At 42.6% G+C, this 548695-nt stretch overlaps 48 protein-coding genes across 76 annotated transcripts; 16 read left to right on the forward strand and 32 right to left on the reverse strand.

Moving 5' to 3' along the window:
• Window positions 1–13076: 13076 nt before the first annotated feature.
• LOC142937561 (uncharacterized) lies at window positions 13077–20728 on the reverse strand. The gene is made up of 17 exons (XM_076080547.1): window positions 20404–20728; window positions 19949–19992; window positions 19492–19556; window positions 19253–19398; window positions 18911–18968; window positions 18598–18802; window positions 18351–18440; window positions 18052–18114; window positions 17405–17572; window positions 16536–17278; window positions 15502–16005; window positions 14700–15315; window positions 14543–14613; window positions 14057–14197; window positions 13772–13932; window positions 13599–13689; window positions 13077–13494 (listed from the first exon to the last, which is right to left on the reverse strand). Exons 1-17 carry the CDS (start codon window positions 20425–20427, stop codon window positions 13412–13414), a joined length of 3273 nt encoding a protein of 1090 aa, XP_075936662.1. The 5' UTR covers window positions 20428–20728; the 3' UTR covers window positions 13077–13411.
• Window positions 20729–21739: 1011 nt separating this feature from the next.
• Window positions 21740–24867, reverse strand: LOC142937793 (uncharacterized). The gene is made up of 8 exons (XM_076080881.1): window positions 24788–24867; window positions 23358–23476; window positions 23066–23210; window positions 22743–22856; window positions 22487–22631; window positions 22216–22364; window positions 21977–22116; window positions 21740–21891 (listed from the first exon to the last, which is right to left on the reverse strand). Exons 1-8 carry the CDS (start codon window positions 24865–24867, stop codon window positions 21740–21742), a joined length of 1044 nt encoding a protein of 347 aa, XP_075936996.1.
• Window positions 24868–25077: 210 nt separating this feature from the next.
• LOC142937794 (uncharacterized) lies at window positions 25078–26849 on the reverse strand. The gene is made up of 6 exons (XM_076080882.1): window positions 26750–26849; window positions 26431–26575; window positions 26218–26331; window positions 25609–25753; window positions 25321–25469; window positions 25078–25225 (listed from the first exon to the last, which is right to left on the reverse strand). Exons 1-6 carry the CDS (start codon window positions 26847–26849, stop codon window positions 25078–25080), a joined length of 801 nt encoding a protein of 266 aa, XP_075936997.1.
• Window positions 26850–28023: 1174 nt separating this feature from the next.
• Window positions 28024–29020, reverse strand: nanos2 (nanos homolog 2). Its single transcript, XM_076080823.1, has one exon. The coding sequence runs from the start codon at window positions 28789–28791 to the stop codon at window positions 28285–28287; it is 507 nt and encodes a 168-aa protein (XP_075936938.1). The 5' UTR covers window positions 28792–29020; the 3' UTR covers window positions 28024–28284.
• Window positions 29021–30504: 1484 nt separating this feature from the next.
• On the forward strand, window positions 30505–38196 carry kpna1 (karyopherin alpha 1 (importin alpha 5)). The gene is made up of 14 exons (XM_076080166.1): window positions 30505–30605; window positions 31349–31482; window positions 31673–31786; window positions 31896–31995; window positions 32281–32375; window positions 32641–32772; window positions 32932–33020; window positions 33133–33232; window positions 33394–33557; window positions 33913–33991; window positions 34105–34230; window positions 34441–34568; window positions 35082–35257; window positions 35462–38196. Exons 2-14 carry the CDS (start codon window positions 31357–31359, stop codon window positions 35647–35649), a joined length of 1617 nt encoding a protein of 538 aa, XP_075936281.1. The 5' UTR covers window positions 30505–30605; window positions 31349–31356; the 3' UTR covers window positions 35650–38196.
• On the reverse strand, window positions 37790–41199 carry fam162a (family with sequence similarity 162 member A). The gene is made up of 5 exons (XM_076080167.1): window positions 41036–41199; window positions 40069–40170; window positions 39486–39597; window positions 38846–38954; window positions 37790–38628 (listed from the first exon to the last, which is right to left on the reverse strand). The coding sequence occupies exons 1-5, from the start codon at window positions 41076–41078 to the stop codon at window positions 38512–38514; spliced, it is 483 nt and encodes a 160-aa protein (XP_075936282.1). The 5' UTR covers window positions 41079–41199; the 3' UTR covers window positions 37790–38511.
• An 81-nt stretch (window positions 41200–41280) lies between these two features.
• Window positions 41281–44489, forward strand: mix23 (mitochondrial matrix import factor 23). 2 transcript variants are annotated; one of them, XM_076080699.1, is made up of 5 exons: window positions 41281–41734; window positions 42583–42708; window positions 42815–42961; window positions 44013–44072; window positions 44166–44489. In XM_076080699.1, the coding sequence occupies exons 1-5, from the start codon at window positions 41684–41686 to the stop codon at window positions 44214–44216; spliced, it is 435 nt and encodes a 144-aa protein (XP_075936814.1). In that variant the 5' UTR covers window positions 41281–41683; the 3' UTR covers window positions 44217–44489. The 2 variants fall into 2 exon arrangements, with proteins under 2 accessions (XP_075936814.1, XP_075936815.1); XM_076080700.1 differs by lacking the exon at window positions 41281–41734 and adding an exon at window positions 41784–42146.
• Window positions 44490–45915: 1426 nt separating this feature from the next.
• On the reverse strand, window positions 45916–46593 carry LOC142937795 (cystatin-B-like). The gene is made up of 3 exons (XM_076080883.1): window positions 46522–46593; window positions 46300–46401; window positions 45916–46047 (listed from the first exon to the last, which is right to left on the reverse strand). The coding sequence occupies exons 1-3, from the start codon at window positions 46591–46593 to the stop codon at window positions 45916–45918; spliced, it is 306 nt and encodes a 101-aa protein (XP_075936998.1).
• A 4347-nt stretch (window positions 46594–50940) lies between these two features.
• LOC142937716 (stefin-3-like) lies at window positions 50941–51932 on the reverse strand. The gene is made up of 3 exons (XM_076080771.1): window positions 51675–51932; window positions 51450–51554; window positions 50941–51202 (listed from the first exon to the last, which is right to left on the reverse strand). Exons 1-3 carry the CDS (start codon window positions 51741–51743, stop codon window positions 51077–51079), a joined length of 300 nt encoding a protein of 99 aa, XP_075936886.1. The 5' UTR covers window positions 51744–51932; the 3' UTR covers window positions 50941–51076.
• A 6597-nt stretch (window positions 51933–58529) lies between these two features.
• Window positions 58530–59329, reverse strand: LOC142937796 (cystatin-B-like). Its single transcript, XM_076080885.1, has 3 exons — window positions 59136–59329; window positions 58914–59015; window positions 58530–58661 (listed from the first exon to the last, which is right to left on the reverse strand). Exons 1-3 carry the CDS (start codon window positions 59202–59204, stop codon window positions 58530–58532), a joined length of 303 nt encoding a protein of 100 aa, XP_075937000.1. The 5' UTR covers window positions 59205–59329.
• A 5658-nt stretch (window positions 59330–64987) lies between these two features.
• On the reverse strand, window positions 64988–66175 carry LOC142937614 (cystatin-B-like). Its single transcript, XM_076080640.1, has 3 exons — window positions 66005–66175; window positions 65796–65897; window positions 64988–65326 (listed from the first exon to the last, which is right to left on the reverse strand). The coding sequence occupies exons 1-3, from the start codon at window positions 66068–66070 to the stop codon at window positions 65198–65200; spliced, it is 297 nt and encodes a 98-aa protein (XP_075936755.1). The 5' UTR covers window positions 66071–66175; the 3' UTR covers window positions 64988–65197.
• A 3158-nt stretch (window positions 66176–69333) lies between these two features.
• On the reverse strand, window positions 69334–70476 carry LOC142937593 (cystatin-B-like). The gene is made up of 3 exons (XM_076080589.1): window positions 70351–70476; window positions 70142–70243; window positions 69334–69672 (listed from the first exon to the last, which is right to left on the reverse strand). Exons 1-3 carry the CDS (start codon window positions 70414–70416, stop codon window positions 69544–69546), a joined length of 297 nt encoding a protein of 98 aa, XP_075936704.1. The 5' UTR covers window positions 70417–70476; the 3' UTR covers window positions 69334–69543.
• Window positions 70477–78695: 8219 nt separating this feature from the next.
• LOC142937645 (thiosulfate:glutathione sulfurtransferase) lies at window positions 78696–80430 on the forward strand. The gene is made up of 4 exons (XM_076080680.1): window positions 78696–78870; window positions 79371–79502; window positions 79603–79765; window positions 80093–80430. The coding sequence occupies exons 1-4, from the start codon at window positions 78735–78737 to the stop codon at window positions 80145–80147; spliced, it is 486 nt and encodes a 161-aa protein (XP_075936795.1). The 5' UTR covers window positions 78696–78734; the 3' UTR covers window positions 80148–80430.
• A 4497-nt stretch (window positions 80431–84927) lies between these two features.
• Window positions 84928–98493, forward strand: drd3 (dopamine receptor D3). The gene is made up of 7 exons (XM_076080420.1): window positions 84928–85215; window positions 89198–89310; window positions 91548–91684; window positions 93811–94004; window positions 95389–95454; window positions 96830–97202; window positions 98206–98493. The coding sequence occupies exons 1-7, from the start codon at window positions 84928–84930 to the stop codon at window positions 98400–98402; spliced, it is 1368 nt and encodes a 455-aa protein (XP_075936535.1). The 3' UTR covers window positions 98403–98493.
• Window positions 98494–111877: 13384 nt separating this feature from the next.
• Window positions 111878–127917, reverse strand: qtrt2 (queuine tRNA-ribosyltransferase accessory subunit 2). Of its 3 annotated transcripts, none has more exons than XM_076080918.1 (10): window positions 127347–127917; window positions 123749–123976; window positions 123025–123080; window positions 121554–121630; window positions 121078–121287; window positions 119900–120099; window positions 118581–118750; window positions 115847–115961; window positions 115519–115729; window positions 111878–115427 (listed from the first exon to the last, which is right to left on the reverse strand). In XM_076080918.1, the coding sequence occupies exons 1-10, from the start codon at window positions 127514–127516 to the stop codon at window positions 115314–115316; spliced, it is 1551 nt and encodes a 516-aa protein (XP_075937033.1). In that variant the 5' UTR covers window positions 127517–127917; the 3' UTR covers window positions 111878–115313. The 3 variants fall into 3 exon arrangements, with proteins under 3 accessions (XP_075937033.1, XP_075937034.1, XP_075937035.1); XM_076080919.1 differs by lacking the exon at window positions 127347–127917 and adding an exon at window positions 124240–124518; XM_076080920.1 differs by lacking the exon at window positions 127347–127917 and adding an exon at window positions 124073–124233.
• A 6440-nt stretch (window positions 127918–134357) lies between these two features.
• zdhhc23b (zDHHC palmitoyltransferase 23b) lies at window positions 134358–139547 on the reverse strand. 7 transcript variants are annotated; one of them, XM_076080923.1, is made up of 7 exons: window positions 139308–139547; window positions 138712–138777; window positions 138270–138424; window positions 136857–137546; window positions 136273–136440; window positions 135304–135573; window positions 134358–134925 (listed from the first exon to the last, which is right to left on the reverse strand). In XM_076080923.1, exons 3-7 carry the CDS (start codon window positions 138404–138406, stop codon window positions 134880–134882), a joined length of 1311 nt encoding a protein of 436 aa, XP_075937038.1. In that variant the 5' UTR covers window positions 138407–138424; window positions 138712–138777; window positions 139308–139547; the 3' UTR covers window positions 134358–134879. The 7 variants fall into 7 exon arrangements, with proteins under 7 accessions (XP_075937038.1, XP_075937039.1, XP_075937037.1 ...); XM_076080924.1 differs by having other exon boundaries at window positions 138706–138777; XM_076080922.1 differs by having other exon boundaries at window positions 138690–138777.
• A 1301-nt stretch (window positions 139548–140848) lies between these two features.
• Window positions 140849–151216, reverse strand: gramd1c (GRAM domain containing 1c). 2 transcript variants are annotated; one of them, XM_076080308.1, is made up of 17 exons: window positions 150309–151216; window positions 149877–150000; window positions 149041–149141; window positions 148211–148306; window positions 148045–148125; window positions 145848–145966; window positions 145620–145767; window positions 145371–145536; window positions 145145–145288; window positions 144808–144926; window positions 144584–144726; window positions 144397–144500; window positions 143717–143887; window positions 143074–143140; window positions 142746–142865; window positions 142213–142318; window positions 140849–141932 (listed from the first exon to the last, which is right to left on the reverse strand). In XM_076080308.1, the coding sequence occupies exons 1-17, from the start codon at window positions 150444–150446 to the stop codon at window positions 141861–141863; spliced, it is 2019 nt and encodes a 672-aa protein (XP_075936423.1). In that variant the 5' UTR covers window positions 150447–151216; the 3' UTR covers window positions 140849–141860. The 2 variants fall into 2 exon arrangements, 1 of the variants encoding a protein (XP_075936423.1); XR_012949401.1 differs by lacking the exons at window positions 140849–141932; window positions 143074–143140 and having other exon boundaries at window positions 142294–142318.
• Window positions 151217–151357: 141 nt separating this feature from the next.
• atp6v1ab (ATPase H+ transporting V1 subunit Ab) lies at window positions 151358–159341 on the reverse strand. The gene is made up of 15 exons (XM_076080310.1): window positions 159201–159341; window positions 156439–156542; window positions 156117–156245; window positions 155678–155892; window positions 155449–155586; window positions 155204–155355; window positions 154938–155100; window positions 154751–154859; window positions 154526–154648; window positions 153964–154078; window positions 153814–153877; window positions 153523–153726; window positions 153254–153348; window positions 152920–153091; window positions 151358–152343 (listed from the first exon to the last, which is right to left on the reverse strand). The coding sequence occupies exons 2-15, from the start codon at window positions 156518–156520 to the stop codon at window positions 152251–152253; spliced, it is 1854 nt and encodes a 617-aa protein (XP_075936425.1). The 5' UTR covers window positions 156521–156542; window positions 159201–159341; the 3' UTR covers window positions 151358–152250.
• Window positions 159342–160233: 892 nt separating this feature from the next.
• On the forward strand, window positions 160234–163850 carry naa50 (N-alpha-acetyltransferase 50, NatE catalytic subunit). 2 transcript variants are annotated; one of them, XM_076080161.1, is made up of 5 exons: window positions 160234–160442; window positions 161562–161695; window positions 161898–162017; window positions 162114–162180; window positions 162410–163850. In XM_076080161.1, the coding sequence occupies exons 1-5, from the start codon at window positions 160435–160437 to the stop codon at window positions 162585–162587; spliced, it is 507 nt and encodes a 168-aa protein (XP_075936276.1). In that variant the 5' UTR covers window positions 160234–160434; the 3' UTR covers window positions 162588–163850. The 2 variants fall into 2 exon arrangements, with proteins under 2 accessions (XP_075936276.1, XP_075936275.1); XM_076080160.1 differs by having other exon boundaries at window positions 160235–160442; window positions 161559–161695.
• A 192-nt stretch (window positions 163851–164042) lies between these two features.
• Window positions 164043–173272, forward strand: usf3 (upstream transcription factor family member 3). Its single transcript, XM_076080158.1, has 7 exons — window positions 164043–164172; window positions 164658–164775; window positions 164882–164913; window positions 165033–165115; window positions 165214–165310; window positions 165425–170364; window positions 170950–173272. The coding sequence occupies exons 2-7, from the start codon at window positions 164732–164734 to the stop codon at window positions 172741–172743; spliced, it is 6990 nt and encodes a 2329-aa protein (XP_075936273.1). The 5' UTR covers window positions 164043–164172; window positions 164658–164731; the 3' UTR covers window positions 172744–173272.
• A 329-nt stretch (window positions 173273–173601) lies between these two features.
• boc (BOC cell adhesion associated, oncogene regulated) lies at window positions 173602–186398 on the reverse strand. Its single transcript, XM_076080159.1, has 17 exons — window positions 186201–186398; window positions 185407–185679; window positions 181974–182120; window positions 180871–181014; window positions 180151–180444; window positions 178965–179237; window positions 178603–178871; window positions 178333–178498; window positions 178111–178176; window positions 177586–177795; window positions 177104–177279; window positions 176771–176993; window positions 176295–176480; window positions 176002–176213; window positions 175574–175662; window positions 174878–175029; window positions 173602–174673 (listed from the first exon to the last, which is right to left on the reverse strand). Exons 1-17 carry the CDS (start codon window positions 186310–186312, stop codon window positions 174504–174506), a joined length of 3162 nt encoding a protein of 1053 aa, XP_075936274.1. The 5' UTR covers window positions 186313–186398; the 3' UTR covers window positions 173602–174503.
• Window positions 186399–219716: 33318 nt separating this feature from the next.
• Window positions 219717–224517, reverse strand: spice1 (spindle and centriole associated protein 1). 2 transcript variants are annotated; one of them, XM_076080644.1, is made up of 18 exons: window positions 224364–224517; window positions 224183–224281; window positions 223901–223948; window positions 223589–223729; window positions 223384–223486; window positions 223031–223149; window positions 222785–222873; window positions 222469–222605; window positions 222254–222379; window positions 221862–222130; window positions 221641–221772; window positions 221436–221562; window positions 221244–221351; window positions 220717–221135; window positions 220316–220502; window positions 220150–220225; window positions 219944–220007; window positions 219717–219854 (listed from the first exon to the last, which is right to left on the reverse strand). In XM_076080644.1, the coding sequence occupies exons 2-18, from the start codon at window positions 224279–224281 to the stop codon at window positions 219804–219806; spliced, it is 2295 nt and encodes a 764-aa protein (XP_075936759.1). In that variant the 5' UTR covers window positions 224364–224517; the 3' UTR covers window positions 219717–219803. The 2 variants fall into 2 exon arrangements, with proteins under 2 accessions (XP_075936759.1, XP_075936758.1); XM_076080643.1 differs by having other exon boundaries at window positions 220150–220228.
• Window positions 224518–226097: 1580 nt separating this feature from the next.
• shisa2b (shisa family member 2b) lies at window positions 226098–233117 on the forward strand. Its single transcript, XM_076080322.1, has 2 exons — window positions 226098–226998; window positions 231083–233117. Exons 1-2 carry the CDS (start codon window positions 226695–226697, stop codon window positions 231625–231627), a joined length of 849 nt encoding a protein of 282 aa, XP_075936437.1. The 5' UTR covers window positions 226098–226694; the 3' UTR covers window positions 231628–233117.
• A 1054-nt stretch (window positions 233118–234171) lies between these two features.
• On the reverse strand, window positions 234172–277326 carry atp8a2 (ATPase phospholipid transporting 8A2). 6 transcript variants are annotated; one of them, XR_012949403.1, is made up of 39 exons: window positions 277195–277318; window positions 276062–276330; window positions 273617–273724; window positions 268426–268603; window positions 265675–265774; window positions 265089–265187; window positions 264924–264969; window positions 264655–264695; window positions 263220–263293; window positions 262840–262909; window positions 262446–262573; window positions 262105–262216; window positions 261695–261863; window positions 261429–261556; window positions 261219–261296; window positions 260995–261083; window positions 260684–260728; window positions 260386–260458; window positions 260100–260288; window positions 259974–260023; window positions 259804–259873; window positions 259632–259716; window positions 259280–259419; window positions 258261–258399; window positions 257540–257604; window positions 250552–250724; window positions 246682–246865; window positions 245743–245853; window positions 244303–244377; window positions 243766–243888; window positions 243267–243345; window positions 242986–243047; window positions 242440–242496; window positions 241088–241195; window positions 239188–239276; window positions 238884–238988; window positions 238213–238267; window positions 235867–235958; window positions 235341–235374 (listed from the first exon to the last, which is right to left on the reverse strand). XR_012949403.1 is itself a non-coding variant. In XM_076080314.1 (38 exons), the coding sequence occupies exons 2-38, from the start codon at window positions 276102–276104 to the stop codon at window positions 235280–235282; spliced, it is 3672 nt and encodes a 1223-aa protein (XP_075936429.1). In that variant the 5' UTR covers window positions 276105–276330; window positions 277195–277313; the 3' UTR covers window positions 234172–235279. The 6 variants fall into 6 exon arrangements, 5 of the variants coding, with proteins under 5 accessions (XP_075936429.1, XP_075936431.1, XP_075936430.1 ...); XM_076080314.1 differs by lacking the exon at window positions 238213–238267 and having other exon boundaries at window positions 234172–235374; window positions 277195–277313; XM_076080316.1 differs by lacking the exons at window positions 238213–238267; window positions 273617–273724 and having other exon boundaries at window positions 234172–235374; window positions 268426–268570; window positions 277195–277313.
• A 932-nt stretch (window positions 277327–278258) lies between these two features.
• On the reverse strand, window positions 278259–283019 carry rnf6 (ring finger protein (C3H2C3 type) 6). The gene is made up of 4 exons (XM_076080319.1): window positions 282933–283019; window positions 281690–281845; window positions 281345–281509; window positions 278259–281083 (listed from the first exon to the last, which is right to left on the reverse strand). The coding sequence occupies exons 2-4, from the start codon at window positions 281829–281831 to the stop codon at window positions 279240–279242; spliced, it is 2151 nt and encodes a 716-aa protein (XP_075936434.1). The 5' UTR covers window positions 281832–281845; window positions 282933–283019; the 3' UTR covers window positions 278259–279239.
• A 1212-nt stretch (window positions 283020–284231) lies between these two features.
• On the forward strand, window positions 284232–292022 carry cdk8 (cyclin dependent kinase 8). The gene is made up of 13 exons (XM_076080321.1): window positions 284232–284698; window positions 286041–286116; window positions 286470–286580; window positions 286926–287066; window positions 287876–287933; window positions 288028–288159; window positions 288254–288397; window positions 289205–289274; window positions 289477–289549; window positions 289736–289833; window positions 290015–290093; window positions 290199–290357; window positions 290548–292022. Exons 1-13 carry the CDS (start codon window positions 284571–284573, stop codon window positions 290671–290673), a joined length of 1395 nt encoding a protein of 464 aa, XP_075936436.1. The 5' UTR covers window positions 284232–284570; the 3' UTR covers window positions 290674–292022.
• Window positions 292023–297546: 5524 nt separating this feature from the next.
• Window positions 297547–303648, forward strand: wasf3b (WASP family member 3b). The gene is made up of 8 exons (XM_076080507.1): window positions 297547–297697; window positions 299391–299525; window positions 299661–299814; window positions 300474–300591; window positions 300865–301046; window positions 301148–301426; window positions 301643–301953; window positions 302819–303648. The coding sequence occupies exons 1-8, from the start codon at window positions 297565–297567 to the stop codon at window positions 302974–302976; spliced, it is 1470 nt and encodes a 489-aa protein (XP_075936622.1). The 5' UTR covers window positions 297547–297564; the 3' UTR covers window positions 302977–303648.
• A 4038-nt stretch (window positions 303649–307686) lies between these two features.
• gpr12 (G protein-coupled receptor 12) lies at window positions 307687–308712 on the reverse strand. Its single transcript, XM_076080726.1, has one exon. The coding sequence runs from the start codon at window positions 308710–308712 to the stop codon at window positions 307687–307689; it is 1026 nt and encodes a 341-aa protein (XP_075936841.1).
• Window positions 308713–310381: 1669 nt separating this feature from the next.
• On the reverse strand, window positions 310382–315672 carry usp12a (ubiquitin specific peptidase 12a). The gene is made up of 9 exons (XM_076080191.1): window positions 315280–315672; window positions 314259–314339; window positions 313949–314162; window positions 313600–313835; window positions 313168–313244; window positions 312531–312614; window positions 312217–312414; window positions 311336–311414; window positions 310382–311238 (listed from the first exon to the last, which is right to left on the reverse strand). Exons 1-9 carry the CDS (start codon window positions 315325–315327, stop codon window positions 311137–311139), a joined length of 1119 nt encoding a protein of 372 aa, XP_075936306.1. The 5' UTR covers window positions 315328–315672; the 3' UTR covers window positions 310382–311136.
• A 287-nt stretch (window positions 315673–315959) lies between these two features.
• On the forward strand, window positions 315960–319013 carry rpl21 (ribosomal protein L21). The gene is made up of 6 exons (XM_076080194.1): window positions 315960–316037; window positions 316606–316684; window positions 316835–316896; window positions 317168–317280; window positions 318396–318546; window positions 318890–319013. Exons 2-6 carry the CDS (start codon window positions 316618–316620, stop codon window positions 318977–318979), a joined length of 483 nt encoding a protein of 160 aa, XP_075936309.1. The 5' UTR covers window positions 315960–316037; window positions 316606–316617; the 3' UTR covers window positions 318980–319013.
• Window positions 319014–319129: 116 nt separating this feature from the next.
• On the forward strand, window positions 319130–326864 carry gtf3ab (general transcription factor IIIA, b). Of its 2 annotated transcripts, XM_076080193.1 has the most exons (9): window positions 319130–324734; window positions 324871–324965; window positions 325048–325144; window positions 325241–325329; window positions 325421–325494; window positions 325568–325648; window positions 325739–325971; window positions 326454–326507; window positions 326618–326864. In XM_076080193.1, the coding sequence occupies exons 1-9, from the start codon at window positions 324621–324623 to the stop codon at window positions 326750–326752; spliced, it is 972 nt and encodes a 323-aa protein (XP_075936308.1). In that variant the 5' UTR covers window positions 319130–324620; the 3' UTR covers window positions 326753–326864. The 2 variants fall into 2 exon arrangements, with proteins under 2 accessions (XP_075936308.1, XP_075936307.1); XM_076080192.1 differs by lacking the exon at window positions 319130–324734 and having other exon boundaries at window positions 324766–325144.
• Window positions 326865–326942: 78 nt separating this feature from the next.
• On the reverse strand, window positions 326943–339541 carry lnx2a (ligand of numb-protein X 2a). Of its 4 annotated transcripts, none has more exons than XM_076080187.1 (11): window positions 339402–339541; window positions 336474–337033; window positions 332848–333083; window positions 332584–332721; window positions 332187–332386; window positions 331074–331487; window positions 330775–330948; window positions 330094–330271; window positions 329774–329999; window positions 329324–329482; window positions 326943–327736 (listed from the first exon to the last, which is right to left on the reverse strand). In XM_076080187.1, the coding sequence occupies exons 2-11, from the start codon at window positions 336875–336877 to the stop codon at window positions 327601–327603; spliced, it is 2265 nt and encodes a 754-aa protein (XP_075936302.1). In that variant the 5' UTR covers window positions 336878–337033; window positions 339402–339541; the 3' UTR covers window positions 326943–327600. The 4 variants fall into 4 exon arrangements, with proteins under 4 accessions (XP_075936302.1, XP_075936303.1, XP_075936304.1 ...); XM_076080188.1 differs by lacking the exon at window positions 339402–339541 and adding an exon at window positions 337944–338501; XM_076080189.1 differs by lacking the exon at window positions 339402–339541 and adding an exon at window positions 337940–338501.
• Window positions 339542–340163: 622 nt separating this feature from the next.
• Window positions 340164–343181, forward strand: LOC142937577 (uncharacterized). 2 transcript variants are annotated; one of them, XM_076080567.1, is made up of 3 exons: window positions 340164–340303; window positions 340773–340847; window positions 341963–343181. In XM_076080567.1, the coding sequence occupies exons 1-3, from the start codon at window positions 340278–340280 to the stop codon at window positions 342309–342311; spliced, it is 450 nt and encodes a 149-aa protein (XP_075936682.1). In that variant the 5' UTR covers window positions 340164–340277; the 3' UTR covers window positions 342312–343181. The 2 variants fall into 2 exon arrangements, with proteins under 2 accessions (XP_075936682.1, XP_075936683.1); XM_076080568.1 differs by lacking the exon at window positions 340164–340303 and adding an exon at window positions 340340–340534.
• A 142-nt stretch (window positions 343182–343323) lies between these two features.
• Window positions 343324–348142, forward strand: pdx1 (pancreatic and duodenal homeobox 1). Its single transcript, XM_076080565.1, has 2 exons — window positions 343324–344924; window positions 347145–348142. The coding sequence occupies exons 1-2, from the start codon at window positions 344534–344536 to the stop codon at window positions 347528–347530; spliced, it is 777 nt and encodes a 258-aa protein (XP_075936680.1). The 5' UTR covers window positions 343324–344533; the 3' UTR covers window positions 347531–348142.
• On the reverse strand, window positions 347995–348917 carry LOC142937576 (2-oxo-4-hydroxy-4-carboxy-5-ureidoimidazoline decarboxylase-like). Its single transcript, XM_076080566.1, has 2 exons — window positions 348706–348917; window positions 347995–348576 (listed from the first exon to the last, which is right to left on the reverse strand). The coding sequence occupies exons 1-2, from the start codon at window positions 348884–348886 to the stop codon at window positions 348227–348229; spliced, it is 531 nt and encodes a 176-aa protein (XP_075936681.1). The 5' UTR covers window positions 348887–348917; the 3' UTR covers window positions 347995–348226.
• Window positions 348918–352488: 3571 nt separating this feature from the next.
• On the reverse strand, window positions 352489–353809 carry LOC142937705 (2-oxo-4-hydroxy-4-carboxy-5-ureidoimidazoline decarboxylase-like). The gene is made up of 3 exons (XM_076080759.1): window positions 353770–353809; window positions 353122–353351; window positions 352489–352992 (listed from the first exon to the last, which is right to left on the reverse strand). The coding sequence occupies exons 2-3, from the start codon at window positions 353300–353302 to the stop codon at window positions 352643–352645; spliced, it is 531 nt and encodes a 176-aa protein (XP_075936874.1). The 5' UTR covers window positions 353303–353351; window positions 353770–353809; the 3' UTR covers window positions 352489–352642.
• Window positions 353810–355501: 1692 nt separating this feature from the next.
• Window positions 355502–363041, reverse strand: LOC142937703 (receptor-type tyrosine-protein kinase FLT3-like). Its single transcript, XM_076080758.1, has 22 exons — window positions 362941–363041; window positions 362721–362845; window positions 362435–362546; window positions 362164–362300; window positions 361774–361937; window positions 361519–361657; window positions 361200–361377; window positions 360917–361017; window positions 360686–360797; window positions 360381–360589; window positions 360177–360289; window positions 359959–360091; window positions 359017–359121; window positions 358812–358922; window positions 358567–358723; window positions 358283–358395; window positions 358028–358149; window positions 357367–357489; window positions 357158–357269; window positions 356962–357061; window positions 356499–356604; window positions 355502–356360 (listed from the first exon to the last, which is right to left on the reverse strand). Exons 2-22 carry the CDS (start codon window positions 362827–362829, stop codon window positions 356145–356147), a joined length of 2772 nt encoding a protein of 923 aa, XP_075936873.1. The 5' UTR covers window positions 362830–362845; window positions 362941–363041; the 3' UTR covers window positions 355502–356144.
• A 2511-nt stretch (window positions 363042–365552) lies between these two features.
• On the forward strand, window positions 365553–380071 carry pan3 (poly(A) specific ribonuclease subunit PAN3). 4 transcript variants are annotated; one of them, XM_076080180.1, is made up of 20 exons: window positions 365553–365712; window positions 365852–366210; window positions 367156–367277; window positions 367563–367632; window positions 367724–367794; window positions 367966–368110; window positions 368311–368528; window positions 368713–368775; window positions 369035–369139; window positions 369240–369297; window positions 369765–369926; window positions 370377–370493; window positions 370967–371068; window positions 372363–372528; window positions 372948–373035; window positions 373181–373320; window positions 373694–373823; window positions 376390–376454; window positions 376545–376683; window positions 377543–380071. In XM_076080180.1, the coding sequence occupies exons 1-20, from the start codon at window positions 365627–365629 to the stop codon at window positions 377681–377683; spliced, it is 2547 nt and encodes an 848-aa protein (XP_075936295.1). In that variant the 5' UTR covers window positions 365553–365626; the 3' UTR covers window positions 377684–380071. The 4 variants fall into 4 exon arrangements, with proteins under 4 accessions (XP_075936295.1, XP_075936296.1, XP_075936297.1 ...); XM_076080181.1 differs by having other exon boundaries at window positions 365554–365712; window positions 365855–366210; XM_076080182.1 differs by lacking the exon at window positions 368713–368775 and having other exon boundaries at window positions 365554–365712.
• Window positions 380072–380249: 178 nt separating this feature from the next.
• On the reverse strand, window positions 380250–399136 carry LOC142937797 (vascular endothelial growth factor receptor 1-like). Its single transcript, XM_076080886.1, has 23 exons — window positions 399082–399136; window positions 398178–398452; window positions 397930–398069; window positions 395040–395163; window positions 394290–394398; window positions 392387–392782; window positions 390247–390393; window positions 390042–390173; window positions 388826–388932; window positions 388187–388322; window positions 387584–387688; window positions 387372–387485; window positions 387040–387128; window positions 386506–386590; window positions 386324–386421; window positions 386107–386229; window positions 385339–385450; window positions 385027–385126; window positions 384715–384820; window positions 384508–384605; window positions 384166–384235; window positions 383894–383985; window positions 380250–381732 (listed from the first exon to the last, which is right to left on the reverse strand). The coding sequence occupies exons 1-23, from the start codon at window positions 399134–399136 to the stop codon at window positions 381564–381566; spliced, it is 2982 nt and encodes a 993-aa protein (XP_075937001.1). The 3' UTR covers window positions 380250–381563.
• A 1283-nt stretch (window positions 399137–400419) lies between these two features.
• Window positions 400420–412671, reverse strand: LOC142937334 (vascular endothelial growth factor receptor 1-like). The gene is made up of 10 exons (XM_076080184.1): window positions 412405–412671; window positions 409789–409885; window positions 408796–409001; window positions 406369–406493; window positions 402542–402707; window positions 402301–402437; window positions 401484–401655; window positions 401141–401258; window positions 400672–400841; window positions 400420–400571 (listed from the first exon to the last, which is right to left on the reverse strand). The coding sequence occupies exons 1-10, from the start codon at window positions 412460–412462 to the stop codon at window positions 400420–400422; spliced, it is 1401 nt and encodes a 466-aa protein (XP_075936299.1). The 5' UTR covers window positions 412463–412671.
• Window positions 412672–414477: 1806 nt separating this feature from the next.
• Window positions 414478–421632, reverse strand: LOC142937586 (suppressor of tumorigenicity 14 protein homolog). The gene is made up of 19 exons (XM_076080580.1): window positions 421496–421632; window positions 420709–420895; window positions 420475–420599; window positions 419281–419348; window positions 418946–419139; window positions 418491–418586; window positions 418042–418261; window positions 417794–417936; window positions 417553–417650; window positions 417279–417388; window positions 416951–417084; window positions 416690–416794; window positions 416415–416519; window positions 416220–416333; window positions 415946–416065; window positions 415666–415849; window positions 415315–415586; window positions 415037–415173; window positions 414478–414645 (listed from the first exon to the last, which is right to left on the reverse strand). The coding sequence occupies exons 1-19, from the start codon at window positions 421574–421576 to the stop codon at window positions 414478–414480; spliced, it is 2661 nt and encodes an 886-aa protein (XP_075936695.1). The 5' UTR covers window positions 421577–421632.
• An 821-nt stretch (window positions 421633–422453) lies between these two features.
• tmprss7 (transmembrane serine protease 7) lies at window positions 422454–429319 on the reverse strand. Its single transcript, XM_076080582.1, has 18 exons — window positions 429248–429319; window positions 428125–428329; window positions 427874–428004; window positions 427714–427781; window positions 427349–427542; window positions 427238–427273; window positions 426929–427157; window positions 426693–426817; window positions 426296–426408; window positions 426083–426189; window positions 425722–425858; window positions 425310–425417; window positions 425057–425164; window positions 424857–424973; window positions 423686–423881; window positions 423069–423337; window positions 422748–422884; window positions 422454–422615 (listed from the first exon to the last, which is right to left on the reverse strand). The coding sequence occupies exons 1-18, from the start codon at window positions 429317–429319 to the stop codon at window positions 422454–422456; spliced, it is 2514 nt and encodes an 837-aa protein (XP_075936697.1).
• A 394-nt stretch (window positions 429320–429713) lies between these two features.
• spata13 (spermatogenesis associated 13) lies at window positions 429714–443649 on the reverse strand. Of its 3 annotated transcripts, none has more exons than XM_076080578.1 (13): window positions 443118–443649; window positions 436917–438479; window positions 434831–435277; window positions 433971–434115; window positions 433651–433778; window positions 433213–433392; window positions 432486–432665; window positions 432076–432255; window positions 431744–431976; window positions 431247–431376; window positions 430721–431096; window positions 430507–430581; window positions 429714–430392 (listed from the first exon to the last, which is right to left on the reverse strand). In XM_076080578.1, the coding sequence occupies exons 1-13, from the start codon at window positions 443124–443126 to the stop codon at window positions 430211–430213; spliced, it is 3828 nt and encodes a 1275-aa protein (XP_075936693.1). In that variant the 5' UTR covers window positions 443127–443649; the 3' UTR covers window positions 429714–430210. The 3 variants fall into 3 exon arrangements, with proteins under 3 accessions (XP_075936693.1, XP_075936692.1, XP_075936694.1); XM_076080577.1 differs by having other exon boundaries at window positions 433971–434118; window positions 443118–443648; XM_076080579.1 differs by lacking the exons at window positions 436917–438479; window positions 443118–443649 and adding an exon at window positions 435750–436906 and having other exon boundaries at window positions 433971–434118.
• Window positions 443650–444626: 977 nt separating this feature from the next.
• On the reverse strand, window positions 444627–445967 carry c1qtnf9 (C1q and TNF related 9). Its single transcript, XM_076080645.1, has 3 exons — window positions 445781–445967; window positions 445620–445682; window positions 444627–445396 (listed from the first exon to the last, which is right to left on the reverse strand). Exons 1-3 carry the CDS (start codon window positions 445965–445967, stop codon window positions 444627–444629), a joined length of 1020 nt encoding a protein of 339 aa, XP_075936760.1.
• Window positions 445968–447291: 1324 nt separating this feature from the next.
• Window positions 447292–452002, reverse strand: tagln3b (transgelin 3b). Its single transcript, XM_076080202.1, has 5 exons — window positions 450683–452002; window positions 449580–449796; window positions 448641–448815; window positions 448406–448508; window positions 447292–448310 (listed from the first exon to the last, which is right to left on the reverse strand). The coding sequence occupies exons 2-5, from the start codon at window positions 449757–449759 to the stop codon at window positions 448169–448171; spliced, it is 600 nt and encodes a 199-aa protein (XP_075936317.1). The 5' UTR covers window positions 449760–449796; window positions 450683–452002; the 3' UTR covers window positions 447292–448168.
• A 132-nt stretch (window positions 452003–452134) lies between these two features.
• abhd10b (abhydrolase domain containing 10, depalmitoylase b) lies at window positions 452135–456269 on the reverse strand. The gene is made up of 5 exons (XM_076080201.1): window positions 456132–456269; window positions 455478–455664; window positions 454324–454435; window positions 452971–453108; window positions 452135–452880 (listed from the first exon to the last, which is right to left on the reverse strand). The coding sequence occupies exons 1-5, from the start codon at window positions 456223–456225 to the stop codon at window positions 452539–452541; spliced, it is 873 nt and encodes a 290-aa protein (XP_075936316.1). The 5' UTR covers window positions 456226–456269; the 3' UTR covers window positions 452135–452538.
• A 1082-nt stretch (window positions 456270–457351) lies between these two features.
• On the forward strand, window positions 457352–465546 carry ythdf3 (YTH N6-methyladenosine RNA binding protein F3). 2 transcript variants are annotated; one of them, XM_076080199.1, is made up of 6 exons: window positions 457352–457472; window positions 457576–457823; window positions 458236–458260; window positions 458574–458653; window positions 458904–460649; window positions 463302–465546. In XM_076080199.1, exons 2-6 carry the CDS (start codon window positions 457800–457802, stop codon window positions 463323–463325), a joined length of 1899 nt encoding a protein of 632 aa, XP_075936314.1. In that variant the 5' UTR covers window positions 457352–457472; window positions 457576–457799; the 3' UTR covers window positions 463326–465546. The 2 variants fall into 2 exon arrangements, with proteins under 2 accessions (XP_075936314.1, XP_075936315.1); XM_076080200.1 differs by having other exon boundaries at window positions 457401–457487.
• Window positions 465547–528236: 62690 nt separating this feature from the next.
• bhlhe22 (basic helix-loop-helix family, member e22) lies at window positions 528237–529037 on the forward strand. The gene has a single exon (XM_076080830.1). The coding sequence runs from the start codon at window positions 528237–528239 to the stop codon at window positions 529035–529037; it is 801 nt and encodes a 266-aa protein (XP_075936945.1).
• Window positions 529038–548695: the final 19658 nt, after the last annotated feature.

A 548695-nucleotide genomic window follows, 5' to 3' on the forward strand; every position in this document is an offset into this window, starting at 1 on the left:
ACATACATTTTTCATGAGAAACACATGCACACATTTTACATCTTTTTGTGTTTATACATCATCATACATCATTTTGCAATCCTGTATTGTAGAACGACCACAAAGATAAACCTTGAACCTTGAACCTTTGTTATCTGTGGGCAATGGGAAATAATTAATATTAGGTTTGAATGAAAAACTCTCCAACCAGAGTTTTTCATTAGTTGTTCAGCTTCACAGCAGAGACACAAAAGAGGACAGCAATAGAAACACAGCTTGAGGTGAGATTGGAATGAAGTTGCAAGCCAGGATTGAAAGTCCTGCTGTTTCGGATGCTTGATGCTTCTTCGTGTTGCGACAAATTGTAAATATTGTTTAAAACAATTGCTGTCAATCACATCTCAGGAGGAAGAAGAAGGATCATGTGGGAGCTCTTTTTTGTTTAGCAATCTAAAGATCAAAGAGATACTTGAAGTTTTTATTAAATTGTGGAATCAATACAGTTTTATCTGGAGCTGCTAGAATCAGTGGGCAAACGGAAGAGCACTTCCTGCCCCCTTATGCAAATAAAACAATTGCTCCAGGCTGCCCCCCCCCTCGGTGATGTTCACAGCCAAAAGATCAGCCTGGCGATGCACAACCTAACAAATATATACGCTACCATTTGAGGAAGAGAAATACATTGCATAAAAGCCTTTTCTCCCTGCTGTATATGGACTTCATATCTCCGCTTTTGTGTGGTTTACAAAAGAGATACACTTCCATACACACGGCTCAAGGCAGTTGGCTCTGCGGGAAGTTTTTGCATGTCGGTAATGGAGGCACGCGTTTATGTCTGAGTGCCAAACCTCAATATCCAGCGTTCAGAATGGTCTGGAGGCTCAGGATAAGCTCTCTTTGCTTGAAGGCTCCTCGTGTCGTTTGCACTTTGACTTCTGTGCTGTTTGCAGTGGAGATGTACCAAATCCTAATGTAATAAAGGTACAGTGGCAGCAACCACTTGATTTCCTCTGTGGTGAGGTACGGAGGAGCAGCCTGCCAGCTGTGGTACGGCCACTCTGCTGTCATTTTCTTATATTCCAGCAATACATTCTCATTTATGTTTGTCTCTGCATACACCAAACACAAAGCCAAAGCCAGCGGTGACAGTTTGATCTACGTGACTATTGTGGACAAAAGATATTCATGATAATGTTGTTGCAATATCAATTGAAAAAAAGACACAATTGTGCTTTAACAGCGGCTGGCGAATAGTTCCTTTTCTTTCATACTTTAACGTTACTGACAATACTTACGAAATACTTACACACATGGTACATGTGAGTACATCTATCCATTGGTACTCCCATGTTTATCCGGGTCCAGGTGATGTTAGCTGCAGGCAAAGCAATGTCTCAATGTGATCTCACAGAAATACGTGAAATGACCACAACCACTTAACAGCGTTTTACATGGTGAAGGTGGCACTAAATGTATTAAAATTACTTGTCAAACAATTGAGGTTCAGGCAAAGAACCTCAATCATGTTACCCTTTTCTTTGATTAACTAAATCTTCTATTATTCAGGTACAGTTCACTATGTGTTTGTGCTCTACAAGTACACCTGAAGAGCTGCCTTGGCAATCAAAATGAAATTGGCCCATTTCTAAACCTCGGCGCAGCTGAATAAGCGCTGTTGTGCTGAAAGTTTTTGTTCAACATGGCTTCCATTTTTCAGAGTTATGCTAGTTAAAGTGATAACATTGTAGTTCAGGGACGAGTAATATCACATCTGTGTGAGCAGCTTTTCACTCCCCCAATCACCTGCCAAATACAAAAACTTAACAAAACTCATAATCCTTTAGTACATCATGAAATACTGGCAGGACAACAGTGCAGTACATGTCTGTGTCCAGGTTTCAAGGTCAGAAACTTTCCAACCCGTTGCTGAATTCGATCAAGTGAACACTGGGCAGTACATTCTCTCAAAGTTTATATGAAATGTGACACTTGTTTGCTGTGTCAGCTCCACTGGTGGGTAACATTTTATCTGAGACAAGAGGAAAAATGACTTCAGAAAGCCTTCATAAAATAAAACGTTTTTTTTGGACTCAAATAATAAATCTGGATCTGGCCTGAACGTTTGACACCTGAAGTTGAGCCGCCGAGACATAAATATTGATATTTTGAGACCATCTCAATCAATCAGAGTTGGTCTGTTTTAGTTCACCTAAAATCATCGTTTTTTTGTTTCACTTTGATTGTTTTAGACTGAAAACCAGCTGAACTGAAGAAATCAATGCAGTAAAACTAATACAAATAATGTATTTATGCCTGTTGATGGCAGCTAACCAAGGTGAAGCTACATTTATATTATAGCGTATGAACAAGCTGAACAAAGATGGTGAACATGGTAAACATTACACCTGCTAAACATCAGCATGGTATGTCATCGTGGGTATGTTAGCATGCTATAGTTAGCATTTAGCTGAAAGCACATGCTGCACCAAGTGCAGCGTCACAGAGCTGCTAAACATGGCTGTAGACAGTTATTTCTTCTTCTGTGGAAATCCTAAAACAAATGAGGCGCCCATCTGAGTCAACCTGCAGCTATTAACATAATCCTGCTCATCATAACATTTAGTTGAGGTCATATCATTTCCCCTCAGGACATGTTGGAAAGAGATAAAATGGTCTGATGTACTCTTTTCCTCTGTCTCTCAGAACCCCAATCCTCAGTCATGCACAGCCTCCAGAAGCAACTCATCCACATGAACTGAGGGCTCATGGAGCGATGGCGTCCAGTCTCTAACAGAAAGCATGACGGTTCAGAAGGAGAAGTAGTGGAAGCATTGTTCTGCAGCTTCAAATCTGAGCAGAGGACTTGTCACAGTTGATGAGCATGACTGGCCTGATATGTTTTGTCGTACAAGATGGTATTCCATCATTGCAAAGTCAAGTTTTTCCCCCCGTTCTGAGCAGGGATGACACATATGCTTACATGGGATTGTCTGGTATAATTACATCAGTGCTGGGAGTAGCGGGTCATAACAGGGAAACAAACAAAAAATAGAAAAATAAAACAAATAGTCACAATTTCAACTGCAGGCATGTTGAGCCCCGGCCGCGGACAGCTGGTGCGAGCTTGAGGCTCAGCGAATCCTAAGAGAAGCATTTATACTTGCTGAACTGAAAATGAACCTTTCCTGTCTTTGCCTGTAGCTTCAGAGCTGTCATTCATAGTTTTGATCCTGAGAATTGATGCTATCCTCACAGTAGTTCATTGATTTAAAAAGGATCTATTTACAATCAATCACTATGCAGAATAAAACTAGACCAGCTACATGTCCAGGGTGTTTCCCCTGCCTGGTGCATGCTGGGAGAGGCTTCACAATAACAACGCATTATGTTTAAAGTGTTTCGTCACACTTTATTTTCAACGTGTTATGCAGCTTCCGATCATGAAATTATAATAAGTTGCTGAAAGTCTACAGAGTTTAACGATAAGGCATATACAAGTATAAATGTATTCTTCTTGCAAAAGACAAATGAACATTACGTCATTTGCCCGTACGGAAAATGGACAGTGTCAATACATTTTCTGTAAATCAACAATTACACATAAAGCATTCATTTGTTGTTTGAAACAAAAATGACCAAAAACACCACAATTTTCCACATAAATTTGGGTCGTATTTAGAAGATTATATTAGAGCGCTAATTTAAATATATTTGCTGCATCTAAGAGCAAAAGTTAACTAATTACATGAGTGAATACATTTTCATATTGCCAAGGTTTTCCCCGTATCAGTCAAGTGTATTGAATTAGTGTCTGCAAAGTGGCTGCCTGAGACTTCGACTGGAGACTGGATTAAAGGATTCATCTGATCCAGTGAATAAACTCTCCTCTAAATTATTCCAACGCCGTCTGAGAGCAGCACACCTCACCTCATGTGTCTAACTCCAGCAGAGGAAATGTGTTTCTCGATTAGGGCACTTGCCAATCATGTTGTTGACATGTTTATGCTTTAATCCGCAGTTCAGAGTATAGGTTTGTAACGCAAACTAAGATAAAGACAAGTAAAGTCAAATATATATAAGTTTTATTGGTAAATGTCAAGCTGTCAGTGTCTTTCTGACACCAGTATGTTCACTCATGCAGAAGCATTGTTTGGTACGGTGCATCCCCTGCGATCACACGTGCTGGTCTCTCATCTTCACACACTTGAATTAGACTGATTGTGATTACATCATAGATCAATATGGTTTAGGTCCCAGAGAATGGACTGAACGTAGCAGATTGCTTTTTAAAAACATCCTTCTGGGCCACGTCCAGATAATCACTCTGCTATGTTCTGGTCTTTTCCTCTCCACATCCGCTTCACCCTTTATTCATTATCTTCAATTTGCCTTTTTTTAAAATTATTTTACTGATTGTGAAACTCGATTAAAATGTCTTCTACTTGCTTTCAATCCAACAGACCTTTCTCTTTTCAAAAAACATCAGCAAGCTAGATTAATGTAATTAAAAGTCTGTCTGTCAGTCTCTGCATTCTTTTCAAAAGGCATCGCCGCAGCAGCAGCATCTGGAGACATTGCTTTACCACGACCGACCTACAGCCAAACACACAGATTATCGATGCAAATGATGCCATGTGAATAAATTCATTGTTTTGTGAACATACATATATATTTTTTTTTCTTATTTTACGATATATACTATATTTTCTCCTGCATCCTTCATTTAGTTTATGCTGTCACCTCACAGTACATGGCCGAGCATACAAAGTGGGACAGAGTATTAACTTGCACAGCCTTTGATGCCAGCTCTGAATAAAACTGCCATTTATCAACACTATAAAACTGTGAAGACTGTGAAATATTTTCACAACCTCCTGCTTACTCAACGGGTTTCCAGCAGGATCCAGTTTACCAGAGGACATGGAGATACTTGCATTCATGACATTTACCACTGAGCAGACAGTCGTGGACCAGGATGCTGAATTAGCACACGGCAACCACTCTTCACCCATCATCACCATCAGTTACCGGCCCCCCAAGCTTAACCCGAGGGGCTGGAAGATCGCTTGAGCTACCTGTCACTTCAATTGTGGTCAGACAAGAAGATGTGCATTTACTGAATTTACAGCTTTATTGCAACAAAATATTTCCGGCTATCTAAAATATCAACAGTTAACGTCAGGCACTGCTGTCAGTCCCTCAGAATCAAAAGGCACAGTAACATTAATATCTTCTGTGGCGGTAGCATCAGCAGACCATGATGCAACACAGCCAGGAGAAGTGATGCCCTCACAAGATAAGAGCTGAAACTCTGAAGTGTAAAAACAGAACCTGTAACACACTGAAGGCGACGACTCCGTGCACGTCCTTCATTGGAGGTTGTCACTAAAGGAGCTCCCTACAGGGAGGCCTGGCTGAGAGAAAACGAAACACTAAATCACAAAATAACTGAATGCACTCACATAGATTGATGGTAGAGAACAGTATGTGCAAATACAAAAGTGTGTTTGAATGTATATTTATTGTGTCTCCTTCATAAAACATTATAATCAGTAAGGGGATAGTCCTCTTGCTCTTTAACAACACAAATCTTTGTCAAATGTATTATCCCAGGCTCTTGAAAGACCTGAGAGGGCTGACTCAGCATCTGCAGAAGATTAATTTACTCTTTCAGACGCTGCTGGCTGCTTTTCAACACCATTATCCAGCTTTAAAAGTTACATTCTCAAGGTGAAAGAGGGAAGATCCAAAAGGCTTTTACACTAATTGGTGGCGCTGTAAGTGAAGTGAGTGGGCAGTCCTCTTTTAACAGCCTCAGACGAGCCTCCTGACACAACTTCCCTCCACAGGGCGCCAGCTGCCCGACTTTGATTGCAGCCAGAAATAAACCAGACCGTGACTGTCATGTCCTCCGTGAACATCTTGTCTAGAAACACAGGTGGGAGGTAAGAGGCTAGAAAAATAAGCATTCAAAAAGTCACAAAACAAATGTAACACAAATACTTTGATTATTTCGTTAAACTCGTTAATTTTCTAAAATAGCGGGGCACTGTGGTTTTTAGCAAAGTTACTCAAACAGGAGTAAACAGTGCATTTGTAAGGGACTATTTTCAACTGCGGATTTACACGCGTTTGGTGTTCTAGTGTGTGTGACCCGGCACCCTATCACCAGACAAAAACGCCAATATTGGACCCAGATGACTTTCAGTGACAGAATTTTGTTATTGTTTGTTTGTTTTATGTCCAATGAATATATTTATTTTATTCTTGCTTTCTACAATATCAGTGCATGTTAACTATATGGTTAAAATAGAGAAATATTGCGGTTATGGCAAATAAATAAGGTATTAAGGTTGGGCAACTAAAATCTGAAGGATCGAGAAAGGTAATGATTAGTGCCTGTATGGTAATGAAATAATGTGTTATCAGGTGTATCGGTGCAGCTCATTGATGAGTTTTTAAGAGCTCTCAGGCAACAATGGCACAGAAGAAATAACTGCATCAGGCTTTGACTACACACAGTACTTGTTAGTACCATCAGTTAATTTGAGAGGAAGTTGACTCCAACTAAGTGGTGAGGGGTAAGGGGCCTTCAGAGTCTGTGAACTTTTATTGAGACTTAATACAACTGAATAATGTCTAACCTTGCTGTGGCATGAGAGTGAAGAGCACTGATAATTGAAAGCAATGGAAATTTTCATCTTGCATAAATAGGAAGTGAAATTCAAAGGCTTTTCATTCTGTGGATGAGCTCAGAAACAATACATCTGACCTTCATTTGATTTATCTTCAAGATTATTAGTACAAGTGTCATCTTCCACAGAAGTACTTCTCGAAGAAAAAAGCCATTGGCAGCTTATACTGGACTCAGAGTTTGAAAGTGTAGAGCTCTATAGCATGACAGATTGTATATCTGGATTTACAGCTGAACGTGTCCGAGCCAGGACCTCATCCTGCCCGGATCTACTTTGTGATGCTCCACACCCCCTCTGTGGACTTACTGATGATATTTTTCAGGCCTGTCTCAGTGAAAGATGAATAGTAGGATGCAGGAGGATGGGCCCTGCTTCACACGGTAGATCATGCACACTGCTAACTTGATTATTCACTCAATCATGGTGGAATGACTTCGTCAGTTCTCAAATCTACATGCATGAAAAGAAGGATCTCAGCAACAGGATGATATGGACCGGTGGAGTTAGAAAATAAACTGAAGGAAGGTTTCAGATCTGAGTCTGAGAAAACAAAAGAACAGACAGACAGACAGACAGACAGACAGACAACAGTAACATTTCAACAACAGCATTTTACCATTGTATGAAAAACAGCAACTGGATAATTGTTGCCAGTAAATTACTGTTATTTGACGATACACATCTTAATCTATAGATAGGAGAAACATGTTTAAGTGTAAAGCCCTTTTTCATTTAGATCTATGATGAAAGACAAAGACGGAAACAACATGAGCTGCAGTGAAAACAACAGCATCAGCTACTGATACACACCTCCCTGTGATTCGATTTTTTTATATTCAGGCTGTAGGACCAGTGGTGATTCAACTCTGCGGTAATCATTCTTGAAGCTATAGTTTGTGGTCTCAAACCCGATTAAATTACAATAAAAAAGACATCAAAGCATTTTCAGTGATATATTGGTGACAGTTTTTGGAAACACTGACTGTTAAATATCAATGTTGAAACAATTCCTCTTCGCAGGTCTAACTGAATGGAGTGAATTGTGTTAATGAATGCATAACAGAAACAAAAAAGAACAAGGAGAAACTTGTAACTTTTTTAAAAGGTGACTTTGGGCTATTTCTGCTCTGCTGGATCGTGATAGCAAAGAGGAACAGGAGCATTGAAAGTGAGTAAGATGACACACAGTAATGCTCTGAGGCTAAAGTGAACCTTGGATGTCTCGGCTACATGCCACTTTGATTAGTTTAAATGTAAGAAATAGACACTCCAGACTGAGACTTCTTTAAAAGCTCACATGGCTGAGAACTGCTGTAGCAAAAAAAAACACTAATTAATCTGTTTCTCGTTCTCTTTTCTTCCATCTCAAAAGCTCTAAATCTCTCTCTCAAATCCAGCTTTAGATACTTTTATGAGAGACTTCCTCCTCATGGCACCCACAAAAAGTACAGACAGAGAGAAATAAAGTTTGTTTAGCTATTTTACCAATAGCTATCTCTTTTAAACATTTATCACTTTGAGCAAACTGTTTCAGTGTTTCTTGACTCAAAAATGTATTTTATCTCTTGGGTCAGTTATCATTAATGTAATTTGACCTCGGCATAATTTCTAAAATCTTGCACATGACCCTGTTTTTTTAATATTTAGTCTCTATGATATGCAAGAAAACTGCAACCTGCTACTAAAGAGTAATAGACAAATTAACTTCCAATATAATGCACAGGGCACATATTAGTATTTATGTGTCCTCCTCCTCTAGCCTCTTGTAGTTTTGTATCTCAGAGCCCAGGAAGCCCACGGGCAGTTCATTGATTTTCATTTCAAGCGATGATTCTTAACAAACTTATTAAGTTGGCAAAGGTTCATGCTGGGTTGAAGCAGCTGTCAAAAGATAATTGGAATTTCAGATTCAAAGGCTGTTTTAACTCCCAGAAGCCTCATTAGGACCGTAACCCTGAGCATTTGCTCTGCAGTACCTTGTGTAATTCATTTGCCTTCATTCTCAAGAGAGACCCAGGTCCAACATAAATCAGCCCTTTGTGTTTTTCCTTTGAAAGTTCCTCTGTGTAATCATAAGTGCAACCGAGGATCAGAGGACCAACAGGACTCCATTCGTGTTGGAGATTGTGGGTGAATGTGAGGAGATTGGATGCTGAGATGTAAGTCAGGTAAAGCCATCGAGGTGAAATATCAACATGGATTCAAGTTAGGGAGAGATTATTGTATCCCAATGATCTTTCCATATAGAGAGCAATGGGTCGATGCTGAAAGACGTGACAATTAAATGGTCAACGTATACTCAAGTTGAATTCTCATTAAGTGGAGCTCATTTTTCATTGGGCATCAAAATCAGCTTTTATAATGTTACAGTCAAAATTGCAGGTATAGTGTATCAAGTCATTTGTTCTTTTCCTTTTCAATTCAATTCAATGGTTATTGTTTTAGAAAAGTGAACATTTTTAAGTGTTGCTGCATGCTAACACAAGTCAAGATGGATGAAAAGAAATTGTAAATTAAAAGAAGTCAAAGCATCCATTTCTGCACACGTATCTCTATCGCAAACACCCAGTTCATTGTCTATATTGTGTTTGGAGAAGTCAAATAAAAGCACAGTGCCTGGACTCAACTGGAGGTAATCGTGACTTTTTATTTGCCAGGGAAAATATGCAGTTTTAGTCTGAACAATTTTCTTTTTGTACACCAGAATTTAGGTTCATGGTCCATAATCATTATAAATGTGCTCAAAATTCATTTGTCTTTATTGCAAATGTAGTCTCTCTGTCCTCCAGAACAGGTGAACTATACCTACAAATATAGTCGTCCTATATTCGAACAACCTTTGCCAAAATTCCTCATCAGACCACATATCCCTCCTTTACCAACTCTCATAAAGGACCATGCTGATGTTTTACAGAATAATATGCTACCACTGTGAGTTAGTTTATGATGGATGACACAAATATTTGTTTAAGAATAATGAAGAAATAAATAAGAACAAATCATATCATTTGAAATGCTAAAGTTAAAACAGTCACCCAACCTGTGCTGTGCAACCTTTCAGGGTGATTGAGCATCGAGGTTATCAAGTGGGCACCATGCTTTGTCCTTTCTTGTGGAGAAAGACTCAACAGCTTTCTCCAAACACAACCATATGTTCTCAGTCTCAACAGATGCAACACATAACCAAAAGGACCTCATGTGCAGATTTCCCCGGGCCAATGCTAAACAAGCTTATATAAACAATATTACATGCACTCTGTGTATTTCCATATTGCACAATGGATGTGTATATCCTGTATAGTCTAAATGACTTGAGCCTTGAGCCTTGAGCCAAGAATGAACTCTGCAATGCATATTTGTGTAAAAGTTGCACAAATGCCTTAAATGTTCCTGTTATATCAACTGTGTCTCTGTGGAAAAAAGTTGAAATAAATTCAAAAGAATAATTTCCTGTTATTTGTCTCAACGTGAAAGAATTCCTAGATTGTTAGAGGATGATTCATGGAGCAACACTTTCACCGGAAAGAGATTATTTACTCCATCACACCCAAAGCAAATGTTCAGAGCCAACATGAACAAAGGAAGGAAATCATATTCAACGCTTGAAGTGTGTTCCTTGAACTGAGACTCAAGACTAATCACGGAAAACTTGTAAAGCTTTTGTGGGAATAAATGAATCCGTGGCATGCAAAGCTGAGTAAAGGTAAGTAATAAATAAACTCCGACCATGAATGTGTTCACCGGCTGCCAGGTTTTCGTGTGACATTGTTTCTTCCTGCTTCTTCATGCTTACAATGCAGTGAGTCAGATCTGTTGTTCAGAAATGTAAATATTTGCTGAGTTAAAGAGGCTTATATGAGCTTTCGCTGCCTCGAATAGTCTAATTGAATTATATCAAAAATATACACACTCCAGTTCCATCTAATGACAGAGCACTTTACGCACTGCTCTGCATTCTTATTTCAAGATTTCTGGAGATTCAAATGAAAACTTTCCTGTCACAAATTGCCATCTATAGCAAAAGCTTTTAAGTGTGGCAGCGCTGGTGGTTAAATGAGTCCTTGCTGTGTCAAATTCACTTAAATCGGATGCATTAAGGGAACGCCATGAGAGTAAGAAAGTGCATTTTGTTGGTGAGGCCTGAGATCAAGCTCTGTGAAGCAGATTCTCTAGAATGCATTATTCAGAGGCTGTCTCACCACTTAAACTTATACAAGGATGGGATTCATTTGACCTCAAGTTAAGGTAGCAAACACAAACACACAGCCCATTCCTTTCTTTTTTATTTTGCTGATTATGTTTTATCCACGCCATGGCGAGCAACGGTCGGTCCGTCGCTCGGTCCGCAAGTCCTGACTGAAATATCTAGACAACTACTGGATGGTTTGCTATGAAATGTGGTGATGATGTCCATGCTATATATGAAAACTAATGGCATTCACATCATCTTTGCGTTTATGGTTTAGGGACTATTAGAAAATGTTAGCATGTAAATCTAAGGTGGTGAACATGGTTAACATTATTTATTTCAAATTGATGTATTTATTTATAGTCCTTCTGCCCTTACTTACTTACTTAATTTCTTAGAAACTGTCTAACCCTCTACGACTTCATTAACATTGGTAAATCATTCAAACTAGCATGGAAATTAACATTTAGGTGATTGAAATTAGCATTATAGACAACAAAATTAGAACTACAGTCATTTGAATTTGCTCTATCAATAAAGTAACTAAAATGATGCTTTTCTAATTATCAACAAGTATTAAATAGGGAAAACCAGCAACGTGTCTTTTGTCAAAGTGAGCATTTTAGCATGGTGACGTTGGCATTTAACTCAAAACCACTAATTGTGCCTAATTAGACCTTTGCAGAGCCAATCCCTGTGACTGTAGTTGGTCCTTTATTAAGTGTAATTATTGCTTCATTCATTGTCTTCCCGTTTCCTTTTGTCTCACCTGAACCGAGGGCGTCCTCGATCAGGATGCAACCTTTACAGTCCTGCTGCAGTAAAAGGACACATTACTCTGCAGGTGGCCTTTCTCTAGTATATCACGAAAACAAACCAAATAATCCAACACCTTTATCTGACAATGTTCAGTCTGAACACGAAATCCCACAAAAACATTCACGTGCTCGTCTTTCAGATGAGTAAAAGATGCATCCCAGACATTTCAATGCACCGATGTGTTACAGGCAGCATATTTAGTCACAGAAAATGGTTTCTAAATAAAGACCGGGGAAGCCGTCCCAGTTTAGACTCTGTTGGTGGAAGCAGCCTCCACTTCTCTGCAGGCACAGCTTTGTATACAAGCCTGGAATTCTGATTAGTTGTATTTTTGTCCATTTTATAGTCTGCAGAAATAGATTAAACAGTTTTAATAGAGGGACCATCATTACACAATTATCACACAGCCTATAACAGCTAAACTACTTAGTCAAATATCCCAATGTTTCAGAAGCATGCTGGTATCAGTGTGTCATGAAGTATTCAGTGGTATTAGGGGTGGATAAAATAACATAATCCAGCCTTTATGAAGTAGGTCAGTAAATGTTTCATGACATAACAGATGGTATGACTTTGTGACCATCAGAAATCGTGTGCCGTGTTAGTTTGGGAATATCAGTGTTTCTGAGCCGTGGCCTTGGTTCTAAAATATTACAAACAAACCGCTGTTAACCACAGATTAACATCATGTCCATTATGTGCTAACTGAATGCTACGGCCAAGCACGTGTACTGTACCTTGACCACAAGCGTCTGCAAGCCCCAGTTTGTGCCTCTCACGTAAAAAGCTGAAGTCACATTTATTTTTTTTAATTGGGTAGACGGCACAGTGTGATTCCATGTGAATAAAGCATTAGAGGTATAAGAACACATTCGGGTCACAGAGCAGAGGTAACAATCGAACCCAGGAGTTCTTTGACAACACAATCCTCAAAGATTCTTCTGGTTTAAAGAAATATTCCAGCCGCTGCGTGATAAAACTCGTTGGTGGGCTGCAGTCTGTGTTTTGATCCAGAAACGGAAGTCTTAAAAGAGTTTCTAGAAATGTCTTCTGAATAATGCAAAGTGTGTCTAAACGATCCAGTTTCTCAAGCATGTTACCCTGGTAGCAGCTAATAGAGCCACGAGTTGATAGCCTCGAGTAATCCAGATGTTTATGTTCAACCTTGTACTACAGTAGTACTTCTATTCCTCTACAGTTCAAAGAGAATTATTGTACTATTTTACTCCACTACATGTATTTGAGTTATTAGTGACTTTACAGAAGAAAAGTCCCATAAACATGATCCTGTTGTATGGTTATAAATTAAACTACCCAACAGGATATATAGTAGTTAAATAAACTTTACCTCAACCCTCTACACCATTGCAATGCTTGGAATATAGAGATCTGACTGTAGATTTCATTGTTTTTATTTCGTTTTTTACAGTTGTGGTATTTGACTACAGCTGTACACTGCCCCTCAGAGGCTGGAAACGATACATGAAAAATCATAGGAAATGGCAACAACAAGCACAAAACCTTATTTACAAATCATTTTTAACAGAATTGCATCATTACAAGCAAAGCTAAGGATCAAATACGTTCATTAAAAACTACCAAAGTTCTTCTATTTACATGTGAAATTTCAATACAGAAAGTAAATCAATTTAAATAATGGCGCACACATCCCCAGTCCTTTTTTCTATTTTACATATTCAGGGTGTTTGGTCATTTCTCAGAAACATCTTCAATCTGAGCTTTCTGCTAATATCCTGGTGAAGTACAGAACGGCAGGCTGTGCCATGACGTTTTGGATGTTGTAAGCGTGTCCTGTGTGGGCAGAACAGTTACATCAGTAAAACAGAGAAGAAGCAAGTCACCATAATATAATTAAACATATTAATCCCGTCCTAATATTGATATAATATTCTTACCACATGGCACCATGAAGGATTGTCCGGGATTAAAGCAGGATTCCTTGCCGTCGATGCTTACGCTCACAGAGCTCGTTAATAAGTTAAAAACCTTTAAATACACAATGAAAGATTATTACAGTGATAAAACACTTATGGGAGCAGAACATAAATCCTATGAGAAATGTACTGACTGTTGTGGCGCTGTGATCCACCCACAGAGGCTTCTTCATGTAGGAGCCCAGCAGGATCTTTCCGTTACAGAAGGAGGCACAGTTCAGATCCACCAGGATGCCGATAGCTCTGCCTTGATAGAAGTACCAATCAAACTGGTCTGGAGTGACCTCAGCCCCTTCTGCAATGATAGTAAACAGTAAAGAAACATATTCAATGACAGGTCTGGACAATAATTACTTATGTTGTACATCTTTAAGTTATCGACAACAGCAGCTTTTTATAAAGACATTATATTTTCTTACTGTCGACAGGAACAGACCAGAGACTCTTAAACCACTCGGTCAGGTTGGCTTTATCCTTCGGCTGTAAGACCAGCGGTTTGAGAGGCGGAGCACACAGATCTGATGCGGAGAGAGCAGCGGGGAAGCTGGGTGGCACCAGAACTGGAACAAAGTAAAGAGAAAAGTAGAAGTTAATCAATAAAAAAAAGGGATGGCAAACAATGAAAAAGGCAAACAATGAAACCACCAGATGGAGCTGTTTAACTGCAGACATGAGCTACATATCTCCCACCACAGAGGGCTCTGTGTAAATAGTGCAGTCTGGCTGCCCACAATTTCAGAACAACTTTTAAATGTGACATTTTCATTTTATTTATTCAAGACTGAGCATCTCTCTCTCTGTGTCGAAAATGAACATTATATTCAGGGTTCTGCTGTTCCCACTGCTGAGTTGCAACCCTGTTTTTGAGTTGGGTTAGGTGACGTTAGGTAATGTTAAAAACATACTCAAGTTCTCATCCTCCTCGTACTCTTTCAGCTCAATTATGGAGGACGGCCCACTTCTGAGGATCTTTAACCTGCCAAAGAAAATGCATAAATAAAACACAACAGTGACAGACAATAACAAGGAGTTCTTTAGAGGATCAGCATGACTTTTTCTTACCTGTTCTCTGACTGACAGGTGCTGTCCTGTGGCGTCTCATTGTTGGGGGGGCTGTTCTGTGGGCTCCCGGGTTCCACCCTGAGAATATCTCCATCAGTGTTTTCACTGAATATCGTACAGACGGTAGCGGTGACTTCCTCAGCAGGACGAGCAGCGACTTTACGTCTGTGCTTCTGGCCTCTTTCTCTCCTGTTGACCGGGGTCTCTGAGACTGAAGTGAATATGTCCTTAAATGTCGCCAGAGAGCGTTTCACGGTCTTTGGAGCCGACGTTGGCTTCACTTCCAGAAGAGACACGGGAGCTCTCCTTCGTGGTTTTGATGAGACCGCCATGTTGTCGTTTGTGGGAGTCCGAAGTCGAGGAATTCTGCTCTGCTTAGACACTTCTTTTCTTTCCGTACGAGGTCTGGGCCCCGGCTGCTGCGAGGAGATGCTCTCCACGTCCTCACACAAGTCATCAACCTTCCACCAGTTGCCGGGCGCTTTCCTCCTCCTCCGTTTCTCTGATTCTGCCGCCCTGAGCTGCCCGCTCCACCCTCTGGGAGAGCCGGGCACTGGTGTGATGGACAGTGTTTCATTGGAGACACAGTGGTATACTCTTTGAAATACTCGACCCCCTGAAAAACATCACATCTTAGTAAGTTACAGCGTTTACTGGTTCGTCTTTTTGTTAACAAAACTGAAAGCAGATTTAAAGTACATTGATGATAATACTTTTACTTAAGTAGCATTAAACAGCAGTTTTACTAGTAGTGGAGTATTTTATTGGAGGATCTGAGTACTTCCTTCCCCGTTGACCTTACCTGAGTTAAGGCTGTGGTCTTTGCGTGAGAGGACCAGAGGGCTAGACTGTCCATCCAGGTCCTGGTCCTGGTCCTCCTGCTGCTGCTGCTGCTCTTCATACTGCTCGGCCTCAATCGCTTGAAATGCTTCATCAGGTCGACTGTCTTTTGTTGTATTTTTGTTCTGTTTAGTTTTCTTTCCTTTAGCTTTATTTGTGTTCTGAGTGGACGGCGGTGCCGGCTGCATCTGCTTTCTTTTCTTTAACACTCGGTCCTTCTTGGTCTCTACAGGTGACGGTGCTGCTGCGCTGGGCTCTTGGTTGTGCTGCTTGGACTTCTTGGGAGTGGGCTGGTCGTCCGTGGCCTTCGGTTCCTCTATAATCTGTTGGCCAGACCACCACTGTCCAGGCGGTCTCTTTTTCCTTTTCCCAAGAATCTGATGGTCTTCAGATGAAGTCCCGTCAGACACAGCTGGTGTTTTGCTGCGTTTGTCTGTTTGTGCTTCAGAATTCAGGATTTCTTTGTCTGTGGGGGGAAACATATATATAAAATACTGTGCAGATGTTCAATGAGATACTTGAAATGATTTTTACATTTCTCATTGCATCTCCAATAATTTGAATTTGAATTAATTTGTAAATATTTCTCTACTATTTATTATTGTATTATATTATATTCTATATGTAAAATGTTTTTTATTGTTGTTGTTTGGTGTGTAACTCAAACTAGCACCTTTTAGATAAAAAGAAAAATCCCCCAAAAAAGTAAAGCCAACCCATGAAAAACTGCTGGTAATTAATCAAAGAGAATTTTGGTGATAATTTAGATTTTGGATTTGTGTCACAGCTGTTAAGAGTTAAAATGTAAAAACCAAATATTCAGAATATACAAATTCAGTTACTCCCTAAAATATAAGTAAATATTGATCTCTGTCAACATTTGGGGGCTATAAGAGCAGCATAAACCTCTAGAAACATTTACATTAACCGATGATACCGAGCAGAAAGATTAAATGTCAACATAAAGAAAGATTTCAACAGTCGGGGGGGTCTTACCTGGAAGAGAACCGAGGTCTTCGGCGTCTGAATGCTCCTCGCTGCTCCGGCTTCGTTCCCTCTCCGCCTCGTCGCTCATCGTCTGCTTTGCGGCATCAGATCCTTGCGTCCCTTTTCTGCCCCCCTTCAACGACTTCGCCCTGCTCGTCTTTGCCTTTTCATTCCCATCTTTTAAAGACTTCGGCCTCTTCGTGTCAGAAGACTTCGGCCTCTTCGTGTCAGAAGACTTCGGCACTTTCTTTTCTGTTGCGTGAGCGGGTTTTTCTTCATGCGTTTCCCCGCTGGCTCCGTCTTTCGGTGGCTCTTCTTCCTTGTCACTGTCTAAAGATGTTACCTTCCTTCGTCGTCGTTGGTTTTTTTTGTTTGGTTTCTCTTCTACCATTAAGTCGCCTGCAGGAAGATCCTCAGGACTGGACAATTCCTCCTCATCACTTCCAGGCTCAGCCACCTTATTCTTCTTCTCTCCCCCTTTCGTCTTCCTTGTTTTCTGATTGACAGTCTGACTTCCCAGTTTGTCCTTTGCCTGTTCAGATTCCTGCTGTTTTTGTGCAGTCTCCTTGTCTGTTGAGCTGTCTTTGTCAGTGCTGGAGGTTCTGCCCTGTCTCGGTTTTTTACTGGTGGCAGTTCTACTTGGGATAGAAAACCAAAGAGGTCTGTCATCCTCCAGAATGAGGAAATCCTCCTCTGGCTCAGGAGGTTCAGGAGGAGCGGCTACTTTCACCGGTGTCAGAGACTTCCTGGAACTAATGGAAGTATAATTAAGAATGAGTTTTTACGTTGACACACAAGAGACATTACTTTGTAAACATATTTTGGTGGTTTCCATTTTTCAATAGGAAAGCACCGTAGCGACTCCTATCTCTACTCACCATGCGGGTTTGGGCTGTCCGGCATCTCTAAGCTTCTGGAGAAAGGAAGCGATGTCCTTTGCCACACCGGTCGACTCCCCCGATGGCTGGCTGTGGACATTTTCTGATTTCTTCTTAGGAGCTGTGAGTTCAGGCTCCTGTCTCACTGCTGACTCTGCGTTTTCTTGCCTGGAAAAAAATAAGAAAAATGACTGAATTGAGTTTTTCTGTTAAATAAAATTTGCTGTGCTGCTGCAGTAAAACATTGTCAGAGTTTTTGCTGTTATACATTTTTATTATCAGCTACTTGGGCTGCACCTGCATATCTGACACTTTTTTATGACTTGATTAATCACTTTTTGTTGTCATTTCAATTTATAGCTATTAATATTAATGTTATTTCTAGTTTAGTTATGTTATACTATACATCATATCATATGTAGTGTATTGTACAAATTGTAAATATTGTGCCACAGTTAATATCTTTGTAACAACTCTTTGAAACTTGAATAACAATCAGCACATTGTACACAAATGCTACATTTTGATAGCAATTAATAAATGATGATATCCATATTGGCTTCAAACATCCACTATTGTTCGGTCATTAGATCGAGTGAAAGCCCAAACATGACTATAACTACACACATAACCATATCTCTTCTTACCGTGGTGTTTGTATTTTGACCTCCAACTCAGGTGTTTGGGGTTTCTTGGGCGTTTTTTCTTTGCTGCAGGAAAGAAATTATATTCACATCACATAAGTGCAAAATCCCGAAAGGCAAACATCCAAATAATGCACGCAGATACCAGACAATTAAAGACCCATCATCATCACAACACAAAATGGAGCCTTTATAATGCAATGGTCACGTGTGAATTGTATACTGCAATCCATCAAGTACTGATGGAGCGTTTGAGTGCTTGCAGCAAACTGATCATCATGAGACTTAAAAAAGGCCCTTACCAGGATGCCTCCACCTTCTTTTGGTGACTGGACATCTTGGGTTTGCTGAAAACGACCTTGCTTGGAGGAGACTCCCACTCAGAGTCATTTCTAGAGGAAAAGACAGTTGATGAAAGAAATGTTCTGTAAATTAACGAGTGAAAACACACTGGATCTGGGTGTTCGTAAATATTAATGTTGACACTAGAATCCTACACTCCGTACAAACAACTTATTTTCTACATGAAATGCATTAATAACCGCTTACTCCTCTGTGCCGTGCCCATTGCGCTGTGGATCCTGGATGAGCAGAGGCTCCGTCTTTGCCTCTTCTTTTCCTTCATCTTCACAGGCGAAGAGAATTGGGGAAACAACTTGGTCCTTCTTATTGTCCAGCTCTTCAACAACCACATTCACTTCAATAGGGCTGGACATCTTCACTGGCATATGTGCTTTGAATGGGATGTCCAAATCTGCAACAGAAAAAGTATCATCCTTTAACAAGATGAACATTTCTACAAAAGTCTAAACATTTAATACGTGTGATTTTGGAAAACCAAATCTGGGTTTAAATCTCTTACCAATGTCTAGTTTAGGACTGGGTGACAATGCAGGATGCAGTGCGTCTACTTTAGGATTCTAAAGAATTACAAAACAAACATTTAAACACTGAGCACACCTAAGGGCATCAAATCTTGTCTAATTCAAGAAAGGTATACAAAGCCCATGAACAGATATACAAGAGCGGCTGAGTCTATAAACAGGCACATAATCAGAAAGTGGAAGAGCTCTGTTTTACTAACGAAGCTGCAGCATTGCGGGGGAAAAAAAGTGGTTTAATTACTGGCTCATCAGCCTTTTCCTGTGTGATGACATAACAGCAGCTGCTTATCAGTGACTGTAGATTGCTGACTGTTCATTACCATTTGGCCTCTTGGAAGTTGTTCTGTTAGAAGTCCTTCCTGTGGGACTGGTGAAGCCTCTCTCTCACACTGGTTTGACTCAATGTCAAAGGTCTGGAGCAGAGCAGATGGGGTTAACGGGTCATCAGTAACATGTGAGGGTGGATCTGAAAATAACAGATAGGTATAGGTTGACATAAATGAAAATGCAAAAAAAACTGCAAAATATTCAAAATTAAACAAATACACATTCAACTCACCCAAGTCATCAAACATCTTATCGATGTCTCCCAATGTCAGTGTTCCTGTCCATTGTTTCGATGGACTGAAAACAAAAAGGTTAAATTAATATGATAGCTGAAAGAGCAACATTCCCATACAACTGCTAAATCACTCAATACCATTCAATCGACAATACACCAAAAAAGGCAGATGTAAGAGAAAGACATACGACATGAACATATACATTATTTGTGATAAATGGTGATTTGTGAGATTACACCCAGGAAAAGTAATGAATGTTTAAATACACTCGATATATAAATATATATATGAAACTATAATCTCCTATTTATAATTATTCCATTAAAGATGCATAACATAAAATACAACCAATGCATAAAGTTTCAGCTCTCTTGTTTCAGGCTTATAAAAAAATAAAAAGCTCACTCACAGAATAATATAAACACAGAGCTCATAAATACTTTTCAAACATACCTTTCCTTGTTTGTGAGATAGCAGAGTTTCCTCTTTGGTCTCCTCTGTGAACAGAAAAGATATAGAGAAGGTTACCAGCAACTATTGTAATAAATTTACTTTGTAAATTAGAAGGAAAAAGATTATGTTACCAGCTAACAACATACCTTAATATCACCTAATATCAACAGCCATTGTGCTTATAACTACGCTACATAGAGTGGACACAATATTAGAAAACACACTCATTAACCATCAACTATAAGATTCATGAAGTTCAGAATTACGTTAACTAACGTAACTTAAAATTCATGGCTGTTGCATTGACTTTAACTAACGTTAGCTAACGGTTACCATAACGTTGTTTGTACTGAGTGTAACGTTACAGTTCGTCCCTTAGTTGTCATTAAAGTTACATGTTTGTTCAGCCTTCCTTCCTCAACAGAATATAGAAACACAAAAAGACCTGGACTTACCAAGGTAGGGTACTTTGTCTCCATTTAAGTTAAGTAACGCTAGCTAAGTCTATCTTTTAATGACTGTTTGCGACAGTAAAACCTAAGTTATGCTAACGGTTAGGTTAGCTTAGCTTAGCTAGCTATCATTATGTTTTCAATAACTGCTTCAACTCGATTAGCGTTAAGGTTAGGTCCCGGGGTGTTTGTTTGAATCCACTCTCTAAAAATCAAGCTACGACTGAAAATATATCATCATGCAAACGCTGGAGAGCCCGCTATGTCGCCCATTTGATAACCAACGTTAGTGTTAGCAAAACAATGGCGCTGTTGACAATTTGTAATTAACCCGCGCACTCTGAAAATGTGTAATTAATGCCCTGAGTCAGGCCTCTCAGGCAGCACTTTGCGATTTATGTTACTGTTAAATTCCAATCTGCTGTCTGTGCTTTGGAGCTATAAAAGGAACTTGACTATCGTAAAAGTCTAAAATAATGTGAACTATCTGTCAGTGAATAGAGTTTGTTGCTGGTGGATTAATACTTGCTGCCTTAAAAACAATACCCAGGGCTTAACGAACCCATCACAGGATGTCCTTCTTCTTCTACATTGTATTTTCCGGCAGACTGAACCTACAGCTGGTGCTTTACGTTGCTGCCCCCTACAGGTTGGTCATTGTTAAATCTAGTCAAAGATTGATTTCATGTCATGTCAACGGCTAATCCCTTGAGGAGATGTCCAACAATGATATGACAAAATGTATGACTCTGTAATTTATATTTTGAAAAATGATTTAACCCTAAAGATAATAGAGGATAACGGTAACTTCTAATTATATTTGATAATGTCTGTGATGTTAAGCTCTTGTGATATTCTTGTTCATCTTCCACATTATGATAAAAGAACCCACACTGCTGAATTATTAAAACTGTTGATATTACACATGATACATCACATACTTTATTCCAGGTAAATATGTCAAAATGAGAAAACTATAATTAGCATTGGCATATTAATTGGCATAAATAGGCTATTGAAAAATGATGTGAAATTTATATAACAAGGGTCTATACTGTAAGGTGGATGATTGCAGTTTTGTGCCGTTTGTGTAGTGTTATAATAGTTTCCTTATCAGAGCCTAATGAGTTAGCAATCAATATGTTAGAAAAGAGCCATAAAAGGTTCAAAGATCAGTCAGCCAAAGTCGAAAAGTGTATTTTATATTATACTGTATGCAATCAGAATTTTACAACATTTATCAACATTTTTTAAATACAACATTTGTTCTCATAATTATCAACAATGTAATTCCAAACTTTGGCACAACTCTTATCTACCTGACATAAACTGACAATGTTTAGCGAAATATCTTTTTCTGCTTTTCAGCAATCTCCGTTGGTTCCATGGCTCCGGGTCTGACGTCTATGTAGAGCGGCTGTCTGATGTGTCTCCAAACCACCAAAACAATCCGAATGACAAACAGCACAGAGGCTACAGCCAGCAGCACAACTAAGAGAAGACAATCCAGTTAGTACAACTTTTCAACAGATGTTTGTCACATATTATTAAGGTGGAGTTCTCTCCAGTGTCTAACCAATGAAGATGCCATTACGGCTGGGCGATTTAGCATCATAGTTCTTGTCCAGGTTTCCGCACAGCGCCCAGATCACAACCGGGTAGATGATGAGGATGTACCGCACGTGTTTGTCAAGGACGAAGTTTTCCAAAACAAACCTGTGACACACGCAGCACAAACACGCTTGCTTCAGAATCTCACTGATGATTTTGCGCAGTGCTTCTCTCATAAGTATTTTCCAAGCAAAGAGCAATCACCACACGAGCAGCACGACAGCCAAAACAGAGTACGAGATGGTTGCAGCATCCGCTGGGGACATCTTTACATCATAAGTCAGTACAATGCTCAGGTTGATTAGTGTAGCAATGGTTGTCCATGTTGTGTATATCATCACACCATTCTGCACCTGCAAATTAAGTATTATAGAGTTTTTTTTTAGTTACGCTTAACTGTGCTCACACATCATACACTTAAACCACAATATTTTAACTACATGAGATCCAAATGCTGCATATTTGTCATACTAACCAGCACACGGAGGAGCCACAGGTCTGCCTTGTGGTATTTCTTCAGCCAGGCTCCATAAAGATGAAGTCCATGGCAGGTGAAGCATATCATGGAGTAGTTTGTGCAGATGACCAGGAAGAGAAAAACCAGTGCAGCGATCATCACTCTTAAGTGAGACAGCAGAAAAACACATTTAATTATGAAATGAAATAACACAGTTTAAATTAGGTTGCTAAATTTACAAACAATAATCAAAGGAGCCTTTGGAGACTCTTACCCTTGGTCCCAAACAATCAGCCAGGCAACATTGAAACACAGATTGAGGCACCAGCTAACGAAGAATCCATAAGGCAACACTGCGGGGCTGCAGTAAACATAGCCATAACCATTCCTACAAGGAAAAACAACCACAGTTGATGTTTCAGTCTGTAAGTTGGCGAAAATGTCCACAGAACAGTGGTTGTCAATTTTGGCAACTATTCTTTCCTGATACTTCCTAAATGTGTCACATATCTGGTATCCTAATAAACAAAGAGATATACAAAGATATGTGAAGATTTGCACATCCTAAACAAGAGAATTAAAAAAGTTGGCCCGAACTTTCTGCAAAGTCCTGCGACGATGTAGATAATCATGGCTGTCAGCCAGACGTAGATAACGCTCCAGATGTTAAAAGTCCAACCTGAAGGTGTGATCTGGGTGTTAAACACTGCAGACACATTGGCTGTGGTGGTACCATAAGGACCTTTAGGGAGGAAAAGCAAATAACAAGTGAGAAAGGAGAGGAGTGTAACATGTTAAACTGATATTTGTGATTTCTCTAAAACCTTTACAAGGCCCATTCACAATCTGAAAGTTAAATTAAAACGATGTTAACAAAGCTTTGACTTACCAATTCCAACTACAGACAGCCCATTGAACACCAAACTTATTGCATAGCCGACAACAGACACCACTATTGCGGCAAGACGTCCAGGATTTATGTTTTCCCATTGTGGTCTACTGTGATAACTGAAAATGATTCAAAAGTAGAAACAAATGAAGAATGAAAGAATACCAATGGATGTATAGAGAGGGTTTCATTTACAGATTAAATCTTTGGTACATTTAGTACATTGAATTATTTTATACTGAATGAGGAAATAGTGTTTGCTCAAAGAAATCTGTCTTTGAAGAAGATCTGTAATCCCTTCTGAGTTCATCCATGATAACCTGCATTTGAACCTGACCTCTGACCTTGCAAATGATACTAATCACTCACCTTATTCAGAGGTCATTCAAACAATTACGTCAAGTTTTATCGTTCTCATAAATCACCAGTTTTTGAAGGTTGCCACCATAAAAAAACGAGTCTGTCAAGAAAACAGTTTTTGAAAAAAAAATCAAATTTCAAGGAGTGTAATAGACTGAAAATCAAGTAATAAAATGTTGTCAGCAAAACAAAAAGAGTGCCCACATGATAAAGACTCAATAACGTCAAACAAAACATCCCTTTCTTTGGCCCTCTCGTCAAGAACCAGAGTAAGTGTGCAGAGTGTGAAGAGAGTAACAGGGACTGCCTCTTTTATAGAATAGCTCGTTGTGTAAGTAAGAGGTTTACAACCATCACGTGCATCTCTTATCTTATATACATTTCTGTCACAGGGATATGAAAGTCTAAAGATCAAGCTTTGTTTTTAGATGAGATTGAATATATCTGGCAGAGCTTGAAATTAGACAAAGAGCAGTAGTAGAATAAGCATCATAAACTTAACGACTCAATATATACTGATAACGACCCCTGGAATCCAGCCAGAAGGCCAATTGTTGGGTGTTCTTGTTCTGTTGTTTTGTCACAGAAAACCAGCAGTTTGCACACTTTATATGCAGTGGCATTTGAGCTTGGCTTTGTGTTTTTAGCATTTATATTTATGTTGTTTTCAATCATATTTCCATATTAATAAACTTACTTCCTATATGTTCTGATTCACGTGTTTTCAGTCTGATCTACTTCAACAGAAAGCCATTCAGTATATAGCTACACTTATATGAGAACATGCTCGTGTTTTAGAGGAGTTCAATGAAGACTTTGATTATTTAGTCTGGCAAGTAAAATTGAATGAGGAGACAAATGTAATGATTCAAATGAGCAAAACAGAGAGGAAGAAGTAGGATGTGTAGAACGTAAAAACTTTACTTCTTATCCAGGTATGCACAGTACAATTACATAGAAAGATAAAACAGTTACACATGCAGCGGTTATAAACTATCATGAATGATCCTTTCTTACTTAGGTTTTCTTCATGTTGGCCTTGTTCATCTTCAGCGATCTCCATCGGAGACATGCTGTCTGTGCTGAGATCTTCGTAAAATGGCTTTTTGATGTGCCTCCAGGTGACCAACACTGCCCGTGCAGCACACATGGTACAGGCTGCGGCCAAGAGTACAGCTGTAGTGGAAAGAAAATATCAGAGGGAAGCATTAGTGTGCATACTGTCTGTCCCCTGCAGTCGGGTTTGATTCCTTTATGTATGTTAAAAAAAAAATCAATAACAGGTTATGCAATGTTGAATGTTTAAATACATAAAACATACAGGGGATGTAATTGAGATTGATTAAGATGTTTGTAAAAGTTACTCACTAGTGAAGATGTTATTGCGACTAGGATTTGCAGCATCATTGTTTTTCGTGAACACCCCCGTCACCGCCCAGATCACAAAGGGGTAAAAGGTCACAATGTACCGCACGTGTTGGTCGAGGACAAAGTTTTCTAGGTAAAACCTGCGTGAAATACAACACATTTGCTCCAGACATGCAGTTGTTTTTCTTTTATGAACTTATGAAAAATAATGCTAAGTTTTCTACTTTGCACGTACCACACAACCAGCACTACAGTCAAAACCGAGAGTGAGACGGTGGCGGCGTCCGTCGGGGACATGTTTGCATCATAAGTCAGCACGATGGCCAGGTTGACGAGGGTTGCAATGGTTGTCCATGTCGCATATATGGCAATACCATTCTGAACCTGTAGTAGAGACAATATAAAAAGACTTAGCTGCAGAGACACGTGCAGAGTTGACACAGAAGATGCTGCCGCAGGTAAACAGGTAAACAGGTAAACAGGTAAACATAAGCTTGCAATTGAGCCGCCATGCAGTACTGACCAACACACGCTGAAGCCACAGGTCTACTTTGTGGTACTTGCTGAGCCAGGCTCCATAGTTGTGGAGTCCATAGCAGGAGAAGAATATCATGGTGTAGTTAGTCAAGGAAATCATGATGAGGAAAGCCAGCGCAGCAGCCATCGACCTTTAGGGATTAAAAAAAATACAATCGATTTATTTTATCGCAGTGATTATGTCTGCACACATCACAAATTTGTCTCTTAGGGCCTCATAATCTTTAGGGCATAAAAAAAAAAAAAAACTGGGATGTTTATGTTTTGTTTTATTTAAGAAGGGACAATGGGGAGTTCCTCGTGTTAACGTGCCAGATTTAGCCACACAGGCTAATGCTTGATGGCAGCTTGATGACAAACATACAAAGGAATGCATGAGCACAGACCCAAGCCCATTAGCACAGACAAAAGCTCATAAGCACATCGGCACTTTAAAACTGATATTTCCACTTCTCCAGATTATGACAGCATAAGGCTCGAACATGCCTTTGAGCGTGAACAGCAATTAACATTTTTCAGTAAAGAATGTGCTTCAAATTATTTTTATTTCTCAAGACTATGAATTGAATTAAATAAAGAAAAGGTCCCATCTTACTTTCTGTCCCACAGGAACAACCATGCAGTATTGAGGGCAAGATTCAAGCACCAGACCACAAAAAATCCATGTGGCAAGACAGCCGGGCTGCAGTAGACGTAACCGTATGCATTCCTAAAGAAAGACAAAGTACAGAGTGGTAAATGTTTACGTCACACCACATAGGACACAAAGATAACCGGGGGGAAAAAATACATTTAGGCTAATTCTTACTTTCTACAGATGCCGGAGAGGACGTACACCAACACTAAAGCCAGAAAGATGTAAATGATGGACCAGATGGCAAAGGTCCATCCTGCTGGTGTGATCTCGGTTACAAACTCATTTGAAATGTTAGCGGTGCTCGACAAAAATGGATCTGTGGGACACAAATTAAAAAAGATACATTATATAACAGATACAAGGCTATTATAAAAGTTATTTTGACACGCTTGAAATGTCAAAGGATGCATCATTACTTCTTCAATTTTATATTAAATGACTAAATATCAAATCACAAAACAATGCATATAAGTAGAGCATTAAAACTTACATGTTCCCGCCGCTGCCAGAGCACTGAACACCATAGTGATGATGAAGAAGATCAATGCCAGCACTATGGCAATCAGCCGGCTAATGTTGTGTTTTGACATCGTGGGAAAGTGATCTAAAAACACCAGTATCATGAATTAAAACACAGCATAAAGTAAAAGACAACAAGTTTGTTCAGCAGCTTTGAACAATGTGTTGATAATTCATTCTTAAAATCAGCTGGATGAAGAAGCTTTTGACTTACCGTCTAATGTGCTTTCTCGGGGGAAACCAGGTGGAACACAAAGACTGCTGTCAAAGAGTGGCTTTTGTTAGCGTGAAAAGGAGCTGGTTGTACAACAGCCAGGGTTTTATAACCTGTGTGCACATGTACCTGTTTGACACTTATGTAGTCAGTGTTAGCAGACTTTCTCCTTGTGTCCTTTGTTTTCAAATGATGAATCAAAGAGATGATAAAAAAAAAATCGGGCCTATGATATGATTCTGTTTCATAACTGAACTTTGTGCCAAGAGTCATGTTTGGTAACAGGTCTATTTCACCCAGGTGCTCTTTTATGAAGAGACTGTATCATGGAAGGGACCTCTTATAATGAAATACTTTTTGTATATTTTCAATAGGGGAAAGTATTAATTATCCTCAAGTGTGTATTTAAGTGACATTATGAAGTACTTGTACTTTACCTTAGTATTTCTCAGAGGGAAATAATGTATTTTTACTTGTTTACAAACAAAAACCCACGACGACCTCATTCAGTAGAATATTCTACATTGTTATTGTTGAACTAAACCAACAGTAAATATAAAAGGTGAAATAACCTATACTCTTTACTCAGCCACAACATTTAAATTCATCTTAAAGTACCAGATATAATAATCAAAGAATATAAGATCTATGATTTAACTCTCTCTCCAAGGGGTCATCGTTCACCTGTTTAGTAACAGCGATTTATCGCCTCGTCAAAGCAGCAGGTGGGACCAGAGTTTGTTCTTTTATGATTATGAGTGAGCGAGTTATGAAATGATGACTTGATTTTGCTATTAGAAAAGTTATCTAACTGAATTACATCTTACCTGAATTACTTAAATTGACTTCACTAATTTAATTTAGTATTTGCACATTTAGATTTGAAAATATATAGTTTCTCTCTCATCCATATATTTCAACAACCTGTCAAGCTGAAGAACCAGTTTCCTGTGTTGACCCTTCAAAGCAAACAACAAGAGAGCACTAACTTTTCCCATTTTTATTCTTGATAATGTACACAACATGTCGGTTATTGTCACTTGAGTTTTTCACTGTTTGATAACATTTTAACATTGGAAAAGTTTGGTGTTGACTAACTAGGCTCCCCACAGCAGAGCAGACTGTCTGCAGCAGAATGATGCATATCAATGCAAAAAAAAACACACAACGTCAAACATGAAACATTTCACTTCAAACTACTTTGGGAACCCACAACAGTCTATACACACATGAACGCATGGCCAAAACATGTTTTGGTAATTATTTACAGTCTTTTCAGTTCCATCAGTGCCCTAGAACCTGGACCCCGGCAGCGTCCTCGGAGCCTCTTCCCGCCGTGCCTGCGGACAGTACCGGCGTGTGTGAGCGTGGTCCCCGGTGGCTTCACAGATGGGACAGGTGTAGTTCCAGAGGATGGGGCAGAGGACTTTCCCGTCGTCCGATTTCAGCCTGTGAGACCGGTACACCCTCGCAGACTCCCCGTTCTGCTTGCAGAAGCGACAGTAGCCCGAGGAAGTCCCGTTGCAGCTGGTGTCCGAGAGACCGGAGAGGCTGCTGACCGAACTAGTCTCTATTGAGTTTCTGCAGCTCTCCTGCCGAGAGGTTTGGATGTGGCTCCAAGCTGCCGGTTCTTCAGCTTCTTTCTTTGGGTCCTCGGGGTCTCCGTGGCCCCCCTTGCGATTGTCGCACAGCCTCTCCAGCAGTCTGCCCAGATTCATGTAGTCATGCCACATGTCGAAGCAGTCCCCAGCAGAGAGGAGCGAGCTCTGGACCACGACCTGTCTTTGCATTGTTGTCATTTTTTGAAGAAAAAAAAAAATATTTGCAGTTGTTTGTGCGTCTGTTGGAGAGTCTCCTATTTGTAGACGTGAGGGGCTTTAAAGTGCAACAATGTTTGGATTCAATAGTCTGTAGACAGATTGATGACAGGTGTCTGGAGGAGAAGAAAAACAACAACTGTTGTGCAGTTTCGAGGGTTTTCTTTCATCTCAGAAACATGTACACTTAGGTTGTATGCTTGTCATGACGCCTTATTACGACCCAGATAGAAAGTTATCAGAAAAAAGAACCGAAGCAGATTTAATTGTTTTATTTAAACAGACAGACAAACACGAACACACAGAGGAGTGACAACAACACAATATTGCATTGCATTGAGATTTGAGTATGAATGTATACATATGGTTCATATCAGGTCTCAAGTCTCTTATGACATAGGTGACATCGTGGTTTTATGATGGGGGGGGGGGGGGGGGGGGGGGGGTGGGGGGTAACGGTCAAACGGCTTTCCAAATTGTGTAGATAGTGCACCTGTTGTGCTGAAGTGCTAAAGGGTCAGACAGAGTTAATGGATTATTTGACCCTGATTGTCAGGGTCAAATAGTCACCTGCAAAAATCTGATCTTATCCTCCACACACACACACACACGCACATCGTCAAATATAAATATATTGTACGTGAATTCAAGTGTATAGGCCTAACTTAAAGTATGCAGAAATACAACTGATAATAATAACAATAACAACAATAATATTACTAATAATAATAATGAACAAGATGAACATGTTAAATACAAGAAAGAAACTGTAGCTTTTATGTAGGACATTTCAATGGAAATGAATTGCCTATTTATCTGATGATTTTGTGTGCTTATATTCCTTTGTGTTTTTGCTTTGCTCTTTTATCATCTCCTCATAACCTATATCTCTTCACCGGGAACAAGTGGGGAAGATGATATGATAATTATCATTAATAATATTGTTGTTACATTACTTTTCTTCCTGTTCTACCTATGGGTTTTACGTTATTCTTAACATATATCTATAGTGTGTCGTAGTGAATATGTTTGTACATTTATTTTAAGATTAGCATGCAATGATGGTAATGAAAAAAGTGGGGATTAATGATTATTATGATGCTTGTTGTGTGTGTTTATCACCGCTGCTGGTTGTGTGCGTGTGTGCATCTCTCCTATAGTGTGTGTTGCTGCTGGTTGTGTTCATGTCAGCGTCTGCCACATGATGTGTGTTGTTATTGTCTCGAGTAGAGACACAGCCACGCCTCCACCTGATGAGCGCTGGCGCCGGCGCGTGTCTGGCGCACTTCAAAACTGTATCATTCTTAAAGGTTCATGCAACTTTCACAACACCTGCACTGCACTTAGCCTGCTTGTTCGTACAACTGAGGGGCCGACGGATGCATCTGTACTCCTTGAAGTTGTCCTTTTTGAATGCTTGTCTTCAGCTTCGTTTAATCCCTGCACAGGTCGTTTATGTTGCTGCGTGCTGTGCGAATAGGCCTGTTTCCACTGCGGTTGTTCATTGAAATAAAGTCTGAACCCAGCGCAGTGTTGCTTTACAGTCAAATATGCATTGTGTCTGTTATGTGTATTACACGTTTAAAACAACACTACATCATTTTTAAAGGAAGAAGCTGGTTTTCTAGTCTTTTACAAAGCAGAAGCGTCGCGTGGGTGGGGCGGAGTGTAAATAAGTGCGGGGGAATTGTTAGGGGGGGCGTTTGATATCACGCATGCGCACTATCATACCGGCGACGGCTGTACGAACGGTGGCCTAGCGAACAACAAGGGGATTACAGAGCCCATTTTGACAGGTCATTTCAAAATACTTATATTTATTAGTATATGTGTGATAACGCTTTGTAATGATAAGCGAATTTGATTCTTAATGTCGGCAACATTTGAAAAACATAGGGCTGTCGCATGAGCTAACGTTACATTTCAAAGCTAACGCTGGCTAACTCAGCTAGCCACTGTCAGCCAGCTAGCGTTAGCTTTCGATAGTCGATTGTGCTAACAACGGCTATGACATTAGCTAACGCTAGCTGACAAAGTGTAGCCCTCCCGTGTACCTATTCTTCGTTAATTTAATATTGTTTTGTGTTTAGGTGATTTGTGGATCGATAAGGGGAATCATCACATCAGAGCATTAGATAATGATATGTTTGGTTATTTATTAATCACGCCGTGTCAAGTCACATAAAGCTAACAGCTAGCTAGCTAGCTAGTATCCTTAGATGCCCCAATGTGTTGAACTGTGTGCTGAGGGGCTGTTGCCCTATTTAGCCATGTAAACTACAGTTGCCGTTTACATATGGCAGTTTTATTTGAGTTAGTCATTGTTTTGGTAATCCTTAATTGCCCTACTTACAGCTAACTCTAATATACTTTGACTAAAGAAATATACAGACATACATGCATTGTTATATAATTGTTGGTGTGCAATAGGATTTTGTCATCTGTCGATATTCAGTTCCAGATTGGGAAGTTAAAAGGTTTTCTCCAAACCTTATTATATGAGTCTGTCTATATAACATTTATTTCTGTATCTCTCTAGGCTTCACAATGAGTCAGGGTAAGGACAATGCACGACTTAAAAGCTACAAGAACAAGTCCCTTAACACAGATGAAATGAGAAGAAGGAGGGAGGAGGAAGGCCTACAGCTTCGCAAACAGAAGAAGGATGAACAGGTGAGCAAAGTGTGGCGGAAGTCATTTAGACCTCCTCAGCAGAGGATGAGTTTTAATATGTATTATTGCCAGTATTGCTAATGTCAGGGAGGAAACTTGAATCCACGCTGTCTTCCTCACAATATAACGATGAAGAGGAAATATGCTTAAAAATACCAAAATAAGTTATTTAAATATTATTCTATTGTAGCTCTTTAAGAGGAGGAATGTTGCCACAGTGGAGGATGATGGCCTCCCAGAGGACGATGGGATGGCTGATAGCGGCTACCTGGAGTCCCAGGCTAACAACATGGACCCACTCACGGTAAGACGAGAATCGAATCTACATGAGGTGCCATCATGCACAGCACGTATGAAGTCATATGACAGCATTTCTTCTGTGTTGATCAAATTTCCATCTCTCTGCTGTACAGGGTGGAGTGATCTCTGAAGACATGACTCAAATGATCTTCTCCAGTACTCCTGAGCAGCAGCTAATAGGCACCCAGCGCTTTAGGAAGCTCCTTTCTAAAGGTAAACTGATTTCCTCATGGATACTTGATTGTTACGAGAGCCGGATGACAATTGAAAACATGGCGATGTTTTATGCATACATTGTATAAGGTAGGAAATCGGTTACGCATAATTTTATTCAGCAAAATGAACAAATTGAAGTTGACTATAAAAGGAACATTTAATCATGTAATCTGGAATACTTGAGTACATTTTTTAATCTATTGAAAGACAGATAATGTTATGAAAATAATTGCTATATTAACGTTTGTCATATTGTCCACATCTACTCTATGTCTCACTTAGAACCCAACCCACCCATTGATGAAGTCATTGCTACTCCAGGGGTGGTGGAGCGCTTTGTTGAGTTCCTGAAAAGGAGAGAAAACTGCACATTGCAGGTACATTTCACTTAGTAAAGATACTATTTTTCCCCATTTACGCTCACATTCACACCTGCGGGCAATTCAGAGTCATCAATTAACCTAAGCTGCATTTCTTTTGACTGTGTGAGGAAGCCGAAGAACCCGGAGGGAACCCACGCTGACACGAGGAAAACATGTAAACGCCACACAAGAAGGGCCTCTCTTGCTGTGAGGCGACAGTGCAGCCCGCTGAGTGATCAATGTGTAATAAACATTATATATTTTGATTTTGTTGTTTCAGTTTGAAGCTGCATGGGTGTTGACCAACATTGCATCAGGTACCTCCCATCAGACCCGGGTGGTAATCCAGGCAGGAGCTGTGCCCATTTTCATAGAGATGCTCACTTCGGATTTCGAAGACGTACAGGAACAGGTATGGAGAATTTAGACGTACCGGTGTTTTTCATTTTGTCTTACTGATGTTTATAACAACATATATTAATTTAACCGGATAAAACATAATCCCGCCATTGAATACTGTACATTTTAATTTTGTTTATTGACTGACCTGAATAATTGCTTTGCCCCTCAGGCAGTGTGGGCCTTGGGAAACATAGCAGGAGACAGCACAGAATGCAGAGACTTTGTCATAGACTGCAACATTCTGCCTTCCCTGGTGCAGTAAGTAACAACTCAATGTCACGTTGTCTTCCTCCTAAATCTTGTTATTACTCCAGAAGATACAGAGTAACTTTGATCCCGTATCCTCAATAAAACACGCTCCTTTTGGCAGATTATTGGCCAAACAGAATCGTCTAACCATGATGAGGAACGCAGTGTGGGCGCTCTCAAACCTGTGCAGAGGAAAGAACCCACCTCCGGACTTTACTAAGGTAATTTGCCAAGATAAATATGTTGCTATGGCAACAGCACACCTCTCACATCATATCTCACTTTTCAAGGTCACAAGCTGTACGGAGTTGCTTATGTCTATCTGTGAAACAGTCATTCGTATTAAACTTAATACCAGCATGTTCTCTCTTTTCCCCCCCAGGTGTCCCCGTGTCTCAGTGTGCTGTCCTGGCTGCTGTTCGTCAATGACACAGACATCCTGGCTGATGCATGCTGGGCACTCTCCTACCTGTCTGATGGCCCCAATGACAAAATCCAGGCTGTTATTGACTCAGGAGTCTGTCGCAGGCTGGTGGAGTTACTGATGTAAGGCTTTAAGCACATACTGTATACTTACGATTATAAAAGATTACACAACTCAGATATGAATTGTTGGAGAGGAGCAATGTTTGCAATTTTAGACAGTCACCTAAACATACGGTGTGACGGTGACAATCCAGATGTGGGTGTGTTGTGAATGTGGCCAGACAGTATTTGAGTCTGACTAATGCGTTACCAGAGTCAGACGAGGCTGCAGTATATAGTATTTCCAATAGAAAAAGAAGCATAAAGCCACTGTAAAGTCGCTACAGCAGAAAGGGAGGTCGAACATTAGTTGCTACCGATCTAACACATGGGGGGAACACATCTGATCATACTTCACAATTGTGCTTTGTTCCAGGCACTCAGATTATAAGGTTGTATCTCCTGCACTGCGAGCTGTTGGGAACATAGTCACTGGAGATGATCTGCAGACACAGGTAACAGCACCGTGTACACACACACAAAGTTATGCTATGTTTGGAGAAGGTAACTGGATACTTTATCGATAAATATTTATTATTTATTGTGTGTAATTTGTGTGGATGCCTAGGTGATTTTGAACTGTTCAGTGCTGCAGTCCCTACTTCACCTCCTGAGTAGCCCCAAGGAGTCCATCAAGAAGGAAGCCTGCTGGACGATCTCCAACATCACCGCAGGGAACCGAGCACAAATACAGGTGTGTGTGTGTGTGTGTGTGTGTGTGTGTGTGTGTGTGTGTGTGTGTGTGTGTGTGTGTGTGTGTGTGTGTGTGTGTGTGTGTGTGTGTGTGTGTGTGTGTGTGTGTGTGTGTGTGTGTGTGTGTGTGTGTGAATAACTTGGAAAGTTAAGGTTGAAAAGTTGACATGAGCATTTCCTCTTCTAATGAAGTCTTTCCCCCTCTTATTAGATGGTGATAGACGCGGGCCTGTTGCCTCCTCTCATCACTATCCTGCAGGTAGCAGAGTTTCGCACAAGGAAGGAGGCGGCCTGGGCAATTACCAATGCCACCTCGGGGGGCTCTGCAGAGCAAATAAGGTAAGACCACTGATGCAGTTTAACATGCAGTATACAGCTGTGGCTTATTCCTTTCAAATGGATGATGGTTTAAGAGCTAGTGACTAACTGACACTGTCAGAAATAGTTAGCATTTGGCTCTTCCAATCAGAGTTAATGCTCATAAAAGTAAGTAGTATTCTGTTTCTTCTTATTCATGGTGACTTTAAAGTTCTAAGGTTTGTATTTTACAACTGAAAATAAATGAAAAAAAATAGAGAAAATCCAAAAATGAAATACAGTACAGAATGTTTTGCAAAATGTCGTGAGAAAATATGATGTAAACAAACGGAATACTTTCAAATACAGAAGTAATCATCATCTAAAGCAGTAGGGAGACTGGTGAACCTTCATCTTTTGATAGTGTGTGTGTGCTTTACTGATCAGGCATTGTGTCCATTGTTGAGCCAAAGACAGTTATTTGCTTTAAATGAGTAACACATGTTCGACTCTGTATCTGTGTTTGTACCCCTCCCCTCCCCTCTCCCCTTGCAGGCACCTTGTGGAGCTCGGCTGTATAAAACCTCTGTGTGACCTGCTCACACTTATGGACTCCAAAATCGTTCAGGTGGCTCTAAATGGCCTTGAGAACATCCTGCGACTGGGAGAACTGGAGGCCAAGAGGGGAGGAGGCATCAACCCTTACTGTGCACTAATTGAAGAGGCCTATGGTTAGTGTACACTGACACACACACACACACACACGATTAAAATGATTGCATTCATGCTGGTTTAAACCAGAGAAAACCAGTATATCCTCACATTTGATGCACTGGAAGCAGCTGCTGGACAGTTAAACCTGATCAATGAACTGTGAATAAATTATTTAAATTTCTGGCTGTTAATTAATCGAGCACCGCCTCCCTTCTTCCCAGGTCTGGACAAGTTGGAGTTCCTGCAGGGACACGAGAACCAGGAAATCTACCAGAAAGCCTTCGACCTGATCGAGCGCTACTTCAACACCGAAGACGAGGACCCGTCTCTGGCTCCAGCCGTCGATCTGCAGCAGCAGCAGTTCCTCTTCCAGCAGTGCGAGGCCCCGATGGAAGGCTTCCAGCTATAATGCTAAATCCCCCCCCCCCATGTGCTCCACCTTCATCCTCACCTCTGCTCATTTCTCTCACTCTCTGCCCACTGCCACGATCAAGGGTTACGACAACCCACGGCTCCCCCCCCCCTCCTCATCGTCAGAGAGATTGATTTAATCATTATCATGATTATGAAAAATGTAACATTACAGGAGCACATGTGTGTGTGCGCGTAGCGTCAAACGTGGGTCACGTTCTGCAGTCTTGTCGGCCAGTTTGTGACGGTTTCACTCATCGTTCTGTCTTGCGCTGAGCTCACCTCTGCGTCTGAACCCCCAGCTAGCCGCTCAGGCCCCCGGGGTCTCCTACTTGCAGGTTGTCCCTGTAACACCACTCCGTCTTGCTTTTTTGGATTTCCTCAGCTCATCCCAAATGAAAAGCACTTCTCGGTGTTCCCGTAGGATTGGCCAACCCTATCTCTGATCAAGTGGGAGTTTGTAGGACTGCACTGCTTGTCTGATGGAAGCATTTAGGACTCACAAGACAGACGAACATGGACGTGATTTTTACCCCCCTTTCCCACATACATACATACATACATACATACATACATACATACACACACACACACACACACACACACACACACACACACACCCAGAAGAATGATCTAACCTAAACACTGGACTGACCATGAGACGCTGATCACATGTTTGTGGTCTTTGGACTGAACTGCCCACACTGGGGCCACGTGGCCACAGTCCCAACCCAAGGACTCAACTGACCTCTACTAAAGGCACTTAAATGACTCAAAAATGGGAGGTTGAATTCCCTCATCTCCTCTCTCCGGCCATTGGAAAAGTTACCACAGATGGACAAATTAGGAACTTGACTGTCGCTGAGGGGTGGAGCTTGTCCACAAGGCTGCTTGCGTTCCCTCCTGGATCTCATATCATGCATTCCTTTATCTAGTAATGGGACTTTCCACCTGCACAGGCTTCATCCTGAGGAGTTTAGACTGCCTCTGGTGTGATGTGAAATACCCCATGGAGCCATGGGAATTGGAGTCTTCCCTCGCACTGAGACGATTAGACAGACTTGGACGAGACAAAGCAGACTATTTAACCCTGGAATCTGGCCAGCAGCAGACCAGCGGGAATTTGTATTATCTTTTCTTAATTTCATTTTATTTACAGCACTTTAGTTCAGGACCGATACCTGCTCCTCAAGAATATACCATAGTTTTTGCATTAACTATTGAATTGGTTGATGACGCGGCTTCTCCCTCCTCAGGAAGCGAGGCGTAAAGAGGTGCGGTCTGAATCCTCGACCCCCTTCTGGTATGATAAGGATTACAATGTACTTCACTGTTTACCCTTCCCACAGATTGTGGACTGTTAGCACACTAATTACAATCAGTAGATCATGCTGCCTCAGCAAAGCTAGAAAAACTGTATTGTAACAAAGGAAGTCAGACTCTTGGAAAATTGGCTGTTAGAACATGAGCAGTCTAAATGTCTTTCCAACACATTCAGGTAGCATTTTCCAATTTGATCTGCTGAAACATCAACACATATATCAGCTATTGGGTCTGAAGCTGGTCTTTATTAAAAAAAAAAAAAAAGCTTTTTTTTTTTGTATTTGGGGTTAGCATCTGCCATGTTGCTGATGGTGCCATACACTTTATTTAACAGGAATCCTTCCAGATAATTTCAACAAATCCAGATAAAAACTTGAAAATACTGGTGATCACCTTAGTTAGCAGAACTGAATGTTTGTTTACCAAGTCCTCTTAACATTGCTTACTTTTATTGAATCTCTGCAAGAGATTACCAGCTCTACATGTTAATTACCGTTTGTTGTATTGAGTTTGTGCAACTGTCCCTGTTATGCCATTTGCATAAAAGCTGGTTCATGAACCACAGTGTAAGTGAATCAGTTTCATTGTAATTTGTGTACAGGGTTAATCATTATGGGAAGGATTTCCTTTACTGCCACACAGCAGAAGAAATGTGGTTCCTCTGTGAAAGGTTTATTTTCAATTAATCTGAAGATTATTTTCTCAATTCATTGTTTTATCTATAAATAGTGAGAAGTAACCAACTGAGATCTTTAGCTTAAAGTTTGCAGTTTATATAAACTTAAATCATGATGTCATTAAATCAGACGAGAATATTCAAGAAGCAATACTTTATTTGATTTTTTATTTTGGTGTTGACTATATACAAACATAGATGTCACATCAGTCATAAACAAACCAGCCTACTTACATCGTACCAGGACACGACAGACCATAACGCAGGTGGATCATGACCACTTAACATTCTCTTAGAACTGAAGACCATTGAAACCCTTCAGGGCTGAACGGTCCTCACGTCATTTTTAAATAGGAATACCTAACATGTTAATGGTGGATAGCTTTTGAAGTACTCGGAAGTTTACTAGAAGCATCGATAGATAGAAAACTTTATTGGTGCGTCTGTTCGATTGATTTCTTGTCTGAAAATTATTATTTTGCTGTTTAGTAAATGACAACATTTCATTATAACTCATAAAACCTCTACTATAAAAGATTAAGCTCATGTTTCACCTGTCCTGTTAGTGCCGGTTCCTCAAAAAACAGGTGCCAGTTTATAACCTCAATGTATTCACTGAAAAGGTAAAACCTGATGTTTGGCTTTCCAAAATGCATAATCCATAGTTGTGTGTTAGTCAATATCCAAAACTATTAAGTATCAACTGCTCTGATATTTTTTTGTTGCTCTTTAGGATTGTAGTGGAGAGCTCTGAAACTGTGATGCATACAGCAAGAAGGGAGGGAGGGGGGGGGGGGGGGGGGGACACCATTGGCCCAGTATTAGGGGGTAAAGGAGTATACAGGGACTAGTCGTCTTCCATCACTGAGCCTTCTCAGACAGGACAAGGGCGGCTTCCTTCTCTCTTTGTAGTTCCTCCTTCCATCTCGCTTTTTTCTCCATGTTTTGAGCCGTCAGGGACTCGTGCCGGCCTACAGACTGCGACAAGATTTGAAAAATTGTCTGTTCTGCATCATTTGTATTTGCTCTAAAATACACAACAGTGGTAAAATTTACATGTCATGTGTAGAACAGAAGGGTTCATTCGTGAGCACCAAATGCAGAGAGAAAACAGCCCTTTCACGTTGTTGTAAACGATGTAACTGGAGAGAAAACCAATGCATGCAAACACAATCTGTTATCTATTGCCACTCACCCGTTTGCCCAGAAACACCATCATCAGACAGGCCCCTATTGTGGTCGCCATCATCACGTAGCAGGCTTTCACTCTCACTTTGTTTCTGGCACCATCAATCATCTCAAACCTGTGATACGGACAGGTGCACAAACAAATGTCAGTGTAGCCAGATACTTGAATACATTAAGAAAACAATATCCTAATCAAATACAGTGCGCTGTTGTAAGCTCGGCACACTATTAAAAGTGTTGTGCGTGTTCCTTTATACAAGGGCAATATGTCAACAATCACCATCAGCTATTAATGCTTCTCTCATTCGCTTAAATCAATATATTACAGCATCATTTTAACATTTTTATACTGCGTTTTGGTTCGCTGTGAGTGAAGGAAGCGGGAAGGTCTGCAGTTTGTCTGCGTGACAGTCGGGTCTTTTATCATTGCAGCAGACCAGATATGATCTCCACCCTGATTTCAGGAACAACAGTAATTACCTCCTGCCTTGTTTGAACTGCACTCATCTTGGAATATCGGCGACCTACAGCAGCACCACCGCCGAGTTAGCTCTGTTCGTGTGAATTATCTTAACTACATCACGCAAAGAGCCAATCGGATGCGAGTGTACTGGGAGGTCTGGTGTAAACAGGAAAAGGCTACTTACGACACAAGCTCTGGTATCTGGTCTGCTGTCTTGAAGCGTCCCGACCAGACCAGCATCTTCTTGTCCAGATTTGAGGGTCTGTAGCCCGGGAGTCTGAACCCGGCACGAGGCTCTGTGTGAAAGAAAGCACACGTTAGAACGAACAGAGTTTATGTCCACAAATCCACATCTTGAAGGAAAAAAAAACACAGAGAAGTTTAGTTTCACAAGCCCCAGTCGTTAGCTCCATCACCCCCGATTGTAACCCCACTTCCTGTGTCCCTCCTCCCGCTGGGACTAAAGAAAACTTTCACACACTTGCTATGGCAACAAGTGACCTGTGATGTACGAAAATTCTGAGACACACAACTTTCTTTTTTATATTTTGAAGATCATTTTTTTGCCTTCATTGGACAGATGAAGAGTGTAGTGGCAGACTGGAAACAGGGTGAAAGGTGTGACATGCAACAAAGGTCCCATGTTTAGAGCATTGGCGATCTCTGTGCGAGTTCGTAGGACTGCAACACTTGACTGATTGAAGCATTAATGACTCACAAGACAACATGGACAGTAATCTGTGTGCCCACATGATCCACAACTCTACCTTGTGCTGGAACTGCAGGCAGAGGCTCTGCTTTGACCTCCTGTGGTTTATTGCACATCCCTCTGAGGCTCCATGTTTCAGCGACCTGTCGGCACCTCTGACCTGATGAGATGTTAAAAAAAGACCGTGAGTGTATTGGATCTAGGGAGGAATCATAACTAGGGCTAAATCAAACTAATAATTTAGAATTTGGGAGAGATGCTGAATATTTTCTTGATTAATAAACTTGTCTATAAAATGTGAGGAAATTGGGGGAATGCCAATCTCAATTTCCTGATGTGACTTCCTGAAGTTGTTTTGATTTCTCAAACAAACAAACAATGATTCTGTTAACTATCACGTGAGACAAAGAAAAGCAGCAAATCATCCCAACAACTGAGAGGCTGGAACTTCGAAATATTTTGTCTTTTTTGCTTGTAAAATGATTACAGATTAAAGATTACCAAACAGTTGCTGATTATGTTTCTATTCTCATTCTTTCAGCTCTAATCATAATGTCAAAATATCTCATTTTACATGAATATAAAAGTACTCACAAGATGCATCACAACATTTAAAAGGAGCAATCATAAGGGCACAGCCAGTGTGCCGGAGGTGTGTCAGGGTAACAAAGCCAAAACAAAAGGGTTTGCTAGGTCGAAGTATTAAGTGAGGCTTTAATTTGGATTAAACCTGAACACGAACTACAAATGTCCCAAATACAGGTACAGCTATCAACACCTTTCATGGCCGCGTCATGATCATTTACTCTTATTATGATATGACATTCAAAGAACAAGAGGTACAAATAATATAAAATGTATTAAACTATCACTAGCTAGTCGTATGTAAGATTAATACAACTGTAGCTGCAAGCTAGCGTTAATATTTAGCGTTAAGTTACAAATACACGGATACCGAGTATGAGAGGCTTCTACGCAGTTATTAATAAAAACAAATAACACAAATTAAAGTTGACAATACGAACCTAAAAAGTTGCCAATGGAAAGGCGAGACCTGACGAAATTCATATTTTTTAATATGTTAAAGTTAAAAAAAGAAACACCGTGTCTATCAAGCCACTAAACTGCGTCGTAACACTTCCGTCAGCTGTTGGTTGGTTGAAAGTCAACCAGCGTTTTCAACAACAGCCCAACAGGACCCCCTGTCGAAGCATAGGCGCATGTGCTGTTTGCCTGATCAGAAATGATGCAGATCTTTCGTTGAAGTCTGTTTCCTCCACGAATATTGTCTACCGTACATAGCTGGAGTTATATCTTAAGTGGGGTTATTGTTTAATTATGCTTAGGCATCACAAAGATGACTGGTTTTGCTTCAGTTTAGGTTAAAGTAAGGGGTAAGGGGCATTATAAATCGATGGGGAACAGACTTTGACGCAACAACGGAGGATTCCATCACAAGTTATGTAACTGTTCTTTGTCAATTTTTTCGATGGTACTTGTATTTTGATAGAGATATTGCCCTTTGACTTATAACGCGATAGAGCTTTCAATATTAGGTATGAACGTGGGAATTATAATACAATGTGGTAATATATTTAGCTTGACCGAGGGGTTTTTTTGTTCAGGCATTGTCTTTAACAGCCTTCTGTGTAGAAAGGACCAAGCATTCCACCATGGCTGCGTCCGGTGGAACTTTAGATTGTGAGGACTTTTCAATGTTTCAGGTAATTTCAACGAATAATTCAACGATCTGTACTAACTTGTCATTGATTTGCTGCGATCTGAACCAGAACCTCTTGAAAGTTCACACGCTGTGTGGTTTGTTTTCTGTGTAACGTCAAGCCAGTGAATGGGTGACCCTCCTGATCACTAGTGTTGACACAGACTGGATCAGCAGGGCTGAAACAGTCAGCACATGGTTTAAAAATCACTGTCACGGGTCTTCAGATGAACCCGGTCAGCCGGTATGTGATATACCTAACCTGTTGAAGTTGATAAAGTATCTCCAGTCACATTACATTACAACTAAACTGGCCTACTTTTCAAGATAACGTTACAAAAACACAAAACAAGAATGGCGTCTACAATTGTGAAGACCCAGGGATCAGCATGCCACCACCTCACAAGGTGTCACAAGTAGGCAATCACTTGTTGCAGGAAAGTTAATGTGCTTTATTTTTTGCCCAATTGTGCCACAGAAAGCCTTTGACACAGGCTGAGCGCCAGCATGAAACATGTTGCATTTATACGCAGTTGTCCAAGCTGTTATCTACTATATTTGTTAATTTAAGATATACTATAACTTCTCTGCAGTGCTCACAGAGAGCCGAATAGTCCACTGTTTCTGTATTGATTCTCTGCAACATTCCTTGTGTTGTTGATTGACAAAAAGTAATCAAGTGTACTGTTCTCAGATATGTGGAGACATGCTTGGTTTGATATCATTCTCTGCTTTGATAACCAGAGATCAATTAAAAAATGTAATGTGTTGCAACATAACAGAAAATAGTTGAGGTTCATATCATTGCTTTGGTTTTAGTTGACGTGAAGTTGCTGACTGTCTCTTTCTCAGGAGATGCTGAAGGTGATGCGCAACATAGATGACCGCATCGTCTATGCGCTGAACACCACGGTGCCCACAGTCTCCTTCACAGGCAAAGTGGATGCCACGCACACGTGCAAACAACTCTATGAATCTGTGAGTGACAGTCGTGACTAAAATAATGCGCCTGTGTCAAAGTTGCCTCCTGGCTTTTTCATATCGTACTGAACCAGTTCCAGTAATAATCTCATGCGTTCCACAGATGATGGACGCCCATCTGACCAGAGACAGAGCTATCAAGTCCTGTATAGCTCAGACTTCAGAGGAGATGGGACAACTGCGTGAACAAAGAGCAAAAGACAGCGACAACCTGGCACTCATCAAACTGCTCAGAAAGGAGCAGACCAAGGTAGGTCCTGTTTCTAACACTAGAGGGCTTTAAACACCACCGAGCTGTGACATGAGAGCCGTCTGGAGCTGGAAGACTCACTGAAATGCAATCTTTATTTGGAGAGAATTGGGCACATTTTCTCACTTTTTATTTTTTTTCGGGACTATTTCTTCAGTAGAAAGTAGTTGTTCACGGCCAAAGTAAGCTCTGTGATATCCAGAGGAACCAGGACATTGTTGCCTGAAATGGCACTCCTCCAATTCCAAAAGCCAATGGGATTTTGGACTACTGCAGAAAATATGCTCTGTGGCAATGACCAATTTACTAGCAGGTTTTGTTCAGCAAGATAATCTTCATTAAAAATCTATCTTTAGGCTATAAACGAACTACATCATGGCCACATGAGCGTGAATATACACTGTAAGTCTGTGGAGGCGGACTAGTCGGCGTGATGTTTTGTAGTTCCATATAGCCACTTGTTGGCAACAGACTTTTTTTATAACATTTGAAAGCTTCAAAAGTCACGATAGGAGTATTTATATATTCTATATCTAACAAAAGTTAAAATCTCTTAAGCTTGTGTCAACATATACCTTATTTCAGACATCTAACCAAAAAGCCACGTTGAGAAGAGGGAAGTCCAAAAATGGCAACTAATTTCTAGGTTTTAGGACTCATTCCTGCACCACTCTATAGAGAATAACAAGTTTATAAAAGGCATATCTATGGTGTGTTTTAAAAGAAGTGGGCATTTAGGAGGCAGAGGGGATCTAATGAAGTATTTGACCCATAGAAAACTAAAAGTTGAATATTTTGGCTTCTGCTGCTTTTATTTGTGGTGACATAAATCTCAGACGTGCATCTCAAAACTATGACACATAATCTGTCTTGTCTCATCTATATAACTGTCTTCATGGCTAAATAGTTGTCAAAGAGAGAATATGTTTTTGTTTCTCCAGTTTAGCTGAACTGACCCTTTACGTAGCGTTATATTAACAATCTTTCACAAACTATCATAAATGTTTGAAAATATGAACCAAGTAACGCATTTTTCCTTCCTTGTTTCCAGTTAAAGCTGATGCAATCAGAGCTGAATGTTGAAGAAGTTGTCAATGATAGAAGTCTGAAGGTAGGCTCACTGTTAATAGTAATGTCCTGTAATCACACCTAAATGCTCTGTCACTGTTCTATAAGTTACTTATCCCTGATTTGCCGTGTTTAGGTTTTCAGTGAAAGGTGCAGAATCCACTACACGCCTCCGAAGGTGAAGTGAAGCTCCGTCTGATGAGAGGAGCTGCTTCACTCGAGGTTCGAATCCCGACTGGAGCTGAAACTACGACCTGCTGCTGAGTCCTGACTGCAGGCTGCAGACCATCCAGACCGCCCTGACCTCTTCTCCAACACACTTGTATTCCATTGTGTCTGTTGCATTGCATTACCACAGCTGTGCAGCAGTCTTTAGTGTGCTTCTTTAATGAGAAACATTGTACAAAAAGAGTGTTTTTTTGTTTGTTTTTTAAAAAGACAATAAAATGTTTTAAAGCGATTTAAATCATTTGTGAATCTTTTGAGGAAGTGTTCTACTTGCAATGAGGTGGTGCAGTTTAATCCACTCCGTCTTAAGTTCTTGAAATATTTTAAATGTCTAAACTTTCAGCTGAATTGGCAGTTAATTGTGTACAGACATTCATGGTTCTCAGAGGATGAATCCTAACGAATGTGAGCGTGTTAGCATTGAGCTCAAAGCATCACTGTGCCTCAGTAGACGCGTAATGGTTTTCTTTATTGTTTGATGCAGGAAAGTTGGTAGAAAGGTCATTAGTGTCAGTGTATGTCCTTGTTTAGTTATATTCTATCTATTTTTTTTTTAATCTCAGAAGAATGTTCTTCAGGACACCTGTCTTCTATCACACGCTAGGACAGTGTTGCCTGGTTTGTGTGATCACAACACACAATATGAGAAAGCTCAAAATCGATCCGTTTGTGCTGCTGCACACCGTTCAGAAAATGTATTAGGCGTAGCATGTCTCTGTAAAGCAGAGCTGAGTGAGAGACAGTCAGATGAATAGTCTTTCCTCCAACATGAACCTGCAGGAAAAAGGGAGAAAGATTGGACATCTAAATAAATGTATCTGGATCTTTTGTTGCCAATCAGCAAATGTTTAACTGTTTACTGTCCTGCCTCGACATGACATTAAATGCAACTGGATGTCACAAATAATTCAACCTGTATATTATGCAAAGACACACATCCGAGGCTTTCATTTATGTTTTCAAATATCACAATATTATATACCTTGACGAGGACGTTTTCGCCAACTTCCAAAAGCTGATTCCATTATTTAACTGCTTTGAATTCCTGATAGTTCATAGTTCAGATGCTTTAGATTTCTAGTTTAGACTTTAGAGGCTGTCGACTCTTCATAATGTTGGTCTTCTTTGTTTTTGCTTTATTAAGGAAAGACAGACAGGACTTATTGTCAGTTTATTTCCTCATTTGGTTCGTTTCTGTACGCTCCCTTTTATGATTTCAGAAGAATGTATGAAATGTTTTTGTCCTCCTCCAGGACACCTGTCAAGTAACTAAAGAATAAAGTGTTTCCTGGTTTGTGTAATCAGAACTCACAACATGAGGAGATTAAAGATATTTTTCCATGTTAAGGTCTGGGTCTGGATTTATTTACCTTTTTTAATCTATTTGTCACCATCTGTTCACGCCAATAAAACATATATTTTAGATATCAGACAAATGCTGCATATAAGAACCACAAGACATATATAGAGACTTTTAAGGCTTTCTTTATTATTTCAATAGAAGGTTGTGCATTCAACTTGCTGCTTCCCAACAACAAATATTTTCATTGTGTTAATAAATTCAAAATCAATGTCAAATCATTTCAGGATAAAGAAGCAGAGCACTTTAATATGAGAATGCAGCCTATTTTAACTGTTGGGACATGTTGTTTGATCAGTTAGGGAAAAGGTATGAGGGGGACTTCTTTGGTTTTGTTCAGCTGCACACCACGAACCACAACCTTTCCTCCGTTACACGGAAGTTCTTGGAAGAGACTCAGATGAATGTAGTCCTCTCCTCCAACTTGAACCTACAGGAAAAAAGAGAGGAACATTGGACATCTGAAAGAATATATTTGATCTTGTGTTGCTGAACCCTGAGGACCTTCTACCATCAGAGGTGTGTTTATGGTTTAACTGGTGTTTACTGTCCTGCCATGAACTTGACATGATATCAGATTCAACTGGATGTCACAAATAATGTTAATTCAACCTGTATGTCATACAAAGACACACATCTGAGGCTTTCAGTTTTGGTTTTCAAATATCACAATATTATTTACCTTGATGACGTAGTTTGATCCTGCCACAACCTGAAACCTGTATTTAACTGCTTTGAACTCCAGATAGATCTTCCCTGTCTCTTTCTCCACTTCAGGTTTCACCTGCGTATGAATGAATTAAAATGTGATGTAAATCCAGACTGAAATATAAACCAGGGTTGAGAGACACTCAGAGAGTTGAGTGTGGTTTGTGGTGAAGAATGAAGGTAGATTGAATCTCACCTGATCACAAATAATCTGAGTTTCCTTATCGGCAGCCTTTGTCTCACCATATCCTCCAAGTAGGCCAGCCATTGTCAGAAGGTCCGTTGAAGTTAACAGAGAAGTCAACTGTCTGCTTTTCCGTGTCTCGTGTGTTCATGTTCAGCTGGTTATCAGATGTATTTATACTGTGTAACCACCCTGGAGACAGACTGGAAGGTGGCTCTCATGAAGTTCTGGGTGGAGCTACAGTGAAGCTGTGACCTCACATGACTGTGATGAAGAAACACAATGTATTGCTTGAGCCATTTAAATAAGTATACTACATGTAGATTTTTTGAAATAACAATACCACCTTAAAATGTAACAAAGAATCTTCACCAATAGAGTACTTGACTTAATTCCTGTTCACATGCAGTCATAATAGCCTCTATATTGTGTAATAATTCTGAGATGAAGGAGCAGAGTATTCTTATGAGGCTGCAGATATTCAACCAACAGAACCTGTTTATGTTAAATATGGAAACATGACTTCAGTCAGTGTATTTCCCCGTTTGGTTAGATGTATACACCCAATCAGTGCAATCACAATGATGAATATCTAAATTGCTGTCATCAAATCCTATATTCAAGATAATACTTCTTATATGTCTTTGGGGATATGAATGCAGATATCTCAGACACAAGCTCATTATTTGCCAATCGCGTAGTTCAGTTCTGTAAAGATAATTTCATATTGTCAAGTGAAGCGCCTTTGCCTACAGACAGACAGACATACATTATGGCTGGACCTCATGCTTCATGTATGGGCATTCTTTATCTGGAAATAGAGAGGAACATTGGACATCTGAGAAACTATTAATCTGGATCTTGTTTTTCTGAACAGTGAGGATCTTCTACTATCAGAGATGTGATTAACTGGTGTTTACTGTCTTGCCATGAATTTGAAAGGACATTACATTCAACTGGATGTCACAAAAAATATAATTCAACCTGTATATTATACACACATCTGAGGCTTTCACTTTTTTGTTTTCAAATATCACAATAGTATTTGCCTTGATGAGGAAGTTTTCTCCTTCCACAACCTGACTCCTCTAATTCCTGATAGTTCTTGACTGTCTTTTTCTCCTTTTGACGCTTCACCTGCGTCTGAATGAATTAAACGTGATGCAAATCCAGACTGAAATGCAGACCAGAGGGTTGAGTGTGAGGAATGAAGGTATGTTGATGCACCTGATCACAAATGGTCTGAGTTTCCACAGTGGCATCTCTTGTCTCAGTGAATCAAGGTTTACCATTAATTAAACACTGCGAATTCATCAAGTCATCGTGCAATCGGTACCGGAGCCATATTCCACAGAATTTTTATTTTCTAAATACTGTGTCAACATATAAAACACACCTTGGTTCCCTTTAATTTCATTCTCACACTCAACCTCTGAATTTCTGCCACGACAAGACTTAAAGCCATCTCGGTCCACGGCCAGTGATGTTTGGATCTCACTCCTTGTGTTTGTCTGCATTCATATCCCCACATATTGATATTCACATCTTTATCTTGAATAAAGGATTTGATGAAGGCAAGCCTATTTAGATATTCATCATTGTGATTGCACTCATAGGGTGTATAGACATTTAGGATAATTAATTCCTTATCATGAGTAAACAATAAACCAGCCTGACTACATGTATCAAAGAGTCAAGTTTATTATTCCAGAGAATAGCCACGTCCCCTGGTATCTTCCTTCTGACTATTCCCATGCCAAGGTCAGTTGTAGACTCATCAGACCCATGAAAGTTATGATCAAAAGAGTTTAGCTTTTCAAAGTCTTGCTTTGCTAAGAATGTCTCTTGTGTACATAGTATGTCACAATTCTCCAAAAGGTTGCCAACAACCACGTGGCACGCTGTATTCAAACTTTTATTGGAATAATAAAGAAAGCATTACAAAAATCGTATTCTATGTATTGTGGTTCTTATATGCAGCATTTGTCTGATATCTAAAATATATGTTTTCTTGGCGGGACAAAATGGTGACACATTAAAAAGGTAAATAAATCCAGACCCAGACCTTAACATGGAAAACGATATTTAACCTTCTCATGTTGTGAGTTCTCTCTCTGACCCTTGACTGATCAAAGTGATCAAACAACCTTTTTCAACAGTGAAATACTTACAGGAAGCGATCTCATCTTACAACGCTCTGCTTCTTCATCCTGAAAGGATTTGACATGATTTTGAATGTATTAACATCTAGAAATAAAGGTATTTGGTGTTGGGAAGCAGCACGTTGAATGCACAACCTTCTATATATTTATTGTGGCTCTTATGTGCATCATTTGCTTTTCTTTTATTAAGTCTGATTTCAAACCTTAACACAGACTGAGATGTTTAACTTCACTCTGATAAAATAATAAAAGAAACATTCTCATATTGTGAGTTCTAATTACACAGACCAGGAAACACTTTCTTAGTCTCAGTTACTTGACAGGTGTCCTGGAGGAGAAAACAGATATTGAAGACATTCTTGTGAGAATATGAAGAGGAGTAGTGAGCGTATCAAATCTAACCAAACGGAGAAATACACTGACTGAAGTCATGTTTCCATATTTAACATAAACAGGTTCTGTTAGTTGAATATCTAAAAGATTTGCTTAATATTTGACTACTTTGAAGTTATCTTATCTGTTGGCATCATCCTTTCAGCAGGTTAGTCATTGTACAATTATTACCTAGAAGTCATATTCCAAAGAAATTCTCTTTGTCTAAGTACTGTGTAGATAAAACACACCTTGGTTCCCTTTAATTTCATTCTCACACTCAACCTCTGAATTTCTGCCACAGCAATCATGGTCCAGGGCCAGTGATGTTTGGATCTCACTCCTTGTGTTTGTTTCCTTCCTCCTATCTGTGTGGATGGTGGGCTTGAGTTTTGCCTCTTGTGTGTTTCTGTAGTCTTTGTTCTTCCAGAGGAGTGAACTACGAAGTGAGATCGATGGCGTAGTGAGCTATGTTGAGGCTAAAGCCAGAGTTTTCAATGTCTTAAATATTGATCCTGAACATGTGAATGCTGGATTCACCCCACGTCTGCCATGTTGTTTATTCTTTAAACAAAAGGAAGAAAAGTTATGTTTTAGTCTCTTATTCTGCAAAAACGATCTTAAAAAAAACAACAACACAAGTTATATCTGTGTGAAGTCACCAATATCAGTAGAAGTTTAACAACAATCTAATGTAGGTACAATAAATAATAGAGATGAAACTAGAACATTTACACGTAGGGAACTCGCCTGCTTAGGAGACAAGAAGTGAATTTAAAACCACTGGCAGAGTTTGCAATGCTTCATCTTTGTAATAGAGTATCTCTGTCGGTCCTGACGGCTCTTTTAAAGGCCCAGTTAATTAAACACTGTGAATTTAAGTGAATTTAAATAAATGTACTACTTGTAGATTTTTTTAAGGAAAAACTAAAGGTAAAACTAATATGGTGGAAAAATCTCACAAGGAGTGGATCTCACAAGGAGTGAGATCCAAACATCACTGGCCCTGGACCATGATTGCTCTGGCAGAAATTCAGAGGTTGAGTGTGAGAATGAAATTAAAAGGAACCAAGGTGTGTTTTATCTACACAGTACTTAGACAAAGAGAATTTCTTTGGAATATGACTTCTAGGTAATGATTGTACAATGACTGACCTGCTGAAAGGATGATGCCAACAGATACGATTACTTCAAAGTAGTCAAAGATTAAGCAAATCTTTTAGATATTCAACTAACAGAACCTGTTAATGTTAAATATGGAAACATGACTTCAGTCAGTGTATTTCTCCATTTGGTTAGATTTGATACGCTCACTACTTCTCTTCATATTCTCACAAGAATGTCTTAAATATTTGTTTTCTCCTCCAGGACACCTGTCAAGTAACTGAGACTAAGAAAGTGTTTCCTGGTCTGTGTAATTAGAACTCACAATATGAGAATGTTTCTTTTATTATTTGATCAGAGTGAAGTTAAAAATCTAAGTCCGTGATAAGGTTTGTGTAAACTAAAGAGATCTATTTACCTTTTTTAATTAATTTGTTAACATTTCTTCAAGATTTTGTCGGATCTTTGATATTAGACTTGATAAAAGAAAAGCAAATGTTGCACATAAGAGCCACAATAAATATATAGAAGGTTGTGCATTCAACTTGCTGCTTCCCAACACCAAATACCTTTATTTCTAGATGTTAATACATTCAAAATCATGTCAAATCCTTTGAGGATGAAGAAGCAGAGCGTTGTAAGATGAGATCGCTTCCTGTAAGTATTTCACTGTTGAAAAAGGTTGTTTGATCACTTTGATCAGTCACCGTTTCTTCCCGCTAAGAAAACATGTATTTTACATATCAGACAAATGCTGCATATAAGAACCAAAATAAATATACAGAGATTTTTGTTTAATGCTTTCTTTATTATTTCAATAGAAGGTTGTGCATTCAACTTGTTGCTTCCCAACACCAAATATTTTCATTGTGCAGAGCACTTTAACATGAGAATGCAGCCTATTTTAACTGTTGAAACAGGTTGTTTGATCAGATGGGAAAAGGTGTGAGTTCGTCTTCTTTGGTTCTCTTCTCCTTCACACCACGAATCTGAATCTTTCCATCACCTGGTTGGTAGAGACTCAGATGAATGTAGTCCTCTCCTCCAACATCAACCTACAGGAAAAAAGAGAGGAACATTGGACATCTGAAAGAATATATTTGATCTTGTGTTGCTGAACCCTGAGGACCTTCTACCATCAGAGGTGTGTTTATGGTTTAACTGGTGTTTACTGTCCTGCCATGAATTTGACATTTCAGATTAACTGGATATCACAAATAATGTTAATTCAACCTGTATATATACAAAGACACACATCTGAGGCTTTCATTTTTGGTTTTCAAATATCACAATAGTATTTACCTTGATGAGTAAGTTTTGTCCTCCTCTCACAGGCTTATTCCTGTATTTAACTGCTTTGAAATCCACATAGTTCGCCCCTGTCATTGTCTCCACTTGAGGTTTCTCCTGCGTATGAATGAATTAAAATGTGATGTAAATCCAGACTGAAATATAAACCAGGATTGAGAAACACTCAGAGAGTTGAATGTGGTTTGTGGTGAAGAATGAAGGTAGATTGAATCTTACCAGAGAAGAAATCTTCTTAATTTGGTCATTGGCATCCATTGTGTCACTCCATCCTTCAGATCCAGCCATTGTCAGAAGGTCCGTTGAAGTTAACAGAGAAGTCAACTGTCTGCTTTTCCGTGTCTCGTGTGTTCATGTTCAGCTGGTTATCAGATGTATTTATACTGTGTAACCACCCTGGAGACAGACTGGAAGGTGGCTCTAATGAAGTTCTGGGTGGAGCTACAGTGAAGATGTGACCTCACATGACTGTGGTGAAGAAACACAGTGTATTGCTTGAGGCTTTTAAATAAGTATACATGTAGATATTTTTAGGTAAAAATATCACCTTAAAAAATGTGACAAAGAATCTTCACCAATAGAGTACTTGACTTAATTCCTGTTCACATGCAGTCAAAATAGCCTCTTTATTGTGTAATAACTCTGATATGAAGGAGCAGAGTATTCATATGAGACTGCAGATATATAACTAATAGAACCTGTTTATGTTAAATAAGGAAACACAACTTCAGTCAGTGTATTTCCCCGTTTGGTTAGGTTTGATACGCTCACTACTCCTCTTTATATTCTTACAAGAATGTATGAAATATTTGTTTTCTCCTCCAGGACTCCAAAAATATTAATTCAACCTGTATATCATTCAAAGACACACATCTGATGTTTTAAATTTTTTTGTTTTCAAATGTCACAATATTTTTGGCCTTGATGATGAAGTTTTCTCCTTCCACAACCTGACTCCTCTAATTCCTGATAGTTCTTGACTGTCTTTTTCTCCTTTTGACGCTTCACCTGCGTCTGAATGAATTAAACGTGATGTAAATCCAGACTGAAATGCAGACCAGAGTGTTGAGTGTGAGGAATGAAGCTATATTGATGCACCTGATCACAAATGGTCTGAGTTTCCACAGTGGCATCTCTTGTCTCAGTGAATCAAGGTTTTCCATTAATTAAACACTTTGAATTTAACCTTTCTGCAGGTCAGTCATCGTGCAATCGGTACCGGAGCCATATTCCGAAGAATTTTTATTTTCTAAATACTGTGTCAACATAAAACACACCTTGGTTCCCTTTAATTTCATTCTCACACTCAACCTCTGAATTTCTGCCACGACAAGACTTAAAGCTATCTCGGTCCACGGCCAGTGATGTTTGGATCTCACTCCTTGTGTTTGTCTGCATTCATATCCCCACATATCGATATTCACATCTTTATCTTGAATAAAGGATTTGATGAAGGCAAGCCTATTTAGATATTCATCATTGTGATTGCACTCATAGGGTGTATAGACATTTAGGATAATTAATTCCTTATCATGAGTAAACAATAAACCAGCCTGACTACATGTATCAAAGAGTCAAGTTTATTATTCCAGAGAATAGCCACGTCCCCTGGTATCTTCCTTCTGACTATTCCCATGCTAAGGTCAGTTGTAGACTCATCAGACCCATGAAAGTTATGATCAAAAGAGTTTAGCTTTTCAAAGTCTTGCTTTGCTAAGAATGTCTCTTGTGTACATAGTATGTCACAATTCTCCAAAAGGTTGCCAACAACCACGTGGCACGCTGTATTCAAACTTTTATTGAAATAATAAAGAAAGCATTACAAAAATCGTATTCTATGTATTGCGGTTCTTACATGCAGCATTTGTCTGATATCTAAAATATATGTTTTCTTGGCGTGAACAAATGGTGACACATTAAAAAGGTAAATAAATCCAGACCCAGACCTTAACATGGAAAACGATATTTAACCTTCTCATGTTGTGAGTTCTCTCTCTGACCCTTGACTGATCAAAGTGATCAAACAAACTTTTCCAACAGTGAAATACTTACAGGAAGCGATCTCATCTTACAACGTTCTGCTTCTTCATCCTGAAAGGATTTGACATGATTTTGAATGTATTAACATCTAGAAATAAAGGTATTTGGTGTTGGGAAGCAGCACGTTGAATGCACAACCTTCTATATATTTATTGTGGCTCTTATGTGCAACATTTGCTTTTCTTTTATTAAGTCTGATGTCAAAGATCCGACAAAATCTTGAAGAAATGGTAACAAATGAATTAAAAAGGTAAATAGATCTCTTTAGTTTACACAAACCTTATCACAGACTTAGATGTTTAACTTCACTCTGATGGAATAATAAAAGAAACATTCTCATATTGTGAGTTCTGATTACACAGACCAGGAAACACTTTCTTAGTCTCAGTTACTTGACAGGTGTCCTGGAGGAGAAAACAGATATTTAAGACATTGTTGTGAGAATATGAAGAGTAGTAGTGAGCGTATCAAATCTAACCAAACGGAGAAATACACTGACTGAAGTCATGTTTCCATATTTAACATTAACAGGTTCTGTTAGTTGAATATCTAAAAGATTTGCTTAATCTTTGACTACTTTGAAGTAATTGTATCTGTTGGCATCATCCTTTCAGCAGGTCAGTCATTGTACAATCATTACCTAGAAGTCATATTCCAAAGAAATTCTCTTTGTCTAAGTACTGTGTATAAAACACACCTTTGTTCCTTTTAATTTCATTCTCACATTCAACCTCTGCATTTCTGCCACAGCAATCATGGTCCAGGGCCAGTGATGTTTGGATCTCACTCCTTGTGTTTGTTTCCTTCCTCCTATCTGTGTGGATGGTGGGCTTGAGTTTTGCCTCTTGTGTGTTTCTGTAGTCTTTGTTCTTCCAGAGGAGTGAACTACGAAGTGAGATTGATGGCGTAGTGAGCTATGTTGAGGCTAAAGCCAGAGTTTTCAATGTCTTAAATATTGATCCTGAACATGTGAATGCTGGATTCACCCCACGTCTGCCATGTTGTTTATTCTTTAAACAAAAGGAAGAAAAGTTACGGCTCTTTTAAAGGCCCAGTTAATTAAACACTGTGAATTTAAGTGAATTGATGAAGTGAATTTGATGTAAATCCAGACTGAAATGCAGACTAGAGGGTTGAGTGTGAGGAACGAAGGTATATTGATGCTCACCTGATCACAAATGGTCTGAGTTTCCACAGTGGCATCTCTTGTCTCAGTGAATCAAGGTTTTCCATTAATTAAACACTGTGAATTTAAGTGAATTTAAATAAATGTAGGCTACTACTTGTAGATTTTTTTAAGGAAAAACTAAAGGTAAAACTAATATGGTGGAAAAATGTGAGAAAGAATCTGCTCCGACCATGAAGTATTTGTCACTTATTTCATGTTGACATTCAATAAAAACAAGGCGACAATAAAATAAATGCTGTTACAAAAGGACAAACAGGCAATTGTAAGAGCAACTGATGATGTGAGTCGGTTTGTTTAATGGTTTTAATCATCAACAGCTGCAATATTTAAACGTTTTTGACTTTCAGGAATTTATTTGAGACATTGAAAGTTGGTCCCATGTTGTAGAAAGTGAGATTTCCATGTTTCCATTTTTTTTATTATAAAGCAGTGACCTAAACGTATAGAAGTGGGCTTTGATTGTCTTCAATACGTGAACCAGCCTTCTCTTTATGCATCCATGGTACCAGCAGGATGAATGCCCTGCCCCTCCCTCATTACCACCACTGAGAGGCCCTTGAGCAAGGCCTTTAATGCATTAGAGATCAGATCACACTGTGGTTGATGGTGAATTTAGGGTGAATTTGATTTTTAACCTCTCGAAGTTCAAAGTAGTTTTCCCTTAAATGTGTCGTTAAAGTCACCTTTATGTTTTAAAAGTAATTTAATATCACACTGTGATTTTCAGTCAGGTTTTCCAGAATAAAACAGGAGGATCATCAGCTAAAAGTGGACATTAACTTGGATTAATTTGTTGTTGATTTTACAGAGTAATTATGAAGGACAAAATCCGCGAGCACAAATAAGATCCACGCGCGCGTGTAGAGGTCCCACACGTGCAACTCAAAAAGCCACGTCACTCTGCACAGAATACCTCTGCTGCACCAGCAAAATTGAAGCACGCGAGAACAAAACCATGCTTTGAGGAGAGAGGAGCGTCCCCTGGTGCGCGACTTCTATCACTGCTCTTCTGCTCACAAAGCTGCTTTTTCTTTTTGACACTAAGTGGGCGGACCAAGTCACCATCGTGTCATTAAATTGAATTGGTTACAATCCTCGTCAATAGATTAGACAGATATCTATCCCGAGGTAAATAATGTACTAACGGCTCCCACACCTCTGAGATAGTGTAGTAAAAAGTACAATATGTACCTGTGACACACAGTAAAAAGTACATTATTTACCTCTGAGGTGTAGTGTAGTAAAAAGTAGCCTACATTGGCAGAAGTAAAAATCTATCTTTAGGCTATAAACGAACTACATCATGGCCACATGAGCGTGAATATACACTGTAAGAATGTGGAGGCGGACTAGTCGGCGTGATGTTTTTTAGTTCCATATAGCCACTTGTTAGCAACAGACTTTTTTTTAATAACATTTGAAAGCTTCAAAAGTCACGGTAGGAGTATTTATATATTCTATATCTAACAAAAGTTCAAATCTCTTAAGCTTGTGTCCACATATACCTTATTTCAGACAAAAGGTCCAACTCATTTCTGGGTTTTAGGACTCATTCCTGCACCACTCTATAGAGAATAACACATGTTTATAAAAGGCATATCTCTGGTGTGTTTTAATAGAGGCAGAGGGGATCTAATGAAATATATCAAATATCTATCTGGGAAATATTTGAACCATAGAAAACTAAAAGTTGAATATTTTGGCTTCTGCTGCTTTTATTTGTGGTGACATAAATCTCAGACGTGCATCTCAAAACTATGACACATAATCTGTCCTGTCTCATCTATACAACTGTCTTCATGGCTAAATAGTTGTCAAAGAGAGAATATGTTTTTGTTTCTCCAGTTTAGCTGAACTGACCCTTTACGTAGCGTTATATTAACAATCTTTCACAAACTATCATATGTTTGAAAATATATATTAAGTAACGCACTTTAGGTTTCCAGTTAAAGCTGATGCAATCAGAGCTGAATGTTGAAGAAGTTGTCAATGATAGAAGTCTGAAGGTAGGCTCACTGTTAATAGTAATGTCCTGTAATCACACCTAAATGCTCTGTCACTGGTCTATAAGTTACTTATCCCTGATTTGCCGTGTTTAGGTTTTCAGTGAAAGGTGCAGAATCCACTACACGCCTCCGAAGGTGAAGTGAAGCTCCGTCTGATGAGAGGAGCTGCTTCACTCGAGGTTCAAATCCCGACTGGAGCTGAAACTACGACCTGCTGCTGAGTCCTGACTGCAGGCTGCAGACCATCCAGACCGCCCTGACCTCTTCTCCAACACACTTGTATTCCATTGTGTCTGTTGCATTGCATTACCACAGCTGTGCAGCAGTCTTTAGTGTGCTTCTTTAATGAGAAACATTGTACAAAAAGAGTGTTTGGTTGTTGTTTTTTAAATAACAATAAAATATTTTAAAGCGATTTAAATAATTTGTGAATCTTTTGAGGAAGTGTTCTACTTGCAATGAGGTGGTGCAGTTTAATCCACTCCGTCTTAAGTTCTTGAAATATTTTAAATGTCTAAACTTTCAGCTGAATTGGCAGTTAATTGTGTACAGACATTCATGGTTCTCAGAGGATGAATCCTAACGAATGTGAGCGTGTTAGCATTGAGCTCAAAGCATCACTGTGCCTCAGTAGACGCGTAATGGTTTTCTTTATTGATTGATTCAGGAAAGTTGGTAGAAAGGTCATTAGTGTCAGTGTATGTCCTTGTTTAGTTAGATTCTATCTATTTTTTTTTTATCTCAGAAGAATGTTCTTCAGGACACCTGTCATCTATCACACGCTAGGACAGTGTTTCCTGGTTTGTGTGATCAGAACACACAATATGAGAAAGCTCAAAATCTATCCGTTTGTGCTGCTGCACACCGTTCAGAAAATGTATTAGGCGTAGCATGTCTCTGTAAAGCAGAACTGAGTGAGAGACAGTCAGATGAATAGTCTTTCCTCCAACATGAACCTGCAGAAAAAAGGGAGAAAGATTGGACATCTAAATAAATGTATCTGGATCTTTTGTTGCCAAACAGCAAATGTTTAACTGTTGTTTACTGTCCTGCCTCGACATGACATTAAATGCAACTGGATGTCACAAATAATTCAACCTGTATATTATGCAAAGACACACATCCGAGGCTTTCATTTTTGTTTTCAAATATCACAATATTATATACCTTGACGAGGACATTTTCGCCAACTTCCAAAAGCTGATTCCATTATTTTATTGCTTTGAATTCCTGATAGTTCATAGTTCAGATGCTCTAGATTTCTAGTTTAGACTTTAGAGGCTGTCGACTCTTCATACTGTTGGTCTTCTTTGTTTTTGCTTTATTAAGGAAAGACAGACAGGACTTATTGTCAGTGTATTTTCCTCATTTGGTTAGTTTCTGTACGCTCCCTTTTATGATTTCAGAAGAATGTATGAAATGTTTTTGTCCTCCAGGACACCTGTCAAGTAACTAAAGAATAAAGTGTTTCCTGGTTTGTGTAATCAGAACTCACAACATGAGGAGATTAAAGATATTTTTCCGGGTTACGGTCTGGGTCTGGATTTATTTACCTTTTTTAATCTATTTGTCACCATCTGTTCACGCCAATAAAACATATATTTTAGATATCAGACAAATGCTGCATATAAGAACCACAAGACATAGAGAGACTTTTAAGGCTTTCTTTATTATTTCAATAGAAGGTTGTGCATTCAACTTGCTGCTTCCCAACACCAAATATTTTCACTGTGTTAATAAATTCAAAATCAATGTCAAATCATTTCAGGTTAAAGAAGCAGAGCACTTTAACATGAGAATGCAGCCTATTTTAACTGTTGGGACAGGTTGTTTGATCACTTAGGGAAAAGGTATGAGGGGGTCTTCTTTGGTTTTGTTCAGCTGCACACCACGAACCACAACCTTTCCTCCGTTACACGGAAGTTCTTGGAAGAGACTCAGATGAATGTGGTCCTCTCCTCCAACATTAACCTGCAGGAAAAAAGAGAGGAACATTGAACATCTGAAAGAATATATTCGATCTTGTGTTGCTGAACCCTGAGGACCTTCTACCATCAGAGGTGTGTTTATGGTTTAACTGGTGTTTACTGTCCTGCCATGAACTTGACATGATATCAGATTCAACTGGATGTCACAAATAATGTTAATTCAACCTGTATATCATACAAAGACACACATCTGAGGCTTTCATTTTTGGTTTTCAAATATCACAATATTATTTACCTTGATGACGTAGTTTGATCCTGCCACAACCTGAAACCTGTATTTAACTGCTTTGAACTCCCGATAGTTCTTCCCTGTCTCTTTTTCCACTTCAGGTTTCATCTGTGTATGAATGAATTAAAATGTGATGTAAATCCAGACTGAAATATAAACCAGGGTTGAGAAACACTCAGAGAGTTGAGTGTGGTTTGTGGTGAAGAATGAAGGTAGATTGAATCTCACCTGATCACAAATCTTCTGAATTTCCTGAGTGGCATCCATTGTGTCACTCCATGCTCCAGATCCAGCCATTGTCAGAAGGTCCGTTGAAGTTAACAGAGAAGTCAACTGTCTGCTTTTCCGTGTCTCGTGTGTTCATGTTCAGCTGGTTATCAGATGTATTTATACTGTGTAACCACCCTGGAGACAGACTGGAAGGTGGCTCTCATGAAGTTCTGGGTGGAGCTACAGTGAAGCTGTGACCTCACATGACTGTGATGAAGAAACACAATGTATTGCTTGAGCCATTTAAATAAGTATACTACGTGTAGATTTTTTGAAATAACAATACCACCTTAAAATGTAACAAAGAATCTTCACCAATAGAGTACTTGACTTAATTCCTGTTCACATGCAGTCATAATAGCCTCTTTATTGTGTAATAATTCTGAGATGAAGGAGCAGAGTATTCTTATGAGGCTGCAGATATTCAACCAACAGAACCTGTTTATGTTAAATATGGAAACATGACTTCAGTCAGTGTATTTCCCCGTTTGGTTAGATGTATACACCCTATGAGTGCAATCACAATGATGAATATCTAAATTGCTGTCATCAAATCCTATATTCAAGATAATACTTCTTGTATGTCTTTGGGGATATGAATGCAGATATCTCAGACACAAGCTCATTATTTGCCAATCGCATAGTTCAGTTCTGTAAAGATAATAATTTCATATTGTCAAGTGAAGCGCCTTTGCCTACAGACAGACAGACATACATTATGGCTGGACCTCATGCTTCATGTATGAGCATTCTTTATCTGGAAATAGAGAGGAACATTGGACATCTGAGAAACTATTAATCTGGATCTTGTTTTTCTGAACAGTGAGGATCTTCTACTATCAGGGATGTGATTAACTGGTGTTTACTGTCTTACTATGAATTTGAAAGGACATTACATTCAACTGGATGTCACAAAAAATATAATTCAACCTGTATATCATTCACACATCTGAGGCTTTCAATTTTTTGTTTTCAAATATCACAATATTATTTGCCTTGATGAGGAAGTTTTCTCCTTCCACAACCTGACTCGTGATGTAAATCCAGACTGAGATGTAGACCAGAGGGTTGAGTGTGAGGAACGAAGGTATATTGATGCACCTGATCACAAATGGTCTGAGTTTCCACAGTGGCATCTCTTGTCTCAGTGAATCAAGGTTTTCCATTAATTAAACACTGTGAATCCAAGGTGTGTTTTATCTGTGTTGACACAGTACTTAGACAAAGATAATTTCTTTGGAATATGACTTCTAGGTAATGATTGTACAATGACTGACCTGCTGAAAGGATGATGGCAACAGATACGATTACTTCAAAGTCAAAGATTAAGCAAATCTTTAGATATTCAACAGAACCTGTTAATGTTAAATATGGAAACATGACTTCAGTCAGTGTATTTCTCCGTTTGGTTAGATTTGATACGCTCACTACTACTCTTCATATTCTCACAACAATGTATGAAATATCTGTTTTCTCCTCCAGGACACCTGTCAAGTAACTGAGACTAAGAAAGTGTTTCCTGGTCTGTGTAATCAGAACTCACAATATGAGAATGTTTCTTTTATTATTCCATCAGAGTGAAGTTAAAAATCTAAGTCTGTGATAAGGTTTGTGTAAACTAAAGAGATCTATTTACCTTTTTTAATTAATTTGTTACCATTTCTTCAAGATTTTGTCGGATCTTTGATATTAGACTTAATAAAAGAAAAGCAAATGTTGCACATAAGAGCCACAATAAATATATAGAAGGTTGTGCATTCAACTTGCTGCTTCCCAACACCAAATACCTTTATTTCTAGATGTTAATACATTCAAAATCATGTCAAATCCTTTCAGGATGAAGAAGCAGAGCGTTGTAAGATGAGATCGCTTCCTGTAAGTATTTCACTGTTGGAAAAGGTTGTTTGATCACTTTGATCAGTCAAGGGTCAGAGAGAGAACTCACAACATGAGAAGGTTAAAAATCGTTTTCCATGTTAAGGTCTGGGTCTGGATTTATTTACCTTTTTAATGTGTCACCATTTTGTCCCGCCAAGAAAACATATATTTTAGATATCAGACAAATGCTGCATATAAGAACCACAATACATAGAATACGATTTTTGTAATGCTTTCTTTATTATTTCAATAAAAGTTTGAATACAGCGTGCCACGTGGTTGTTGGCAACCTTTTGGAGAATTGTGACATACTATGTACACAAGAGACATTCTTAGCAAAGCAAGACTTTGAAAAGCTAAACTCTTTTGATCATAACTTTCATGGGTCTGATGAGTCTACAACTGACCTTGGCATGGGAATAGTCAGAAGGAAGATACCAGGGGACGTGACTATTCTCTGGAATAATAAACTTGACTCTTTGATACATGTAGTCAGGCTGGTTTATTGTTTACTCATGATAAGGAATTAATTATCCTAAATGTCTATACACCCTATGAGTGCAATCACAATGATGAATATCTAAATAGGTTTGCCTTCATCAAATCCTTTATTCAAGATAAAGATGTGAATATCGATATGTGGGGATATGAATGCAGACAAACACAAGGAGTGAGATCCAAACATCACTGGCCGTGGACCGAGATGGCTTTAAGTCTTGTCGTGGCAGAAATTCAGAGGTTGAGTGTGAGAATGAAATTAAAGGGAACCAAGGTGTGTTTTATGTTGACACAGTATTTACACAGTGCTCTTTACACAGTAAACTTATGTTAACTTGATAACACATGTGCAATTTGACATTTTTGCAAACAGTAGATGTACAATTCAGGTAAACCTTCTTTATAATGTACAGAATTTCAGGGGAAAGTTCACACCCCAAATTAGAAGCTGTGCCTCAATTTGGGTGATGTATTTTTGTTTTTAAGTTGCAGGCATGTGACCTTTACGTCTACAATATTGTACACATTAGCAGAGAAATCTGTAAGTTAGACATCTTCTTGAGTCCCTGTTCTCTGTACAGAAAGAAGACCAGCAGTCACAATGTGGTGGAAAAGGGACCGAGATGAACAAAGGGTGACTCGGAATAAAAGAAGAAAAAATGGCATCATCTGCTGGTAAATGTCCTGTTTTATAAATTTATGTCAATCTTTATAATATTACTGGGTTAAAATATCATTTGGCTGTGCTGTAAATTGTACCATTTTTAACTATTATACATTATTTTATGTTTTCAGCCAGGAACAGACGTTAAGTCAAAATATGACTTGGAAAAAAATATTTATCGTCTCATGGCCATAGCCAGCAGGTCACCGAGGTCCTGACCAACGTAATTATTTCCTTTAAAAAGAAAAAACACTGTCTCCCTCTGAATGACACAACCTTCTAGAATCAGATTTTACTTATTCCACCTTTTCCTGTTTTGGACGTTGGATGAATTCAACAATTTCCACAAGGAAAATAATCAAATGAGCCAACTTTAATCAAACTGTATGTTCAAAATATTTATTTCCGTCCACAGTGTTTTTTTATACTTCATTAACATCTTGTGAGGAACTTTGGAGCATCCCAACTTTGCGTGTCTGTTTATTTTTCCCTTTTATAGTTTCAGTACACGCCCCAGAAATGAGACAGAAATCATTATTTCCTTCTAAGTCATTTGTCAGGATCCTAAAGGGTAAAAACAGATCATGTGAACACTTCATAGAACAGGAAGAACAAGAAAATGTGTCACTTTTGACCTTCACCAGCAACTTTATAATGAGTTTTTAGATTAAAATCATAAACGCTACGACAAAGGACTGCAGGACCAATTGTCAAATATCTTATCTCTTTATTTAATTTGTTAATGGGAACAGAAATCATGCAGCATGTGATTGACAAAGAGGAACAGTAGTCACAAGACGATAACAGGGACGTGACCATGCGAAGTCCAGGGATTAACAAATACCGCTGACACACAACCTAATGTGGTTTAGAACAGCTGCAGTGGGATTTGAAGTGTGGTTTGTTGACAAAGAGTTTCAACATTTCTCTCCGGTCCCTATCAGGATTTGGTCTGACTTGGTCTCACTCCACGTCTCCACCTTCTACTTACAGGGAAGTGTGTTCCACTCCCTGTTTAAGGCCGATATCACGGCCCCACACCTAAAAAATGTTGTTTTATCATCCATTTTTTAGAAAGGAGTGGAATTCAAGAATATCAGAGTATCAGTTTTAACCTCTTGAAATCCATTTTTCTTCTTAAATGTATCCGTACAGGGGTAATGTAACCTTTAGAGGTATGGTCGATTGTATTTTAGAAAAAAGAAATTGTTGGATTTGTTCAAATTCTCTTGACATCCCGACAGCAATTAAATCAAATGACAAAACTAGAAATAAAATAATTTTATTATAAATCCGTCCAATCATTTCACAGTACAGTTATATGTAATACTTAACATGAAACTAGTGTTCAGATAGTTTGTGCTCAGTTAGTTAGTGTTCAGTGGCTTGTGCATAATTGTATTTTCCCAAATCCACCCGACACATTTGGAAATCTCATTTGATCAAAGTTGCAGATTATGTGAGAGCGCGTGAGTGCACTATAATAATGTGACTGTATGTTTACATGCGTGTTGAGAGTATGTAGTCTGTGCTGCTTAGTAATCACACACGTGAACAGTGGTTAAAGAGGTTAGTAGATTTAACTTTAAAACACATTTAGAAATAGATAGCTTCAAATTATGCAACTGAAAATAGTAAGTCATTGAAAAAAGTAATTTGTTAGTGTATCAATAATTGCTGTGTGAATTGAAACTTCATGACATATTTTAAGAAAGATGATCAAATTCAAGAGTTTGTATGTCATTTTGTAATGTTGGTACCATTAAAAATCAAGCCATCAAGTTCCTGGTTCACCTCCAGCGCGGTGGTAGTGATTCATGATTGTGTACTTAAGTTTACACAATGTGTTTTTGTTCAAACAAGATGAGGGAATCTATATACTGCACGTGACTCATTCAAATGTGTTTGAGGCTGGGTGAGCTTCACGGCGCAGTGTCTGTGCGAAAGTCATTTTTTGTCTTTTTTTCACCACGTTTGAAGCCTTAAAACAGTTTATGCAACCAAAAAAATGTACTTTTGAACGTTACTTTTGGTGTAAAGAATGAAATTCATTATTTAAAAAAAATACACATACTGAATACATTTTATTTTAAGCTGTTGACCATGTATTGGGAATGAAAAAGCAATACAAATCTAAATGTATGTCACTTTTCATATGGTGTATTTTTTACTACTGAAGGTTTTTGTGCTATAAACCTACAGCACTCCACCTTCTATTCTAAGTCACAAATATGTTACACTTCCGGTTTTAAGGCAGATATCGAGACCCCACACCCCGAAAAATATTGTCTCACACTTCATTGACATTTTGAAGAGCTTGAATTAATGTTTTAATCTCGTAAAGTCCATTTTTCTCCTTAAATGTATCCTATAGTGACATTTAGGTTGTTATGCTGTATGACAGCATCACACATATATTGTGGATCAGCTTGTTCCAGATCTTCACTGAAGTTTACGTCCAGTCAAATATAAATGACTAAACTGCATCATATGCTCAATGTCCCGACAGATATAGTACAGCAACAATTAATGTAATTTAAATGCAGACTGCTTTGTTATATTTCATATAACAGACTGCCGCTTCAGGAGGGACTTTGTCCTTGATCCATATGCATTCGACACTAAACCCAGTTGTGATTTGACTTATTTGTCTTTATTGCTTCTTGTCCAACCGGTTTTCTTCACTCGTCTGCCAGCTGAAGACGCATACGCCCTGTCCTGCAGCTGTTTCACAAATCAAATACCACAGAAAGAGAAGCAACACCTCACAACAAATCCAATTCATTTATTCTTTAATGTTGTACAAAAGTTACATTTTTACATGCTCTTTACATCATGATCTACAGTATGACAGCATGTTGTAACATATTAGGAGTGGAAACTGCATAAGCATTGTTTTATACACTGAGCCAGGATAATTTGATCATAACCGATTATAATGAGACGGCAACCTGCAAGCTGTGTTTGGTTTAGGATCCTATTAGAAGTGTTCAACAGGGTCCTCCTGGGTCTTGGAGTGCTGCATATCAGATAACTCTAACCCTCCTCCAGCATGTGGGAGCTGTTTATAAACACAGAGGTGAACATGGTCTTCTCCTCCCACATGGACCTGCAAGGAAGTAAAAGTAAAGTTTCAGGAGATCTTGGTTACTTAATTATACATCTAGCCGACATGGAGCAACGTAAGCATTTAATGCACGTCTTGTTTATGTCCACCTGAAGAATGCAGAAAGCAAGAACCAAACTCCTTTGCAATGTAGATCATAAGTTATATTGAATGAACCCTTCTTTCATTATCTGTGTAATTAGATAAGGTTGTTAGTTATCGCTCCCAGAACATACGAGTTCAGTAGTGACTGAATAATTGATCGTATCTCAGTCAACTTGTTAGAATATAGTCTACTTCCCAGCATGCATTACATTAAAGGTTAAAGTTCTCCAGCAGTCCCTCTTTTTTCTGCATCTTGTAACTTTATTCGTATTGACTGTAACCGCTTCAAATGTCACGTGATCTTGTTACTACAAAATAAAAGTCGTTGATAGTCACCGTTTTGTTTTGTCTCGTATTTTATAATTACCTTGATGAAGTAGTTGGTCCCGGCCACTACCTGAGACTTGTAGCTCTTGGCTGTGAACACGTCATAGGTTTTCCCTGCTTTTTCCTCTGCAGCGCCCTTTACCTGAATAACAATGAGATTACAGCAACATTAAAAATGACACGCAGGCCCTGTTTACTGTGGATAGTTCAGAGGGAAGAAAGTCGATAATACTTTTAGCTTCTACTTACGCTGTCACAGATCTTCTGAATTTCGTCGGTAGCAGCAGCTACCGAGCCAGTCCCTCCGCACATCATGGTGACAGTTTTAGTGGCGAGAATTAGCGAAAAGACGACAGAAAACGTTACTTCCCTTCTATATATCCATGGGTTTGTGTCCGCGAGGCGTTCAGGATGACTCACTGTGTCATATGACTCTGTATCATGGGTCATACCATCAGCGTAGGGGGGGATTGCTTTCTAAACTATGTTACAACCCGACTAAAATCACCAATAACGTCTCTATATTGGTTGAAAATGTTAAATTGAATCTAAGATGTTTTTATATTAATCGTTTAAAGTACCAGAAAGGAGTGTTCTAAAAATATATTTTTATATATCTCTTCATCTTCCGTCTTTGTAGAGAATGTGGTTTAGTCTGAGGTGCGGCTGTGTTTGGATGCTTTCAGATCACTGTTTGGTTCAAACCATTAGTGACAAGAAAAACAAAGATGAGTCTTTTACTAACTAAGCATTTCCATGAACGTTTCTCTCTTTTTTTGTATTTCCTCTTTTATCAGTCAGCTGTGCAGCAGATACAAAGCTTCCCAAAACAAAGAGTAGACTAAACTGCATCAGCATTATAACCCTCTCTGTAGTCAAGTTATGATTTAAGAAAACTTTCCACACCTTCACTGAACAGGTTTTGTGACAGCAGATGATTAATATTTCTAAAGTGTCCACGAAAGAGTTGCAGTTCTTCTTTTGAGGCCAGAGGTGATGATTCATCCTCTATTTATTTTTCTATTCACTTCATTTTCCTCCAGGCTATTTTGCAGTTTTGGAAAGTAACCAAGTAACTCGAAATTGTATTTAATTAAAAGTAGAAATGTATTAGCATCAAAATATACACGGTATATTCCACATTAATTTACTGTGTGTGTGAGCAGAAACGTACTGTATACTATTTCCCAGTAAAATACTGTGTATTCAACCAAAGATTACAGTAGTCAAAGCTTTAAAATCACAGTAATAAATCGTTTACTGTATACTTAAAGTAATGATATCGAAGATTTTCATCTAATGTCTATTAAGTCCACTGATGAAAGTATTGCAATATTTATTTATTTGCAGTATTACAGACTGCTGTATGCTTTAATGCTTTATTAGTTTTTCTCCATTCACGCACAAAACGGAACTAAGCACACAACTCTGAAAACTTGAAGCTGATGTATCAACAAAAAGACTCAATAATTATAAACTATAATGCAAGTACCAAAAGTAAAAGTATTATTATTATTATTTCATTATAATGTATATAGTATTGGATTATAAGTATTGATTCATAGGGGATCATTTAAATGACACAAGTATACTGCTTGTGAATTCCCCCCAGGGATCAATTTAGTCTTATCTGAACTTGTAATAATACATCATAAGGTGTTGATTATATTTTTGTATTATTAATCAGAATTTGCAACGTAAAAAGTAACAAAAAATACAAATTCCCCAAAGTTGTACTGCTTTATTGCATAACTTCACTAATGATTCTTTGGCTGAAGGGCAGCAAGTAAAGTGAAAGTTCATTCCAGAAGTATTCAGCATTTACAGCATCTTGAGTTGGGTAATATCGCTGATCTTTTCTTTTAAATCAAGCTTTTCATTCTTCATATGAAATAGAATTTTACAGGAATTGATTAAATCTTATTGTCAACTGTGCATAAAATCACACAATCCAGTCAGCCTCAAGCACACAGGTAAATAAATAAAGGGAGGCTGACCCAAAAACAAGCGAATGTAAAACCCGACGAGGACATCTGCTGGACAAAAGTGACAGACATCTGAATCTTTATTTTCATCTAGGATTAGTGGATCCACCTGTGTAAAATAGAATAAAATGGACCCAATAACAGTACAGTTATATTTAATACTTAACATGAAACTAGTGTTCAGATAGTTTATGATTTGGTATGAATTAATTTAATTATATACTGATTACAGATTATATCATTAAGTGACTGAACGGCTGCACCATTCCAACGAATGTAAATAATTAAAATGGCTTGTGCATAATTGTATTTTCCCAAATCCACCCGACACATTCTGAAATCTCATTTGATCAAAGTTGCAGATTATGTGAGAGCGCCTGAGTGCACTATAATAATGTGACTGTATGTTTACCTGTGTTGAGAGTATGTAGTCTGTGCTGCTTAGTAATCACACACGTGAACAGTGGTTAAAGAGGTTAGTAGATTTTACTTTAAAACACATTTAGAAATAGCTTCAAATTATGCAACTGAAAATAGTAAATCATTGAAAAAAGTAATTACATTGTTAGTGTATCAGTAATTGCTGTGTGAATTGAAACTTCATGACATATTTTAAGAAATATGATCAAATTCAAGAGTTTGTATGTCATTTTGTAATGTTGGTACCATTAAAAAATCAAGCCATCAAGTTCCTGGTTCACCTCCAGCGCGGTGGTAGTGATTCATGATTGTGTACTTAAGTTTACACAATGTGTTTTTGTTCAAACAAGATGAGGGAATCTATATACTGCACGTGACTCATTCAAATGTGTTTGAGGCTGGGTGAGCTTCACGGCGCAGTGTCTGTGCGAAAGTCATTTTTAGTCTTTTTTTCACCACGTTTGAAGCCTTAAAACAGTTTATGCAACCAAAAAAATGTACTTTTGAACGTTACTTTTGGTGTAAAGAATGAAATTCATTATTTTAAAATATACACCTACTGAATACTTTTATTTTAAGCTGTTGACCATGTATTGGGAATGAAAAAGCATTTTTCTTAAATGTATCCTATAGTGACCTTTAGGTTGCAATGCTGTATGACAGCATCACATATTGTGGATCAGCTTGTTCCAGATCTTCACTGAAGTAGTTTGTTTACTTCCAGTAAAATATAAGTTACTAAACTGCATCACATATGCTCAATGTCCCGACAGATATTACAGTAACATTATACAATACTTAACATGATAAACATTGAACCAGTGTTCAGATTGTTTATGATTCAGTATGAATATACTGTTTCTACAGTGACTGAATTGCTGCACCATTGCAGCAAATGAACAATTTTAATGTATTGTGCATTGTAATATACACATTTTCCCAAATGCAGACTGCTTTGTTATATTTCATATAACAGACTGCCGCTTCAGGAGGGACTTTGTCCTTGATCCATATGCATTCGACACTAAACCCAGTTGTGATTTGACTTATTTGTCTTTATTGCTTCTTGTCCAACCGGTTTTCTTCACTCGTCTGCCAGCTGAAGACGCATACGCCCTGTCCTGCAGCTGTTTCACAAATCAAATACCACAGAAAGAGAAGCAACACCTCACAACAAATCCGATTCATTTATTCTTTAATGTTGTACAAAAGTTACATTTTTACATGCTCTTTACATCATGATCTACAGTATGACAGCATGTTGTAACATATTAGGAGTGGAAACTGCATAAGCATTGTTTTATATACTGAGCCATGATAATTTGATCATAACCGATTATAATGAGACGGCAACCTGCAAGCTGTGTTTGGTTTAGGATCCTATTAGAAGTGTTCAACAGGGTCCTCCTGGGTCTTGGAGTGCTGCATATTAGACAACTCTAACCCTCCTCCAGCATGTGGGAGCTGTTTGAAAACACGGAGGTGAACATGCTCTTCTCCTCCCACATGGACCTGCAAGGAAGTAAAAGTAAAGTTTCAGGAGATCTTGGTTACTCAATTATACATCTAGCCGACATGGAGCAACGTAAGCATTTAATGCACGTCTTGTTTATGTCCACCTGAAGAATGCAGAAAGCAAGAACCAAACTCCTTTGCAATGTAGATCATAAGTTATATTGAATGAACCCTTCTTTCATTATCTGTGTAATTAGATAAGGTTGTTAGTTATCGCTCCCAGAACATACGAGTTCAGTAGTGACTGAATAATTGATCGTATCTCAGTCAACTTGTTAGAATATAGTCTACTTCCCAGCATGCATTACATTAAAGGTTAAAGTTCTCCAGCAGTCCCTCTTTTTTCTGCATCTTGTAACTTTATTCGTATTGACTGTAACCGCTTCAAATGTCACGTGATCTTGTTACTACAAAATAAAAGTCGTTGATAGTCACCGTTTTGTTTTGTCTCGTATTTTATAATTACCTTGATGAAGTAGTTGGTCCCGGCCACTACCTGAGACTTGTAGCTCTTGGCTGTGAACACTTCATAGGTTTTCCCTGCTTTTTCCTCTGCAGCTGCCTTTACCTGAATAACAATGAGATTACAGCAACATTAAATATGACACGCAGGCCCTGTTTACTGTGGATAGTTTAGAGGGAAGAAAGTCAATAATACTTTTAGCTTCTACTTACGCTGTCACAGATCTTCTGAATTTCTTCGGTAGCAGCAGCTACCGAGCCAGTCCCTCCGCACATCATGGTGACAGTTTTAGTGGCGAGAATTAGCGAAAAGACGACAGAAAACGTTACTTCCCTTCTATACAGGTGCTGGTCATATAATTAGAATATCATCAAAAAGTTGATTTATTTCACTAATTCCATTCAAAAAGTGAAACTTGTCTATTATATTCATTCATTACACACAGACTGATATATTTCAAATGTTTATTTCTTTTAATTTTGATGATTATAACTGACAACTAAGGAAAATCCCAAATTCAGTATCTCAGAAAATTAGAATATTACTGAAGACCAATACAAAGAAAGGATTTTTAGAAATCTTGGCCAACTGAAAAGTATGAACATGAAAAGTATGAGCATGTACAGCACTCAATACTTAGTTGGGGCTCCTTTTGCCTGAATTACTGCAGCAATGCGGCGTGGCATGGAGTCGATCAGTCTGTGGCACTGCTCAGGTGTTATGAGAGCCCAGGTTGCTCTGATAGTGGCCTTCAGCTCTTCTGCATTGTTGGGTCTGGCATTTCGCATCATCCTCTTCACAATACCCCATAGATTTTCTATGGGGTTAAGGTCAGGCGAGTTTGCTGGCCAATTAAGAACAGGGATACCATGGTCCTTAAACCAGGTACTGGTTGCTTTGGCACTGTGTGCAGGTGCCAAGTCCTGTTGGAAAATGAAATCTGCATCTCCATAAAGTTGGTCAGCAGCAGGAAGCATGAAGTGCTCTAAAACTTCCTGGTATACGGCTGCATTGACCTTGGACCTCAGAAAACACAGTGGACCAACACCAGCAGATGACATGGCACCCCAAACCATCACTGACTGTGGAAGCTTTACACTGAACCTCAAGCAACGTGGATTGTGTGTCTCTCCTCTCTTCCTCCAGACTCTGGGACCCTGATTTCCAAAGGAAATGCAAAATTTACTTTCATCAGAGAACATAACTTTGGACCACTCAGCAGCAGTCCAGTCCTTTGTGTCTTTAGCCCAGGCAAGACGCTTCTGACGCTGTCTGTTGTTCAAGAGTAGCTTGACACAAGGAATGCGACAGCTGAAACCCATGTCTTGCATACGTCTGTGCGTAGTGGTTCTTGAAGCACTGACTCCAGCTGCAGTCCACTCTTTCTGAATCTCCCCCACATTTTTTAATCGGTTTTGTTTCACATTCCTCTCCAGGGTGCGGTTATCCCTATTGCTTGTACACTTTTTTCTACCACATCTTTTCCTTCCATTCGCCTCTCTATTAATGTGCTTGGACACAGAGCTCTGTGAACAGCCAGCCTCTTTTGCAATGACCTTTTGTGTCTTGCCCTCCTTGTGCAAGGTGTCAATGGTCGTCTTTTGGACAACTGTCAAGTCAGCAGTCTTCCCCATGATTGTGTAGCCTACAGAACTAGACAGAGACCATTTAAAGGCCTTTGCAGGTGTTTTGAGTTAATTAGCTGATTAGAGTGTGGCACCGGGTGTCTTCAATATTGAACCTTTTCACAATATTCAAATTTTCTGAGATACTGAATTTGGGATTTTCTTTAGTTGTCAGTTATAATCATCAAAATTAAAAGAAATAAACATTTGAAATATATCAGTCTGTGTGTAATGAATGAATATAATAGACAAGTTTCACTTTTTGAATGGAATTTGTGAAATAAATCAACTTTTTGATGATATTCTAATTATATGACCAGCACCTGTATATCCATGGGTTTGTGTCCGCGAGGCGTTCAGGATGACTCACTGTGTCATATGACTCTGTATCATGGGTCATACCATCAGCGTAGGGGGGGATTGCTTTCTAAACTATGTTACAACCCGACTAAAATCACCAATAACGTCTCTATATTGGTTGAAAATGTTAAATTGAATCTAAGATGTTTTTATATTAATCGTTTAAAGTACCAGAAAGGAGTGTTCTAAAAATATATTTTTATATATCTCTTCATCTTCCGTCTTTGTAGAGAATGTGGTTTAGTCTGAGGTGCGGCTGTGTTTGGATGCTTTCAGATCACTGTTTGGTTCAAACCATTAGTGACAAGAAAAACAAAGATGAGTCTTTTACTAACTAAGCATTTCCATGAACGTTTCTCTCTTTTTTTGTATTTCCTCTTTTATCAGTCAGCTGTGCAGCAGATACAAAGCTCCCCAAAACAAAGAGTAGACTAAACTGCATCAGCATTATAACCCTCTCTGTAGTCAAGTTATGATTTAAGAAAACTTTCCACACCTTCACTGAACAGGTTTTGTGACAGCAGATGATTAATATTTCTAAAGTGTCCACGAAAGAGTTGCAGTTCTTCTTTTGAGGCCAGAGGTGATGATTCATCCTCTATTTATTTTTCTATTCACTTCATTTTCCTCCAGGCTATTTTGCAGTTTTGGAAAGTAACCAAGTAACTCGAAATTGTATTTAATTAAAAGTAGAAATGTATTAGCATCAAAATATACACGGTATATTCCACATTAATTTACTGTGTGTGTGAGCAGAAACGTACTGTATACTATTTCCCAGTAAAATACTGTGTATTCAACCAAAGATTACAGTAGTCAAAGCTTTAAAATCACAGTAATAAATCGTTTACTGTATACTTAAAGTAATGATATCGAAGATTTTCATCTAATGTCTATTAAGTCCACTGATGAAAGTATTGCAATATTTATTTATTTGCAGTATTACAGACTGCTGTATGCTTTAATGCTTTATTAGTTTTTCTCCATTCACGCACAAAACGGAACTAAGCACACAACTCTGAAAACTTGAAGCTTATGTATCAACAAAAAGACTCAAGAATTCTAAACTTGAATGCAAGTACCAAAAGTAAAAGTACTATTATTATTATTATTATTTCATTATAATGTATATAATAGTATTGGATTATAAGTATTGATTTATCAAAGGTGGGGATCATTTAAATGACACAAGTATACTGCTTGTGAATTACCCCCAGGGATCAATTTAGTCTTATCTAAACTTATAATAATACATCATAAGGTATTGATTATCATAAGGTATTGATTATATTTTGTATTATTAATCAGAATTTGCAATTTAAAAAGGAACAAAAAAAAACCAAATACCCCAAAGTTGTACTGCTTTATTGCATAACTTCACTAATGATTCTTTGGCTGAAGGGCAGCAAGTAAAGTGAAAGTTCATTCCAGAAGTATTCAGCATTTACAGCATCTTGAGTTGGGTAATATCGCTGATCTTTTCTTTTAAATCAAGCTTTTCATTCTTCATATGAAATAGAATTTTACAGGAATTGATTAAATCTTATTGTCAACTGTGCATAAAATCACACAATCCAGTCAGCCTCAAGCACACAGGTAAATAAATAAAGGGAGGCTGACCCAAAAACAAGCGAATGTAAAACCCGACGAGGACATCTGCTGGACAAAAGTGACAGACATCTGAATCTTTATTTTCATCTAGGATTAGTGGATCCACCTGTGTAAAATAGAATAAAATGGACCCAATAACAGTACAGTTATATTTAATACTTAACATAAAACTAGTGTTCAGATAGTTTATGATTTGGTATGAATTAATTTAATTATATACTGATTACAGATTATATCATTAAGTGACTGAACGGCTGCACCATTCCAACGAATGTAAATAATTAAAATGGCTTGTGCATAATTGTATTTTCCCAAATCCACCCGACACATTCTGAAATCTCATTTGATCAAAGTTGCAGATTATGTGAGAGCGCCTGAGTGCACTATAATAATGTGACTGTATGTTTACCTGTGTTGAGAGTATGTAGTCTGTGCTGCTTAGTAATCACACACGTGAACAGTGGTTAAAGAGGTTAGTAGATTTTACTTTAAAACACATTTAGAAATAGCTTCAAATTATGCAACTGAAAATAGTAAATCATTGAAAAAAGTAATTACATTGTTAGTGTATCAGTAATTGCTGTGTGAATTGAAACTTCATGACATATTTTAAGAAATATGATCAAATTCAAGAGTTTGTATGTCATTTTGTAATGTTGGTACCATTAAAAAATGAAGCCATCAAGTTCCTGGTTCACCTCCAGCGCAGTGGTAGTGATTCATGATTGTGTACTTAAGTTTACACAATGTGTTTTTGTTCAAACAAGATGAGGGAATCTATATACTGCACGTGACTCATTCAAATGTGTTTGAGGCTGGGTGAGCTTCACGGCGCAGTGTCTGTGCGAAAGTCATTTTTTGTCTTTTTTTCACCACGTTTGAAGCCTTAAAACAGTTTATGCAACCATAAAAATGTACTTTTGAACGTTACTTTTGGTGTAAAGAATGAAATTCATTATTTTAAAATATACACCTACTGAATACTTTTTATTTTAAGCTGTTGACCATGTATTGGGAATGAAAAAGCATTTTTCTTAAATGTATCCTATAGTGACCTTTAGGTTGCAATGCTGTATGACAGCATCACATATTGTGGATCAGCTTGTTCCAGATCTTCACTGAAGTAGTTTGTTTACTTCCAGTAAAATATAAGTTACTAAACTGCATCACATATGCTCAATGTCCCGACAGATATTACAATAACATTATACAATACTTAACATGATAAACATTGAACCAGTGTTCAGATTGTTTATGATTCAGTATGAATATACTGTTTCTACAGTGACTGAATTGCTGCACCATTGCAGCAAATGAACAATTTTAATGTATTGTGCATTGTAATATACACATTTTCCCAAATGCAGACTGCTTTGTTATATTTCATATAACAGACTGCCGCTTCAGGAGGGACTTTGTCCTTGATCCATATGCATTGGACACTAAACCCAGTTGTGAATTGACTTCTTTGTCTTTATTGCTTCTTGTCCAACCCCTTTTCTTCACTTGTCTGCCAGCTGAAGACGCATACGCCCTGTCCTGCAGCTGTTTCACAAATCAAATACCACAGAAAGAGAAGCAACACCTCACAACAAATCCGATTCATTTATTCTTTAATGTTGTACAAAAGTTACATTTTTACATGCTCTTTACATCATGATCTACAGTATGACAGCATGTTGTAACATATTAGGAGTGGAAACTGCATAAGCATTGTTTTATATACTGAGCCATGATAATTTGATCATAACCGATTATAATGAGACGGCAACCTGCAAGCTGTGTTTGGTTTAGGATCCTATTAGAAGTGTTCAACAGGGTCCTCCTGGGTCTTGGAGTGCTGCATATTAGACAACTCTAACCCTCCTCCAGCATGTGGGAGCTGTTTGAAAACACGGAGGTGAACATGTTCTTCTCCTCCCACATGGACCTGCAAGGAAGTAAAAGTAAAGTTTCAGGAGATCTTGGTTACTCAATTATACATCTAGCCGACATGGAGCAACGTAAGCATTTAATGCACGTCTTGTTTATGTCCACCTGAAGAATGCAGAAAGCAAGAACCAAACTCCTTTGCAATGTAGATCATAAGTTATATTGAATGAACCCTTCTTTCATTATCTGTGTAATTAGATAAGGTTGTTAGTTATCGCTCCCAGAACATACGAGTTCAGTAGTGACTGAATAATTGATCGTATCTCAGTCAACTTGTTAGAATATAGTCTACTTCCCAGCATGCATTACATTAAAGGTTAAAGTTCTCCAGCAGTCCCTCTTTTTTCTGCATCTTGTAACTTTATTCGTATTGACTGTAACCGCTTCAAATGTCACGTGATCTTGTTACTACAAAATAAAAGTCGTTGATAGTCACTGTTTTGTTTTGTCTCGTATTTTATAATTACCTTGATGAAGTAGTTGGTCCCGGCCACTACCTGAGACTTGTAGCTCTTGGCTGTGAACACTTCATAGGTTTTCCCTGCTTTTTCCTCTGCAGCTGCCTTTACCTGAATAACAATGAGATTACAGCAACATTAAATGTGACACGCAGGCCCTGTTTACTGTGGATAGTTCAGAGGGAACTAAACTATGTTACAACCCGACTAAAATCACCAATAACGTCTCTATATTGGTTGAAAATGTTAAATTGAATCTAAGATGTTTTTATATTAATCGTTTAAAGTACCAGAAAGGAGTGTTCTAAAAATATATTTTTATATATCTCTTCATCTTCCGTCTTTGTAGAGAATGTGGTTTAGTCTGAGGTGCGGCTGTGTTTGGATGCTTTCAGATCACTGTTTGGTTCAAACCATTAGTGACAAGAAAAACAAAGATGAGTCTTTTACTAACTAAGCATTTCCATGAACGTTTCTCTCTTTTTTTGTATTTCCTCTTTTATCAGTCAGCTGTGCAGCAGATACAAAGCTTCCCAAAACAAAGAGTAGACTAAACTGCATCAGCAGTATAACCCTCTCTGTAGTCAAGTTATGATTTAAGAAAACTTTCCACACCTCCACTGAACAGGTTTTGTGTTTTTGTGATGTTTCATGTTTCTAAAATGTCCATGAAAGAGTTACAGTTCTTCTTTTGAGGCCAGAGGTGATGATTCATCCTCTATTTATTTTTCTATTCACTTCATTTTCCTCCAGGCTGTTTGCAGTTTTGGAAAGTAACTAAAAATCGTGCTTAATTAAAAGTACAAATGTATTAGCATCTTAAAGCTTTTTATGCTTAAAGTAATAATATCAAAGATTTTCATAATGTCTATTAAGTCACTGATGGTGATTGACCTTTGGTCCACTGATCAAAGTATTGCAATATTTATTTATTTGCAGTATTACAGACTGGGTGTCTGTTGTGACACCCAGTCTGTAATACTGCTGTATGCTTTAATGCTTTATTACAGTTTTTCTCCATTCACGCACAAAACGGAACTAAGCACACAACTCTGAAAACTTGAAGCTCATGTATCAACAAAAAGACTCAAGAATTCTAAACTTGAATGCAAGTACCAAAAGTAAAAGTACTATTATTATTATTTCATTATAATGTATATAATAGTATTGGATTATAAGTATTGATTTATCAAAGGTGGGGATCATTTAAATGACACAAGTATACTGCTTGTGAATTCCCCCCAGGGATCAATTCAGTCTTATCTAAACTTATAATAATACATCATAAGGTATTGATTATATTTTGTATTATTAATCAGAATTTGCAATTTAAAAAGTAACAAAAATACAAATACCCCAAAGTTGTACTGCTTTATTGCATAACTTCACTAATGATTCTTTGGCTGAAGGGCAGCAAGTAAAGTGAAAGTTCATTCCAGAAGTATTCAGCATTTACAGCATCTTGAGTTGGGTAATATCTCTGATCTTTTCTTTTAAATCAAGCTTTTCATTCTTCATATGAAATGGAATTTTACAGGAATTGATTAAATCTTATTGTCAACTGTGCATAAAATCACACAATCCAGTCAGCCTCAAGCACACAGGTAAATAAATAAAGGGAGGCTGACCCAAAAACAAGCAAATGTAAAACCCGACGAGGACATCTGCTGGACAAAAGTGACAGACATCTGAATCTTTATTTTCATCTAGGATTAGTGGATCCACCTGTGTAAAATAGAATAAAATGGGCCTGCAGTTCTATTTTCAGCCGTCTGACCCAGTTTTGTATCATTGTCTTTAGGCTTTGGTGCTGAATCGGTTCCTGCTGACGCCAATAAAGAATCCCAAAACAATGGATTCTCTGGATTCAGAACATCAACCAGTTTTGACCCAATTTTAACATGCTAGCACATTAAACTAAGATGGTGTACACACTACACCTAAATGTAATTATGAGCATGGAAAGCTGTGGACTCTTGGTCTTATCAGTCACTCAGGAAAGTTGGGTGTCTCAAAGTATAATGGAAGTATGTTTGTTGTGCAGGCTGGAGTCTCTTAGAGTCTTTCACAAGCAAACAAAAGCAAAGATCTGAGAAATGCAGAATAATACACATGATTTGTGCAGCAGAAATATCTCCAGGGTGGGAGAGCTGTCCACTGACCAACTGGGAGGACTGGGAAGACAGTTTGGGAAGATGACAAAACTGTAAAACTGAAGCGCTCTGAGTGTTTTGTGAAGTTTGGAAAAGGACAATATGCGCAAAACCCGCAAAAGTGAGACTTCAGTGACACAGGGAGACAACTGTACTGTATTCAAAAACATTTAACTGTGTATCAATGGGAAACATAATATCACATTGGGTAATCTGTTGGGAAAGGCATCTAGGAAAGTACACAATATCCTATTAACTATAGTTAATTACCTAAGCGCAACAGGAATAATAGAGAGAATGAAAAAACAACCTGTCGATCTACGGGTCCACAGTCCAGTCCAGTAGGTAGCGGTAATGCACCAACTCATTGTTTGCCAACCGCCAATAAACCTAAAAAAAGAAGTAGAAGGAGATGGTTTCACTTCGCAGCAGTCTGCACGTCGCGCTGGTCCTCACTATGTGGTCTTATGTTCTGTCTCGAGGTTTCTGCCAGACTGTGGCGGAAGTGAGAGGCAGGTCCTACCCGACCTTTGGCTCAGTTTTACGGGCTTTTACAACCTCAAGTCCCAAATACGGAGAGACATCCGAAAGCGGTAAAATTAATTTCCTGGTACACCTTGGCTGTGTCCTACAGAGGTCACCTTAATATCCCTGCAATGTCACGGTTGGCTCGCGTGCCAGTGTGTCTTAATCTCCTGGGTTGGATATCAAAATGTTACAATTGTAGTGGTGAAATGGCGCTTTTTAAACTGCTATCTGAGTGCTACTGTGCTATACTAACAGCATTGTCCCACTGAATGGACTGCAGTGTGTATATAGTGTTTTTCATGTGATTGTGTGAGACAGAGAGTTTGGTTGACTGGCATTTTTATTTCAAATGGACAACAATGGTCTGTCAGTAGGGAAAATCACTAGTTTATCCTCTCAGCATTGACCAGACAGCACCACAGCTAAATTACAAGTCAGGCTACTGTTTAAACAATGGATGGTAAGTTTAAAGGTTTTTAGTTAATAGTTACAGGCCTCAGTTAAAAGGAGTCAATTGGCAAAAGGTGGATTTTAGCCTCATACTAAAGTGTAATCTTTTATGTAGCCCCCTCAGCTTCAGTGGTGATGTACTCACAGCTGAAGACCATGTTGTCCAACCGAGACATTCAGCTGTTTGATGTGAGAAATCCTGATGAATACCTGGCTGGACGCATTCCAGACGCCGTTAACATCCCACGTAAGTGTTAGTACTGTACAAAATGGGGAGGGGGGGGGGGGGGAAGAGTGGTTTTCTATGTGTTCATACTCTCATATTGTTTGCGTGTTTTGAATATCAGTGGGGAACCTGGAGGAGTCTCTGAAGCTGTCCCCTGAACACTTTCAGCAGCTATTTGAAGTGAAGGCTCCTGGGAAGGATGACGGCAACATCGTGTTTCATTGCAAAAGTGGCAACAGGAGCTCCAAAGCGCTGGATATCGCCCGTCGGCTGGGATTTAGCAGGTAAATAACAGCGGATGCATCTGTATACACGTGTAAAACATGCAGTAGTCCAAGTACTACATGACCCATTAAAGGTCAAAGGTGACAGATAAAGTCTCAGATTTCAGTCCTGTTCGAGGATGTGGACCCTGCTAAACCACCGTGCTGTAGCAGCACTACTGTATAAATGGCAACTTTAATCTATTATTTAATTATTAATCCGTCCTGGTGGCGCGACTAGACTACAATGTCCTAAGGCACTGCTTTGGCTTGTTGAACGCTGGATGAATTTTAGTAGAAGACTACAGTGATGAGACAAAGCTCTTCTCTTTATGCTTCTTTTCTTAGGGCGAGACATTACAAAGGAGGGTACAGTGAGTGGGCAGAGCAAGAAGGAAAATGAACCTGCGCCGAACTCTGTGCTTCACTTCCTGAATACAGCTAATATAAAACTACAGAGTATGAACGAGAGATGCCAGTTACTCTTGAAATTACGTATTTTATTCATATTAACAGTTAATTTATAGGTAAATACTACTTTAAAGATTTAACTTCTTTACCTTGTTACATTTCTTTAGCTGCTTATTTGACACTTTCTTTAAGGTTTTGCATTATGCTTTTTAACCTTTTTATTCTGTGATTCATGCCAAGTGCTTGATGTTGATTAAATCATTTACAAATTTCAACATGTCTTTTTCATATATTTGTGTATATTGTAGACCTGCAGTTTGCCCCAAGTCTGCACTACACACCATTTTTTTAATTTTTGCAGTACTTGTCATAGTTTACTGTTTTTGTAGTGAGCATCTTAAAAATAAGGGATGCACAGATCTGAGTTTTTCGGTCTTGATGAGTGGGCTTTGTGTATCAGCTGATATCAAGTACTGATCTTATACCAGCATTAATTAATAAGCTGTATGCTTCACTGTGTGGAAGAGACGGGGCTCATTCTTATCAGGCTAATTTAAACTTTGCTTACCTATCTTTATAAAAAAAATGTAACAAATGAATACATAGATATTTATTATTAAAATACTAAATCGAACTACCGCAAGTTGGTAAAAAAAATTACAATTTAAATTGCTAACCTTTTTAAATGCATCAACAAATTGGTCAAAACTGGAACATAAATTAAAATTCCAGTATAAAACAATAGAATGCATGAAATGAGAACAAAATTCAAACAGTTTTTGTAAGTAGCTGTAGAACCTGTTGGCGTAGCAAACGTAAAACACCTCCAAACAGCTGACATGTTTGTTGTTGGCTCCCTCAGCTATGTGCATGATGAACTTAACCAGATCCTCCATTTCATTTGTGCACTGCATTTTGGGAGAATGGTGTCCGTCAACAACATACAAAAAAATTCTAGTTTTCTTTCGTTTTTATATGCATACAGATTGTTTTGACTTTACTTTCTTTTGTCACTTTTCCAGACTGAACATACTCATACATACATACATACTCGAACCCTGTTTTTAGTATTGTACTGTAGTTTGGATTTGGGAGTTTGAATGTGGGATAAAAGCACTTCCATCTCTTGACCAATAGATGGCAGCAACATTTCAGCCAACTCAGAAACTGTTTATTTCCATTATTCCCACCGCTGTCCTTAATGATTATTGTAGCTATGCCCCCGTGAGACTGACCTTCACAAAGGTATTGGTCCAGACAGATATGGATCCTGTGAGCGACAGCTCTGTGAGCAGCTGTCAGGGGCCCCATTTGCACAAGGTCCATTTTAGATCCTTAATTCAGAGGGAAAACAGATCCCACTTCACCCTCCATCCTATCCTCTCTCATCCAGGCTATTTGCAACACATCAACAGTAATGTTTGTGTGTGTGTATGGGGGACCATGAAAAGGGAGCTTGAACGTGACTCCATTCAAAAACACTTCATACTTTATACTGCCATTCATGTGGGAGAGACTGAGATTGATTTTCTTAATGTTGCAAAGAAAATGTGGATTTAGTGGACATGTTTTCGTACGAGTGGATAAACCGCTGTGCACTCATCAACAATCAAAATTCAGCATGTGTTATGGATGTCACACACCATAAATTTTGTCAACTTTCGGATGGACTCATGCCAGCCACAGAGTGTATTAGGATTCTCTTCAGCTCTGCAGTGCACAGGAGATATTTACCAGCGTGCTGCCCTAGAAGAAGGATGGCTCCAATTTCCAAGGACATTTGGACACTTTCCCATTAGTTAAAACACAAACTGACTCTATAGGTTGGTGGTGAAAAATGAACAGTTCGGGCTGTTTGTCAGCTGCCGGCGGTTTCATCAGATCACATCATCAACCTCCTGCTGCTCACTGCTTTTTAAAAACGGTCCTTTATAGGAGGCTTTGTAATGACATCTAGTGAGTGCTGTCATTTGTTACCTATAGAAATATATGGAAACGTGAGATGTGCAGTTTGTATTTGCCTCCCAATTGATAGATTAATGTATTGATGACAAATTAAAATACAACCACAGTGCCACAGAAAAGTCTATTGAATTTGTTTGGGGTTTTCCAATGAAATTGGATTCATTGCAGGTGGAACTGGTTCATAGACCTTCTCTTGATACACTTCACGTTGGTTTGATTTAGTTCTCATTTGCTTGCAGTGCACTCCTGCAGGGCTTAGTCTTATCTTAAAATGCCATGTAAAAAAGTAAAAGCACATTGGCTGGGATTGTGAGATATAATTCACAAGCTGTGGGTGCTTTTTCTTCACCACAGTGTTTTTTTTTCTCCTCCTTAGGGGGTTGGAGAGTGACCTATATGATGCCAGAGCAACAATAGTGTGTCCGTTTATACATTTATGCACAGCCTGGCCCAATTTTCGCTCTGGTTTTATGAGACCAATATTAGGCTATTTTTGTGCGAATGTCACTTCCAGCCAAGCATGACCCAGACGGGCTCAGGGTCATTTTGAGGAGTAAAGCCATGCACACGACAGGACTAAAGCAAAATTCAAGCTTATATATGATAATTTGTACCTTTTATTTAAATTAAACATCGAAGAGAAAACAATTTATTCTGACATTTAAACATATTTGGAGGGGATTTAATAACTGGCCACCTTCATTTGCCACTGCATCACTGCGCGCACAAAGGGAGACACCTGACGTCTCCAATACGTAGACGCTCGTACTCCCTTGTGGCTGCAAAATCAATGCAATCCCAACGCGTGTTGCCGCCAGTCACACAGCCACAGAGGGTCAGTGGAAATGTAGTAAGCGAGTGCTTCTTCTGTGAGCTCCCCACATTCACGTTCTCCTGTGCGCAATGACACCGCGCGCTCCTCCTGCTCCCCCCCCCTGCTCGCGTCGCAGTGCTGGGCGCGATGACCGGATAACTTTTAAACCTGCACGAATGACGCTTTTCCTCGATGGCATCTGATGAATTCTTCACTGGGAAACAGTGACAGGTATGTAAGTCTGTTTACTTATTCTGCCTTGTTCAAAAAAAAAAAAATCATTCAACACCCTTTTTAAGTTTTTTTTTTTTTGTTTCTGCTCCAATGTTAGTGCCTTAGATTGAATTCTATATCTGCTGCATTTGTTTGCTAATTGTTTCATTTTGCGTGCGCTCTGATAGCTGATCATTTTGGGAAATCGTTTTTGCGCAACTATTCATATGTTGCTGGACTGTATTTGACCCCAATCTTTCTCGAGGCGGGATGAGGAGCCCGATAAGATGCTCTATCACTTCATTTAATTGAATGTTTCGATTAAGATTTGACTTGCGCAAATCAAGCTTCCATGGCAGCTTCAATACATTTGGAAGAAAAGATTGTCTTTGGCTTGCATAACCTCCAGCTAATTGATCCGAAATGAATGTGCTATTAATATTGCTCTAATGTAACGAAGTTTTCTTTAGGTGCAGTTAAATACAATAACACCCTCCTGCTTCCATTACACCCTTTGGCTTCAGAGCAGACAACACTGTATATGTGAGCATGTGCATTTCAGGGTTCAATGGTGGCCACATCTCTCTCACACACACTCACACACACAAGGTCAGAGTTCTGCACATTGATTAATATGAGAGACAAAACAATGAAGAGGGAAATCAGTTTCAATTATTACTTGATCTACAAAATACAACCAACCCATTCACAGGAGCACTATGCAGCCTTCTATCATATAACCAGATTTTGTGATAAACTCACTGCCATTAAGAGACTTCAAGGTGATATGTATCTGTGGCTGTTATATTTGTGTGCTTCTAGATTCTCTTGTGGACAATCATACGATACTGGAGCCATTGAGGCACTGAGTGGAATTATAGGCTGGGAAAAATCTTTAAAAGCCTCCTGGGTTTGAGCCATGGTCTAAAAATGATTTTAGTTTCTCGGTGTCTTTCTCCCTATTTCTGTCACAGAAAGAGAGAGGAGGGGGGAGCTGGATAAGATGGATCAGTTTGTTGAACATGTAGACACAGGTGACAGAACTACCACAGCGCTGTTATCTGGATTCAGCCTATAGATGGGGAGGATTGGGGATGAATGAGAGGAAGGGTGGAGTGTGAGGAGCAGAGCCCGGGACCAGAGCCAAACCTCTCAGGGTGGCAGCATGGACTTATTACCCCTCCCTGATGAGCTAACCTCACTGACGGTGCTCAAAGGCACACTGCCAGCCCCTTATTAAAGTTACCAGCTCGGCTTTGGACTCGCTGTGTTAAAGTACAGGGAGGAAGGGGATAAAGGCTGACTGGAATCATCATAAATGCATTGTCGATTGAAGTTCGCTGTTGAGAGCATGCATTTCTGCTGAGTCTTAATGGAGTTGATTGTCTGAGCCATGAAGTTGAGGAGGCATCAATATGTGCCTCCATTTTTCATTCAGGGAAAATTGCTGCAGGGATGTTTTTCAACTTTTTTATTTATCAGTTCATCTGACTGTAACTAGGAGCCAAGAGATGTTTCCCAGCAGGCCTCTGGCCTAAAATGATGCAGCCCCCATCATGTGATGCCTAATATGCTACGCTTTAATAGTGAGATGTGAGAAATGTTAAGTCTGTGTGTGTGTGTGTGTGTGTGTGTGTGTGTGTGTGTGTGTGTGTGTGTGTGTATATGAGACTCCAAAACACAGAAAATTATTTGAATGAATGGGTAAACACCAAACTCTGCTCTTTTCCTTCGGCAGGTCTGTCAAACATCTCACCCCCCATGTCACCGGGACGTCTTCATGGCGATGTTTAGCAGCGCAGAGCGGACCTGGAACGAATCAGACCGCCTGGGATGGGACTCGGAGAGGAATGAGAGCTCGGAGGCATCGGGGGAGGATGATCGTAACTACTACGCCATGCTGTACTCGCTGCTCATCCTGGCCATCGTGTTTGGAAACGTGCTGGTGTGTCTGGCTGTGCTGAGGGAGCGCTCCCTCCAGACGACCACCAACTACCTGGTGGTCAGCCTGGCCGTGGCCGACCTGCTGGTGGCCTCGCTGGTCATGCCCTGGGCTGTGTACCTGGAGGTGAGGAGGTCATGGTGTCTGTTGTTCTCAACCCTTTTTTCGTCTGACGTACATCACATATCCTTTCAAGTCATTTCAGTTTATTTCAAAATTTCAGAAGGACTGCTGGTAAATCACTGAGCTAGAGCTGAAGGGAAAGAAGGGGAAAGTGGAGAGGAAGTAAAGAGGATGTGGAAGAGATTGAAATACAGATGCTTGGCAGTGAGTGTTATGCTGACTCTGGAGAGGATAAAAGAGGAGGAAGTACATAGGAGAAAAAAATGGACTTTTGCCGGAACAAAAAGTGAGAGAGAGGATCATTTGGAGTCTATTACGTATAATGACATGTGTGGGCGATAGGAAGACGGTAATGATGATAAAAGGTGGTTTGGATAGTGCTTCACCATCCATGTCGATTACACAAAATTGCTGAGGGACATTTTGAATATTAAGAAATGATGACTTCATCTGCCTTTGGTAATTGTCTGTGCTTCAAATTACATCGAAGCAAATGCAAGCCTGTGAATTTCATTTTTTAAAACCTTTTTTTATTGGGTTTTGCAGGATATTACAACATTTGTGTCAAACACAATTGCCTTTTAGAATGTGCCATTAGTAACAAACACATGTATTATTTATAAAGGAGTAGGCAAGGACCCTGCTAGGCCCGCAACAGTAACGTATGCACATACCAGCAAGGAAACAAACAAACAGGAAAGCAAAACAAAACAATATGAGAATATGTATATGAATATATATATATATATATATATATATATATATTCATATTCATATTGTTTTGTTTTGCTTTGAAGAGTGGAGGTACAACATTAATGTGCTGTTGAACATCCTCATGAGTAAGTGTTCTTAAATATATAATATATACTATATTTATATTTGAATATATAAATAATAAATGAATAAGGAAAACCTCACATTACCCCGATTTACCCCTCAACAATTAATTCATTAGGCTGGAATATCCCAAAACTTTGTATTCTTAATGTTCTGGTAAAAGGTGCCCCACAAATGCATTGAAACTTCAACCTGTGAATTTCATTTTCATCAAAGCCTCTAAGTCAAATTGATATTTATGTTTGCTGTTATTTTTATTTGCCCTTCACAGATGACCTACTAGTGTCGCATAGTTTATCAGCTAATTGTTAATTGTTAATTTTCATAGCCTCCGTCTTTGTGGTGCTGTTCAGTAACTCCATGAACTGTACATGACTCTCAGACGTCCACATTTCATCAAACCTATACTTTAAACACTGAAAATCTTCATATGTGTGTCCTGTTTGTGTACAGACGTGTGTGTGTGTGTGTGGGTGGGTGTGTGTGTGTGCGTGCGTGTGTGTTAAGCTTGGGGGTATCGAGTGTCTGGCTCAACATGAGGTCTAAAAATCATCTGCTTAAAGTTTGCTCACTGTCAGCAGAAAGCACCATTTCTCACAGTGTGCAGAAGATTCAACAGAAGGTCAAAAAAATAAATACATATTAACACACTCAGTGAGGAGAAGCTGACAAATTAAACATGATTATATCCTATGAAAGGTAATCTTAGGTCGCCAGGAGCCTTGCCTGGATTCAGTCATGAGTTGAACTTCCACGCAGGCAGTCAAGCTGTTAGAGCATGTGCTACATTTTTCACTTCAAATTCAAAGGGAAGACAATCCCTTAAGGAATGAGTCATTACAAGATAGTATAACTCAAAGGAACAATATTCATTCATTTAGCAGGAATGTAAAGGTCAGCGATATCTTGGAGAAAAAAAATCATTAGTCCAGAGTTATAGGCAAAGTCTTTCAACTCCCAAGACTCGCACTGCGAGCTCTCATCACAAGGATGAAGGATTAGCTTGTTGTGACCAGAGGGTTGCTGGTTTGCTTCTGCAGGTGTGTCTTGGCAGGAAAAATAACTGAGTAGCTCTCTCCCCACCCCTCAGCAGGTACCAATCATGTGCCCTTGAGCAAGCCATCTTATCCCTGGATGGCGCAGTTGATGTATGACTTGTACTCGAAGGAAGTGGTTGTATTGGCAGCGATGACTGAGCGCTCACTTTCCACAGTTCATCTTAAAGGATGCCGCTCGGCCTCAGCAAATGTACAGCCTGACTACGGAAGCAGCTCCATTTGTAGTGCGGAGTTTACCCCCTTCTGTCAGGGCAAGATTTTATCAGTGGGGTTTTACGGAGTACAGGGAGATCTGACAGAAAACACACGATTGAGCGATACAAAGGCGCTCCTGCATACCCTGCTGATGTTTTCTTCGGTCAACTTCAAAAGAATAGTTTATTGTAACTTACTATTTTTACTTGAAACACAACAGATCCCTCTGACAGATACTCCATCTCCTGTCCCAGCGTCTTAATACTTGCTGCTCCTGCTTGGTATTTTTACTGAGACATTTAGCAGACTTGACGGCTGTGAAAGTCTAGATCACATACAGTATGTTCAAACACATTCGATGTCTGCGAGCACTGAGTCACCATAATTTTCCTACTCGCACACACTGTTCAATATGCGCCCACATGTGTACCTCAGTCTTTTTGTATGAGGGGGTGTCTGAGTACAAATTAGTACTGTGTACATGCTGTGTATAGATTGTGTGTATTGGTCTTATTTCTATAGCTAAGAAAACCAAATAACTCTGCAAAGATTAAATGGATTACAGTGCAAAGCCAAATAGAAGACATGTTTCCTGTGCCATGTTCCAGTTCTATACAAACTAATTGTATACTGTATATATTACAGTAATTGTCATGGAATAAAATCGAAAGAAAATCGAAAAAACTGCACACTTCTACCATTCTAGTTTTCTAAGATCTTTGTCTCACTAGCGTAATTTATTTGAATTTTTGCAGCTGTGAGCAGCTCCTTTATTTCCTTTCTGCAATGCATTGTGGGTGTGCATCACTATGATTTCATTGAGTATACATGTTTTCGTCACTTCTCCCAAAAAATAATGGTTCCCACACTTCCCATCATGCAATTCAATTGCATATTTGATGACACCCTCCCTGCCTGCTAAACATCCACATATTTTAAACTCAATGTCCCCAGCTTGTGGAGGACATTGTGCAACTGTTTTCACAGACTGAGTGATACTAACCATGTCAAGTAAACAGATTTTTTATGTGTAAAACTGGTGCAGTGCTCTTTTTAAGATGGAATGAGAATTACCATAAATGGGTTTGTGTTTAGGTTTAATTTGAGAGTTGTGTTAACGTTGAGCATGTTAAGTTTGAGAATGAACGATAGCAGTGACTGTTTCTACACTAGTATGTTTGTCTCTGTGCATGTGTGACAACTGTGGTCTCTGTGAGAGAAAAGCTGCTGTCTATTTACATCTTCTTGAATGCGTGTGTGTGTGTGTGTGTGTTCCTGTACATATCCCCATGCGTGCCTGCTGCCTCTCTTTGTAGGTAGGCGTATATTCCCATCTTGGGCTCAGTCGATGGAGCTTGGATCCCATTTATCTTTGTCAGACAGTTATTACCAGGCATCATGGAGCCTAAGTGAAGCCTGTCAATCTGAGCATTACTCTGCTGGGGGGGGAGGAGGTGCGGGTGGTGGTGGTTTGGGGTCTTACCGGTTCAGAAGTGGGGTCAATGTCCTTTGGAAATTGAAAATTTCCTTGAGTATCCTTGAACGTTATCCATCATGGCACATAATCATAGAACATTGACACATTTGCATCTTGTGTTGTCTAAGAACAAGTGACATAAACACAACTGATCCATAAATTAGCCTAATTAATATCTACATTAGCATAAATGCTTCAGTTGAATATATCAAGGTGAGGGCGGTGGTATACTTTTCTTTTTTTTTTTAATCCTTCCTTTTAACCCAGTCAAAACTATCTTCATATGTACATTTCCCCCTCTTCCTTGCCCTTCTGTCACATGCGCAGGTGTGTGCGCTCAGTAGGTGCGTCACACTTCACGGTGAAGAATGGAAAGAGAAACGCGTGCGTTGATAATCTGCCTGTCTGTCCTGTGCAGGTGGTCGGCGGCGCCTGGCTTTTCAGCCGGCTCTACTGTAACGTCTTTGTCACGCTAGACGTGATGATGTGCACCGCCAGTATCCTCAACCTGTGTGCTATCAGCATTGACAGGTGAGTGCAGTGTGTGCGTGTTTACCTACTACAGACATTTGCTGTGACACAGTATAAATGTCATATTTACATATTTCAAGGTCTTGTTCTCTTCTTAACCTCACCTGACAGATACTTCAAAACTTCCCTGGAGAGAGAATATATTTCCCATCTTGCTCATATCCCCTTGATAAATGTGTGTGAGTGTGTATTTGTGCGTGTGCGTGACAGAATAAGAGACAGAAATGAGGCAATTATGTTTTTTTAATTGATGTTCTAGGTTCAGTTTTTGGTCTAATTTCTGTGCATTTGTTTGCATTAATGGCGGAGGGACTGTGCCATGCATCCGTTTGAACCTTTACAGTAAAAATACATCTTGTATTTCAATTATTTATTTGCTTAGTTTTCCTCTTGTGTCACAGTTAATATTTAATCGCTCTCTACGGTCTTTGAACTTGCAACCTGAAATAAATAAATAATTGCACTTTATATTGTATCACACGGTGCTTATATAAGAATGATTTATCCAACGACAAAGTGAAAACTTGTAGTGGTTAGAGGAGTATCACACATCAGTCTGCAGCTTCCCTTGGCTTTACGGAGCTTTAAAGTGATTGTCCGCTCATTTAAACTTCACTGTTTCTTTTCACTCTCATCGTTCTCATTAGTGTTGTTTTCAGCAGCAGCTGTTTTCAGTGAAATAGCCCTAAAATCCCACTGTAAAGTACCTGCTCAGCACCAAATGGCAAAGAGACAAATTTAGAGTCTAACTGATGAACAAGCAGAGCATTTGGCAGCTAAAGATACAGGTATTTCTCTCAGGATTTGGTAGAGACCAAAAAAGAGCTAAAAGAGAGAAAATATTGGACTTTATTTTGTCAGAAACACGACTCCATGGTGATGATTGTTGTTCTGTAACAGCTGGATGTGTAAACAGGCAACTGTTTGCTTACCAGTTAACCTTTCCAACTTACTTTAAAAAGTAATGGTAAGTCAGCGTTGTTACAACTTGTTTCTGCTGCTTTCAGATGGCCAAAGGTTTAGATGACCACAAAATAGTTTAGACACACACACACAAAACTCTGCCGCCAGGACTAAGTCCTAATGGAAACTTAGAGGCAACATGGCATGCACAAAGCAGATGGTTAATCAGACCATGGTCCTGTACAATAAAAGGTACCAAACCCCCTTTTTTTAAATTGCACATGGTTACATGCCTGCGTGTTTCTGAAGGATGACGTTCTTTGGAGCCCTGTGGCTCTCTGTGATTGATTATAAGACGAGATAACAACACCGCTACAGCATCGCACACTTTGTGAGGTGCTGAATTAAAGCGAGGCACCAGGGGCATAATGTGTCATTGACAGTGTTCAACACGCCTGCATTACACTTTGCGACTGCATTGTTTATTAACGAGTTTAAAGCAATCGTTTTTGTGATAGTTGGGAAGATTTGTCGCCTGTTAAAAGGAAGCGTCAAACCAGGCTATTCAGAGGCAACATAAATACACCAGGAAGGAAGTTCTTGCATCAAACTTCAAGCTGAAGTGTTTTTAAAAGTACTTACAACGTAGGTCATGCTTTGAGTGGCGTCTCAGAACAGAAGAGCCTTGTTTTCATCCTCAACTAAAAGTGTAACTTAAAGCAGCACTTGATCAATAAATCATGAACATTATTTTTTTACCGACTGCACTTTTTGATCTTCGCTCTTATTCAACCAGACAGCAGCATGGCACGAGGGGAGAATATTTTTAGTGAAGTCTGTGCTCCGGGTTTAGCCCTGCATTCTGCCCAGAGAAGTACCGGTGTAATTAGTCTGATGAGGATAAACAATCGTGGCAGTTATCTGGCTCTAAACAACATAACATCACATCCATTTTGGGTCGGGGTCCAGCGTAATTGCTGCCTCTTCCGAGCCTAGTTTTCCTGGGCTCATTATATACTCTTGGCGTACAGTGTGCTGATTAACTCTTAAATCAAAGCTCCACTTGGTTTACTGCTGAATACCCAAATTGTTTTGAAATAGAAATGCCTGTTTTGCGTCTCCATTGTTGGTCTTTATATTACCCGCTTTCTGTCAGCAGTGCATTTCTTGGCATCGCTAAAGTCTCTTCAAGGGCGCACTTTTTTTTCTCACTCTAATTATTCCCTTTTACTGTACTATATCAGCAATTTTCTCTTCCTTCAAATGTCACCAACTATTCTCTGTACGCACACATTTTCAAAGCTGGACCGACAATAATATGTGTGTCTCTGCAGGTACACAGCGGTGGTGATGCCCCTCTTTTACACCACCACCCATCGCTCCAGGAAGAGAGTTTTTATGATGATTTCCACCGTGTGGGTCCTGGCCTTCACGGTCTCCTGTCCACTGCTGTTTGGTTTCAACACCACAGGTCAGATCAACAACATTATGACTCCATCGTGCTTTAGATGCATCGTAGCAAACAATCAATTTTATGCAGGATGCAAAAATAGAATTCAAGGCACTGTGTTAAAATGAAAATCAGGGTCAAAATTCAGTCTACTTGCTTTTTAGGGTCAACGGTGGAACATGTAATGCAATCCAAAATGGGATTTTGAGGCGCACTCCCTCAATTTATCATGTCAGAGTCAATTTACTGGTCATGGGCTGTAATACTCAGCCTGTGAAAATATTATATAATGTTTTCTGTGGCTATGTTTTGAGCTTTGTCAAGCCTGAGAAAAAAAAACCACTGATGATGAGACTTGAGACTTTTATGTGTTGCAACTTGGAGCATTTTGAGTTTCAAAAACTTGGCCGTTCATGGCATATGTGCAGGCCGTAATCAGGAGCAGCTGAGGGGGAGAGTTGTAATTCAAAGTCAGTTATTCTGAACATCTTGCTACTTAACAAAACAAACCTGTGGCAAAACGGCTGCAAAGTGTCTCATAAAGCGAATAAAATTAAAATTAAAAATAAAATTAACCTTTAAACTATCACAAAATCTAGCTTAAAAAAAGTCTAATTTGTCTGTTCAGACAATTTTTCAAGACTGTGGATCACATTTTAATTGACTTCTCACTTGTTTTATCATCTCAGTATAGTGTACAATGCACAACCTGCTAATGATAAACGTTGTCGTTAATAACACAAACTACCTGCCAAGCAAAAGCAAAAAAGAGATTTCTTATCTTAGACTATTAAGGTAACGGTTATTACCTGGTCAAATGAATTAAGGTTTTAAAAAGTCCACCGCAGTTGGAATATAAAATATTGATACGCTGTCATCAGCAGCTGAGAGGGAGGGAGGGAGGGAGGGAGGGAGGGGGAGATACGTAAGACAACTCTGCCTCTGCAGCGTGGATTTTTACAATTTCTTTCCTAAACTTTATCAGGCTGCAATATTTTTGGAGGGCCCTTGATAATAACACAATGCACCCTTACAGTGTTACAGTAAATGATTTATATGTGACAAAGTAATGTATTTTGGTATCTTAATCTTTGGTATCTTAATCTTTCAAATATTGCAATGGATTCTGGTTGAATGAGGTTACTGTATGAGGAGAAATGGTGAGAAGTGTGTCTTTGATAATTCTGACGGATGTTTTTTGGGGATTATTCATGTTCTACATAAATGAACAATAACTTACTTGCTGTGCCAATGAAATCGCGTCTTCTGCATTTGTGTGACGAAGAAAGGATCACCAAACAATAACAGGGACAGAGAACTGCGAGAGACATTTTAAATTCGATTGCCAGCAGCAGCGATACTTGACTGCACATACACAATCAAGAGCATTAGTCAGACACAATGTGAAGCTACGAACAGAGATACGGGCTTTTGATTTAGCCCACTTACAATCGATGCAAAATAATGGCTGCTAATTGCAGGAATCCAAATTTTGTCAGTATGCAGCCACGCATCAGCATTGAAAGAGGGACCAGTGGGTTCACATGAGGTTTAGGGTCCTTCCCTGCACTTCAAAAGAAAAGCATTGAAAAAGAACAGCTTAGCTAGACAAAAACTGCCCCACAAAATAATATGAATCTAGAAAATGAAGGCGGTTTGGAATGTGGCTAGAAATAGATTTTATCTGTGCTCGTTTCCATCTCTCTGTGTATTGAGGTATATGGTATTGATGCAGGGGAACGTCCAGGGAGAGACGAATCACTTCAGTTTCTTCTTGCCACTGACATGCAATATGTATTTCACAGCTGTGCCCAGAGTCTTTTTTTTTTTTTTCATTTACAGCACTATTAGCCCACTTGATGGATATTTAACTCTGGAATTTTGATTGAAAAATTGATCTATACCCTATTATTATTTCAATTAGGCTCTTGTTCTGAATTAATGGCGCAATTATTGTCAAATCAATCATACTTCCACCTCACAGTCATCGCTGTTTGATTTAGTATGTATGCAGAATATGAAAAGGGAAAAGTCATGAAGGTTGTTTTCACGACGGAGAACATCATCACCGGGGTCAGAGGTTGCCTATAAATCCCGCCTGTGAGTTTTAGGCTGTTTTGCATAATGACATTTTGTTTTGGACTCAGATGACCCCACGGTGTGCTCCATCTCCAACCCCAACTTTGTGATCTACTCCTCTGTGGTGTCCTTCTACCTGCCGTTTATTGTCACTCTGCTGGTCTACATCCGCATCTACGTGTTCCTTAGGATGAGGCGGAAGAGGATCATCTTCGGCCAGGCCAGCGGAAAGGTGCAGCCAGGCTCAGCTCCGCCATCTATGGTGAGACCATTATCTTATTTCCTTTGTGTTTTCACTTTTACTGAATTATGGTACTCCAGCTGCAGACATAATAGTTTATTGCTGATTATGCAAAGTCAACAATGCATGGTGTTAATGCTCAGAATAATACTGCTATTTGTTTAAGCTCCTAATAAGCTGATTCTTTGTAGATGCACTATTTTTTCTCCAACCAAAGCCTTATATTTCTGATGTAGAGTCTATCTCCCTCATTCACATTCACTTTATTTATACTCATAATGACTTGCAAATTACAATTCACCTTTATCTTTGACCTTTTCCGTCTGACCTCACTAGTAAAACGTCCCCCAAAGCGTCATTAGAGTAAAAGAAAATGCTTCAAAGTTCAAAACACTTACCAAAGTAATTTGCAGGTTCAAATGTTCAGAGTAAATGTAAATGTAGGCTGAGTGCCATTGGCCTCTCAAGGGACCCCAGGTCAAAGATGAAATGTATAGTTAGGTTTATGAGCAGCTCACACGGCTGTCACCATAAAACTGAAGTTGTTCTTAATGAAATTGACTTGTCAAGTTAAAAATTGTCAGTTTAATTAGGAAGAGGAATGTTCACTGTGCTGGCCTCTGTCTTTGAGGTCAATTACACAACACTATATCAATTATTGAGGAACAATTAAGGAAGGAAAAAAGAAATACAAACAACTTCAGTTTAGCCAAGAGGAACAAAGAAACAGTCAGTTTTATGGATCTATCATACAAATGATGTCTTTTTCTCTTAATCTCATGTTCTCTGCATCTTTATCTATTCTTTTTTTTAAAGCTGGTGTATAAAATAACAGTAATTATATCCTGTAACACGACCAGCATTTGCATATCCAGGAGATTGCTGTGTAACGTGGTTCTACTCCATTTTTCCCTCCATTGCACACTAATTCACAGTCAAGTCCTCTATCATAACACCAGTTTACAGATAATTGGTTGTGCCTCAGTTTGGGATCTCATCCATGGGTAAGATCCAAGTCCTGGAGGAGATCAGACTGAGAGAGTTATAATGGAAGTGTGTTTTGAAATAACACAATGGGACTCTGACTCAGTCGACTGAGGGATAGTGATACGAAGGAGTGACTTATCTTTGTTTCTGCTGTGAGCTTTAATTGAGTCACGCAGCGTTTGGAAGCGACCAAAAAATAACAGACATGAATCCTAATTTGTGGCTGTGTCTGAGACGCTCACCAAGATGTCTCGGAGCTTTGATAAAAAAGTCCTCTGAGATGCAAATAGATGAATCAATAACTTTGCAAGTGAATGGCAAAATCCTTCTGCAGATTGATGGGGTAGAGGTGTTTGGATAAGATAAGGGGGATTAAGTATTTCCCTGAAAAATATGCTCTATCCCTCTCTTCCCCTAGGAGACTTGTCTGCAAGAAGAGACTCCCAAGGCAAAGCAAGACTTGTCACCTATAAAGATTAAAGTGGTAGGTGCTATTTTAAACTAGAGACTCAACACAAACGTGAGATTCTTGAATTGATTTCTTTTTCACTGCTCTAGTTTTGCAGAGTGTAGCGCAGCCTAACGCCTGACTAACTCTCTTGTTGACTGTGTAGGCTTATTGTGAAATGGTGGCACACAAGATGGTTCTGTTTTTAGCTTTTCACGTGAGTCTGTCCGCGTGCATATTCACTTTTGAGTTCTGCTGTGTGGCCGCAGCTCCGGGTCTGAGAAGGAGCTGAAAAAATGTTGATTCTAAAGCGTGGCTTGTTGGCTTTCGTCACCTGGTCATTTGTCAGCTGAGCAAAATCTGTGGGTGACGCACTGCAGCACCTGCATATCCCACAGACTTCTTAAAGGCGGCAAGAATAATGTAATTTTCCCCTGAGGAAAATGTGCGATGAAATGAGTATGAGAAGACTGAAAGTTATGTTTCGGGCTGTACTGGAAATAGACATTACACAATATTTAAAACTTTAACATCGCTTCTTATCACTCCAAGGGGAAAAGGCTGATTGGAGCTGTAGTTGCTGAATTTGCTGAGTTTTTGAAAGTGGGAATAATTGCTGGTACAAGATTGTAACATTTGAATACTGTTTTTACAGGAAATATTGCAGTTGCACTGATGTATACTGAACATTAACTGTGCATTTGTGATTTAAAAACTCGGAGTGGAGGTGCCACTGTGTTGATTCACTCACCTTCTAATATTTTCCACATAAGGTCAAGGCAGGACAAGATGAACATAATAACTTCAATGTGTTCAGCCTTCAAGGAGAATAAACTTAAAATTCAAATGTTAAAGCTGCATTTTGTTTTTGGCAACTTAAGACATCAGAACAAGCTGAAAACACAACATTGACGCATTATCACCTCATTAAGCTGTTAGCAAACAGTCATATGTACATATTGACCAGAGACATTTAGGCTTGTGTTTCTTGACACCTGTCAAATGTCCAATATTCAGTCTTTACAGCCATGGTTTGGTCTTCATTAACTCTCGAGGAATGTATGTTCACCAGATAGCCGCTAACTTTGTGTGGCATCTGTTGCTTGGCAGGTAGCATACAGTACTGTCGGACTATCACAGCTTTTTTTGATGAAATGTGCTGCCTGTTGTTGAGACTGAACCAAAAAAAACCTAAAACGATGCGCTGAGGGGATCTGTAGAGTTGGGTGATAATTCTGAAGCTGGTTCGTCTCTAGAACCAGCACCTTCTATATTACACATGATGTATTGTTCATAGCCCTTTTCATAAAAATAATTAGTACAGCTTTAATGACTTAACATACGACGACTACGTGAATAAATATGTGTGATATAATGGCATCTCTTCATCGTTTATCATTTGTCCCGACAGCAGAGTGTAGAGCCTTCATGTCCCTCTAAGCCCAACCTTTTGTCAGGATGCTTGTGGCGCAAACGGCCAAAGACGGGACCGGTGAAGAACTCTATGCTGCCCCCAGTGGACACGCACAACTGCTGCAGCATAAGCCACGCCTCCTGCGGTCGCACCGAGCTGGATCTGGAGCAGCAGCGAGGGGAAGAGGAGGCAGAGGAGAACAACCAGAACGAGCGGCCTTCTGTGAGGATGAACTGCGAGGTGAAGGGTCTGTCTAACGGACGAACACACACGTCACTGCAGTCCATGGCTCATTCCATCAATAATTCACGATTCAGGAGCATGCACGCACGGGAGAAAAAAGCCACTCAGATGCTGGCCATTGTGCTGGGTGAGTGGAAATTGTCTTAACTGGGATGAGCTGAATGCAAATGTGAATGTCATGGAAACACTTAACGCAGGCAATTTTCGATAGTTGCTAATTCCGCTTGAACTCCTTTTAACATTTCCGTGATGGTCTTTTCTGCCTAATGTACCCGTGTTCTGCCTCTCACCTGGTGGTGATGGCACCAGCGTATTTTCTTACTGTGTGCATCGGCTGCATATTTTTGCAGAGCCACAATAAATCAAGTTCAAATGTCTGGCTGGTTCCGCGATCACAGTGTGTGTCCACACATGCTGCAGCACCTGACACAGCTTCCACACGCTTCAATTATCAGCCAGGTTGCTGCAAGCCTGGTCAAGGTAGCTCTGGCTTGGCATAGATCTTGCTGACAAACATGTAATCAGAGGTGTCTTATTACATTACACTGGTGTCAGTGAAAGTGATGTTGTGACCCCAATTATAGCGCTTGAATATTATGTTTCAAGTGTGCAGCAGCATTAGTTGTTTATACATAATAAATGCCCTGTTGGCTGCTGCTCGGCATACTAAGTGACTTACCTATATTTACCACATAAAGTAAAGGCTAATTGGGAACCAAAAGTGTTACAATTGACACCTTGCTAAGCTTGTCAAGCTTTTAATTTCAGCATGAATTTGCTTATCTACTACTCGAAAATCAACAGTCATTTTTTGAGCAATGGGTCTTTCATTTTCTATTAAACTGTGACAACTGTAGGGGCCAACCACAGAACTTGTTGGCGGAAATAAAGAGAAGATTTTTACCAGCTGTGGCGTCACCCAACTAATAGTTAGCCAATGACTATATTTATTGTTATACATTATTAGCTAATTCTGAAATAAGTCTTGGTGAGGCTACTAAGCTAGTTAGTCGAGCATGCTGACATTTGCAGCTTACCAGCAGATAAATATACTGTTTCTTACAATTTTGCTCTTGTGTTTTTGCTTTTGTCCTCTCTCTCTATACCTCTCTGCTCTCTGGCTGCTCCAGGGGTGTTTCTCATCTGCTGGCTGCCTTTCTTTGTGACTCACATTCTGAACACCAACTGCCGGACATGCTACGTGCCTCCTGGGCTTTACAGTGCGTTCACCTGGCTGGGTTATGTCAACAGTGCCCTCAACCCTGTTATCTACACCACCTTCAACATTGAGTTCAGACGGGCCTTCATCAAGATCCTCAGCTGCTGAGGAAGACAGCGCGTCAGGACAATTCAAATGGAAATTAGGCTTTGCACTTGTGCTACAACTCCAGCATGGTGCATATTGTAAACAGTGACCACATATTTACGCTGGTCATGGTCCAGATAAGCAAACCTGTCCCAGGAGTTACACAGTACCAGCATGACAAACAACACGCTGTGGTATGCAATAAATACAAAAAAAAGAGGCTATTACTTCAAAACGGACTTTTTTTCAACAGGGCTGGGACTCCATTTGAACAGTATTACTCCTCAAATAAGACGTACATTTTTACAGGCGTACAGTCTTGTTGATAGCACAATATGTTCGACTTTATTGTGACATATTTTGTACAGTATGTGTGCTGCTCTTTGGCACAGGACTTTCAAATCAATGTAAGCTCGGAAGCTCTTTGGACCCAAAATGAAGCTCTGAGGCTGATTAATTGATCGTAGAGCTGTGGGCCATTTTGTCCTGAGGCCCGCTGCACTGTGTGGATTAACTGATGATTCTCACCTCCCCCTTTCACCCCGTATTCACCATCATCACCATCAGTTACTCTCCAGTGCATGCACACATACAATGTCAAAGGTGTTCACTTGAATTGTGCTGGAAGGATTGCTTTGGTCCCTGCCAAGACACATCATTTTGAAGATTGTCATATATATTGATGTGGAAGCATTGTGCTCGATGTGGATTCATTACAATTAAAAATGTGAGATTTTGGTGTAATGTACAATGAAAACAGTTTCAGTGTTTTCTTAAAGGGACAGTCTGTTTACTGGCAAAGCTTCCTTAAATGTAGAGTTTCCTGCTGGCTGTTCTGATGCGCTAAATCGAGCAGGATTGTAAATCGTGATGTGTGCAGGAATGTCATGGACAGAGCATTCACTGCAGCGTGCTGTAAATAAAAGAACTGATTAAATGTTTCCAGGCTATTTATACACATTAGGTATAATAAAGCTTGTGTATGCATTTGGATGTCTTAATGTTGCTGATGATGGGAGACACCGTCAGATGTTGGTGAATAAAAGTGTAGGTGTGCTTTCTGGGAGGAACACAAGAGAAACCCAGCGGAGTGAACAGGATATTGGGGGATTTAGAGACAGAAAGAAAGTAGCAACAGTGACACAGTAGGAGAATGAAAAACACAATACGAGATTGGGGATGATGGGAGAGCGGAGTGGGAAGGAGTAAAGCCGAAAAGAAAAGAAATTAAATGAAAGAACAAGAATCAAGAGGGAAAAAAAGGTTCAGGATAGCTGCAGAAGAAGAAAAGTGGGGGCAGCCTTTCTCAGCCTGTATCTCAAGCGCTCTTATTTCTCTAAGAGTCATAAACACCTGCTCCTCTGACACTGTGTGCCACTGTGTCGACTCAGCCTCGTTCCACTGAGACTACTTATGGTGATGAAGCACCAGGTGTGTGGGGGGGTGTGTGGTGTGTGTGTGTCCACTCTATATATGGATGTATGCTGTGATAGTCATGATGCCAATAACCGATATTGTTACTATATCCTTCTGTAAAAAATCCTTACAACCAGAATCAATATTTAAAACGTATTTATATTCGATAGATACGTCTCTAATCTTTAAAGACGTAATGGTGTAATCAGGACATAAACAAACTGTGCTTGAGATTCATAGTTTGCGCTCTTCTGTTCTGTAAATTAATTTGAGTGTGAATTAATTCAATTAAGTCTGCCTTTTAGGGTGTAAACACTTCACAGCTGTGCACACGTGCCTCTAGATTACATGCAGTCATTCAGAGACAATAATAAAAACCTCTTACTGTAAATTAACTGCAAATGAGCCCAAAATGCCAAAGGCGGTTAGCCGCTCTAGTCCCCAGAGGCTGAAATTTCAAAGTTCGCTTTGACTTTTTTCATGACTTTTTTGTGAAGTTTTTTGGCAGACTATACCCGAATTTGTATGACTTTTTTCGACATGCTTTACTAAGATTTTTAATGACTTTTTTGACATTGTGTAGACACACTAAATTATGACTATTTTCAACATACAATACTATGATTTCTTAGTTTTTTCGACATAATATACTATGACTTTTTTCGACTTGCTATACTATGACTATTTTCAACATACAATACTATGACTTTTTAGACGAGCTATAATATCAATTTTATGACTTTTTTCAACATGCTATACTATGATGTTTTTTAAACTTATTTAGACATGCTATACTATGACTTTTTCGACATGTCATATTTTATAAAAAGTCATATTAAAGTATGCTATAAAAAATGTCGTGACATTTTCTTTGGCATGGTGCGCTCAAAGCTGTTCGAACCCCAGATGTTTTTTATCAACACCATGCAAACCGATTTGAACAGGTTTACATGCAATGTCATTGCGTATGCTGCAGCTATATGCATATATGCACGAATGGATACATACACAGGCATTGGGGTTTTTTATTATTTGCTGCATGACATGCATTAGTCTGATGTGTACATGTCTGTGAAAACACAAACAGGTGCTTGCCTTTCTTCATGTCTGTATACATTTGTGAGGAGTGCATGATGGAACATGTGTAAATAGGTCTAAGTGAGCGGGGAGGATCAACGTGAATGAGCCCATCCATGGGTGAAAGGCAGAGGGAGGGTTTCACTGTATTTATAGTTGAGGACACGTGGAAAAGATGAATGCGATGCAGAGTCTGCATGTTTCTTAAAAAGGAAGAGGATGCTTGCATGTGCGAGTGATGGCTGCTCATTGTTTAATTAATCAAATGTGATCAGACTCCCGTGTGCTTTTTACACTTTCCAAAATCCCTGCTGCTTTGCATGTTTGTGACTGAGGAGGCAAAACACAAAGACTTAACGATTTAAAGTGCCACCACTCCAGTTCCTGCAAAAATCTCTTTCTGCTTCTTTTCTTTGTCTTCGTGGATATGAGCGGCTTGGTGCATTTCTGTGGGTGCACGGACATTGGTAATTGGCATTTGCAGTCCTTAGCAATGGATAAAGATGTTGATTACAGACAGGGGTGGATACACGCCTTGACTGACATTAAGTCTGTTCCTCTCTTTTTCCACAAATGCATCCCACTTTTTTCCACCCACCAGTGTGTCAAAGCAGCACAATAATCATCCTCCCCCTCCCTGTCGCTCCATGACGTTCATACACATGATGCCGTTACTGTTCATTTTATGCCATTGTAAGGTTAAAGGGTTAAGTGCAAGGAGGGAACCAATCCTGTGGTGTTACACAATGTAACACACATAAACAGTGATGTCTCTCTCTCTATCATTCTCTGAAAAAAATAGTTGCTAACAAGTGGCTAAATGAGACGACTAAACATTATCAAGCCGAACGCTAGTCCGCCTTTAGCCTCGTGGTGGTGACCGTGAAGTCATTGGACCGTGGTGTAGTAAGCTTTTTACTTCCAGCGATTGAATTCACCCTTCAAAAATCATAAAAGTGGCGTTCATTTGTGAAGAGTATCTTGCTGAACAAAATGTTTTAGTATCTAAATCTTGTTTTTGCCACAGATCTTTTGTTCTGCAATAATCCAAAATCCAATGGAAACATATCATTGGCTTTTTGTCAAGGGAACCAGTGCAATGCCAACATCCAGTTTGGCCCACAAAAATACATCATTCCTGCAGCACTTCATACTAATTCACCTTGTGCCTTGCGTGAGGGTGCTTCCGCATTACGTTAGTTTGTAATCTTGTAATCTTTTTAAGCTATTGAATGTGTAGAGACATCCGATCTCTGAAGTGTAGCTGCTTCAAGTTCTCATATACCATTCATTGTTTACAACGCTACTAGCACTATAGCAGAAGATCTAACACCATAGTGTTTAATCCAGAAGTGAAAAGAATGGCAAGGCAGCATAGTGTGAATATATACTTATGTCTGCATAATGTGGCCAGAGGGGAAGTTAAAGCTCTTTCAATTTGTCAACCAATTACAGAAGATCAAAGCAGGTGATGGAGCGTATCCCACTCATCCACACATGAAGTGACAAGTGTAAAATCGCAGCTAAGCTGATGGGTCCAAAGCATTGGATGGGTTATTTCAGACATAGTCAGTTTCTTTAGTAAGTGTTGTGTTTGCTTAGACTTTAAAACAAGCTACCGCAAGCTATTAATGTTACAAACAATCGTGGACTGGACTTCTTCTCTGGAGTTCTTTTTTGATCTTCAGCAGCTGTCTGGGCACTCTGATAGCATGCAAATCCTCACATGCTCCTGCACATGCGATGCCCGAATGCTCTTTTGCAAATGGCCCCTTGAACGGTGCAGCTTTCTCACATCTCCTTCGTGTGTTCCCAGCTGTTTTAATCTCACTTCTGTGAGAAGGAGTTAACAAGAGGAGGATGTTCTTCACGAGTTACGTGACTTCCATTCATAAGTAGCACTGAGTATTTGAGTTAACTATTTAGCGTGATTGGATATAATTAGTTCTGCATGGTTGGCGATGCAGAGGGTTTGTAAATCAGAGGGGAGAAGGGGACGTTTCAAAGTGAAACGCTTCAGTAAGACATCTTTAAAATCAAGATGCAGAGAATGAGCCTTTTCTTTCTCGATCAAAGACATGGACACGAAACAAGAACAGAGAAAACCTGGAACAAATGTCATTGCTAAAAAAGACGGTCAAGTTGCAGCATGAAGACTCCAACTACAGTTCATTGTATATGCTGCATGAATCAAGGGATCAGCTAATGAGACCCTTCAAACACAGTATGCACTCCTGATCGAATGCTTGCACACAAACCTAGTGCACACACACACACACACACAGACTCAAAGGTTTGCATATATATATATCCAATGCGCTACACCTCCTCAGGGTGAGTGCTTCAATGTTTCTTTAGATCGTCTCCTGTGGAATAGATGAAAGAGCAAACGTTACTGCCCGGAGAATTACCATCACAATGCAGCTGCGTGATCATTATCAGCAAGCCATGGGTCTCGACCAGACTTTTGGAGTTAATGAGGCGGGAGAAAAAAGACAGAGGCAGAAGGTCCTACCCGAGAGTTTACAACAGTTTAATTATGGTGGAAATTATGCAAATTAAATTATTATTTTACCCAATTACGGCTCTACTGCATCTTTGTATCTTGAAAATTGTACATAGTTGCAGAAAAGCTGTGCTCCTTTAATAAATAGAGACACACATTAAATAATGTATTGGCATACATAAGTAATGCATTACGCACGGTCACACCTTTCTAACTCTGGAACCTCGGCACCTGGGCTTCCCTTCTGTCAATCTGTTGAGCAATTACAGCTAAGACCTCCCTACCACCTTGACATTACATTACATTACAGTCATTTAGCAGACGCTTTTATCCAAAGCGACTTGCAATTCAGATTCTATTCATACACCGTAGGCACAGCTACGGGAGCAATTTTGGGGTTAAGTGTCTTGCTCAAGGACACATCGACATGCGAGTAGCGGAGCCGGAGCCGGGGATCGAACCGCCGATCCTCTGATTGAAGGACCCCTGCTCTCCACTTAGCCACAGTCGCCTCGTGGAGCGACTTGCTGTGTGAGTGGTTTATAAGAAAAATGTGCATTCACTTGCTTGAGGGTGTACTTGCATGTGATGCAGAGAAGGAAATACAGAGGAAGATGGTCACGTAAATGCTTGGTCATCATATTTCCTTTCTATAGTGGTCAAAATATATGCAGCATCAAATTACACCAGATTTAGACCTAAACTACTACAATGACAACTAATTACACACTTTGTACTCGTGCTTGTTGTTCATTTTACAAAGGCTGCTGATGCTTTGACATAGAATATTCCACCAGAGCCTGGAAGGGTATCAAAAATCATTCTTCTTTCCTCGTTCGTGTTTATTCAGAAAGCTTACTGCACCTCAAGTTTGTGTGTTTTTGCAAAGCTTTTTTATCAGACCCTCACAAGCACCTGGATGCAACCAGTTACCTTAATCAGCACATAGACACACACACACATCTCCGTTTCCTAGTAGACCTCTGTGCTGTATACTCTGCTCGCTCTCAGTTTCAGTTTCCCCCTGCTCCCTGTTTCCTCTCTCTGCTGTGTGAGATACTCTGCACATGTGACTCCGAAGCAAAGCTACAGAGTCGGTGGGCCATACTAAACTGTTTCCACGCACAAATCTCTCCCTGATCTCTTTCCTTCTCTAGTGTCCATGTTTATAAATTGTTCCATCTCCAGTTCACTCTGCTTTTTAATCACATGTGTGCTTTGTTTCAGACTCTCATGTATTGATTTATCAGTGATGATGCACAGGTGGTTGTTACTGCATAAACGTACTGTATATAATAGCTGCACGCTTCTCATGTGGTCTACGTGTGGTTGGAAAGACTGGAGTTAAAGAAATAGTTCCCCATCTTGGGAAACCATGCTTAACTTGCTTTTTTGCCAAGAGTTAGATGAGAGGATCGATACCACAATCCGTATATATCTGTACACTAAACAGGAAGCTATAGCCAGCAGCGGGTAAGCTTAGCTCAGCATAAAGACTGGAAATGGAAATAAGCTATCTGTCCACTAGGCGTAATTATGAATCCCACTGCTAATGTTGGCAAGACCTGCCCTGCGTAGCCGGTTGAGGCAGAGATGATTGGTTAGACGTGGAATCGCTGATGAAATAAGCTTCTGGGCTTCATTGTGTTTTCATCCTCTGGGATTTTTAACCCATATAATGAGCATTTTTATCAAAATGTTGAACTATTCCTTAGTAAACGATATGCCAATGAATTTGAAACACAATTGTTTGTGCACATTATGTTACCCACTTTAATTCAATTCAATTTATTTTTGTATAGCCCAAAATCACAAATTACATATTTGCCTCAGAGGGCTTTACAATCTGTACACCTGCGACATCCTCTTGTCCCGGAACCCTCACATCGGAACAGGAGAAACTCCCCCAAAGAAACCCTTTAACAGGGAGAAAAGAGGGAGAGACCTGTGGGAGAGCAACAGAAGAGGGATCCCTCTCCCAGGATGGACAGAAGTGCAATAGATGTCATGTGTACAGAATGAACAGCATAACAGAGTTACAACACATTCAATGCATATGACAGAACCACGGCAGGAGGCAAGACCAGGGTCCAGGTATAACGAGGATCCACGGGAACCTAATGTATCAACTTATTTAATTATCTCTAACGCATCCTTTCTTCTGTGTTATCCAAGGCCCCGTCTCATAAAATTGCCTTTTTATCTCTCACACCTTCCCTTTCTTTTATGTTCTGCTTTTCCTCACCACATAATCCTCTCCCGCTCTCCCAGCTGCAAGCCCCTGCTGCCTGTTAGTCGTGTGGAACTTGTTAATTAAATCTTCAGATTGAAAGACCCCCGGGAAACAATGTTTAATCGATAAGCACAAATAGATGACTTTCATTCCACACAATTCTTCCCCTGATGTTATCCCAATCCTCAGCCTGATTGAGAGGAGTGAGTGTGTGCACTCGTACAATAACAAAGAGCCCGTCTCAACAGTGCAAGAGCAATCTCAATCAATCACTAAATGCTAACAAGCTTCCTCTCCCTCAGTCACAGCAAGAAAAGTGTTTCTCTACTGCAGAACACCACTCTTTTTTATCATGTCTGTGCTTCAAATGTCCACATTTTAAAACTTTTGCCTTTACCCCATTTCCCCTGCGGTTCTCCTCTCTTTTTTTGCCGATGATATGTCAGCTAAATCAAGAAAGATGGTGCTTCTACTGAAGACTTAATGAGTACCTGACGTGTAGTGGAGGAGATTTCCTCTAACCAGCAGCTGTCATCTCATTCCCAAAGCCAGATCAACGTCACTGTTGATTCACAAAGAACAGAACAGAGGTTACATGCAAATTAGGTTAAAACTGTGCCTAACCATGCAACCTACAAATGAAGACAAATATCCATGCACAAAGCGTGGCACGATCACATGTGTACTCACACACATATTCATTGTACTTGGTAGTCAGAGAGAGGGGTGCCTGGCCTGTCTTCAGCTGCAGGCAGTATCGCAGTTCACCCAGCTGTTCTTTTGCCCCTGCAGCTAACTCTGTGTCTGACCTCCCCATCTCTAGCAACAACAACCCGACCCAGCTGGCTCAAACATCAGCAGCACCCACAACAACAGCGAAATGTAAAGTCACAGAGAAGTGACTCATCACAGACACAACAATCTCTCTCAAAATAGCCGAAATGGTCCCAAATTGCCCGAAAAAGACGTCATCAGCGACCCACCACAATATTTTCACGTTCATAGGTGAACTTCAGCGGCTGTTTCATAAAAACATGTTATGGCCAGTCAACGTTTAAGCTGTCAAAAATAAATACTTACTTATTTTAAGCCTAAGATTTTCGCCAGCCGGATGGCTATAGCTGTGTTTCCATGGTAGCAATCAATGACACCTGCTAAGAAAAAGTGGGAAAATATGGCTTAATTTGTGGTCTTCGAAAAGTGACATACTGTGGTAAATGAGGAGGGAGAGAATTGTTATAAGCTAGACCCCAGGAAGCCCTTTATATAGACTTATATATAGACTTTACATGACTTTCTGTTGTGCTGGTATATGATCTTTTCGAGGGCCAAAGTGTTCCACTTATGCTTCAAATGGAGGCAGCTGAGAACAATGACACTGTTCAAAAAAAAAGTAGCCCTATCAAAGGTGAGAACTATTTGTACAACTGATGAAATGATTCAATACATTTGTATTTCGATAGTTGTACAAAACAAATATTCTATCGATTTTTAAATTTTGACGCAACATTTACAGTTTATTTTTATTTTTTTAAGGGCTTGTTGTTTATTAATGTGTCTGCTTGTGCTGATGATAGCGCTGCACGATATGGCCGACTGAACAACAATCAGACAGACTAGAGCCACATCGCTCTCATGACTAATAAATATATTATAATGCAAACACACAGTCCAATTTACAAAAGACACGGTGAAGTGCGCACCTGTATAATGTTGTGCATTATATCAGAACACCACACCTGCTATGATAAGACCTTTAAGGTTGCCTCATCCTGTGTCTTATTTGGTGGTTTTGATTGAAAATTTAGCAATGCAGATTGCAGATAAAAAAATGCAAATTCCGGCTCTCTCGTGGATTTGTGCTGAAGAGATGTAAGATGCTGCGACAGCAGCGAAGGCTAAGGCCACCAGTATCCAGGAGGCATGTAGCTTTAGGGACCAACAGGCTGAAATAATAATATTCTGCTCTTATTTTAACTCCTCCTACTTTCAACTGTTATTATCACCATTTCCTGATTCTTTTTCTGTGTGGTTTCTTTGTGCTTTTAATCTGTAAGTGGATTAATGTATATGAAACTAAACCATTACAACTATTAATAGGCCCTCTGTGTGTAATGCCTCTGTAAAGCATTTTGGGTACTACAGTATAAAAATGTTGGTCATGCAAACTTTCAACAAACTACATTTTATTCTGCAAACTCAAATAACCCAATATCAAATAAATTTGACCAAGTGTGATGGAAATGTTTCTTGAATCACCACCGCACACATGAATACTTACATAAAGTAAATTATACAGTGTCACAAACATCACCTCAGCGGTGTAATGATACTTGAGGAAGGTGGAATACTGCTGATTGGACGTGGGTATACTGCCATCCCATCTTAAGCATTGCGAATGACGTTGGTTGTATGGATGGACGTACTTGAAAAACAGATGTAGAATATCCCAGTTTACATCTGTACACGCTCATCTGCTCTACTGATCACAGTATGTCCCAGGTTTGGGTGAGTAACTGAGGCGTGCTCAATACTTGTGGTGTGCAGAGGTGGACAACAGGAGAGATTTGTGTCTACGCCTGGCTGCCTGACAGCCTTTACATCATTGCCATCGAAACACTGGACTGCTGCCAGAGTCTTGATGAGAGTTTGGGCTCCATCATTCCCAGAAACACACACTCCCTTCAGCCTGGAGCAATGAGGTGGAGGATTCTACTCAGATATTGCTCAGAGCAAAAGCAGTAAGGAAGATTTAGGGCAAATCAATGAATGTCAGTGTATTTATCACAGTGGCAGCACCAATCACACTCTTGGTTTCCAAGTCCGAAACCCCAAACATCTTAAAAAATATCCCAAAACCCCTCCATTAAAAAATGTGTTTTTGCCAGTGCTGCTTCTTTTGGATATTCGATTGTATACAGACGAATATTTATGCCAAATTTGGCATCACAAAGTTGTTTCACTCTATTGAAAGACTAAAAGTTTGTCTTTAGTGTGGTGAAATGTCAGATGTCCATGATTTGTTACATCACATGTAATGGCACTAATTCATGGTCCAAAAACTGATTTCTCAGAGGCCCTGTTCACACCTGGCAATAGCATACATGTACGTCTTTGGTGATCTGATTACACGCTGACAGCTTTAGGTCTGTCAGTTCTCACCTGGCATTAGCATGCGTCTCCACATGCGTCTCGTGTGACCATACGTGATTGAATCTCATCCTGCTCTATATGCAAATAAACACATACATTTCTGTTAAATGTAAAGACCAAATGCCTTGTTGTTTTTAACTGGTGGGCGGCAGCAATGCACTTCCTGAGCCTAAATTGACAGAAAATAAAAGAAGAAATCTAAATGATACAGACTGTGTCACATGGGGGCGAAAAGACAACAGGGGATGGACCACAATGCAGATAGACACGGGGGAACAGAGTGATGATTCACGGTGATTTTAACAAGCAAAAAATGTCCAAAACTAAACTTACAAGGGGGAGTCCAAAAGTGAGTATTACAAATCCAAAAACCAGAAACAGGCAAAATGACATGTGAAACAGGGTCAGGTGAACACAGCAGGGAGCACAGCAGACAAACCAACACAGAGACTGGGAACACAGGGTTTAAATACACTGGGGAAGTGTGGGTGATCAGACACAGGAGGATTCAATCAGGGGCGGGGCAGACAATTACAAAGGCGGGAAAACATACAAATGCAGGAAGTGAAGTGAACACAAGAGGCAGGGAATTTTAAAATACCACAGGAAACAAACTAAATGAAACCAAGATCGTGACAGACTGGGTCTATTCCTCGGAATTATTGAAGATGTTTGATGCACTCATAATAATAATATAATAATCTCTATGGGCTTTTCGAAATGTCCCACAACGTGGCCAGCTTATGTGATTTGAGAACCAACTGTTGTCGCACTTTAATACGACGACTGTCCTTGAATGTGGCCCAGATAATATACACAACGTTTAAAGAATGTGGCAAAATGAGGCTCAAACCACCTCTAGATGTGGTCGGAGCGATCGGATATCAATGCACCCTCAATGAGTCAAGACAAAACTATTTATCCACCGTCAACAACTTAAGCAAACCCTCAGAAGACATTTCTTTCTCCATGAAACATATTTCCTAGGTGACTTTGATATTGTGAATTCACGGCTGGCAACTGCTGTTAGCTAGCAGATTGAATCAGATAGTGTGTGTTAACAGGGTTCATGTATGAGCAAGGTGGCCAGATGCTGGTGTCACAACTGATATGTGATGCAATTCAAAGCTCAACAAGCGTATCTGCTTTTGATGTTTCTTCAAATCCAGATGAATTTATAAATCTCTGCTATCAACTGTCTCTACTCATACAGGCCACAAGAAAGACAACTCAAAGTAGCTGTTGCAACATTTGTTTGTGCCTTGCTGAGAGGCAAAGAAGACAAACCTCTGCTTATGTCTCACTACTAGAATCAACCAAACCCTTCAGACAAGGCGATCACGATGTAATCAGGGCTCTGCGTGTAAGTCAATCAAGATGTTGGGTCGCATTCTTGAGAAAACCTCCAAGCTGTCTTTACAATTAAATTCTATTGAATTATGCCTGATTGTCGGCACAGTCAGTGTTGATTTGAGTTGGTTTAGGTCCTTCCACCTATGTGTGCACGAATAAAAAGGTAAAAGGCCCAATCATGTGGGCATTTTTCTACACTTTTACGCTAACATAAGGCACACAATGACATGCTGTACATGAAGGCAGTGTGTTTTGTGATTCAGGTCTGATAAAAAGTGTAGACAGATGGGTTTCTATTGGTGAGGCACACCTTAAATTGCTGATAATGGCTCATGTCTTGCAGCCTTATCCCATTATTCTTCATCCAAACAGTTTTAAATGTGGAAAAGAAAATTAGACTATATTATTTTCTTATTTAGAAATAATGGTTTTAGAATTAACAATAAACCATCCTGAATTATACTTGACATGCGTATGAATAGATGATTTGCAGAGGAAATCCATGAGAGCGGCTTGATTAATGGCACGGGGATCACATAAATTCAGCATCATTAAGTATTCCGTCACCACACGTCTTTTCTCTCTTTCAAACAAGCTCCACGTGGGCTATAAACAACCGTGGCAATCAAATGTAACTGGTTTGAAGATGCATTACAAATCCCCCCCCCCCCCCCCCGGGATCCTTAAGGAAATATCATAAACAAGTCTCTTGGGGTTATATTCCACGTGTCGCAACATTAGGGGAAGATGAATCCCTAAATCATCACTCATTGTGTAAGAGGGATCTCAAACTATTGCCTCTCCAGAAATAGTGGAGGGAGGCATCCTTGAAGATACCTTTCGCAGTAAACACTTCAAGTGCAGTAAATCAGTTCAGGCAATTTCCCTGTATTGAAAAAACTGATACTAATGCAGCTGCTGAGAACCCTTTAAGTGTTAATGTTTTACCGAACACGCTTCCCTTCCCTACATCTCTCCCTCCTCCCATTTCAGCAAACAGCCCAGACCCGAAGAGATGCTGAGGCGTTCATTCCCCATTTACCTGCACTAACGGATGATCCTCACCAGTAAAGGTCAAATTCTTGGCCTTTTCGTCCGTCCGTTGTCCCAACACAGCTGACCTTTCGCTCAACTTCCCGTGACCTCTAAGGCAGCAGAGCAACAATAATGAAAAGCCTGCTTCGGTAGAGAATCACAGAAACTACAGAAGCAAGAGCTCACCCGACCTTCTGTAACATTTAGTGTCCTTTGAATAAACTCTTAACTATCTCCGTTTTCCAAATTTATTTTCTCCAGAAAAAGAGAAAAATACCTTCTCTCAGGATTTTAGCGCCTTGAATAGTAACACAACAATCCTGCATTTAAGAACTGAATCCCTGTAGACGGAGCATCACTCCCACAATTTAACGGTGCCAAAGATGAAAAATGCTTGTTACGCTCGTGTCCCTGGGACTATTGTTCAGCTATCGATCTGTATGACAAATATACTGTTTGTCGTCAGAAAAAGCATTTTTTTAATGTTTTCTACAAACTCCAACCATTTTTTCTTACCGTGAAGAGAGCCTTTTTGCTGACTCAGGGGCAAACACAAATAACACACTTCTTCCAAATAATATATGATTTTAGGCCACCACAGCCAACCTCTCCACTAAACTAAAGCCTGCAGGTCTTTTTCTTTAGAATGGCTGTTTATTTCATCAAATTGGTGTGTGCACAGGCAAAGAGAGGATTTGTAAGTCAAAAAGAAGACTCAGTGTAATCAGTCTCTGTTTTTACTAAAAAAAGAAAAATATGGTTCACAATAATAAAGCACGATTTACAGAAAAGGCCTGTACACTGTGTTGCAATGCCTTCTAAACATAATGATACTGTGTGGGTGTAATTACAAGCTGTACATAAACCAGTTATAGATGTGCACAGATGCAGAGCACAGATTTTTTTATTCCATGCACATTCACAAAAAGAGACTTATTCTGCTTTTACTGGTTTCCTATCACATCCCATTACATTTACACACGACACCGGGGCAAAAGGTCATGAGGGATGTTAACGAAAAAGTCTTGAGCGTTAATGTATTATGACCTTCTCTATCTCTATATTTGAGAGTACTTTAACCTCCGCCTATACATTGTGACATGCAGAATCATAGCCCTTATGAAATATTCACTCAGGGCGTCCGACCGACCGAGTAGGTCCCCGCTGATTTAGAACATTGTCAGCTGATGATTTATGTGAATAAATGTATCCTGAATTACGTCCGAGAGGTAATAAGACATTTGGACTCCTGTTTAGTGAGCGATCCTTCACAGCCAGTGTGGCAAACAGTGTGGCTGCTCCTCGCTGGTGGTCAAGGATTACCACGGGGAGAGGGGTGAAGATCAAGAGCTCCAGAGGGAGACATCGCATGGTTTGTGGTATCCTGATTGTTTATGACTGGGTGAAATGAAGTTTGGTGTTATATTGCGTGACTGTAGTTAAGAACAAGCAGTCGCTTTGGACGAATTATGAGACAACAGGCCCCTGGGCACATGTAGAGGGTCTATGGAGTCATAGGAGTGCCATAATAAAGAATAAAAATGTGACGTACTTTCAACCAGGAAACTGCTGTTCGTGGCCCCAGTGAAACTAAAAGTAAACATTGGCATATTTTGTCTTTTCGTGAGTCACATGATTTGTTAGTATCGTCACATAAATCGTTAGTCAAGTAACACGTTAGTGAGTCACGTGATTCACTAGTATCGTGAGTCATTCGTCACTCGGTGGTCACTTGAGTCTTTAGTCATTGAAGATAATGTCATACAAAAAATAATTTGTGGTCATTTATATGCAAAAAATAAATAAAGATGTATCTTTTTAAAAAGTACATAAAGAAATCCAGAAAGAAATAAATGTCCATATTTCCCATATCTATTTAAACAGATTTATTCTTTACAAAGGCACTCCTATGACTCCATAGTACACATGTCCTGCACAGGAGCAAAACACCCAGACTGAAAGAGACACAATGTCCCCCTTTGTGATCGTTTTGTGGCTGTTTGAGGTCATATTGCATCTATTTATAATTTTTTTGTCTCTTTGTAGTTTTTATTTTGCGTTTGTCTCTTTGTATCTCTTGTTATGTAAACAGTCATTTTAAATATTTTTTTCAGTTTTCCGTCTCTTTGTAGTTCTGTGTCTCATCTGTCTCTTTGTGTTAATTATCAATTTCCTTGTGGTTATTTCGTGTCTCTTTTCAGTCGTTTTGTGTCTCTTTGTGGGACCGAAATGTTCAAACAGAAGTTCTCCAGTGGGTCACGTGACCCCAGGGCCCGTCTGTGCCCAGTAGACCTGTTGAGTAATGCATTTACAGCTATGGCATCTTGTCAAATGAATAACTTAAGGTACCAATGCATCACAACGCAACACTTGCCCCTCAAAGTGACAAATGCTGGCACTTTCTCCCTCCTGTTGAGACTCTGGATGCTCTGCTCTGACAGCACAATTTCACTGATAAAACCCTACTCTGGCCATCATTTCCTCCATGAGAACACCTTCTGCACTTCACACCAAATAGCTTTATGAGAATCTGTTGTCTTGGGAGAACAGCTGATCTCATCCTTTTTCCAGGTCGTGCTGCCACAACAGCAGATAACAATCCGGCTGGCGTGTGAATTGTGGGATAACCGTGAGGCTCGGCTCACACTGCAAACTTGTTCAGGAGAGTGGAGAGACAGAAAAGAAACTCGTAGTGATCAAGCCTGAATGGCACTCTCCATCTGTATAATTGGTTAAAATGAGCTATGGAGGACCACCTGCTGACTGCGTCATTCAGAGCTCTTTTACATGGAAATTGTGCCCAATGTCGCTCATTCTGGCAGAGGAGGCGGCACACAAAGAATGAGCATAATCATCAGCTCTCAAGAATGCTCCTAGATGGAAATAAGTGGTCATTTTCAGCTTTGCTTTCAGTTTATCCACTGATACAAACACTTTGTGGAACTAATCCCCACAATAACGATTTAGACTGGACATAACTGAGATAATAGCTATGTATTATAGTATTGCAAACTTGAAAACTAATAAAACTGTTCCTCAGTCTCAGTCTGCCAGTTTAAAGCTGCGCTAATAAATGTTTATTTTATGAGAAATGTGAAAGGGATGGTCACTCATGGTGACAAATCCACAGAGACTAATTTATGGGGCATTTTAGTGTCGTTTTTGCTCTTTTCCTTTTACGGCCCACAAGTAAAATTTTCAGCTGCAGCGGGCAAACTTTTTCAATGAAAAAGTTCTGATTACTGTTGACGTATACCTGCTAAGGAGTTAGAGACTAGCTGGTGAACATAGTGCGACATCTTCACCTCCTCTGAGAGTTTACCGACTAAAATATCAATAGCAGTTATCCAGGAAAGGAAGGAATTATCCATTCACTGCTTCTATTTTGACGGGATAATCTGGGAGATAGTCTTCACAACATTCTCCACACTAGCTTGTGTCTACTGCCTTAAACCTTAAAATAAAGTCGAGAGGTTACCGCTTGTTTTAGCTTTTTACTTATGTTCCCCACAGCCATAGACTACTATCTTTCCAAACCTATTTCATGCCTATATTACTTAAATATTTATCCACTTCGCCCACTTATTGATGACAGCAAATCCTCCAAACGGCTTCTTTATAATGCTCAATGCAGTAAACGTAACCCACAAGTCCGACAAAAATCCTCATTGCTGTTCCATAAATCTGTCACACTCCCCTCTCTCTGTCTGTCCCCCACAGACATCTGCAAGGTAGTCAATTATATCTCCTCACCTTCAAAAAGCCTCCCTCCATCGCTGCACGGGAGGCAGCAGAGACCCGTATCTAGCTATCCCTGATCTTTATCCTTCCTCAGCAGCAGGAACGGTGGAGCTGTCGGCTCAAACCTTCAGTTAACCTCCCCGAAACCCAGGAGAGACAACAACCACCACATCCGCATGTTGTGTGTTTAATGCGAAACAATCTCATCATACGTGCTGGTTATTCAGTAGGCAAACATATCCATGGAGCACAAGAGCTCCTTTCACAGCCGCTTCGCCCCGACTTCTCTTGGCTATCTGCTTTGATCAATACACAAGCTTCAGGAAGTCCCTCCTGTTGTGACACAAGGAAACAAACCCAAGGGACACGCATCAAATGGTCGTCTTCACATGCTGTGTTGTCTTTTCATCCTCCTCTGCTAAAGGTGCTTCTGAGACATGACTTCAGAGACATATGGAGGGACTTGGTCTCGAGGTCTCTGCAGTAGTACGGCAGAGCTTTGATTGAGTATGGCCATGGCAGTCCAGTGATCCTTGAGAGGAAAAGCAGGATCAATCCCTCTCCTATCATTCTGATTTATCAGTCTTATTTATTTCTGTCTGCCCGCCTCTCTCCCCGAGTACCCGTCTCTTCAGGACTTCCAGTTTATCATTAGCCAGAGCTTCTCTGAGGGCGCCGAAGAAGGCATGATAGTGGGCTGTGTTGTGGATCATGAGCAATACTCCAGCCAGCAGCTCATTGGTCACCAGCAGGTGGTGCAGGTACACCCTATGGTGGTTCTTACAGCAGTAGCAGCCACACCCCTCAACCAGGGGCCTGAAGTCATCTTTGTATCTGGGTAGAAGTTCAAAGAAAGTTTAAGAAAGTACAATTCATGAACAGGCACCCGAAATATAAATCAAGTGTTCTTGATTCTGCAAGCGTTGAGGTTTCATGATAGCTGCCACAAACCTCTTGTCTTTGAGATTGATCTCAAAGGATGTCATCCGCGATTGATCGTCAGGATTTAAATCTCCATTCTGTTGCGTCTCTCCCGACGTGTCCCTCTCTCCATCCAGCTCCAGCACTAGCAAAGCATACATGCGTCGCATTAAATCACAGCTCAACACAAACTATTCGCACCATCATCTCATCCGTCGCTACATAGACAACCACGGTGCTCCATCTGGCGGCGACAATAAAACGGGAACACATACTGTAGCTTGAGCCCTTTTAAACACTGCTGTGTCCTATACCCCCCCATAATATAATTATGTTCTGACAACCGGGGCCTGTCCTACACAGAGGGATGTTCACTGCAAGGTCACTTCACTTAATTTAATGAGCATAGAAAAGTAACCAGAGGTGATAAAGACTGTGTGTTATCCAGAGGGCTGTTGTGCAAAGGAGGTTCTACCACAGTTAAAGACACCGGGGATACAAGGAAGATGAAAACTACAGGGAGGAGGGAAAGAGAAAAGGGATGAAAATGGTCCATAACGACGCATATGATTAAAGATAGGTTCAGCGCAAACTGTAGCAGGTGAAGCGGAGAGCAACAAAGTGTATAAACAGAGCATAAAATGGAATTTAGCTTAAGGAGGGGATGATAAGAGAATACCAGGAACAAAATGAGGCTCGACCAAAGCTAATAAGATGTAGAGAAGAGCAATTCTGTCTTACAAAAGCATAGAGCGGAACAGAACTGTGAGGCAGAGAGTTGGAAACCTGAATTTTTTTTGCATGCATTACACTCAATGCTTTGACGTCTAAAAGGCTGCAAAGATAATTTGTTCAATTCAATTCAATTTATTTTTGTATAGCCCAAAATCACAAATTAGCCTCAGAGGGCTTTACAATATGTACACATTTGACATCCTCTTGTCCCAGGACCCTCACATTGTTCTTCATCGTCATACTTCCTTTCCGTTTTGACAATTCAGGTAGTTTAATTAATTAGTCTTCAATTAAATACATTTAAATATGTAATTCCAAAGGTAGCTCAACCCATTGACTGTAGGACGTAGTCACCGTGAGATTGGTTTGTGGACTACCGTTTTGAAGCCTTGAATTTGGCATTTTAGCGGTCGCCATCTTGGTTTTTTTGCAACCAGAAATGACAACCGAACGCTGAACAAGATATATATAAACAAACTAAACTTTATAATCAACTTTCATAAACTGAAAACACACTGTGAAAGGGTTAAAGTCAATCTGTCAATCAAAAGGTAGCAAGTTTAAGGCACTTCAGCATTGGCTTCACCTTTCAGAACCGGAGGATGCCGCCTGACTCAACATCAAATCGTATGAATTTTACTGGAGTCTGAGGCTACAGAGATGGTAGTTACTGCCTCTCCGATAAGCTAGGCTAGTTGTGTTAGCAGGACTAGTTTATCTGGTGTTACCTTTTGCTCTTCATTATGATTACATTAGGCTACTGCCTCAGCTAAAGCTATTTCACCTGCTAACTTGCTGTAGAGCTGCAGCTTGGTTGCCAGCACCGTTTTCTAGTTCTTACAAATGCTGTTTGTTCCCCTGAAATTACACGTTTCTAATATGGATTAATACATTTTCATTTTATGGTTAAACAGATTCTGGTCTTAAGTCAATCTCGAATTTGTGCTGTAGCGTTTTGACTTTTTGGGGAAGAACAGGTTGAGGAAGCGTAGTTAGGGGATAAAAGTAAGATCCGATGATAAAAACGTAAATGTGTAACGATGAAGCGTAAAACTTCCGGCGGGTAAAAGGGAAGGAAGCGGATGAAATACCATATGGTCTGCAGTGTCAAAGAGGGTCTTAAATAAAATGTATTATTATTATTATTAACTGGAAAGTTCCCACCACGGGATTTTTGTAATTGGCTGAGAGGGGAATTAGAATTTCTCTTCAGGTTTGACACCATCACTGCTCTCACCTCCACTGAACTCCATTACGCTCCCTGTGCAGAATCGATTAATGCCGTCTGACACTTGATGCTGCCGGATGCCGAACTTCACTCCAGCTGTCAGATGAGTTTATCGCTACTTTTTAATGAAGCACAAAGTCTTCAGCAGGCCATTTCCCACAGCTCTTGTCATAACACGTCTTTAGCTTTTCACTTGGGACAACAATCTGAATGATGGGCCCAGACCTATACTAGACTAGACTTGTATGTAATGCACCATTTATTTAATTCCCCCAGCTGAATTTCTTTCTACCTCAATTACCTCAACTGACCTGGGGCTAATCACCTCTGTCCAAGGGCTGGACGACATGGGGAAACATTACTGGGATCATTTTAGACCAATATTGCCATTGTTTTTTAAAGTTCCTTATCTTCTGTATTGTTCACTGAACAACAGGCCTGATGTGAACAGAAATATATCAAAAATAAAATGTGATATTTACAAGTTTCTTTTCTACTCTCACTCCCATATGTCGCATGGAGCGTAGGGCAGCATTCCAACCCTCTGCAAAAGTGTATTTAACCAACTTTTAAATAAAACAAATGCTTTCTATTACATTGCGATGTCAATTTAGATTTGATTCATTGTTCCACTCTACTCTGTACCATTAATAACATCAAAGCGGTGCCCCTTCTGACACCTAAACGTCTCTGTTAATATAAATAAATATTTACTCATTGCTTTGCCCACTTCTCCTTTATGCACAGAAATACGAGTATCACGATTACTCAACATTTAACCACGACGGCAATTCACCACACCTGCAGGGGCCGCTCTACCCGCCAGCTCCGGGTCCGGGGAGGTGTCGAAGCTGAAGCAAAGAGCACAGCCTCGCTCGGTCACCTGGAAGGGGAAGAAACTCTCGAACAGGTCCACACCGGCCTCCACACATGCCAGCACCTCATCCGGTCGTCCTACACCCTGCAGCAGTCTGAGAGTCACGCACAAACAGCAGAAGACATCATAGACATTAACCCTCGGAGAACTGTGGGACATCTAGTTTGACATTTAACAAGTAGTGTACTCTGAAAGTGTAGTCAGTCAGGTGGGAGATATTGGGTTTTATAAGACTATATCATGGTCTTTTTGCTGTCAGTTATGTGACATTATCACATGGAGAAAGATAATGTCCCGACCACAATATGATCCTTTAAACGTGCTGCTTTACTGTCACACATTTTTTAAATCTGTGGCTTTTTTGTTTAAGCTGTTTGTTAGCCAGAACAGTTGGAAGTTTCAACGAGAGCATTGTACATTTTAGATTTAAAAAATGAATGTCAGACAATTAATATTTCTTAGTAAACTAAAGGTGGACAGCAGTGAAGTAGATAAAGACTAAATGGCACTGGCACTATACTATTGAGCTGAGATAATGACTGCACACGACAGAGCTGCTGTGTTTTCACTTGTAATCAATCAAGCAGTTCATTTACTGATTGAGCAGGAAACACCAACTGAGCCCACTCAGTCATTGAATCACACTGCTGCACTGAGAAGAGTCATCATTCATCAAAATTGTATAAAATATACAGAGTTGGTTGATTTTTTTCCAGTTTATGTTACTAATTGAATTAGATCTCAAACAATGAATCAATAAATTTCAGTTACTCCAATATGAGGATTTGCTGCTATGTCGGTTCATCATAATTGTAAATTGAATATGATGAGGTTTTGGACAAAACATGTCAGTTGAAGATGTTACTTTGGACATTTTCACTATCTACTAATGTGTTCGACCGTGTGATCAATCAAGAAAAGAATCGTTAGAGGCAACTTCAAATTGAATACTTGACTAACTATTCTATTTTAAAACATCACTTTAAAATGGTAAGTGAAATTTTAAGCCCTTTGAAGAGTAATTAATTGATTCTGTCCGGATTTAGAGCATCTACAGGCTGTTTCTAAACTGGTGATTAAATACAAGGCATGCCTCTGTCTTACTGATGTCAAGATAATAAACAACAGGGTACCATTTGTTCGCCCAGCTTCTATGCCTCCTTTTGTTTGTCTTCTGGGACTATTTTCCAGTTAAACACTGTTGTATAATTAGTGTGGGGCTTTTCCACAGTCACAAGCTGACCTGGGTTTGTCCTCGGGCAGCTCCTTGGTCACAGCAGTGATGAGCTGGGTCCTCAGGGCCTGGTCCATGGAGCCCGTCTGTAGGCCGTCCAGGCAGAATCCAGCCACAGGCCTCTTGGCGGTCTCCCTGCCTGAGCGCACCCTCTCTTCCAGGATGTCTCCTCCCTCCACCACCCCGAACACCTCCACTCCCTCCAACTCCTGGCAATGACAGGCAGTTAGGTGATTAAACAGCTGACAGAAAGAAACTGACAGATAGTAAGAAGAGCAAGAAAAATAAGGAGAGAGAGGGAAAATGTATAATGAAACATAAATGTCCTTTTTTCTAACCACACGTTGTGCCGGGACATAGTGAAATTTACCTCGAGTGCACAAACATATATATTGTATTCTTGTCAGAGCCCATCTGGGTTTTGATGACTCAACATGAAGTTGAGTGCACATCACGAGGAGGAAAGATGCTGTGGGGGGTGGGGAGCGGAGCTCAGTAGCAATCAAGCAGCTCACTCAGTACACTGTCGACGTCAAGAATCACCTGCGGTTCGCCGTCAGTCGTTTGGCTCTGAGCTCAATAGCATTCTACACTTGCACATATTTTGTGCCACGGGAAATTTGGCTCCCATCCAGGCAATAAAATACACAGAAGAGCACATCTTAAAGAAACACGGGCAATGAAATCTACACTCAATATAAAACCGTGTATAAAAAACACACTTTCACATTACTGCAAGCATAAAAGAAAAATACAACAAACTATTTCCTATAAATCAAGCTGCATATCTTCTAGGACCAAAGCAATACAGTTAAAATATATATATAATCTCCTCTGAAGCATAGCTGAGTTAAGGTGTCATACACCATCTCCTGTGGATCAGCTTTGTTCTCTCCATCATGAAATCATGCAGCGTTTCACTGCTTTTAAAAGAAAGAGGAAAAGTTGATTCCATTATTCATGCTTGATGCTCAGCCTGTACACACACCTACTGATAATATATGAACCCGTTAATGTATTCCTGCTAATCTCACGGTGTTTCCAGCCGCAGCACAGCGGCACCTGCGACAACCAAAACACCAAACAATCAATCCGTACCTTGTGCGCTCGTGCCGTGCATGACTGATTCACAAATGTAATAGAATGCGTGTGTTTAGACGGCTGCTTGTGTGTGTGTGTGCGCCTACCTGTGAGTTCTGGTGAACCAACAGACACTCATCCAGGTGGGCAAGAGTTCGATCCACTGACTTTCGCACCCTCTTGCGGGAGGTGTTTTTCTGCCAGGTCTCTCCATCGGCCATGCTCTGGTACCAGTCTGGCTGCACGGTCTTCTGGAGAGCCATGAACTTGGCCACCGTCAGTTCTATCCTCCCACCGCTGCCCCACACGGACACCGTCTAATGACAACCCCCAGAAATGTAAAAAACAAAAAAGGACGCTTGAGATGAAACAACAATTGGATTTTGTTACCTTTGGACAGAGCAATGCCAGCTGTTTCTTTATGCTAAGCTAACAGGCTGATGGCTACAGCTCCATGTGTAACACACAGATGAGTCGTGTTGATCTTCTCATCGTCTTCTCCTCAACTCTAGGCATTCAAAAAAGGAATGAGCGCATTTCCCAACATGTGGAACTATTCCTTTAAGCAGAAGCTTCTTCTCACCTTGTTGGTGGTGTAACCCGTTGGGCAGGGAGTCGCAGGGTCGTGAAGCGAGCAGTAAAACACAGCATCATGAAGACCTGCACGAAACGAAAAAAATCAATGCAAATTTCAAGTTAGACAAAAGGGGTTCGAGTCTGCAAAGACAGAGCACGAAGCGAGGTGACAGAGTGGAAAGCTTCATTACTGCACGTTAATGTGACGAGGAGTCGGGAGAGAGGAATGAGGAGCGGCCTTATCAGCAGACACAGCTGCAGCAGGAGATCAAAAGGTGAGAAAACAAATGGCTTTATAGCAGCAAATGTTATTATTTCTAATTATTCAATCACTGCTCTTCCCTTCTGAGGCTTCAGAGACAGCACAGTACTAATCCCCCGACTGTAAAACAAGTGATTACATTTATAATGTGTTTGCTTGAGTAACAGGGCTACTGTTGTACAGCAAAGCTGAATGAGGTTGCTGTTCTGGGGCATTTATTAATATTACTCAGAACGGTCAGGCTCATGGAGCTAATCAGCTCATACTATATATTTAGAAGCAATTCTTTCCAGTCTTTCCAATCTATCCAGTGGGAATGATGTACACCCCAAGCTCTTCGGATTAAATTTGTGCACGGTGCATGCTTGACATTTACATCGCAGTAGCAGTACAGGATTTTGAGCCTGGCGGAGGTTCTTCTGATGTGGTTGCTATTTAAAATGCGACTAATGCAGAGGGTTAAAAGGTAAACTGAAAACAGTTCAACTAACAGTCGCTTTCATCCTCTACAGCCTCCTAAATCGTTGACATGGAGATGATTTTACTTGTTGTTTTGACAGTGTGAGAGACAGACGTGTTTTTAATGATTACCAAAGCTACTTCGGTCAAGGGACGGAAACATAGCACAGGTGAAATGCCATGCTTTTCAGCAGAGACACACCGAACGGTCCATTAGAGGGGAGGAAAAAAAAAAAAAAAAAAAAGGACATTTACACTCAAAGCCTCTTTTAAAAGATACAGATCCCAATCCAATGATATCCTTTCTCCCTTTAACACACAAAAAGAAGTTGACAAAAACTCTCCACAAAGTCAAACCCAGTAGCTTGTATCACACACGCTTTATGGATTTCTCATCCATGTTGGCTTTAAACTAAAGTTGAGACTGAAGGAATAGAACAGCTTCTGGGTGAAACACGTTGTTGTTTTCAAGGCCGAGAAGGAACTTCAAATCGCAACATCAAATGTTGTTAATAAACTTCTTTTATGAACATACGATAAGCTGCTACTATATTGCTGAACATATGTATTTGGATGACTGTTCAATTTGGTGTCTTTATTAGGTGTCTGTAGATAAAGCTCTACTACATCAATATGTCTAATCAATGCTGTGTGGTCTGCTAGAATGTCCCAACTTATCCTCTTCGCTCTTCTGATTACTCTAAGTGGTACTGAGGAAGATTAGAGGAAGAACAAAAATGGGAAGGATCAAAAGTACCTGCAAATTTCCTGAATCCATCCTTGAACTCCTCCAATACTTCCTGATGCTCTGCTCTTGAAGGGGGGGGGGGGGGGGGGGAAAGAGTTAGATTTCAGAGAGAGTTGTGTGTGTGTGTGTTTATATTATGCTTATTGCATTTAACAAGCGACAATGCACATTATTTAACATGAGTCGCCATGTAAATGTGCCAGATTTAGCCATACGAGCTCATTTTCATCTGAAATCTCTGGCAGGCTGATGATATTAAAAGAAAACGCGTAAGAGCACATAAGCACAGACCCACATGCATGCAAGCATAATTAAAAGCACATATTAAGCACTGACAGTTAGTAAAACATTGACATAACCACTATATCAGATTATGACAGCATATTTGATTGTCGAGATAGATGTTATGCTCCTTAGTTAATTGGGTATAGTGTTTCGGGTGTGTGGTATTTTACAATCTCCTATGGTAGTGGCTCTGGTTGATGAGTTTTAAAAAATGTATTTATGAATTCATTGAGCAGACTTGGGGGCAGAACATTAAAAAGTAGAATAACAGCAAATTTGGTCACCTTTTCCCAGTCATTGCCATATTTCGTTAATATATATTTAGTTAGTACATATTTTAGCCTACTTATACATTGTTTCTACTGGTTTTAATGGGGTTCTACCAGTCTGCGTCCAACTGATAAGACAGTAGTTCATGTGTATGGTGTGTGATGAGTTACGAGCTTACATGTTGGACAGGGTGAGCTGAGTGACCGAGGGGAGGTTGCTCAGGGTGTGCAGTGTTTCCTGGGTGAGGTGGGGCACCGTGCCCAGGTGTGTGTGCAGCAGACATCCAGGGACCTCCAGAGAGTGCTGCCCCGTCTTGCCAAGCTCCTTCAGGACACCCAGCCGACCTCTTCCCTGAACTGCACGGGACAGCTCCAGCTTCATCCTGCTGCCAGCCATGCGAGTAGCGCTAGAAATGTTGACAGAACTACACTTACGACCAATAGCTAAACCACAACGAGTTTGAACGACAGTGATCCCAGTTAGCAAAACACACGTGACGTACCTTAGCCACTTAGCTAGCCAACCATTCACGTGTTATTAAAGCTTTCGCCGAGTTGAGATGTTTAACGTTAATGCTCTTCACTGACGTTAAGAAAACGCACGCATTTGCAGTTATGCTGGTTTTAAATAAATACTTGTTTAATGAAGAGCATCTTGTCATTCACTCACCTACAAACTTCACTGTCCGACATGAAGCACGGAAGAAGCTGCGCTCATACGAATCCTACGGAGGCATGACCCGCCCTCCTGGGTCTCTGATTGGCTAGTACTCGTTGCCTCCGTTGGTTGGGTTGGTTAGAATATCACAGTAAACCAATCAGAGGCAGGATAGGGCGGATCAGCGGCAGGAAAAAAATACATGAACTACAAGTCGCCTAAATATGTCGTCATCACCGAGCGGCCGCGGCAGAACTTGGAAAACTACAGAATACGCGATTCCACCCTTTTTGATCAAAACACTAATTTGTTGTGTTGTTGTGAAACAGTTTAAAGACGTTATGTTAGTGGATTTTTTTTAATTCATTCTACTTTTAAGTTGTATTAAATTTAAGCTCAAATTTGGCTCACACCGTTTTCACGGTTACCAAGAACAACAAAGAAAGTAGTAGTGGTCCACGTAGTCCTGAAATGCATCGTTTAGGCTAGAAAAATGGTTAATATACTACATTACCCAGAATCCTGTGTGATTAAACTCGATGCCCGTTTTGTTTACAGTGTACTTCTGTTGAGCGAGGGCTCTTTGTGACGACTTCTGAACACTTTTTGTTGATATAATAGTGGTGAAATAGTTGGCTTGTGTGGCTGTTGGCAGAAGAGGACATTATAGTGACGGTTGGGATTACATTAAACAGATGATGACGTTCCCAGGTCACAATCCTCACCTTCTCAGGTGGCGAGGGCTCGGCAAGAGTAAAACATCTGCGGACAAGGTACCTGTAGTCTTTGGATTTATGTTAAATTGAGAGGAATGGGGCTTCTAATTCTAATTGTAAAAAGGTAATGAAACCGTGTCTCTAGATAATAGCCTACATCTGAGCTCACCTCAACGTTTACTCTTTCATAAATTATTTATTTCAATCTATTTCGATTTTTTAGACCCCTCATATTTCCCAGGATTATCAAATCCCCTCGAGAGATCGAACATAATTGTAAAAAGGGCCCTATTTAATTTATGAATGAAGGAAAAGCACATCAGTGTTATTACTATGTATGAACCTCATGTCGAGTTTAGAATTGTCAAAGGCCTACATACAGATGGGCTTTGCCTGCAGCATCATATGTCTGCTGTACCTGAGACATAGATTGCTAAATCGCTGCTAAAGCACCGACTTTTGGACGTCTGGGAAATGATTTTTAAAGTAATCTGCTGATTTAAGGCAATGGCTAAGCTTTCCTGTGAAATGATCCGCATCATTCATTGGCTCAGCCATCCTTTTGCAGACTGTGCTCAAGGTGCCAGTGAGCTTGGCTGGGCATTTTCAGGCAGGCAAAGGTGACCGTGAGGCCAGCATTTTCATGGGCCCTGTGGGTCTCTCTTGCAAACAGTATCAGCTTACAGCTTTTCTTTTCTTAACAGATGCATGTGAAGAATGGTGATATCGATCGGTGGAGAAAGGTTAGAATTTATGTGCTGCTGCTGTGAATGTCTGTATTTTCATGATGCATGTTTTTGTATCGTTGCAAACTAAAATTCCTTTGGATTTTGACTGTTTGGACTGTTTGGATTGGACAAATCGCAATTTAAAGATGTCACCTTTGACTGATGGATATTAACCAAGTAACTGAATAATCCATAGATTAATTGATGGCGAAAATATTCATTAGTTAGTCTATTTTCTTGTCCTTAGCGCGTGGAGGTGGCCTCCGAGTTTGCTGTATCTGAAGTCTTCTCCCACAAGAAACCTCGTTCAGGAACCAACAGCCTAGGTGTACCATTGCAAAGCTCTGACCAGTTAAGAGATCACGATGACGCTTACAGTGAAGGTAGGTCAGCCCATAGAGCGTCTCTAGAGAGGTGTTACCTATATACAGTATAATAGAGTTGAGCCTGTGCTGCAGCTGCAGGCTGAACAATGATATTTGTGCTTGCTTGCAGCTCAGGCTCTTCTTGGTGATTGGCTGAGCAGTAAGCTGCGGCTGGAGCTGGAGGTGGATGAGGAAGATGACCTGATGTGCTGCGATGAGAGGAGAAGCCCCGCTGCACTGGCTAGTGCTCAGCCTGCTGCCCTTAACTACAGCAACTTTGATGGTACATAGCGCGGACAAAACCTTTATGTAACTAACTTGAGCTTCCTTAATTAAAATCATCATGAGCGGTTCAAATTTCCTAGATATATGGGAATGTTGGGGTTTACATTTGACATTACAAATCAAAAAAATAATGGGACTAATGAATTAAAGCTATTTGTGGTTGAATACTTCAAAGGTTAGTGCTGATCACATTTAAAGGAGTAGTACAAAGGAAGATTTAGTCATCATGTAGCCCTGACTCCGTACTGCACGACTACCAGCAGAAAGGAAATTAGACCCAATAGGTCAGTCTCATCCTTCTTCCAACTCATCATATTGAGGAGACAATCTTTTAATCACAATTTCTGTGGTGAACTATATGCTCAAGATTAAATGAACATTTAATGCACAGTCTGTTGTTTTTACGTTTCTGAATATATATATATATATTTATATAATCTACTTGCAAAGATGCTAAACTTGCTTGAGATTAGAAATGAGTATTTTATGAACTTACTTTTTGTTAAAGTTAAGTTATTATAGTGTAGTTGTGTCTTCTTTTGTTTTTTGGTGCATTCACAGTCTAAAATTCAACACTTTAGATTTGAATGCTAGACTGCAATATTTTGAAACCAAGAGGCTATCAAATTTCTTTGAAAGTCTTTTGGTATGTTGGGTTTCATATTCCTACAACATAACCAGGAATGCAATGGTTTTAAACAAGTGACTTCAAAATAATTCATATTTTTAACCGCACTACAATAGAGTTGAACATTAACAAAAACGTAATATATAATATCCATGGTTAACTAAATGCTTTCTGTAATAGATTCTCAAGCAAATGTTAAATCTCAGCACATTGATTTTCATGTCATGGTGAAACCAGTAGCTGATGAAGGGCAGCAAATCAATTAAAAAACATATTGTATGCTTTGTAAAACGGTCAGCAGTAATTAATAGCACTAATGTTAATGCATAAACATGACTAGTGATTTTCCTTTTAGAAACTCCTCAGTTGTGATATAATATTTATTTTTCAAACTCACTGGTGCAAAGATCTGTACAACTGCCTGGCCGAGGAGGAAGAGCAAAGTGCTGTTAACAGCTTCCTACAAAACCTGATGGAGCAAGAGGTGTTGGACTCTGGGGTGATGGAGGAACTGGCTCTGGATGTTGGACAAACAAGGAAGAAGTTCAGAAATCCAATTGTCACCATGGAAGCACGACACCTGCAGGTATGTCAACAAAGTGAAACTCAATTTCCTAAAGATAAAGAGATGTGAATGCTGCGGGGTGGGAAATTGTCGCCGTGAAAGTTGAATCAGCCGGAATGACGGACAACCCAAGTTGCGTTCTCACTTACACTAATTGCTACCGTTTGCCACTGAAGGTGCGAGAGAACAGAGCCCGGCGGGAGGCTGAGAGGCAGAGGCAACAGGGAGAGAGGGAGGCTCGGTGGGAAGCCAGAGAGGAGGCAAAGAGGAGGGAGCGAGACGAGGACACGAGAAAGAGGCAGCAGGCACGTAGACAGGATGAGATGATGCAGCAGGAGATGGTGACACTGCGACGCCAGATGGAGGAGAGGAGAGGCCTGGAACAGCTGGTTCGACAGAGGTATGGTGTTCACAGCAACCACTGGCCTGTGCTGATGGCTTATCACCTATAAGTAGGGCTGGGGGTGGGGGGGTCTCAAGCCCTTGGATCAAGAGAAGTAAGCCTCTGACCCAAACCAGTATTGTGGAAGTTTCCCTGTGGAGGGTAAGCTCTTGGCCAGCACAATGAGACTGCTGCGCAATCGCTCACAAAGTGTGAACCAGCCAAGGTTTTCTTTATCACAACTGTATCTAGGTCCTCGGGTAGCTTTCATCATGAACATCCTTTGTTAAAAGCAATCAATGGCTGGCACCATGCTGGCACCATGCTGGAATGAAAAATGGATTTATACTGTAAAATCAACTTTAGAGGGCATGAAAACTGAACCTAGAGAAAAAACAATTAGGTAAATTCCAGTTGGAAAAACTTGTGATTGGTTTATAGCATGTGTTTTTATACAAACTAAAATATTTGTAACTTGTAAATTGGTCTCGTGGTTACCTTTTTCTTATCTTGGAACTTTTTTGGTTGACTGGTAGACTAACGAGTATACCTTTGGTTATTCCACAGGGAAAGAGAGAGAGTGGAAGGGCAAAGGGCAGCCAGAAGCCTCCAGTCAGCTCCTCTGCCTCTCACAAACCAGCAGCCGAAGGATAGAGAGCGACTTTATAAAGAACAGAAACTTCAAACCATGGTTGACATGGTAAATCTCAAGGTCGGTTGTCCTGTGAGTGTACTTGCGGGTTGGTACAGCAAATTAATCAATGTCAATTTATCTAACTCGTGGATGTGCATGTTTGCATGCATTTATTCACATGTTTTAGTGTCTGCAGAGGCATTTCTCTGGATGGTATTCAGTTGTGTTGGACCGAAGGCTACGTTTAGGGAAGGCCATGGCCCTCTGTGACTGGAAGCGGCAGCTGAGAGCCTGGCGTGCGTGGCGGGCAGTGGTGTGGGCAGAACAGCAGCAGCGAGAGGTGGTGAGAACGGAAGAGGATCTACGAGCTGAACACAGGCAAGAAACTCTGTGGTAATTAATAACGTTAGTTACAACCTATATAAAAAAATGAGACTGTTAATTATGACAGTATACCTAGAAGACAGTCTCTTGACTAAGCAATAATTGACGGTTAAAAATAAAACATTTGTTCCCTCCTCCAGACACTGCCAGCTGGCTGTGGAGAGTGACCGAAGGCGGTTATTACGGCGATGTCTGAATGAGTGGCAGCTATGGTGTCGCTTAGAGAAGGAACAACGAGAGCTTTTGGCCAAGCAGCAGGAGACCCGTCGCAAGATGGCTGCCTTAATCAACGCCGCATCAACAGGCAAACTCATGTCCACAGAAACACCAAATTTTCAGGCAATTATGGCCCCACCTGAGGCTTCTAACCCACCAGAGACCCCAGAGAAGGTGAGAAGTGCACTCCCAAATCCTCATTTCAAAAATAATAATATTAATAATAAAAAATAGTATCTTCTCTTTGCATGGCCTGAACCTTTCTTAGTCAACTAGGGAGAAAAGCTTAGTATGAAATATTCACAACTCTGGAGAGAGCGAGAGCAGGAAAGAAGGTGGGTGTGAAGCTGTGAATATAGAGGATGGGAAGGCATAGAGCAGACGGAAAGAATACTATAGGGAAGTAAAAGGTGTAGGATAGTAGAACAGAGCTCGAGGGACAAAGACAGAGAACAGGAGATGAAGTTCATGGTGGATGGGTCAATAAAGAGGTCATCCTCACCATCAAGCCTTTGCTGCTTATATATCAGGATTCCTGGAGCTCAGTCAAGATTACATTGCACCGGGACACTGTATCTATGTTATCCCCCTTCAGTTTTTAGATGGTTTTCTTGTCATATATGATATCATCTTTGCGTCTGCTCTATTTCCTTCTCTGTAGGAGGATCACCAGAGGTCAGGCACTTTAGCCCCCAAAGCCTCTGCAGCACCTCAGAAAAAGCCCCCTGTGGGTGCTGTGGCCCGGCCCACTCAGCCATGGCAGGTGACCAGACGCCATGCAGCACCGACTGCTGCTGAGCTCCATGGGGCACGGCAGAGAGGTGAGGGCGGCGGCGGCTCTACCGGTTCAAAAAGCGCAGTGTCGCCGGGCAGCAGGTTTGAGAACAGACACGCCGTCCAGCAGCAGATCATCACACAGCAGAAGGAGCTGTTGAAGGAGCAGCAAGAGCAGATTGCACAGCTGAAGAAGGAGCAGAGTGTGATGGGTTTGGAGCTGGAAATTGAAAAAACCACACAGCTCACCCAGCTATCAATGCTAAGAGGACCAAGACCAAAGAGCCACAACTTTGACCCCACAGAGCAGAGGTAGGCTCACTGCAAAATGTCTAGATGGCACAAAAACTCTAGATGTGTGTGCATCATTATATAATGATGCATAAATACCCGTAACCTAATATCCGAAATGGCTAGAATAGTGAAGACACTCACTGTTTTCAGGAGCTACACCGAGGTGAATTGGGGTAGAAGTTATTATCCTTTAATAGCTTTTCTTATTAAATACAAGTCTCATAGGGGTAGATTCAAAGAAACAGCTGCAGAGGGATTTTAAAGCTTAAAGAGAACAGAGGAGCGGGGGTTGTGCCAAAGTCAGTAGTTGTGGAAAAGTTAATATTTTGTACATTAACGGTTCTTTTATTTCAGTAGTATTTCATTGCAGACACTTTCCAAGAAGTCTATGAAACCTTGAACATAGTTTTCAAGGATAAAAGCAAAAAGGTCTGCCCTTCACCTCGGACTTACATTCATTTAAAGATGTATGGACAGTCCGGCGCATGTCGGTTGAGTTTGCCTCAAGTCTATACCCGTCTGAATTTAATTTGCCCGGCAAGGATCAGTAAGATGTGAATGTGGCGATAGAGATATGGGCCTTTGTTTCGGCGCTCATGGCCGTGTTTGGTACTGTTGCAGGGCATCAGGAGTTCATGGGGAACCTGACAGTCTCTGTGCACCGCCAAGCAAAGCTGTCACACGGCAGACACTCCCCCATCCAATCATCACGGGTCAGTCTGCAAGGTCCTTCGCTCAGCAGAGGATGACATGCACAAACTCACACATACATATACATACATACATAGCACATATGTTCCTCCAAACATAGAATGCTGCAGCTCTTTTGTCAAGAACATTGCATGACCCTGATTCACGCCTATGGAGACATAACATTTGCTCGTATAAAAGTCTATAGTCCCACAACAACACCACTCATGTTTTCCTACCAGTTACGTGTTCAGAATATGAAGGTTGAATCATACATAATCATCCACATATCCACTCCTGAGTCTCGGTGTCGTACCACAGAGGAATACCTTGTGCTCAACTCAGCCCTCTTCATCTCTTTGAAGCCATGGAGGTCCGTGCACGTCAACGCGCTGAACGAAGGAAGGAAATCGAGGAACTCAAGAGAAAGAAAGACGAGGAAAAACTGGTGAGAGATTGACGAGTTGTTTTTGTAGGATGAGTTACGAGTTTTAATTGTCTGAAACAAAATTAAAAAAACACAAATTGAATTGGAACTTTTCAGGCTGAGATGAAAGCTGCGGAGGAGCAGAGGCAGAGGGAGGAGGAGGAGGAGAAACACAAAGCAGCGGAAAAGAAGAGGGAGGAGAAAAGGCAGGAAAGAGAGGTGAGATTCATATTTCCTGGCTGTTCTCAATAACATTAATTAAAAATACAGGAAGCAGTACCGCTGACCGACATGTAGCAGGACTGTACCCCAGTGACCACTATAACATATTCAAATAATGTCACTTCTTTCTGTCTGCGCAGAACGAAGAGGAGAAGCAGAGGCAAATGAAAAGGCAACAGGAGCTCCTGAAGGTGGCCCGTCAGCACTACCACAGAAACCTGCTGCTACGGCGAGGCCTGGCTCCATGGAAACGTCTCATTCAGATCAGACAAGTCAACTTACAGGTGAATCACTCGTCTTGTCCTTTCAGCTTTCAGCTACAGCAACATACAGAGTATTGTCAGTCAAATTCAGCCTGCCCTCAGTCCTCCAACTCAACAATTTGAGAAAGAAACTTTTGATTCTGGCCTTAATTTTTTTACCAGGAAGCTGTGCAAGGAGTGCTTTAGGCTTTTCATGACCACACATGCTCCTTCAAACAAATTACAATAAGCATGAGGACATTTAGACTTACAAGGGTAAATCCAAGTCCAGGTACACACTGTGGATCTGAATAATAAAAAAACGACCTGGTTATAGACTGGCTTGCATACAATACTGCATACGTCAGCTATATTTTTCGTTGAAAGGAAATGTGTGTCCTTGAAATGAGTTTTTATAATTTAAGTCTCTACTTGTGGCTCACGGACCATTGGTGGACACAATACTTCCCAATTGTCTCACATTAAAAAGCTTTACTTTTTTTTCCATATGACACAGATTATATGGACTAATCTCATTCAAAGAGGATCATACGTGCTTTTTATGTCCCGTCAGTCGCCTCAACTGAAGCTCACAGCTTTTCCTTAACCAATGGTATAAAAACCTTCTAAAGAAATGCCCTAATGAGTAGAATGTCTGGCTCTCATCTTTTTCTTGACTGATTCATGCATTCATTTATTTTTTATTCTGCATTTATTATTCCTGTTGCTGGGATGTTTTTTTTTGTTCCATTTGCCTGCCTGATTACAAATTACTATATAAAAGTTAGTCATTATTATTATGATTTTATAAAAGTACCACCAACCACATGCTGCGCATCCACAGGCAATGCACTTTAACACATTAAATAGACTAAGCAATATGAAACCTACTGTGATGAAAGGGTTCACTCCGCAGCTAAAACGAACACCCAAAGGCAACGCTCCACGTAAACCCACCACCCAGGAACACACTTACACTCCTCTGGACCTGCACACGTACAGAACAGACGTGCACACTCATGTGCTAAAGCATGTAATTATTTCATCTTCAAAATGTTCCTCTCCACTGAACGCAGAAAAAACTAACTCGTGTGCATACATGTATCGGAGGCAGGCCCTTTATCATTTGATAACGCTCCACTGTTTCAACCTGGCACGTATGATTGAGTTTGGATGCACTCATCAGCGTGCATCAACACTTTTCTTTTCAATCCCCGCCAGCTGGCCGAGAGTCATCACAATCTCTTCCTCCTGAGGCGGTGCACACTAGGCTGGCGGCAATCAGCACGAGAGTCCCAGGCTGAGAAAGAAGCTTCTGTTGACCAACTGTACCGGCATTTTTTGCTTCGGAGGAGCTTAAGCCGCTGGAAAAGAGTGTGTATACACACTCACACACAAGTTCAATATGTTTTCAATCATGTTTTCAAAAAGACTATTTTCCTCTTTTTGTGATTAACCCAGTGCTGTCCTCATCACTCAAACCAACCTGCAGTTGTTCCGTTGTGGACTTCACTGCTATAAATGCAGTAGAATCCACCCGTCTCTGAGGATGTGTTGTATGTTTCAGCTTAATGACTGGCGGATGATTCAGGAGGAGAGAGCCGAGCGTTTCTATCGCACTCGCACTCTGAGGAGGTTTCTGCTGGCACTGCTGGACCATGTGACCCAGGAGAGGCTTGTGGAGCGGGACCGTCAGAAGCTGGCTCAGGAGCACAATAACAGGTCTGCTGCCCACGACCATCCCATATGTTCACTGTGTGGATGCAGCGTGCCAGTACGGTGTCAAATTAAATTTAACAGCTTGCTTAATTACAAGTTGAAATGTAATATCAGCGCAGTTTGGTCACAGTACGAAAGAAAAACAAAATGCCTTGAATTTGTATCAAACTAAACATCATTTTGAACTGTTTAGACATTTTAAGGCTTATTCTATTTTGGAAGTTCACTGAATGAGTGGAAACTTTAATTTACATTTAAATGCTTTTGCTTCACACTATACATTTAAATCAGCAAAAACATTTGGGTTTTGATTAAGCTCTTAGTAACAGCATTATTATTCTGTTTTCCATTGTGGACATAATGAATGCTTTCTGTAGCACTGCTCTAACTCAATGATTTCACCGTCATTGACGCAGAATGCGAGTGGTTTTAAACTTCTCAGGTGAGGTCAGCTACATGATCACAGCCTGCAGGTGAATTCCCACCGGCTGCCCAGCTGCCACTGTCAATAAGCCCCCAGTGACTTTATGTGAAAACTCATTAGGATTTGTCAACCCAGAGGTCCTTATAATTCAGTTTCTTATTGCTCACTTGCTCTGTTCCCGTCTGTCCCTCCATCTGCCTGCACTTCAGACGGGTGCTGCGGCGATGTTTGCTGGCCTGGAGGCAGCTTCCCTGTCTGCTGCGCAAGGAACGAGTGAGGGAGGAGCGGCGGGAGAAGCTGGGAAGGAGAGTGGCCGAGGTTCTGCCAGATTTCTGCTCTCATCCACTGTAAAGCCTCTGGGAGAAACTCCACACTCATACAAACATCTCAAACACTCTCGGGGACACGCATACAAACACAATGAATACACATGCGCATACCTCATTAATTTATTAAAAATAAATTACAATTTTATTCAAACACAACTGGACCGATACAACTTTCAATCCCTTTGAAATCGCTTTAATAAAAGCAGCGATAGTGGAAAACACTGGAAAACTTCTCAAGGTGACATTAATGTGTACTGGTTTATTTGCTTTTAATTAATTCAGCAATCCGTTTGAACCAGCGAAAAGACGATAAAAGTAACTACTAATATATTCATGGCTATCCGATCATTACGCGAAATGCAACCACAAACTGCAGAAATTTAATTGCCCGATTATGTGGCTTGTGCTGAGATGTTTCATTCATAGGTGATACATAATCCATGACGCTCACAAAGTCAAGTTAGGTGCCCTCCTTTGTGAACACTGCAGGTAAGTGTTTGTGGAGGACAAAGTGTGCTGAGAGACCCACTTTGAAAAGGTGTTCAGCCCATGTTTTGTGCGTCATTGAGGAGTCATGTTGTCGCTGGCGCCGTGCTCAGAGAAAATATCCTCACGAGGACCAGAGCAATTATTCACTCTCACATTTTTCTTGTTTGCCGACTCCCAGCAAGGCACTAGAATGTAGAGGAGACATAAAGACAATGTTCAAATCCAGAGAAGGCAGTCAGTGTGAAGGATACGGTGATATTTGTTTGGCAGAGACACTAGTGACACGTGGAAAGAGATTCACGGTCAGTGTGAGTGGGTACAGCTGCATAGAGGAGATGTCGTGGGTGACATTATTGGAAGTGAATGTGTCTTATTGTAGTTTTTATTGCTATGTGTCCAAAAATCAATAACTGTAACCCAGCGATAAAAGTAATTTGCGGCAAGCAGAGGAGGCAATTGGAGTGAAAAGAGCCATGCTGCCATCCAGAGGACATGAACAAGTACAGCAACCATTAGCTCCAAACTCGTGTTTTAAAATCAGGGTTGGGGAATCGGTCTCTTACACGAGGTCTGCTGGGACGGGAGAGGGCGGATTCAGTTTTCCTCCCATGGTCATGAACTCTGCCCAGTTGCAACGGAAACCTCGAGAGTAGACGCCAGTGTCCACGACGAGCCCCCAGTAGGAGCTGCGAGCGGTTTTGTCTCTCAGGGCCATGCGTGCCTCGCGCTCGGTTACGTTGTAGCTGACGTTGATGACCTGCACCATCAGCAGGTGGAGCAGCCCACAGGTCACAATACTGCTGTACCAGGCACAGGTGAAGCAAAGTGCAGCGCTGAAACACAGACAGTGAGAAAAGTTCGTAAATGGAAAATACTCTTGTCAGCAGTCTAATAGTTTGAGTATTACAAACGTACTGTAATTTGTTGATTAACTTTTACTGGTATCGATGACCCTACAGAGAAATACATTTTTCTTCTTTAACTTTCGCTTGATCTGGTTTGTATGTCATGGTTGACTGTTTAGCTGATTTAGACAATTTGGATGCAACTCAAGATTTCAGAATGAGACAAAGCAAGACCCACAATAACAGATCAAGTGAAGGGTAAAGTTTTACTTCTCTGTAGGGTCCTTTTCATAATGTTGACAGACACTTATAATAACGATCTGAGCCTGTCAGTTGCAAAAACAAGCATTTCTTGTAGGCTGCAATGCCTCAAGCGTTTACATTGCAGCCTGCAGCGTTTTCCCTCAATACTGGACCGATTTAAAAAAAATGTGTCCCCATTGTCGTTCATATCATCATCATTTAGACACAAAAGCATTGGACAATCAAAAACTTTTAATAATATTTTAATTTTATTCTCTTTAAATTTGAAAGCATCTTATTTTCTGAGAACAATAACAATGAATGGGGTCAAAGAAACACATTGACACACCAATTTGTCTATTTTTAAAAGGTAAGGTTAAGGTACTATAATGTTAAAGTTATCCAGCCCAGAGTGTACCAATTGTGTGTCTAGGCGCTCAGTACCTGTACTGGTCGTAGACCCCCGGGCAGTAGAGCAGGGCGGTGAAGAGGAGTTGGTCAGGACACACACTCTGCAGCACCAGGCTGATCCCGTACAGAGACGTCAACAGGAAGAAGACGAGCGTAAGCAGGAAGCTGCGGTGATTGGTCTGCCCCACACAGCTGTTTATCCTACCCGAGCACCGACGGAGGGGGACGCACAGACACACACAAAACATCGTACTGAGACCCCAGGGTTACACGACACTACACACATGCAGGACCACACAAACTGTTCACTTGCAGCTGTGAATAATAGGAGTGCGTGATGCTGGCTCGACACAACATACAAATACGGTTAAAAAAGACACAGCAGGTGTAAACGGGACAAACACCGAGTCTGAGCTGATTACCTAACCTGGGAAAGAAAGACAGTCACTTAAGGTCATTGTTTTGACAATTAAAAAGGACTTTTTTTTTTGATTTATTGAATAGTTTGTGTCGAAAACACGAGAAGATGACGAACAACTTCGGTGTTAGAGATGTGAGACAAAGTGGAAGGAACAGTGATGACAGGCCGAGTGAGAGGCATTTTTATTGGCACCCACCAGACGCAGTGGTGGTCGAGACGCAGCACGCAGACGCCACAGATCCGACAATGTCCCGCCCTCGGGGGCCGCACCACCCTGCACACCGGACACCAGTTCCTTCGGCCGCCTTCCTGCAGCTCCGCCCCCGCATGCTCCGACGATCCCGCCCGGTTGGCCACGGTCATGGTCACATCCTGCCTCCCCCCGTTGACGGCAGGGTCTCTGTCTGCCAGAGGGCTGTAATACGTCACCGTGCTGTGGACGGACTCTTGGTTTGGCCGCACAACGCCAGGTTCTCTCTTGCTGTGGACAAGGGCCACCAGGGTGAGTGTGACCCCGACAGTTACCACCGCCAGCTGGACCAGACCAATATCCCCTTTGGGAAGCACCTCAGTGATGAACAAGTAGTACATGTACGCCAGGGAGAAGAGGGCCAGGCTGAGGAAGAACAGTGTCTGTCCCTTCTTGCGGTGGGTGAAATAGTAGTACCACAGCACCAGGCCGGGCAGAGCTGTCAGAACCACCATGCCGAGCAGGAAGTGGAGAGCAGCGACGTGCAGAAGGACCGGCAGCAGAATGAGAGGAGGGATGATGGACAGTTCCACTTTTCGGGCTCCACCCCACAGCCAGGGCACACGGATCCGGTCTGTGAAAACTGCAGTCACATGTGACAGGGATTCCGGTTTCTGAGGCTCCCTCTTCATAAACCTGAAAGAGTAACAGATCAGAAGTGTTTTAAGTTAGTTTGGGTTTTCCACCTCCAATGAAAAGCAGAGCACTCCTCAAGAGAGTCTGTCAGACGGTCTGTAGGGAATACTACCAAATCAGAAGAGTGCAGAGCATAACCCACAGCAGACAGGCAGATATTTTCTTAAAACATCATGACTTTATTCTGAACTATTCAATGAACACAGATATGTGGAATATCTGTGATTTGAATGTGCAGAACGTTTTACAAATCAGCAGAAATTGTTATTAAATAAAAACATTCAAAAAAAGTTTTGTGTACTCTTGTGTACTGTGAATAAATACTTCACTAATAATAATAATAATAATAATAATAATACTAATTCATGAGTTAATCAAGGTAATTCATCAAACAAGAAGCTATGCCAGGGGCTTAACATCAGCATACTAACATACACACAATGACAACACAGCTAACCATGTTAACCATCCTATTTTGGCATGTTTGCCTGCTAATGTTAAGTTGATCCCCAGAGTTATTATAATTCATCCTGCGGGAACATCAATGTCTGCACATAAAACTTTGATCGGTTGTTGGTGCTGGAGGAAAAGTCTGAGAATCCCCACAGCAGGTTGAATTCATCCTCTGGGGACCATGAATGCACACAATTCATTTAGCTGGACACCAAAACAACTTTAAGGTGATTTTTCTCAGTCCTACACTGACTTGAGTTTACCGCTCACCTGTCACAGGCGTCATCCAGGTCCTCACAGTCACAGCAGCAGGCTCCCACATGGCTGCGCTCTCCGAGTCTGTTCATGTACTCGCAGCAGCACAACCTCTCCTCCTCCTCCAGCACCTTGTTGGCTCGCTTCTTCATGATGGACAGCCTTACAGCCTATTCGATTATATATATAAAAAAAAAAGTGCATTAGAACCATTAACATTTATGTTACGGATAAAACGATATTCAGAAAAGTGGCAGATGAGAGGCAGGAAGGGAAAGACAAGAACTGTAAATACAGTAAAATCCCATTTTGCTGGAATGCCCTCTGCACACAGCAGCTTAACAGCTATTTGTATGCGTTTTAGATGTTGGAGTGGTTCCAAACAGATTTCGACCACGCCACACTGCAAAGCAGACCCTGCTCATTTGACCCTACCCGGTCCACCTCCTACCCTCACATCTGTCCCACATCTGTCGGGCTTTAATGACTTGCAGGAACTGAACGGTCCCACCACTGCAGCAGCCTGCTGATTTATAGAGACACAGCACAGATGGATTTGGGCTGAGGTGAGGCAGTGGAAGCATTTATAACAATCACAAGGTCTTCAGTGCCCCCTCCATCACAGAGGGCAAGACTAGTGAACCAGTAAATGGGATTAAGTTTCTTCTATCAACATGACTGCTCTAATTACAGCCTCTGCAACTTGTGTCTTGATTAAAAGTGACATTCATTTACAAACACTAAAAAACGTTCTTGAACATCTTGAAGGGGTCGAGCTGACGGATGCATGTTAGTCATTGTATGTGCAGATTACAGTTCACCCATGTACTTCGTTTTTCTTACACTAAACATTTTCTGGAGTTTAACGCTTATTCAACGTCTCATGACAGCTCGGTTAATCGACCACCACCGGTCACAGTTGACCCAGATGTCCTCTCGTCATACACGTCCACCAGCACCGTATAAAGACAGATCCAAACCGCGGTCTCATTCGAGGTTTAAATGTGGAGCCAAAGACGCACAACAAACGCTAGAAACGCAGCCGTAACGTACCTGAACACAGAGCTGCTACATGCCGAAGCTTTCGAGTCGCGTTAAATATCGACTCAGGCTGTTTCCTCCTGGCACCGGATGACGTAACCGGTGTTTCTCGGAGCTACATGAAGCCCGGTGTGCTGCGGAAGTCTGCAGAATAACAGCAGATGAACCAGTCCGGGTTCAAGTGTCCGGGGTCGACAGGGATCTTGTCCGGGTTAGGGATCGCTGCTGTTGAGAGACGTCCTGTGGCTCTGCCCCCAAAACAGTTTCCCTCCTGACGTCACACGAGCACTAAGGTCCCCGCCCATGGCCCGGTTATACTCCCGGTTATAGTCCCGGTTATAGTCCCACACCTACAGCCACCATCGTCTGAGATCATTTTAACCAACTACAGTTCAGAGTCTAACCGTGCAAAAAAACGAAATGTCATAAAGTTAAGTTAATTCTGGGAATAGGTGGGTCCTAGTATTTTCTTAACACAAAAAATGTGCAGTAAGAGCATCTTATATATATATTTAAAACTATATCGTTGTAATTGATGCACATATTCTTACTGCACTCTATGTCCCTCATGTGTTGAGATAAGGGATTACGACTCAATTATAGACTAAAATGACTTGATAAGACCGAGATTTATGCAGGAAACAAATGCATCACAATTTAAAAGGTGCTGTGTTTTGTATGAATAAGCTAAATGTATAAAGTAATTAGCTGTAAACATAGTGGAGTAAAGAATACAATATTCTCCTCTGAAATATAGAGAATAGGCTATACAATATAATCGCCTTGAGTAAATGTAGTTACTTTGCACCATTAGCTATTGCATTAACTTTTATTAAAGTCCATACATACAGTATACAACAGTACATTTTCAATATAAACTAATTGCCACCATCAGATATAAGGACAGCCTACAGAGGCAATATGTAATTTCCTCTAGGAGTGCACAAGGACATGCTAGTGGTCAATAATTAAAGACCGTCTCAATAGTCTTGTATTACACCTGTGACAAAAGGGACAAAGACACATTTGGCTTTACTCCAATTTAGTTTTCCGCTTCTGTTCCCAGCATCATACAACTAAACAAAAACAAAAAAAGTCATTTTGGCTTAAAACAATAAATTCTAGTACTTGGTCTCGTCAGACTCGTGGTTATTTCCCTTTGTTCTGAGGCAGTTCAGCTTCTAAGAATAATTAACAGATAATTCCCAGACTATTTAATAGGCAATATATAATCATGAGCTTGTTTTTAGCCTGCAAGCTTCTCTCTGTGGTCTGATAATTGATTCATAATTTCAGTAACTTCTAAAGTGAAATGATTAAAATGATCAGCTTCTAAAATATTTATATTTGCTGTTTTTTTTAGTCTCTTATGATAGTAAACTACATCTTTGTTGGTTGGTCGAACAAAACAAGGCGCTAAAGATGTTTAGCTGCTCAGATGGACATTGTATAGAAGACGAATATAATATTAAGATATTTTTATATCAAGAAAATATGCAAAATATTTGCAGCTCTAATATGTTGTACCTTCAAAATGTTGGAACTACTCATGATTCTGGCAATAGTTTGTTTATTAATTGCAATATGGCTGAAAATGTACAAAAAAAGCAACCAATTTTAAACAAGTGGTTGCTCGCAGTCTGTTTTAAGTAAAAACATGAAAAAAGAAAAGGGTGACATCACTGTAAATATCAAACAAGGCAATTGTAGGGGCATGTCACCAACAATTGATTTAAAAACAATACAACAGTGTTCATGTCAATTTGGAAATCACAGAGCAAACTTGCATCTAGTGTTGACAGTGTAAGAGCGAAGTGATGAGGTAACCTGAGATAATCCCACTGCCCACACACCTGGTTTAATCTAAAATTAAACCAATATATTATACTTGGTTCACAGTGTAGAACAAGAAAGGGAAAAAATAAAGTTCCTAAAAACTGGAAAATCAAATATGTATATGTGGTGCGAAACAAAAACAAAAAAAACCCACCGTCAGCAGTACCTTCTGTTCACCAGATTTGGCTCACATACAGTATTATAAAAACACATCTACGAGGTACTTGTGCAAAAATTAAAATGTGCAAAAAAGTACATAAAGAAAATAGTTTAAAATAATATTGATTCACATCTCCAGAATAAAACAAAAATAAAAGCTTTTTCTAATAGTTCATTTGGTGTGGCACGATCATCAGCACATAGCAAGGCGTTTTGCCATGCCACTATTTAAGGAAAGAGTAAAAAAGACGCCAGCCGAGGGAGCTGAAAATAGCACCCTACAGAAACCCTAACCCTACTGCTCCATGTACCACTGATGCAACGCTGTCCTCGCAGCAGTCAGTCCACAGCTTTAAAAACATCCTGGCACCCGACGCCGCGCCACAGGCTTTGGGACCGGTAACCTCTGGCAACAAAAGACACGTCAGTGGTCTGGGGATGCCTACATGGCAACGTCACTGGATACCAGAGACTTCCTCAGAGGCAGTTCACTACTGCAGTCCTTTTTATTTATTTTTCCCCCTCCACAGGGTCGTGGACAAGCATTCTGCAGTCTCCAGGTGAAGAGCATCACTGTGGTGCCGCTGCTGTGCGATTGGCCAAAGCAAAGGTTTGCTGGAGCATCACCAGAGAGCTGCGGAGCTGTGAGGAGAAGAGGAACAACTGACTCAGCAGCTTTAGGTTTTTTTTTTTTTTTAAAGGCGTTAAAAGACAGCTATGAATTTATGAGATGGACTCCTGCTGGTTGTAAAATAGAAAATGACAGCTGCATGCCTCTGCTTTCTGTCTATGAGATAAAAGAGTCAAAAGACCATAATGAACTGCCCTATTTTGCACAAAGCAGAGCAGAATATCCATAATCATGTCCACATCGGAGCGACAGTTGCTTTTACTTATGCATTACATTCCCAGCTTGTCCTACCTGTTGTAAAAGGTTGATGGAGTCCTGCAGTACATTTTTTAGCAGCTGCGCATCCTCTCTGGTCCGATACTCTGGTCCCTGTTTGGGCCCATATTCAGCGGCCAAGCTGCCAAACAACAGAAAGTAAAAGTGATTATTCTTATGTGCAAAATAGGATATTCCCATTTGCTAGATAAAAGGCAGCAGAAGATAAAAACAGAGGCAGTAACAACGTGATGGACATGCAAGAAGAGGGCAAAGAGTGGAGGAGCACAGAGGCGAGACAGTGTCATTTACATAACCACAGTTACTGAGGCTGATAAACAGACAGTTTCAACATTGTGACTCATTAAAGCAAGAGCTCTCTTGTATGCGGGCTGCTTAAAAAAACAAAAAAAAGTGGCAGGAGACTAACCCCTTCTCCCCCTCCACCCACACCAAGACTTCTGCTTTCTGAGTGAGCATGGCAACTACTGATATACAGTAGTTACTGTCTAATGCGGGGCAACCCAAAGAAAAATGCATTTTGCAAAAGGAACAGAAAGTTATCTGACCTGGCCTCACTCCTGTCCCTCAGCCGATGCTTTGTGCTCAGGTACATGCGTTGGGCTATGTCCTCCATCGCCCACAACTTAAAAAACAGACCCAGATTCATCACCACCAGAATCAGCAAGCTGAAAGAGACAGAAAGCATTAAAAGAGTTTAATCTGACCACTTAGACTAGAGAGACAAATGTTTGAAGGAAGCATGCAAACACCAGAAATGACCGCACACAACCTTTAGAATATTGACCATCTTTACAAACCAGGACAGTCCGTCTCTTTGGACAGCACAGAATACACAATACAACCCTCATTGTTGTTTCCAGGTTGTTAACTTACATCAAACTCATGCCAGCCACTATGGTCGTAGTGTTCCATTTGTGCAGGTTGTTCATTTCTATGGGGCCTGAAATGCATATTTTACTTCAGTCAGATGAAGAAAATTTGCTCCGAGTTTTACAATGTATATTCAAACACTTTTGGCATCACTAACTACTAAAAACGATTTGAACAATTAAGTAAATGGTTGGAATCTCAACCAAGCAGCCTTGTAGGTATAGTTCAACATTTTAGTTAAAAATGTGCGTAGAAAACATTGATGAGATGATCGATACACTCTTATCTTTTCATTAAAAATGAAGCTGGAACAAAGAGTTCAGGAGCTTATCATAAAGACTTGAAGCAGTCTATTCAAAATCCAAAGGATTAAAAACAACACATCAATTTATGTCCTTATTTTGCTGAACTATTTCTTGGCGGGACACAGACTTCCTGCCAGCCTCATGGAGACTCCAGAAAGTCAGTATTTTGTGCACATAAACCCCCTGTGAAGCCACAACCTGTCTTTATACAAACAATATATCATTAGCGTTAGTGAGCTCCTGGCTCAAAATTAAAGAGGACAAATATAGGAGTGGTATCGGTCTTCTCAGCAAAACCTATTCCTTTAAAAGGCATTAAATACAGTATGCGTGTCATTTACCCATGTTGCGCTCTCTGTGCTGTTCAGGGTCTTGTCTGTACTGCTTGTTGGGCTTCATGTGCTCGGGCAGAGTCCGGCTATAAGTGCGCCTCCTCCTCCGAAGCCCACCCGTCTTAACAGAGTCGCCACCTCCTTGATTTATCTCTGCTTCCTCCTCCTGCAGTTCTGCCTCTGTACAGGGTCAAATATAGGGCAGAAGTTAGCGGGGTTAAAGTGGGTGGGTAATGTATTACAGAAACATATTTTTAAATATTTGTTGTAATTCTCTTTACATCCCGACAGCAATCAATAAATCAAATGCTTTGACAAATTAAAAAAAAAAAAAAAATAAATAAATAAATAAAAATTAAATTAAAAATAAAAAACGGTATCTGTGGCTGTTGCAGGACTGAAATAATCTGGAAACATACTAATAAGCAAGTAAAAAACAAAAAAATGTAGATAGTTCATGAAGGTTTCCTGCTCAAGCTCAGTGCACTTAAAATGGCAGATGCAGGTCAGATCGACCATTATATTCCTTTACTCCTTACATGCAAATGCAGCTGTAAAATAATTCACTGCTGACGTGCGTTGGTGGAAACATTCATATCAGATAAGAGATAAAATAAAACACGAGCTAAGGAAAGTAGACAGGGAAGCTCACTCTTCCGCCTGCTGGCCGGACACGGCTTTCTACTTACCCAGCTGTCGGAAATTTTCTTCAATGCCGCTCCAGGAGTTTTTGGTGATGAAAGACTTGACCAGGCCCCACGGCTGCTTCTTGTATTTCACGTCGGTATAAACCCTGGCAGCACAACAGACAAAATAAATGGCAGTCACTTAAGAAACAAAAAAGTCCAAAGTTATGAGATAATCATAAAACCTTACCTTAGTCGACACTTCCGCTTTGAGTTACTTATGATGTCGTACCGATTTTGAATGTAGAAGTAATCGTGATAGGGAACGTCATGAGTGTACACCTCGGAGTCCACCAGGTAATACTGACCATCCCTGTATTCTTTGTACAGCGTCTGAGAGATAATTGGAGTACAAATACATGATCATTCATCCATTCAGGCGCGCACGGACCACTGACACGGATGGAAACACACCTGGTTCTCCGTAGCGGTGGAGAACTTGCCAATCAGAGGGTTGCTGATGGTTACTGTGTAGTTCAGATTCCTCTTCATGTTTCCTGAGGCGTCTTTTTGCCAAGCAGTAAAGCTGTAGTCTGGTAACACGAAAGGACAATTTGAATATGACGCGGGAAACTTTTCTAAGCCAGAACTGGTTTCAGGAATGGCTTAAAATAATAGTATTAATCTATTTAGCAGGGATCATACAGATAAACATTGTAACCAACAGATAAGCAATGCAGCAGTGAATAAAGGGCACCCCCCCTCCCCGGTTATGGCTTTAAATTTAGATTAAAAACAGTTCAACACTTACTGGTCGTCTTCCTGATGTTCAAGAACCTGCGGGTGAAGCTGGAGTCGCTGAAGAGCAAGTCAAACATCTTGTTGGCGCTGATGTGGAACACCTTGTTCAGATAGAGTCGACCCTGCACCTGGGACAAACCCACTCGCTCCTCCACTGATGAAGCAAAACGTTAAAATATTAAAACCACAAAAAGTACAACACGTGAGCTCAGGCATCCTCCAGGGCCTCTCCTTACCGTCCTCGATGCTTTCTGAACCGCTCTGCTCGGACACGTCGTCGTTCTCGTTGGCGTTGAGGTCGAGAGAGAGCGAGGATGGTTTGGAAGCCCGCTCTGGGGCGAAGCGGTCCAGCGAGGGCGCAGGGCTGCGCCGCTGAGACGGGCTGCCGCGAGGGTCATCCTTCTGGAGGGTGATGCAAACCAGTGAGGTGGGAAAAGATTTTAAAGACATGCACAGACCACGCAATGAAGGACAAAAATGAATACCGTGTTGGGAGAGTTCTGCGAGTAAGGCAAGTCCTCCCCCTGAAGAGTGGAGGTGTCTGAAGGCCCATGCTCCATCCCAGCGAGGCGGAGGGAAGAAGGGCGTTCAAGCCTCCCCGGACCATCGTCACCACTAGGCCTCACCATCAGGCTGTAGACAGACGGGTGGAGTCAAATCACAGCACATTTAGATTGTGTGCGAGGATGGGCGTGCAGGTGGGAGTGCGTTACCTGGTCTGCATGCTCGATTCTGCTGATAACTGTAAGCTCTCCATCTCCTCATGGCTCAGGCCGAGGTCATTCCCATAATGCTGTTTGACCATCTGCCACAACTCCAAACTGGTCAGAGGCTAAAGGTCAGGGGAAAGGGAGGACACAAAGTCATGGAAACATAAACCAAATAGTCTTGTTTGGAGACCAGCTCCATATATCTTCCTCTTGCACAATAAGGACTCTGCTTTGGCAGGAATCCATAATATGCGCAACAAACTTAGCCGAAAGTCGACTCAGAGTTTGTTAAAGGTAACCTGGAAACGTTTAGTCTCCACACAGTATCATTTACAGTCCAACTCCATGGGTGACAAGCAAACTATAGCTACACACCTTATTGTCTCTTCTGGCCGTCGGGATATTAATCTTACATGTTTGTGTTGACAACTAAGAAGCTCAATCTCACAAAAACAAGAGGAGCTGTATAGCGACAGCGTGATAAAAAAAAAGCAGTCCGTATTGTTGTAGACCCGTTTAACCCTAAAGGAAATAAACACGGTTGTTTTGTTTGCCATATGGGACCACAAACGGTGTTCCAGCGCATCTAAACGGAGATGAAGTTAAATATTCACCAACACGGACTTTACTTACTTGTCAGACGACATGATCCCCGCAGCAGTGAGTTTCAACTGTCAGTCAGGCAGCGATCTATAACCTGAGCGCACATTCAGGAAGTCCTGAGTTCAGAGGCGTAAAGACGCGCCGCCCAGATTTACACTGCGATAGTAAAAAAGGTAAATAAAAGCTTGCGCTACCGGTCGAAAGTCCGGTTTATCGACGGTTCAGACAAACTCTTTTGTTTTTATGTGATTCTGATAATGGTTTCAGCTCCGACACGAGCGTAGTGTGCGGTTAAAGGCAGCATGTAAATCAGCCCCCGTCGCTACACCTGAGAGGTCAATGAACTCTTGACGGAGATGTTTTCATACAGGTGTTTGTTCTCCAGATCCCAGCAGACTCGCACCCCCTTGGGTAGGCTGCCATAGCGCCTGTCATTGCTACATAGTGTATCCTCTTAAAAACAAGTTATTGTAATGCATGCATCATTTTAAATATCATCTGTAATCTTTATGTTTACCTTTGTTTTTCCAGGATAGTCCTATTGAGATTTAATATCTCCTAATTCTCCAAATAAGGATGGCTGAGCTGGTCGTTTCATTTTTGACTACATCTGTGACAAACTGGAGGTAAATAGTTCCAGTATAAGAGCATAATATATAACATCAATGCCGCTTTGACTGATTCCACACATCAAATGACACTCAACTCATTTTAAAGTTTTAATCTTTAAGATTTCTATGAAATCAAACCCTGTTGATACTTTTTTTGGTTGCAATGACAATTGCCGTGCAATGCATTCGTATCAGTTTCTCTCTAAATCATTAGTTTTCATTGTTAGTGGCAGAGTCTGCCATTTCCAGACTGTAATGCAATTCAACTGCCTGTGGTGCTTAAAATTGCCATTGTATTGTCCTAAGTTTACAGCAATCACTTCAACAGAGGCCTCAAACATATTTAAGTGTTTCAAATTCAACTCACGAGCAAACAACAACTTTTAAAGACATTTTAAACTGTTTACAGTGTTTGCGCCTGCAGTTGTCAAACTAGAAAAAAATATGTTATTATATTTCTTTTACTGGACAAAGAGTTAGGTGGACTCAAATAAGGTGACTGAGCTGTAGTGGGTTTATATTTACTAGATTCTTGACATACATGTAGGTAAATTATTCCAAACACAGCACCTCAGTATGTGGAACAATTAAGCGTGTGTCTGTTGGACTCCAGCGCAAACCCTGCTGTGCTGCAGATCTTTACCCTACATGCAATAGCAGAGTGGCAGTGATAACCTCAAAGGAAGACAGGGCAGTATGATACGCACTCTGGACTGATTAGATAAGTGCTGCAAAATGGGGTAAAGTCACAGAGCTGCTGGTGATCGGAGAGGCATTTAGCCACAGCAGTCCAGTTACTGTACAACAGCAAAGTCTGTGTGTCGACATTGTTTGTTATACATGTGACTGAGGTATGAAAGAGGGACTATTGTTGAGCCTGCATGAACAGGGGTTACTCCCACATGGAGAATGATCATTAGACTGATGAGTGTCTGCAGTTAGGAGACTGTATGAGGTAACAGCAGGTAAGTGGGGGAAGAGCATACCTTGTCCAACAGCATGTTTTGCCACATGCGGAAAACACCCTGGTAACTTTTCTCTCTTGCCGTGAAGGATGTGAAGAAGAACTGCAGGTGAAGATATAAAGAGATATAAAGTAATTGATTATGTGTTAATCAAATGTGACATAAACTCTGCTATCTTCAAACACACCTTCTCTGTGCTTGTGCAGATCTGGATGGCATTGGGAATCAGACGAGCCGTTTTCTCTCTGGTCATAGTCACGATGTCTTTAAGAGTCAGTATAATCTGTAGGAAAAAGGTGAGTAGTTAGTACGCACATTGCTTATCAAAAAATTATATAATGAAAAAATTCAACCCTTGGATACCAATGTTGTGATCTGCATCCTCCTTCACTCAGGAGTCAAATTGTGATGACATCTGAGAATGACTTTTAGCAACTCCCAAGGAGAGGCTTGAACTTACTGCTCACAGCAGAAATGTTGCATTATCATATGATCGACTCCCGCAAGTGTTGCAATTAATGTATCTTACTTGCTGTTGTAGCTTGGTTTTTCATCTGTTGCACGTGATTGCAAACTAGAATTTCTTGCCATTTGTATTTGAGGAACTGAAAACTAAATTCTGATATGCATGGTGTGTACTTTGTATTGCTGAAAACATTAAAAATGTACATTTCTCTATATTTTTTGCATCATCTCTTGGGAATAACAAAAATATAAAAAATACAACAAAAAAAAATAAATACTATAACCGTTTTAATCAAGTGTTTTCGGGTGGAGTTTTTAAAATCCTGCACACTGTATTTAAAAAAAAAGGCAGTGAGCAGTTTGAAAATAGTTAATCATTGTTAAAATGTACATTAAAGAAGAATGCAAATAGTTAGCTATATGATAATATAATCCTCCACATATTCGGTTTCTTTGTCCACACATTTGCGGTTCCATTGATGTGAGCACAATGTGCTTCCAGACTGTACAACCTCCCCCCTTTCCCTCGGTCCTCATCCACTCTCCAATTACCTTCGTACCCCGAAACACATTGCTGTAGAAACAGATCCAGTTCTCTGCGAGGTAGAGGCGTCCCTGAAGGAGGATGTCCCGCTGGAGGGCACACGGGTAGTCTGGGGAAAAGTATATATAGGGCTGCTGAAGTCATCCATACAAATGACTGCCTGAGGTGACACACTACATCTATAAAACAGACCACTGTAATAAGATGGTGTGGGATTTACCTTCTTACACTTTAGATAATAACATGTAACCATTTATATTTCAGTTAAGATCAATTTAAATTCAAAGTCTAGTCACCATAGCCTTGTGGTTTCCAGATGCTCCTGTGTCATGCTCGAGTTAGAGGGTCACATGTCTATTCTATTACATCATTTTCCATTTAATGCAACAGTGTGGCAATAAACAAGGAACCTTATCTTCAATGAAAAAAGAAAACGCAGGTACGGAGTATGTGGTTTTATCACAGTGTGGCACAATGTTTAAAGCTGTCTTTAGATATATTTAAGTGGGGATTTAAGATAAATATAGGGTACCTGGTTAAAATATTGGCCAGTGACATTGTGATAATGTGACTGTAGGTTCTTCTTGAACCAGAAACCACAAATGCTCACATTGTAAGGATTCGTCTAAATACTTTTTCCAGAGCCATTTCCACTTTAGAAAACAAAACAAGGACTATTTTGGCTTTTTATGACCTTAAAATCTTTGCGCAAATTTATAAAATATGGAAAATTGAAACTATGGCTCTCGGTAAAGACTATCATCAAAAATAAATGAAAGAATAAATATCTGTATCATGGACCAACACTTCTACTCCTATGAGAAGAAGTCTTCATACAACTCACCCACTAGGAGTCTCTCTGACTCCGGCAGTTCTTTGAACAACTTCTTAAATTCATCCAACCTCTGTTTGTATGTCGGCAGAGGAGTTTGAGGTACTGCGAGACACTGTCCCTGAGGGTCGGAGCTCTGGTGGAGGAGATATGAACATTAGTTCTTTCTTTGTACACACAAAAACAAGAACAAGTGATAAGTTATAATTCTGGCCAGAGGTTAAAGGAGGAAGACAGACAGACATCATCTCCTGTGAGTTTGAGCAGATGATAAACAGCATTGTGAGCCTTTTGGGCTTTGCGTCCAAGAGACAACAGCAATCCCACTTGTGTGAGGTGAAACATGGTGTCATGACTCTGAGCCACAAGAGAGCAGTTAAATGTTTCCATGCCATAGTTTGCAGTAGCTTTGTGTTAACTGGGACAGTGTTGTGGTTTTTTTACCTGTTCTTCATCAGAGCTCCACTTGACATCCACCATGGATGTCGACTCATCTGTAATATCATCACTGACCACTCCTGGCGGGTTGGATACCTGGTCCATCTCTGCTGCGTTGCTTAAATAAATAAATTTAAAAAACATGTGCTCTGTGAAACTTCTTCAGCCCTGCTACTAGATTGATGACAACACATTTCAATCCCTCCAGCAGTGCCATAAGGAGAGAGAAAAAGATAACGTATGGGTCTGTGAGAGTTTAACTCAAACATGATCTGAGCCTCGGCGGTAAATGTTATGGAACAAGGATACCCAGCACCACAGTGGAAGTCATAATCACTGCAACAGAACTGGTTTGACTAGGAGGGTTAAATGGAGGCAGAAGTGAAATCCTGCCAAAGAACAGAAACCTTTATGCACTTATAACTCATGTGATATATGGAAAAAATATCTTTAAGAGAACGGATATATGTCACAAAGTTAAAAACATTTATACAAATTTAAAGAAACTTTCCAACATCTTAAAACACTCCCAAACTCTTTGTGTGTGCTGTCAGATTGTGCCGGCTGATTGGAGCTATCATAACTATCTACGAGAAGTCTTATCTAACAAAACACACATGATAAAAGCGTACCTACTACTTTTACGCACAGCGCCATGAGCACCCGGGCGAGCTGAACCTCCAACATGTCTCTGCACGCGGGTTACCGACCTCAGACTAAACTGTTGTTGTTGTCACTTACCCGGCACGGAGTGGACCCTGGATTTCTGTTCTCTCCGAGTGCGACCGAGTTAAAAAATAATTAATTAAAAAGTCAAGGATAAGCCAGTTTGTCTCCCACACAGTTTTGGAGCACTTCTGATGCGCTGTGCTCGTGCGCCTTGTTGCATGTGCACCTCATCTGCTCAGAGGAACATACTTAATGGGAGTTGTCATCTCATCCGTGACGCTCATTGGTCTTTACTTAACTAGTTAATGACTCCAAAATGGCATCTCTGCCTTAATTTATTCAGGTGTGGAAGACATGAAAAGCAAAGTACATTTGCATTCTAAGTATTCAGGTGAAAAAGCTACTGCAGTAAGTTTATTCAATTTAAATGTGTTTGACTTTCACACAATGTTTCATTTTTTTAAATCAGAACACTTCATGAGGACTTCTGTTAATTCGATTCACCAAATAAAGCTCAGAGCTTTTCAAAAACAGTAATTAAAAGTATATCAAATGAATTCTGTGAACAAAGGATATAAAGGGCAGGGTGCCGGAGAATGAGTGATATGCAGAGAGACCAGTTCAGCAACTCAGACAGCATCATCAGGAACAATCAGATCACGCAGGCAAACACACAACATTTTTCTTTTTCTCCCCCCCCCCTCATGTTTTAATTCTTCTGCAGTAACATGAAAGTGTTGGACAGCAGAGCGTCGACTCTTACACATTCACACAGCAAAGTACACAACACTGCACAGCGTGAAACACAACCGTAAAAAGGAAAAGAACGGCAAAGCCTTCACGTCAAAATGCCGGCAATAAATAGGCTGATCTTATTAAATTTATATTCAATACTCTTCTGTACAGATAGTCTATGGATTATAATACATCAACCAAACAATCCTCTTCAGGAAGAGCAACATGGATACACCAAAAAAAATCATGTAAACAGAGAAAGGAAGAGAGGGTGGAAGAGATCCTTCTTTCGTACACACATTAAATCCACACATACGACCAACGACCATGCAGAGGATCCAGAGTGCGCCTGTATGAGGCAACAAAAAATAATGAATACAGTACATCTTTCTCTTTTCCCTCCATATGGAATTGCACTCGCTCACACAATCACTCAGAAAAGGAGCACAGAGCACGCAGGTTTTGGGGATACGAGGAGGTGGAATGTGATTCTGCAGTGGAGGGTCCAGAGATGAATACTGCAAAGGCTGCGAGAGGTGGCGGCCTATTCTTCCAACGTGCGGAAGGCGTTCTGCATGTCCTCCACCAGCTGAGCGTACTCTGCCTTGATCTTGGCCTCGCCCTCCTTCACCGGGTCCTGTCCCAACAAAGAAACACAGTCTCACAACGCGAACAAAAAACAGGAAGAGTAGGCAGATTCTGTGCAGGAGCTGTGGTGCCTGAGCTATGGCCGTCATCCTCACAGTGTCCTACAGATGACATATCAATAATACGCTTTTAAATAGGCTGCCCCATTGGAACATTATACAGATAGAAACGGTGAAATCTTTTAGTGAATTAAATGTATTGTTTAGGCATCTTAACTGGATATTATCGACACGGTTGTGTCAGCCTGTTTGCATTTATTGTCGTAAGAATGTTTTCATGCTACACCCTTGGCCAGGTCTCTCTTTAATAATGACATAGGAAAACGTGATGGGTAGAGGTCATAGCAACAGGTATTTTTAAAGCAATTAAACTGTCCACTTTCTGATTGTGATCGTCACAACTCTTAAACGCACTCAGTGTATTGGAGCAAACAATACGTCTACAAGCTCGAAATAATCCTTTTAAGAATCGGCACAAAGCGACTGATGTAAAGGCAGACTAACCGCACATTACAAACAAAGAATACTGTATGTTGACGAGGCAAAAGTCTTACACACAAACACACCTTAAATTTCATTGAGCTGATCCTGTAGAGGATTTCTCCCATGTGCTCCTTGATGATGGCCCAGGTGATCTTGTTGTCGCTCTGAGCTGTGGTCTCCACTGCGTGCCGTGCCATGTCGTAGAAAGAGATCATGTTGGAGAGGATGCCCACCGTCTTATAGAAGGGACAGAACCTGAGGACAATGGACACAAATCAGTCAGCCATTTTGGATCAAATACCCCAAAAGTGGAGTTTCACTTTCTCTCCAGAGTGTCCAATATCTATTAGAACTCAGGTCAGTGCCTGAGTGGGACTAAAGGTGAGTGAGTAGATGCTACGTTGGGTGTGATGCTACCTGTCATAAGGTGTGTAACCGTTCTGCTGCAGGAAGTCGTCTTTGATCAGTTTGGCCACCTCCAGGGTGATTTTATCCGTTTCTGCCAGTGATGCCTGTTTAAAAAAAATATATATATTTAAATGAAAGAAATGTTTTGTAGAAAGCAGATATGGAATAAATGTGATCTTTTTTTTCTGCTACGTGTGTTTATCTTTGAAGTTACATACTGGGAAAGGAAAAAAAATCAAGTAAAAGTTCATCCAAAGGTCAACTTAACGCTGAATTACCTTTCCGACGAGCTGCACAATCTCAGCCAGGTCCTCCTCCTCCTGCAGGATCTCCTTGGCCTTGGTACGCAGGGGCACAAACTCGGGGAAGTGCTTGTCGTAATACTCGTCCAGAGCTCGGGTGTATTTGCTGTAGCTGATCAGCCAGTTCACTGAGGGAAAGTGCTTCCTCTGAGCCAGCTTCTTATCCAGACCCCAGAACACCTGAGAGAGGAAATTACATAGTTGAGGAAAGGAACTGAGCACCTTCAATCAGAAAAGCTTGATTAGAATATGAATTTGACCATTTACCTGCACAATACCAAGGGTGGCTGAAGTGACAGGGTCAGAGAAGTCACCACCAGGAGGCGATACACTGAGAAAGGAACAAACAGTTTCGTTACAGTACATACAAGACGTGCAGAGTAATGTCTCCCTCTAGTGGCATAAAGCTGTACTCACGCTCCTACAATACTGACGCTGCCCTCCCTCTCGGGGTTGCCCAGACACTTCACCCTGCCAGCACGCTCATAGAAGGAGGCGAGGCGGGCGCCCAGGTAGGCTGGATAACCACTGTCTGTGTGCAGATACAGAAAATAAGAACAGTGAAAAACAGGTGCTAAAGTGGTGCTTTCAGCCAAAGATTATCTCTTCATTTGTACACCGATTTACATACTTTTACAATTTAAAAGAAAGCAACAGCACCAATGAACATAACTCATATACAGAGCATTGATATTCTTATTTTCTTTGAAGCACATTCTAAAATAATGATGTGTGATTTCTGCAGGGATCTGGGATCTTCTCTCAGGGAAAAATGGTATTTTGACATATTACCTTCAACAAATATTGCACCTCCTGCAGTTTAAAAATTATTTGTCTGAGCCAACAGTCCAAAACTCCCCAAAATAATCAGTTCACCATCAAAGAAGACTGAGCAAATCTTGGGGTATTTGTGCTTCATTTCATTTTAAATTTACATATGTCAATCAACTAAACGATCTCCAGGAGACTCCAAACTTACCAGCAGGCATCTCAGCCAGACGGCCAGAAATCTCCCTGAGAGCCTCGGCCCAACGGGAGGTGGAGTCGGCCATCATGCTCACGTTGTATCCCATGTCTCTGAAGTACTCAGACAGCGTGATTCCTGCCAGAACAAACAGAGTTAGTGTGCACTACTCGCGTGTGTTAATCTCCAGTGAATGAGACTCTTTATTCCAACACATCTAAGTGGTCAACGAGTATTCACCTGTGTAGATGGAGGCCTCTCTGGCCGCTACAGGCATGTTGGAGGTGTTGGCCACCAGTGCTGTTCTCTTCATGATGCTCTCCGTCTTCCCGTCCACCTCCATGGTCAGCTGTGGGTCAGACGACACCGTCAGTCACTCTGAACATTAATCAAGTTGGAACACAACGCCGCCGCTATCGCTACCCACCTCAGGGAAGTCTCGCAGTACTTCTGACATCTCGTTACCGCGCTCCCCGCAGCCTACGTAGACGATGACGTCGCTGTTGGAGTACTTGGACAGGGACTGAGAGATGACAGTCTTTCCACAGCCGAAGGCTCCTGGGATGGCTGTGGTACCTCCCTGCACACATCTTCACACAGAGAGGAGAGAGGTGGGTACAGGATGGGGGGGGGACGGGGACATTTTCAACATGTCTTGAGTTAAATGGTTAAAGAGGAGGATGAGAGACTCACGGGAAAAGGGCATCCAGCACTCTCTGTCCGGTCAGCAGCGGGTGATTGGCGGGCAGCTTCTCTGTGACGGGTCGCACTTGTCTGACGGGCCACACCTGCAACATGGTGAACTTCTCCTTCACCCCCTCAAACTCCAGCTCCATCACCACGTCCTGACACAGAGACGCACACACCATCAACACCAAGGCAACACCTAACAGGCAAACAAATAAGAAAGCTGGTAGCTGAAGGTGTGGCGAACTCACGGAGACGTCGTAGTTTCCAGTTGGCGCCACGTAGGTCACGGTGCCTCTGTTTCTGGGAGGCAGCATGATCTTGTGCTTGATGAGGGAGTTCTCGTACACCATACCATAGATGTCGCCTCCTGTGATGTGACTGCCAACCTAACGGTGATTTAAAAAAAGGAAAGCTGACATAAATCGGATCATTTAAACACACCACGCTGAAGGTTTGAAGCTGCACAGACACACACACCCGCAGGCTTTTGACAGGAGAAAACTCCCACTTGAGGTCTCGGTTCAAGGCTCCGATGTTTACACCTCTGGGGATGTAGATGCTTTGTGTGAGGTCATTGATGTCCTTTAGTGGTCGCTGGATACCATCAAAGATGGAGCCCATGATTCCTGGACCCAGCTCCACAGAAAGGGGTTTCCCCGTCCGCAGCACAGGATCTCCAACAGACACCCCGGCTGGATTCAAGCTCAGGGAAAAATGTTTGGACGGGAATGTTGGAATCCTATCTTCTCATTCTTACAGAGCTGTTAATAAATATTAGATGTCAAAATACAACATTGTTATCACTTCTTTTTTTCTCTTGTGCCATTTTTGGCCCGATGGCTAAAAGCAGCCATACACTGGATCAATATGAAAGCTGTGACATCGAGTAAAGACAGGCACGTGGTGGAAAGGATACAGGTCTCCTCGTAGACCTGGATAGTGGCCATGTCTCCCTCCAGCCTGATGATCTCTCCCACCAGCTCACTGTGGCCGACACGGACCAGCTCGTACATAGCTGCTCCTGCCATGGCGGTAGCTGTCACCACTAAGAAAACAAAACAAGTGTAAACAATCCAGCTGCATAGAAGTTAAACAATCAAAGAGCAGCAGCTGAACAAGTCTGTGCACTTCTATTTACTGTTTCAGCTAAAGTATTGTTTTAAAGGCTTCTGTAGTCATTCTGTTACGAGTGCTCAGTTAAGAGAGAGTTTGGTATTGATTATAGTGTTTGTGCCCACCGGGTCCGGAGACTCCATGAACGAATCCAAACTCGCTCTCCCTCTCCTCGTCCCTGATCTTGGGCAGCTTGGACATGTCCATCTTCACTGCTTTATTAAGATAACTGGAAGCAGAGCAGAGCAGAGCAGAGAGGACGACATCAGGCAACAGAGAATGAAAATTAAACAGAAGTCTGCAGGAGAGGCCATCCTCTCCTCAGCAATGGTTCCTTACAACAACAACAACAACAACACTGTGTCTACATCTTCACTGTTGATACGTTTTATTAGCAGCCATAAAGCAGCTGTGGGTAAGAGCTCTTTAATTAATGCTTTTACAGTGAATTTCATATGAGACCACACTGTGTTTTAGTACCAGTCTGTTTAAGAATGGAGCGAACTGGTTAATATGAAGAGAAGGAAATCTATATATGGTCATACAAGATAATGACTGTGTGCAGCAGATTGCATCGCTTTGTACGACTTTAAATGCTGATGCTAACTCAAACATAAAACACTTTGTTCGTATATTATTCTCTGTAAAAGTAAAGTTCTCGTGCATCCTTTTCAGTGTTTAAAACAAAATGGCTTTTCACAACAGATTCAGACTTTTCTCAAAATAAAAAAAGGTAGAAAATGTGTTCGAAATAAAATGAATCCCAAAATTCAGAGATAAATACTGTCATGGCACCGCGCTTCCTCCTCCTCCTCCTCCTCCTCCTCCTCCTCCTCCTCCTCCTCCTCCTCCTCCTCCTCCTCCTCCTCCTCCTCCTCCTCCTCCTCCTCCTCCTCCTCCTCCTCCTCCTCCTCCTCCTCCTCCTCCTCCTCCTCCTCCTCCTCCTCCTCCTCCTCCTCCTCCTCCTCCTCCTCCTCCTCCTCCTCCTCCTCCTCCTCCTCCTCCTCCTCCTCCTCCTCCTCCTCCTCCTCACGCTTCAGGAGCAGTAGTACAGTCAGTGTGACGCGTGAGGATAACATTAGAGGGGAATCCCACAATGCAGCATGTTCCTCGGTCTCATCTTCACATGTGTACAGACGGTAGATGTACAGTATGTATTGTGAACATGCTCCGTTTTCATAAAGTGTGACAAATGCATCTTTGTAGAAAACTCTTCCGTCTCCTTTTTTTCCTATTTTTGGTCCTTTTTCACGTCACATATCTGCTGCATACTCTCCTGACTAACTGCAGCGACATGCAGGAGCTGCACAAACACAAGCCGTCATCAGTCGTGACACAGACCCAACCCCACAGAGAGCCGACTGCAGATGCTCTGATCTGCAATACACTGAGTGCATAATAAAACACAGCAGATCCAGTCTCATACTTTCCTACATGTTGTATTTTTCCTTCTCTATCCGACAGTCATATCACACATACAGTGCTCTACATCCATAACCTTTTCTTGTCCTTCCCACTGATGCACAGATCTTCCTGTTGACGCCCGGCTGCTCAACCCATCTGTGCAGGAATTTAGCAGCTCCACCAACGGGTCGATTGTAGGAATTACAAGAATGAGACCGAAAGAAGGCTTCACTTCGTTCTTTTAGCACACCATTTTTAAAAGGAAAGAAAATGGACAAACAAAACATACAAAATGATCTATCTTACAATTGTTAATTCTGTGAGGTTATTGTGAGAGCCTCCAATGAGTAGAATACAGTGGGAAGAGAATGTCTATTGTTCTTATGATTCAATCACAGACAACTATCTACCTGCTTGATTAGTTTCAATTCTACAAATCAAACTAGATTTACAAGTTGTTATAATAATAACATTATTTGTTACAAGCAGTTAAAGTCACATCCTCTTGTAATAATCCTTACAACAACAGACATCACACTTGATCATATGATCCCGGCACATGACTAGCTGGTCTGGTCTGTATAAGTCTCTTTAAGGAAGTGGAAAACTAGCATGGTGCAAAACTGGGAAGTACAAATTATATACTGGAGACATTTCCCCTTCTGACTACAATCCTCCACGGAAACATTGGCATATTAAAGACAATTCACACTTAATTATTTTTACTGCTGATCTTAGATGTTATGTTGGCTAACTTGTGCTGGATAGTAAAGAGAGGTAGGAATGGTCAACAAACAGTTTCTAATCTAGACAGAGACAAGTTTACTGTACATTTTTTGACTGTAATATATGACTTTTATTTATTCATTATTTGATATTTGAGCTACAAAAAAAGCAGGTTGACAACACTGAGAAAAGGCATGTCTATGTAGGTATTGCTGTCTGTGCAAAATAGGGTCAGAAATGTAACATCTATGTGAGATGACCACGCACAACATCCTGACACACTGGTGTTCATTTAAAAAAACATTGAATGCAGGTAGCTTATCGCATGGAACTCAGATAAAATAGATTGTTTAATCTACTAATAATGATACAGATTTGATTGCATACCAATGACCTAGAGGCCTGTATATGGTATACCGTTACAGTATGCTTTGTATATTCAGCTTGACAGCTTTCCTCGAAACTGTAGCCTGACACAGCAAGGACAGTCTAAAATCAGGCGGTTACATTAAGAATAAATATATATCCGTCATTTAAAATCAATCCCACTTTGTCTTCACACTGCAAGCAACGTCAGACAGCTCCAGATGTTATGAAAACGACAGCAATACTGGTCTCTCGGCCTGGATGAAAAATGCTGGCTCTTCCGTTTTGTCGCAACAGTGTAGCTAAATCATGTCATTATGCACACACAACAAAGCCCAATGTAAGTTTATAATTTAGAGAACGTGGCTGAAGAATAAAATGTAATAGTTACCGTCTGGTTGTGAAGTGGTGGTTCACTGTCTTGCCTCGAGAGAGAAACGACGGGTGCTGCGGTGCGTGACAGCGGACTGAGATCAGCTGACTTCATTCACTCGCTGCTCGGTTTTACTGCTGAGCCACTGCAACTGCCGCCATTTTGGATCCGCCCCGTGAGCTGCCGTAAAGCGTTTACAATTGGTGGACGTTGGTGATCGATCAAAGCATGAGCTACAATACTGTTGACCTTTTTTTTGCCCGGATAAATTATGTAAAAATACTCTGTTTATGAGACCATCCGTAGTTTAGTGTACAACCTGGCTCCAATCCGGGAAAATGACAACCTTTCCAAAATATATAAAGCATATATTATTATTTGAGCCAAAATGGAGGCTCCGTCACAAATTACTGTATTATTCGTATTATTATTATTATCGTATTATTTACGATATTTACTCCAAATCTAAGTCACTCTCATTGACTGTATATAATAATATGTCTCTATCTTACAACACAAACTAAATTGTGGCGATGTTAAAGGAAATCAATGTTCTATATTTAAGAATTATATTTATTGATATCTCTCTAAAGTGGTGTGGTATGTGTGGCAAAGTAGGAGGCAAGGTTTATGTCTTTAATTTTGTTTTTGTGACAGTGTATTCATAAGCATTTACTTTTTTAAATAAATGAAGTACAAATAGCTCCAAAATGAAAGTTGTATGCATATAATGTACATAAATTGCCCTGAGGTTAGCCTTAGAGGCTGTGATTCCGCTCAGGTTTACGACAAATCCACCAATCCCACTTTGTTTGAGATTATATTCTTTAAACATAATCCCAACCATGACCCCTCGCTGACCTTCTCTTCTCAAATTTAACGACAAGAATATTATTATTGTACAAGACAAATGAAGCATTATCCAAAGTATTCTACATGGCTGTTTTAATATACTGTCAACCTCTTGCTTGACGGGCAAAAGACATCCTGAGAGACCAAACTCAGGAATATAAAACACCCGCTTCAATATGCAGCCGTGCTTGTGCGCATGCGGGGGTCAGGGTTGACAGTCTCCACACAGTCGTGGAAGGAGTGCGGCGGCTAAGCTAACAGCAACCACCGCAACTAGCTACATGTGGAGGGTAAAACGGGAGCCATCCCCGACCCTAACTCAGTCAAAATTCCTCCTTTTTTACCCAAAACTACTCTAAAGTTCAGCCTCATCGAAAATAAGGGATATAATCTCTTTACAATGAAAGGGTGAGTGTAAGCTTTTGAGTCACGGATAAGTAGCTTAGCACGAGTAAAGTTTTTCATGTCTGTTTTTTTCTACAAGGGGAGGCGGGGAGGAGAGGCTAGCTAGCTTGCTAAGCTACTTTTATTTAAACTACAAACGACAGCACTGTTACCGAAACCGTTCAGTCACTGATGTGCTCGTTAACGTCAGCCGTTTGTCGGTTATTTTAGCTAGTGGTCACTCATAACTAACTTGGTAGCTAACGTTAGCTGCTACTGGGAAGCTGAGTCAGGAAACCTCACTTTGCTAAGTTGAAGCTAAACAGACCCTGGATCTGAGATAGTTCACTTCTCAGTCGGCTCAACTGAACTTCAGTTGTGGTATCGAAGCCAAGTCAGTTGACAAAGTTTCTGGCACAGTAACCTAATGCCGGTCAACCCTGTGTCAGTTACCGCGATAACGTTACACTCAACTTCAGAGTGTGTTTCCACATCTTGGTGAACAGGACACGTGACCAACAGCTGTTTTTTGGATGTGTTGTCTCCTATAAATACTACAGTGAACCCATCAATCGTACAAACTGTGGAGAGAGTTGTTTGTGTCACTCATTATGACACTAAAACACATCCTCAGGTTATCTGGTCTCTTGATTTTAGCAGGTGCCTTATTCATTTCTCAGTAAATATGAAGCATGGATATCACAATCATTCTCTTCAGGTATTTGTGTTTATGTGAAAGAGTGATTTAGGTGGATTGTGTCTGTCACCTGGAGTAATCTGTGACAAGTATATCAGTGGAACAGCTTCCACTACATATGGTTTGGTCATTTGATTTTACTTTGGGGGATTCATTTCTTCCAGGGGCTTCAGCTTTATGATTAGCCCGATAATGTTCAGCAGTTTGTTTGAATAATGATCTAAATGACCAAATTTTCTGTTGATTGAGTAAAGTAATCGATTAATTGTTTCTGATTTAGCATTAATTTTGTTTTGTCAATAAAGCAACTGCATTTAAGTAATTGGTTTCGACAAATTTCAAGCACTAAACAGTATTAAGCTAGATCTCAAAGCTACTAGTTGCATTTGAGTCACTAAAGTGTACTTGTTGCCAGCCAGTTGACCGTTTTGCTCTTGTTCCAGTAGCCGGATCGAGCTGGGGGATGTTACGCCTCACAACATAAAGCAACTGAAACGTCTGAACCAGGTCATCTTCCCTGTCAGCTACAACGATAAGTTTTACAAAGATGTACTGGAAGTTGGAGAGCTTGCAAAGCTAGGTAAGAAACATAGCTCATGTAGCTTACCCTCAAATACCATCAAAACATTTTCTTTTAAAGCATGACGCTAATACATTTTTGGTAACAGTGAGATACTAGAAGGGGAAGTAACTGCTTGGGTCCGTAGACAAAAGTTCTTCAGTTAGAAGGAACTACGGATCCCCTGTCTGTCGGTGACGTTTTAGTCCTCTTTCTCTTGCAGCATACTTCAATGACATTGCAGTGGGAGCTGTGTGCTGCAGAGTGGACCACTCTCAGAACCAGAAGAGACTGTACATCATGACGCTGGGCTGTCTAGCACCCTACCGTAGACTTGGAATAGGTAAGGAGCTCTGCATTTCTAAAAGACGCTGCAGTGCACCGTGTGATCTTGTGTTTTGTTTCTCCAACTGTGCCTTTGTCGCTTTTGTCTCTGCAGGTACAAAGATGCTGAATCATGTGCTAAACATCTGCGAGAAGGATGGCACTTTTGACAACATTTACCTGTGAGTGTCTTAATTGCAGAAGGTGTATGAGGAGATGCCATTGTAGCTTTAGTGGATTTAATTAGCGCATCATTTCAGCGTACATTTGATCTTTTTTTACGGAAACTGATTGAATTGACTGATTCTTTCAGCTGTAGCAAAAACGAATAGTTTCATTCCATTGTTACTTGTTGAGCAATTCATCAAACTGTTCTACCACTAACTACATTTCTCCTTTCCCTCTCCACAGTCATGTGCAGATCAGCAATGAGTCAGCCATTCACTTTTACCAGAAGTTTGGCTTTGAGATCATCGAAACAAAAAAGAATTACTACAAGAGGATAGAGCCCGCAGACGCCCATGTGTTGCAGAAGAGTCTGCGCAGCCCATGTGCACCGCCCACCGGAGAGCTTCAGAAGGCAGAGTAGGGGCACAGCGTTTGGAAAGAGCACAGTTGTGCTCCACAGAAACAGAACTGTGACAAATGCCCCAGGGTCGACACAATTCAACACTTTCTTCAAAGGACGCTAAAAGAGAAAACAAATTTAAATTACAAAAAAATGCTGCATTTATTTTGCAAAGGGGTCCCCTCTGATTTTTGCATATTTTATTGCTCCGTCTCCAAATACAGATAATTGACAACGACAAAAAGCTCAGTATTCAAAAGTGCTTCGATTGACAAAGATGCCAACAATTTTAGACTTGGTTATGGTGGAGGGTGTGGTGTTTGCAAATCATACTGTTTGTGTTCGAGTTGTTTTTATGCGGTTATAAAGCTAATGGGGACAAATCTTTACTGTTGAGCAAAAGAAAACAGTTGGTTAGAAGCTGTAAAAGTGTTTGAAAGACCATCACTGACACTCAAGTACCAGCTGGTCAGCTTGGAGTGACGCTTTGAGCTGTTACGTGGAACCGTCACAACTCTATTCCATCACCACCTGAACCTTGGGAATTATGGGAAATGAGTCTGACCAGCTTGTTGATATGTCATGACCAGAGGGGGAAAGCAGAAATGTGTCCCCTCGGTTCGGGTGTAAAGAAGGCTGACCGGTTTTGAGGTGGTGGGAAGACGTTGTCACCGCTCATAATTTCTGCATAACTTTATTTTCCAGCCTGTTAATTTAATTCCCCTTCAAACTGTAATTTTTATTTTTTACATTTAAAATTGCAAATGGTTCAGAGGTTCTCCTGGGTTTACTACTAAGAGTGAAAATATTAAAGTAAGAGAAACAAACTAAGTATTGTATTGAATGTGTTTCTGAGAAGTGCACTCCACATAGTCTTGATGTTTGAATTAGAATGTTTGAGATTGGATTTGGGCATTATTTTCAGTAGTATAATGACGTGTGAGGATATGTCTCTAAACACATGGACGTGTTTTGAGACATCTTTGGCACCTTTTTGTAGCCACCTTTCAGAATTGGTCTATAACTACCTGCCTCAGTCAGCTTCTGTTAGACACACCATTGTGTTTTGAAGCTCGTCAGATAGTTTGCCAGTTTTTGGTATGGTCTCTTGAACAGTGTTTTACCCAGAGGAATCTCTGTTCCCTCTGCATGCAAGGAGAGTTGTGTCATCTCCACTGTAGTATAAGCATGTTTTCCCTTTCTTTGAAGAATTTTATCTTTTCTGGAGCTCTATATTGTAAGACTTTTTAACGTCGAAATAAAGGAATTACTATTTGCAGTAAATGTTTTACTAATTGTCTTATTCTATATTCTGTTGAATTATTAGCTAAATGCACATAATTACGGTTGAAAATTAATTTAAAAACATACTGCCTAGTACAACAAATATATCTTTGGGTGCCCGTCATGATTGGCTGAAAACTCCCACATCTGGAATGCCATTGGCTGTCAGCTCCTCGAGGACCCGCCCCTTTCTGCACCAGGCTAGGTGTAGCTAGATTGTTTTGAGAAATTAGTTGAGTTTAATGCTTAGCTAGCCAACAGTTAGCCTTCAATCTCAAAGTACTCTCAGCGACAGACAGTCTCAAAAATGCTGAGACTTGAGGTTAGTGGAAACTACCAGCCATTAGCAGCCTTTTATCAACAGGGAAATACGCCAGTAGTTTGCTTAATGATTACGTCGGTAACGGTATAGTAAGCTAGCTATTAGCCAGTTAGCTAACAGAAAGATAGCTTAATAGGTAATTGCTCATGTTGCTCGTCTCTTGCTGGTTAAGTGACGGGATAGTAATCAGAGTTTCGCTTGCTGTCAACAACATAAACCAGGACTCACAACTGTGTGCAATTAAACATGCTGTAATAATGCTGTAATAGCAGGTAAATTAGTTTAGGTTAGCTGTAGAGCTAGGTTAATCAACACCAGCTTGTTAGCATCTAGTAGTAGTAACGTGAGAAGCTCAATGTGGTTTAACAGTGTCTTATATCTATGACGACATTACTGCTGGATACATGCATCTGGATGATTTTCTTTGGTGTTAGACAGTCTGGTGTCATCATACTTATTCAAAATGCATCCTCTGTTCATTGCAGGACGGTCACGGGAGGGATTTAAGGTCCAACTGTTAAATGCGTTGACTGGTACCTCATCAGACTGTTCGGACAGAATGCCAGAGATGACTGAAACTCAGACACCTGGTCGTAAACCCAAGTAAGGATGTTTGAGATAACTGCTGTCTGTTGTTATTGTAACCAAAATATCAGTTGAGGCACTTGGATACATATTTACATAATTGGAATAATGTTTTGTTTTGCAGAAAGAAGAAAAACAAAGAATCTCACAATGCAGGTGAAATCATTTCTCCTGTTATGCTTCTGTTCCTTGCTGCTTAGTGAATGGTTTCTTTAACTGGTGGTGGTCACTATAAGTGTAACTGGACATTAAAGTGTTGTCTCTTCTCTATATAGTTGAGAGACACAGAAAAGAGAAGATTAATGCCGGGATCAACCGCATTGGTAATCTTCTCCCCTGTTCCAACGCCCTAAAACAGGTAAGAGACAGTCTGGCATCACTGTTTTGCAGTACAATGTTATGGTGTCTGCACAGGCCAGCTAACTGTGTTATATTTTAATATCCCCTCATCTATAGAGTAAGAACATGATCTTGGATCAGGCCTTTCGTTACATCACTGAACTGAAGAAACAAAATGACACATTGCTTCTGGAAGGAGGAGATCAAGTCCAAGGTGAAGTTTAATAATTGTACACCTCGTTTTTACAATAGTCATGAAAGTGGGACCATACAGTATATGCATTTAGAATTATTAACATATGAGTATGTGTGCTTGGTCTGTGTGCAGCTGAGGAGATCCGTCGGCTGCGGCGTCAGACGGAGGAGCTGAGGAGGGAGAGTGCTCAGTACATCGAGCTCCTTAAAGCTCATGATATTAACATCCTAGAAGACCCCACAATTCACTGGAAGGGCCCCCAGCGTTGCACCAAGGTGGCAAAGGTGACCCCCACTCACCAACTCCCAAAAGAGATTGTCGTCAACTCCAATGGCATTGTAAAGTGCCCAGCAGGGAAGGAGACTAGCCCAGCAAAACCGCCTTCTGAAACATTAATTCTTCAGCCAACTTCTGAGATCAATGCCAGGTTGAGAGTTAATGGAGCCCTGTTGCAAGTTAACACCTCTTCTTCCACCCCTACACTTCTCCCTGGGTCGACTGCCACACCTAACCAATCTATAACGGGCCTGAGAATGATAGAGCAGTGTGTGGTCGAGACACCGGCTGCAGCCCCCACTCTGCCACCCTCTGTGTCGTACATCACCCTCCAGATCCCAGCAGCCACCACAGTCCTTCCCCAACAACCACAGTCCACCGCCCCAGTCCCGACCTTCACCATAGCAGCCACTTCAGCGCCACAGCTCCATACTGAAAGCCCTGCGCAGCCGGTGTCCAATCTGACCACACTCGCCCAGGCTATAGCCACATCCAGAGCAGCAACCTCAGAGGTTTGCTCTTGGGCCACACAGGACACTGCCATGAGGACTGTAAGTTACACTGCTATCCCCAACAGCCATGCCCTTCTTAGGGCTGGGGCGGCGGGCAGCACACAGACGACCTGGACAACGCTGCAGATGGCGGGAAACACAGTGCAGCCAGTCTGCCACAGTCTCCCCGCCTCAGAGGTCATCAACGCCACCCAGACTGTCCAGCAGGTGACCGTGTGTCCAATGGGCAACAAAGCCTCTGTTCACCCCATTCAAATACAGATGCAACCACATGTGCCTGTACAGCAAGCCCCCATTACAGCACACATTCAAGCACAGCCCTTTCAGAGATCACCCCAGCTACGGCCAGCAATCCTGAACCAGGCAAAGCCCCAGCCTGTTCTAGCCCCCCAACCACAGTGTGCTGTTCTCTCCCAGTCAGCCATAGTACCCCAGCCAGGTGTGGTGGCCCACTCTGCCGCCCTGCCATCACAGCCCCAGTCTGCTGTACTTAAAGCAGCGTCATTGGTTCCCCATCATCCGACCGCCCTCATCCCTCAGCCACAGGCCACTGTGCTGCCCCTCCTTCAGACCATGCAGGTGCTGCAGGTCAACTCAACTGGAGGGACAGCCTCGGGTGTAACAGCCCAACAGAACACTAACAACCCAAGTGTGGTCATCCTGCAGCAGGCCAGTTCTTGCCCAAACCAGTCAATTGTAAGGGAGGAAATAACAAATCAGCCACCATGTCAGCATATCGTAATCATCCAGGCACCCAATCAGGTTGCACCTGCCCCTCAGAATCCTCAGGTTGGCATGGTGCCTGCTGCTGTGCCCACTGCAGTACCGGTTGTGTCCACTCAGATATCCACAAGCAGTAGTTCAACATCTGCCACTTCCTTACAGAGTGTTGGGGGAAAGCAGCTGGTGCACATTCTCCCACGCCCTGTTCAGCCCCATGTGAACCATCCCCTTCAGGTCACACAGGCCTCCTCTTCCCCACCGGTTCCTCCAACCCCACAGACTATCACTGTGAATGGCCAGGTGTTTGCTTTGCAGCCCATAAAGACCTCTGACAAATCCAGCTCCCATGCAGGCCAGAGTACACTCCAGCTGGTCCAGCCCACCACCACTGAGGAACCAACTACCAATGTGGCCCTCAACAGTTTAGGTGCACTCAGCAGCCTCAATCAGAGCATCTCTCAGGGCCTTCCACTTACCATTTCTAGCCAGAACAACGGTCAGCTTCCAGCTGCTCCATTATCAGTAGTCCAGCAGAAGCAGCCTCCTGCTCCGGCACCCGTCCCTGGAACCGCACTTGCTCCACCTGCCCGGCAGCTACAGGTGTCTTCTTTCGGCCCAGTCAAATCCGGGCAGGTGGGTAATGCCTCTAAGAGTCGAGGAAAGAGGCTTCGCACAACTTTGAATACAAAGAGGGCGACAGCTAAAAGGACTAAACCAGCCAAAAGAAAAGAGCTCCGTGAGGCACCACCTGTCGCTGCTGTTCCAGCCAAGCCAGTGGTTGCTGCAGGAGAAAGTAAAGTTTCAGTATCTGAAGTTTTACAGCCCTCGACTGTAAAAGTCATAGACATTCCCCCTACTTGCACCACAGCTGTCACAACGACAGATGGTACTGAAGCTGTGGGGAATATCACCTCTACACAAAACACTCAGATAATGATTGTGTGTAGTTCATCTAGCGAGTCATCTGTATTTAGGCAATCCCATCCACAGAGCTCTGTCAGTGCAACTCAGACTGATGCTGTACTCGGCAACACTAGTGGTGTGGCGACTGCAGTTACAACTGTCAATGCCACATCGGTCAAGCCAACAGTTAGTGCAGCTGTGGCCATTGAGAGTAAACCATCCATAGTTTCTGGCAACAACTCGGCTTTAACCAAACTCTTAGTTCCAGAGGTTAAACAGCAAACCACCAGTTCAGCAACTAGCACAACACAAAGTAAGTCAGCTGCCACCGCTTCTATTTCTAAACAGAGCAAATCTGTGGTGACTTCTGAAGGTTCCACTGAGACGCTGTACACTCCCACCACTGTTTCTACCGCATGTCTGACTCCAGTCTGCACCGGAGCTATCCCAGCAACTGCACCAGTATCTTTAAATCAGGCTACCCAACCAACTTCAATATGTCGTCCCCACCAGGCATCTAATACCCAAGATCCTCTGCCACAGTCACAGCCCACCACTTTACCCTTGGTGTCCACAACTGTGGCGCTCCCATCGCCTGCAGCAACTTTTTCTGCGGCCCACAGCTCTGTTACGGCCCCTACAACAAGCTCAGAGTTTAGGAAAAGGGTCACTACCAGTAGAGCTCCAACACAACAGATGGACGTGAATATTCCCCACCAATTACCCTGTCATCCTGCTGAAATCAAGCCACCCCAGCCTCCTCGAAGAGATAGGGAGGCTCAGGTAGAGAGACACTCCACAGCAGCAGCAGAGAAAGACAGCTTGGTGGCAGCAACCTCTGGCACTCCCTCTAGAAAGGATTTTGCCCTATCTCAACAGGTGTACACTAACCTTGACGATCAAACTATCGAGCACCCTATGACATCTAGCAGACAGACAGACTCTCCCATGTCTTCAGGGGCTGGGGGAGGCAGAGGGTTCTCTGTGGCCTCCATGCTTCCCCAGGGCCACACTATAAGTGCGTCATCTGGCTCCTTTGGAACATTTACGTTCACATCTGAGCAGGCAGAAATGCTGGCCTTGGCCATGCTAGAACAGGACAGTCCAGGAAGGCGGAGTGGAAGCTGCTCTGGGAACACTGCTTCAACAAACCCCGCTGCAGCCACATGGGAGCCCCCAAAAACCCCAATAGTGTCCAACAGTAAAGAAAGGGGCTCAACTGGACAGCAGGCAAAAGTGACTAAACCCATGGACACAGTAATGGTTAAACCCACTCTGCAGGTATCTGTCAGAGGACAGGCTGGGGAGGGGCCCACTGGAAGCAGACATCCACAAAACATCTCATACTCCCAGTCTCTCCCCCAGGTCCAGTCTCAGGGCTCATCCCAGAGCGGCACCGTGGCCAGCCTCAGCGTCAACAACCTGATCAGGCCCAGCTCCAGTCAGCAACCCTACCCGGGCTCTCCCAGTCTCTCTGTCCAACAGGGCTCAGTTCCCTCACCTGTAGGGAGCTCAGCCCACATATCCCAACCCCCAAACAACACCCTCTCGCCCTGCTCAGGTGCAGCCCAACTGAACGAGTACACCCCCTTGAAGACTGCGTTAATGAGGGCTCAGGCTGGAGTCGGTGTGGGGGAGCGACAAGTGAAGATCATCTCCAAACGGCAGGCCCAGGAAGAGGTGATGCTGAACACAGGAAAACGGCCCAAGCCCTGTCCTCCATCAGCTACCACTGTCAGCCACATGGACCTGAAAGCACCAGACCACAGCCAGATGATGGTGGGACAGCTGCCCCCCACGTCCGCCGCTGTCATGACAAGGATTAATTCAGAAAGCGGAGGCTCCCTCTTCTCCACAAACTCTTTCATGAGCCCGGTAGTTCGGCCAACAGATGGCCACTGCCCTCCTCAAGGACCCCTCGAGCAGAACCAGCCAGGTGTGCTTCATCTGCCCCAGGGTCATCCACAGCACGCTGCAACCCAGCCTGGCCAGCACCTGGGAGGAAACCTGTACATGAAACAGCAGCAGCAAGACCAACAGAGACACCACCTGTATCATTTGCAACACCACCTGACACAGCCCGACCCCGCACAGCGCCACTCACTACACCAGAGGGCGCTTCAGCAGCAGCAGCAGGAGCAGCAGCAGCATGTGCAGAAGAAGCGAGGGCTTGTCAGAGGCAGTCAGACTGGTTCACCTGCTGGCCTGCAACAGAAGCAGCACCACCTGGAGAAGTCTGGAGTTCAGCAGCAGCAGCAGCAGCAGCACTCACATCAACAACAACAACAGACGCAGCATCAACCCCACACACAGCAGCATCAACAACAACAACAGTCTCACCAACAATCACAACAGCATCAACAGCCAACACAACACCAACAGGCTCATCCCCAACAGCACCAACAGCAAACACATCAACAGCAGCCACAGACACAGCATCAACAACACCAACAACAGCAGCAGCAGCAGTTACAGCAGCAGCAGCAGAGCTCCCACTCCAGACACCAGCAGCATCTACAGCAGCAGATCCAGCAGCAGCAGCAACAGCAACAGCAACAGCAGCAGCACTTTAGACACCAGGAGAAGAGTTGTGAAGCCCAGGCAGCGGGACCCAGGGCCCACCACAGCAGCCACCTGGCCCAGCAGGACCACCTCAAGGTTGGTGTCACATAGAATGGATAGATGACAATGTATGAAACTGGAAAGTTAAGTACAGTGGCACCTTCTGGTTCTTGTCTCTGTATCTTTTTATTTAACTGGCATCGTCAGTGCTAAATTATTTGTTGATAAACAAGTAATTGTGGTACCAACCAATCAACACAGAGTTTTAAATAGATTTTATTTACCCTTTAAAACCACATCAGACATCGGCTGTTCACAACTTAATTGTGAGGGCCATTTGTAATTACTTTAGGTATTTAGTTATAATTACATGATTTATAATCACTACCTCCGGTGGGACATTTCTGTCAGTGCAGTCAGATGGGTTAGAAAACTGGTATGGTGGTATTTGTTGCGACTGGTTGGCGAAAAAGAATCCTAAAAACAAAATGCTTTCCGAGGACCTTTTGTCTCTCCTGGGCCTTGCAGTGAAAAAGCATCAGAGATATTTCTAGTGAAACACAATTATTTATATCTTGCCAGTCAGAATAAGATATTAGATGTTTTATATATAAATGTCTTTGAGCTGACAAGAACACACGTTGATTGAATGATTAATAAGACTTTCTTCGTCTCCCTCAGCCTGGTCAAGACCATAACGCTATGCAGAGGATGATGAGCACCAGGACTCTGGAGCAGCAGCTCATCCCTCCTCCCAGCAATCCTGTGTCCCGGTCGTCTGACCTGGCCTGCGCCCCGTCGCGGCAGGAACGTCACCGCGTTTCCAGCTACTCTGCGGAGGCGCTCATCGGTAAAAGTTCCACCAGCGGTGAACAGCAGCAGCGCATGGGTCTCCACCTTCAGCCGGGCCGCGGTGCCACACAGGAGCAGCCGGACCTCCGCGGTTACCTGGACACGTCACGAGTGAAGGCCAGCATTGCACACAACCCACAGAACCGCTTGCCCTCCGACCATCCAGGATCTGCAGATGTTCAGCGGGTCTCGGAGTGTCCGCCGTTCAAGACCATGGGAGGAGGAGTGCATCAACTCGGGGGCTTTGAGGCTCAGGTGTCTCGTGGGAGTGACATGGCCCCCAAGTCGGTGCCGTCCTCCCAGAGGGGCCCTCAGGGGCAGCAGCAAGGCGGGTTCAGGATGGGTGTCGGCCCTCCACCCGATGGCCGTAACCGCTACAGTGCAGCTCATCCCGGCTCACAGGGAGTACAAGTCGGCCTCCCCCGGGAGCAGGAAAGTTGCCACCAGAGTTTCATGCAAAGCCTTCTTTCACCCCACCTGCCCGAGCAGAGCAACCACCAGCGAGCAGTGCAGTGCTGTCCCCCGGTCAGCATGGAGTACAGCTGTGTGCCTGGAAGCTCTCCAGGAGACCTACAGGCCAAGGCCTCCAGCCCCAGTGTGGGCCAGACACAGAAGGCCCCGGCTATGCGGCTTGGAGAGGGCAACAAGGGCCATATTTCTCAGGTCAGCAGTAATATGCATGGGGGTGTACGCACAGGTCTCCCCCACCCTCTAACCCCACACAGCAGCTCTGAGCCGGGCCGCTCCTCGGCCCCCTCCAGACCACCCACAGCTGTTAGCCAGCACTCGCGCCACATCGCCCGAGATACTCAACCCACCAAGCTGAGGCCCGGTGACCGGCCTCGATCGGGTACTCTGAGACAGAGCAACCCCTTTGAGCCCGAGGGCCACCTGCCTCTGCCGCCAGGAGGAGGGGTGCTGCTGGGCAGATCACAGTCTGGAGGAGAGGCGCGACGCAGCACCATCGTCCGCTTCATGGCAGATACTGCTCAGGTTCCTGGCGACAACAACCTGCTTGCTGACCAGCACCTAACACAAAACTTTGGTTTCCCCTTCATTCCAGAGGGAGGGATGAACCCTCCACCTCCCATCAACGCTAACTCCACATTCATCCCTCCTGTCAGCCAGCCCAACGCCTCCCGTACGCCGTCCCTTCTGCCCGTGGAGCCCCAAAACACTTTACCCTCCTTCTACCCTTCTTATTCTCCGGCTGCTCACCCCAGCCTGCCCAGCGATGTCACCCTCCAGTACTTTCCCAACCAAATGTTTACCAGCCCGAGTGCCGACAAGGGCAGCGCTCCTCCACTCAATAACCGCTTCGGCTCCATCCTTTCCCCGCCTCGCCCTGTGGGCTTTGGCCAGGCCAGCTTCCCCTTGCTCCCAGATATGCCCCCTATGCCCATCGCCAACTCATCCGGAATCACCCCCCACATATCCAACTTCAGCCTCACCTCCCTGTTCCCCGAGATCGCCACAGGCATGCCCACCGACGGTTCGGCCATGCCAATGTCTCCCCTGCTGTCTCTCTCCAACACCTCGGCCGCCGACTCCGGCAAGCAGCCCAACCGTCCTGCCCACAACATCAGCCACATTCTGGGCCATGACGGCAGCTCGGCCGTGTGAGGAGAGGTCCCGCTGCATTGTGATGAACTGGTGTTCTGAATTGAAGAGTCTCATTTTGAGATATATTGTTCTTTTAAATGTTCAAGTGCAGAAAGTGGTGGTGACGCACCCGATGACGGTTTCTGGTTTAAAATGACGCCATGTCTGTCCGATTGTTTACATGTTCACACAGTTTCAATTTGTTCCTTCTGGCATTCGTGTGATGTCAACGTTATAATTAAATATTTCCAAAATCTTTTGAATTTAAGGCGACATGAAATGATAATCCTTTAAAGCTCTTTGTTGGTTAAACCGACTGTTTGGTAGTAAAACTAAATTTATGTTTAGAGCTTGAATTTAATGTTTTGTGGGTCATTAAGAAACCTACCAATGTAATTTAACTAACTTATATCAGGTTGTACTGTACAGAATCTGATTTTTTTCCAAGAGCTATTTTGTAAATACCAATGTTTCATATCAGAATTGTTAGATTATGTATGTATTTGTAAATACAAAATTGATTAATAAAGTTTATAAGGAGACATTTGCATTTGCTGCCAAGAATTGTGTTTCTTGCTCCACTAGATGGCACATTAACTCAGTCACAAACTTGTTTTTTGTAGCTCCGGGTTGTTTTATTTTGTAAAATCCACCAGCGGGAGAAACGATTAAGATTAGTGGTGACTTTATTCCAACAAGAGTGGATTTAAAACTTAAATTGCCACATCTGTAAAATTAAATTACACAGCAAATGATGTTTTTACTGTATTTTTTTTAAACTGCATTCTAATCATAGTACTCAGAATGTGGTTACCACATAAACGTCCAAAGATGAAAAAGATGCACCAAACACTTTTTTTCAATTTCATAAGCTTTTATTTACATGCAATAGTGCTCCAGCATGTGCAACCACAGAACGGCTACACTGATAAGGGGGGGGGGGGGGGGGGGTGTAGATTCAGGATCTCCTTCACTTTCATTGCAGATGTCTCTGGCAAAGACTAATACTTAATGCACCAACCTGTGAGGGAGGAGTAATACTGACACAGCTGTCACAGCGCCCTCACCTGGCAGTCGTTTGGTAACCAGCACATGAGTAAACACAGAAGTGGTTGCAGTATAAAGTTCAGCTTATCAATGACTGAGTTTAAGATAGTTTTTTTCCAGAATCTCTCCCATTCAGTGACTTAAAAAAATAACATAAAATTAAAAATAATAAATAACTATACAATATATAATCTCTTGTACACTACAGAAACAGAATGACTTATGCTGCATACACTTGTTAATATTTTGTTAATGAACAATGCATAATACATTTGTGTTATCGCTGTACAAAATGACAGACGGTTGTATTTTTGAAAACGTGATAAAGCAACAGAACTAAACAGCGGCGAAGCACCTCATAAACTACTGCATCAGACTGGTTTGAGTGGTCCCTTTTGTTTGTTGTACATAAAGCTAAGGTCCAAACATTTAGGATGGAGGATATCTGTGAGGAATGATGCGAGGAGTGAGGAAGGTCTAGACATGAAGTGCTGAACTGAGAGGAATCCCCTGCAGGCTTTAAGGTCCCCGGACTCATCTTCTTCACACAAGGAATAACGTCTCCGATTTATTTTCCTCCCCGGGAAATGCAGACAGTCCAGCGAGAATCCTTTTCAATGTGAAAATAACCTAATATACAGTATAATCAGTATGTACAAAAGCATAAATATATAAATATCTGTGATACAAAAATAAATATTTTCTCTTGTTTCTCTTCCGTTTGTGGAAGAGTCTCATGCATCCGTTGTGTTGGCTGTGCCTCCGTCCTCGGGGGACGCCTCATTTGGGAGGATGTTGACTTCCTGTATCGTTATGTCTGGGGATTGTGGTGTTGTGGCCGCTGAAGATGATGTGGTGAAAATCCCTTCGTCTTCGAGAGAGAGAAGAGGAAAGGACGCTGGCTCTGCTGAGAGGAGGAGGGAAAGCGAGCCGGTAAGAAAAATGCAGAGCTGAACAACAGAGATTGAAAATGTCAAATGTTTCGCATTAACATCAACATATTTGGACGCACTGCAGGATTATCACATTTAAGAAAAGCTACGTTCCAAATGGACCATTAATCAACGAAAGAGTACTTCAGTTAACAGAGGAAAGAAGCCACACATACTGTAAGTGAAGCCATCCTCTGCTTTATCGCCAACACAGAAGTTGCCATCACCTCCCAGTTCCTGTGAACCGAGGTGCTGATGGGAGGAGTCGAGGAGCTGAAGAGTGGAGTCATCAGGTGGACAGCAACTCTGTTCATGATGATCTGGACCACTAAGGACGACAAGTTTCTATTAGGGCTGTAACTTATGAACAACGGTGACATGTTTTACAGCGGAGGGTTTAGAGTATTTTTAGGCTTCAAGTCTATTTCTTCTGTTTTACATGCAAAACCACAGTGAGTGAGTTTTGGGCTACGAGCGCTGGCAAAACCCGGGTGACCTACACTCAATACTGTGCCTGAACGCATCACGTATTTTATTTACAATGATACATTTAAAAACATAGGATATGATAAATATATTTCAAAAGCAGGAACAGCACGTTTTGCCTTTTTGCCTAATTAATTACAACGATAACAAAAATAAATCCATTTTCTGCTGGCTAAGTGATTTTTGACAGATGATACAGTCAGGATACATTTTAATGAAATTAATCATTTGAATGCAGACCAACAAAGTCTTTAAATACGAATATTTAGTCACTATTTTTTATGATTCACTGTTACCTAGAGCATTTTTACAAATGATGTACTCGTGTCCCTCCAGTCCATTACAGTACATATGGTATATGTGAGTGGTATAATATGTAAACATACCTGGTGGAGTAGTGGTAAACGGGTAGATGTCCATTTAACATCGTCTGGGGCAACAACGTGTCACACTCCATATCACAGTCCACCTCCTCCTGCAAAACACAACATCATATAGATCATATGTTCAAAGCATTACATGGACAGCTTATTACAGTTGACCCATACATCACACAGTTAGCCAAATGGATAACGTTCCTTTTACTATAAACCACTCGACTTTTTTTGTTGAGTGTCAAATGTGAGCGTTTCTGGCAACATACCATCTAAAAGTCAACTTTACATTACAGAATGTACAATAGAAAAAAATAGTACGTGACAGAATTCCTGCAGTAAAAACTGCCAGTACCAACTGCTGCCAGTGATCAACAGAAACCCAACATACATGTACATGTATGGCCTTTGGTTATATATTGAACTGTTTTAGTTTTTACCTGTTGCCGCCCTGGCAGGCAGTGTGTGGGGTGGTGAGGTTTGCTGTTCGGAGTGTATTCTCCATTAGCAGGGTAGACGCCATGTGGCGCCGTCATGTGGCCGTCCAGCGGGCAGTGGCCGACCAGAGCGAGTCCCTGGAGGGGAACCATGGTGTACTGGCATGAGGAACCGGGGGCGGCCACGACAGGAAAGCACAAGTCGGCCATTTGCTCTGAAAGCACAAAGAGAACATTACACAGATGTAGAGGCAAAGACTTTAACGACTGCAAGAGGAACTGTGAGGAGCACTCACTCTGTTTGGCCCAAGCCCTCCAAAGGCAGAAGGGTATGAAGGCGACGATGATGAAGACGAAGGCTCCCAGGACAATACCGACTATGAGGTAGGGGAGGTCGCCCGGCCGCGGCACGAGTCCGCTGGGGTGTTGCCTCTCGTGGTCTGGGGTCTCTGATGGAGCAGGCCGGTGGTGATTAGGACGAGCTGAGGAGACAAAAAGTTGAAAATCTGTTTAAAGAAAAAAAAAAAGAAGAAGACAGCTCAGACATGATGCAACCAGTCAATTTGCAGTTTATATCCACGTCTGTCCAAAATGTCATCACTTCATCATTTTATCCTATTAGACGTTTGTTTGAAATTGTCATAATCAGCATAGAAATTCTTGAGTTATGGCCAAAAATTTGTTTTTTGAGGTCACAGTGACCTTTGTTTGTGGCAAATATTAAGAACTTCCATCCAAGAGTGCAGGAAAATAAAATAAAATATGACCTCACCTTTCGTTTCAAGGATCACCACGTTGCCAAATTCACTCTCGCCCTTCTCGTTGAAGCTCTGCATCTTGATGTCGTAGGCGGTCTCAGGCTGGAGATCAGTGATTGAATGCCAGTATCTGTCTCCCTCCACCACGTCCTTCTTATAGTCACTGTCATTATCGCTGTCGGTTGGCCGGTAGTAGATGTAGAAACCGTAGATGGGGGTGTTGTTTACGGCAGTGTACTGTTGAGAGGGAGAAGTCATGTTACCATCACAATGAACTGGAAAAACATAGCACTGCAACCCCAATTAATAAAAACACATTTTTTTGTGTTTTTCTTCCAGTCACTCACCGTCCATTTGAGAATGACGGTCGTCTCATTGATGGCTTCATTGTAGGTGATGTAGGGTCCATCAACAGGGCGTTCATGGGTTCTCCCACCCACCACCGTGTAGGCCTTCGAAGGGGCACTGGGAGGACTGGAACCGATTACGTTCACCGCCACAACACGGAACTTGTAGGACGTACCTACAGGGAGAGGGACCACCGTTACTAATCTGTCCCTGGGGGCAACAAGTTGCCTTCAATGAAGCTCAATATTGTGTTGACTAATGATGTTTGTCTTCACATCGCTCCATGTTTTCGGTTGTGGTTTTGATTGATGGCAGCAATTACCGAAATGACTGGAACAACACTCATTATGCTGATGAATTTACAGGCCGTGGGAATGTAATTATGCAGGACATCATCATTGTAATTATACGGTCTGACATGCCAAGTCAGAATTAACTGCTGTGAATAATAACAACTCTGTATATGAAGAAGGTGGCCGACCTTTCTCCAGGCCCGTGATCTCCACGGAGAGCCGCGATGGGGGGATGTTTTCCACCGCCGTCACCCAGTCCTCTCCGGCCTTCTTCACCTTCTTGTACTCCACCCGAAATGACTGGATGGGGAAGCCGCGGTTACCGCGAGGAATCCAAGTCACGTATGCCGAAGTTTCTGTTGCAGTGGAGACTGTGGGTTTGTCGGGGGCTTCGGGAGCTGAGGAGGAGGAGGAGGAGGAGGAGGAGGAGGAGCGGTGTCAGACAGAGGACATAAACGTCGAGACAACGTTCTGTAATTATGACAGTGAAGGAAAAACACATTACATTCAGCACTTACTGAGAGCTCATCCTCCGAACAGAAAGGAGAAAAAAGAGATTGAGAAGTTTCCATGTTAGTCAGAAGAAGAATGGTTAGTTCAGGGTCATCGTGTTACAGTTAATTTAGTAGAAGGGATTTCTATAGTTAGTATAGTTAACAGGAAGTAGTGTTTGCAAAGGGCATAGAGCGGTACAGGATTGGAGGGTTACTCACGAGAGAGGCTTGGTGAAGGAACAGCAGGAGTTTTCGGTGGGTCAACTTGCCCTAAACCTCTGCGACCTGAAGACAGGAAAACACCCGTTAGAACTGAGTTTTAATGAAGGAGCTACTGTTTGAGCCATGTAACACATTTTAATTAAATTTGTCCTCTAAGGCAGAAATAATCATTCAAGTCCAGAGCCATGCTAGCAGCTCTGTGAGGCTGTACTGCATTACCTTTGCCAGTTCTGAAGGTCATCATAGCAGGTTGTCCCAAACCGGCACAGTTCTTGGCAGCCATCTCCACCTCATACAGGCTGTCTGGCTGCAGCTTAGCCAGAGTCAGCTTGTGGAGGGCGCCTGAGATACTGCTGGAGGTCCAGTCTGCTAGAGCATCTCCCACCTAAGAGAGAGAGAGAGAGAGGCACGAGTTAGACAAAGAACGTAAACGAAAATACAATATTTATTCATGTATAAACAGAGAATGCAGTGAACTGATTGCAACACCTTTCTGTATTTGACCATATACTCCAGCACGGGGACTCCTCGTTCATGCCGCGGCCTCCAGGTGAGCTCATAGTAGTCAGCCTTGCCCGTGCGCGGCAGGCTTAGGATGATGGGGGCCTCTGCAGGTAGGATCTGTCCTAGCAGCTCGGAGCAGTCAAGAGGCAACATGGCCCCCGAGGCCCCGGGCCTCACAGGCGGCTGCTCTCTCAGCACCTTGTCTGGGCTGAGCGGCCGATAGATTGAGGGCAGCTTTCCTCTGGATGAAATCCCTAGAAAGAGAAGACATACGTCATGAAATTTTAAAGGCTGTGACATAAAATAACTACACTTCGAGCAAATGATCTATACATTTTCTGACTTACCGGTTGATACTGTGATTAGGAGAGCAGAGGCCTGTGAGCTGCCCACCCCGTTCTCAGCCATGCACTGGTACAGTCCGTCATCCTGAGGGCCCACGTTTAAGACACGCAGCCCCCGGGTGGACAGGCGGTGGCGAGGGGACAGTGCGAGGGGACGGGCGTTGTGAAGCCACGTCACTGAGGGAGTGGGTTTACCGCGGGCCTGGCATGTGAAGCGCACCGTCTCCCCGTAAGCGACCTCCTGCTGCTGCAGCTCCACAGTCACCTGAGGAGGCTCTGCAGGAGAGAAAAACAAAGTTAAGAGGCTGGTTCAAAACCTAGAAGGTAGCCCGCATGTTAATGTGTTTGAGAGTGACTGTGTGAGAGTGTCCAGGTCTGCTACTGGAGATTATTTTCCTGAGAGTTGAGATGATGAATCGTTAAATGGAAAATGACTACTATTCTATAAATTACAAAAAAATATTTACTTTTTAAAGTTTCAGCTCCAACAAAGTCACGTGTATGAACACATGTTTGTGAGTAAAATCACAACCATGCACGTGTGTGTGTGTGTGTGTGTGTAAAGGTTGTACGACAGGGGGTGTATAGAGCCAGGCAGGCGGGGCCAGGCCAGCGAGTTGATGGTTGGCTGCTTGTGAATCAGGAAAAGACGGAGCTCATTACAGCTACAGCAGCTCTCTGGCTTTAATTAGAGCCAGCTGCAGAGAGACAAGCCCACAACACACACACACGCACACGCACACACGCACACAAATGCATGCACATGCACACACACAGAGAGAAAATCACTGTAAAAACAGTCATCCATAACCTAGACACACTCAATCAAGTCCTGCTCGAGAACAGAGAGCTCTGTCTCCACAAACGTATTCTTACACAACACCGCCCTGGCGTACATGCCTCTCACACACATGACTGCGTGCACACATACAGACCGCTGTCCTCTCTGTCCACCAAACAGGAGTCAGCCTAATTATTAAATCCATGACACAGACACAAAACTCTACTCATAAAAAAAATCATTGCAGAGTCAAATGAACAAACCCCATTCACTATGAAAAGCCTTTTACGGGAATCTGCATTTACCCAAGATATTTATAAGAGACTATCAAAACGAATCCTGTAAAAGCACAAAGCAGCAAACGCACAACTTGCTCAAACAACTTTCCGTTACTTCAAGATTACTCACCAAACACTTGTACGTCGTAGAGCACCATTGCAGAGCTGGCCGAGCTGATGCCGTTGTCCGCTCGACAAATATAAGTGCCCGAGTCGGCCTCGCCCACCGTGTCGATCAGCAGGTTGCTGAGCAGGAAGCGCGTGTTGTTGTGGGAACGCAGGTCCTGCCCATCTTTTGCCCATATGACCTGAGGAGTGGGGATGCCACTGGCCACACATTCCAAGACCAGCCGCTGGCCTTTGGTCACCATGATGGAACGAGACGCCGGCGGGTAAATGATGCGCGCTGCTTCTGAGGTGGAGCCTGGAAAAGATGAGGACAGTCAGGGTATGAACACTTTATCAATACGATGAGAAAAAGGCCTGTGCATATCTCTCCACCCTTCTCAACTTCTTTAAATTGCATGTTGCAGCTGAAAGTGCATCCTGAATATGAAGGATTTCAATCGCAATGTGAAGTCTAAGAACTTTCATCTCTGCCTTTGAAGATGCAAAAGCACGAGTTGTGCACATCGTCACCAATGACTAAAAGTGTCCTGGCAAGATCGGATGATAAAAGTCCCACATGTGCACCACATGTGTCTCCAGTAACAAGCTCTCAAATATCTGATTTTATTACTTATTGACTGACCCGTTAATATTTCAGAATGATCTTGCACATCTTTGAATTGTGTTTTCATTAAAAACAGCAACGCTAATAAAACCCGTTGCGTTGGCGGTGATGACTCACGGCGTATGCGCAGGCGGTCAGTGGAGGTGGACGTTTTGATCTCCTGAGTGACGGGGTTGTAAGCTGCACACTTGTACGGCCCCTCATCGTCCTGCGTGGCGTTGGCTATCTGTAGGTTCCCTGACGGCATGATGAGGTAGTTCCCTGCAGAAAAAAAAAAAAAAACAGATGTCAGAGCAAACCCATGAATTACTCAGAGTGTACATTTATGGTCAGCTGCTGTAAAGGCAGTTACTGCTTTTGATTCAAAGGTTTTATTTGTCTCTTGCTCATTCAATATGTGCAGAGAAATGCAGGATGGCCTCTTGAAGCTGTGCTAAAAAAAGGATAATGTGTGCAATAAACAATACTAATTACAATAAGAGTAAAAATAAGGATTAAAGCAGGAAATTCAAAGTTTAAAAAGTATGATTATATATGTATTAAAATGATAAAGTGTATCTTGGCCTTAAAGAAAACTATGCAATAAAATTCTCTACACTGCAAATCTGCAGGGCGATGAAAAGGATTCACAGAGGACATTGTGCTGGACAAGCGATACTGTAACAGCAATAACATGAGATCAGATTTAACATAAATGTTTTCAAACTTAAAAGCATACGTGGGTGGAAATATACAAGAAAATACACGAATATGGCTGAGACAGCGCTGGAACCGCAGGAAAATCAGAGTCCATATTGCGAAACACTGTAATACGAGTACTATGTGCCATTCCAGCGCACGTTTGCAAGTCAGCAGAGACCACAAGGTGGCGCCCCAGAGTCTGACCGAGGGAGTGAATGCTCGTCAATGTGGTCTTCATTTCCTCACAGATAAGCTGCAGATATCAGTACCTACAGCTCCCAGGCATCATCAGCATACCAGCCACAAACCACTCGAGCTTTTCTTCTCCTCCAAGCAACTTAGGAGTAAATAGTTTGAAAAATAAACAACTGCATTCCCATGTTTCAACATTCTCCAGATAACACCCTTATCACCGGTTTCATAATGGGCCAGATAGCTGGATTATAGCATTCCGGTAAATTATGAAGACAGTATGAGAATTAGGCGGGAAGTAGGGAGAGATTTTGGGAAGATCTTAATGAAGTGAAGCAGCTCCGTACCTTTGGATGTTTCCAGCCACTCCTGTTTGACACTGTAGCGGACCTGAGCCTTGGGCTGGCTTTCGGGGAGGTGACATTCAATAACGGCCGTGTTGCCTTCATCGACCTCGATCTCCTGCTGATCATCGGGCTCGAAATCCCGCAGCTCTGAAAAACACACAGGCAAGGGGAAAAGTCAGCGCTGTGACATCACTGCAACACAAGTCACCCCTCTTTCATCGTCTTAACACACGGTGTAAATCACATCTAACGGCACATGTATACAAGGCAGTCCTCGGCTTTAGACCACAATGATCTGAGCAATAATAAACTATGATATCTGCGCTGTTTCCATATTTCCATTGTATCGTAACCACATTCCCACAACTTCTCCAATGTGCCTCCTCTTTGAAAGAAAACCTCCATTTAGTCATTTCTTTCTCTCCGCTTGTTTTACATCGTCTGCTTTAAGTCACAGGGATTTTAGAGTTCTAGTTCATTCTTCTGTTTTACTCAATAATGTCCCTTTGGATAAGTCCAAAGCCTAAGAGCGGTGTCTGTAACATTCGAGTAGGTGTCATTAATCCTGTCAAACATCATACTGGGACTGGAGCCGGTTCAGATTCTGTGGGAAATGGGTGGAGTGGGATTACTGAGGCCATGTGCTGCGACTGTGTCCCACAGACACACAGTCTACACAGCACAGACACTCATGGGACCTCTGACCTCCTAAACCCCCCCCCCCCCCCCCCTCCCCCCTCCTGAGTGGCCCAGAGGCCTGGCCATGGGGTCAAAGGTGAGAGGTGTCCATCCTATAGAGTTTCAAAGATATCCAGTTTGGGAGGAAGCAGCAAAACTCTGCTCTTAAGAAGCCGGAAAGAAAAAGAAAAACACACAACCCCGCTGCCATTTTATAGATTTGAAGTAGAGTGAAACTAAAGTGAGACTCCAAAAAGAAAAACAGAGAAGGCAACAGCACAGGAGGGGAAAAACAAAGCAACAACTGGAGAAAGGAGTCGAGCAGGGAAATGAAAGATAAATAAAACTTCTCCAGGAACGTAATTAAACGTCTACCAGCCCGTGTTGATTTATTCTTAACAAACATGGCCTCCCTCCATTCTTTCCAGAGGTGCTATAACTGGCGTGTTTTTCTTGGACCAGCCGCTCTCTCTGGCAAGACGACCAAGCTGCTGGTATATACAGTCAGCTGATGAGACTTTGTATACAGCTCTAATTCAATAAGTTAAGTTTAGTTAAGGCCAGAGTGTCTACTGATAGGGACAACAAAGTGATGTACTCAAAGCACTGAGCAAACACCGTCCCTGCAGGCAGCTGATTTATTCACAGTGCACGTTGGATCTGCCCTCTCGCTCTGTGGGGGAGCTTTAATGGGACAAACACACACACACACACACACACACACACACACACAAAAACACTCCGTCTCAGCTCTTATTCTGAAAGATGAGAATCCCAGCCAGGACATGTCAAGCTGTGTGTGTGTGTGTGTGTGTGTGTGTGTGTGTGTGTGTGTGTGTGTGTGTGTGTGTGTGTGTGTGTGTGTGTGTGTGTGTTGGGGGGAAAAAGCCTTCAAGAGGGACCGTGTGGTGCTCCATTTGCTAAATCAATCAGGTGTTGTTTTTACAGCCCCCCCCCCCCTCCCCTCGCCCTCATATCTACCCAGCCCACCTTCCTCCTCCTGCCTGCTTCTTCCAAATTCCTCCAGTTACACCTTTTAACCCCCCCACAACTCTTAACGCCCGACATTCTTCACAACAAGAACCCCGCATGGGTGCCTCTCAGGTGTGAGTGCGTGCATGCATATGTATATTCCTGTGTGTGTGTGTGTGTGTGTGTGTGTGTGTGTGTGTGTGTGTATCCTGCAGGGATGGAGGATTGATGGTATTCATAAAGTGAAGCAGACCTCCCGCACCAGGGCTACTTGGCAAGGCAGACTTAAATATTTCCACAGAGACAGTGCATTCATCATCTTTATGTGTAGCAGTAGGAGGCCTGTGTGTGTGTGTGTGTGTGTGTGTGACTGTATTATAACATGTTTGTGCAACGTGTTGTACGTTCACGTTGTGCAGATACATGTCTCTGTTTTCTGCAGCAAGAAGGGGAGGGTGATTGTCTGCACAAGAATTCAAAGCGAGGAGCTTTTAACCTATGCCAAAAAAGCCCAGATTCATCAGAGGCGGATAGCGAGGAGGGTCTGGAACCAACCTATCCCGGTCACAAAAAACATGTGCGTACAACTAAGACAGCTCGCATGGAAAGACGGGCACGTACACACTCCCCATGGAGCAATTCCTTAGGCGGTTTGGGGGTGGCCGAGTTATTAAATTAGAGAGGTTCTTGGGGGGAGGAGGGGCGAACAGTCTGGCTCCACATGTGGTAATCTCAACACGATTTATCTACTATTGAAACTATCAATAACTTTTACTGCCTTTGTGCAAGAAAAGAAAACGGAAAAAACACAAAAAAAACATGAGCTGAAGATGACAAAAGAGGGGAAAGTGAAAGATAATGAAAGGAGGCAAGAGGAGAGAGAGTGACAGGGTGAAGAGTGAAAAATGTGCAAAGGAAGAGAAATGTGTGCGTGTCTGTGTGTAAGGTTATGGAGGCCTTAAAGGAGACAGAGAATGTGACATCACGTCTCATCTTGTGTGAGGATCTTGTCTCGACTGGCCTAAAACACCTCCAGTTTCTCCATCTATAAGCCCCGTACATCACATCACTACGTGTAAAACAATACAGTTAACAGTGTTTTTTTTTACCTAATGGTGTGTTCTAGTGAGGCATCTCTGTCCACCCCCTCACACACACACACACACACACACAACTCCCTTATCTCCTCCACCCAATTACGGGGCCATAATTTTTGGCGAGCCCTGCTGTCGGGCCCTGTGGAGAGGAATGTGGTGTTGTGTGGAGCAGAGGGGCCGATAGAAGCAGGGGGCCCCCAGGCTGGAGTCCTGGTCCCTTCTTGCCCGCTCTGACCGGCCCCCGGGTCCCCTCCATTCCTCCGGCTCAAGTTACACAGCTTCAGGCCCCCATCTCAGTCCCATGATGCATATCAAATATAACACCACACACTCAGACCAGCGCACTAAAAAACACCAGCGGTGAGAATAATTCACTTTAGCTCCATTAGATCAATACGACACTCTATAGAAGCAGCTGTTGTATTTAACGACACACACTAAATTCTGCCCGACTATGTGGAGGTATTAACAGTGATCAATGATGTGCAACAGCTTCTCACCATGGCCAGAGTTGTAGTTGAGGATTAATCTCACAGCAGTGGAAAAAGAACACGGTTTACTGCGTTGTTTGTGTTTTATTCCCAAACAATTAAGTCAAATGCGTTCTTTGGATACTCTGACAAACCAAAAAAGGGTTCTGTGTGTTTGTGTATATTTGTCTGAACTGTGCGTGTGTGTCTACTCACTAGCAGCGGTGACGTTAGCGGGCACACTAGCCAAGGCTCCTGTGCTGGTGCTGGCCACACACTGGTATCGGCCCACGGTCAGGTTGGACAGCGTGGGGATTAAGAGGCTGTTGGGCCCCAGCACCACACCCAAATGCCCGTCCGTCAGCTCCTGGCCGTTCAGGCGCCAGCTGATGTTGGCGGAGGCGGGTTGGGCGCCGCAGTGCAGATTCACGCTGCCTCCCAGCTTTTGCACCACGGACATGGGCTCTTCACTGAACAGTGGCACCTCGTCTGAGGACAAAGATTATACACAGAACTCAGATATGATGAAAAGAAGAAAATTCTCACAATTTAGAACTTGGAACCATCAAATGTTTGGACAACCTTTTAACTAATCGATTATCAAAACAGCTGTCAATTCATTTTCTTTGGATCTACTAATGGATTAATGGGTTCATCAATGCAGCTCTGAATACAGTACTTCTTTTCTTTTTCAATTTGTCCATGGTGGCTAGTAGGGCTCATGCAAATTACCCACTTCTTCACCGCATCTCAAATAAACTGCTGTTGCTGCTGCCAGGATACGTAAAAAAAAAAAAACCTCGCTCCCTGTGACTGAGCCAGAATATTTAGTCTCTGGCAAGACTTTCCCTGCACCAGGTGTTTGGACAAACTAAGGTAAAGGCATTCATGAAGTGGGCAAAGATTAAGTAAGTAATGTGCATTTTTAAACGGCGGCAGAACACACAAAAATGGAACTTTTATTTCTGCAGACTGATCCAGTTTTCCACCATCTCAGTTGGTCTACTCACCGGGGAGAGAGGCACCGCTCTGCAGGCAGCACAGTAGTACTGCACCCAGAGCGCACAACACTGGAGCCCTTCTCTTTTTCATCCACGGAGTCCAGTCTCGCTTTCCAGACATCTTCCATACACTGCCCCCTGAAACACACAACACACACACACAAAGAGGAAGGTCAGAGGGTCATTTACAGACTTGGTACACTCAAAACAAACAGCACAAACCACTTTATTCTGATGGAAGCTAACACACACACAGACGGAACTGCACAGCAAACAAAGCTACCAAAACTTGGAAACATACATCAGCCATCTAAACAGTCGATCTAGATTCATACATAAGCTGCTCTCTATCTTACTTGTATACACACACACGTACACAAACAGGCGGCCATTAACGAAACACAACCCAGGCGAGGCAGTGCACTCGGCGGTACCCTCAGCAGCCAAACTCCAGACACAAATAAAGCCTCTCTTTTCTGTCAGCCCCCATCTCACCGCTGACCCCATCTCCTCCGCCTGCACCCGCACCCATCCAGCCTGCACTCATCAAAGGGGCGCCCTCATTATGCGGGGCCGTAACCCGACCCCTCCACCTTCCCGCTCAGGTGTAACCGATACAGGTAGAGGGTCCAGGAGGAGGAAGGGGGAGGGAGAGGAGAGGTGAGGGGGGGGGGGGGGGGGGGGGAAACACACAGGCTGCATTCAGGAGTGGGGACAAAGAACAACTAATGAGAGGCAGGCCGGGGGGGGGGGGGGGGGGGGGGGGTATATATATCACAGCAGCGTGTGCGAGATGGAGTAGAGGAGGCTCGTATTATGGTTGCAGTATGTATCGGGAGGAAAATGGAGAAGGCGATGTTAATAGTCAGTCTATTAACAGTTAACGTAGAGAGGGGAGCTTTCCCCTCTCCTTTGTCGCTTACTGCCAAGTTTCCCAAATTCTTTCCTGTCAGGTTAAACTAACAACTTCCCATCAGGATGAAGAGGGTGGTCCTGCAAGACTGAATCTCTCTCTCTCTCTCTCATATACATGCACGTATTTGAACATGCACACACTCAGGGCATGAAGTGTCCTGCGACAATGTAGTAAAAATGGAAACACAACTTTCTCACACATATTTATCCTGATCTTATTATGGCAAGGAGATGATTAATGAAGCTCAGCGAGACTAGGGACTACACCCACACACACACACAAGGGGCCATAGCAGGACAGTAAGAGAATGGAAACTCTTACAGAGCACCTTCATCATCTAATGGCAGCAGTGAAAGTGTTTAGCTGCCTGGCACATTTATTGAAAATGAGCAAAGCAGCAGGCTGATGGAAAAACTGCTGTTAACTACGCCAACTGCCACACTGAGCCACACATTACTCCGCTACATCATCTTTGCATAGTATGAATGTGTGTAAACATTTTCAAGATTGCTAATTCTCACGACATGAGCAGCGTAGGAGAACTCCAGTCCAACTTGCACAATGTAGAACTGTACTGATCAACCGGGTTTATTCATTTATTAATCCTGCAATAACACATGTTTTGGCCACTTTGGGCAGAAAACAACCTGTACACACAACATACTGACTCCACCTATTGAGGTTATATGTCAAACTTGTTCGCTAACAGTTGCTTATTTACACATACAGTATATATATATATATATGAAGCAACATTAGCATTCATTTCAACTTGTGTTTCTGACAACCTGATGAGTCCAATTTTCCCTCTTTTAGCTCAGTTTTTGGTCTCCACCAACTCTTGAGGTAAATATCCGGCTCTTCAGTGGCTAAATTCTTCAACAGCAAGTCACTAACTGTGTGTGTCTGCTGAGCAGATAGCTGCAGTTGGTTTTAAAAGCTATTTTGCTGCAAAAAGCTGTAGCCGAACAAAGCTGATGAGTCAATCAAAATTGTTCGCGGCCTAACGGCCAAAACAGTGAGCTTAAAGACAATCAAGAGTTCTCTGTATGTATAAAATAATTGATTATAACGTGTTTATGCAAAGATGACAAACATTGGCTCTAGCTTCTTAAATGTGCTGCTTTTCACTCATTCACGTTAATGCAAGTCAAATATGTTTGTTTTAGGACCGTCAGTCAGACAAAACAAGCAATTTGAGGTTCGAGGACCGGGAAACCTTGAAAGGCATATTCAGTATTCTCAATATTGAAAATAACCCGCAGTTGCAGACCCACATACATGTACACTTTAATTCACTCAGTCGTCCACTCAGTCTGGCCCATCAGTAGTGGGCTCACTCGGTAAACAAACAGCGAGCTGCTGTGGATCCAGGAAGCAAAGCTGGAAGGTCTGCGGCTTCAGCGGCCGGTCGCTCTATGGACACAACCCGGGACAGCTGCCCATAAAAAACACACATCTGTATGGAGCACCTGTCCCAACCGTGAGAGTCGCTAACCGTAAACCACACCAGTCAACCTGCCATCCAGACACGCAGCAGGACACGCTACTTTCGCCAATGAGACCTCGTACCTGACTAATAAAAGTAGCGTCAGTGAGACAGCAGGAGGAGATAGAAACGGGGAGAGAGCTTTGTTCTAACGGCGGCATGAGGAGGCCCCTCGTACATCATCACTCCCTAAAAACAGCCATACTCCTCTGAGCCCATCTGTCCGACTGATTCATTTGTCATCTGGATCTTGTGTTTGCTTAGCGGATACCCTGCTTTAAGATGAAAAGTTGGCCTGACATCTTATGTCCAACTTTTCCAACCATCCTTCCAAGAGAAGTCACAGACAGACAGAGAGACAGACAGAGAGACAGAGAGAGAGAGAGAGAGAGCGAGAAAGAGAAGAAGCCTCCTACGCATCAGCGAGACTGATAGAAACCAGAGCAGACGCACAGACAGCTCTCCTAAATTAAGAACCGCGGGAATGTGCGAGTGTTAATGTTTCCCTATGACTGTTTTATAACAGCCTTACGAAAAACGCTGCGTTGTAGAATTAAAACATACTTCAGTGACAGCGCAGTGAGGAGAACTGTGTGAACCGCTCAAATCTGCCAGTTCTGGTGCAGAAGTATGATTACAGGGGAGTCAAGCTATTTGTGTCATCGTGTTGAGGAACTGACACTTGACTACTGTGAGACCTGACTTGAGACTTTGCAGCAGAAAAGGTCTGGTTCAATTCTTGTGTTTACATGAATTTCATATATCAGTTTCTTATACAGCTGCTTTTGGAATTTAACATTTGAAAAGTTTTTTGAAAAGTCCGTTGGCTGTAAGCTCCTGAGGTGTTGTTCCCTCTGGAGTAACCTGGTTGACGCGCTCGTTGTAGGCTATGCTAAACTATCTGTGAGGTGTGGTGCATTCGATACATCACAGAGACGTTTGTTTAAATATATATATCCCATTTATTCTCCTGGTTGTGGAACAACGTATAAAAAAAACCATTATTTCCACCAACAGTAAATGCACCACATTAGCGTATCGCGGTCAAAACCTTTTGCCCTTCCGGGGTCAAACACCTGACAAACACAGCGATTTCAGGACCTATATACCTGAGCCCAGGACAGGAATACAGCGCCACCCAATGTACACACAAAGAAATACAGTTGTATTTATAATACCATTTTTGGCTCTAACAACTGCATTGCACTAGTGTTTAAAAAATCCAAACACCACCACCCAGCCCCTGCAGCAGGTGGGCCTTGCATGGTCCCACATGTTATGTATTCATTTTATTTTAAACATGCATTTTAAGAAAAAAGTGAAAAGAAAACTCTTTTACTTAGGGGCATCAGGGAAAAAGTTGGATTGGTGCATCTCTGCAATTAACACACAAAATATTTAAAAGGCTGTCGTTTGAATGGTAAACATTCAGAAACCTGAAAGGAACTTGACTTTTTGTACTTTGAAGACTTATGACTTTGACCCAAATCAAAAGACTATCAAAAGTGTAAATATCATAGAGAGGAGGAGAGGACTAGTTCCAGGTCATGGCGATGGTGTGCAGGCATGCATCGTGAGCGTAGGTATGCGAGTGCCTTATATGTCATTGTGGGAGAGAGTCACTTGACACAAGTTCATTGTGAGCGTGCTAAGTAAAGACACCGGGGCCCCTGTTCTCCCGGGCCACTGCCAGTCCCATTGTCCCCCTGCCTCCGTGGATAAATTCATTTTGACAACCCTGCTAATTGGATAAAACCAGACTGGAGCCACCTCCCCGAGCTCTCACATTCCATCTGCTTTCTGGCATGGAGAGGACACACAGGAGAGGCGGTGGTGGTGGAGGGCTAGCAGGCTAGTAACTCCTTCTGAGGAGCTGAGCTGTTGAATATTTATCACCTCTTGCCCCCCCTCCTCCCCCAGTTTTACGTCTTTTTACACCCTGTTCTCTACGTCGAGGTTCTCCAAACACCACAAAGCCCCCCACCCCCCCTTTAGATAAACACATGCGGTGTCAAGTGTGAGGAGTGCCGGGGGGTTCAACCGCTCCGCTCGGGCCCGCGGCCCACAATGCCGTGCCGCATAGCTGCCATGCGGGAGGCCAGTTGCCCCTGGCGACGCTAACAGGCAGAACGCACCTTAATAGAGTGGAGAGTCATTGTAAAGCAGTGAGCCGGTGCACGGACAAAGACCCCGCAGACCCCTGGAGAAAGGGGAGACGCTACTCTGAAGGGCCCGGGGAAGAGCTGATGGGCCCTGCTCAATGACCAAAGAGAAGGAGGGGGGGGGGGGGGGGGGGGCGCTCAATGACCAAGAGGTTTGAGAGTAGTGTGTGGAGAGTTTGGGGAGGCAGGGAGGAGAGGGGGGGGTCAATGCCTTTATGGATTGATGTGAGATGGGTGAAGGGGGTTTATGGAGGCATTGGGGTGTGGGGGGGGGGGGAGTTGACTGAGAAAGCAGAACGGCGACTCAAATTAATAGAGAGGATGTCAACTGGCGGGCGAGCAGGAGGAGAGAGCAAGGCCTCGTCAATGAGAGGGTGTGTTTGTGGGAGCGTCGCTGAATGTCCCAACATATTTTCCCCTCACTCTGTCAATGTGTTTGCTGGTCCCTCGGTTTGGCCCGCGTTTGTGCCGAGTGGAGGAGGAGGATGAGGAGGGTCCGGGGATCACTTAACAAACCAACAACCCCTCACGCAGGCAAAAGAGCAACAAGACAGCAACAAGGAGAAAGAAGACTTTTAGGAAGTCATAGATGGGGATGATACTCTGGATTTGTTTTCATGATTGATGAATCCGTCTTTTATTTTGCTGATTGAGTGTTTAGCCTAGAGAAAATTGGGAATAATGTCCATGCTTTTAATCAGTTTTAATACCAATGTATGCAATTTATAGTCAATTGCTAGAGTTATTTATACGTCATTGCTTGTTATTGACTTTTACAGGATGAATAGAGGATAACAAGTTCAATACATTGGAAGGAACTGCTCTGTCAGGTATCATTGTGTCAAAAATACACAGAAATCAAAGATCATATTGCTGGATGCGGCAGCCTACATGAAAGTATCGCAGATAACGATAACTGAAGTAGAGAATCTCCGTGCTTCTCTGTTGTACAAAAACTTGGCAGAGAACAAACCTTAAATATATTCCCATCTATCGCTGACACAAGGGAACCTTCTGGAGTCTTATCTTGGCATGGAAACTCTGGCCAACAGGTGGGGGGGGGTCCAAATCCTCCACTCGTTCTCATGCTATAAAATTACACATCAAAAGCATCCCTAACGAGGTTGAGAATTCACCCCGTCCTCCATCATAATACTCACACACACACACACACACACACATATGCACACGCTTCACAAAGTATTAACGAGCTATATGCCCGTCCAACCCCTCCTTCTTCCCCCCCGAACCGACACTAACGAGCTACAGAGCGTCTCGAGGATTAACGAGGGAGATCTGGACAGGCCCGCGATGTAGAAGAGGGGGGCGTTCTAATCAATTAGGCAATGCGGCATTTGCATAATTTAGATAACGAAGCTGAATTAACCACGGAGAGCTAATTACTGTGCCACAGCGAACAAACCCACCCACATTCCTCTGCCCGGTGTGGGATGCCAGCGTGCCCACCGGGGCCATGGGAACAAGATGGGATCATCACCACTTGCCGGGGGAGTGTGAGCCAGCTAGATGGACCAAACAGTGATGTAGGTAGCATCAGCCAATCAAATCAGAGGGAGGGAGGAAAGGATGGATGGATGAACGCAGGAAAGACACCAGGATGGACAGATGAGTGGAAAGATGGAAGGAAAGGAGAAATGGATTAAAGAATAATGAGTGATAGGAGGAAGGAAGGAAAGGAAAGTATGAACGATGGATAGAAGAAGAGAAAGGATGGACAGATAATAGAAAGAAAGTAGAAAATTAGGAAAAAAACAGGACATGATAGATAGTCTGAAGGAATAATGGAAATGAAGGATAGAAAAGAAAAAAAAAAATACAAAAAAAATCCAGGACTAAACTAAAAACTTTGACCACTCTAACTCTAAAACTGTAGAAAAGACACACTGTATACATTGTTTTATCATCAAACATGTTGATGAACCTGAAAAAAGTACAAAACATTCTCTGATTACAGCTCAAATAAGACTGAATACTTTAAACGGCTACAAAAACATCACTGTGCATAAAAATATACAGTACATTTGTGTGTGTGTGTGTGTGTGTGCGCATATCTTCTTTAGTGACACACTTCTTTCTGAGAAGCTTTGAGCGATCACCAAGAGTCTCAGTACACACACACACACACACATAATCATTCCCATACAGTACTGGGAAAACTAACTAATACTCAGGATTTCACAGTACTCATGCTGTTGCATATTTCATGTACCCACAACCATTCTTTCCCTGCACACACACACACACACACACACACTTGATGACACATAAGCAAGCAATCACACAAACTCCTATTACATGGTAAAAGTATACTCACAGAGGCACATAAATATGCAGACCTCAGGAAGTTTTTCCAACACCAAATGTCAACACGCAAAAAAACAGACTACCACTTCTCCCCGGCCCGAGAGATAAACTACATACACCACGGCATTCATGCATGCTAATATAGACGTTCATAGCTGTACATATCTGCAGCCTGCTCCTTGTGTGTTCCTGCATCGTAGGGAGGGAGGGAGGGAGGGAGGAGGGATGTGGGGGGGGGGAAGGGGCCCCAAACTCCTTTGGCAGCTCATGCATCAGAGTGAATGGAACCAATTATAAATCAAGAGCAATTTCTCCCCATTATTCAGCAGGAACCGGGGGGGGGGGGGCTGGCCCTACAACTCTCAGTGGGAGACGGAGGAAGGAAGAGAAAGGCAGAGAGAGTGAAATATTATATGAAAAACAGATACGGGGAGGCATTAGGAAATTGAGATAAGGCAGGAGAGACGGAAAGAGGGATGAGGGAATGGAGAAAAGCCGTAAAGTTATATGAAACGACTGAGGGAGAACGTTATAGGAAAAACAGACTTGAGGAGGAATTAGAAAACGGAGAGGAGGCAGGAAATTAAACAGACAGCGAGGGGTTTGTGGGGCGTCAACTGGGTTCGAGATGGTGCAAGCGGCTTTGACTGCTCGCTCCACGGTTATAAAGTGAAAGCTGCTGGTCTGAAAGAGTTTCTCAAGGAGGAGAAACAGCTGGAGGAGGCGCTTTTTCAAAAGAGAGCCCTCGGTGTCAGAAGCTGGATTTGTGTGGTATAGCAGAGCTACCATTTGTCCCGTCACTCAGAGTCACGGATGTGCATTATCCTGAAGGGGGAACGCTGTACGTACACGTGTACACACACACACACACACGTGTACACACACACACACACACGTGTACACACACACACACACACACACACACACACACACACACACACACACACACACACACACACACACACACACACACACACACACACACACACACACACACACACACGATTTAAACAGCAGAGAGGGAAGCACTGTCGATGGAAAATTCCAGTTGTGATAACCTCAGGGGCCCGATAACTAACTAATCTGGTGCCCAGTGATTTATTCTGTTGAATCATGTCTTCTCCTGCCAGTTTGACATTCTTCAATGATGAGTTTTTTCTCTCCGGGGCAACACTTTAAATCTGATTATTGGTTAAAGCCCTGGAACACAACCCAGATTCCTCGACGTTTTTTAGGTGCTTTTATTGTTTCGTTCACACAAGCTCGAGACAGGAATACACCGCGCAGTTAATATTACAGCATATAAAAGGAGTTACAGTGCACGAGAGCCGACTAGCAGACCTTGAGCAAGGCCTAATAAAGCTAACCAAAGTGACGCAAATTTTCAAAAATGTGTGCAGTTGAGACAAAAAGAGAAAAGGAGCGAGGCTTTAAACTAAACAGCTCCAGTCAGAGTGCAGTCTTGTGCCCGTGTGTGGATGATCTATTAGAGCGTCTGGGTTGCTTTTGGCTCGTAATAACACCCACTAATCTTTGTCCAAATATCTGCGTCGCACACACAGGGCTATTTGTCTACACACACACACTGCTTTCTTACCCGAGTCTGGAGTTGATCAATGATCTAACAGCACTCACTCCAGGCTCCCGATGTGTGTGTGCTTGTGTGTGTAGGAGAGAGAGAGAGTGAGAGTATGGCTTAGGTAACTTCATTATCCAATCAAGAGCTTCTTAACTTTTACTTTAAGTAGTGGAACAAATCAACTGGGCTTGTTTAAAGGCTTTGGATAATCCCTATTAGGCTGTTAAGACAACGAATGAGAGCGCGATTGTGTTCATTATACAGATAGAAACTGGACGGGCATCAACATATTGTTTCCAAATATTATTTGAAACCTTTAACTTCACTCTTGCCTCAATAATCTCACTCCGTTTGATCGTGGACTGTTTAATTCGCCTCTCCAACTCTCTGTCAGGACTTTCTCCTTCTCTTTTCGCCTCACATTCCTCCCTCTGTCTGTCTGTGACTGGCTGACAGGGAGGATCAGGAGGAGAGGAGGAGAGAGGTATGCAACCCCCCCGGGGAGGGGCCTGGACCCCGGCCACCTGCCGGTCCAGGTGTCCCTCTCTGGTTATCCGATGTCTGACTGGACATAGAACCCCTCCCGGGGGCACGAGGCCTGAGCCGGAGCCTCCAATCTGTCAGCGCTGGAGGACTAATGCACCGTATGTCGACGGGCCAACAATGTCTGGCTCTGGGAAATGCGGCGGCCTCATTTGGCGATGAGTGTGTTCCTTGCTAGTTTATGAAAATGACATTAACCCAGAAAAATCTCTCTCTCTCACACACACACTTTTCTTCTAAAGCAGTAATCTCAAAACGACCATGCAGGTGAGGACCACAATGAGAAGCAATACATTCCAGTGCAAAGAGATAACCCTGATTGGACAGGAACACACACACACACACACACACACACACACACACACACACACACACACACACACACACACACACACACACACACACACACACACACACACACGAGTCTCTGCCTGCAGGCTGTTATGAGTGTACCTGCTGTCATAGAGATGAAAGCATGCCCTCGGGAAGGACTTTTTTTTTTTTTTCTTCTTCTTCTCCTTTGTCAATTAACCCCAATGTTACACCCTCTTCAATAACAATGCTGCTTTCCAGTCAAACCTCAGGAGCTTTGGCTCACAGACACCGAGATCGGAGCAGCAACAGCAGTCATGATGGAACCGCTGGCTTGTTTCTAATCTCAAAAATGCATCTTGAAATCCATCTAAATACTTTGATTTACATCCAGACGTTAAAACACACCAGGCGAGAGTCAAACAAGTCAAATCCTGTTCTTTCCACTCATATCTCAGATCACGGTTCAATATGGCAGAGTCAATTTTCAAACCAAACTAAGATATGAGTGAGAGACTGTATGGCTATTGGCTTCATACCTAAATCCACACGGTGACTTTTCTTTACAAGCTCCAACACATGAAAACTCGGCTCCAACACACTCTATGAAAATGATCCACCAGCTTCTGGACAAATAGTAGAAAACTGGCAGCGTTTGCCTCGGCTTCATGTCTGTTTGGCAGGCGACCAAGATCAATCACACATAACTTACATAAGTTTCATTGTAACGGTCCAGCTGGTAACAGTAAGACAAAGAAAAAGCTCCAACATTCTGACGCATATCAGGCTCTGTAACCAAAAGATAATAAAGTTTGTTTCCTGTCCTGACTTCTCTTTCGCCTAAAGGTATGCACATTTTCAGTCCCAAAACAAATCAACAATGTGCAGGATTTTAGCAGACTGTTGTACAACTTTAAGGGCAGCTTTTCTTCTACTTCCTGCCTGGAAGTAGAAGAAAAGCTGCCCTTAAAGTTAAATAGCTGTTGTTTTGGCCTGGAACTTCAGCCTGAGAGCATTTCTTAGAAAACACATGGTATTATAATACTCCTATAGGGACTTGAAGTGAGCCTGTGGTCTTCAATAATGGATAGAGTCCACTTCACTGTAGTCTAGGGCTGCAACGAGCAGTTTCATTGTCGATAAGTCTGGTGATATCTCAGCTCCTGAGAGACAAAGGAGACAACTTTAAATCCAAGTTGCAAAAATCCAGATGTTCATGTTACAATCAAAAAAGACAGAAAATCCTCACATTGGCCACGGACTGCACCCTGAAAGCCTTTCATCAAGTATGATACTCCTATAGGGATTCAAAGTTTGCCTGAGGTATTCAGGAACAACTTGGGTCTATTTTATAGTCGTGGTTGTTCCATCCCCTCGTATGACTCTACGGTTTAATACATCATAGTTACAAATTACAGTAGCTGCATGGCGCTGAAATATTCTGCAATATTTACGTAATAGCTGACAAGATTGATGATGAACTCCTCTAATTGTGTTTTTCCAGGTTCCACACTAGTGATCAAAAGGGGGCCAAACTGTGTGAGAAACGGGCAGATAATCAGACTGGAATCAATTAGTCCAACTTTGATCCACCGGACTGCCAACGATGATCAACAACAACAACGAACCCTGCATCCAAACAACAAGAGGCTCCTTTTTGCTGGGACCAATTAATTCCCTTATAAACTGTGCGCCTAATTGGAGGAGGCCATGGCCATTCGCTTCGACTTTTAATCCAAGTGACATTGATTCAGCGGGAACAATCGGGCCCCCTTGTCTGATGCCATGTCTGTCACTGGAGGTTCCTCCATGCGAGGCAGCGGAGGCTAAATGTAATCCAAATAACAAAACGACACCTGGGGCTGGAAACTTGAGCCCCTGCGGCTGTTCCCGCAGGCCTCCATGTCCGTGTACCACCCCCCCTCCTACCTCCTCTGCCTCTCTACCCGGCCCCCTCGGTGAGTGACACCCCGGGCCAAACACTCATTAGCAGCTCCGGGGATTAAGACAAACATTTTCTCATTAAACCAAACCTGAATGAGAGGATGATATCGGGGGAGAGTCTCCTCGCGGAGAGGCAGGATGCTGCATTCCTGGCCGCGCTGAGCAGCTGTCAGTTCCTGGGAGCCTTTAATTAGGTTATTGTGACACCAGACTTTGGTTTGGAGGAGAGAGCCACTGTAGACATGAACTCAGGTAGCATTGTTGTGGTTTTCTCCATGCCAACTATAAAAATCTGCGCGAGCCATTTGGTGCATTAACGGAACGGAATCTTCAGAAATAAAGATCTATTTTTAGGGTGATTCATATTTACGGCTTAAATTCATTAGGAGCATCATTAAGAAACATGCTGGTTTAACTTCATTCATTTTTTTTGCAGCTCTGCTCCCGATGGTCTCGGGTCTATTCCTACATTGCTGCACTCCCCGATGATGATGATGATATGGGGGTAAAATCTGGCAGAGCTCCCCGTGTCTGTTTTCTGTTACCCTATAGGAGCGACTATAGGCTGCGGCCTGCAAAACGCAGACGCACTTTCCCTAAAGAACAACACGCGTGCGTCTTAAAACAGTTATGAATGTCTGCAACGTGTCACACAAAGCTGATTCCTCTCTTCAGACACGTATCGGGCCGTAAAAGCCGGCGAATACATCCAGAAAAATTAAGGAAAACTTTGGAAAATATGAACGCAGCGCTCAACCACTCAACACCGGGCTAAGTCCGAAAGCAAAGGAAACGGTTTTATTAAAATTAAGTCCAACACTGAGAGCCAAAACGCACACTTCCACTCAACCAAAGTAGATATGTGATGGAGAAAGCTGGAGGCAAAGTTTATGTGCATCGATAAGCTGCAAAAACAAAACAAATGTGGCTTCCAAAGTAGTCAACAGCGTGAAGAAGTAGCCTCATCTAACACTCCTAAATCACAATTTTCTCTATAGATAAAGTAACACGTGAGTTGGTAAAAACTTGCCCCAGGCTGCAAACAAGCACCAAAAACTGCTACTTTTCTCGATAACATTGTAAAATATGTTGATACAAAGCGCAACACCGTAAAAACATGGACCGCATGAAGGGACAAAACTTACCAAAACTCTTCTATCTGGTGCTCACACCTCGTTTTAACCGACCGATCTTCTCTTCGTCTCTCTTCTGCGGTGAGCTTTAGTCCCAAAAGAAAAACCCAACAGTTTTCACTTCTCTTTTCCCTCTAAAGCCTCGCTGCTTTGGTAATTTACTGCGATGCAACCGACATTTTCTTCGGCTCCCCAAGTTCTCACATTGAAAGGCCGTTTTTGGATGACTGAGCTCTCAAACAATTCTCCCTTTTGCGACGCCTTTACGGGTCCTCCCACTTCCCAAGCAGGAGGAGGGATCTGAACAATAGGGACTGGCTCCCAAAATCCCAGAGCTGGGTACTGCACCGCCGTTTCTCCAGACTGCAGATTCCTACTCTCTACACATCAAGACTTCCCAGAGGTTTTTGGTGCAAAACTAAAGCTTGGATTCCTAGTCTTCAAGTAAAAAACTTTTGTTTTTAAGAATAAAAACTCCTAGAAACTGAATTTCTTAAGAACTACGGTGTCGGAGAAAAGTGCGCCCCCTCCCCCTCCTCCTGCTCTGTTCCCCCTGATTTGGTATGCGTTTGTCCCCACAGAGTTTGTATTGACCCCCGTCCATTGAAGCCTGCAGGCCCTCCAGTGCAGCTGTGCAGTGCTGTGTTGTGTTGTGAACTGGACGGGCCCAGTCAGGACCATGCTGCACACACACACACACACTCTCATACCACAGTGATCACAGCTCGAAGCCCCCCCCCTGTGCACGCTCTGGAATTCTCTTCTCCACTTCAATCAGCACACTTTGAAATGAGGGGAGCCGTTCCTGTCCAGTTCATTAATAACTGACTATTCCCAGATCACAGGGTTTGATAGGGGGGTCTGATGGTGGGAAGTGGGCTTCGCCTCTGTGAATGCAGGAACTCCCACCATGATGTACCTGAGGGGTTATTGCAACCCAGCGGGGCTCCATTCGCCGCCAAGCTGTGGCATTTTATGACACCTGTTGCTCTTGTTCAGGGAGAAAGTGTGTGTTTGTGTGTGTGGACATTTGGCAAATATTTCCGCTTTTTCAATTAATCAAAACCTGACTCTGCATTAGAATATCCACTTCCCTTTGACTCTGCACGTCACACCCAGCAGGAAGTTGCAGCCTCAAGATGTTTTCAAGGAGTCATTAATCGTGGGTGTTTTCCAGTGTTGTGCTGCACTTTGCCAGCACTTTGCAAGCTCTGCCAATGTTTTGGTGTTGTTGCTACCGAGCGGGGCTCTGTTTGTATGTGGCTCCCTCACACTAGCGCCACCCTGCACTGCAGAGTAGAGAGAAGGAGAGAGGAGAAAAAAAATGGGGACTCCCGACCCCAATAAAACCCTCCATGATGCCCCTCCCCCCTCCATCTCTCCATGCAGGGCTGGATGAATTAGCTCGGGACAAAAGGCTTTGTGGGGCGGCCATGAAAGGCCTATTAACCATACTGCATCCCCCAGAGGCCCTGCCCGCAGGACACCGCCTCCCAGAATGCCCCTCTCTCAGCAGGCCGCAATCCCAGCATGCACCGCTTCCCTTCAGCGCTAACCCTCGTCACCCCCCCGAGCCTCACTATGGAGCCCCATACAGATTGTCATGTAGATGATTATAAATGTTGTTATGAAATCAATGGAGAGTGAGAAGGAGAGACGCGGGTGTCAGCGCTGTGTGTTGGTGTGGTGTGATTTGTGCGTTTTACCAACAAAGAAGAGTTAGATGGAGTGAGAGCGCTGAGAGTTTTGGGTGTTGGCTGTCAGGTGTGAACTCGTCCAGTGTGTCTCATCATTGAACGGTGTATTGTTCATCACTGAGTGTGTGTGTGTGTGTAGAGTATGAGGTGATTTTTCCTCAAGGGTCTCCACCGTGTGATGCTGCCTCCTCTACGACCTCCTCACTCCATTGTTTAGCTGGGCACCATGACAACGACCCGCTTTCTCCGTCCCTCTCTGTATCCCGCTGACCTTAGCAGCTGTGTCACTTCCTCAGTGTGACAAAACCAGATTGAATCACGCGCACACTTCTACTTTGTGGCGCATAGAAGTTCTAAATCAGCACAGTTTCTTACTCTCACCTTCATAAAAGCAAGACTGAAGAGGACTCTTGTGTGTGTCTCTCTCTCTCTCTCTTTTCCACTGGTATACGGTTTAATCATCTAAAGTTACCAAGAGGAAATGTTAAAGGTTAGGTTCAGTTTTTATATGTACAATGAAAGTGTTATTGATCACTGTCATCATTCCTTCACGCCAATGCAAGTGGGTATCCACTTCAATACGAATGTCCATCGCGAAAGGTGTTTTCCCGCCACTTAATTTGAATATTTCAGACTGCTGACGTCTCATATTAGCTTCAACATATTGACACCTTAAGTCGGCCGGACCAACACGTGCGATATGCTGCTGCCGACGTGATGCTGTAAGCACCACTGTGAACGCCATTTTAAATTAAGTTAAAAACAACAGAACCAGTGCTATTCTCTCTTGGAACTCTCTTTGGCTCTTGGCCAAAGCTTGTTTTTTGTTTTGCTGCATTTCAGAACATGACAGCGGAGCAGACGGACGATGCGGGTTGATGACACGTCTCTACTTGCACTTTTTTTTTTTTGCATCATAGTTCTATGTTTCACCGGGCCTTCAGTTCATTCTCCTTCCTCAAAAAACAGATACCGTACAGTCTGACACAGATTGCGAATCACATTTTATTGGACCCACCTCACACAGTGAGACATAAACCTGCAGGATTGCTGCTATTTTGCAGTTTATAGGGGCCTTATAGGGGCCTTTAGGGTGAAGCTTTGCACAAAACAAAGACTGTGAATGTTGTCCCGTTCTGTACAGTGAACACTGTGGGGTCCTCACTTCACAGCCAGCAAAGACTATAATGTATTGAGATAACCCTGAAAACAATCCAAAGCTATTCTTTAAGGTAACACACAGAGTTTTTCATTAAAAACAACAACAACAACCCAAAGCTCTGTGTGAGTTTCAGGGTTCATCTGCACTGACTTGAGCAACATGCTGCTGGTTGCTACATAAACACCCTCAGTCATGGTTCAAATCAGTACAATAACCCCACATTCAAACAACAGGTGCTTCTATACCGATCCAGTGAAGGCCTTCCTATTCATGACACATAATACCATTACAGTATCTGAATAAAGGATTAAATGAAGCATGATGGGAACCGCACAGTGCCCGGACATCTACTTCCTGACGTTTTCTTAGCATATATACTTAAAAATAAACTCATGCCAGCTGACGAACTGCAGAGCACACGGCAGAGCTGTCCAATGAGGGATACAGCTTCTTCTTTCTCTAACTTTCTCTCTGGTACTCCTAAATTTAAAAAAGGGACCTCACAGATGGAGCTCATGGGAAAATGTCTTCATGGAGAACTGAATGATGGAGTTTTATGACCTCTGATCTGCAGCTTCATGCACATGATTTATCTAAAGTCCAGAGAAGGAGAAAGTACACACATCCTGTATTTGAGTAAGAGTAACAACATCAGTCCTACAATTTCAAATGCTGCTAACTCTTTCTCTTGAATTGAAAAACTACCCTTAGTCATGAAATTAAGGAATTTACAGTATTTTTATAGATGCATTGAACATCTTAGGCTACCCTGTTTGATTTCGCCAAAGATGCTCAATACATAAAAAGTGATATTTGTCTCAAAGTAAAGTGAAGTAAATTGTTTTCTGTTTGTTTTGCATAAATCTTGATTGTGGAGAGTATACATTTTAGTAAAAACAGCCATCAGATAAATGTAATGAAGTACAATAAAGTATATAATGAAGTACCTGTACACTACTGTAATAAATGTTTTATAGATACACACTGATAACTGTGCCTCGGGCTTCCCATCAAGACACACAACCAAAACTCTCAGTAAGAGTCAAGGAGAAGAGATTTATGGCGTCTTTTTTATTTCAGATGTGCAAAAACACACACGCACGCACGCACGCACACACACACACACACACACACACACACTTAAAGAGAGAAGATCTTATACTTTAACTGTGCATCGTTGCCTCAGGAGTTTTTCATATCCGGAGATTTTATTGTTCTTTTGCATTCTTACTGATGCAAACCTTACTTTCCGTGTGTGTGTGTGTGTGTGTGTGTGTTGGAGGGATATGGAGGGTAATTGTCTGTTATTGGTTCTCATTCCAGTGTGATTGTGCTGTTGAGACAGAGATCCAGGCTCAGGTGGGGTCGGACCTCAGGCTGAGTTACTGTGTGTGTGTCATGAAGTGGAATGTGCCGTTAGATGTTGTTTTTCCGCAGAGAGGCTGCCTCATATCTCCACTGAGACTCCGGGATGCAATTGTCTGCAACTGTTTTTTATTGTACCAGAGTTCTTGCAGCAGTGCTGGCATCTGTTTGTTGAGATTCATTTGATTTATTTGATTTACTGTGTTTACTCACTTGTTCCAGAGATTTTGCAACGTGATGTCTATCCAGTACGTCAACGTGGGTCATCATCGCAGCTCGAAGCTGGAATCTGTAACTTTCCATATCTGTCGTTGTTTCCACAGTGCAAAGGCTTCAACATTCATTCCCGTTTTTGGGCAAATTTCTATTTGTCTTCTTCGCTACCTCGCTTTTGAAATCTGGTGCAAAAGGCCGTGACGGATCCTGACATTGATTTAAACCATCATGATTATTTTATAAGCAAAAGTTTGAAAACGTGAATTAAAGGTTAACATTTCGCTCATGCACACTTTACAAATTGGTTAGCAGTCAATCAGGATGAAGGTGGTATGAAGCAGAAGGTGCTTGTTATGAACTTATCGGCTCGTTGGGTCCGGACAAAAAGCTGCTGCTGCTACAGCCTCAATAAGGGCCGGTATGACCTGTAGCTTGTGGTGGCTAATGTTAATGCTAACTAAAGGAAGGTATTGCTAGTTCATGTATAATTGTAACTTGTCGCCTCTGTTAATATATAAGTTTGGCTCACTTTAAAGGAATATTTTCGCCATTTTGTAAAGTACACTTACTGGCATTCTTGAATTAGAGTTGAATTTGAAGATTGATGCCACTGCCATGTGTGTATGTTAAATATGAAGCGTGAAGCTACCGACAGAAGCAGGTTAGCTTCGCATAAAGAAAGGAAACTGCTAGCCTCCAAGGGTAATAAAACATATTTGTTTGTTTCAATTCGGAGCTTTTATTGGCTGCCTAGGAACCACTGAATTGCTATTTTTCCATTTCAACGACAAAACAATATGCTAGAAATTCTAATTCCTGGCTTCGCATAAAAAACTAAATATATACGTAAAAATGTTTGTTCTTGTTTGAATCCAACCTTCAATGTGTTTTCATCCACGGATACGAGAACATATCTCTGTTCCTTGGCCCGAGTCTGTACACTTAATAGATACTTGAAGACAAAACACAGAACATTGTTAGTGTAGAGATTTTGATCTTGCAGTCTTTCCAGTTATTGTTTGCCCTCAGCAAAAGCCTCAAACATAACTATTATGTTGCAACATGGGGGGAAAAAATCCTCTTATTGACACAGTCTGACAGCAGCACGCCAGCCTCACTCCATCTCACGCTGCCTTCTTCCTCTTTCAGGTTTTATCTGTGTAGCCGTGTTTTGACTGCTGCCGAGCTGTAAATATTCTCTGCTCTTTGTAGAGTAAAAGTTGTGACTTTATGCCCCTATTGGAGCGAAGTGTGAGTTTTGACTTCAACTCTAACTGTGTCCAGATGTGGCAGACTGTCCTAATTGGACCTGGAGCCAGTTAAATCCAGGACCCGCTCCGCTCAGCTCAGCCCACATAGCTGCTTGGCCTGAACTGTCCTTACAGCACTTCACTTTTTAAACAACAAACATTAATATCTGTGCATACAGTCTGCTGTGTTCCCACATCTACCTCTTCTTGTTTTTGCTCTCTGGAGTCAGATGAGGAATGACCACTCAGAGGAGTCGAACAGTACCAAAAGCTTGATAGTAAAGTTAAGTTATAGGCACACGATGGTGTTGCTGAAAGGGTCAAAAGGTTGAACTGAAGCCGAGGTCGGGGAGTGAAAGTTGTATATCAGAAGTCAGGGAGTGAACACCAGAAGACGGAGCGACGGAGGGAAGAGAAAACATCCAAAAACCTGATGTGGCTTTTTTGAAAAAGTTGACATTCCACCTTTTATCAAGCACCTGGTTTTATCATCCAAACCCTCCCTGCATGTTTTTTTTGGGATCTGCTCTCTGTCACTCCCCCCAGCCTTTCTTGAACTCCCCTCTCATGGTTTTCCCTCTTTCCTCCCATCATCCATCTCAGCCTTTCACTTCTCCTCCCTTATTTTTACTTGCTTTCTAACCCCCCACCCTCTCCCTCCTATCATCTATCTACCATCCCTCCCTCTTTCCATCTCTCCCTCTCCGACTTCCTGCTTTCCAGCCTGCCAGACGGTCATAATTAACGGGGAAAACGATAGTCCCCCCCCTGGCCCTCGGGAGCCCTCTACACTCACTGCCCTGAGAGAAATAGAAAGAGTGTGAGTGTGTGTGTGTGTGTGTGTGTGTGTGTGTGTGTGTGTGTGTGTGTGTGTGTGTGTGTGTGTGTGTGTGTGCATACACAGTCCCTGTTTCCCCCATACCTCCAGACTTGGCCTATGGTCCGCACTCCACTCAATGACTCTTTATGTTCAGCGTCAGCAGCGAAGCATGATCTCACCCCCTCCAAAAAACACACCAAATGACTTACAGAGACTCCCAAACACAGGCCGCAAACACAGAACAGCCTACTATCCAAGAGCAACACACACACACACACACACACACACACACACACACACACACACGCCATACACTGGCAGTAACTCTCATTATGACTAATCCTGAGGGTAAAGTAGGAGAAAGTAAAGGAGAAAGACTCCATATATTACAGCCGCCTGGTTTCAGTTAAACGGACACTAGACTGTGTTTTCTCAGTATATATAAATTTATTGTGTCATGTAAGACGTAAGTCATAATACAAAACAGAGCATGGTTTCCTTAACACAACTCTACCATGTATGTGCATAACTGTTTGTGTGTCTTGTGTGCCCTCTTGCCTTGGCATGTCCCCCTTGATCACCCGCCTCATCCCCACCCTTCCTCCTCCTCCTCCTCCTCCTCGGCTGCAGAGCTGGGAGGCAGATCTCAGATCAGAGGGCAGGGAGCTGATAAGGAGCTGAACTGATGCTATCTGTCAGTCACAGCCAGAGGGCGGGGCTCAGAGCCAGGAGGTCAAGACTCTCACGGTCCCTCGGCTCTCCCCTCCTTCCTTATCCAAACAAACAAGATGCTCTCACATACAGGCAGAAAACGAGCACAGCGGGGTGGACACAATAACATGACACAACACCTTAAGGTAAAGAGTACAACGATACCTCCAATTATGGACTCAAAAATGCCAGAGAATCAACACGCGTGCCCAAGGTTCAGCTATTAATAGTTTTCCATTAATTGCGTAATAGTGGAATAGTGGAAATTTCCTATCACAAGTTCACAGAGCAGAGGTCTTCAAATTACTTGTTTTGTCAGGCTGAGTCTTCTGAAGTTCACATTTGCTCTAATCTTTGCTCTTTTGTAATGCAGAAGAGAATTAAGCACAAATGGTTTGGCTGAACTTTTGTCAAACCAACAGTCCAAAACCCCAAATTTTCAGTTTATGGTAGAAAACAAAACAAAAGCCGCAATCTCACATTTGAGATGCTATTACAAGCAAATGTTTGGTCATCTTTGCTGGCTGAAATCTGAAAAAAAGCTGTGCTTAACTGCCATCTCTTGCTGAAGGGTTTAAATGTGTTGTTTGTTTGTTGTTAACAGTGATGTCACAGTGCACTGACACACCTTAGGGTACCAATCTACATCACTACAGCCAGGTGAGACGTTAAATCACCAAAAAGCAAAACTAGGTTTCTAGCTGCTGTTGTTTTTTAAGGGTGACAAAATGTGAGAAGATTCTTTTAGCTTTAGTTCCGTATATTCTAATTCCCTGAAAACCAGTTTGGAAACCGTGATCTAAACTGTCCATTAGGACTTTAATAACTGCACAGTTGTGTTTATGATAAGTAGCCTATAAGTGACTTACTTTATTTTTTCACTTGTACTTTTCAATAACTGAATGAACATGAATAATGTAATAGTACCTGCACTTGAATATGACACTTTAGTATCTTTACTGCACTATAGGCCCACACATGCATACTCAATTGCATGTATGCATCCTCATAATCTCTGTTGTTTGTTCAGTTAAATCAGGCCTTTCAAATACTGTTTTCACCCCAGCAGCTGTTTCCCCTCTGTGTTTGTGTGCATGTACACGTCTCAGTGTCTGTTCGCCCCTACATATGTTCAGGTATATGTGCTGGCGGGCGCGAGTGTGTCTGAGTGGTTGTGCGTCGGTCCAGTCCAGCAGTGTAAATATTGTGTTGTGCTCTAGTAACAGCTCTTCCTCTGGCTCTGCAGTAGCAGCACGCTCGGCTGTTTATTTTCCTTCCTGACGGACGACTTCTTATCAAATAAGCAGACACTGCCTCAGAGCCCGCCGTCCAACCACGCGCTCCCAGAGGATATCCCGCCCACTTTCCTCAGGGGTTGTGGAGCCTCTGCTTGTTCATGATGATTGACAGCTAAATGAACCACTCACACTACCGACTGTGACTGCAATAATCTCCAATATCGTCATCTCCTTTAATGTGTCAGTGTGGATGGGCCTGATTTACAGTCTTCAGAGATGAGCTCACATAGAAAGCAGATGTGACACAGTGTTTCCTCTCTGCTGCCATGGCAGCCCCCTCAGTTATGACAGAGAGATAAGGACTGGTGGTGGATCCCACAATGGAGGCTTTATGAGTCAACGTTCACTCCATGGGTGCATTTCTTGTAGTTTAACTCCCTCTTGATTTGTTCTCTTGAACACTACTTTTCTCAATATTCTTGTTAAGCAGCTTTAGAATCAGTAAATTATTTTTCCCTCGGAATGAAATGAGTGAAGTTCAAGGGTCCTTCTTGACCTTGGAAACAGCAGTTGACAAAATCATCTCACCACAAGGCACAAAAACACATTTTGTGGCAGAAAACATTCAGAAAACTTCTCATTGATGGACCAGCAGATAAAAAAGTGGTGACAAATAATTTCCCCACCGTAGCGGCTCAGGAGCTTTCAATCCCACAACACGATCTTATCGGGATTTTGGCATGCTGTCATGGAAAGACGAAAAGTCTCAAAAAGTGCTCAGGAAAAATGAAAACAAATAACCCTAATGATGTCATAGTGATGTCACCAGGGTTATCTCAGTTTAAGCTTGAGGACCATACAGATTTTTAACAGAAAGCCTGCGTCACAAATGAGGGCTGTGGAGTTTGAAATACATCGAGGATCTGATAAACGACACCAGGTTGCATCATGGGAATTGTAGGATTCAGTGTTTTTGGAGCTTGTCCCACACTAGAGACCAAAGCTGGTCTTCACTGCATGGTACGGCTCTGCTCAACACGACACACTTTTTAGTATCAGGTCCTTTACTTCGTCCTCTATTTGGTTTTCCACTGCGGACAGTAGCCCCTCAGTCGTAGCGACGCTGCATGAAACTGCCGTGACATCATCTTTATGGGACACTTGCTGAATCCTTTCATCTGCAAACAAACAGAGGAACATCTGCACGTTGTCATTTGTTTGGTATTGTGTACAGCGTAGTTTTGCCGAGGTTGGCTATTCAAAAATGACTGGTTGTTGCACAAGCGATAAGTCTCTTTGACCAATCAGGGGCCTGCAGTGTTTTATCTCCACCTCTTAGTATCGGCTTAGCTCGCATGGAAACTCGACTGAGGTTTTGGAAGCGAAATACTGGAGTAACCCTTTAAAAGCTTAAAAGAAACTTCTCTCAAATGCACTTCTGTACCACAAAGACATTTTGTCTGAATTTCTACTCCAAGCGTTGCTGTGTAACCCTTTTTTCAGTTTTATGTCACTTTACTGTAACACATGAGAACCACCCAAGTTGAATTTTTTGGAAAAGGACTTGGCCAAGAAATCAAATTCATTCCGTCTTTTTTCTTTTATTTCAAATGGTCTCAGGTGGAATACATCCTAACAAGAACCACCTGGCCATTATGAGCCCCCTCTTCTCCAACACTCCTCTCTTCTATGCATGTGTGTGTGTGTGTGTGTGTGTGTGTTTGCGTGTTTGTGCATGTGTGTGTCTGGGAGGACAGGAGAGAGAAACTGGACCATGCATGGTTGTGATTACATGTTTATGTCCATATTAGTAAGTCTGCTGGAAGGCGTCTGTGTGTATGTGTTTGTCTGCAGTGCCGACGACAGAGTGAGTGTATGTGTGCATGTGTGTGTGTGTGTGTGTGTGTGTGTGTGAGAGAGTGAAAGTGTGTACACTGTGAGTTGTGAGAGTAAATAAACGCTGTGCAGCGCGGACTCACGTGGCGTTATTATCGGAGCTCAGAGAAAAGACAAACTGTTTTTTCACTCCGGTTTGATTCATCCCACCCTCTGCTGCCTCCTGCCTTTCTGTACGACCCACCGCAGCACGCGCACACACACACACACACACACACACACACACACACACACACACACACACACACACACACACACACACACACACACACACACACACACACACACACACACACACACACACACACACACACACACACACACACACACACACACACACAACCTCAGCCCCATCTCCCCAAATTCAACACATGGCTCCAATCAGGGGATTATTTTTAGCACTTTGTGTTTTCATGAAGGAATTCTAATCAGTTGTATTGTGATTGTTTCACACACTCTCAGTGTGTGAATGAAGTTTTCATGCTCAGCTCCACAAACTGAACCCCTCACGGTGCAACAAAGGACAATTTTGAGAGCATTTTTTGGCTTTTTGTTTTTTTGCAGATGCCTGCCGCTTGATTGCAAACGTATCCCGGCATCCTCGTGATTGGGGAATTCTTTTTAAAAAACGACCCAGATGCAACGTGAAAGCCAGCCTTCTGTGGAATCACTTACTTTGATGATCTCTGAAAAACAGGAATCCACAGAATAAAGTTTGGTTTGGAAACCGCAGATCAAACACACACACAGAAAGCACACAAGGGCTCGTACAGTATGCAAACTCACACACTCACAATTTGTGGTACACTGAGGCATTCTTTCTCCCTCCTTCTCTCACACACACATACACACACACTAAGTTACACTCATTAATCTGGGCAGACTCAGGAAACCGCTCCAGTGAGCTGGCTAGAGGCCCTGGGAGGGGTGGAGGGGGCAAGAAGAGGGGGGGATCAAAGCGAGGACGAGAGCAGCAGACTCGCTGAAAAGAAACAGCAGAAGAGGAAAGAAAGGAGAAAAGAAAGTTTTGAGAGGGAAGAAAAGAGAAAGGAAAATTTCCTTTGCTCTTGAGTTCTGAGAATACAGGAAGAAGAGACGATCTGAAACCCCTTGATTTAATGAACTGGGAGTGTGTGTGTGCGTGACAGTCTGTGTGTGTGTGTGTCCATCCATACCTTTCAGGACGGGACACGGGTCACGAATAAGTTGAGAGGAGAGAAAATCAAAGTCAGTTTCTGCAAAGTTTCTGCACAAAAGGAAAAAACCGCAGAATGAAAACACAAACGCACACACACACACAAACGCACACACACACACACACACACACACACACACACACACACACACACACACACACACACACACACACACACACACACACACACACACACACACACACACACACACACACACACACACACACACACACACACACACACACACACACTCACATACTGTCCACACATGCACAGACAGAAACACACACAGACGCGCATACACTCTCTTTCTCACACACACACACATGCATTTCTCCCCCAAAAAGCTGCTCTGCAGGGAGGGTCGACAGTCCTTAAGAAAATATTCCCCAAAGCACTAATTAGAAAAACGATGGTGCTCGTTAATAGCCTGCCCCCCCCCCCCCCCACACACACATTCCCCCTCCACCTAAACTTCACTTCACCCCACCTCACCCCCCAAAGTCTAGCAGAAAAAGAAGAAGAAGAAAAAGAAGAAGAAAAAAAAACACAAAAACAAAACAAAAAACATTCTGGCAGAGGGAGAAAAGAGCGTTCCACGAGCAGGCCTGGGTCAGCGCCCTATTTACCTACCGCAGCACTGCTCTCTTTCCCTTACAGCACCGAGCACCTCCCCTCAGCGCCGAAACCTGACCCTCCGTCTCTCCGTAACACACACACCATGAACATGCATACATACACACAAACCAGCCAAGAAGTGGCACATGGTCTTGGTTAAAAGGTTCTTAGCTCCAAATAAAACCCAATCTCTCGTGGAGTTATTCCTCTCATTTCTAAAACTTTCATTTCAGAAAATGCAAGAGATTTTCCCCTTCGTCCCCCCCCCCCCCCCCCCCTTTATTATCCATCGCTGGAGCCAGTTCAGGAAAAATGAGACAGAGGGTGAGGAACAATAGCTCAGACTTTCTCACACAGATAGTGAAGTGGTTCAAAAGCCTGGAAACACACACACACACACACACACACACACACACACACACACACACACACACTGACTGTGCATGAAAACACTGCAGCAAAGTTTCTTCACACAAGTCTCAATCAGAGTAGATGAGGTGACAATTTTCAGAGAATCAATTTGTTTTCGCTCCGCTCTCTTAGCTCTCTATCTGTTGCTGACATTTCCTCCCTGTACCATAGCCGAGCCCAACCGCCCATTACTACACCACACAGGCCCTTATTAAATGTATATATAGTCACGCTTCAGACCAGGAGACACTTTCTCACACAAAAGCCGAAAAGAGCGAACACGGGGTCGTACAACAAACTCCTCTTATGAAAGAACACAGGGAGGGAAGCTGAAGATGGACCAAGATCCAAAATGGCCTCAGCCTGTGTGGGTGGATGAATACAGTCAAATCCAACATGCCTGCGTCTTGTTTCACAGTGTCCTTCCTCCTCCCCTCCTCACCCAAAATGTGTGCCTCTCTGTCACGCTCCTCTCCAGCCCTCATTAGAAACATCTCACTTAGGGTAACAGTGTTATTTCAGTGTTTGTAGCTCGTTATGGGAGTGTTTTTCCTGCGGCGTGGCCCTTGCAGTGAGTGTTTGTGTGTGTGTGTGTGTGTGTGTGTGAGGGAAAGGGATGGGGGAGGAGGATGAAGGGGGAGGTAAGAGAGGGTGGGCTTCTTAAACATGGGGTGAGAGCGTAGAACGTAAAGTGCGATTCCAGATGTTTTTTACTGCTCTGGCAAGGATGACAGGGCTGTAAAGAACCTCTCTTGAGTAGCCTGGAGGGGGAGAGAGAAAAGGGGGAGTGGGAGGGAGATAAATGCTCGGCGGCTTAAGGCCCTCGGGATGAAGCAAGAGAGGAGTTGAGGAACAGAAGGGTTGGGGGGCAATGGTGGATATGCTTGTGTTCAGGGGTTTGGGAGAAGTTAAGTACGGGACCGTTTTTAGGGCCTCAGGGACTGAAATGGAGGCAGTTTAGGGGGGAGAGGGGGGGGAGACAGAATGAAATAGCTTTTCCTGGCAAAAACGTTCCCCTTTATTGGCTCAGGTGTGTCGGGTGGAGAGTCTGAGACTGTGAAATGGTGAATAGTGTGTGTCATAGCAAAGAGTGTGTGTGTGTGTGTGTGTGCGTATGTATCCCCGAGGACGAGTGAAGAAAATGGAGACGGACCAAGAACAAGAGAGAAAAGGGAAACAGAGCGAATGAAGGAAACAAGTAGTGAGCTCTAAACCTGAGTCAGATTTATAGAAATGGTTTGGCAGATATCTGAGAAGATTCTCATAGTTAAATGTAAAGCTATATACAGTCGGTAGCCAGTTACCTTAGCATAAGTACTTGCACCAGTGTAAATAAGCTAACCTGGCACTGTCCAAAGGTAACAACATCCACCACCCAGCATCTCACTCAATATATAAGATGTTAATCCGGTCGGTGCATCTTGTCACATTTGGACGCAGTCAGGCTAGCTGTTTCCCTCTGTTTCCATTCTTTATGCTAAGCTAAGCTAAATGGTTGTTGGCTGTAGCCTCATATTTACTGTACTGACATTAGAGCGGTATCAGTATTCATCAGTATATCATCAGTATTATTGGTATCACAACAGACTTCCCGGTTGAACTTTGACCTAATGTACTTGCTGTAGTTTTACTGTAAGATGAGGACCATCACGTTCCATTTTACCTCCAGACTAACTGTCTAAACGTTTGATTTGTTTACAATCTGTCTGATATTCTGACCTCTCGTGTTTTTGCAGACTTTGTTGTTGACTCAGTGTTCTCAGCAATTACTCTGGTGAGTGGCCTACAATCTTATCACAACCGATAACAACTGGCAAAAACTAGGCTACTAAAAAAAGACCCAAGTTGAAGTGAACTGGAATTATCCTTTGACACAACATTGAAAAAAATAAACAGCTCTGGAGTGTATTATGCATGAAACGTGTGGATAATGGAGAAAAGCTGCGACTCAGAGACCAAAAAAAAGTCATCGAGGGAGAGAAAAGAAACTATATCATGCAGGAGACGTGTGTGTGTGTGTGTGTGTGTGTGTGTGTGTGTGTGTGTGTAATGCACAGTGTGATCCAGCTCCTGCAGCTTGTTAGTCATGCTCGTTAATATGCGCCTGTTTTACGGGCTCTGTTCAAAGACTGACGTGGTGTTTCATCTCAACCTTACCTTCTCCACACAGTCAGAGGAGAGGAGGCAGAGGAAGAAGAGGAGGAAGAAGAAGGGGGAGTGGGGTTTATGAACAGGGTTGTGAGATATTTTCAAATGGTCATAGCTGAACAAGATATTTTGGAAAACACTGCGCCACATAGTTTACTAGCAAACGGCCCTTTTCAAACATAAAGAACACAACAAGAAACTGAAGTCTTGAAAGGTATAGACAAAACAAAAGCACTGGAAAGAGAGCATGAGGTATGATGGTGCTGTCATGAGAGGAGGAAGAAGAAGAAGAAGCGGCTCATCAAATTATATTACAGTCTGAAGATCTTTTTGATGAGAAGATTGGCATGTAGCTGGATTCAGCAGCCGGTTAGCTTAGCTTTGCATAAATACTGGAAGCAGGTGGAAACAGCTAGCCTGGTTCTGCCAAAAGGTGACAAAATCCACCTACCAGCAGCTTCAAAGCTCAGTTATTCACTCATAATAGTTGCTTTGTTGAAACTGCACAACAAAATGAAGTTTAAAAATCACTTTTAAAAAGTCGAATGATGCTAAAAAAGTTTTGTTGTCACCATGAGGTTGCCAGATGACCAGCAGGGGCTTCAGGAAGGTACTCGTTATATAATAGTTGTGGGCATAACCTCCAAATATTTTATATTTACACTTTTGTATAAGGTTTAAACAATTTGTGAGTTTTAGAGGTGCTTGTAGGCAGAATTTCTTAACTTTGGACAGAGCCAGGCTAGCCGATTTCCTGCTTCCAGTCGTTATGCTAAGCTAAGTTAAGCTAACTGGCTTCTGGCTGTGGCCCATTCAAGACCATTTGTGTCCTATATTTGACGACGACTTGAACTTGCTTACATTCTAAAACTTTAAGTGTAAAAGAGGCAGAAGTGGAAGGAAGTGGAGGAGGAGGTGGCGGTAAAAACAGGCCACATCGCACCACATCATACCCGACACACACTGTGATGGTGTGACCGCTCGCTCGCCCTCTCCTCCCCTCCCTCTCGCCTCCCCTCCCTCTCGCCCTCTCCTCCCCTCCCTCTCCTTCGCAGTCCTCCACAGGCACGCCAGCACCTCCAGGTCCGGAGAGCAATGCTTTCTGGGGGATCAGAAACAGATGTGCCTCTTGCCCCTCTCCTCTTAACTCGTACAAAAACACACACGCCGTCTTGTACACACACACACACACACACACACGTACACACACGCTGGCGGCTATCAGAACCGGCACCAGGACCCAGCCGGAGTGACGAGGCAGCGTGACCCTGAGCTTGACCCTGGCCAGCAGCACCTCAGACAGGAAAGGGCCGCAATTGGCTTCAGCTGTGACCCCTCCGCCCCCTCTCTCCTGCCTGCCCCCCCCCACCCCCCACACCGACTCATTAAGACAAACTGTTTTTTAAGGCAAAGCAGCTTTCACTACCACTAAAGCCAACACCCTGGAGCACGGAGAGAGGCGGCGGAGTGAGGGGGGTGACGGGGGACGGAGGGAAGGTAAAAGAACGAGAAACAAATAGAGCCGGAGCAACGGGGGTACAAAGAAGGTAGTAAAAATAAAAAAAGAACAAAAGATCAAGGTGAAGGAAAAAGTTCGAGAGAAAAAGGGCAGAGAGTAAGTAAAGCTAGACTGAGGGGGAAAGTCAGGCATATCACTTGCAGCTGTTGCAGGCTCATGTTCCCAGAATCCATTGCAACTTGGCACGTTTTTTCTTCCTAATGAGAAAGGCCGGTGTCATGGTTACATTAATATCAAAACATTGAAAACAACAGCTTTGAATTGGAGAAAGAGGTGCACAGAGAGAGAGGAAGAAAGATGAAGTCACTTAATAGTAATGACAATGAAATCGGTTTAATTATGAACAGCAGTAAGACACATTCGTCTTGGAGACAGACTGCCGAGTGTACAAACAACATGTTTGTTTAGGGATGTACAGCAAAGACATGTGGAAAGAATTTAACTTCTTCCGCTGCCATTAAAAAAAAGACTTTTTATTTTTGCTTGCCTCTGCTTTTGTCGTAGCCTCGAATCCATCAACCCCTCCAACCCCCCGAAACACCCACATTTCTCTTCCAATTTCTTCATAAGAGCGAGCGTTGTCCAGACTCAGTGGAAACTGTGTGTATGTGTCTGTCAAATTGCCTGTTCCAGGTCGTAGTGTCGGCAAAACTGCTGAAAACATTTGCATATTTCATGTTTGGCAACCTGCAACGGCCAAAAACCTAAAGTAAAGAAAACAAACTATACAGATCCGTGTGTGTGTGTGTGTGTGTGTGTGTGTGTGTGTGTAAGTGAGAGTGGCAGGGCATGCTGAGGTAGATTAATACCGCTGCTCAGAGGGGGGTTCCTCCATTCAGGGCTGACTGATGTGCGTCCCAAATTGATTTATGAAAACGGTCCTTAATCAATTATGTGTGGAGAAAGAGGGGGAGAGGGGAAAGGAGAGAAGAAGAAAGGGAGGATCTGAGGGGGGGAGTGGGAAAGAAAGAGGATCGGGAGGATGAAGCTGCGGAGGGAAACTGTGTGAATGATGCTGCTCTGCTGAGGAATGTGTCTAATGGATGTCAGTTTATGCCACAGGTGTCCAACATGGTGGATGTGATGGTTCGTCAAAGACACACAATGCACTGTGGCTGATCCTGATGTATGCAGCCAATTCTGCAGGCGACACACTGAGCCCGCTGCATCCATAACATTCATCAAAGGACTTGTGACATAGTGTTGCTGATAGATAGCTTGGTTTTTACTTGTGCGGACAGAGAAAGGGTTAGGAAAACGCACACATGCTCCCAGTAATAGCTGCTAGTGGAAGCAGTGAGGATGAATCGGTGCAGCAGTGTAATGTGGTTTTTGTAGTAATAATGGCCCAGTTTTATTTGGGGGGGGGGGGGGGGGGGGCAGCGGAGTAGAGTGAAGCTGCAGTTGTTTAAAAAGCCCTTCCCCTGCCTTGCCCATTGTGCCTGAGACAGGGGTGTGTGTGTGGGGGGAAGTGGGGGGTCACGCTGAGAGCTCGTTTCTCCTGCCTGTCAGGACTCTATCTGGGATCCAGCCGGAACTAATCAACTCCAATAGGCCTCCCCATTACCCAGGGTGCAATGGGCCACGGGCCGGGGGCTGGCCGGTGGGAAACAGAGAGGAGGAGAAGAGAGAGACCCCCCCACCCTTACCCCTCCTCACACACCACCAGTACCACCACTACCCCTCCACAGACACTCTGTACTCCACCAGCCCGTGCAGCACACACAACACTCCCACTGTTTCACACTGAAGCAATAATAAACACTTGCAATAATATTTTCACAGCAAGCAATAGCCTGCTTCAGATCAGAACCTCGCACAGCTGTGGAGCACACTCCTACGCACATGGGCACCCACTCACATGGATACACACACACACACACACAGTTTACTCGTCACGCACGTGTCACATCATGCTGGTTCTAATACTTGAGACATTTTAAAGGCAGTTTTGGTGAGAAAGCAGCAGAATGAATTCACAAAATGGCTTCTACACGTAAACTGTATCAAAACAAAATCACTTACAGTATAAAAACTAAGATCTACTGTATGTTTATAATGTCCCAGTGGCTCATGTGGTAATTAAACCACTAAGATATCACAATAGCTGCGATCATTCAATAAAACCTGGTTTATTTTAATGCATCTTTTTGTTTTCCATTTCTATTTAAAAAGTTGGGGGAATAGAGTCCATCGCACGATGCCACCATCGTTTTGTTTACATTTAGTTTATTTAGTTGTTAGTGTTATGAGCAGTGTGGTTTTCTCAAATTAATAAAATATTATGAAAAAGAGTCGGCAAATAGTTCTACATAAACTCGTCAAGACCCAAAATTAAGCCGTGCAGTACATTAATATTGCCCTCTAGTGGCAAAATAACCACACTGCATCATTTAAGGAAAAGTGAAATAAAGAATAAAGATGACTTCTCTGAAGTATAAATGTAAAAAAAAAAAAACTACAGAGGGTGTGCTATTTGGATATGTTGTTTGGATTAAATGTGTTTTGCATAGTAATTATTAAAAATAAGCACAATATATATATATATATACACATATATATGTGTATATATATATACACCCTAAATTAGGGAAAATGTTGGTTCAAATGCTAAAAAACAGAAAAGAAAGTATGAATTCTGAAAGCATTACAAATAAACGTGTTCCTCCTCAGGTCGCTCAGGAGTCTAGATTATCTGAAACCTCTCTGGACACTATCAAAGGCGATCGTATGAGCCAGTGTGTGAGTGTGTGCACAAGCTTTTTAGTGTGTGTGTTTTTCTGAGTGACTTCAGGCTCCTTCACTGAGGTGAAGTGGGGGCAGATTTAAATGAGTAAAGAAAACGACCCCCCCCCTCCATGCCCCCAATACACCCCCACGTCATTGTGTGTGTGTGACTTTACTCCAATCTCATTGGGTGCACAATTTGTTTTCTTTATAAAATTTAAAAAATAATTAATATCAATTGTGGTCTTTCCCTTGTCTTTAAGTCACATGATGAATGTGTGAATATGAGTGTATGAGGAGTAGTGGAGGTGTGTTGAGGCTGCAGAGAGGCCCAGATAGAGATGATGGTGTTGGGGGGGGGGGGGGGGGGGGGAGTCACATGGGAACCATCCCCATGCCCTGTGGTGGTGGTGGGGGGTCATTGAGAGGCACTGGGGTGGGGTTAATCCTCATTCACCCCGTCCTTCACTCAGCCGGGCCGGGCTGGGCACAATAAGCCCCGCCCGCCTCCCCCTGAGTCTCCACGGTGACCTCTGACCCCACGTTTACCGCCGCTGTCCCTGGCCCCTTTATGCCTCCATCCTGTTATTATCTGCAATATTTACTCCTTTTGATTTCCCTACTGGCCATTGTTGTTGCTCACACAGCACTCCTGACTCACTGGAAAACTCAAGTGCTCTCCTTCCTACTCCAGTGTCACCCCCGAAACCTTAAAACCCTCAGCAAACACTACCTGAAGTGGAAATGAGTCCGCTTACGACCACTTATTTATGGCTTTTTGATTCAGGCCACAAGGAGGAGCCCAGAAGAGCAGCAGTCAATGAATGGGCGAAGTCACAGAAGTCCTGTTCCAAGAGGCATCACATGTAACCACAACATCCCTGGTTCAATTCCAGCTGTTCCAGCACACATTTAAACAACGAGGGGCCCGGGGGCTATGGTGGGTCTTAAACCTGGATCTCTATGTACCTGCTGGTAGTTAAGCCGGACATGTTGCTTGTTGCTCTCTGCTTCCTCCTTTTAAAATTCAGGATTTCTAAACTGTATCAGAAAAGAAAGAGAAAAAGTTGGACACCACTTGACATTCGTTTAAGTATTCAAAGTAGTTTCTTGATCGTGGCTGTTTGACCTGCTGCAGTCTGAAAGGCACCAGAGATGTCCAGCTCTCTCTCTACTGAATGACTCCAGATTGCCATCTGCTGACTTTGCACTGCAGTGCACTATTTCCTCCTGCAAACACAACCCAGGGCGTATAAGATGAATGAAAAGAGGAATGCATCCGTCAAGACATAAATGAGAGAGTCTCAACATCAACTGGTGGTTGGGAATCCTGCAGATCTGTCATGATGCTGCCAGGCTACAGCAAACTAGATTAGAAAGCATAGAAATGTACTTGGAGACTAAGCATAAGTAAGTAAGTGGGAAAGCAAGACATGAGTCATAGTCTTGGATTGAGGATGGAGGGAGAAAGAGAAAAGGCACCGATTGCTCCAGTTGTTTCATATATTTACATGATCCAGTAAATCACAGTTAAACTAAACTGTCTGTATAAATTTATGAGAAAAAAAAAAAAGAGATGATCATAAGGACCACAGAAGTCGAGGTAAACAAAAGACTTCAGAGAAAAGAAGAAGAAAAGCAAATATTTGGGTGTGTGTGCACGTACCGTAAATAGCTACGAGAGGCCATACTTTAGCTGAAGCCACAGCAGAGAACACTGAGTGGGTTGGAGCAACTCTTTCCCCCTCCTCTCTCACTCTTGCTCCTATTTCTTTGTGACTTATTGCAATTCCCTTCTCCCTTTGAAAAGCACAGGTTCATCACAAACACACTAAGTGATATCTAAACATGCCTCAAAGACATGAAAGCAGACCGTAACTAAACCAAAACACAAAGACAGACAGACGGACGGCGCGTAGCTTGGACCTTCGTGCAGGATTAGATGCAGCCAGTGCAACACATGGCCTCATTAACTAACACTTGCATTGGTGAAGAATTACTAAGTAAACAAATAGGATACATAAAGGTGCACTTTAAAGAAGGTAAAAAAAAAAAGGAACATATGATTTAAACAAGCATCGATGACACAGATTTATATATTTCTGTACAACAACGTGTGCTACAAAACAGTGAGGACAAAAACACAAGTTAATTTTAAAACACGTTTATTGAGTCATTTAAAATGTATGTGTAGATAAAATAATAGCAGCTTGGGTTGAATAATTACTCCTCTTGTCATCTCACATGAGCAGACAAGGCAAACCATCCCTCTCTCTGTTTCTCCATCTGTTGTGGAAAAGAAAAGATGTTACAGACCCAAGCGGCAACAGTCCTTCCATGTAATCTGTAGTGTGTGTGTGTGTGTGTGTGTGTACCTGTGTTTTTCCATCCCTCATTTCTCCGCCAAGACTGTGAGAAGACACTTCAGAACCAGCAGATCTGCAGCACAGAAATATAATAAGAATGTGTCAAGAACAAAGTCTAGAAATCCAGTTAACTAGCAAGAACCACAAAGCATGTGGATGACTAACTCCCATCCGTCATGAGGAAACATCCCCATCCTCTAAAAAGAGCAACTCACCGTCTCTCAACACCACCAGTCTGTGACGGGAGCTCCTGTTCAGGCAGCAGCATCGACCACTCAGGACTTCCTCCTCCTGCTGACAATATGATATGATATAAGTATATTTTTCAGAGACAGGCCTTTACACACATGGACAGAGACGCGTCATGTTGAGCCATCGTACCTGCTGAATGTGGGCTGAAGGCCGAGGGAGGGATGGGGGAATTAGAGGGAGAAGCTTTGGCTGTAACACTTTGCTTCTGTTGCTCGATAAGCTCCAGCAGGCGACCCCTCGCCGCTGCACTTTGTCTGTTTAGCTCCAGGAGGCGCTGTTCCACACTGCTCACATGGAGGGTGTTCAGTGATGTTGCCTGAGCAAGAAGACAGGAGAAAGAAATCATCATCACCCCTGAAAAACAGGACAAATGTGTCCTTCTTGAGTTTCAAACTACCCAACATAGAACGGCTAACAGACACAAAGGTTTGCTGATCTATCTAGGGGAGAACATGTCTGTGGATTTGGGAGAACACACGTTCAATTTACATTTCGAGGACATTTGAGGACACCTTAAGACTTGATCTCACCTGATTCGTCAGCTGCTCTCCTTCTGCAGCCTGGACATGCCGACTCCTTCTCCCCGTGCTGCTGGATGCTGACATCCTCCTCTCTCCAACACTTTGGGGCGTGACTCTCCCCGTGCTGCTGCTCCTTGTCTGCTCGTTCGATGATTCTCCGACCCCTGACCCGAGGCGCCTAGCCTGGCTAAACTGGGCCCTGATCAGCTCGTTCTGTCTGTTCAGCTGAGCGATCTCTGCCAGCATGACCTCCGGGGAGAGCTGTGAGCCGAGAGGGTCAGAGGTCAGCGATAACGAGGAAGAAGAGGGGAGGCTGGTGAGATGGAGGCTGGTGAGGCTGGAGGCTGAGCTGTGGGAGCGGACGTCCTCACAGGAACGCAGGACATCTTCAGGAAGAAGTTCCTGGTGCAGCGGTACAGGGTGAGTCACTGAAGAAGAGGTGTGTGGGGGGGGGGGCAAAATGAGGCGTCTTACAGCTGATTGAGTAAGATGGCACACAGGTGAAGTGAGATTATTAAAAAGAAACAGGCTGTTACCAGGAGTTGGCTGCCAGTTGTCTCTCTGTCGAGGAGGGGAGAGCAAGACAGCGGGAGAGACTTGTAGTTGTTCAGGATCTCGCTCCGCAACTGGAGCAGACTGACAAACTGTTTACAACATGAAAAAAAACACAATTATGTACAATTTACTGCACAAATATCCACGCACAGACAAACACACGCAGTATGAACCTGCAGCTTTGGCATCAGACTCCTGAGGGGGGTCAATGTGGACCTCCAGCAGTCCAAGTCCCCCCATCAACAACACCACCGAGTCCAACTTCTGCTCCAGCTCTGCCGTCCGCTGCTGCGACCCAGCCTGAAGGAAAACAGGCGAGCACAGTTGGAATCTGGACAACAAAGTGGCGTCGGGCTGCGCAGGTGAGCTCCGTCTCACCTGCAGGGCGGCGGCCTCTTCTCTCAGAGTCATCGTCTCAGCAGTGAGCGCATCGATCAGCCCGCGCTGCTCTCTCAACACCTCCTCCAGTCTGCTCCTCTCTCCAGCCTCTTCCTGAGCTTCCTCTTCCCTCTGGAGACAGTTATTCATTTACTTGAAACTAAAGCCAGTAACGACCATGTTAGTGTTTAATGAATACCTCATTGGATCAGTTACAATACCTGTTTGAGGAGGTGCACTAAACGCCCCAGAGTGGAGACCAAGGCCACAGAGAAGCCAGTGAGGCCTTGGGTTTTCTTCTCACTCTGTGCTGAAGCTGGTACAGTGGCAGGAATCAGAGTATCCAAGTCAGCCTCCACCTGACCCAGCATGGTCTGCAACAGGCCCAGACTGGACTGGTCCCCGCTAAGAGAGGCCACCGAGGAGCCGTCCAGCGCTGAACTCTGAGGAACACACTTCCTGTTCCTGCCGGTTCGATGACTCGTTCTGCCTGATAAACGCATACAGAGGAACACTCATTTCCTCTGTTTACTGCAGCATCTAGCAGTTCATAGGATGGACCACTGTCGCAGAGTGACACATTATGAAGACACAGATACCTCTCTTACATTACCTGACTGGTTGAGAGGCGTCTCAGGATTCAGGACCTGAGAAACCAGGACTGACGGTTCCTCCAGACCTTCCTCTGACCGGCTTTGTCTGGACCGAACACGCTGGACAGCCATTGTGGCATTGAGAGCTGAAACCAGGTGAGACGAGTTTGTATGCAAAGAAATCGTGATGACTTCGTGAAAGACAATTTAAATGTTGTCTTCCTTTTCATCCTACCTGTCTGGGCTGGTGCTCTGCCTGATGTGCAGGGCGTTACAGGAACATTATCCCCGTCTGCCTGCTCAGAGTGAGGACGACGGACTTTCCGTTGCTGTATCACCCTCCCCCGAGACTTCATTTTTCGTACATTGGCCCTGCAAAGAAAAGTATCACAAGCAACGTAATGGCGTCAGCGGGATCAGAAACACGAGTAGTAAAAAGCAACAGCTGCATGTATTATATTTCCACCATAACAAGGAACGCCAGTCAGTTTCTTATCTCAGATTGGGGTGAATGGTACTGGTTTGCAGGTACAATATTTCGCAGGCATTACCTATGGATTACATGATAGTCTGAACTGCCAGCAGGACAGCTATCTTCATCACTGTAGTCTTCCTCTGAAGCTTCAAGTTCATTAAGAGCCTGAAAGGAAACATTTTACTCATTAATACGGAACAAAATCTGCAAGAAGGTAAATTGTGATTCGAGAAGAAAATAGACATATGGATGAAAGCTGATGGAAACATGAAGTAACAAACCACACATGTATGGCTTTATCTTGGCACACACACACACACACCTGTGGGTCCATCAGAGACTGGCTGAGCAGTGACAGCTGAGTGGGAGGATCTGGTCTTTGAAGCACAGGCAGTTCTGAGTCAGAGTCACAGTTTGGAGCCATCGTCACACTGGGGTGCCCTGCAGAAATACATAAACACTCTGTATACAACGCAAAAATCCTTAAAATCTCAGGAAGAAATAAAGAGAAATACTAGTTTAGTAATAAACATCTCGTCTTCTTGGAAAACTAAATATCGTAAATGTGAAGCTTCTGCTTGTACGTCTAGAAGCAGGGAACGCGTGTTGTATTCACTTAGCACTGCCTCTATGTATCTATAGATACAACAACAGAGCGAATGAGAAGATCTATACCAGTCTGCCTGCGTGGAGCGTCTCCAAACAAGTCTTTGACGACAGCCATGGCTCTGTCAGAGCGAGCCAGCACATCCTGAAGCAGCAGCTTGTCAGAGAACACCTGCAGCAGTAAAACACAAATCTACAGTTCCTCGAAAACAAACAAACACTGAGAAAAGCAAAGAAACCACGAGGAGTAACGGGAACTCATCGTCACACGTACCTCCCTGATGATGCTGAGGCTGGCGTGGTCTAGAGCTGCAGGGCTCCCAGTGGGTCTGAACCGGCGCTGTAGGGCTTTTTCTCTCTGCTCCCACTGAGCCGCTGCCTTGTTGTGGGACTTGTGAATCTCATGCCGATGGCTCTGAGGCAGAAGCGATTGATAAGACAACTAAATATGGGCCGGAAATACCTTGATTTGTTGTTTTCAGTACCATCAGCTCACTAAAATGATGTCCACGTGCTGTTATAAGACATAGTATGACAGTATGAGTTGCTTCTCAGTTGTACACGGTCACACAGTCAAACACCTTACCAGCTCTGCAGGCGACAGCTTGTGCACAGACAGGTCATTGACGGTGCTCTGAAACCACCAGGAGAGGGACGACATCACTTCATTTGCTTTCAAAACTTAGAAATGATATTTTATGCATTTAAAGATAAGGATTAAGAGAAGATTACTTCATGAGGGAAAATGTTCACAGCTAAAATAAGGGGAATATGTGGAATTGTGCAGCATAACTCCAGGCTACTTCATTAAAAAAAACACTATTACTGCCTTTATAATGTATTTTAGCGCTTGACAGACAGTACTCACCACCCAGTCTTTTTTGGGAGCTGCTGCTGCTTTCCTGGGTCGAACAGGCCTTTTACCTTTGGTGTGTTGTTGTGGACGCCCACCTCTCACAAACGACATCTGTTCAGACAACTTGCTTAACGTTAACCGAGCTAAAATGTGATTTAATGCTAAGCTAGCTAAATGTAGAAATAGCACTTACGTTACACGTTACGAAGCCACTGTTAGCTGTATAAGAAAAGCTCGTCGGGTTGTCTATAACTTTGCCACAACAGCTCAAAAGTTGACAAAGTTGAACAGCATCAACATCTCCTCCTCAGTTTGTTGTGGGACAGTTTTTCAACAGTTGCGCGCCACTTCCTGTGCTGTTGCTAACGCGTCACAGTGGAGCATCATGGGAAATGAAGTATTGGCGAGCAAGGATCGTTCAGCGGTGGAAGAGGAATTCTTATCAAAAATAAAAGTATACAATATACAGCAAGATATACCACGTGAATGTTAAGCCATCAAGATGATACCATTTAATCATTATTACTGATGTAACGCTACATAGTTTGAAGCTGTATTTAATGTTGTAGCTAGCTTATTGAGTGGGAGCTAACTGCTTTAAGGCTATAAGCTGCTGGGTAGTGTAGTTCATAGTGGTGGAAGAAGTGGTCAGATAGTTAGCTGTAAGCAGCAGTAGGCCTACCACAGTGTAAAAATAGCCTATTACAAGCAAAAGTCCTGCATTCAGACGTTTTATGAGCAAGATATAGACTACTATATGTTTATATTTTTTTAGAGATGAATTGCCATTTAACTGTAAAGCATCTTATTACAGTTGCAGCTCTCTGGGGTAGAGGTCATTTTAAGAACCTGTGCTTATGCACATACTGTTGTAGGCTTTCCTAACCCTCATAATGTAAATAATACATTTAAGTACAGGAACTTAAAAATCTGTGAGTAAATATAGGCTAAATATTTCTTTTCCACCACCGGTCATAAAGCATCATGTTCAAATAAGTCGTATACATTTAATTAATGTAGTAAAAAATCGATCTGCCTCCAAAATGTGGTGCAGTAGAATTATTAAGTAGAACTGATGGGAATACTCAAGTAAGTGGCCTTAACTAGCCTTAACGTGTATCTAGTGATGTTGCCAGTTGTTTGCAAAGAAGCAAAGATCTGGCAACGCCACTAGATGGCATTGGCACCATGTGCGTAAATGCTGGTGAACGCTGCCCCTGTTGGTGATGGCAGAGGAGGGATGCTTGCAGGCGCAGACTCAAACTGCTAAACTCTCAGATGCTTTTCACCAGGCGACAACCAAGCTCAGCCCGGAAAAGTTTAACTGAACTTCGGTGCAATTGCTCCAAGCAAATATCTGATGTGTAATGGTGTGAGAAGCTGCGTCGAGCCAGCAGCAATATCCAACCAGAAATAACGTAGCTTGCTTTCAAAATAAAAGCATGTTTTAGTAAAAAAAAAAAAAAAGCAATGAGGAGGGCTTGCATTGACAGTGACAAATGAAAGTGTTTGACAGCAAATGTATTCATAATTGATAGATAATGTAGCCAATCAAATGTCTCTGAAGTAGATCTGGAAGAACAAAAGATAGACCTGAAAATTCATAAAGCTGGCAAAACAATTGAGGTCTGTAAGATACTAGAAAAATATCAAATTTTCTATGTAATGAATAATTTAAATTGTTTCTTTTATTAATCTTCTAATTTCACTTTATTGGACCACCTTATGTCAAAGTACTCCATACAGTTTGAACTTGCACATTTCATTCTAGTTAGACTTTTATTTTAACATTTACAATCGGAAGTTGTGTTTTACTTTTTGCTTCTTGACCAACTTGGTTTTTATTGCTCGATTAAGAGGTTTTGTATTTGCATCTGACTTTTTGCACGCCCCTCTTACTCTGACGCAAAGTTGGATAGACTCTGCGCGCTTTAGTTCAATCGTGTTACACGGACCCAGACTTGGCTGACTGAGTTCTGACGCCCAACAATGCAGACCAAGCTACAAAAGTTTGAAATCTTATCTTTGCGCACAGGGCTGGCTGTGAGGGGTCTTATGAGTGACAGCAGCATGGATCAGGCTCCACGATTTGGTTTCTCTGCATCCCTGTGTAAAGTCATTTGAAGAGTCCGGAGACATGAACAACCTCGCTGTGGTGCCAGAGGAGACAATTTACTCTTTCCATACTGGATTTTAGCAAGAGCTCTGAAGGTTTACAAATGGAGAATTATTGTTAGGAATTTAATTTCAATAGCAGACCTCTTTGTGTTGTCTTCTACAACTCTTGGATAATCACCCACACTGTGGAGTCACTTTTGGAGACGTTGGATCTGAATTACGCACGGGATTCCTCTAACAAATGACAGCTTCTAAGTTGTTTATTGCTCCCCCACTTCATCCCCTCAGCTCCCCGCATCGTACCGATCCACCGTATCACTCTCCTCACCAGGTTGGACGCGGGGAGTGAAAGCCTCTCTGTCTCCTTCAGTGCGCCAGCGTGCTGCCGCGGGCCACCTGGCCGAGGATGTGGGGGGGAGGTTTCCCGATGTCCGTCACCGCGATTGTGACTCTACTCATGGTTATTATCGACGTGAAAGCCAGTGGGGAGTATTGCCACGGCTGGCACGACTCACAGGGCGCGTGGAAGGAAGGCTTCCAGTGTCCGGAGAAGATCGACGCAGACGACGCGATCATCTGCTGCGGGAAATGCGAGCTGCGCTACTGCTGCTCCAGCACGGAGGCCCGGCTGGATCAAGGGAGTTGCGATAACGACCGGCAGGCCAAGGAGCCCGGGACAGAGAGCAAGGACAACAAGGACTCCGGTGCAGGTATTAACTTCTACTGTTTCAGCAACTTCCTCCACAAATGTGTTGATAATCAGTTATCACCAGTATACTAAAACTTGTGAATAACAGTTAAAACAACAATACAACACTGCTGAATCTTTGTTTTTGGTTTATTCCAATTAATGTAATTGAAAGTGACTCATAAATTAATACAAATATGTTGATCCCCGTGCCCCAAAGGGTGCATGCACAGCATGTCTTAAATTTGATATTGTAAATTGCAGACCTATTACTGCAGTTTGCTTTCCCCTCATAAACCCAACAGTCCCACAGTATCTCCCTGTTAAAAGGCTCATCTGCTGCCTATCCCAGTTGGCAACGACAGCTGCACAAGAGACAGCAGCAGACTCCTCCAAAAAAAAACAGTTAACTGCACTCACAAATGGCAAACTGTGCCATGCTGCACTTATAAATAGCTGTGTTTGTTCTGGCCAGTGCGAGAGGGACCGCGGGCTCACATCACGCTGTCCCCACGGGGATCAAGTTTGGATTTGACCGGATCTTGGACAGTGGCTCACCAAAGGCGATGACAGCTCTGCTCATAAAAAATAAAAAACACACACACACACACATCGCGTTATGTATCATTTCCTGCCAGGCTCGTGTCCCTCTCCTCCTGTAATCCCCCACTGTAGCCTCTCTGGTGTCTGCGCTCTTTCAGGGGATTCTCACTTAGAGCTGCTTAAAAGGAGACACTCACACACACACACACACACACACACACACACACACACACACACATTTATAAACTGTATTTAAGAGAGGCATCATTACCAAACTAAGGGCAAATTATAACCCATAATGTCAAATGTACATAGTGGATTAGGTAACAATACATCTTCTTTCTCCATAATGGCTCCCCATTCATCATTGCTTACATTCCCATAGATTAATTTACCATAAAGCCTCTTGAAGCTGCTTCATATCTTTAATAAAAGATCAACAAGTAGATAACAGCACTCAGGAAAGCAGAGCAAACATTGGACATCAGAGAGAAAGGCAACACAGGCTTACTTCATGTTTCCTTGGAGGATATTATGCCCTCTTTTGGACCTCTAGCTATAATCTGTCATTTGCTAAAACAATCATGCCTTATCACTGCAGGAATAAGTATACATTTCATCCAGTGGCCTGCAGCCAAAATAACTTAAAGAATAAAAGCAGCTTTTTCCTCACAAGAGGAAGGCCTAGTTCACTTTGTGTATTTCATTCATTTTTCATATGTTTGCAGCCTATTAATCATCCAGGAAAGAAACACACTGTGCTGTCAATGGATAACAGACAGGAAATTATTAATGTGCTCAACATGAAGGAACATATGGTATTTAGGAACAGGAGAAATCCCGTGAGAGAGACGAGGGAGAGTCCAGCCAGCACAGCCACAAAGATTGTGCCCAAAACAAGAGCTTAAGAGAGAGGGGGGCTGAGCTAACTGCAGCAACAGGTGTGGAGGAGTGACAGGGAACAATAAGGGGTTCAACCACCATGTGCACAAAATGAGAACATCACACCTTAGCAAGTGGTAAAGAAATAAAGTCCTCTGTAAAAAAAATAGCAGACAGTTAAAACATAAATTTCACAAAGTGAGAACAGTTCTCCAGATGCAGTATGTGCAAGCTCAGCAGTGGAAACAACTAAGTACATTTACTCAAGGGCTCTACTTGAGTACAATTTTGAGGTACTTGTACTTTCTATTTTATGCTATACTTTTGACTTTTACTTGACTACAACTCAGAGGGAAATGTACTTTTTACTCCACTACATTTACTTGACAGCTGTAGTTATTAGTTATGCCTTAAGATTTTAACATAAACAACATGTATTAGCTTATAAAGTACAATACATTTAAATATTAAACCAGTGGGTCCAGTGGCTACTCTGAGCACTTTTGTCACATTTCAGATGTCTATGAGCTGTTAGCAGTTCCTCAAAGAGAGCTAATTACATTTAAATAACCGCTTAAAGCTCAATAGAGGAAAGGTTTTCCAACATTTCATAAAAAAACATAGATTAAAAGTAAAAATAAATTGTACAAATGTGTCCAGCCAGCAAAGTTGATTTTTTAACCAGATTCTATTGATAGCATTGTTGGTCGGTCGGACCAGATTGAAATGTGATTTCCATTAAGTTCAACATTAACATTATACCTGCTAAACATCCGCCACTTAGCATTGCTATTATGAGCACGTTAGCATTTAGCTCAAAGCAACATTGTACCTATAAGTATACAGCCCCAGGGCTGCTAACATGCAACATCCCTATGACAACATCCAAGACAACATCCATAATGAGTTTGTTTGTTTTTGATACTTCTAGAAAATTTAACTTTTACTTGTAATGAAGTATTTTTTACTTGCGCACAGATCTGAGTACTTCTTCACTGCGGCCTGTTTGCTGAACTTTAATTGGTGTTTCCCCCCAAAATCACTGATTTACAGTTTTGGAAAGGAGCTCTGCAGTTGAAAGTAGAAGTGAAGTAAAACAAGACGAGCAATTCTGCAATTACTAATCCTCATCAGTACAGAAAAAGGGAGTGAAAGCAGAGATGTAGAGGTGGAGGCCTTATAAGTGCAGGACATTTCTGTGCTCGTAACGTATATATGTGTTGCCATAACAGAGTTCCTGTTAAAACCTGTTTACTGGAAGGTGTGTAGCTGTGAGGTACATTAGCCTCTGAAGTCGACGCCACTTCTTGTCGAAGGGAGATGGGTCAAGGTCCTCGTTTGTTTCATAGCCTCTTTCGCTGCTGGCCTGTGTCTTTTGTCACCCGGTCTTACCGCCTCAGTTGATGAATGTCCCCTAGCTTAACATGTTTCATGCAGTAATCCTTTTTAATACCCTGCTACTTTTGATGAGCATTATGAAAAAAGTTTCTCAAGGCCGTATGGATGTATTTCAAAGAGACAAAAGGAAACTGAAGCTGGGTTTCCACCTCTCTCTCTTTGGCATACAGTTACACCTCATAACGCATGGGCACATTCAGAGGAGGAAATAACTACACCCTGTGGGAACAATAAAACACAACCGATCACTTATAATGTAACATGGTCTTTATTGTGTTTGTAAGGTGTTTGTGCGAGTGGGCATGGGAAATGAACAAGAAAGAAAAAAACACCTCAGAAGTGACCTCATCTCACCGGTCACCCCGTTTCTGCCAAAAACATTCACTCCGTGCCTTCGCTTTTCGGCCAAAAGGTGAAATTGGAGAACAAAGAACGCTGTTATTTCTCCTTAAGTTATTGTTGATCATGTTTCAAAGTTGCTGTTGGAGCTTCTCCTGCTTACTTAGCACATTTACAGAAACTGGAACTGAGATCTTAACAGATAAAAATGTCAAGATCGTTTTTAATAATGCCTTTACTATTTGACCCAACAAATCAGAATGACTGGTGGAATTGTGAGAGTTACACAAGTACTTTCTTGCGAGTCTGATTTGCTGTTTTCATCAAAAAGAGAAAGAACAGGTCAGTGAGAAGAAATTGGCTTACTCATTTGATTTAATGGGCTGAATGAGCTCCGATTCAGCCCATTAAATCAGTCGACTTTAATACCCTTCTGAGGCCAAGTACTGCAGTTCAACTCGAGTAACTTATTTTCAAAGGGTTGGTCATAAATAGCCGAAGAAAAAGAAGGGTCACAAATATCTGCTGGCAGCCGAGCTTAAGAATGTCACCGCTACACACACACACACACACACACACACACACACACACACACACACACACACACAGGGTCGAGGAGGCTGGGGACACAGTAGGGTGCTGAGGATTAAAACAGATCAAAACAAAGTTAATAACTGCTAATGAGAGCCCGGGGCTCCCTGGGGACTCTCAGTCCCAGTGCACCTCTCATTCTTCTACCCAAGTCCAAACACTCCTCTCCGCTCAACCTTTTGTTTCACTGCCTTACCCAATCTCCACTCACCTGTGGGAGTTTTTGCTGTGAAGGGAAGCAAGACACTTGTGTGTGAGACAGTACTGCTTTGAAGTTTAATGTTCAACCAAGTCAATGTTTTGCCACAAAAGCAGATGTGATAGCTGTTTTTTTTCCTTCTCTCTCTCTGTAGTTCCCATCTATGTGCCGTTCCTGATCGTGGGCTCTGTGTTTGTAGCCTTCATCCTGGTGGGCTCTGTGGTCGCCGTGTGCTGCTGCCGCTGCCTCCGCCCCAAACAGGAACTGTCCTCAGGAGGTGCGACAGGAGGAGGGCCGGGCAGTGGCCGCCTCTTGGAGACCATCCCCATGATGGCCAGCGTGGGGACCTCCAGGGGTTCATCGTCACGCCAGTCCAGTACAGCCACCTCGTCCAGCTCCTCTGCCCCGCCCGCTGCACCCCGCCCCGCTCCCCCTGCCCTCATGCGGGCCCAGGCCTCCTGCTGCCTGCCCCCCGATGCCAGCGTCTTCGTCAACATGCCCACTAACTTCTCCGTGCTCAACTGCCAGCAGGCCACGCAAATCATGCCTCACCAGGGACAGTTTCTTCACCCGCAGTACATCGGCTACGCCCACCCTGCCGCAGCCTTCATGGACCCCACTCAGGGAGGATACAGACCCCTCCAGTCCCCCTGCCCTCCTCCCACCGGTGACCAGAAATACCCCGCCGTGACTGTATGATGAGGAGCCAACCTGCAGACCACTCTGCTACTTTTGTGAAGTTTAGACCGTGAGGGCTGCGCCAGAGACCTTTAGGGGACGCTGCCAGAGTGGAAAAATAAAAGGCAGGGAGTCAGACTCACATGAAGGACTCGTAAACCTGCTGCTGGCTGCAGGCCCTGCCTTGCTATTGTGTGTGCTGCGTGTCTGTTTAGTGTGTCATATGATCTCTTGGCGAGTTGGAATGAGCGAAGCTCAACCTCTGATGGACGCATAAACATTTTTCTGTCTTGATGCAAAGACAAAACTGCATATAGGAGGGTTATACAGCCCAGATGGGTGATCATGCACAGCTCCCTGCAGCTCAAACAAAGACTGTGCAGGCGTTTGTCTTTGCATGTATGTGTATGCGAGAGTGAGAAAAAGATTTGTTGGCTTATTTGTGCTGGGATGAGTGATGACTGGATGATTTATAGCAGTGAACTGTATGAAAAGTAGATATTCAAGCAAAAAAAATAATAAAAAATGATGACCACATGCTGTTTATGCCATGTGCACATCTGCACTTGTGAATGGTTGTGAGTGGTTTATACAATACAGTATATGTTTGTTTGTGTTGGAAGTGTGAGGAAAGAAAGCATGTGAGAATGTGTTTGTACTGTATGTGTGTGTGTGTGTGTGTGTGGAGGGATGTGGTTGTATGAGTAACTGTGAGTGAACTGTGTAATGTGAAAGGCAGTCGCAATCTCCCTGTAGACCATTTCAACTCTAATGAAGTGAACACAGGACATGGGCTGTGACACTCCACCCTACCATACAACCCCCCCCCCCCCCCCTCCCCCCTCCTGCCACCCAAAAAGAAAAAATAATCCCCAACTGCCCTGAGCGGAAACACACACACACACACAAACCCCCAAAAATGTTAAATATTCATGCAAGGCTGGCAGTTAATGTACCTGAGAAGTGTGTGTGTGAGACAGGGAAGGAGTGAGACGCAGTTCTTTGAAGATTACCGAGTTAATTATACAGCGAAAACTGCCCCCTTCACTTCTCCCCTGTGAGAGGGTGTGTGTGTGTGTGTGTGTGTATTTAACACTACCACAGTTCAGTGCGTTAGAGGAGCTCACGGGCAGCTCCAGGGCAGCTTTGACCCATTATTTCCCACTTAAGAACAGAACAGAAATGGGGGTTGCTTGTTAATCTAAGAAACAAGAGAGTCAAAAGTGTTTCCCTGTGTACTGTTGTGCAGCTGGGTCCCTGGTATCTCTGTAACATGCAACTTGAGGAATGTGCTGCTCCACTGAGCGCGCAGCCTGAGATGTCCCAAAGTACTGAAACGGGCATGTTTGTGTGTACCTCGCCTGTACGCCGACGTCTGTAAAATACAATAGGCAGCCTGCGTGTGACAAGATAATCTGTAAAATGATGTATGAAATTGGTCCAATTTGATGCAGAAGTGACATTTTTCCCATGAATTAAAAAAAAATAATAAAACAATTTTTACACAGAAATGATTGTGTAGAGAGCTTATGTGTTCTGGTGTTTCATCACCTACTGTCATAAACGAGCAATGCTTTGTTGCCATTGACGCGCGCGCACACACACACACACGCACACACGCACTAGGTGAATGAGTTTGTCTCACATTGTTAAGTCCCTTGAAACACAAACACACCGATAGTTAAGCTATTAGAAACACTAATTACACACATTCACAGACAGCTTTACCACCCACAGTGGACAGAACAAATGACTGTCACCTCACCCGACTCACAGGGGGGGGGGGGGAGAGAGAAACAATAAACCACAACAATGGTCAGTTTAAAACTATAACGATGTGGAGGTGTCGTTTTGGCCGGCTCCTCCAGGAACTACAGTAATGTGGAAAGCGGAGCGAGCTGCTGGGGAGTTGAGAAGCATAAATGGCTTTTTGGCTCCGGCCCCGCTCGATGGATTCTCCATACTGGAGCAGCTGTAGTCGGTTTGGGCTGGGCCACATCCAGGAAGGTGGGCGGGAACGGGACCTCCAGTTGAGACCCCAGAGTCCAGGGGCTGGGAGGAGGGGTAGTAATCCTCTAATGGTCTGTCTACACCGACTCTCCTGAGCTTTAAGAGGGAGCGTGGGACGAGTTTGATTCTGGTAATGTATGACATCATATGCATGTACAAATTATTACCTTTTTGATCCATTTTAAGCAGACTGTAGCCACAGTTTGACAAACAAAGAAAAGCACTTACAGTCAAGAGACAGAGACACTTAGTCAGGCAATGGATTGATTAGATTTAATGATTAGGACTCGGATGGACAACCCCCCCCCCCCCCCCTCTCCCACCCCTTCAGTCTTGCATTCCTGACCCTGTCTTTAACACAGTCACACACACACTGGACTCTACATTCAGACAAACCCCAGAGTCAGAGAAACACATGATCCAGGCGAGTGTCTCAATCAGATCCCTTCTGTTTGGATGCCTATTAGCACTAGTTCAAGTAAAATATTCCCTCCGAGACATGTCTCCACATACGGGTACAAAAACAGGCATTAATGAAAAGAGGAACAAAATATATAAACACATACACGTTAACTTTAATAATAATAAAAAAAGAAAGAAACAGTCCAAGAAAACTGACGGAGGAAGCTCTAATGCCAGGCTCGCTGCTTCTGTGTCAGCTGACGATGCTCGACAGCCGGCATCAGGAATCACAGGAGCGGTCACAAGCAACAGGAAACAGAGTGGATTATTAAAAACTGGCCAAGACAAGGAGATGCGCTATAGAGGAGGAGAGACGTGGAGGCTGCAGAGCGGCTAGGAGACAGGAAGGAAGAAATGAAGGTACAAGGAGAGACAAGCAAGAGGACGTCCCCCAGTGTGGTAGGAGGGGATGCAGCAGGGCGGTGGTCCAGTTTGGCATGAGCGTTCTGCCTCAAGGGCATCTCTGTGGTGTTTGGCAGTGAGGCTCGGTGCTGCGATGGGACGGGGGGTGGGGGGCTGTAGCTGGGGTTCAGAGCTCCGGCGGTCCTCGGTCTTTGCTTCTCTCTCTCTCCTTCCCTTTTTAAGGAATTCATCAGTGCGTGTGTGTGTGTGTTTATTTTGACGTCCCCTCCCGTCCCGCGTCGGCATGTGATGACAGACAAGCTAAACCCACCTCACGAAGGGAGATGAGAGAGAACCGTGGAAGCAAACACACACACGCGCGGGCCGACACACACATGCACACAAACACAGGAGCGCCAATGCGTGCAGACGTACATGCACAGGCAGATACAGACGCACGGGAATGCACACACACACAGATAAATACACAGTGGCATGAAGCAAACCCAGTCTGTGGGGTATACAGATAAGAGCAGCCAGTCTCTGAGTTTGACTTGTCATGTCTGTGCGTGGATATGATTGCTCATGCCTGTGCAGCTTATGCGAGTTTGAAGAATGTTTTTATTTTTTCCCCATAAAGTCGGCCTGGTCCCTTCTCTCAAGTGAATCCTCAATGCGCCAGCGACGGCCTCCACGCCTGACCTTGACACCCTCCTCCGGCGAGGGGTCAGGTCACAGTTCCATTAAGGCCACAGCAGGGGGTCGGATCACCCGGTGTGAGGGTGTCACATAAGTCTGTCTCCGCTGTCACCTTGATGACCGCTGCTACGGTGAGCCAAAGCCTTGGTCAGGGGTGGCGCTAGATGCTGGGGCGTTGGCGGGTGGTGTCGTAAGAGCGCACTACCTGGGATTGAGACACGACACCGTGCTCCTCTTGAGAGAAGGCATAGCCATCTGCAGGGAGGAGGGAGGAACATGTATACATGAATGTTGGACTCCTGGATGATGTATTGCAGTGCAGTACAACACTTTACTTCAGTTTTTGATAAGTACTTTATGTGTTTGTGTGCAGACAAACCACTGCCTCAAAAATTACTAGACAGTTGAATAGGATTTCACAAATATGGTTTTCATTACAGGACTGTTATATTGGAATGCTTAACTTTGTGTGTGTGTGTGTGTGTGTGTGTGTGTGTGTGTGTGTGTGTGTGTTTTCCCGGTCAAATATTGTTCGACCGGGGATCAATTTGTTGTTTCTGGGCTAAAAAAAGAGAGAAATATGGAATAGTATTGCTTTCTTGCAATAGGCATTGTGAAGCTAAATATGTGTTTTTAAGACTATTCCGTGTGATGACTGAATCCCAATGCTCTCTTTTAAGGCCTGTATTAAAGCAGGACTTTGATAACGTTACAGGATGTGTAGAGTTGAGTAGAGGTGGAACTCACGTGACACAGTCTGCTGCACCGAGTTCGAGCGTCCCACGCCTGAAGGCGTTTTCTTAAAGACTCTTGTCAGCAGATGGGCCCGTTCGTTTAGACTGCAGAGAAAGGAAAGAAGGATGAGTTTCTCCACAGTGACGGCTCATAACCTCTTGATAATAATAGTATATAGAATTATTAAAGTGACTCTCCACTACGTACACTACCATTACTAGCTACTGGGATTGTATTTTTTTTATTAGTGTCCATATTTCACCAATTTGCTTTCAGTTATGAGCAGTGGCAGGTTTAGCTGCTTTATGAGACTACCCACAGATTTAATTAAGCAGGATGATGAAAGTCATTTTTAAACCTTCAACTGTCGGAAGGATAGAAGACTAAAGTACATTTCTCCTTCATAGATGAACATAGAAACTCACAGATCGACGAACAAACTCAATTTAAGTGGATTAAAAACCAGAAAGTCGGTCTGAAGTGGATGGATTCTGACGTGCAGTTTTAACCGACAGAAAGTCATACCCTGGCTGCAGGGTAACAGGACATCCACAGTAAACTATTCCTCAGCCCCCCCCCCCCCCCCCCCCCACCCCCCACACCACTCCACTCCACTCCTTCGCCCCCTTTCCAAGAAGAAGACTGGCTCCTCTGTTCGGAGACCACACGCCGTCACGGCTCCTCTCCTCCTGTGACCAAAAATAACTAAGCCCTTTCCAGATATTGCACACAAATGCAGGCATGCATACAAATGCATGCGCAAACACTTATTTAGTCGATACCTCTCTCGACGCCGATCAACGTCCTTACAGCCATTAAAAGGCGTTGGAAGTAAAAGCAACGGCACCAGCATCACCGATTGCCCCGTCAATAAGTCACTTTTTGCCAATTTTATTTGAAAGAATTCTCTGGTTTCTCTGGCACTTTGGATGATCAACGGAGTAGTTATGGACAAGAGCCAGCCCTCCCAAGGTTAAGATCTGGATCAGGCAGTTAGGGAACTCTTAATACTGAATGGGACTGTTGGGAACCTTCACTACAGCATTTGTCAAAAAGAAGAAGAAATAAAACTGAGGGGCTCTGAAATTTGCTCAATAGGTTTTTGGCCCATATAATGCTCTCTGTTAGATAGATGACGGATGCTGAGTGAATGATAAAAGACAATGGTAGCTGGAGAAATACATGAAAGGCTCAAGCATAGAGTTGTCTTTCTGTAATGTTTCTTTTTGGTTATCCTCCGATTCATAAAGATGTGCCTCGTTTGAACTCTTCCCTCCAGACGCTGCTGTACTCTACCCCAGGACCTACAAACACAGATGTGCTCTTTTCCACTTTGCTCCATTGCCTCCCTGTGCACCGTTACTTTGACTTTACTTTTCTTATTCTAGATGGAGAGGGGCCCAAGGGCCCAGGCCTGCTTTCCTGGGTTTAAAGCAGGGCCAGTCCAGGACGGGGTTTACGCGTAGGGGTTAGGAGGTGCAGTCGAAAACTCCCCAGACAGGAACAAACCGCTCTGTCCTGGTGACTCACATCTGACTCTTTACTACAGTTCATTATATTAGCAGAATATCAAACGACTCTTTGCAATCCTTACTCGCAAACAATGGTGGAAGAAGTACTCAGATCTTTTATTATTAGAACTGTGCAAAAATACTCTGTTACAAGTTAGTGTTGCATTCAAAAATGTACTTAACCTTTCAGACTGTAAAATGATTATATATATTGAATTATTTGATAGTAATTACTGATATATACATATGCACTGCATTTTAATGTTGTAACCCATTGAGGTGGGGTTAAATTAAACTACTTAATATATGCTGTTGGGTAGTTGTTTAGTTTATTTATTGTATTTTAGACTATTATATCTGAAATCTGAACCTGCAAGTTTACTGCAGCTGTCAAATACCAATATTTCCCAATATTAGTAGAAGTAAAGCAGCATAAAATGTAAATATAGTACAAATACCTCAAGATTGTACTTGTAACAGTGTAGCTATAATTTAGACAAACCATTTCTACCACAGCTCTAGTGACACCACACCACTAAATCACAGAGAGAACTACAGATAGAATCAGAAAACACACCAGGTCTGTACAGCAATTCATATTGATCCACCTGTGAAGCAATCCACAGAGGGAGGAATGGAAACAAAAATGGACACAGGGAGAGAAATCAAATGTAAAAATGGTTCAGAGGACAAAGGGGAAGTAGTGATTTAAAGCTAAACAGAGAGAGAGGTGTGAAGTCAGTGAATGGAAAACAAGCGAAGGTCACTCCAAAGCAGCGTGCAGTGGGGCACACAGGTCAGTGAGGTCACAGTTGACACAGTTTGACAGTGCAAACCCAGAAACTACCTCTGTGAGTGTGTGACAGCTCTGGCTCTACGGGACCTCAGCCGGGGCTTCGGCCCTGTGGGCGGGGCCACCGGGGGGTAAGAAAGGCCATTTATTTTCACACAGACAGAAACATTCACTCCATAGCCACTTTATTACAGACACCTACACAATCTAATGCAACCCAATATAACACACTCTCCCTTTACGAAGATCAGAATGACATTCGGAGATTTAATTCAACTATATGTTTATTATTGAGGTCGTAATTCGTGGTGATGTACTGGACTGTTATATAGTTTGTGGGTTGGGCAAAACATTAAAAAACACCTCTGAATAAAATGCCGTCCAGCTCAACACGTCTGCAAATAATAACCTCAATAACAAACATTTAAATGAAAACCTCTCTGACAGTGTCAATCAAAAAGATTAAATTGCATTAAATTGTACAGGTGTACCCAATAAGGTGGCCTCTGAGTATATTACAGCTGAATACTGAATCTGCACATGTACATAGAGTGCTAGAATATATAATAACGGATTATTCTTGGGTAAAATCATAAAAAAACAAAAGAAAAGTAACAAAAAAAATCGACAAAAATCAATAGAAATAACTGATCGATGACACAAATAAAACTGGGTATAAATGTAGGTGAGAACCCATGATGCTTTGCAGCATACTGCATATATACCTGCGGCCGCTGGCATCCCGCAGTACAGCTGCCCCCGGGTCTACCGCCCGAGCCTCCAGCTCCTGCACCTCCTCCAGCAGAGACTTCCTCACAGTGCGCCGTGTGCTGCACAGCAGAAATAAGCTCATCAGACCCAGGAAGGAAAGTTTGAGTGTTTTACTTTGCAGACACATGTGATTCATAATATATAAGTGTGCGTAAGTGTTGACATAGACTCCATGTGGGTTATGTAAACGCCTCGGTTAAGTTAAATAGCCTCTGTATGGATTTCCCCATGTATTTATGTTAAATGTGTTCTACTTACGTGGCCCAGGCGAAGTCTTTGACTAAACACGCGGTAGGCACCAGGACCAGGCCCAGCCAGAAGTACCAGCACTGCATCACCTTGCCAGCCTGCAATGACACCACACAGGCTCCATTTATTTCCCTCATAAATTAATTCAAATGGAGTATTAAGTCATTTTTCTCGGCAACGAGCGCCGAGAAACCCGTGTGGGGGGAAAAGGCAAAGAGAACTGTGAGACAAAAGCACATTGAGAGCCATTCAAAGCAGAGTTAGCGAGAGCTTTCCAAACAGTATCGACACCACAAACTGGATTCATCACAAGATTCCCACAGCCGAAACACAATGCTTCCATGGTAACAGGTAGAAATGATAGTGAGTAACCACAGACTACCCCTACTTACCCTGCAGTCCAGCTGCAAACAGCCTTATTGACCTTTGACCCTCATCTTCAGCCTGTCTCCAGGGATCAATCATGCATCTAACCGCTGTCTCAGTTTGTCCGTCTGTCTGCAGGCCTGACTCCTACACATCTCTTCCTCATGTGGCTTCCTCTAATCTTGCTCTTTCACAACTTCATTCATTATTAGCGACTGTATCTTCTGTTGCTTGTCCTCGCCTGTTACTGCAAATCCCTCAATTTCACCCTTTATTTCCCAATATCTCCCCCTTCAGTTATCTGCTTGAGCTCTGTGCAGTTTCACAAGCTCAAATCTTTTGTCTCTAGGCGTCGACGTTTAAGTCAACAGTCACAAACATTTCATGCGCCATAACGTACTTAACTTCAACTACTTTATTGCCCGTATCGCGTGTTTCCTGTGTCCTGTGTTTTGATCCAGAAATATAGAGACAGTTTGGTTCCCGGAGGAAAAAAGGAACCGGGGAAAATTAATCGGACAACCGTGAGGAAATATCCTCTGCAGCAGCTGGAATCACATCTAAGTCACAGACAATCCAACTGGACTCAAACATACTCTATGTCTTTCTGTGTGAGACAAACACAATTCATTTCAACAGCCCTGGACACGCATTATATCACATGGTCTTTATACACTCTAAGGATAAAATAATGCTTTATGATTTTCTCTGCTTTTTTCATATCCATAGAAACAGACTGCTGGTCTCAACCACCGCTTTACAATCAACACAAATCAACACACAGAGCTGGACCCACATAGGGCATTAATTCCCACATGAAGAAACATACACACAGTTACTCTGAGCAGAAATATACAGCTCTTTTCCATCCCCTGTCCCCCATGGACAGATGGAAATACAGATAGCAGGAGCAGGGGAAATAAGAGAGGTAATAGGGTAGTTAGGGGGGGGACAATGGAGGGTTGGGGGGTGAGTGTCTCCGACCATTCCCCAGTTAGACCGAGCAGCTGCAGAGATATTTGACCGCATTCCTGATTTCTGACACAAATTGAATTAATGAGCTGTGGGGAGTTTAGACGGCCCCATTCTCTTCCCCTCCCGAAGACTCTCTACCCACTCAGTGGGGCACCTCAACTCAACCCCCCCCCGCCCCCGCCTGCCAAATCCCCAAACTCTATGAGTCTCTCAATCAAGGGGTCCCCGTGTACACTCTCTCCCCCCTGGATCTTTATCACCACCAGCAGCCCACCCTCTTGAGTCAACACCTCCACAGAAGGCAGTAAAAAACGGGGGCTCGAGTGACACGCAGCAGGTGCAGGAAGCCTGGCGAGTGGGGCTGGCAAGGCATAAATCTCCCCAAGGGCTCCAGCAGTGCCCATGTGGAACACCCAAGAGGTGAGTCTCACAGGCGCCATGTATCGGCAACCGAGAACAAGGGCGGGGCAGGTGATGGAGGTCGCAGACAAGAGATGTAGGAGGAGGGGCTATTTTGACCCCTCTGTTACTGAAATGAGTGACACGTGCTTCTGGAGAAGGGACTTGCCTGGCCCAGCATGTCGGGGGCGATGGGGATGGAGGGCCAGATTGCAGAGTAGACGGCGAAGAAGACCATCCAGAGCGCCATGCTTCCCCATACCGCCAGGTGGGAAAACTACAAGAGAGAGCGAGAGAATAAGAAGGAAGGCAAATAAAAAGGGGAGCCGATGGAGATTAAGAGATGGAGCAGAACGACAGCGTAAGGTCAAATAGTTTACATACAGCTCTTCCGAATATACACAACCTGTCCCTCACTCCTTCCCATAGCTTCGTCCTGCTCTCTGTGATCCGCTGAAAGGGGACACTGTGTGAATTCCAGTGGGACCCTGCTTCATTACTGCCAGGCTGTTGTGTGGACAGCTGAACGGACAAAAGTGTCAGCGCCCTCCTGTTCATCCTGCCAATCTCTCTCTCTCTCTCTCTCTCTCTATCCAACAGCAGGAAGGAGCCAAATCTTGTTGCCGTCACGGCCCTGAGCTGTCGTTCTCCTCGTCTACATCCAGCTCTGCTAACTTTGTGTAGTCCAGAGTTTGGATATCCCTGCTTGAAGTTAGCTAGCTAGAGCCGTTAGCGTGTGGCGTGTAGTAACTGCGTTTTGGAAACATGAGGACGAGGGCCACGTAGCTATTTACCTTTAAATTACTATTTTAAATTACTAGCTGCAATGTCAATACATAAGCTACCATGACATTGTGGTTGTCGCATTGCTGATGGGACGGCAGTATGCCCTGAAATTGAATTCAAAAGTCTATACAGCTCAACATTTGACAATATATAGATGAGTGTAAAATATATATTTCTCAAGACTTGAATAGGAAATTGTTTGGGAGGAATGGGGCCATCTGGGCTCTCAGTTAACTATGTTAAATTGAATCTGTTTCGCTCTTGTGTTTCTGTATTTACTCTTATAACAGATGGTAATCGCACTGTTTTCTGGTCTGTTTTTCTCCTTCGCTGCAGTAACAGCGTCCATTCCATCCTTGAATATCTCTTCAGGCATATTTAAAAGCTCTTGCAGCTGCTTCCCAGTAAATGCCTTTGATTGACTTGAATGGTTTCTTGAGTCTTAATGCATTAACATTTGGACAATTTGTTTTGGACAGTGAGTTTATTGTAAGTGGATAAGTTTAAAATATTGAACAGGAGCCACGAGTGAGAGGGTTGTTTGGTGTAAGCAACTGGTTTAAAAAAAAAAAAAAACTCAAACCTCCACCACGACATCAAGGTACACCACATATGAAGCCTTTAGACCGGGATGTATGAAAATCTCACACTGGAACCCTCACAGAGTGCCCCCCCCCTTATTTATTTATCAACGGTTGAGTAAAATACAGTATTAGAGAGTATTAATGTTCTTACCTTGGTCCAAGCGGTGGTCTCCATTCCAGCTTTCAGACATACTGTAACTACCACATACTACACACACAGACACACAAGGCAGAGGGAGAGCAAATAAAACAACAGAGAAACAGGATTAATTCACTGGCGACTGTGGAGATAATAAACATTAATGTTATACAGTAAACTAAGAAATGTCCGTTTAAATACTCAGGACCCCCACAGGCCTGTGTAGTCTACACACACACACACACACACACACACATAACACAACAAATAGAAACCACGGACTTTCACAAAAGACTGTGGGGAGTAAACTGATATCGAGAGTGTGAGATGGAGAAGTGAATAGGGAGAGGAGATGGATGAGTGTGGAGAGGAGACAGACTGGCTAGACGAGACTAGATTTAGTGGAGACTCGTAACGGCTCGGGGGAAGCAGCACAGCGCTGGTGTGTACACAAATACTGTGCATATGTAATGAATCTGCACGCCAAAAGACAGATATTAAAAACTGAATACAAACAAAAAGACACATAAACACTGAAAATACATGTAAGATGCTTACCGTGTAGACCATGTTCCCAACAAACAAGTAGTCGTTTCCCTGACCGTCACTGAACGGAGAGTCTGTGGGGAACACACACACACACACACACACACACACACACACACACACACACACACACACACACACACACACACACACACACACACACACACACACACACACACACACACACACACACACACACACACACACACACACACACACACACACACACACCTCATGACAAAGTCTTAACAGCCAGATTTCTGAATATAAAGTTACTCGGGCATGTCACTTACCATGCTCTAACATTTTGAGTGGAAACCAAAAGAGAATAACTGAATGAATCAGTGCATTGATACAGGTACCCCAAAACACCTGGAAAACAGAGAGAGAGAGAGAGAGAGAACACCAGAGAAAGAGAGAGAGGAGAAAAGAGTGGAAAACGAGTGAGTGAAGACTAATGCCAAAGCACATACTGTATATGCCCCCACACACATACAAAAACAGCAATTCCTCACAGTAACACACAACTTCCACTGTGTTCCTGCCATCAGAAGTGCCCTCCTACTGTACCCTCTAAAATGAAAGACTTCCTTATTCTGGCCCTATGAATCTCATTAGAGGTTGCCCTGGAAACATCCCGGCCTCCATGCCACTCTTATTTACTCGCTGGAGTCCCAAACAAGCAGCAGGCACCACTTGTCAACCCCACAGCGAGCCACCAGGCATGACGAGTCAGATGCAGAGCGGGTACCTTAGCAGCGAGTGTGTGTGTGTGTGTTTGAGTGTCTGTACCTTGGTGTTGAAGCCCTCGGCATTCTGGGTGATTCGGTATAGCTGTGGGAAGCGGAGCATGTTCTGCTGGCTGCACGGACGGTCACATATCCCCAGAGTGAACGGGGGCAGCGCGGTAAATATCTGCACCACACACACAAGACACGGCCATTTAAACACATAATGACAGAGCAGCATGTGTGTACATGTAAACATACTGCGACTAGCTCAGCAATCAGTGTTCATATCAGCAGTGGCATTTATGGAATCCCACAATGTTTTAAAAGTACACAAAGCAGTCCTCAAAACACAGAAAAAAAACTCTCACACGCACGCACGCACGCATGCAAACGTTTGTGGCATTCGGAAAGAGCAGAGATGAGAAGACAAAGTGGAATGAGATTAATTGAGAGATAAGAAGACAACGAGAGACGGCACTTGACGTGAACTTAATAACAAGAAAAACAGGCGGGGGGGGGGGGGGGGTGAGACTGAGAGAGAGAGAGAGTGGAGAAATGGAAAATAGTGAGACAGTTTGAGAGGCAGTGAGGTACTCACCACGTTGTAGAGGCCGATACACCAGCGCTCAAAGAGGATCTGTCCAGAGAACCCGTTCACAAAGGCGAACCAGAGCTGGGACACAAAGAGAAGGATGAGAGGAACAATAGCAGACATCTGACATCGGGAGGTACTGATAGTAAAATGACTTCAGGAGAACATTTTGTACTTTACACCGTCACTCTTACTCCCTTTTGTTTCAGTTGAAAGACCTTCATCAGGTAAGATTCCGGTATGAGAATGAAGGTCTATCATAGTTTACAAGACATATAACTTTATGATGGGCCAGAACAACAACAACAAAAACACCTTTATAGTACAAAATCGTTTCCTTTTTAAACTTCCTCATGTGTGATTTCTATTGCTGAATTCAAGTCAAGAATCTGGAAAATAGTACTCTCTGTAGATGTAGATTATAAATACTATTGTATTGATTTACCAATTTAGAAAGTTGTGGAAACTCTCACTTGGTTTGTCTACAATCGTTTGTACTGTGTGAACAATGTTTGAGTGATTGTACCTGGAACACCTGAATGATGACAGACAGCAGTGGGATCGATGGGAATTATGGTCATTTTTAGAAATACAAGAGCTAACAATAATACTAGCCCAGGGGAAACCTTCCTTAACGCCTTCACACACACACACACACACACACACACACACACACACACACACACACACACACACACACACACACACACACACACACACACACACACACACACACACACACACACACACACACACACACACACACACACACACACACACACACACACACAGATCTGAGGGCAGATAGAGAAAATGTTTGGGGCCGGTGGTGGGAGTTGTGGCATTCCTGGGACATATAGTGGAGCATAAAGCCTAGGGGTGAGGTCAGATATGTAAAAACACACACATCCGTCCCCCTTATTCTGCCTTCACTAAGTGGACAGAGACAGTCTCTGACCTTTGGCCTAGAGCGCCCTGCAGGGGAGCCAATCATGTGAGATAATTATGGAAACACACACATATACACACACACGCACACAGGCACAGAGTGGTGGTGTGAGCGGGACAGTAGGCTCCCATGAGGACCTGCACCTGCTGGCATCCTTAATGTGAGACAGAGGGGTGGAGCACAGCTGACAAATACCCCTCATAACAGGCAGGCCAGGGCGGCGGTGTGCCCCTTCATCTCACACACAACACACACACACACACACACACACACAAAGCTGTCGACCCTTGGAGCCAAGGTCTCGTCACTGCTGATCTAAACACAAGTTTTTTTCTTAGCATATGTGTGTGTGTGTGTGTGTGTGCAAAAGAGACAGAAAGCAGACACCAGAAGGGCACCTCGTCCATCACTGTCAGCCATGTCGACAAACAGCTGCAGAACGTCTCTGTTAATGTAACTGTGTGTGTGTGTGAGAAACAGGGAGGGTGTGCTCTTACCTCTATAATGTAGAGGACCACATTCTTATAGAAACAGTAGAGGATGCACTTGGTGACACGGTTGTAGCTCCACGCCCCGTGGACCAATAGCAGCTTCTCTAGGTAGGAGAACTACCAATCATGGAAAAGAAAGAGAGGAGAAGGAGGGAGAGACTTATTACTATAATTAGAAGACAGAATAAACATTTGAGATGGAAAGGGAACATAGAGATGATTAAGAATGGGGCTGGGAGACATGAAAGTTGAAGCAAGAGGAGATCCCACTAATACAGATAAATTGTGCAAGATGAGAGGCTAAAAGATAAACAACCATTTCCTGCTACTTATAAGGACATAATCAATCTGCTTTTTTGTCTGACCAACAGCGCAACATCTTAAGATATTAAATTCACAAGAGAAGGTTTGACTGAAATGATAAAAACAACAATCAATAATTTCCTGTCAATCAAGAAATCGAATAATCGAGCAATCTTCTCAGCACTAATGGAGCTGGATTTGAGAAATTAAAGGAAAAAAATGCCTCCAGCTGACTAAAATGAATTCAAGTATTACTCTTTCCAAGAAATTGTTTAAATTTTAGCATTAAAAAAATGAAAATAAACTATTTCTGACACCACTAAGAGGATACAAACGTTTTGATTTTCGTGTAAACTTTCTGGACTTTTTTATTTTATTGTAAGAACATAAACTATTAAGAGCCGTTGGTTTGTATTGACAACATGATACTTGAGTGACCCCTGAAAGTAAAGTCTTCCTCCAGGGAGGTCAGAGATCAGCATCAGCTGTAGAGTGAGCAGGTAAGGATTCAGTGTCTTGCCTTAAGACACTTGAGCAGGGTGGACAACCAGGCATGAATCCATTATCTACGTCCATAAAAAGGTTGTAACATATCTGCATGACGCTGACCAAGCATGTCTCCATGCTGTGTCTGCATCCCACCTGTGCTATGGAGTAGTCGGAAGAGTTGGTGGCCTGCATGCCCTCGTTGCCGCTGATCCCCACTCCGACGTGAGCCGTCTGAATCATGCCCACGTCGTTTGCACCGTCGCCGATCGCCAGCGTGATGGCCTTCACGTGTTTCTTCACCATGTCCACAATCTCAGACTTCTGCAGTGGAGACACTCTACAGAAGCAATAAGGAGAGAAACATGGACGTGGTTGGTTGATATTATAAGTGTATACAGCTTTACTAGAGGTGGGAAGATTAAAAAGAAAAAAAGGAATTGATTTAGAGAAAGAAGCCTGAGAAACTAAGAGCGGGAAACAGTTGAAAGGGAAAAAGAAAGATGGATGAGAGGCTGGCGCGCGCACGCACGCGCACACGCACACGCACACGCACACGCACACGCACACACACACACGGGCTCTGTTAACTGCTCTTCACCAGGAATTAGGAAACAATGATTCACTGTTCCTCTAATAAGACTCTAGGTAGCTCATATTTGACATGTTTATATGTGTGTGTGTGCTTACAGCGGTGTGTGTGTTTATGCATGTCTGAATAGACCCGAGTGTGCCTCAAAGTGTGTGTGTGTGTGTGTGTGTGTGTATATATTCAGGGAGCTTCCAGTGGTACTCCACCCTCTTGACCTGTATCACTGATACTCCCGTCCATAACCGGTTCTGTCTCTTCACTGACAATGAAGGACCGAGGGAGGCTCGATTACAGATGTTTCCCTCGGGGCCACTGAGAGACGATAGTGAGGCGTTAAGGTGCATTTGCTGAACTACTGTGGATAGTTGTTTTTTTCATTTCATGGTGCCATGTGCTCCAACCGATTCCCTCTGTTGTTTTGGTTTTCCGGTTGGCTTTACTAAAGAGGTTTTGGAAATTCTTCCACCGTCTGCCATGGAAATAATTGTTAGAATTGGAGCCGTTGATCACATCACGTGGTACATTAAGATATTTGTGCTTTGTATAGAATGTGGCATTCATCCGGCATTAACTCATTTAGACATTATCGTGGAGGTTCAGTAGGAGATTTCCTATAGGCTGCATTACTAGAGATTAACCCAAATCCAGATTTTAAATATTTACATTAAATTTCCCTGATGATAGTAATTACCTGAGCCTCAGTGATGTATTAGGTGATAGTAATTTGAGTTTCAACACTGGGCTTCTGTGTGGACAATACTTCAAACTGTTACTAGAAAGAGGCGGAGTCACATATAAATTGACTGTGTGTGTGTGTGTGTCTCTCAAGTACAGCTCTAACTCTAAGGTCTTCAAATCCCCACCATGTTCGTCAGTGCTCAGATAATGATATTACAAAATCAAATTATGTGCAGCTGCATGAGCCATCACATGCAATCACAATGCAGCATGATGCTTTGATAAAGAAGACTAAATGAAATTATGAGCAGATGTATGACCCTTTACACACACACACACACACACACGCACACACCGTCTGGAGGCCACGGGTCCCAAAGACGGTCTATCTTCTATGAATATGTAAGACGGATCATGTCCCGGTCAAACTGAAATCACAGAGCTGGGTGGTCTGCTTAGTATTCATACACGGGCGTGTGCAAAAACACACTAATCTACACACATGCACGAACACAAACACCCCCCCCCCCCCCCCCCACACGCACACACACACACCACAGGGGAAACCCTGAGAGTGTCTTGGCCTCTGTAGTCGATGCAGAAGGATGGGATCAACTTCTGCTCTTTGTGTGCGTCTCTCGGCCTCTAACCACAAATCTCTCGGTATCTCTCTCGCCGTCTCACTCCACCTCGACTCTGAACACTGCTAACAGTGTCTGGGATTGTATAAAGTGGCATTGGAGAGATGAAAGGCTCCCGGTGCTCTTCACGGTGGAACTGAGCAGAAAATAAGCAGCCCCTAAGTCCTCCTATAAACAAACGCACAGTGAAGTCAGGAAGCCATGCGTTCGAGTGCACGAAAAACACACGCACGCACACATTCCCTAACTGTGAAACATCACACACGTACAGTTGGTGAGATACTTGAAAGTCTTAAAAGTCAAAGCTACAGCTCGTTGTGTTACGAGCACCTTATGAAAAGTATTTTTTGCCACACTCGCAACAGGAATCACCTACAGCAGTGGTTCCCAATATGCGGGTCGGGACCTCCCAAGGCATCGTCAGATGTAACTATTCTGTTATCTTTGTTTTTTTTTTGCTGTGGATAGTTTATATGTAATAATTATTCAGATGAAAGAATCTGAGCAACAAAACGGTTGGGAAGCATTGACCTACAGCACAAAATACAAATATCTACTAGAGTCAATATTTTATCCTTATTTCTTACTTTTACGAATATAAACGGGTTTTTTCTACGACAAAAAAAACATATTGGAGCCATATTTCTCAAATGTTAAATATTGTGTAGATACCCAGCCCTAAAGAGGGCAGCGAGACAGACACTCAGGGGAGGAAGAAGAGATGTACACATAGAGAGAGAGGGGGATGAAGTGAAGGATAGAGGAAAGGAAGCTGGAGGCTGTTTGCAAGGCCTGTGAGACCCGAGTCCGGATATGGCCTGGATATGCAAGGGAGAGTCAATTACCCACCCCGGCGGCACACACACATAAACACACACGATCACACACACACACACACACACACACACAAGACGAGTGGAAACTCTTTTGTTAAACATCACAGCTGGTGCTGAGGCGAACATGACCAAAAAAGGGAAACATGCAGTAAACATTCTACGAACAGAGTGCACTTTGTATGAATGTAAATGTATTATGGCGATGTGTGTGTGTGTTGGTGCCCATTTCTGGGGGTCCCACCAGTAAATGAGTCATGGCTGTGATATTTCCATGCAGCGTGGTATATTACATTACTCCTGCTGTGCAGAGGGACGGACTGTTATCATTATCGCTCATGTGCAACCGACAACCTTCACAAACGCGTACAAAAGGTATATCGGCCTGCACACACACTCTCTCTATCGCGCACATAGCAGAGTATATGGTGAGATTCAATGGATATGTTTGTGTTCATTGTTTTTTTTTCGAGGTCGCCGCAGTTGCTTATTGCCTTATATTATTAAAAAGGAGCAGTTTGAGGATTTGAACCACAATGACACCCACTCTCACTCACCTTCTCCTGCAAACACTCAATCAAGCTTTAGTCATCAGGATTCATTTCATAGATGATGTTTTAGAAATATTGGTAACAATACAAAACCTGGTAACAATATAACAGTGTGTTTGTCTTTCATTTTAAGCAAAAAGGTGGATATTCAAATTCAGTCGGGTGCAGCACCAAACGTTTGCCTAAAGAAGACCCGTAAAGCTGAAATGTTGCATAAAAAAAATACTTTTTGGGAACGTGAAAATTTGAATGTGTGGACAACCTCTCCGTTTTTCTTTGTGCATCGGGGTTTTCCCACAACAGCACAATGATGCTGTGTATCTTTACATGTTTTTCAAAATAAAGGATGCTGAGACTTCTACACTTTGTCTAGTCAAAAGATGGAAGCTTTGTCCGGACTGGACTTTTGCTTTTCTTGCTCCTTTTAAATTTGAAAAAGTTGGTACATTTTTTAATGCTGTAATTCAAAATAATTAAAATCCATCATAAACAACAAGACAAACAACAGCACCAATGACTAAGTTTGATTCAAATGTTGCAACCATTTTTTAAGAAGATTTAAGCAGCAACAAGAAAAAGCACTGGAATTTCACTGGAATCTTTTTCTCCAAACTTCTCCGGACTTTCTAGACCTGTGCAGATCTGTGTAATAAACCAAACTCTGCCTATGCATGCATGTGTGTGTGTGTGTGTGTGTGTGTGTGTGTGTGCGATGAATGAGTCTTCCCTACCGGCAGCAGATGACAGCCTTGCAGGACAACGCCAAGTCAAGGAAGGCCTGGCGGAGCTCGAAGGACAGCGCATATTTCAGCGTCTGACCATCAATGACCAGCGCCAGCTCATTTTCCTTCCTCAGGGAGTCGCCCAGCGATGAACAGTGAGCGGTCAGAGTGGCACGTGTAGCCTGCAAAGACACAACGAGGAGAGTTTAAGCTTTAATCTTTAAAAGGAAGATCTCCATTTCCCCCAAAACTAAGCTTCAGAGACCAGTTAGACTGTTTCACACATCATCAACCTGCTTTTACTGACGAGCCTTTATCTCCAACATCTCTACAGTTGGTTCAAGTTTGCAACACACACACACACACACACACACACACACACACACACACACACACCAACACACACCAGTGCTCAAAGGGAAACCCTAACCTCTAACCCTGAACCTCACTACTAATTGTCAACAATCTTAAACCTTAATCTTCCCCCTAACCAAACATAACTAACTCCCACCCTGAAAATGACTCTTCAAGTGAGCGCATTTTCAGGTTTTAGGATTTTGGGGGACATGTTGTGGCCTTTTAAATTTGAAATCAAAACACACAGACAATTTGTTGAAAGGTCAAAACCACTGGCAGTAAACGGAAGACATGTGCTCCTGGTTTCATGGGCAGCTCTCATCTGGGGAAAGAATGTGCTTGTGTGTACACTAAACAATTAAGAATGGCAATGTAAAGTTCACAGTTCATTATGATGAACACGCTGATGCTACAATAATTCACAAAGCAGCGAAACACCACAGTGGGAGAAAATATGCAAGAGACACACTCTTGCATATCTAATAGGAAAGAGTAAGTGTGTGTGTGTGTTTGTATAAATGCCAGCTTGCCTGCAGGCCAGTAGTTTGGGGGCAATTTGGATGGAGCTCTTGATAATAGAGGAACAGGGATTAATAGAGAAAATAAACATCCCATGGAGTTGTAATGAATTCCATGTGGAGGAGCAGGCACGCTACAAGCCACCAGTCAGGCCCATACACACATACACACACACACACACACACCCACACACCCGAGTTCTACTATTTCCACTGACTGAAATTATGACTTCCATGGGATCCCAATGTTACAGAGCATTAAAATGGTTCCATGTGTATCATATGTGCCTTGTGTGGTCGATCTGTACAGAAGTTCTTTTGATAATTCAAAAAGAGTTACAAATAAAAAGGAACAAATTTAACTTTCAATTATTAATTAAACCATTAAAACCTACTCTTAGAAATAAGGCTAACAGGACTCAACAGTTCCAGCTCTGACGTGATGCTTCTCAGAGCTCTTTACATGACGGAGATCACCAGGTGAGTTCAGCATAAGGCCGATTAAAACCACTCTGACATTAAGCAAATGTTTTATCCATTAAGCGCTGTCCACCGCTGTAGCATCAGCTCACTAACCGGCTATCCACTTTTGCTAGTTGAACATGTGGAATTCAGCTTATATAAACAATAAACAAGAGAGGACGCAGGATGAAACGCCCCATGACAGGAACCGTTTGTGGAAACACATGGCAATCAGACCCAAAATACCAAACTCTAGACACAATAGTGCACGAACACTTTTAAATGTTGGCGGCGTTTAGAATGAACACATTCTCTCACAGCGGGCTACTGGCGGCCGTCAGACCTGAGAGAGTCCAGTGACCCGCGGAGAGATGACCCCTCCGTCTACCAGTCAGCATGTGCAAGAGACAACACACACACACACACACACGCACACGCACACACACACAACACAATCATAAGAACAATGCGGTCTCTCTTCTCCTTGCCAAAAAGCGATACACACAAGTGTCTCTCCTCTTCCCCCAAAAAAAAAAATTCCCTGCTCTTGTTTTCTCAGCCTGAGGCTGTGTGTTGTTCCTTGTGTGCCAGAATTCCTGTTTGCATTCACCTTTTTCCCCAAACTGGGGGAAAGGAAAACAAAAACATAATGAAAGGATTAACGGAGATTACAGGTTGTCAGAGTCCTGAAGCTCAAAATGTCCGTGTGTGTGTGTGTGTGTGTGTGTGTGTGTGTGTGTGTGTGTGTGTGTGTGTGTGTGATGTGCGTGTGTTTTTACAGAGGAGCAAAACACGTGTATGCATGCATGAGTGTTGTCTGTAATTGCTCAGGGGTTGTGTGTATGTGTACATGTCATGCATGTGTGAGAGATGAGAATCTGACAAAAACCTCTTTTTCGCTGCTTGTCCTCACCTCATCACAGAGGAATGGACGCAAAAAACAATGCACATGACACATATTTGGGGCGGTGGGTGTTGATGCTTTAAGTCTTGCCCATAATCTGCACGGGGCTTGATTCTGTGCATCTCTTATTTCGAGGAAAACGATAATAATAGTGGCTTAGTTTCTAGTGGCGCCTGGATTTTCACATCTTAAAAGGCAGTAAAAGAGAGGATCACACACATGGTATAATCCTCAAGTGAATGAGACGGTTCACCAGCCTGGCAGTGAGGTGCTAATACAACACGGTGACTTGTCACAGCAAGTCTAGTCAAAGCTTTAGCGGTGGCGAAGACAACCCGGAATAATAACCAGGCTAAGTCTGCAGGGAGCTGTAGAGGATTAACAAGGTAACTAAGGTACAAACGCTAGTTAGCTTTTAAAGATAACAGGCGGGCATTTAGCAAAGTACAGTAAGTCCAGACCTAACTGTATCCTGATGAGAAAGAACGGCGTCTTAACATGAAAAGAAACCGGCTCACAAAAGACAACAAACATGAGACCAAAGAAACATCCATTATTGTGTAACTTTCATCATTCTCACGCTAAATTACCCGCTGCTTGATTGCACCAATTGCAATACGACAGATTTCATTAGCAAGCAGTTTTATGTTCCAGACTAAATGTTTATTTTTCATACGCATCTGAGCTCGAAGAGGCCGGAAACGCGCACACACACACACACACACACACACACACACACACACACACACACACACACTGAAACCATGTTCACAGGCCCTTCTGCATGGAATTTTATCAGGTTTATATTTGGACCACAAAATGGGAAGGGCATGGAGGCAGTTTGAGATATCACAGGTCACCTTCTCTCATTGCATGCTTTACCATGAAACACTCAAGCACACACACACACATATATATAAGATATAAATAAATGCACGCAGTGAGCAAGGGGAAAGCCAAATGGTGATCCGTTCCAGGCCACCCTCTCCATTCGAAGAGAGCTCCAATCGCTCGTTCCATCATGATGAATGTACAGCGGCAGAGTATAAAATATACAAAAAAAGCACTAAGCAAGATAAATAGGAAAAGGTACAAAGGAAAGGAGAATGATGAAGGACAAGAAGTGGGAACTAGACTCGGGGAAAAGGGAGGGGGAGAAAGAGAGAGAGAGCTGTGGAGTGAAAAGAAGGCGGAGAAAGACGTGCTCATATCTAAAGTGCAGATTCTGTCACCACCACTGAGATTTAATATACCGATTAATTATCTGACTGTGCATCTGTGCAAACACCCACAGCCTCTGCTGCCTGAGACACACACACACACACACACTGTAACAGTGGGAGGCCAGATGTAAGAAAAAGCTATTACAAATTGAAAAATGAACAATAGAGCATGTAAGTTGAGGCACAAAATGTGAGTGCGTGTTCGTGCATGAAGATGATTAATGAGCAGAAGAGAGATGTTGTTTGTTTTAGACTCGTACTGCGGGCGGCGTGACGGGGGATTGTGGGAAAGTTAGACCTAATGTATATTCAGAACTATCAAGCTGATCAGGGGGATTTTGTGCCACTACATCTAAACTAAACTGAGAGGGAACGCGACAGATTTAAAGACCGATACGAGAGGGAATAAAGAAGACTTCACATTCTCACGTGTGTCCATCAGTATTGACTCAACAGAACGAGACAAGGCAAAGATTTGTGTCAGTCTGCGTGTGTGGCATGTGATCTGAAGGTGACAGATGGCGCTCGTCACAGCTTCAGTGGTCGCAAACCGTTTACCCAGGAGGCATCGCTCACAGGGTTTGTTTTGACGGGGAGGAGCACCAAAAGGAGATCGCATTACAGCTCACTCGGTACCATTCGTCTCCCCCCACGCTCCTTTCTCTATCCAGATTGTCCATCTCATACATGAAGTACAATAAACACTCCCCTGCTTTATTGCACAAACACACTCCTGCGCTTCCACGAAGATAAACACGCATATTTTGCTGCTTGTTCATGCTCTTCCTCCGACTCTCCCTCTAAACACACACACTCATTTTTCCTATGTTGTCGCTTCCGATGCGTAGAGAGGGTGCTGACAGATGTGGAGGTAGTAGTGTGAAGGAGACATGGAGCGTGGGTAGGGGGGGGGGGGCATCTGCTGTTCAGACTGGCAAACGCAAGATCCACCGCACAGATCAGCCTTCACGCTGATAAAAGGGTGCGATAGAGAGTGAAGAGATTTGGGACAGATTCTTTTAAACGGGGCGAGGAGGTCAACCTCGGGGGTGAGAATTTGATAAGCGGCTTCTGTTTTCGCTCACGTGCGGAATGTCACAATTACAAAAAGAGGCCGACAAGCACAAAGAAGCTTGAGCCGACGCGAGCTATTTTAAGTGTGAGATAAGTGATGCACTGAAGACAGCGGTGCTTTTCACCGGTCACAGCCAGAGCTCTCTGAAGTTTGTCCTGATTGACGGGCATGACTGTGACACAAGTATGCTACATCCATACGTGAGAGAATGTCCCTTCTCTTACATCCTTATCTCCTGTGACGCCATTAGTGCATTTTGTGTCTAAGGGGGATGTGAATGTAATTGAGTTTTGTTGCAGCAGTTCGTCGTGTGGTTTGTTCCGTCTCATGCTTGCTGTGTTGCAGCCACTTGAAAGTGTGCTACAAAATGCAGCAGGCTGTGACGCATACTGTGTGGATCATGAACTTGTCACATGAAGAATTCCACTCATGACCCATGGTTTATGTTTCATGTCGACCAGCTGTCTCTCTGTGCCGTATAGAAATGTGTCTGTCCAACTATTTTACAAAAGAACCCCTCGTAGTGAAAAGCCTGAGGTTCGGGTTAGGAATAGTTCTCGTCATAGTAAGCGTTAAGTCAAGTCAGTCACTTCATTATCAGAGAAACAGCTTTTATAGGACTTTTTCCTGAGTAATTTCTCGAAATTTTAACTTGATCAGGTCAGCCACTTCACTCATCATTCCCACCAGTGTTTTTTGTTTATACTGGAAGTCTAATCTTTAGGCAGCAGCACTTCTCTCAGTAAAAGCCTAAATCCTTCTTTGCTACAGGACATCCTGCCTCATTACAAGTCATTCAGCTGTAGAAGAATTTATTTTTGGGGGCTTGAAAATATTTCTAATGAAAGGGTTTAGAAAGTTCTCTTTTCTAACGTCTTGGTGCTCAGACTTTATGTCATGAAACAAAAACCTCTTGTCTAATGTGCCATTGGATCTAACTAAGTCTATGTGCAATCTCTGGAGAAGAATTCCCCAAAGAAGATCGGCAATTAAAGCTTATACACAAGAATTTCAAATATGTATAAGCAATAACGGCAGGGCAAGAAAATGAAAGAAACAACTTGTTTAATGTGATCACCTGTTAGAACCAAATGTTTCATCCTCCAACCCAGACTATGTTGACCCGACAGCAATCAGACGTGGAACTGTTTACTGGAACAGTACAGTATGCGATACAGGGTTTTAGCCAAAACAATGTGCATTCCGATCATTTTTATAATGTCATAACCTTTCCAGGAATTGTATGACCCTGGGAACCCCGGTGATGAAACACGGAGGACAGAGCAGCAACAAAACCTTCCAAACCGTGTTAAGAATGATCCACTTATACTCTATTAGCTTTCACCCTCTTGTGCTAATCGCATATAATTCTCAGGGTGAAGTACCTGAATTAACCTGACATGAAATGTTCACCCCGTCCAGCTCAGCTTACTCAGCGTCTTACGCAGCCGTGCACGCCGTCTGGCTTCTGACCAGCCGGACGCCACTTTGATGCATGTTTATGTAACATCACAACTATTTCCTTCACTAGAAGTTGGCATAATACAGGAAGGAAAAGTATTATAGGTGTGAAATTGTGCAATTGCATTTTAAATGATGACCAACATTAAAATCTTCCACACAGGATTCCTATTGGATGCAATGTTAACCCCATAGAGGTCTCTAATGCTGTGTTGATCATGCTATAGACCAATAAAATCCCTCTTTGGGCCAACAGGCCCTCACACAGAAACACACACAGGCGCACACACACACAGTTCCGGCGCTTAACTTTATGGAGGCATAATCTCCCCCCGTCTCACATATAAACAAACTCTATAAAAGTGAACACACGGGGAGTGTGTGTGTGTGTGTGTAAGCACACATGGAGTCCGAAAGTGTGTGAAAGAGAGACAGACACAAAGACACATGACAGTAATCAAGCCACTTAGGTTAAGCAGACACACATGAAACCCGAACGCAAAGAACACATAACGAGGGTAGAAATCGAATTTAGAGATCTCAGAGCTCACTCTAAATAGCCACAGGAACATAACACACGTACAGTCTGGCTTTTAGCTAGAAATAGGTCAGATAAAGAGACACAAATAGAGTGAGAAAACCGCGTGATCGTTAAAAAAAGCCTGTATGTGAATGATGTGCAAGAGACAGAAGGAGAGGGGCATAAAGAGAGAGGGAAAGAAGTGATAGTTCACGACGCGTCTCTTTTCATCCCTTTCTCCAAAGGGACACCAGAGACTTTAATTACCTGCACCTGTGAATACACACAAAGAGCCCCACCCACCAATCTGGCTGTGGACCACACCCTAGTTCCCACAGTAACCTGCTTAAGACCCCACTACTTAACCCCCTCCTTCCTTTACACACACACACACACACACACAGTCCCAAGACTGTACATAGTGTACACAGACGTGAATCAACGAGATCGGCAGGAGGAAGAGGAGGGTCTACTCACATCCAGAGAGTCCTCGTTGACAATGACGAGGGACATGCCGTGTGTCACCAGACGACAGGAGTAACCTGAGAGACAGATAGTGGAAGGCAGAGAATGGGGGATGGGGGAGAGATTAGATTTACTCAAACCCAAAACACAAGTGAAAAACTTGATTTGCGAAATCCTGCTCCATTCTCTCACACAGCTATTCTCCTCCATCAGCCTCTGGCCATCATCGTATCTCTATTGTAGTCTGTTATGCATAGTTCAATTACATCATGCACCAATTAAAACACAGCAAAACAATTATTCTGAATACTGCTACTGGCATATAGAGCTGGTCAATCATATAAAGGTGTGTGAAAAAGAAATACAATTGGCACAGTACAGTCTCAGAGAGTGTCCAAACTTTTAAACTAAAGTTATTTGTAAGTGTTGTTTTTGTGGACATCTGCCACAAACTTCCTGTGCAACTTTAAGTCCCTTCTGCCCTGCGTACCACTGGCACATTTCGCTTAATTGTCTGGCATTTCATGGCACACATAATGCCAAATATTCTTCAAACAGTTATTCAATAAGCTGCAGAGACAAGGGGACTTCCACACCGTCGCTGGATTCGCCTCCATTACTGGCACGTACTCCACTGAAAGCCCTCCCACAGCCGCTTGGGGGACAGAACTCTCCCTCCTGTGACTTTAACCCACATTTTGTCCAGTGTGTAGTTTAAAGGCTTCCCTCTCACCTATGTTGATGGCAGTCTCCTGCTTGTCTCCGGTCAGGACCCAGATCTTGATGTCGGCCTTCATCAGAGTGGCGATGGTCTCTGGCACGCCGGCCTGCAGGCGGTCCTCTATGGCCGTGGCGCCCAACAGAAGTAAGTTCTGTTGGCGGAACACAAGATTATGAGAATATGAGAACAAAATATGGCGAAAGAGGAAAGTAGGTTAAAATAAATGATATGTAGGCAACATCCCCAGACTGTATGTGAGGGCTCTTTCTCTCATCATCCATATCTAGCTAGAGGATGACAACGATGCCAGCAAGTTCAGCAGCTCATTTTAGACCTCTATATACCAACTCTGTGTCTTCGTGCCAAAAAGTAACCCATTACCTCCCCCCCTCTGGCTTTAATTTGTTCAGCATTTAAATGCATGTGTACCCTCATTAGACGCACTCAGACGCACACACAAACACACAAGTTAACACTACTGTGTTGTGGACTCCAGTTTATGGGGCTTTTGGCACACTGGTGAAGGTAATTACCCATGTGGTCTCCCAGTCTGAGCTCCCCTCCTCCTGCAACTGCTTCCTCTTCACTTACTTCCCACCTTGACTCTCCACTCTAAATCCTTGGTTTGCCCACATATTAGTTCAACTCTCGTGTGAATATGCTCTCATCCGAAGTTACTTTGTTATTCTCCAATCAGTGACATCTTTGATGACCAACACAAGACGTCCACAACGCCCATCCCTTTAGGAAGGAGCAGTATCTGTCTTTACATTCTGCTAAAAAGACTCGTGTATCGCAATTTACAAACATGATGAGTAATGAAGGACGTTGTGTTTACTGCAGTGTGGGAATCAATGGAGCCACTCTGCCACCTGCTGGCCAACATGCAGCGTGTGTTTGTAGGAGTATGAGTCAGGAAGAATTTCACGACATGAAGAATGTTCAGCTCTCTGCTTTGATTTCAAGACATCTCACAGAAGGTTGGACACCATCTCATTTTCTGTAGTGATGTCTACTGTTGGTGTGTTTACCTTTTCCAGTAGTTCATAACACTCCTCTAGTTTCTGAGCGCGGTCTTTGAGCACAGTGCTGACGCGATTGTATTCCTTTAGCCACTCCTGGTAGGCGTCCTCCTCCAGGTCCACATAGGCAAAACACAGAGTCCTCAGTCCTGGACGGATGGGAGGAGGATAAGACGATCAATCAGTGAGATCACGGGGAACAGATTATGTTTCTAACTGGGAGCGAGTGGATGGAGGAAACGTAGGAAAGATGGCTCTGAGGTGGGATCAAGCAATGTCACCAGTGAAACAAACAAGCACCTTTCAAACAGAGAGAAACTCAACTCTGGCTTCCCCTCCCTCCCTCTTCTTTCTCTCTTACCTTCAGTAGCAAACTGTTCCAGATGAGCAATAGTTAATTCTTTGTACTGGGACGCCTCAGTCAGACGCTCAAAGATTACATTATCCTGCAAAACAACAAAATAAGCATTATTGAAAACATGTTAAAAGGACATTAGCAGAGCTGAATCACAGTCATAATGAGATACACATACAGCTCCTTTGCAGTACAGCCGTAGCTTCCCGATGGGGGTTCTGACCACCACAGACATGCGTTTGCGGTTACTGTGAAGGAAACAGTGTCTCAGTTTCAAAAACACACTAGTTTTGTATTACACAGTTATTTACTGCCTGAGAAGAACATTTATGGGGAGTATTAGCCTACCTGGAAAACTCCAGCACATTTAGTATCTCATAGCTCATCTCTTTTCCTCTCTGAAACAAAGAACAAAACGTTCACTTTGCTTTAAAGCAGCGATTCCTGCAGTAAAACAGGCAGATACACACTTACAGCTTCAAGTATGACTGAATGTGGGGTTCTTGCAGTGAAGACAAAACCGAGCCCTTTGGCCCCTTTGACCAGCGCGCCCTCATCTGGAGAAGAGGCCTGGTAAATGATCTGGTTGTCCTCTCGCTCTGGGACCACCGTGTGGCACACGGCCATCATTGTCAGGAACTCACAGATCTGAGGTGACGTAGGCTGAACACATACATACAAACGGAGTGGACGTCATTTTTGGGGCTGAATAGGTTTGCTTCAGATAAAGAAAGATGAGAATCGCTTCAGAGACACCTACATGGGTCTCGATGTTTTGGACGAGAGTTGGGTCGTCAAACTCTGTAGAGTTGTTGCCGCTGGACGGCAGATTGCTGTGAAGACAAGAAATACAGATTTATGGCACGAGTTCATCTAATATTGTGTAGAAAAAACACCATTCATATAGCATAACAGGCTGAAATCAGTGAATTATTGTCAACTTTTTGTGTATTATTCTGATCAAAGCATACACAGTACATTCATTTCTTTAAACGTGCACATCCTAAAATGGAGAAAAGCATATCAGAGAGGGGAAGATGGATGAGACGGTCACTGACCTGAAGTCATCCATTGAACGATCACACTCGAGATCAGGGAAGTGGCTGCAGTGATGAATGAGGAACCAATCAGTTGATGAGTTGGTTAGTTCATTTGTTCAAGCATGTAAGAGTTCAGTCAGTTGAAATAATAACAGAAGAGTATTACAAGAAAGTCTAAGGCATGAATTAGTTTCATATTTAGTGATTAAAAGGTTACTACTAAAGCGCATTTAGTGGCAGAGTTCATTATATTTTAGAAGATGGCTCCTTTGACAGGCAGAGCTAAGAGGAAAGAATTAATCTATAAAAAAAGAAGAGAGATGACTGACCCATATGTAATTCCCGCAATAGTACACTTCTTGAAGGTCATGATGTTACAGGTTAGGGTTCCGGTCTTGTCTGAAAAGAGATACTTCACCTGGAGAAGAGGAAATAATGTAAGCAAACGCAGCACATTTAACAGGTGTGTATTGATTGAGTGTGTATGTCATGGTAACCCAGGGCCTACTTCCCATCCTAAAGCCACTGATTAAGAGGAGGGGGAGGAACTGACCTGACCCAGCTCCTCATTAAGATTGGACGTTCGAGCCATGGCCGGCGTGTCTGTCTCTGCGTAGTACATCTCCATGTCCTGAAGGGGAAAAAAACACAGCAAAAGCAAAAGGGATCAGAAATATTTGACTACTTAGAGTAAGTTAATTGGAAAACATGTGTTACAACACACACACACACACACACACACGCACACACACACGGGCCGTACCCAGTTGATGAAGAGGGCCTGTGTGAACTTGACCACCTCCAGAGTGACCAGCAGGCTGATGGGGATCAGGTTGTTGTACAGGATGATGAACGTCAGCAGGTTATACGCAAAGTTAGTGGAGATGTCACCTACACAAACGCACAATCATCACTTATTCACGGACCCTTAAAATGCGTGTTAATGCCAACTCATTGCCGTTAGGAGACTTAAGTTACTGGTTGTGAAATGCAGTATGTGTGTGTGTGTGTGTGTGTGTGTGTTCTCACCAGCCCTGGACAGGTACCAGCAGGAATCTTCAGTGTGTTTGTCGTTCCAGATGGCGGCGCCCACAGAGCTGATCAGGGCCATGACCAGCAGGATGCCAAACAAGACCAGGATCTGCATGTTGGTCACCCGCTCCACATTAGAGCGCTTCAGCGGTGCTTTGGTGGAGTTCTGGCGGGTGGATGGGTCAATGAATACAACACAGAGACACTCGCATCAAGACCATGCTGGACGATGGCACAGTTTCATTGAGTTGCAATAGTTTCACTGGGAAGAAGTCCGCTTGCAGCAGCTAAAGCTCTGAATTATTCCTGTTAAGTTCACTAAGAGGGAAGATAATTATTAAAAATATTAAATTCATTTTGTTTTGAAGCCAGGATTTTATTGTATTCAAACAAGACGCTGGGTTTACCTGCATCAGTTTGGAGTCATGGCCAGTGTAGACAACAATTCCCACAACCCACTGCGTGTTTCTGAGCTGGGCGCCGCGCAGCAACACCTGGTCTGGACCCAGAGGAGCTGGACTGAGAAGAGCAAGGAACAAACACAACATGAGAGATTAATACAACTTTTGGTTCAACCTGCATTTTTGTTTGATGCATTCAGAAGGAAATTGCTGTCAACAGGATGGGTGTTGTATCCTGTTGTCTTATTTTATACAAAGATACTATTTGAATACTACTAACTTTAACAACAAAATGTAGCATTTAACACTGACAATACACTTGTTGTCTATGTGTGTGTGTGTCTCACTTCTGGTTCTCCAGCCGCAGAGTGCCAGTGAAGTCATACAGGTGTCTGTTGGGTTCTTCACACTCCAAACGACCAGACAGCGCAATGAAATCCTCCAGAGTCTGAAAAGCAGCTGTGAGCGTGAGACCCTGGAGAAAATGAAATATGACAAGTCAGGATTATCACAAAGTACATTTCTCATTACTGAAAAGCAAAGTTCATGAGACAAAACAGGTCTAACACTAATAAAAAACAGGAGAACTTCATCAAGCCGCGAAAGCCAATGGCAACATTTTTCAACATCTTTTATTAATTTGCATCCTAACTGTAACAAATATATAAAAAACACATACTTTCTATTAAAACCTAAATCGGGGGAGAAATTCCTCACTGACCAAGTGCTTCCGTGTCTCACCTGTCTGATCTTCAGGTTGGTTTCTCCATCCAGGTTGGAGGTCTCAGTGTAACACATGGCCTGCGGCTCGCTGTAGAGAAGAGGCGTCGACAAAAATGGTAGTGCTTAAAATGATTAATCCATCAATCAACGGGAAATCAGTCAATGAGCATTTTGTCAAATAATCAATTCAATCATTGGAATTAATCAGTACATTTTACACACTAAACGATTTATCAAACAAATTGATTGATGATGAAAATGCATCATAAGTTGCCGCCCTAAAGAGTAGTTTAACACGCAACAAACAATTAGAACAAATAGATTAACAGATAAATACACACAAAGGCATATGTGTGCTCACACACAGACACGCACACTCATACACACTGAGGTCTGACCTGGAGGACACAATAACCATGTCAGCTGGAAGGTGCTGGCCATTGGTCACCTTCACTATGTCGCCTACTGCCACCTGGTGGCCGGGACACAGTAGTGCAACAGCAGGAGAGAGAGAAAAGGTGGGGAGAAAGAGAAAGAGGGGTGTTACGGCAGAAGAGGGTGAGGGGCAATGGGAGGGCATAAAGGAGGGAGACAAACAGAGGAAACAAGAGGCAGGTTAATAAGTGACCAATCCAGAGGCGGCAAATAGAAAGAGAGGAAGACTTGAGATAAAGAGACAGTGAGCACAGCAGTGCAGAGCTTTTGAACTTTTGGGATTAGGCTGCAACAGAGGCAGACCAGACTAAGACTCAAAGACTGCAAGAATGTAGAGACAAATAAAAGGAGAAGAGAAAAAAGAAGCCATTCAATATTAGCCTGACAAAAGTGTTTTTGAAAAAAAAATCAATTTTCAAAAACTGGGAAATATTCCTGCGGCACTTATAACCGAGTTCTCCTCTCAACAAAAGGGAGCGTTCTGGGAAACTACTTGTAACCACCTTTGTTTAATGGAGACGTTATTGAATCAGCGGGGCAGCTGGAACAAATTCCTTCCCCTTTTCTGACCTTAAATAACAAGGGGGCTGCATTCCTTCTCAACAAAGACTCAAGTTTGATTTGATTTGACCCACTGGAGCACGGCTGTACACAGCTGGACTCAGCTAATGAGTACATTCAAGAAGAAGAACACAGTTCCAGTCAATAGTTATGCAAGAACATAAGAACATACAGTGAAAATGTGTTGTACTGTGAAAAAACCAAGAGTTAATTTTGCTCGGGTAACTTTAACTTGGCAGAGAAAAAGAAAAAGCTTTATGTGGAAATGACATGAGACTAACTGGTCCTGATGAACTGCTTTATTATTAAACTAACAAGACCTTCCTATGTGGAGTATATTGTGTATTTACTGTCAGGGATTCACAGCACAGACAGATCCTCAACAAACAGACTGAGTGAGTAAACAAGAAGTGCAACACAACAAATCCTGCATGGAAACCAAAAGAGGAGAAATTATACAGGTGAGACAGACAGAAGTGTAGCTCCTGAGACAAATGGAACCATTTAATAATAAAATAAGCAAAGAAATTGAAAATGTTAATCCCCGACAAAACGAGACCGTTATTTTGCAGCATTTCATGCCTACGTTATTTGAATGCTTTTGCTTTAACTGATTTAGTTTAATTTGCTAAATTACGTACTGTTTTTTTCTCCATTTTGAAAAGAAATGTATCTTTTAAGCTGGCACTTCTTCTTACAGCATTATTTGATGTCATTCATGGCAATGAAGTACGTTCAAACTGAACTGTAAAAAGTGAGGCGGTAGAGAGGAAGGCTAAAGCGCGGGAGTGATGAATGAGAGGGCAACAAAGATGACGTGTGTGATGATCCCGGTACCTGTTTCCATATGATCGTCTGCCAGGCTCCGCTCCGCAGCACTGAGAGACAAGGACAACACGGCCATCAGTCAACCTATAGAGCGACACTCATACAGTATTCATGGGGACTAAACTTTTTGTCTGGGGCCTGCACTATAGTGAGTGACAGACAGACAACAGCCATTCACTCAGCCATGAAAGGAAAACAAAACCCACACAAATAGACGCAGGCACACTCGTGGAAAAGTGCACAGACAGTCGATGCACATTAACAAGCACAGACGATACCTGTTGTCTTCTTGTTGTTTACGGTGTTGTCTGCTTTGTGTCTTTTCTGTCAAGACGGATAAAGAAGTGTTAGCTTTTAAGATAGGAATATAATGTCCTTCTCTCCTGCAATTTAAGATAAGTAGTAACTTCTACTAAGATAGCAAGTGGTGCTGTGGTACTCACATAGTCCTCTATGATCTCTTTGATACCGGCCACCGTGAGGATGAAGATGAGTGGGACCAGAGTGGTGTAGCGACCGGTCGGTGATACATCAGGGATTTGCTGGTCAGAGAGTCAAGAGAGGCAGATATCAGAAATCATTGCTCATAGTGAGTAGCTCAAAGCCCCCATAATGCACCACTACATTGATGGCACAGAAACACATTAGACAAGGCCGTGGAGTACAGTGAGTGTATCACTCTAAACCGATCATGTCGTGACGACAGAGCGGGATAAGTGATTATCTTCTATGATCTAATTTGTTCTTTCAGTTTAGAAACTGTCTAAAAGTTGTGATAGAAACAATCATTATACTCATTTATCTGTTATTCTGCTCCTTCTGGCTTTCTGTGAAAATCTACCAAATCTTAACTTTTGCCATCTAGAAAACAACTCTCGATCATCCATAACTCAGTATTTTAAAAATAGCTGGGCCTGTGGGAAATGCTGGGATGTTTATCACAAACTCCTCAGGATTAGTCTTCTGAAGCCTGTGTGGGCCACAGACAGCGCAGATCACGGTCTCTACCGTGTCGCTCGTGGAGTTTACCTGCATGAGTGCGATGAACAGGAAGAAGGCGTTGGCGGCCCGCCTGATCTGCTCGTACAAGAACCGGGGTAGGAAGGTGAGAATCCCATACTTGGTCGTACTGCAGAAGAAGACAAGGACGAAGGAGATTTAACACGTTTACATTCAGACAGATGGAGGCAGAGAGCCAGCTATCGCATTAGCAAAAGAAGGAATTCATGCATAAATTGTGTGCTAACGATTTGTTTTAACCTTAAAAGGTTGAATAACCGACTCTATTTATGTTCTAGTGTTGCAGCACTTGAAAATCTATTTAAAAAAACCTAAATTGTGCTCAGAGAGGGCAAACAGAGCCATTAGCGGGTGCACACACATCACACCTTTAAATAGACCAATACTTTAAATCCAGCAATCTAAAAAAAGACCCAGCACTCCATAAAATAAGTGCAAGAAACCTTGGCGACCTCAACTTGTCTGTCAGTCAACTGCATTGATTAGCCTGGTTATAGCCAGGAAGCTTCCGTAAGAGCTTTTAGAGGAGTTAAAAATAAAATTCAACCTTCAAGTCAAGGCCTGCTTTGTTTTTTTCCCGTGTGGCCTGAGTGAAAAGTTAGAGCTTCTGCGATGGTCCTTATTTAATGGATAGTGTGTGTGTATCGAGTGCATGCACCCCTCCATCACAGTTCAGTCTCCTAGGAGATGAACCCGTGACCGCTTTTTCCGTCTGCCTCACTCACACAGACACAAAACTACAAAGAGCAGGACATTACACACAAAGCAGAGCTGCAACAGCTGTTAGTCTGTCGCACGCACGCACACACTCGGTGTCCTGACCCTGATGCTCTGAAACCCCAGAGTTAGTGATACTACACCTATGATCCAGCAGATAAAGCTGCCTTCATCTAATTAAAGATAAATTACATCGGACACACACACACACACACACACACACGCACATTATACTAGGCAGATTCATAGTTTTTCACGCTGGTGGTGTTAACAGCTGTTAGCTGCAGGGGTGATGCTCTTCTGCAGCTGTGTGGCTTTGTCATGTTTTTTATTTTATAAAAAAAAGAAAAGGTCGGTGTTCTTCATATGTTATAGGGAAACACTGGGCTGAGCTCAAAGACAAGTCATCCCTCTAAGCTAAGGCAGGTAGATTTGTTTAAAATACAAGTGTTTGTAAAATATTTGTCAGTTCTAATGTGTGATTCAGTTAAACATGGTCTACTTTACATTATCATTTTATGTATTTTCCTTAGAATAATAGAGCAGGTTACTTTGCTGAGCAGCACTAATGCTTAGTTTGCATAAACACAACTGCACACAATGAAATATGGATGTAGAGGACCTAGGGAACAGAGAGAAGGTGAGTTGAGTGTCCAGATAAAAGCTACACGGCTTCAATCTAAGAAAAATCAATAAGGGCTGTTGAACCTTTCAAACATAAACTAAAGAGTTACAGGAACACAGAGACATCAGAGTGCTCTTTATTCTCCAATCAGCATGCAGCGATGGGCAGGACACCACATGTGATCCAATCAGATGAGCCGGGGAGCACTTGCGTTAATCTTTTTCGTGGAGCTGAAAAAGGTTCTTTCAAAAGTGAAATTAAATCTCCTGACAGTAATGGCAGACCACCGAATGTCAGCCGACTAACGACAACTCACAGAACATGAGCCCAGTGCTCCGCATGGCGCCAGGCACAGTTAGTACATACAAATAGAATTAATAACAAGGTAATGACAAGGTATAAATTACATTTTTGTCTGTCTAATTCAAACTCTAATACAGTTTGCCTGACTGCTAATTTGTATTTACGACCACAGCTGTAGCCATTAAATATGCAGAGGACAGCTGGGATGATGCTTATAAAAGAGAGCCTTGGACATATCACTACACATACAAGCATCAATACATCATACAATCACACTCTGGTCCAAGATTTGTAGTCCACGTCAAAGTACAGAAAGTCATGACTACAAAAATGACACCTCCAGGGTCTGAGAAATCAGACAAAACTAAGGCGCTTTCATTGGCATCCTTAAATATTCACTACTCCTGAGGAAATATCGACTCAGTAACATAATGTTAAGCTGTTAAGCAAAGCACTTTCCTATTAGATTCAGGTCAGCCTCAGCTGCAGAGTTGCAACTTAATAGGTGAGTTATTAAAAGAGTCTTATCAGCAGTTTCACCTGCAAAATTGTAGTAATTGTAGAACTAAATGTTTTGGTTGCTGTGATTTGAGGCTAAACTAAAAGAAAGATAATTGTTTAGGAGAGAGATTTAAAAAAAAGAAGAAGGAAATTCTACTTGGTCCAAAGTCTACTTGTCACACATGGCATGCTGGGTAGAAAAACATACAAACAGGCCGTAACAGGTTGTCCTTCAACCTGAAAGAATGGGTTTAAAGCCCCTCTAAAGTAAATATCTACAATGAGTGCCCTTTAGCAAGACACAGAACCCCACGAGCTGACCATGCCCTCTGACCCCAGTCAGGCAAACAACTTGTATTTAAGTAAATATAGTCAAGATGAGCTTATCACGGTCTGAATACGCACAAAGCATCAGGTGAGTAACCAGAGGTTTCAGAAGTCTGGTGATATCTATACTTTGTGGTGGTTTATTAAGCTCCGATTAAAACTTTTGGGAAACAAATAAATCATTTACGATCATGATAAGTAAGCCACTATTTGTCAGAGTACACTCAAGCTACACAACATGCATCACAGCGAAACGTGCAAGTCGGTAGAAGCTCAGTGACACCTACCTGACGTGGTTGTCGCAGAACTTGGTGATCTGTGGCCTGTTGAGCAGCACCGTCCGCGCGGTGGCGTCTACGGGATCCGCCTGGGAAGTGGTCCCGGACATCTCATCATCTGCCTTGCGGTAACCGCCGGACGAGCAAGCAGGTCCTGCACCGTTGGATTGATGAGAGAGAGGCGAGGCTGAGTGAGTGCGAGGCAGTGAGACAGAGAGAGGGAGAGACAGCGAGAGGGAGAGAGAGCGAAAGAGAGAGACAGAGAGAGGGAGAGAGACAGAGACATAGACGGGAGACGTGGTTTACGGTTCAAAAGCGAAGGCGACCTATTAGTACTAGAGGCTACTGTATGCTGATGTGTGCTGAAGCCCGGCGTGGTCGATTGAATGACGTTTCCTGTTATAACCCCCCCGCCCCCCTTGTCTTTCAGTATTATTATGCAGGAACCGTCAATGCACACGCGCTCGTTTCGCGACGCCCACGGGACCCCCCGCGTATAATGGATGTGCTGAGGGATGCACAATGGCGAACAAACACACGCAGAGTCTGTTTTATCAGCGCGTCAACTTGTCCACATGTAACACACACAGGACACCCGGCGCGCATCGTGGTTGTTATTAAGCAAAAGGCACAAATTGCCCCCCCTCCCCCTCCCCAAAAAAAAAAAAAAGTGACAGAAGAGGATGCAACACGCTTCTTCTTCTGCAGACTCCCTGCCTCCCCGCCCGCCTGGCTTTGTCATCTCCGACCATTTTTAACGCGTCGTGATCTCCGCTCATTCGCCCCCACGCATTGAGCTCCCGGAGCGGGACGTACTTCATCCTCGAGTGCGCCTAACGACGGGATAATATGTATAGCCTTCTGCGGAGGGGGGGACATTGTGGGGGCAGCGAGAGCAATGCAAATAGGTCTGGACGCCACAATTTACTCAGCTGGTACAACAACGGCGAACCTGGGCGAGGACAGACGCAGCGGCAAGCCCGTGCCTCCTCTCTCCTTGGTCGGCCTCGCTGAGGAAGAAGCTCCCGGCCCCGGTGAAAGATACTGGCCCGCCAAGCTCGGCAACCGTGTCATCTGGCCTTCCTGCCGCCTCGGAAAAGTCCGTACCGGGCGCGATTCGAGCGATCTCCTCCCTTTTTAATTTGATGCTGAGCGGCTCACCACAGACAACAAGGGAGAAGCCATATGGAGCTCCTTCGGCGCTGCGGAGGTGCAAAGCCGGCCGCTCCGCTTTTAAAGGGCCAGAAGCCCGATATCGCCTCGCGGTCTGGTGGTCAGACAGACGGGTCAGATGACATCCCTGAAGCAGGAACCATCCATCAGGAGATCACTTCACTGCGATGCCTGTGCAACGCCAGTGTTCACCCACCACAGGTTTCTGCTCATCATATCCTTCTCAGTAGTTTATGTTTCAACTCCAGTAATGAAATATAGAATGTTATGTGGAGTGCATTTATCTGTAAAGCCAGGTAAGTGATTCACAAAATCCTCTCAGTATTCCGATAATACTATTTTAAGTGTGCCTGTAGTGCTCAATTGTTAATATGAGCAGCTGTATTTTGGGTTTATAGTAATTCCCTTTTGGGATGGTTCGGTTCATTTCTTGGGATCTGTGCATTGCGTGTGTTTGTCTGTGACTGAGGCTGTGAGTTAAAACAACAACGGTCTAATTGCATAAATAAATTAGAAACGGATAAACACTGGCAGGCTTTAGCAGATTGAATTTCCACCGTCCTGAAACTCTTATTTCTGCAGCACCACAATCCTACAGCAGACGGGTCGGTCTCCCTGCTCATCGATAACCAAAATATCATTATGTTCCACTCAAGCTTTTGTTTTAAAGAAGGCGAGGAATTATAAAACGACCCAGATGAAAGCCAGCCGGGATGCACTATTATCACTGCTGACACATCAGACTTCCACTTTTCCATTAAAAGACACATTAACTTGTTTGTGTTTCCAGGAAACGGCTATAATGACACACTGTTTGAGTGCAACGTTAGCTATTTAAACGTTTCCTTGTTTTTTGCATTTATTAGAGGTACACTTTCAGTTTTTTATTGTAGTTGGCATTCTGCCATTGCAAAAGAAACCTGCTTGATAATCCCTGTTAAAATCTCCAATCTCAGTATCGTGCCGTACCAAACCACAAAGTGTCTGAACAAGGCCGAGAGCAAAGGTCAAAGTCTGTCCAAGCAAAATGATAATCAGCAGCCTATCCCTCATCTCTCATATATCACATATCTCTGACGAGGCCATTACCTCTGGCCCTAACAGAGCCATAACTCACAATCACAGAACTCCACTGCAAATGTCACTGGGGTCAATCAAGATAGCGAGAGACTGTAAGGAAATGATTCAGGATGACACGAGGTGCAGAGTACTGAAGGGCGCTGCACACTGTATACTTGTCATGTCATGTTTTCCATTCTCTGTGTCTGTCTACTGTACCCCTCACCCCCCCCCCCCCCCCCCCCTTTACCTCCACCTTTTAACCCCTCCAGACTCCATCTTTCCAAGCAGATCAATAACGGCTTTCTCAGCAGCCCACTTCTGCGCCGATTCATTTCTAATAAGATCAATGCCTCGGTTACTCGTCTCTGATGGATTAGAGGCGTAGTCACCTGCTTAACTCATTATTGATGCACCGCGGATGAGTCAGCAGTAAAACCCCGGCAGAGCACAGCCAGGTCCATTTCACATGAGGCGGGGAAGGCTGTAGCCGGACAGGTACGATAGGTCTGATAACAGGTAAGTCTGATCCGGCCTCAACAAACTCTCTGATCTCACGCCCTGCGAGCAAAACACTCCCAGCTACCCATTTGGTTGGTGTCCTCTTTCTTAAAAACAATCCTAGGCATTAATTAACCACACTTCCGTCCATTAGAAGCTTAAAAGCCCTTTTACTATCTCTCTCACACAAATACCTGTGTCATTAGAAGTCTATTAAAGCAGACGCACGTTTCACAACGGGCAGATTACAATCACCTGTTCCAGGAAGCAGAACACGGGAAATGCAGACATTTAAATCCATCGCGCGCGTCGTTCGAAGACAATGTCCCTAATCCACACTTCATAAATCTTAATATGCAAAGTAATAACTTTGTGTTTTTGGGCTTAGTCCAAGCTGCCCTGGCCCGAGGCCAAAGTTTCACTGTTAAAAAAAAAAAAAAAAAAAAGCAGACTCGGCTACTGAATTATGTATTGGAGACAGCTGCATAATTCATCTACATTTTCCAGTATGGCAGAGCATATTTCACCAGATGCTGTGCCTTGGTGCTGCGTCCCAGTCTCCACTCATTTAGCGCGGCGGCCAGAATTGTGTTTTAAATGGCACAAAGAGAGCTTTTGTAGATGCACGCATGTTTAATTCAATCATAAACTTAACATCTTCCAAACACCCAGAGCTGAAATGAGCCAGAGAGATAATAGCTACTAATCATAATAGCAGTTATGCTAGAATAGCTACAATTATCCGCAGCTGTCGAAGCACTCCAACCCCCACTGAGGACAGATACTCTGTCAAAACATTCGAAATGCAATTGAGCAGCTGAACGTGCACAGCAAATCAGAGTATGTAGCATATAACGTGCATATTTGATCCCAGCGCGTTTTCTTTTTCCCCTCACCTTGCAACGCGGCTGCAATGTTTTTGCAGTCATTGCCCCGAACTGATCTCTATTTAAACAGACATCTGTATACGAGTGCAGAATCGGAAGGCAACGGAACAAGATGTCGGTATCGGAGCCGTTCCGGTTTCCGTCTGTAGTCTGAGGAGTATTGACCGATCACGTGTGAGCAGGCTTTTGTTGCACACGGTGTCTGTGGAGAGCAAAAGAAGAGGTGGAACGCATTGGCAGAATTCATAGAGGCCAAAATGCAATCTCAGAACCCATCAGCTACCGTCTGACCATGATTTTGAACCATTTACTGAGTGTCAAATGGTAACAATCCGGTCGTATACGTCCTCTTCCAACTCCTTTGAACGCCATCCTCGGGTCTAGAATTGCTGTAAACGGTGACCTCTTGGTCCGGTTATCCGTTGTGCACTGCCTACACGACAACCCCAGAAATAACGGCCGTTGCCCCCAGAGGCTAACACGTCATCAGACCGTTAGCCGGTGGGTTCTGGTCTCAGCTTTTAATCCTCCAACAGCCATATGCCCCGTCAATGTGTTCTTGAGCTAAACACTGATCCATAACCGCCTCACTTATTCCAATAACATCAATTCAATTTGCAAAGATTAAATATCTTCCCCCACATGATTTCTTCTCCAGCCCACAACCCTGCTGTGTGGTGAGAAAAGCATTACCAACAGAGTGCCGTCTGCCGTGGCGAACCGTACGTCCCATGGCTGTCCTGGTCTTCTAAGGCAACCCGCGGGCCCTATTTGGCAGGTCCCGGTGGACCTAGCCCCAAAGCATCCCCAGTGGGTCCATTTTCCACCGTAACAAGAGTAGAAGGTACGGCAAGAAAGCCTCTTATACGAGCCAAGTGAACGAGCACGATAATCCCCTCTGTGACTGCTCTGCAACTTCACCTGCCGCTAATCCATAACCTGATAATCCTACAAATGAGACTGCAGCACACACACTAAAGTATGCATATAAACATACACACAGACACTGTTTTATGGGCACTCTCACACAGAGATGAACATACATCTATAATGCCAGAAATCATGCAAGGCCCCAACATGCTGCTACTCCCTCTCTAAGTCCAGCTCACGTATGTGTCATACACACATGCAGCAGTGTTCATGTACATACTGTATTCAGGCATGCCATGTCCACACATGCGTGTGCAGTGTTCTACAGCATGCACACGTGTTTGTATTAAAAGTTTTGCGTCAGGGTCCCGGTGCATATCGATCCGTCTTCATCAGCGTGGTCTGACATAACCCCGCTATCTACAAGCACATGCAGTGAAGGGGTTACTTCCTGTCCAGCGTTCATCACTCCAGGCCCCGAGGAGCTACAGATTATACAGAGTCCACAGCAGCAATAGGGTGTCTTAACCTTTTCAGACAAGAACCAGAGACACTCTAGTCTAGTAGGGAACCAGACTTTGTAGCTCTTGAGGGCCGGGGGACACCTGGCTGCTGGCCTTTGCTTTGACGCATTGGCCACATGCACCGTGGGACTCCGGAACACAAACGGTGGGGGGGGAGGTCATCCAGTCTAATTTGAGCAAACTCACTTTTGTCAAACCTGTCTGTGAGGCGGGACCGCATGGTAGCGCCGGCGCCCTCGCCTGGGTCCTGCAGTTCAGAAGCCTCCTGCCTAATGGTGGTCAACACTAACTGCTCTGTGAGCGCCGTGACAGGCCGCGGCAGGAGAAAACAACACACACACAAGACAACAAGTCAATATACACACATACCGCACACAACACACCTGTGTGACAATGAGCTGAGCTGTAAATGTGTCTGTACGTGCCCGTTGCTAGAAGCATTATCAGTGAGATGAGAGTCATGCCTGCTATGAAAGATGTACGGCTGAAGGGTTGCACACAGAAATGGACTTGACCAAAACCATGTAGTTTGTGCAGGAGCGCCCCCCTGTGTCCAGTTTATGGAAATACATCATTGCTGCAGTGTATTTGGCCTCTCCATCTCCCAAATGGCATCTTCCAAAGCTTGGCAGCCATGCCAACCAGTCATTATCTTTCCAAAACAGATGTATTGTTGACAATTGGATGAGCTGCTTGGCTCAGATAAACTAGACACATCAACACAGGGACAAGATGTGCCCTTACATTTAAATACAAATAAAGTGGACAATCCGATTCATGATTAAAAGGTGCGATTAGAAACGCAAATGTGGGACAGAATTTGTAACACCCACTATTGCTATGTCTGTAAATGTGTTGGACAGACTGGTAGCTGCAGACGTCATCACCTGGGAAATGTTGGCTCGCTAATCAGAGCGAAGAATCAAGAGGTCAGGTGCCAAGAGATTACAGTAAAGGCAGCTAGTGAATCCAGGAGGGAACACATGTACACACCGGCTGCCACTTATACTGGAGTGAACCTCCACAATCTTCCTGTAGTTTAAATACGGCAAACAGTGAACGCTCTTTCACAACTTTTAGACCACAGAAAACCCCAAAAATGATCCCACATTATCTGATCTGATACAAACAACAAGAGAACTAGTGAAAGCTCTACATGTCTGGGTCAAAATAGCACAATCGACATGTAATTCAAACAACTTACAGCTGTGTGACTTATTTGTTAGACCATCTGATTTTCTAATTAAATAAAAAATACAAATATGATGGCTAAAAGTGAGAGTTATGGACTTTTTTGTTGTCACTATACTCTCTAAAACGCATGCTTTTACCTGTTGAAACTGGTGCTGAACACGTTTAACCTTTACCTGTCTTATGGTAAAAAAAAAATAAAAAAAAATTGCTGCCGCAGTCATTGTCAAATATCAAATGGTGTGTTCTTTTAATGACAAATAAATATCTGGAAAACTGAAGCTAGTGTGGCCCAGTTGGCGCTCATTTATGCTCACTATTTGCCCTGCTTTCTATTTCTGGACGCTGCGTGAGGCATGCAGCCACACACATAGTAGACACACACAGACGCACACACAAATACAACAGCAAATCGGCCCTTCAACATGCCAGTCACTATTAAAAGCCACTGGATGAGCCAAACACATGCCCCTCTCTTCCAGGAATGTCTAATCCGATGTCCGTTTGCCATGTGTGAAATTATATGATCATTTTTGTTTAAACATCCCCATCCTCTCTTCAACTCTTACTCTACGGAGATTATGAGGTGTTTTTCTTGAGAGTGAGATTATGCTCCCTCACTATACCGTTTTCTCATGAGGGTTGATCTTTTTAAATGAACAGCTTGGTTTACAGCATCTAGCAGAACCAGGCCTCTGTACAACATCCTGAACCATATCTTTCCAACACATGAGAATTCTGAGATGTAAATACAGACTCTGGACGTGGATGGCGTTCAGATCAAGTGAGTGTCATTTCCGGACGGGCCCAGAATAAGGACCGCTCTTTAGACGGTCACGTGGATCCTAATTCGGCGAGGTAATAGGCTGTTCTTGGACTGATCTATATGAGGTTGGGTTTATATATGAAATGATTAAGGCAAGTCAAAACATACCAAAGTATCCCATGTGATGCGTTGCATGAGGTCTAGATATTAGAGGCTGTGGCAACACAATTATATAATACCACAATCATGCCATGGGAAATACAGTAGATTATATGTACTAAGGTCACACAACAGACTCCGCATGTTGTTATCTTTTCGTGATGTTAAGGCACAGCACGGATCCTCCACGTATCGATGTAAAAAGGACAGTGATGACTGGTGCTGCGGTCGGTTTGCCCTTGCTTTCCCAACTGGTGCCAAAAAAAATGTAGCGATACTGAAAGATAAACAGCGATAGGCTTACAGCAAGTCACCCCACATGCATGCCGCAGTCCAAAAGACAACCCGTTATTATGCAGAGCACATATCAAATACGCACGAGTATATACAGGCCGCTCCATCCTATATGATTACATGTTATCAACACTGACATAACAACCCGATTTCAAGTAACGGATCATGAATTAAGCGGAACCTCGATCGAGCAAAGATTAAATAAGTTGTTTGTTGCTTACCTCCCTCACTGTGTATCTTCTTGGGTCTCCGGTTGAAATACATCTTGCTGGTGGTGATCGAGTGTCGGTGAGGCTGGGACGAGGAGGCTGGAGCGGTGGCATGCTCACGGCTCACCGACAGACCAGGAGGATGCTGCTCCGGGCCCAGGCCGCTTCTTCTGCTCAGGAATCATTATTTTTCGGCTGTATCGCGGAGGTAATGTTATGAAGACGTTCAGCTCCAGCCAGTTTCCAGTCAGACGGACTAAAGAATGCGCTACTTCCCGTCACTGCTTTCAAAATAAAGTACGTTAGCGTAAAGTCTCCCAAGGAAATATTCAGTGCAATGAATTAATGCGATGTTTAACGTTACAATTGCCAATAGGATTAGGTTGAGTCACATTAAAATAGCTAGATTAAAGCTACAGCCTACTTAATGAAAACGAGTCTAGCAGAATATGGTAACAGGTTTATGTCTTTGAACATTTAATATTTTAACAAAACGTTCACGAGCCCAGAAAAGATGAGCAGGTAAGAGGAAACTGGCAGGTGACGTTAAAGGTGCCACCTTTAGACTGAAGTCACACACAAGCAGCCTTTGTGTCACAATGTGTTTGAATGCTGTTAATAACCGCTAAACAAACAATACTGTTATTTATCTCCGTATTGATAAGTTTAATATAATGCTCGTTTAAGCCCTGTATTGAACAAGTGAGTTTAACTGGATAATTCAAATGCTTAAAATAAATGATCTGTGAGCCTTTATTTTGAAGGACAACTGTCAAACTTCCTGTATACATGGCATCGCTTTATTATAGGTGCTCGTTAGAGCCACGGGGTCGCGCATCGTATGATGAGACGCGCGCGCGCACAGGCCTTTGGGCGCAAAGTAAACAGTATAACGTTAACCGCTAGCTTAAATTGGCTAGTTAGCCACCATTGTTGAGTTAAGGGTGTTACTTTTTTAAATTGAATGGGTTCTGTCTTTTTTCACCCCTTGACGTTAACGTCATATATACCGTTAACTACTAACGTTAACCCTTGCAGTCAACTGAAACTTGTTGGGAATGAGAGGGCGTCAAATTAATTATTAGCTAGCGTTATGTTAATATACACATTATCAATAATATTCACGTATTTAGCTTAACACTCACCCCAACGGCGACAGTTTAACGGCGATATAAATCCACCAAAACGTGCACAGAAACGGGTTAAACCACGCAGAATCCGCTTGCCCGTTATAGAAACGTAAAGAACATATTATCGTCGCAATATGGCTGAAGACGTCTATCACTCAAAGCTACAGAGCTGACTATCGCGCGCTCATACACACACACACACAAACCGTGCATTTCCAGGCATAGCAAAGCTGCATTTTATTCCATTGTTAGAAGAAAACCCATGTCTTCAATTTATTACATAGTAACATATTTATCTTAATTGTTTACTCTCATCACATTTTAACATAATACATATTTCAAAAGTTCGATTTTCCATCTTATTAAATAGGAACAGAATAAATATTCACTTCTGAGCTCAGTTGCCACACAGCCCTCTCCAAGTGTTCCAAGGTGGACATAAGTTGAAAAGAAGCCTTCCGAGAACCAGGTTTACCAAGACACTGGCCCTTTCCTTCAGCACCCCCACAAACGTACATGCACACACACACAATTAAACCATACAAACTCAACCCCTCACACACTACGCTGCGTCAGTCCTGCAGTTTTATTAGCGACATGTTAACTGCAGATACGCAGCAGCTCCTGTGGACTGTTGATGGTGTTCAAAGTGACCCTGGTGGTTAAATTCAATAGTACACCTGTCCTACACTAGAAATGCCAACATAGCATGTAATGTAAAGAAAAACCATAAAGCGCATACAGGAATATATTACTAACACTGCCTCATTTAAGTGTTACACTGGCACTGGAACTGAAATACACTGCAACCGTTGCACAGTGACAGACAATTATTAAATTAACATGTGTTAACAGAATCTCAAAATTGTAGTTTTGGAGTCACCCCTGCAGCAGATGCTCCAAACATCAAGAATTCTCTCGAAGATGACTTTTGAGTTGAGAAAATCTATTTTTAATCTTTATATCTATGCTCAGCGGACGTACCGGGCTTAGTACGCAATGAGACTTTGTGACACGGGTCCCAGGGTGTCTGTCAGGTATGGATCCGCAATAGCAACAGGAACCAAGAGGAAACTGAGTTCAGGGTAAACAAGACTGTTTTTAAGTGGAGATGATAATCAGGCATTACAATGTAAACAACAATGAACAGCAAAACAACCAATACTGCTATTTCTCTCCGTATTGCACAACTCATACTAAATTACATCTCTGAATTCCTGATTATCACATGCCTTCTACATGTCATTAGAAGTGTGCTGCCGATATGGATCATGTTTATGATTTCAAAGTGGCTGATTTTAGTGGGTGACTTTTATGGATGAATTCTGTATTGCAATTATACGCAAATGTAATGTGTGGAAAGAGCTTAAACAAATACTACTGGACATACAGAATAAAACTTATTTCAAAATTAAATACATATATCATACAGATCCCGATAAATCATACATTTCTTCACCAACTGCAGAGGGACACTTTAAAATGGATGTCAAAGCTTTAAAATGGTGAATGTTACAAAAGAAAATAATTCCTGCTTCCATTCTGAACACATGGCATGTGAGGAGCTGCTTGTGTCAAAACCATCAAAATACAAGCAGTGGTGAGTTATTTACAGCTTATACTGAATAAAGCAAGTCTAGAAGTGATTTGTGTGGACCAGTTGTGACAAGGAGACGTCACATGTATCAGACAGTAAAGAGTTAAAGTGAGACTAGTCAGCAGCGACTTCAGGAGCTCCCTTAAGCATTAATGCCATCCATTGACATGGGCCTGTTAAGCTTTGTGGCGGAGACCAGAGAGAACGGGTCATAGGAAGAAGAAAATAAAACAAGTTGCTGAAAACAAAAGTCTAAAAAAATAAAGTTCTGTAAATTCTCTGCATTTATAGTTTTCTTTTTTTCCGCACTTTTGGTTCAACCTTCTTCAACTTCAACACAATGGATATTTTCCAAAAAAAAAAAAAATTAAACCATGAAAGCGCTATGTACATGCAAAGCCCACTTGGGTCTGCTCAGTTCAGCCAGCCAGGAACTTGATAGTTGTGTTTGAGAGCAAACGGGTCAGTCGTGATGCACTGCGAGTATGGGCTGCCTGCAGATGGGGCAGGTGTTGTTTTCAGAGAGCCAGCGGTCAATGCAGTGGATGTGAAATTCATGGGAGCAGGGCAGGCGACGCAGCTTGTTGCCCTGGGCGTACTCGTTGATGCAAACGCTGCATGCACGACCTATCTCCCCCTCCAGGCTGGCTTGACCATAGGTACGCGTAGATAGATTGTCAATCTGCTCTTTGGTCAGGCCCCTAGGGTGTTCGTCATCCTCCTCGTCGTTGAGCAAGAAGAAGTGTGCCAGCCGGAGGATGGGTAGAGTACCGTTTTCTACCAGGTTGTTGGTGTCTCTGCTGGTGGCTCGTCCCTCTGCGGTGCTCACTACCCCTCCTCCGAGCCTGGGCGGCCCACCCTGGTCCTCCTCACTTCCCGCCAGCCCCACCCTCTCCTGATCTACCCTACCCGTACCAACTTGGCCCGCTTCGGTCTCATTTGTATGTAGACGACTGGCTGGGCTGGTGCTACTGTTTGTAACACTAGCATCCGTGTGGCTAGGCGCAACAGTTTCAGAGTCGGCCTCTGTCTCCATTAGGGAGCTCAGCTCCCCAAATCCGGTCATGATCTGGCGCAAAATGGACCGCAGGGCGGTTGAGTTGGGCTCCCCCAGGCCCGTCTCACTGATGCGTCTCAGTGGAATCCGGATAGTGCTCACATAAGTGCGGATCCCAGCTCGCTCAGAGCGGGAGATGGTGCGTCTAAATCCACCACTGTCGCTTTCAAAGGTGACCGTATTCTCAGCGACCCGGGCACGAGAACGCGTTCTGCTGGCGATGCTGTCCCGATCGCGGTTTTCACCAGGTCGGATCCTTCTCACCTGCAGGTCCAACATGATGGTTGGATGCCGCCGCACCGCTGAACTTCCTGCTCCTACTGCATGAGATTCACTATCGCGTTCTCCCGTCTCTACAGCCGGCTCTGCTAGAGCTGCAGGTTCTGCCACCGCCTCCACGGAAACAGAGCTTGTGCCACTGCCTGGCTCAACAGTGGGGACGCTGGAGCCACCAGCACCACTACTTGATGGTGGTGTGGTACTGGCAACGGGTATTCTGTGCAAGGGGGAACGGCTGCGCCTTGACAAGCGGGATAAAACCCCGCCCCCTGCAGCAGCCCTGCGTGCACGTCCACGTGATCGAGTCCTCCTGCCACGCGATTCAGGTCCCACTGCTGGGGCCTGAGACCCAGACTGCAGTGACACACGGGGACAGTCTAAAGAAGCAGACACATCATCACTGCCCTGCTCTAATTCTGCATTCAGGGCTTGGTGTTGCGAAGGTGTCGTTTGATCAAGAGGAGGGTTGGGAACAGTAGGAGGAGGCGCTAAAGAGTGCAAAGTGGCACTTCTCCTCTGAGCAGCGGGTGGGGAGGCCACGGGTGCAGGAAGTGCAGGGGGGCTCATAGAAAGAGTGGTAGTGCTGCTGCGTGTACGCCGTGTCTGCATCCTCCTACTGAGGGCTGGGCGAGGGGTGGGGTACGGGACTGACCTTGGCGTGGTTGAAGGGCGAGGGTTGGAGAATGAGGAAGCGGTGCGTATAGAGGGTGAAGTTATATTCGCGGCAGCCACTGGCGGCTCCGCGGTGTCCACAGTGTCACTATGCTCCCCCGGCTCTGGCTGATCATGGTTAATGTTGATCTCCAGGCTAAAGCGGAACTCTCCGCTGTTAGGGTTGGTCCGGCTGACAGCGCGCCATGTTTGGTTGCCACTTTGCCCACTGCGAGTAGCATTACCAGTGCGTCTAAAAGTGTTCAGCCACTCCAGTAATGAGTCACCATTAGATGGTTCGGCTCCAGGCTCTGCGCCCCCTGTAAAAAACAAATATGGGTAAGCCTGTAAACTAACATGTATTCCTCCCTAAACCTAATTTCTTGTACTTGTGTTGCAACCTTCTTTGAACCTTGCCAAAGCTTATATCACACTAAATAAAAGATTAATCAATACTTATCCTAAAAAATGTGTGAAAGATGTTTCAAAAGCACTCAGCTTCATCAGTAAGAGCATTATAATTACTAGTGGAAGCCACATTTGGAAAGATAAAGATAAAGACCTTCCCCCCTTCTCCCTACCTGCTCCTCGTCTCCCTCCAGCCGCTCTCTCCTCTCCCTCGCCGCTACCGCCCTGCTGTTCTCCAGAATCAGCAGCTTGCGAGCGCTGCTCAGTGCGGGGCTGAGAAGACATTCGCTCTTTTGCCCCATCAAGACGCTGCCGGAGCTCCTCGGCAGTCACCTCCCCTGAGAAACACATGCATACCGTTAAGTGTCGTCAGTAGCAGTGGGTCAAGAAGAACCATCCCTGCTCCTATTGTGTGGGCGGATTATTGGTATCATACATTGTGACATACGGTATACCATTAACTTCATATGTTTGGAATACATGTGAAGTAAGGCAACATAAGATGTGTCCCTCCTCACCAGGGGTGCCGAGCAGGTTGCTGTCTCTCATGAGGCGGTACTCCTCTTCACTCAGTTCATTAATGAAGTGATAGTACGCCTCCTCCCGACGAAGACGCTCTGCCTGCCTCCGCCGTTCGTCTCCCCCACCAGGAGGGTCCATCACCTTGAAAAGTGCTGGCAGACAGATGAGTGAGGGTGTCAGTCAGGGGGTGGAATATCATCTGAAGCTTACCCACTGTAGCTTTACATTTAGCATTTATAAAATAAGGCTGAAGTCACATGTTGAGCCTCTGCATGCTCATTATGTGATTACAATGTGTTGCTCAAGCTAATGGCTATTCGATTATATTTTGTAAAGAAAAAGAACAAAGGCTTTTCTTAGGTCTACATCTCCTAGTGGGTTGTTTTGTATACTAGCGAAAAAATGAAATGCAAATTAGAGTTGTTCGGGTACCTCAGCCTTAAAATTACTAATCTCTAGTGAAGGACGACACTTAAGACAACGCCATCCATTTTCTATCGAGAGACTCCACCAGCAAGAGGAGGCTACAGTAATCCTGCTAACGTTTATCCCGAAGACTAGCACCGTAGAATAATCTAATTTAGCTTGTGGATTAATGCTCGATTCAGTCACTGTAAGGCACCGCCATTAAAAGGTTCCTAATAACATCGTTGTCTTGTGTGAGCTAATGTTAGCCAAGTTACAACAGTAGCCACGGAAGGCCATGTTGAACGCAGGGAATAAAGCAACAAAACTGGCGTTGTCATCCTGGTTAGCCAACCAATGAGCGGCCTAGCGTGATTGACGGACACGCCAACCGTCCAATCACAGCTCTACAAAGGCGTGGCTAACGATAAACTAAACGGAGGTCTCCTCCATGTAAACGCAGGGCAAAGAAGGAAAGACAAAGAATCCTGTCAGCTTTACCACATAATTAGATATTCGAGATACTAACACCTGGTAATGATTAACTGCGTTTTCAGCCCAAACACAATAGTCAGTTTAAAGGACCTTTCGAGGATGCGAAGTGTCATTTTAAATACGCAATGTTTTAGTTGCTAACCAAGCACTAGCAAATTAGCACATCTAACGTAAGCGAATAGCAGTCCGTCGACACTAGTGTTAGCTGTGAGGCTGAATAACTCCTCAGATATAAACGTGACAAACTGTTTTATGAAGCAGTTAATGTATACAGCGCGTCTACGTAACTCTAGCATAGTTTTATAAGAGATGACAATTACATTAAAAGGAATTTACTACCTGACAAAGCAGCGGTAATATGGACGGTTTGCTTTGCACTCCCTTCTCTTCTCAAGATGGGACCAGCGGTGCTACATTACAGGGTCCGTCAAAAACAAGTTCCTTGACTACATGTGTTCCTAGGTAACACAACGTTTGAAACTTAGCTTTGTATTTGTTGTACAAAAATGGGTCGAAAGATATGATGCTATTATATTATACATTTATCTCGATGCAAAGTCTTAAATAAATGAGACACTCTTAAAAGAGTTTACTAAAAAGCCATTATTTTTATTTTATTTGACACTTTCGTTTAACATTTTGAATGCACGACTTTGACTTTTAATGTAATATTTTATATTATGGTTTTAACAATTTTACACAAGTAAATAATATTAGTTCATTAACACCCAAACTGATTAGCTCATGTCCTAAAACAGCCTTGCCAGTGACCTAAAATGATAAGACAACAAGTTGCCAAACATAATATCAGATCACATTACAAAATATGAATGTATCTTTATGACTGAGTAGCATTATAGTCTATCATACAGTGTATATCGGTACAGGTTTTTGCTTTCGCAACATCATAATAATATAGACATTCTATAATTATATATTTTGTAATGAAAAATCACTATATTACTCCAGCATACTGGTATTCTTCAAGTAAATATGTGTTAATGGTTTATTGGATATCAGCAGAAGTGTTACAATAAAATGCCTTAAACTGATCATTCCTTGTAATAATTTGTAATCTCCGGATGATCTTATTCATGCGACAACTTTAAAATTCCGCTGTTTTATTGTACCTTTGTTAATGAATTTCTCTCCTTCACTTTTACTTTCTTCATTACATTTGGCTACTTATTACTCCATTTAAATAAATGTATGTGTGTATCTATATTTGGTTTTAAATGTTGTTCCAGTGCATTTATTTGCCCCATAAAGCACTTTGAATTGCCCCTATAAGGTGACAATATAATTGCTTCTTCTAGTATTAGCATCATACTTTACAAATAATGTACTTATTGTGTTATTTGCTTCATTTAATAATAAATGGATTAATTATGTTATACTGAGGTAATAGACATGAACATGCTGATATTTATTTTATTATTATAGCACTGAAATATGTGACACTATGACCAACTGTACTGTCGTATAATGTACTTTTTTCAACATACGGTTGTTATAATTGTATAAACTTAAACATCATCTCTGATTATAAAGAGTATGAATTTCTACGTGGGGTGTTGTCTGTCTACCCATTTTCTTTAAGCCCTTTCTCTGCTGCAGGGCTGTCTTCACGACGTTTTGCGACAGTGCCGTGCGCGAATACGGCGTCGGTACCGAGTGAAGTGCGTCTCTTTGGGAGCAGATACCGGCTGAGGGAAACGCAGCAACGAGAGAAAGGAATACACCTCGGGCTTGTTTTCTACCTGGACTATCTCCGAGCACCGCGCATCCCCTTCCGGTACGAACAATTTAACCCGAAAACTCGATGTGGAAGCTGGGCTGAAGGAAGGAAAGGGCCACGCTGGGGAAGGCAACGAGCCGAATTATCAAACCGAGCTCGTCGGAGTAGCCTAGTTGCCTCCCAAAGCGACGCTTTATAAGGGAAGGAGCGAAGTCATTTTAGCCCACCCGGTGGTGAAAATGGACTATGATTTCAAAGTGAAGCTGACCGGCGAAAGAGAGCGAGTCGAGGACCTGTTTGAGTACGAAGGATGCAAAGTGGGAAGAGGCACCTACGGCCATGTATACAAGGCGAAGAGAAAAGATGGGTGAGTTGATGACCAGCGAGGCCTCTCGCCTGTGAACCAGCTCCCCTCCCTCTTCCAAATACGCTTTAATTACTTCTCTCATTTCTTCCTCTTCAAGCCTGGTGAGATGAGGCATGTTGTTCTAGATTTATGTCGAGAAATAAAGGAGACAACCTATTGCCTGCACTGTCGGGATGCTCACGAGGCTCTTCTGACGCGTATAACAACACTGACATATGGTTCACCATTGTGATTTGTGGCCTCCCTTTTCTTTTCTTTTTTTGTCATGTGTTGTTGCTCAACAGTCAGCATTATTTTATTTCGTAACAGTAAGAGCCTGTGCAGGTTGAGTTAGGTGAATGTAGGAGACAGCAGGTGCATGTGCTTGTTATTGGTGTGCCTTTGTTTTTAATGGAGGGTGGTTTTTTTTTTTTTTCATACACAAGGTAAATATCTCTTTAACTACTGATGTGACTGTAGTCGTGGTACAGAAAGCTCTGTGTGAATGGTTCAAATGTGTTCATTTGTAGAGGAATCTGACATGAGAGCTTTTGGTTGGATTAGTAGTGTTTCGTTGTGTATAAAATCTGTGTCCGTTCATCGCAAGCACTTTTTATTCTGGTTACTCTTAACTTATGGCCAGAATTCATTCCCTAGTTTGTGTATTTTGTGGTGTTTTTTTGTTTGTTATATGGTTAATTGTGGAGAGATGTCATGAAGTAAGCGGAGGGAAAGATGGGAATGACACTTTTCATACTCTGTGGTTCATGGTCAGATCCTTAAACCCTGAGACCACCAGGGCGCCACCCACCTTAACTTCTAAACCCTTTTATTTATTTCCCCACTGTTTCTAATTCAACCCATGACTCTGTCTGAAGTGTACCAGGACCAGAGCTGGAGGCAGCTCGAGCTACCAGGCCTATTATCACAGCCCAGGCACACTGGCAGCCAGAACCACACAAAAGATCCCCAAAGTGTTTAAAGATGTTGTTGTTCACTTCTGTTTATGAGTCTTTGTGAGCTAATTTGTGCTGCAGCAGTTGGACGAGGCCTGAGGAAGCACAAAGCATGGGTTTATGAGATGATTTAGGCCAGGGGGGGAGGGAGGGGTTGTAACCAATTCATTCGAGTGAGAGTGAGTCCCGGTGCTCCGTTTGTCCCTCGCCAGACAGAGCCCCTGTTTCCTCTCCCCGTGTATTGTTTTGAGCCTCAGAGGTGAGCTTGATTACACAAATCTGGAGGTAATGCAACTCGGCCTCTTCTCAGAGTCCCTGTGCCAGCTGCCAATTGCCCCCCTTTATGTTCTCAGGGGGCCCGCAGTCTGGTCTGGTGTTGATGTTGCTCTGCCTCTCTCTGTTTGTAGGAAGGATGATAAAGACTACGCCCTCAAGCAGATTGAAGGCACTGGCATCTCCATGTCGGCCTGCAGAGAGATTGCTGTAAGAACCGCCTGGCTTACTTTTGTTTGGTCTCTGTTCAACACCCTCATGCCATTCCTGACTGGCTTATGTAATAACTACATCACCTTCACAGAGTAGCTTTTGTAAAGTAAGCAAAATACATCAAGCACAAGAGTTAGAAAGACTCCCAGCAGAAGGAAATATACATTAATGCATACGAAGAGTATACACTATATCATTAATAAAAACTGTGCCCTATTATTTATGGTCATCAGTACAGTAATTTCCCCACTTTAAGTAGTTAATAGCAGCATTAACTTGTGCAAATGGACTGTCTGTCAGTCATGATCTCGTGTGTGGTCGGTCTTCTGAGCTGGTTTGTGTTTTTGTAGCTGCTGCGGGAGCTGAAGCATCCCAACGTCATCTCCCTGCAGAAGGTGTTCCTGTCCCACGCGGACCGTAAAGTGTGGCTGCTCTTTGACTACGCCGAACACGATCTCTGGGTAAAAAATGCGCACACACAACACACACTGGAGCTGCATGAGTTATCACACATACTGCAGAAACTCAAATGGTGCTTTTTTTTGTATGCATCGCTAAGTCTCATTAAAACAAAAACACCAAGAAGAATTCAAAATATATCTGCCAAACCTCTGCTGCATTACACTTGGCAGGGTATCAGACCTGAGTTAAAATGCCACACTCACATTCCCCTCCCAAGGAAGTGGAAACACACGCCACAAACACCAGACTTATTATCTTGCCTGTAGCATAAACTATGGATTTTTTAGTCATCATGTACGCACACACACACACACCACAGTTACTGTTCTCTTGTCTTTCTGTAGCACATTATTAAGTTCCACAGAGCGTCCAAGGCCAACAAGAAGCCTCTTCAGCTGCCCAGAGGAATGGTCAAGTCTCTGCTCTACCAGATCCTGGACGGCATCCATTACCTCCACGCCAACTGGGTCCTCCACAGAGACCTTGTAAGAGGATTGGGGAGGGCACAGAGGGAACGGGAGGAGAGGGGAGGAGGGGAGGAGGGGAGGGGGGGGGAGAAAATATTTTGGCTGAGGGGAAAGCAAGGCAGTTGTTGCGGGATTGGAAGATTATTATTGGGCAGAGAATCAGTTAAAGGCATGTAGAGCTCAATGTGTTGAGTAATGGCTGGAATGATGATTATTATTAAGGTTTAATTCGTCCAAGATAAGCATGCATTTTTTCCATAAACACTTTTTATACAATGTTCAATGTTATATTGATTTTATTGGAAGATTATTACATGAAAGCTATTTTTATTATTTCAAATATTTGCAGTATTGTGTTCTGAAGGAAACTTACAAGCATTGTTTCTAGTGTTTCATTTGGTTCCGTAAAATACTAATTTACTAATAATCACACACAATTTAGTCTATTAACAGATTTCACTGTTTGATAGGAAAGATCACATTATCTTCCATTTACCTCCACAGTGAGATGGAAATGTCATACTTCCACTCATGTGGGATGCAGTACACACATGTTGTCCACTAGAGGGCAGCAACATAGAGTTTTGATTAGACACCACATGCAGCGATGTGGATCAGAGTATCTGCAGGTCTTGACAAGCATCATAGTTAGTCCAGAATGATTTTAAACAGGCAACACATTGAATTTGATGTGGTCTTAAAAAAATCTTATTTTTAACGTGAAGAACAAAGCAAAAATCATGAGCTCAACAAAAGTGGTTTTGCCGTAAAATCAATTTGCATTGTGGAAGCATGTTCAAAATGGTGTTTCTGTCTCTTTCCCTCAGAAACCAGCTAACATTTTAGTGATGGGGGAAGGCCCGGAGAGGGGTAGAGTAAAGATTGGTACGTATAATGTCTCCTTTGTGTTTTACATGTTTAATATTCACTTCTTGTCATGTTTTCCGTTACTTAACTGACTTTAATGTCTGTTCTGCAGCGGACATGGGGTTTGCCCGTCTCTTCAATTCACCGCTGAAGCCTTTAGCCGATCTCGACCCCGTGGTGGTCACCTTCTGGTACAGAGCGCCTGAGCTCCTGCTGGGGGCTCGGCACTACACCAAAGCCATCGGTGAGAACCGTGCATCGCCATCGGACTTCTGGACATCGTGCCGCCGACTTTTAGTGACGGTTTGGGTTAAGTGTGTGCTCTGCTTGTCCTCCAGACATCTGGGCGATTGGCTGCATCTTTGCGGAGCTGCTGACGTCTGAGCCCATATTCCACTGTCGCCAGGAGGACATCAAGACCAGTAACCCGTACCACCACGACCAGTTGGACCGCATCTTTAACGTCATGGGCTTCCCTGCTGGTGAGAGTCCAGTGCTGCCAGACTTTGAGAGGGGAATAAATGCCCCATTTGAAATCATTAAATGCGTACAGATTTTTTAAAATAATATACCTGAATTACTTTAAAATGGAATGTGTCACATTAATGGCAATATGTGCTCTTCAGTTGCTTTTATACCAATGTGTCACAGCTGCTGTGCTGCCTTTTCAGTGGAAAATGCAGTGGAAGGACGAGCGTTTGCTGTTCCTAGCAGAGGCACATTATTTACCTCGTCTTTTTCTTTTTCAAGCTCTTTTTTTCTTGTCTTCAGGCAGTACTGTGGTCTGTTTGCTCTGAGCACCGAATCCACTGACACGATAGATGAAGCCAAGTCACAAGCACAGAAACCTTTACTTGCCGGGCTACATTTGGGCCTATATCTTCCAGTTCACTTAAGCTGCTTCTGATCTTTTTTATATATATATATATATATATATATATATATATATATATATATATATATATATATATATATATATATATATATATATATATATATATATATATATATATATATATATATATATATATATATATATATATATATATATATATATATATATATATATATATATATATATATATATATATATATATATATATATATATAAGGCACAACCAAAGCTAGATATGCCTTTAATCTAACAAGGTGTTGTTGAAGGGAAATCATGAGCATTTGTACTCAAGAGATTGCAATCCAGACCCTACAACCTAAATAATCTGTTCTTGAAGGGAGGGAGGGAGGGAGGGTGTGCCCGGGTGTAATCCTGTCTTTCCCTCATTTGTCAGATAAAGACTGGGAGGACATCAAAAAGATGCCAGAACACTCAACGCTGATGAAAGACTTTAGAAGGAACACGTGAGTGCTGCTGTCCTAGTTTTCCGAAAGATCAGAAACAAAGTTAGAGCAAAGCAAAGTGCTATGTCTGCTGGCAAAAAGACGTGTTTAAGTGTTGTACACAAATCTTACTTAACCGTGCTATAACTCTGCATGCTGTTAAACTGGGTGATTGCACTGAAAGAATGATATTAATATATTTTTGCTCCTTCTCTTATCACAGATACACAAACTGCAGCCTTATAAAATACATGGAAAAACACAAAGTCAAACCAGACAGCAAAGCATTCCACTTGGTGAGTTAAACTGCCTCAATAATAGCAAAATTGCATGTCATTTGCATAATTTATCGACTTCCTAGCACAACTATAATAGAAGCTATAGTTTGGTTCTCCGTGTCAAATGAAGCATGCGTTGCCATTATGTCACTTCTATTAATGGCTTCTTGTTTGAGGCTAACATTGTGTGAAATTCATTAAAAGCTGCAGAAGCTGTTGACCATGGACCCCATCCGCAGAATCACATCTGAGCAGGCCATGCAGGACCCCTACTTTTTGGAGGAGCCCTTGCCCACCTCTGAGTAAGTCACTACACACACACACACACACAGATCTACATTCTGTCTACAGACCCTCCTTGGCTTGAGTCACGTGATCCCAGGGTTCCTATGATGTTGGAGCAGGTCACTTGGCTAATAAGCTTCGAGTCCTGGGTCTAAATGTTTGAAGTCGACAAGCCTCTTTGCTTTTTTTCCCCTCCAGTGTGTTTGCAGGCTGCCAGATTCCCTACCCCAAGAGGGAGTTCCTGACTGAGGAGGAGCCGGAGGACAAGGCCGACAAAGTAAAAAATGTGCCACTTCAGTCCTTCATCATGCTTATTTTATGAATGTATCCAGAAAGGTAGTAAGTGTACACATACAATACAATGTTTTTTTTTTACTATTAGAAAAACCAGCAGCAGCAACAGGGAAACAACCACACAAATGGGGCGGGGCACACTGGCAACCCTGACAACAGCCATGCCCAAGGCCCGCCGCTCAAGAAAGTGCGAGTTGTCCCGCCGACCACTACCTCAGGTGGCCTCATTATGACCTCAGACTACCAGGTAGGCCCCTCCTCCATCGACATTTTACTTTTGGATGAAGATATAGCTCTTTAATGTTAGTGTGGCATGTGTGTGCCGAATGTCACAACCTTCAAATTGCAAATTAACCTTCAAGTCTTTTAACCGACGAGAGTAATTTTGTAGTGAAGAGGAGTTAATGAGTGTCTTCTTGTTTTCCTCCTCCCTGCAGCGCTCCAATCCACATGCTGCCTACCAGAACCCTGGACCAAGCACATCACTGCCCCAAAGCAGCATGGGATACTCCTCTACCTCCCAGCAGCCGCCCCAGTACTCTCACCAAACCCACCGCTACTGAGACACCCCACATACGTACGTAGGCTTATAAACACACACATAAACACACTTATACACACACACACACACACAGCCCTCACCATACCTGAACGAATGTACTGAGGAATGGGGGGGATGTCCAATGCAACAGAGCGCCCCGCCCCACCCCACAGAGGGCACTTTCTCTCCAGCAGTCTGTTAGGTCCGAATGACTTCTGCTTCAAGACAACACACCCATAACCCCAGTATTACAAACACTGCTGTAGAGCAACACCTGATGGGTGAAACACGAGGCGGGAGGATTGGATACGATGATAGAGCCCAACCTGTTCCTGTGACTCAGACGAAATCAAACCAGCCGAGAGAAGATGGCGTGGTATCGGGGGGGGTGGACACGTGTTAATCGGCGGTGTCATCTCCTCCCCTCTTCTTCTCCACCTGTCTCCACACCCCCACCTACGCCTGACCCCAGCCAGTTACCCTCTACCCATTGTAGCTTGGATGAGACTGAAAGCTGCTATGTGACTGCCAGCAGTGACAGATTCCTGTCCGACTGTCCTCCTGTCTGTCTGTCCGTTTATTTTATGTGTGTGTGACCCTGTGAGGGCCTCAGCTGGGGACTGATCTGAGCTGCCGTGAAGCATGCTGGGAGGATATGGAGCCCCCACAGCTGTGGCATTGAGGGTTTTTTTTTTTTTTGTTTGAGAAAGGACAAAAAAAGATGACAAAAATGATTTTAGTGGTTTATAATTTAATCTGTTTTCATGGTTTCGTTTTCATGGTAAGTGTGGCAAAGCGGCTCAGCTGCTCTATGCTGTCGGCAAGCCTTACAACATGACAAAACCAACCAATCGCATGGAGGATGGCAGATGGAACATGTATTGTATTGAAATATTTTACATGAAGCAAGTATCCTGACAATAAAAGTGAAAACGATGATATTGTTAATTGTGTGTATGTGCAAGCAGCTGCTGAGTGATGCAAACTTAAGCAAGTATTTACCTTTTGCACCTTTTTAATTACTTATTTTTTTCTACTTCACAACAAGCTGTTAACTGTTTTTTTTTAAGAATTCAGCTAAATCCCGTTAGCTGGCAGGAATTGTGTTTAAACTTGCTGGATTAATTTTTTATGATGACATCAATCTTTGCACGTTTAACACCCAGTGTCACAGAAAGCTCACTATATGTTTTTTTAAAATATTTTAGACCTCGTATGCTATATTAAGGCAGCTGCGGGAAACAACTATTTTTATTTTTTATTTATCTAAAAAAAAAAAAAAAAGCATTGTTCATGGGATCAGACTTGGCTGAGGTGCTTTGGCTTTTTTCATTAAGTTCATTGTTATTGATTAAACTGACAATTATTTTCCTGATGAATCAGTTACCATTTTGTCTATAAAATTACAATTATAGTAAGCAGAAAACCTGAGAATCTGTAACCAGATCGTATTCATATTATCTCATTATATTATGATATATTATCAAAATTGTTCATTGATTTTGTTGATCGATTAATAGTTTCAGCACTTATATTTATGAATTCTACAGTATTTCTGTCACATGCACAGAATCTCCTCCTTGGAACCAAAGTCATACATTGGTCTTATAAAGTCCAAGTATGTCAGTCTAAACCTTCCGACTTTATTTCATAGTCACACCGTGTACATGTGTGCTTTAGTATTCATGGAAAAATCAATAATATATGTTAAAATGACAGCTGTATAACGAATGCAGGCTGTGGCTTTTCCCCTTGTCCAGGAATAGAAGTGCATTTTCAATAATGAAACTCCCTTTCCCTTTCCAGTGGACTAAACCCGCTCTACAGTCTACAGTTTATTCTCTGCTCCCTTTCCCTGCTTTGATGACTCTCATCTCCCTCAGACTGTTTTTGTCTACAGACACACCTGGGAGGGTAAAGGACATATCGAAGCATAGCAAGTCCTCTTATTGAACCTCTTCTTGCAGGATTCTGGCCCGGCTATTACACAATAATACCCGAGCTCATTCTCAGCATCACTGCCTGCTGCATGTTTCTAACCCCCTCTAGTCCACAACTGTCTGCTCAAACTCGTTATATAAATAGGTCTGCATGTCTACAAAATCCCCACAGGCCTCAAGATGAATTTAAAGTCCTAATAATTTTGACAAGGAATAGGACCCAGTTGAAAAAAAAACAAATCCCGTTTTGCTCTTCAGCTACGCCCAACTGTAGCCCCGCCTCCTCCATTCGCAACACCGCTTATGAGTTTGGGAGTCTCCCTGTCATCCTTCTCCTTCGAGAGCTACCATTGGTCCATCTGAACGCCCATCACGTGTTAAATACCCTACTCTTACATCTGATTGGTGTATGTGATCTGTGGGCGTGTCCCCGTCCTCAAAGGATTGGAGTGGCCAGACTCTGCTGAGGGGACACAGGATGTGAGCGCTAAGAGGAGTATCTAACGGGACATGCGGACGGGCCGATTTATTCTACTATTTCAAGTGCTGGTGAGGGTTTTATGGTTCTTTTTACAACCACTAATGACAGCTTTTACATAAAGGGTGAGATGTGTGTGGCTATTTCTGTGGACGGTGGGCTCATTTGTCCAAACTAAGAAGTCGACCACTGGACACTAGCGAGCTAACCAAGTGGTCAGTGGTCGTGGAGCCGCAGTCAATGATAACAAACGGACTCTCCGTGCACGAAACATAAGCCTTAAGCACGGAGCACATGTAAGATTAAAACCGGGAGAAATTCCCGGGAACCGAGGTGGGAGAACAGATGTGGGTCAGTCCATCAGTAACGGGAAGCGACGGTGCGGAACAGTGATTGATTGCGCGCGCGCGCGCGCGTGTGTGTGCGTGTATCAGCCTGTGGGAAGGAGAGAAAGGGTGTGTGTGTGTGTGTGTGTGTGTATCAGCCTGTGGGAAGGAGAGAAAGGGTGTGTGTGTGTGTGTGTGTGGATGAATTGGGAATTTAAAGACATCAGACATCAAAATAGTAGATTGTACTAACTCAATCATGCCATTCACGTGGTAAAATGTAGAATCAGTCAACCTGAAATCACAACAAAGTGTTGATTAATTAAATATAAGTGATGAGCAACTTCGTTAGGGATAGTAGTGTTATAATACAGCTTACCTTATATTCATAGCAAATATATCACCAATATCTAGCTGGAACTATTCACTATCAATAAATAAACCGACCACATTTTAGATTCATTAATTATTAAGTAATCTCATATATATAAAGGTAAAATGAACACAAAACAAATACTGGCTACTCAATGAGAAATGCTAGTATTTCTTACTTAATTGGAACTAAAAGCAGGTAAAACAACTTAAAATATTCTTTTTTTTTGTGAATAGGAGAATCTGTCAAGCTGAAAAACACATTGTGTTTTTAATACTTGATTTATAATCAATTAATTTTCTAATTGACTAAATTAATCAGCTATTTAGCCCCTTGTATCACCATTAGGATTAACTTGGGGTCATGTCTATTGAACTTAATCCTCCCTAACACATTGTGTTAGTTTCTCTTTACAGGTTGCTCCAATGCTCTGATATATTCGTATAATGACAGGATGATTATGTTATCATGTTACAATTTTACTAAAAGTCAATGAAAGACATTATTGCCCAGCACTGACAGATATATTCTGTCTTTTTGGCTGCACAACAGAAGGTTAAAGTTATGGCCGAGCTCCCGCGACCTACTTTGTACACAGTGAGGACTCACTATTCAGTACTACCTTTACCCGGAGTGCCTGAATGCTTCACCATGGATGGCCCTGAGTAGTATTGGGACGTGGAAAACGTAGGCGCAGTGTCACACCGCAGAGTTTTTATTTACGTCATATTTAGGGCAGTGTGACCTGACGTAATCCAAGCTGCATTATTTATAACCTCAGAGCAAGCGAAACAGCCTGCAACACAAGAAGCTGTACCCGGCTCATAAATTGGTAATGACTTCCCTTTGGGATCTTAATGGACTTCTCACATCTGTAGTAAATGCCTCTTCTATCTCTGCGTGTTGAGCATCTTGCAGGAGTCACATGAGGGAAGTGTGTAGCCTGAATGTCACCTTACTGAGGATTAAAGACTGCCGATGGGACTGTTAACATGCTGCTAATGGGACATTTTAAAGGCTACCTGGTGTGTTTGTGTCTGAATGCCTTAATGCCTAAGTGGTGCATGTTGGGTCGTGATGAATTAAGCATCAAAACACACGACAAAAAGAAAGGGTGAGAAAACACTCAGCATGAGAGTGAGCTGTTATATTCCTCTGACTTATGTTTAGGCTTCACTCTTTTTTTTCTTGCTCATGTATTTCTCCCAAAATGAGTGGAGGAGCACTTGCTTGCTAAGCTTTCATTGCAGGAGTATAGGGGGCCTTAAAGAAGGTTGAAGAGGAGGAGGAGGAGGAGGAGGAAGAGGAGGATGCATGGGAGAGCTAGTGCTGTTGCCGTGTGAACGGAGCTCTATTGTCCCGGGAACCTTTCAGTGGCTTCCCCGAGGTCCCTGTTCATACCCCTCCCCCCACCCAATACACCCTTTCTCCCTCACACACACACACACACACACACACACACACACACACACACACACACACACTCATTAACACAAACACAGACTTCCACCTCTTAATGCTACACAACCTTTTTCTCTCTGTCTCACACACAGATTCATTCACTGTCTCGTTCCCGTCACACGTCTCTATACTTTCCCCTCATCTTCTCACAAGCAGACGAGGCCCGTCCTTTCCTCCCTTCTTCCCTTCCTCCCTCCTCCCGCTCCCCCCCCCCCCCCCCCAAGTCGCTCATTATTTCGCTTCATTGATGTGATTGTCAGGCCAGCCAGACAGTAAAAGCAAAAACATGCAATCTTCTCATTTGCATCACCTCCCTCCTATCCTTACACGAAGCACAGTGTTACCATAATGTTTACACAGACGGCTGAATCCGGGGGGCTCTTTTTGCTCCAACAACAGACCTTATTAACTGTATTCAGTGTCCTTTGTGGCAGCACATGATGGTGTGATTTTACCCTTTCTTTTCTGTTATTGGCATGAGGCTGTTGGGGCGTGCAGGGGGTCGCTGGCTGAGAAAATCGGGGGCCAGATGAGGACCCGGCTGGTGGGAACTCTTCTCTGTCCTGGACAGCTGAAGTGACACGATCTGTAATTACAGTAGTTTTCCTGCTGACACACCGACGGCACAGCACTGCTGCTTGCTTTGTCGGTGATTTGTTGTGTTGATGATGTAACCGCACCTTTTGTATTTGGTGTCTTACGAGATAAGGATTCGCACAGATTAAAAGATTAACATTTTAAGCCACTTAGAAGGCAAAATATTTTCTGGTTGAGAAGGATTAAAAAAAACGTACTTCCCACCAAATCTAATTTCTTGTGATCACAAATGGATATCTGCGAGGTCCAACAAACACGAGTTGTATTTCTCGTACCTGTCAGCTATTATTAGCCTTCTGTCACACTGCCAGGGCTCCTGTGTTTCTCCAACCTGCTTCTTTTTTTTTTTTTTTTGGCGTAGCAGCACAGGAAAAAGTCTGGAACTGTAGTTATGAGAGAATCATTTGATCAGTGAGTCTAAAAATTGCGCGAGCAGCCGGTTTCCATCCTCCTCCGTGTCCGTCCTCTCTCGGTTGCTTCTCGAGCCATCGCTGTATTGTTCTGGACAGGAAGGAGAGATGTGACACAGGGAGGACACAGGAAGCAGGAGCCGCAGGTCAAAAACAGGATGCAGGAAGAAGCTCAGATAAGATGGCTGCTCTGATGCACCCTGGGACATCTCCGGCGTTGTGTAATTTGTTTGTAGTCCTTTGAACTACAGAGAGTTTGACTGAAGAACCAATGAGGGTTTCATTAAGAGACTGAAGTTGCTATGAAAGAGCAAATGTGTGTGTGAGTTTTCTGGGGGAAAAATGGCAAATGCTTCCAGTTTTTGGTCTTTATTCTTGTTATGCAACGATGCATTCATTTATGTAAATTCCCATTCGACTTTCCTGCCTTTTTGGTGTTTGCCTCACCACATCCATGAATCTCTGTTTGTGTCAGGATTCCAGCTGGGCCACTGACAAGCCGGCCTGGGATTAGCTGGCATGCTGTATCTTCCTATCGCTAATGCTTTAATCTCTCTGCTGGACGCCAAAGTCTTCTGGCTTTGGGACACTGTTGGTCATACACTTCACAATAAAACGCCGTCCCAGGCTACAACAACAGCAAAAACACAAGCTACAGCCACAAAAGATACATTAAGCTGGGTGATATTGAAAAATCCAACGCAAACATTTGTACTCAGTATGTTGGAAGGATAATTTAACTGTTGTTCAGTATGATTATTGGTGCTTATATACAATATTTCATCAAAACTGTGAGTGTGGGAACTTGATGTGTTGATCAAGCCGCCAACAGACTATTTTAATAACTCTATAATTGTTTACGTATTTTTCAATAGCAAAAAATGACAATAAAAACCTCTAAAATAGAATAGAAAATAGAATATATTTGAGTTTTAGTCAGATTGAACTGTCAATTTCAATACATCCAATTGGAAATTTTGATTTACAGCCATTTTAATAAGTTAATTGAGAAAATAATCAGGAAATTGATTGAGTTGCAGCCTTAATTTAAACTCTCTCAATGTGTTTTGAAAATCACCACCCCTGTCATATATAGCATAGATGTTATACCTCTTTGTTTCTATGGCAGATGTGGCGTGTGTGTGTGGGGGGGATGGCTCGCTCATGAGCATCAGACCAGATGCAGTTGGACAGCATCTGCACGCCGGTTCCTCCGTTTCATCCTCTCTAAATCAGGGTGCTGGCGTCTAAAAGAGTGTGTGTGTGCTTGTTTTAAAAGAGTGTGTGTGCTTGTCTCCTCGCAGTTCGTGTCGGTGTGAAGCCTCGCCATGCCGCTGGTCAAGAGGAACATCGAGCCCCGGCACCTCTGCCGGGGGGAGCTCCCCGAGGGCATCGGCAGCGAGCTGGAGTGCGTGATGAACAACACGCTCTCCGCCATCATCCGTCAGCTCAGCAGCCTGAGTACGACACACACTCTCACACTCACACACACACTCACTCACACACACACTCACACTCACTCACACACTCACACACACTCACACGGACAAACACACGCAAAGTACCCTTTGCAGGAAGAGAATATCTGCTAAAAGTGACATTAAAAAAAGAGATTACAACTTCAGGCCGTGACCTCACTAAGGTTGATGAGTGTCTACGCGGTCACATGCTTTCGTCGTTAATCCCGAAGCTGTGATTGATTTGGGAGTTGTCATGGTTACAGTGCCCGGGGGGGGTCACTGGGCTAGCAGCAGACTTAGTGCGGCCTCGCGCTGGAGCGCGGAGGGTTGAAATGTAATCCTAGTAGATAGCTCTGCAAAAGGGAACTTATCGGGACAGCTGTGTGTGTGTGTGTGTGTGTGTGTGTGTGTGTGTGTGTGTGTGTGTGTGTGTGTGTGTGTGTCAGCCTGTTATGACTGGAGGGGTGTATGTCAACAGTAGTCGTGTACAGGCCTGTGTCATATTGATTGTTGTGCTCACTGTAAATGCATTAGAAAGATTTGTTTATCTATCTCCCCGTCCATTTTCCATCTCCCTGTCTTTGTTTAATAATCCATCAACAGTGTGTGTTGTATTTTAACATTCACCCATTCATCCCCAGTTACACCCATTTTACAAATGTGTTCATTGTGCATTTAAACAGCATACTTTTTAAATCCAGTCCCTTTTTTTGCTGTTGACCCTCTACATTTCGGCCCAGTCATGTCCATTCTCTGTCCGTCTCTTATTGTGTCGAGTTCCTGCAGTGGGAGTGGGCCTTTCAGCAGCAGCTGTGGGAGCTATATATACATGTTTGAAGACCACATACACTGTGCAGAAAAAGCCTTTAGTGTGTGAAACACACACAGTCCACTATAATAAAACGGTGCTGTTAGACCACTCTGGCTGGGTTTTAAACTGTTGACATCCAGAGGACGCATATTTTCATGCAAAGCCTAACCATGTCAGTACTGCCCAGCGTAGCAATTTCTGTAGAAGAAAGGCTTTTACGCTCATTAGCTCTGGGCTAAGACCCCCAGTGCTAAAAGTTTATAGTTCTATAAACCCCGGACTAACCGTCGTTTCACACTGACAGCCCATAATGTGGTTTACTTCCGCCCTTGGCCCTTTTTAAAAACCCATTCCAGAGCAGGGTCATCCGCACTGTTCAGGGTTATTCCCCAGAACACAGAGTTAAGAACACAAGCGTGAATCGGGATTAGAACCAAAGCAACAAAAAGTTTCCTATCAAGTCAAATGTCAATCACAGTGCTGTGATTCCACTCTGAAGATGTTAGCCTCACAACATAACGCCGGGACCAGAACCAGGACCAGGACCAGGACTTGAGCACATGTACAGGACCAAGCAGACATTTGTACAGATTGTTTAGGGCTTTGAACTGACAACCCTGAGGTGATGAATCTCGAGCAATAACAGAGCAGCGATGAATAACTTCAACAAACAACTAATGATTAATGTTGCTATATGGAGCTGTATGAGAAGCCATTTCCTGCAAAGGCCCTTTTTCTAGCCTCACGTTGTGTCACATTACCGTCGTATCGATTAAACTTCAGCCTCTGTGGGGATTTGCTCGGCTCCAGATAACGATTACGAGCCTCCTTCGTTCTTCTCAAATTTCCCGTTTCTTTGTACTTCTGCCGTTTCTTTTTCCAGGTAAACATGCGGAGGATATATTCGGCGAGCTGTTTAGCGAGGCCAACACCTTCTATCTGCGCGCCAACTCTCTCCAGGACCGCATTGACCGGCTGGCTGTTAAAGTCACACAGCTGGACTCCACTGTGGAAGAAGGTGGGTCAGAGGTTTAGAGGTCTGAGGGGGCGGGGGAAGGACAGGAAGTCATCACTCATCGTCCAAAGTGTTGTCAGTCTCTTTTCTTTCCTGCCTTTTCTACCCATTCTGACCTCTTTTATTTTATGTTCTCAGTTTCCCTACAAGACATAAACATGAGGAAAGCCTTCAAGAGCTCCACCACTCAGGACCAGCAGGTGGTGTCCACGAGCAGTGTGCCCAATCCTGTCAAGGAGATCTACAAACTGAGTGATAAGCCTCCGCCACTCAACATCCTCTCGTCTTACAGGTTGGTGCTGATGATGCTCACTCACCCACCAAACACTCTCTTATGCTCTCTCAGCACGATCACAGCCGTATCTCTTAAATCTGTCTCATTTCTTTCTGCTGCCCCCCCCCCCCCCCCCCTAAAAACATAATGACTGTAGTCAAAATTCTAGTATTTCTTGACTCACATATCATTTTTACAGTATTTCCACCAATATTTGAGCTTTAAAGATGCTAAACATATTTATTTTTCTTAATTTTAACAATATGAAACCAGCAGCATATGTTTGTACACAATGCACTTTCACAGTGTGAAAGACACAATAAACTTGGCTCCTTGTTTCTGACCTACATTCACAGTGAAACAGCAGATTTGGTACTATTTCCTCCTGCTACTTCTATCCAGTGGGCTTTCCAGTGCTTTGGGTGCATTACATATTTAGCATGGCCAGCTCCGGTGGGAATCAAACTCCTAACCGTGACTACATAGCACACTTCTCTCCCTCTTCATCTGTTCTCCCATCAGCCACTTCCACTTTTGCAATATTCGTAGCAAACACCGAGACAAAAAAAACCTTGTCTATCTTGCCATTCTGCATAAACTAAGACGATGTATCCATACATGTTTTGGTACAAAGACATTTGTGCGCCTGCATAATTCCTGGGTGTCTGTTTCTGAAGGGATGACCACAAGGAAGCGCTGAAGTTCTACACCGACCCCTCCTACTTCTTCAACCTGTGGAAGGAAACCATGCTGCAGGACACAGAGGATAAAAGGAAAGAGAAGAGGAAGCAGAAGGTACAATTAGGAGCTCACCGATCATGCTATGGTTTCTATACACCATTACAAGCAGTTTACTCTACCTGCCACCTCAAACTGGTGCCGTTCTGTCCAATGTAGTTCAAGTTAGTTTCTTACATTTTAATACCATAATCACTACACAAAATATGACTTCTTAGTGGAACTAATTATATTATTGTCCACAGAAGAACACATAATGAAGGACCACAAATTGATATCTTTAACAAAACTAAATAGCCTAAATGCTCTCCTTCTCTCTCTGTCTCTCAGGAGCAGAAGCGTTGTGTGGATGGAACGTTACAGAGGGAGGTGAAGAAGGTCCGAAAGGCGAGGAACCGTCGGCAGGAGTGGAACATGATGGCTCTGGATAAAGAGCTGAGGCCGGACCACCGACACACCATACACCGCGACAGAGGGGCTTCCTCCGAGGGCTCGATGTCCCCAGAGAACAGGTAGGGCATTATATATCTGCGTAATTAATTAACAGTGTTATTTCCACCTTCCTATTTTCACCGTCCATCTTCTCATCCTCCTCCCCTGCTGCCTCTATCAGGGGTCACGGTCCTGATCAGCACCACTACCCCAACATGATGAACCACGCTGGCCACGCCCACACCTACTCCGGCCCACCGCCCAGCGTCCTGGCCGCCCAGATGGCTGCAGCAGGCCACGCCCCCCGCGGAGGAGGCGAACACGACATGAGAGGCAGGACCATGATGGCCTATCAGGGCGGGACACTGGGGCGCTCTCACCACCACCACGTCCCGCTGCCTCCTCCACCCACTGAGGCCATGAACGGTGGCTCTATGTCCCTTCCACCAATGGACTACAGGTAAACAAGACACTTTTCTAACAGGCTCTTAAAGTTGTATTTCAGGCATTTGACAGGTTGAGGTGTGTCTTTGTGTACAGAAGTATGAATTTTTAGCAAATGCTGCCACCTAGTGGGTCAGTGTCCTTCTGCTTCACTCTCAAACCCTGATGACAAAGTATCATTATCCTTTGTATTAACCTCTCCTAATTCTCTTTCATTTTCTCTCTCTTGCAGCATGGATGGCTATGCCAACACTGGTCCCCCTCCTCCCCCCCCAGCCCCTCTCATCCCTTCTGCCCAAACTGCATTTGCCTCCCCTCCCGGAGGACCAATGCCTCTCGGGCAAATGGTCGGCGCTGGTGGCTTCGCTCTGCCTCCGCCGCCTTTATGTGGAGCCCAGGCGGCTCCGCCTCCGCCTGGTCCTCCACCTCTTCCCCTCCCAGCCGGTGCTTCCCACACACACCGCAAGATGTCTTCCTCTGCACCTGCTGAGGCCTCAGCGGTCAACGATGCCCGCAGTGATCTGCTGGCTGCTATACGTATGGGTACGAGCTGTAGTGTGTCTATGTGTGTGCCCATGAAGATGTGTCGTCTTCTTTAGAACAGTTTTTGTTTAAAACCACCTTTAATAATAATAGCACTAACATATGCAGTGCCCCTTTAAAAAAATCACATTTTATTGTTTTACAACATTTAATTGAAGGGGAATAATGTGGCTGTTTTAACCCTGATCAACAGAAAGAGAGCCTTTAAATGCAGAATGATGTGTTCGCCATTTTCGTAGCTTCCCCTTTAATGCGTGCTTACGATCTGGCACCTGGTCACTCTGTTTTTATAGCGGTGGAGGCCCAGAAACGTCCCGAACACAGCAAAATGAAAAAAATTAAGTTTATAAAGGGATCTAACTTAAGGGGGTGAATACTTGTTAAAAGATAAAAAAAATAACATTTGTAGTCAAAGGTCTGAATATAGGTCTATTGCTTGAGATTTAATTTTTGTCAAATCTCAACCAATATAATTGTAAATTCATTGTAAATACACTAGCATTGGAAAAAGAGAGTAAGAAATAGCTTAAGCAAATGTTTGTGACCTACATTTTATTAGGCCTTGCCTTGATATGACAGGAAATGGCCTCGATCTAGAGCACTATAATTAAGTGGCTCAAGGGAACATTTAAAGAGTTCCACCAAAGATCAGAATCTTTATATGAGAAGGAGGAGGTGATGGAGCAGCTTTTCAAGTCACAGATCTCATCATCACTACATGTCATACCAGCTAGATCCTCACTGGAAATGTCCTGGAAAATAATCTCTAGAAAAGATTGGGAACCCTGATAGTGTTCTTTTTAGACTCCAAAATGAAGCTACCCCAGACCCTCATTGTTTATCCATACACTGCATTTCCCTGTAGGCATCCAGTTGAAGAAGGTGCAGGAGCAGCAGGAGCAGCAGGCTAAGAGGGAGCCGGTTGGAAACGACGTGGCCACCATCCTCTCACGACGCATCGCGGTGGAGTACTCCGACTCTGAGGACGACTCGGAGTTGGAAGAGAACGATTGGTCGGATTAACATACACACACACACACACACAAAAAGAAAAATAGGATAACTACTGAAGATACACACACATACACAATCAGTCGATCTCACACTCACTTGAAAGAATGCCCACTCTACCACACTCACGGGTTGTCACACACACACACACACACACACACATGCTGTAGGTTGATATAAGCTGAATGGTCCAAAACTGGAAATGTGGGGGTGTATTCAAGATGCATAAACACTGTAAAGACACTCGTAACATACTGTAATACTTACCACTCTTTGAAACATTAACATGTAGCTTGACATATATACATATATAATTCAAAGCATTGTGGATACACCCCAGTGGATGTTTCTCTACCTGTTATAACACTATAGACACCATGTGAAGGTGCTTATTACATGTATAGTCGAAGCTTGAGAGTGTTAGAAGAATTAGAAACTTTTCCCTCTTGAGCTAACCAACGTACTCGTCTTTTTTTAAATGTTTTTACTGAAACACTTGCGTATGCTGTAGATCGTGAGGCATGTTTTTTTTTTGTTTTTAACATGTCAATAACTGGAAGTGAAGGAGTCGTTGATGATGGGTTCATGCCTCTGAGGATATGTGTAATAAGTCTTATTGATGATAAACGGGAGAATTGATTGAGCCATCGATCACTGCTGTACGGGGGAGGGGGGGGGGGGGGAGGGGTCATGCTAGTGTGAGCTCTGTAACCTTTGACCCAGAGACAAATAAAACGATGAATCGAAGATCGCGGCTGGTGTGTCATGTCTCTCTTTACTGGTCCACTGTCGTCATAGAGACAACACGTACCTGCCTCTAAGACTTCAGTTTCCATGGTAACAGTATAGCTAAGAAGGGAGTTGCCAGGGAAACAGAAGAGTGTGAAAACAGGGGGGGGGGGGCGAGGATGAACAAATCAGTCGAGGCAGCAGAGTTTTATGCACAGCACATGTTTGGTTTTTTTAATACAAAATTAACAATCGAGTGAACTAACCAAAGCAATAAAAAGTACAACTAATACCTTTGGAAAAATAGACACCACGTTCACACACACGTTTTTTTTTTTTTTTACAATATCTCAGTTCAGTTAGTGCATGTTGATTATCGTTTATACGTTTCATTTTGCAGATACTTAATTTGTTGTGCCATCTTCATCCAAAAAATAAAGTGCATTTCACATTGAAAACTACGCATACGTCTACACAAAATGCTGTTACTGTGGCGTCCTCCCGTCTCCAACCCCCAAAACACACACACACACACACATTCACAGGCCAGTGTTTTAATGTTTAGCTCTACATGTTTAACCATCAAAAAGAAACTCCCCGCTGAACTAACAGCCAGTCATTTTCTCAAAAAACCCAGCTGCTTTGCACACAACGTTGTGTTTCATTACACTGTGAAACAATTCAATAGATGAACAGGTGTGAGTTGGATACTAAGCCCTTGTTCACACCTGCTCAATCATGAAAATCTCAACAACACTGCACAAGAGAAGAACATTCACCAACCAGAGAACGTTGTGTACCATTTGTTTCCCGTCAAACACCCCCGTGTAACCAATCAATTATCCGTTAACCAGCCTCAGTCAACCGGCGCATATTGATGCCCAACAGAAGAAAATGGCGCAACCCAACTCATCCCCTAGCTTGACCAGGCTTGACATAGGCTTTAGTAGCACCATGCAAGGTGGTTTTAAGTCCCCCCCCCTCTTCAGCATGCCGTTTTTACAGAAACAAATGAGTCAAGAGGAAGACAAAACAATTTGATTATTACTACATTCCAAAAAAAAGGATTTACAGCGCCGGTTTATCACACAACACCAGAATGTGAAAGAATTCAGGCCAGACTAAAGTGGAAAAAAATAGAACTTCAATGAATATAACAAAATAGACTTTTCTCAAAAGGTAAAGCAATAAGAGTTTGTGATGGTCTGTGATGTGCCAGCCCGACCTGTCGGTGCTCATTAATAACAACAGGATTCAGTCTGACACTGTGCACAAGTTCCCGTTCCAATGCTCAGAAATGCTGAGCATCTTACTTACCCCCCCCCCCCCCCCCCTTTTTTTTTTTATCGCTTTGCAACTGATCTGAGGCCAGAAAGATGAAGATTGGGAGCTCCTCAAATGCCCCCAGGCTTGCTTAGAGGGGAGGTAGCAAGGAAGGAAAGAAGAAGCAGTACTTCTTTTTATTTGGAAGTGCCCGTATTTAGCTCATAGGATCATTCAGAGGTCACTTAGCGGACGCCTGCATCAATCAGACTAGATTGATTTATAGTAGAATATTAGGGATAAAGAGGAGACTGAAAACACACAGCAGGACCTGGATCCCAGTGAGTCCCTTTCACTTTGGCTTGAAGTGCTGGAGCTTCCACATCTGAGTCCTACCTCTCTGGAAACAAGCTCTACGAATATGTAACGAGGCCACTTCTCTCAGAACTGACAGGAAGACTGGCAGCATTGTCCTCGAAGGTCAGGGGTGTCAACAGGGAGTCATATCCCTCACACCCGTTTCACCCCTTCACAAGGAGACAGATTAAGGTCTGCTGAGAGCTGCTGGATCACAAACACACACACACATGCACACACCCAGAGGCCATGCAACTCATACCGTATCCACGAAAACACAGCCCCAAATCACACACTGAGACTTGAGGTCACGACACTTAGGACAGTTCATATGCTCACAAAAGGCAGAGACAAGAAATAAATAAACACATTTCACCATTTTTTTGGTGTGACAAATGGTCAAAGTCCGATTTTAGCTCAGAGAAATAAAAAAAATCATTGCGGAGGAATGAGTCAGTGGTGTCACTGTGACAAAGGAGTCGTTTGATCTCGTCCACTTTTTCCAGCCCTGGAGTGATTATCCTCCCACCTATTTCAAGATCACTTGTAGCTCCCCGAGCACATTCACTACAACACATCCCCACCTGAGCGGCCGCTATGGAACTTCACGCTGCAGGAAGAAGTATAGGTGGGAGGTGGATGTTATTGCTGTCTGAGTATTGCTAAATAACTACCATTCATAGTTATTGCTGACAAGATATGAAGGAATGAGTAATTAGCGTGCATCTTTTTGTCGGGTTTGCCAACTAATTATGAGACCAAGAACTAACGGAGGATTAACTCAGAGCAGCTGGTAGTGTTGTGATTTGGGCTTCCATTGAACCACACTCAGTTGAACTGAAATCACGATCAAAGCAGAGCCTTTGAACTTCAAACTTATCCGCACGTTACAGCTAAATATTGTTTTTGAAATACACATTTTTCAAGAAAGGGTGCCACTCTTGTGACCATCAAGTAACGATTAGCTCATTGAATGTGATACATTTGAGGTACACTGTGTAGAAAAACAAAAATATTAGGGTCATGATGACATCAGGGTATCATGTCACATGGCTTGTAGTCGACAATGTGACCTACCACACTGAACTAAGGAGGGGAAAAGGGCATCTGTGCTTGTTGCATGCAAATTACACTGAAGTCAAGCATATCGATCCAATGTGTGGTTGGTGTTCAAATAAATGGAAATACATTCAGATTTAGCAGATTTCCATATAAAATCCATATTTGTCTACAGGTTTGTAATCTGATGGTACATTCATTTAATATCCTACATGATTCCTTTAGGAATAATACATTTGATTTGTGTGTGTTTTAAAAAGTATAGGCCTGACTTATAATTCCAATTATTGTTCAAATTGGTGGGGCTTTCTCAATTACATTATGATTACACATTACATAACAATGTTCTAGACATTCAAAAAGTCAAAAGCAATCTCCATTTAAAAGGTGAAAGAGGAGGGATATAGGTGGTTACATAATCCGATAGCCTTCTATTCGGGTTGGTGCCTCCGTTAATGATAAAACATGGAGGAGGGGTTAATGGTGGGGTCTCATGGGGCTTTGTTGCCAGCCTCCCACCTGCGAGATGAAACTAAAAATGCATTCACATACAAATCCAGAGAGAAAAGAAGACACATTTGGAGAGGCGGGGGGAAGACGAAACGGCTTGATTTCTTTCTCGGCGTCTGTGGAGGACGCGGGCCGCGGATCAGAGAGCTCCGGGTCTATTTTTAGCACTCCGCGGCTGTTTAGCTTTCGACGCACGTTCAGAGTGCAGCAGCAGAGCGCCGGGATGCTGCTCCAGACAGGGCTTTATGTGGAAATGCCTGCGTAATCAGCCGTTCTCTTCTCTCCTCTCCGCCCCGCACACACTCCTTGGTGAATTTGTGCGCTTTTACGCACACGCGCGCAAGGGGCCCACACTATTAATCCCTCCCTATTTGCAGAAAAACAAGCACGTGTCAACCAAAGCCCAAAGTGCTGTTAACTATATGCACAGTGTATATACAGTCGCTGCCTCTAACGTGTGATGCACTCAGCGCTCTCTGTAGGACAGAGGAAGGGCGTGGCACAGGCTGAACAGGAGGGGGCGGGATGCTGCCCGCGCAGTGGCCGCCTTTACTGGGGAAGACAGTGAGACACCTTGCCACTTGGTGAATATAATAAAGAAAACAAAAACTCCATTCATACAGGTGGGCCGTGTATAACTAACAAAACTGCCTCTGCCAGTAACATCTCCAGCCAGAACTGAAGCCACGGCCCTCTGCCACTTCTCCTGACCTTCCCGGCTGCTGCTCTCTTTGACACCATCAGATCCAGTGAGGAGCAGAGCTGACTCTGGGCGCCTCTCTCTTCCCACCCGGGTCTGTTCGGTCAGACGTCACTAGGGGTCCGCGCACGCTGGGCCACGCTGGCAGGAATACAGCTGCAGCACACCAGCCACAGTGCCTTCTGGATCTCCTGGTTCCTGAAGGCGTAGATGACCGGGTTGATGACGGAGTTGTAGGTGGCAGGCACCAGCGTGGCGTAGGTGTAGAGGGGAGGGTAGGTGTAGTCGGCGATGAGAGAGTAGACAGTGAATGGCATCCAGCAGGCAGCAAAGGTACCCAGGATGATCGCCAACGTGGACACGCCCTTCCGCGTTGTGACGTAGTGGGGTGTGGCGGCCAGGAAGTGGTGCTGGAGGGCGATCTGGTGAGCGTGGCGCATCACGATCTTGCAGATCTGGACGTAGAGTTGCAGCATGAGGCCGAAGAGCAGCAGGAAGGAAACGGACAGCACGGCAATGTTGTTCTTTGTGAGTGGGCGCACCACGCTGCATGTAGACTCCTCTGCCAGGCAGTTGACCCCCGTGACCGGCAGCAGGCCCAGACACAGGGAGAGGCCCCACAGGAGCACCAGCATGGTGTAGGTGAAGACCGCTGTCCGCTCCGAGTTGTAGGTGAGGGCATAGTACAGCGACAGGTAGCGGTCGATAGTGATGGCCAGCAGGCTGAAGACGGAGGCGGAGAAGGAGGCCACCACCAGGCCCACGGTCAGCAACTGGGCCGATTCGGACTGAAGCAAATAGGCACAGGTGAAGTGAAGCACCAGGCCCAGGCCGGCCAGTAGGTCGGCCAGTGCCAGGCTGCCGATCAGCAGGAACATGGGAGCTCTGAGCGCCGGGTTCTGCCAGATCACCAGCACCACCAGGGCGTTCTCGCATGCTATCAGAGTCCCCGATGAGCACAGCACAATGTCCCAGGGGTTGATCAGCAGGGGCATCTGGCTGGGCGGGAGGGAGTCCGGTGGAAACGTCCCCAGGCTGGTGCTGTTGTCCATTGGCCCACCGCCTCCGCTGGCCCATGCTGTGGGGTCAGGGGTCAGCCAGCTGGGGGTGACCGGTGGCTCTTCACTCATTGTAGCCCCCGTCTGAAAATGACACAAACAAGCAACCTGTTATATCTTAGCTGGATATAAAAGTCTTGACCAAACCAATGAGGACCAAAAATAACTTGTCTTTATTGTATGTTTTGGTTCATCTTTTTAGCTTTGCAATTTCATGCACTGATGACAGAAACTGTGGGGACTGTTTCCCTCCTGCTCCCACCCCACCTTTGTGCGGGCCACTGGGTTTGTGTTGATGTACATTTTAGCCTCCAGACAGTTCATGCATTTTCCTCTGGGAATTGAACACAGTGACTATTTAACAGGCCTACAGGGTACACCTCAGGTAAGTAGCTTAAGTTATGAACAAGGGAAATGAAAGGGGATAATTTAAAAAATTTAAAAATAAAGCAGGCTTTTGTTGCAAATTTCAGGCCACACTTCTGAAGAGATATCGATACACCGGCACCGGTAATAATTCACGCCGCTGTCGGGAGACCAAGCGCCTTTTTATTTTATTTTATTTTTTACATAGCAGAAGATAACCGCACCCGTCATGGAAATACAGCCTCTAACTGCATAAAAGCATCTCACGCCGGTTAGCCATATGGTGCTGCTTTAACCTCTCTGCAGACCTTGCATCAAGGGGAACACAGCGGCTTCTCCACGTCAGCAGAAGAAAAAAATATAAAATAAAATAAACGGGCTAAAAAAATAATTCATGCATGTCAAGGATGCTCAATAATCCCATTCCAGCCTACCTTGACTCTGCGAGGTGAGACTTCCCGTCTAGATGGAAGAACGACAGCCTGGTATTGCCATGTTATCGATAAGGACGGTGCAGCCCGGAGAGAGAGGGGGGTGGTGGTGGTGGTGGTGGTGGTGTGGGGGGGATGCTGGTCCTCTCTGCCTCAAAGCGGGGATGATGGAAGAATAAGAAAAGAGCGCGGAGCGGCTCTGCTGTTAACGGCGCATCGCCGTGGACTGCGGCTGTGCAGAGAGCAGCGGCGGAAAAGAGGAAGAGGAGGATGGTGATGAAGGAGGAGTCCCATGGGCCAGACCACCAAAGACCGGTTGAACTCCGTTAAGGAGGTAAATGTCTAGTCGTTGCTGTCTCAAGGACAAAGACAGGTGTGTGCGTGTGGAGTGTCCAGGTGTCCACGTGCTTGTAGTCGCTTATTCTAAGTAAAACATGCTTTCTTTGAACAGGCCTGTTGCAAACATTTGTCATTCCGCGTGATGCAACTTATTTCGGCTCACCTGAACAAAACAGGACAATACATTTAAACTGTTAGTGTTTCAGATATGGAGATGCTGGATGCTCTCTTTCCTCCTGCGACGCCCTTCTATTCTGGTCCTGTCTGTGCTATTAACAGCAACTCTGATGTGTGTCAACCCCCACCCCACCCTCTCCTCTGTCCTCCATCTTCTCTTCCTCATCTCTCCATCTTTGCAGCACTGCCTCCAACAGAGACCTCTAGCGATGAAGAACTGATGGCTGACTTGTTAATGAGGCATTCATGTCGATTGTGTGGGCTTTTATTTACAAAGCACCTGCTTTACGGATCTGAATGGATTAAAAATATCTCCTGTTGCAGCAGGAGAGCTGGGCTACCAGGCTACACCGCCGAGGGGCGCTGTTGAGCCCCTATGAGTCATCAGTGCGCACCTGTAGGACGCAGAAAGGAGAGCACACACTGCATCAATCTTACTGGCTTTATTTCGTTTTCTTTAAAACAGAAAATAATCGCTTTACAACAGGCCTTTTTCAAGCAAACCCTCACATTAAACTTGCCAACACCTACAAAACGGTATCAAAAGTGCACCATAGTGTTAATACATCTTCTCAAGGTCTAACAATTTCCAATGATAATATTATCTTGTTATATTTATACAAATACCATTCTGTACACTGTAGAAATACACAACCCAGTGTGTCCCCCCCACCTCACCCCATCCTCCTTTACATCTGTGATGAAAAACATGACCCACTCTCGGTAAATCCCATGCAGAATAACAGTGTGGGGGGTGAAGACACCAAGCCGATGTTACATAATATGAATTATTAAATACCCGTTCAACCCCACACCCAAAGAAAAATCGAATATGCCACTCATACGGCCAACCAATATCTGTACAACCCTCATTCAACGTCTTATTTTTTTTTAAAACAATCTTGACACAGTTTGCATTCATTATCGTCTCATCGTCCAGGCAGCAGCAGCGTCCAGAGTGAAGGGGACGAGGTGGAATGGAAGGACACAGGGGAAGGAGGAGGAACTTCCACGGCTGAGCTGCAGCGCCGAGCGTGTAAGAAGCACAAGAATTAAATACAGCTGTGCGGGCAGGTGTGACGTCGTGCGGGCTGCTGTGGCGTGTTTACAGTCCGCCGCTCCTCGTAAAGAGGGAACAGAGCCTTTCTTCTGGTTTCTGTGGCAGAACACGGCTGCTCCACGTTTAGTCTCTGGACTGGTAGAAGAGGATGTAGCCCGACTCGGAGTTCTTGGATATTTCAGAAGTGAGTCCGTAGAACTCTTCTATGGCCTGTGCATCGATTTTCTGCAAGAACAGAAAGACGATATACAGCTGGGTCAAAAACTACACAAGTACTGTGAATACTACATCAAATGTAAAAAATAGAAATGAACTCGCTTACCTCTACAATATCATCATCGAACAGCAACCAGAAGTCATGACTTTTCACAATGGCAATGTAGTGACCCCTGTTTGGCCCACTGAAAAGAAAAATAACACTTTATTAGAGCGAACTTTAACTACCGTGATATTATTACTTGGGCTTTAAAAGGCCCTACACGCCCAGTCCACCCACACAGGTGTTTCCACTTATTGTGCCTGATTAGACTCCTTTGCAGGACTGTGTAAACACCATGTTGATTGACACTCCGCTGGAAACACCTGTGTGGGAGTACGGCCTTTAATGAAACACAAATCTGTGCAGCTGTGAACAAAAACAGGTTACATGGTAAGCATGGAATGACAGTACTGAATACTGAAGCAGTATTCAGTACGGTTTTACTTAAGCACTATCATGACATTACGATAACTGAAATCCCCGATGATATGTGGCCTAAAATCATGACATCAATTTCATTATATGCCTCCCTGCTCTGAAAATAACCGAGCTAAAAGGAGATGAGAGTAAAGCTCAAAGGGAGAGAAGAACATTCAGACATAACTTACATCTGAAGGACTCCCGACTCATTTGCTCAACTCCAAATAAGTTTAGTAAATTATTTCTATTCATGAAGGCCGGGAGTCTGTTTTCAGCAAAGCGGGGAAACACCTTGTATAAACACAGACAGAACAAACGCCCACTCACTCTGGGTCAAAACCGGCACTGGAAAAAAAAAAGTGCAGCACAGCTGAACAATCATGGATGAGGGTCTGTGTTTTCTCCCACTCGACGTGATTTAGGTTCTAATGTACCTTTATTCTAGTGCCAATAGGTTCAAATGCATTTTATTATTAGAACAGTAAATGGTCCGCCTGTCTCTGGTTGCCGTGTATCCTACACACCTCCCACAATGCACCACCACAGCGACCAGGTCGTAGAGCCTCTCCGGATTGGTGGCGTCCCCGGAGGTGTTGAAGAGGCGGAGCTCCAGAGGGAAGACGACGCGATAGGACAGCTTGGTGTAGCGCTGCAGCTGCTCCATGTACTTAAAGCGCTTCAGGTGCAGAGCCAAGATCATCGGCAGCTTCTTAACACGCATCCTACATCACAAACGTTACAGAGTCACACACAATATCTAAACTCCCAACCACGCACAGAAATGCATTAAACACCTAAAAAAAAAAAGCACAAAATAAGAATGAACCTGTGTACTGACCTCTTGTGTGCCTCCTGCTTGCTTCTACATTCTTCACAGTAGTATTTGTACTCACTGCACAGAGTCTCTGTGTTACTGAAACCTCTGAGAGGAGCCACAAAGAGAGGATTAGTCAAACCAGAGGTCCACATCAACAAATGATTCAATATTAAAACACTCCGTTCTCGTCATGCAGTTTGGTGAAAGACACACACAACTACTATTCATTACAAATCCAGCATCCTCAAACAAACACCACATGTTCAGAGCACTTTATGCAATCTTCTTCAGAACTAAAGATATAAAAAGGTTCCAACTGTACCACAGATTGCAACCTCTAAATATGTTACTACTTTGTAAGTTACACTCTTAAAATAGGTAAAACCACAACGCCGTTCAACAGAGACTAGTTCTGTAATACTAGTAAACATTTGTCAATTTTTGTAATAACTAAAATAGGTGGCTACAACATTTTTGGAACTAAATTCTTAACCAGAACTGCATTTTCAGACAGATTGAGATTTTCTTCATGAATCAAATCAAAAAAGGAAGCTGGAACCATTAAATGTTGTTTTCTGTAATAAGAGTTGCCAATTATTTTTCTGTCAGTGAACTACTACTCCGGCTTCTGCACTGCTTCTACATGTTGTGAATTTACCTGAGGCAGTGCGTGATGGAGGTATTCTGTTCTACATCCACAGAAAGGTCCAGAAAATCCTCATCTTTGCTGCTTATCTGAAGAGGAAAAAAAAGGACATCAACATAAGCTAAAAGCAGCTAAACTCAAATACTAGATAAATGCGTCTGCCTGATAAGTTTGGAATAAAATAACATTGGGCTGTTCTCTTGTATTTGCCTTAAACATTGTTTGCACTTACACCGACAGAAACTAACACACAAACAACCTCAGCTTTTCTTTATCCTTGTGCCAAGAAGCTTCATCTGTGTATGTTATCTAATCCCTCAGCAGCAGGATTGTTTGATTTGAAAACATGTTTCAACAAGACTCTGGTGACACACAGCAGAAGACATTTGGTGTGAGCCACTTAAACCTCTCCCCTCATGTGAAAACAGCAGTGAGCCATCTTACCGTTTCACAGGTGAGGCAGCGCGTCTCATTGGTCAGAGTGCCTTGGAAGATCTCATGGACCCAGGTCGGAGCGGGCGTGGCATTGCTGTTATTGTTCTGAGAGTCCAACGTGCCGTTGGCAAGGCGGCCGTTGGTCTTGTCCTGCTTTCTCTCCTCCTGAAGCAAGTCTGCAATGGTGTTGAGCAGGTAGTTCAGGAATTCATGGGCATCCTGCTGCATGTAATTGTCAAACAGCTCTGAGGAAGAAAGTGCAGAGAGGGGACATTAGAGTTTTAATTGTTGATTAGTCACTTTGCTGTAGCCTCTTTTGACCACACCAATCTCCTTAAACGTATCAGTTTCCTCTCACCATTCTCTTTGCGAAGCCGTGTGATGAACTTCTTGGGCGGTATGACGCCCACTTTCCTCTTCTGGTTGGCAATACTGTGAAAGAGGTCGGCCAGGCAGGTGAGCAGGTTCTCCTTTCGCCGAGGCTGACTGCGGTACGCCAAGATCTTCTCCCGAAACGGTCGGCAGAAGTACAGAGCCTGCAGCACCGAGTTGCAGTAGCAGGTGTTTCCAAACTAAGAATCACATATGGAATGCAGTCGAATGCAGTGTGAGTACCAGTCAAGTGGAGAATGTATACATAGCGGTGAATCTGCACATCATTCACTTACATTGACCAGGCCAAAGTAGTGCTCATTGACTGGAAACTGCTCAGATCCAATCTCTTTCTCCAGAGCAGAGGCATTGGCGCCCTATAAATGCACAGAGCAAGAAAAAGAAGACTACGTATTTACTATTATTTTGGACAAAAAAACAACAACGGATGCTTAAAAACTCCCAAGACTAGGGACTCTCCCCTACCACCTCAACTCTGCCCTTTTATGCCATTTGAGCTAAAAGCAATCATCTTTAAAAACGACTGTAAAATGAGGCTGTGCAAGACTAGTGCTAACTCATCCAAAATGGATTTTAAATGTATGTATGCATGCAATTAAATGTATGTGATTGCAAATACGGGTTTTCAGAATATAAATGATTAAAACGCAGATGTTTTTTTTAAGTGGAAACACAAATCCCCTCTAAAATGTGGTAGTGATTAATACAGTGCGATGCATATAGACAGTAACAAACTGCAGATTTGACATGGACCTAGCGGGTCCAAAACTGCGCAGCTAAGCCATGTCGTCATTGCTTGCGTTAATAATGTCCGGTAGTAAAGGCCAACACGTCAACGTCAATTTTTTTTCACGGTTTCTCTAACGTTGAGTTACACATACTGCAGATAATCCGTTGTCACTCATTACCCAAACAGGTGTTAGCATGGTGCTACACTGGTTTAGCTTCGCGTTAGCTAGTTAGCTTCATGTTAGCTAGTTAGCTGCGAAGCACAGCTGCAGCAGGTGCACTGTCACTGTACAAAAAGAGGCTGGGATACATGTTAACCAAATAAATGGTAAATGTAGGAGTTGATCAAATGTCTACACTAAAGAATGTCCATCTACTGCCGTTAGCGAAAAGACCAGAGCGGAGAAAGCAGTGGGTGTCTGCTTGCTTTGCTATGGTCGGAAATAGGCTTGGCTAGCGCTGACACCAGAATTAACTGCTTATATGTTTAATAACATGGTTTGAAGGCCAATCAGAGTGGAGCAACTGTGCCTGAGTCATGCCAGTTTCAGACCGTCGTGTACTCACCATGGTACAAAAAGAGGCAAATTTGGAGACTGTCATTAGGATTTCCATTCGGCTAGCGCCATCTTCAACCACCGCTGCGCGCTGACAAGACTGGGCTGGGCTGGTTCCCTCGTGAGGCAAGGCAAGCGATACTGCTGAGCTCGCGACAAGGTCCAACGGCTGAAGAAAACGAGAGCATTCACTGCTTGTTGTTTCCGTCTTCAGTTAATCACGGTCGGAAGTGCACAGTAAAGCGGTTCGCTTTGTTTTAAGTTATATAGTGTGACACATTTAGACACTCATAAGCTTCTAAGAAAAACGCAGTTGTCGAAGCCAAGTTACATAACGTCAAAATATTTGATATAGTAACTATACGTAACTTGAAAAATCAAGCTTAGCCTCACGGAACTTTTGCGCATGCGCATCAGGAATAGCAGAGGAAAAATATCTGCAATTTTTGTTTTTTTAACAATGATTGTATTTTCAGCAGCCTGATCATATTTCATCTTGTCATTTAGTAGACTGAGTTCCACACTAAACTATAAAATCACAGAAACATTATAGAACATAACCATAGACTGCAGCATAACACTAGGACCAGTTCGCGTACTGAAACGGCGGCCAGATGTTATTCTGTATAGTAATTCGTGAATGAGCTGATTTATTTGGTTCAGGCAATATCACGGCTTACCCTGCAGTCTATGGACATTTCACTAGGCGGAGTTTGGGGTCTTTCAATCTCTCTTTCCGCCACACCCGCCATCTTGTAGAGACCGGGGGTAAGATCCTCTCCCTGTTAATTGTTTTTTTTTCTACCTTATTACTATACATTTCGTACATGGTTAGATTAAAATGTGTCCTACGGATTTCCCTTACATCTCAGTGGGTTAATAACGCTTGAAAATTGGTGTATCGAGGGATATTTTCCGTTGAATGTGAGCAGGACCAGCAGCGTGGCTCTCCATGCGGGCCCGTTTAGCATACACAGTATTCTGCTACTACACTTACTTGCAGCCGCTGTAACGCTCATAACGTGACATTTGTCGTGGATATTCGAGCGTTTTCGACGAAACTAAACATTGCAAATACGGTGCTACCTAGGGGGAGAGTGGGAGAGATGTATTTCGTTGCGAGCCTTTACATAAGTATATCTTCTCATAGTTAGTCCGTGCAATTAGCTTTGATATGTGTTGAATCAAATTAAAAACTGTCCATAATGTGCGTGTAATGGGGATAAATTAAGTAGATGTTATAATGGATACATGCCATTTTCTATCTGTTGAACATTTACACTGGAAGAAAGCTCAAAGGCCTTGTCATGACTAACTGAAGTGTATTTTCTCTTAGTAATCAGGCATCATGACGAACACCAGAGGCAAGAGGAGGGGGACCAGGTACATGTTCAGCAGGCCATTCCGCAAGCATGGTGAGTACACATTTAAAGGCATTTTATATCCCACCACACTTTGAGTGCAATCCCCTTTTTACTAATGTAATGGAGGGAATTTGGTATGTAGGATTACTGCCACCTCTTTTGCTAAATAACATTAATTGATTAACTGCATTTGCTTCACAGGCCCAATTCCCCTCTCTACATACATGCGCATCTACAGGAAGGGAGACATCGTTGACATCAAGGTAGGTCACAGCATGTGTGTTGGCTAGTATCCTTGATTGGGTGGTAATTAATTTAAACTGCATGGCAAATTCAGATTTGCAATGAAAGACTGAAGGGACTTGGGCAAGGTGCAGTCATTTTCTATATTAGAGCAAAGTTTGTTAGACAGTTTTACTTAAACTCAGTGTGAACTCACTTATGAAACGCTTCTTGGTTCCGTACTGTGGCGACTAACTAACATGGTGACTTTGTTGTTGCTGAATACATTGTAACTTGCTGTTTTCTTTTCAGGGCACAGGTACCATCCAGAAGGGAATGCCTCACAAGTGCTACCATGGCAAGACAGGACGTGTCTACAATGTAACCCAACATGCTGTCGGCATTATTGTCAACAAGCAGGTCAAGTAAGTAGGAAGTGGTTGTTATTTTGTGATATCTGAATGTTCATACTTGTGTAACTTTGAGCTTGAACACACCAAATGACTTAAAACTCCCTCAGACTAATAAGCAATTATTTAAAGACTTCCATTCTCGTAGTGAGGATTACGAGGATCACGCTTTGTGATTTGTTGACCAGTTCTCAAATGTTAAACCCACTGAATCCAGAAAACGGTGGTGTTCGGGCTGCGCGACATGGCCAAAATCTAGACTACATCTTATCAAAACAGGCTGCATACTCAAAGGCCAAACTCCTAATTTATACATGCACATCTTGGTCTGAATCACTGGCATGTAAGGAAATATTATATAATTAGTTATAATCAAAGTTAGCTGTAGAGAGGTTTTTAGAGCTGCTTTGTTTACATTCAGTGTCGTTGCAATGGGCCTGTGTGTTAATGTCAAACATTCATACCTATCAGAAATACACCGCTATACATTTTATTATCTGCATTGTGCATCGCTTCTCTATAGATTTCATTCATCCGTTAATCGTTGAATGTCGTACAATATAGTATTCATACATAAGCGGCCACAAATCAAACTTAACAGTTATGTGTACCAAAGTTACATTAATCTGTTCTTTACAATCCTTCAGATTGTTGTTAAAACCTTTCCATTTTTACTGCAACTTGTAAATCCTGGCTTCAGTCTTTGGTGTGTCCTTGCTCAAACTCTTCATCTAGAACAGTAGTTCTCAAAGTGTGGAATCAAATGATGTAGAACTAATGTTTTGACGTCTGAGTCTTTATTTGCTATCACAATAGTGGTGTTAGTTCAGTCTGTAGGTTTACAGAACAAACAGATATTTGACCAAAAAAATGAAAAACAGACAATATGACCCCATCTTCACTTTGCCACCTGGATTGTTCATGTCCTCAGTGGTCATTCACGTGGGGAAAATTATTTTATCCTTAAGCACCCCAGTCTAACTCCTGTTTGACCTGGGGCTGTACTGAGGAGACAGCAGAGACAAATGCAGATATTAAAACAGCTTTACTTTCTATTTTGAGCTAAAGCTACCTGTGGAGTTATGCGTTTGCTTTTAATATGGACTCATTGATGTTTTCGCCTGTCACAGGGGCAGGATCCTGGCCAAGAGGATCAACGTGCGTATTGAGCATGTGAAGCACTCAAAGAGCAGGGACAGTTTCCTGCAGCGCGTCAAAGCCAACGAGGCCAAAAAGATGGAGGCCAAGCAGATGGGCACCTGGGTGGAACTGAAGCGGCAGGTATGAAATGATCCAAGAGTGTTTTACCACTTCTTAAACCAGAAATAATTATGTCATGGTGAATTCATTCAGTTGCAGTGATGTTTACTGTCACTTAAAGTGTAGATGAAACTAAAACAGATCATACTTTGTGGACTATTAAATGGGAAAGCATAAAAGTCCCAATGGTATATTTTAGAGTATGTTGTGAATGAATTCAACTTAACAGTTTAGAAAAAGTTGTAACTATTTGCAAAAAATTGTCTTTTTAAAAAAATGTGTTTTTATTGATTATTATTATTATTATTATTATTATTATTATTATTATTATTTGATCATCTCATAATCCTTCTCGTCTCTACAGCCGGCTGCTCCCCGTGAAGCTCACTTTATCAGCACCAAGAAAAACCAGCCACAGCTGCTGGAGCCCATCCCCTATGAGTTCATGGCATAAAGTGCTCACTAAAATAAAAAACATTTGTACACACGCTGCTTGCCATGTTGTCATCTGTTCACACATTTTGCATTATGTTAAGTTATCATGATGTGCTGTCACTCAGTGATGATTCTCCTCCTTTTGAGTTTCAAATGAAATCAAACGCACTTTTATTTCACTGGCGATCTGAGAGTGACGGCGCACATGTCACAAGCATCTCACGTCCTCACACTAAGACCTGTCGGGTCTACAAGGTTTCTCATCTGCATTGTCAATAAGCAGCCATTGCCTTCTCATCACTGACTTGCAGCAATGAAAGGCCTTACACACACACACAGGTGTTAACTTAACTTCTTTGAGGTCTTGCTGTGTTGGTAAGTAAAGTTCTACTGAAGACATGAAAAGCACAGGTGTTAAGTAATGCAAATGTAGCTGAATTCCATTGAGCTGCTTTAGTTTTACCTCTGACTTGAGTGGAATCGAGGCATTGTTAATGTCATAAGACCTCTCTGGATATGTACAGACCACAACCACTCCTGTTGGATCTGTTAAAGATGGCCTACTTTTTGTTAGCATTCATGTTTGAATCCGAGTAGAGGTCCGATCAGATACAGCAGTTAAAAACACTCGTGTGGTTGTGCAATACTCCGTCGAGCTGATATAAGACAGCATGATGGTGTCCTCAGTTTCAGAGGGCTACTTGTAGTTGATCCTCATTAACCCGCTAGTGGGCGAGCCACTACAAACTCCTGTTGAGTAAAACATCGCTCAATCCCACACAGCTCTATATTGAACTCTATTAGAGGTTCTAAAGTTTCAAAATATGCCACACAGCAGCCTGAATTATGGAGCAATAATGCACGAGACAAATAGCTTATTAGATGTTATAACCAGAGTAAACTGTCAACGTCCTATAACCTGAAGTAACAGTTTGATTCAGAGAATGTATGTTGTGCTGTCTGACAGTGGAATAAGGGTTTTGTTTTTATCAACCTTAAAACTACTAAAAAGGGAAATAAAATGAAACTGGATGTTATGGGGTTGATCAGTGATTGTATGCACCTCAAGCCGATGTGGACATGTTGGCCAAAGAATACATATTTATATATAAGTTTGGGCCACTCTTGTAGTGGATGCCATAGGTAGAGTTTCTACTGAGCAGTAGGTGGCGGTGTGCACTGGGATATGGGTCGAGCTTGAATCAATCAGGCCCTTTGCTGTAGAAAACTGAGATGGGATGTTAGTTGTGGGGATTAATGATCAGAATTGTGAACCATATTTTGTCGAACACTGTCAATAACCTAACACCAAAATATTCACTGCTGCTCTTATTGAGGATGTTTTTTAAATCTGTATATATCATCCATCACTGCCAAGATAAATACGTACAATCATAATCCAGTCCATGGATATCAGTTCAGTATTTTTTTTCTTTGCACTATGTTTATGGTTTACAACTGACAGAACACTCAACTTACTCTGAGGATTTGTCAAAACAATTCTGTGAGTTGCAAAATTTACATTTTATACAAGAGAGACTAGCAATTTTAAACACTCACATTTAATTAATCAAAATAGTAACTAGAGAGGCGTAGTCCACTTCTGAGATCAAATTACAACATGAAATATTCTATAATGTTAGGTATGTCTCTAAATATTTCTGTGTCATCGACTGCAATTTTTAACAACTTTTTTGTTGATTGTAAATGAGTCCTAGAAGTTATCGTGGTTCATCATTTAAGGTCACATTTTGGTGAAATTCTTACATTCTTTAAGTACATTTTGTTTTTTTATTCAGTTCTTTTCTCTGACTAACAATAAAATCCATATAACAGTCATACCTTTGCGTGTGTGAGATGAAAACTGCCTGTTATACTGTGTGTGTGTGTGTGTGGACCACTTGATGTTTGCTGTTTAATCAGTGGAGGCTGAATGGCTGGCTGGTTATGTGACAAATAGGTTATCTCATCGCACCTCAGTACTTTACCCAATATTTACACAAATTAGGACCAGTTTACAGAGATAGGGAGCAGCTGACAGCATGAAGTGTGTGTGTGTAGTTCAGGACGGAGAAATCAGTCTCAGGATTATATTTCATTTCTGTGGAAGCGTCACTTGAATTTTCTTGGAGTAGAAAATATCTCCCATATATGTGGAGGAAGCGAAGTCTCCTCAAACACTAAATGAATGTTGTAATCTCCTGTAAAATGCTGTTGAGTCTTTCTTCACCCTCACAACCCTGTAGGTCAGGGAACTCAGACACGGGTCTTATCAGGACAGAGTAATAAGTATCCAACAACCTGAGGAGAACCAGGAAAAAACAGATGGAAAAATAAAATGCAATCAATCAATGAGCGTGTTGGCAGCCAAAGCCCTTGGTATTGATCTGGATTTCAGTCGTATAGTATTTAGATAAGGCGAGTGGGGCCTCTACGGTTGAGTATATTCCCACAGTTTTTATCAATGGTAGATGTCATCAATTAAAGCAAATAGCGGATTGAAAATCAATCATGTATTCTATTGTTTCAATTTGCAGGAATCTATACATTTTCTCATTATACATAATATGATATCCGCCCTGTCTATACATCTACAGTACGTCCTTTGTGCGTGTGTGTTCTCACAGATACACCAGAGTGTCATGTGTGGCACTGACTCATGGAAGTTACTGATTGAAGGAAGAAAAAGTAAACAGAGAAGGAGAGAGAGAGAGAGAGAGAGAGAGAAAGCAAGCGAGAGGGAGGAGGGCAGAAAGACAAGGATGGTGGATAAAAGCCGTGGAGCACTATGAACTCCTTAATCACACATGTTTGACACACACAGATTGAGTCTGTCAGCTCAGCCAGCAGCCGTATCGACCCCAAGTGTTACATATTAACCACACACACTCACACACACAAAGAGTAGATAATTGGATGTGGACACCGCTGATGCAAGAGGAGTTAAGTGTAGAAATGTTGCATTATATGAAATTTCACAATTATCAGCCTTTCTACGTCACCCCCGATCACACCTAATGTAAAGAGCAGGTTCACCCACATTTCAAAAATGTTTTTCACACTTTTTTCTAGTGTTCACAAAAACACGTAGACATTTGAAGCCCCTTTTTTTTTTTTGGAGACAAGACTCTGAGATTTCTCTGAGGACATTGGAGATCAATGAGATTTAATTTGAGCTGCTCAAAGCATTGAAACATTTCAACAGCAATGTGACTTTCCACAAACGGTCTCCTGGTTATTCCAAATAATCCACAAACGTACACGTAATGCAGAATGGACCCAGTGTTCTAATACATGCATGATGATTTACATATAATAAAGATTGTAAAGCCCCTTGAGGTACACTTGTGATAAATTAAATTGATCGGACCACTTGATTATTGTTCTTGTTGATGCATTCATTAGCAGTATTTCAGTGTTGTGGCAGGTCTAGGTTGAGCTGATTAAATTCAATCTTAAAGTAATTTGTACTGTCAGAAACAGTTTTTCATATGGACTATATCATTTAGAAGATACCTGTTGTTGAGTAAAATGTACAATACTTCCCTCTGATATTAAATGGAATATAAGTACACTATAGTAGCATCAAATTAAATACTGAAGTAAAGTACAAATACCTGAAAAATCCACCACATATGAGATGCCATTACTTTCTAATGAGACAATGTTTTTTTCTGTATCTGTTCTCTATACCTCCCTCCAAGGCCTCACCATTCATCATACTCTCCTACTCTTTGAAGAAAAAAAGACTCAGCGGTCTTGAAAGTAATATCTGTGACAGTGATGAAAGCGTGGGTGAGACAGCGTGTGTCCACATGATGTGTGTGCGTGTGTTTGGGAAAGGCCTGGAGCTTTGACAAAGGCACAAGGAAATCCCACAGCAGGCCAAACAGAGTGCATGCTGTATCTCTGTGTGTGATAGGTGGGGTGATGGAGTCTGTGTGGTTATCAGAGACGGGGGGGACATGGTCATATATGTGGATATTGGGCCAGCTGTATTGATCCCGGCCCTGACAGCAGAGGTGGAGGGGGTGGGAGGGACCGGATGAGAAGAGCAGGAGGCTGATAATGGTCTCAACTGACCCAGGCATGCTTACCTGAAGCGTGGGAGGGCACCGGGGTAACGCCCAACAGGCTCTCAATAGGCCTTATTCACAAAAGTCAGTCAAAGGTTTCACATGAGAGCATGGCATGGGCTCAGAGGGTGATCTCTAATGTTTGGACAAGCAGATAGTGTTATCGGATTGTCAGTCTCTGTCTTTTTTTCTAGAGCCTTAAAAATGTTGCATTATTTCTTTACTTAAAGCGACTCTTTTTAATTTTTGAAAGAAAAAATAGCTCTTACAAATGAAAAGTTGAATTCATAAAGTTGGTCTGGTATGACCAGTGGGCTAGTTTATGGTGGCTAATCTTAACTAATGTTAGCAAACTTTAAGCAGACATTGCTAACTGGTTGTTTTGTTGATTTAATGCATTCCCTCTACTGTTACACAATGTTTTAGCATGTAACCAGTAAAAAAGTTACATAGTTTTAGCATTTATGACCATTAATGGCTAATGTTAGCTAATGTAAGTTAACTTAGAGAGATAATGATGTATAACTGAGTCAGTTACTGAGTCACTTTGCTGTTTTTATGACTCTTCTGTTACAGAGAGCTACTGTTACACCAAGTTTTAGCTACTATCCTGTTCTTGTTACTTGTGGCCACAGTGGCTGCTGTTCAGCTAAAGTTAGTTTAGCTTTAATGTTAGACTGTGTGACCTTTTCTCAACACAAACTACTGTAAAGCATTTAGCTATGTGTCATGCAGCAAAATGTGCCTAAAGTTAGCTAACATTAGCTACTGATCATACCAGATCAAGTAAGGCTGTAGCAGCTTGCCCCCTCAGTGTAGTGCATTTCACAATGGTGGGTCTCATTGCTTGTGAATTGAATTTTCCATTTGTAAGAGGAAGAATGTGCCATTTCTTCTTTCAAACATAGTGCCGCTCTAACAGCTGAGAAAGGTTGATTTAGCTTCACATCTGTGGGTCACCAAGGATCTCACTGAAGACTATTTTCTGACAACAATAAATCACAGCTATCAGAAAACAATACTGGAGCGTTGATAAGATTAAGATTAGAGCAGTAAAGTCTGTGTGTGTGTGTGATTAATGGAGACAGACAGTCGCCTCTCTCCCTGCTTGCGCACCATGTACACACAGCAGATCAGCAGATAGGGACACATATCCTATACTGCAAGGAGCCTGGGTGACATTTTTAAAGCCTGAATCAATCAATGTGGAGGAAAGAGTCATGGAAGTTTACAATGTCTGAGTATCAGTGGGATCACTATTAAATTCAGTGGCCTAAATAATTTTCTAGCAGCTTACATGCATCACCTGTGCTACAATCCTGCACAGCTGAACATTAGTTTTAAAAGGTGTGTAAAGTTTTGCATATCCATTTATTGCAGTAAAGATCATTAAATCTCAAATCCATTGCATATTCTTCAGTTTCAGTGAAGTAGGACACCCCCTCTCCTGCTCTAATTGGTACGGTCCAATAAGTTAAATTAAGCACAGGTGAGCTGCTGGTTGTAGGTCAGTAAGTGTCCTGCCCCTTTACAACTAGTTTTTGTCTGTGACCACAACACCACATCTAGGATCTCTTATTGAAGATGGGGGAGAGGTTGCAAAGTCAAAAAAGCTACGTTTGCTCTTTTTTTGATTGTCAAGCTGCATTCAGTAAGTCATGGAAGCTAGAGGCTCATCTTTGCAAACACACTGGATTGGTAAGTGAACTACTAGAAGCCAAACGGAGCACATGACACGAGAAAGACCAAGTGGACACATCATAACAGTTCATGTGTTTTTAATTGTCCAGTTAACATTGGTGGGATTATGTGTCAAATGTTTCCCTAACTTCAGAAACCGTTCTCCTGTGAGAACTGTGACAAGAGCTTTTGCACTCGTTATCAACTCACCAGACACGCGCTCAATCACAGTGGGGAGAAACCACACAAGTAAGCCTCTATATTCACTATTTGAAACGGTAAAATGTAACCTTTGTGTTTGCGTTGAACGGTTACCTGCTCTGGTCTCCAGGTGTCTGGCTGACGGATGCTCCGAGGTCTTTGTCACAAATGCCAGCATGAAGAACCACATGGCTCGAGTGCACCAGCACCAGGAGAAGCGATATCAAGTACAATCATCTTAATGTTTTCTTCTGCTTGACTTTTTTTCTTGTTGGGTTTTACTAAGCTGCACTGGCTTGCTTTTTGGGCCTATTGTCTTTCAGTGCGACCATCAGGGCTGTGGAAGGGATTTCAACAAGAGGAACCAACTGAAGGCCCATAAGTGTGAGCAACACCAGCTTCTGCTGTTTCGGTGAGCGGCTAAACATCCGATGCAAGAATAACTGAACTTTGTATCTGTTCTTGGCCATCTCAAACCAAATCTTATTTATCTTTTGATGTAGTTGTACCATCAGTGGCTGCACAAGAGAACTTCCCTCTAATGGAAAACTAAAGCATCACGTGAAAGTGCATGAAGGTTGGTTGATGACCAGAAGCTTTTTATAAAAAAATATTAATTGGCATATGTTTAACAAAACCCTCTGCTGCAGGTTACCCTTGTGAGGTTGAAGCATGTCCTTTCCAGGGAAAGACTTGGACAGAATATCTGAAGCACAGAAAAGAACATAAAGGTACGAATGTGTAAAGTGTTGCGGTGCATCGCGTGTATACCCTGTGACTCATGACGCAAAGCAACTGTATTTTAATGACTTTGCTCCCAGTCAAGGTGCCGTGTGGAGAGTGTGAAAAGCTGTTCAACAATGCGTGGTTCTTGCGCCAGCATGAGCTGCGTGTCCACTCCGGGGAGAGGAGGAAGCTGTTGTGCCCAAAGAGAGACTGTGGTAAAAAGTTCACTCGTCGCTTCAACTTGGAGAATCATGTGCTGGGAGACCACGAGGGCAAGAAGCCCTTTAGCTGTGCATATGCTGGCTGTGAGAAAAGCTTCGCCATGAAGGTAAACTTTCACTTTAACTCAATGATATTAAGTGTTGATCTAAATCACAAACTACATCCTCTAACTAGTGGGATGCGGTCATGGTAATAGTTTGTCTTTTACTTGCTAAAAGCTTTGACATCTGCACATTGGCACTTTGCTGCAACCCCAATACAACAAGAGGTGACTATATTTAGTTAATGGTGCTCAGAGAAACTACATCTTTATTAATGGCAGCAATGATGATCTCGACCTTGCCGGATGGAGAACAGTTTTTATCTGGAACCATTTTCTACAAATTTTTTTTTACTGCATATTGCAGTATTACACTTTCATGGTTTCAACTGGCAGATATTTTTAAAAAAATGAGCACATTAAAAACTGAAACTATACACATGGTTAGACACACGGTTAGACGCAGTCTGTTGTTTGATATTTTGTTTGTCTTGATCTATTGCATTCCTGATGCAGTGTAGTTGGTAACTGTTCTCATTATTAATCAGGAGAGCCTGTGGCGACATGGAGCGGTGCATGACCCAGCAAAGAAAAAGCTGAAGGTAATGTGTCCTTGTCAACTTTTGTTTCTAGTTTTCTTTTTTTTTAACAGTGAGTTTGTCTTTTCTTGCCTCGTCCTTGTATGTATTTTTATTTTTGTCGCCCCTTGCAGAAACTGCATCCTAAAAAGAACCAGCCCTGGCGTCTGGCTCTGCAGGTCAGTGTGGCAGCTGCAGCCGAACGAGCAGAGACCAACGAGCTTGCTGAGGAGCTGCGCAATACAACTTTAAAGGATGAGACATCTTGAGGCTGCATTATATGAATATCTGCTTGGATGGGTTAATTAATGGTGACACAAATCCCATAATTTTTTGTTAAATATACTTTGTTTGTGAAAATAAAGCCTCGTTAATACAGCACTATACTACCCCTCTTTCATATAAGCATGTTAACTGAGAATTCCCACCAGCAAAGTTTAAAAGCACGCTGTGGAGCCATTTATCCTTCGAAGGAAATGTTTATTAAACAATCAGAACACACATTCACACACATGTATAAAACTCCGGCTGATGTGACAGCTGGTTTGTCATGGTGATGAGGCCTTCGGGCAGTCGAGCCCCCAGGGTGCGGCAGGTTTCTAATGAGGCCTGAGGCTTCTTCAGCTGGATGCAGCGCTGATGTTGCAGAAAATCTAGTGATTACAGGTCGTTATCCTCGATGAGAGGATCAAAGGCTACTTTTTAAGTTTTAATATTCTATCTCTACCTGCAACGATGCATCCAGCTGAATGGATATAGCCCTGGATTCTACAACTGCCTGGTGAGGTGAGCACAGCACAGATCGCCTGTTCAACAGTTGCAGTACCATTTCTCCCTGCGGGAGTGATGACAACATGACCATATGAACACAGCAGTGCGTTTGTGAGTGCAGTCTGTCGAGTGACGTGCCACGATCTGGATCAGTTCCCACCTGGACAGGACAGGCTTGGTCCTGCTGGGTCTACTACAGTTCTGAATGCTTTTGGTCCTGGATTAAGCCCGTTATGGAGCGATGTACAGTAGCGTTTACCAGTTCACTTTGGCCAAGGTCGTTCCCAATATAGAACATTCTGGGTGGACTCTGTGTGGTGCGCAGCCTGCTTATGGTCTGGCCCGGCTATACCAAGCTGCCAGGCCAGGAGACCACAGTAAGCGCCACCCGGCTGCGCTGCTCCTTCAGCATGGGCACCAGCGCTGAGTGGCTCATTCCTGCTGTCGACAAGCCGTTGACTGCCACGATCATATCCCCACACCTAGAGAGACACCACAAGTCAGTATGTATATTATACGTGACATGCCATTCAAACAGCTCTACATTATGGAATGATGATATTTGGTGTCCATTAATCGATCGATGGTAACTTTTTTTTTTTAAATTTTTTTTTTTTTTTCTTAAGCAAAAACTCAAATGAATAAGTTCCAGCATCTCATATGGGAATATTTACTGTTTTTTAAAATGGTTTTCTGATAGTTAAGTGAATATCTTTGACTGTTAATCAGATATAACAGCCGATTTAAAGACCACCTCTGAGAAATTGTGACGAACATTTCCTGACATTTAGACCAAACGTAATTTGATAAATCACAGAAATAATCATATAAATATATACTGTAACACATTTTTGGTTGCAGTTAGACCACAAATGTACTTTGTGATCCTTTCTTTGGCTCTCAGCCCTGAGTCCGTTCAATCCTACAAAGACAAATCTTTTATAAGTATATTTAATTTAATAGGTTAAGTAAGTTTCTAAAATAGATGGGAACAATACATTTCTGCAAAAATCACTTAAACAAGAGCAAATACACATCTAGTATTCTCGTGAGTATTTCTGACAGCAGGATGGTGTATGTAAGATTGACTGAAAATAAATGTGTTCATTATAATGACAGAACATGTTACTCAGTGCAACGGTGCTTATTGGTGTGGTTCTAATAGTTTTTGGACAACAATGGAGCTCAATGGCACAGGATTATCAAGCTTTGGCTACTTATACGTTTTAGTAGGGTCAATTTATTGTTCTGTTTTGGTGGGATTTGTTGGCAATAAGAAAAATATCAAATCTAAATAGACTAGCTTTTAATTATTTTAGAAGGTAATGGTCCATAATGTATTTTCTTTACTGCGAGACAGACAAGATACAGAGAAATATAACCCCAGTTCAGTTGTGGCAATTTAAATTGAACAGAAATATATCTTTGGGACATGTTGTAAAACTTTCTGATAAATTAGTGAATCCTCCAGAGAAGTGTCTACTCACTAAATGTTCTACCTCTACTTTTGAAATGCAGAACAGGGTTTACCTTGTTTTGAACCTAAGATAGATAATGCATTTATATAATTTTATAATGAGCTATATTCCTATCATATGTCAAACTGAATCATTTTTGTTTTATTGGTAGCTGATTGCATTATGACAATAGATAAGATACCTGATGACAGAGCAAACAGGGCATGCCTATCAAGTTCAAAACAAAAATGAAACAATATTTAAGAGAGAAAAATAAGAGTACGGTGAATATTTTAACCTTTTACAACTGATACACAAATGCAGGACCCAAAATGTCTGTTTGAGCATTTTACAGTCTCGAAATACTCAAACAAAAATAATGAATTTTAATGATCAACTTGCAGTTGTTTCATATTAAAGGTATAGTTCTAAAATAAATAGTTAACACAGAAAATAAGAAACCAAACAAAATGTGATGTAATAAACTCAGTAGGCGTGGCTTATCATCACGCCACCCTTATCAATCACCAACTGGAGGTCAGTTTATCTACCTGCTAATTCACCGCTAATGGAAGCCGCAGCCTGTCACGTGATGAACAACTGATGACTCACTTGAGGCGGCCGTCGTAGTACGCAGGTGTGCCGAGGACGATGGTCTTGATAAAGAACGCCTGGTTGCCGTGACTTTCCTCGTATCCCCCTACGATGCTGAAGCCCCAGCTGCCCGGGTGGCTCCTCCGCAGTACAATCTCATGACTACTGTGCAGGTAGCTGCAGGAGGAGAACAGAGAGAAGTGATAGTACAGATGGTCTCTGTCTTTCAAGGAGCAAAGTTGCTGCTTCATCTTTTAATAAATGTCTATTGTGACTCTTAAAATCTATTAAAAGTGGAAAATATCTGCATGTGGGGCATGCATTTCTAAAACATTTCTAAAACCTACAGGAAACATTGTTTTCATCCAGTTGAACAGACCATGATACCCTTATTTAAAAAAAAAAAATATATATATATATATATGTACATATAAAAAACATTTAAATCCCGAACAATCACGCACTCACCTGGGTAAGCCCAGCCACATGACCCACGAAGGGGACCAGTTGGCATCGAAGTCACTGTCATGTGTGTGAGGCAGCAGCTCGTCGGGGTCGAGCTCTTCCACCATGCTGACCTCCAGCACCCGCAGCTGCACCGAGGGCGAGGCAGCGCTGGCCTTCAGGGTGCCCACTGCCTCACTGTGGCTCAGGTACGTTAAGTCCTGCCCGTTAATACTCAGCAGGACATCACCTGGATGAGAGAGGAAGAAGACGCTGTAGTTTCTGATGCAATGTTTTTGATATGAAATTGGTCCTGTTCTTGTCATTTCTGAGGGAGTGCTCACCTCGTTTGATTCGCCCGTCCCTCGACAAGCAGCCGTGTGGTTGGACGCTGGTCACAAAGATTGGCAGCTCCCCGCTCTTACTGCCCCGCCCTCCTGCGACAGTCATGCCTAGAGACTCGAGGGGCTCCTTCTTCACAGTGATGTGTTTCTCTTTACAGGTCACACACTGGGAAAGGTCCTGGGTATAATCACACAGAGGCAACACACGCACAAACAAACACAGTTTCAGTCACTAACACAGAAAATGCATATACTTACTCTTTGCAGTGTTGTCCGTTTTTACTCATTTTCACCAAACATTACCCACACATTTCAAAGGAGCCAACTTGTTTAAACTGATTAAATAAAAAGTAGGGGGAAAACGCAGACAAGTCCCTAAAAGTATAAAAACAAATGGTGTTTTTAATACTAATTAAATGTTTCAAAGTCTGTTTTTCTCACTGAAATTCACCTGCTATTCCATATTTGAACTAAATAGCAATAAATTATTTGACAAAAAAAACAAACAGAAACAATAATGAGCCCTGATCACACTGCATTATTAACTACATTCCTCCAACGTAATATTAAAATGCCAACACTTACATGTCGGTGATGCAAAATCATATAAAACTGTCAAAATACCCCCAAACACACAATTGGACCCATGTGGACAAACACACACACTACACGTTCGCTCACTCTGTGAGTGCTGGTGCGGGAGAGGTGTATTGGCACAGGGCTCGGGGTAGCGCTGTGGTTAGGCAGGAAGTGATCAAGGCAGTAGAGGTCTCTGGTGGAGCCTGACTTTTGCGGTGGAGGAGGAGTTGGTTTGGTGGGTCGGCCAATCAGCAGGTGGACTCGCTCTCCACTCGCCTACGAAGACAGAGTTTGAGTCTTTTAGGGACCTTACTTCTCACTCACATTTCCTACTTTGTTGTTCATGTTTTTCCTTCTAACTAATACCAAAAGAAGCCTGAGTGACTTAGTGAAACCCCCACCTGTATGATCTGTGCAGCCTGCTCCGGGGTGCCGTGGCGTAGGTCCTGGTCATTGACCGCCAACACACGGTCATTACTCCTCAGTCTGCCATCCTTCGCTGCCAGGCCTCCCTCCAACAGATCCAACACAAACACTCCTGACTCATCTGTTCGCCTTACCAGCTTAATGCCAAGCTGCTCTGCGGAGTCCCTCTTGTGTAGGGTGATTCTCAGGGTAGCAGGGCTGGACGGGGCGCCCTCAGGGGTGGAGCAAGGGGCGTGGGGCACAGCCGGGGTGGAGGAGGAAGAGGAGGGAGGCGCCCGGGAGGCACAACGACGCTCCCTGAGCACAGTCAGCTGCAAAGTGGTGCACGGGCGTGCCAGTGTAGAGCGGGCCAAACTGTGGGGGATGTTACTGATGTCCACATTGTTCACCTTGGGAGAAAAATAAGTCAGATGAAATTATGCAGTGTTTAAACCTGCATTAATTGATTTTTTGGTCAATGGCATTAGCATTCATTTGAAGTCTTCTTACAAATGTAAGTCCAATATTCACTCACATTTGTGTTTTGAGAAAAATATTTGGTTCTTTAGTTGCTAAATGCTCCACTATCTTCACCAGGCAGTCTTAGATTGTCTGCCTTCCTGAAAACAGCTGTCTGCTGCGACTGAGAATAAGGTTGATGAAAGCGGTGAGAGTGAAACAAAACATTAAAGTTGTGGGCCTTAAAACCAAAACAATGAGCTCAAGATGCTGAAACGCTCCTCAGAGTCGAGGAGAAACTGCAGAGCTGGATGACCCCTTTTCTGTGTATTTGACTTTATGAGCAACCCCTCTCACATACAAGTAGTAATGTGATCCATTATAAATGTAAAAATATTGATTAGAGTACCTTTAAATAGTATAGGTAGAATAATAACAGACAGTGGATTTAGGAGACAGTGAACAAGATATTTTGCGAGGTATAGGATAGAAAGAAATAATTCAAATACATACAAAAGGTAGTAAATCACTATTATATTATACAATACTGTACTACTGTCTGCCATAACAGCTACTGTTAACCAAATCTTGAGTGATAACAACCACTAATAATTCAAACGAAGCCCTAAATCGGCCCAGTCGTGTTTTACCTGTAGTATCTGATCCCCGGCCAGCAGCCTCCCGTCTCGTGCGATGACCCCGTCTCTGTACACTTCCTGAATCACGATGTTGATGAGAGGCGTCTCGTTTCCCCCGACCACACTGATGCCCAGCTCAACATACGGGTTCGCCCGGTGGACCTCAATGGTAGTTATCTCTCCTTCAGGAAGCGAGGGCAACTTCACACAGCCTTCATGGACAAACAGATGACATTACACAGCTGCATTTCAAAATCTAATTTCCACATCTTCCTAATGTTGCCGGAATGTGATTATCCGGTCGTCTGAGATTACAGCTCTTACAACGCAAGAAGCTGCGATATCCCTGATCTCTAGTATTCAGCCCTTTAGGAAGATGCTCAGATAAACGAAGGAAGTGATGTCATACCCTCTTCAGCGGAGAGAGGCGGAGACTCGGGGCAGTCCCAGCCGGAGGAGGTGGAGCTGACAGAGCGGAGGAGGTGGATGCAGGGATTGCTGAGGGGCCGCTTCACCCTGGGGACCACACACTCCAACCTTATCACACCTAGAGACAGAGGGGCATGAAGACGGGGATGCCATTTCTTCTGTTTCTCATCATTTTTGTCTCAATCTAAACTGCATTAAGAACCTAAATCTCTTCACTTCGTACAAGGCCAGCGGATCCACTCACTTTCTTCCTCCGTGCTCTCCTCAAAGGCAGGGTTGTCGAGGCCGGCGTCGTCAGTCCACACGGGCCCATTGCCGCTGGTGTCATTAGGTCCGGAGGGTGGAGAGGGTGTGCGGTCCCTCAGCTCTGTCTGCGGGGAGCGGGGCGACCTGGGAGGGCTGGTCACCATTGCTCGCTCATCCCCGCTCTCACATCGCAGGCCTTCCACATTCATCTGCTGACACCTCGTCCCGGGACACCTTTCACCAAGCAACAGGCGTCAGTTTGTTAGTCCATCTGACGTGTAAAGAAAATCAGGTTCAGCATCAGTTTATTTAATGTGATGCAACTGATCCCATCAGGGAGAGTCTCTTTTTGTGTGTCCCCTCCTTAGAGAAGGTCAGAGTGCACGGTCTCGTGGAGCTGGGAGGGATTCAGTGAAGAAGTGATTTTTGTTGGAGAGGTCTCAATGATGGAGGCTCACTGATATAATTCCTGCAAATCTTGATTTCTTTATATTCATTTGATGCAGGAGTGCACTAACGATTATTATTATAAGATATGAGGGGATGTTTACATGTTACCATATGTATACTGTGTAAATTGAGTATATCTGTGTGCTTTCCATGTCAAACACTTTTACATTTATACATGTGTAGGCTGTGAAAACACATTTTCTACCAATTGTTTTTTTCAAAATTAATTGAAACTAGGGAAATTCAAAATTCATGACTCTTGAGTTTGCTTGTTTCAACCAACGAACAGTCTAAAACCTGAAAATATTCAATTTACAATGATATAAAACAGATACAGATATTCACATTTGAGAAGCGAAAACCAGTATAAGTTAGGTATTTTTGCTTTATAGATTACTTAAATAATTCTTTAATGACAGATTTAATGAAAGTTCAGCCCCTCTGAGATTTCCTTTCCATGAAAACAAACACAACTCTGGTGGTGACAGATGCATCAATTATGTCCCACAAATAGAAAGTCTTCACTGTAAGACAATTAAAAATAAACACAGATCAATGTGGTGTCACCCTTAATTGACTCCTAAGTATTTACTCTAAGTGGCAGCTATAAGCTGGTTAAATAATTTAAATGCTTCTACACTTCATTACCTTTCTTCTTAGAAAACAGGACCATGGAAAACTGACATTGCTGTCCCACGCTTCTTTGCTCTTACAATATTTAAAATATTGCTGTTGTAATGGTATATGTGGCCTGATGTAATTTTACACTCACCATTTATTTTCTAATTGCTAATTTTCTTCTACATCTACCTTTGACCCTTTCCCTTCAAAACCAAGACGAGAAAAAAGGATCATCCTTTTTATCCAATATGTGAAACTGGAACAGGTGGAGCTCATGTGGAGCCTTTTATAAGAACAGTGAAAGTCTCTCAGTTCTCACACCATCAGTAATAAGATCAACCAGCCCACCTTGATCACAGTGGAACACTGTGGCTTGGCACTCTCGTCTTTTAATCTAATGTCCAGTGACCTCTCTTGGCTCCTGTTATCTTAGACCTTAAGTCTGCAGGATATAGGGGAGCGCCAAACCCACGTTGGCCAGAGTTTTAATCTTTACTAAAGAATGTCACGCTAGTCCTCACAGTGACCTTGTTCGATCGCTCTCGAACCATCTTTCCTTGTCTTCTCTACACCCACATAATGTGCGCAACCTTCGCTGAGATGTACCCTTCTGCAGATGTGATTGATTAACAAGGAGACTGTTGACGGTAAAGTTTGATCTGGCTGCAGCTGTACAGTGAATAGAGAACTCTGTCTTTTCTTAAAGTGTGAATTTTGAAACATTAATATTCTCACAAATGAAACAGCTGCACACATACTCACTTAGATACTGTAGACTGGGTCTTGCTGCTAAAGCCTCTTTAGCCTGGTGTGACCAGTGGATTACGGTGGCTAATGTTAGCTAACTTTGGCTAACTTTAGACATATATTGATGTGTAACTCATGTTATTAACCGAGTCCGTTCACCGACTTTAAATGACGTCTTCTCTACTCGTGCTACTGTAACACTATGTTTTACCATTTAATGTTGTCCTGTAATTGTAGCTACAGCGGCTGCCATTCAGTAAAAGTTAGTATTGCTTTAAATACATAAAGAATTAATAATTTAAATAAAGTATTTAGCAGTGGTCTCCTGTAAAAACAGCTGACTCAGAAAAGCTTTTAACACCTTGTGTGAGCTTATTAAGGAAAATCTTATTGACTTAACTGAGGTGTTAGGCAGTCACCTGATTGCCAGTCAACAAACAAATGGATGTCTCTTTAGCAACAGACACCATCTTTAAAAAAATGTCCCAAATAGAAGTTTCCTCCCAAATAAATAACCCTGATGATACTAGTCCTCACAACTGTACTTGTTATACCATTACACACATGTTCTGACCAAAACATTTGTACTAGAGGCTGATTGATTGATCTGCGTCGGTGAAACTGGGCTCAGAAAGTGGCTGATAGCTGCTCCAAACTGTCCTTATTATATGATCCGTTAAAAATCCACTCTCAGTCGACCTCTCTTTTGAACCAAGCAAAGTTAATCGCTATGTACAAACATTTCTACATTTATTTTGATATCCTCTCATATTCAAAATGTACACGACTTCCATCATCACAGCCTAACCCGGGTTCCCTTCGACAACTCTGATACATAGACAAATACACACACACATCATCAGGGCAACAAAGAAAAGCAGGAAAGAGAGAGCAAGAAAGAAATGACATTGAGAGACACGCAAAAGGAAAGGTAGAGGAAACCGGTGAGAGAAAGGTTTGTGCCACCCCGAGTCACGCTGTCTCACATCCCGCCAGGTTCGACTCACCACAGGCCAGGGTTGCCTTTGGCTGTCTCACAGAAGAAATGGTTGAAAAGGTCTCTGGTGTTGAAGTTGCTCAGCATGATTGCAGAATGAGAATATGGAGCTCCTGGTCCGTCAACCCATGACTGCAGTAGGGAACCACTAATCCCCCGTCACATGACCTATACAGCCCAATAATCCCCGCAGGGTCTCACAGCACCTGGTCTGAATGGGCCAAAAGCCAAAGTGTAAACCCCTTAAGGTCAAGTCTCACTGCTCTGGACCAAGAACTATGATATCTCCAAAGGTTACCGGCAGAAACAAGCCAATCATGAGGAAGGAGGGGTTATATAAAGGCAACTAGTGTTGTCTTTATTATCAATTAAGTCGTCAATTACTTTCTACATTGATAGATGAATGGTTCAGTCTACAAAATGTCAGAAAATGGAGAACAATTTTTTCAATTTCCCAGAGCCCAAAGTGATGACTTCCAAATGCTTGATTGCTCCGACCAACAGCTCAATACCCAAAAGTATTAAGTTAACTACCACAGAAGACAAATCCTCACTTCGGAGAAGCTAGAAAACATTCATTGTCTATCAATCAACTAAGTTATAAATTGACTAATAATTTCACATATAAAGGTCAAACACTTTTAACAAGTGTCTTTGTTGATTGTCTGATTGATTCAAATGCAGCTACAACAAAGCTACATTACATATTTAAGGCTTGTGAAATCGTGGTTGCAATGTATGCTTATAGCGTTTGCACACAGCTCTCATGTAAGCATACATCTATTATGTGTGTATGCAGGCTTTATTACCTGTGTTTGAGGTGTGCCTCCAGGTCACATCGTGGCATGCTGAGGGAGCAGACGGGGGTCAGAGGGCAGGACACGGACATCTTGTCCAGCAGCTTGTGCACCAGTATGCTGGATCTGCGGCACGCCTGCAGCTGCAGCCGTGTCCTGTCCAGCGGGCAGAAGTCCCTCTCCTGGAGGAAGCTACGCAGGCAGCGGGCGCAGAAGGTGTGTCCGCACGGCGTGTCCAGCGGCTGCACCAGCGGCTGCAGGCAGATGTGGCACACCAGGTCGTCGTCCACTTCCAGACGGTAGTTGAAAAGGTGGTTCTCCCAGCTGCGGTGGATCTGGCCACACTCGGGACACAGAGCCTCTGAGGCTGGCTCCCCCGGCCCGGCTAGACCCACCTCGCAGCACGGGCTGCCCATCTCTGCTCCTTCAACGCAACTCAGCTTTGGCACAAATGACTCCAGTGGGGCTGCAGTGTTAGGGAAGGGGCACACGCACTCCTATCCCATAAACTTCACAGGATGAAGAAGTTGCAGAGAGGACAGATGCCCCCCAGTGGCTGATGGCTCATCACCCTGCAGGTCAGAGGGCAATGAAAGCGGGTTAAACAGCTGTTTGCAGAAAAACAACAAGTGTCTGATTATGTGCTTTTGCATTTATTCAAGTGGCAAATGCTTTGTGCACGTGGACCCACGTGTCTGCACGGGATCGAGTGGCACTGTGTGTGTGGGTGTGTGTCAGTGAGTGTGCTGAGATTATGTATTGCTGCTCCTGTCCACTAATCTGGCAGTATAATCTCTCTTTTGCTCTCGCCTGCTGCAATCTTCCAATTCCACAGAGAGGGAATTATCTGGGATTGAGGCAGAGAGAGGACACAGATCAGAGGAATTGGGATTGGGAAAGCAACAGAGAGGAAAAATAGTGCCGGCCAGGGGTAAAAAGGAGCAGAGGGCCGAACTGGGAAGAAGAAAAAGCAATAAGAAGAGGTGCAAGAGAGATTAATGGGATGGAACAATCTGAAAAGGGCACAAAACTAGACAAATAAAATAAGACAGAGGAGAGGATGTGTGAGGCTCCGAGAGGCAGTCGAGTCCACGAAAAGAGATGAAAACAAAGAAGAGAAGAAAAATAGTAATAATTCTTTGCACATTCCCCCACAGCGAACTTGATATTTTTAGTCCAGGCCATGTACAGTAGATGCACTCAGTCAACTCTGCAACAGAAAGAGAACATGCCTAAAGCAAAGTCTCGAAATACAGCACTCCGCGAGGAGAGTGCGTCCCCAGAGCTAATGCACTGTGTGCACTGATCATTTCCACAGTGTTTCACATCCAAAGCCATTCAGACCTTCAGACGCTCTATTAGCTGAGCCCCCCCCCCCCCACACCCCCCCCCCCCCCCCCTGTGGGGCCTGATGCAATCAGTGGACGGCAGAGGGCGTGCCTCGGCTCACAGCGGGCCGGCCGAGCCACAGTGACTACCTGCCTCTGTTCCAGCGGGGGTCTGCTCTTGTCTCCATGACGACCCGGAGCCTGTTCTGCTCAGTGGGGCTTGACATTCAGAGTGTAGCCGGAGAGGGATGCAGAGGAGCCACACAACAGATGCGTGTCTCTCTGCAGGATGCTCTGCTCCTCCCTGGTACCGCCAGAAAGCGTATCAGACAGCGGAGACGATGATGAGAGCCCCTCTTTGGTTCCTTTTTTTTTTTTTTTTTTTTTTTATCGTCTCATCTCCTTTGCTACCCATTTCTGTGACAACCTGTCTCTCCTGTCTCCCATGGCTACCAGACCGGTAGTTACTTATTTCAGCCTCCTTTAAGTACGTGCTCCTGTCTGTGTGTGACTGGCTGCTTCTGTCTCCATCCCGCAGCTGGACATGAATTAATCATGAGGACACAAGGCTTCTCTGTTCCTATAACAAAGCTGTGACATCACCACATCACACAAAACACACACACACACACACACACACACACACACACTTGTAGAAACGCAAGTATAAGTCTACAAAAGCGAAAGCAAAAACACACACACACACACGCACACATGCACAAGAGCTTTTTAGGTACCAGATCCTGCGAATGGTCTTTATCAATAAGTAAAGGCTTCCGGTTTTCACTGTGGCAGCAGTTTAGAGCCCCGGCCATGAAAAGCACTTAAATCTATTTTAAACATAGCTGGACTCTGTAGCAACAGATTATTTTACACAAGTCATTGGAAGACCAGCAAATGCTTATCTCTCTTTTAGTCCTACTGTGTGTGTGCGTGGGAGTCCAAGGCCATGCTGTTATTCTCATTGCACTACTGTTGTCTATATTAATAAATAACAGTCTTTGGCCCTGCACCTGTCTCTGCTCATTTTTTCATTTTTCAGAGATGACAATCTAATCTTACAACACTGGGACAAGCTATGAACGCCTGCAGGAATGACATTTTCAGATAAGATGAAATGATGTTTTAGGTCACAGATTTAAAATCTCAGGTCCTGTCGGCTTAGCCTACATTTATGTAAACCCCCCATCTCGTCGTCTCTTATCTTTAAACAAAATCGAATGGCTGTTAGCCACTTTCAAGAACAGGCCTTAATGTCTGTTGCAATATGCTGGTTTTTTTCACAACAGTCAGGCATGCAATGCTAACAACAAAAACTGACACTGATATAATTGATAATTCCAATCATTTTTTTCCAGTGTCATTGTCCCGATTTACCTTGGCAAGGCACCAACTGAAGTGTCATGATCCATTCGCTACCCGTAGGCGTTGAACACATTTGATTAGACAAGTGCATTTTTGTAATCATTGTTCCCATCTGTCTGTCTCCATCCCACCCTCCACAAGCGGAGAAGCTAGGACAGATGAGGCGACAATGGCAATATCAATGCAAAGCAAGCCACACACTGACACCGTCCATGCAGCCACTAAATATAAACAGATGTAATATTACCTGCTCCGGCTGCTCCTCCGCGCCGTGCACTCCGGCCCCAAAGAGGGGAACGAATAATAGCTGCGGGACCTCAATCACGCATTCACCGCAACGGCCCGTTCCGCAAAACCGCACGAAAACGCCCCCGTGCCTTTGGCGGCGCTGGCCCCGCCCACTGCTGTCTGTCAACGTGGGTGGGCGGGGCCTAATCCTGTCAATCAGAGCAGAATCAGAGGTGGCTTCGAAACGGCCTGCTCAAAACAAATCTCGAAAATGGAAATAAAAAATGTGACCCTCACTCACCTATTCTACATTACTGTGATATGAAAGTTGGAGTTTTAATGGATGCAAAAAGTTGTGCAATTTTTATTCTTATTTTTTCCTAAATAATAGTCACAAGTTTTAGTTCCATAAATTGCTATGTAGATTAATGGTTGCATTGTACTGCCATAAACGGTCAAGAAAGATTTTTGTGTTTGAGTATGTTGGTAAAACACATTATTATTGAAGCACCTCTAATGAATGTTTTTTAAATTTTAATGTCATAGTTAATACATCTTCTAGTCATTCGTTGTACTACAAAAATACACCGTTAATAAGTTCAACCTTTTGGTTGCCAATTTGACAAAAATCTCACTGGCAGGTGAGTCATTAATAGTTGCTTTGAGTTTCTCACATTCTAATGTCATTCTTGTGTCAGTTTTGTAACAAAAAGACGTGAAAGTGACTGTTGGAAACTACCAGGCATCGGTACAGACAGCTTAAATCACAGGGTCCTTGGTTGAAGGACCTCGCGGAGAAGTAAACAGAAAAATATGTATGCTAGCGTCAATTAACATTCAATCATCGATTTCAGTTGAATTTACGTCTTAACAACGTGTATTTAATAACGAGGCGATGGCAGAGGACAATGAGCTGGAGAAGTATGTAACTGTTTATCTTCAGTTAACGTATGTAACGTTACAGCTGCTTACACTTCTAGCGAGTGTCCGTCAAAACCGTAGCACCGCTCCGTCAGAGGGGAGGGATATTTCTGGTTGACAGCTGTTGTATTTGCTCTGTTGTAAGAGTGTGTTGTCGTTGTAAGGAAACCCTTCCACTAATACAATCACCATTCACTGCCTGTGCTGTGTGGTTAAAGGTCGGCTAAATGAGTGAGTCTCCTCTGATGATACTTCTGCTGATTCAGCAACTCGGGTCAAAGTAGGACACTGCCGCTGTCCTTTATTCATTCACTAATGATTCACTGTCTCCTCTCCTCTCCTCTCTCTCACTTCATTTAATTATTCTCCCCTTGGCTCCCCCTTGAGGTTTTGTGCTATCTTTGTCCTCAACTTCTCCCAATTTCCTCCCCTTCACGTGACCCATGTGTGTCTTTATTTATCTACATAGGCGTGCAGTGGAGGAGCTCCTAAAGGAGACTGACAGGGCTCGAGTGAGAGCAGAGACCATGGGCCCTGCAGGATGGTGAGCACTGTGTTTGACACGCCATCTGTATCAGCCGGCACACATCTGTCATTTGTGGACACTTGGCTGCTACTTATCTGCCTAACTGTACATACACTGAGGCAGTGTTTGTTCCTTGAGTGTGTTGCCTATTTGTGGTGTTTTAAGATTTAGTCTGTGCTCACTTTGTCTTGTGTCCATGCTATAGTCTCAGCTAGTTTGTTAGTTTATGTCCTCAAAAGCAAATACTACAATGATAGTGATACATACTCGCAATAAGACTCAACAATACTGAGACAAACCTACAAAATAACTCTAGTACAAAAGATAGCTCCACGTAATATAACATTATATCTTTTAGGAAAACAGAATATTTACAGTGAAATGGACATGATTATTTTGAGTTTACTCATGTTTTGTCAAAATTGTATTTTGTGTAATTATTGCCCACCCCCCAAAATGTTGTTATTTAAAAATGTCAAACCAAATTGAATGGATTGTTAATAGTTAGGTTATTCAGGAAGTCTTCTCGAGATCAATATCTTGTTTACAAAAAAAAACTAAAAACGAATTACATGCATACATCAACACAAGACAATTCAGTCACACAAATCAATCATCACACACACACACACACACACACACACGTATATTTTAAAACAGTCACATATATATTCTAGCAATATCAACAAGTGGAACTTTAAGGTCTCCCAGAGGATTAAGTGTCTCTAACTTTAGTTTGTGTTGCAGTTCATTCCAATGATTTAGTGTATAGTACTGGAAACCAGTCTCATTCCTGTTCAGAGATGATCTGATTAAGGTCATAGCCAGGATTCATCCAGAACTCCCTCCAGGTTGCTAAACCCCCAAAATTCCCAGAAAAAAATCACGAGAACATGAACTCAATGTCCTGAGTGTAGCTACAGCCCAGCTTATGAAGAATGTTTAAATGTTTTGTCATCTGGTGTCATGGTTATTAGCTTTGAACTAAGGATGTTACATATCTGGGTATCTTAATCCGCATGGCCTTTTTAAATGAAAAGACATAATGCCTTCTAGAAGCCAGTGATGACCACCCAAAGGTCTCAGAGATAAGTGTCCGAGTTTAAAAGTGTGTCTGTTCACTCCCCTGTCAGGTTGAAGTGTCCCCTGCGGAGCACCAACAAGCGCTTCCTCCTCAACACCCTGCGCTCCACCGGCCTGCAGCAGCGCACCTCTGAGTCCAGAGACGGACACTCCGCCACGAGAGGGCGCCTGAGGAGCGACTCCCCGGACAGAAGCCGCAACCGCAGCAGAACGCCTCCCAGAGATCACAGAAGTACAGGGGGCCATGCAGACCATAAACACCATCACAGGGACAGCTGCAATAACAAAGATAAGAAGCCGGATAGAGACAGAGAGAGGAGTTACAGACACAAAGACAACAGGGACAGGAGACATGGAAGGGATGGCCAGAACAGAGACAAAGACAGACTTCATGAATAAAGACTTCTGTCTGGCGGAGGAACACTGATTTTACTGAGGCCACTCCCTGTTCAGGCCGCACAGAGGTGGACACTCCTGAAACTGCTCACTGACCAGCTAACACACCTCACAGAACTGCCAGCTGACTGAGAGAACTGACCTGTGCACCTGTCTGAGAAGACGTTTGAAGTTTTTATTCCTGATGGTAGATGATGTTCAGCCAGTAGCCAAGATTGAGCTTTTTTTTTTTTCTGATTTTCCACTTAAATTGCAGTGAATAAACTACCAAGTGGCCGTTATAGCCCACATAACCAGGGTGATTTCTCACAAAAGTTTTTAAAGCCATTATTGTCCTCTCCTCACACATGACTCATGCATGGTCTGTTGTAATTCTGTTTTCACCTACAGTGAAGGAGGTTTGATTTCAATTATATGGTCATTACCATTCTTCTGTCATCACTCACCCGTCATAATGTTTACATAAGCCATGCTGCTGTCGCCACACTGGGTAAGCACATTTTATCGCGTGTCTAACTTTTTGGACATGTATATAGGCCTACCGGCTATCACAAACTGATTTGTTTGTCAAAGGAGAAAAAAAAAACCTGACACTCCTTACATGTGTCCTAGTGTACAACTGATCTCCAGTAATGGATTAATAGCAATAAGGCTGTAATAACAATAACGTACAAGTGATTAAACTCGCATGCATATTCCCACGTGTTTAAGTGGGGTCACCAGGGTTTCAGGACAACAGATGGAAATGTGCTCAAGCGTTGAAAGTGTTGCTTTTTATATCTTTCGCATCCATTTGGCCGGTCTCCATGTGTGTAAGCATACACTCTTTTATTGTTCCACACCACCAGCATTTTATAAAATGGACAACTGTCATTGTCTGTGGTCATGATTACCGCTCGATCTATTATATACTAAACTTAAAATGCATTACTCCTCGCTTAAGCCATTATGCCAGATTCTGTGTCTGGAAAGTCTGCTAAATGCGTTTAACGCCCCTCATGCTTCATAAATCACATTGTCCATCTCCACTGTAGTGGAGCATGGATCGGGTTAACTGTTTCCTTCCTCTTTAAAAGAACGATCAAATATAAACACCATTAAGCCATAGTGCAGGGGGTGATTTCTATAGAATTGGTTTACTTGAACTTTATTGCATCGCTGAGTGCCCCATTAAGATACTGTGGAAAGTGCCATAATTGCTTTTGAAGAACTCTGTGCAAATAAGACTATTGATACACACTATCAGAGTAAAAGTCGTACTGCAGGCCTACAATTTACATGAAAAAAAATAGCTAAATCACTCAGATCATGTGGCAAAGGCTCAAAATGTTGCATAAACGCGCAGGTGAGCTTGTAGGTTTTTTTGAGACGCGCTTCACGCGCACGCCGGTTAATTGAGTTCTGTTGCTCACTCCAACCTTAATTGGTTAACCACGAGAGCCGTTGTTTAATGGGGCGAACGCACACCTGCTGAAGGCTAATGGCCAGCAAACATGGTGAGAGTGCAGCGACCTTCAGCGGCTCCGTGTTTGTCATTGCCGTGGGCCCACTTTCGCTAAATTGTGTTAAATGATGCATTTACAGAAGTGTAATGGGTATATTTTAAAAGTCAGAAAAGTGTAGACGTGAAAAAAAAAAAATGTGGAAACAGACTTTGGTGTTCATCCGAGTTTCCAAGACAACTGTCTCTCCCCGCAGGTCTCTTATCTTGCAGGTCAACCAATGTTTGCGACCATATATCGATTTATCAGCCCAAAGAGTGCAGACGAGAGATATATCCATATAAATTTGTCGATGACATATTGTGTAAGGACAATCCTAAACTGCATGTCCTGCAAGAGAAACAGGGTTCTTCCGTGCGCGCTAGACCATTAAGAACTTTAGCAGTTTTCTGGAGGCAGGGTCTCAGAGATTCACCTGTTCACTGTTTGGTGCTGCTGTGGGGGCAAACACAGGTGGGTGGCAGGTAAACGTCTCGGTATTGACACAGTAGCATTGATTTACGCGCTGTTCATTTTACCGAACAATCCCACAAGCTGCAGAATAACCTGGAAACTGAGGGCGACGGGTCTGCAAACAGTGAAACCAATAGCTTTGGCTCTGTATAGTCACATGGTGGCAGAGTGACACACCTGTGCGGAGCCGTGAGGGCCTCGCAGTTTGCGCCAGAGACAAGTAGAGCAGTATAGGTCCACGCCGAGGAAGGGCGCCTGCAGGTACGGTACATGTGCGGGTCCTCGGAAGCCATGAATCGGGAAGATCATTATTATCCTTCTCAGGTTTTTAAAGACTCCTGTGCCTACCAGAGATCACAGCTGGAAGACTACAGCCACAGCCCGCCGCCCTGCCTCTACATGAGCAGGCAGGTGCACTCCGTCTACACACCGCCGTCCATGGGAACCTTGGAGCAGGCCAGCCTTCCCGACATTGCCCCCTCTTACAGCCTACCGGATCCAGGTCTGCCTCAGCTCCACCATCCCCAGGGGCTCCAGCAGCAGCCTCTCCCGCCGGCTGCAGGCTATGGAGACACGGGGGAGCAGGGCAGATATCACCTCCCTTTCCCCTGGATGAAAACCACAAAATCTCACTCGCACACCTGGAAGGGACAGTGGTCAGGTAAATCTTCCAACCCGCTACACATCTGTACATGTCATGTGTTTGAGATCATAATTACAAAGACAATCACTGAGTGGAGATCTGATTATGCTTGATTTGGTATAACTATATATATAATCACTTCTCAGCTTACTTCAATTTGCAGATAGGCTTCAGTTGTGTTTACCACATTACTCTGTAGTCATAGCACTAACTAGTGAGTTTCATCTGACTCGTTCTGAGGGCCTATGACATCATGCTCACAACAATATGATCTTGGGTGTTTCAGTTTACCTTGTCAGTCAATTTGTAAAAGGCCCGGAAAGTCAGCGCTGGCTTTTATCAGGTCTTATCGTCACAAAAAGGTGGGTTTTGCCTATACAAAACATATTCACAAATCGCCCTATCTTAAACCATCAATAGGCTGTAGCCTACACTATAGAGTACAATAGGCCGGTAAAGCACCCACATCTACCGCAATAGGTTTTAATTGATGTTGGCGTGCTATATGAACAAAAGTAGATTTTATATTAGTGTTTATTAGATTACTTTAGTCTTTTATTGGGAGGCATTTTGATTATAAAATTAGCTTTAATTATAGGCCTAACAAATTGAAGTTTGCTTTTAGTGAGCGTGAAAAATGTGAACGTAATAAACCGCAAAGTTTCTTCAGCTAAAATATATCTGAAGTTCTCAGACTTTTCTCATATCAGAGAAAAGTTTCAGACCATTGAACTAACTTTTGTTCTGCGTCACTAATTTAATGTAAGACATTTGTATTATTGATTTATACACCTTGTAGACAAAGTCCTCTTTTGGTTTATTTTGCGCATAGTTTTTGTGATTGTTAATTCGAGTGTAGGCCTACTGAAGATATGTCAATGACTCTATAGGTCATGTTTTAAATAGCATAATTCCAGTAAATGTAAATTTAAGTTTTTAAACGGACAAAATGACATTATGAGGGGTTTGTTTTTATTTTTTACAAGTGGCGGGCTAATATAATGGACGCCAAGAGTCTATATGCCATGATTAATAAGCATTTATACCGTTAATTGAATGTATAAAAAATGGGTTCAATTAAAACTACAATTGAAATTACCTAACCTAAACTAGTTGTATCTTACTGATCGTGAATAGTTAAAATTTAACTTTCAATTTTAATCAACACAAAAAGACTTCTGGAGGAGAAATATATTTTTCATTGACTCTGTACAATGAGTATGAGCGAATCCCTTATTGATTTTGGTACAGGTAAAATAAATAAATAAATAAAGGGCACCATAAAAGCAACTGGTATGTAACTAAAGACTAACTGCAAAATGTAGGCTTAATTTAATTACTCATACTTTTGAATTTAGTTTTTTAGAACATCTTGAGGCCATCGGTATGATAGGTAATTCCTTAACTGAGTCTATTCACTAATCATCAGGTTGAGGACCCTGAGGAGGGGATCAGGACATCCTGAAAATAAGGAGTAATGTGGTGGCTTTATAGCCTGCAAAAGTTTCTTCTTTCACTATTTTGTTTTCCAAAATATACTGCAGCAATTCAGCTATAACAAATAGTGTAAAAGCTGGGAAATATATATTTTTTTGTCCATACTACGGGGAAACTACAATACGCACAACAGACCTTAAACCAAATCTTAATAATCTAAGACTAAGTCTTGCTTTAGCTTTTCTGCTTATCACCTGTTGCTTCCAAATTTTAACTCGGACTAAAGAAAATGCTTATCTTTGGGTAAATCTCAAGTAATTGTGAATTCCTTGTAACATTACAAGAGAGTAAATGTTTATTTTACTATCAGAAGACATGCTCATGTGGTTTAGATGCCTGCTGGAGAGTTCAAAATCTAACCCATACACTTAAGCCTAGTCATTTGCAGTAAAACATAATATTCTCCCTTTATGATCATTACTACTTTAAAATGTACAATGACAGTGCGATGGTTCAACCAGACTGGCTTTTGAAAAGTCAGAAAGAGACCAAGCGGTAGCAACAGTTAAGACTATAAGGAATCATTGGTAAAAGAAACTGGAAGCTTATTGCGTCAACATGTGTGCAGATTTAAAGAGATACTGGTTTCACTACAAAATAAGATATTCTTAAATCATCAATTTAGAAATGGGAGGAGTTGGTTAAGAGTTAGCACTATTGGAATTGGATCAGGGAACGTCTACGGACGGACATATCACAGTTTAAAACCCATTCAATCTAAGTACATCTGTTTGTGTCCAGGACCATACGTGATGGCGGAATCCGAGGAAAACAAACGCACGAGGACAGCCTACACGCGCGCCCAGCTGCTGGAGCTTGAGAAGGAGTTCCTGTTCAACCGCTACATCTCGAGGCCGCGCCGCGTGGAGCTGGCGCTGACCCTGTGCCTCACCGAGCGCCACATCAAGATCTGGTTCCAGAACCGGCGCATGAAGTGGAAGAAGGAGGAAGACCGAAGGAAGGTGAGGGGGTCCGACCCGGACCAGGACTCCTCCATCACCTCTGGAGACCAGGGGGAGGCCGCGGGAGGGGTCACCTCTACGAACGGACCTCACACCACTTCACCTCCTGTTTCTCCGCTGCACGGTCACTCCCTCTCCACACCTGCGACCAGAGAGACGGCATAGAGCCCGCAGGTTCAAACTCTCAATGCAGGAACCTTTTTTTTTTTTTTTTTTTTGAAAACCCAAATAGAAAGAGACTTAAATCCACATTTTAAGGCAGACCCATTTGAGTGAAATCTTATAAGATTCATGATTAGGGCAAGAAAGGAGAGTGCAACCTATAGGCCAGTCTCTCTTATAGCTATTTACATAAAGTGCTCATTTTCCAGGGATCCCCTTCAACCTTCTCAAGGACCACCTTTGCCCTCTGGATACCACTGTCTGTCTGGACTGAATGAGCATTTCTTCATTCCACTTCATCGTGCATGCTTTGATGTTTTTTTGGGCACCAGATGGCATGCTGACACAACCTTATCAGTTGCACAAACTGAAGCGTGGTCTGATCATGTTTTACAGTGAGTGCATTGTTTTTCACCTCAGACATGTGAGTAGTATACAATAAAGTTTATGGATGTATTTATGCGTAATAGCATTACATTTGCTATTTTATCAATGTCAACTTGTACATAGGATATATGGTGTAAATTGTTAAATTAGAATCAATGGTACACATATTTTATTGTTTGAAGAATTCACTGTACAGTATGACTTGAATAAAGCAAATATCACACAGCCTATAGCCTGGGAACAATCGCAGTCTACATCTGGGTGGTTAAACTGGCACAAGATGAATCCAATATAAACTCCAGTAGTTACGGTTCATAACTTGTTTGGAGCGTCAGTGAGCACGAGATCTTGAAGACGCAGGCGACATATCTTCTTCACCTCCTCGATTCCGCGCGCCCTCTCCACCGCGCGCTCGTTCTGACAGCGCTCGGACAGTTGCCGTATAATGTTCGCCTTGTCGTTCATCCGGGCGCAGATGATAAACGAGAACCCGAAACGCTCCTTGTACTCCTGGTTGAGCCGGGCCATGCGCGAGGCATCTGCAGAGTTCAACGCATACATCCCGGCTCCTGCCTGCTCCTCGCGCGATTCCCGAGTCAAAGTGCCGCTCTGGAGGTCCCTACCCGCGAGGTCAGGGTGGCACCTGAGGATCCCCTCTTTACCTGCACACGAACGAATACAATGCCTTAATGACGTCGTATCTGTGCCATTGCCCGGGGAGTAGGCTAAATCACATTTCAGGGCCAAACTTCAAATCACAAAGACAAAACTTAACTAAATTTAGTTGTCACCTGATTCTGGGAGAGCATCGATGAATGCATTGATTGCAGCCTCCAACGCAGTAAAGTTCAAAAAGGGACGCCCGGACCACACAGCAGCTGTTATGATGGGACATTTCTCCACCACATTGCCCAAAAGATTCACAAAATCCTCGAAAGGAAGAGCATTTACTGTGGCGATGTCCATGTCCATGCGCACGGGGACTCTCTGCAGGCAGTCTTTATTGACCTTCGTACAAAACAACAAGGGTTCATGCACTTCTGGACACACAGGACAAGCCCCCTATACGCCAGTGGTTCATATTTTCCTCGTCGGATCAAGTGCCAATGATTTGATGTTGATTTATTTTCTGGGATCTTTATTTTCTCCCTCCTTTTAGGTTCGTTATCTAGAATGAAAAGTTAAATAAGGCTCGGCTTCCAATGAGGAAAATGGTTTTTACTTTACAAAAAGAAACAGGTAGGCTAACTATTGTCCAAGCCAGATACAACAACACTGAGCTGTACAATCAGTACAGCATGTGGTGCTAACCTGACAAACTTAAAAGCAACTTCATTTTACAGGGGACACAAATGTGTCCGTACTGCTACATACATCATAAGTGACCTACTTAATTACTGTGTGGGATTATTCGTAAATGTTCTCACCGTTTGCAACAGCAGCCTTTCAGGTAAACAGCGCGTTTGTTTAAGTGCACTTCCTGCATTTCCTCAACGCCTCATGACAATGAATACGCCCATACATTTCTTCTTTCTAATCTTTCACACTGTTCGCATATAGTATCAAGAGAAAACATCAGAATTACTCACATACAGATGGAGCTTTGCGAAAAGAAAATGAAAAGCAGTGGCAAAGACAAAAGGGCAACCGAGATAAAACATATTCAACGTATCATAAACATTATTTAGAAATAAACACGTGAGTGTATGATAATACATTCACTTTAAGATACAATCACTGTTTTGATCGCTTTTCTGTCTGTCTGTTCCATTTCATTCATAAATACAAAAAAATAAAGCTTATAACTTCTGTGAATGTGAAACCTGACCATGAAGCAAAATTAGATTAATAAGGAAAATGCAATAACCTCGTCGCTGCAAACATGTTTATTTTGTATTATTTATTTCTGTAATAAAATGCAAAATGGGAGAAAATGTTGTCAACTATAACATTAACATCTGTCTACAGCTCATATGGAAATTTACAACATAAATGCAGAACAAGTTCGGGGATGCAGGATGTAATACAAAGAAGAGAGAGAAGCCAGAAATATAGGGACTGAGACTTTGCTTAAAAATGAACCTAATGATTAATCAGTCATTATGTGTGTGGGTTGAGAGATGTAAATGTGGAGCGTTTCCACAGTTTGGACCTTCGTTTCTTACGTTCTTGGAGGAGAGGAACTCCATGCCTTTGGCCACTTGGAAGGCAAAGCTGAGCAGGTCATCAAAGGTCAAGGTTTGCAGGTCCTCTGTCTGATCGTCCAGGTCTTCATGGATCATCGGGTCTGCAGATAAACTGGGGTCAGTTTGGATCAACACCACTCAGAGAGATCTGTTACTCTCTGCTTGGCCAACTGAAGGTTTTAATATACGAGTTTATCTGTTTGACAACATGCATGTTCTGTTTCAAGTATTTTTTCACCTTCAAAGCTGTCCATGTCACCAGAGTTGACAGTAAGGAGAGCGATGTCCTCCCGCCCTCTGGTGGTACAGCTGTACATGGGCACGTAATTGTCCACTGCTGTGTCTAGCTCACTGAGAAAACACAAACGAGACGTGATTGTTATTGTAAAGTTACACTTCCAACAGTCATTTTACGAATATGCCGGCACTTATATAGAATCTTGTCTTTATGTTTGATCTCCCCTTATTGCTAAACTATTCCCAATATTGCTCTTCCAACCCTTTGTTTCCCGTCGTTCCCACCCACCACCTTCAGGGGCTCCAGCAGCAGCCTCTCCCGCCGGCTGCAGGCTATGGAGACACGGGGGAGCAGGACAGATATCACCTCCCTTTCCCCTGGATGAAAACCACAAAATCTCACTCGCACACCTGGAAGGGACAGTGGTCAGGTAAATCTTCCAACCTGCTACACATCTGTACATGTCATGTGTTTGAGATAATTACAAAGACAATCACTGAGTGGAGAGCTGATTATGCTTGATTTGGTGTATATATATAATCACTTCTCAGCTTGTTTCAAATTGCAGATAGGCTTCAGTTGTGTTTACAACATTACTCTGTAGTCATAGCACTAACGGGTGAGTTTCATCTGACTCGTTCTGAGGGCCTATGACATCATGCTCACAACAATATGATCTTGGGTGTTTCAGTTTACCTTGTCAGTCAATTTCTAAAAGGCCCGGAAAGTCAGCGCTGGCTTTTATCAGGTCTTATCGTCACAAAAAGGTGGGTTTTGCCTATACAAAACATATTCACAAATCGCCCTATCTTAAACCAATAGCCTGTAGCCTAGGGGTCTTCAATGTTTTTCAGGCCAAGGACCCCCAAACTGATAGAGAGATGGAGCAGGGACCCCCGACTATATATATTGCATAAAATTGTGTTTTATATTAAACTGGGCCTGGTGCCATGTATAAACATACCTCTTTATTGTGCATTCAATACTAACCCAAATCTTAATAATCTAAGACTAAGTCATGCTTTAGCTTTTCTGCTTATCACCTGTTGCTTCCAAATTTGAACTCGGACTAAAGAAAATGCTTATCTTTGGGTAAATCTCAAGTAATTGTGAATTCCTTGTAACATTACAAGAGAGTAAATGTTTATTTTACTATCAGAAGACAAATGCATGTAGTTTCTGCAGGTGCCTGCTTGAGAGTTCAAAATCTAACCCATACACTTCTAATAAGCCCTATAGTCATTTGCAGTAAAACATAATATTCTCCCTTTATGATCATTAATAATTTAAAATGTACAATGACAGTGCGATGGTTCAACCAGACTGGCTTTTGAAAAGTCAGAAAGAGACCAAGCGGTAGCAACAGTTAAGACTATAAGGAATCATTGGTAAAAGAAACTGGAAGCTTATAGCGTCAACATGTGTGCAGATTTAAAGAGATACCGGTTTCACTACAAAATAAGATATTCTTAAATCATCAATTTAGAAATAGGAGGAGTTGGTTAAGAGTTAGCACTATTGGAATTGGATCAGGGAACGACTACGGACGGACATATCACAGTTTAAAACTCATTCAATCTACTGAGTACATCTGTTTGTGTCCAGGACCATACGTGATGGCGGAATCCGAGGAAAACAAACGCACGAGGAACCTTTTTTTTTTGAAAACCCAAATAGAAAGAGACTTAAATCAACATTTTAAGGCAGACCCATTTGAGTGAAATCTTATAAGATTCACGATTAGGGCAAGAAAGGAGAGTGCAACCTATAGGCCAGTCTCTCTTATAGCTATTTACATAAAGTGCTCATTTTCCAGGGACCCCCTTCAACCTTCTCAAGGACCACCTTTGCCCTCTGGATACCACTGTCTGTCTGGACTGAATGAGCATTTCTTCATTCCACTTCATCGTGCATGCTTTGATGTTTTTTTGGGCACCAGATGGCATGCTGACACAACCTTATCAGTTGCACAAACTGAAGCGTGGTCTGATCATGTTTTCCAGTGAGTGCATTGTTTTTCACCTCAGACATGTGAGTAGTATACAATAAAGTTTATGGATGTATTTATCCGTAATACATAGGTCTGCTATTTTATCAATGTCAACTTGTACATAGGATATATGGTGTAAATTGTTAAATTAGAATCAATGGTACACATATTTTATTGTTTGAAGAATTCACTGTACAGTATGACTTGAATAAAGCAAATATCACACAGCCTATAGCCTGGGAACAATCGCAGTCTACATCTGGGTGGTTAAACTGGCACAAGATGAATCCAATATAAACTCCAGTAGTTACGGTTCATAACTTGTTTGGAGCGTCAGTGAGCACGAGAGCTTGAAGACGCAGGCGACATATCTTCCTCACCTCCTCGACTCCGCGCGCCCTCTCCAGCGCGCGCTCGTTCAGACAGCGCTCGGACAGTTGCCGTAAAATGTTCGGCTTGTCGTTCATCCGGGCGCAGATGACAAACGGGAACTCGAAACGCTCCTTGTACTCCTGGTTGAGCCGGGCCATGCGCGAGGCATCTGCAGAGCTCAACGCATCCATCCCGGCTCCTGCCTGCTCCTCGCGCGATTCCCGAGTCAATGTCCCGCTCTGCAGGTCCCTGCCCGCGAGGTCAGGGTGGCACCTGAGGATCCCCTCTTTACCTGCACACGAACGAATACAATGCCTTAATGACGTCTTATCTGTGCCATTGCCCGGGGAGTAGGCTAAATCACATTTCAAGGCCAAACTGCAAATCACAAAGACAAAACTTAACTAAATTTAGTTCTCACCTGATTCTGGGAGAGCATCGATGAATTCATTGATTGCAGCCTCCAACGCAGTAAAGTTCAAAAAGGGACGCCCGGACCACACAGCAGCTGTTATGATGGGACATTTCTCCACCACATTGCCCAAAAGATTCACAAAATCCTCGAAAGGAAGAGCATTTACTGTGGCGATGTCCATGTCCATGCGCACGGGGACTCTCTTCAGTATAGTTGCACAGGCAGTCTTTATCGACCTTCGGACAAAACAACAAGGGTTAATGCACTTCTGGACACAGAGGACAAGCCCCCGATACGCCAGTGGTTCATATTTTCCTCGTCAGATCAAGTGCCAATGATTTGATGTTGATTTATTTTCTGGGATCTTTATTTTCTCCCTCCTTTTATGTTTCTTATCTAGAATGAAAAGTTAAATAAGGCTCGGCTTCCAATGAGGGAAATGGTTTTTACTTTACAAAAAGAAACAGGTAGGCTAACTATTGTCCAAGCCAGATACAACAACACTGAGCTGTACAATCAGTACAGCATGTGGTGCTAACCTGACAAACTTAAAAGCAACTTCATTTTACAGGGGACACAAATGTGTCCTACTGCTACATACATCATAAGTGACCTACTTAATTACCGTGTGGGATTATTCGTAAATGTTCTCACCGTTTGCAACAGCAGCCTTTCAGGTAAACAGCGCGTTTAAGTGCACTTACTGCATTTCCTCAACGCCTCATGACAATGAATACGCCCATGCATTTCTTCTTTCTAATCTTTCACACTGTTCGCATATAGTATCAAGAGAAAACATCAGAATTACTCACATACAGATGGAGCTTTGCGAAAAGAAAACGAAAAGCATTGACAAAGACAAAAAGGGCAACCGAGATAAAACATATTCAACGTAACATAAATACATTACCTAGAAATAAACACGTGAGTGTATGATAATATATTCACTTTAAGATACAATCACTGTTTTGATCGCTTTTCTGTCTGTCTGTTCCATTTAATTCATAAATACAAAAAAATAAAGCTGATAACTTCTGTGAATGTGAAACCTGACCATGAAGCAAAATTAGATTAATAAGGAAAATGCAATAACCTCTTTGTTGCTGCAATCATGTTTATTTTGTATTATTTATTTCTGTAATAAAATGCAAAATGGGAGAAAATGTTGTCAACTATAACATTAACATCTTTCTACAGCTCATATGGAAATTTACAACATCAACATAAATGCAGAGCAAGTTCGGGGATGCAATGCGCAGACAACTCAATTTACTTTGTCACTCTTTCACTTTTGAAAGAGGTAGAATATATGGATCAACTCAAATGACACCTGTTTCACCTTATTTGTTAGAAGGAACTTTTGTGGTCAAGACCAAACTTTATTTCGTCTATATCTGAAGGAAAATAAACCATGTAGATGCAAAGCCCTTATTCTGAAGGAAAAACAAACAAAGTTTGGCATAAAGAGAAGCCTCTTACTGCCCCGCGAGGCGGTGAAACTACACCCTCTACTGTCCAAAAGGAACGCCTACAGTATAGGACTTTTATTTGCAGGGGCAACTAAGTACGTTTGAGTATACATTCAAGGTACTTGTACATACTTGCTTCTCCACTACATCTCACAGGCTTATGTAGTACTTTTTCCTTGGCAGCTTTAGTTACTTCTCAAACTACAACTTTTCATACCCTTCCTGTCCATCTCCAAATTTAGTGATTTTGATTATTTATTTTCCAATAATAAGCTTACGTGTTCCTTTATATTAAAACAATTCACTTTCTTTATATGCTGAATACACAGTTTAAAAACCACTTTGTATCAGCTGAAAAATGCACCGTCACAAAGCTGAAAACAGGGCTTTTTTCTGAGCTCATGAAAAGTTGCCTTTTTACATGAGTTTCACACAACACATATGCTACAAACATAAGATGATTTTATAGAATATGATGCATTGCTGTAGATACAACTAGCAGTTTCTATGAGTTAAATTAGTACAACCATCAATGCAGTAAAATGCAACATACACATTAATGCAGCAGCAATATAAATCCAAAAACATCAAATAGTAAAACACTGACAAGGACCTTTTTTTTTGCTTAGGTAAGGTTTTGAATGCAGGGCTGTATTTTTACAACAAGGCATGTGATTTATTCTTCCACCACAGATTTCCTTTATATACTTTATTTATTATTTTACCACCTTGTTACATATATGTCAGGTATGATATGAAGATGATTGATTGAATAGGAAATGCTTAAAATTTAATAATTTCTGTAATTCTTTTTTTTTTGTGAATAAGTTATTCCTCTTCAGACTTTTGGAAATTATTAAAATGAGTCAATCTAAGAAGCGAAAATAACTTTTTTTGGTTGACAGATCAGACATATGTACATTGCATACATTTTATTTCATTAATGTGTAAAGTACATTTTATTGCAGGTATAATGCTTAAACATAAACAAACGAATAGAGATAATAAAGAAATCCACTAAAATATTTCAAAAATAAAGCTTGTTTTAAAAAAGATATTCAAATGTGTACAAACATTTGGTTTGATCTGCAAGTAATAGCTGCCGGTATAATATAAGAGACCACAACAACATAATTGCCATCACATTTCACTGCATAACAATATATATGATATATGATATGTATATGATCAAATCTAAAATCAAAAGTTGTTCAGTTGCTACAGCATGTAGGCCGAATGTATAAAACGGTTACAACTCCATATCTGACATCGCTATAGTCCTGAAAATATTTAGCATCCTTTTACAAAACTGTTTTTCATTTTAGCTGCATAATGATAATAGAAAACAAAAATACTGTATTAACATTCAGACCACTTTTTCATAGTGAGAATATGATTCACTGAAATACCATGTAATTAAAATCTTGTTACAATACTCTAATATAATATAAAGCAAGCGCTTAATACTGTCACTCTTGAGATTATTGCGATAAGAAAAACCTTATATGAACTGTTTAAAAAATATATATATGTAGATACATTGGTTTGAACATTTGAGGATCACTCCGTATCAGCTGGCTTCACAAGCTTCTCGTCAGCTGCCACAGTGTCTGTGTTGGACACTTCTGCTTTGCTTTCTTCAGTCGCGTGGGTTTGACAGTACTCATTGGCTGACTGAGTCTTGTTCTCGTTCTGCTTTGTCAAGGCGGAAATGTCCAAAATGGCCGCTGCATTCTGGTAGTCGCTGGATGTCTGGTCGAGCATGTTATGGTAGAGCTGCAAGAGGAAGGATTTAATGCTGCTTTTAGATCAGAGACAATGTTAACATGTCTGTACAGCTGTGGAGGTGTACGGGATAAAACTCAAGTAGACTATTTCTCCCCACAATGTGTTGACCTTGCTCTACAGGCCTACCTGCTCCTCTCTGTCTGTCAGCTGATCACACATAAAGGACACCAGTTTGGAGAAAGATGGCCGGTTGCTGGCATCCAGAGCCCAACACTTACACATCATCCCGTACCTGGAGAAGTAAACCGTGGAGATGAAATATTTAGCAGGATTCTCAGTCATCCATAATAGCAAGAAGTCAAAGGTCGCTGCACTGCTGTATTTGTTTTGAAAACAGTGGTGGAAGAAGTACTCAGATCCTTTTCTTAAGTGAAAGTACCAACACAATAATGTACAAATACTCCATTACAAGTAAAAATTCTGCATTCATAAGTGTTATCAGCTAAATTTACTTACAGCACCAAAAGTACTAAATGTCCCATTTCATCGTGTTATAAATATAATATGTTATTAGATAATTGTTACTTATGCATTAATATGTAAGAAAAAGTTGAAACATAACGGCTGCATACAGACAGGCGACACCTACACAGACTCGTTGGCGTAGTAGGGACAATCCATCTTAAATCCTCTTTCAATCATCGAATAGAACATGTGATCCACCTTCATGCCCGGGTACGGAGTAACACCTGAGAGTTACACAGACAGAGTTGGCATTAATCATTGCATAGGAATTGATTATATGCTCGTCTTTTAAATACACTGAGAGTGCTCGCAAAGGCTACCAAGTGAGAAGATTTCCCAGAGCAGAATGCCATAAGCCCAGACGTCACTCTTCATGGTGTAGATCCCCTGAAAGGTGCTCTCTGGTGCCATCCACTTCACTGGCAAACGCACCTGAAAAGCCATGTCACCCACATAATGTGTAAGAATGTGTATCAGAAATGGACAGAACATAGCAACCACTGAAAGCTATAAAATAAAAGTATCATACATTTCCTCTCACGACATAGTTGGAGTCGTTGTCGATGTCTCTGGCCAGTCCGAAGTCACCAATTTTCACCCGTCTGCCCTTTGTCACTAACACGTTTCGAGCTGCCAGGTCACGATGGATACACTGCAGACAGACAGGACCCATCATCAGGGTGCTTATTAAATCTCACTACAATCCACAAAGACCAAGCCTGCGACTGTAGTTTGACATTGGAACATTTTGGTTATTTGTTGATATATCAATTTACTGGACTGGCATGTGACATGTGAGTTTTGGAAGCTGACAACAACTTTACACATACGTTTTATAATGTCCATGAAAACCTGAATAAAACCATCTGGTAGTTGGAGAGTTTAGGGCTGCAATTTACAATAATTTTTAATTATCAATTGATATGCAGATGATTTTCTAAATTAACTGATGGATTGTTTGGTTTATAAAATGTCATGTAACAATTTATAAAACCAAAGTTATTGTCTTCAAATAGCGGGTTTTCTCTACTATCCATGGAGGATGTAATACAAAGAAGAGAGAGAAGCCAGAACTAATAGGGACTGAGATTTTGCTTAAAAATGAATCTAATGATTAATCAGTCATTATGTGTGTGGGTTGAGAGATGTAAATGTGGAGCGTTTCCACAGTTTGGACCTTCGTTTCTTACGTTCTTGGAGGAGAGGAACTCCATGCCTTTGGCCACTTGGAAGGCAAAGCTGAGCAGGTCATCAAAGGTCAAGGTTTGCAGGTCCTCTGTCTGATCGTCCGGGTCTTCATGGATCATTGGGTCTGCAGATAAACTGGGATCAGTTAGGATCAACACCACTCAGAGAGATCTGTTACTCTCTGCTTGGGAAACTGAAGGTTTTAATATACGAGTTTATCTGTTTGACAACGTGCATGATTTCAAGTATTTTTTCACCTTCAAAGCTGTCCATGTCACCAGAGTTGATGGTAAGGAGAGCGATGTCCTCCTGCCCTCTGGTGGTACAACTGTACATGGGCACGTAATTGTCCACTGCTGTGTCTAGCTCACTGAGAAAACACAAACGTGACGTGATTGTTATTGTAAAGTTACACTTCCAACAGTCATTTTACGAATATGCCAGCACTTATATAGAATCTTGTCTTTATGTTTGATCTCCCCTTATTGCTAAACTATTCCCAATATTGCTCTTCCAACCCCTTGTTTCCCGTCGTTCCCACCCAAAGCTTTTCCTGGGCTGCAGGTTGTGGTAAAGGCTGCTGAAACGGTCCTTGTTGAACGCGTCGGTCACAGACTTGTGGTAGCGCTCTCTGTTTGTCTTAAGGTAGTTCAGTAGATCTCCATAACAGCAGTACTGGAAAATCAGGTATGTGGGTCCTGTAACGGGAAAACAAATAATGAATCATGGCACAAGATGTATCATCCCGATCTGACAAAAGTATTAGCAGTACAGTGGTAACTGTACCCGAGTCTGTGCATGCTCCAAGCAGGTTAACAATGTTGGCATGGTGACCGATGTGAGTCAGCATCTTCAGCTCTGACATCAGCGCTTCCTTCTCCACCGTCTGGTGTTTCTCTGTTGGCGTCAAATATCACATCAGCTGCTTAAACGACCTCCATAACATTTTTTTTTGCATTTTGCTCACGGAATAAATAAATGAAACACTGACCTTTAAGCATCTTGACGGCCACCTGCTGTGAGACTCCAGGCTTGTTGATGCCATAAGCTGTAGCCTGGACCACCATGCCAAAAGCCCCAGAGCCCAGTTCTTGACCTGGTGAGGACACAGAGCCACAGGAAAGTATAACTTTATTGACACATTGTAATGAAACTTGGAACAATAATGTAAAAAAGTCTGAAAGTGGTTGAATGCAACTAAGAACATTTACTTACTGTACGTAACTGCATTTTTGAGGTGCTTATACTTTATTTGAGTATTTCAATTTCATTCTGCTTCTATTCACAATATGTTTCACAACAAAATATTTTTTACTTCTCTACATTTATTTGTGAGCTGAAGTAACTTTTTAGATAAAAAAAAACAATGCTTCCCCTCTAAACTTCTCAGATGGGTTCATTTAAATAACTGTACAAGGCCCAAAAATATAAAACTCTCAAATTTGTAATAAAAAAAGCTAAAATTAGAAAAATTTCTTTAAGATGAATCCAATTTTATGAAGCAGAATGTCTCCTTCTTTCTTCTCCCATCAATCATGTTACTACAATTGTGACCCTTTGAGGGTTCCAAACCCCTAGGTTGGGAACCACGGAAGTAAACTTCCCAACAACATGTATGGTAGTTAAAACTAAAAGCTTCATCTCGTCAGCTGCAACAGTAAAATGCTTCTAACACATTGATGCATCACTTTTAACAGTCTATTCAAAATAAATCTGTCACAGTCTGCACAACTTATTCTATTTTCTTTTAATACTTTAAATAAATTAAGCTGATACTATTTTTGTACTAAGCAGGATATGTAATGCAGGGGTTTTACTTGTAAATAAGTATTTTCACGTGGTAACATTGGCACTTTTCCTTAAGTAAAGGATCGGAGTACGTTTTCCACCACTGAAGTCTGTTATCATGTCTGATGCTCGGTGTGGTTCGTACCCAATTCTAGGTTCTCCCTGGGAAACTCCCATTTCAGGTCGTACCCAAACTCCTTGAAGTTTATGTAGATGTAATCGTTGTCATTGGGTCCAACCATCTGGATAATCTGAAGCTGGGGCTGATACTGGGGTTTCTATTGGAAACAGAAAGGGGTTGGCGTCATGTCCTCATGTGTGTTTGTGTGTGTGTGTGTATGTTTGTCAATGTGTAATACATACCTTCTTTTTGACAAAGTACATGAGCACCACAGTAACTATTGCCAAAGCCAGGAGCAGAATCAAACTGCCTACTTTCAGCACCATCAAGCTGCCGTCATCAGTATTTGCAGAACCTAAAAACAGGGATGACAGATAGTTTCTAATGACAGTCATAAAAAACATAAATAAAAAGTCATTATTTTGATGTGAAATCAGTCTTGCTACCTGTGGAGTGCAGGGGTAAAGGTGAGTAGTTTACTGAGTATTGGATTTTGCACCAGGAGTCAATTGAGTTTGTCAGGCAAAACTTTAAATGATGTCCATCCACTAGATCTCTGCTCAGAGAGCTCTTGATTGTCTTCTCACAGGAGACATCTGAGTCTGTTTGAGAGGCCTCTGGGATCTCCTTCCAGGAAGAGTCTGTTTCACAGATGCTATAATACAAAGAGTCGGGACTTAAGGAAATCTGAATCTGAGTGTGTCTGTGCGTATGTGTGTGTGTGTACATTAACAGGCTACAATGAGCATACCTGTCATTAGAAGGACACGACATCCAGGTATAATTTGCTGGCACGAGACTTGCGGTCTCAACGGTGAAGGGTTTATTGACCTCGTTATTCCCGAATTTGAACTTTGGTGTGTCTGAAACAAAGTCAGTGGACAATAAGCGTTTGTAATGCAAGTTTTAAATGGATAGAATTGTGCAGAATTTACCTAACAAATGTTAAACATTCCAGACACACACAATAAATCTCTCTTACCTACAACACACACTGATATAGTCTTTGTTTCTTTTCTTCCGCCAGCCTCCAGGTGTAATTTATAATCTCCTGACTTGAGTACATCACATCGCTTCACGGTCCTGAGAAGACAACATTCATATGAAACCCCCCAAAAGTCTTCAATAACATACCTCGTATGATTATAATTTACAAAAGGTTAGTTCACTGACCATCCGCATGTAGAAATGTACATGAGCATTAATAGACAACTATGCAACATTTTGAGGAGTTCAGCTCCACGGACATTGCTTCATGCAACTACCTGTGTTTTGTTACCAAACTCTCCCTGATGCAGTTAGTCATGTTTTTATCAGGATCTTCCCAGGAGCAGTGCTGGAGCACAGGGTGGTAGGAAACATTGGCTTGCAAACAGGAGCTTAATGCATTCTGAGCTGGTATGGTCAGGCTCTTATCCAGCTGGACAGAGAGGAAACCCTCAGCTACGGAGACACAAGAAGGAAATCAGTGCATGCACAAATGGTACAAACGGGACTAAACTTTAGAAAGAAGCATTCATTGGTAACAGTTGAAATTACTACACAAACAGAGAGAAAAAATAAAGTGAAATTTGTTCCGCTAACCTTGGACATGAACGTCAAAAGACTTTGTTTTGTGGTTTTGACTCCTGCAGGTGTATGTGCCACTGTGGTCCACAGTAACTGACTCGATGAACAGGTAGGACATCAAACTATTTTCATGGCCGTCATTTCTAAAGCAAATCTGGGATAAAAATATATTGTTGTTGTGATTTGAGTGGGAAAGACAAACATAAAATGAAATAATTTGAATTTGAATTCAAAGAAAAATCTCAGTGATCTCAGCAGGAATTACTGTACCTCGTTCTTGACTTTAGAAGAGCATTCTAATATTGGGGCGTTGATGTTTTTGCCGCCCTTCTCCCACACAGGTGAAGGCTGTTGTTTTTTTCGGCAGCGTAGAAGTAAAGACTGACCAGGGCTCACGATCTCATTGGAAACTTCATTTAAGTCAGTGTCCAGGTCTGAAACACACAGTAAGGACTCAAGTCAATGACTTTTTAAAAATGTAGTCTAATAATTGTTTGCTATGATTATTAGAGACAGTCCCTAGGTTGTAAATTATTTCTACTCCGACCTTTTCAGGTGGTTGAAGTGAAAACTGACAAAAAATTCAATTTTGTCTGTGACCATTTATTATGAATAAATCATTTGTTTGTATTTAATGAATTTTTAGAAACATTGAATTACCGTAGTCATAGAGTTGAGAGCATTCTTGTCCTTCAGCGTTGGTAGCACAGCACATCACTCCACTGTTAGAAAACAAACTACTGGATACACTGCGAGTTGCCTTTACACTGTTTGCAGGAACGGTCCCATTGTTGTTTCTATTCAAAAGGGGGATTATTCAGAAAATCACACTATTATAAGATGTTTTTTGATAAAGTTAGAGTCAGTAGACTACATTGTTATCAACCTAACATATAAATCATGCATACATGTGTAGTGGATAACATCTTACATGAACCATTCAAGTCTGGGCTTTGGGAAGCCCTCAGAGATGCATGTAAAAGAAGGGGAACGCATTTTGTTATCCAAATTGTCCAGTGTCAGCTTTGGTTTTGTGGGACGTTCTTGAAAAAAAAGAGTCAATTGTCAACATTTTATCAGCATCAAGCAGTCCAGTGTTTGTTCGCTGTCTTGAGTCTTAGCATTGTTTTAGAGAGGTGATGAGACAGAGAGAGAGAGAGAGAGAGAGAGAGAGAGAGAGAGAGAGAGAGAGAGAGAGAGAGAGAGCTGTTACTCACTCATTACTACATGCAGAGACACAGCCAGTGAGGACCTGGTCCCTTCGCTAGTTTCACAGATCAGCGTAAACTCCCCTGAATCTGTCTCAGAAAGCGGTGGTAGGACCATGGAGTTACTCCCATTTCTGATAAAGTTTAAGAAAACCCCTCAGTTTAAATATATACACATAATACAAAAGGGGAAACACACCTAAATACACAAACATAGACATTCACTTACACTGTCAGTATTGAGTCTGCTCCTCTGATCCAGTGGCAAACAGGGAATTCAGAGAAGTCCTCCAGGGAGATGATGAGTTTCTGACCAACGCACACCTCTACGCTGACAGAACCAGATGCATTCTGATAGTCAGCTGGCACAAAACATGCAACCTGAAAGACAAGATTCACCATTTCATGATCCTGCATTAACTAGCTTTTGATGTGGTTGAGTGATTAAGGTTGCAAACTATGATGCAAACTATGGTATGTAGCTTAATAAACAAAAAAGGCTGACTTTTATAAGACATGTCATTTACTATTTGATATCTGTGTTTTAATTATAAATCATCCACAAGACCAAATATACCTAGCTAAATGGAATTCCCTACATGTCAAAAATAATAACTTTAACAAGTTGTCTTGTGTCTACTTTTAAAAGGTGTCATCATTTAAAGGTTATACTAAAATGATGCATAAACGGACACACTTCAAACTGATGAGCAGAATTAAAACCAGTAAATTTGGTCAAGTACGTGCTATTTCCCGCTCTGGTGTTTCACAACCTCTTGTTGCTCTGCAGCTTCGTTTCTAAGTCAATCCAAGACAATCAAAGTATCTTTATTTAATCTGCTATATGGTCGTATGGAAGACACAGGTAATTACATGCATGACAACAATTTATGTGCTGGACTAATGCACTTAAAAAAGCAAACATTAAATAACAGTATCTAATATTATCACATTATATTATATTATCTATAAAACCTGCCATCTTAATGTACTGTATATGTCACTAGTTTACATTCCTTTTACATTCAGTGGAGTTTACCAATAATTAATAGTTTCCCATAACTCAGTAATGTTTCTGAAATAGACAGTAACTCAGAAATACATGTATTATATAATACTATAATATATGTATAATTAATTGGAATTGTTCAGTTAAAACACAGGAGAGATCCCGACGGCTTTTACCTCATGACTGGGCACACAAGCCGGATTCTGCGCTGCGATGCCATCAGAGCACTGAAGCTGGACAGCACACAGAAGAAAGACAACTAGAAAGACAGAAAAATTGAACTTCATTTCAAAAGTTGTTGTTTTCTGAATAGCCTGAGGCAATTTAAAGAGAAGCGGGTATTTTAAAGAGATGTGAGAAATGCAATCATAAAAACAAGAAACTAATATTTTCATAAAGGTAAGTCAATTGCTTATAGCTTATGCCCATTATGTGGTTTATTACATTGGTTATACAGGATACATTGTGTAGTTAGATACTTTATAATTTCTGAAACAATGTTTTAAACCTGAAAACTCATTCACTCATTAGGTTATTGCAGGAACACACACATTCTAGGGTTTAGATATTTAGTATTTCTTAATTCCAACACAGCAGCATGTTCCCTTTGTATGATGAACGATAAATAAAGTGTCATCCTCTCTACAAAAGTCACTTTTTATCTAAGGTTCCTCATACTGTTATTGAAGTACAGCTTAATGTCAACATTGAACGGAATGTTTCACAATTTAACATTTGGTATTGAGGTAAACTTCTTCTCCAGCGATTTGATCTTCAAAAATGCAATATGAAAGATATTATCCTACCATCATATTTTAATATATTAAGCTAAAGAGTCGGAAAAATGTTTATATTTATTTAATTTATAGCCTAAACATCCTTAAATCCTCTTTTTTTATTCACTCTGCCAACACTGCTAATAACTCAGCCCAATGAACGGAGAAGTCTGACTCACCCGTAATCATATTTCTCTGCCTCCGCACTGATGCTGTCAGTGTCACATACTCAAAGTCATTACAGGCCAGAGAGCGAAACTTTGATGTAAAAAATACGTGGGTGAACCTTATAAACAGAGGAAGTATTACTGGAAACGATGACGTTGTCAGCCACGCCTGCAACATGTGTGTAAAAAGAACCGTGTAAAAAGACCGAAGGATAATCAGAAATGTACAAGAACATTTAATTATAATGTCACAATGGAATATCATGGGTCAAAATACCATATAAATACAATCATGTACATGTCGTTATAATGTCGTAGCCTACTTAAAGTCATTTTAGACTTCTGGGAGAAAAATGATAAGAAAATAAACAATAGGACTGTATATATACTTTAGAGTAAATTATGCTTAATTTGTGATGAAACCAAGTGAGAGCAGACAAATTGAAACGAGATCTGGATTTTTAACATATTTATTTCTGATAAAATTGTCATGATTTTACATTTCTTACCGGAGATAATTTCACCTCTCAAATATTTAATTGATTTTTATTTGTAAAAATAAACACTGCATTATGTATATTATTGTTTTGCACATCCGTTGGTTTTGTCCTGATGTTGTTTTTTTTCATGCATCTGTTTTCTTCCGTGCAGAGAATATAAGATTATATAAATCCAGTTATTACATATGGGAATAACCTATTTTGACGGCTTAAACTAGGGCACTAAGGGGCATTGACGCTGCAAACTTGGCTCAAAAGACATTCACCCTTTCATCTGCTTTATTCGTTTGCATATACAATATCACTGTGCGGTAGATTCAATTTACGGCTCGCATTTGCAGCAGGTAAACTCTGCCAAACGCTGTACCCACAATGCAAAGCTATGCTAGCGAGTCCCTAGCAGAGAAGCCTGGCTGTGAGCAAAAAAAACAACAACAGGCTACTTTCCGAAGAAGGCAGCTGCATGGATAGCGACAACAACGACGACGACCAGGATTCCACGCATGCAAAGATATTTTCTAAAACCAAACTGCATCTTAGCCTTATAATGTGAGTACTGCAGGGTTTTGAGTGTTCTTCACCAGCCGAAGTGATATTAATCCGCTCCTTTAAGGGGAAACTGTTTGCAGGCTAGCTGGCTAGCTCGCTAGCTATCTGCGTCTCTCTATGTTTGAGTGTCTTCCGGCAGCAGCGGTGGCGGCAGCAGCGGTGCCATGAACAGTGGACTCCCAGCCTCAGCTGCTCCACTTGGGGGTGCCGGAATACCCAATGTAAAGGTGAAGTTTTGCCGATATTACGCAAAAGACAAAACCTGTTTTTATGGAGAAGAGTGTCAGTTCCTGCACGAAGATCCGTCCATGGCAGGCTTACCGCTGCACGGTGGCGGTAGCCCCGTCCCGTTGTCGATGGCTGCAGGTGGCGGGACTCCCGCGGTGTATTCTCTAGGCGGCTCCGTGGCGGCCTGTCCGGGGACCGGTGTGTCCAAGAAAAGTGAAACATTGGCATTGGGTCCTGCAGGCGCATCTCTCGAGGGGCAGCTGTTAACAAGTGAGTAACAATTACAGCAAAGACGAGGCCTCACACGGGGTGACTGACTCTGACTTTACTTTTGGGCCTTGTTGGGCTTTGTTAAAATCTAGCTCGGGGATTCATTGAGGCCTCGTCACCCCAAAACAACGTGGGTTACATTCACCTGCCAAACATGATGCAAAACCTTCAGTGTGCAGCTAGCACACATTGTGCTCGTTAGCGATCTTGTGAATAACGTTTTTTCCGGTGGTAATGTTGTAAGTTATGATTTGTGACAACGTGTAATATTAGCCATGCTGTTGCAGCTCGCACGGAGGAGGCCTGTGTTTTTGTATGACAGCTGTGAGTGGGGAAAAACTCCGGGACAGCTAGTGTAGCTATTAGCCAGCTAGCGTTAGCTTAACTAGCTTCAAATCGACCGCTTTAATAACTTTAATGCGTGTGGCTTTGCCTTCTAATAAGCTGTATCAATTGTAGTACTAGCGCCGTTAGTTTACGCCCTGTTAAATGTTTTAAGTGAACTGTATTGTTACTGATAAATGTAGTTTTAGTTTACTGTTTGCTAACATTAGCGTAGCCACGCTAGCTCTTCACGGGGCATTGATTTAGCATTGTGTTTCCCAACGTAAACAAAATCCACATGCAACTCAAAAGCTAATCACGTTCTCTTTAACCTGGAACCATTGAAACCAGTAACGCAATTTTTTGGGGGAAACGTGTATTAAATGATGCTCAGTTATATCGCCCTGTGGTAGACTCGAATTGTGGCTCACACTGTAATGTTAGTTGCAGAACTGTTTACATGCTTTTAAATTAGCTCTGTGTTTGTGGCTTAGCGAGCATGCAGTAGTACTGACATGCACGTGCATAATTAACTTTGTGGTTACAGAATTACAACTCTTATAGTTATATTAATCCTTCTGTAATTAGTTTTTGCTAAACTTTGGTTTCTGTCATCCACAGTCCCAGGGATGGAAGGTGCCACCCTGAGTGATTCCAATCTCACCAACTCTTACTTCAGCAGCAGCTTTATTGGGGTCAATGGGTTTGGAAGCCCAGCAGAGACTAAATACTCAATGATGCAGGTAGAAAAAGGGAAGCTGTCGATTCAAGTCAGTGTGAACATACAGCGAGAAAATTCATGTCATTGTCGTCACGTTGCTGTCGTAGGTCCTCACGTAAACTGAGGCACTACAATAGTTGTTGAAATGTTTTGCTTGTATTTATCTATTATATAGTTAGTTTAAATGTTTTATTTGAATTCACACATTTTATCATAACACAATATTTGCTGCTAACTTGGTGATAAACAGTTATGCGCATTAGAGTGTCTTCTGTAACATTTCTGATCTTGATGCTGTTCTCTTTAGCGAATGACTACCAGCAGCAGCTCTCCCAGCCTCAACGATGGTGCCAAGAACTTCAGCCACAGCACTCATGGTAAGACTCAGTGCTCAGCGGAGCAGTGTGCAGTACTCATCCATTGAATGTTGAACCACTGCTTAACTGTTACACTCTTTGGTCTCCACAGATCCAGTGAACTCTCCGACATCCTCACTGTTCAGTGATTTTGGTGCTCTTAGTATTTCCCAAAGGAGAAAGGTGAGCATACAAGCATCTTATCCAAATCAGTGAAGTGCTTTTTAAAGTTCATTACTGTTCTTTTTATATGAGCATGTAGTTGAGACTTAACTAGGATAAGTTTGCCATCCTTGTTTTTATTGCCTCCAACAGAAGTGGTAGATTTAATGTAAACTTTTCTTGTGCCACCAGACTCCTAACCCGGCAGCAAGTGAGTTCATCCCTAAGGGAGCTCCACATATGGCCACCATGGTTCAGTCCCCTGTCCAGGCCTTCCCCTCGCCTCTCTTCCCACATCCTGGCCTCAGCAGCTCTACAGCTGCTGCGCTGGCTCCTGGTGAGGGTTTTTGCAGCATCAACGACCGATTAAACCGCCTCATTATATCTGCTTTGCATCACTTTCTACACGACTCAGTTTTGGTTTCTTTCTTTAGCTCTGAAATTTTATAGTTGAGCAAGTTTGGGAATTCCCTCTTGTGTGCAGCACCACATGTGCTACTGTTGAAACAAAAGCAGACTCTCTGTCTCCAATTGCAGGTATGTCTCTTTCTGCGGGATCTTCTCCTCTCCACTCCCCAAAAATTACACCGCACACCTCACCTGCTCCACGTCGCCGCAGTCACACCCCAAACCCTGCCAACTACATGGGGCCCACAACTGCAGCTGACCAGGGTGCTCACATGATCCAGAAAGAAACTGTAGGGGGGACCACCTACTTCTACACAGACAACACCCCGGCACCAATGGCTGGGATGGTATGTGCTGCACATAGTGTGCTCCTCTGTATTTTAGTTAGGAAATACTAAAGCTGGGAATAGACTAGAATACTTTTGAATTCCTAACCAAACGCAAAGATGCAGATGACATTTGTAGAAATGGATTGTAAACAAGGAAACTGCATTTAAATCTGTCTGCATTTAATCCATTATCGGATCTGAGGTTCTTTTGAGAAGCAAGAGCGTTGACCCGCAAATTCCTGCATACGACCCTACACTTCAGTCTGTGAGCTGCCCCCTTTTTTTTTGTGCCGCCACTGCACATATTTAAAAACCACACTCATTGTGGCCAGTGTATAATTAGGCTTCAGATGGCATTTTGTTGCCTTCTTAACACGTCATTAAAATCCTGATAAGTGTTTCGTTACTTCATATTCATTTGCGTAGCTCTGAACTAATAGTTAAAAAAAAAAATTACATATCTGATCACACTGGTTTTCATTTCTCAATAAATAGGAAGCTGTGTTTTTCTGGTTTCATCGCAGGTGTTTCCTACGTACCATATCTATCCCCCCACTGCGCCCCATGTGGCTTACATGCAGCCAAAAGCCAACGCCCCGTCCTTCTTCATGGCAGATGAACTCCGACAGGTATTTTCCACTTGCGCACCTCCCTTTTTCAGTAAATATTTCCCTCTTCTTCATCGCCAGAGGTAATGTCTGATGTGATGCCCTCATATTTGTCTTCCAGGAGTTGATAAACAGACATCTGATAACTATGGCCCAGATTGACCACTCAGAGAACACAGGTACATTGTTGTCACAACAAAGGGTCGTTATTGATTCAATCATTTCTCTTGCAAAAATAATTTTTGCCATTCACAAAAAGTGTGCTTTGTATTGACAATTGTGACGCTATTGTTGGCTCACAAGTAAACAAACCTGCATTGCTTACTCAAACAAATGTGGAGTTGATTTCCTCATGCGAGTGTTGAAATGTGTTTTTGGTCTTTGAAATTTTTGCTTCATGTTTTTTTTTTTTTTCTTTTTTTTTTTTTTTTTGGGTCATTTGTCAGTCGTACAACAATGGGCGGAAATTGTGAAATTACACTATGATATAATCTAGTGATGATTTAGTATTGGTCAAAACAAATAATTCTTCATTTTGGCTATGACCTAGAACTTGCTTCAAGTTGTTATGTGTTTTTGATTGTGCGTGTTTGTGCATGTTATTTATGTTTTTTTCTTCTTCTGAAACTACGTCTGTCTTTGGTAGATGTACCGTCTGAGGTGGATAGCTACCACAGCCTCTTCCCGCTCGAGGCCCTCCCCCCACCAAACCGCATGCAGAAGACCAGCAACTTCAGCTACATCACCTCCTGCTACAAGGCGGTCAACAGCAAGGATGACCTGCCTTACTGCCTGAGGAGGATACATGGTAATAAATATGTTGATGACAAATTGTCTTCCAAAGTACTACAACACATATGTCACACAACCAAAATAGCCAATGTCAGGAAGTTTGTAATAATATATTGACTCTTAATGTTCTTATTTAGTAACTAAAGATTGTCTTCCAAAGTAGTATAACACATATGTCACACAACCAAAATATGCAATTTCAGGAAGTATGTAATGGTGTATTGACTTTTAATGTCTGAACAAATAAGAGCACTAATGAAGTTTGTTTTTATTTGTCATTTTGATTATGATGAGCAGTGCAGGACATGTGTGAGGATTCCTCTCGTACATTAGAATAAACATGAAATGCACGTGTTGTGGCTGTTATCCTATTCAAAGATGGTCCAGGGTGTTGTGATGGTGTAACATATATTTATATTTCTAATTGTCTATTTTCTGTGCCGTGTCTCTTTTAAAATGTAAACAGGTTTCCGCCTTGTTAACACCAAGTGTATGATGCTGGTGGACATGTGGAAGAAAATTCTGCACTCAAACTCTGTAACACTGAGGGAGGTCTTCACCACGAAGGCCTTTGGAGACCACTGTGAGTGTTTTGTGTATAACCATTTTTTATGTACACGACTCTATTTTTGTGTCTTCTGGATATAGTAATGGTTTACATGACCCAGACCTACACGCTCCACAATTTTATTCCATTATATAAAAATAAAAAAAAGCTCAAATATACAGTGGGTTGGTATACTTGTTCTGCAGTGTTGCATTCAAACTCTATTTAATGGATATTTGTCATCAACGTTTTGCTTTCTTTGCCCTCAAAAGTTAGTAGTAGTGATGAAGAACCCGATTGGCTGATAGAGAGCTTGTGCTGTCAGCAGACGAGCCGGTCACTAGGATTACTCTGAGCAGCATGTATGGAAATTAATCAAAATATAATAAGTGGCCGTTTTCAATCAGCAGCCGATCAATCGGTGAATCTGTAGAGCCGGACAAAGTGGCAATAATTAGCCTTTTAGCACTAAGTTTATTAACTTTCCCGTATGTCTCGGTTTGTCCTAGCGTTGGTGTTCTCCTATGACTTCCATGCGGGTGCAGAAACCATGTTCAGCAGACACTTCAATGACCCAGCAGCAGATTCGTACTTTACCAAGAGGAAGTGGGGTGAGTTGATCTTCCCACCCTTCCACCTTCACAATGAAAAGGAGCCAGCATCACCTCAGACGCCCATCTTCACCCCTCTGCTTCAAACATTTTGAGTTTGTTTACTTGGTCGCTAATGAGGTCATCAACTATGGTTTATTTGCGTGTGCGTTTTTTTAAGGTTTGCTGTGCCTGCAGTTGTGCTCACATCCGGTGTTTGAGGGTTTAGCGGTATACACAAAACAACACGTTTACTTAAAATAAAGACACATCTCCCTTCAAGCCTAGAGGCCTTAATCTACTCTTGTGGATGTCTTGATGCTTCAAAGAAGATTCAAGTGTTTGGAGTTTGTGAAGTTTCCTAGTTTGACAGTTAGCATGTGTGTGTCTGTGCGATTGAGACATGGGGACTTGAAGGAAACTGTGGCTGAAACTGATCCTAGGGCAGGTGCTGTCAGGTCTACTTACAGGAGTGCAGACAGAGGAAGCAAAACCATTTCGATCCTGGTCTTTGTCTAGTCTGCATCAAAACACTGATAACAAACTATAACCTATGAATTGTGCAGAATTGCACAGCGGGACATACTCAGAAATACCTCAAAGGAACTGCATCATAAAGTGCAAATTAATTTCTTTCTTGAACAGCCTTACGGGAAACACATTTTGGCCGTCTCAGTGTTAGTGTGAAATTATGGTTTGTTGTACAGTACACACCCTTACACTCAACACACAACGCCAGAGTAACATTACCCAAATACCAACCTTATGGTTGTGGTAAGAGTTACAAAATATTATATGCAAGACACAGAACCGAAGGTAAAAGTGATTTCTGGGAACAGTGAGTTGAATTTCCTCATTTTGTTTTGCTCATACTAGAGCTGAAGACCAATCGACAAAACATGAAAAGCCAATTATTTTGATAATTTTTTGTAATTCTTTAAGCAATAATGTCAAACAGCCCTGAGATCCAGATCTGCCATTGTGAGGATTTTAGTTTGATATAATTGTTAACTGAATATCTTTGGGTTTTGGACTGTTGTTCAGACAAAGTAAGCAATTAGAAGACGTCACCTTGGACGTTAAGAAAGATATGTTGTTTATAATGTTGTAGAGATTAATCAGCAGATTAGGTTAGTTGTGATTAAAATTTGGTTAGATCAACGGAAAATGACGTGTCTTACTGACATCACAACTGCGGGTTTATCCTGCAGATATGAACGCCAAGGAAGTTGATGACAGTTTGAGGTTCACTTCATGAGTAATGTCTAACCCTGCAGGCTACATTTGTGTGATAAAGCATGTCTCTTATGTGCAGGGCAACATGAACCTCCCCCGCCACGGCAGCATGCAGGTCTGCTCCCCGAGTCTCTGATCTGGGCCTACATTGTCCAGCTCAGCTCGGCCCTGCGCACCATCCACACCGCCGGCCTGGCCTGCCGTGTCATGGACCCCAGCAAGATTCTTATCACTGGCAAGACCAGGTACACGGCACACATCAGTACCTCATCATTCACCATGGGTAGATGAATATGTCCATCTCCTCCTGGGAGAGCGACCCCTCCTCTGTTGCTCTCCCTAAGGTTTCTTCCTTTTTCCTACACCGATGTGAGGGTCCCGGGACTGAGGATGTTGCATGTGTAAAGATTGTAAAGCCCCCTGAGGCAAATTTGCGATTTTGGGCTAAACAAAATGAATTGAATATAACTTATTAGAGCCTGCCTCTTATAGTCATCAATGGTGTACAGAGCAGCACGAATTTCAATGTTTACTGTAAATAGATTAAAAGCAGAAGTGTATTTTCAGTTGACGCTTCCCTTTTCACAACCTTGTGGTTGTGCGCACTCAATACACTCAGACATGCACGTAAACGATTGATGATAATGGTCTCTTGTCTCTGCAGGTTACGGGTGAACTGTGTTGGGGTGTTTGATGTCTTAACCTTTGACAGCAGTCAGACCAATCATCTTGCCCTAATGCCACAGTACCAGGTACTTTTTATGATGTCGTTTGTGGTCACTGACACATGAATATACATTAAAGAAGTGCTGTATCTCATCCACTTAATTTCAGCATGTGTAGGTAAGCACTTTTCAAAATGGGACTTTATCTGTGATGTGTGTTTTCGTTGTGTAGCAAGCAGACCTAGTGTCGCTGGGCAAGGTGGTGCTGGCGCTGGCATGTAACTCACTGGCTGGTATTCAAAGGGAGAACCTGCAGAAGGCCATGGAGCTGGTGTCCATCAACTACTCTTCAGACCTCAAGAACCTCATTCTGTAAGAAAGTTGTTATCCTTGAACCCTCAAAATAGAATTATAATCAAAGAATCCCAAAAAATATATTGTTCAGGTGCAACAAATCCAGAGTAGCCTATCAGACAAAGCTGGGATCTGGTTAGCCAGCGACCTTTGCTGCCATCGTATATGTTAGAGACGATTTTAGGTCTCAAACTTAGTCTATAGTCAGCCTATTAACATGAGTCTGAAACGGGCCAATTAAAAGTGTGTCAAGTTTTAAGTGTTTACATTGTCGCCTTTTGAATACCCATAAAAAGGCTGCTTTAAGACTCGAGTGTTGTCCCTTAAATGTTCTCTCTGAGTCGGGTTTCCGCCCTTTCCAACTCACCTGTAAACGGATGTCTTTGTGCAGGTATCTGCTGACTGAACAATCTCGCATGCGCAGCGTCAATGACATTATGCCGATGATTGGAGCTCGATTCTACACACAACTGGATGCATCGCAGATGAGGAACGATGTCATTGAGGAGGATCTGGCTAAGGTATGGATGGGAAGGGCGCTGCTTTTCTGTTAAATAACACAACGGGAGAGTTTGTGTTGCACAAGGCACGGAGCAGAAAGCCTGCATGAGTATGCATGCTTTAGTTGTGTTCTTGTCAGGGTGATATTCTTGGGTGGTGGCCGGAAATAGGCCATTGGTTTAGTGAGCTAGGAGGGAAGTTGTGTGCACACAGGAAGTTGTATGGTATATCGTAGGCTCCGCAGTCTCGCCTTGAATTTAGTCTCCCCGTGTTAAGAGTGTGAATATGTGAACCAACAGACCCTCGCCTTCTCACTCAAACCCCAACTTCCTTTTTACACCCTGACTCTGTTCACATCCACCCAACAATTTAGATATTCGTGTTGGTGTTTTACGTCCCAACCTCAAAAGACTTCTGCCTTTTGTTCGATGTCCATCGGGTCTCACAAGGTGTCGGCAACAAAAGTTCAGAGAACAGCTGATGATTAGAACAAGACAAATACCAGTCTGCAGTAATACACGGGGCTAGAAAAATAGTTCATTTTCTGGCCAAACCTGCTTGTGATCTGCTGATATCTGTGCTGAGAGAGAGAGAGAGAGAGAGAGAGAGAGAGAGAGAGGTTCTGGTTTATCAGACCATCTCTGCTTAATGTGTCTGCACACATGGATCAGTAGCTGTGTTTTTATTTGCTCGGTGAGCCTTTTTGTTACAGAAAAACTTTTGAAACTCAAAAACATCATTTTTAAATATACAAATCTGCACTAAGACCAAGAAGAACACAAAGTTTTTGTTTCATCTCTTATCAATCCTGAGTGTAACTGGTCCGTACTATGGAGCAGGGTTTCAAGAATGCAACGCCATTGTTGTGTCAAGCTGCTCACTGCTATTGTTTTCAGTTTTAGGTTTAAAGTATATACTGTATATATACGTTGTATGTTTTTCACTTTTGACTTCATTTAAACGAATAGATTTGAGCAAGAATACTATGTTCTGCACAGCATGCAAAGTTGTCGTCATTATGCACGTTCAAAAAAATACACATTATCCGAGGTGCTTCTGAGCTGAACGGGATTCCTAAATTGAACGTCCGTGCTCTTCTTGAGCAGAAGAGTCGACGCACTAATCTGTTCCTGCTGTCTGTGTTTCTCGACATCAGTGTGATATCTGCAGACAGCTGGTAAGCTAGCGTTAGCGACCCAAGAGGTAGAAACAGACTTAAATAAATAGAATCTGAACACTTTTCAGTCCAACTCTTGTCTTCGTGTGAAGAGATCAGATCAATGAGCAGAAACTTGAAGTCATGTTTTTGACCAGAGACCGCTAATCTAACCATCAGCTACACTACCGTTTGACTGAAAATAATCATTTTTGTGCATATTGTGATAACTCAATTTATCATGAACCCTACTCTAAAATGTAAAAACATGAAATAGATAAAGATGCAAGTCATTTCAAGTTGTTTGAGACAATGAGGAAGGGACTTGCAGACGCTATCTGTCCTAAAAATCAAGATGATCTAACATTTTCATTAGAAATTCAATGTTGGCAAACTCTGTTTCCACACAATAAGTAATTCAAGAGCAACTGGTGTTACACGATCGGTTAATTGGCTTTCAATAATTTTCACTTTGCTCAACAGTGCAGAAAGAAATTGACAGGGTGAGACAGAGAGAGAGAGAGAGAGAGGAGGAGGAGGAGGAGGAGGAGAGGCAGGAGTAAATTATATCTGCAGAGGTGAAAAGTGAGCTACAACTTGTTGACAATAATCTGATGTGGTGTCACAACAGCCAGTAATCCTCTGTGGGTGCTCATTTTAAAGTATTACAGCAGCTCGCCCACTTAACATTCAAATAAGTCAGCTGACGTCTTCATTGGTCGACAGTTGGTTGAGATGTTTAGGAGCTCTTTGAATTCATCCGTGATGTTGGAGCTGGTGATTGCTGTCTTGGACTTCGTTTAAGTGATAATTAGAAGAAACTGCGCACAAGAATGGATGCATTTAGAAGAAAATGCAGCTTCTTCTGGTTGACTTTTAGTAAGGAGGAAGTGTCTTCTGGAACTGGTTCCAGCACCATGTATGGACAGAAAGTCTAGCAACAGAGGTTTCAGTTTCTGACATAGTTCCCTGCAGGGATGGGTTGTCTTATTATTTTAAAGGTCCATTTTACGGAGCAATTCTTCCCTTATTACCATTAGAAAGGTTTGTTCATTCATTAACACATAAATGGTGCAATGTGTAAAATCTGGCCAGACTTTTGGTTCTAAACATTCAAAAGTAGAACTCACATTATCAACAGAATATGAAGAGGTTAGAGTGTTGACGTTACGTCAGAGACACCTATGTATTGTGTTGCGGAGATATCTACTGAAGTTAGCATGCTAACAGCTAGCCCCAACCCGTACCGTCTTGTGATACCACTTGTACCTCGACATGTGATGGTGAGACATTGGCACCCTGGTGGGCGAATGGTTACACATGAGATATGTGTTTTAATAGATGTGTTTTTCCCTCCTCTCCTGCCGACCTTCTCCTCCCGACTAACCCACCAAAACAAGTCGGGTAAATATTCATTTCTTTTTTTGCAGGAGGTGCAAAACGGCCGTCTCTTCCGCCTGTTGGCCAAACTGGGCACCATCAACGAGCGGCCAGAGTAAGCACCACTAGTGTAAAGATCCGCCTGCGTGTGTGATTTGTGATCGCGTTACTACTCTGTGACCTTGTGTTGTGTTGTGTGACTCAGGTTTCAGAAAGACCCGTCGTGGTCGGAGACGGGCGACCGCTACCTGTTGAAGCTTTTCCGGGATCACCTGTTCCACCAGGTGACGGATGCTGGGACGCCCTGGATCGACCTCAGCCACATTGTCTCCTGCCTCAACAAAGTCAGGGAGCTTTCTTCTCTTCTTCTTTTTTTTTTTTTTTTCTTTTAATGCAAACATTTGATCATTTTATCCATTTTAATGAACTGTTGTTGAATGTGTCACGCATCTAACACATGAACTGACTTAAAAGACGCATGCATGTGCCAATTGCAGAACTGAGAGAGTAAAAGTACGTCTATTATAGGCCTACCTCCATCAGTGGGATTTGGTTAGCAGCTGCTGATAAGTAGGAGCAGCGGACATTTTAATCTCTCAGATCATTTGACTATTTTACAGCCCTAAAAAATCCCCAAAGTAAGATCACCATCTTAACTTTGCTGTAGATTTATCAGAAGTCGTTCTATTTCCTTTTCTTACTTCTGTTCCTCTTTAACTGTAGTGTGTTATAGTTGTGACCTTTTGCACTTCACAAGTCTTAACATAACTCTACACTCACTAATATACTATTATACTAATCTCACATTTATCAGACCATCGGGGTAAACGGTAGTTCAGCACGACAGTTTACCCACCCACTTGCTTAAAATTAGGGCTTCGACTAAACAAGTTTTTCTCATCGTTGATTAATCCGTTGAATATTTTTGATAGTTTATTATTTGGTGTAAGAATGTCAGATGATATATTTTTAAATGAGGTTACTATCACATAAAAAAAAGAGAATCCTAAAATCCTCTTGCGAGTAACTAAGAAGTTTTGGCTGTTTTTTGCTTGAAAAATATTAATCGAATCTATCAAAATAGTTGCGGATGGATTTTTTTTTGCCTAATTCACTTATAGGTTGCAGCTTTACTTAAAATCCTTAAAAATCCTTAAAAATGTTGAATCGATACCTAAATGTTCTTCTCCTGTGTTGACACAGCTGGACGCTGGCGTTCCTGAGAAGATCAGCCTGGTGTCGCGGGATGAGAAGAGCGTCCTGGTCGTGACCTACTCGGACCTGAAGCGTTGCTTCGACAGTACCTTCCAGGAGCTGCAGGCCGCAGCCTCCGGCTCTCTGTAGCGCCCTCTTCGGGCCCGGGATGGGACTGCCTGTACCTGGAGCACACTATTGCACTACAGCGGAGCACCAGTCTCATGGAGATGACATCAGCATGGCGAAGGCAGCGGGGCGGGGCTTCGTGAACCTCAGTCACATACACTGACTATGTCCACCAGGAAGGCTTTTTCTAAAGTGTATTTTTTTTTAGTTTTCCTAAACCCCGCAGCTGAAAATCGTTAAATAAACAGGAAAAACAAACATAAAAGGACAAATACGGAAACTGTGACGAACGAGTACGATGACATTTTTTTAGATTTGGGGAACAAACAAGAAACAAACCATGAGGTTTTGAACTTTTATTGTTTTGTTTCTACATTTGGGGTTTATTTTTTCTGAGGAGGATGCACTAAGATTTTAATTTTTTTGTTACTTTTTTGTTATTTTTATCAATATGTGTGAGTGGCCTACAGGGTGCACAGAGAGCTAAAGTCACACACGGACATAAACACCAGAGCAGGTCAAACAAAAGAGCAAAAAAAAAAAATGAAATCCAGCTTTCTATTGACTGCGCCTCTCTTCCGGCTGGAGACCACACCCCCTTCATTGTTGACGCACTGGGAGACGGGACACGCACCACTCGAGGCTTTCATGAGAGCGGGACCTCTTTCGTGAGATGGGCCAGCCCACCTTTGCCTTGGCTGTTGGTTTCCCCTCAGAAAGGACAAACCACTTAGGCGGGTGGGAAGGGTTCCTAAAACTGGAGAAATAAATGGATTTTGGACATTTTAGTTCAGGAGAATGTGGAACATCAGGCTCGTGGGGGGGTGGCCTACCATGGACTGAGATTTAGGTGTGTTTTTTTTTTTTTGGTTAGCACTGAGGAAGGGGTGTCTTCTCCTGATGCTGTTTACCAAGTGTTTGTTATATGCGCAGCAACCACCTTTGGTTAATGGACGCTTTCGTGACATGAACTGCTCAAAGATGGCTCATTTTGGTTTGGCTGTCTAGCACTTGGTTGTAGCCCGAGGGTGGGGCTTCTGTTGAGGTGGAGCCACAGCTGCCTCTTTGTGGAATGTCCTTATTTTGTCCCCCGCCCGTCCTCCCGCCTCCAACGTTCCCACGTCCCCTTTCTGTCCCTCTCTGACTCTCTCCTCTTATTTCTGCTTTTATCCCCATCTTCACCTCCCAACAGGGGGTCTAGGCCAATTGAGGAAAAAAATGACACTTTTTGTGAGCTTTTTTCGAGCTGTGTTTTTCTCTTTGCTCGGATATTGTGCAGGAATGCATGATGGGAACTGGGAGGGCAATTTATTTTTGCCTCAATTCAACTTTATTATTCTGTGGACCAATTCCAGCAGGGGTTTAGGGAAAGGGGAAGGGATGGAGGACAAAGGAGAGAACAGGGCAACAACAGCAGTTTTATTTGGTTTTTAAATATCATGAAATACAAACATGGCGGAGACAAAACAGTGGTGCTCTCTGCTGCACTCACTTGGGTGGCTTGGATTTCTCTCAGGATGACGAACAGCTGGAGGGGCCCAATGATTGAATGTGTTTGGCTGTCATTGGTCACCCCCTGTCCAGTCAGATAGATGAGCTACAGTGGAGTGGGTGGGATGTCTTCAGGTGGAGGTTTTAGGAAGTGAGTGGCGCTGTGGAGGTCACGGTGTGTGAGGGATATCATGTTGCCCTTAAGTACGATTCATATTCCGTTGATGATTTGAATCTCTTTGAATCAAATTAACTTGTATTAATTTGGTGCAAACCGGCTCCGCTCTGGTAAAGAGATCAATCCAAGCTCTGTATAATTACTGTTCTTGATTCCTCTGCCTTATTCTAGTTCTCGGTAGCTTTTGACGAGTGCGCACAAGCAAAAGACTGTCGAAAAAACAGGGTCTCGTGTATGATACGCAGCGTCGTATAAGAGACAAATCGAGGTTAAAGGCGTAAACAACAACACAATGTCTTGGCTTTTACGTAAACTTTTCATGGAAGTGGATGATCTGTACTTGGGGGTAACAAACCTGCAGAGAGCTGGCTGTGTTAGATCATGTACTACTTCCTCTGTTTTAGTGAAATGAACAGGCAACAACATATTTGGTGAATGTGGTGCTTTAGAAAACACTGAAAACACACACAGAGATGCACACACATGCTCCCCAACTCGGTCCACACAATGTCAGTTCTCATATCACTATCTTCCACATCATAACACGCGCACACACACACACACACACACACACACACACACACACTCCGGTTGATATTAGTGATGACCTTCTTCTCCTCCACATCAACACACCTACAATCACCATCCTAGTATGTTTTATGCCCCTCTTGTGTTCATTGTCTCAAATTTTGCAATATTTGTGTGTACAGCAGTATTTTAATAAAGAATACCAAAACTGATATATGCATGATATCGTCTTGTTTTGCAATTGGGTACATTACAGCTTTTAACCTATACATGAAATATTTTAAAACGTGTTTATAAAAATGTAAAAACAGCATATGAGGTGGATTTTTAAAAAATGGGTTATAATTGTACTCTTCAATGATTGATTATCTTTAAAACTGAAAATACCAGCAAGGCAAGTTTATTTGTAGAGCACATTTCAACAACAAGGTAATTCAAAGTGCTTCACATAAAACCATTAAAAGCATCAAAAAAGCCGGTAAGTTACACAAGTGGATAAGATGCAGATATTATAGAGATGTATCACTTGATTCTGTTTTGTAGGGTTGCAACTAAAAATAGTTTTAACGATAACTCTGCTGCGATCGTTTGGTCTATATTTCAGTCGAAAAAGGGTTAACAATCGTCTTCAAACGTCTTGTTTCGTCTGTCCAAAACAGTCCAAAACCCATAAATAAGTAAGTCACTGGAGGAGCAAATCATCACAGTTGAGAAGCTGGAACTAGGGAATGTTTGGTCTTTTTGCTTGAAAAATAACTTCAAAATAGTTGCCTAATAATTTTCTCTTCAACTAATCATTTCATCCCTAATCAACACCTTTGCTCATGCATTCAGTGTTTTTTGTAAATAGAAATATATATTAAAAACAGCATACACAGATTTGACTTGATTCCATATCTAAGAATACTTTAGTATAGAATTAAATATACACTCAGTTGCCAGTTTATTAAGTATGTAACTCAGTCTAATATAGCAGCCCATACAATCAATGTTTTGTTGATTTTGCAGACTGTAGTTTGTCTTACTGAGTGGTGTTTCACATATTTTGTCCATCCCCATTGATACTATTGGGGTAGTTAAACTGAACATTATAACCTTCGTGAAAATAAACCTACGGCAACTGAGTGTTTATCAACCTTCACAGTAAGATACAGACTAATCAATGAAATGATTGCAGCATTACAATAAATACAGATAGATACATCCTGTCTAAAACATACTATAATTCAGTGGATAATAACTTTTTTTTCCAGCATATAACAGCTGTGTAGGAGGAACCATTATTTTATACAGCAGTGTTCCTCTTAACAAAGCTCAGCACATGAGGTACCAATACAATAAGCTCTAATAGTTGTAGGTCAGTAAATACATTCTGCATAACTGCATAAGTACAACCAGGTAATACTTAGCTGCTCTGGGAAGGGGTTATGTATGGTATTGCAAGACATTACTTGGTAATACTGTAGAGGCTTTGTTGTACAACATCGTAGTATTTTGTGAACTTAAGAAAAGCAAAGTAGTGTTTTGTGTTAAATTGTCTTTTAAGTTGGGTTGAAGGAGGAAATAGAGGGCCGATGAATACATGCAGATATAATGAGGTAGAGGATGCTAACAGCAAAGTTGAAAAGCATAATAAGTTCTAGTTGACTAAAGATTGTGAGCAGGAAAAAGTATACCCTGTATAAAGTTGTCCAAGAACAGATGCTACAGGGAAGGGTAGAGAAAAGCAGAGTTGTAGTCCGGAGGAGGAGAGGAACCCTCGTCAGACTCCCAATCACACGGCAAGATGGAGGGGTTGTTGTCCCAGAGACCTGTGATGTTATTGCACAGGAAAGGCACCTGTTGGTCCCGGCACTTAGTGAAGGCAAAGAACCTTAAAAACATACAGATTTAGAGTTATAACCTTGTTTATAGTGCATTAAGATAAAATACTGCATTCATACATTGATTGGTTCTTGAATTATTTGTCCGTAAGACATATTTTCCTGAACAATTGAAGACCTTTTTAAAATCCTCATCGCCACTGTGAATTCTAACCGGTTACATTAGCGACACTCTTTAACTTATATTTACTATAAATTGATGTAAGGCAGCATAACTAAACCTGGTAAAAGTATGTCATTAAAATTAAATAAAAAGTCAGCATAATATACTATAATAACAGTCAAAGAAGGTCATAGTATAGTAAACCATAAAAGTGTCAAAGAAATTGTTTCATAAAAGTGCATGAATGTCATATGTCATAAAATTGCCAAAATATTAAAATGTTACTAAAGATGTCATAGTATAGCATGTCATAAAAATTGTAATTGTATAATATTTTATAAAAATTCTCATAGTAATTGTATCACAAAAAAGCATCATAGTGTAGTATGCCATACAAATGTTTAAAAAATATATTTTTTATGTCACAAAAAATGTCATCATGTCTCCAGAAAATTATATGGCATAAAAATGCCAGTATAGCATGTTGAAAAAAGTTATAAAAAAGTTATAAAAAAGTCATAGTATAGCATGTTGAAAATAGCCTTTGAATGATTCATACATATGTCCCATATGGTATAGCAGTAAGGATTCGTGGTTTTCACCCAGGCGGTCAGGGTTCGACTCCTGGTGTGGGAATTTAATTTTAAGAAGATAATATAGAAAACAAATCAAAAAGTTATAGTATAGTATGTGGTAAACATTCATAGTTTAGTATGTCTGAAAACAATTTAATTATATAGTATGTCGAAAAAAGTCTTATGAAAGTCATAGTATTGCATGACAAAATGAGCCTTTGACAAAAAAAAAACCTATGACTACCTACTGTATGGTCTAGCGGTAAGGAATCCAGGTTTTCACCCAGGTGACCTGGGTTCGACTCCCGGTATGTGAACCGAAACTCCAAAAGATAATATAACAAATCAAGAATTTATAATATGCCGTAAACATTCATAGTTTACTATTACATAAAAAAGTCATAATATAGGATGTTGAAGAAAGTCATAGTATAGCATGTCGAAAAAAGTCATAGTATAGCATGTGAAAAAAGTCATAGTATAGCATGTTGAAAAAAGTCATAGTATAGCATGTCGAAAAAAGTCATAGTATAGAATGTTGAAAAAAATCATAGTATAGCATGTTGAAAAAAGTCATAGTATAGCATGTCGAAAAAAGTCATAGTATAGAATGTCGAAAAAAGTCATAGAATAAATAGCATGTCGAAAAAAGTCATAATATAGCAAGTCGAAAAAAGTCATAGTATAGCATGTCGAAAAAAGTCATAGTATAGCATGTCGAAAAAAGTCATAGTATAGCATGTCGAAAAAAGTCATAGTATAGCAAGTCGAAAAAAGTCATAGTATAGCATGTGAAAAAAGTCATAGTATAGCATGTCGAAAAAAGTCATAGTATAGCATGTTGAAAAAAGTCATAGTATAGCATGTTGAAAAAAGTCATAGTATAGCATGTCGAAAAAAGTCATATTATAGAATGTCGAAAAAAGTCATAGTATAGCATGTGAAAAAAGTCATAGTATAGCATGGTGAAAAAAGTCATAGTATAGAATGTCGAAAAAAGTCATAGAATAGCATGTCGAAAAAAGTCATAGTATAGCATGTCGAAAAAAGTCGTAGTATAGCATGTCGAAAAAATCTGTGCAAGTATACGTCCTAAATTGTCTAGCAGTAAGGCTTCCTGGGTTCGACTTCTGTTATCGGAACTTTAAGAAGATAATACAGAAAACAATCTGTAAAAATTCATCGTTTAGTATGTCTAAACAGTGCCATATAATAGCATCAGTATAGTATGTCATAACTTTTTTTGTAATTTTTGAGACCCCACAGACCCTTTTTAAAAAAGTCGTATTTAGCGTGCACGAATAAATATGTCTACACTGTGTCCTTCTGAGACGTCTCTCAAGTATTGTTTATATTTAACAAAAAAATATATGTATGCATCATCACTGTGTTTTCTGCTGTGCGATGATTGACAGATGACAGGATGTCGTGGTAGGAGGCAAGTCAAGAGTTCAGAGATCACATAAAGGTCACCTGCTGAGTTTCCTGATCTTGGTGCCATTATTCCACATCAGACGCTTCATTTCCTCGGATGGTAAGACCATGCCGCTGTCACTCTGCTCATCCTAAAGCAGAGAAGATGCAAACATGCAGCTTAATGGGCGTTCTGTTTTTATCTTTTTTCATCTGTTTTTATTGAAAATAATCAATTCCGACAAAGTGAGGTTCCATTTTTGTCCCATCCCACCTATGTGTGTGTGTGTGTGTGTGTGCATGCAATCAGAAGTGTGAAGGTGTTTTCTTACATCAGGGCTGTCTGGCTCTTTGCAGGGCAGTTCCTCAAACGTCTGAAGTGTCGCCATGCCCCTCATGTAACTGGATAGGTTGGATTCAGATTCAAAACATTGAAATCTGGAAATTTCTCTACTTTCTCAACCTGCTTCCTGTTGTTTCTGAATGCAGTTTCAGTTATCGCACACGGCTCTTATTACTTTCACATTCGCACCTGTCATTTTCTCCCCTTTCTTGTATTTATTTTACTACAGCTCTTCTCTACCGTACTTGATTATACATACATATAACATCTTAAGTAAAGGTGCACTGGCACAGACCTATGCTGTATATTAAATTGCATGACATTTCTTTACCTCAGGTTTGTGACTGCAAGCACGTTTTCTTTGAAGGTCTCACTGCGATCAGTGTCTCCAGTTATGAAAGATCCCAGAGGAATATAATCCTTACCATCCTGTTAAAGACAGGTAACAAAGCTGGATATTTGTAAGACATTTCTGTACTTATGCATATGTTAAGAAACATTTTGCACAACATTTTGAAACATTCATAAGAAGTCCGACCTGCTGAACCCTCGCTTGCAGCAGGTCTCCCAGTGTCTCCACCAGGTTAGTGAAGGTGGGTCGATCTGAGGAACTGGCCTCCCAGCATGCCAGCATCGTGCTGTAACTGTGTACACAAACATACAGGCGTAGTGTTTCATTTTCAATCAAAGCACTAACAGTATCACTCCCTGGGTCACATCAGGAACATACAGGTTTAAATTTCACCCCCTGTTTACTACTTCCCTACTTGTTAGACCTATATAGATTAACTCTGTCCCTGCCTCCCCGACTAATTTCAGAGGTAACAGTGTTGAAAACGTATCCACCCACATCTCAGGTGTGCTGTATTCAGGTGCTCGCATCCTTGTTCCTCCCTTCAGTCTGTGGCAGAACTCCTCATCTATGTGAAGACCAGGGTATGGAGACGCTCCTGTTGGACACACACACATACACACACAAAGACACACACACACACGTACGTATGTCGATACATCAATATTTGAACACATCCATCCAAAATGGAAGATCATAAGATATCAGATCATAGTATGTCTTACAGGGCTTTTGTATGCAATGTGTTTCTGTTATTTTGTCCACCACCTGTGTGTGTTCAGAACAAAACCGTGGTGAGAGGGCTCTTACCCAAAGAGAAGATCTCCCACAGCAGAATGCCGTAGGACCACACGTCACTCTGCGTGGTGAACACCTTGTCAAAGATGGCCTCTGGAGACATCCACTTAAGAGGGAGGCGGGCCTGTCAGCCAATCAGACGACAGGAGCAGAGTTACCAAAGACCACTCATGGGGAAACATTTAAAGGTTGGCTGGTTGAAAAGCCGTTGGCCACAGATCCTTCTGAGGAAAAGTGTTACGTTATGTCCGTTGCTTAATATTTCAAAAACAGAAGCAACAAGTTAATTGTGGGAACAGCAGTTAATGCATACTCCTCCGAGTTGTATTAAAACTTGCAATGTGGTTTAATGTATCAGTTATGGCCACTTAATAACATTACGTATAGTTGTCCTGTTTCAACCCCATGAACAAACAAACATTTTGTCATTTACGAAAATAACTTTAAAAACATAAAACAGCCCTTTTGCCTGTGGTGAGTATCTTTTAAGAAAGAGGCTGCAAAAGCAGTTTATTTTGTAAATGTACACATAAAATGCAGGAAAACAATAGTCACACCCTATTTATCGTTATTTTAAGGACTAATGTGACTTATTTATAAAATTTACTGATCGAATCCTAAAATATGAAATACTATAAAGAAACTTAAAATGTTGAAACACAACATTTTGCTTTCAGTGGTGAGGTTTCTAAGGATGTCATCAGTCAATTTGTAGATAAATTGTTAATGAAAGACTTTTAGACCGTGGATTTTGGAACCACGTTGCTCACGTGTACTCACATCTCCCTTGCGGACGTAGTCGGGATCTTTGTAGATGTCTCTGGCCAGGCCGAAGTCACAGATCTTCACCACTTTATTGTCGGAAAGCAAAATGTTCCTGGCTGCCAGGTCTCGGTGAATACACTGGTTGCAGAAGCAAGGAGAACACAAATAATTACACACATGAAATACACAAGTGCACCTGCATCCACACACACAAACACATCAAGTATCAGACCTTGCGAGAGGCCAGAAACTCCATTCCTCGCGCCACCTGGAAGCTGAAGGAGATGAGATCCTCCAGGAATAAAGGAGGGTTGGAGGCAGATTTGGGATCTAAAGGAAGAAAGAGAGGGGACATATTAAAGCAACTTGATTATGCACAAACATAAGAAAATATTTACTATGCTCATGGCTTACTGAGGGGATTTTCTTTCTTATCTCTCTCGTCAAACTCAGACATGCTGGCGACACAACCTGGCCCTCCATCCTTTCCTCTGGCAGGCTGAGATGGGGAGAAATCAGTTAGATGTTTTCAATTATTGTATGAAAATAGAAATTGTGGTTATGTGTCTTTTGACATTTGTTAAGTGGTTTTGGTCAATTTGTTAAGAGAACTTCCTAAACATGTTTTGCTTTGTGAAAATGACCTTAAGGGCTGCGTGTTTGTATAGCTATGTCTAAACCTGTGAAGAAATTAAGGAAGTAACCTTCCTGCTTGACAACTGATAACATATTTGAGCGTCAAACCGATTGCAGAAGTGAGTTTGTGAGTGTATGATTTTGTAATTGTGTGCAGCAAAAAGGGGCGAATTTGTTGCTTTTTTTCTCAACTGCAAGGAGAAGTGTGGAGCACACAGGCATGTGTGAACTCTGTCTGCACGCCATGGACATCCTGTCTTGTGTGAAATATGGCTATGATGATACCATCTTTAATTGCGTTTGTAGACGCACCGTCTTGTGCACAAACACATCTCTCTTTCCCTTCAGGAAGGTAGAAAGATTTCCATAGCGACAGTATTCCACAATGACCATCAGTGGCCCTGCACACGCAGAGAACACACACACACACACACACACACACACACACACACACACACACACACACACACACACACACACACACACACACACACACGCACACATATTATAGTTATGACAAGTGTGAGGTCACAAACACACATAAATACTCATGGCTCATACACCTAAATATGCATGAAAATGAACTTGTGCATGTATATATATATATGCATATTAAGAGCACACATGCAAGGAAACACGCACACCTTCCAGTTTGGTGCAGGCTCCCAATAAGTTCACAACATTCAGATGATGTCCAATGTAGTTGAGGATCTTCAGTTCAGTCATCAGAGCTTTGTGTTCGCTGGCTGTAGCTCCCTCTGGTGGACAAAAGGCAGAAACGGGTGGAATAAATGTTTTTTTGGCACAGAATTTGTGATTTCAATTTCTCAGAATACCATGGGACCCAATCTGGTACCTTTGAGCATCTTAACAGCCACAGTGCTGCAGCTGGTGGCGTTGTCTATACCAAACGCAGCTGCCTGTATCACCTTACCAAAGGCTCCACGGCCCAGAGGTTTCCCTGTGAGAGAGAGAGAGAGAGAGAGAGAGAGAGAGAGAGAGAGAGAGAGAGAGAGAGAGAGAGAGAGAGAGAGAGAATGTGAGTGAGGCTGATGGGGGGGAAAGGGAGGTGTGTTTTTTTGTCTAATTGAGCTACTTTATTAATTACTATTATTATCCACCCTGGACGTGAGATGCTGATAAGAGAATACCCCATCAACAGTCCATCTAACTGAATCCCACCCTAGTGGACTGATTAGTTCCAGTCTACACAGTTTACACCCCCCCCCCCCCCCCCCCCGCTGTAGTTGATTAGCTCACCACAGACAACACAGACACGAAGTCTGATTAATGGAATGAGAGTCACTCCCAATAATAATCTGATAAGACCTCTGAGAAAGTCCTTCTATCTGTAATGTGATCTAAAATTCCTTCGCTCTCTCGTTAGCATTACAATCCCCAAAATCCTTCATATCACAAGTCACTTATGTTAAAAACATCCATTTCTGCATTCTTGTACCTAATTTGAGCCGCTCCCGAGGGAACTCCCATTGGTGCGGGTCGTATTGCAGTCTCTCACACTGCTCCTCTATTGGCCCCTCTCCACGGTCCACAATGATTGACAGGTACTCAGGTTTGGTGTTTGCGCCACTGGGCTTTGGAGAAAGAATAGAAAACCCACACCAGTATAATACCAACACTGTAGTTTTGTAGTATTTTGTAGTAATCACGGTCCCAAAAAGCATTGTATTTGTGAGTTGTGTTTATTTAAAAATCGAACCTGAAGGACAATTAACATGGAGTAAAATGGTTTGTGTGAATGTCTGACCCTCCTGCATTAAATATTAGGAGAATGTGGGTATTTTGCTTAGAAAATCAATTTAAATCCTCTCAACTGAGTAATTAATATGTATTATACCTATTAGTTGTATTAATATTAATACATGTTTATGTTAAACGGAGTATACATGTGACAATAAACTCACAATGTCTAATCTAATCGGTAAATAAAAAATTATTTCAAAGTCATATAATCAGCAAAGTGGAATTATACAGCGCAAACTATGATACTTACAAACGTACATAGACAACCACGAATATGCAGCGTATATTTATTTCATGGTACCACAGAAAACAACTCTATCTTGTTTCATCTCACCTGTCTCAGTTTGCGTATGAAGAGCGTCAGCAAAAGCCAGAATAGAGCGGCCACAACACAGGTACAGGTGAGTGCGGGAATCTCCAGGAAAGAGGCTTCTGTGGCCCCTAAACACACACACACACACACACACACACACACACACACACACACACACACACACACACACACACACACACACACACAAACCACAAATACATCAGTGCTTAATTAGCTTTAATTTTGCATTCGATTTAATTTACTTTAGTATACACAAGCAGGCCTGGAGGCAGCTGCACAGGACTTTGAATATTATTACCTTCATCAAGATGAAAAAAAACATTAAAAACAGGATTTCTCTTCTACATTCCGTTCAGATAATTTAAGAATGTAGATAATCTGAGATAAAATTGAAGATAAATCAGGGATAGTTGGTGAAAATTACAATAAATCATTTTGCTTATGAGCTTGATGTTTACATTTTTCTCCACCCTTCCAAATGGGGGCACTGTGTTTTCACTGTAATATACTATCATCCACCCTACTCATCGAATCACAATCTCATTTATTTTTAATTTTTTTAATTTGAAGAAGTGAAAAACGCTCAGCTCAGCTAAGTGTGGAGCCTCTCTGAGATGCAGGACGGGCCCTTCTGGAGGAAATAAAAACGGGAGACAGCTTCCTTCCTGACTGACCAGAACACAAACACACACACACACACACACACACACACACACACACACACATACACACACACACACACACACACTCTCGCAGAGAGCCACTCCTCCTGCCTGGGGAGTGTGTCCACCACTTCTGCCAGGGAACGATGCTCAAACTTGGGGGTAGCAGAACCACATGGGGCCTGTCTACACCGGACGTATGACTGATGTGTTTGTGTGTGTGTGTTTGTGTCTGAATGAGGAGCACTGAACAAAAGGAGTGTGTCCCACATTTGGATTATGTTAAGGTGATCAATGTTTACACAAGAATTGATAAACAGACATATAATCTCCCATTAATAGAATGGACACACCATGCCTCCTGTGTATAAATACTACATCCACAAAAACAATGTGATTTACTGTATTATATGTCTGTACATCCACACTCTATTTCCAGGACTGGGAACAATGGACAATCAGACATACCCATATATGGAATTGTCCTATCTGTAAGAAGTAGTAAACACAGCCAATCAAAGGCAGAAAAATACAACTGGCTGACGGACACTTACCGTTTACCCATATATAAGCAGAGCTCTCTGCAGATCCCCTCACATTGGTGGCCTGGCATGTGTAAAGGCCCTGGTCCTCCGCTGTGACTCGATCAATATGGAGGGTCCCATCTTCTAGTGATATCACAATACCTAAAGATGGTGGCACAGACTCTTAGACTCCTGAATGCAGCTACAGTTTGCATGTTTACGGTATTGGTTTTACCTGATCCCTGAGACAGAGCACGCTCATCCTTGTACCATGTGATAGTAGGGGGTGGGATGCCTTCAGAGGGACAGCTAAGGATCACTGAGGTGCTGGCGTTTACGGTACAATCTGTCAGATTGTCAAGCAGCACCGGAGGCTCCAGAACTGAAAGGAGAAACACACACGCCATGAATATGTCTGCTTAAGTGTATGTTTGTGACACTTTTGGCGTATTACTTAATATAACTAAGTACAATGTACTGTACTTAAATACAGTTCTGAGGTACTTGTACATTATTAGTACAAGTACCATTTAATGCCACTTCAAATAACCTAATTTTTGAGGAAAGTAATGTAATTTTTACTCCAATGAATATATCCGTAAAATTCTGTAGATAAAGAATGAATTACATACAAATATCTAATCTGGATTTTAGGTTAACTACACAACAGTATATAAAGTAGTCAAAAGAGTTTCCAATCTGACCAACTAAAATGCATTTTATACATTAATGTATAAATAATAGTAATATAATGTGTGTATGCTTTACTTTTGATATTTTTAATCGTGCAATAACGGATTACAGTTGCAGTTATTTATAGACTTAAACAGATTTGCGATGAAGTGAAAGCAGAGCTATTTTCTCCCACTGTTTTCTGGACCAGTGCCACTTCTGGACAATAATATAATCGTGCACTGGTAGTGACACATTTTTCCAGAAGAGTGGCCGTGGCTTCAACCTGTGAGTCAGCGGACGTTTGTGTTTCTCTTGGGCCCCTTTCTCACCCTGAAATACCCCGCAGTACCAACCCATTTCTAATAGCAACGACAATGTAGTATTACATTATGTGAACGGTTATTGGACAATGAGTGCAAACAATGAGTTGAATGCAGTTATTTTAGTTTCCTTCTCATGCAATATAATTACACGACAATAACCACACTATAATTTGACCACATCGCTTCCTGACTCTCTTAAACCTTTTAATCTTTTCCTCCATTCTCCCTCTATTCGTTTCATTTTCGCTCCCCAACTTCTCTCTCTCTGGTCACGCTGTCTCTATAGTAATTCCCTTGTGGGGATCCTGGCGGAGGAAGTTGACGCGTTGAACCCTGATTGTATAGAGAACAGCAGTAAAAGACATGAAGAAAAGTTACTTAACCAAGGCGACTGATTGTTGTTTCCCCTATCTTCCTCCTGGACAACAATTGATGATTGTCCGCGGGGGCTTGGGGCTGACAGTGTCTGATTGGCTGATTGTTCCTCCGGCCCTGTGTGGGGGCCTGTAAATGTGGCATTGTGGGAAGTACCATTGTGTGCTCTTCCTCCAGACAAGAGCTCATTCCCACGTGAAAGAGGTGCTGAGCAGGAGCGCAAGAGCAAAGGCAGGGTGGGGCCCCAGGAAGCTGAGGGGACCCGATTCCCAACAGCCAAAGCTTTGTGAGAGAGTGGTTGTTTGTTTGTTTGTATTTATGTATGTGTAGTTGAGTTATTACCAACTAAATTAGAAATTAAGAAAATCCCTTTTCCGCAAGAAAATCAAGGCCCTAACAACTGAGAGCCGGAGACAATAAATATTCATCTCTGGTGTTTTCAAGGGCCCTTGTTCAGCTCTCGGGTCCCGGAATAAATTAGCCCGTGAAGACGTTTTTTAATTCTTGCATATCATTTGTAAGAATGCAAGGAAAGGCAAATACCAAGTATGGTGAATTTGAATACAATATATAATAGGTTGAAGATTAGATAGCGCTGATTTTGTAGCATTAAAATATTCTACTTTGAAATTGGTTACTCAAATTGGTCTAAAAAGTCAAATAAATAAAAAAAATGTTTTTAAATTGGATTTGTGAAATTGAGATGCCAAAATTGAAGTATGTAATGAAATAATTGTTTTGAAAAGTGGTTCATAAAGACATCTTTACGTACTAATTTATTCTTTGTAGAGTAATCAAAAAATTAACAGAAAAAAGCATAAATTGTGTGCAAACAAGCTAAAAACTCAATAAAAAATGAGTGGTATAAATGAGATGATTACTTACTATTATTGTTTATTAAAGTTACATGTTAATTTATTTTAAAGCAAGTGTCCCAAAAATGCACAGTGCAGACTATGGGCTTATAGATGATGAGGAGGACGTAAAGTTGCAACTACTCACTTGTGACCACCACCTGTGTGTCCAGGTGTGTCTCCTGTCCCGTGACCAGGTGGCGGCTGGAGCATCTGTAGGCTCCGGAGTCTCTGGCTGTTAGGTTGTTTAGCAACAGGACCAGACAATTGGAAAACTCCCCCGATGTGAGCTGCTGGCTGCGGGATTGGGCGTCCTCAGTGTCATTAACTCGATGCCATGACAGCGCTGTGTACAGGTACTTATTGGCTACACAGGTGAGATGGAGGTCTCCACCCTCTCTGGGTTCCTCCCTCTGGCTCACACTGAAGCCCCCTGTGACGTCTGAGGGAAAAAGAGAGGAGAACACGTGGAAGAAGAGGTGAGGGAGGGGGAACGTGAACCAAATACAAACCTCCACTGATCTCCTGTTTGATGGAAAAAACCCTCTCAGTTTCTAGATAAGTGTGTGTGGATCCTGTCTGGTGCATGAAACCAGGAGAGCTGATTCAACCAATCCTCCATTATTGACGACAATGTTGTGTGGCTATTGTGGGTATACAAGCAGCTAGTGGAATACAGTGAAAAGGCTTTTTATTTACTTTAGCCATCCGAAACTTCCCGTGGAAACGGCTCGAGAGTTTCCTGATGGCAGATAGTGTTTATCTTTCCCGAACACCCCAAGGCCTCCCGAAATAAAGCGGACCTGCCAGTCCAAGGAAGTGTGCTGTACGGGGAAGTGGAACGATAAGGGCCCCAGGTTCCTGTTTCGCTCTCGCTCACACACAGCTCAGCACAGCCCTCTGCACAGACACACACATGCACACACATATGCACTAAATAAACTTTACCTGTAGGCCGAGTAACCAATCTAACCACATGACACACATAACTGCAGTATGTACCGATGCACGTACGCTACTTTGTTCTGCCAAGGATTTCAACGATCATTAAGGTGTGTTTCTTCTTCTGACACGTAACTTTTTTTTAACTATTTAAAATATCTATTTGAGTTCTTGTATCTGGTAGTCTGTACAATATTCCACATTTTCCTTCAAAGATTCTCAAATTTGTAACCAGATACCACTTGAGAATTTAATAATGTCTAAATACCTTTGAGCAAGTTTCAGATTTTTAGATGAGAAAAGTTGCATTTCTTAAAAATGGAGCTAATTGAGCAGCTTTGAATTGTGATGTATTGGTGGATGGTACTGACGCAGCTGCTGTCCCATCCCTCTAGGTCAGTTTGAACTCTGAGATTTTCCACAGCAGAGCAGTGACATTGCCGGTGTGTCTCTTTTGCACGTTTCCGACGTTGCATCACCTGTCTCACAAATGGTGAAATGACCTTAACACAGTAGTAACAACTCCATATACAGTAGTATTCTGCAGCCTGAAGACTCAGTATTTCATCGCTGCCCATCTTCTGTTCTCACCCTCCCCACTTGCTCCTCCTCTTCACTCAGCTGGTGTGGTTCCAGCATTTGTATTGAGGGAAATATATTCTTGTATATGTTCTTTAGAGAAAATGTTCTATCAATATGTTTCAGGTTGAAGAAAGATAATTAATTGCATATTTTTTCACCACGTAAAACTCAAACAAAGGTATTTCTGACCAAACAGAACAGAAGAATTAACATTATTTCATCTTCACTCATTATTTTGGATTGAATATCAGTACAAAAAAGATCAAAGCATCAAGTGAATCAGCTGATATCGGACTAGTTTCATAAAGAAACTGAGGAGGGAGTGGAGTGAGTCCAGCAGGTGACAGAAAGAAGACAGAAACTAGTTATTTAAAGCGAAATTCTGGGAATAGAAAGAGAGGAGAGGAAAGATTACGTATAGAAAATAGTTTGCTGTAATTTCTGATATCATCTATGAAAAAATAAATCACATGCAGTCAAGAAAAAAAACACTCGTGAGTTGCTTATCTGAGGAGATGATTTCTCACCTGTGACGTAGAAGTGGAAGTCTAGCTGGTCTGTGCCGACAGAGTTGGAGGCAACGCAGCGATACACTCCAGACACAAAGGCCTCTGCCACAGTCAGGACCCCCACTGTCTATGGAGAGCACAAACATCCGCATGATCAAACCGGCACTTAGCGCGCACACACACACACACACACACACACGCACACACACACACACACACACACACACACACACGCACACATTTAAGGTTCAGGCTCCTAACCTCTGCCACTGATGGCAGGAATCATATTTTCCATGGGCCCATGAGCAGACAATAGGGGTCTCTGAGCCAGGCCTCCTGCACACTTCCAACCCAGTGGGCAGCTCATCACACAAGCTGTTGATAAGTATTAATAAAGGTGTGTATCTGTGAATGTGTGAGACGTGAGCAAAGAAGGGCAGAGATGATACGCTGAGTGAAACTACAATATTTTGAACTTTTTAGCAAGTTAAACTATACAGTGACATTTTAGAGATGTAACATATGATCTAACTTCTGTTCATATTGGTCCATTTACATCAATTAATCTGTTAATTATTGCAATTAAGATAATTTTCCAGGATAAATTATAGTTAGTATAGTATAGTAGTTATTGTACCTTTGAGCTTATCCAAATCGGGTTGTTTTTGGTGTTTTTAACCTAAATTTCGACAGTATATAAAAATCCTGTTACTCACACACACTGGGCTCTTCTGTCAGTCACAGTGTGTATTACAATGCTTCACCTACCTTATTCTTTCCCTGAAGCACTTCCTGTCTGTGCGCAATACTCAGGATGTGGTTGCTTTCGGACGTGGCGGGGATTCTCTCGGTCACAGGTCTCCATGGCGAGGACGACGTTGGACACACACACCTTGAATAAGGAGGATGAGGAGGAGGATAGGGACAGAGACTCAGCTGTGTTGACAAGTCATTTTATGCTGCCTCCAGGTGTGTCTGTGTGTGTTTTTCTCAGCTGTGCTCAGCAGGAGGATGACCAGGGAAATGCCTTGATCATCACTGCTTGATGCTATCTTCACCTTCATTCACATAATCATCATCACCAAACCTTTTTTATCAATGGCATCACCTCCTCTTACCCTGTCCTGCAGGCTGACAATAGGATCTTTGGGTTGCTATGTAATGCTGGATTGTTCATCTATGGAGGATGCAGAGGTGGTATTGTAATCCTGTGGATCAACTTCCTTCCATTCTTAACAAATCATCCCACATTTGCAGGACAAGAGTTCCTGTCCCTCTCTACGAGTCTCACAAGTCTAAATCCACAGATTACACACTAGTTGAGCTGTGGGAACTGGAGCTAGAGCAGGCTGCTTTGTGGTTTATTTATACACATCTTTAGGATGAAAACCTCTGAAATCATACATGGAGGGGCCGCAAACACACAATGCTTGATCAACTAGTTTCAGAGTAGAGGGAAAATGTGTCTCCATGTCTCATAACAGTTCTATATAAGCAATGCTGAACCGCTTATATATATTGAATATGATGATAAATGTAATGTAATGAAAATGTAGCAAGTACCATCTTGGAACAATTTTTTTTTTTTTATAGAGAAGATACATTTCGTGGCAGACTGAAAATGTGGTCTTAAGGAATTTGTATTCCCTCTAACTTTTGCCAGGAAAGAGGAAACGTACCCATGTTTAACAAGGTCATACAAAAAGACTGCATTACAAAGGAGGTCAACGTTTTATGGCAGAGCAAAAATACTGTATGTAAGAATTTGTATCTCCCTCTAACTTTTGCCAGCAAGGAAGTGACTGTCTCTATATTCACCAAAAATATTAGGCATGATTTGAAGTATATGCAAAATAAAATACTGATTGTAGGGCATCATCTGTGCATTATAAAGAGGGGATACTTATCTATCTATTTATCTGGCAAAATCTCATAATCAAAAGAAAGGAGCTTCATTATTTAGACATTAACCATCATCCTCACTGTAAACTGTCATTTCCACTCTGTTCATTGATCCATTGCCTGTTTATAGATGTGTCACTGCCCCGTCTCTGTCTGTATCCTTTTCTGTCTGTTGCTGAGCTCCTCCCTGAGGTTGGTTCCTCTCTGCTCCCTGATTGCTCTTCCTCTTGGCATGTGCAACTGCACAAATGACCCACCCTGTGCATGACACCACGGGCCTGACCCATACATGCTCAAATGCACGCATGTACACACACACACACACACACACACACACACACACACACAACACGCACACACACACACACACACCAAACACACCCATCACACAGGCAGAGATTACACCAACACTCCCAAGCTTCCCAGGAAAAGCTTTCTCAATCAAAGTGGCACTCGCACACACAAATATGATTAGTTAGATGGGTGTGTTGACATAAACGTGGTTAGAAACAGAAAAGCGAAAAAGCATACAGTCATGCCACAGCCACATTCACACAGTGTGTAACTGAGAACAGGGTGAGCAGCAGCCGCCTGGAAATATGAATGAGTTGTGTATCAGTGGGGGTCATCTCCTGCCTTTTCTTCCTGTCTCGTTTCACTAGCTTAGAATACACTTTAACCGCTGTCCCTGTCCGATCTCGTCTCAAACCCCCAAAAAACACAGGGCGGCATAAACCAATACACAAATATAAGCAAAGTTTAATGCAAAAACACAAACAACTGATATAACACTTCAATACAGATTCATACAAAGTTGGCAAATATTGTCATTCGTCATATGTAAGTTAGTTGTATAAAATTATTAAATATTAGATTCATATATTACTCATAGAACATCTGTATACAAGGAATGAATCACATTGGGTGACACCCGTAGACACACGCACGCACACACGCCCAGACACACATTGACGTTCCTGCACAAGTGCACACACTCTCACACTTGCTTTACATACACACAGAACTGGACTTTACTAAAACACTTATGGCACTCATACATTTTGATTTTAATTAACTTTCAATACAAAGACAAGAGGGCCGTTATACTGACATCATTTGACAAACAAGACATTTTGACATGGGATGACACTGGATGACGTAATATGACAGAGGGCATAGTCTCTGGTCTGTGGACACTTCCTACATGGTAGGCGTCTGCTGACCGTCAGTCTTTTAATAGAGAACTGTAGGCATCCCATAGTGAACAACACAAAGCTTGTCCTCTCTCCTGTTTTGCCCGTCCAAGTTGAGCACATTTGACCCTCTACCAGTGGCTTAAAATCGGAACAGAAACTCACAGCATTTGTGGATGTCAGAATCAGATTGGGGCTTAGGACAGGCACGGTTCATGCACCCATTATAGTACCACTCTAGGACACAAAAAACAAGCAAAGCAGCTCCAGAAATGTGGCTGGTGGATGAATGGAATTGCACTTCTTCTGGCTCAAAACGTCTGTGAAATGCAAAAAGCATAAAACTACAGGATGGCTTGGTGCAAGGGGCTGACTTAAATTGGGAAAATGAAGGAAATAAATAAATAATCAGTAAAGCAGGTGTCCTTATATCCTTATTGATGTGGCTTATTTTCCTCTTTGTTTCCTGTGTCTCCTGGTCTTCACTGCTCAGCAGTGTTCCAAATCACTTTCCTCACTTTCCACACCAGTTTAGCACGCACAGGATCATCACATGGGGTCACTGGTAATGTCCCTGAGGGTTCTGGCTGCTGTGGACAAGCACTGATGAGTGTGTGGACTTGGCGGTGGTGAAGGGGATGGGCTCCAGGGTGGAAGGCGATGGGGAGTTGTTCTTGATGCTTGGTTGGGGTGGAGGGCAGAGCTGGTGAGGGAAGGGGTTGGAGAGGTATGTGTGGGGGGCAGCAGAGTTGGGGGAAGGGGTGTGGGGGGGGGTCTCTCAAGAATAGATCAAGCTCTTGAGGAAGCGGACTGTGCCACGTTTGAAGACGAAGGGACAATCACGCTGCTGGGAAGCGTCTCGCGTCGGAGAGGAAGCCAAACAACGAGAGGAAAAGCGCTCTGATTTTCGCACAGGAAGCCCAGTGCGCCTCCTGCCCGGGCCAGATAAGAGCGCTGTGGTTCCCAGGGCCAGACCCAGGAGTGAGCCCAGGACCCAGGCATGAGGCCCCTCATCAGCCTGGCCCAGCCTGGTCCAATGTCCCTGGGCTTCCTCCAGCGCGGCGTCAGGCTCGTGGTGCAGCCGGGCTGCAAAGAACAAGGTGCTAGTGAGGTTCCAGCCAAAAACTAACTAAAGAAACACACTCAATGCAGACACTGCAGCAGAACCAGAACCAGAACAGAGCTTTAGGACCATGAATCAGCCAGTGAAACATCACTGTGCAATTATTATTTAGATCCTTTTTGGTGATAAACTGTAGCTTCAGTGGTCTAGTGAAATCTTGATGCTGTTGTTGGTGTGAGTAATGCTTTTGCATGTGTGATTTTAAAATTGAAATTTGACTTACAACCCACTCAGAAGCAATTTAAAAGTCAATATCAATCATTGATTTACCAAATGAATCATACAAAGAATTGTATTTTGGCAAATTTTCTTCATGTGCAGATTGCATTTGACTCTCATCACAACAAAACCAGATACATTCTGCTCTCATACACACTGTGCATCTACACTATAACTCCATAACGAAGTACAACAGAAGCAAGACTTCAATAGTTTTTACCTGAACATCTGAATATATTTCCTGAACATGCAAGAGATTTTCTAGGTACGTTTTTGCAGGATAAAGAGTTTATATCACTCTGACAAAAACATATCAGATACTTTAGCACCACCTGCTCTCCTAGAAGATGTTCATGTACATTGTGTAGATTACATTTGGCATTTGGCAGAGATGGACGGGTGAAACCACGCTGGAGGCACCTCGGCATGGCGCCATTGGAGAGTGCCAGTGTTAAGGGTCAAGTACACTGATGATGTCAGTGGGAATGAAGTATGGGCGGCTGCTGTGGTGCTCTCAGGTGATACTTAACCTTTCTGACTTGGTCATAAGCAACACAATAAGTGACTAACCTCCGAGAACAACTCAATCAATGTTTCAGCCAAGTGCCGGCTTGAGTACTCGGGTGTGTTGACTAAACGACTGTCTCTACATCACTGGGTTGGGCCATTTCTCATGAGAACTTTATATATAGTGTGTGTGTCAGATATAAGAAATGGCATCACAGGATGCAGCGTGCAATCACAATAATAAACAGGCCTCTTAGCCTGCGTCCTGGACAGGAAATTCATTAAATCATAGCGTTTGATTTGGAAACCAACAAATCGTGACTGAGAGCACGGAACTGGTTTCCATTGAAGTGTGTTTTTTTTCTCTTGTCCTTTCAAGTCTGAGATACGCAGTGTACTGTGTCTGTGAATGTACCAGGCACACACACACACACACACACACACACACACACACACATTCTGCCATACACAGGCTACACATTTATATACGCTTAAACAAACATATGAAAAAGGAAACGCAGACAGTAAGAGAACAAGCATAATGGGAAAGAGTTACACAAGCAAGCAAACATAAACACAAACATGATGAGACACACACACACATATATATATGTGGGCGCGCACACACACACACACACACACACAGATTTTCACACATTCTCCATACATGAAAGGCCCCCAAAGGCATCTGTTCTGGTTACAAGAAGGAAATGCTGTCTGAACACAAGCTGAAATAGACAAAACATGTCTCGTTTTTCAAAATCATACACACGCACACACACACACACACACACACACACAAACACACACACACACAGACCATCAAATCAGATAAAACAAACAAAGACACAATTTTTTGTGCTGCATGTGTTTGTAACATTATAGCACTGATATTCATTTTAGCCTTTGCCGCCAAAATATGTACAAGTAATTCAAAGTTTCAATTGATATCAACTAAAAACAGCAACAGTGGGTCATTACATCGTATGACTATTTCAACTTAACATATATGTTTTGCTGTCTAATTTGTCTCGTCAAAATAGCTAAATAGTGCTCTTTAGTAAAGACAGGTGTAAAGGATTTTATACTATTCAATAGTGAAGCTAACTAATTCCTAATGGTGCAATGTCAAATGGTTTACTGCTCAAATTTAGAGGCAAGATTTGTATGTGCACACTGCACTGCATTTAGTCTTCTGGGCTACTTACAGGCCTTTGGACGGGCAGGGATGCCAGAGCCACTGGATGTGTGGAGGAGGGACTCCGTGGGATGTGCAGTGAAGGGCATGTCTGCTCCCCCGTGGCACTGAGCCCGGGTCTTGCAACGACACCGCTTTCTCCCCTATCTGAGGACTTACTGTCAGACAAGAAGTACACACAAACACAGAAGTCAAACACTGAGGTGAGTCTAAGACAGAGCTAAAGGTGGTTGGTGGGTGAAGAATTCAATTTCTCACCATTAACCACAAGTGTGAGCGTGAGATTCTGGTAGAGTCCGTGTTCCTGGATTCGTACGAGGACAGCGTACTTCCCAGCATCCTCCTCTGCCACGTCCCGGATCACCAGGGAACTCCCATCCATGTGGTATCTGGAGCATTGCTCTGCTGCCACCATGCCATCCTTCAACCTGTCAGAAAAAAAGACCTCTGAGCAAAGTTTCAGGAACTGAATGATTGTTGAAGTTTTAAGGTGGAAAGTAATTTCGAGGTCTGCAATTACAGAATTACTTTGATCATTTCAATGAATAAATATGACGAGCAAACACAAATCCAAGGCCTTTCATAAGAAATGGTGTTGAGAAAGTGTACCAGAGATTAAAAGAGATAAACAAATTTATTTAGACGTAAAAAAGGGAGGAAAAACAAAACTAAAGACAAAAAAACAAGGCGGTTAGGTGTGACTTCAGGGATCAAGTTGATCTCTTACCAGATGACTTCAGGGGCAGGGAACGCTCGTAGTTTGGGAGAGATTCGGTAAGATTTCTGTCCTGCCTGTACCTCAATCACAGATCCATGTCTGGGCTTCAGGCGAATAAATGGACGGTCTATAATTGAAGACACACATGCATTCATTTGGGAAGGATTAAGCAATCGAATGCAAAAGTTTGATAATTGCTGTGACATTAATCCACCACACTCAGTCTGTAAAAAAAAAGGAGTTGATCACCATCAGAATGAAAGTTGCTGTAGTTTTGAAAATATAAATGAGTCATTTGTTCATATGTCTGCAGTCATTTAAATGTCAGGGAGTTCCAGAGGAAGACACTCACCATAGACGGTAACAGTGATTTTCTGTTGTTTGGTTTTCTCCCCGCTGGTCACGCGGCATGTGTAGAGGCCTTGGTCTGAACGCTGGAGCTTCGGGATGGTCAGAATATTGTAGAACAACATGTGCGTTCTGTGTTTCAGGAGCCTCTTGGAGGTGGAGCCGGTGTTGTTATTCTGGAGGTGGAGAGCGAGGAAGAGACACAGAATCAACACTGAAGGCTCACCTGTGTTAAAATGTTATTTATGTAAAGTTGTGAACCCATTGTTCTGTCTCTACTAAATAAATTATCAGAAGAAATCGGTCTTTACAAATGACTTCTCACCAATCGTTGAAGCGATAATAGCTATCGCTAAATATACTAAATTACTCATCAAGCATAATGATAAAGTTATAGTCACAACTAATAAGTCCTTAATTACATAGACCTTCTCAGGAAGTGGTCGACTACTGGAGCTTGAGATGAGATCACATTAATTGCAACGTAAAACTTGTCGGTTTTCCAAAAGCATTAAAAAATGTAATTGAAGGGATGCGTTTTTTTATTTATGGTAGTTTCGGTTGTTACGTTGCATTGTTACGTTATTATTTAAACAGACATGATGTCTAACCCATCCAAATAGTTTTGATGCCTAACAGTTTTTGATCTAACTAATCCTTTCACAACGTTAACCATGTGGCATTGTACGTTTGTGCAAGCGTGATACGAGGCTGATATGAACATCGGCCTTCATCGCATACCGTGGATTGCAACTGGCTTGCCTGCTCAGTCTCTGTTAAAAGTAATTTGTCTCCCCAGACTTTAATAATGCAGGTCTGACCTTTCCAGGGTAGTCCCAGGTGATGTTGACTCTGGTGTTCAACTCCCCGATGGCGGTGCAGTTCAAGACCAATCTCTCTCCCTTCAGGGCCTGCATAGGTCCACTGCTGTTCAAATATACCTCCATGATGTTACTCACTGTGACAAGAAAGAAACAAATATAGAAATGATGTATATGTATAGAACTCACTGAGACACATATGCATGTTTATGTATCTAAAAAGAAGTTATGCACTGCTGACCTGGTCTGTGTACAAAGTATATACGTGACTTCTGTGTGACGCCTTCGGTGATTGTCTGGCAGTAGAAGAGGCCAATGTAATCGAAGGTTGGAGTTTGGACGGTGAAGCCGTACTTGCTGTTCCAAACAATGTTCCTATGGTCTCGACTCAGGCTCTGGTTGGGGAACTGTGGGAGGAGGGAGGACAAGACAACACCCATCAAACGGATATGGAGAAATCAGACAACGACAGTCACCAGCATCACAATGACTGATTTGATATTTAAACATTGCAAATAAGGAAGGAACATAGTCACATGTGATGTGTAACACCCAAGACTGTGATAATACACAGGAGGAAACTGGTCTTTGTCATTAGCATTTGATTTGCTGTTAGACAAAAAAAAGTCCAAGTCAAGACTCAAAACCTCATTGTCGGGATGTTAGCAAGTGTAACTCAAGCTCAAGTCTCAGTCCTGATGCCAGGACCCTGTAACTGAAGCAGCTAAATTGAATCACGCTTTCATTGATTCAATTATTTACCTTTTTTCTTTTACGACTCAGGTCTTTCTGGAATTGGGTTCCATGTTGTGCAGGTTTGAGCTATAATCCAGATACTCTTGGCTCCACTTCAGTTTGAGCTTTTGTTTTAGCTTCTAATGGTAAGATAGTCGCAGGTCCTTTACAGAAACCTCTAGAAGATGCTAATTATAGAGTCCAATTTCTCATAAGAAGCCCCAGATGATGCTGCATGTGGTCTCACAGTGTTGGTTTTATAATACTTGGCTACGTGGACACTGGTGTAACTGTGTAACCTTGTTGTTTTCTTGGAAGCAGCCTAAAGGAAATGTTTACTAGAGTTTCTGTGACACAGTGGAAGCCTCCCACCCAGTCTCAAGGGAACAGGTGGACCCCCCCACCCCCATCTCACCCACACACACACACACTTCCCCCCACTCCTGCACCCCCAGTGTGAACTGGTTGATATCCCTCCTCCCAGAGTGAGGCGACCCTCTCAGACGCCACTGAGCTCCTCCTCCGCCTCCTCTCTCAGTCCTGTAAAGTATATGCTACTTCCTGACGCCACCTCTGATCGGCCTCAGGCCCCTCTCTGCCCCTCTTAACCCCATCCTCCAAACCTACATGAAAAGTATGTGAAGATGAAGAAACAGGAGGAGGAGCGAAGGAGTCAGAGGAGTCAGGATATGAGGAACGTGACTCCAGTCCATCTCCTGGCATCCTGTTACTACAGGATATAGACATTCTGACTTGAACCCCAGGTCGAAGCCGTCATTCCGGACCTCCGAGACCTTTTGGTCACTTTCACAGCGAGAGCGACAGAGCAGAGCCTCCTGGGTATTGTTCCCACTGAGAAGGGTCATACTAGAGATCCAGGAAACAAACATGGTGACAGTGAGTGGAATTCTGGTTCGGCCCGAACAGGAATAGAGGAGGGAGACGAAGGAAGTAGAGGAGAGCTATTTTTAGAATAACTACCTTTGAGGTTCCAGGAATTTGTGAGGAGATGGAAGCAGAAAATAAACATGTGTGTATGTGTGTGTGTGTATGTGTTAATGTCATGTACGGTCTGGTTTGTCCGAGGTGCCAACCTGCTGGTCTGAAAAGTGACGCCAATGCGAAAGTGCCCTTAACCCTCATTCTTTCTAATGACCAGCAGGGGGCGACTCGTCTGGTTGCAAAAATAATTCTGATTGTATAGAAGTCTATGACAAAATGACGGTACTTCTCGACTTGATTTATTACTTCAGCAAACATTTATGCTCTCAATCATTATATTCAAGTCTTCTTCAATGCAACATGATGTTTATTTAGTAAATTATAGTCCCATTTATAGTAAAATAGACGATAAAGCAGGGTATGTTTTAGAGCATGGCTACCTTGTGATTGACAAGTCGCTACCGCAGCATTTTCAGGTTTGTGTGCTGTCTGTGTTTTCGTCTTAGAACTTTAGCGCTTTCATAGTGTGTTTTCTGTGTATGGAAGTTAATTTTAACTTATTGGTCGCCCAAAAACGTCTTATTCAGCTTTCAGTTGTACCCTGTCGTGTCACTTCTGTTAGCAAAAGAACAAGATGGTAAACCGCCAAAATGCCAAACTTGAGTCTTCAAAACGATAATCCACAAATCAATGTGTGACGTCAAGGTGATGCGACTACTGTAGTCTATGGTTTGTCCTAATTATGTTTTTGCACTTCCCAAAACCTCGGAACTTAACGTTCCTATAGACAATTCCTCTTTTTGCAGCTTTCCTCTTGCTTTGTAGCCACGCTTGCAGCATGGCCAATGGTGGTCTGACAGTCCATCCACCACTTTGATCCTGACTAAAATATCTCAACAACTATTAGATGGACTGCCATGAAATTTAGTTAAGATATTCATTTTCCCCAGAGGATAAATCCATCCGACTTTGATCATCCCCTTTGGATCGCATTTGTGGTTACGAGTGAAACGTCTTGACACTTATTTCATGGATTGACATGAAATTTAGTTCTGACATTCAGGTTTCCTTCAGGATGAATTGTATTAACTTTGGTTATTCTCAGACTTTACATCTAGCTATTTTTGTTAATGAATGCATATTGTACAAACTGGGGCGAAGGAGTTTGAAAGATATGGACATTTAGCCGACAGAGAGGGTCTAAACAAATACTTTTTAAAGTTGTATGATGGGACGCGTAGGGCTGAGGATTTTTTAACGTTTACCATACGTGCTAAACGTTAGGAAATCTCTGCACCAATTTTGATTATTCATTTTTTAATCTGTCTCTAGCAAGTCCTTTAACTTTATGGAGGTGCAATACTAAATTGTTGGAATGTATTACACTTTTATTTTTTCTTGTTTCTATCATGTTTTGTGCATGTAATATACAAAAACGGTCAAATTCAGAGTGTTCTATGTTTTACAACTACTCTATTGTTGTTATACCACAATAAGCTTCCTACAGTGACGCACAAGCTCATATTAATGATCAGCATTCGTGATTAAAGAGCATTTGCTGTACTTTGATCTGTCGGGGTCAACAGTAGCTGCCCTCTGCTTCCTCCATCAGGCAAACCAGCTGTTTAAAGCATCAGTTGGGGAAGTTGGCAGCCAGGATTCCTACTACAAGAGGTGGAGGGTGAGATGTGGGAAGTGGCGCTGCATGGCCAGCGGCCAAAAGGGGCAATCCAGACCTCATTGTCCTGTTTCCAGAGGTAGAAACAGTGCCAACAGGACGCTGTGGGCCCCGCTTTATCGGAAAAAGTTAGTAAAGAAAGGGGCATCATTGAAGGTTTTCTTGCAGATTTAAACAGACAGACCTGTCGTTTCATTGAAAGGCAAATAACATCTATGCAGCAACATGCACTCATACCAAAACAGACACACATGCAGACAGTAAGTACTCTAAATGCTCCTCTTTGCACTAGCACTGTCCCCTCGGGCCCTCACTCAGCACTCAAGCACCAACACTCACAACCATATCCGCACACACTTTCACACATATCCGCAAACAGACACAAACAAACTTACACACACACGCCACAGCTTAATGGCTGCCAAGATAAGAACAATGTGGCGAATGATCTGGAGAGGGAGGAAACAAACAGCTCCCTACAACTGTAGGGTGCATTGTGTGCATATGTGAACCCTGATGGAAAGACCTGGGGCAAGTGGTGATGTGCAGAGAATGTGAGTGGTGTTATTGGGCAGAGGAGGACATGAGTGTGTAGGTACAGCTGCTTCGAAGAGAGATCTTGATGCGGAGCAGATCTCTGCACCCAAACATGAATTTAAAAAAAGACAGCCGACTTGTCAACTTGTCATTTCATTCATATTTCCTTCACTGACCTTGACCAGTGTGGTTGTGACGTTTGGGTGGGTGACCCGGCAGGGGATGACCAGCGGCTGCGTCTCCTTCATGTACAACACATCTGGGCTCATACCCAGACGTTCCACAAATGGCTGCTGGCTGTCTGAAACCCAAACGCTGCGGTCAGGGACACATTCGGTACCAACAATAAACAGGTCAAATAAAAGCTTAAACAAAGACGCTTCTTTCTTTCAATATCACAGTTCAGTATCACAATATGTACAGTCTCAAGTGTCAGTTCACAGATATTAAAGGAAAATTCCCACAACAGCTTCTCAGACCTCAGGTTGACATTTTCAAATGTCCCAGTTTGTACAACCAAAAGTTTAAAAAGTCAAAGATGTAAACATAGCGGTGATATAAAGCAGAGAAAATCAGATAATCCCAAGAGGCTAAAACTAGAGATTGTTTATTTTCAGGATTATTCAATTATCATCGTTTCAGTTCTATTCATTTCTGATATTTCCACCTGCAAACCAGGAAGTGATTGAAAAAGGTGTTCACAGCTTTAAAAACTGACATTTTAAAATTTCAATGAGAACATCTCTGTCCAGAAACAGTGTCCCGTTTAGGTAGATGCTGCTGTTTTATTTTCTTAAGGCTGTGAGCAACAAACTTCCATTCTCCTCCATTGTGTTGAGGTGAAAGCCTAAATCTCACAGACAAATATCTCAAAGCATGGCCCCCTAAAATCAATACCATCATAGAGCTTGGTTAGATAACAGTGTGTGCAAGTTTGGTTTTAGAAGTGTGTGTGTGTCTTTTTTGCATCTTTACTATGAAACACTGTGCTTTACTATCTTATCGTTTTCTTTATTTTCTATTTCTTTTTAACCCAAAGACTGAAGTTGGCAGCTTACTTGATCAGCCCTGAGTACTGTTTGCAAAATTCTTTCAGGCTACATGCAGGTCCAATAACCTTCACCAATAAGGTAGGACAGCCTGAGTGTAGCCTGAGAGGCAAAAGCCGGGGCAAAAAAAGGACCCACGCTAGGAAAATCAACATGACACATTAAGAGTGAAGGGGAAAAAACAAGATTTGAAAAAGTGAGAGGGTTTGTCCTCACATCCCCAGTGGAAATGACCTCTTTGACTGAGTGAGAAAATATGTTTCTCTATAATCTTCTGTGAACTGACCCTTTAATTTCATGCACACAGAGAAAGGAAAGAAAACAATCACCTGCCTATATGCACAAACACACAAACAAACACACACACTTCCAAGTATCAATCTCAGCAACAAACAAAAACAAACAGACACACACTCGTAAACATACTCTGTCCTCCACACCCACTCATTGAATACCCATTCAGCAAATGACTGCCTGTAGTCAACAATAAACACACAGATTGTTTAGAAGCAATCAAACGGCCTCTCTGAGCTTTCTCCTCCCAGCTCGACTACTGTAATAGTGCTGTGCCATTGAAAAGTGTGGGTGTTGCTCACTGTATTGTTTGTTACCGTAGGGTGTTACTCAAGGAAAGAAAATCTCTGAACATTCGAACAAAAGTACCCAAAGGACTAGCGGACTGAGGGCTTCCTTCTCCTGCTTTGATTCCTAGAGGACTCTGGGAGGGAGGCAACGTCTGAGCAGAGCCGCAGGCCAAGTCTGACACTTAATGGACATGCTGACCTGAGCGATTGATGGCCCCCGAGGGTCCTGTTGGCCAAACAGTAGCGTGCCCTGTGACCCTGGCCTCCAGCCCAGCTCCATGCTCTGCACAGCCCAGCCCAAACAGCGTCACCCTCCAGGACAGGGAGGAGCTGGCTGGGTAGACATCGTGCCTCCTCTACCCCTTGATACCGCTGAGCCGCTGGCCTTCATCTTATCCTTCTCAGTTCCTCACACACACACACACACACACACACACATACTTCCACACACCTCCCCGCCGCCACCTTGGGAGAGACACAGCGACATCCCCTCCCAGCACACCCCCTTCAAGTCCTTCCCCTCCTCCCCCAAGCACAGGATGCTTCAAGCAAGGCTGAGCAGAGCAGATAAGGCTGATGCCCTGGGAAACTCTGCCCAGGCCTGAGCCTTTCAGGAGCTGGGCTATTCCTGGCCTCGAGGTAGCACGTAAACGAAAGTAAAAAAAGATTTATATATAGACAACAGGGAGATATAGGCCCCGGCTGAGAAAAGAGCGGCTGGGGAGGAGGGGGATGAAACTGTGCCATAGTCATCTCGAAGGATGTGTTGTTGGGACAAACAGTGTTGGGATATAATTGTCTCTCTGGCATTGGTCTGCATTTAGCACCCACCACGTCCTGTTTAACCTGGAGATATAAACACACGCATGAGGGGGTGAAGGCGTGAAGGCGTGAGGGGGTGTTCAATGAGTGCAGCTAGAGAAACAGAAAAGAAGTTGTGCTCTTGGACCTCGGGGCAGCAGAGTCTTACCTGTGACATAGACATAGACGGAGGTCTGTTTTCGGGTTCGGTGTAGGTACCTGCAGCGGAACAGGCCGGTGTGCTGGGCCTGGATGCTGCTGACTGTCAAACCGCTGCAGTAATGCTGGCCTTTCCTCCCACAGCGAGACTCCTCCACTTGCACCTCATCTCTGGCCAAACCTGATGGGAACGCCCATGCCAGCTCCCAGCGACCCCTGGTCAACAGGTACAAGGGGTTAAATAAAAGTTTGCTTAGAAAACACTTGGCAATCTTTGCGCTGTGCATTCACATTCAGCGACGGAAGATGCTATAAAGGGCTTTTTTAAATCCTCTTTCCTCTAAACTTGGACCACCCTGATGAAACTTGTAAGGCAAGGCAAGTTTATTTGTATAGCACATTTCAACAACAAGGTAATTCAAAGTGCTTCACATAAAACCATTAAAAGCATCAAAGCATAAGGCAAAGAGTAGAGAGTGTAATAGGAAGCAACAGATTTTGGGCTAAAATACTAAGTAAAAAAATATATTAAGAGGAGCTGGAGACAAATAACCGGACAGGACCACTGGCTAGGAACTGTTGAAGGGATATTTTATTAAAAACGTATGTATTGAGAGTACAAGAAACATAACTGGAGGGGAAATGGGAAAAAAATACATTATACAAGACTTCAATCAGATATATCTGAATGTAGCTACAAATGAATCCACCAACAAGTCTGCATGAATGATGGAAAAAGTGTAAATGAAGTTCGTTGTTACAATTTGATTTTGCAAATCTCTTGGTGAAAGAGATTTGAGTTTGGGGAAAACCGTGAGTACATCGCTTCTACAACAACTTAGTGTCTCAATGATTTGTAATTACATTCTGATTTTATAGAAAGATATTAAGGCTTAAAGATGGTGTTTGCTTTGATTCACAGGTATCAAAGATGGGGATTACCGTATATCACGGTTGCCCAAATTAAGGTTTTCCGGCCCGGATCTATCTCCCTGAAACGTACCTGCAGCTGAGCAGTAGTGTCTGGTTGGTGTCAAGGACCAGCTGGCGGGTTTTCACATCCAGAATAGGAATGCTGTACTTCCTCTTCTGATCTTTGTCTGGAGAGGCAAGAGAGAGGATGAGAATCAGAAGACATGTAGAGGCAGCAACATCCCAGAACTACTGAATATGTGCATCCCAAAAGAGTGGTCTGGTCTTACAGTAATTATAAGGTGATAAGGCTTTATCTATGGACATATGGACCTCTCCAGAGATTCATTATTCAGTATTCTTTAGGGACATCTAGGTAGGATGTTTACTTTATAATATGGAGGCTCGAGTCCTGAGTGTTCATTGAAGCAGAATGTCTTGCTTATTAATAAGTAATTTGGCAAAATGATGGATTCAATTATCTTAAAATCTAATAATATGATTGGGAGTGTCCAAATCTCTTTGTGTCGACCCGGATCTACATGAGACCACTTTCTGAGGAAATCCTGGAAGACAAAATACTTAACAACCAATAAATATTTTGGACAGTCCCTTCATGCTGTGTCCATTGCAAACCAGACTAAACCGGACTTTTGACTGATTGCAGAACCGGTCTTGGTGAGTCCCGGCTCCACAGCACGTACTCCATCCAGGCCACAGTATGTGTGACCCCCTGCACATCTCCTCGCTCAGGCCACTTGACAACTTGTGTGGAAATGCGTAAGCAGTGGCCCTCTTGTTTATCAAATAAAGGCATTTCTCCACTCCATCGCTGAGGTTTATTAATGAGAGATATAGACGACTGTGTGTCCGCCCTTCCTTCCTCCCAACAACAGCGGAAACATCATTCAGGGAAGTCCGTCCTTCACCGTGACTGCTCCTTACAGAGTGTGTAACACGCAGGTCAAAACAGTCTTCAGAAGACAACCGTCTCACTGCTCTGAGAGTAGTTAAATCACTTGTACAGCGGTGGGTTAGTTTATCACATCCATTAGTACCATTCATTGTCAGCATCATTGTTCCCAGAGGATGCCCCATTGAGCAGATCTAGCATTACTCACACTGCAAGCACTTCCTATACTATTTCCTTGGATTTCACATTGTGTGAGTGAGAAACACACATGGCAGGGTGAAGGAAGACAGAGAGGAAGTTAGGAATCTCCTCCAAGCCTTCTGGGGACTTTTCAACAAGCTGTTGCGTGTTTAAAAGCACCATTTCCAAATAATTTAGTAGTTTCCCTGCTACTTCGCCTGATGAAAATAGACGTCTTTTGTTTCCAAATATCACATTTCCAACGACAGAAAAAGAAAATCATGTGAAAATATGCTTTTGTGGCAAGTTTCCACACACATGTGCACATACACGCACACACACACACACACACACACACACACACACACACACACACACACACACACACACACACACACACACACACACACACACACACACACACACACACACACACACACACACACACACACACACATGGTGATGCATGTTGTACTAAGACTCACTAATGGAATTATTAACATCCATTTATTATCATATATATATAATTATTCTACTACTTTGGGTTAAAAGTATTTGTTGATTGACAGATTAGTGCATTGACTGAAAAAAAACCCATCTAAATTGTACATCTAAAGCTATAGGGTTAAATCTTGCCTAATTACACTCCTAGGCCTTGCAGTTGCGTCCTATAGTTGTCAATTGGTATGAGTTAATTCGTGATGTTTAGTTAAATTTAAACTTTTGGTAAAACAATAGATAAAACATTTAAAAATCTTGTTTTTAAAAAACAAAACAAATGGAGTTATTTAATAGTTATTCAAGGCACATATTGTGGTAACTGTGATCATATCTATTTACCATCTCAAATCAGGCAATGTATACAATTCTTAATTTGATGTTATTTGCGCATAGATTTTGCAGGGAAACGCAAAGTTAGCTTTTGTTTTTGTTTCAGCCACAAAAGACCACCAAACGACCAATAACACCGCAAAGTCTGCGGGGAGTTTAAAAGCAACCTACCGACTGACTGTTTTGGCAATGAGCACAGATTACCAGGCTCCAGATATTTTCCTTCAGCCGGTCACGACCCCTCGTTTTTATAAATCAGAAGTTTCATTAGACTCAGGAAACATCGCCCTGCGTGAGTCCATTCAACCGGGGCCAAGCGCACAATGAGCCGGGCCACAGAGCTCCGCATTATCCAAACAAGTGTCCCGCAGGATAGCGCTTATCTCAGTCTCTGCAATCAGCGCTAATAGAGGTTTACAGGCTGAACAGCCTCAGACACACGGCCGCACCGACCACTTAATAGACCAATAAATGAGCAGCCGCACCACAGTGCGCCACAATGAAGAGGCAACATCTGTGCATCTTTTGTTTTCTTCCAAAGTAAAGACTGGATGTTCTGCTTTGGTCAGATAACTCTGTTTTCAAAGAGCGTCAATATGCCTGACGACCCTACAGGAACCTCTAGTTTATGTGTAATAATATCGTAGGTAACAGTCGTGGGTAAAATGCAATTTTCTACAGGTTACAACCACTTTCCTTGCAGTTAACAACCGTTAAAACTAAACTATCGAATAATAACTACATAAGGTATTGCATCAACAAAGGTAACTCAAAGTCACTCACCCTTTGCAAGAGCACCATACATTCCACATAGCAGGCAGATTAGGATCAAATTCATCATCTCTGGCGACTCTGATGCAGCGAGCTGGTTGCAGATATAAAATATGAAACAAGTTTTATTCCTGCTGATGTTTTCCCTCCCTCCAGAGAAGGCTCAACACAGCGCGGCGCACTTGGCTGTGGCGCTCAGCGCGGGCGGTCAGTGAACGGAGACGATTGGTTTCCTGAGGATAGCTGCGGGAGATCACGCAACAGGACACCGCTCTTGAACTCCAGTGCAACTTTTTCCCATCGATTTGGATAGTGGCGCGGATTTATACCGTTCCCACAGTGCAGCCACCGGATAGGTGACGTCACGGAAGTCCGCACACCCAACGCGCGTAAGAGCAGTCCCCCTTTTAATTCAAGCAGGGGGGGCCAGTGAGGCGTGAGTAACAGTTAATGGTCCAAAATAGGCCTTTCTTTTTGACACACTTTTAAAAATTAATGTAAATATTATAGGATTACTTTCTATCCAATAGTCTGCAAGTTCTGTTATTTCCAACAGGCTAGAAAAACTCACTGAATAGGCTACAGTGAGGATGCGCACACACAGGGCAGCTGCACATCGGTTGATCAGCACGTAGGCACCGGAGACATCGGGGTGGTGTCCTCATCAACAACTTGACAGGCGTGTTTCTCGCGTTTCAAACTGCAGATATTTTTTTTTTCTTTTCCAAAGAAAAAATAAACAAACGTTCTGCTTGGAAGGGCATTCAATACATTGCACAAGTAGAAAAACACTGATCTCACCACTTAGACAGTTCACCCCCATTTAACCTCTGTTAAATGGGGACCTCTTGCTCACACCATGACGTCATCAGATAACATAGTTCCGACTCTTAGGCTACTCTTTTCAGCCAAATGCACCAATTACATCTGAAGCACTAGAAATGTATCAGCCTCAAGTTTAAATTAGGAAAAAGATAAAAAGATACATTTCTCTGATGGACAGCATAGTAAGAAAGAAAAAAACCCCAATATAAATGTGATATTAAAAATGCAGAAATAAATAACAGTTTTGTTGAGACCTGCTGCATTTGAAATTGTGTCTTTAATGTAAAAGCATATAATAAAATTAAACAATGACGCAAACTGCATGTTTTTTTAATCCCTTGGGTGTAAGGTGCATCATTCTCTCAGGACATAAAATAAACAACGGTGCAGATTGGCCGTTGGGTGGCGATGTGAGCTGAATGACCGCAGGAGAAACAGCAACATGCAAGTGTGTCTGCATAGAAATGATTGATATACGCCGCTCTCCTAATAATCCTATATGCTCCTTACGCCAGCAGCAACTGCATCATGTCTTCAAGGGGAGCTGTGATCATGCTTTTCATTGAGCATAAAGTACAAAGGAGGCACCATAGAGATAAATTAAATCACAATAAAACTGAAATCCAAAATATATTATAACCTCCTATTGAGGGATTATTCACTTCTCTACAATTACAGAATATACTGGACATAAGGCTATGACTCAGATGAACTCATGATATACAAATGCACAAACATACACATACAGTACAATAACAACGACTCTTAAACACATACAGTCGGTCATGAACACACATATACAGTACATGGACGAATGTAGATGAGGACAATAATATATACGGTTACATGTGTGTGTGGGGGAGAGAACTCTTTCCACATTCAATAAAAGGACTGTTGTGATTTTTGTTGGCAACACCTGACATGGTCACAATCTCCGAAGTGAAAAATGTAGCTGGAAAATGTACGAAGGAGGGTAGGAAAACAGGAAGTAATTGGCTACATTTACATGCACAGCATAACCTGGCTGGTTGTCGTACTTTGGCCTGACCTGTCCATCTGATTGAGGAGACTTAAGCATACCAAGTCAATTTAATAACCAGGTTCAGCACTATTTTTTTTTTTAAAGAAAGCTGGTTGGTGTGGGGCAGTGCTGGCCCCGTTGCCATTGACAAACAAAATGACTGAATATAAAGATGAACTCGGGTCTGAAACCTTCGTCCATGTGTGTTAAGTCTGTCTTTTTTTCCACGCGATATTCAGTCACACCTGTCCTTTAGTCTGCTGATGGATCCAGTCAGTGAACTTGACCACCTGTGTGTAGACACCGGGGCGGTTCAGCCTCGCACAGCCCTCACCCCAGCTCACAATCCCCGCCAGGAACCACCGCCTGCCTCGCTCCAGACACACCAACGGACCTCCGGAGTCACCCTGAGGCAGCACAAATGCACAGTGGTGGACATTCAGACAAATAGACAGGAACATAAATATGAATACAGAATATAAAAACATTTCCAGAGCAGCTGAAGTGATTTTTCACAGCAGAAACAGAAAACCAATGTCATAGAGGATGTGAGCTATAAGCAGTATTCTGCCACCAGCAGTTAGCTTCACTTTAACATTATGTTGATAGTCGCAACCGCTGTCGCCACTTGTTGGCAGTTCATTTTTACTTATGATATCTTCAACCTCTATCGGAAGTGTGTTATAAATCCTGGGAAATGTAGAAAATCAAACTGAATTTGAATTCCGTGAGAGATGTCATTATTCCATAAAAATTCATACTTGTGCGTCGACACACCAACAGTGATTACACGCTCACCTGGCAGGCGTCCACCCCTCCTTGCATGTTCCCAGCGCACAGCATCCTGGGAGTGACGGCCTCGTCATACAGTTTGTTACAAGTCTTCCTGTTGATGATCTTCACTGTGGCCTCTTGTAAGCGAGCGGCCAGTTCACCTATAATTAAAGCAAACATCTTGTGGTATTATGAATGTCACCATGCTGTGATGCTTGTCTATTTTGGCCCCATATTGCCTCGTTTCAAAACGTCCACAAGATCTAAAAACATACTTTTTTGTAAACTTCAAAAAACTTTACCGTCCTCCACGAGGACCCCCCAGCCTGTGACGTAGCAGCTGGTTCCTGTTGTGAAGGTGTGCGAGGGCGCGGGGACGCACACAGGCTGCACCAAGTCATTGAAGAAGACAGGAGCACTGAGCTCAAGGAGGGCGATGTCGTAGTCGGAGGTGAACTGGTCGTACTGCGGGTGCAGGAGGATCCGGCGAATTGGTCTGGTGGATGCTCCGTTGTTCCCCGACGTCATCACCCGCATTCCCATGTAGGCCCGCCACGCACGGGCATCTGAGTATCTGCAGACACAACGTTCATGGACATAGAGCACACATGGATTATGATTATTATAATGAGGCTTCCAGGCGTCTTTCTTACTTAATGGCATCTGAGTCCTGGAAGCAGTGAGCTGCAGAGATGAGCCAGCGGTTGGCGACCAGCGTGGCTCCACAGACGTGTCCGTAACGATCCATCTGGAGGCTGACCTGCCACGGCCACGACCCCGCCCCAGCGTCAAAGCCACCCACTATCTTAGTCCGCTTCCTGGGCCTGCTGCCACAGCCTGGGACACACAGGGAGACAGAGGAGGCACACATTATTGAGCAGAAGTCTCTTTGGAAATTGAAAGGACTTTCATTCCGTCGCAATTACAACTTACCACAGCGCAGTTCATCGGAGCTGTCGAAGCAGTCTTTGACTCCGTCACACTCAGGGTTAACCTTACCGACACACTTTCCGTTGGCACATTTGAATGAGGATGAGGAGCAGCCTTTAAGGTCTAATGGGAATAACAGACATAGTTAGGCAGAGTGAAACAAAGGGCACTTTAAATAGAGAGAGAAGTACTTTTATAAATGCAACATATTGCATTAAAATAAACTTAAATTGATCAGTTAGTGCAACCAGTGATGTCTGACGTCATGAACACTCACACGCTCTGGTACAGTTGAGTTCATCGCTGCGGTCTTTGCACTCAATAACACCGTTACACACCGAAGACTTTGGCAAACAGACTTTGTTGGAACACGCGTGGTGACATTTAGCTCCTGAAAAACAACCACATAAGCTTTAAATCATCAAAATAACAACGAGCACAGATTGTGTTACGACAGTGTCAGTCTACCCACCACAGGCGCCCTCTTCACTGCTGTCTGCACAGGAGCTCACACACTGGCTGCTTTGAGGCTTACACTGGCCGTTCCCACACAGCACCTCACCTGGCCTGCAGAATGCTACATGTTTTACACATATGTGCAAACATGCACATAGAAACACACAGACACATACAAATCTGAGTGTAGCACGAAAGTCTTTCAGATTAAGTGTGAACAAAAAAAACCTACATCGGTCAAGTGTACGGCCCTTTTGCATCTACAATAGCGTCTTCAGGCAACAGACTTACAGCATTTAGCCTCGTCCCGTCCGTCTGAGCAGTCTTTCACTCCATCACACACCTTCTTCAAAGGGATACAGCGTCCATCTCCGCAGCGATACTGCCGAGGACAGGCTGGGGATAGACAGGGATGGAATTTGAAAGCACTCTCTGGAATTACAGTACTTTCTTTGGTGTAGATGTGGATATGAGACCCCAAGTTCCCTCATGAATGACTTGCTGTATCAGTTAGCCTCTCTGACGGAGCAAATTGCATCAGATTTGACTTACTGCCCTCTGGAGAGAAGGCGCGGTAGAGCAAGTAGAAGCCCTTGTGGGTGAGAGATTCGTCCGAATGGAAGTGGAGGGAGAGAGGAGAGGAGTAGACTCGCCTTTTGCTGCTGTCTGACACTGGATTACACAGTCTAGATGCAGAGGAGCACAAAAGTAAGGAATTTGACTTTTAAACTCACACATGCAGGCACATAAAACAATGGCTTAAACAATTAATAGATAAAACACATTTACAGGAAGTGAATATTGTAAAATCGATTGATGCGGATGAAATGCTAACCCAAAGTTGCTAACGTGGGCCACACAGCTCAGTTTCACAACTCACTTGACCCCTCCGATGTCCAGCCAGTCTTTCTCACAACCGTCTGATGACGAGGAATCCTGAATGTCCATCATCACGATCGTCATGGAGATCAGGTATCCTGGCAACGGCGCCTGATAAAGTAACCAAAGACGACTAAAGAAAGCGTCGACAGGCTGGAACGTGGACGGGTTAAATGTGAAAGGAATGATTCACTCTTTCACTCTCTTACATTCCAACTTCTCTTTCTTATTACACACGCACACACACACACACGCACACACACGTCTACACTCACCCGTAGTATCCAGGTGCAGTCTACGTTGGGAGGGTAATAGGAGGGGTAGTAGGGGGAGGTAATAGAGCCGTTCCAGGAGGAAATCGACCCTCCACAACCTGCAGGGGGAGTGAAGTGCACAGAATACACAATAACAACAAGGCAACTTTGCTCTACATCTGCTAATAAGTGGAAATAAATCATTCCAGCACGTACGTGAACATATCACACAAGATTTATCTGTTCATGAGAGCACTCAAACCTGCTTTTGGGATGGCTTGGAAGTAAGCTTTGAAGATTGCTCCATCCCTCTGTCTGCTGAAGGAGAAGGTGACCAACATCACATTCCCAGAGGATGTCAGCTTCATGACAGGCGACGGACCCGAAATAGGCAGCCCACACCACCTGAGACAGGTAAATGCATCCAGGATACGTATATATACACAACATACAAATGAGACATACTACAGAGATGAGATCAGCACTGCACCAGAGAATGAATGTCTTTACCGTGCAATTATCTTGTTCTGTAATGGAAGTAAAAAGTCGTAGGCCGAGAGCTTGTGGGCGGTGCAGCTTCCTGGCGTGGCACCGTGCAGGGTGAGGATGACCAGTCGAACCACGTGACCCGACGGCACACGAAGACGCCACTGGTAGTACGGCTTCTTGGGACTCACAAGGCTCAGGGTGCGGTTGTTCCCATATTTGGCATAGAGGTCAAAGGACATCGCTAGACAGAGGACGTGATTTATTCAATATTTAGATTAATATTTAGAAGACGAACGATGTTCGGTGCACTTGTTCCTGTTCTGTCAGCAGAGCCAGCATGCAGGCCTTGAAAGCAGCATTAATGGCCACCTTAAAAGTTGAGATCACACTTTGTCTCTAATTATTAACTCGTCATTAGAAACCTGATCTTAAGGTTTTGTGATATTAAGTCAAAGCCTTGCTCTTCTCACCTTGGAAGCCAAGCTGCCACTTCCCACTCTGGATGCTGTTTGGATTCTTACTCTTGTCGGATTTTTCTTCCGATTCAAAGTCGTCAGGGTCCAAACCTACATACACACACAGAACATGCCAAAACACTCAAATTCAGGACCACTCCAGAGCAATAAATACCCTTATATAAAATCAGAAATAACATTTAATTCTAAAATTAAATAAAAATAAATTATTCCTGGGTAAAATATTTAAAAAGCTAGGGTTGGCCATTAATTAGTTGTTTCTATTTTAAATGTCATGGTGTGTTAAGCATTTGTGAGTTTTTAATTTATGGATGTAACTGTTTAAAATCAATGTATTAGTAGTTATTGTATAGTATTAAGCTAATATCTGCATATTGTTGTGGCCAAAAACCACATGTGTGCATATGTCTGTGGTTAATCTGCATATAATGTACAGTAAGAGCCTCTACCCAGCAGGTGGAGCATGTCGTCATCTTGCTCCATGAAATAGCGCTGCTCGTTGCGGCTGTCCCGCTGCACCTTGTTGCTGCCAGGAAGCCTGCGCTGCAGTCTCTCGGGGCCGGACCTCTGGATCGCCACTGCAACGGCATCCGGGGCGGAGAATTGACTCCAGTAGAAGACATTGAGCCCTTCTGCTCCTTCACTGTCACACAAAGGGTTTACAATGTTGCTATTCTGCAAAAAGGACATATAACCGAGTATGTTGTTGTCATGAATGCTCCTTTTGTGTATGAACTGTTGCACATGTCATTTCATCAGTAGGCTTTTTGTTAGTGCATCAAACCTGAAGGCAGTAATTCCTGAGTGCAGGTAGTAAGAGCTCCACGGCGAGGACTCGTAGAGTTCTGAGAACTGTATTTAAAAAAAGACAAAAAAAGGATGGTTTACCACATATAGGTGTGACATCACAGCGGTGCAAGTGAGGTCACTTTTCACTTGTAACACATGAACACACCTGGTCGAACACGCCTGAGTTCAACAAAAGCATTGTTCTTGTATCAACCTCTGCTAGTGTGTATTTTGACTTTGAACAGCACAGAGCTCCATTGTGTCTCTACCTGCCGGCCGTGTAGAGTTAGGACCCTGGAAGGTATGGGCTCCTGGCCTTGACTTCACCTGTTCTTTAATGAACAGATGGCTGTACAGATACTATGACCACTTAACAAGCCTGCTAACTCACCCTCACAGCTGACTAAAGGAGCATTACACTATGTCAGTGTAGAGTTTGGGGGATTTACACCCATCAACTTGCCATTTCTCCACTGCTCAGCAAGAATGTTCAGCCGAGCATCTGACCCTTTGCTCTAAAATCCCAAATTCCCCCTCTCGTATCTCTGTCCAGCCCCGAATCCCTCTGTCATCCCACCCTGCCCTACTGTCCTGTCTCTCCCTCTCAACCCCCAGCGTCAAACTGAGGTTCACCTCCTCTCTGTAGTGTTCGGCACACAGAGTGGCTGATTGTGTGAAAGCTACACAGACAATGTTTTTATTGAAGGCCTGCTCTTCCTCTCACTCTTGCTGCCTGGGCCTAGCTGGACTCACAAATACCAGGCTTGTCCTCAGCCCTGAAAGGGCCCTGTCCCTGGGGGTCTCGGGAACTTGCACACACACACACACACAGTGCCCAGCTCCTGTTTCAGCTTTACATTTAACACCACCAGAGAGAGACAGAGAGAGGGACAGAGGGGAGAAAAGTGGTGCAGAAAAAAAAAAAAAACAGAGAGAAAGAGAGTAGAGGACAAAGCCGAATAAAGAGAAAAGGAAACAAATAAGAATGCAAAGACATTAATGGGGAGTAGAAAGAGGGCAGCGGTGTTTTGAAAGCCCAACATTAAAGACACTAGTAGCCTGCTGCAGTGAACCATATCAACGTTTGAACAGCAAGATCAGCTTCAGCTGAGAGCGGGAAGGTCAAGCAGCACTCTAACGTGTCATTCAGAGGGGAGGCAGTGACGGACAAGTCCATCGTTCCACTTACATAATGGTTCAAAGCCTGAGCCTGCAGGCGGAACTGAGGAGAGGTGGAGTCAGTCAGCTCTGAGGAGAAGCTCAGGTTTGGGAACTCCACACTGCCACCGAGGAAGAACACTGAGGAGGGCGGAGCTGGAGAGGAGGAGGTATAGAGATTTGAGACAGGTGCACTAGAGTGACTGCGGGTGTAAGTCACAATTAACACATTTTAGGGACAGGAGAAAAGCAGGTCATTACTCACATGTTAGGAAGTGGAGAGTCAGTGCAATGGCAGCAGCGAAGGGAAAGAAAGGCAGGAGAACCAACATCCATCTCCTCCAGGAGCCACAGACCGGAGCTCGCCCCCCCTCCACCTTCTGCTCCTCCTGGTCCTCAGGCTTCGTGGGGGGGCCCAGTGACTGGGTGGGCTCCTTCACCTCCCCCTCTCCCTTCCAGAGACAAGGGCATGACTCAAATATCATACCGGCTTTTAATGTCTGTGCTCAAGTTGCTTCTAATTGTTTGCATTTTACTCTTGTGTGCACGGCAATGAAGAAAAAGCAGCCCATCTGCCAAACTCAATGAGACATCGATTTAATGGCTGAGCAGCCACTGATTCAGGGAGAGTAACGGTGAGCATCTCTGAGCTGAAAGGATCTCCTAAAACATTTAAGGGGTTGGCAGGATTCCCCGGGGGAGCAGACAAAGCGTGGCTAGACGAGTCTGCTTTCCCACGGCCTGGCTCTGCGGTGTCAGCACTCAATCAAGTGTCTCACCCTGATGTGGACATGGTGATGTGAGAAAGACACCCACATACCGCTAGAGTCAGATTTTGCAATTAAGATGAGCCGTGGCTGACTGGGTTTGATGGGTTCTGGTTATTGTGCATCATTTTGCTTTTGCCAAAAAAAAAAAAAAAAAAAGCTCACCAAAGTTAAACTGACAAATGTCGTTGTATACACATAGAACAGTTCTCGCAGAAAGCAAAGTCATGTTTGGCACAAATGCCCTTTACGCGCAATTGATAGAGCACACTGATGGTGCCTTACCTGTGCAGCGGAGCAGCCTGATAGTCCATGCCCGGAGACGCAGTACACTTCGCAAGTTTTTCTTTTGAGGAGAGTCCTCATAGCACTGTCCCGTTTAGCTCCGGAGAGGCGATATGCAACAATACCTCAGGCATAGAAACGATGGAGAGAGAGAGAGAGAGAGGAAACCCCCACTGTCGCTGCCTTTGAAAAAAAAAAGCGCAGAAATCCGACCTGAGCGGCTCGGATGCGGCGGGCATTCACCGCCTCCCGTTTACCTGAACTGGGCGGCAGGTGTCACACGGAGCCCCAGAATGCAGCGCGGGGGACAATGAGAGCACTATGAAGGGCTAAGCCTACCATCCCCACAACCATCAGTGGGGCAGATATTGTGGGCAAACCTCCTCGCTGTGTATGCGGGAGTAAAGCTGGGAGGCACAAAGGGGTGCTTGATGGAAACGTGTGCGAGGTATAACAATTGGGGTTCGGCTGCTGGACCCTTGGATGCTCCATGGGGGCTCAATGACAACCTGCAAATAGAAAGTTTGGCACCAAACTTGACCGCTGTGAGGGTGCAACAGGACATAACAGGGTGTAACAGTGACTGTCTCACTGAGCTTTCTGTTATTGTTATTGCTGCCTTGCTTTTGCTGCTTTGTCTGTCAAAGCACTTTGTAAACTATGTTTTTAAAGGTGCTATATAAATAAAGTTATTATTATTATTATTATAACATGGGTTTATAGTCCAAGAATTGGAGGGAGGAATGCAGCTAAGATACTTTATTAGAATAAAATCTTTCAAAAGCACTTCCTGTTTGCTTAGTTGGAGGTGTATACCTGAGTCACATGAATAACACATAAAAGGCAAACATTGCTCTTGAATAAATACACAGTACACTGATGATGCTTTTATTATTTGGTGTGAGCGACAGAATATTTAAACATCTGCTGGCACTGGATGAATAAGAGCTTCATCATGTCAGCTGATATGGCTGTAGATCCAGGAGGTGAACTTGTTGACCCTGGTGTAGACCCCAGGCAGGTTTGGTCTGCCACAGCCCGCCCCCCAGCTGACGATGCCAATCAGGAACCAGCGACCCCCGCCCGGTCCCTGACAGGACAGAGGACCCCCTGAATCGCCCTGAGAAACAAAAAGTGCAGTTGATGCAGAAAGAACATGAAACAAGTATACGGCAACTTTCACAGCTTCACATCCACCAGTATAAATTAAAGTGCAGGTAATTATGGGTGATTCAGTCAGATGTGAGCTCACCCTGCAGGCGTCACGCTCTCCAGAGAGGACCCCGGCACACAGCATGCGGGATGAGACAGGTCCGTAGCTCTTCTTACAGTCAGTCTGGCTCAGTAGGGACACCTCTGCTTTCTGCAGCACTGAGGGCAGCACTTTGTCTGCAGGGGGGCAAGATGGACGTAGATCATGCAAATGACAGATATGAATATATACGCATCTGGGCGGCTTTAAGCTGACATTAGCAGTAGCTCATGAAGAGTGCAGGAGTTGATAAAGAGGCTCTCTTCCTAAATGGAGCTGGAAAAAAGCAGCACAGGAGCATGTATCTAAGGTGTTGCTCACCCTCCTCAGAGCGGTATCCCCACCCGGTGACAATGCAGCGATGGCTGTCAGTGACAGTGTGGGAGGAAGGTGGCAGGCACACAGGCTGGACCAGCGGGCTGAGGGAGGGAGGCCAGGGCTTCTTCAGCTGCAGCAGGGCGATGTCATAGTCGAACGTGTACGCGTTGTAATACTCGTGCACCACGATCCGCTGGATCTCCGCCACGTGTTTGGCACTGCCCTGTGTCAGCATGCCGAGGTGGGCGCTCCAGTAACGTGGGTCAGACAGCCTGGTGGAGTCAGAGGTCAAGGGTCATCAGAGGGAGACAGATGTAGATCATACTGTCTTTAATAAAACTTGAAAGCAGATGAGATCAGTGACAGGTTTGTTCATAAAATCAATACTATGACCCGGAAGCCTTTTACTTGATGATTGCCGGATTAACTAATATTATGCATGTACATGTTCGCAACTCGTGTCCACACAAAGGCATGACATGTGAAGGGTGTTTGCAAATACATTTACAGTGTTTTAAGGGGTCACACATTTTAAAGAATGGTATCAGTAAGAGTAGGCCTGCTGCTCTATACTTCAAATATGTGATCATATAACTACAACAGGAGTGAGTGTGACTGACCTTTCCTTGCTGAAGCAGTGTGCTGCTGAGATGAGCCAATCAGAGGAGAGGACAGAAGCACCACAGTACAGGTTACCAGAGAAGTGGAGGCTGACCTGCCACGGCCACTCCCCCTCCACAGAGTTATCTCCACCTACGATACGCTCTTGTCCTGTAGATGAACCAATGGTCTTCACCAAGGAGGGACGACCACAGGCTGAGGAGCACAGAGATGGATACTGTTGTTATACTCGTTATATTATACTGGACACAACATATATGGAGATGTGCAGTGTATTACAAATCCCCCAACGAGAGACAAAGCAATGTTATTACTATTATTGTGACCATGTGCAGTTTATAGATCTATTAGGAATTTATAGTTCACAGTGTTTTCTGTATTAGTGTTGGTTTACAGTGGGGTTTCTATGCTGACATACTGAGTCATCACCATGACTGCTGCCGCCTTATTAAAAAGTAGAGCTTTGACGTGTGTGTGTGTGTGTGTGTGCATGTACAATATTGTCCCGAATCAGTGAGTGATCAAAGACAAGCCTGTTCCCATCACCTTGAGACCCCATTATGATGAAATAACAGCGAACAGAGAGCGCCATTACAGCTGGGTCACCTCAGTGCTGCAGGTCAGCAGGTTTGGTGCATGCTGCCCAGTGGATTATAAAATAACGACAACATTCTCATGAAGCCACATGAAGGATCTGGCAGAGAACTGGCAGTGTAGCGGCACTATAATCAGTATCAGTTGCTTCATTGTGAGCCAACAACTCAGGTGGAACATAACTAAATGCGTGTGATCCTGGCTTAGTTGATAAATCATTTAACTGGTCTTCATTTTAGTGAAAAACAGCTTTAAGAAAGGTTCCTGACAGACTACAATTACGCTGATAGTAAGGTAAACAATTAAGACGATAAAAGGGTGGAGGAAACAGCATGTTACCATCATATTACTTCCATAATTTGTTTGGAACTGGATGTTAAAATGTCAAATGATGGAGGCCAGAACAGTTGAGTTATTCAAAATTTGTTGACATGTTGACATTTTAAAAGACCCAAGGTGCAAGATGTATTGCTAGAAAAAGGGGTGGATACAGAAATATAAAATGATATTGATTTTCCTTTCTTTATGTTGCCACTTCAAGATGTGCACATGGAGCAGGTAATGCAGAGCGCTCACCACAGTCAGCCTCATCACTGTGGTCCTGACAGTCAAGAACACCGTCACACTTTGCGTTTTTCTTCAAGATGCAGGAGCCACTGTTGCATTGATACCTGATTGCGGAGCAGGTTGTTTCTGACAAAAGCAGAGAACATTATGGCAATTATTACTGGTTAAAGGGTAAAAAGGGGACACAGATTAACTGTAAAGATTCTTACCCTGAGTGCAGTTGATCTCATCTATTCCATTGGTGCAGTCCGTCTCTCCGTTGCACACAAACAAAGGATGCAGAGGGCTGTTACCACCGCAGTTCTTTGTCGGCCTCGCTGTGAACATATGTAATATTTTTCCAATGTGTGACTTGATTCCAAATACAATGAAAAGACAGTGTAATGTGTTACCAGTACTTCACAGTGCCTTTTTTTTTCTTTTAGACAACCAGTACTATGTAACTTATATAGGACAACTTACAGCAGAAGACCTCGTCACTCTCATCCTGGCAGTCGTCCAGGCCGTCACAGCGGCGACTCTTTTCCACACACAGTCCTGTGGAGCACAGGAAGTGGCTCTCCGGACAGGCTGGTGCACACAGGAGCGGGAAAAGAGACAAATTAAGTGCATTGACAAAAATTGCTTTTGCTGCATTATTCCTACTCTAGTGACTAAAAGACACCACAAGGCGCTTACTGTGTTTATGCCACTCAAAACTATGTGAATGACACAAAATGTTTTCTCTCTGTAAAACAGATTGTAATTTTTAGAATCTACAAACAAAGTCATGAACTCACATCCACACTGAAGCACAATGAAACACCTATGATCTTTTCCTACAGTGTATCCTGGCTGTTATAATGAGTCGGGCTCTGGGCCCGGCAGTGCTTACGCTGGCTGATATTGTAGCTGCTGTAGGACGCCTGGAAAGGCTGAGCAGAGTTACGTGAGCTGCAGCGAAACTCCACCTCTGGGCTGTGGTCAGCGATCCGAAACACCGTGTGGTGTCCCACGTAGCTGCCACAGAAACTGGGGAGGGAAAGCAACCATTAAGAAACCATCACAGGGTGTTGTCATGGGATGAATAAGAATTGACATCAATGTAAGAAATAACTTAACGGCTAAATAATACATATCATCAGACAGCGTTTATGATTGTAGATATTTGTAAAAATGGACACAATTACCTGAAATACTTGTGTCTTGAATACAGTGTAAATTTAGTTTTGAGTTTTAAACCTATGCCCACATACATGATTTCATTGACCTTCCACCAGCCATGTTCACAGCCCTTCACTTCCTTTGGTTTCAATACATAGTTCTGAAACTGCAGAGCAACTCCTAAAGCACTGTTGGGGGTCTAGAAAAAATACAGAGTACACAATCAATAAAAGCTATTTGAAGTCACCAGTAAAGAAAAACTCAGCCGCAGTTTTACAAGTCATGTATGTGTGTGTGTGCTCTACCTCGAACTTCCAGGTGCAGAAGCACTGTGGGGGCAGAAGGCTGGGGTGGAAGGGGCTGTAGATTTGACCAGTGATGCCAGGCTCTAACTGGGTCTCAATTTGAGACATACACACTGAGAGAGACAGAGACAGACTCAAGGATTATACTTTCACCGCCAGTGAATCCCAACGTGGTCTCTAGATAAATCTCAGGGGTGCAAAGATGAAAAATTAAACGGGGGAGAATCAAAGACATCTTTCTTATACCCAAAACAATGTTTTTATTCTACAGAAACCGTAGGTAGTCTTATCCCATTAAGGTCTCTTAAAATGACTCTGTTCACAGCTCATAGGCATGTGTTTAGGGATCACACACACAACCCCAGGCATATAAAGTAACAAGGTCAATGTGTCATACTTTCTTTAACAATGGCCTCAAAGTGTCCTCTGAAGCTCTTGTTGCCGTTGGTCATTCTGAAGGACAGCAGCATGACATTGGAGGTAGACACCAGGGAGAATGAGTTGGACACTGGCTCACACATCCTGCAGCACAGAGACACACTTTAGCTTATGTAAGGTTTATGTTTTAGAGAAAATACAGTGACGTATTGGAATAAAAGCCTTTGGAATTGCTAATAATGTGGAAAAACAGACCTGTGCAGAATGCGCCCTCTCATGGGCAGCAGGGCGTCGTACACAGTCAGGGCATCATTCACACAGTCGCTGGGCTCAATGAGGAAGGAGGTGACGGTCAGACGGATCATAGAGCCGGGGACAGCGGTGAGTTTTACATGGCAGTTCACACCACCCCATGACGAGAAGACGTTTAAAGGGACGCTCAGCCCGGGAAGGTTGGCATACAGCTTATCTACACACTGTGAGCCTGGGAGGAGAAAAAACCTTCAGGGACACACATTATGACATACAGTGTAACTTTTATTGCACTTAAGTATCATCTCTTACCTGCTCCATATGATGAATAATCTGATCGCTGAACAGCTGGAGGAAGACACAATAATCAGTCTCTGCATTGATACACACTTTTAGGATGCACATGTAAACACACGGACGCACCATTGATGAGGATGGAGTCTATATCTACTGGGAGACCCAGCAGGTAGCCTACGGAGGACCTGTTCATCAGGCTGGTGTGGACCGAGTCTCTGAAAATGGCTTCCACACACTCCTCACACACTGCTGGGCTCTTTAATCGAGGGACCACAAACACCATCCAGAAGTGAACCAGCACACCGCCCTTGTTGTTGTTACTGTGTGAGGAAAAATAGGGTTTACATCAACACTTTAAAAACAGGGTGTGTCGCTCAGCCGTAAATAAGTGTTGATGTTTGAAACTGGAATCAAAAGCACAAAGCGAAACATAAATATCAGCTGGACGTCTTTTTGCTTCATGATGATGATGACTAACAGGCCCACCGTACCTGAGGTCTGAAATGACAGCTTGCTTGTAGAGTCTGGCCACTGAGGACACCTTGTACACATTGCTCACCTACGAGACACCAGCAATTAACTGTAAGAGTCTCTCAGATCCTGGTTTAGCACTAACCATCAGGTAAATAACAGGGTTACATCAATACGTACCACGTGTTGTATTTTGTTTGCCATGGACACAAACTCATGGGATTCTGCCTGCCGGTACTCCGGGATAAACTCCACGTTGGCAACACGAAACACACCGGCAAAATACGCTCCACTGTTGCTCTCCCTGCGAACTAATTAAATCAAGTCAAAACTTGCATTATACGGTGAAGTTCCACTTTGATGGAGTCTTGTAATCAAACGACTATAAAGATATTAATATGGGACTTAAGTATAAGAATCCTCTCACTTACATATGAAGACCCACAGCAGGGACCACATGATAATCACCACCACACACACCACCGCTGCGATGATGACAGCCAGGTGAGGGATGCTCAGCAGACGGGCCTGCAGCCACTTGAGTCCCTTGGGCTTCCGTCTCGTCTTCCTGAACTTCCTGTAGATCTTCCGCAGAGTGTGGTCAACTGTGGCCACCTCCACAGACACATCTGCAATCTACAAGCCAGGGAGGGAGGACACATTCACACTCTTAATGCAAAGCGGCCATCGCGGTGGCAGTCAATTTGACTTGCCCTTTTCGAGGGGTCATTTCAATCTGTGTGGATTCTAATAGGGATGCGGTTAATGATGCTGAAATGATATGTAAAGCACAAGTCTCTTGACACTGTAGATCTGCCACCAGGTTCAGTGTTGGGGCAAAAGGGCACAAGAGAGCACTTCGAGGACCACGAGGAGGTTAAATTACTGGAAAAAGATCAAGAGCACATAACCTTGCTTCTACCATTCATCTCATATCACTGTACCTTATCCAGGTCAGCTAGTTTAGATTACAGTAGGCTGAAAAATATGCTAATCAATCCAGAATGCACAGAGACATGAGTGGGCAAGTGTTCAAATAGCACAAGGTCACAGCATGCACTGAAAAAACATCAATGCTCATAAAGGTAAACAAAGCCATCACATTTAGCTGTTGATCTGCCAACAGTGAAGTAAGCCCGAGTCTACCAGTAATGACGCTCCATTACCGGTCACGTTGGCTTGAGAAGAAAGCCCGACAGCAACGGTAACTCCATCAGATGCAGCGCTCGGCTCTCATTGAGTTACCCAATGCACATATATTATTCATTCAGTGTCATCCCATACTGTGCAAGCGGCACTTAATCCATCACAAGTTAGTGGGATATAGATTCCCCTATTTTACACATTTAATCATTTAATCAATGACAAAAGGTGTTAAATGTTTTGATGTTGTGTCCCCTCAAATCTCCAGGTTTTCATCTGGAGGACTGGCTATATTCCGAATTAAAATGTGCCAAAAGGATTTAACCGATTCAAATTAAGATTTAAAATGTTGTAGTTTAAGTTACGGTACTTCTAGAATAATAACCCCACATGAAGATACATCTTACTTACACTGGCAGCTTGCAGTTGAGATGCAGCATCATCTCCGCTTGTCTTCTCGTTGGCCTCGCGCTCTGTGCCCATGACACAGGCATCCCTTCAAGCCTCTATCATCTAATTCCTGATTTCCGGGTTTTAAGATCCATTATCTTTTTCCTTCAGCAAAAACCGCCTTATATAAAAAACGGCAACAAACCGCGTAGAGCCACACAGCGCAGTGTTTGGATGCACAGTCGACAGGCGTGTGAAACCAGATCCTGGCATTGGAGAAACGGGGAGCTCGCTGACGGCAACGTACCTCCTCCGGTCCTATGGCTAATGTTTCATTCATTAACTCCTATCGTTGCCTTCGATCTAATTCATTGGAACTAATATTCAACCACCACAAACAAAGTCTACCGGGTTTGCTCTGCAATAAAACAGGAACAAACAACTGGAGAAAAAAACAAAATCTTAAAGTGACAACGTTCTCGCTCGGTATGTTTGTACAAGAGTTTTATTTACAGTGTTAACAAAGCAGGTGACTGTGTCAGTTAATTTATCCTTTGTCTATCTTGTGCTCAGAGTTGACAGACTCGCAGCAAAAAAAAAAAAAGGGTCCAGCCTCTGTGAGATAAACTAGAACCATGTTTGTCGGCGTAAAAGCAGAATATACATTGTCATAATTAACATTTAAAAAAATCTTTCAGTTGGGATTTATAAGAGAAAAGGGGGTTGGGAGTCTCTTGAGTGAGCAGCATCTTCACGGCAACACAATACAGAGTCAGTATTTTAACACTTTAGACAAGCCCCTTCCGAGGCACTGAACTTCATGATGCAACAAAATCAAACACACAGAGAAAAACTCATGTGGCACAAAAACAGAATTTGACATTCACAGGAAAAAACATATTTCAGTGTTCTTTGAGTCTTCAGGACAGTTTGGGCGTGCTCTGAACATGCACGGGGGGGGGGGTGTATGAGGGAGAAAGAGCTTCATTTCTTGAAAAAGGCGTTGCGGGTGATGCTGTACAACAGGTGATGAGGCTTTCGTTTTGGGGGCTCGGCCAGTGAAAAGACCTGCTGCTGAGGCACGCTGGTTGGGATGGTGATGTGACGCTGGTGAAGTGGGTGAAGGTTTTGGTGGTGTGGTGGGACAGAACCAGAGTAACCAATGTCTACATGGTGAACGGAAAAAAAGACAAAAAATAAAAGTTAAGAATGGAATTAAAAATGAAGATAGAAATTTGATAAAATGTAAATGAAGTAAATTAAGTAAAACATTTCCTTACTTTTGCTCTTCTTCTGTTTGGCTCTTCTGGCATTAACAATGGCCTGTTTTCTTTGCTCTTCACTGATTTCCATTCCTGCCAACACACACACACGTCAAAATATTTCCAGCCACCCCCTTTCTTCCAACAGTCGCTTCACCTTGTTCCCCTTTTACTTGACATCTACCCACAGTAGCAGTTTTGCGTCAAGAATGAAAGGAATTTCTCGACTCACCCATCTCTTGGTCTTCTTTGACTCTGTATCTCTCCTTGGCAAAGGCCTGTAACCACCTCTGCTTGTCCTGGGCCTTCCTACAGCACAGCACACACACAAACTCCAGCGTGGAGGCGTGGCGCAGGCGCAGAGCATTCCTCAGGGTCAGGCCCAGGTCTAAGTCCCGCCCATCGGGCACATCCACAACCTCGGTCTGGTCCATATCCAGCCGTCCACGGTAGTGGAGCAGGTCTCTGCGCAGGACGTCTTTTTTACAGAAGACCAACTGGTGGTCAAACAGGAAGAAGCTGCGCTGTTGCATTTTGCCTTGTCGGACGACTCGAGTCAGCTCCCCAGAGTGGATGAGCTCTGAGCTGCGCTCCAGCACATCGGGCCCCTGCAACGGCACGTTTATACAGATACAAGTAGAGTCAAAACATTTATCAAATATATTTAATATTCTTCACCGAAGGGCGGTAAAACATATACACTACATTTGATTAATAACCAGAGTACAACAGGAGGAATATTGATTAGCTCTCATCACCTCCCAGTGTAGAATGTCCACCTGCCAGTGAGCGATGGTGTCGACGCTCTCCAGCCGCCTCTTCCTCTCATTTATCAAACTGGCCACATTCTTCATGGCCTCATAAGCTTTGCTCACTCCGCTGTAGTCACTGCAATAAATCAGCAAAGGAACAATGAGCATGGGGTCCACCGTGCACATTCGATTGATCGAGAGGACATTTCCATTTATAGTAGCACATTGCTTCAAATCTCAATCATGGACAAAGTAAGTTATCAAACCATGAATTCATTATTTAAAGTGAATGAATGAATGAATGATTATTGGATTGGTTAGCTTATGCTAGGCCACAAATACTGTACTGTATTTTGAAAATAATGGTGAAGGCTGGAGTGCAGTGAAGTTGCCATCTTTGCTTGCGTGCACCAGAATGTGTAAATAAATAGATGCTCAAAATGTGCAATAAGCGCAAGTAGTAAAAGAGTAGTATAACTAGTGAAGTAATGAATATCCAGTACCTGTGGTCTTTGGGGGTGTACTTAAGCAGTTCTCCTAGCTGCAGGGGGTATTTACAGATCTTCTGAACGGGCGTGAGAAGGAAACCTGCAATGGAGATGTCGATCATCTGCTGGAGGAGCCGGCAGGCCTCAAAGAAATGCTTGAATTTGCTGGACTTCATGAGGCGCTGCAGCTCAGCGCAGGCTACTGGATGAGTGTTACAATAGTCGGAGTAGATAGAGAAGCCCTCTCCCTTAGGACAAAAGAAGATAGATTCAATGAAAATGTGGAACTACTAAATCAGGTAAATGAATGAGTTGAATTGGGAAAGGTTTTGTGTGGGGTTGCCTACCTGCAAGAGAAAACAAGAGCCGATTTCACTGAGATGCGGTTGGTCTTTGTTGTACTTCTTCTCCAGGTCTCTGAGAAACTGCCTCTGAAACTTGTAGATGTCCTCTATGTTGCTGAAGATGGTCTTCAACTGCAGCTCAGTGAACATGTCCGGGTGTTTACGGCACTGACGGATGTAACCCTGGAAGTTTTACAAAACCAGACCGCTGACTCCACAGAAGGTACGGAAACAGTTCAAACACTGGCCAACAGGGGGTGCTAAAGAGAAAAGTCATTTCTGAAAATGTAGCTTACGCTAAATATTCTATATCAAAAAGTTGAACTTTATTAGAACGTAGGTCAGTGTAAGAGCAGTGTGTGAATCATGTATAGAGAAGCAGCAGCCCGAGATGTAAACATTGCAGCTCTGACCTCACAGATGTCTTTCAGGTGCTTGATGTAGATGCGTTCAGTATTCATGATTTCCTGAACCACGTTGGTTCTCATCTGCTCCTTGTGCTGAGCGCTGTGTGTGTCCCTGGGAGCTGGATCTTCCTGGTCCGCTACACTCTCCACACTTTCTGCACTCGAGTCCTCCTGGTTCACCCGCACCTGAAACACATCCACCACACACACACACACACACACAATGGGATCTCCGGAGCAGCATTCAAATCACAAATAAGTCGGTTTCAGTCAGGATTAGTTTTCCAAACATCTTCTTTCCAGTCCCCACACATGGCCAAACAAATATGACTCTTGACATATTTTTTGCTTTTCATGAAAGCTCCTTAGCAAAATAAAAACTATTACAAAAGATAGAACAATAACTAGTTAAACTACAGAAAGCTCCACATCACTAAGGTAACATGTTTAACATGTTACACAGGTTGTTCTCTTGTTCGGCAACATTGATTGACCATCTGCCAATCAAATAACCTCACCGTGGTTACCATAGCCTGCCTAATTGAGACTCAACTGTCAATCAGCTCTGGTCACCACAGAAACCAGCTGAACCTCTGAGGTTTGAACCCTTCCACACACACACTGATGAGGGCTGGTGAGGGTTGTTTGGAGCTAAACCCGTTTGCGGGTCTTTTCCTGTGCTGCTGGAGAGCAAACGTGCGTTTAGACAACGTAGGTCAGGAAGTCCACTTACCCTCACAAAGCTGGAGGGGAACCAGGCCTCCTTGTCAGCCCCCCTGCCCCACCACCAGTCCTTATGCGAGGCATCCAGGACACGGATAACATCTCCAGCCTTAAAGGCCAGCTCCTGCTCCTCCATGGTCACATGGTCCCAGAGAGCCTCAGCATACACCGTGTTGCCAGAGCTTATCCACTGAGAGGAACACACACAGATAAGATAGAAATACAATTACATGCCGGCTAAGCCCGTGTCTAACATGTACGATTATGTCTAGACTTGTGGACACTGCGGTGGTCGTCTGTTCCGTCAAACAGCTTGAAAACATTTTCACATGGCCGTTCACGAGGCACGCATACACAAGATTAAAGGTTTCATCATGAATTCAATACACATCTTTGGGAGAAGATGTTCGAGTGGTGCAACATGACATGTTCCCCTCCTCGGCTTTACCTCCTTGAGCACAGAGAGCTCCACCCCCGACTGGAGGTAGGGCGTGACATCAGTGAGCTCGTCAAAGCTGCCCTCCTCCTCCTCACTCACGCTGTCATCAAGTGTCGTCGAGCACTCAGACAAACCATCTGCAACACATATACAGAGGTTTAAAAATAAAGTATGGAGCTGATAACGTTCTGACAAGATCTAAATCATTCAGAAAACAAGCCACAGATGGAGGCACACCCACATTCTCCTCCAACACACTTATTGACATTCCCAGACTCGGCTTTCCCACAGACTAAAATGTGTGATGGACAACAACCCCGCGTTCTCACCGCTGAGCATTCTGTGGAGCTTACGCCGTCCAACGCGGTCCAGTCCGATGGGGGTGCTCTGGGAGAGGACGGAGGGTCGAAACCTGGCGGACACTGCTCTGTAGGGGGGAACCTGGTGGGAGGGGATGGGCGGCCGCGACAAAAGCTGCTGAGAAGAGACGAGAAAAAAAACCATCCTGGGATTTAAGGAAGAGCTCGCTTTCTCAACACCTTCCTGCTCCCTCAATTGTCACATAGAAATAGAGCCTGAGACTGTTTGACAGATAACATTCATAACCAGGACCAAATATAACAGACTTTTTATTTTCTTTTGGGATTTTATGCCTTCACTACAGACAGTAGAAAGAGAGAACACTACATAAAGTACTGAGCGAAGAGAATGGCCCCAGTTCCTCGTCTTTCTGTACAGTTTAAATAATGCTCAATATTTCCTTGAAACACCAATTTAGTGGAGAGAAAATCTGTTTAAACTGATCTGCACCCTTTAAAATATCTACGTATTTTTCTGGAAAAGTCTATAAAACAAAAGAAATTAGCTTTCTGTATAAACTCACATGGCTAGCATTGGCAAGAACAATGTGGTGTTCTTACCCAACAAAGCGGAGGACAGACAGCATTTTTAACATTGGAAACAACAAGTTGGAGTTGAGATTAAACTTGCTTCCAAACTTGAATTGCATTACTTGAATTCCTTCTTTGGCAACTAGATCAGCCTGAAGCCAACCACTGAGTCATTGAAGGGAAGTATCCCATCACATTTCCAGTTCATACACAGTAGATGGAAATTGATCTCAGCATTTTCATTGTTTTGAAAAACGATGTGCTTCCAGTGGGTTTAAACCATAACTGTAAAGACTTACAGAAGGAAGGCGGTCGTCTTTCTCCTCAGTATCAGCAGAGAACAGATCAACAACTCCTATGACAGAGATTGGACGCTGCCTCGTGCCTTGAACGTCTCCGTTTATGCTGCAGTTCTCACGGCTCTCTCCGTCCCCGCATGTGTCAACACCGCTGCAGTCTTTATGGAATGATGCATTTGCTGTCCTTCCTTCAGCGTGCAGTTCTGCCACTTCCTCTGGAATAGAGTACTTCCTGGAAACGAGCTGCCCGTAGTCAGAGATGGGACGAGGTCTCGAGCGTCCACTCCTTCGCCTGGCTTTGACGGAGGGTATTTCCGTGGATGCATCTGTGGGTGATGTGGGTAACTCCGAGAGGCATGGAGGAGAGATAGGAGGGGTGCTGCTGGTTGTTGGAGAGACCTCCTCTGTTTGGAGAAGTGCTTCTGGCTCTTGTTGATCTGATGTCGCCTAGGGATGAAAAGTATCATTCAAAACTCAGTAAGGACAATGATATTGATTTTCTCCCTGTTCAATAATCTGCAATGCACGCAGACGTAGAACACGTTTGTTCATCAGAAACAAAATGGTACTCTCCGCAAGTCATAAGAGCTCCAACTAGACGCAATAGTCTTAGTTGGATCTCAAGAGGGAAACTTTCTCAGTGAACTGCATCAGGACTCTCCTGAGAAGCTTCATTATCATGTGAAGGTATTCAAGTTCACACAGTGACTCACTCCACATACTGAACACAATGAACCTTAAATGCTTATCAAGTTCAAATAAGAAATTCCAACAGAAATTCCACAAATATTCCACAATTAAATGTTATCATTCTGTATGTGTTGTCAGCATGTATCGTTTACTCAACGCTCAAATATTGGCTAGTGGTTACTCATTTGGAAATTGTTCTCTAAAGTCAGCCAGCGGTATCAAACCTCACCTCTTGGTTCTCTCCATCTGGGTCCGGTCCCCGGCATATACACTGGAAAGGCACACAGTGGACTAGCACCATTGTGAACACACACACACGTACACACACACGTACACACACACACAGACTGGCCTGTGCCTTTAATGTTTTTGAGGCCAGTAAGAGCCGCTTGATTTGTAAGGTAAACAAATCACACTTTTACGGTTCATCTTCAAAGGCCAAATCGTACTCTTAGATAAAAGCACACTTCACTATAACGGTGCGTCTATGGATCCCGTCTGCCTGGTGGTGCTGCTAGCCGTCCAAGGCCCAGTGTCTGGACTTTGATCCACTTGGCTTCAGCTAGAGGGAGGCGGGGGGGGGGGGGGGGAGCAGTTTTGTGCAAGGGCCACTAATCATAAACAAAGCCTAATCATTAACTCTGCTCCTTCAGTGTGCCTGGTAGCACAGAACAGAACAGCTGGCTGAAGCACGTGACCCTCAGTCAGTATGTCATACACGGCTGACAGGGAAAAGGACAGTGAAGAACGATTTATGCTTACATCATTATTTATAAGACACCGAAGGGGACTTTGGACACACACAGCTCTCTTTTTTCTTTTTTTTTTTTAAAGCATACGAGCACAATGCTGACAAGCATCCAGACGTTGACATGCAGACTTATCGCAGCGGGTTAGAACCGTGCCAGATTCAAAGATCACTTCATAAAATCACTTCTTAGAGGTGTGATGGTTCATTTCCCAAGACAAGGGTCAATGCCATTCAACAGGAACATTGGCATCCATTAATGATCACGCCGTTCTAGATTATAAGCAAAACCTTTCCACTCTTAATGCCTTCCTCTTTTGAAAGTTCACAGAGAGCCTGTTATCTAATGATTTCCAATCCCATGTTTTGAAGTCAATGATAAAGATGCTGCTAATGTGTGACACATTTTGCAACTTTGTTCCCTTTCAGCTGCAGCATATTTCATCCATCTAGTCTTTGTCATCAAGGAGACCACTTGCATAAAGATAACACTCGCTTGATGCCATCATTGTATCAGAACATCTGCCTCTCCTGCGCTAATAAGCAGGGAGAAACAGGTGAGCTAATACCGACTGCTAACAGAAGCTATATACAGTATGCATAATAAGACCCCTGTCATTTTTGACACACATGATTTTCGTCCCTTACCTCATTTGGTAGCATGTTGACTTCAGTCTGATCTTGTTGTTGGGAAGCTTCTTCCTGGCTAAGAGGAGATGAATCGCATCCTGCTGTCGGTTTATAACCACCTGTCGTGGCCGCAGTCAGTGATTTATAATGAGGTTCATAATGAGCAGTCTGCTCTGTTCCCTCTGGGGGCTCCACAGAAACCAGGCTGATAAGGACCTGGTGCTGCTGGGGGCCGTCACTGTATTCAGGCTGTAGAGGAACCAGAGGGGTGCGTTCGACAGACATGACCCGGGCTCTGACAGGCGAGGGCCGGCGCTGTCGCCCGCTGCTTGTTAGGCAAGGCACGCGGCGGGAGTAGTCATCGTGGAGACGGGTCAGGGGTGACAACGGAGTCAGAGACGTAGGGCTGGGGGAGGGACTTCGCCTGCGTCTGACGGTCAGGTCAGTCATGCTGCCGACTAGCTTTAGCATCGGCCCCTTGGTCATCGCGGGGCTCTTCCTGCTGCCAACAGCGTGGCCCTGGAGGTCCACCGAGGAGACGCTGGCTGTCCTCTGGATGTTTGCGGTCCCGTTTGACGTGCTAGTCCTCTGGGTGTCCTCCTGAAGCAAAGGAGGTCCTGGAGACGGGGCTTTGCTTCTGAAAGGTGCATTGAATATGTGAAGATTCTCTGCACTTCTGCTCAGCACCTTCACATCTGTGCTCTCGTTCACGTTCTTTGTTTGGACGTTGATGCTGGATGTCCGATCTGGTTTCCGACTGTCCGTAGCTTCACTTGTGCCGCTTCCTGCTACCCTCCTGTTCCCCGTGTCCAGTATAGAGATGCGTCCTGCTCCGTACGCTCTCCTGATACTCCTCGAGAACCGCGTGTTGCGCGTGAGACCATCTCCTTCCTCATTTTCCTCATCATCGAGGTCCTCAATATCTGATCCACAGTGGCTCATCGCAGCAAACGTTTGGCCATAAAAACTTCCATTCGACACACCGTATCCGTCTGCAAACTTTAAATGATTTGCATTATCGAGACCAGGGTCAAAGTTGGCCACACCTGTGCCATTAGCCGTGTCCTGATCCGATGGGTCATGTTCTCCATCTTGGCTGACTGCCCCTCTACTCTGTATACCCTGGAGCACAGAGGAGCGGAGCTTTTTGAAGGAGTCCACAACACCCAGTCCCGGTAGTCCTGACCAGGACTGGGGGACAGTGTTGCTGTCGTTGCTGTGGGTTGAGGAGGAGCTGTCGGTGGTTGAACTGTGAGCGGGGAAGGGGCCCTTCCTCGGGTTAGAAAAAAGCCTCATAATTCTTGAGGAATAAGGCTTTCCCTCAGGTTGACCTATAACAGGGATGGACCACGAGGAGGAGTTGATGCCATTCAATCGGTTCTCGTGAGGACCTGCAGTCACCGGCTGTACTTGGGCGCCACACCCGGACAGCAGAGATGGGACTACGCTTTTGTCAGCATGGCTGTGGAATGGGAATATATCACTGAGGGGTCTGCTTTGGATCAGCGGGTCAGAGTTAGAGTTGTGGAGGCTCGGGAGAGAGTCTTCGCTGGTGGACAAGACCCTGTCCTGTTGTTCTGCCTGCAAAACCAAACAGAGATTCATTATTCAGCATAATAATAAAGAATTGAGAGTGTGTAAACTTTACACTATAGTTTCCTCTGCGCTTGTATGTGGGAGAGGAGCAACAGAGAGAATAAAGAGAGAGACACAGTTAAACAGAAGGATCTCCCTCAGTGTGCACACACAGGATCCAGAGGAGTAAAACATATTTCACTGAGAACACTACGTGCATTTGTCCTTGGTGCTGTATTTCAATGTCCAAGGAGAGCTGAGGCCCAGGTCGGGGTGGTGTTTTGCCAAGTTCGGCTTTATATGAGTGTGTGTGTGTGTGTGTGTGTGTGTGTGTGTGTGCGCGCGCTTCGGGGCAGTGGCAAATGCAGCTCGAGCCTTTGAAGTGGGGCTTTGTGAGGGTGACTAAGCAATGAAACTTGCTAATCCATTGTGATTAATGCAATAAATTGCCCAGTTTTCTCCAGATTACGTCGATGATGAGGTGACGGTGTGGGGGAGGGTTGTGTGGTCTTCAAATCAGTAAACATAGTTGGACAATAATGGCAACATAGTATGTTGAATGACTATAAAATGTATCATCCCATATAGACCTACTTTTCCAGACCAACAGAGAAATAATTTCTCTAAAACAACAGTTTGTGGTTGTAATATCAAAATCATGGTGTGAGACCAGACATCCTCTGAGATTTTGGTTATTAGAATAATATAGTATGGTACAAATTTTACTAAAAGTTTCCTTTTCATGTTCTTGAAGGGTTTAATTACATTTAAATGGAGCAACAATTATCATCATATTTACTGTATAATGTTACTTTAACCCCCCCCAACCCAACCCCTTTATTTAATCCATGATAAACTACATCATCAGTATACACTTTTGTTATAAATAATTAATTAATTGAATATACCGCTTCTAAATGCCAATTCAGGGATATTAAATATATAATTACTTCAATCACTGCTGATTCTTTTACATTTCTTGTCTCCTAAGAACACACCTCACTATATTGTTATTATCATTCAGGTATTCAACATAAAAAAAATTTAGTGATTCTGTCACCATCACTTCGAAGGCAGCGCTGCCTCCACTGTCTGCTATCTAGGCTCCACATGCTGGGAGCTGCGGGGCCCCTGGAGCGCTCCCATACCTCCCGTCCCCATGCGTGTTCAGCAGCAGACGGGGCTCTCTCAGTCAAACTCTCTGTGGGATCTTCTGTCACTTGGACCGGCTCACTCCATCACACAGAGCACTTATGTAAACACAGAGCCACCGCTGCCAAGCACCACTGCTGACAGGCAGTAAACACCCCCTCGTGAACAATGTGCCGCTTTCAAAGCTACGCTGAATTGTCTTCTTGTACTTTCTCCCTCCTCGGCCACTGAAAGGATCACGTTGAGGAGCAGCAGCTGGAAAAAATAGACGCGATCAATTATTCCAGCTGTTTTTCAAGCAGAAAGATTAGATAGGAGAAGAACTTCCACAGCTCGAGTGGCTTGTTTCTGTTTTGAATACTCGTGTCGTGCGATCGGCCATTCTACCGACTGTGCCATCCTTCAACACCTTTCTGCCTTCTCCCTAAACTTGGCGCAGACTATCACAGGCCAGTTGGCTTCTACAGGTCTGGCAGGTCTGTTGGCAATCCATAACAATTAAAAAAAAAAGATCAAACACCGATAACTGCAGTTTCCTATGAAAAGCTGCTCTTACTCTGAAAAATATAATACAAAGGAATACTTAACTGGTTTTTTTTTACTCAAGGTACTGTATTATGTTGTATGGGAAAAGTATAATTCCGAGAATATTTTTAATTCATCTCTAAAAGTCAAGATCAAAGTTTAAATCTTTGGCATCTTTTCCTCCATATTTTCTTAAGCTACTACGTCCATGTCTACAGCTATGCATATTGCAACATCCAGACAAATATTACTCACGTATATGTTTATAAACACGCCCTACTGTCTGTGAATGCAGGTCACTTTTCCTGTGAACTTTCCTATATCATCTTTGCTCTGCCTCCGTACCAGGATCACTGTTGCTCTGTGGCTGTGGATGGGAGCGGTGCACTGGGGCCCTGGTCCACAGTTAATTAAGAGCTCAGGGAGGAGCCCCCCCCCCACACACACACACACACACACGGCAGCCAGCTGGAGCCAGCCTCAGATTAGACTCCCAGAGACGAGGATGAAAACACTCACCCAGATACATAAACAAGTATACAAGGGCTCAAAGCATGCACTGCAAAAACAAATGAACAATTAGTTCGAGCATCCTTTCACATATAGCACGGCCCATGTCCATGACCATGTGCACTCACACACATGCGTGCACTGAGCTGAGCAGGGAGGAAGGCATTTAAATCACAGACTCCCTTCCTGTTGGGCTACAAAACCCAGAACGGTTATGCAAGTAATCATAAATGCATAGTGATTAGTGACCTTACCCATAGTTCACCTCTGCAGAGGCATGTCCTGCCTGAGGCTGGGATAAAACAAATTAGGTCAAAATGAACTGAGCATTAAATTGAAAAACCACAAGACAGAAAGTATCGAAGGAAAGTTTTTCTGTCATTTTCCATTCTCTGGATTAACTCGGAGACAGACACAACCGCCCCGGAGCAACACCGCCATTCCTTCGTAAGCTGTCACATTACTGGTCGTCTATTTGTCTCAAGGAATGAAGACATCGCTCTAACATGTCCTAAAACAACACGCCATAATGTTTTAAAGAACAGATTGGCTGATTAGCTAAATCACGGTGTGTAACCGGGGTTCTGTGAAACTTAAGCTGCACACATGTTCAGAACTAGAGCAAAAATTCACTGTGTTTTGTCTTTCAAATGAATCAGTTCACATCGTGGTTGTACAAGTGCCTAGATTAAGATTAAGAACACTTGACAATATTCAGTATTTAATATTTGAATCCATATTAAAACCTTATTAGCCTTGATGCTTGTTATCTGACTTTACAGCCTGTTCCCTGGCAAAGATTAAAAAGCGTCAGCATAAAAACTCTGAAGGAAATGTACTCTATGAGGGACCAGTGTGTGGGAGAGGGAGTGTGTATGTTTGTGTGTGTGTGTGTGTGTGTGTGTGTGGCGTATTCCTCTCTATCCCAGTAATAATCTTATGAGCGGAGCTTTACCAGTCTGTGGTCAGGACTGGTTTCATCTACACATGATAGCCTAATCAGGGCGACAACTAAGCTATTCAGCACTGACTGAGAGTGACACCCAAAGCTTGTAAACAGCCCACAAGGGCTTGACAGCAGGGGGCCACTTGGCCTGTGTGCACTCTACATTTTAAGGGGGAAAAATTAAGAGATAAAAAGGCAAAGATTCCACAAACGGTATTCATACAAAATATGTCACCTATGTTGTGGTCACATGATTATGAGATCGACAACGTGTCCAGTCTGGATCATATGCTACCGGTTCAGTTTCATGGGTAAAGTCTCACATTTGTCCATGACCTAGTTCCTCATATTTTGATATGTAAGATAGAAGGAGATTAGGAGATGCCACGCCCCTTCCTATAAGGCGTGGGAAGTACAGATACAGGCCAAACCAGGGAGTGTCACCACTCTCACACACTCACCTGATCTGCTGTGGACTGTCGCAGAGACAGACGGACAGAAATCTAACACCACACAGTGCACAAGGCTTAGAGAGGACAAAACACCACCGAGTCTCGTTGTTAACAGTCAACAGTGTAACCTGACAGCGATGCAACAATAACCACAAGACTCATTATTCAAATGGGGATCTGAGACAACCTTAAACATGGGTTCCCATCGGTTTGTGGGTTTGGAAATAGTTTACGCTGCAGGTTGATATGAACACAGCATTTCCCTGGCACAGCCCTGAAAATGGCTGGTAAGTTTCTTCTTTGCTCTACGGTCTGAAGTAGAAAAATAAGAAAAGTAATGCAGACTACATTCATAAACTACAGACACTTTGCTCTCTTTTGAATTACAACCGTGTAATTCAAATGTAATAATATAAAGTAGCCTGGTGTAAAATGATATCGCAGTAGTCTACCGTTGTAAACATTTATAGCCTCGTTTTTATACATCCTCTATAAAGCAGAGGAGTGTGGCCCTTTAATATTTAACAGTGAGTGATCTTGACACCACAGTTCACCTCGAGTATAAAATAACATCTGGGGAGCCACGAAAACAAGATATTTGATTGTGAGAAAACTGTAGTGATGGCTGCAGATGTGTAGCTGAGTTAGTACAAGAAGGAAGCAGACTCTGGAGCTATGGAAGGGGATTACACTGAGAAGTTTTCTAAGCCCACAAAGAACTCGGGGCCAAACTGCTTATTTATTTCTGCATTAATTAACTTTCTTTGGCCATAAAGCTCTTTGTAGTAAGTGGCCTCCCCCCCTCCCCAAACCCCTCCTTCACCAACTCCCTGCACAGCCTGGCATCTCCCACATCACTATAACAACCACGGCTGTAATGCACGACAATAACCCCCTCTGGTCCCATTTCACACAGCAACACAAAAGGGAAAAATCACCGCAAACTGTAATGCGACACACGATTATAATAAATCATTTAAAGGAGTTGTAGTATAACTTGTCGCTTGTTTTAGCTGTGACTTAAACGTATGCAGATAATAGAAAACACAAGTTGCTCACCCTGCTCATAGTCGCTGATGTTGTCCTCCCGACCCGTCTTCTCGCATCAACAGAGCAGCTGTTTTCGTTGTTTATCCATGGTGGAGTAGCCCGGGTTTCTCTGAGCTCCCTGCTGCCTCGCACTCCTCGTCGTCTCGCAAAAACATGTCGTGTACAAAAACCACGACAAGTGCGCTGGCTGCTGCTGACTAGTTACCCCGCAACATATTGAGACAAATGGCTGTCTGACTCCTTAAATACACTGGGCTAGCAACTTGAGCTAGCTCACGAGCTCACTGATCAACTTTTTCTTCCTAAATTTCGCAAGCTTTGGGTTGTTTCTTTTTTTTTTTATTTCGCTTTCACCGACCGGCAAAACCTGTTTGTAGTCAAGGAACCGCACAAAATAAATACTGAGTCATGCCATTTCTTCCGAAGTTGTTATTTCGATGATGAGTCCAGTTCAAACAGCTCTTTCTTGCAGGATCGAGCTGGCGAGCATCATTAATGCACTTGTTGCAGTGTTTCCAGGGGGCGTGGCTTCAAGAGGTTACTGGTTGACCACAGCATAGACCATACGGCTAACAGCCAATCATAATTTAGTAGATGAGCCCGTCACCGCGAAGCCACGCCCACGGTGAAACGCTCTTCATTGAAGAAAAAAAGGAATGCTGCTCCTCATTTCCTGCAGCTCCTTGAACAAAAAAAGACTGGACCTTCCAGTTGCTGTTGCACGGTCTTCCTCTTGTCAAGTTGCCAAGACAATTAATGTCTCGGGTATTTCTGTTGTGCATGCCCATCCCCAAATACCTGAGTAAGAATCACGTAGTGACACTTCCTGAATGTTGTATTGGAACAGAACAACGAGGAAAAATAAAAGACAAAAGCTGAAGCAACTCTTGCTTGCGTCAAACATGACACCACGCCTCTATTTGATGTGTGATGATGTTGTTTTTTTATTTACAGGCTGATAATCATTTTACATCATGCACATACAATACCAGCAGTGGGAGACAATTCAGATTATTTTAAAGTAGCAATACAACAGTGTAAATGTCCTGCATTTAAAATTTGATTTAAGTAAAAGTATGGAAGTATTACCAGCAAAATGTACTTAATATTTAAAAAAGAAAAGTACTCATGATGCTGAGAAATTGCTCCTGTGTCTACATTATATTATTGGGTTATTATCACTGATGCACACATGTGTTAAAAGGTAAATTACAGTGTGGAGCTGTTTTAAACTACTTTATATCCCTGGGTAGTTAATCTATAATAATACATTGGAATGTATAATCAGCAAAGCGACCACAGTAGTCAAATACATGCAGTGGAGTAAAATGTATGATGTTTCGCTCTGAAATATAATGTAGTAAAAGTATTAAAGTAGCATAGAATGGAGAAGCTCAAGTAAAGTACAAGTACCTGCGAACAGTAGTTGAGAAAATGCACTTTATTACATTGCACAATGCATTACAGAGTCGACCAAAGTTTACATTTACCAGCAGTTTTAAAGAAATTATGCCTAACTCAAGCCCCAAAAATTAAGAACCCAGAGAAGGTAGTGTCATCATCTTCATCAGCATAGAGCCCATTGAACAGCTCTCCTCCAGCCACCTGCAGCCATACCTTGTCCCCCACAGCCAGGTGCAGCACAGCGCCCCCTGCTGCCTGATCTTCGCTGCTCTGGTAGGTATCTGTGGTGTGTATTATCTTCGCACCGTTCTTCACCAGAGCCACCTTCACGTTTCTGGCGTAGACGGTGATGTGGTAGTTGAAGAAATAGGCCCCTGCTGCGGAGCACGTGAATCTTCCTGTTTGTGGATTGTAGTGATTCTGTTCATTGTAAATGATCTTGTCGAACCGGATCGGTGCGTTGGCTGCTGGGAGTTTACTTTGCGCTGTGAGTCCCACAGAGAAGGCACTTTTAGAGATAACAAGTTCATCTCCCTTCTCACCCTTATCACCTTGCTCTCCCCGAGCCCCTCTCTCACCACGATAGCCAATATTGCCTTTGTGACCTGGGATACCAATTTCCCCCTTAGACCCTGTCCTCCCAGGGGGTCCCAATGGACCCTGAATGCCTCTGTCACCTCTAAGGCCAATCTCCCCCTTCGGACCCTCTGGTCCAAGAGGCCCCAAATCACCTTTAGGTCCTTGGGGTCCCGGCAACCCAAGCTCTCCCTTACTTCCTTTCAGGCCCATGGGCCCTTGGACTCCTTGGGGCCCCATTTTCCCAGGGGGTCCCCGTTCTCCATTGTCTCCTCTTTTTCCTTTGAGCCCTGCTGGGCCAACTGCACCTGTAAATGACAAGAACACAATAAACCTCCCATCCTTTTATGGTCAGTGTTTACTATTCAGTACATACATTTTGCAGAAAGCCAAATAAGCTACAACAAATATGAACATGTTGTGTTTGAATAAAGTATGTACAGCTGGTAAAAATAGATTCATGTTTCAACACATGTCACTTTACAGATCTGTTTATTTTTCAGTGGTGCTGTTGATTCTGAAGATACATACCGAGTTCCCCTTTGTCTCCCTTGTGGCCATCATTGCCTGCTGATCCAATGAGGCCAACTTGACCTTTAAATGGGTGATTCAGAAATGAGTGTTATTATCAATTGTGAAGTTTAAGTTTAAGATGAGAAAGAAAGTTAATTGACTCAGGGTTTTAAACTTACCTTGATCACCTTTGTCACCTCTGAGTCCATCTCGGCCGTCTCTGCCAGGTGTGCCGTTGTGTCCAGGGTCCCCTGGTATTCCAGGGTGTCCACAAACACAGCCTTTATTCTGTGTTTCTTCCTGTGTAACACACCGGACTGCCAACAGCAGAAGCAAGAGAGTGACTCTAACCCCCACCTGCAACATTTTACCCGATGCAGCAGTCTAACAAAACTAATAACAAAACTAACATCCAACAATGCAAAAACTTTTAGACTAAAATAATTTAAAGCCGGTGCATAGTTTGCCTCATAACCACATGCACTACTCATATGAGAACACGCAGCGATGAATCAAATTGTTATAATACAGGAATACCCAAGAGGAGTACAGTGGAACAAAAGACAAATAATACACCGACCAAAGAAAACATAAACTGGACAAGAACTTTGGACAAGAGGAACGTCAGTCCTCAAAGCCATTTCATTGGTCCGACCGTGTTTGTGGCTTACTCATTGAGTCTGTCTGTTACGCATCACCTGTGCCCCTTCAGTCGCTTCTCTAGTCTAGTTGAGGCTAATAATACGCATAGACATGCGTATGCATATGTCAGGGCCAGACATGCAAAAGGCCACGTAGTTTCACATGTGCTGCCTTCCTCGTAAAGCAAACGGGACATTAAACTTAAGCAAATGATCGCATGCTGTCTGCATGGGAGAATATCTTACTTTTAATTGAGCAATAAAAAGATGGCGTTAAGAATGGAAGCCTTCGATTTATATTATCATTTGCTTTTGACCGCGATTTAAAGGACAGCATTTTAATGTGCCGTTAACTCACTGGATGCTAATAACAAGTGAAAATGTTAATTAATGCATGCTTTTCTCATATGTGCTTTTTAAAAATGTCGACAGTCGGCAACAGTTGACCCCATCAACTGGATCACTGACATAAAATGTGACCTTTTTGTGGTCCAGAGCCCAACGTCGCCAGAAGGCCTTCGACAAAGGTTTGTGCTTATCTTAATGGCAGTGTCCTTCAGATGTTATCTAGATGCTAGAATGATTTTAATGTTAATCATGTTTAGAGTTGACATCAGGCCACAGACTTTAGTGTTGTAAAGGCTGTACAAAAGAAATAGAGTACCAAAGAAGAGTACAGTAACTTTATGGAAGTTTTGGTGGCTCTTCTGTTGTCGCTACACCCTCTACAAAGGTAAGATCAGCTTTTTAATAGCAATACAGGACCAGTAAGGGGTTTAATATCTTACTTAAAGTCACTCAGAGAGTCAAGAGTTGAATCAGGACTGGTAGAGGATCTGTCTACCTAATCATTATGCTGTGCTGCTGTCTCTTTATTAGATCGTGTACAGTGAGGAGAGACAGCAGGGATGGGCACAAGGGAGGAGCTGTAACATAAAACCAAGATAAGAAAAAAAACAGCACACAACATCCGGAGCATACAGCATAAACCCCTGACTTACCAGTTATCAAGATACCCAGCTTGTGTGTTACACAGACAGACACAAATATATGTTCACATTCTTTATTTTTTCAATACTTCTTCTCACAAGCCTCCAGATATAAATATATTTAAAAATATAAACAAGACGATACATAAAAGTGCACATTCAAGCAATGTCTTTACCCGGCACCAGAAATGGAAACTTCACTGTCGAACATGTTGGCTGCTGCACATTTACTTGCTTGGACATATAATCTAACAAACAAATAACAAGGGCATGACTCAAAATGAATGAAGCTCGTTTATATTTTTAGGCCACTATATCAGTGCCCAGTCTCTGTAGTCCCATAACCAGGCACAACGTGAGGTTGATTTGATTACAGAGGATACTGCAAAAACGTCCTCGGACAAGACAGCAGAGACATTGTCTAACTTAATGAGTTCATTAGGTTAGATGGCTAAATAAGGAAATAGGTAAAGATCATCCTAAAACTATGACTAAATGTAACTAAATGCACACATAAATACAAATAAATCACATACAGCATGTTGTAACCGTGGCTCACAGTATTTGAGATTCAAAATGTAAATTACACTGATGGTTCTTTTGTAAAGAGATTTTAATCTTACATTTGCCTACGAAATTGATGATAAATGACTTTGAGTTCCACATGAAAGTAAAAAGATGGGGGGGTGGGGGGGGGGCAGCACATGGCAATATGGGAAGAGAGGAACAGGAAGAGAGGTTGAAGAAGAAGATCTACCGTATTTGACATCATTTGTTTTTTAAAGATATAACACTGTTTGGGAAAGCAGCAATACAAGGAAATGTGAGGTTTACATGGCAGGTGCTAGAGAGGATAAGGAGGTATATTGGGGCTACAACCTTTCTGGTATTAATACAAAATAAGGTCTAGAAGCAGGGGAGGAGGTTAGTAAGTGGTCTACATGATCTGACGGTGCATACCGTAGCCCGTCATACCAGCCTGGGAGGCCCCGCGGTTGCTGCCCATCTGCAGGCCGATCAAACTCTGACCTTGGCGGAGTTGCTCTTGGCTGAACTCTCGCCGATATCCCTGGGCTTTCCTGTACACGGACAACAGTTACAAGGTGAGGAAGAGGATCATGAAGCATCACGCTGCTGTGAAAATGTGAAGCTCCTCTGTCACACATGTCTTTACCTGTGGAACCACTCTCGGTCACCCCTGTAATGACCATCGTCCTTAGTGACAGCCACACTCCCCAGAGCCATGAGAGTTCTTTGCACTGCTGCCATGTCCTTTCCTGTAGCCAGAACACAATGATCATTTTGTCATAACATGAACTGAAAACTGATTATTATCATAAAAACTAACGTGAATGAATATATATCACTCCGGCATGAGATGAAATGTAAGTAATCAGATGTAAAATCACCTTCCCAGAGGTCCACAGTTTGAAATATGTCCGTGGTTGTGACTCCATAAGCTTCAGCTGCTTGCAGGAACTGAGAGATCTTCTCCATTTGTTTGAAGGCCATCTGTGTCTCTAGAATCTTCTTGATAGGATCCTTCCCCCTCGGATAAAGGCTGTTGATAAGCCGACAGAGGATCTGGGACAGAAGAGGTCAGAAATCTAAATCATATTGATCCGTGACCATACCAAAATGACAGTTGAGGGTTTTAGTTCTTGATATACTCTTATTTTTCATGCTTAAATGACATAATTAATATGTTTGCCATGGTTGGGAGGGAGGGGTTGCCTCAAGGGAAGGGGTACAGAAATGCATTTGGATTTAGTTGTAAAAGCAAATTTATTCTTGAAAATGTGAAAATGCAACATGTTTCACGGCTGTATTGCATTGTAAAGTTACTTGCTGGTGCATAAATTGATATCTATGCCTTTCTCTGACTTTATATATATTTTATTTAGATTATATTCAGCTATAGTGTCAAGTAAGAAGACATTGCAGCTTTGTGCAGGGTGCATTGTCTGTGAATTAAGTCTTATGATTTTTCACTGGAGGTTATCCATCACAGGCTTCCAAAATTATTCAGTACAAAATGTAACACTTGCAAAGCATGTACTACAACAGTTATCAATTTAAAGTCCACCGTTTGCTAAAAAAAATATTTTTCAGTAAGACAAAACAGTGGGACCCCTCTTTTAAATAGGAGTGATGATAATGGTCCGTTATTCCAGTGTTATTTACTGAAGCTTTCACAATTAACTGGACACATGTTTGCAGGTCAGGTTGCTTATTTTGGGCTTTTTGACTTCATGGGCTCTTTAAATCTGACAGAGGCTCAGCTATGTTGCATCTTAAATAATTCAACGGTAGCTTCTATTTTAGGAACAGGTACTGCAGCCACTCACTGTTCCATCTATCAGCCATTTCTGGAAGTTCTCTCTGCCCGTCTGCGGCCTCTCCAGGTTCCCTCCGCACTGTCCAACGATCCAGTCCACCAACCGCTGCTCCAGGTCTGGGTCGTACTTCTGCTCGATCTTCTCCTGCACCTCTCGGCTCAGTCCATAGCTGGGCCCTCTGTTCGCCATGGCAGCTCTTGCGACACTCAAGTAGAGTATAGTAGCCCTGAAGAGAACATGTGGTAGACAAGAGACTGAAATGGCTTTACTCTGTTACAAACTAAATTCTTCCTAATTCCCCTATAATATACCCGTCTAATAGTGAGTTTTTGTGACTGCTTTGTATCCTGATTAAATTACTTTAGGACAACTACAATTCTTTTTAGAGCAAACATTTTTCTGTTTACCACAATGAAAATCTATAACATTAGAGTGCTATCATAAACAATCTCAATGTTTAAAGAAAAGCCCCAGAAGCCATTTTTTATTCTCCCCTTTAACAGCTCAGCAGGCCACCTATAGGCGCATCTCTGGGGGTTGTAGCACAGAAGGGTGTGGTCCATGACAGCCGTCCCGAGCAGGGACCACCCCTTCCATTGCTATGGTAACAATCAAGCCAGTTTCCGGCACGCTGTGTGCACTGATGCACTGCATGCGATGATGGCTCAAGTATGACCTCCAGTAGACACCGTGGAGAGAATTAAGTAATCAAATGTATTTTCACAAAGTTTGTCCTCTAACAAAACAAGGCATTCATACAATGTAGCCAATAACAGTTCTATATTTAGCCTGCAATCGAGTTTAATTAAATTACGTCAGCCCTCCGTGCCGCATTTAAAGGTTTGTGTTAAGTCTTCACTTCAATGTTTTTCACTGTATTGGGTATTGGACGCAATTCTGTCAGTCAAATTGGGAAAATTTCAAAGAAAGTCCCGCCATCTAATGTCACGACACCATATTGCTACGCATCCTGCAGCTTTTTAAAACATGAACATTTTTACAACTGCGCAAAGCTCACACACTATATCTGCGACACTGAATCGGCTGCATAAGCAGTACATCCAACATGTCATGCACAAAAAGCGGTTTTATTCAATAAAGACCACACTTACTGAAAAAGGAGAGAGCGCAGTCAGATCTGTCCCGAGTCACAGTGATGTCTTCCGCTGAGCTGCGCAGGGCTGAGGATGCTGAACTGCTGAAGCATCCATGAAGCGCAGCACAGGCGCGTCGGGCCGGGCTGGATCTCACTTGTCCGGGAGGGGCGGGTCACTCGTTTTATATGGCTACTCAACAAGGAGGGGTCCCTGGAGACTCTCAACACAGACTGCGATGTGACACCGCTTCCGAACGGTGGTCACAGTGGCGCATGCTCAGCTTTAGGCAGCATGAAGTGACCCTCAGCAAACCAAGGCACACGATGGTGATAACATAATTGTATTGTCTGTCTAAACTCTCGCCTGAGACTTGAAATTCCACTTTTCGACTCCTCATAACTGGTAGATTCAGTGCCTTGCTCAACGGCACCAGAGCACTGAGCAGAGTGGGTGTTTGCTTATCTTGTTAGAATAGCTGCTTTAACCAGTTTGTCTCCCTGCTGACGTATTGTTTGGCTTCTACACAAAGCAAACATTAAGACTTGTTTGTTAGGGCATCTGTCTCTGAGTTTTTGGGAGTGGATTCATGTTGGAATTATGTAACAATACTACTTACAAAGCATTGCCTGGTAAACAAAGATCTGTGGTGCAAAAATATGCTTTGTGTAAGAAGTAAAGGGAGCCCAGAGTAAAACATCACCAGATGCACTGCCATATGCACGATCTCTTCTGCTCGCATTACAGCGGTCATGCTGTATGCTCCCATAAATTGATGTTTGATTTTAGTTTTGACATAAACTACATAGATCAACCATGAGTTAAAAGGTCACTGCTGCAGTTAAGTGGAGCCGAGAGAGTTGAGCGGCTGGTTTCGCCCCATTGAGCATAGAGCATCTCGTGGGCAATGACATGTTAATAATCAACAGTCGAGTGGCTCCATTCAGCCGGCCTCTCTATGGCTAAAGGCCAGCAGGTATGGGGGAACATGTAACAGAATATTCTAACAAAAATAAAACTCACATGGCTGCAGCCTACAAGCCGTGATGATTTGTGATTCACACTATAGCGCCGTGATTCATTGTGTTGACATGCTGCTAGTATACCTGGCAAAATTACTTTTCTGTCCAATTATTAGCCGTTTACTTCATCTGGATTTGTATAAAAGGAAATATCCTTATTTTGAAATCCACTTTTATATCTGTTTAGCGATCATGGTGATTTGAGTTGGGGTCTGATTATGTCACTTTCAAAATTTGCATCTTTCACAAAAAAACCCTCACACACTCCAGATAACCTAACTTTTGACTTTAAGGTTTCTGTGATTCAGCTCTTGATTTCCTAAAATTGTAAATACTTTCAGAACTTAAGTATTGTGTATGCATTTCAATATCAACAGCGCTCATAAAGATAGTCGTTTGTCAGTTGATTATGTTGGGTTTGGTTGTGGTAACAGACTGAGACCTGCACTTCAGTGTGCAGAGGTTTTATTGGCCAAAACGGGTGAAAAGTGATTAAAAAAGGCACAGGAAAACTATGCATCCAAGTAAAGAAAGAGGGGGAAACAGTCAAACAGGAAGAACAGCGGCAGAGACAGCGGACCTAATAAAGGCCAACATAACACTCCATATAATAACCTGGAACATACAAATGCAACCTGAAGATATATGGGACCAGCTAACAGGGAACCTCCCTTTCATTATAGTTATCACTGTAACGGCATGTTGAAATGACAGATGAAGTACGGGGAGGATAACACAAACGGAAAAAAAGGTTGTATTTGGCAGACAAACATGCCATTGTTTGGTACATTTTCTTGAGGGTTGACTTCCCGGTAAACACAGTCCTTCTCTCCTTATCTCAGCACCCCTTACTCAGACCACAGTGGTCAGCTTATCTATGAGATCATCAATAGTGTAGACCATGAGCTTGATGTCGTCCCGCTCGGACATGCGGTGCTGGCCGTGTCGCCGAAGGATGATATCCACGTCGTTGCTGAGGATGCGTTCTGCGACTTGCATGGAGATGTGCCAGGGGACGTCCTCGTCTTTGAGGCCGTGAATGAGCCGTACGGGACAGGTGATGGGGATTGGACTCTGGAGCACGCAGTGGTTTTCTGCCTCTCGCAGAAAGTCCATGCTAAACTTGTAAAGACCCTCCTCCGAGTGTTTGGTGGGCAACGTCCACTCCCCCTTCTCCTCAAACTCCTTGCGCGTCTGCGCATTAAAACACGGAAGAATCCAACTCAATATTCAAACAAAATGACATCAATGTGACATGCATGAGATAATATGACATGTTCCTACCTCCAGAGGAAGAGAGTTGAACGATGTGACTATTTGATCAGCGGCAGTAGAGATGCCCACCAGCGCTGCAGTCTTCTCTGGTCTCGCAATGGCCGCCAGCAGCATGAACCAACCGCCTATACTGGAACCCACCATTATCTACAAGTAACCAATAACACCACGAATAGACTGTAAATCATGAACAATTGATTAATAAATATAAAATTCAAAACAGCCCATAAAGACACCAGACTCGTACAGTATAATGATACTACAAGTGTTGTAACACAGTGCCATCTGCTGGAGGTGTAGTGGAACATACAATGAATACTGGAGGTTGAAATGATAATAATAATAATAATAATTCACGTTTTTATTGATCATGCTGTTGCCCCGATTCTATTTTTATTAATTCTCTAATACATCTTTTTTTTCTGGTTATTTTTTGGGTGCAAGATTTTGTTTTATAGAATTAATTGTATCAAAGGATGATGAACATACGATAGAAAATACAAACATGAGAAACTCAAAAATGAGTTTTTGCTTATTGTACGTTACTTCACTTGGATGTTTGAGCTTCCCTGAGCAGAATGAAACATGTGCAGAGTTTGATGCTAGAAGTCTGTTTTTACATTCAGCTGTTGGAAGTTTCTTTGTGCTCAACTTAAATCTTGAGTTTAACACGTGGACGTACCAGCAGGAATTTGTGACATAACAGCTAGTTTGGAGCCAATCTTGGCCAAATATGCAACTTATACAAGTGTGATGTAGAAACTATTGTAGAATATTTTGTATTTTCATAGAATCTGGATTTATGAATTAAGGAGAACGAGTAGATGTAATTCTAAGAGTTTTTAACTTTGTTTTGGAAAAACCACACCAGACAGAAAGTATTATTAAAAGTATTATGTGTTGAAACAAAAACAAAAAATCCACTAAAAACTAACATTAGTCAAATGCAATAATTAAGTTTAACATAACATTTATATTGTGCCTGTGTGGCTCAGATGTTCCCATCAGAGTATCTAAACATCTTTACCTGTTGATTTTAGGAGATGCACTTGTATCACTGTGAGAAGATGCTTCATTTGGCTGTAAGCTATTAAAAACGAATGAGTCTTGTAGTTTAACGCATGCATATTGAACAACTATCACCCTGTGATTATAACGCGACTGAAATCAATGTTTTGGGACTCGTACATGTTACACTTCTTGTCCAGCTTGTTGAAAAACATCCATACATTTAAATACGTTTTCCTTTCATGACAAGTCTCACAGGAAGGAAAACACTTGTTCCTGAGAGCATGAATTATGACGTTAAACCTGTTCTAAACGGGAACCGACTCTCAACCCGTGATCCTAGGAAATATTTACCTGTGGCCCCTCTACTAACTCATCCAACACGTAAAGGACGTCTTTTTTCCAGGTACCAATAGTTCCTTCTGATAGCACCCCCTCTGAGGCCCCATGTCCGGTGTAGTCAAACCTGGCAAAACATAAATGGAACAGCCAATGGTCATGAGGGGGAAACAAAGGGAAGCCATGAGAGGCCACGGAAAAGGTTAATGTAGATTATTTGAGACATAAATAGATTAAATCAGTTTTATACAACACTGAACATTGGATGAGGCCTTTGACTTTTCAGTATGATGGAGCCATGTATTTCATAGCCAGTCACCTCAGGAATGGAGGCTTTGAATGACAATGCGAGGTCTGGAACGGCTGGAGGTATATTTCAAACTATTGATTGAAAATAACCAGATTGATTGCTGGTTATGGCGTCTCACACGTTACCAGTTGTTGTATCATTTAAATGCAAACCTTTGGCTTTTCAATTTTGAATATTAATGAACAGAGCTTGTCTGTTGAAATGAAGGATCTCAGTGAAAAGGATCAATACTTGTTATAGTTTTAGTTACATTATTTAAGACATTTTGTGCGTGCAAAATTCACTCTCCATAATCAAATCCACTAAAATATATTTTGTATATACTGTTATCTTGGTTATAACTGCATTTAAAACAAACAATTAAATCTATTATTCATACTAAGGCATATTTTGCTTGTTTGTTTCACAGGGCCACTATATGTATTGTATCTTAATTATATGGTGACGAAATATTCTAAGCAGCTGTCTCACAGAAACTACATTCCTTTTTCTATTAATTATTCCAGTAAACACAACTTTTAAAAAACGATACAGGTGCTTCTCCTGTTATTTGATCAAGGCTGTAGGAGCTGTGGGTGTGTGGTGGGAGCGTGCATCTTTTCCAGTTTGTACATTTTATTTTTACTCCTTGCAAAGCTGTAACACACTTTAGATTATCCGTGTTCAGTTTAAAGAGCTATGAGAATCAAGTTTAATTGCCGAGTGCAAACGTATTATTTGCAGGTGTTTCTCAGTTTACAGATGGAAAAGAAGACTCACGACATCCAGGACAAACACTGTATGTATGAGGTATGTTTGATCTGATCTATTTTCATTTAGTATGAGATTATGAGCATTGTGTGCACCTTGATTGACTTACCTAAGGTACGAGTGACCTAGTGACCTACAGAACTCCTCCAGTGCCTCAGCTTTCTGCCCATTCATGTTGGAGCCATATCCTGGGAGGAAGACCACACCTGGGCTCTTCCCCTTCACTCTTCTGTAGGCCAGCTTTGGGAGGTCTGGTCGTGAAGCATACTGGACTGTGGACTTGTGTCTCCTGACCCCTGGTTGGCATAATGGAACGTATCATAGCTATGCCAAAACGTGTTACGTAAATGACTCACAACACCCTACGGTAAAATAGCTTAATTAGAAAAACATCTTTGCGTGATACAATGTCACACACACACAATTTCGTAAGATAAGGCTTCTCTTGACGCAAACTAGAAAGCAGCACATGGATGGTGGAGATACAACGTGGTCATTTTTCCCCCCATGACGACAAAAGATACCAAGAATGGAGGCACAGTTACATAACGAGACCAAGTAATGTCGAAGAGGTTTTTAATACAGCGACAATCGACAGAGGTGACGCAAAAACATTCACAAACGCCGCACCGTTCACATGCCCTACATTTTTAAGACGACGCAGTCTGCGTGAACCACACCCCCTCCTCTGCGTTTAAATGCCCTCATATGAAACTCAGACGTCAAGCACTGTGTTGTACGAAGACCGGAGATTTGAACAAACCTTCCAGACGCTGTGAAGACAAAGCTGCGAGCCCTCCATTACTTAAAATATGTGAAAGTCCTCTGCGGCAGGACCTCAGCGCGACGGCTGCCATACTGCTCCGCGACCCACTGAGGAAGTATCGCGAGAGTAGCAGTACCAGTGACTCTCGTTTACTCAGAGCACATGTAGTCCATTACGTTACAACTACAGTAACGCTTGTGGAGCAGTGGAGGAAGTACTCAGATCAGTTAAAGTAGTGTAAAAATACTCCTGTCCTGCATTTTAATGTTGTAGCTGATTTTATATCTAGTGCTCACTGGGTACTGTTGGACAGTTTAATCTTTACAATTCATCATGTCTTATAAACTGATGTTTTGTATGCAACATCTTAATCTGCAAAGGAACTATAGTCACTACATCCATCAGACAAATGCAGTGGAGTAAAAGTACACAGGAGTAAATAATGTTAAAGTACATATAGATATACCTCATATCCGTACTTGACTAAATGTAGCCGTTATATTTCACTAAACATATTTTTCTCAGATGCCAAATAGAAAAAGACTACATTTATTCTCCTACTACTACTACTACAGTACTACATGTCTGCACTTCAGTAACATGTCTTTAATGGCAGCCAAAAAACTTATTTTGACCTCCTCTTTAATACAGCCTACATGAGTGTTTCATACTCAATATTTCGTTTTTATAGGCCATGATGAAATACGTATCCACATCCTTTAATAAAGCAACATTAGCAATACCACACTGTAAAATAATCAGTTTCAAGTTACCCCGAGTCCTTCATTCAAAATGGCTCCTGTGAGCTTATTGTTTAGGCCTATGACATATTATAAGATTGTTAATAATAATGCATTAATGTATAAGGGTCATTTTAGTGTTGTAGTTGGTTGAATCTCTTTTATAATATAATCTATAACAATACATATCTTACAGGTTAATCAGATGCTTTGATTAAAAACATAAATTTGAAATGAAGTGGAATAAAACTAGAAAATAGTAGAAAATACAAGTACCCTTTTGTTTTTGAATGCACTCTATTTTGTATTTATTAAAATGTATTTTATCCACTTGATAATTCATACGTACATGCATGTGTTTGACATAGTACCTAATGCAGAGGTGACTATATTATCTTGATATCAGATTGAACAGTAGCTGGTCGATAAAAAGGCTCGACATTGCTCTGAATAGAGAATATAATGTAGTAACTTGTTGTGACTGTCATGTGAAGTGTCAGCTTGTAACATGACTCAGAGCGTCACAGGCGGAAGGTCACGGAGCAGCAGAACGGAACGGAAGCGGGAGTAAAAAGCCCATCCGCCATTGTGGAAAATGGTAAGGGATATTCCAGTAAGACACCAGGCACTTTCAGGTTGACTGCTGAAGGCCATCTGTGTGCAGGATCGCACACTTTTAACCGACGCTTTCTCCTCCACAGACACACAGTCGCCGTTTGTAACAACGAGAAGAAGCAGATCGTCGTCGGGTCGGACCACGGGAAGGAAGGAAGAAAAAAAAAAAAAACCCTCCGCCGTGCAACCGTTACAGAGCGATTGGACGACCCGAGAGACGAGCCAGGGAAAGCACCGGAGAGCAGAGAGAAACAGGGGGGGAAGCCGTGGACAGTCTCACGAACCAGCTCTCAGTGTCGCTTCCTGGAGGATGTCTGCGACCACAGTCGATCAGGTTCGTGTACCGGCAGCCCAAAGCTGCTGTGAATTAGCCGTGAAACTTTGCTGACAACAGTTTTGATCCGGTTTGGGCCACGCCAGATCAAACAGGCTACCAAGAGAAAAGTCTTTGATATATGGTTAGCTATTAGCTGTGATGTAGGCCGGATGAATTACCAACCCACTCTAGCTGGAGCCAGTTGCCAATGCGGCACCGTTTAGTTACTGGATGTCACATCGTTTGACATCCGGCAACCTGTAAATGTTAACATTCCGTGCTGATGGTTTTCGACTGTTATATATATTTATTTATGTAGCATACAGCCTGCTCTCTCTCTCTATCTCTCTCTCTCTGTGTGTGTGTGTGCTTCTCGTTTCCTGTCGTGATCTAACAACATCTCCTTTTCCTGTGCTGCTCACTGTTTCAGAGACCTAAAGGACAAGGAAATAAAGGTAATGCGTTTTAACACTGATGATTTAAATGGAAAAACCGAGCCCTCTTTTTATAAATTGCACATCAGAGTGTGGCGGTACCGTCTGTTTTGATTAATTGAAATGAGCTAACATGCTATCTGCTTACTGTTGATTGTGCTTTGAAACTGTAGCCTGAGCTGCAGATTATGTATGTTCCCTAATTCTGCGTTTGTTACACCAAACTGAGATCTCGTCAGTTTTCGATTTTAGATAATTAGTTGAGCTGGAAATATTTGCGACTTCCAAATAAGCACATATGATGATTTACTGTCCTTTTTCTTTTTATCCCCAGTGCAAAACGGATCAATGCATCAAAAGGATGGTGTGAATGATGATGATTTTGAGCCTTATCTAAGCGGCCAGACAAATCAGGTACTTTCCTACATTAAACCTTAATATGGTCTGTCCAGAGCGACACCGTGTCACCTAGTACTTGTGGACAGTATAACCTCATGTAGCTACAAAACACATAAATACAGTCACTTCTTTGTGAGTTTCTGTTCGTTTCAAAGGATGAACTCGCAATCTATCTTCACTGTTCATAATATGAGGTGACCATGTTTAATTATTTTGTTATTTGTCATCATGTCGAGTGCGTTAACTGTCTCTCTATGTCCCACAGGGTAACAGCTATCCACCAATGTCTGACCCCTACATGCCCAGCTATTATGCTCCCTCCATCGGTTTCCCTTACTCTCTGGGAGAGGCCGCTTGGTCCACAGCAGGAGACCCTCCCATGCCCTACCTAACCGCCTATGGACAGATGAGCAATGGCGAGCCGCACTTCATCCCTGACGGCGTGTTCAGCCAGCCAGGTGCCCTTGGGAACACCCCTCCCTTCCTGGGCCAGCATGGCTTCAACTTCTTCCCTGGTAATGCAGACTATTCCACCTGGGGTACCAGTGTCTCTCAGGGTCAGTCCACACAGAGCTCAGTCTACAGTAACAGCTATGGGTACGCCCCCAGCTCGCTGGGTCGGGCCATCACGGACGGACAGGCGGGCTTTGGAAGCGACACCCAGCTTAGTAAAGTCCCGGTGCTGAACAGCATTGAGCAAGGTATGACGGGCCTCAAACTGGGTGCGGACATGGTGGCAGCTGTCACTAAAACCGTGGGTTCCCCCCTAGGGGGCACAGCAGGTATGAGCAGTATGGCAGCCAATAGCCTCCCTCCGTCTGTCAGCTCATCTGCACCTAAACCTGCCTCCTGGGCAGCCATTGCCAAGAAGCCGGCCAAGCCGCAGCCCAAGGTCAAACCCAAAGCCAACATGGGGATGGGGGGAGGTGCCATTCCCCCGCCCCCCATAAAGCACAATATGAACATTGGTACTTGGGATGAGAAGGGCTCTCTGAACAAGCCCCCATTAGCTCAGAATATGATGCCCCCGCAACCTATGGTGCAGCAGCCTCTCCTAGCTCAGCCCCAGCCCTTACTGCAAAACCCGTTGCCTCCTCAACACCAACATCAACACCAGCCCCAACACCAACACCAGCCCCAACACCAACACCAGCCCCAACACCAACATCAGCCCCAACACCAACATCAACATCAACACCAGCCCCAACACCAACACCAGTCCTTCCAGCTCCATGCTCTCCAGTCCCCCCAGCACCCCCAGCCCATGCCCCCTGGCCATCCACACATGCACCTCTCCTCTCAACCTGGTCCCCCACAGCCCCTTCATCACCAACAACCCCAGCAGCCTGGTCCTCCCCCCAACCGTTGGGTGGCTCCCAGGAACCGCGGTGAGGGCTTCGGTCTGGGTGGGGGACTCCCACTTAGTGCCTCCCCTTGCTCCGGAGAAGTGCATCCGGTGTTGGAGAAACTCCGTGCCCTCAACAACTACAACCCCAAAGACTTTGACTGGAACTTGAAAAATGGCAGAGTTTTCATTATCAAGAGCTATTCTGAAGATGACATCCACCGCTCAATCAAGTACTCTATCTGGTGCAGTACAGAGCACGGCAACAAGCGTCTGGATGGTGCCTACCGCTCACTGGGCAACAAGGGGCCCCTGTACCTGCTGTTCAGCGTCAACGGCAGCGGGCATTTCTGTGGTGTGGCCGAGATGCGCTCACCAGTGGACTACAATGCCTATGCAGGCGTCTGGTCTCAGGACAAGTGGAAGGGCAAGTTTGAGGTGAAGTGGGCGTTCATCAAAGACGTGCCCAACAACCAGCTGCGACACATCCGGCTGGAGAACAATGACAACAAGCCAGTAACCAACTCCAGGGACACTCAGGAAGTGCCTCTGGAAAAGGCCAAACAAGTGCTTAAAATTATCGCCACTTACAAGCATACCACCTCAATCTTTGATGACTTTGCACATTATGAGAAACGTCAGGAAGAGGAGGAGGCTCTGAGGAAGGTGAGATGAACATACATGTAAATAACCCTGTCCCCTGTAAATAGCTTGATTGTATGGTTGAGACAGTTCAGTTTAGTTGCCCTTTAGTCTAAAGGGAGGTAACTTTCCCTGAATCACTGCTACGGGCTGGAGCCAGACTGTAATCAGCTGATCTTATTCCACCTGCTCTTAGAGAGAGGTTGCAACATCCTGTAGCTCAATGAACAGGCTGGTGTGAATGGAAGTTCCCAGAGGCCCGTCAGCAGATTGACGTGCCACCATTACTCATAGGCAGGTTCAGGAAACCCTAATTCCTCATCAGCCATCTTGTGCAGTTGAGACTGCGATGATTTGCCCAAGTGGAGTTAGCGTAGCGATTTCCTGAAATAGCCCACATTCCTGGCATTCCTTTCTATCAGACAAAGGCAGATGTAGGCTCTGATCTCCCTTTGAACAACGAGCGTCTCTGCTCTCCACAGGCTCCTCATGCTTTACTAGTCTTTAACAGCATAAGCCCTCGGCCTGCAGACTGGCTGCAACGCACCTCAGACTTGGTACAGTTTTCCTTTTAGATGTTCCCAGCAAAATACATGATAAAAATGCATTGTTACAATTTTTTTCTGTGCACACAGTTCTGAAAAGCTCACACACAGTGTAAGCCTGCGCCCTCCGAGGGCAAAGCTAAAATATGTTGCAGAGGTAATAACAGTGGTGTGCCACAAATGTTAGTCTAAGTGGTAAAAAACTATGTGGGATGCTACTGCTGTGGAAAAAAACAGCAGCCGAGGGGGAGAATGACATGTTATCACTGCTGGCATCCTGCAGCATCCATTCTTAGATTCACCAGTATGCTAATCTAACCCCCCCCCCCCCCCCCCTATGACCAGCCCCCTCCTTTCTCTCCCAGTCCCCCACTGCTGGTGCTCCATTGAGGCTGTATTGACTCCTCTCCGCTGACCTTGTTAATATGCGCTGGGTTACTTTCTCATAAATATTTCAAGTCAATGTTTTCAGGCTTCTGAAAACAACCTGTCAGTAGAAAGCCTGTTTCATCCTGCGTGGCGCGGGCGTTGCGCTGTGCTGCTTTTGTAGCCCTGACCTCCTACATGACAGGATCGGCCCGGCTCAGGCCTCGCCCTCCTTCGCCTGACAAGGTTAATTGTTCTCCCGTTGTCTGGCCTGTCCTTCCCCGAACTGTGAGGGGTGTCAAACCAGCACAGCCACCTGCACTATCGCACCTTCCCAAAGGGTTTTTTCTTAAAGATAACTTTGGATCTAAATGTTGTTGCAGGATGTTATTAGCATAACTAATTTGGCAATTAATACTTAAAGGTTAGCTGCTTCCTTCCCCTACTGGATGTAGTAATAAAGAAGCTCATGCTGCGTTAGGGTGAAAACCAGTCCGCCGTCCCCGGAGCCAGTCTGAGCATCCATTGTGGGGATAGAGTTACACTGGTCTTACAGGGCTTTTCTCAAACCACTGACATGGACACTCACTCCTCAAAGATGGCACTGTAATCCTCTTTTACTGTAATCCATGACACATCCTTGAATATTTCATATTTCCAGGCTGGCAGTGGAAACCAAAACATGTCCAAACATTTTGTTTAGAATATATCTTGAGGCCTACTCAAGTCATTTCCTCTTGCATCGGATACTCTCGTGCTCGGTGTCTCACTTATCTTAAGACTAAACAGAAAGCATAATGGTACTTTAGTGATTGGTTTTCCTGTCAGTAGAGGAACTCGGTGTATCAACAGTGGGAATGATAGACTTGATGTTGTCATCTTAGAGGTTGTTTTCATCTGAGGAGCCTGTAAACACTTTTTTTCCCCTGTAAATAACTAATCATGATTTTTATACGACTGTCTTTATTACTTACGTTAAGTTAAATTGTGCTCATATTGCAATATAATGTTTAGATCATTTGCAAAACATCATTTGATTTTTGGAAACGAGTACTTTCCTTGGAGAACAGGATGTCAAACTACAAAATGGAACAACGTAGGACATTAAAAATGAATTTGGTTTTAGACTTCTGGAGAGACGGCTGTTCTCAAAGAGTCAGAATTGATTGAAATCATTTTATTTTTAGTTTATTGTCAGCAGCACACCGACACTGATCAGTCCTCAATGGACTAATGCTGTCAACTTATCTTATATTTGAGTTTTAGTTGATTTAAAAAAAGATATATTCTATGTATAATTCAAAGACCACAAGTATTCCAGATGGAAACATTCAATAAATAAGAGTAATTATTGACATTTGCCGAGTGGTACGAGTGCAGATGGACACAATGAAGGCATTCATTCGATACAGCGCTTCTAAGGAGTAAAATCAATATTGATCTCCTTCATAAATGGCTTAGGTCACAGTAGCATGATCAGGATCTCTTACTGGATAATACCTTCAGGGCCTCGAAAACCAAGTGTGACATCTATTAGGATGTCAGTTTGTCAGCGGTCCCAGACTTCCTTGCTATTTACAATTTCACATGTATCTGACCGCATAGAACAAACTATTAGCACAAGTCAAAGACTTGGATATTCCTTCAACATTTGACGTTCATCCCGTGAATGGCGGACGTGTTTGCTTCCTGTTTGCTTGTGTCCCTTGTTTGCTCTTGTTCTGATACCATCCACTGATTACCTCTCTGTTTTTTCTCTCGCCAGGAGCGCAATAGAAATAAACAGTAACCTTCAAGCAAGCTCTCTGCTAGAACTGCAACACTAATGATGTAGGACCTTACATATAATTTGCCTAACCACAAGGAGGAAAGGCTCTCACAAATCTTTTCCGCTGAAGACGACAATGTATCTGAACACTTGAACATGACAATAGATGGACTCATCTGTATCCGTTGACTGGTGCATCAAACCCTGTGTTCCTGTCTCACAAGAAAAACGTAACCCACTTCGAAAAAAATCTGTCTTTAAAGCACTTTCAGTCCTCCTAAACAGCCTCTACCTTAACTCTCTAATTCTGTGTTCTTCTTCTTTGATTTAGTTTGAGAGCAACTAACTGACTAACCGAAGTAGTCAGTAGATTTCACCAGGCTTATTTGTAGTTTTCTATTTTTTTTTTTTTTTTTGTTTATGCCTCAAAATGGGATATTGGTGAGCTTCATCGGCTCCTGAAGAGAAAATAAAGATTATGTATGATTTAGTCTTTTACTTGAATCTGTATTCAACCGTCTGATCCGAGTCCTCAGACAGAGGTTTGGAGGATTGACAGGTGGGATGAAATAATTGGGGAAACAGCCACAATCATGCCAATCATAGGATGTATCCTCCCTCTACCTGTTCCCTTCCTTTCTGCATCTGTTTCTGTGTACCAAAAGATTACAATTATGCAGCAGGCTGGCAAACACTGGCCAATGCACATCTTTGTATTTTTTTTTTCTTTCTCTCTCTCTCTCTCTCTCTCTCTCTCTCTCTCTTGTGATTCTGTCATTCTGAAGTGCATTTGTCTGAGGAGAAACCTGCTGCTCTGGTAGAACTATAGCGCTGGCCTCCTTGGGTCCTGTGGGTGACTGTCTTTGCTCTGATGTTGATGTACTGTATCGTACCTCAGGCTCAACCAGACTGTCTGTCCTTAACAACTCAAAGCACTTTTGGGAGAATCCTCACATCAACCCTCTCTCTCCCCCCCCCCCCCCTTGGCTTGACTGGGATTCCCCCAAAACGGCAAGACATCAACTGCAAGGATGTGACAGTTTTCTCCTCTAGGTAACTCACTAGCTAAATAAAAATGATCCATGTTTAGCGCAAACCATGCTTTTGTGTTTTTGTGTACTCATTTGCCTCAGAAATGTGTGTATTACTTCTATGCTTCACACAAACTGAAACTATAAACTCTTCTCCTGCAGCCCAAGCAGATCGTTCCTCTCCTAGTTGCATATGTGCCTCTAAATAAATTTACAGTAGCAGCTCCATGTCCACATCTGCTTTGCATTGCAGCGTATTACTGACAATAAGTGTAAAATGTGCTGGTGCCAGTGGGGGTTGGTTTGACAATATCATCGGTGTACAATAAATTGACTTGAAGATGATGCTTGGGAGGCAGACCTGCCAGCCTAAAGTGGGTTAGTTGATATATATCGATACAACTGCAGGGATTACAACCAATACTGGAATGTATAACAATGCATGGATGTGCATGGATGGTACAGGCAGTGGTGGAATGTAACTAAGTACATTTACTGTACGAAAGCACAATTTCTAGGTACGTGCACTTGAGTAGTTGCTTTTTACGCCACTTTTTATTTCTACTGCACTACATTTTAGAGGCAAATGTTGTACTTTTTTTACTCCACCACATTTAATTAATAGTTACTTTCCAAGTTAGGATTTTACATAAAAAAACATTTACAAAAAACATACGATCGTATAAAACAAACATTTGTTACAGATTAAAACAGTTTCCAGCCTTTTTGGCCGATGACATTTCCCCTCAGGAAACCTCAGATGGTTTCTTTTGAATAACTTCAAATTATTCAATAATTTACAAATTCACAAAGATTAAAAAACTACCATCAATTGGTCCAGGGGGCGTACAGTGATGGGGAGGCAATGGCCCCTCCCCCCCCCTACTTCTGGCTCCCTTGCTCTGATCACACCCATCTTCATTTTGATCTCAACTACTCACCTGTAAAGTTTCGTGACTGCATGATTTATTTTAAACTGTCAGAAACTTTGTAATATTATCTTGAAATACAATGTGATGATAGATTATGTGGAATTTCCTGTTTGCTGTTTTCAATTTTAAATGACGTTATTTTGCTTTAGTTGCCAGGGCAGGTAAAGGTAGTACAGTAACCATAGACAGACTTTGACATATGTTAGACCTATAAAAAAAGACTTAATGATTAAACGATTAATTGCAAAATTATATGAATAAAATTGTTATTGAAATTAATTTTCATTGTGGGTTTTACCGACTGTTTCACGATCAACATGCTGTTATATATACACGTTTTGTGTTGTATTATGTTTGCCTTAATTCACAGGAAATTAATGAGACAATGGGACATTTTTTTGTGCGCCTTGCTATTCATATTCTCTATATTTATTCCACCTTGAAATGAATACCTTTCCTTTCACTGTTTGTCCACCAGAGTGCGCCATCATATCACGGTTCTTTCAATTCAAAAGTCCTCCGCTCTCTCTCTCTAGTAGAGACCTACTACAAAGCCCTTCCTGTAAGCAGCAAAGCCCTCTTTCTTCTCAAGCCCTCCAACTCCTACAGACACAACTATGCCAGGATGAGAAGTACTTGTTGTGCTTCCACAGCTTTCTTGGAGCAATTAATGCCAGCTCGCCAAGCTGTGCAGGGAGAGGTGGAGAAAAGAGGGAGAAAGAGGATGTGAGCAGGGAGAGAGAAAAATCCCTCTTTGTGTTTGTCAAGGGGGAAGAAAGAGCCGTAATTATAACATCGGGGGCTTTGGATTGCAACCTCTCTCCTCTCTCTGTGTTAATTTGTGCGTCCATCAGGTTCCTGCAGGCGGCCTTTGAAAAGACCACACTTTCCCTGCCTCCATTTGTCTGTGAAGACAAAACTAAGCAGGGGACAAGCTCTTTATTCACCTCACAACGCCCTCACTGTTACTAGCGTGTGATGGTGCAGAGATGGGCCTCTGATATGAAGCTGACTTTACTTTGTTCATGGAATTGATTAAATATGCAGTATGATAGCTTTTATTCTCAGACCTTTTTGCCGTTTATTTTTTTAATCATTAGAATGAAACAGGAAAATATATCCAACTTCAATGGCTCGTCATGTTGTTTTTACCATTTTGGGATCAAACTAACTGGTTAATGACTTTAACGTTAGCAGGACTTCATTTGCCCCCATCCACAGTGGTCAAAGCTGTTCCAAGAAAGTGCCAAGCAAACGTTTTTCTCCCCCCCCCCCTCCCCCAAATCATCAAAATGTCCTTCTGCAGAGGGATTCAGTTGAGTGAAGATGAGAGAGAAGGAGCATCCTCTGCTTAGTGAGCTGAAATGCCTTTGAAGTCTCAGTCACACTGAAGACTCATCAACACATGGCTCAAGGCAAGGTTAGGGCAAGTCTCAGGGTTGGCACTTCTACGATGTTTTGAAGGTTTTCACACTCTGGGCGATGGCGTATCACCCAATAAGTCCTCACAGAACATTAATCCTATTGATGACTCTTGTTAACTGACACGCGGTTGATCAGAAGAACCTGAAATTATTTAGATTATCCGTGTCTGCCTCGCTGATAAGCATTGTTTGTGTTATGTAGGAAAGTGTCTCCACATGTAGCTGAAAGTAAGGTGGCGTAAGTGAAATAGAATATAAGAGCACCGACAATGATTAATGTAATAGGACTCACAGGTCTGTATTCAACTGAAGTTTCAAGGTGTTACTCAACAAGTCAGAGGAAATAATCAGCCGAGTATTATTTCTCTATATGAAAAAGGGGGTTTTGAGTGACTAATGTCTAAAGTTTTCTTCCTGCCCTTTTCCAAGATGTCTCTGTTGCCATGGTTATATCATTATCTGCTAAGTGAAAGTAGAGGCTGAGCATTTTGCCGAACACAACGATATGATGTAGAGCTAAGCTGGACAGACTTGATTGTTCCGCATACAATGAAAGCAAAATGACAGATTTGCAGTCTCGTGTTTTCTCAATATTCGTTTTTTTTTTGTAATTCTGTTAATGCTGGTGTTGAATAGAGCAAATAATGATCACTTGCATTACATTTAGATTGGCATAGATCAGCATGGTCTTATTTAATATCGCGTTTTATATATTTATGTTATAATTGTGTGTTGTATTTACAGCCAAGGCTAAAAGTTCAAAGAGCAGTTATGCTGCACATCTAAGTGTTAGAGTTGTTATTGTCTCTGATGACCACAGGGAGGCGCCATGCATAGAAGGGAAATGTACTTAAACATACATGAGCATGTACATATACAAAACAGTAACCAAGTTGGAAAGTAACCACAAGGGGGAAACAATAATTAAAGGGGTCCTCAAGCAATGGATTATTATACTTCCATAAAGTGGAGGTACTCAAAAGAGACACATAAAAAAAAGATTTATCAAAAGTTTTGCAGCAGAGGCCAAGATATCCTGTCCCTAGAATGAGTCAAGCCACAAATTTGTGAAATCCTACATTTCCCATGATGCAAAAACAAGAGCCCGTGAGCGGTCGTGAGCGAGGTGGGGCACGCTCATATGCACTAAAAGGCATGTTGCCAAATAGTTGTTTGACGCTCTATTAATTCTCTGAATGTCGTATAGACAACCTTTAAGCCTATAACCCTGATGACATCATGTGCAAAAATCAGTGCCCCTTTAAGAAAAGTACAAACTGAGCTCATCAAATCATAATTCATTTTCTTTCTCCAAAGCGAGTTTGGGGCCATGAATGTCTGTGCACTTCAGCACTGCCTGCAACATAATGTATATATACCTGTGGGACACATTCCGGATGTTAGAGATACTTAAAATGTACAACAAACAATATACGTGGGTGACTATTATTCTAATTACTCAACTGGACGCATGGATAAAACTGATTACAGTTACAATTTTACCCAATACTGTAAATACAAGGCAACTCACTTCATAAGTCCTTTTTATGCTTTATGATTTATAAAGCTATGCCAACAGTAGGAATAACTAATGTGTTCGTCAGCAAACTGTAAGAGCATTCTTCACAACTCTGTGTTTGTAGGACAAATGAAATGTTTATGTAACGCATATCGGCAGTGTTCAAAGCAACAGGGAATAATTCAATGCCTACGGGGTCATTAATCTGTTCAAATGTTTCCTGGCAACACGAAGCGCCGATCAAATCAACGCCACAATGTTGATGCAACTCCTTGGGTATGAAAAACCTTTCCCTGTGTATCACTAATGTAAGTGGATATAGGTCTCAGTGTAAAATGGAGTGCCTGTGTATCCGGCATGCTGTTAAGATACTTGCATTTCCTGCTGTCCTTCAGAGAGCTAAAATGTACACACAAGAGACATGAGAATGGACAGCTTCATCAATCCTGTTTTATGATGCTTTAAAATCGACTGGAGAGTGAGTGCATTTGGCATATGGGGACAAAATAAAAAAGAGAAAAGGCCCAAACAAAAGGAACCACACTTGGTGCATATTCTAAGGTCTCTTATCCGAGATCATCTGAGCATATCTGGGCCATCGCTATTCATTTTACAGTTCTGCCCTCAGGTTTCAGGCCGTTGTATGGAGTGGGAAAGTGCAAAGTGGAAAGAAAGGATGAGTAAAAGAAAGACGAGATCGAGAGGACTGCCGCTGTGTTTTTTACTCACTAATTTTCTATCTGTATGTGTATTGTGCTGCGCTGCCCTTTCAGGACACTTGGCTACACCCGGCGCAGGGCCTCATAAATATGAATCTTTAATCTATGGACCAGATGAGTACAATTAACTAAAGGAATAAGAGAAAGCGCTGCACACAGAGCTTTGGCAACACATTTATACTTCAGAACTGGACTGCACCCTCTCTTGTGCTGCAGAGATGATGAGTGAAGACACTAGATGTGGTCAGGCTGCTTATTAAATTCAAAGGTTGGAATATGTCCTGTGCTGGGACGGTGTGTTCAAGCCAAGGTTTTGCATTGCAGGGGGTAGCGCTGAATGGAAAGGTCTGAAATGTAATGCATTTGAAATGAAAGGGAAAGGTGCAGAGGGAAGAAATATGACATGCTGGCTGCTGAGGCCTGGAGCCCTGGGAGTCACCAGTATATAGTCAGCGGTAAATGTACGTGTGTGTATACTGTGTGTGTGTGAGAGAGAGAATCTAAGTGCGTGGCTTTGTGCGAGTGTAGGTTGAGTGTGTAATGTGATGCAGGCTGCCTTTGCTCCTGTGACTTCCTCTTCAACCCTTCTGTTCAGGCCTGATGGAGATTAAGGGCCATTAAAGGCTCTCTGCTGCATGTGCAGTTTCTATTGATCACATCGACTCAACCCACTGTAGCCAATGATCCGATTACAAGTGTTGTACCCCCACCCTTATCCCCTCCCCCTCCATCTTCTCTCCTCCTTGCCCCTCCCTGCAGTTCTTCCTATCGCCCACCCTTTGCGGTTCATGGTGCTCTGTGGAGGTTGCTCCGGCTCTGCTGATGTCAGCACTGGGGCACACCCAGAAGGCCCCGAGACCCCCTAGGCAAGCCTCTGAATATCTGCTTGCGTGTCTGTCTGTATTTTTGTCTTTCGTCCTCGCTGTCCACTCACGCATCTTACCCATTCCTCGCTTCTGTGCTCTCCCCATCTCCAAACACAGCAGGGTTATGATGAACTTTATTTTCTACACGAGAGAGTTGGATTGGCCGTGCCTCGAAGAGCTAAATGAGTTGAGACAGTCTGAGAGGCATCGGCTCAATCCCACCGACCCCCACCTCCCCGAAAAATCATCCCCTCCCAATGCCTGCACGGTCAAATAGCCCTGGGGGAGCTTTCTGTGAGTCCACTGTGGTTATTAGCATTGACAGAGGCTCACGGAAATCTTCTTAGTTGCTACCGTACAGGAAGTGTCCCTCTCTGCTGCTAATTCAGGGGAATTCCGACAGAACTGGCAACCTATTCCCTTTAAGTAACTCCTTAGCTTAAAGTCGTCTGGTCCGTTTTTGGTTCGTTTTACCACACCGGAGATGGCGATGTCAGCCTGTCCGCCGGGCCACTCCTATTGTCCCGAAGCAACTATTGGATGGATTGCCAAAAAATTTGGTACAGACAACCAAATTTCCCTCGAGATGAATTGTAATACTTTTGATGGTCCCCTAACTTTCCATCTATAGTTCCATTATTAGGTAAGAATATCAATGTGCCCAATACAAAAGTTAATGACCAAATACCTGCAAAACCAATGACATTCCCTTCAGCTTCAACTGAATTTTGTGTAAGCTAACTAAAATGGTGAACCTCGTAAACTACACATGCAGAATGTTAGCATTTACTTAAAAGCACCGCTGGGCTTAAGAGCCTCAAAGAAGCGCAAGCATTGCTGTAGTAAACTCTTTAGTGTTGTAACTGATTTGGTACAGATTGATTTGCAAAAACAAAGTTTACATCAACCATCATTTTCAGTCTAGAGCTGCAGCTGTGTGATTCTTTTGAACTGTTTTACATGATGGTCATCTAGTCAAGATTTGGCCTGTTGAGATTATTGTTCTTTTTGACTTGAATGAAAACTCTCTAAATACCTCAAGGACACGCTTGATTCCCTGTTAAATACTTTACTTTCAAATATATATGTATGTTAAGTCATATGTGGTGACAGAATTGGGTCTTATAGCAGTCAAAGCTGAGTGATGGAAGTTGCTTTCTGTCCTGGTTCTATCAATCAGCTGCACCAGTGACGGATTCACGGGACCCAAAACAAGCAGGAAACAATACAGAGAGAATAACTGAAACTACATCAATTCACCACAGGATGAATCACTCACTTCAAAGGCAAACATGTTGGATTTCTCTTACCAGGCATATTATACATTTAATAATGTAGCAAGGGATCTAAATTCAACAAACATTTTTTTCAGTGATTCTCATTAAACATTTGGATGCTTTGCTTTGATATACAGTAGAATCCTTGGGGCCAGAGCTGGAACATGAATACAAAGGAAGGTCCATTATACTCGCAACCAACAGGGCCTTGAGAATAGGACCACATGGGTGGGTGGGAGGCTTGTAAACAGATTCACTCCCTGGATGAAAGGCTCACTGTGATGTGTGTCCAAGGAGAGAACATGAGAGCCCAACATTATACTGTCAGAGTCAGACCCCTGAGAGCATAAAGAGTTTGGCAATAACAAAATGAAAAGCAGATTTTCATCTATTTACACACCCCTATCAGCAGAGGCATCCTCCATCTTCAAAATGCATGGAGATTACCATAAAGAAACCTAAGTGGTGTGTGTACGTCTGCGCTTTGATATCGTGCACGGGATGGGCATAGGCACTGACCTTCGCCGCTACTGCAATTACATCACAGGGCAGCTCCCGCTCTCATGCATATTAATGCAGCTTCTGGAGGCATCACCCACACCTTTGATTCCCTGGGATCTGAGCTCGCCAATGCATGACAAGTGTATCTGGACACAGAGAGTATGTAATAGTTTTCTGCTCCAGGAGAGATATAGACCATGAGCAAGACCAGATCAAAGGTGCACACACTTTCCTCTGCAGGGATGAGAAGCATACTGTGCTCGAGAAAACGTGTGCGAAAATGAGTTAGCGTGTGCTGTCAGTCAGTCTCAAATGTATCAGACTATCATATAGGACCATGTAACAAAAAAAGCCTGGGGGTTAACACAAAAAGATAAGCCAAAGGTTAATCAGAATCCTCTTTTGTCTTGTTTTGTAATGCTATTATTGTCCTAATGAGGTCACTATCATTTTAGCACAATGGGACGTTTTATTTTGGAGCAGACATATTTAGACTGAAAGACTGCAGGAGTGTCCTGGGTGTATCCCAGTGTTTCCTCTGCATTCGTTCAGTGAGACAGTGAGAATGTCTCCAGAATGTAAAATTGCATTCTGCACTGTTACCACGACTGAGACTAAAACGGGGATAAATAAGGAACCCCAACTAAAATATCCCTAAGGACTAGCACTGGAGAGCATTACAGTAGAGATCCTGGCTGTATTTTCCATCTCATATTGTAACATGGTGCTGGTGTAGAGACTCTTGATGCCAGGAGAGGGCCTCGTTGTTATAATATAAAGCTCAGCGATGGTCGCTTCCATTTTCTAGCAGTCACACACTGATTTGATTCCTGAGCAGAGACAACGCTGATTCAATGCCTCTAAATTCATTGAAATAAACGTCATACAGAATATTTACATTTTACATTTTTTACTTTAGTTACATTGGATGCTCATTATCTAATTTCAACATATAAGAAATAAATATTACAAGATGATTCTTACAGTAACAACAAGCAGTTGTAAGAATTATTTTTACTCAGAATTAAACAGATTCGCACAATTCCTTATGCTATATATTTTTTTAATCTAAGCTTAATTGAAAGATATATAATCTGATTTAACGCGATGGAACAGTAGAGTGCACTATCTGAAGATTAGCTGAATTAACAAATGAATCTTAACATGTATGAGGCCAAATTGCTATATCTGCCATCATGCCATAAAAGGCCTGAAGCAGCATTAACTTCTCGAAGCTGTGAAAGAGCTTTGCTCACCGGGAAGCCAATAAGGGACTAACCATCACATGAATTGGCTCCATTTGCTGCTGCTGCACTGATCGTGTCATGCCTGAGCATAAAAAAACAAATCAGGGCAAATGGAAAGAAATATATTTAATTTTGGGGGCATTTATGACTGGGTAAAATAACTGAAATGTAGCAGAGGGCGGATGGATCTGAACATGAATCAAGCTCGGATTGAATAATAAACTGAATGACGATGCTGTGTATTAGTTACATCTGATCTTTACAGCAGCATTCTCTCATATTAAATCTCCATAATGAGTAAATTAGTGGGTCTCCATCTGTGGTATTGTAAACTTACAGTCGCACTTGCTGACTACATTCACAGACGCCTGCTGGGTGTGTTGGTGGAGAATAAACATACAGAAATGATTTCACACAGGTTACAGCAGCTACAGCACAATGCACAAAAGGGTGCGTTATAGCTTGACGATACACAGTAATTCACACACTCGCTGCTGAGAAAACGTTGGAACAGAGAAGGCTTAATTTACAGTGTGAAGTCAAAAACGGACAGGTCTCTCTGGCAGCACTATTGATCTGAATGCTAAACCCCCACCCCCCAGCCCCCACCCTCATCTCCCCCGCCGTCCGGCCCTCCCTTTGTGGTAACGTTTCTTCCTGTGTCATGGAGTGCACTGTAACATATATCTCTGTTTGCGTTGCACATTCGTCATCGATTTACCGTGCGCCTTGCTTCATGCTAAGAAACAGAACACAACAGCTTATATTTGGTGTCAGGCGAGCTTGCCTCTCAAAAAAAAGAATGTCTTTGGTCTCTGAGAAGATACTCTTGAGAAGCAGACGAACAAAAACAGACTAAAAATCAAGTCTCAATTGACTTACTGTGGCCTAGATACAACTTAGTGCTTTACAGCCTCAGAGCGGAAGAATTTAGAGCGAATACTTCTTTAAAAAAAAGACTTGTGCATTATCTTTAATCTCTTATATGTAAAACAACCAGCGCACAAAATATGGAGCTCAAATAATTAAAAGCAAATGTAAACACAGTAGTTTAATTTTAAGATGAAGAAACAGATTGGGAAACATCATTTGAATGAATATGCAAGCAGCCTAAAGGAGGCTGCGAGTAATTGCAGAAAAATTGCAACCCGTAATTATGGTCTCAGTCATTAACACTTTATCTGGATGGAATAAAACAATCCATATTATAATTCAAATTCTAAATCCCTTCGCAGAAATAAAAAGCATCTTTATGTCTCCCTGTCTGTCTGTGTGTGCGTGGATGTCATTTTTTTGAATACATAAGGAAAGATAGCGGGATGTAAATATGCAAACATACACATGCAGCCATATTCACAATCACATAAACAAACATATACGGGGAAAACACACAGATACGCACACATGCATTCGAGCACACAAGCATTTACATATCATCTGCAGCCATCTGCTCAAAATGCTAGGTAATTAACTCAGGCCTGACTTTGTCGCTCTGGCTGGTTGGCTGACATATAGGAGCTCTTCAGGAGAATACACGTGAATCAAGGACTTCAAAAGAATGAGAGGACAAGGGAGTGAGCGAGGGGAAGGACGAGGAGGACTGGGTGATGTTTGTGAATGATGCTGCATAAACCCGGTAGGCAGCGCAGAGAACCATTACAATGACGGGAGGAAAAAAAACTGGAGATGATGGAAAGAGGACATGCTGGGTCAGAGAGGATGTACGCACATGCACACACACATAAACACACACACACACACACACACAGTACATTGTGTGGGTGTGTGTGTGTGTGTGTTGAACCTGCCGTGCAGCTCACCTACAGTTTTCCGATCAAGGTCAAGCGGCATTAAACAGAGAAGCTTTGCACAGTGTAGGTTGGAATAAAGAAAAGCTACAGCTAATGTGGCCGCCACCTCTTCTATCCAAAAGATAATGAGCTCTGGATGCTATTTTAGATGTTTTACTTCACACAATTTATCTCACACTGCGTTATGAGAATTCAGGGACTGAACACATTTTTATATTAACTGGAAATACAAATGAAAAAAATCAAGAATTGATAAAAAAAATAAAATGAAACCCAAATGAGGTGTGTCTACATTAAAACTGGAAATAACAATAACATTTCTTCACCAGTTTGTGTATAATTGCAGTCTTCCACAATCTGATAAGCAGCCTTTGTTAATTCTCTCTCTTCCAATGCCCTCTTTTCCACCAATGTCTGCTCCTCCCAGTCACCCTGGTATCCAGGTCTGTCTCCATTACAGCAGCGCAGCACTATAATTAGCCAGGTTTCTCCTGCAGTAATGATGAGGGGGAGACGAGCCTTGCATCTACCTGCTAAGGGCTTCAGACGCTGGACTCTGGAGCCAGAGCAGCAGCGGAGGAGCCACATTTCTCATCAAATGGGATAATTAGAGAGTGTATGGAGATGTGATTCCAGGTAAGAGGTGACAGAGAGCACGGGAGAGGACGTTTGTCGACACACTCGCCTCCTTTTTTTTCAAATAGTAAAGGCACTGGGGCTGCTGTCGGAGGCTGAGCGAGACAAGGGCGGCGGCAATAAGAACACGATATCACAAGGCTCCAGTGTATTTCACAACATAGACAAGAATTTGAGTAAAGAAACAGTTAGAGGCAACATCTACAGTGGGCTGCACAGTAAGAGCTGGACGTAAACATATATAGGCATAACCTTTGCAGCTCAATACACTTAAGGGAGCATCTTTGTTGTATAGGATGTGGTGCAGTATGGAGACTGACAGATGACCTGATGCAGTAATTCCCCAGCGGTGTGTGCTTCACTTTGAGAGAGACAGGCAGAGGCAGAGGAAGACTGACAGACAGACAGACATGATCAAGATGATGATGTTTAAGGTGATGATGATGGTGGTTGCGGCTCCTCTATCTAAATCCCACATCCGCAGTCAGCATAGCTTCTAACCGCAGTGTCCCTCCCCAGACGGCCGCCCGACACGTCTGCACCGGTCAGCGGGATACAAATGCACTAATGCACCATTCCAGCAAACAAACAAACAAACAAGTGTTACCATAGTAATTGCAGTGATTAGGAGATAAGCGCTGGGAGAAAACAAGGCGTTGTGGAGGAAGCCCTCTGTGTGACCTTTCGCCAAGCTGCAGAAGCAGCGCTGCGGTCTGATTCCAGGCACGTATGACTAGCACCACATAGATCCACAGCACAGGTCATGATGGTATAAAATATTAAGACTTTAAAGCCACTGCAGGTCCTCACCACAAAGAGCACCTTGAGCTTGGCTTTAAAGATATTTCCAAGCACCATTCTGAAACTGTGATATTTTATCCATAATAATGGTCACGGGCCAAATGTTTTCAAGAATTTCAGTAGAGGGTGTGTTCACAACTTTATACATGGGTGCTATCAACCTCTCCGAAAAATCATTTTCCATAAATTCTTTACAGAGAATCTTGGCTGGTGATTTTTCACACAACTCCCACTATACTCTCCTTCTATACAAATTAATTCACACATCATCTGCTGGGGAAATACATGTCTTGTTTTCAATGTCGTATCGTTATCTTACATTAATGTGATGCAATATGCAGGACGTACAGCATGTCTAAACCCTTTTTGATTGTGTGATAGCGTTTGCATTGCATTGGTTCCCACTGTTTTATTTGCCATTTACCTTGTTAATAATGTGATGGATAATATGTTTTAAGCTAGGTGTGCTACTTAGTTTTGAGCCACTCAGTATTGTTTGAATTAACTAAATAACACAACTATTTACCACAGAGGCAATTTAAGGCTGCTAATAAACTTGAAAAAACTGAGCTTTCATCCGCAAATTAGAGTCAACACTAACAATAATGCAGAGCTGTTTAATTCTAATATGTTTAAGACTGCTAACATTGTCTCAAGCAGCTGGAAAATAATGCAAGATGGACTATCTAACTGGCATTAATTCTCATTTCTATTATCGTGTATACAGTATGAGTTTTGTTAATGATTTATGAATTTTGCTGTCGACATGATGGTCTAAAATTCTAATCCTTCTTATTATTATTTTAAAACTCCTTTTGCAGCTTTCTAGATCTGGTGTTGTATTGTATTCATTTGTGGTGTCTTGTAAGATGTTGGCTGGGGCAAAAATACTGATATTTTAATATTAGAATAAATTCTGTGACATTTGCACTTGTTTAGAAACTGGACTTGGAAATACATTGTTTAAAGCAAGAAAGCTCCATTACAACCAAACCAGCAAACTCTGTATCCACGTAACCAAAGTCAATTTGACTGCCCTGCTCTGATCTGAAACAAGTTGAACAATAATCTAAGTCGGGTTCAAAAGACAGCACGTTGATCCTGAATTTATTGCATACAGTGTAGACAGAAAGAAAGGAGGTATAATATTTATGCGTGTTCTGTTTTTCACAGAAATGTCACGGCCGGTAAAACTGGCTTAGTCACATATACAGAGCTGAAGGTGTTAGAGGAAAATCAATGGTTGAATCGCAATGTAAGGTCCTCTGGGTGATGTTTGCTGTACATTCTGCCTCAAGGATGTTGCAAAAAGCCTCCAAAGTGGGAAATATGTGCATTAAGTAGGCGTGACACAAGCGCACAAATGCAAGCACATGCATGTAACATACAAATTATTAATAGTGTTTTTTCACAATAGTTTTCATAGATGTGGAAGGTGGAGAACAGAATTAGTTCACAGTTGGTGCGATTGGTTTAAAAGATGTCTCATGTTTGAGCCCATGTGACCTCCATCCCCCACCCCTCACTCCCCCCCCCCCCCCCCCCCCCCCCCCCCAGCCCACTCTCACACACCCTCCCCCGTTCCTGTGCAGCTCCCCGAAACTCTCAGGCTATGAAATGTACATCACACCTCCGATCTAAGGGAATCTCACCCCAAATCCTTCCTTTGAATTATTGAAGAGGACCAAGCCGGCTTGACTCTGATTATCCTTCAATCAATATGCCTCGCCTCTCCTCCTATAACATCAAATGCCTCCGACGATCGATCCAGCCAATCAGAGGAGCCGCTGCAGCTAGAAATGCAGAGCGCATTGTTCTGCATTGTTTACACTCACCACGCTTGGCGTGTGTAATAGGTGTGTTTATGCTCTGGACAGGTGTGATTGCTGATTGACTGAGTGTTTTTGCTGCCTGCTACGTGTCACAGATAATTCCACCTGTTTGTTCTGCTCTGGCTGTTAGCAGGACAATCAGGTTTAGCAGAGATTTCATGAAGCCCAAGGATGCGATTACCGGTTTTATGAAGCGTTCTCTGCATTGGAACATTCTGTGCTTTGCTTACGTTTTTAAAGTGTGCGCGTGAGACAAAGAACAAAATGCAAGCATGTTGAAAAAGAGAGAGCTTAAATCATTTAACATTTCAGAAAACTGTTAGTTTGAATCCGTGGGCTGTACGTTATAGATATGTGTTGACTGCCGGCACAAAAGCCGGAGAAAGCTGAGTCGAGCGCTAACGCAAGTCGGTTCATTTCACTCCCTAAAAGCACTTTTTTCTCGGAGACGGAGCGAGGGTGACTTGTAGCGATTTACTTTTTCAATTACATGCTGAAAGGTAAATCAACACCTCACAACCTTTTTACTATGAGCAGAATGAACACAAACATATGTCTGCAACCCTACAATTATACAAGGCACACACTCTCTCCCTCTTGCAGGCCCATATAATGATTGCAGGAGGCGCTGCTCTATTATTTGCGAAAATGGAACGGCTGATGCGTGATTGTTGTCTGTCGCTGGTAAAAGCTGTTAGTTCTTCCTGAAGATGCTGACAGGCTAGTGCGCCTTTTCTCCTGTTCACACTAGTTCCACACTTAGTCTGCACTGATAATCGTGCTATTACACAGGCTACCTAGACTGGGCCTCGCAGGAAAAAGCGAACACTTCGATGATATGTTCTTTCTCGTACGGTTCTGTACACATACATTATGCATGTGACTTCCGAGTACTTCTACTTAAAGGTACAGATTGTTCCTTTAAGATCGGTCTGCATGTCTCAGATGTTGCACTGGACCAAACTACATTATCATATCCCCATACACACTTAAATTCCTACACTGATCTGCTGTTGCATCTCTCCACACACAAGCACTCTGCAGTGGGATGGATGTATCAGCAGGGGCCAGATGATGGCACTCTTCTCTCTGTACCAGGCTGCTGGATGCCCCCACATCGTGCTCCGACTGCATGATGCAGCTGGCCTCATTTTAATGATTTAAATCACTTGCGGTCCACCACCACACATTTTAGAGGCTTGACTGAATTTATCCTCGTTGATAGAGATCAGTGCCCTCAGCCCTGGACGTTGTCAGACTACAGTAGAGGGAGAGACCTCTCTGACTGACACGATTGGTTACAGCTCTCTGCTCTGATTTTACTTTTGATCCCGCCGCTCTGACTCTGGCCCTGGGGACAGATGAGCGGAATGGAGCGGTAGAGATAGAGGCGACTGCCACGCACTCTTCTATTTCACTGGTCAGCCCTTTATGGAGATGCAGGTCTAGAATGAGCACTGTTAAAATGTAGACTTGTGTAATCTCATATTAAGCGCAGGCATTTTAATGCTCTGCATAACATGCTCACGTGAAGTATGGTTACTTTCTTCAATCAAACAAGCATTAAAGTATATCACTGCAGCTTGGTGTGCCCGTTTTGATGCACTTGCAACTTTTGAAATAATGATTCTGTCTGTTATTCGCCAGTACAGAGGCACATCCTTGATGTGTACAAGAATGAGCATGGGTTGATTCTTACAAAGACAGAAATAACGCAATGTTGCAAGTAGCTGCGTAACATTTTGAGTCACACTGAGAAAAAGAAAGAAAGAACGTTTTCTGTTTCTATTGTTAAGGTAGGTAGAAAAATACACACGGGTGTTAAGTGCCTCTGTTCAGCAGAAGGGCACAGCGAGGTGGAGGGGGAGGACTAGATGATACAAGTGTAACCTCTATAGAGGAGGTACAGGAGCCTACATAATGCTAACACACACAGCAAACCATACATACACAAACTCAACCCTGTGCAGCGCCCAACAGGTCATCATTGAAATAACGCTATTAGCCTTTGCACCTTGCTCATTACTGAAAACACACACAAGCAGATGTAAGCACATGCAAGCATACATACACACCAGCGTACATGTTTGACTAGTCACAGTGCTGCAAATCCAATGATTTTTTCCCCAGAGGCCCCCGTCCACGTGATTGGAGCCCGATGCGCTATTGATTAGCGGGGTGGCAATATGTGCGATTGTGTTGGTAAGACGCAGGGGGCACAGCGAGGCTGGAAGCGTGGCGTCAGAGGGCATCGTGGTGCGCCACGGTCAACTGAAGGACATCGGCGAGTGCTGCAGAATTAGGGCTGGGAGCCCGAGTCTGCCTGAGCGAGGGCCGTGCTGCAGAGGGAGAGCAGAAAATAGCACAGCTGAGGGAGACAGAGAGACAGGGAGGGAAGGAGCACATAAATAACACGGCTAAGATTTCACTATTCAGGCAGGTAGCAGCACACTGTGACGAGTAACGAAAGATGTTCACCAGGGATTTGGAGCACGTTCTGATAACAGAAAGGAGTTTATATAGCAAGCTTCCTATGAGTTGCAGAGCCATATTACACTCAGTTACATATAGTTACTTGTCACATCAATGTTCACTTGAGGCAATTAGGAATTCTGAAAGCAATAAGATGTTATACCTGCATGGTGTGTATGTATACAAATGATGCAAGTATTTTATACTTAAAAAAAGTTTACATTTACGAATGTTACTCAAGTAAAAATACAAATGTTTTGCAAGCAAAACGTATCAAAAGTACTCATCATGCACAATGGCCCCTTTCAGAATATATATATATATATATAATATAATATATGTATATCATATTATTGTATCATTATTATTGATGTTCTAATCTGCATTCTAATGTTGCAGCTGGAGCTGATTTTAACTAATCTATGTGCAAACCGCTAGTTTAAATTACAACAATGCATCACACTTAATACCTAATCATATGTTTTGTATTCATCATTTCAATCTGTCGCAAAAATGCGGTGGAGTATAAATACATTATTTCCCCTCGAAATGTAGTGGAGTTTGAAAAAGCAGAAAATGGAAATACTCACGTCAAGCACCTAGAACATGTACTAAAGCACAGAACTTAAGTAGAAGTACTCATTTACATTCCTCCACTGGTTGCCTGTGTATGCACCTGGTGTATTACATTAAAATCATGCAGAATCCCCTGAAGTTTGACAAGTTGCCAAGCAAATATCCAAACATATGGTTATTTTCACTAATTTAATGCAACATTAAAATTAATACTCATCTGCCAGAATGTGCGGATAAATCAGTAACTTTTATGGACACACACTGTTATTCTCCAACTTTCTCCTGTCATCTACTTTTTTTTGTCTCACTCCTTTATTGTTTCCAGTTTTCCATCTATCATGGGAAATTTGACCCACATTGTGAAATTAAACGATCAATAGCTCTGAACCAGCGAGGGATATGTGTCCAGGAGGTCCAAAACGCGAGCCACCATGACTGATTGAGACCTGATGCCTCAGATGTGTGGATCTGAGTCCTGTCCTCTGTGGACTTACAGGTAGCAGAATCAGTGGGTACAAGTCCTGTACCTCGCCTGGGAGTCACATTTTGCAGAAAGTAAAGGGACACAATCAATTATTGTGTAGAATGTGAGATATATTTTCAATTTGACCATTTAAGTGACATAGTTCCTTCTATTATAGATAATTCTTTCAGAAGATATTAAGGCTGGGTGATACAGGCATCATTAAGGGGATATCTTTCTATGAATGTAAAAGCTTCTCAAATGATGTATATATAGAATTTATAATGGATAAATGCTCTTATTTTTCAATTTGCACAAAGGTAAACATAATATATATTTTTGTTATTATTAAATTGGTGATATAGTTTCAGTGTTAGGCTGTTTTGAAATGAAGGATGCATTACATCAAGTGAAGTTTACGTCCTCCCTACTGCTGGAATAATTATCCACTGACTCGACAGGTGCGTTGGTGTTCCAGTGTATTGAACAAGGCTGAGGCCGACACAACGTGGAACTTCAATGGAGCTGTTAAAAGCACAATTGTGGGTTGTTGAGAATGCCAACAGACATTTCTTATCTTGCATCACAACAATTAGAACTGCCCGGGAGGTAAAACATAATGAATCAAACCTGGACTTTTGGGTTACCATAGAAACATGTATAATCATGGTAATTGGACCATTGTGAACAATCTATTCTGTCCAAATTATGCAAACATGCATCGAGGCCTAAATGCCTTCTGTGGAGAAAAGGCAGAGACAACGGTGTTCTTGACATTAAAAGGAAAAAGAAAAACTTTTGGCCACTTCAGGCATAATGACATTTATCAGAATGGAGCTCTCTCCGTCCCTAATGATCCTAAAGTAGGAGGGAGAAATACAGTAGAGGGGGTAATTATAGAAAACAGTCCTCACCATTTGCATGTCTATACCATGATGTTTGATATATGCAGGGTATTCTCCTTTGTTCTGCATGAAATTGAAGTGTTTTACAACCGTTTTTATAAGTGAATCTTTCAACTGAAAAACGTACTTAACACCAAACAATTTTGAGTAACTAAGAAACATTTACATACTACTTTTGAGATACCTGTGCTTGTCAAATTGTCTGCCTATTCATTCTTATACTTCACCAAAGGGTTCATCTTGTAACACTTTGGAGGGGGTCCAACCCCAAATCCTCAATATAAAATAGTCAAACTAGCTCCACCCCAACCAGCTAAAACAGTAAAATGCTACTTATGCATTGATGCATAAGTAGTATTAACTACCTAAAATTGTTATGCTTAATATATTTGTCACAGATGCCATTTTTATGCAGAATAAGAACTTTTACTTTTGATTTAAGTTACAATCTCAAAGATCTCCCTTTGGTTTTCTTTATCGGCCCCTATGGTAATAAGTGGAAATTGCAGGTGTGTTTTTGGCTCTCACTTCCCAGAGAGCCAAATCGTTTCCGCCACTTGGGATTTTTCCGGGGAATGTCGCCACAGACACCCAGTTTGTAATATTGCAAATGCAAAGGCTGTCATCAGTGGGCAATATAGCTCAAATATTGTGCTCTCGCATTTGGCGATAGACAGTGACTTAACAGACATTTAGGTCCTACCAGTGGTTCCCTAAATGGCGCCAGTGGTGTGAAATTCACAGAGCGGGGTGTCATATTGGATAGAGGATGTTCCCAGACAATTTTCATGGATGGAGCAAATAACTTGTACATTTTGCTGATAACACTTCTGTACTTTTACTTTTGAATTGAGGACTTTTACTTTGGAGAATTTTTCAATTGTATTAGTGTATTAGAGTACTTTTCCCACCATTTATTACATGGGTGACATTTTCTTTATGGATTTGGTATATTTGGTTTTGCTTGCAGTGGGGAATTGAGTCAATTACATTTGAATGGTTTAACGGACACAATACCTGCTCATTTTTCAATCACTCCAAAGACTATACCGTGTGTAAGAACGAACGTTAGCATCTCTCCTAAAGATTCATTCATCGAATCTGAAAGCCAAGCTTTCAAACAAAATGTCAAAGGTCAGCGGTATAGCGTCAAGGAGAGGCGTCGCCTGTCACACTCACCCCCGCACACCCTGACCCGGGGGTCACACAGCATCTACAGCAGGTCATTGGGTTCTCGGTCACATGGTCACAGAGGTCTGTGGCATGAGCTACAACCGCTGCATGACAGGAAAACATGGCCAGCGTGTAAAGATTAACCTCTGACTTAACATCCTGTCAGATGTTCCATCAGAGCAAAGTCTAAGAATTACAGTAGCTGTGATATACTGCAGCACAGAAGACATGCAAGGAATTTGCTATAATGACTGCAGGTCACTCCGTTTTTCATCTACTGTGACACAATTTGAGAGTCATTGATGCTAAAGCCTCTTTTTTAAATTCATCGTCACAGATATCACATCACACTCCCCTTCACTCTGACTGATACTAACATTGATTCCCCTTCATCATACATCTTCAGTGTAAACTGTCCACCGCGACTTTTCAATTGATCGGATGATGAGGGAAATGTTAGCATTGGCAACAGTGAAGCCATTGATTTGTGAAGTGATAGATAAAAAGCATTTATCATTTTGGAGTAGCCGTGATAATTAATTGATATTGATTGAAGCGGGCCGTGAATGCTGATACTATACGCAAGCAGCTGAGGGGCAGGAGAGAAATGACGATTTAACATTCATGCCGCTCTCATGTACAGCGTCCTCAGAAGTCTAATACTCCTCTCCACGGCATTCAAGAAGTAAAGGATACATATGCAGATATCTTGGGTAATTGAAGGCTATTATCATAATGCACTCTACCTTTATTCATATTCAAATGGTTGGATTTGAGCTGAAAATATTTCCCAACCCTCAGCCTTGATTGCAGATTGAGAGTTGGAAAATGGCGACCGCTGATTTAAATTACACATGTGAAGAGGTAGGATGAGTGCTTGTCTTCTGTCTCCGTCTAGAAGTTCATGCAATTTAAACATCAAATTATCAAGTTCAATATTTTATGTTTCCCTCTATTGCTGTTAAGAGGAGGATATGAGATCCACTTGTGCGTTGTTTAAAAATGGAGCTTCTGGTATGAACCAAACCCCAGCTATATTATCAGTGGAGGCGCAGTGCTAAGAGGCGGGTCATTTCGATGAGGAGAAGGGACAGCCATTAGCTTCATTAGAGCTGTGAGAATAATGTAGCTCTCGGAACATCTTTAGCGTAGGACATGTCGTTGCCTCTTCGCGTTGAGAGAAAGACCTATTGGCTGAGACATCGCCACACTTTTTGGCTACAATTCTCCAAACATTTTGTGGTACAGAGACATCGTGGATTAAAGAAACTCTACCCTTTAATTCTACTATGATTGTCACTTCCTTTCTAGCACCCCAGAGCCTTCTCAGATCACTGAATCATTGCTTTTGACTCTCTGGAGCCAAAGGTGGCTACACAGAGGGGACCTTGGCTCAGTGATCCGCAGGAGCCCAGGCACACCTCTTGGTTAGATTTATTTCTCTTGGAAATATCAAGAAGCTTGAACCTTATACTCTCGCTGTCCCTTGGTGCGCTGCAATCACACTCTACAAAGCACCCTGTAATTACATGCAGCATCACCTATTTATTCATCAGTGGACAGAATGAAAATGTCTGAGTATGATGGACTTGTGTATTCTGGTAGATAGCATGGATTGTACTGTAAGTAGTGTGCTGATTTATTTTCCAATTAAATAGTAAAAGGTCAAATAAAAAAATTGTTTTTCTGAAATCACTGCACTTCTGCGATGAGGAAACACAATCACCATTTCAATGCACTATAGTTTGACAAGAGTTACATAAAACCATTGATACAGCTGTCATAGTTAGCTTATAGCTTAGCTTAGCATAAAGGCTGAAGCAGGGTGAAACAGCAAGGCTGTTACCGCGTTTCCAATCCAGCTAAGCTAACCTTCAGCTAAGCCAACAGACAGATAGACGGAGAGTTGTGTCAATCTTGTTATCTAACTCATGAGCACAACAGACAATATGCATATTAGTTTATATGTCAAATTATTCGTTTGGAGAAATGCTATTTTCTATTCTGTTATTAATACGACAGATTTGATGTATCTTCTAACCTCAGTGTTTGAAGGGCAAAAATGGAGCAATTTGTTCTGATTGAAAAGTCCCTCAATAAAGGCCAATGATACAAGAGGGAATGAAAGCAGTCTCGCAATGTGACGTTCTCCATTTTCAAGAATAGATTTGTGATAAAAAAAGAAAGAAGAGAATTAAGAGGTTTGAATAAAACTGCAGCGCTGCAATGACAATAAGAGAGAAAGAGCTGCTCATGCAGTTTAGATGTACAAGCAGTTTAGAGAATTAAGGATGGGTGGACAGCTGAAATGTATGAAGACGCCAGTAGACAAACTCATGTAAAATCCACTATATCAACGAGAGCGAAGGAGCTCAAGATAGAGACAAAGAAGCGAGGGAGAGAAAATTAAAGAGTGAGAAAGGAGAGAAGATGAAGAGGGGGGGGGGGGGGGGGGGGGGGACATAGCAACGCTGAGATTTCCCCTCATGCTTTTCTCTGATTTGCCAAAATTCATAATCCTCTCTCTTCTTTCCCACACCCAAGATCCTTTCCCAGCATCCATAATTCTAAGCACTGAGCCAATCCCCCTGTTCATTTTAAAACTCCATTGTTTCTTATCGCACTGAAAGTGGTTGCTGCACAGATGTGATGTGCTTCTTTTACACACCAGCAGCAGCACCAGCAGCAGCAGCTGATAAACACCTCCGTTTGCTTCTTCTTTTTCATCTTCCACTGTTTTTTCTGCTTTGATTCGAGCTCCCTGCAGTGACCAAAATATACGAGCGACCAGCGTAACTCACAGCACGGCTTAGCGGGCTCTTTCTCCGCAGTTAAATATACACCGTTACACTCATCTCGTGTTATATTTTTAATGGCTCCAGCGCACTCATGTTGCAGAGTCTCTCCAGGCCAGATTCTTTCTCTTCCCCTCTCCTCTACGGCCCTTCTCCCTCTCGCCTCGGGGCACTCGCAGGCCTGCCGAAAGAAATCACCCCCGCATCACTGGAGACATGCAGCCCCCCCCCCCACACACACACACACACCACCCCCACGGCTGCTAAAATAAACTGCTCACCTTCCCCCTGTATTGTTAGCCCATCAGTCTCGCTTTCAGGTGAACGGGCTGCTTCTCCTGTGCTCTCAAGCTTCCCCTGTGTGTTATTTGAAATCAGTGCAAATTAAATGAAGGTGAAAGCTTGAGTTGCACCTTGCAATAGTGTGCTCCATTTCTTTTTTTTCCGTTCTGTAACACATTCGGCAGCCATAGACCTGGAGGGGTGAGGAAAGCATACCGGGGTCGCAGACGAGTACATGTGGATTTGTTGTAGCAGTTTTGTACCCTTTGGTGTCCTGGGCAGAGCTCCTCCATTACATGGAGCTCCATGCAGCTGTTCCAAAATGGCTGCCTCTGTGTTTCCGTTTGTCTGGTGTCAGAGGACTGAGCAAGGGAGGAAATATGTGCTGCCGCAAATGCATACAGATTAGGATTAGAGCGTGAGCTGCAGCGTTGGGGCCTTTGTCATTAACAGGCACTTTTAATCAGGGTCTGTCCCGGGGCTCTGCTGCTCGCCTCAGGAGCCCTGCAATCCTCGGAGAGCAGGAGAAGCAGAGATAGAGGGAGAGGAAGAAAAGAGAGGGAGGATACAGGGAGAAGGAGAGGATGAGGAAGAGAGAAAAAAGGAAAAGAAGACCCCATAGTATCATTGGGAACAGGGTGGGGGAGGTAGCGTGCAGAGCGAGGAGCGCTGGATGTGTTTTTGCATCTACATGCTGTATATCCTGTAATAGGCAAGATGGCTGCTGGATGTGCTGTGCTCTTCATAACACTCTCTCTATGTGCTATTGATTTTGCTCCGGCCCGGTGTCTGTGTATTATTTAAATGTTAAGATGTCGGTGTTGGTAATCACCGGCTCCATTAAAAGGCGGGCAGTAGGGCTACAGCCCCAGACCTGCAGAGAGCCCAGGCAGGCGGAATGAATTATTAAGGAGAGGATGAGATGGTGGGACATTTCCACCATCGCCCTCGCTAATGTCATCCCACTCAGCCGGGAGACACACAGGCACAGGCTGGCTTGACAAAAATCGACAGTGACTTCCTCCTCCCCCACCCGGAACCGGTTTGATCCTGATTGCAGACACTGCAGCTGGCAATTTCCAGAATAATCTGCAGCTCCAGCCCTGCCTGCCCTGCCCCCCACAGATCCGCCAGCTCTTCCCACCCCCACCCTGCCTTGTGCCCCGGCATCCTCATACGGCCCTCCAGCAGCATCGATAATATGGACAGGAGGAGAGGCCTTTGATTTGCTGAATCAGAGGATCCCATCTCACCACCACTGTGTGTGTGAACATGTAGATGAGAGAGAGACAGAGCGAACATGCAATCTAATGGGTGCCTATAAAGTCAATTAAGCCACAACATTTTTTTTTTTTTTTCACAAGTGATGTTTTCCCAGCAACCTGAATAATGGGTAGCTTGTGGTTGAGATAAGAGCAGCTGAATGAAAAACAAAGATAATACATGCAAGTTGATGAATGTTTATGATTGCATTGTAAATATATGTAATCAATAAACATGATTAACAGAGTACAATAAATGACCCAATGCCATCAAAACCTTCAAAATGTGTGCTTTGAACGCCATGTGTTCTAATGTTTATGATCTGATCGTGTTTTCAGAAAACAATTAAAGCGTCTTCAACAACCCTGGCTTGTTTTTATGACTTTCATCTGGAATAGCGTCAGCAACACTGATTGGGATGTCACGGACAGTCATGTGTTTGTGGTATGTTTGGTGGAAATTTAATAATAACAGAATGCTTCAATGACTGAAACCGAGAATAAAATGGAAACGGCCGACAACTTTGGGACGTCAGTTCGACAGTGTTTTCCTGTCATTCATCAAAGGCCCCCCCCCCGCCCCTCATCACGATGCATTATTTTATAGGCTGCACGGGGCAGAGGATCGATTGTGAACGCTGGTAAAATTCTAGCTACGTTTTAATTGATAGGCTTTGTCACTCACTGCTGGTAAGTGGAAACTTAGGGAGAAGAGCTGTCCTCCCACATAGCCTGCTTAAAACAAAAATAATTGTCCTATCAGAGGGCTTTTCCTTTCTCAGTCAAGTTTATTAATACAGCACTTTATCAAGAAAGCATGACACAAAACCTTGCTAGACTTACTAACTAATCAGCAGATATCTAATACACAAGCATCAATAATTGTGTTGGCTTTGTTTTCAGCATGAAATATTTACAATATTCTTTACAATATTCCCCTTGAATGAAGCAATACTTATCTAAGAGGAGAATGTTTACTTGAATAAGGATGCCCATGTTTAAATGCCTGCAACTCTGCTTTCTAGAAGTAAAACAATATTCAATCAGCACTGACAACACTTGACTTAAACGCTGCAAGATGATATCGGAAATGTGGCACAGAGATAATTGTTTAACGTTTGCCATGTGAGTAGATTTTAATTTAGGTTACTTACTCTTTATATAATGAAATACATTTAAATAATGTGATATTGCAGTAACATTTCCTCAAACATACAAATATAGTCAAATGATTTAAAGCCTCAACTGTATGTTGGTTTTTGAATGCAGAAGCCAAATTCACCCTATTTTGCAAACAAGCCATTTATTTATGCAGTTAATGACGTTACGGTTTTGATAATGGGTTGAGAGTATGGAACAATGTCCATACTGAATGGCCAGAATTTATACAATATCTTTATAGGCACCTCTGACACAGTGACAGAATGCATCAATGTTGGGGTGACTAGAACGAGTCACCATTTCCCCCAGAAACGGAGAGTAATTTTCTTCTCTATTTGAGATACTAGGTCTCAGCACAGATAGACATAATAAGATGTAAATTGGCTGAGGGGCTGATATAGGGGAGGGGTGCCTCACTTGGAGTAACATGAACAGCAATTAACCACGGGAGAGACGAGTGCGCATTGTCTCCATAGATGTGAGCTGGAGCTGCTCCACCGACCGCAACATTTTCATCAAGATACCTCGAAAAACATGATCAGGACAAGTCCAGACTGTGACCACTGTGGCCTTTTAACTGTCCATATTGGTGCTGGTTATTCTGTATTATTGAAATACATTTTGAACTAGAATTACCGCGACACGTTTTTTTTTTTCCAGGTGTTCCGGAGCTATCGCGTTCACGAGAACAAAAAGCAGTATTTTATGTATAAGCTTACTGGACATTTAAATAGATATTCGTTTAAATTCAGATCTACTATTTTGCTTGCATTAGTAACAGAACTGTCCTGTAGACGGCTACAATTATTGTTTATCTAGCAAATGACAAGATGCACATGCAGGATGCTATTATAATGTTTGACTTGCAGTCAGAGTATGCCATTCAGAAATGACAAGTTGAGGGTTTCACATTCACAACTTGCTTACAAATAGGCTGCAGACTTTAGACTGTGCTAACTGCTAAGACCACAGAGAAAGAAAGTAAGAAAAAGTGGCAAAGAAAGAAGTTGTGCGAGTGTGTACACATGTGTGAGTGTGTGAAGTGTTTGTATGTTTTCTTTTCTTGTTCAGGGGGTAATTGGCGGCGGGCCTAGCAGGGCCATTCTTGAACTGTGTGGCCCGTTACTAACGGTGGTTCATTATCGCCGTGAGAGAACTGTGCTTAGAGGGATTCAGACAGAGATCGAGAGTAACATTCTATCCTTAAAAAACACCTGAAGTGTAAAGGCCTTGCTCTATGGTAGGGGGCCAAAGAAAACTGGCAGCAATTAACATCACTGTTCATTTTATTTTCTCCTCTAATAGATTGAGCAAGTGAAGTTGTCTCTAACTTACGTAACGTCTCCGGTGGATTGGAGCTGCAGCGAGGCCATGGGAGTGGGGGAATTCAATGAGTGAGTCATGTCTAGAGTGCAGTGTCTCTTTAATCCTGGAGGCTGAGAGCAATGGCACAGCGGGACCACCGTGCCAGTCAATACAACCCTAACACCTTTCTGGATGGCAAGCGATGTGGGTCAGATGCAACACACAGCCCAAAATACATTCTACATTTGGTTCAAGTCTAATTCAGTCTAATTCAGGAATTTTGATCACTGGAGTTTTATAGAGACATCTTTTGCAATAATTACAAAATATTCAATCTTCACAAAACAAAAGCATATAGAGTATGATATTCATTTGATAGTGAGTGGATTTGCCTCAGAGTGCTTTACAATCAGCTCAACATACGACATCCTCTGTCCTTTCCTCGGATAACTTCTTTCACTTCACCATCAGATATGGATGACATATACAAGAGAAACCTCCATATCAAGCTGCAAACAAGTTCAGCCACATCTACCGGTAACAATTTACAAGATAATACACAACCTCTTCTTGAATTCTGATCAAGGCTCTTTGGCTTTTCAGATTTCAGTTTGTTTTCGCTGCGTTGCATTTTAGATACATGGAAATATCAAGGAAGGAAGGTCCAGTAATGAATAAATAGCATCAAAAGGCTGTGGACTTTAAGCTTTCTTTGAGAGTTTCTTTTATTCATGTCAGGCACAAAACCTGTCCAAAGTTCAAGTTCAATTGTTTGATGTTGGCGGCTTCTGTGTCCCTGGTGTGTGTGTGTGTGAGACAGAGAGGACAGACAGTTAGAGGAGGGTGTGTGTGTGTGTGTGTGTGTGTGTGCCTGTGGCTGTGTCTCTGATGTGACAGTATGTGTGTACACTCGCTATGTAATTTAGTCCTTGTAAATTTATAATTTGGTTAGCCCAACTGCTCTCAGAGACTATTGGAATGCTGCCAACCTCATGCTGAGTGTGTTTGTGTGTGTGTTCATTGCTGTTTTTGCAGCTCTAAGCTCACTCATAGCATTCTCTTCCTCATCCTCCTGGCTTCTCACATCAATACACCCCAACCTTCACGCCCAAGGTTGCAGCTAACCCTTCTCCTCTACCTGCAGCATGACAGCATCATACCGGTTCTTTCTGCAACCTATATCCTTTCCTGCTTTCAGAGTGACAGTGGTATAGCCCACCATCTGTATCTATGGGCTCTACAGTAATGTAATTGCGGCTCTCAGAGTATCTGCACAGGACTGTGGTGGTGCGGTAACCTAGATGGATGGAGAGCAGCTCGCAGCGCTCGGCTAAGGTAATCAGCTGGAGTGCTGGCACGGGCAGAACAACACCTGCTGCTGAGGGGAGTAGCCGGCGCTAATTGCGGGAGAGTGATGGGGGCCTAGACGCTGCAGACGCCACCGACAGTTCAGCCTAATGCAATTAGCCGCCATGTTCTCTTCCAGCACAATTGCATTACAGTTTTTACATTTCATTTAGCCCGCGCAAAATGAAACGGTATCAGAGAAGAGAGATAATGAGAGCAAACTGATATTGAAATCTGCACCGTGTTGGGATGCTATTAATGAGACAATGAAACACTGTGGCTGACAACATGTATACTGTGGTAAAACACTTTAATAGTGTCATTAGGAAGATCTGGCTTTGTGTTATTGCTCCAAGCCTACAAAGGTGCAGTGAAAGCTAATATTTCCTCCTATCCTCTGCGCTTCCTCTGCCTTATTGCTCCATTGAGTAATTTTTCCAATGTAGATTGAATATTGATAACCAGCTGGTTTTCTTTTTTTACATTTTATTGATCATAAAGCCATCTGCTGAAGTGGATGTTTATGAGGGTTTTCTATTGACCTTCCTGAATGGCCACCTCCTCTCGTCTTACTGAATGTACTTCAAATCGACAAATACTACTTATACAATAAATGCTAATGTTTCTATTATATATACTCATTGATGATCTGGAGTTTTTCCTTAGTGGTCCTGCTCGTATTTAACCACACATCAAAGAGAATTTGGTGGTTTACTGCTGCGTGGTTGTGGAGGTGATTGCAGGGTCTTGGCCCTATTAGAACACACTTTTTCCAGGCTCCATTCATCTCGCTCAGCTCAAGTAAAAGCAGTGGAGAGAGACAAGCTGCTGCAGTGTGACTTTGCTCCTCTCCCATGCTTTGATTCATTATTCAGCACCCGAGAAGTCGTCCTGCAATCCCAAAGCAGCACAGAGAAGGACGCATATAGACACGCACCGGAGATAGACGAACACACACAGAAAATACATGCCAACGCACAAATCTTCTGCATCTTAAATGTAGAAATTCACACAATTAGGAATGAAAATACATTAATGCTTCTACTGTACATTCCAAACATAAACATACACACTTTAATATAAAGACATGATCATACACACAAACACACACGTACACGTACACACACACACTGCCCCCTTCTGCCAGCACTACTGGCCTGCATGCTGAATGGAAATGTTTCTCCTAATGACTCCGTAATGACAGCGACTTATGTCCTTACCATAGTTGATTTGTTTCCTGGGTTTTAAGAGTAGATTATTTTCATGGTACGGACTTAGCGTAAGCCGTTCAGAAACCACAAGCACTGCACTTCAGCCCTGGTTTGGGATTTTAGCCAGGTCTAATCAGATTAAAGCCCTGTCGCCCCCCCCCCCCCCCCCCCTCCCCTCTCTTCTCCTTTTTGAAACAACATGCCACACTGCTCTCTCAGTCCTGCTACATGAGCCTTAAGAAGCGGGCCAAAAACAAATTGCTTTTAGTGGCGGTTGACAAGTAGTTGTGTGGAGAAAATAAAAGGTTGTTTGCAGCAGATTAATTCTCCTTCACAGGAGAGTCTGGCTGCACGGCTGCCGTGTGCATTATTCTCTCAGTGACGGGCTTCGACGCGAGGAGCTCATTGTTGCAGATTTAGCCAGGCCGGAGGATACTTTGTGAAAGAGATAAAAGCTAAATAAACCAACTATATCCGCATTTAATATACAGTAATGGCATGTTGCTATGGTTAATTCAGACTGACTCAACTTGGTATTATCCTCATCCCACAAAAAGACAACCATGTTAGACAAAATGGCCAAGTGTAAATTCTAAATCACCTCAAATCTGCTCCTCCAGTGAACACAGTCCAACTAATAACCACGCTTGATGTTCTCATCCCATTTCATCTCATATCAGCTCCCTGTTCTGCAAACCCTGTTGAGCAAATATAATTTCAGCGATATTCTGTTCTCATTAGTTTTACAGTCATATTACAAATAGAGAAGAAACAGCTGTGGAAATGTATTTCTAGTGGATCAGGATACATCACGTCTCTGGACTTAAGTGGTTTTGTTCTTCCCCGTGGTTTATGGGAGAGGAGTCCTGACTTCTAACCTGTAAAGGGTGAATGCTGGCCTGACCTGGATCCTTCAGCATGAATTAAGTGAACAATGGAAGAGCTGGCTGAATGATGGTTCCACGCGCCTTTGTGCCTCTGTTACAAACCACTCCTAAAAAGGGCAGCCTAGATGACACACTCTCTAGAAATCGATCACATTTACTCAGCCCCTGGGCCTTCCAAAAGCTGGATTTAGAGCAACAAAAAAAAGAGGTAAAATGGCAAAAAGAGAATGAAATGAAATCCCCTTTGCATTTAAAAACAGAATGGAAAAAAAGTGAATGAAGGCGGGTGAAGAGAAATGCCTCGGCCCAGGTCTACTTTGCAGACTCTGACGCGCACTCATGCGTCAAATTTCATCAGCAGTAGCCCTATTGATTTTTAACCCTGGAAATATAAGACCAGGGAAGGCGGGCAACGAGATATCCATGGATGTTTGGGTTGGTTATCTCTGCCTCTCCCTTGTCTCTGCCTCCTGAGAGCGTGAGCAAACCAATGGTCTCTCAATTGTCTGACAATACTCGGCTAACAGCGAGGCTGAGCTTTATAGACATGGTCCAAGATTGTAAAGACAGACCTTAAATCCAGCACTGGGAAAATTCAATATTTCTATTGTATCCACTGATTCTAGTACAATCAAGCACAAAGCCAACAAAGTCCACACTGACCCGACTGTTGAAACTGGTTTAACTTACATTCAAAAGCTTTTCATGGCAAACCTGATCAATGCTCCAGAAAGTTGGAGAAGCCTCATACACCTGTCAGGAGCCGCCTCTAAGTGGAGCCTAAATGGAGGTGCAAGCCTTCGACTTCACTGTGCACAAACTCTGCATTTCCAAGCTGACAGTGTGGCTCGGCGCTCAAAAGCTTCAAGGCCCAATTTCTTTGACAGGCCCATCTCCTGCTAATAGGTCACATAGCCATTGAAGTGCAGGGGAACAAGAATGGCAGATCAGCTCCTCTGCAGGTTGCACTGGTTCACGGTTTAGTTTCTTACAGTGTCTGAGCCTCAGGTCTGTTCACTATGGCCATTAAAGAGGACAGAGGAGCAGGACAGAGCTCTTTAGTCTCCCAACACAAAGCGTGAGTCACTGCTATGAAAGGGACTGGTACACACAGAAGCCTGTTAAAGCATTTTCTGTTTGGCCTGCAGCTTTCAGAAGCCTGGATTAAAGAAAGAAGTGTAGCTGCTTGAAGCGAGTCGCCCCCTTGTCTCTAATGCTTACTCAAAAGAAATTGAAATCCAAGTGACCTTAAGGCAGTCAGTGCAGTGTGGATTCATACAGGGTCAAGGTTAAGCAAGGGTGTCCAGTTCTACTGCTCAACTTCCAGACACAGCCCATTCCATCTGCTGCAGGTCAGACCTTGCTTTCCATCACAAACAAGCAGTAGATGACACGCCGAGCAATCACCTCCTCCAAATAAAGGGAAGTGATTTCATAATGGTGCCCTATCAGACCGCCACGCGTCGGGGTTATCTGTATGACAAAGCAACTTTCCCATTCTATATATTTTCATGAGTCGACCAGGAGAGGTGAATGAAAGAGAAGGGTAGCAGTTGGTGACCTCGGGGTCAGGGGGTAGAGGGCTCCAGCTGGTCACACTACCTCCTCATTGACTGATTCCACATCCACCCTATTGTGTTCGACGCGTGTCCATTGTTCTGCGGCAGCATTAAAATGCATAGATTCCTGTCAGCCGTTTCACTGCTAGTTGACCTTATTAGTTAAGGTGGATACATAAAACATGAAGTTTAGGATCATTAGATGTTTGCGATTCACTTAAAGGGAAGATAGTCGACGCTGAATATGGCAGCAATATCTAAAGGGATGCTCAGTATTCATAGTGCAATCAAAGAAACATACAGTCTATCGTCATGCTGTGTGATAGCAAAGAAATCCTTGGTGTAGGTGAGGAGATATATTCAAACAATAAACCGAGGCATAAACGCCTCTGGAAATTCCTTGTGCTCTATGGATTCTCCTGGCAGCCTATTGTAGGGGCTCGCCACCCTGCCCCCACTCTCCTCTCTATTTTTCTTCCCTGCATGCTTCTTGCAGAGCACACACAGCAGGCACACTGCAGCGAGCGGGAGGAAGAGAGGAGAAAAGCGGAGAGAAGAGGTGCTGATACTCTGTAATTGAGGGGCAACCCTGTCAGAGTTGACCTGTAGGAGACCAGGGTTAAAAACGAATTCCATTTTCTCTCTGCTGTCCTGGGACTGACAGCCTGCAGAGCCCCAGGTCTGACAGACCTAACTGAGGTCTGTCGCCCTCTGCCCACCTCTCTCACAGCATATAACACCCATTTCTATCTTGTGTTCTCACTCACCGTTAGACTGCTATTGGCTTCTACATGCGGGTTCCCTGCAGATCCAGATTTACACTACACTGACAAATATACATTGCACTTTTGGGAAATACAATCAAAGATATACACCTGACAAGATGAAAGGCGTGTTCACGATTCATTGTGTGTTATACTGTCTTCAATTTCATCTTCTGCTTCAATATATCTATTTGAAGTATCTATTATCTCAACGAGGCCTTTTACTATGCAGGATCACTGAAAGGTTTTGTAGAAACAGTCTCTAAAAAAAGGCAGTGCTGTCATTTCACTCTAATACTTCTCTAGTAAAAACAAAGTACCAGCGTTCAGCACCAGAAGCGCATCTCCGAAAAATGGGGCTGATGCAGTGACGGATAAAGGGAGTATATTTAGACCTCCAGTCCCTGCCCTTTGTGTCTTCCTGATTTGTTCTGATGTGGGAGCCTAATCCAGCAAAAGCAGATTATACATGTTTTACATTCCTTAAAATTGCAGTATTTTTAATACCACATTTGCAGGGGAAATGCAATGAAAGCCGCTTACAAATCATAAACCTCCCAAACTGTGTCTCTGCTACAATAAAAGGGTTGAGACATGCGAGCAAAATCAAGCGTGTTGTTGATGTGCTCAAAAAAAAAGATTTTGTTACATTGTTTCTTTGTAAGTAAGAAGAAGAATGCTCCCCAGTGAGGCACACAAAGTTTGTAATTGCAGACATGAGATATATGCGTGTGTGCAATCGATTGTGCACCGTGACCTAAATAGTTGCAGAAAAAACAAAAAGGTTTTCTGACTTTACTTATGTTACTTAACTAAATCAATATAGCAGCATTTTGCAATTTTCAGTCTTTTGCTGCTCACAGATTTCTCCGTCTCATAAAAACCCCTCAAGTGGATTCACTCCCAATGAGAACATGAAAGTCTGCAGAGAGAACAATTCAGCTGAGTTTCTGCCTTACAGGCTTCCTGTACTTATAGTCTAAAACATTAATGGCTTTGCAAGAAAAAAAAATCTGATTCACAATGACGTAAAAGACTTGCAAAATTGCAAATAATTTAAATGGCAATTACATGACTTGCATGTCATCTGCAAGTCATGTAAATGCAGCCAGAGAGAGGTCATGGATATAACCAGCAGACTTGAATACACACTCCAAACAAAAGGCCTCCACATAGTACACTACACTCAGTGTCTGCCACTGTACACCTGACCCAGTGTCCTCTCAATGACAACATGGCTGCCCCCACAAGCTGTAGCCCAGCCGCCATAATGACACAATGTACCCATCTGCCCTTCAAACCAACCCGGCAGCATGAGGCTGACCTGTGTTTGTGTGTGTGTGTTTGTGTGTGTGTCCCATCTGCCCTTTCAGCCAGGCAAGCAGCATGAAGCTGACCTCTGACCCTTAGGATTATGGTCCCAACACGTGCCAGTGAGCAGGGTGATGAGATTGACCTATGTGGGCTGCTGCTGGTGCTGTGTCTATGTGTGTGTGCGTGTGTGCGTGTATGACAGATATCTGACAGCAAAAGATCCACCGAAAAACACACACACACATGCAAATGAAATATGGCTCGCACTGCACACTTTCGGATCCATAAATCAATGTCTCTCTGTTCTAATAAGTATGTTGTTAAATTTGTTGGTAGGAAGAGTGAAAAGCTTTCAATCACTCCGTTTACACGCAAGTTCAACAGTGTGTGTGTGTGTGTGTGTGTGTGTGTGTGTGTGTGTGTAGATACGTTAATAAAAGCACCTCTCCAGTGAGTGATCTAATGCGGGTCTGAGGACAGCCAGCCATCCTGAGCTCTGACACAACCAATCATCACAAAGCCAGCGTGATCGCCTTGGCAACCCCTGTCACCACATAGTTTATCCCGAGCGTCCTCCAATCAGGGAGCACCACGGCCTTTCCAAGCTCCTCCCACAGGGGGTTGGGGAGGTGGCGCCAGCCGTTGGTGCAGAGCCTGCTGCATGAGCGGATGCTCTAATCTGGATCCAGTGAGGAGAGGATCACTAATCCCAGATTATGGCTCTCTGGGATTAAGACATGCTGATGCACAGGTTTGCACTCACCTCCAATCCCCAAACCTCTCAATCTGGCTCTCTGCTCTAAACCTCAAACCTCACCCAGAGAAGTCTATTACAGTCGAAGCTGTTGCAACAGTGTTGGTGCCTGAAATGAGATGTCTCGTTCAAGGTGTTGGCATGTTGGTCTGAGCGATTCAGAGCACATCTGCTATCTGTCTTTGGATGTTTCTCAGCGGTTTGATGTTATAGTACAAGTGTACAGAATGATTTGCGGAGTGTGGATGCTCTGAATTGTCTGCACATTGAACGAAACGGGTTAGCGGAAATGAAAGTTTCTCTCCGTTGCTGCTATCTCACTGAGCACAAGTGACGGGTACATCAGGGAGGGGGGGTAAACAAAGCAAAGCAGACACTCCACCTCTACGGGATGGGAAATCACCACGCAGATACCTACTACATGTCATACACAATAAAAGCTGGGACAGCACAGAACACAGCTCAGGCGAGACGAACACGAAACTTCATGAAAATGTTTTGCCAATCCCTCCGCCACTCATAAGAAATTCAATCTCTACTGACAGCGTTTCTCAAAAGTGGTTTTTGATACAAAAAATATTTTTTGAGCGAACAAGCAAAAATCTGAAACTTCGCTCGAGCAGTTCTTAAATCTGTATGTGGCACAATTCCCTCAGCCAGCAGAGTTTAATTTATAAGTGACAGTCTTCGGGATTTAAGCCCCTACGACATTAGTTTATCATGACGCGAAATTATTTCTGCACACAGGAGAGAGAGGTGGGAGACAAAGAGGGGAGGGGAAAAGAAAAATGGTGGCAGGGGGGAAGAAATAACAGCTCAAATAATGTTCATTACAATAATTCATACATCACACGGTGACGTGTGAATTAGAACCTCGGTGTCAACATGCGCACAAATAATTACGTTGAAATATTAATGATGAAATGTCCTTACAAGTGTGCAGCTCATGATCAATTTGAGGTTAATGAGTCGTTTATCTCTGTCCAATCCCTGCTCTTCCTTCTACCACTACCATGCTGCAGGGGCGATGCACACGCAAATGATCCCTTAAACAAAATCAATTTATCCTGCACGGTGTGTTTTTTCATGGTTGAGGAAAAAGGAGACAGTGAATGTGGACCAGGAACCTACAGCCAAGTGCTAGTACAGGTATAGTGAGAGCTAAAACAGTGTCCAGAAAAAGTCAGCGATGTGCAGCAGACGGATGAGAGTCTGCAGGTTGTCATTCCAAGCAGAAACTACAAGAGGCAATTTCATTGAATAGCTCCTCTGCTTTGTTTGAAGTTGTCTTATCGGGGAAATTGCCTTGTGTCGACTGAAAACCTGCAGACTGCGAGTCATTCACAGGGCATGGTTCCCCAATTTATTTTCTGATTTTCAGGAGGTTTGGGCCTCACTGGCTCTGTCCAAAAAAGCACAAACTGGTGCGACTAAAGAGAACAATCAAATATTATCTGTGTTGTTCTTATACTCAGTGGTGGCTCATCCATCGCCATGCTGACTCAGTGACTGCACTGTGCTGGCCTGGGGCTGTATGAGAGTGTTATTGTTTGTGTGTGTGTGACATGAAGGCTGTTTACACTGGACAGCATTCGCATCTCTTCGTCTTCCTTTCTTATTACTCGTTAGGGACCTTCCTTCTGTTCTGAAGCTGATTAGTCCTGACCTGAGCAAGCTAGTGCTGCTATTTCCAATCAGCCTAATCACTCAAACCCTTTCCTTCCCCCACCTTCTTTACGCTAATGGGCTTTCCCTGCTCTGGTGACTTAGCACTTAAGAGCAGGGGGGGGTCACTACTTGGAAAACCCTGTTATAACTTCTTAACAGCGCAGATGCTGCCCTTCAGTTTGCAGGCAGCTTTGGTATTTATCAAGAAATAACCAGTGCCTCCGTAGTTACCCTTATTTACTCATATGAGCGGTGGATAACCCAGTTGCCAGCATGCTTTTGTATGAATTTGCATCACCTCCCAAAGGGCAAACAAATGAATGAATATTCACACTTAATCTATAGCCCACGGCAGTCATGCATTATTCATGAGTTGTTGCTGTTTTTGTGGTAGCACGCACTCAGTTTTGTCATCACAAATCATAATTTAATTTTCTCCTCACTTCATTTTCTGCCATGTGCAAGTGAAGGCTGCACTTGTTAAAAGGCATGCTGCAAATCACCGCATGGAATGAGTCTGACTAATGTCTTTAGCACCCCACAGTTTTTAATCTAACGAATAATAGAGCTCCGTCCTTAACAGAGAGATTCATGCATCTTAATGCTTACAACAACATTCCTAGTCTCAGATTCTGCCTCTGGTTCTCTCTGGGCTTTCTTGTCAGCGAGGACTCTGGCTGTCACTAAGCTACGGAAAGCTCAGAGCAGCAGCGGTAAAGACATCAGTGAGACAGGTGCCATCTTGAATCACTGCAGTCTGTCGACATCATGCAAACTAGACTTGGACTCCTAATATGGTATGTCTGTATGCGCCAAACCCCTTATGTTTAGGATGTCAAAACACACCATACTGAAACACAATCACATACGCATACATCCCCGAAAACAGACAAGGTCTCTGAGACCTGATCAGTTATTACTACCGTATAACTCCGCGGCAAAAATCTGAATGGGAAAACAACGTTCACACTCCATTGTCCAAGCCAGCGAAGAGGACCTCTAATAGGTTTCTGTATGAAGGACGGAGAGAGTGAGGTGACAGTTTAAAAGCCTTCCTTGACACTCACAAAATGGGCCTACCTTCTTCCACACAATTGCATCGGCAAGTCAAATTGCATTAGTGATGCACAATGTTTTCACAGGGGGGGGGGGGGGGGGGGGGGGGATCACAATAGAGCTGAAATATGGTGCATTGTATTGAGTCAATGTTTGGAGGGCGTTCCTCTTTTATAGGCAAATACGGCATCATCTTTCACAACAAAATAAAATCGACACTTCGGCTGCTGGCAAAAATCTTGACTGAAATTGCTTGTGGAGAAAAAAAAAATGATTCAACCAATTATATATAAATGTGCTGAAAATCACAGTCTGATCATTTAAGAGCCTTTTCTCCTTTTAGTCGTGTCACAATATTCTCTCGACAATCTTTGTAAAACATACACCAACTCTTCCAAGACTTCAAGAGTCACGTTTTTTGTTCTTTTCTGACAGTCAGGCTGGTTTAGAAGGAGGCATTTTCAAAAATAGCATGCTCAGTAACATCCAGGAAAAGGAAAAATAATTGCACTACTTTTTGGTCAAACATGAATATTCAAAATCCATGAATTTGCTGTGAGAAAATAATTAGGAGTGTATTAGCATTTGTTTATTTGGCCATGCATAAAACCTCTTAATGAGAATGTATTAACAAGCTCCTGACTCTGGGGAGGTAAACTCTCAGCGTTGAGAGTGCCTTACATCTTTGGAAAATGCTACGTTACAAAAGAAATAGGAAATTTATTATCCCACGAAGAGCTAAATTAACCACACACGTCTAATGTAGTATGACATGTCCTCAGCCAACCTCAACTAGTGGGATTTTCTCTCCATGCATTGAAACGTAAAGAGGAGGAAAATACCAACTCAGGGTAATTATAACACATACAGTGACTTGACATTTAGTGCACAGTGTAGAGAGGGGAGATAGTTGGCCTTATCAGAAGCTATAATGAAAGGTCAATGGCCTCCTCAGTGTTTACCTCCAATCATGTGGTCTGAAGAAGCTTCTTCAGTCTCTATTGAAAGAGCAGCGGTCTGTTTGGGAGATAACGCAGAATTGTTGGCCGCAGGTAAAACAAATGATGCTGTTTCATTGTTTCTGAACTGGGTTTTGAGACTTTAGCCGCTACAAGGGAATTTGGTTCGAGTCTTCATCACGGAGCAAAGAAAAATACTCGTATGAAATCAAACAGAACTGTTAATTTCCTAATGAGATAAAATGTAAGACAGGAAAAAAGGTAAACGGTACAGTGACACACCCACAGTAGTGACGATCAGCACTCCCCAATGCAAACACAGCATATACATATATACTGTACCATTGTTACACCTGTTCTTTCACACATCTTACGCCGGTGCTGCTTATGTGAAAACTAAGTAAAGTCTCTCTCTCTCTCTCTCTCTCTCTCTCTCTCTCTCTCTCTCTCTCTCTCTCTCTCTCTCTCTCTCTCTCTCTGTATCCTTTTGGTTCGGTCTCAGTCAGTGGAAGGAAAAAGCTGCATTGATAAATAGGTCAGAGAGCTTTTCCACCCCCCAATGGTTTCAGGCCCAGCTTGGCAAATTGAACATAATTAAGGCCCAAGGCAAAGGTTGCACTTTCCTTGAAATAGCGGGAGGAGTGGTGCAGAAGGTAGCTTGCTACAGGAGGAGACACGCTTCCATGCATGTTCAGTACCGCATGCCTGGGCACAGAGGAGCCGCAGAGCCGCAGCCGTGAGAGGAAAATGAGGAGGAGGAGGAGGAGGGCTAGAAAGAGAGAAGGAGAGAGAGGATGGCAGCCATTACAGAGCCAGGAAAACTCCCCGTACACGTCTCTCTCTATCACACACACTCCTTCTCTCTGACTCTCAGTTTCTAGTTGATTATTTGCTCACACATTGTTAGCTATGTCTTACTTGCTATGACATACTGTACATGCACACGTAAAAGGAATAGTTTGACACAATTATTTGCATTCTTGTCGAGAGTTAGATGAGACGATTGGCACCACTGTCCTGTCTGTTGTTGAATAGACAGTTAACTTAGCTTTGCATAACGACTGGAAACAGATGGAAAATACCCAGTTAAATTGGCTCGGTCCGTGTGCAGGACTCATAAATGAATTATAAAATCTAGATGCCGGGCCCCTGCCTGCTTGGTCCCTGGCCGATTGCTGTAAACGGTGATGACATCATGCACATAAAACCATGTTTTGATAAGCTTTTGAAACATAAAACTTCATGGGTTCAAAATTAACATTTGTACAGATTTTTATAATGCTGATCAACAGGAAAAAAGCTTTTTTCGACTACGGGGGATCTTTTTGTTGCAGCATTGTACTTGGCCACGGGAGCAAATTGACAGCAAGGCTGACTGGTGACACAATGTCCAGCTCTCCTAACACATCCATGGCTGGCTACTTCTTGGCCAGGGTTTGGTGACTTCCTGGAGTCTCTGCTGGTTGCCTGGCAACTTCATGGTGATGACAAGATTCCAGGAAGTCATTGCTCCCCGCCAAGAAACAGTCTAACACGTAACCCCCAGTAAAACCACGACGTGCCATTTTTACGTTCCTGTTCTTTTGTACAGATTAAACATACTTTTTAGTATGTTTTTAATGTCTTTTTAGAGGTGCTTTTCACAAGTCAGGCCAGCTGTTTCTCCCTGTTTCCAGTGTTTGTGCTAAGCTAAGCTAAGCTAACAGGCTGCTAGCTGTAGCTTCCTATTTATTGAAAAGACGACAACAATATTGATTTTCTAATCTAACTGTCAGCAAATAAGTATATTTCGCAAAATGTTGAACTATTCCTTTAATACACCATTAACAAAGAATTCATCATATTTTAAGGACAATGATGTTTTCTTCACTGCCTCATTCTACCTCAGCTTTATGTGTCATAGAGTTCACATTGGTGTCCTCACTAGTCTGGACGTACTGTTAGTGGACTGGGATGCCAGGAACCATTAGTGTCCCAGCATCCTTTGCTCTTGGGGCTTCACCTTGGCAGGGAGGGGACAGCAAGTTAAGGACGAGGAGGTCCATGCCAGGGTGGAGGTAAGGTGAGTATCCGGCTCCACTGTCAGGCTGTACTGATGAAAGCAGATTACAGCGGGTTGGCAGTGTATTAAGAGTCAGCCTCCTTTCCCAACACAGCACCATCTCTATTAATGAGAACTGATGGAGAGCGAGGACTCCCAGCAGGAGATCTACATGGCATTATCTTTAGCTACCAACACCATCACCTCCTCGCATTAGCTTTCTCATTAACTTTGTCATTAGCTTCCCCATTAGCAGAGGGTCCTTGATAACTGCTTAGATGCTTTCTGTGTGAGGCTACATGACGGCATGAAAGGAGTTACCCACACGAGTTCCCTTCTTTACACTAAAGGTTAATTAATTTTTGCATGACAGAAATTAAATGGTAGTATGAAAAGAAATGTTTGTGAAGCACTGCAGTTAAGAATAACTAAATGTTGTCAAAGTATAAGACTAATGTAATTAGTAGATCTTTGACATTATTCATGATTATAGTTTTTTCCCACACTAATGATGTAAAAGTTGCCCTTCAATAGCAGAGCAGGGAGCCCTGACAGGTCTGTCGTAAAACTCTACAATGTGCCATTCAATTCAATCGTCATAAAATAAATTCATACAAAAATTTAAAAAAAGGGTATTTTGACTGGATTTAAGTGATTAACAAATAGCCTTTTCCCCAAAAGAGCATTATGAATTATGTCAGTAACCAAAAGGGCAAACTAACAACATCTCTCATGCTCAATGCATAATGTCATGATAGTGACAATTTGCTTATTCTCGTAAAGCAGTCTTTTTTATTCCTGAACAAATTGTATTATGCATTTAAAATAATATAAGATTGGCTCTCATATTTCATACAAAAAAGGAAAAGATAATTAAATCTAACTAGATTGCGGAGTACAATAACTAAATATTTGTTTTTGCTTTAAATTAGAAAACATTGAATGTAAATTGTATACAGTAGAGGAAGAATTTGTATTTTGTTTTACATTAATACCTTCAAAAAATTCCATATATCTGCAGAAAAGTTAAGTGACATTCAAGCGACATTGCTTCTCGGAATCGTCCTGCTTATTTCTTAGATGGATGTGCAGCAGCATCTCACCAGGCACTCTGCCCATCACAGATACCCAGTGTGATCGGACGCCATCAGGCGATAGAATTTACCATGGAGACGCGGCCAGGAGGCTCTAACTCAAACCTTCATCAGAATGTCAAGGAATGTCAGATACAGAGACGGGAGAAGACGGAGAGAGGAGGGGAGGGAAGGAGAGAGAGGAGATACAGTAGCGTTATTCCCCAAGCACAGCAGGCTCAGCTGGCCTAAACAGTCCCAGTCCCCTCAGCCTCGTAAGACTAATGGCGGAAAATCACAACCTGGGGGGTTTGATCCTCTAAAGGGCCTCTGAGACCTGATTAATATGCAGCTTTTTGTGTGAAACAGACATAAATACATGCGCTGAAATGTGTGCATGCGCTCAGGTGACACACAAGCGTATGAACAAAAGCATTCAGAGCACACAGTAAGCTTGTAGATATGGTCTCACACAGCTTGCTGAAAGCCGTGTAGGAAGGCACGAAAGACATTCATGCATATGCTGCAGTCACACACGCACAATGAGTCCCTTGCAAAGGAGGTAAACGCTATAACAAATATTTAGCAGTTTGCTCCCTGACTACACAGTGAAACTAAGAAAACCAGACCGCTCTGCTGTGTGGCATATCTGAATGTGCTGTGCAGGCATTTTCGCCATCTCTGTTCTCTATGTATGGCTTCCCCTCCCCCCACCCTCTCCATCATACTGTATCCTCCTCACCCACACAGCAGGCTCCCCTCCCCCAGCCTACTCTCACCACCCCCTGGGAGGATGGAGCAACCAGAGAGAAATTAATTGAAATCTAAACCCCGATGCAGGATTAACTAAGTAGGTGAGTTCCAGTTGTCACATAATCAGGGCTAGTGTACTATTTGACTTTCACCAAATGGGGCTGACTGAAACAGCGACCAGGGATAATGACAGGGAAAAAGGAGCCAGCTGCTGTGTCCCCCCTCCCTCCTCTCTTTCTCTCTCCATCCCATCCCCCCTCTCCTCAGCATCTCTCTCTCCACCCCTGCCTCCCAACCACAGACGTAAATTTAGGATCTTTCCTACAGCCGACAAGCCATCGGTATGTGCACAGGGGATCTCAGCAGGAGTAAAATCACAAAATGTTGCTGCCATATTTCATGACCTCCTTCCCTCCACATACACATTTCTGATATGGAGACAGATAACCAACGGTAACCAACACCTGCTGGAAATGTAACTATCTTTATCATTCATAATCTACTGTAAAATATTGTACCACATGCAGGCATGTGTATACATTCGCGTCCATGAGTAAGAAGCCTGGATACCACATGGCAAAAAAAAAAAAGAAGACAAATCACGAGGACACATCTTTCAATAAGCAGTTTCTCGTTACACATGTTACGCAAAGTAACTGTGGTTTTCACTGCACAAGCGTTTAGTGATGCTGAAATGTACCCTTTTCCCAACTACCATAAATGCACTGTGGTATTTGGTTTTCTTTGAGACAACGGAGAAGGAAATGTTGACGTAAAGTGGGTCAAACAGCACGCAGCTCTGATGAAGCATGACTTGCAGCAAAAAAAATAAAATGGCAAGCGCGTCAGAAGATTCTTTTCTTTATCTTTCAGAGGATGATTTAGATCAAGTAAATGCACTTGATCTATTCCAAACACGGAACATATCCTCAGTTTAATTTTACACTGCATTGTATGACGGTCATTTTTAATCAGATGTTGAAGCAAAAACAATAAACAATAGATCTCATTTAATATCAACTCAAAACAAGACGTGCAGAACAAGGTGACACTTTAGCCCCCTTTTTAGCACTCACAGGCAGTATATAAATTTATATTACACTATAATGTGGTGGTAAGCAGAGCGATAACTCCTTACCCACAAGTGGAGGCTGCTGTATAAACAAGCCAATAGTGAATGACAAAGTAAAACACAATTGTACTACCACCATAAATTAAATCTTCAGGAGCACTTATAATTGTTGACAAATATTGTCGACTAACAAACACTTAAAATGTCCTTAATATAGCTTACAGCTGTATTATAGTGTGTTAGCAGTGAAAATATAAAGAAGGTTTTTGCTTTTGAAGAACAAAAATGCTACAGATAATATAAAATGCTACTATTAAAATGAATACTGCATCTCCTGGCTCCCGTTTTTTCCCAAAGATCGATAAAACACAAATGGAGAAGACATATTGCCATTTTTCAAGGTAATTTTTTTGTGTGTTAAAATTGGTGCCACAGTTGGAATGCAATGCTGCTGCTACTAGCAATAAAACGATTACAATTCTGTCTCATTGCATTGTATTTGCAAATCAATATTATGGCAAGTTGTCTGTGTGTGCGGGGGATTGTCTAGGTGTGGACAGCAGTGGGTGTGGGCAGCGTCAGTACAGCAAAGCAAGCTGCCAGCTATCCAGTTGATAATATAGCTTGGGCTTATGCCCAGTGAGGTTGACCTCAGACTGTTGGCTCGCAATGTAATTTACCACCTGCCTCTCTCTCTCTGTGTCTCTCTCTCTCTCACACACACACACACACACACACACACACACACACACGCACACACACACACACACACACGTATCCCTTGGTGGTGGGAATGCTTGTGCATGCTATAGGGTACCTGTGTGATGGACTTATACGTGTTCAACTAGTTATACTAATTATAATGAAGGAAAGAGTGGATGAAATAGTTTTGAACTGAAGTTAGGCTCATGAGAAAATCATTGTCTTATGTTTTTGAGAAAAGAGGGCACAGATAGAAAAAAAAGAACATAAGAAACACGCCACAACAGACACACACACACACACACACACACACAGATTCAGACACTTCCACAGAGCTGTGGGGTGAAGACGTACGGAGCAGCATACCTGGACAGATGGCATGCAGTCATCCCGTTGGACCTGCCATCAGAGCGCTGCCCGAGAGGAAGAACACAACAGAAGCAGTTTCATCTGCTCTACTCACACACAAACACACACACACACACACACACACACACACACACACACACACACACACACACACACACCTAGAATCCATTTCTACAATAAAAGAACACCATATGGACCCTGACACAAGCATTCTTGTCTATGTTAAGTCACTGAATAAATACAACGGAAACCACTAAAGAGTACATGTTTGTATAAATATGTCAAAGTATTTGCACACTGGCTGTACAGCTACATGTCACAGGCTGTAGAATAAACCACTGGAATAGCACATATGAACAATGAGAAAACTCTTCACTGCAAACACCAGGAAGCAGGAAGAGCTGTAGCATTGTAATATTTAGTGTCACAGATAAATCATGGTACAAATCCGGGGATAGGTTTACGCCTGAACTCTGACACCTGGATTCATTTTATCCAATCTTATTACAATTGATTTTTGTTCAGTCAAATGTTTTACTGTGCAGACAAGAGGCTGTGGTTGTTGCACGAATGCTGCGGCGTGCGTCTCTGCCGGGTAAAAAACCTGCCTACGACTCTGATGCTCTCCGTAACAGGGAGGAGCGATGGATAGAGTGGCTAACAGACTACCAAACCCCACTACTCCAGCCGAAATCACATTTCAAAGCATAGAGGAGTCTATTACGGGAAATTAGAAAGGCCTTGGATCTCAACAAGCCCATCCTTCAATTTTATTGAGTCTTCTCAGTAGCTCTTGGTGTATTGTGAATACTTGTCAATAACAATTTGTCTACATGTGTTGTGTTGACAGCACAGAGTGTTTATGTGCAGCTGACAAACATGTACACGTGTGTAAATGCACATACACACTGTTGAGACTTCCTCCATCCTGCCCTTGGGAACAATAGGAAAAGAATATATGAAATATAGTTTTAGGTTCATAGTGCAGTTCGGAGGACAAATTGCTATGCATTGCAGATTTTTGAAACCATAAATGTGAAGCATTTCCTTGCAATGTGTGGTGTTCTTTAATACACCGTTTTAAAGATATGAAATGATGTCCCCAACAAAGATAGGAAACCTGAAATTGTCACCATTTAGAGAGGCAGAAAACTAGAGGGCAGGCTGCACAACGGAATGTTGATGCGTGGTAAATCTTGAGAGGAGATATGAGCTTCTGATGTCAGTATTATCTACCCTGAATGAAGTCAAGTGAATTGGATATGAACCTTCTGTCAATTATTGCTGCTTTCATTTGCCACATGTAATATAAAAGCAGCAATAGTGGTGACAGAGGTTTCTTTCCTACTTTAGATCTGATGTGGGAATAGTTTGCAATTGAAAAGCAAACAAAAACATCCTTTTCCCCACAGGCTGCGGCTTCATTCCGAGGATATATGGGCAAAGGCACCTTCATGCTGGCAGCTATACTCATTCCTAACCCTCTTCCCTTCCAATCTTTGGGTTTCAAACATACCTAGACCCCCTCCAAATATCCATCCATCCAGCCCCTCTTTCATACTCCCGCTGTCTGTCTGTGCCTGCAGAGAGCCACCGCTCACAATCCATGTGCATCGTGTCAGATAATTTTGCGGAGGCCAATCAATAATGCAACCGTAAATTCCATTTAAATAAACATTAGAGGCCTACTTAATTAATGAAACCTCATCTGCAATTTGTCAGTGTCAGGAGTGCTCACTCCTTTGATGTTGGTATGAATATTCTTTTTCAGAAAATGAGGCACTTGCGCGATTAGTTCCTATTGTGGCGTTAGACTATTCCTACATTCTGCGCTGCCGCCTGAATTTGAGAGGACACAGCGTCACCAGATTAAAATCGTTTACTTTGCAGGGAGGACAATAAGAGGCCATCAAATGAATGTGAGGAAACATCATGAAAAATAGCAAGGGGAATATCTAATGAATCTAATCTACATACAAGCAACCTGATAAAACGCTTGAGCAATTTCAAAGGCCATCTATCAAACAGTACACGACATTAACATCGAATCAATATCTGAGAGGTCCACACCCATGAGCAATAACGCTGAGCATTAATAACCAGCAGGGGTATGAGAGATAAATAACTAGGAGAAATATAAAACAACACACCGTCATGCTGTGAGATGAGTATCTGACCTGCCCTTGTCAGTGAGCAGAGAACAGCTGCTCATGACCCAATTTCACGTGGATACATAATTCAGTGGCGAGCTATAAGACTTCCACACCACATATACAAATATTCATCAAAACAAGTTAGCAAATCTATTTCAACAGATTCACTTACGATCCTCTCGTTTCGACGTTACAACTGCTTCATTAGTTGGGAGAACTATATACTCATAAAAGCTTCACTGACCCAAATAAGTCAAGTTGATCAACGCATTGCCCAAGTTGATACGTTTAAAAGATTTAAGATGGAATAAAAAAAGACTTGACTCATTAAACCATGAAAGTAAAATCAGACTGACAGCAGTTCAACTAATACAGAAATTAATATAACAGCAGGAGTCACAGTGAAAAAGTGTTCGGAAGTGGTATGTCACCAACACATCAATCAAAAAAGAGAACAGTAAATTATACATTCAAAATGTTTCTGCTAATTACAAATAGAGGCTTGAAATATTTCATCATCTGCATCTTCTTTTTCACTGTCCAATTTTCAATAAACCAAAACACAGATTATACTGCAGTTGTTCTAGGGGTGGTTCTGTTGTGATGTTACTGATAAAACGAATAAATGGCAATTAAATGTTCACCCATAACAACAGACAATAATTTGTTAGGAGGACAATATGCCGAAAATGTGCCTTTGTTTCAATACCCAAAGCACGTGATTCAATGTTTTTGGGCATGTGTTTTCAAAAATGCTTGTACACCAACAGTATCTAGATAAATTTATTCACAGATTGCACATGCTATTTATGAGGCAAGAGGAAATATGTGTTCTCCACCACGAAATAGAAAGCTTTAACTAGTTCATTGAGGTATCTGGAGAAATAAATATTGTAGTAAATAAAAATATGAACTGGGATCACATGTGTTGAAACACTTTGTGCGCAGGCACTTTCACCAACAGACTGCATCTTGTACACATACGCATGCAAATGCAGTTCATTCACTTTTCAGCAAAACCAGGTTACAGAACAGAGGCAAAGACTGATTAAGGCTCAGGTATGGAGACAGAAAAAGGAAAGTGGAAATCCCCCCGTCCCTAATATTTGGGACACCTGAAATAGGCCAGAGGCTGATTTCCTCCTATCAGAGGAGCCCTGGGAAGCCTGAGAGACTGGAGGGAAAAGAAGAGAGGGAGGAGGGGGGGGAGGAAGGGGAGGGATGATGGCGGCGGTGGGGGGATTCAGCGGGGCCTTAAGTGTGCTATCATAGGCGTCTCTTGTGCCTGCCTGCTTTATTTGCAGTAGTCAGGTTAATGAGTCCACCAGCCCACTTGATGTTGAGAGGCCTGCCACAAAGAGTTGCCTCATTAGAGCTAGCCTGGCACGCTGCTCTGAGACAAAGGGACATTCACGCTTCTGAATGCCTTTACGCTCCTCAATGCTGCCAGCCTGCGAGGGCCAACGCCATGGCATAGCCCCCTGCACACGTCCTGGCTCCTGGCCAGCCACACCACGACCCTCAGCCTGGCTGGCTGGACTAGCAGGCTGCTGCAGCGCTGCTAAGCATTGGTGTGAAGGAAAGCTTCACCAGCAACAGCCTGCTGTGTGTTAGCGTGTGTCTTTTTAAAGAGAACTGGGAATTTGCAAAAGCCACGGCAGGAAGCCAGCTGACACGCTACATTATCAATGACTGCGATTGGTAAGGCAAGGTACTCCGACTCTCAGGATGTGTGTGACTGAGCTCTTCCCCTGCTTTCCTCCTCGCTTTATCTTTGCCTTCCCTTGCTGTGGGCTTCAACTCAACACTCTTCACTTTGTGAGCGAACCACCTTGTTAAAACAGCTCACTGCTAACTAATCTGCAATCTTCAATACATAAATAAGCTATCAAGCTATCAAGTCTTGTTCACAATGTATAACATAAAATTGTGACACACAAAAATAGCTCATAATGTATATTTAAAATATTGTGGTTAACCCTGTTATATCTGAAATGTCACTCATGTATGTAATACAAAGGATCACTTCAAAGATTAGTCACTGATCATAAGTCCGCCACAAAACACAAGATAATACATCACACTTTTATAAAATACTTTGGAAGGACTTAGACATACAACCATAAGGGAGACATGAACAAACACCCATATTCCATGATTGATGCACTGGCAGAGATCCAGTTCACCACTTCCATGCAAGAATACAAAAATCCATTTCTCTCAAGGGTCTTGGGGTCGGGAGTTAAATATTTTCTGCATATAGGCAATCCGCTCTTTCCGCCACACTATTTATAGCGCAGGCAGAAACAGCTGAGCTGACTGCAGTGATGTCACTTGCGCTGATGGAATGCTTTGTTCCACAGCGTGTGCGCATGCCACCTGGGTCTGTGCGAGCTGCGAGGGGAAGCTCGATGCAGGAGCCAAGATGGCTGACAGTTGCCCCATTTTTCAAGTGTAAAAAAAAAAGGAAAAAAAAACAAAACATCCCTATCTCCTTGAACCAGGCTGCCCACGGACCCGTAATACAGTACATAACCTTATAGAAGTGTTCTTTCCTCCGTCATGCCTCTGTGTGTTAATGTCATGAAAGGTATCAGTATTTGTGGCTTCCATTTGGAGCGGAGCGCTCATGCCAAAGTAGGGTAACATCAGAGTTACCACACACCGCAGCCGAACCGGAGACACTAACACGCAGGATCTTAAAGCGTTTCACTCTTTGTCACTCAGTGCATTACATGCATACGGTTGAGGCGTTGAAGAATATCCATATATATTTTTAGTAAGCCTTTGGGCTTCTTCCAGTGTCCCTAAAAGAGCACGGTTGCCTGGCAACCATTATTGTTGCCATGGAGATTCATGTGTTGGCAGCTGCTGCAATCAGCATTAACTCAAGGCACATATTCTCATTCCGATAGTCAGGCGATGGGGAAGGCAACTAGGACACACAGTCAGAGAGGGATAGTAATCAGTGTGAAACATATGCTCATCCATTACTCGCCGCATTAATACAATTATATCAAAAGAAATGTATGGCTGTGCTTTGGTGCAATGATCACATTGCAGGCGGAGGCATAAAATTCCACCTCATAACGGATCCCCCCTTTCATTAAATAAATGGCAGCAGGCTGTAACACAATGGAAAACAATGCCATTTCGCCTTTGACATGAACACATTTGTTAAAAATGTCTCCGTTTAGAGTCACATTAGAGACTGTAAATGTGTGTCGTTGTTTCTTTCTTTCTTTAAAAGCATCAAGGTGAAAAGCTGTTTACACCCTGCTTCAGGAACGGTTAATAACAATAAGAAAAATAGTGTCTCTGCTGTGAAATACATAAGCAGCACTTACAAATGGTGATGACAATGTTTATGTATAGCCTGCTAAATAATTTCTCAAGGAAACTTCTTGCGCTGAACTAACCGTACACCGACTGAGAGACAGTAAGGGTTATGTTTAGTTCTGAATAAACATAATATTTTCAGTAGCTCTCTGCCAGCTGCTGCTGATTTTATTTCAACCTGTAAGTGATATTTACCCCTTTCCATTGTTCGTATGGCTACGCGTCCATGCCCACTGGAACAATTGCAGCCCTGTTGAGAGTAGACACGCACAGGAATCATAATAGCAGTTATTTCCTCTCTGGGTTTTTTTTTTTCCAGGGCCCAGCTCTTTCCGTCATTTCACTGTTGACATCACAAAGCTATGTGGGGATAAAGAGGCAGAGAAAAACAATAACAGACCCATTGACCCCCATTTCACAAACCTTGGGGGTATAGGAGAAATCCACTTACAAGGCTGGAACGGACCTGCTGATTGGGCCTCAATAGGCTTTGTATTAGGGAACAGTGGGAATGCAGCGAAAGGTCCTGACTGCTACCATTTCAGAGCGAGGATGTTTCTCCGGCATATTTACATCTGACCCCTTGTGCACCTCGGAGGACATGACAATACTGAACTGTATCTCGAATCAGAGAAACAATTGGGTACGCTTGCAATGCAGTTATTGAACTATACATTAATCCACACTGTGCCTTGTAAAATCAGTGATCTGATCATATCACTCCGGCAGCAGCTCTGGAAAACAAGCTATTAGAGCAAAAGGATTTTTAGAAGCATTAGCACCTGTGTCCGAAATAAATAAATTAGTTTATTTCACTACATTTAAAGATAAGTAGGGCTGTTAAAGCACACCTTAAGCTGCTCATCTCAAATTCATATTGAAGACAGGGGTTTCCCTTTCAGCACATCAACCCCGACAACATCTACTTCACTAAAAAAGAAAACCTTAGGTTAATGATTTAAATTTCACCTCTCTTACAGCTTTAATTGCGCTACACAAGAGAAACATGGCTTTGAGAGTCGGACGTGATAATCTCCTGGCATAAGCATTAGAATGGAGGCTCACCTTGCTTTCTCAGGATGCTGCTGGTTGACATTTAACATCACAGAGAGAGGGGAGGTGGAGAGCCAGGTGCCCTACATGCACATTTGACCCCCTGCTAATGTCAGAGGGGGAAGGTCCCACACACTCATCCTCGATTCACTCGCACAAAACACTACAAGGGCACATAGTACAAAGTATCTGTCTCAGATTACAGAGGATTCAGTTTCCTGTTTTATAGGTTTATGAAGCGGGAGGTGCAGTTCATCCAAAATATCACAACTCTAGACAACACATCATTTTTAATGGACTAGAATTCGGGTTAAGGTTTCTAATGTAACATACAGGGTTAATATTGTTTGATAGTAGGAAAAATAAGGCTTTAAGTGATCATAAAGAGCATTCTATGAGGAAACTTTTGTGTCTTGTAAATTTACATAAACTAAGTCATATCACAAACCACCTACACAAAATGTAATCTGGAGACATCCTCTCTAATATATTATTCTTTGAAATCACAGGTATTGCTGAATGTGTAATTTGAAGAGAAATTAAAGCAAAGCCATATGTGAATGATTTAATACTGGGCGAAAAGCTCAATGTCTGCAAGGGAAGATGCACACTTTGGAGGACACACAGCCAGCAGGCCTGTAACCCAGTGCAGATGACCTGGTTCTGCTTGCACGCAACCATGAAATAACAACTGCAGTTTGGTGTTTGATGTTAGCTCGGGGAGCGCACTGTCCCTGCTCGGGCTAAGCAGGCAAACGTTATGGTCAGGGTTTGTTTGAAAAAAATAAAAAGACGGAAAACAATTGCAATGAGGTTATCCTGAAACACTGCAGGATTCACTGGGTTATTCTACAATTCTGGAGTCTATTGATTGCAGTTCAGGACTGGTGGCATGAAATATTGAAACACAAATAATCTGTTTTTTAGAATACACCAGACGTCATTTTGATATTGAACTCCTAAAAACTGCTGTAATGCATAATGCGTATTCATGGGGAAAGAGGCATGTGATCATGGTTTAATAACATAAGAGCTTGTATACTTTTATAAACAGCACTTATTGATATTGTTGTATCTGCACGGTTACCATAATAACCACACCTAGGCTCTGTGATACAGGAAAGTTGTGCTTTGTTGAGTTTTTATTCATTCATTTTTACAAACTACGTATGAAATTGATTTGTGTCTCCAAAAGCAATTTACAAACTGTGACACAAAGGCCAATACAAATACACTGAATGCATTTTATTCATAAATGAATTCAATTTTTCTTAAGAACAAATATCAAGACAAGTTTTGAATAGAAAGTATACTAAAGTGGCAATCCTTAAGATTTCAGTCCTTGATTGAGAATTTCTATTTGAGTGAAAACAAAGGACTTGTGCTCAGAGTTTAGCAGTCTGGAGTCCCGGGCTGACTCCGAAATTCCACACCAACATGCTGATTTCCAGAATTGTGTGCATAGTTTCAATTTGGTGTGTGTATGCAACGGACAAAAACTGTAATACAGCATTTTTTTTCCAGGAATGTTGCCATAGACACCTAGTTCGTAATACTGCAAATATTTGAATATTGCAATACTTTCTTCAGTGGTCCAGGCTCAGTCACCCTTGTGTTGCCTCCTTCAGTGATGGTGACTTTACAGACATTTACTTAAATCTAAATATTCAAGATTGCCATTTTACTACATGTAAAAGCTTCTTGCGGTCCTGATGTAAATTATATTTGGGCACAACATAACTGAAAGACATTGTCATTATTTAATCAACATTTATATCAAATATTCTATTAATAAATATTCCATATATTTACTCAACCTATAGAAATACACAGTATGCCCCCTCTTTCTTATGTGGTACTGCATGTATGTTTACCTGTGTTGCTTTTGTAACAATAGAAGAAGCATCTTTTGATTTCAGCAGGAAACCAAAACTACTTTTTAAAACTTCTTAACATGCATATTCAGGATTGTAGTCACTGCTTCTCACCAAACTGACTATTGAGTATATTTGAGTTTAAGAGAATTCCAATGCAACTAAAAATACATTAGAATTTGTTAAAACAATTACGCTAATATTTTTTAAGTTGCTGTCTAACATCCATCAGCAACAAATCTGTACACATATGAAAGCAAAAATACTCATCAAAATTAAACTTCAGTTCAAACACCTTGTTATTCTTTATTTAAATCAAATTGTTACCAAACAAATATTGTCATAATTTTGTCTTTAAACACGTTAATTATAGGACGACTTCACAACTATGTTACGATTACAATTATTCACCAATATCTGATGTGTAAAAAATAAGTAATGCCAACATGTCAAACAAGCTTTGATGTACATCTTATGCAGAATGATATAGTACAAAGAGCTAAATCGTTTAAGCTGTGTGAGTCTGTGGGGGGAGGCCTGATGCATGATGCAAAATATAAGGGGGGGGGGGGGGGGGGGGGGGGGCTGATGGAAAGGCTGCGATTATTAAGGCTAAAACTGATGCAACTACAACCCTTACAGCTGCAGAGCAAAGAGCCTGCAGCTGCAGACATTTTACTAGGACATTTTCGTCTCGATTTGGTTTCCAATTCGTTACACTGCTTCCCAAAAAGACTAACACCGATGCTTATTGAGGAGCCTTAATGTCTACAAGTACGTTTCAAATTAAAGTAATGCCTGCTAATTTGCCCGGTGCTAAATGTTAATTGATCTTGAGTAAAAATGAAGTTTCTTTTTCATTCGAGTATATTCTTAAACAGGTATACGTTTCATGTGGCCGTGCTGCTGATGCAGGCCTGCTTATAGGATTTTCCCTTCAACAAATAACGGAATAGCTTCGGTCGAAAACGCACGTAGAGAAAAACAGCATTTCGATGTCGCCTTCGAGTTGTTGCACTTGTTCCTGTGGACTCCGCGTGAAGAAAGCCGTGCATAAAGGGCGTTTCGATCCTGCAGCCTCCGTGTTTTTTTCTTCTTCTTTCTTTTTGGTGTAAACGAATGCTATTCACGATGATAACGCGCTGCCACTGACTACATTATTTTATGCAATTTCGTCAGATCGGCTCGGTGCTGTGCAGGCGGTTAAACCCTCTTTTTGTCCTTTGAGTCCTCAGGTGTGGAGAACAACGTGTCACTGAGACAGGAATCCCATTCCAGAGATGTTAAACGCATATCCAGCAGAAAAGTGAGACAGGTGGACGGTGTACACTTTATAACAAGTCCAAATCCAGTCTTACTTGGCCGTGTGTTTCCATCCGCCGACTAACTGCAGCACAGGACCCCAACTTCCTCGATTAGGCTGCAACTTTTACAAACTTCCACCTCTGTCCAAATGATGGAATTTTCATCTGCAGCCACTAGTTATTACTTTCTTTCTCTCCCACTTATTTCCCCCCTTCAGGCCACCCCTCTCACCGCCTTTTTTTTAAACAGGGGGCCCAGTGGCTGGCTCTTGATAAATAAATGTTTATGTGTTTTGAAGTGTGGGACAAAAGGGGTTGGCCTGTGACCCCTAGGAGCCCCGACCTTGTGCGGGTTCATTGTGAGGCGCTGGGAAAGGGGCTTTGGGACGGAGACCCCGGGCCACTGACCCCTGCCATTCATGTGCGCACCGCTGCATGTCGCCCCGCAGCTCCCATTGTTTCAGCGGGAACAATAGCGCCCCCCCCCCCCCCCCCCCCCACCCACCCCCCTCTCTCTATGCCAGAGAGAAAGCAGCTTTCAAACTTCCCTCTCTAGCCTGATGCAAGCCCCAGCAGACTTTCCCTCTAACCCTTCAAACAGCTAAAGAATAAAAAATGTTGACAAAACGTTAACGCTGTTAGTGGTAGCCCACGTTGCATCACACGCCAACGTTGCATCATTGCACTGACTGGGTTATTGCAGCCGTCAAAGGCCAACACTGTAACAGAGTGAAACAATACAACAGTAACGGAGTGAAACTGTGAACGAGATAATGGATGTGCAGAGGATGAGATGACGGGAGGAGAGAAGTCGAAGAAACAAAGCGTGAATAACACCTACAGGCTATTTCTAATGCTGGAATCATGTATATATTAATAGGTCGGAGGTAAGTAGGCATTAGCGGGACTGTGTGTTCCGCCTTGGCTACAGGGTTAGTGAGGTTACTCAAATGACATCATACATGGGGCCCTGGTTTGGATTGGGTCTTTGCCTGGGAGTCAATCACAGCAGGAAGTGAAGGGGATACAAAGAGCAGTGCAGGACTTGCTTCAATCAATGGCTGCATCAATGTTGAACACCCAACCAAAACTATACACATAACTACATAGCCTCTGTCCTCAAATCTGTCCGACAGAAAGAGCGTAAATGCTAGAAAAGTGTGCAAACAGAAATTAAAATGATTCCTTTTACCCTTAAAATCAAAACAGGGAGAGATTATTTGCATTATAGGCCTGAAATACATTTTAGACAAAACAGAAAAAAACATCTTGCTCAGATGATCTGGGCAGGATCAACATACAATTGGACCAACATAGTGAGTTGAAATAGCGACCAGATGCGTGAAACTGTAACGCACTAATGGACCTCTCAAGACAAACGGCATTAAGCATGATTCATTGTGGCCGGTTAGGCGACGATCCCGCTACACACAGTCCTAATGTAGAGCTTCACTGGATTATAGAATAGTTATTGCTGCACATACAACTATAACAGATCTACTGTAAAGTGTTACACTGCACACTGAAAAGCAGTTTAACAGCTACAACATACGTGAAAATGAAAAAATGTGATAGAAATAATAATATAAAAACACACTCGATAGGCTATAGGATTTTCCAGAGTGCGCATATATATATTTGCGTTTCAGTGTAAGCAAGCGCGCATTCGTGGGCTATGTATAAAATCATGTGTGCGCGCTTGTGCATGTGAGAATGGAGAGAGAGGGGGGGGGGGGGGGAGAGAGAGAGAGATTTTATTGTAATGCACAGAACGACCTGCCCTCTTTTGAAAAAAAGCGAGAAAGCGCAGCCATGCTTTGCAGAGGCTACAGCATCGCTCTCATTGGTAGTAGGAGCTTCTCGCCAAACGGAGTCTTTGCTTGTCCGCCGCCACTCCGAAAGGAACCGGGAATACAAGCGACTGCCTCCGCGATGTAAAGATCTGCAGTGAGGTATTAATGCTAAAGTGAAGTGAAAATACAGCAGAGCACGGATACATATTAGCAGATCCACCGTGCGGCGTGGACCAAATCATGGTGAGTATCTGATGCTTGCGTTTTGCTTTATGCTCGACCCTTTGATCAAATATTTATAAGATGAATGCGTAGTCTTGCTTCACCCGTTCGTAGAATATGTATTTCAATAGTTCAGATGAGAATACTGATCATTTTGTGTCTGTAGGGAGATGTTTGTTCTTTACGCTCCCACATGCACGTTGCACTTGCCATTGTTATTGCGGTCTTTGGGGGGGGGGGGGGGGGGGGGGGGGGGATAAACCACGTTAGGAAAGAGAGCTAACAAAAAGAAGGCACTAGAAAAAACATCATTAGCCCGAGCAGGGTGGACAGATCGTTTTATGTCGACGGTTGCATAATCAATAAGAAGGGGAACGAGAACAGTGGATTTCGGAGCCGCATCGTTTGTTCGTTGCGCGGCGCTAAAGGACAATAGGGGTCGTGTTCCTGTCGGTGGCCAGTTACATAGAGGGACCCGAAATATGGTGATGTGCTGACGAGCCGTGATGAGGCTCCAAACGATAGCCAATACGAGAGATGCCGGGTTTTCAGGGGATGGGGACGTTTCCGTCTAAAATGGCGTTTCCCTTTGTTTCTGCGTCCCTCTCATCTCTGTTATAGCGAGTGGGTAATGCATTGCAATTACCATATCTGCCAGCCTGCGCCTCTTCATTTCCACTACACTGCTTTACAGGCAGGGGATTTTGCTCTTTAATGGTAAAACACGGGCTGTCAGATGTAGAACGGGTCCCCAGGACGATGAGCTCAGAGGCTCCGGCAGGCTCGGGAAGCAGGTGACTGTTAATTATGATTAGACAGCACTGACTTCATTTGAATTTCAGCAGTTTTTAGCCTGCAATCGTCGCAATGCAAACCAATAGGTTCTCTGTCTGCATCACTGCAGATAATACTGGATTATGATCTCGTATCAGTGTCAGCCCACATACAATAACGTAATTATTATGAAAGTAATTTATCATTTGATGCGCATCTCAAGCATAACCCTCGTGACAGATGCAATACTATTGACTTATTTAGTGTCATTTTTAAAATCGTATTCCAAGCACTAAAAATCAGTCGCAGCTCATCACATCAAACAGCGGGCTCAGGATGACACGAGCATCCCTCCCTCATCCCTATGTGTGTGTGTGTGTGTAAGTGTAAGAGAACGAGTGTATGTGCGCATGCCCGTGCATGAGTGTGAGTCTGCAGTGTGTTTGTACGTACACGCGTGTGCTCCTTTTTTTTTTTTCTTTTTTTTTTTTTTAATAGTGCAATGTTGCATAACCGTTCTCAACCAATGCCAGATTCAGGGCTTCACAATTTGCGGGGCCATTGTTGGCATTTCCTCTGTTGGCCCGTAAACTCACACACACGCGCGCGCAAACAAGTTCACAAACCAACTGCAGGACTATTAACACATTTCGGCGATAAACGTTAATACTCCGAATAGGAAGTCGTCAATTTCCGTCCTAGTTTCAAGGACACAGGGTAGTCATGAGGAGGACGATGGGTAATATAGAGGAACATCTGTTTGCCCGATGACGTCAACACCCCCCCCCCCCCCCCCCCCCCTCCCCTCCCCTCCCCAACCCAACCCCCCCCCTTCTTCCCAATCCTCTTGTGCTGAAGGCAGATGCCTCATTTGTTAGGCTGGAGCACCATTAATCCCAAAGTTAGAGGAAAAGACCGGACGGAGAGAGATCAGTCCCATTTAGGCGGTGTCAGTGCTGGGCTCGCGCTGCACTGCTCGGTCTCGGTGTCCCGGTCAGTTTGCTGTTGGGGAGAAGCGCGTGCAGGGGCGCATGTACGTAGAGCACCGCTGTGTTCAGGACAACCGCAGTTACCACGGCTATTCAGCTGCCCCGTTTGCGATTTGCGGCAGTTTTTAACGTAGCCTATGACCCGCAACTAGCGGCTGCATGCTTTTGTGTGTGTGTGCGTTATGTGACTAGGAAAATCAATATTTTGGACATGGACAGTGACGTTTTTTCTGTTTAATGGACGCCAAGTGATTTTTTTTTAACAGGTCAATGGGGAATATGAGATTTTTGTCATCTGCAATTCTTTATGAAGTTCATGACGCATTTTGTGTTTTCTTTAATTTGTAGGTGCATCATGGGATAATGGAGGACTTTTACGCTTTCTGCACTTTTGGACAAAGCAGTCGACGGAAAAGCATCAAACGGAGTCCTTTTCCGCCTGCAAAAGCGGCCTGGGACTTATAACTACTTTCCCCAAAAAACTACCTGGCTGTTTTGCGTTTAAGTTATTCCTGTAAACTAACCTCTTGTCCCTACAATTGAATGTTGTGGGTTTTTTTGTTTTTTTTTTACATAATACGGTAGACTTGCACAACAACCGGGAGAGGATTTGATCTCTTTGGACCCGTGCTTGGGATTTTTTTATTTTTGACATTTTTGACCAAACTTGACATCCCGATACAGTTTTTAGTCACACAACACGGGCCTCAAAGGCTGCAAAAATATGTGATTTATATTTGTAAAAACAGATTTGACGGAAAGGTGTCTGGCCGCTTCCCACAGCAGAGTGAATGCAGCTGGACACACACGACACATTCTTACACACATGCATGCAAACACACACAGACGAGCGGGTTGTGTCTCTCCGTGTTCACAGCGGACCTTGATTTAATGTCTTACAATTAAGGCACGCGGTGAATGCCAAGAGATTATCCTTCTTTCTTCGGATGTCTGCAGATCCAAAAAAAAACACATGTAACTAATTACATATATAGACAGCAGTCTAGTGGTGTTGCTTTCTCAGTGAAGGTTTGCTTCTGCCGTTTCAAACTGTAACCCATTACTCATGTACTGTCTCTTTCCCCCTCTCGTCCAACAATAAAGTAAATACATACAACCATTTTAAAGCTCTGTTTTTTTCATGTGGACATGCATGTGGTGGCTCCTGTGTGTGTGTGTGTGTGTGTGTGTGTGTGTGTGTGTGTGTGTGTATCGGTGGGAGCTGTCCATCCTCACAAAGGCTTCCCGAGAGCGCTGTCCACCTTCTGTGGTGCTGAAATCTGCGCACCACAGCTCAGCCTTTTGTTTCACTCGCCTGTCGGTACAAAGGCGGAAATGGCTCAACTATTTTGCTGTCGTAGAGGAATGCAACCCGGACCCAGCAACATATAAACCGAATACACACGGAAACATAACTAGGCTGCACAAGCGAGGATATGAGAGAAAAATAATCCGAATGCAGTTATTTCATCTAGCAGGTAGTCGAAGACTTCATTTCTCTTAAATCATAAAGGAAGAAATGTGCAAACGGTGTGACGGTGGTGTAACTAATTTCTACCGCGGTTTGAACAATAATACCTTTAAATAAAAACACCACCGCGATTAAGTGAAATTTCCTGTCGCTTATTTAGAGAGAAACATTCAGCAGATCTGCAGTGGAAACAAGTCGAAATCGTGTTCTAGCGACACATTGTTCTCCCACTTGCTTTGAGAAAAAAAAAAAAAAAAAGGAAAAATGGTAATTTTCGCAGTGAAGCAGGTCCAGTCTCGCCATCCTGCAATAACCTAAAACGGCCTTGCATGACAAGTATATTACACTATGATTTATTTGAACTGCATATTAATTTCCATAGCACGGTGCCAGTGTGGAATGTAAATGAGGAAGTGAGCTAAGGACCTCTGCAGATACGAACTCAAATGTCTGATTAGATTGATATTAAGAGGTTTGGAAACAAACCTTTTGCATTTGATGAATGCAATAGCTAGAGAGTCTTATGGCATGTTCGCTGGTTAAAAACAACATCCTCCAAGCTTAGTGTGTCGCCTAGTGGCGTTCAGGGGCGCTGCAGTCTGTTATAATAAACCACGAGAGAGGATAATGCTTTTTATAGAGTTGAGAATTTGACAAACAACTGGAATTATGATAAGATGGAGCTACACTTCCCACCATCTAAGTTCTGTGAACAGTTATTGCATTGTTTTATGTTGTCACTCAAGACAGATAAAATGTACATATTTTAAGTGCACACTTTGACAGCAGACAATAATCACATCTTGATTAATGCACATCATCGCTGAGAATGGCAGAAGGGCCTGATGGGGGGGGGGGGGGGGGGGGGAGGGGTTATCCAATCAATTCACCAACATAATAATGTTTATTTCCTTTAATCCTTCAAATAAGCAATGAGTGGTGAAAACAATCAACGATAGGGTGAGAGGAAATATAAGAGTTCATCTATATTCGAAAATAATTAAATGAGAGATTTACTGCCAGTCCTAAACGACAAAAAAGTAGAGTAACAGAGCATTCATCTTTGATGCATGTGATCAGGTGCTACAATCTTAAGTGTCAATGTTGCAGGCAGCTGCAACATTTACCTGTAAATGAAACTGCAACTTGGCCACTTCTAGAATAAATAGAGCAGCCTACATGTCATGTCATGAATATGGCTCACTGGTGGGTCTCGATGTAGAGCACCGCATGACAAAATTGAACTTTTCATATCAGGTCATACAGCCTGAGAGTCTGGCTCCCACTGATAACCAAAATCTTCAAAGTTGAATAAAATCCACAAGGCTGCCATAAAGCATGTTCATCAAGCTCACCCCCAGCATCTCCAGCAATGCGCTTCCCCATTACAGGTCACTGCCTGCCCTCTTGTGGTGAAAATTGAAAAAGCTTCATTTGGACGCACAAGAGATTCATTTAAAATGGGCAATCAAAAACTAAATTGAATGAATTACCCTGTGATTAATTATAATCAGTCTGAATTGGACAAACCTGAAAAATGGACAGTAAAAGTCTAATAAATTTAAATGCATCTAGTACATTAAATACTTAAGTAATGCGCCCAGACAAAGCCCAGTGCATTGAAAGTGGATTAAAGATCTGGAACTAGGTTTTTGCAGGGCTATATGCACATATGGCACATGTACAATATCAATCATATTGACTGTTTGGAAGTTTCAGTAATGGTTCGAACACTTCCCGTCATGTCTAAACTTCTCTTTTGTTCCAATCTGAATTCGTGCTCGTTCTCTTTTCTAACAGTTTTTCCTTCAACGGTCTCTTCATTACCAAAGTGCTGACAGACTGTGGCTGTAATGGCTGTGCCACCGTCCTGGCCCATCTTGTCTCATTAGCCGGACCTGATTGGCCATGAAGGTGTTCTCTTGCTGTCTCAGGATAAAGTGTCTGTCTCTGCCACTCGTTAGATCATAACTCCTCAAGTATTCTGCCCTGATGGCCTCTCGTGGAGCCTCAGCAGAGACGGTGAACAAACGCTAATTGAAATATGCTGGAAAAGGGGTAAAGCACTGACCTTGAATGTGTTAAGCACGGATTAGCCAATTGTGTTTGAGCGGCGGCTGCAAAGAACTTCTTCGACATGAACATTGAGCTCCAACATGGTGAAAATATAACGGCAATTTAGCATGAAAACACAGGTTTCTTTGCTTTCTTGGAATTCAAATGAAGTAAAACAGACCATTTCGTCACAGTTATTTGAAGTTCTAATTACCAGTATGTAAAATTCTTAGAGAAAACATAAGATCCAACATTTATTCTGCAAAAATCATGCCGAGGCTCATGTAGGTCAGCTCCATCTAACAGCTGAGATGCTTTCAAGAGCTATTTATTAAACGATAATAATGTATCAGTTATTTTTTCCTATCAAAATATTATTATACTGAATGCGAAAAGGTTGGTGACTGGCATCAATGTGAAAAAGTGGTGGATAGCACCGGCCATGAGCCAGATAATTGATAACAGACGTGTGTAACTGGTAGAAATCAATGTATGTGGGAGTGGAGATTTAATTAGAAACTCCTTTTAATTATGTTCTATGATGTTTTCACTTTTCACAGAAAGGATTTGTCTGTCCCTCGGGAGTTGACTCTAAATAACAAAAGTGTTTCTTCTTGAAGATGTTCCACTGATTTAAAAGTCAAGAACTCTTAATCAAAAGTTATAGAACAGCTAATGAGCGCAAGCTGAAATGGGAAAACATTCTACAAACATTGAGTTAATTCTGTAGCTTTTTTACATTGAAATATCCCCAAATTCTCTTCTGTCCCTTTTGTCATTATCATTTATTAAAGGATGTATGGATTCTTCTTTGGGCAAACTTTGTCATCTCTAGTGTGAGACATACTGAAGGAGGCAGAGCAGACTTTTCTTTTAAACAATATGTAGCTGCTAAGGTACCATCTCAGAGGGTGAAAAAATCCACACCATATTCACTGCGGTTTCAATTGGCAGGGGTCAACTGTAATCACTGCTAAAGGCACCTTTAATATGGGCAGCACACATGCCATAACCAGCCATGGTAACTTGATGGAGGAAGATTTTTGTCCATAATGCATTGCAGCTGGTATCTACAAATGGCTTCTAGGGAGAGTAATTACTGAATGGCTTTTTGTGTAAGAGGTGAAGAAGAATGTGTTCTCTGTGCAAGCAGTTACAGAGTTGTCCACATTGAATCTTAGTTACGTACCTGAGGGTTCAGGGTTTAAGGCTTTAGGGGGGACATTGGGATTTGGCCTGTAGCCCTGGGAACCCTATAGCTCACTGACATCACCTGTGATTTGGTTGAGTGGGAGAGGCTGTCACATATCACATTACCATGATGTCATAACATGTTATGTATATTTGTGGTTATTTATTTGATAAATTTTACTCCCTGGTTTGAATAACTTTCAGTTTTTCAGTGTGAATTTAATATGCCAGGCTGGACACTCATGTGCGCTGGTAACCCCGTGTTTAAGGTCACATTGCTCGGAATTGTGGGTAATTCCCTTGGGCAAAGTCTGCAGAAATGGGGAGTTACGGAAAGTGTTCATAAAGGGCTCAAAATGTCTGCGAGAGAGCCCGGAAACACTCAATAATTTGACAGGGGGACAGCCTGTCTCCTGGACTTTGCAGGAACGCGCCTCAAAGTCGGAGAGTGTGGAGATTGGGATTGGGCCACGGTGAATTTAAGAGATACCTGTGGAGCTTGTGTATGACCTCTTGGGAATAGAGAGTAGCTGAGGTGTAAACTGTTGAGCTATCAGTGTTTTCAGCACCACGGAAAGCTCCCAGTGCGCTCGCGCAATTAACTGAGCAAGATTTATCTCCAAAACGTCTATAATTCATTTAAAAGAAGCATTTAGATGTACTATTTTAAAAAGAATGTTTAAAATGATTCAACAGAGTTCAAAATTTCTGTAACATAACGTAATTTCTGTAACATAACGTAAGTGTCTTTAATTAGACCCTTCCGGCCCATGTCCCATGTCTTGCGAACTTCATGCCCCCAGTTTGCAACGCAAGCTGTCCTTTATAAATCTGATGTCTCAAACCCAATCCGAGGTGACACGTGATTCCACCAATCACCAGTTTTGAAGACACTACTACTGTGTTCACAGGCTGAGCAGCACCCGCGTTTTTGCAATGAGTACACTGATCTTCATGTTTAAATCGGTGCAGTGCCACTTTAAGAAGTTTTCAAGTTAGAGAAGAATACATTTAATTAAAAATAGATATTTTTTTAAGCCATAAAATAGATTTTTGGTCATAATGGCATGCCCAAGGGGTTCTTGTGTAAAATAAAGCTGAATATAGCTTAGTTGTTGATCCTGATGACGTTTGATTTCCCATTATGAGTGTGCTACACTACACAACCCAGTAGATGGCAGTATGACCACAGGTACATTTTAGTAAGAGCCAAGATCTTTCATAGGAAAACTGAGACTCACTACAATAGTGAAACATAGGAATCCACGTTCATTTGGGGGACTTGAACTGCTGGTTGTTGTTTTTAATAACAACAATATATCATCAATGCAACTCAAGCCTGCTCCAGAGTCTCTCGTCAAGTGTGTTAGCAAAGTTATGTCTCTGAACTCAAGTGAAGGTTTGATGCCACAATTAAAAAGAGGAGCTAACAAAATAGTGAGAAAATAAAAAGGCAGAACACTAAACAAAGTCTATATGATTTGGATTGTGCTGACTGAAACGAAATCCCAGCCAAGTTATATTAAATAAGAACTTGTCTCTAAGAACACAAGAGAATGTCACAAGCAAAACACTGAAGCAGGTCCTTTTATGTTCAAAGGGCGTTTAAAACACCGATATATAGTTATAAACACACACACACACACACACACAAAGGGAGAGATAGGGCGCACGCGGTATTGTTTGTCATCGTTTAAATACCATTAAAACGTTAACCTGATTGGGTAGAGAGAGAGAGGGGAGAGGGTGTCTCTATCCCAATAGGCGAATCCCTTTTAATAACCCGCCTCGAGATAATGATGTAAAAAGACTCAGGCGTCTCGTGCGTAACGAGGATCATCGTGGAGATCCGGTGAAGGTGAATCAGAGACACAGAACGAGAGAGCGAGAGAGAGAGAGAGAGAGAGAGAGAGAGGGAGAGCGAGAGAGAGAGAGAGAGAGAGAGGGAGAGCGAGAGGGAGAGAGAGAGAGAGCGAGAGAGAGAGCGAGAGAGAGAGCGAGAGAGAGTAACACTTATTACACGAGTCTCCTCCTCGTCTCCACACCTCAGCTGACAAGTCGAGCAAGCCTGCAACTTCACCACTGACACACAACTAAAGTCGTAAAGGACAAACAGAGGAAGAAACTCATAGAGGCGCGCAAAGAGTTTCCAGCAGCGACCGTTGCCTGCAACAACGCGGAATCCACAAGACTATATGGACAGAAGGCTGAACTTGAACGGCGGCGCAGGGGACATTTTTCACAAAACTCTAAGCGCCGTGTCCACTAAAAAAATGGACCCCTTCAGGTCCTCGGCCGGCATTGAACTACCAGCCAGAGACCGCCAGTCACCGATCAGCTGCTTTGACCAGACCGATCAAGACTCGATTCAGCCGGGAGTACTGGCAGGAGGTAGAGGGGGGCCACTTGGTCTGCCGACCGGATCTTTGTGCGTGAATTTCGGTGAGAGCGCCAACAGGATCTCGGGGGCGGAAAGCAGCGGCGGCGAGAGTCCCGACGATGACAGTGACGGCAGGTGTGAAATGGTCCTTCTGACCGACGGGAGGCAAGTGCCCGTGGGGAAACCAGGTGGTAAGAAAAACAAAGAGCAGAAATCACTGAGGCTGAACATCAACGCCAGAGAAAGACGACGGATGCACGATCTGAACGACGCGCTGGATGAGCTCAGAGGGGTCATCCCTTACGCGCACAGCCCGTCAGTGCGTAAACTCTCCAAAATTGCCACTTTGCTGCTCGCCAAAAACTACATCCTCATGCAGGCGCAGGCACTGGAAGAGATGCGGAGGCTAGTGGCGTATCTCAACCAGGGCCAAGCCATCTCTGCTGCCTCGATACCGGCCACCACTGCCCTCGCAGCTCCGGGCTTGGGCGCGTACGACCAGCCGCCTGGATATCCCTTCCCCACCGGGGTAGCTGCGTCCTCTTGCCCCGATAAATGTGCCCTATTCAACAACGCCACCTCCAGCCTCTGCAAACAGTGCACCGACAAGCCTTAACTGCGTCTGGCAAAGACTCGGAGAAGCACAGGGGATATCAGACACCACTTTTAAAAACACTTTTGGAGAGGGAAACCTGTGAGGACACTGTTGTTTAAGTCAGTAGGCTAGAGACAAAGAAGTAATGCCGATGAATACTTTTATAATATTTACTAAATGCATTCAAAACGCGCTTTTTTGTTCAAACAATACTTGATTATGTATATAAATCATCCTTAAAGTGCTGGTATGAATGACAGTGAAGACCAAACACAAGTACAGTGGGCCTGTAAGAGTGGCTTCAAGTGTTGAGTGAGTTGTTGATCACTTGCCCTGTTATGGAACCTTTTGGAGATTTGGGTGACCTGACAACCTGCGACTTTTTAACTTAAATAGATGGACACCTTCCTGGAGCGTTAGTCCAACTTTCTGCTGCTTCCTTATTTATTTTGCGGGTTTTCTTTCATTCGCCTCAGAGACATTTGCTGTTTGTTTTCTGGTTCAAGGCCTGTTTTCATGAACTTTTCTATTGAGCACGTGGAATGTCATGAACAAGGAACAGTTAAATGAAATAGATGATGTAGATGAAGTTAAGTCGTTTAATCAGTCAGATATTTATGTGCTAATCCAGACACTTGTTAATAGTTGCGCACGCCTATTACAATTCTTTTTGGGGGCACTGTGATATAACATTTCAGAAAAATTTAGAAAACCTGATTCAAGGTGTTTCGGTGTGTCTTTTGTAATTTATTAATTTGGATATTTATATTGGATAATTTGCTTGCATTGCACATTGTAGTGTTTATAGTTGTATATTTTTGCGTTTTTTTCTTCTCACACAAGATGATCGAGGTTTTCAGATGAATCGCGTTGTCAGGTCAAGATGTGGATTATTGTAGATACTTTAGTTATTATATGCGCAAAGAAGGCCATTTGTATGTATTTCAGTGTTGAAAAGCTTTATTAAAATATTTTGAACAGAAATACTTCTGATTATTCATCTCATGTGAAGTTTAGTGTCAGTGGAATCACAGCCAACTGCCTTCAGCTTTTATTATGCATTTGATGAATACACTGACATTTTTTACATGAATTTGACATTTTATAATGTTTTAATCGCAAACGTTTTATTCGAGTGCATATTATAAAATGAGACCGTCTTCTTGGGGGGGTGACGTAGCTCTTATTTATCAGACTCGGACTCTCAGTAGTTGTCAAGTACACTGAGAAAGAATTGTTCAATCATTTTCTGCTCCATCAAAACCGATACATTTTCTTTTCTTGAGCTGTACAGTGACGCCAAAGTCTTGGGAGCGAAGGCCAGACGTGGTGGGCGAATATTGCCTCGAGGCAGAAAGAAATAGGTTTCTGCTCTTCGAACAAAAAAAACAAACTCTGGCGACCTTTATCGTGATGATTAAAACAATTTCCATGACGGTGTGTAATAATACGTTAATTCGAAAACAAGTGTGTATAAAAACTGTCGACTGTAATACCTGGCTTCACATAATGAAACACATCGTTAAGGCAATTAGACCTCCAGAATGTGATTAAGGAATGTAATTACGACACTGTTCATTGCCGTAATTTGGTGTCTTTAATCACAACGCAGCCATCAGCTGCACTCCCACCGACTCACCCTTTGTCCTCCTCAGTCGTCTGTCCATACCAAAACATAACGATGAGGGTCAAACAGCAAAAGTGTGACAAATATTCATGAAATATAGGACATAATCTCAATCCCAAAACCTGTCACTCTGCACGGATATTAATCTTCAAAATATAGACAGGAAGTGAAGTTCAGTCAGAAGTGAGGATTTGAAACGCTTAAACCAAACACTGAGAATTACTCATGAAGGCAGGACGACAACGTATGAAAGCCACAATCTAAATGCTATTATCAAATTAAAAAAATTGCATTTTCACTGAAGTGTTACTTACTAATAGTTAATACTTTGTCAGATAGAGAGGTCAGTGTGTATGTCTTTAAGACTTCAGCACCATGGAAAGAGGCAACTGATTTTTAACAGGAAACAAACAGTAAAACTCTTTCTCCACCAGATTAATTCATGTACAGCTATTTTTTTGTTATTGTGGCTTTTTAACCATTAATTGTTTCCTGACAGACTAACAGCTTGGATAATAATGTCAGACATGCAGAGATTCACAGCTCCTATGGAAGAATCTTATTCAATATGTGAGGATTCAAAAAAAAAAAATACTGCAAGTGGACAATAGCCATCTAAATATTTTTTTGTAGATGCATATTGTATATTTTCTTAAGGCAAAGGATTACCAGCTACTATGGTATTTGCTTAACATTTCCCTTTCGTTAAAATATGGAAACATGAAAAGTTTGTCGCTTATAACTCAATAAATTAAACTCAAAATATCCAAATCTAACTTCAATGAAGAACTGACTTTAAGCTGACACAAATACTAACAATTAAAGAAATATAAGATCAATGTTTTCTTATAATAATTTTTAAAAAGCAAATTCTTTATCTCTCTTTTCTCATTCGTGAACAATCATGATATTGTTTTCCCAGTTTACCACTGTGGGTTTGTGGTTTTTCAGTCTCTGATCTCAGCTTTGTTTCTGTATGATGAACCACTCCGACAACAGGGTCATTACAGTGTCCCGTTTAATCCCATCACACTCCCGAATGCCTTGAATCTTCACAGAACAGCACTTAATCAAGACCAGAAATAATCAGGAGACATCAAAACAGCTCTGGCATAGAAATCCTGTCAGCAGCTCCTGTTGGGCATCATCGCATTTCAGGACTGAACTCAGATATTTTACATTTTGACACAGAAATGCATTTTTTCCTGCTCTTCCGTTTGGTAACAGACTTCACAAAAAACATTAATTATGCAATATGCATTAATGTACAAATGACTGGCGCATTTAACCCATACTAATATTCACATTAGCCCAGAAGAGGAAATTCCCCAGGGGTGAGACAGTGCCATATGCGTGTGGAAAACAGCACACAGCATTCAAAGGAAAACAGACCACAGCACGAAACATATCAGTTCAAAGGCAAAGAGCATTTTACTACCAGGAGAATGACAAGCATCGCATGATTTAAGTGAAACGTTCATCAATCGAAAGCAATCATATTCCTCTTGATATGGGAACTGCTCGACACTCGGTGTGTGAAATGTCATGCACACAGCACGGCTCTCTGAAATGTTATGGTGGTGGGTTGGACTGGGCAATGATGTGGCACTCTGAAGTGTCATGGAAAGAGAAGTTTTCTTCAGTGGCCACCAACCACAGCAGGTCATAACAGGCAACATCGTTTTTATTCATGAGTCTAATAAAGCTGAATCTGTCTTAAAGGCATTTACAGCGAGATTCAGGGCTCATGAATAAAAGTGGAAGATAAAGAACACCCCTTTTCATAAACCATAAAACGTCCAATTTACCATATCAAGGGCCAGCAGGGTGCCTATTCATAAAGCGGATGTGATGTCTGCTAAGGATGATAAACATGAAAGTCAAAATATACATAAGAGCATTGAATTGAAATGTCCCCTTCATATCAGTAACAGGCTGAACTCTGGCAATGTATTCATCCATGCTGTGTCATACACTGTGTATAAAGATATATGTGCTGCACTGGCTGAGGCACCAAATCAACTGCTGGGCGGTAATTTACTTTTGTCAGGCTGCTGATAGCAATGCAAAATGTTGCCTTTGTGTTGTGCTCACAAAATGCAGGCTAATACAAATGTAACTAAAGGGGTCAACTCATGTTAGGTATATACAGATTATTTATGTGAACTATTTAACCTTCATTATGAGCTATGGCGGTGCAATGGTACTTAAAGTATTAAGTGTCGTTCGTCATAGATGGAACTTTTCCCACATTTGAGCGGCCACATTCAATTTCTTCAACTTTGTGGTTTTATTGAATATACAGTAAATGAAAGAAAGACACTTGTTTTCAGTAGATCCCTCAGCTAGAGAAGTAATATCTTCTACTGTAATTAGCTCTCCAACTTGCTGAATTTGTTATATATTTTTAATATCTGCATGTGAAATGTATTTGGGGTTGGGTATAACAGAGAACAATGAGAAAACACTCTAATAGGAGTAGAGCTTCAATGTGTACGAGACAGCCTGATGCAGTTTAAGGCACTTTATTAATTGTACTTCTCAGAAGTTAAATTTACTAAAATGTATCCTAAAGTGCGGATCGCTCCCCACCTCCTTTGCTTGTATGTTTTGGCAATTTCTTAAATTAACTTTAGGAGCTCTATTTTTAAAACTCTTGATACTACCGGATCTTCCCATCCAGATCTAAGAATAGCCACTTAACTGGAGCCAAATACATGGCTGCGACCTTTGTTACACATTAGGTGAACCCCCCTCCGACACCCCACTCCTCCTCCTTTTGAACTTGTTGTTAAATATGAAAAATATTCATTAAATACTGTGATTTTCTCCCTCTGTGTGTTTAGATGGAGGGCTGTAGCTTACAAAAAAATAACAGCATGACTGACTAATGTAATTAAAGATTTCTCTGAACGTCTAACAATTTATTCAGAGGATATGAAGTTCATTCAGGCCATCTTGAAATACTAACAAGGGTCAATTAAATTGCGTGGACATTTCTACGTAACTATGTTTTCCCGCCTGCATATTGAGCTCCTAATTCATTGTAATGGGAATGTTTGTTTTTTCTCTGAGGAAGCCTTGAGGTCAGGTAAACATATGGTGGCGTGTTTAGCTCCGAGAGCTCTAACAGGGTACAATAAATGACGTAGTAATGTGTGATTATCCTCTCATCTGGAATACAATTGTCGAGTAACATCTCTAATATTCCAACTGCCTCCATATTAATCAGATTAAAGTCCCAATCCCCTAATCCCTGTTTACCGATGGCTCTGTTTTTGTGCCGTAATCTGATGTTCTTTTATTCCGCGGGGATTAAAACGTGTCATGGCAGAGCGCAGCAATTTGTGGTGTTGTTTTGGACAGAGCGGGCTGTCGTTGTACAGGTTGTTTTTTTACCAAAACAACAATTCACTCTGGATTTGAGAAAACAAAAACAGGTGCAATGGAGTTATGCGCTTTCATTGTGCAAACATTTGCGCTACGTGAATTAAATTATGACTGCTGTCGAGAGACAATTCATTTGATTTGTTGACATTTTATGGTGTTATTGCTTCAAAGAAACTTTAAGCTCTGGTGTTTTTCACCAGGCTCCCTGAATTTGAATGTTGAAATAGCTTAAATGGTCCAAACATATTGACCAAAACAAATGTATAGATTTTATTTACATTTTTTTTAGCTTTGTTTCCATCAGATAATTTAAGTAGCTGATATTTTTAAATGATCTTAAAATGTAAATACAATGGTTGTGTGGTACTCAAGGCTCCCCAGACAGCTGTGAACTTTCCATTTCTGTGACCTTAACATTCAGATAATGTGTCGCCGTTTGATTAGAGTGGATGTAGAGCTCACAGTGACCCAGCAGACTCCCTGGTATCATGTTCAGCAGCACTAAGACACACATTCAGAACACTGCTAACTAAGCTTTATGGTAATGAACAACATGATCATTGACTAAAGTTTACATTAAACTAACCTGGGCTTGCTGGAATCTCTGTATCTGGTCTATGTGCACACGGGCATGTGTGTGTTCTTGTGCGGTTTGTGTAAGAGAGACAGGGATCACTTGTCCTGATCAAAATGCAGATCCTGACCCGCTCAGGGTTCATTAAAGCTAAGGCGAGGTGGATTTCATCTCCAGTCTGATAGTCATTAACTTACTCTGGTTTCCAGATTGAAATAAAGACACGATGACATAACTGTGTGAATCGCACACTGCTCATTTCATATACACACACACACACTTTCTCTTTGTTTCCCTCACACACGCACACACACACAGATCATGAGACAAATGAAAGGCCTGACCGATAGAGAGCTGCGGTTAAAGCTAAGGAAGCCACTGCCTCACACAGCCTGAACTGTGTGCTATGATACTGACAGCTACTTGTTTACATGTTGTTCAAACAACCTCACTTGTTGGATCACCCGATTGCTGGACAGGTTTCTGATTGGAGTGTAATCTGAAGATTAAGATGAACTACAACCAAGATTGACTATATTGTAAACAACGATCCAAAACACTTACAGGTTTTGAGGTCATTTACTCTATTACAATCACATCCTTTCTCGGAATGTAGAATAAATAAAAAGTGCTTTTCAATCTAAAATCTGGAATGAAGAAAAAGACGATCTGCTTCTCTCTGCTAAAAATCTGTCATGTTACTAGAGCATGAAACCGCGGCCGTTAGTGTAACACTTGCTTGGCTGATCTTCCTGATGTGCTGAGTGCTACTCGAGGCTTCAGTGTATCTGTCTGAGCAGAGGTCTTTAACAGCCATGAATGCCAAGCATGGGGGAGGCAGGCCAGGCCAAGCGTAACCATGGCGGCCCAATGTCCTTGGCTCCTCGGCGGCCTTCACCTCACACTCCCTGCACAGTGAATTTTATGGCTAATTTCCGGCAATTTATCCTGGCACTTTCAGAAGAGAGATTCCTGCGGGAATAATGTGCATAATTTGCATAAATCATCCTGATAGAATGCATATCAGCATGTAACCCCCTGTCTGACGCTGCAGCGTTTACTTTGTAATCAAAACTGACTCTTTTCCACCGGCGGACGCACAAGAGGCATGAGAAGGGGGTCTGAGTTTAGGCGAGTAATTACAAAGGAATGACACACACACACACACATGCATGCACAAAACGCTACATCAATAAGAAAACCACAAATTTGGGAAAAAAATAAATTCCGATCTACATAGAATACTTCAATTTAGCATCACAAATATTTGACGTATATTATGCATCTCTAGATTTACTTGTTTTTAAAGTGTGATACTGATGCACAGAGACAGAAATGGTGTCTTCTCTCGTGCCACATTTTTGCATAAAGCTCGCATGCTAAAGCATAAACACTCCAAATCCTATTATACTCTTAATATTCTTATTTCCTCACAGACTAGGTGCACGTTTTCTCTCTGACATCCTCCGGGATCAATCTCTTTAATCTGAGCATTTCCCCTGGACATCTTTCTTTGTCCTGTGTGTTGTAGCAGCGAGCCATCAACCAGTTTGGTCCACAGGCCTGTTTTCAAAAGCTCCCTCTGTGTAAGCGACCGATTGTCTGAGGAGAAGAGACGGGGGTCAGCGCGCAGCATCCCCCCCCCCCCCCCCTCGCTGTGATCTAATTTGACGTACACTGAGAATGTGCATATTCTCTTGGACTGCCTTCGTTACTATAATCAGCCGCGGTCAAATCGACTTTGTTGGTCGAGGAGGTGTGAGATGAAAGAGGGAAACGGAGGACCGTAGATAGATGAGGTTCTGGATTTCAGTGCTTTTGGAGACATAAAGCATGCGGCCTGATGGAAATAATGCACAACACGCAAGCTGCAGAAGAGGTAGTGGGTTAACTAATCCAAGCAGACACACAGACAAAACATATAGCTACATGGGGAGAGAGCGCTGCACTCGTTACATGCATTTGATTTAGTGACTGACAGGAAAGAAGTTGAAGTGTGTGTTTGCGTGTGTGCATTTTAGAGAAGCAGCCATCATCAGAGTGAGCGGTTTTGTGTTGCCATAGAACCAGGTCCTTCCACTGGCCCTCATCCCAGACTCTCAAGATCTCAGATGGTATCACTGGTGACAACAGGACAGTCGTCCGCTGGGTGGACGTTAATCACAATAATACAGGGCAGGCTAATCACGACTCACTGATCAAGCGCTAAATGACATGCCTGCCGTACCCACTGTAACCAGCGCACTGCAGAGGGATTCACACATCAAGACTAGCCCTTTTTGAGGGGGGGAGGGAGTAGGAGGAGGCGGACAGTGGTTATGAGGCTGGTGCACAGCCATCCAGACAATAATTACTCGATGACTGTGGTCACATTAGGGATCAGTCAAAGCAGATTAATTTCGACTGATAGCATTGGTCCCTCCTAAATGCAGATTTTCTTAATAAGAGTGAAATTGTGTCGCTGAGAGGGTTAGGGACTGTGAGGTTTGCTATACGGGCTTCTCCAATTACTTATTTAGAGAGACAATGTCTTCTTCTTTGCATGACTCAGGCTGTACTTCCGAATGTCAGCGCAAAATTAGCGCGCAAATGTGTTTTTTTCAAGAAGCCTGGTCAGATGTGTGCGTTTGTATGTGTAGACTGTATGCACAAGCACAAATGAGGCCGCGTGTGTGTGGTTCGGTAGGCCTTTCACTAAATACCCAGAGACCCCCAGAATTACCCAGAGCAGAGAGGACAGCATCTGTTTGTGTGCTTGTGCCGAGCAAACAAGGCAATTTAGAGAACACCTAGGGAGCAGCTAATAAACACAACCTTATTCCCCTCTTCCTCCTACACCTGGCTCTGAATAATGCAGCGCTACAGTAAGGAAGCCTGTCTGTCTTTGTGTGTTTGTGCGGTTATGACGCAATGCCAAAGCCTGGTTGACCTGACCAGGAGGGTTGCCTGTATGTTTTTGCATGTGCGCATGCATATGCATGTGTGTCATATGTGTGCATGAGCAAATGCGCGGCATGCGCGTGTAACCATTCATCATTCTACAGTGAGAGGCATGCCAGTGCTGCTGGGAAATGGCAGGTCTGTCACACCCTGGCGTCTTTGTCTGTACTGCCAAAGCTGTGCCAAAATGTCTGCCCTGGATACCTGGCATAGAAACCGCACTTTACTGTATACAAAAGGTGTATGAATAGCAGGCTGCCAGAGGCTTCTCTCTCTCACACGGATGCTAGTCACAGTGGCCTAATAGCAGTCGTCCTTTACTTTATTACGGGCCGATAAAATGTATGTTGGCATCTGTTTTTAAAACATTACACTTATAATGAGAACTCTATGATATAAAATTAGACTTTTGATGGCATAACCCTTGTAAGCGTGTTTAAAAAACAAAAGCATGGTTGTTTTTTTACTCACCCTGCAACTGTTGCAGTAAAGATACTCTAATGAGACCTGCAGCTTCGCCCGCCGCCACCACTGACTCTGATATGTAGCCAAAGTGACACCCAGAGAAACCATGCATCAGACCAGACACAAAATGGCCGTCCAGTGCCAAACCCCGCCTTGGCTTTCACTTCATATCACACCACAGGGCCTGGCTGAGGACGGAAGGCTTTACAGGGCATTTAGAGATGAACTCACGGCTCCTTGTTTACAATCTGTCACTGACAGGTATATGAAGCTTTTCATGTTCTTTTACTGCACATCAATATTATAACTGCAAAAACGCTTTAAAAAAACACAATCATTAAATCTCAAACGTATAATTTATGTTTTTAGATCAAATTTGTTTGATCAAAGTTTACCGAAGTGCAGTCAAATCCACTGATCCAGTTTGCCCTTCAAGGTCTCCTTACCTTTTATGTCACATACCTGGCAGGCTCAGAGAAAGGCCACCTTCTATCAGCCTTTGAGTCTTCCAGCCAAGAACATCCTGGAACAAAAGAGTGGGAGAAAATAAGTGCAAAAGGGGAGATTATTCTGAGTTATTACATTGATTAGATTTCCAGAATGCTAATTAAAAGATGTTAGGACATGGGCCCAGCCAAGGATCAGTGGGCGCTAATGAGGACCAATAGGCCTCTGTAATCTGTGCTGTAATGAGAGTGGTTTAAATGTTAAATTTGCAGGGAGAAGAATGAGAAGGTGGACGAACCAATAGAGCTTAGTTAGAGCGGCAATCCTGAAAAACCAATCCCACACCGTCATTACGACCAGTAATGGTGAGGCTTCACGGCCTCAGCAAAAAGATAGAAATAAAAATAAGATGAGTGAAAAGCAGAGTGAAATTCAATTATACTGAAGGGTTTCTGCACAATAAAAACATTTTATTATTAGACAATTAACAGGATGGTTTATTGGCTGAAGGTCACATACCCCCTCGTCTTGTAGTACGAGGCCTTTGTAAAGTTACATGCCACTATATTTTAATGTGAAACCAGTTATCCCACCCTGCTACTCCTGTTCCCACAGGATTTATGATTCCACACTTTCCATCTTCCGTATGAAAAAAAAAATTGTAAAATTGTGCTTAAATGTGTTTCGGGCGTACGGGATGCGTTCAGTGTTTCTATCAAACATTCTGGGTTTGGATACAGAATATTTGAGTCGGGCTGAACCTTATTTTCAATATTGATTAATCATTGTGTCAGAAAATTGTGTGTTTTTACTAATAAATTCCCAGAGCCCAAGGTGAGTTACTCTTGTTTTATCCGATCAACTGTACAAAACCAAAAAATACAGTTTATTCTCATGACAAAGCAACACATCAAACGCTCATATTTGCTTGAAAAAAAAAAAAATCTGGATGAATCGATTTTCATAGTAGTTGCGGATTCATTTTCCGTCAACTAATATAATCGTTGACTACAGTAATAGTTTCAGCTGTATTCACTCAACAACCAACTAAATGCAAAAGGAGGAATAACAATAAACATGGTTTGAAAGGAAGAATCAATCTGCAGCAAAAAGGAAATAGCAGAAGAATACAAACCAGACGGTTAAGAAGTCGACTGAAATAAGAAAGGTCGTTACTTATTCAGTGGATGGTCGTTATTAGTCAATGAGTCTTACTGACAGGTGCACCCCACTCATTTACAAATTAGAGCATATCACTACAATCAGCCTGCTAATTTATCACAAATAATGAGTTGTGTTGAAAACAGGCTGGTAAATACTCAAGGAGAATATCACTCTAATGGGTCTCACCGCTTACGGCTTCTGGTGCGCATGTTGGAGTGGGTTCAAGTAAATATGATCTTATTATATGCATCTTCACACTGCTGTGGATAAATCCTTAGAATGTACCTATTTGACTTTCTTCCCTCATGCTGACAAGACTAAGAGTCTGCAGCCAGCATCCCTGTGAGGATGTCTATAGATACAAACTTAAAGGATCTATTGGTTAGACGGACAGAGAGACTGCCATTGCCATTACTAACATCATTACAATGAACATGAACGAATCAGGTCTAACTTTTGAGTGTCGGTTCTCCTGGTTAGAGCTTCAATCAGCGTGTCAGCAGCATTTACAGGCGATGACACATGGCATCATGAGGTACCAGGTAGAAGAGTTGTGTGTTTAACCGAGCTTAGGGGCTAACATCCAACACGCGTTATGGTGCAGAAAAAAAGGAGGCTGAAATTACAGCGGGGGTATGACAATGCTGATAGGCTATAAAACCATGTCATTTAATGTCCCCTCTCACCCCCCTCCCCCCCCCCCCCCCTCCCCCTCAGCGTGGCTCTCTGGTCTACTAACCATTAAGTCAATTCATCACCTCTTCAGAGAAGGCCATGAGACAGATCCAGTCTATCAGTCAGCCACTCTCTTTAGGATGTGGCTACTATTCGGATGATCAAGGATTTCTGCCATATTAAACATGGACGTGAGGTCATCCAAACAACGGCTTCAGAGAGCCGCTCAAAACAAAACGGCTCTTTATTGAAATGGTGAGTTTGAAAAGCCATGGTAATAATACCACAAATTAAGATATGAAAACGTCGATGTAGCAATAATGTAAGATTTTGTCTGCCACTTGAGGCCAGTTGTTTGATATGTCACTTTTCTAACGACCTCCCGAGAGAGGACACCGAATTTGCATTTTTGGACCGTGCTCCTGTAATGGAAAAAGGTACAGCGGAGCATATTTCACTGGGCCTGTCAAACCCACTCACGCCCCTCTGCAAAGCACTCAGGAACTTCATTCCATCGCCGCCCATTCTCACAGCCGCGCTATGAAATTGACTATGACAAAATTAGCAAAGCTAGACTGTTTGGACACATTCCCAATAGAGTAAGTTTCTCTTTTTTTTCAAAATGCAATCAAGCCCTGGAACATCAAACATGAAGTCTCCTTGAAAGTTGTTCAGTCTCTTTGGCGCAATATCCGGAGCGGCTATAGATTTATGTAATCGCAAGCTTGTTAGGGAGATTTCTCAGGCCTATTGACAGTGACGTGCACTCGGGTTTGGCAGAGGTGACATCTGGGAAGCACAATTCTGCTGCACCACCACGCAAAAGCAATTAGAGATCTATATTCCAAGACAGGTCCGGACTTTGTTCTATGGTGGAGCGATACATGCGGTTTAGTGTCTTTATTAACATGACATGCGTGTGTCCCTTACACAGTCTTCGAATGACAATCAAAGGGTCATAATGAAAAGGGGGGGCAGCAATCAGTTAAATCATGCTCCGCAGAGTAGACCGTGTTGACAAGTCGGGACATCGCGATACATTTTCCAAGTGAACTGTTCTGGAGACAAAAAAAAAAAAAAAAAGTATCTCAGAAGATCACATAGGGGATTTTTAACAAACAGAAAGTACGGGAAATAACACCAGTTGTCAGATAATGTTACGGTTACTGTAAGCTCGCAGAGCAGGATGGTTAATTAGAAATGGTGTAGTTTCAGTTGGACACGCTCCGCTCAAACACCCCCTACTCTTCAGCATTAAATGAATCTCTATTGGCTAAAGTAATTAGTTCAGTCTATTAATTACTATAACAACCCATTATCATGTTGGCCTTCATTTTAACATGTTCCATTGATGTAACGAGCCTGTAGCAAAGCAGTTTCTAGGGGATATTCTCTGAGTGCTAATTATTTTGTAATTAAAGGATAAGCATTAGTCTGCATTTCTTATTGTGAACAAATCCCATAAAAAAAAGACCAAAGTCAACAATGTGTTAGTGCGTCTCGCAATACTTTCAAACTTCACTACACTTCCTGTGGCACATTGCCTCATTAGACGGGTCACAGATATAACGAGTACATTTTCAGCTGTGGATTAATACACATTAGGTACACTAGGATTTCCGGCAGCAGGAAAGTGTATGTGGGATCGACTCAAAATAAACCACAATGTTTATATTAATGAAGGAACATGAAACCCAATGCAAAGGTGTGGCTCACTAGAATGTTTTTAATCATTTTTGGACAAAAGATCAAGAACGATGTCTAGTACTACAACACTGCAGACAATACTTGTACGATGCCATTTGTTTGGTTTGTCACATTTGTTTATAAAAAAAGAACAGCCCTACGCTAAAACATATTTCTTTACAAAAGCACACCAATCACAAATAACATGTCTGCTCACAAAGTCCATCACATAAATGTGCAACAAAGCAAAACAGTGGGACACACGATCATAATGGAAATATTCAGCAATGATTTTGCACAATATATGAGGAAAAACATGCTATAATATCTCATTTTACAATGAAACCATGTCCTCAGCGTTGGGTTTCGCAGGAGCCTTTTATGTTAGCCCTCTACGAGCCGCGATGAAATGAGGATGGGGTCTGAGGAGATGGAGAGTGGTAAACAAGGCGGCCCTGCTCCCCAGCTGTGAAGGTGACACAGGGACGCTACACGCAGAACAAGCCCTTTTGATTAATCACAGGATATTTACTAGCTCAGATCTAATCAAGGACTGCAGGATCACAGGCTACATCATACACGGCCCAGGAATTTACACAGCAGAGTTAACCTGTCACCTGCCACTGTCCTCTTCCTTACATCTATAAACAGTGTGTATAGGTTGTCCAGCAGTTACACACACACCACAGCCAGGCGCCCAGGAACAGCTCCAGAAGTGATTGTTTTATTTCCGCTGAAACAATATAACCTGCAGTCAGATACTCAACACATGTCGTTTGATATAAAACCTTATGGCAGGGGGGAGAAAGAGCCATTTATCTCAAGGTGGTCGTGGTAATGGGATACAAGAACGTGAGCAGTTTTCTCACAAAGTAAACTACAGCCTTGTGTGCAGTAGCCCGTCCTGCCAGCATGTAGCAGTGGGATAGTCATTTCCTGAGGCAGACACACAAGCCAAGAACTGAACCAAGATTACAAGCAAGAAGGGACTAAGCAATCGTGATCTCCGATGGCTTACAATATGACTTTTATAATAGATTTAGCACTCGGAAGAATTTTTGTTTTGGAACGCCAACTGGCAATTCTAAAAAGAAATAGAAATATTTTACACTTTCTTCTTTCAGAGAGTCAAACTGGCATTTTTATGTCTTTGTGCAGATTGAAGGTATTACTGGATTATCAGAACAATAGTTTCTCTCTGTGCATGGATGTCTGGAGGGGGATCAGTTACAGGAATACACAGAGGTTTTAATACACAATTTTTCTGATCAATCAATATTTGTGAATGTTTTCAGAAGCACATACAACATTCTGATAAACGTATTGTATTTTATTTTTGTCAGAAATTACCAACCCTAGCTTTAACCCATCCATGCATACCATAAAAACTATAAACTATATATTTTCCTCCTTTTGAGCAGAGCTACAATTATCTCCATCACTATGCAATAATTAAGCTTGGATGGATTGCATGCAAAACAACTGCACGCAGAGGCATAACGATGCATGAATAAGTCCCACTTAAATTACGTAGGAAAAAACATCTAAATTCCTCAAAACGCAACTGTACCTTTAGTAATGGCTGATTGGTATGATTCCTATTGTTCAAGTAGTTGTAGCCAATATATACCGATTATCATACATATAAATTTGTAAAAAAGCATGAGTCTTGAAGTGCATGAAATCAATAAAGACGTAACCTTTAGTGTGACCTGTGCGCCGTCTTTTGTTGGTACGTACGTCTACAAGAAGAGACAGAGGCAGCGGTCACAGTGCTGCAGCCCTTCATTGTTTATGAAGCGGTCGGGATAAAATGTGGCTACTGTGTCGCCTGGCAAATGTCACTCCACAGGGGTGGTAGTGTCAGGTTGAACAGGACTAAAGAAAACCCTGATAATCACCGACGCTTATCATGACATTCACAACGAGTGTTAAAAGGACACAATATGAGGCCCGTACAAGAATGTATTGCATCTATTTTTTGCTTCCCTGATTGTATTAAATTGCTTTTGTTCCTCATCCATACAAATGTGATGAAGCCCTCAGCGACAATTTGAGATAAAACACTTTTGTTTGTGTTGAATCACAAGTGATCTGTGGTGTTTAAGCAATTGATCACTTAGTGCTATTGAGCCAGATCCCTGCCCCACGAGCCCTGAACAAATAGTTAGTCCATTAGATGAGAGTCCCCATCTCCTAGATATTTCCTCAGAGTGACGAGTCGCATTAGACGCCAGGAAGAAGAGTCATTTCTGTGTCACATCCCTTTAGCCCAGCCTCGTTGACAATCGCCAAGAAGAGGGCATTCTCACTAAAAATTAATCACATTTGCCTTTTTAATGGCGTCCCTCAACCCTCTGCCAAGAATTCACAATCATCTTCCTGCTATTGTGTTACTCCAGCAGCTTGGCATCTCTGGCGGTGACAAAGTGATTTCAAGGAGTGTATCAATACTTACATCACCCCTCTGGCCCTCACTCTGCAGTGTTGACACTGCAGCACTCTGAGCCAGGCCGGACTGGCAGAAGGCCATCATCCACTTCAGAGATAAACAGAAATATGCAGCGGCGGATTTAAGGCTCAAATACATCTTGTTTTTAGAAAAGGAATCGTGAGAAAAAAGTTGCCAGTGGGCAAAATGCTACATCATTCCCCAGCAAGATGATGTTGTCTGCCTTTGAAACTTGCACTACTATATTATTAAATTATACATTCTGAACAAACTGTGACTCCCAAACCTGAATACAAACTGAACCATGACCATGTGTACAGTTACACCTCTAATCAAGATATATATATATACATATATATATATATATATATATATATATATATCAGTATTATGATACATAAGCTGTGACAAAATACTTTATTCATACCACAAACTTCTAGTTCAAACTACAACAAAGAGACCAAAATGGATTAATTTTTACAAAATTATTTTAAAATCATTTACAATAGACAAAGTTTGTACATTACATGCTATTAGTGAGGTGCATCGGTAAAATACAGATCCGCTACTTCATTTCAGTTGACTCGTACAAAAATAATTGGAATCGGGGTACAAAGAGCATTTGATTCATTTGATTGGGAAGACCTTGAGCTCTCTGTGAAGCCTCATTCTCTCAGTAAAGACAGAAACAGCCATCAAATATTCAGACAGATTTCTTGTCAGTGAGAAGCTGTGTAAAAATGACTTGGAAACAAAACACTTGTGGTAAAACAATGTTCTGAGGACATTCTGTCAGATTCCTCTGTTTTTTACAGAATTCATCCCTGAGCTGCTGTGGCGTAAATGCTTTAAAACACTTTGACATAACATGCTGCGTCCAGAGACCCACTGCTCCTGAATAATGAATCTACAGTATGCTCCGAACAGCTGTCTTCTTCCGAGAACTTTTTTTTAAGGGTTTTGGTCGCATCTCTCAAGTCCTTTTTGAGAAACCAGCATACTTTGAGATGAATCACCTGGTTCTCGTCACAATAACAACTGACCAATCAGTGGTACTTTGACTTGCAACAAAGCACTGCGATTGGCCAAGAAGCAGAGACGAAGTCACCAGCATCCTCCACTCTAGCTGCCCCCGCTCTTCATATTTAATTCAGAGGTTGTGTATTTCTTTAAGATTGCAACATCTGTTTGCTCCCAGTGCCAGCTCCCTCTGTCAGCCACCCTCTGTTCAATAATTCCTGTCCTGACCCCTCAGAGCCCCTGACATCACAGCACCGGCTGCTGCTCAAACTTCCCTAAGACCTGACACAAAGGGACAGGTGCCTGCCACACAATCATCTGGCTTACAAACCTGCATCACCTAGTCAGTGGTGGTGGTGTTGTTGGGATAAACCAAGCAAACCCTTTCCGTCTTCATAAAAAACTGATCGGGATATGGACGGGGTCCTACGTATAATAAAATAATTGGAATGTCGTGCAACACCAATTGAACCGATTTGATTTTTTCTTTTACTTCAGCTGAAAGGTTACATGCCCCTCGATTACAGAGATTCAAATTCTCGCCGACAACAGGTGACACCAACATGTCATTGCAGATATCTCCAACATGCTTGTACGTCACACACAGGTGGTGGACAAAACAATACACCTCATCGAAATGGACTTTTCCATGAAACACTGAAACAATCATAATTACAAACTCAACTGCAATCAATTAGCAGAATTTTACAGCTAATTTGATGTGTTTTCGATAAAATAGAGCTACCAAGTCACCTGGGCTCAAATTGTGTGAGTATCATTTACGTTTTCTTGTAAATGTGTTGAGGAAATCATGGCAACATACGCCGAAATGGTTTGCAACTAATATGGACTGTAATTTAGTTTATTTGGTCATTTTCAGTCTTATAGGATAATATTTTTCTTATAAACATAACATCCCCAAACTAAAAACGCATCCGACTTGTCATGTCTGTGGATCAGCCTCAATTCCACGCATTGTTACGGAGGACATTAATGTTTAAAAATGGGTAACAAATGAATAGTTTTATTTAAAGGCTACTGATTTCAAATGATGGGCAGTGTACGTTTTAGTAAACGTTACTCAAACAAGAGGAATTATTGTGAATGAACACACATTTGGTGCACTAGTGAGTATTTATGGCAGCAGGATGGTGTATATGAGATTGACTCACAATAAGCTACTGTGTGTTACTCGTGAAGAAAGGAACATGTCACCCATTGCAACAACGTGAATTATTATATCTTTTGGGACAAAAATTGAGCTATAATAATAATAATGTTAGTATTAAACAGTCAGCCATATTACATAATGCAAATTACCTGAGGGGTTTTATTTTTAAGTTTGATATTGTTCGTGATTGTCAATATTTGTATCATTTGAAAACAATGGCTGACTTCTGTACCATGTGTAGAGGTATAGTATCGGCTGAGGCAGGTTTACTTGCATCAGATTAACAGCTTGTCAACACCTATGACTAATCAAAGCATTTTGTCCGGTTTTCTCAGCGTGATCCTCGTTGTCAGAGACGTTGAAGGTGGTGGGGTCTATAAACAGATGCTACCCACTGACCTTAGAAAACATGGTGGAGGGGCCAGATGTTTGGATGACCTCACAACCTTGGGACCAGCTGATGTGGCAGTGATGGAGACTGGTACTGGCAGAAGAAACTGATCTGGTGGCATCAAAGGTTCCATTTTTTCCTGCTTTTCCGTGTTGGTCTTAACCCCCCAAACTGGGCAATCCTGGAAGGCAGGGAAAGATGGAGGACAGACAAATGGAAATATGTAAACACAGAAGAGAACCAGAGACAGAGAGAGGGAGGAAAGACTGGTCAGTGGTGCTGACGGTTGTCACAGATGTTGAGTTCAGCACAAAACTCTGCCAGAAGCCATCATGTCAAAGCTAAGTTAGCTGAATGAACAAGAACAACTCCAGGCCCTGCCACTTTAAATCTCGCTCAAAATTCAACAGCTGTTTCTTGAACGAATGCAGATGCAAAATAATGATAATAATGCCTACTTACAGCTCCTGCTTAGAAGTAAACAATCAGTCTTGACCACACCCTGCACACATGGTGTCTCATTAGCTCTGCATTGCTGTAGCTCTTTTGGAGATATTTAATTTTAGAGGCAGCAAGAGCTTTTGGCTGACATTTTCAGAGTTAGATAAAAGGGTTAGGGTTAGATGAAAGTTGTGTTAGGTAGCTAAATATGCAACAATGACTGTTTTCCCTTTTCAAAACTACCCAGCCAACCGGTTTACATAGTTGTCAGAAACAAGCAAAGCATCATTGTAATATGCATCTAGAGTGTTGCAGTTGCTTCAACATCATTTCTCCTCAAATCAACGCCTGCGCTTGTCTATTCTGGCATCGGAAATGCTTAACATTTTGACTGGGTGCATCTTGGCTCCAAGCGTCTTCACTCAGCTCAGAGAATGTCTTTGTGCCAAGGCCACAGCCTGTGGCGGTTTTCCTAGTGACAGATGAGCACGTCAACATGTTTGTGTGCGCGTGTGTGTGTGTGGTGAAACAATAGGTCTTGTAAGCTGTGAACTGTGCTATTATGGACAGAACTGCCAGGTTATCCAGTAACCAATACACCAACAAATTGATCAGACATAACATTCACACAACTCACTAAATATTAACACGAAATAAAAGCAAATGAACACATGCATGTGGGAACACAGACACAGAATTAGTGTAGTGAATTCAGAAACATTGCTTTTTTTTTACTGACTTTGGTACACAATAAATGGACTGATCTCACTTGTTATTACTTGCTTAAAAGGAAATGACAATTCATACAGCCCAAACCCCATTCATAAGCGAATATACAAGTGAGAATATCCTTATTAGTCCTTTAGAAGAACTATAACAGAATCAACCCAGAAATCATTAAATGGTGAGCTGCACCATAGAGAACTGCGACATGTGGATCTAAATCTGTCCGTCTTGTCTCTAGGCCTGTTGGCAAAGGGCAGCTCAGCTGTAGCAGCCAGATTGTGTGAACAGCGGACGACGAACATCTCTCCACAGGCCATACCAAGGTGTCTAATCCAGGAAACACTGTGAACATACACCCTGTGGGCTCCCACTGTGCACTGCATAGCCTCCATCCCAGTACACACTGCAACAAATCTTCCATCTTAACAAGCCAGTCCGTCTATTGTTGAGTCGCAAAACCTAAAATTCTTATAATACCTAAACGATACGCTAATAGGGTAAGATTATTGT

Source organism: Anarhichas minor, unplaced genomic scaffold (genome assembly GCF_050575085.1).
Source record: "Anarhichas minor isolate MPS153535 unplaced genomic scaffold, ASM5057508v1 ptg000074l, whole genome shotgun sequence".
Taxonomy (NCBI): Eukaryota; Metazoa; Chordata; class Actinopteri; order Perciformes; family Anarhichadidae; genus Anarhichas; species Anarhichas minor.

What these genes read in the sequence shown, in the direction of transcription:
- LOC142937593 (XM_076080589.1), bottom strand. Translation starts at nt 70,416, where the DNA reads ATGATGTGCGGAGGGACTGGCTCGGTAGCTGCTGCTACCGAAGAAATT. An exon ending in TTCAGAAGATCTGTGACAGC is followed by an intron (nt 70,244 to 70,350) that starts GTAAGTAGAAGC and finishes ATTGTTATTCAG; the next exon opens with GTAAAGGCAGCTGCAGAGGA. An exon ending in GGACCAACTACTTCATCAAG is followed by an intron (nt 69,673 to 70,141) that starts GTAATTATAAAA and finishes ACTTCCTTGCAG; the next exon opens with GTCCATGTGGGAGGAGAAGA.
- zdhhc23b (XM_076080923.1), bottom strand. Translation starts at nt 138,406, where the DNA reads ATGAAGAAGCGAGCCAACAAGGTGCTGGAGGAGGAGGAGAGGTTGTGC. An exon ending in CTGGATGACGCCTGTGACAG is followed by an intron (nt 137,547 to 138,269) that starts GTGAGCGGTAAA and finishes TTACTCTTTCAG; the next exon opens with GTTTATGAAGAGGGAGCCTC. An exon ending in GGGGTCTACGACCAGTACAG is followed by an intron (nt 135,574 to 136,272) that starts GTACTGAGCGCC and finishes TCTGTGTTTCAG; the next exon opens with CGCTGCACTTTGCTTCACCT.
- tagln3b (XM_076080202.1), bottom strand. Translation starts at nt 449,759, where the DNA reads ATGGCGAACAGAGGGCCCAGCTATGGACTGAGCCGAGAGGTGCAGGAG. An exon ending in AACTGTGGACCTCTGGGAAG is followed by an intron (nt 448,509 to 448,640) that starts GTGATTTTACAT and finishes TTCTGGCTACAG; the next exon opens with GAAAGGACATGGCAGCAGTG. An exon ending in GACCGAGAGTGGTTCCACAG is followed by an intron (nt 448,311 to 448,405) that starts GTAAAGACATGT and finishes GTCCGTGTACAG; the next exon opens with GAAAGCCCAGGGATATCGGC.
- atp6v1ab (XM_076080310.1), bottom strand. Translation starts at nt 156,520, where the DNA reads ATGGACATGTCCAAGCTGCCCAAGATCAGGGACGAGGAGAGGGAGAGC. An exon ending in CCAGGTCTACGAGGAGACCT is followed by an intron (nt 155,893 to 156,116) that starts GTATCCTTTCCA and finishes GCTTGAATCCAG; the next exon opens with CCGGGGTGTCTGTTGGAGAT. An exon ending in GGTTACACACCTTATGACAG is followed by an intron (nt 153,092 to 153,253) that starts GTAGCATCACAC and finishes CATTGTCCTCAG; the next exon opens with GTTCTGTCCCTTCTATAAGA.
- pdx1 (XM_076080565.1), top strand. Translation starts at nt 344,534, where the DNA reads ATGTGCGGGTCCTCGGAAGCCATGAATCGGGAAGATCATTATTATCCT. An exon ending in CTGGAAGGGACAGTGGTCAG is followed by an intron (nt 344,925 to 347,144) that starts GTAAATCTTCCA and finishes GTTTGTGTCCAG; the next exon opens with GACCATACGTGATGGCGGAA.
- usp12a (XM_076080191.1), bottom strand. Translation starts at nt 315,327, where the DNA reads ATGGAAATCCTAATGACAGTCTCCAAATTTGCCTCTTTTTGTACCATG. An exon ending in ACTACTTTGGCCTGGTCAAT is followed by an intron (nt 314,163 to 314,258) that starts GTAAGTGAATGA and finishes TGTGATTCTTAG; the next exon opens with TTTGGAAACACCTGCTACTG. An exon ending in GTGGTGGTGCATTGTGGGAG is followed by an intron (nt 311,415 to 312,216) that starts GTGTGTAGGATA and finishes TTTTCTTTTCAG; the next exon opens with TGGGCCAAACAGGGGTCACT.
- LOC142937716 (XM_076080771.1), bottom strand. Translation starts at nt 51,743, where the DNA reads ATGGCTGGATCTGAAGGATGGAGTGACACAATGGATGCCAATGACCAA. An exon ending in TTAAGAAGATTTCTTCTCTG is followed by an intron (nt 51,555 to 51,674) that starts GTAAGATTCAAT and finishes ATTCATACGCAG; the next exon opens with GAGAAACCTCAAGTGGAGAC. An exon ending in GACAAAACTTACTCATCAAG is followed by an intron (nt 51,203 to 51,449) that starts GTAAATACTATT and finishes TTTTTCCTGTAG; the next exon opens with GTTGATGTTGGAGGAGAGGA.
- gpr12 (XM_076080726.1), bottom strand. Translation starts at nt 308,712, where the DNA reads ATGAGTGAAGAGCCACCGGTCACCCCCAGCTGGCTGACCCCTGACCCC.
- LOC142937705 (XM_076080759.1), bottom strand. Translation starts at nt 353,302, where the DNA reads ATGGACATGGACATCGCCACAGTAAATGCTCTTCCTTTCGAGGATTTT. An exon ending in CGATGCTCTCCCAGAATCAG is followed by an intron (nt 352,993 to 353,121) that starts GTGAGAACTAAA and finishes GTTCGTGTGCAG; the next exon opens with GTAAAGAGGGGATCCTCAGG.
- usf3 (XM_076080158.1), top strand. Translation starts at nt 164,732, where the DNA reads ATGCCAGAGATGACTGAAACTCAGACACCTGGTCGTAAACCCAA. An exon ending in GTTCCAACGCCCTAAAACAG is followed by an intron (nt 165,116 to 165,213) that starts GTAAGAGACAGT and finishes CCTCATCTATAG; the next exon opens with AGTAAGAACATGATCTTGGA. An exon ending in AGGAGGAGATCAAGTCCAAG is followed by an intron (nt 165,311 to 165,424) that starts GTGAAGTTTAAT and finishes GTCTGTGTGCAG; the next exon opens with CTGAGGAGATCCGTCGGCTG.
- nanos2 (XM_076080823.1), bottom strand. Translation starts at nt 28,791, where the DNA reads ATGACAACAATGCAAAGACAGGTCGTGGTCCAGAGCTCGCTCCTCTCT.
- rnf6 (XM_076080319.1), bottom strand. Translation starts at nt 281,831, where the DNA reads ATGGACCCTCCTGGTGGGGGAGACGAACGGCGGAGGCAGGCAGAGCGT. An exon ending in CAACCTGCTCGGCACCCCTG is followed by an intron (nt 281,510 to 281,689) that starts GTGAGGAGGGAC and finishes TGTGTTTCTCAG; the next exon opens with GGGAGGTGACTGCCGAGGAG. An exon ending in TGGAGGGAGACGAGGAGCAG is followed by an intron (nt 281,084 to 281,344) that starts GTAGGGAGAAGG and finishes TGTTTTTTACAG; the next exon opens with GGGGCGCAGAGCCTGGAGCC.
- tmprss7 (XM_076080582.1), bottom strand. Translation starts at nt 429,319, where the DNA reads ATGGGCACAGAGCGCGAGGCCAACGAGAAGACAAGCGGAGATGATGCT. An exon ending in GCTGTCATTTCAGACCTCAG is followed by an intron (nt 427,543 to 427,713) that starts GTACGGTGGGCC and finishes TTCCTCACACAG; the next exon opens with TAACAACAACAAGGGCGGTG. An exon ending in AGACTCCATCCTCATCAATG is followed by an intron (nt 427,274 to 427,348) that starts GTGCGTCCGTGT and finishes GTCTTCCTCCAG; the next exon opens with CTGTTCAGCGATCAGATTAT.
- pan3 (XM_076080180.1), top strand. Translation starts at nt 365,627, where the DNA reads ATGGATAGCGACAACAACGACGACGACCAGGATTCCACGCATGCAAAG. An exon ending in ACGACCCTACACTTCAGTCT is followed by an intron (nt 368,776 to 369,034) that starts GTGAGCTGCCCC and finishes GTTTCATCGCAG; the next exon opens with GTGTTTCCTACGTACCATAT. An exon ending in CTTTACCAAGAGGAAGTGGG is followed by an intron (nt 371,069 to 372,362) that starts GTGAGTTGATCT and finishes TCTTATGTGCAG; the next exon opens with GGCAACATGAACCTCCCCCG.
- boc (XM_076080159.1), bottom strand. Translation starts at nt 186,312, where the DNA reads ATGTCTGGAAAGCGAGACTGGACTCCGTGGATGAAAAAGAGAAGGGCT. An exon ending in CGCTAACGTCACCGCTGCTA is followed by an intron (nt 182,121 to 185,406) that starts GTGAGTAGACAC and finishes TGTGTTTTTCAG; the next exon opens with AGCTGCGGGATTTCGAGCCC. An exon ending in CCGTCATTCTCAAATGGACG is followed by an intron (nt 176,994 to 177,103) that starts GTGAGTGACTGG and finishes CCCTCTCAACAG; the next exon opens with TACACTGCCGTAAACAACAC.
- wasf3b (XM_076080507.1), top strand. Translation starts at nt 297,565, where the DNA reads ATGCCGCTGGTCAAGAGGAACATCGAGCCCCGGCACCTCTGCCGGGGG. An exon ending in GGACTCCACTGTGGAAGAAG is followed by an intron (nt 299,526 to 299,660) that starts GTGGGTCAGAGG and finishes TTATGTTCTCAG; the next exon opens with TTTCCCTACAAGACATAAAC. An exon ending in TCGATGTCCCCAGAGAACAG is followed by an intron (nt 301,047 to 301,147) that starts GTAGGGCATTAT and finishes TGCCTCTATCAG; the next exon opens with GGGTCACGGTCCTGATCAGC.
- kpna1 (XM_076080166.1), top strand. Translation starts at nt 31,357, where the DNA reads ATGAGTCAGGGTAAGGACAATGCACGACTTAAAAGCTACAAGAACAAG. An exon ending in AACAGAAGAAGGATGAACAG is followed by an intron (nt 31,483 to 31,672) that starts GTGAGCAAAGTG and finishes ATTCTATTGTAG; the next exon opens with CTCTTTAAGAGGAGGAATGT. An exon ending in TAGGAAGCTCCTTTCTAAAG is followed by an intron (nt 31,996 to 32,280) that starts GTAAACTGATTT and finishes TGTCTCACTTAG; the next exon opens with AACCCAACCCACCCATTGAT.
- ythdf3 (XM_076080199.1), top strand. Translation starts at nt 457,800, where the DNA reads ATGTCTGCGACCACAGTCGATCAG. An exon ending in CTGCGACCACAGTCGATCAG is followed by an intron (nt 457,824 to 458,235) that starts GTTCGTGTACCG and finishes TCACTGTTTCAG; the next exon opens with AGACCTAAAGGACAAGGAAA. An exon ending in TAAAGGACAAGGAAATAAAG is followed by an intron (nt 458,261 to 458,573) that starts GTAATGCGTTTT and finishes TTTTATCCCCAG; the next exon opens with TGCAAAACGGATCAATGCAT.
- LOC142937797 (XM_076080886.1), bottom strand. Translation starts at nt 399,136, where the DNA reads ATGCCGAGGTGCCTCCAGCGTGGTTTCACCCGTCCATCTCTGCCAAAT. An exon ending in GGCTGTTAAGATGCTCAAAG is followed by an intron (nt 387,486 to 387,583) that starts GTACCAGATTGG and finishes TTTGTCCACCAG; the next exon opens with AGGGAGCTACAGCCAGCGAA. An exon ending in ACTACGTCCGCAAGGGAGAT is followed by an intron (nt 385,451 to 386,106) that starts GTGAGTACACGT and finishes ATTGGCTGACAG; the next exon opens with GCCCGCCTCCCTCTTAAGTG.
- LOC142937645 (XM_076080680.1), top strand. Translation starts at nt 78,735, where the DNA reads ATGTGGTCTTATGTTCTGTCTCGAGGTTTCTGCCAGACTGTGGCGGAA. An exon ending in CGGAGAGACATCCGAAAGCG is followed by an intron (nt 78,871 to 79,370) that starts GTAAAATTAATT and finishes TCTTTTATGTAG; the next exon opens with CCCCCTCAGCTTCAGTGGTG. An exon ending in AGACGCCGTTAACATCCCAC is followed by an intron (nt 79,503 to 79,602) that starts GTAAGTGTTAGT and finishes TTTGAATATCAG; the next exon opens with TGGGGAACCTGGAGGAGTCT.
- naa50 (XM_076080160.1), top strand. An exon ending in CTACCGTAGACTTGGAATAG is followed by an intron (nt 162,018 to 162,113) that starts GTAAGGAGCTCT and finishes TTGTCTCTGCAG; the next exon opens with GTACAAAGATGCTGAATCAT. An exon ending in ACTTTTGACAACATTTACCT is followed by an intron (nt 162,181 to 162,409) that starts GTGAGTGTCTTA and finishes CCCTCTCCACAG; the next exon opens with TCATGTGCAGATCAGCAATG.
- gtf3ab (XM_076080192.1), top strand. Translation starts at nt 324,767, where the DNA reads ATGACACGAGAAAGACCAAGTGGACACATCATAACAGTTCATGTGTTT. An exon ending in TCACGTGAAAGTGCATGAAG is followed by an intron (nt 325,495 to 325,567) that starts GTTGGTTGATGA and finishes CCTCTGCTGCAG; the next exon opens with GTTACCCTTGTGAGGTTGAA. An exon ending in CAGCAAAGAAAAAGCTGAAG is followed by an intron (nt 326,508 to 326,617) that starts GTAATGTGTCCT and finishes CGCCCCTTGCAG; the next exon opens with AAACTGCATCCTAAAAAGAA.
- LOC142937796 (XM_076080885.1), bottom strand. Translation starts at nt 59,204, where the DNA reads ATGGCTGGATCTGGAGCATGGAGTGACACAATGGATGCCACTCAGGAA. An exon ending in TTCAGAAGATTTGTGATCAG is followed by an intron (nt 59,016 to 59,135) that starts GTGAGATTCAAT and finishes ATTCATACACAG; the next exon opens with ATGAAACCTGAAGTGGAAAA. An exon ending in GATCAAACTACGTCATCAAG is followed by an intron (nt 58,662 to 58,913) that starts GTAAATAATATT and finishes TTTTTCCTGCAG; the next exon opens with GTTAATGTTGGAGGAGAGGA.
- spata13 (XM_076080577.1), bottom strand. An exon ending in TGGACATTCTACACTGGGAG is followed by an intron (nt 431,097 to 431,246) that starts GTGATGAGAGCT and finishes GTGCCGTTGCAG; the next exon opens with GGGCCCGATGTGCTGGAGCG. An exon ending in CAAACAGAAGAAGAGCAAAA is followed by an intron (nt 430,393 to 430,506) that starts GTAAGGAAATGT and finishes TTCACCATGTAG; the next exon opens with ACATTGGTTACTCTGGTTCT.
- cdk8 (XM_076080321.1), top strand. Translation starts at nt 284,571, where the DNA reads ATGGACTATGATTTCAAAGTGAAGCTGACCGGCGAAAGAGAGCGAGTC. An exon ending in ACGCCGAACACGATCTCTGG is followed by an intron (nt 286,581 to 286,925) that starts GTAAAAAATGCG and finishes GTCTTTCTGTAG; the next exon opens with CACATTATTAAGTTCCACAG. An exon ending in CGTCATGGGCTTCCCTGCTG is followed by an intron (nt 288,398 to 289,204) that starts GTGAGAGTCCAG and finishes CTCATTTGTCAG; the next exon opens with ATAAAGACTGGGAGGACATC.
- LOC142937561 (XM_076080547.1), bottom strand. Translation starts at nt 20,427, where the DNA reads ATGGAGACAAAGTACCCTACCTTG. An exon ending in AGACCTCGGTTCTCTTCCAG is followed by an intron (nt 16,006 to 16,535) that starts GTAAGACCCCCC and finishes TTCCCCCCACAG; the next exon opens with ACAAAGAAATCCTGAATTCT. An exon ending in ATCCTTCATGGTGCCATGTG is followed by an intron (nt 13,495 to 13,598) that starts GTAAGAATATTA and finishes CTGCCCACACAG; the next exon opens with GACACGCTTACAACATCCAA.
- fam162a (XM_076080167.1), bottom strand. Translation starts at nt 41,078, where the DNA reads ATGAATTTCGTCAGGTCTCGCCTTTCCATTGGCAACTTTTTAG. An exon ending in CAGATACCAGAGCTTGTGTC is followed by an intron (nt 38,955 to 39,485) that starts GTAAGTAGCCTT and finishes TCCGTATCACAG; the next exon opens with GTTTGAGATGATTGATGGTG. An exon ending in TGGTGTTTCTGGGCAAACGG is followed by an intron (nt 38,629 to 38,845) that starts GTGAGTGGCAAT and finishes ATCTTGTCGCAG; the next exon opens with TCTGTAGGCCGGCACGAGTC.
- LOC142937576 (XM_076080566.1), bottom strand. Translation starts at nt 348,886, where the DNA reads ATGGACATGGACATCGCCACAGTAAATGCTCTTCCTTTCGAGGATTTT. An exon ending in CGATGCTCTCCCAGAATCAG is followed by an intron (nt 348,577 to 348,705) that starts GTGACAACTAAA and finishes GTTCGTGTGCAG; the next exon opens with GTAAAGAGGGGATCCTCAGG.
- drd3 (XM_076080420.1), top strand. Translation starts at nt 84,928, where the DNA reads ATGGCGATGTTTAGCAGCGCAGAGCGGACCTGGAACGAATCAGACCGC. An exon ending in TGTGCTATCAGCATTGACAG is followed by an intron (nt 89,311 to 91,547) that starts GTGAGTGCAGTG and finishes GTGTCTCTGCAG; the next exon opens with GTACACAGCGGTGGTGATGC. An exon ending in GTTTGGTTTCAACACCACAG is followed by an intron (nt 91,685 to 93,810) that starts GTCAGATCAACA and finishes TTTTGGACTCAG; the next exon opens with ATGACCCCACGGTGTGCTCC.
- lnx2a (XM_076080187.1), bottom strand. Translation starts at nt 336,877, where the DNA reads ATGGGCAGCCCGTGCTGCGAGGTGGGTCTAGCCGGGCCGGGGGAGCCA. An exon ending in CCCGCACCAGCACTCACAGA is followed by an intron (nt 330,272 to 330,774) that starts GTGAGCGAACGT and finishes GATTATACCCAG; the next exon opens with GACCTTTCCCAGTGTGTGAC. An exon ending in TACTACGACGGCCGCCTCAA is followed by an intron (nt 327,737 to 329,323) that starts GTGAGTCATCAG and finishes GTGTCTCTCTAG; the next exon opens with GTGTGGGGATATGATCGTGG.
- abhd10b (XM_076080201.1), bottom strand. Translation starts at nt 456,225, where the DNA reads ATGGCAGCCGTCGCGCTGAGGTCCTGCCGCAGAGGACTTTCACATATT. An exon ending in GTCTTCACAGCGTCTGGAAG is followed by an intron (nt 455,665 to 456,131) that starts GTTTGTTCAAAT and finishes TATGCCAACCAG; the next exon opens with GGGTCAGGAGACACAAGTCC. An exon ending in TCAACTCTCTTCCTCTGGAG is followed by an intron (nt 452,881 to 452,970) that starts GTAGGAACATGT and finishes TTTAATGCGCAG; the next exon opens with ACGCGCAAGGAGTTTGAGGA.
- LOC142937793 (XM_076080881.1), bottom strand. Translation starts at nt 24,867, where the DNA reads ATGTGTGCTGCACGGGCAGTGTTGGTCACCTGGAGGCACATCAAAAAG. An exon ending in GATCTCAGCACAGACAGCAT is followed by an intron (nt 23,477 to 24,787) that starts GTCTCCGATGGA and finishes AATCATTTTCAG; the next exon opens with TTATCACAGTAGACCACAAT. An exon ending in CCGTAATGGCATCTTCATTG is followed by an intron (nt 21,892 to 21,976) that starts GTTAGACACTGG and finishes GTCTTCTCTTAG; the next exon opens with TTGTGCTGCTGGCTGTAGCC.
- spice1 (XM_076080643.1), bottom strand. Translation starts at nt 224,281, where the DNA reads ATGTCGTTTGTGAGAGGTGGGCGTCCACAACAACACACCAAAGGTAAA. An exon ending in AGCTGTCGCCTGCAGAGCTG is followed by an intron (nt 223,730 to 223,900) that starts GTAAGGTGTTTG and finishes CTTCTGCCTCAG; the next exon opens with AGCCATCGGCATGAGATTCA. An exon ending in AAGAGGCCGCCGCCCTGCAG is followed by an intron (nt 221,563 to 221,640) that starts GTGAGACGGAGC and finishes GTTTTCCTTCAG; the next exon opens with GCTGGGTCGCAGCAGCGGAC.
- LOC142937614 (XM_076080640.1), bottom strand. Translation starts at nt 66,070, where the DNA reads ATGATGTGCGGAGGGACTGGCTCGGTAGCTGCTGCTACCGACGAAATT. An exon ending in TTCAGAAGATCTGTGACAGC is followed by an intron (nt 65,898 to 66,004) that starts GTAAGTAGAAGC and finishes ATTGTTATTCAG; the next exon opens with GTAAAGGGCGCTGCAGAGGA. An exon ending in GGACCAACTACTTCATCAAG is followed by an intron (nt 65,327 to 65,795) that starts GTAATTATAAAA and finishes ACTTCCTTGCAG; the next exon opens with GTCCATGTGGGAGGAGAAGA.
- rpl21 (XM_076080194.1), top strand. Translation starts at nt 316,618, where the DNA reads ATGACGAACACCAGAGGCAAGAGGAGGGGGACCAGGTACATGTTCAGC. An exon ending in CAGGCCATTCCGCAAGCATG is followed by an intron (nt 316,685 to 316,834) that starts GTGAGTACACAT and finishes TTTGCTTCACAG; the next exon opens with GCCCAATTCCCCTCTCTACA. An exon ending in ATTGTCAACAAGCAGGTCAA is followed by an intron (nt 317,281 to 318,395) that starts GTAAGTAGGAAG and finishes CGCCTGTCACAG; the next exon opens with GGGCAGGATCCTGGCCAAGA.
- qtrt2 (XM_076080918.1), bottom strand. Translation starts at nt 127,516, where the DNA reads ATGGTGACAATTGGATTTCTGAACTTCTTCCTTGTTTGTCCAACATCC. An exon ending in GGGTAGAGCGGCCCCTGCAG is followed by an intron (nt 115,962 to 118,580) that starts GTGTGGTGAATT and finishes ATGCTTTGCTAG; the next exon opens with TGCTGGAGCTGGATGGAGAG. An exon ending in TGGAAGTCCTGAAGAGACGG is followed by an intron (nt 115,428 to 115,518) that starts GTACTCGGGGAG and finishes TTTCCTCTCAAG; the next exon opens with GATCACTGGACTGCCATGGC.
- LOC142937586 (XM_076080580.1), bottom strand. Translation starts at nt 421,576, where the DNA reads ATGAGGACTCTCCTCAAAAGAAAAACTTGCGAAGTGTACTGCGTCTCC. An exon ending in CTGGACATCGGAGGGGTCAA is followed by an intron (nt 417,085 to 417,278) that starts GTGAGTTGTGAA and finishes CTCTGCATCTAG; the next exon opens with ACTGTGTAATCCAGTGTCAG. An exon ending in GGGGGTCCTCGTGGAGGACG is followed by an intron (nt 415,174 to 415,314) that starts GTAAAGTTTTTT and finishes CTTTAATTATAG; the next exon opens with GTGAACTGGCCGCTCGCTTA.
- gramd1c (XM_076080308.1), bottom strand. Translation starts at nt 150,446, where the DNA reads ATGTTTTTTAAATTTATTTATTTAAGCAACGCAGCAGAGATGGACCAG. An exon ending in GTCAGAGAGACTCCTAGTGG is followed by an intron (nt 149,142 to 149,876) that starts GTGAGTTGTATG and finishes ACTTTTCCCCAG; the next exon opens with ACTACCCGTGTGCCCTCCAG. An exon ending in GCACAGAGAGCGCAACATGG is followed by an intron (nt 143,141 to 143,716) that starts GTAAATGACACG and finishes TATGCATTTCAG; the next exon opens with GCCCCATAGAAATGAACAAC.
- mix23 (XM_076080699.1), top strand. Translation starts at nt 41,684, where the DNA reads ATGGCTGCGTCCGGTGGAACTTTAGATTGTGAGGACTTTTCAATGTTT. An exon ending in GCAAACAACTCTATGAATCT is followed by an intron (nt 42,709 to 42,814) that starts GTGAGTGACAGT and finishes TGCGTTCCACAG; the next exon opens with ATGATGGACGCCCATCTGAC. An exon ending in TCAGAAAGGAGCAGACCAAG is followed by an intron (nt 42,962 to 44,012) that starts GTAGGTCCTGTT and finishes CCTTGTTTCCAG; the next exon opens with TTAAAGCTGATGCAATCAGA.
- LOC142937795 (XM_076080883.1), bottom strand. Translation starts at nt 46,593, where the DNA reads ATGGCTGGCCTACTTGGAGGATATGGTGAGACAAAGGCTGCCGATAAG. An exon ending in CTCAGATTATTTGTGATCAG is followed by an intron (nt 46,402 to 46,521) that starts GTGAGATTCAAT and finishes ATTCATACGCAG; the next exon opens with GTGAAACCTGAAGTGGAGAA. An exon ending in GATCAAACTACGTCATCAAG is followed by an intron (nt 46,048 to 46,299) that starts GTAAATAATATT and finishes TTTTTCCTGTAG; the next exon opens with GTTCAAGTTGGAGGAGAGGA.
- c1qtnf9 (XM_076080645.1), bottom strand. Translation starts at nt 445,967, where the DNA reads ATGTTGCAGGTGGGGGTTAGAGTCACTCTCTTGCTTCTGCTGTTGGCA. An exon ending in AGGTGACAAAGGTGATCAAG is followed by an intron (nt 445,683 to 445,780) that starts GTAAGTTTAAAA and finishes ACCCATTTAAAG; the next exon opens with GTCAAGTTGGCCTCATTGGA. An exon ending in GGGAGACAAAGGGGAACTCG is followed by an intron (nt 445,397 to 445,619) that starts GTATGTATCTTC and finishes TGTCATTTACAG; the next exon opens with GTGCAGTTGGCCCAGCAGGG.
- shisa2b (XM_076080322.1), top strand. Translation starts at nt 226,695, where the DNA reads ATGTGGGGGGGAGGTTTCCCGATGTCCGTCACCGCGATTGTGACTCTA. An exon ending in CAACAAGGACTCCGGTGCAG is followed by an intron (nt 226,999 to 231,082) that starts GTATTAACTTCT and finishes CTCTCTCTGTAG; the next exon opens with TTCCCATCTATGTGCCGTTC.
- LOC142937334 (XM_076080184.1), bottom strand. Translation starts at nt 412,462, where the DNA reads ATGATGAATTTGATCCTAATCTGCCTGCTATGTGGAATGTATGGTGCT. An exon ending in AATCACTGTTACCGTCTATG is followed by an intron (nt 401,259 to 401,483) that starts GTGAGTGTCTTC and finishes CTTCAATTATAG; the next exon opens with ACCGTCCATTTATTCGCCTG. An exon ending in CCTGCCCCTGAAGTCATCTG is followed by an intron (nt 400,842 to 401,140) that starts GTAAGAGATCAA and finishes TTTTTCTGACAG; the next exon opens with GTTGAAGGATGGCATGGTGG.
- bhlhe22 (XM_076080830.1), top strand. Translation starts at nt 528,237, where the DNA reads ATGGACAGAAGGCTGAACTTGAACGGCGGCGCAGGGGACATTTTTCAC.
- atp8a2 (XM_076080314.1), bottom strand. Translation starts at nt 276,104, where the DNA reads ATGTATTTCAACCGGAGACCCAAGAAGATACACAGTGAGGGAG. An exon ending in ATGGTTATTGTGTCCTCCAG is followed by an intron (nt 262,910 to 263,219) that starts GTCAGACCTCAG and finishes TCTTCTCTACAG; the next exon opens with CGAGCCGCAGGCCATGTGTT. An exon ending in GGAACAGTTTGCTACTGAAG is followed by an intron (nt 259,420 to 259,631) that starts GTAAGAGAGAAA and finishes CCATCCGTCCAG; the next exon opens with GACTGAGGACTCTGTGTTTT.
- LOC142937703 (XM_076080758.1), bottom strand. Translation starts at nt 362,829, where the DNA reads ATGGTCCTACCACCGCTTTCTGAGACAGATTCAGGGGAGTTTACGCTG. An exon ending in GTCTCTGCATGTAGTAATGA is followed by an intron (nt 362,547 to 362,720) that starts GTGAGTAACAGC and finishes TTTTTTTTCAAG; the next exon opens with AACGTCCCACAAAACCAAAG. An exon ending in TCGTGTCCTTCTAATGACAG is followed by an intron (nt 360,590 to 360,685) that starts GTATGCTCATTG and finishes TTTGTATTATAG; the next exon opens with CATCTGTGAAACAGACTCTT.
- LOC142937577 (XM_076080567.1), top strand. Translation starts at nt 340,278, where the DNA reads ATGGCAGAGGACAATGAGCTGGAGAA. An exon ending in GAGGACAATGAGCTGGAGAA is followed by an intron (nt 340,304 to 340,772) that starts GTATGTAACTGT and finishes TTATCTACATAG; the next exon opens with GCGTGCAGTGGAGGAGCTCC. An exon ending in ACCATGGGCCCTGCAGGATG is followed by an intron (nt 340,848 to 341,962) that starts GTGAGCACTGTG and finishes CTCCCCTGTCAG; the next exon opens with GTTGAAGTGTCCCCTGCGGA.
- LOC142937794 (XM_076080882.1), bottom strand. Translation starts at nt 26,849, where the DNA reads ATGTCAAAACACAACATTAGCCGGCTGATTGCCATAGTGCTGGCATTG. An exon ending in TTGTTCCTGTGGGACAGAAA is followed by an intron (nt 25,754 to 26,217) that starts GTAAGATGGGAC and finishes TAATCCCTAAAG; the next exon opens with GTCGATGGCTGCTGCGCTGG. An exon ending in TGTGGCTTCAGCGTGTGTTG is followed by an intron (nt 25,470 to 25,608) that starts GTCAGTACTGCA and finishes TCTCTACTACAG; the next exon opens with GTTCAGAATGGTATTGCCAT.